This window comes from Tinamus guttatus, unplaced genomic scaffold (assembly GCF_059628265.1).
Source record: "Tinamus guttatus ecotype Peru unplaced genomic scaffold, ASM5962826v1 Tinamus_guttatus_pri_ptg000394l, whole genome shotgun sequence".
Classification (NCBI taxonomy): Eukaryota; Metazoa; Chordata; class Aves; order Tinamiformes; family Tinamidae; genus Tinamus; species Tinamus guttatus.
Genome location: NW_028288928.1, coordinates 78,043 through 654,758, shown reverse-complemented (window position 1 = coordinate 654,758; position 576,716 = coordinate 78,043). Strand labels below are relative to the sequence as shown.

Here is a 576,716-nt window from a genome sequence, read left to right as displayed (position 1 = left end):
GTGCTGTGGTTGGTTAGGCGCCTGCTCAAAGACATGCCAGGAGAAGGACTATTCAGCCAGCCTCAGCTCAGGGAGAACCTTTCAGCCCAGTTTCTAAACAAGGAGATTCCTCACGGTTGCACTTGTGGTGCTGGGTTAAATGATATGATAGTCAGACAGGCATAAAAAGGATGGACAGAGACAGAGCAAGTAGAGAGCTGTCATCTGTGTGACAGAAACCATGGTCACATTGAAGCTGTTCAGCAACATCGGTCCAGGTTTAATACTATATTTTTCTGAAATGTTACAGTGAAATAAGCTGTGGAGGGCTTGGGCAGCTGTATGTGACATTTCATTTCATTTCCGGTTACCCAGGGAGATGAATGTAGAGAGACCCCAGCCTGTGTATTTCTGCTCCCATTTATCCCAAAATGAAATGTCATGTATAGCAACTTATTCTTTATGGCTTAATATATTTTTTTTGCCCAACAGCCAATCAGAATCATAAATGGGGAAAAGCCATTCTACAGTAAAAATGTATAGGTATTATATAACAGTCATATTATTCAGAACTTTTAATCTATTTTTGCCTAAGGATCGATGAACACTTGAAACACAACAGAGATATTTTGCTTGCTTGTTTCCTAAAAACAGCAAAAAAGGGACCACCTGATTAATAATAAAAATTGATATGCACCTTCCTGTGAATATATTCTAGTGCTACAATTAAGTATTGAGTAAATAATAAACATCTCAAGACATTTTGTGGCCTGAATAAGATGAGCAAGCTACAAAGTGTTCACTTAGAATAGGAAAAAAAAATGCTGCTTTTTCATCACTGGAAGCAATGTGAAACAAATGACGTTGCAATTCTTAAAGTGCAATTCTTAAAAAAACAGCAGAGTGGAATATTGGATATCTTTTGGAATTAAACGATTCCTTCGTTCAAGTGCATGGAAATGAATATTATTGAGATTTTTCTAAATACTGACACTATTACTCCAGGAAAAGAAAAAAACATTTCTAAATTTATTTGTATTTATTTGTATTTTTATTTTTTTAACCTAAGGTTCTCAAAAGCTTCCTTAGTTCCTAAAGGCCCAGTAAATGGCTAGTTGCCATAATGCTATTAAAGACATTGACCAGCCAGCTGGCAGAAACAGCAATGGAATAGTAGTCTGCTAATTAATCCAACCTGCAAGCTGGATGCTCCTCTGTGCCACCGGCTGCTGTTGTATGAAGTATGACTCCTACTGCCACCAATGCTACAAACAGCTTCTGCTGAGAGGGGCTTCATCTCTCAAGGAGAGCCTCTTCTGTGCGAGAGCTCCCTGGTGTCACTCTTGCATGGGCTGCCTTGGGTGAGCATCTTGCTTCTGTTCAAACTGGGAGAGCCTCGAGCATCGCAGATGGGAGAACTGGCTCCTGGGAATGTTCCCTGGGAAGGGGAGGTGACACCAGGGGCACTTGGCTTGCAGAGTGAATTTTTCACTGCGTGTTTTCCTGTATGTTAACTGAGAGCTTCATTTGACCAGGATTGTCTTCTCTGGGTTGTGCTCTGTATTACTAATCAATAAGATAGACGGAGAGATGTAATGTGGAAACGAATTGATCTTTGTGAAAAGAGAAGAATGTGACTAACTATTGCCACACCACCTGCCACTACAGCTGATTTGAAACCTCTCCGTTGTCCTCGGTTATGTTTAGCAGTAAATTGCTAGGTCTGGAGGCTTTCTGTGAGCTGCACTAATGCCCAGCACTCAGACAATAATCCCATGACTTCAGATTTTGCAGACACGCTGGCCTCAGAGAAGCAGCCCAGGTACCAGTCATGGAGATGCAGAGCTCAAGCTGATCATCTGGCTTTTAGGAAGCAGGTTTCAAACAGTTTGAAACTGAGGTAGGAACATGACTGTGACCTGTGTGTCCTGCCACTGACCTTGCTATAGACACATCCAGAGTTTTCTCTGTTTCAGGAAACTGTTTTTATTAAAGAGTGTTTTCCTTTGACAGGTTCTTTGCAAAAGCTGCATTGATTATCCCCTTTTTCTGGAAGGGAAAACTGAGGCAGGGAGCAAGGATAAAGACTACATCTCACCACCCAAAAGAGCAATAACAGAGGCTGCAGCTGAATCCAGGTCAGCTGCAAAATTACTCCTAGGTGCATTAATTCCTGGGTTTCTGCACATGCTTGTTTCTTCAGCTCTTCTGGGAAGTCCTTTGCTCTAAGAGAAATTAAATGATTGATCTCACCTGAGCTATTTTCAAAGCTAGCTAGGTTATTTCAGTCCCAGACCTATCAAGCTGACCTGGATGCTCAATATGGCTACTCCAGATATATTTCATTTGCACATTTGGCTTGTTGTTACCAAGATTTAAGTGATGTCTCTGCCTAAAAAAAAAATCTATTAATAATGCCTTTATACTCTTTGCATTTCCTATAGTCATGTGCTCATCAGACAAATTCTCCCTTCTTGCCCTGCTCATTGAAAAATCAAGCTTTTAGCTCTTCTCCTAGCATCAACATATTTCTGGGAATCCCTGAAAGCACTGAATAAATTACAGTGATTTCTCTAGTGTTTTTGACCACCTGTCTCTTTAATATGATTGTGATTCTGATGCATGGAAAAAAATGCCAGGAAAACATTATTCTCATGGTTGTTTTTTTTATTGTCTGTTAATGCTGACTAGTTACCTATTAGTCTGGAGAGCATCCTGTTCACCTGCCACTGTAAAATATTTAATTTGTCCTCCCCCTCCTCCTCCTCCATCATTCCCAAACATATATGCAAACAAAAAGACAGGAACACCTTCACTTGCTTAAGTGAGAATACTGTATAGGGAGAGTTTTAAGATCTCATATTCATTATACCTTACATCTCAGATTTCCCTGCTTTAAGTCCCTTTGAAGTTCTTTTTTAATTGGATTGGACTCGGAAATTAATTATCATGATTCTCAGCAGCTAGAGACTGTTTTACCTCCTCAGAGCCTTGCTCAGATGTTAATGAATTAAGGACAGTTTGCATCTAATTTGGTCTAGGTGACTAAACAGCTTGGATAAGGGTCGCCTTTCTATACACACCGTCTCATTTTGTAGCTGCTGGGGGATGTACCTGCTGTGGGATGGCTGACATTCAAGGGCTTGCTTGGAGAGGATACTTCCTTTTGCAGCACGGTGTCATTAAGCTTTACTTCAAGCAAGTTTTTTGACAAAGTGTTGGAAACAGTGGAGCTCCCAGCACTGTACTTGCAGCTGCACCAAGTCACTTGGAGAGACAACCAAAAACCACGAACAGCCTGTACCAGGGTAGATGGGTATATTAAAGTGCTAAAAACATTCAGCCATAGTCAATGGTTCATTGCCGGTGGGTTAAACAACCTTCTCCCTAGCTGAGGGTTTTTATTTCACAGCAAGTCTAGAGTGAAACACAGAAATCCAATATCCTTTCTATGAAATACAGAAGGAGAAAAAAAATATATGTGGACTAAAATTATGACTTAATGTCACATTTAGTTTGTCCTTTGCTGGGATTGGTAGGCTGTGTTTCAATGCTTTATAATTGATATTGCTCATAACACCGGGGAAAAAGAGAAAGAGGGCAGGCTATAAACTAAAAGATTGGAGCTGTAAGACAAGCATATTGTAAAGTGACAATAGGGAATAAGATGGTTAAAGGGATCACTAGATGGCAGTCAGCTCTCCGGCAAGGGTAATCGAGGACGGGAGATACAGACTTGTGGAGGGAGACGCAAAAACAGCAGGGAGGAAAGCAGCTGTAATGCCATAAAATTATTGAAATGGTGTCAAATTTGTTTTGCTTTATGCCAGTAGTCCCAGAGCAGCCAGAGCTCCCTCCAGAGTAGTCTCATTGTGTCAATGGATTTATGCACAGGAGGAGAACAGGTCGGATCCGTGTGTTCAGGCACAAAGTGAAAAAGATAAAGGAATTCAGTTACAAAAAAAAAGGAAAGAAAGAAAGAAAGGAAAGAAAAATGTCTTCGAAAGTGAAAATATGGCAGCTGAAACTCCAGCCCTAATGAATTTTTGGATAGAGACTGCATACATTAATGTCACTTACACAGCATCAATGCAGGCGTGTCATATATTTTAGATAGGCTGAAAGTAGTAGAACATCTGAGTACTTGGTGAGTTCATTAATACTGTTTATTATTTCTGTCACATCTCTCATTGTGCCTCGGGCTGTGCTAACTGTAGTGGAGAAGGAGAGGTATCCCCAATCTCTAAAGCCATACTGCGAATTACATTAAATTGTACAAACTGAAGACCATTCCCAAATTTTCCTTTCATGAACATGTCAGTGAGACAACCTTGACATTTTTTCTCCCTAAATATCATTTTCTTAATACCTTCAGAACTATACAAGATATCAGTGATATCTTTCCCAGTGCTATAGACTAAGACAGTGCCATCTTCCAACACCCATATTTAAGAAATTCATTAGTTCCCAGCAGAATCTAACCCCCAAGAGCCAGAAAATAGCCAGGAGATAATGTTCAGTTGCTTATCCAACATGAACAAAGTCTTCTCAAAGTTATTGCTATTTAAGACCCTCTACAGTCAGTCTGTGGTCTGTTCTTTATTTCTACAGGAATGCAGAAATATGGCTGTGTTTATAGTTTATTTGAGAATTTTTCAGTGCAACATGACGAAAAAAAAAGCTGATTTAATGATCTCTAAAGGTCTCAGTGATGACTTACTACCTGTGACAAAGCTTCTATGTGAAACCTATCTGATGTCTTCACTACCTTTCTAGAGAAGTGGCCTGATCACTTCCCAAAGCAAAGCAGTCCTCTGTGCACCACAGGCAGAGAGGCCTTGCGTTTCTGCTGCCATAGATCCTGGGAAATCATTTCATCATTCTAGGAAGAACAAATTGTTCCAACTGTTTCTGAACTAAAACTGTAAATCCAATATTCAGGGAAACGAGAAGAAAATGCGTTGGCTCTTTATTTTGACACAGATTGAGCATTTTCTTTTAGATTTTCAGAATTTCAATGAAACTGAAATAGTGGGTGTGTCTGTGTTATTTTAACTCAGATCAGTAGGGCACTTTTGAAGCAAATTTTTTCAACATGCTGTTCACTACCCTTTATGTTTCAGAATGGTTTCAAAGCATATTTTTAGCATATGAAGCTAAAATGTAAAAAGCACTCCTGTAACCCAGCAGCATGTTGTAACCACTAATGGGCCTTCAGTCTGGAGAGTTAGTCCACAGTAAACCCGCCTGCAAAGAGGGCAGCGTGGGTTTGGGTTCCTCAACAACAGCTAGTTTATTCTACAAATATGGTTTTACTTAGCAGTGCTTCTTGCTACCATAATACAACACTGTACCCCAGCCAGCCTCACAAAAGCACACAACTTGAATGCACAAAACTTCTCCAGAAATATCCTATCCACTTCATATAAGTAACCTTGTCTTCATATTTTTGCCTACTGCATGAAAATTGTTCCAGGCATTCTGTTGCTTCTTCCAAACAGGAGTGTTGATTTTCACAAAGAACCTGCACACTGATCCAACTGTTTGGGGTATCCATGTAGACCTGATGCCTTGGTCTCACTCAGAACAAAGCAGAGGGCCTGGGAGAACCAGGAGCATCCAGGCTGCTAGATGATGCTCGCAGTTCTGGTGCATTAGGCCCGTTGACTATAACCCAAAGGCAAGCATCAGGGTGTCTCAGCATATGAAACATCCATATGAGCCTGATTTCAGGGTCTAGCAGGAGACATCTAAAGCTGAGTTAATCACATGAGGCTCATTCTGTAGCCAGTTAAGAGAAACAGGGGCTTGCAGAAAGCATTTAATCTGACCTACATTAGAAATGTATGTTTGGACAAAATGAATCACCACATATGTATATATTCAACAGCAGTGGTATTATGTGAGATCTGGGTGTTTTGGTTTTAGAATCATATTAATGCTACAAGGGGACTAGTTAAAAAGAGATGCAAAATTAAGGCTTGGGAAGAGGATTTTTTTTTCCCTAAGTCACCATAAATCTCAATACTAACAAAATAAAAGCATGCACAGCGATGAAAAGTTCCTCAGTTGACAGGTCACGCAGGCAATTTGCTGTTTCTTTGGAAGAATTTAGTCAAGATAAGAGTATTGTGCACAATTAGAATATTATGTATGTAATAAGCATTTATCAGTTAAGAGCTCTGTTCCCCAGGCTCAGTGTAGAAAAAGCATAGCTAGGACTCCTGCTAAACGTTACTGTCTTAGCCTGAGTTTCACCTTGCTGTAGTCATATAGAAACAGGGATTTCTTTTCTTAAACCTTTCTCTTTCATGGTAAGGATAAGACGTTTGTCATTTGGGTCTCTGGCGCCGTATTATCTATTATTTCATGCTATAATAGTTCTTCTCTTAGTCGGCACTGCCACCTTACTTGGTAATATCAAAGCAACTCCATCTCCTATTCCTTATTCATGTACCTCTGTGATGATGTGAAGAAATGAGGATAATTCATGTCATGGGACTTGGATATGTTCATGTCATCATAAACCTAGAAAAGCGTTTATGTGATTAAAACTAGAAAACCCTATGGTCCAGTCTATTATTTTGCTACAACGTTAGTATAGATTGACACACCGGTAAAAGTAGATGAAGACATTTATGTTACACCCTTAGAGCAAATCCCCTCTGTCGCATTGTTTTAGCTTAGCAATATACTTTCCATAGTATGCTTGGCCATCAATCCTTTGCAAAAATATAAATACTGATTCTCTCTTCCAGATAGTCCTTTGTTCCTTCCTTCCTGTTTTTGATTGTTTTGGCTTTTGTCTTTCTGCATAGAAAATCCACATAGAAACTAATGGAGTTTGTAAAAATTTCTATGTCACTAAAATTACATCAGAGCACTTGGTAAACAACTGCACATTTGCCGGTTGATGTTAGAGGTCAGTAAAAGGAAATGCACAAATGCTTTGAGGAATTATATAGGCTTTTTGATCAACTTCTTTTTAGTGTAAACATTTTACAAGAGTTCTTGTGAAGATGAGCAAAGTTTTATCTCCCAAGGATATGGAAGAGTAAATTGCAGCAGCTCCAAGCTGTAAGTTTTACAGCTCAGTTCTCTTCATAGTTATTGCTATTAAGGACTTGACTGTCACTTGATTTCCACCTTTCTCTACCTGGTGCTTGCACTGGCTTCTTTCTCTTTCCTTTATGACTTTCAGTCTTTGTCTCCTTTCAAGACTTCCTTGATAAATTCAGTATTGTTGTTCCTGATCTTGGAACATCTTGTTCCTGGTGATACCATTAGGTTGTAGGAGCACTAATTTCTTATAAACACTTTATTTAGATCATGAGCATAAGATCCTGATTATTTCAGATAGCTTTATACTTTGATCATGTAACTAATCAGATAAGTTGTTGTTGTTATTGTTGTTATTATTAGTGTTGTGCTGTTCTCAATGGCTGTTTTAGTAATTAGTAGTAGTGTTCTCAAGGGCTGTTTTCTTCAGAAACAAAGGTGTTTTGAGGGGTGATCCTTGGTCATGCAGGAAGGCGCATAAACATTCCTGTGCTTCTCTTTCAGCTTTAACACAAAATTGGTCCATTGGTCCAAATGCCAATTTACATTAAGTATCCTTTATTCTGGAGGTGGCCTTTTATTATCACAGAGCCTCATAACAAAGAAAACTGCCCTTTTGGGGGTCTGGAGATCAAACTAAGCAGCAGTACTCAAAACTAACCCCTACCCCAAAGACAGAATCAATATTTTTTAGAGAAAAAAAAAAAAAAAGAGAGACCAGTCAGGTACCTACAGCACTCCTGACTCGCTCATCTCCTGGATATACGGACGCCTTTCAGCCACCCCGATGGCAGATTGAGCTGAACTGCCTTAATGCCCCTGCCACAGGCACACTTGGTTGCAGAGGCTCCCACGTGCTTTGGAGAGAGCCCGGTGGGGCATCCATGCTGATGCTACCACAGCAAACTGTCTCCAGATGTCCCTCAAAAGGTGACATCCAAAAACCTTTTGGATTGAATGTGTGGGATATTTGTCACTGTCATCTTTTGAAAATGATTTTTGTCCCTGAGCTAAAAGGTTTTGGCTGGATGTCTGCATAGCGTTAAACCGTGACTCTCAGTAACCAGTAATGAACCATTCTCTGTCACCAAATATTAATTTATGATATAATAATAGTTACATGCTTACTATTAAATATTACTTAATATAACTCATGGGCATATGGAATAAAGTCAGTTTTGTGACATCTCTTAACTCTGGTCCAGTTTCATTAGCTTTTATTTTCTCACCTACCTGCTTCCGTTGTCATTATTGTCAGTTTGGGGGCATGCATTGCCGAAACATTCATTTTAATTATAGCACAATAAGAAAACAACCCCTCATGATATTTACTGGTGGAATACTCAGGAAATTTTTAATATATTGAAAATAAATCCCGTTTATAGCATACTGCTTTCCCAACTGCAGAAGATTTTAGCAGTTCATATATCATGCATTTACCACCTTTTTAACATTTAAATAGAGCTTGGAATTTATACCCTTTGATGACTCACTAGTCCCCACTGCTCAGATGTAATCATCACTCAGTAAGAAGTGAAAGAACTGAATGAACACAACTACTGCTGCAGTGCTGATCTGAGTCGAAGAGCTGAACAAAGCAGATTAATAAGTAGCAATATGATCTATTCTGACAGACAGACCCAGGTACCTCAAAACAGGCAAACTCTGATCCATATCCATGCAAAGTCAGGAAACAGAGAAACTGAGGCTGATGAATGCTCAGTACAGAAGCCCATTAAAAAAACTCCTGCCAGACTTTTGCTGGCCCCTCAACACATGAGAAATGCAACCTTTGATGAATAAATGATTCACCATTTCCGAGGAGCATGTGGAAAGCACAGAACAAGGTATTTGTAGAAGCTGTTTGAATAGACTCTGGCATAGCATAGCTTTGATAGGCTAAGGGTATCTTATTATGGTAGGATAACATTTCATAGGTCCAATAGCAAGACAATGTCTAAGTAAAAGACTAACTCCTCCCTGCTGAGAGACATAATTGCGTGGTATTATTGCCCTTTTCCCCTGACACTTGAAAGCGTTTGACATAGTCAAATATTCATCCCCATACGTGTGCTGTTGTTGTCCTATTGCAATTAAACACTAATGACTGGATATTGCCTTTGTTTGCAGGCTTTAGTTGCAACTGAGATCAGGCCCAGGCTTGGTATGTCACTTGGAGCCTACCATGCATCTCTAAGAACTCCTGCATTGCTGTGTGCAGCTGCACTGCTCTGGCGTTTGTGGCAGATGCAGCGTTGGTGCATTTTGGAGGTGCAAGGAGGTGTGGTAGCAGCAGGCTGCAGCTTGCTGCAGGAGCTGCCCGAAGGGAAGAGCCGCCAAGGGGGAGAGTTGTCCCAAAATGGAGGAGAAATCCTCCAGTCTGCCCAGAGACAGCTGGGCGGCTCCTCTGCAATGCATGAAACTCAGCTGCTTGGGATTGCTTGTGCTGAGATATGTAACTCATATGCAGTTTAAGAGACCCAATTTCACTGAGGTGGTGCTGATTTACCCCTCCCTATGATCTGACCGTATATATTTATTTAAAGTCCTGTCAGATTCGAGGTACCTTAGAGCCCTGTGTGGTCTATATTGCCTGTAGGATGAAATAGTGTATCAAGTGAAATAAACCTCAGTACTGGCACTGGGTATTTATGGCTGTTGTCACCTCCTTCAAATGGATGCCTGACAAACAGCAACCCAGAGTGAAACAAGGTGGCTCAGGGATAAAAAGCTTTCTTAGCAACAGCAAAGTCATAGCACACCATCTCCTCTGCCTGCATGTCGGCTCGCTGGTACCAGGATGAAGGCGGCTGAATAGCAGAAACACCTTTACAAGTCATAGGAAAGGAAAAAAACAGAAAGATGCAACTTAGCCACAGTCAGAGCTCCCTCTTGGCAACCCACTCCAGAAGTAGAGCGGTGTCTCTCTGTCTCCAGCATAACCAGGATACTCCGAGCCATCTCTCTCAATGACATTTGGTCCTTGAAATAATTTCTTTCTAACCCACAAGCCCTGTGGACTCAATGAAGGGATATTCTGGAGAAAAGTCACTGTCTTGGGACCAATAAGCTTTTACATTGAGCTGTCTGTTCACACGTTGTCTCCGCAATATTTAGATGCTTCTGCATTTTCTCTTTTTCCCCTCTGCTCTGCACTAATCACTGCCTTTCCACTGCTGCCTTCTTTGCCTTCCTCTGCTTAGCTACCCTTTGCCTTGTCTATTTTGACAAAGTCCTTTTGGGTCAGGGATTCTCAGAGTGCATAGTAATTAATACAATGGGATGCTAACCTCAGTTGACCTGTGTGCAACCCCTACACTTAATCTGCTACAAATATCAACATTTATTTTCTGCTGGACTCAGGGTGTTTTGCTAAGGGATATCAGTAAGGCTGAGGCTTCCGTTTTAAACTGTGATCTTTGCATTTGACTTAAGAACGATTTGCTAAAACTGCTAGATTGAAGTATGAAAAACCTTTGTATTTATTTACAAAAACAATTATTAATAAAGGCCCAGGATTACCCATATAGTTGTCACTACGGGAATATAGATAAATTGATGAAGTGTAGACTAGTAAGTGCTCAGGGAGGTGGACTTGGCTGAAATGCCAGGATCAGAGGGTTATGATCAGTGACATGGAATTCAGAGGGGGAACAGTTCCTAGTAGAGGTACCCCAGGGATCAATATTAAGGCCAGTACTGTTTACCCTCTTTAAAGATCTGGATGATGTGACAGAGTGCACCCTCAGCAAGTTTGCTGATGATGCCGAACAGATACATCAGTGAGCCGTGCTGCTGTTCCGAGATGAGGCTGGAGAAATGGGCAGAGAGGAACCTGATGAAGTTCAGCACTGGGAAATGCCAAGCTCTGTACCTAGCAGGAGAAATAAACCTCACATACTGCTAAAGGCCAGGGGCCAGCAAGCTCAAAAACAGCTTTGCAGAAGACAAGCTGGACATGAGTCAGCAACGTGCCTTCATGACCAAGGTGGTGAACAGCATCCTGAGCTGCGTTAGGAATTCTGATGGCTGCAGGCCAAGGGTGCTGATCTTTCATCTCTGCTCAACATTGGTGAGACCACTTCTGGAGTGCTTTGTCCAGTTCTGAGGTCCCCAGTACAGGAAAGATAGGAACTTACTGGAAAAGGCCACAAAGATAATTAGGGGACAAGAGCACCTCTCATACAAGAAGGGACTTAGAGAGTCAAGAATGTTTAGTCTGGAGAAGGTATGGAGAACTTAGCAACGTAAGGGAAGGTTTAAAGATGCTGGGGCCAGATCCTTCTTGGTGGTGCCCAGTGACGCATAACAAGAGGCAACAGGCACAAATGAAAACACAGGAAAATGCATCTGAACACAAGGAAACACTTCTTTATTGTGAGGATAGCTAAGCATTGAGAAAGGCTGCTGAAAAGTGATTGTGGAGTCCCTTGCCTACAGATACTCAAAAGCAATCTGCTTTAGGTGACCCCACTTGTGCAGGGGGATTGGACTAGAGGTCCAGAGACCTCCAGAGGTCCCTTCCAAATCCAGATATTGTGTAATATGTGACAAATAAATCACTTTTCTTCATGCCTAGGCAGTTAAGTTTGGGATTCTTGTTGCCTAAAATTTAGGAACAGTGAAGAAATATTGACATCCACAGATGCTGATTCACCCCACACATCGAAGATCACCTTCCTGATGGGCTGGCATAGACCTGCTCTTTACATAGTTGAAGCTCAGGAACACTCCTCAAACAAAATAAGATGCTGTTGCAGGACCAATACATGTTTCCTTTTCCTCCTTCTGTGCACGCTACAAATTTAGTTTGTCGTCTGTTTGTATCAGGTCCTTGGTTGCATACACTTACCTCTCCAGTTTGTTCACAGCACCAGAAGATTGCTATAAAGATTCTGTTACTCATGTTAATTTGAAAATAGAGCTTATGAGAAAGATACTCCATGTCAATCATAAGTTTACAAAAAGCTACAACAGTAGCATGTTTTTAGTGCTTGTTCATGCACCCACATACCTACTGCATTGTGTTCATTTTGCATGCCCATTTTGTGACAATAGACCCAAATCTCCTATCTTCAAAACAGTTTTCAAAAGACCCCAAAACTGACAATTCCACTTGGAGTCAGCAGCAACCACAACTTGTAAGGTAGGGATTACTCTGAGTCCATTTATTTGTTTAATCTTTACAGTTGGGCTTGCTTCCTACCCATTTCCGTTTTCAAACCTATTTCAGTATCAGTATTTCCCACTGCTTTCTGCCTGGAGACAACTGCTGGGGTACAAAGAGCATAGCAATGCATTTTCTAGATTAAACAGCGAAAACAGAATGAATCACTGCTTCATACAGTCCTTTTTTGAAGGAGAGCCAAGAGAGGCATTGATTTAAAGAGTAAAGTAATTGGTGCTTTGAGTTTTGATCTCACATACAGAAAACATGAAAGTTCAAGAGACCAGAGAATTCATCAACATGGTTCAGTGCGACAGGAAACTGCAGGACTTCTGAAAAGTCACATAAAATAAAGGCTAATCCCCCCAGATTCTCCAGCTGATCAAATTATTACTCGTTGACCTCTATCCTCTTTGGAGAAAATGAAAGGAGGAATTTTGGGGCGGCATTTTATTTGGTGAAAATGAAAGTGGGTGCATTCATAGGTAAAATAATAATAAAAATATCAATTCATAGTAACTTTTTGTTTATTTAAATGTGTCTGGGACAGGTGCATAATTAAAGAAGAACAGTGAATTTCTAGGACTGAAGGCTCTAGAGTTGCTTTACTGTGCTACCTTCACAGCTACCTTCAGGATGTGCTACAAAAGTAACTGTTACCTCACAGCTTTCACAAAGGGGCAAAGTTGTTCAATTGCCTGAAAAAAACACAATAAATAAACAAAACATATACAAGTCAAGATATAAGGATTCCAGTAAGGATTCCACACATTAATAAAAAAAATAAAATGACAAGAGCAGTAGTATTTGTCCCCAAGAGTGGAGCAAATCTAAAACAGAACGGGATATTATGTTTTAGGAAGAAAATTAGGAAGAAAGAGAAATCTTTGGCTACCACTGTGAAGATGGTAATTAACAGCAGGGTTAGCTGAGATTTTCTCTTGGCTTTTAGGACCATGCTATTTCTCAAAGCTTTGAAGTGACACCTTTAAGAGAACTTCAATGTCACAGACCCGCCAAAACTACCTTTGCTGTTTTCCTCTTTTCGTAAATTTTTCTCTTTTGAAGGCTGGTACCAAACCTTTCGCTTGGTAGAAAAAATACAAATGCTTACAGCTAAAAGCCTATCTGCTGTTAAGACAAATTATGCAAACATGAAGAATGTTGCCTCTCTGGCGGTCACCTGCCCATGTATCACAGATTGCATATGCACAGATCTGCCGAGGATTTCTGTTAACTTGAGAAGAATTTGGGAATCTTTGACACTGGAAAATATCTACTATCAAAAGGTCAGGGCCAACTGGGTCATCTGGGTGTCTACTTCCAGATAGACATCCCAATTCAGGCAGAAAAAGCAGCAGCAATAGCAAAAACCTTACAGTTTAGCTCAGTAATAAAAATGTGACAAAGAGGAAGCAAAACTACAAAGTTTTTTTTTTTTTTTTTTTTTTTTAGCAGTAAAATAGGTCTTCATTTAGTTTTGAGAAACAGACATATTGCTATTCCCAGTTTAACATGGAAAACTATATTTCTTTATTCCATCAGTAAAGTAGGAGGTTATTAAATAGCAACAACACAGAAAACTTGGACCACTGCCTTTGAAAGTATTGCCTGAGGAGATTGTTAAACTGTTATTTTCAAAGTGGGATACTGGGAATGTCTTTCAAGATACACTGAATGTCCAAAAGATTGAACAGAGAAGACAGGAAACAATATTTCAATATTTTTAAAGGATAAAGTGCTGAAAACGTAACTACAGGCCTGTCAGTTTAGTGCTTACCCAAGACAAAATCTCAGGAAGGCAAAAGAGGATGTGTTCAATAAAGAATTAAGGAACAGCAGCACAATTAGTCCTGGATAACATGGCTTAGTGAAAGACAAAACTTTCAAAATAAATGTACTTCTCATTAGATTATTAGTATGTTTGGGAAAATATTCATATGTTAAAATAACAGAGTTACATACAGTCATATGACATTCTAATTAAAAACAAAACCTAAGGGAAACACCACTCAAACTTTGCAGTTCAGGCAAGCAAATTAAACCTGCAAGAATTTAAAATAAAATACTGATTGGAAATCATATTTCAAAAATTCAAAAAGAATATTTTTCATAACGCTTTTCATCCAATCATCCAAATGTATTTCAGTGGATTCATTAAGTGGGTGAGAAAAGAGAAGAAATCTGTGGCAAGGTTGAACCAAGACCGCAATTTGAGCAAATAAAAAAGGCAGACTCTACAGAGAGGTCCAGCCTGCATGGGAATCTGGGCTTAGCCTCATTTAATTAAAGAGCTAGGTGCCAAGATCAAACAACAAGGAACACAGAATAGGAGTACGCAAAATAAAAAATTAATTAACGTTGGCACACACACACACACACACACACAAAAAGAAATATCTTTTTTAACGGCAGCAGGCTGGAGGGACTCCAGAAGAAATGCCTAGATTGATTTGAATTTTGGGACGTCTTTAATGAGAGACTGAAGAAACTCCAGTGTATTTCACCTTCATGCTTGCATTACTGCAAAGCCCCAGTGACAGCAAACACTGCCCCTCTACCTGTAGTGCTGGCACCTGCCAGGTGAGCGCTCATCATTGCTGGGACTATCCTTTAAGGCCAGGACAAGATAGAGCATTTATTCAGAAAATCTGAGGCACTTGCAGGAGTTCTCCATCACAGGCAAGGAAGGAAAAGGAAGGAAAAGGAAAGGAAAAGGAAAGGAAAAGCTATTCATATCACAGATGCACTGAAAGTGGCCTCCAGGGTCTTTTAATGACTTTAGAATTACTGCAAGCAAGCTACAAAAGAAAGGTGGTGTTCATACTTGAAGTGAATTGGGGCAGGATTTTTTTTCCTGTCTGCAAGATGACACAACTGCAATTTCCTGGATTGTGAGATATAAGTGGAAAATGTGGATTGAGGGAAGTGAGTGAAAGCAGGTGATGAAGACAGCTGTGGGCAGTATAAGAGATGAGGAAAGATGGGGAAATAGGGAAACTAGAGGGGAGTGAAGCCCTCTAGACTAGAGGGAAGTATCTTTGAGAAGAAGGAAAAGTGACTGCAAAACAAAAAAAAGTTGAAAACACATTACAATCCTGTTTCCTCCAGTTGTTGGTGTTGTTGGACAAGATGTCTTGGAGAGTCAATCCTTTGACTGGATGCCAAAAAGAATCTATAGATTACAGGCATCTGATTCAATTCAGCTGGTGAGATAGAGACACTTAATAAGAAAGGTGGTATGACTGAACAGAAGGAATGACATAGCAGAGGGAGTGAAAAGGATTTCTGTGGAAAGAGTATATTCTCTGGAAGCAGAACCACAGAAAACAAGTACGTGGAAGTGAGTGAAAAAGAGTGCATGAGCATGGCAGAGAGTCCTCAGGGCAGACACTGCATGTGGGATGGACAGAGCAGAACAGGCAGATCTTACACATTCACCACCCTCTCAGCCAGCTCCTGGCCATACAGACATGCCCCTTCTCAGGCCCTGGAGAACTCTGTCCTTTAGTGCAGAGCAGGTGTGTAAAGAGCCATCGAAGCCTAACTGCTAAATACCACCGTAAGGAGCCTCACAGCCGAGATGTTCTCCGAGGTGGGAGACGTGGATTTGTTCCATGCAACAACACTGTAAATCCTTAAATGAATATTGCATTTCTTCCGAGGAACGGCCCATAAAAATCTAGACACAGGAATTGTGCTGTCAAGTCATATTGGAACTCAAAATAGCTGATCCTAATGGTTTAGCCATTCTGCTGAAATGAATTTGTATCAACATGGATTACATTAAGGTGATTCCTGTCCTAAATCCTAACCCCATACTACTCCTGTTAGCAAGATTTGTTTCAGAAACACTACAAAGGTCATCAATACAGATTATTTTGAAAATAACCCAAGTTAAGCTGTTACCTTTATATATATATATAAATAAAAATCTTTTCTTATAGCACTGAATAACAAATAATTTTGGTGGTCCAAGTTTTAGTTGGAGGAGAACTATTTATATTCAAAAACCATCATCAAGCTTCACTGCAATAGGTAGATAGCAAAAGTTTTTAGTTCCTAAACTGTTGATTGATAAGAAGGCAGCTTCCAGCCTATAGCAAGTCCGTTTCACTATAACTCCTTTAAAATGATGTCATACTACCCTTTTACTTTCAAGTTACTATTTGAAGTCATGGCAGGGTGTGCTTAGGGGAAGAGGGTAATTCTGAGATACCAAAGCCTTCCAACAGGGTAAGAAAAGCCATTTCTAGATATCCTTGTAACATCAGCTCTCCTATGCATTAACTTCTTATCCTCTCCATTGCAGGCCATAGCTCTCAAAGACACTGCCCAGCCACTGTTCACATAGAGTTGTTTGTTCTGTTCAGAAAGATAGCACAGGGGAAATTTAGATACTTTGCCATTATAAAAGGCTGGAATAGTCAACGACTGAAATAGCTAAATGCTGTGGAGAGCATTTCAAATAAGAGATTGAAATGCTGGATAATAGAAAGCACTTTGAAGGCTATGATGAAGTTTCATCTTTGAAGACAGCCAAAAGAAAGTAGACAAGCTTAATGCAAGAGGTTATCCAAGGTGATTTGCCATCTCTGTTCCTGAATATGAAAGCAGCAGGTTAATAAGTTCTTTTTTCTTCACCCTCCCTTCCGCACAGCAACATGATCACACTGAATTTTAACTTGTCAGTGGCCATGGTGACTTCCCCTCCCACTCAGCCTCCTCAACAGGACCTAGGAGTACAGTACTCCAAATGGGAAGAAGGTGCAGGTTCACTGCTTCAAAACAACCACCTGCAAGCCTTAGTCTGATTAGAGTACAACAAAAGGACCTCATTAAAGAAGAGTCATTTCCTTTAAAATACACATGCATGCACATACATACATCCCACTCACCCTTCAAGTCATCCATTATGAAATGGTCATATTGTAACAGTGGTCAAAAAAATATCATGGAACATCTGTGGACTGGAAAAAACTGTGTAGGAAGCCTTCAATCTTGAATAAGATATACTTGTAAATGTAGAATATTTGTTTTATCTACACAGCTTATGCACCATGTGCTGCACATCTTCCCTTTTCATTAGACATATTACGCTGTACTCTTGACTCTTGGAAATCATCAACAGGTTGTTCTTTGGGAGGAAAAAAAAAGTGGGGGGGGGATATATAAACTCAATTCCATGAGATTACAGGAAAAAAAAAAAGTAATAAACTAAAGCCAAACTTGCAATTCTATTCCCCACTTGTGTAACAGAAGTTACCAAAGTAAAATAGGTAAAAGAGAAAAACTGGTCAGAGAAGAAGGGGGGGAAAGATGAAATAACACCAAAATTCATTTAGTTTTATTTCTCCCATAGGTATTGTATCTTTTTAAAAACATTTGAAAGATTCTATCAACAATATAACAGCAAATGCTCAAGAAGCCAAGTGTATAAATATAGTAGTTAAAAACAACTACAACAACAACAATATGAATGAAAACAACTGCATTCTCTCTCCCCCTCCCTACTCATAAGCTACTTTAGTTCAAGTTTGTGAGAAGTTTTTCCTTGGGTACAGAACAAAACATACACATTGATATTCCTGCAGCTCTATAGGCACTTTTTTTTTTTTTTTTTTTTGAGATCCCAGTAACTGGGATAATTACATTCTGTACGAAGCAAAACAATTTATGAAAAAAATGACACATTCACTTATTAAAAATTAAATAAAACTTTCATAATCAGCTGCTTCAAATATGCATGAATAATGCACAGCTAGAAACCAGTCTCTGCAGATTGCTCCTGAAGTGGGTGTGAAGTTGAAGCCGAGTAAGAAAAAAAATAAATAAAAAATAAAAAAATAAATGCTGTGATAGAAGTGAGTTTTCTTGAAGCTTTTACAAGGGCATTTGGCCAAGGCTGGATAAAAGTGAATATTCCTCCAATACCCTGTAATAAGAGGAAGAGAACAGAATTTAAAGTAATCTTTTACAGCAAAACAAAAATCAAAGTCACACTGCTCCAGGATTAAGTCCACTGGAAAATAAACTCTCCCCTTTTCTTCCGACAGGTTTTAGCATTTAATTATGTAAAGCACTCATGAAAGGTTTTGTATCTTCTTGTAAATTTGATTCACAAAATCCTAATTATCTGTAGACATATTAATAACTCTTTGAACAATATATATGACTATATATATGAATGTAGAAAGCTGAAATATGCTTTCAAAACAGCAAAACAAAGCACAGAAGTAAACCCATCCACAACTGTCATACACTTCATGTGGAAATATACCACTGATTTTGTAAATATTGCCAAAAAAACAAAAACCAAACCAAAACAAAGAAAGAAATCCATTGAGTTGAAGCTCCTTCTCCTACCGCAGGTTTATGAAACCTAACAGTATTGCGTGCTGCACAAGAAGGCCCTTTCTTCCCCCATGGGAAGCTGTCTTGGTCTATTCATTGTCTGTTTGGTGACTTCAAGTTAATTTTTAATAACATTTTACTGCTTCCAAAACTGAAGTGACAGTTCATGAGAGGCCAACAATATTATTTGAATCCCATCTTCAGAATACAAACCTGCTGCAAAAATATTCACTAATAACAATTATTGGGACAGAAAGCTAGGAAGAAAGAGGTATAAGAAATTGAGTATCAATCTGCAGAAGAGCTGAAAGGAAGATTAGTTTTTAACCTTTCCCCCTTCCCCCATCTCCTCTTTATAGCATTCTAGCTTTTAAGAAATGAGTTCTGTCAAAGCCATCTCCTAAGGCGATAGTAGTGTGTGTCAGGACCTACATTTGCTTCAAAATTCCAGGAGCCACAAAGCAAAGGCTCTGCAAAAGTTTTAAAATGAGAATTGGGAATTGGAGTATGGAACCCATTTGAGAAACGGACGTTGGTGCAGTGAAGCTTATGAAAAGGTCATTTGAAAACAGGAGGCTTGATTTCTGTCTCTCAATCCTGGTGTTTGACCACCAGACCCTACCGTTATGAATAGACTCTTTTTTTTTTTCCCCCTCCCACGGGAAATGCAGCCTGCAACAAAGTCATTTTCTTTCACTTCTAACCACTGCAAGTTGCACAAAAGTCCTGCGCTGCCAGCTGCATTCCTCGGCTGCCCAGCTTTGGTCACAGACTGAAAAAGCAAATGTGACTGTATGAGGTTTTAGCATCCAGGCTACACCTGGAGCAGGTGCTTTCAACAGCATCAGCTCTTCCTCTGACAGGAACGCACATTTTGTGGTTGTTCTGAGAGAACTGTTGTAGTGACTTCCCCTTCAAAGACCCAGAAATGAACAGGGCTACGTGGCAATGGCCAGTTTCAGAATTAGTATATGTTCATAAGGCCATATAATGACATAGTTGGAAATATTTTTTCATAATACATAAGGATAAAACCACATACCCTGTCATAATGAAATATCAACTCTGAAGTTAAATTAACACTATTTTAGATATTAAAATGCAACTAAAATTTATTATTCTTACATTTGGGCAAACTGATCCTTTGTCCCAGATGTTTTTTCTTTTTTCAATCTCGGGTTCAAACTAACGACTGCCTTAGCACAGCACAAATAGATTTATAATGATGTATTCATACAAGGAATTATCACTATCCACTTATGAGGATTTTGTCTCAATTATTTGGTGCCTTTGCTGCCTTTTGAAAGTCCACCTGAAAAAATAGCGAAATCCTTCTGCAAAATTCCTGATCCAGTAATGAATATTTCTCCCATTTGAACTGAATATGAATAGGAGCATACATGAAAAAAAAGTGTATCTTGGTTTTGCTGAAAAAAGGCAATCCAAAAGCGCTGCAATTACCTTCAGATGCCTCAATCCTTTCTTGATCTAACACAAACTGAAGGAGCAAAAGGTTTCCTCCCTTCCTCCCCAGGCTCCCACTATTCTCTTTTAGGATGAGATTTTCAAAGGAAATAATGATCGAGCTCAAAGTCAAGTCAGGCAGAACACATCTGCATATGTCGTTTCACTGGCGTTTCAAAGGTAAGTCATTAAAGTCAGCTACAGCATGCCAGGACCACTCAATTTTGGTCCCTATATCAATGCTAGTACTTCTGTGGAGTGGGGTTTATTTATCTATTTATTTTTTAATTTTCCTTCATCATTCTGGCAGGAAAGACCAGCACTTTACTCTCAATAAAAAGTAAGAAAAAAAAAAAAAAGGAAAAAAAAGGTTTAAGAATAAAAAAGAAATCTTTTGATTCAGATTGTACCTAGACTAATCAGGTTAAAGCTAGATTAGCAAGACACATTCTTTGTTAAGAATAACATGGTGGACTGCAATCGAGAGGCTTCTTATATAAATACTCCACTTTCAGGGCTCTCATGTTAAATGAAAAGGTTTTTGTTTGTGCTGTGAAACTAGCATTTTCAGTGCAACTCTACACTTGCAAAAGCTTACTAACATCTCCATTAAAGTCTAATTATGTATGGAAGCCTGTGATATACATGTTGGCCTTCTCACTTCATAATTTTGAGGCATGATTTTTTGCTTTGTTGTACACTAGGAAAATTCATGACATGTTCTCTATCAAACTGCAAGCAAATAATATAAATCCAATGTTGACAGACTCCAGAGGCGCACTCCAATGCAGCATACTACAACAGCTAAACCACGTGCTAATCCTCTAACCATATTTATTTAAAAATGGTTTTATCTAGTATCCACTGAGTTGTTGTCCTATACGTGGGAAAGACGAGTGTAGCTTCCCGTCGCTCTGCGCCTGTGTATTGAGGCCGCAAGTTGTTTCCCCCTCTAAATATCTAGAATTATGCATCACCTGAAAGAGCAGCGTCAGCATGTGAAAGAGCACTCCTCATTCTTATGCCTGACACGCTGTAATGGAGACGTGAGACGGGAAGGAGTCATCTGTCATCTTGCCTTCTCGATTGCAGCTTGATTATAGCTCAGTTTCAACAAGGAAACTAGTATTTCATTAAAGAGGAGTCGGCGCATAAATTCTACCTATTTGCTGTATGACCTTTCCCCATTAATAGAATAAACAAAAGGGTCCTTGACAATACTTGAATTCCAGCATATATGTGTGTGTGTGTGTGTGTGTGTGTGTGTGTGTGTGTATATAAATAAAACAACAAAAGCACACAAACACACACAAAAAAACCTAAATCCCCCCAAAAACAACCAGGGGCTCTGCTAGATGCTTGCTATGCATTTGCACTCTTTTGCAAATCCCTCAGGACTACAATATGGCAAATCTCATGAGGGAGCAAATATAAGAGTGCTCAACTGCTAACAAAATTATTCTTTCATAAAAATAGAACTATTTTTATATTTAAATAGAACTAATAATTTGTGTCACTACAGTGAACAGAAATTGTCTCAGTTATAGGCTGCACTTAAGTATTAAACTCAATTGGTCAAACTTTGATATTGAAATGAAAGCTTTTTTTTTTTTTTTTTTTTTTTTTTTTGACTTCTCCTCCTCTATTTCCTTTATTTTATTTTATTTTTAAAAAAAAAACAAACTCCTAAATGGTTTACACTTATGTTAAAGACAATGGCAGCACAGGGGACATCAAAATTTTCTATGCAGCCTATAATCAGACTCACGTCTCCAGGGTGCAGTAGCTCTGAGAGAGAAGTGGAAATTTATTAAATTGTTTTCCCATTAAAAAAAGCAAATGACAACCACCCAGAGAGCACCCTGGCATTTATAACCAAAAATGCAGGCAAGATTACTTTCATTAAGATACTTCTTGAAATAACAGCATATAGATATTCCTAATAAAACGCATGATTTCTGGAGGGCAGAGCTTGCAAGACCTCCTTTCCTATCAATCGGGGGACAAAATGATGGGCAGCACAACTGCTCTTCTCCTTGTTCCCCAAATTACACAATAAATTCACCTCCCTCCCCCAGCACTGCATTCCACCTCTGCCCAGTCACTGCTTTTCACAAAGCCTAATTATCTTTAAGGCTTATACACTCCTTCAACTCCAGCAAAGATCGGCCCAAAGGCTGAAAATCCTTACAGGATTCATCTCTTTAGCAAGGCAAACTGTAAAACATACAGGAGGTGTATGGATAACAGAGCACCATATTCAGCTTCTACAAATCTGAAGTCATTGTGACTGAAGAGTTGAATCAGGAAACAAAAACCAAGCAGCAACAGATACTTCCTTTTCAGGGCTGCTGCACAGAAGATGCAGGCTCAAAGTTAACCTGCAATTTTTTGAGAACTCGTTTCATTCCTTTTCATCTTGGTGCATAGCCTGACCTGCTTCCCGTTAAGCCCTCTGCAATGTTACTGACCGTGCTGCAGACTGCATGACTTCTACGCCCCACCTGGAGGTCAAGTCTTCCTGTCTAAAAACCCAAGGAAGAACCTGGATATAATCAAAGACACTGAGGTTGCAGCCTCAAACCTATCTTTTGCAAGAGACTTTTCACCCTTGCTCTTGTTACAAATACTCATTTTTAATTCCTTTCGATGGTGACATTCTTTTATACTTTAGTCTGTCTTTGTTTTGTTTAGCCCTATTTTACAGGATAAAAACAGATAATCTAGCATTATCCAACAGCAGGCAAGTTCCTTGGGAACTATTAAGTAAACACCCAGAGCGGGAAATTTATCACTACTCCTACTCGGAGGGTTTTGTTGCAATTGTATCAATGCATCCTCACTTTATTAAAAAATGATATATTGGTTGTGCACATCATAGAGCTGTCTGTTCACTGAAGCAGTGTCTGGGTTCAGTACACGCATTTGGTGGTACAAACACCTGCCTCGTGGAAGACAACATATGGCATCTGACCAAAGGAAAAGCTCCACTCCCATGGATCCACAGATGACAGCCAAGTTTCCAGTCATGGCAGTGGATGCATGATAGTTTGAGATATTGGAGATCATGCTGTGTCATAGACTTCCTTTTTGGTTTCTCTGGAAATGGTTTACAGATTGGGATAAAGGACATAAATGAAATAAAAAGAATAATGTTGTCCTTGCTGGTCTTGTTTACCAGTTCCCATTCAGCAGATTTTTACCTTTTGCCCCTAACTAGGCAAAAGTTGGCTCTAACCTACCTAAAGTCTATGTTACTGCTGTCTACAGACACCTTTTCAGATTTGCCATAGAACACAACTCGTTCCTTTACTAGCATGGATGTCACTAGCTTGACTTCCAGTAACTCCTGGATTGCCTGGCTTGCAATATTGCAAGACTTTCTGGTAAAAGCCCTAATCAACTAGTTCACCCAGTGGCTACCATCCAACCCTATAGGACATTATCTGGCAGGTCAAGAGAGCTAGCCTGAAGTTTGTCGTGATTAAAAGAATCTTTATCCAGTTAAAGCACCTGGAAAACACCAGCCATAAGAAATACTTGCTTTTCTGACATGCCTTTTAGGTTCAGGACTTAGTAGAAGCTTAAACTCCAGTTCTCCTGTCATTCATCTCCAAGATACAAATCTACACTCCTGTGCACGTCTACCAACACTTGCATTAGAGGGGGCTACTTTTACATGTAATTATACAGACTTATACAGGTTCAGGACAGGGCTTTAAGTGGCCAGAATAATTAAACCAGTCCAATTGAAAATTCATTTTGGTTTCCAACACTCTGCATTGACTCATTCACTGCATTCTTAGACTCGCATACCTTTGCTTTTCAGTCTTTCTAAGGCTTTCATTTTGGCACTACTGTCCTCTCAGCAATGCAGTTTCACCCTAATGGAAATTTCCACAGTGGAAATACTACAAAATGTTTTTGAATCACTGAAGAGTGCAATTCTAAGTAACAAAAATCACATTTATGCCTCATTAAAACAGTGGAGAAAATCCAGTATCTAGGACTGAATATTTAACAGGCTAGAGTTAAGATACCTTTTCTTCAAAGAAACCTTTCAAGTAAAATATTCAAGTATTGAATATTTTAAATGGATGCAGTTAGGTTTTCCTTACTACAACTTTATATGGAGAAAAAAAAAAAAAAAAAAAAAAAAGGAACAGCTCTATTTTTCTTTTTTTTTTTTCCTCCCATCCAATTTCAGTATCATATTAGAATATCATAGCATTTCCAGGCATCTTTCATTAAAAAAATCAAAAAAAATCCTTAGGATTTGATGATTCTTGTTACAAACTTAAAAAAGGAACTCAGACAGTATGCATGGAAAGCAATATGCTTCTTCTGTAAGGGTAGCTGTTAATTCCCTCCCCCATACAAAGAGTTTACATTTAAGGCAGGATTTCTTTTTAAGAGCTATTGCAGGCAACCAACTAGGAATGTAAGTTTAGACAGACTAAACACACACATCTGCATAGCAGCATCCAGGGAAAACCTTCAGGTTCTAGACCCAGAAACTTACCCATCAGTTGTTACTGTAGTAGTCCTGACTCCTAGGATATTCAGGTTGCCAGATGCTACTAGCTTGCGTTTTGTTCTGTAGTCGGTCCAGAAAAGCATTATTTACCCTTAAAAACAATGAAATAGTAGCTGAGGAGTTCACAAGCTTCGGAGACTGAACCTTCTGCTAGTGGCTTACCTATTCTCAGTTAAGCATACACTTTTCTGTCTTTCAAGCTTGTGTTGAATAACTAAAAAATGGCATAAGACAGGGTGGATTTCATTTTCATTTCCTAAGGTTTATCCCTACTCTGTGATCAATCTTTTATGATTAAAAAGTATCCTGTGGCTGCTGTGAGAAATGCACCCAAACCCTCGGTAGAAAGTCTACGTGCATAGCACCCACATTCACAGTGAGTTTAGCTATTTAGACAATTCACCTTAAACAGTGTTTCCACCTGCAGCACACAAGGAGAGTTTCTAAAATACTGATTTCCTAAACTTAAGTTTATTACTAATAGAGAAAGAAGTTGTGCGGCTGTCAATATTCCCTGCCCTCCAGTTCAGAAAGCACCTCTAGCATTTTGTTGTACGGCTTTATCAATTTGGAATACATATAAATACACTTTCCTCTCTTTCTGTTTTAGATATTTTCAAACTGGCTGAAGGTTGCATCTTCTTTACTCTCGTTTACGCCTAGGACTGACATACGGTCTTAGAAATGACAGCCATGTTTTACATCATTTCTCATAAAAAGGATGCAAAATGAAAGATCTTAGATTTCTAAAGCTTATTTCTATCTAGGGAAACAGAGATGGACTCAGTCTAAAATATTTCAGCAATTTCTATGGCTAATTATTCAATACACTTGCTGAAAAAGAAATAAAAGGAAAATAGAAAAGAAAACAGTATGGAGAGCTATTGGCCCCATTATTAGTTCTGTTCTTAAATTCCTTGAGGATATAACAACCCCCCTTGCCAATAATGGGGCTTTTACGGTCAAGACAGAGGGGTTTCTTTTTACTTGCTGAAAATCAAGCAGAGAATATAGCTGTGTTTTAAAGGAAAAAAAATTAGTGATAGATCTGCAAGATTAAAACCACAAAATAGGGGTATGACATACTCTTCTGCATCCTACCTCCTCTGTTCATTTTGGTGTGCTCTTGTTCGGACTTCTTCCTCCTGCTTTTGTTTAATTTCCAATAATTCAGCCTGGGAATGATAAAAATGAGAAAATAAACTTTGCTAATTAACTTGTCTATGTTAAGAACACAATTTCACATGGTGTTAAAATCAACCAGAAAAATGTGGTATTTACAAAACTTCCCTCAACAGAATTTTACTTACATGACGACCCTCTATTAAAAGTTGAGCTCGGTTTTCTGTTCACGGTTGCACTAGATGAGATATATTTGTGTCTAAAAAGTGGGAAGTAAAAGAACTCAAAGAGCTGCATTGCTACATTTAAAGCAATGTCAGTCCACATGCAAGGTTTGTCCCTCTACTAGCCAAGTCCCTGTCTTGCAGACACTGTTCCTCCATGTCCTCAGCACTGTGAGGTCCAGGTTGCTGTGCACTATGACAGAAAAACATGTGAAGCCTTCACTTGAGATCTTCAGCTTCTTCCTGCTCCAACCCAGAGGTAGGGGGGTGAAGATTACCTAAGTCCCTTCACATGAACCAGCACAACCCAACATGACCTTGGTAGGTGCAAAGGAGATGTGCCCTTTGCCTCTGTGGAGCACTTCAGGGAGCACATCTACTAGGAATTTTCCTCTTTTGGCCACTTTCCCAAATTTCTGTTTGACAGGAAGCCTCTTCCAAAAGTACTATTCCAGTGTAGAACCCGTAACAAAATAATCACACTTATACTCCATGTGACCTTGCTGTACACGTGAATTTCTTTTCTCCTGTCAAGCTAAAAATGTTAGGATTGGAGACTACAAACCTTACATTATGTAATATTAAACTACATAAATAACTTCAAAGGGACTTCTCTTGAGAAGAGAGTTTGCCTCTGCATTTTTAGGCTGGACTGCTAAGGAAACACGGCTTATGACTGTGCTGTGCATGTGTGCTTACTTGTTTGTCTCTTACTCCCTGCAGCGCACCCAAGAACTGAAGATGCAGATTTTTCTGCAGAGAGAATTTGGCTTGTGGGGGGAGGGGAAAGGAATAAGAAAGGACCCATCCTTCACATTTTCCATAGCAACTGAGTAGCGGTAGAGATAGAAAGTAAAGTTAAATTATGCAGTTAGATAAAAGCTTCAATAACTGAATGAAACTATGGAAGTTAAAAAAAATCAATTTATCTGGAACATTAAATAAAAACTGTGCAATAAATGAATGCAAAAAGAGATCAATAACTGCAAATGTGTTGTGTGTCAATATTTGTCTAGCCCTAAAAGAAGAAACAGGATTAAGAAATAAAAAGCCAACCTTAATTTTCACTGTTTTAAATAACTATTCAACCTGAAAATTAAAACCCAGTATCCGACTTTCCAATATGCCGAGTCCTCTCCTGGAGTAATGTTCTGAAATATACTGCGTGTATATGATGCAGTGTTTAAAGCACAGTGAAAATTTTTAAATCAAGCAATACATACTAAAACTTGTTCTAAAAAAAAAATCAGCTGACAATACCTATACGTTTTATAGCAATGTTGTACTAGAAGGTGCACACAAGACAGGATTTACAATTACTTTAATACATGCTAGTTTGAAATAGAAATAAGCCAACATAAATCTGAGGGACAATCATTGGGTCTTTAAAATATGTATTATTTACAGTAGGTTTGTAAGTAGTACATTAATCTATGCAGTAGGCAACAGCGAATATGAAAGGAAGGAGCACTCTGGAATGGCACACGAAGAAAGAACAGCCTTAGAATGAGTCAAAACCTTCTCCTTAACCTATGTTAGCCAGCAGAGAGTTTAAGCTCTACACAAGTCTCTTAGCATGCTTGTGCTCTGTGAGTTAGGTTTAATTCGCGTTTGTATTTATTTTGTCTACAGCAGAACAGATGCACAGTACAGCAGTTGCAGACTGTGTGACCCCTATGACTAGCTCTCAAGGATTTTTCTTGTGTATAGTTCCAGGGAGTAGGTACACATCTGACAGCAAAACAGTTAAAATCACTCAGTTAAGCTTGTGTGTGTTTGTTTTCTTCTTCTTTCTTTTCTTCTCGCTTCTAGCATTCTAGTTACTAAAATACTATGAAAAGAACACAATTATTGTCAGTACTTAGTGAAAAGTATCTGTGAGGGGACCAAGTCATTTATCCAGCTCTATTAGAAACTCATTATATGGAATTTGTTGAGCTATCTAAAAATCTATTTCTATGGAAGCAGTTTAGCATTAACTTGGATATAAGTGACAGCACAGGCTTAACTAGATGCTTAGTATTTGCCTGTGTGTTTCTTCAGAGATTTGCATTTAACATTATCCTCCTCATACTTGCACAGTTAGAACCAAAGCCGAGATAGTGAGTTTAGCATGAGGCTAAAGCCTTGTGTAGATTAATTCCATGTGTTTACAGTAGCCAAAATCATGCTAGAGAGCCTGTATTGGCTAGGATGCATTTCTGACAATGTCTTGCATATGCAGAAGGTGGATTTCTCATTTGTAGTTACGGCATACCTGCTTTTAGACTACTCAGAATTCTTGGTTTATTTGGTTAGCAAGTAAACACTGAAGCAGACAGACTGAATAGCAGATCTGAATGCTTCTGCATGCTCATTTCAGAAGGCAGGGTGCACAGGCCTTGGTTCTCTAAAAAGAGACATTATTCAGAGTCTGAGATAATCATGAATATCTCAGATCACTTCTGCCTGAAAGAGAGGAAATTGGTTTCCTTAGAGTATGAAATTGGGCACCACGATCCAGAAAATACCCTGTACAATTGTTCAAATAAGGAGACAAGTAGAAACTTGTCATCTAGATGCAAATAACCATGAACTCAGAAGATAATTCGATCTATACCCAAATCTTACATCGTGGCTCATCTCTCACAATATTTGAAAGCAATGACCAAATCAATTTCCCTAAAGAGAAGTTCTGTGCTTAGGCTACAGTAATCAATGTATTTAATTGGTTTCACAGCATGCAAAAATGATACAATATGCAAACTGTTAATGTACAATTACCTTTCTCCGTTGTTCTTGCTTCATTTCCTTTAATCTTCTGTTTTCATCCTCTCGAAGAGCTTGCTTGTAAGTATGGCTTCCAGTCTGTTGTTCAACAGAGAATATAAAACATATGGATAGGGAGAGGAGACCTCACCAAAATCTCAAACCTCATCCCCAAATCATTATACAAGTAATTAACACAACAGAAATGGTTGATGGGTTCTGGTCATCTAAGAAAATTCAAGTCTTCACACTAATATAAGCTAGAAGTATTAAAAAAAAAAATCATTCATTTGGGCTAAATGTTCATTGGCACATTACAATAAACCACCCAGAGCACATCCTATTGCTTGTCCCATTGAGGAGCACATAAACTCCCTAAATAAACATCCTATTGGCACATGTGATAGTGAGATTGGATGTTTTGGGAAGAAGAAAAGGTCTGGAAATATTACCAGAATATTACCAGAAACAGAAGGGAAGTCTGATAAAAAGATAATCCAGGAGTATTTCCAGTGTTAGTATGGAAAAGCAGTATGTGGAGGAAGGGCAAGAAAAATCAAGATATCCTGCCTGATTTTGAGGGGCAACTAAGAGAAATGAAAATCTGAACTAGACATCACAAATAAGATACATGACTGCATAGAAGTTCCCTGCAATAACTAACCCAGGTCTTTCATAAATTGCAGCTACGTACGAAAACCTAGACTGGCATTAAGTCCTTTGGTCCTTGCACTGCAAAGTCTTTGAACAGGGACAGAGCCTATGCGCAGCACACTAAATAATAAACTGATGTTGCCTAATATGAAAAGTGTGTAGGTCTAGCTGCACACAGATTGAGTTTAACAAGGGATTTGATGCAGGACTACACAATGTTCTTCAGACTTGATATATGTGGTTCAGAATGACACCATTAAAACGACAGGCATATAATCTGCTAAAAGGGCTGAACAGAGAAAGCAATTATTAATAGCTCAATTTTGAGCTGGGAGGAGTTGTTACATGTGTCCAGGGAGACTCATTCCAGGTCCAATATTATTCATTACTCTCAGTAATGGCTTAGAGGATTGTGTGGTATGTATGTTAATCAAGTTTGAAGACAAAAAGACAGGATTAAAATTAATTATGAACTTGAGGAAATAAGTGGGCCAAAAAAGTCACCAATGACACGAAATTACTCAAAAGGAAACATTTTTTTCCCCACATGCTTTTAGGTAATACTTGACAGTGGTATTTGAACAAGGTGTGCTAAATGAGCATCAATATCAAAGAAAAAATGGTCATGGAGAAAAAACATTGCCTATCAGAACTTGTTTTAGAACATTCAAAATATAAATAAGGCACATTCAAAATATAAATAAGGCACTTAACATGACAGGCACTTCTTGGATAAATTGGTCCTGAATGTTTCGGTTACTCCAAACAAGGGGCAAGTCCAATATCACATCAAAATTAGAGTATGAGTTTCCCCCACAGGTTAAGTGATTTGATATTATGCCAATTCTGTCTGGGCCACAAATCATTGGTTATGTGCTTCACTCAAGGGTTAGGTGCCCTTTCACAGAGCACAGAGACTGTGAGTATGGCAACAAATTGTGCTTCATCCAAATTGCCTGGAAAGACATTTTGCTATCTGCATTGCTGCAATATAAGCAAGCGATAAATTGACTCACAAAGGTATTCAAATGCTGTCACACAATAGGCATGCAATATCAGCTGATATTAAATACAGAACACTACAAAAACTGTCTATTTTATCTGGTTGGATATTGTTTAAGCTAAAGATGAAATTTATTAAGGAAAAAAAAAAGGCAATGAGAAAGGCACAGCTGAAAAAGCAGGACACCTGCTAGATATGCAGACATAGCACTAAAATCCTGAAGTCAAAGTCATTTCTGGGGACATGCACTCACTTATCTCAACGTCCTAAGAAAGGGTGAGGAGCAGAGTCTGCCACAAACAACGAACCACCTCCCTGTTGTTCAGGGTGCTTCAGAGGGAAGTAGTAGTGATTTCAAGGCATTTTTTTCTCTCTTCTCATAGCATTGCATATGGCTGGTCTCCTCAGGACTTCAAAAAGACCCTCACACTTCAGTGGGCCAGTACTGCTTTGCAGAATTTGGTGACCTTAAGATGTACATCTGCCTATGCTACACTAAGATTTACCTTATTCAAAGAAACAATACGACTCAAGGAATCAAAGGGAAAAGGAACCTACTTTCAGCATCACCTCTTTTCATATAGCCGAGACACAGAAAGAGATACTACAGCAAGACAGAGCTTCATATATTATGATAATTTCTATAGATGGGACAAAGTCTGGCATATTTCCTTGGCTCCTAAGAAAATAGGCACGAGAATCTTTCCTCTCTCTCTCTGATGTCCAAGGCTCCACACAACAGAGGGCTGCCCAGGTTTCTGCTGATCCAGGAGTGTTGCCCAAAATAATTTATGTCCACATAGCTGTCTGCTGCAGGTTTCCCTCCACTCAGAAGTCCCCCAAATGAGAGATTTTCTATCTCAGGGTTAATATGCCTCATTGCAAATTTTGCCATCAGGAAAAAGATAGGTTTAGAATGAAGAAACTGTCCATATATTAAAAAGACAAAAAAAAAAAAAAAAAGCTTTTTGAAACAATTAGAATAATTAGAATTTAAGCAATATTTTACATCTGTTCTAACTACACTGATTCTAGGCTCATTCAAATAGGGACGAGTCCCAGCGCAGTCTGTGGAATCACTTTTATGACACACTGAAAAATAAGGTTCTCTGACTAGATTTCCAATACAGACAGCATCCACTGACACACGCCAGCTGAGATTTCACAAAAGCTTGCCACCAACTGATGGGTACAGACATGTTTAAGGTTCTGATCTGAACCAGGAATATAAATCTGCCTCTCAGTTATGAGGAAGAGATTGGTGAGTAATAAAGGCTGTCCCCTACTATGGAGGATAATCTGCCAGTGTATCACAGAACAACATAAGCAATCTCATTCATCCACAAGGATTCCTTGGTATACATTGAATTATGCCTGGGCAATCAAGCTCAATTAGAATACTCTAATGCTACACTACCAGCAGCACCTGGAAAATTGACAGAGAACATTTCACATTCCATGGTTTTACTTACCCATGCTGCAGGCTCTAGGCCACAATTCGCAATGTGACAGGAATCACTCTTTGGCAAACCCAAGGCCAATCTGTTCAATAATTCATTGGTTTTGCTACAAAGAAATACAATCCAAATGGAATTGTTAGTGCTTTCATAAAGAAACAAACAAACAAAAAAAAACAAACAACCACCACCACCCCTCTCCCCCAGCTTTTTATTCCATCCTTGGAATCTAGCCTACACATTTTATTGTGCAACTACCGAAAGACATCACAGGTGGAACAAAAGGTCATGGAGATAGAGAGAATGAAGGGGGGTAGCTGAAACAGAAGCTATATCATGGATAAGGTATTTGTTAGGAGGATTTTCAGGTAAGTAGTTGTCATTTCCATGTGAGGGGTCTGTAGTGGCTATGCTTCCTTTCCTTATTGCCAAGCTCCTAAAACACTCACATACCACTGGACTTCTGTAGAATACAATTACTTCACTGATTGGTTGGAAATATTTCTATCAGATCTATAAGTCTCAGATAAGTAATTTTAAAGATTATTTAAGGCATTTTCCTTCACATATGCCTACAATTGATTACTTTTTTTTTTCTCTCCAAAAAAAAAAAAGGGGGGGGGTTGAAATGTTTTAGCATTGGAAAAAATTATCTTTATTTGAAATGGAACTGCACAACATTATCATTTCTTATTAAGGCAAGGGTAACTTTTTTAATCATATCCCTTATTAATCAGATCTTATTAATCAGATTTTCAAAGTGGCATCAGTTCCTTCACAGTTCCCACAAAGTATAGTTAAATAAAGTCACAAGAGCAGCATTTAAACAAATGCTAGATGCAAGAGTTGTGGCGTTGTGATCGGAAATCTGAATTTCCTAACCTGCAGACCCAGGCAAATCTATTCAACTCTTTGCTCATTCAAAGGAATCAAGTTGAAGGAAAGAGGCAATTTTATTTCTGTACACAGCTTTGGATACAGTAGTTCACTGCCATTTTAAAGAAAGCATGAAAGTAGTGAACTGAAAGCAGAAGGAGCGCTTCAAAAGGAATTCAACAACACAAAAAGATTTACTTTGCTTACAGAACAACCAGTAAGCTCTGTGGGGAAAAGAGGTCAATACTAAAGGCATCTTAACCTTGGAGAAAAACCCTAGGCTGCCAAACAGTGATGATGACTAACTGCTGAAACAGACTATTAAGCACGGTTTTATCTTTCACTCTATGTCCTCAAAGGAGAGGAGTTCATTTTTGGAAAATGGCCTGTTGGTCAGTGGGTGTATTGAAGAGAAGGGGGGAGGAAGAGAATTACATTATTATTATTAATCACAAGTTCTTCTGTATTACTGTACAGAATACAAAAAAAAAAGCCACACACAACCTGCTTTAAAATATAGATCACTGATTATTCTCAGGTTGTGCAAGGTAAAGCTCGAGAGTCTTAATATTCCCAGATCATTCCTCCTTTTCTTTATTGCAGGGTGAATTAATATAGATCTCAGCCACACACAATACAGAAAGAACCAAATGAAATATAAGACTCCCTGCTATACAGGGTGCCAGGTTAAATGAACTAATGGTCTCTTCTTACCCAAGCTTTAAGAATACAAAATTACTCCATTAAAAAAAAAAAGAAAAAAAATGGATGAGTGGTGATATTAAACAGAGTAATTTCAGAAGATTTAGGTTTTACATTTAAGATTTTATACTTCTTTAGTTATGCCAAAAGGAACAATTTATTTCTCCATCAGAAAGACTAAATACTTCTGCAGAGAGCTTGCAATAAATTTGAGTAGTCTGTTTCTCTATGAAGAAATATTTTGCAGCCTCAGCAAGTTCTCACATACAAAACCGGGAGGAATGCAAAGAGAAATACCAAGTTCTGCATTTAGAGAAGACCAACCTCACGCAGGAAGGGATCTGCTGGAGAGCAGCTTTGCAGAAGGTCTGTGGCTCCCGATAGGCAAGTTGACTATGGGTGGTGTGCCCTGTGGCAAAGGTGGCCAGTGGCACCCTGAGCTGCCTTGGGAAGAGCATTGCCAGCTAGCTGAGAGAGCTGAACCCTCCCCTCTGCTCAGGGCTCGTGAGGACCCACCTGGAGGGCTGGGTCCTGTTCTGGGCTCCCCAGTGCGAGACACATGGATTTACTGGAGCAGGGCCAACAAAAGGCCCCAAAGATGATTAAGGGACTGGAGCATCTCTTATACAGGGAAGAGGCTAAAAGAGCTAGAATTGTTTAACCTGGAGAAAGGAAGGCTCTGCAGGGATCCTATCAACATCATTTATTTACTTGTAAATAAATAAATAGAGAATCATAGAATGCTTAAGGTTGGAAGGGACCTCAGGGTATAAAGAGAAGGGTCCAGATAATCCTTAGTTGTGCCCAGGTCAGGATGAGGGCACAAAGCAAAATGGAAGAATTTCCAGCTGAACATAGTAAAAAACAAACACACCTTTGCCGTGAGGGTGATTGAATATGGAAACAGACTGCCCCAAGAGGCTATGGAGGGTATATCCTTGGAGATGGTCAGATCGTGACTGGATACAATCCTGAACAACTTGTTCTAGCCTACCCTACTTCAGCAGAGGGATGAGGGGGATAATACAGAGAGGGCAGAGGGGCAAGACAAATGATCCCCAGAAGCCCCTCTAACTTTTATGCGATTCTGTCATTTGGCAATTTAGGGTACAGCTGGATATCCAAATTCCTCATGGATGACAAGAGCATGGCATGGAAAATGCAGAAATTCTCATTACTGGCATAAGAAGGAAGTGGAGAGTTGAGACACTGCCTTTCCCAGATCAACTCACTGATCTATGAAAAGCTAACTCAGCTTCAGTACTAGAAACCACAATTGCACGGGTGGAAACAAATCAAGCTTCTCAGCAAGAGTTTTGAACACATCTAGACATCCTACTACACTGCACCAAGTAATAAATTCATAGAGTTCCTTTGGCAAGAAAGGGTTCAGAATTCTGAAACTGACTGAAGATGGACACTGTCAAGTCAGTCATACATTTTAATACATTGTGCATCATCTCTGTGGAAACCTAGCAATATATCTTCAGTTGCCAGGCTATCAGTGTTGTCTGTGTGGGGCTTTTCATAATATTTATCCTAAAATCTTAATGCAAAGCATAACGTAAGCTATGTTGCTTGGAAAGAGGGAAGTCAGAGAAATGACAGTTCAATTAATATCTTAGAGAGGCAAATATCATCTCGAGAAAGAAATAAGCACATCAAAGCGTTTCATAGGTGTTCCACATGCAGACAGTTTGTGCAACATCTCACTTGCACAAAATTTCAAGGGCTAATCAGAGATGCCAGAAATGCCTTCCCCTAAAAGGACTGGCAGTGAGGAAAGAAGAGCAAGAGCTGAAGAAATAAAATTAATTTGCATACATCAGCAACCTGCTATCCTTCACAAACAGTTAGATAGAAGGAGATACAAAATTTAAACAAGTCAAGAGGATGGCATCCTCCTCTTGATGAATAAGGTACTAACCTGAGCTCTTGCCAGCATGGGGAAGCCTCAGGCCCTCCTCTGCCCTGGAAGCACCAGGCTTAAGATGACAGTTGAGTAGTATAAACTGGAATGTTCTTATGCTGGTATTTTGTGTTTCTCTAACCTTGCTTCCCATTACGCAGTTGGGAACAGCATCTTTTTACTTTGCTAACAACAATTCCTGGTGTGCTTAATAGTGCCAGGCAATAGTCTTAACACAGGAACTCAGCCATCTACCCATATTGTCAGAACAGTTGCTGGCATAGTTTTGACCTGTTCCAAAGAGCACTTTAATACATGCACAAATAACTCTCCGATGCTCTCCAAGAATTGATATTAGCCATGGATAACTCCCATTTTGGATACACCCACCCCATTTCAGGGAGTAGAAAGTTTGCCAGCAATGGAGGTGGACAGTTTCAGTCCTACTGACCTTAAAAGTAACCTAGTCCCTAACACCATTTAACTTATGAGTATAGATTCAGCAATTGTGGACCAAAGTACAAAAGTGAATCTGGGGGCTTAAGTTGCTATGAGCCTTCATGGAAAAAATACTGATACTGTTGCCAGGGTAATAGAATAACAAAAGTAAGGACATTCCCTGACTGTAGAATTCAGTTCACACCGCAGATTCTACAAAAGCCTCCCTGTGTTTCCTAGATATATGGTTCTTAGGTGTGCATTTGTTGTCTAAGCAGAGTACTTTCTTGCATTTCTTTTTCTTTTTTTTTTTTTTTTTTTTTTTAAAAAAACTTAAAAACATATACACTTGAAGTCCCTGGAGTATGTGTAAAAAAAAAAAGAAACATTAGCATGTTCCACCGAGAATAATGCAACTTCACTATTTACAATTGACACTCCCAAGCTACCTCTAGATCAGGGAATCTAGAAGCATTTCATATTTGGGGGAGCAAAATACATATGTTGTGTCGACCGACATTTCTATGGCCTAGATAGGGTCTAACAGGAACCCCAGCCCTAAAAACTGAGAAGCAGAAAGAGCAACTGCTGACTCCAGTGGGCAAATGTTGATGATCTGAAGATGCACAATGACCTTACTATAGACTTAAGGTCTAAAGTCTTGCACAGAAAAAGACCACGGACTGGTTGTATCACATGGGTCTTAACAGTCATCTAATTTCCTATCAGTACTTACGCCTACAAGATGAAGAGAAGACCCAGTCCTAAGGACATGAATACAGGATGTGCACCCAGTTCCCCGAATCTTCCTCCACCCAAGATTTGTGCTAGGAACCTTTTTTTGATAAGGTTTTTATTTCATCATGTCCTTACATTTCCACTGAAGATGTAAAGAAAAGATTTTTTTTCTTGCATACAAATAAAGTTCTTGATTTTTTTTTAAATCTGTTTTTGCAGGCTAATATTAAAAATGCATATAGTAGAAAAGGCTGCTTGTAGTCTTCATTACTGGTTCCCAGTGAAACTACTGGTAGTTAATTCCTTTAATTCATGTATATTGAAATGCCAAGGTAGAGAAAAACATACTGGCTTTAATGCCAGTACTTTAAAAAAGCATATTACTTTTGAATATATCATAAATATATATATTTATATATATATGTATATAAGTGTATTTCTCTTGGCAACTTTTAAAAGATAATGGCCACTCTTATTACTACTGAAAACAAGACAGCTTCTAAAGTCTTCTCCCAAGCTACAGAATCTCCAGCATTACAATATTACTAACAAAATGTCCACAAGCAAAGCATGCTGAGAGCCATCCAAACAAAGCAACACAAAATAACCAAGCCCAGTCTAGTTGAATCATCACAGCCATTTCTGACAGAGAGAACATGCAACTAGGAAGACATTGACTAAGCAGACACAAGCAGCATCCAGTAATGAATGACAGAACACATCAGCTTCCAAATTCAGTGCCAGTGAGCTACACTAATGTGATAATCCACCATTTTCTCCAAGTTCATCTGAATTAGCAAAATTCATGCATGCATAGCTTCATAGTTCTGCACAGAAGTCTCATGACGACTTTTAAAGACAGGAGCTTCTCTAAAAGAAGAAAATCTGAACAGAAATCTGTTCATATCAGACATCTTTTCACAGCACTAACAAGAATTTGTCCACTTCTCCCCACCTCAACATACTGAATTGGCCAAGCATAACCCCTACTTTTGGAAGGAGAAAGACGCATTGTTTACCACCACTGTAGGCTCCCAGCAAGAAAATCTGCCTTCATTTTGATAGTATCACAGAGGCTGCATTCTTACTACAGCCAGCCCCAAAAGGCAGCAGGCAAAAGATGTGAACCTTTCATTTCATTCCTTGCTCTCTCCTCATCCAGAGCTTTACCTTGTGCATCGCCACATGCAATCTAGGCAGTCTATTGCTGTGATTGACAAGACAGGTTGACCAGTACTAAGGCGCTTCATTCTCTGTTACGCCACCTACCACAGGGTATTCCAATTAAATGTTAAAATTGAATTTCAGAAGTCTACATACTGATAGATGAGTACTGATTTATGCAAATTTTATGCAGATTCTATGTTCAGAGATGGAGAAAAAGACTCCAGATGGAGCTGTATTTGGGATTTTCACATGTGAAAAATCATGTGCCAAAGTGAGAAGAAAGTTAGAGGACAACACCAAGGCTTATTAAAAAAGCACTTATGTTAAAATTAACCCATTAAGAACACAGAAAGCAGCCTCGGAGATCAAAAGGCTTTTTAATCGTGTATAGTCTATAAATACCTCCTCCCACACCTACTTCTTTGTTGCTGTGATAAACCTCTGTAAAAGAGGTTTAAAGAGTTACAAGGATCTGTCATGTTTCCCATGGCTGGGCCATGACAAGGGGCAAAGTAGTAAAACCACTGCTATCTCTTGGCAACAGGTAGCCCTCTGATCCTACACAGAGGCTGATTTTTTTTCCTCTACCTCAAGTCTAACAGGTGCCTGCAGGACAGGTTCACTTTTGCGCAAAAAGAAAAGCTGAAAGTGAGTCGTGCAAAATTGCCAGCAAAAACTAATACACATATTTTTTTTTTCTCCCTATGGGCCGATTCATCTTTCCCTGGAAGCTATTAGGTGAAAGGGTCTAATACTGAACTCATTAGATTCCTGCTTGATTTGATAAGTCCTTCCCAACAGCCTTTACTGGGAAGAAAGGCACTGCTTCCAGTATTGGAGTCACTCGCCTTCTACCTCAACTCCTTTTGGAAGGTACATACCAAGCTAAAACACAGTACTCAGGCTTCACTAGGATCCATGGGCAGGCATGCCAAAGACGACTGGGACAAATCTAAAATAATGATCAAAACATGCTATCTTCGGCTGGTAGCACATCCCTGTCTGCAAGTCCACAGAAAAATAAGTCACACTTGAGGACAGCAATGAAGTATGTAGCACTTCTTTTTAGGTAAAAGGCTTGCAGAAAGTATAAAAATAGGTTAAAAGAACACAGCAATTTTCTTAGCAGACTTATTTCCTTCACTTCCCACCCACATCTAGAACTAATTTTTCCTATCAACCCACTTGCTTTTTTTTGTTTTCCCGACTGGATGAAATAATACTGCTAGACTATTCTTTCCTCCCACCAACCCATCCAATATTCTAGGAAGTTATTTTAGACATCAAGTTTCATTTATTATCTGAAGCAATAAACATAAATCCAGTTTTAAGGAAAATGCAGTTTTGTATAAGTCTATTGCATAGATCTTCCATTTTGTGTGCTCCATCTGCATGTGCAATCTGCTTCTATATTTTCAGCCAGCTTGCATGTGCAGATTAATGTGTACAATTAGAAAGCAACCTCACAGGCGTTCAATAAACTGCTTTCATTATTACACTCAAGAGAGTCCCTCTGGATGTCTATAAAAGCCTAGTTTTCTGCCTGTTAGCTAAATAATTGACAACGCTTAAAATAATCAGGAGCAAATGAACAAAATGAAGACCATTGTGGTAAAAGGAAGCAAACAAAAGATTCTCAAGGCTACAAACCTTTGTGTGGTTCCTGCAACTCCTCTTTCACTCCCTTTGGCAACTGACATTGAAAGTCTAGTCAGGCTTACATTTGCACTTCTGTGGGGGAAATTTGCTACCAACCTGCTGTTTGAACCACACATCATAGAGAACTGAAAGCTGGCAAGGACACTAGAATTTATCCTGTAAACATACATAAATAAGAGTTCTGTTTTGATTCAGGTTTTATTTTCTTGCATTTTATGACTTCTGCTTTGGCAGACAAGAGTACATCTGCTTGGTTGGGTGAGACTCTTGCATTGTATTTGCAATATTCACTTACTGACTCTCCAATAAGTTCTGTGTTTCAAGCTCCAAATTCAGAGCAAAATATATTGAATGCACACATGGACCAGAGTGCAACACTGCCAGGAATGTAAAGTGCAACCTTCACGAAACCAAAGACAGGAATATGCAACAAAGAGTAATTAAGTGACAAAACAAGCATTATGTAATATCTCCTCCCTCACTAAAAGCTCCAACCCTATGTTTTAAACTACTTCTCCCATTATACAAACATGTGGGCCTATTGCATAGGCAGGTAGATGGCTGTTGAACCAGGTGGACTACATCCAACACTACAGCCTCTGGGAAGTCAAATCCAAATGAAATAAAAGCACCTTATAAGAGAGCTGTGCTAAAACCTTGTAATGAGATATCTGACAGTTTGGGCTGAGTTTCATGCAGCTGGTTCAGCAAGTCACAGCAAGGCAATTTATCAGGTGGTCATCCCTCGTTACAATCTGAATGATAATTTCTGTGTCTGAAAGAAAGGGGGACTTCCAGGGGGAGGTCTTGGGCAAGACAATCTCTTCATTCCTGCTCAGAAAGATGGATGCTCAGTCTTTTCCCAAGAAGAGTTAACAATTGAAAATTTAGGACCACAAAAGCATTCAGTATCTTTTAACTTACACTGAGAGAGAAAAAAAAAAAAAAAGTCTTTAGGGTAGGGTACTAACAAATGTAAAATGCAGCGAAGACACCATTACTCACAGAAAAAAAAAAAAAAAAAACCTGTTTCATATACAAACAGTTTCCTGTAGACAAGTGTGCATCTTCCTCATCTGATATCTGTACAGTCAGGACCACAGAAACCCCACCACAAACCCCCACCAACAAAACCCCAACTGCTTCTCCTCTGTTAGAAAAAGCTGTAGTGTTCTACAGTCTACAGTCTGCTTCTGCAGGCTGTTCAAGCTTTTTATACAGGCTGCCTTAAGACATACCATGTGGATTTTGCCCATCTTAATCACCTAAGTCCACCTAAGCTCGAGTCCACCTAAGCCAAGCAGAGCTGCTGATCCTGTTAGTTCTACATGTGAGTCAAGACCTCATTTCTACTGGATATCAGGAGTTCAAGCAACTCTCACAGCAGATACATTCCAGTTTAAGAGACAGTTGGGTATAAAAGCTTTCAAGAGTTGGCAAATACAGTTATTTCCTAAACAGCAGCCAAGACTGCAGTCATTTTTTCCTCCTGTCATTTTTTCGCTTAAGAGTACATCTTGAAAAAGGCATTTCTGTGAGAAGTTCCTAGTTTTTTTGACAGCGATAGGATTTTAGTCAGAACTAAGGAACTTCCATGCATTGCTGTGCTTTATTAGTACAGCACATTAATGACCCAAGACTCTTGGATGCTTTTTCCATATCAAATAGAAGAGGAACTTCTTTCAAGGGAAGATTCTGACTGGGCTCTCTCCTGTGAAGGAATATACACCTGAAAGAGATGATCAATTAAAAAATGTTCTCAGCTAATGAGACCACTGGTACACACTGATCTCTTAAACAAAATAGCAATGTTGCAGCTAGGAATACTTAGACAGACTAACAAGGCAGCTTGTTTTTTGAAACAGTCCTACAGGCCACAATTTTTTTTTAGAGGTTATTGCTCTGTATGCAGCACACAACCTTCCCTTACCCCACTCCTAGCAAGCAAGGAATGAGAGCAAAATACCCTAGCTGACAGAGATTAAAGGGGCACAACCTCATCTTCATTCTTTTTGCCTCTAGACATGGACTCTACAATGATGGAAGACACTCATTTTTACACAGTATGCATTCAGTACCATCTTAAACACCAAATGTTTGGTATTACATGGCTCTAATACCAAGTAGTACACTGTCAGAGTTACATTACAAGAGCTGAGACGTGACAGCAGATTTCTAGTACTGCTGGACGTTGTGTTCCACCTCAACAACATCCAAAGTTAAATTCATTGCTGACCAAGACCCCTTTCCTCAGTCCACTGAAAAATTTCTTCAGAGGAGAAGGCATTAGTGTTACACCATACAGTATGAGAGATTTTGGGTTGACCAGATTTGTACTCACTATACATAGGACTTTCTCTAGGTACAATATCCAGCTGACCCTTACGGTATGTTTAGTACACAGAGTACATCAAATAAGTCTTTGCACAGTTATATGTAATCTTCATGGTATCAGAGCTTGACAGTCCAAAACTTCATCTTAAACAAATCCACACAGAGTGACACCAAGGGCAAAATACTAATATCCACAAGAAAGACTTCTGTAATGTATTTAAGGAAAGACCTAAGGCCTAACAGGAAAGGAAAAAATAGAAAGGGGGGGGGGCAGAGGAGAAGGTGGGGAATGCAAGAAGAGAAAGGCTCTAATGTCTATACATAAAAAAGGCAGAAAGTGAGAGTTTTGGAACTATGAGCATGGGACATAGTTGGCTGTTTTAAAAGTCAGAGAAGGACAGAGTAATCAATCATGCAGGGAAGTCAGGTGAGCTACTTCAGTATTTAGAGATAGAAAAGGTAAAGGTGACTAAACAGCAGTGTGTGTTAATTATGTGATACAGTTGGTTTGAATCAGTTGAAAAATAAATACTTTAGGGTAGAGTGAACAGGCAAGTCAGGAACTTCACTGCCAATGGAATCAATTAGCTCAGGAGTTAATCCATATCTAAATCTGTTAATAAAGAAGTATTATTAGGAAATAGGTCTTCATTGTAGGCTAAATTCTCACAGCTGTGCTAAATATAGAAAGCCCTCATTTTCATGAAAGTTAGATTTCTTTGCCAACCACTAAAATAATTAGGGGGAGATGTAATTTAGATCCTATTTTGATAATTATTGCATTGAATTATCACATATTCATTCATTTAGATAACGAAAGCACAGAGTCAGTCTGTAACCCACCATTTTCAAAGTGCATCCTTTGAGATTTTAAGAAAAACAGTCTGGCCAAAATTGCTGCCAGAATGAACTACGAAGGAGGATTGCACTACTTAAAGACAAAAAGTAAAAAAAGGCACCCCTTCTTCCCACACTACCATAAGTAATAATTAAAAAGGAGAAGGGGAAGAACAGTAGTATGCATCACACTCATTGGGAAGAATTTCCCATTTTGAACTTTATTTGATAAAGTTTTCATGATTTACACAGTAGTTAGCAAGGAATAGAAGGCACATATTGATCAGACAGCAGTTTCTCCAACATCGAGAAGTGAAACAAAAAATGCTAAAAGTCTGGAGAGTGTAGCTCAGGTAAAGCAGCAAAAGGTTCTTCAGTCTTACAAGTGCATTGAGATAAGGAAGAGGAAGAAGGTGGGAGGAAAAGGGGAGGGGGGTAAAAAACAACAAAAAAAAAAAATCCATCGCCATCAAGTAGCCTCCTGAAGTGAGGAGTTAGTCATCAGAGAAAGCGAGTATGCTGAAAAAGAAGGGAAAAAAAGGCATCCTCTTTCTCCTTGCCCCTCAATAGACTTACAGAAGTAATGAAGCAGCTTCTCTTTAGAAAGAGAAGGAAAAAAGTCCAGTAACAGAAATTCTGGTCTCTTCCAGTGTGCACTTCAAAGTTATTTTATTTATTTTTAAATGGTACTGGTGAGGAAGAAAGCAGCACTTTCTCTGAAAACCAGATATTATTAAAGAAAAAATTACTGTGTGGACAGTTACTCTGTCCTACGTATTTTAGTAGAGGCTGCTGAAGTAAATTGCCCAGTCTCTGCCCATGGCCAATAGAGGTGAATTTCTGGAAGATGATACATGTTTTGTACTAGACATTTATTTTAGGATGGGTAAAATTGCTCCCTACAAGGGACTCTAGACTCATAGAAAGGACAGAGTTTTAGAGTCAATGTCTAATGCTAAGCAAGCTGAATTCCTCCCAGCACATGAGGTCTTGACTCTGGTTATCTGATGGAGGAGAAAGAAAAAAAAAAAAAAAAAAAATCACCTAGCTGTTATAGTTGGCTGAGAATCAGGGATGCTGAGAAGAAAAATATTTAGAGACAACCAAAGCTTTGCTTTTGTTTTCAAATGTAGAAAGAGAAACACAAATGAAACCTGAAAATTATGGCTAGACAAGATAGTTCCAGAACAGTAGCTGTGGCTTTAAACTACGTCATTGAAACATGGCAACATGCGACTCTTCTACAGTGGTGTACCCACCTCTGTAAGTACCTCTGTATGCTCTGTTGCAAGACTTCAATTTTTAAAGAAATAAAATCCAAGCACTACCTCTATAAAAGAATAACACACTCTAGATACATTCTTTATTTTATAAAAACATTGTGATCTTTTGAAACAAGTTAGCTTCTGTGACCAAAAATAGAGAATGGGTCCTTTTTTTTTCCTGCTTAATGATATACCCCCAGCTTCTCAAACATGAGGAAATTGAAAAAGTTAAATATTTAAGAGGAGAACATTATTTGAAGAGGGAAAAAAACAAACAAATAACTCCAACCACCATGCACACAGGCTATCCTAGCCAGTAAAGTCTAATAGCAAGACAGAATTCAGAATTACAGTTCAGTAGTGTGGAGCCAATGGACCAGATGCCCCTGCTGAAAGAATCTCCAAAGACATCAGTTTTTGCACAGAGATAGTAACTATAAGTTTCACATAACAAGGAGAGAAGGAAGAGCGGTCAGATTCAAATTTTACTTACTAATATTGATCTTCAGAGTACATCTCTCTTCTCTGCACTTCGTCTTGCCTTTTCTTAGCTTCGAGCCTCTCTGCCTACAGCATTAAAAAAAGTAAATCATTCTTGGGATTTTCTTGGGATAGGCAAGAAACAAATTATTTCAGTATTCTGGTTTTCAAAATAACAATAGTAGTAGCTGGGTACACAAGTGACTATCCCAAATTAAAAAGTATTCAAACATGACCACGAGTCATAGATAACTGTAAACTTGTCAAGAGACCAATCAATCAAGAGACCAATACAAGAACCCCTTGCTTTCCTGGCAGACATATGCACCCTCACAGAGGGCCTCATTAGGCTTTGCAGCTCCCAAGCGGTAATATTAAGGCCATCTCTAGGATTAATTGATGCAGCTTAATGGGGCCCGTACATGAGCGATGATACAGGCTACTGCGAGATGTGGAAGCATTTGTAACTAGATTAGCTCTTGGTTGATGACGTTTCGGGGGCTCTCAACTCTGCGGCTCCAGTAGCAGCAGCAGGAGCACACACGGCTCTGCAGGTAGATCCACGGCCTAGAAGCTTTAGGTCCTGAGCAGTGCAAAAATGAGGGGCGTAGCTGCACTTATCAAATGCTATTCTGTTTCAGGTACCATGATCAGTGCAAGCATCAGCCAAAGTTCTGACATACAGAACTCCTGAGGAGATCTGGACAGCACAGAAGTAACAAGCCTCTTGAACATAGCATTGGATGCCAACCACCACCAACAAAAACCTCAACCCTGTCAGATATCTGCAGATATAAAAAAGGATAAATAACAATAATAAAAAACACAACACAGATTAGGTTGGACAATAGCAATACAGATATTGAAAGGTAAATGACTTGGAGGGGGTTTTTCTGGAAGAGGCAATGGAAAAAAAAAATAGGAAGAAAGTGCTTTCTGAATAAGGTGAACAGTCAGTGAGGATGTTGAGATATTTGTATAACTAAACAAAGCATGGCATATTAACCCACTCTATGGGCAATTTTTATTGTTTTTAAGCATTCAAGGAATACCTTGTCTGCTCCTAACTCCCCTACTTGGAGATGGATAATTTTTTAAGCCAAAACTTCCACCTATCTGTGCTTAACAATTTACATTTCATCTTCTGTTTTCCCTCAGGTTTCAGAAACAGGGCAACATTTTCAGCACTAGTCAGGTAACACCGCTAAGCAGATGCATGGAAAACACAGAATGATCCATATCAAAAAATTCGTATCAGACCTGGTCCTACTCTGACTAATGAGCAAGAAACTGAACCTTAGCATTTGTATCACCAAAGGTGATGTTGGTGCCCCTATGACAACAGGGATAATTTTCAGGCTTTTTGCAGGATAATTTTCAGGCTTTTTGCCCCATTTTGGTCAATGATGAAGCTGACACTTTCACCTCTGAAGGAGAATATACAGAGAGGAGTCACAGTTAAATAAATTTTAAGTTAAAATCCAAAGCTTACCAGCGTTGCCATGGCCTGGCTCTCAACTAGGACAGAAGAATGATACTAAACTTGATCAATCTAATCCTTCAATATTACTCCCCCACCTCCTAGTAGATAAGAAAGGAGCAAATATTCTACACCTATTCTACCATCAAAATGGTGCTGGAAGAATACTCCAGCACACTGAAGTTATTTTCTAGTGGATGGTGTAACTGCTGTCTATTCTGAAAGCTTACCTTGGGACCCTGCTTAGGGCACATATGACAGAAAAAGCAAACGGGATATTCTCTAACTACTGACAATCTATCAATAAACATTGCCAAAGCACTTCACATTTGGCACGGTCTTCAAAAAAAAAAAGCCAAGAGTGGAACAGCTGTGATATTGAAGGTAAACATGTTGAAAAGCATTAGCAGAATGTCTGTAAAGTGCCTGGTTTTTGCAAATTCCCAGAAAAGGCCATTCATGTTGATTAACACAGTCAAATTAAAGAGCACATGATTTGATAAAAAATAAAATGAAATTACAGCTTATTCTAAAAAGGACAGCTTTAGAAGATGGAATGACTGTTTCTGTGTAATGTAAAAGCAGAAGAAAAAATGGTTTCACACTGGAATAGACTTGAGCATTTTCAGTTCAACTCTTCTTGTGTAAATGAGGACTCTCTCATTTACACAATTCCTAGAATACACACAGGAAATTCTAAATGCAGGATAACAGGAACAGAGATCCAAGGACAGAAAACCAAAAGATGAACACGAAAACTGAAATTTAGCTTCTTGAAGATCTCTGTCTGTGTGCTCTATGCAAAATAACACAACTTTAGTGCCACATGCTCATTTTCCTGGAAATCTGGATGCCTATTCATCCAAAAAAGACTCAAATTAAGTTATGGTTTAGTCCCATAGAAATTTGTGATGCAAAAGGCTACACAGAAGATACCAAACTGTAGGTGCCTCTACAAATGAGCAAAGGATAATAATGCTATTTTCCACATATTCCCACACTTTCTGCAGATCAGACACCCAGTTCAGCATTCGGGCCAAATATTAAAACAAATAAAAAAGAAAAAAATCCAAAATCACTTCAGTGAGTACGAGTACTGAGAAACTGCCACCTCAGGAAAGAAGAAAAGCTGAATTCATGCAGCCCAGGTTACCCCACGAGCAGCTTGGAGCAGTCACAGGACAAGCTGGCCTAAACCCAGCACCTGCGATCCCAAATCCCACAGCAAACCAAAGAGCTGGCTCATGAGAGTGGGTTCTCCGGAATACAGAACGGGGAAGATTTACTTTTCTTCTCTCCAGTAGCTGAAGGAGAAGAGAGCAGATGTCAGAAGCATTAGTTTTACCACCCCTACCTTGATCATGAGAGAATGACAGAGACAGCAGGCATCTCCTGCTGAAGATAACACACAGCACCCACATTTGGGTACAGCTTTAACAGCCCCCCATTTTTCTCTCAGTCACAAAGGTAAAGGAAGAACAGATACTACTCTTCTCTGAAAATGAGGTATTAAAACAATAACTTAATCAGAGCCCATGCACAGCTATGCTAAGCAGCACTGGCTGCCGCACATCATCCTCACAGTGACAGAAACCTGAGCAGAGCATCTGCACACATCCTGGGTACCACACATTCTTTTGTAGGGCTTTGCAATTCACGTTGGCTGGCAAAGCAGCTCTCCAGCTGTGAAAGTCTCAGGGCTCCTGCTGACAAAGCTGCCTCGCCATTATCTCCTCTCAGACTGTCAGACAATTTGTTTTTATTGAATGAGTAATAACCTTGAGCAAAAGAAGGCCTGCCCAGCAAGAAAGAAAGGCTCGTGAATTTGCAGAATGACAAGCTCCTGGCTGAAGCCCTGCATGTACTAATTTACCATATAAAAATAGATGTTCTCCTGGAGAAAGGATGGCCTAACACCGTCCCTACAGTAGCAGTCCTTTAGGATCCCTTCCCTGGCATCCTTACCTCTCAGGGACCATTGATCTGCAGCAGGGAGAAATAGACAGATCAACACCCTTTAGTGGCTTTCCATCACGCTTTTGTTAAAGTTTGTTATTATTAAGTATGTTAACATCATATTCCAAGAAGAAACCCTTACCACCTCAGTTACTATTGTGGAAGACAATCCAAATACACGAAATCAAGTTAAGAGACTGACTTCATACTCCTCTGTTTTGTTTGCTTGCTCGATTTGTGCATGTTAAGTTTATTTAATCGAAATAGATCGTTTGCCAAAGATGTCTGCCATGATACCACATTCTCCTTTAGAAGAAACCGGCAGTTAGAGTTTTACTATCTATAGCACCTATAAATGCTTCATAATCTGTGGGTGTGAAGGTAAAGAAATTAAATAGCATGAAAACAGAACTGCTACATCAATATATTTTCTAGGTATAGCTATAAATTATGACAGTCTTGCAATATTCTTCTTGTCCAATGCCCACAGGCAAACAACATATTTAATAGGTGAATAAAATATAATGAATCCCCTTTCTACCATTGTTATCATCCCTGCTTCTGGAGTTATACGTGAGCTGGTAACTGTTAATGACATTTCCACACAATACTGTTTATACCCCTGCAGGTTATTGTGTATGGGCTTATCCTCACGGACTACCATGAACTGGTAAAGAGGGGCACAGATTAACCCCTACCTAGGCACAGTTAAGGCCATTTTGGCTTAGGCATCATGCATAAACATTGCATCATTATGCAATCCAGTACTAAGAATTTGTGAGTTACACCTCAGCCTTCAGGGCGCACATAGAAGATTTTTACTGTTGTGGAGACAACCCTTGAAAATCTCAAGCCTCCCCTTCTCTCATAACTATCATGCACATCACTATCATTCCCGCCCTCCATTTATACAGATATTATTATTAATTAAATGGTGTTCAGTTGAGAGTGTAACCTGTGTTTTCCCCCAAGGACAGCTGAGGACCAAGACAAAATGAGCAGACTTCTCAAGTTTTACATAGCGCACAAGACTAGAAGCAGCTTTGTGGAAATAACTGGAAGAGACAAACGTGAAATAAAACTGCAGATCTGAACGCGAGCTGTCATTGGTATAAATACGCTCCTAGCAACAGGAGAGAGAACAATTTTACATATTAGCCAATGCTTAGCTCTGACAGGTTTACCATCTTAACAGACCAGACACCTACACCACAGTAATGTTAGTCTCTGGGGATGGGGCTGTATTCGTGTGCTTGGGGAGGATTGCCACTGCCCTCAGCACCAGATCTGCAACACAGAGGGCTTTAAGCTGCTCCACTTTGAGGGTCACAGCAAAGGGCAATGCCGCAGGCCACGCAGCATCCCTACACCCTCCAGGAGCCTGCCAACAGCCACGAGCAGACTCCTACAGTGCCAGTACACAGATCAAACGCATTTTTGGACATATAAAAGAAGGAAAGGTATTTGTGAAAGAAATGTGCATCTGCAAGCTGCTACAGAGGAGCTGTGGTGCTTACCAGCCAGCACCTCAAGCTGGGTATCAGGAAGGGCATCAGAATTCAAAGCACATGAGAGCACACTGCAGACAATCATCGTATCTTCATTATTTCAATGCCTTTTCCACCACGATGGATTGGTTTTCTTTGGATGCTCCCTATACATGCAGCAGACACCTAGAGATTTCTGCAAGGTCCTCATGCCACTTGCCACAACCAGATCAAACAAAGAACGTTTTGACAGAATAAGCTACATAACCCATATTGCTACTTACAACGTTATTCTTGACCCCAGGATTTTTCCTTCATTCCTGCTAACTCCTGAGGACACAACCACAACACGGGAGTTCTTGAAGCACCAAATGAATAAGCAAGACCAGCAGAACATCAGGACAGATTTTCTTTACTGAACTAATAAGAAAAAGAAGATAGGCTGCACTAGCGCTCTGGTGAAATTCAGGGGCACCAATTCATACAAGTAGTCTGTTGCATGTAGTTCAGTAAAAATAAAGCATTACAACATATGCTTTCTCATATGGTTCCGGCTCTACTGTAACCACATTTACCTTTTCTCTTTGAATTGCTTTTTTTCTTGAGATTTCAGCTTCTTCAGCTGCCTTTTTTGTTCTTATATATTCTTCTCTCTTGTACTATACAACATAAACATAAGAAGTTTACAAATATATGTATAGAGAACACATAAGTCACATACCTTGACTCCTGTACTGCACATCTTTCAAGCCTAAAGTGTGTTTGATGAGAGTTACTGGAGATTTTTCTTAAACTGAGACATTTTATTAAATAAAGCAGAGTGTGCAGCAGCTACTCTGATATTGGCTTTAAGAAGACTGAGAAACCTGGGATTGATAAATGTGCATCTATGCAAGGAATCACAAAGCTGATTGAAAACTTACAAGCATTTATACCTTTTATAACAAGAACAACATTTCTACATATAGCACAGGGTGGTTGGTACATTGATCAATTAGTTGAAACGTGGGCAGCACACTGGAAGATACAGTGAAGTGTGTAAGTGACTTTACCACCGCACTGCTTGTCATTTTAGACACGATCTGTGATATGGTTTGCTACATATTTATAGTCAGTTTTCTCATTTTCTTTGGTGCAGAACATTTGTTTTTAGTTTGCTGCTGCTTCCTTCAGGTTTCATGACTTTCTCTTGTCAAGCAGCTGGAAGTTCATTTTACAGCATATGAAGCAATGACACTTACAGAAAAGCCCTTTTTAAGCTAGTTGTTTTAAAATAAACAAATAAATTTATTCTTCCTGACCTTTTGCTGGTATTTAGATTGTATGAGCATCATCTGTTGTTTTTGCCTTGCTTGAGCCTCTGATTCCTTTCCACCTAAACAGATAAAGAGAGTATAAATTTCATTGTGCATAAGCATTTTAAGTTCAAATGTCAGTCACTTGAAACACAGCAATAACAGATCAGATGTATGCATATATGGCAAGTTTTTCATAGTTACAGTAGTTGTCTGACTTTAAAGAAAGCATATAGGAGATCTTTTTGATTATTATATCCATCCTCCAGAAGCAGACTTGCTATTTACAGAGTATCCATTCCATGATCCACTCTGCCAGTAAATATGTCCTATTGTGGATGATCAGTTTACAGAAACTGAAAAACTATTCAGTTTTCAGAAGATCAGTCATGCTTTACAGATAATTCTTCCTTTCCAGGCATAGATTCCTCTCCACCTTTGCTCAGTTTATGCATTCTTCTGTCTGTCTCACACACACACTTTGAAAACTTTATTGCCAAAATTTTCTGTTCTATCAATTGTAAGGACCTAGAGCTCCTGCCAGCTCTGATTAGACGTTGCCACTATATTATCTTCCTCCTAGCAATATATTGAGGCTTGAGGAAGAATCCCCTTTCCAAAATGAAAGCAAAGCCTTTCTGAAGAGACCTCGCAGTCATACCCAGGTAGCAAAAGATGCCCTTTCTGGGGGCACAGGTTCTCTGTTGAGAGCATCTAAATCTCTGCCCATATAGGCTCAGCCTTCAGCTAAAAAATAAAAATAATAATAATAATAATAAAAAAACACCACACACACCTCTCACCTGCCCACACACACATACTGGAAACGATAGGTGTTCTTAGGGATGGAGGGCATGAATAGGGAAACCAGTAATTTATTCCCTCAGTTTGGAGGACTTGGGAAGCAGAAAATGACTACGGGCCCTATTCTGTAGATAAAGGTGTGTATTTACTTAATGATTTTCTGACAAGTTCCTCACTACAAGACAGTTAACTCTGCAGTGGCAGTTTGATCCTGCACAGAGTAGTCTAGGAACTGACTCAGCTCCAGTAGTTGAGGTCCTTAACACTGGAAATGACTCCATGGTTGTCCATCCTGCTTGCAGCAAAGGGCATGAATCACCCTTTAGTAAAAAACCTCCCTTTACTAATGGAAGGCAACTAATCTTTCAGGTGCCTTTCTGAGGTTCAGTGAATGGGAGATCAATTCCCGAAGTATGGAAACACTGCTTCTCTTCACACAATTAGCTACATAAGAATGAAGCGATACAGGATACAAGTAACAAACCTTCACGAGCAGTAAGCATACAGCTGGTATAGTGTCTCATGAAAATACTACGAAGCACTTTAGAAGTTTGTTCTTTCTTTCTTTCTGTCCTACCAGCAACATTTATCACTCTTGTGTTCACTGCAAGTTTCTGCAGGTGCTGCTGGACATCAGCTCTTAAGTCATTACTCACAGCCTTGCAGCCAGGTTTAATTCATTCAAGTAGGCTTGGCTGTAACATATCTAATATTTCATGAAGTCAGACTGGTGTGTTATGACTGACATTCCCTTTATATCATATAATCAAAGAAGCAGCCATTTCATTTTTCAGGCATGATTTGTTCTTTACAATCCTGCTCCATTCATGCTTTGAGAAAAGGATGAAACTTAAATGAATCATCACTCCCATCCTCCATGGTAGCCTTAAAGTTTGCCAGTCACATAAGTGTTCCAGATTTCAACTCCACAGTATTTCCCTAAGCAAAGCATGAGTATTTAAAAACTCTAAGAATTCTCTGGTGATTTGGACTAGATGTGCAGTCTCCCCACTGTCCCCCCCCCCCAAAAAAAAAAAAATCACCCTGAGAAAATATCATAGGATACTTTTTCCTTGATGAGCACTGCACCTAAGGTTGTAAAATTAGAGATAATGCTTTTTTTTCACCCCTTCCTTGAACCCTTTTCTGCTCCAAATTTACTCCTGTGGGAATGATAAGATCTAAAAATCCTTGCACTTTACCTCTTTTCAGAGGCACTTAAGATAGTTCACGTGTCTCTGTCTCCAGGAGTCTAAGTACCAACTAGGCAGTGACTGAAGAGCTCATATAACTCAAATTCTTCCAGAAGCTTTTTGATTTTTTTTTTAATGCTCCTTTCTCAAGAAAGTCTTTAAGTGCCGTGGAATCAGAGGAAGATGAGACCTTCCACATTCTTAGTTATTATAGGTTTCTCCCTATATTCCCAGTTATGCAGTTAGCCTGGTTGCTTTCTGAACAGAACAATTTTTTCTTTTCAGATTTCAGTTTCTTCAGCAATAAGTTTTTTTAATTGTTAGGATAGAAGCATATTTTCTAGGAGCTATTCACAGGGAGGAAGCAGTTGGTATGTACAAACTGATAAAGAACATGCCTGTCCCCATAACTGCAAATGGGATGGAAATACAGGGTATTGCACTAAATTGCAGAAGTAGATTGACCACTCCAAGCACCTGGGACTTGGGCAGAAGGGCAAAACAGCATGGGGGACTAGCACCACCTTGACCCCAGAAACAAATCTGGTTTGGAGTCAGGTCAAAATTCTTCACATCAGGAAGAATTTTGATTCTCTTCCATCTCCTACATGAAATCATTTTTTTATGCACATGATACTGCCTCAATAAACTTGTGTAGCATGGCAAAGAAAGAATTTAATTTTCAAGAGGTCAAGATAGACAATAATCTGCACAGCACACCCCAAATTATCCTGTGACAGGCAAAAGAAGGAAGGGAAGTTATAAATTTACAAAACTAATAAAGGTACCATTATAATCCTTCACTTCATCATAATGAGTTTTGTTCCATTTCTATTAATGCAGTCCCTCAAGGTCATCCAATTCTTTCTGTGCAGTAGCCTCATCATATTCTGTACAGACAATGCTTTCAAGTTTTGTCTTGCCAGCAAGTTTCATCAGCCCACTCCTACTTTTTGTGCCAAAGATATTAGTGAAAGATATTAAAACAAGATAAGTTTGAAGGCTGGTAGTTGAAAACACTTCTAATAACCTCCCTCTTGTTTCATACTTCTTTGCAGCACAACCTGCTTTCCCATTTTCCTTAAAGTTCTTCCGCCTGCCCCTCCTTTAAGCTAAATTTCAAGTAGCACATTAATTGCCTTATGTGCTCCATCTGAAGAGATATACTATGTTTCCTCTCTTTTGTCTAGAAAAAAAATACATCTCTCAATCACACAGTTCGACTCAGTGTGACTTAAGCCTCTGTTGCCTTTTATCCTGTTCCCCCCGCCTGCCACTCAGCTCCAGAGATATTTTTGTTAAGATTGGTTATACAGAACCCCATGCACATTCAGCCTGAGGTGGCAGGGATCATTTTTGCCTCTTCAAGAGCCAGCAGCCAGGCTCCTAACACAGTAGTGTAACACTGGCCCTTTACCCAGAGCGATTTAGTTATAAGTCCTCTCAGTAAGTGGGCTTGTCAACCTCTCGCTCCTAAATGTTAATACAGATTTTCTACACTGATCTTGAAAGATTTCTTGAATGATGATCTATGCCGGTTTGTTTCATGAATATCTTCATTGTCAGGACCATCAAAATCCACAAACCATATAAAGCAGACTCCTATTAGCACAACTGACAGTTAATATTCTAAATAACAAGCTTATGAAAAGAAAAGAGTGTCATGTAGTGAGGGGTCAATATATTCACAAGTATTTTGCAATCCATAACAACTCTTTTAAAGCTCTTACCTAGTCTCTGTGGAGTTAACTTAATTGGTCCTGGGCTGTGGTTTCTCTTCCACCTCTCCAGGTCATCTAACTCCTTCTTAGCAACTGAGGAGATACAGAAACAGATATGCAGAGGTGAGTGGCAGTATCCTTAACTGCATACAGCACTGAAGACTCACCCAGGAACAGGCAGATGCTTGTTTTCCACGGATACAGAGAGCCCCCCTAAGACACTGATACATCCAGTATCTGTTTAGCTGTGTTTAGGATGTGTTTAGCTGGAGCTATCAGCACGAGGGGCAAACATTATCTCACCCAAGACTGTATGGGTGAGCAAACTCCAGGACAGCAAAACTAAAGAAACAGTGGTGGGCTGCTTTTGAACTCCTGGAGATCAGCAGGTAAACACTACACTGTTTGTGGCTAATGCAGGAGCTGTCACATTTAACATTGCTGCATGCTTATGCACTCTGCTTAAGCAGTACTTAACGCACTCCTCAGTAAAAGAGGGAACAATAAGCAACCTTACCTCTCAAACACATATTCCATGAATAAAAGCTGGAGGTATGCACAATTCAGCTTCAAATTAAGACATTTCAACACTTATCCATAAGTGAGCTGGGCGTCAAGCTCACACTGTGGTCAGTGGAGATCTAGGCACTGCAGTCAGTGGCACTGAGAAACATATGAGGCCAAGCTACAGGCTTCAGGATGACCTGGTGGATTACACTGCTCTCCAGGATCCACTGACAGGGACAAGACAGTTTCTTTCAATAGCAAGGCCCATAGAGAGCATGGAAAGCAAAGCTGTGGCTCAGGGTAGTGCCTAAGTGGCTCCAAGAGCTCAATTCACTCCTACCAGTACAAACTCACACAGACCATAGTTTCTAGTGGCAGGTTATAGCCAAGAGATGCTCACACCAATTCTCCTTTAACAAGATAAAGCCTGTCCTTGGACAGGTCTCCAGAGAGGCTGAAGAGAGCCATTTACTCATGATTTCACCTTTATAACAGCAAGTGTTTAGGTAGAGACTAGATTCAGTGTGTTAGGCTGCCAGCATTTAAGGCAAAAGTACTTTATTTGTTTGACGCCTTATATGCTGGTGGCAACAGCATCTATGTTCTTAGGGTCAGAGTCAGCTCTCAGCTGACCTGCTTTTCTTTTTCCTTCCAAATGATTAAGGTTTGGTTCAGAGGAAGTCCATTTTACTTCCTACACTTCAACACAAGCCCATGATGTTTGAGAAGAAACATTTTAACTGCACAATTTCCCAGGGGCTCAAAACTTCAGGAGGGCTGACTGACTCATTGTGATTCTGTGCAAATAAACAACAGTAAGTGCAGGAATGCAGCATTTGGTCACTTACACTTACAGAATTTCTTTCATGACAAGATCCTTTGTTATAACTTTTGCCAAAGAAAGCTTTTTAAAAAGACCTAATCTTTTTGATACAGGTTTAGGGTGTTTTCTGCTTAGCTACTTTCACCAGCAACACTTGAAGCCAAGAAAAAGTGAACTTTTATAACCATGGATATTTTACCATCTAAGATAGTCTTTCTCAGTTTCATTAAAGGATCCATTTGCACTCTTTAAATGGATATTCAAGAATCAATATACAGTGTGGTTCTAATTATTCTAGTTTCCACAAGAAAGTGCTTTCAAAATATTCTTTACTGATATTCTCTTCTTCCTCTCCCCTCCCCACCCAAGAAGGTTCAGAGTTGAGTTCTCCAATCTAAACTCAAGGCATGGACATCATGAGCTGTAGGAGCAAGGTACAGATAAGGGAATAATTTTATTGTCCAGGCTGCACACACAAAAGTGTTTTAAAAAACAAGGATAAAGATTGCAAGGGTGATAATGCACACTTTTAAGTTGAAAACCGTATTAGTACAGTATTAGATAACTTACTTTGCTGCAACTGGTTTCTTCTCGTTTCATTTGGAGTTATCAGGATATATGGACCGACACTGAAATGAAAGACAAGACTATTATTTTGTCTGTCTATAGGAAAAGAGAACTAGAAGAAGCTTCCTTTGACGTAAAGGTCAGTTTTCTCCTGTTGTAGCCAACAAGCAAAAAATAAAAAATAAAAATGTAGCATTTATTTTGGATCAATTATTTAGATTTTTTGGTAAATATTTTTAAAAGAGCTCTTCAATTTGGAGTTAAACTATAAATATTAAGGGTAAAATTTTCAGAAACTCTTAGGACCGCCTTTACTTCTCTTCTTTAAGTTTCACTTTTGACTGCCCACCTCAAATCGCAGTAGTTTCAAATCCAATACCTTCCTGAGATCAAAGAACTCCATGCGGTAGACAACTATTCCCACAGATTGGCTGTAGGCGATTTATAGTTCAGCTCGCTCAAGCACAGAGGAAGAACAGTGTTTCTGGAAGAGCATGGGCGCTGCCAATCCCACCCCATGTTCAAGGGCACCACACACCTCAGAAGATTTAGGCAGCCTGCCCAAGAGCTGTCAAAGGACTACACAAAAATCACACTGGCTATCTGGAATTCGTGTGACCTGCTCCCAGCTTGAGCCTCAGTTTCCTTGTTAGCCTCATGTTTGCCAGGCGCTTGCAGTGCCTTGGCTGTATTTATTTTGCTGTCATGCCTGCAGCGCGATGCACTAAATCAGGGCAGAGGCCCCTGTTTTGCTAGGCTTAATTCAAAACACAGTTGCTGGCTCAAAGAGCCATCAATCTAACGTGACAGCAAAGAAACGGGACAGAGTTCAGAGTGTTTTAGAGACTTGGGGTGATCAAAAGAGTGATGAAAACACATCAGTTCCACTCGGAGGAAACAAAGGTTTTTATCTGGCCAGTATATTGTGCGGGTACGAGCTTACACCGCCTGTGCTCCACAGCAGGGAAAGCTGAGCCACAGGGATGCAAGATTACTAGAAATGCACTTAGTGGTTGGCTCCGAGCATCAGAGTAAACTCTCGTCTCTGCAGTATTCGGCGCGGCTTTAGCCGCACGTATGTGCACAGATATTTTATCCGGCTTCCTCACGGGGGAGACCGAAGGAGCAGCACAGAAAACAAGGAATAATGAGGGACGAAGCCTGAGCTTTTTAGAGGAAGAAAGGGCCACAGGGGGTGGCTAGAGGACAAGCCAGCAAGTAGAAAGAACACAGTTGGCTGTGGAAAAGTAATGAGGGAACGAGGCCCGAGACCACAGCTAAAAAAGGAGAGAAAAAACCATGCTAACAGATCAAAGTGCAAAAAGCTGCCTGCTGCTGTATCGCTGTAATTCAGAAGTTGGAAAGGAAATATTTATATCCAATTACCTCCTCCTCTTTGAAGACTTACTCTAGGAGGATGTGGATTAATTTATAAGATTAAGCTAGTAAAGATAGAGCTGCTAGCTTTAATGGTGCCAATTAATACAGTCCTTTCCCTTCCCACCAGTGAGATTAGACAACACTCCTCCGGCATTTGCTGCACAACAAGAGGAAGTTTTGGCAACTTATCTTACTTTTGTGATATATCATAAGCTTCTTGATCACCTTCCAGATTTTCCTTCATATGATTGAGAAGTATCATTTAACATCTATCCCAAATTCTCCTTGACTGAGCTGCTCTAGACTTATGTCATTTAGTCAGTGCTATGACTTAAGATTTTTTTGTTAGCCGTTTCAGGTATTAGTGCCTATTTTCTCTCAAGTTCATACACATAAATTATTACTTAGTATCTACTCCTTTCTTCTTTGGTGTATTAAAAGAAAATATCTGTAATTTTCAGTTGCACTTTAATTTTATTTTTCCTGTAGCGAGCATGAGTGCATCTTCAAGACCCTACTGATTCATAGAATAAGAGAACAGAAGAGTTTTTGTATTCTCCATGTACTTAACTGACATCAGTTATTTTTTTGATTAGGATTCCAATTAAAGAGAAAGCAAGGACCTCTGCATGCGTATGTATGAGGCATCACATCAAACCTAGCCCTTATGCCACAAATAATTTCCTTCACCCACTTTTCCTTTTTGGCTGGAAGGCTCTGAGCCTACGAGGACAGATGGGCCACTCTTCTGACATCTGACCACGGTCATTACCCAGTAGTTCAGAAAGGCAGCACATGAAATACAGCAAAGATCAATCAGTTTGTGAAAGGGATGGAAGTAAGACCAGCAGTGACAGGGAATTGGCTTCGCTTCTAGGGAGAGCTCAGCCGCTCTTGTCTAATCAGCAGCTTCAGAGTCACTGTGGTTAAAAAAGGTGTTTCTTTACAGGTCAGTTTTGTTTTCCTTTTCCTTACTTAAACAGGATTTCAAATCCTGTTTTCCCCCTTATTTCATTAATACGGAAACCAGAGTCCAGATTTCGATTCTCTTCTACTTGGTGCTTATGCTACATGATTTTTTTTTAGCCAAAGTTCAAAACCAGAAGAGCATTATCATCTAGTTTCACAAGTGCATTCATAACATACACATCTAAAACCAAGAACTGCCCTTTCCACTTATCCCAAAAGAGAAGTCATGCAAACTTGACACCGTTAACCTTGGTCTCCCTGAAGTACTGAAATATGAGAACACAACTTTGGATATTGGGATCAAGGAAAAGAAGAGCAAAAACAAAACAAAAAAAGTATACAAAAAGCTCATCTGAGTTTTCAAGCAGAAAACATTACAGAAGTACAGTGGGAAGACAAATAACTATGTAGCCATATGCATACACACAGAAATATTTCAATCCCTCCCCAAAAAATCATCCTATCATAAAATATAAATTCAAATGGCAAACTATCCTTGTTATCAGTTACATAAAGAAGGTCATGTCTGCAGTTTCCAAGTCTGTGCCTTTCCAGTTGTGCCTGTGGGCAGCTCTATTCTTTCACCCAGCATTACTCAAGGACTAGCTTTCAATGCTTTCAAGGTAGAGACCACAGAAACCCTTGTTCTCCTCTCTTCTAGGTATGCATAAAATAGATGATCTGTAAAATTGAATAAACACACGAGAACTACAGTTCACAACTAATGCTTTTTGCAGAGCTGTGCCCTTCAGTTTTTCCTCAAGCCCACTCCGGCCAGGTACCATTGGGAAGGCTTCCAAATGAAGTGTGAAATAGTTTAAAGAGTTACAAAAGTAATGGTTGTTATAAACTATTTCCAGTTCCACTGTGCTTTATGCTGCCTTCCCCCCGCCACCTCCCTCTCTCCCATCAGCACAGGAATAGCACATAAAGCAGAAAGTTAAATAGTTTGCTCTCTGGGGCAATGGAATTTCTGTGTTCAGTCAGAAACAGAAATTGAAGAGAGCTCAGTGCAGAGTAACACAAATGAATAAAGCTCTGGAAAAAAGACGTGGGCAGCTCCAGTCAAATTCAGAAAGGACTCAGAGGAGACAGACTACCTATCTGTATGTGTACCATTTCTTTCTATAGAAAAGAAATGGTTCATTGCTATTTAGAAATCAATGAAGAAAAAGGCTTAGGGGAAAAAGTACACACACATGTATGAGTATTTGCAAGCATATTTATTTTTTGTACCTGTGGGTATGTGTGTGCATGTTATTCCACTTATATATATATATACACACACACACACGGTATACGGCCTTAGCTTTCAAGGGGGGACATTTAGGTGAAATATTGTATTAAGAAATATGTTAAGATGTAAAATACTGTATTAAGTGATATGTTAAGACTGATAAACTTCAGAAGAAAAAAGGAAAGAAGAAATTGTCGCCTCCGAAGATATCCCAAGCTGAACTTTGCATCTGATTACCAGAAGCTACTTGAGGCCAAACAAGTCAGTCTCACCACAAAATATTGTTTCACCAAGGCTCTTATGCCTGACAAGGCAGCTGCATGCTGTTAAGCACCATGGAGGCTGCCAGATCAGAGACCTACAACATGCCAAACCCAAGACAGCAAACAACAACTGTCCTGTAGGTATCCATATATCACAGTGTGCTATTGCCAGATGCTCTAGCAATACCTGACAGCCACAATTCCAGAGCTTGGTCTTGCAATATGATCCATGCCCAGGCAGTGCCATAAACAGAGCTCTGGGAAGATGAAAAAAATACCATATACAGGTTTGGGGCTCTCACTTTCCATCTTTATCAGTAGCAGCATCTTGCCGCTTTACAGCTCAGACACAAAAGTAAATTACTGGGGCTTAACATCACACACAGCCTGAGCCATCCTAGCTGTGTTTGTACTCTTAATATGAGAGGGAGAGAATAAACCGTGCCAGCTGAAAATGCCTATCACTGAAATTCTGCACTCATGGATTTTGTCCTGTGTTTGCCACAGGCTAAGAATGGACTTAATGACTACAGCTCAAGTGATATTGGGAAGCTTATTAAACCAGGGTAACTCACTTGTATATCTCGGCTCTCTTTTTAGTTAAAGTGTCTATTTAAGTGACCAGCATTTTTGCCAGACTGGGGCCCGAAGGCAAAACAGAGTTAAATCCTAGAGTGAACTTTAACAGGAAGAGGAATTTCTGGAAAATGGCAGTAGCAGCAGAGAAAGGCCCAAGAAAAGGCAGGAGGCAGAAGCAAGCCCATTGTTCTGCTATGAGCACCCAAATCTCACAACTCTGGTACTCCCAAGCTTACAGAGCACCTCCTGAAGTTACAGTAAGATCTAAGGAATAACACTGAAGTTCTGAAGTGAGTTTCCAAGAGGAAGGGGAAGGGATCAGTTTGGTTCGACTGAGCATGCGACAGCACGGTAGAAAAGAACAACAGGTTTGGTAAAACACGCACCCAGCCAGGCTGCCCCTTGCAGCCCCATCCACACCTCATGAATCACACTTGTCACCACTCCTGGAAAATTAGACAAGTCAAACTATACAAAAATTAAGACCTAAACTGGTGGCAGGTTCATCTGTGCTTCCCTCACTTTATTTGCCAACAACCTATCTTCTCCCCTACAACTATTCACTGTCCCTTTATCACCCCTGCCCAAACACAGTACCCGCCCTGCATGTGTCCTTTTGCTTTTATGGCCACAGCTCCTCATCAAAGTAAGCACAGAGGGGACATCTCTTGTGCAATCCAAGTTCTTCTGAGAAAGTCTTCTAATACAGGAATCAGAAGCACTTCCTTCCCGCTCTACTACCCAACACTACAGGGAACACAGAAGCCCCCATAACACAGACTAATGGAAATCTTACTGTATAAGACATATATAACTGTATATGCTGTGTAGTTATCTTCATACATTGATGCAGCCACTGAACACTTAGCTAGAGATAAAGGTGGCTACTGATCGCTTAGGACCCGGACGTCTTTGAATTGCCTCCCTGGGCTGTAAAGATTAGTACATCACCCTGAAAGGCAGAGAGATGGGAGATTTTGTTTCCTGGGTAGCAAGCACAGAGTTCAACTCTAAACAAACTGTCCCTAATTCAAATCGCACTTCTGCAGCTCCTATCAGCAGCAGGACAGCAGGCAAAAACTGTTCATTTTTGCTAACATCCTCCTCCAGTTTAGTAGCCTGATTCGGTATACTAAAAACAAACAAAAACAACCAAACACACGCACACCTCTAACTGCCAAACAGACAACAAAGTTTTCAGGAGAACTGTAAATACACTCTATCAGCACAGGATAGAGAGGTTCAACAACACTATGTATTTTTTTTTTTTAATTTGGGATGAAGATTGGAAAAGGAAAGGGAAAAAAAAGATGATAGAGTTAACTCCTGCAGATAAAGGATACGATTTCTCAAGTCAAACATTCTAGCAGCTCCCATCTCCTTCCACACTGGGTGATGAAGGACTGGTCCCAGTTGTGGGACACCATATCTTCAATTTTTTTATTTTTTTTCTCCTTCAATTTTACCAGAAATATTATTTTTGCCAGATTCAGAAATGACAACAGGCTGCTTAATGGGGCTAGGGACCATCATAACTTTTCTGAGGCTCATAGTTCATCACCACCCCCCCCCCCCACAGGTCTGCTATTCAACCTTTCATTTTCCCACTTCATTCCACCTTTCTTCTGCACAAAAGGTGAGTTCTTCTATGTCTGCATAATTATGAAGAGGTGCAATTTGGGAATTCACTTTCTACAAGTTAATTTCATGGCACTTACCAGACTTGATGAGAAGCAACTTTTTATAAGCTTGCATTTAAGACGTAGGCTCAAGCATTTGTCACCGTAATGATTTTTCTCTCCATGGCATGAAACAGCATCCAACATACAACTAGGGATGCCATGTGTAAATTTTCATGTCAGTTTTGGATCTGAACAAGTGTTTTTCTGACTTAATACAGCCAGGTTTAATATCTCTTTTCTGCCTCAACATAAAGAGTCTTCTCCAAGAACTACTACCCAGTAAAAAGAAAGTAGTATCTTGTACTATACTCTCCAGAAGTACAAAGGTAGGTTCAGTCATAGGAACATCTAGGTCAGAAACAGCTTCCTCAATTTATCTAGTCTTGTTTAGGTGAGGACCAAGAAATGAGTCAACATGACTGAACACCACAATCCATACTTTTTTTTCATTTGATTTGCTAACATTATCAAGAGTTCAAGTTGTCCAGGTTGTACTTGAAAAGAGTCAAGGTTGAATAAGGCTCTAGTGGTCCCCCCAGTCCCCCAAATATATGGTATGTCCCCTCAGCATGAAAGGACACTTGATCCCATGATAAGTGGGTGCTAAGGCCAAAGATTTTCCCCTTCCTAGTGCTCTGAAGCACAGCCTGAGTCTCACATCAGGCACTGAAAAAACATGTGCACACATCTGCACATGTGCAAACACACACACATGCACACAGGAATCATTCATATGTAGGCTTTAAATTTAGACTGACTTCTTGGATAGCAGCAAAAGCATATCCTTTTTCTAGGAAATAGCAAGCAGTGTACAAATTGGAACAGAGCCACTTCTTGCCATCCTACTTGGGACCCTCATGGTCCACCAGTGCTCTCTGCTGCTCATTTTTCCAAGTTTTCTACTGACACTGAGTGACATTAGCTCTCAAACTGTCCCATACAAGCCTTGCATACCCCAGAGCCTGAAAAAATGGGTTATTCTGAGGCTGTCCTAATATTGTGGGTTTAATGATCAACTTGAAAGGCACTGAGTGCTGAAAGACTAGGCTTTATCATTACCAAAATGGTATTTTAATCTGCAGTCTTACTTGAAAGATAACTTGCAATAACAGAGCAAAGAAATGAGAATAAATATAGTAGTTAACTATTGATTTAAGACAAAGACCTCTCCTTGTATGCTTTAGCATCTCAGACATCTTCTACCACTTTCTTCTGTTGCCCCTTTCCTGCTCCAAGGGTAGAGAGCAAACCCTGTGCTTAACCACTTCCTTTTCAAGAGGGTTTCTTTCCCAATTATATCACATAGTACCGCCTGAACTTACCTTTCCTTTATTCTTCCTTCTCATCAACCACATACTGCTGTAACTTGTAACAAGAATGAATTATTTGTCACAATTTTCTGAAGACCCACAGGTAAAATCTTTTGTATTGCACAGTGAAAAATATTAAGTGTACAGTCCTTGTACTAGATTCATAACAATTTTGTCACTGCAAGTATCAAACAAGATGAAATGGAGAAACAAGGCTTTAAATTATTCTTGCCTCGAAGCATATCTAGTTTTACAGAGGATTCTATTGCCTGATCAGAATCTGTGGGGAAATTTTTAATCTAACCTTAATTAGGAAGTTCAGGCCAACTAACTGATCAAGTATTTACATGAGCTTTACTGGATTTTGTACTCCAAACCAAATAAACACAAACTGTAAGTCAGGAATGGCTGATAGCTCTCCTAAAGTGCCTCGTTAGAGGGTTCACTCATTTCCAGGCTACTTGTCTCTAAATAATCCCTACATAATTACTACCTAGTGGCAGCCTTTAAGGGTTAATGCAAAGCTTCTGGTTGAGGCTTATGACCAGCAGTCTCCCACAGCTTTCCTAACATGTGGCTCCACCTCCTTCTTCCAGAAGACAGAGAAAGGGAACTGAAACAGCTCTTAGAAAGTGGAACTAAGCAAACTCAGCACATATTATTAATATTACATGCACTGTTACTACTTACAGTTCATGAAAGTCATATTTGGAAGAAAAAATAAACAATTAGCTTGCATCAGCTAAATATACACCTTAAACACATGCAAAAAACACACAACCACTGTGTGCTTCTACATTGCATTGCATTGCATTCGTGTATTAGAGCTTATACAAGCTATCTACGAATAGGCATCCAGAAAAAAAGGGACAGACCATAGATCCAGAGCATAGGCTTAAGCATAAAGCTTAAATTTAAATGTAGGACTGGTATTTGATTTTAGTTCTGCTAGCATCAAGTCATTTGAGGTGGTGCTGTATCCTGGTTTGCATTCAGATCACATTCAGAATGCAGCCTATATCCATTTCTTAAGCCAGAAAAAGTATTTTTAGACTCAGAATGAATTATTAGGTAAGGAGAGAGAAATAAAAAAAGGAAAAAGAGAGGTAGAATTGTATTTGAACCTCCAGTTAGAAAGGAATTCCAAGAAACAGGCACCATGTAGAGCAAAATCAAATGCACAGAACCTACTGCTGTTATTGCACACAGCACTGACATTGTCTGCATACACATGTGGCACATTCGAGCAGCCCCAGCTGTAAGTCACAATATCACAAAATCTGCCAGAGAAAAAGGGGGGGAAAAAAGGAGGTGGGGTGGGGAGGGAAAGTAGGTCTCACTTAGGGGCACATCATTAAGTACACTTCACACTTATGAGGATGTGCTGGTCCTATGTCCTGTCCCATCCACAGACCGGCTATAAAAGTATTCCCACCTCCTGACGTAACATCAAGTTACGTGAAGAGCAGACACTTAATACAAGCAACACCACTACTTTGGCCAGACTCCTTGCTACTTACTACTGCTCTTGCTGTTGTTGGTGGGCTGCCGCTTGGCCTGCTTGCTCCTCTTCAGACATCACCAGCTTCTGTGTTTTTTCAGCCCCTTCTGTTTTCTTCCAGTTTTCCCCAGGCCTACCCTGAGAGGGAAAGGGAGCCCTGGAAGCAGCAGCCATCCTGTACCTGCTTCCTGGCATGCTTCCTCCACCCCTATACGTGGCCATAGGAGTGCCCTGTCTTGACAAAAAGAAGCGTTGCAGCTAAGGCAAAAAAAAAGACTCCAACCTCGGCTCCAGCAAGTTGGTTTCAATTCCTAGTAAGTCACGCCCCTAAAGAGATTCTCCCAGCTGTAAAACCGTAAATCCACTTATTGGTTTCTGGGTCATCCTCCAGCTGAAGCTCAGGTTGATCACCTGAATCACAGCACCCATTAAGGGGCTACCACCATGGGCCCATAGTAAAATGCATCTATTGCTCTTTAAGAATAAAACAGTCTTGCAATACCCTGCTATGGAATAAGCAAAATGAGGTCTGGATAAAAGCTAAATTTCTGAGAATATGACTCCAGCACTACAAAAACAAGCAAAAAAAAAAAAAAAAACCCAAAAAACAAAGTAGAACACCTCCAGGGTTTTCATTGGTTGCTTATCTATTGCACTATAACCAACCAATAAACCCCTGCAATGGAAGAAAGAGCAGAAGGGCAAGGTGCTCAGGAAGCTCAGGAATAGTGTAGGGTGTACGTAATTAACCACAGCTGTGGCACACAAAGCAATCTTAGCATCCAGGGGACTGTAGGGTGGCCCTTGTTTTAAATCAACATGTCAGTTGGGTGGATCAACTGACTACATCTCCTCTGAGTGGATTCTCTCCTGTGTAAATGGTTCTTTCTGAGTTTGTCAGGACTATGAATATCTCCCAGAGTTTGTCAAACTAGCATGGAGGGAGTGTATATACATATATATGTATATATATGTGACTCAGCCCAACATAGAGTTAAAAATGGAAAGAACTAACAAAACAATTTGAAAGAGAGCAATGGGCTTGAGCAGGCTTCAGTCCACATATTAGTTCCCAGCAACTGTGTGTCCAATGTCTGGATGGTGGACATGTTACAGAGAGAGGAAAGTGGAATCACATTGATATTGTGATAGAACCCTGTATCGCTGCAGTTTGTGTTTCCACTTGAATTGTGATTTCAGTTTATTGCTGTATCACTCTGCTAAATCAAAAATCCTGTGTAATATTAAGTACTTCAAAGTACACTTTCATATTAAACATTGCACTTGCTACATGTGGAATATTTAAAAGAACTTGGTCAGACAGTCCTGGACTCTGGCGTGCCGGGTATGTCTGAATGGTGTGCATGCAGACAGAAGGAAGTCAAACTAGAAAATAACCCTCTGACGACCCTTTGACGCAATGTTCCTGTAAAACTCGCCTGACTTTAAATTCTATTCTGGTCAAGATTTCTCTTTATTTCCACTTTCACAATTCTGTGGCACGAATAGTGAACAAATGCGTGATCCTTTGAAATAAAAACAACCTGCTTCATTGAGCACAGCAGACTGGTGGTGCTGTACCTGTCTGATCAGATTGCTGTGGAAACTGCAGGGCTAGGAAAAGCAGGAACTTTCCTAACATCACTAGCTAAATAAAGATACTTAGCGGCTCTCAATGTGAGAAAAAAAAAAAAAAACTAATAATGCAACTCAGCATTAGTCAGAAAAGCTTGGGAAATCCAGCTCCCCGGAGGCAGACATTGTCACTTTCTATTCCCAGCTGCTCCAGCTGCTACTTAAACCACCTTGTTTAACTAATGTCTTTAGGGTCTGATTTCCTGACCGGCCGGGCTGTCTGGATCTTACAGCACAGGCCGGTCAGGAAAACAGCAAGATAAAAGCCACATGGAGAGCCTCAGACTGCCTGGTGTTCGTGGTGCCCCACAGGACCTTGTTGCCAGAATCACACCTCTTGGAGACAGATAGCGGAAGACACCACAGAGATTCTTTCTACCTTCAGCCAAGCGCTGACTTTTCTGATCTCTGCCACAGGCCAATCCAGTCCTTCTGGAAACGAGGACACATTGAGCCAAATGCAAGCGTCAGCTCAAATTGGTGTTATACCCCCTTGTTTAATTTATTAGGTCAAGATTTGGCCTCTGGAACATTTTCCAGGGGGCTAGCTCAGCTGAGGGCAGGGATGCCTCTTGCCTTTTAGCTGTCTGGGTCAGTCTTGGTTTGGAACCTGCCCAGCAGCAGGGCAGGGTGCTCTTTTCCCTGTGCCACTTAGAGCTCTGTACTCTGAGCAGAGAAGTGCTTCTAATCTCTACCAATATTGCCAGCTTTCTTTCAAGGAATTCCAAGTTGTTCTGTGAGAAAGTGTCTCATCTGGCAGGTGTCCTCAGGGACTGCTGAAAGAGTGAAGGGTCTCAGACCAGTTGTGCAGGCTTATTCTTTCCCTCTGGTCTCCGTCCCTTATAGGTGTTTTGCCCTGGATAGTGATGAGGCTTATACCAGAAATCACATATCTGTCACTCGAACCATCCTCTAAGCTGTCCAGGCAAGTGTTTAGTAGGCCATGAGGCCCAAGGCTTGCCAACCTGTTTCATGTGTGCTGCCAGGTATAGCTGAAGAAGGCAGGCCCTGGGGTAGATATCTTAACGCAGATCCCGCTCATTTTCATGCCTTTTTTTTTTTTTTTTTTGGACAAGCCACAGGGAAATGAAAGTAAGCATCAAGTTTAATCCTTTCTGCAGGACTGTGGAGTGAGTACATGAGCTGCAAGAAGGTTAGAGACAAGGTAAATGCTAGGAAATGATTGGAAAGCCACGTCTGAGGACTGCAAAGATTTGTGAGGTAGCAGCTGTGCCTACAGGCACCCTATTTGGTAAAAATCCAATTTCGACATCTGGATTCCTCTTAAACCATACAGATTTATGTCTTAACGACACAAATTTAAATACCAAAATTGATTGTAATTGATGTGCCCATGGCTGCTGTATCTTCATACCCACATTGTTATGTAAAAGCAGATTTAGTATCTATTTCCTGTTGAACTTTACGTCTTGGTGACAAACAGTAACTGCATAATCTACATAGCTTAAAAATAGTATTGTTTAAAAAAAAAAGAGGGACATAAGATGAACTCGGGCACAAGGCAGTGGATTGCTTACATTGCTTCACCGGTTTTGTTCATTTCCTAGTTCTCTTTTGGATGACCCTAAGTTACCCCAGGATAACACCCAAGCCTGTCATGTCAGGCAGGACTCCCAAGAGATTAGACTCTAATTTCCTCTCCCCTAATCAGCCATCCAACACTCTCAGCTATCTTTGCATCTCACATACATCCAGCATACCTTGGTGATATAGTCTCCAGCATGCTCCGATGTCCCCTCAGTTTTGTGCTGCTGAAACACAACCTCTGATGGGCACATCCCTTGCATTATTTCAGACAGAGAACTGAAAGATGCTCCAAAAATAATAAGAATTATCTAGGTTCACAGTGGCACCTTAACTTTCACTTCAAAAATGTATTTTTATAGACACAAGAAATACTGGATGCATATTCCATTTTTCCATGTTTATAGCCGTCTTACATCCCTGACTGAGTCACATGCTGTAACAGGTTCCTGCTGTCTCTGTTTCAGCAAAGAATCCCGTTATTAGGCACAGAGAGTAGCTTGCTTTTTCTGTCCTGTGTTTTCTGCTTCTGGGGTCCTTCTGACTTTCACCATGTCTATCCTGTCTAGCAGAGATATGTGAAGACCAAGCAAGTCTGTAAGTCTACTGGCCACACAGGCAGTTATAGATAAACACCCAGACGCCACTTTCTGAGCTTTCTGGAATCCAAAAAAACAGGATATTTTGATGATCTCCTAACAGTAGCACAATTTTTGGACAGTCGCATTAACAAAATTAGCCAATTCATTCTGCATATATGGGGAGGGAAGCAATGATTCCCAGGCCTGTGTGTGAATGAGCGCCAATGTTTTCCATTGATGGCTTCCAAATCCTGGCCAGTTCTTTTGTCCTTGTCTTGAAACTAGAAATTCCTTCTCTCCCCACTGATTCCAAACCTAGAAGGGCTATTTCAAAGTCAGTCTCAACAGCAAGGCTGCTACTTTTAAAATCATATTTTGGTCTTATTTAAGCTCATCAAGCTTCATTTGGCTATTTCTGTTCTTCAGGGTCTTAGACCCATGAAATTCTTAGTTCTGAGACTCATAAAGGGTAAAATAGACAATGCAGAGATACCATATCTGCTATATTCAAAAAGGAGACTGCGGATCAGGTAATGTGTTACTACCACAAGGGTCTTTGCTCATGATAGTGGAATCTTGCTGACAAGAGAAGAACCTGTAGAAGAATCAGCAGACAAACCGTCCAGCACTGGTGACTCAGAAACATTCTGGTTCCAGAGTGCTCCCAAATTCATCTTTTCTTCACCATTACACCTTTATCTCCTCTGTTTAGTCAGAGGATATTAAGGTTCTCAAAACAGTTGCCCTGGTGTGTCTCTACTTCCTTGCCTGTTGGCCAACTGAATTATTGCTTTCTTTTATGCTTCACACAAGAAGGAGATCTAGTTGTGCTTCCTCTTCCCCTTGCACAGTCTCCTATTGGAAAGGCAACGTCTCAGCTCTGAAAGACACTGAGAAGCAGAACACGAAGGAAGAGCCCCTCTCAGCCATCTTCCACCTCTCAGCAATCTTCCCTGTCTTCTTGCAATGTATGCAAGAACTTCAGCGCTGTGGCTTGAGAGCCCTACATGATAGTGGATGGAGAAAATATCTGTGTTTATTGTAAATATACCTTTCCCAGCTGCGTAAGGCCTGATGGCACATGGCTTACACCAGTGCCAAGCACACTTGGTCTGACTATGCTTAATGAGTAGAGAAGGGTAAAACGTACAAGGACTTTTTTCCCTTTACTTTTTAAGAACTGCTTAACACACTGCATAGATGTTTCCTGCTGGTAAATACGGGTAACTCATGGGTGAATATTCCCTCTGTGATAATAGACTTCCCAGATATCTGACTCTTAGGTTTGAGTCCTTAATTTGCCTGTCTTAGATGCAGTCCCTGATGTGTCAGTCAGTTTGACAGCTGTCTCACATGAACAAAAAAACCCCAAAATGTATAACCAGTCAGGTGGGAGCAGAACAGAGTGTATCTCTATTTAATCTTCCTATCACTTACCTTGATTTAAAAATGCTGATACTTTTTTTTTTCTCTGTAAAACTCTACTGTCTCCTGGCATTAACAGCCATTTATTTTGTATTTTGCAGGAGGAAGGTATTTAGAATAGAAAATGATCTTTCTTTTGCTTTGAGAAATTTCCTTAGTAGATAAGGAAATAGAATAGAAAGAATTACCATACTCCCTCATCCACACAGTTCTTCATGAATTTCCAGTAATAGATAGATTATTTCTGGAGAGGAATACGCTACACTAAACCTGTATTTTCAACTCAGCAGCAGCACAAGCGATACTGAAAATGAGAGATACCAGTACAATTTTCTCAGCTCTAGGGATACTCAGAACCCCATTAAACAACTCCATTCTGTCTTTGGGAATGTCATGTGGGATACAACTCCTTCCTACAAAAGGAACAGTATTAAAAAAGACAAACAAAATAAGGTCTAACTCAGGTCCTGAGTCCTCCATGGACACTTTTCACTGAAAAATAAGCATTTCACTTAATCCAAGGAGACCAGGAGCATAAAGCCGTAAGAAAAGGATGAGATTACAGGATTGTTTTGGGAAAGACAGCCAGGACAGAGTAGACTTCCTATAGCCCCACTCCAATTAGTGCAAGGGGTCAGCACATGGTATCAGCAAGCCTCACTTTCAGAACAGCTTTTCTTTCCCCTTGCCATCAGCTAAAATATTTAGTCCTACAGTCACAAACATGGATTTTGTCCTGGGCTGTGTGGCTAAGCAGGCAAGGCACATAACCAAATGTATTACGCAGCATATATATTGGAAACATCTCTGCATATTTGGAACAATGACAAATGATGATGAATATTCAGACATATGTCTATAGTTAGTACTGCATATAGTGTTTTTATGCTGTGATTGCAAATTGATTTTTTTAATGTATTTGTTTGACTTTACCATTGTTTTCCTAGGTAAATAGTAAAGCCTGTTGTACAGAGCATCTCTGCAAACAGAAAACCTTAAACTGGAAAACACAGTAGTGTTCAGTTCTACCTTTAAATTATGGAAAGTGAAATAACTCACAAAGGTCAAACACACAAAACATTAATAAGAATTAATGCTGTAGTATCTCTTTAATTTGGGGATGCTGTCAGTTTTGTGCAGTTCACATAAAATGTTCTATTAGAAGCAAAATTGTTCCACTGTGAGGATCATGTGCTGTGGAGGGCTAAGAGCACTAATTGCATCAGATCATCATGCTATAGAAATTTCACTGCTCCCTAGAGAGGTATTCCCAGAAGGAGACTAAGTTACATTTGGCCAAGATTTATTCTTGTTTAGATTTAGAACTGAAATTTGTCAGACCCGGCAGAAAGAATGTCATTAGCTTTGACAAGTGCGTGTGTGTGTGTGTGTCTGTTGGGTAATCTATTCAGGAGAGGTAAAACACTGCATGCACTTCCATTTTTTTGCAAAAAGCTGAAATTGACAGTACCTGTCAAAAACTATTACATTTCATGCTCTGAAAGAAAACTGACCCTTGCTTTCTCTGCAGTATCCCCCAGCATTAGACTAAGATGGCCTCTCCTTTAGCTAATACTACTTCACTAAAGGCAAGTGGAGATTGAAAATATAATTGACCTATGTGCAGAACTTCCTATATTGAGGTCCTGAGGTAGTACTAAAAATTATTGCCGCATTTGAGTATTCTTATGCTAGGAGAGCACTATGCATATCCATATTGTTATATAAATAATATAAATAATACTAAATAATAGAGCAGAGCTATTTTAAAGGTTTGATGTTACAAAAAACATTAGGATGACAAATTAATGTTTCATATCATTAAAAATGCCTGCAACAAATCTGCTGGAAAAAGACAATTGCTAAATTAACTGGTAAAGTACACAAATGCTATCAGAAACAATGAACTCTTCCACCTATTGCTCCAGCACTGTGGCCAGAAGGAAAAGTCCTTGAGAGTTCTGTCAATATTAAAATAATATTTGTAAAATTCTAAATATGTATTTTTCAGAACATTTTTTAAAAGTGGAGAAGATTGTACTTGTGCGTACCTTATATTAACACTCTTCACAAAAGATACTTTAGCTTTTTGCTCTATGTACCATCTTTTCCACCACTTCTTCAAGGAATAATTGTACTCTTGTAATTCCTCAAGGCCATGATTAGTTCCAGTTTAGGATTTTCTATAATATACTTCCCTGTGGTAGCTAATCTACCTAAGGTGTCATACAGACATTTATTAAGGTATGCATAAAAATGGTACATTTTTTTTTGTTTAACGTTACCAAAGGGATTACTTAAAGAGACTAGTAGGATTCCGCAGCCCATGCCTCTTTTTGCTTTTACAGTATATTGCAGTAATTAGAGGAACATACAAATGCTTTTAGAAGCAATCAGCTCTTCCAACCTCTAATCCTGGTGCAGTGGTTGGCAAGTTTTATTCTTTATTCATTCGTATGCACACAGCGATTCAGCAAGGTTCAAGTACTGACTACCAATTTTATATTATCCACCTTATGATTTTCTTGATAGCTGTCAGTTACACTCCCTTCGTCGCATCAGAAACTCTGCTTGACATCAGAAACTTTCATCTTCAGCATCAAACCTCAGTTCGTGCCATTGTTCACATATTGTTCAGGAGCTACATTTGCAGGAACTTCAGAAATTTTCAATGGTGAAGAGCAAACCCAGAAGTTCATCCTTCAACCCCACCTCGACTTCCCAAGCTTTAATCTCCTTCACCCCTTGCAGAAACTCTTGCAAACACAGACCCTGACTGCAAACTGGATGACTATAATACACACTGTTTCTGGAAGTCATTTACAGCAAAAGTGCACAGGCAATTAACTTAAATGGCATAGCAGATATGAACAACATTGCTACACACTAACAGTGGGAATATGCTGGCACACATTGGGATCAAATTAAAATAGTAATGGAAAGAGTGTCTCCACCAATCCCATGCATATCATGATTGGAGGAGCTTGAGTTGGGAACTACAACCAAAGATCCAGTTTCTTTCATCCTTTTCCTCTTTACTTACAAGGGAAAAATCCCAGGGCCTTCCACTCCCATCAGATTTATTCTGTTTACATTACCTATGTGCTTGGCTCTGTTTAATCTACATTCTTCCTGAGTCTCACTTTCCAGAAAGTGGTAATGCCATTGCTGGTGCTTTGAGAAGACATTCGGAATAATGTTTTCCATCTTACAGCTTGCCTAGACTATAGTGTGGTCCAGTGTCTTTAAAGGCTAAAGTTTGTTACTCTCAAAATAACACGAGGTGTTACTGGAGTGCTTTGATGATTACTTTGTGGCAGAGGTGATCAAGGAGCTGAGAAGTGGAGATGCTCTGCTGGGCCTGACACAAATGGGGAAGAAATGATCAGACGTATGAAGGCTTGGGACAGCCTTGACTGCAGCAACCATGAGACAGCAGAGTTAAGGCAAATAGCAGGATAACAACCCTGGACTTAAGGAGAGTAGACTTTGACCTGTTCAAGAATCTCTTTGGAAGGCTCCAACGTGATACATTACTGGGAGGAAGCAAGGGCCAGAAGGGCCATTTGATTTTCAAGCACCACCTCCTCCAACCTCAAGAAGAGGTTGTCTCAACATGCAGGGAGTTGAGGAAGGGCAGCAGAGGCCTGCATGGACCAGCAAGGAGCTTCCAACTGAACACAAACATACAAGGGAAGCGTACGAGACCTGGCGAGTGACCCTGAAGAAATGCAAAGACACTGCCTGAGCATGCAGGGATGGGTTAGGAAAGCTGAGCTGAATCTGGCGAAGGACCTGAAGGGCAAGCAGAACAGGCCTACCTGGAGGCTCATTCCAGCACTCACCAGCACCCACTGGTGGAGTACTCCAAATCAGTACTGGGGCAGTCCCTCTTTATCCACCTGGATGATGGAGTCAAATGCACTATGAGCAAGTTTGCAGATGATACAAAACTGTTGACAAAACATTGAACATGAGTGCGCAATATGCTCTTGCAGGAAGAGGGCCAACCGCCCCCCCGGGTTGCATTAGGAAGAGCATTGCCAGCTGATCAAGGATTTGGTTATTCCCCTCTCCTAAGCACTGGTGAGACCATATCTGGAGTGCTTTGTCCACTTCTGAGATCCCCAATACAAGAAGGACATAGAAATACTGGAACAGATCAAGAAGAGGACCATAAAGATGATTGGGGGATTGGAGCATCTAGCATATGAGAAGAGGCTGACAGAGCTGGGACTCTGAAAAAGCCTGAAGATGAGGATCAAGAGGACCTTATCTGTGTATATCCTATCCAGCGGGGTGCAAAGAAGACAGAGCCAGACACTTCTTAGTGGTTCCTGTGACAGGAGTAGGTTGTCTCTACATGTCCTGCATTTAGATGCGATGGAGTCGCATCCTTGAAGATCTTCAAAATCTGACTGCACAAGGCCCTGCACAACCTGTTCTAGCTGAGCGCGCTTTGAGTGCATGCTTTGAGTTGGACTACATGACCTCTTGATGGGCCTTCTAACCTCAGTGTTTCTGTGATTCTGTGACTCGTGTGACAGTGCTCTGGAATACCACCTCAGTAGGGGTGTTCCAAGAATAATGGATCTTTCACTTACTCTAAAGGATTCTGGAATAGATCTGATGTGACAATTCTTCACATTGCCACTACCTTCATTGCTCTACTATCTACAGCCACAGCTCTCCACCACTGTAACTCGGTGTGGTAGACTATGCCCAAAACTGTCAAACACAAGCATAAACAGAAAGTAACAATTAGCAGAATTATGTTGGTTAATGAAGCTATACAGAACAATTAGGATCGTGATCCCCAAGCAGATTTTTCTCTAGGCAGCTGACCTGTACCTAACAGGTACAACACCCTTGTTGTACCTCCCTCCTGTCCACATACCTGTTCCCAAATGGGGGGTTGACCTGCACTCAGGTTCCTTCCAGACGTAGATTTGACTCAGCGAAACGAAAAACCAGGATCAAAGTGCTGGGAAAAGTTTCAAATTTTCCTGCACTTAATTGATTGGCTTCTTTCCATTTCCTGACATTTATTTTTCATTTCCTGACCTGTATTTGTTTTTTCCCTAAAACAAATATACATTGTTTCTTCTCTTGTGGATTATCTTCTGAAAGAGAAGATTGTGCCATCAACAGAGACCCAGACCTACCAAACATGTTGCAGTAATATACAGGAGAAAAGAAATAAGAAATAAACCCTCCTAAAATCTAGCACTTTTAATTTAGTATCTTTTAAATCTAGGTCTGCTAATTTAAAAAATAGCAAGGGATGTGCTATTTTTCCTGACTTCTGTACAAATCAATGAACAGAAAAAAAATGATTAATTGGGGACATTTTTATTGATTTTAAAATAGGCTTTAAGATTACAAGAAATTCAATTCCACTGAAGGCTTAAAAATTAATCATATATGATCATATGTTATATGTTCAGCAAGGAAGTAAAAGCGAATATATTTCTTCCAAAATGGATCATCATAGAACATCCAATGAGTCCTGTGCTGTGGAAAGTTACATTTATCCTCCTGCCTAAGATTAATGAAATACTCTATATGGTCGACTCACCTTTATGGTTAATAGCAGCTGTACTTGAAAAAGATACTGAGAGATGACTTAAAGCAGTTGCATTTCGGTGTTACACAGATTGATGAATATCAGTAAGATATACAAAACCATGATACATGCTCAGAATTATGCCTTAGAAGAGCAAGCAATATTTGAAAGAGGAGATAAAAAGAGTAATTCTTTTTCGTTGGGTCACACTGCTTAACAATCTGCTGAAAATTCAATTCCAGTGCCAATACTATCAGGTAGAGGGAGAGAAAACCAGGATAAGAGCAAAAGAAAATCTGCCGTGTTGCAGTATTGAAAAGAGATTGAATGTTTTATCAATAGGTGACACAGGACTAATGGTGGTGATTATTAACTGCATTAGACATATCACTTGAAGATTTTCAGAAGTGCAAACTATGATTTTAAATTTGAGCACTTCGGGGAAATCTGTATATAAACATACCAAAGAATAAACACACATAACTTGTGAAATATAGATGTATTTTTTAAGCGACATATTCAGTTGCTTGTTTTTTCCAGATCAATTTGTCTTCATCTTTTCCCTCTGTACATGTTTACTGCTTTCTAAAATCCCGTATTCCCTCAGAAAAGAGACACGAATCACTCCTGGGTGGCCTCTCAAGCGTTCACGCTCTTTCCCCTACTCTAATTCTTGGACATAAACTATCTCTCATGCCTGCCTTCCTCCCTTCCCTCCTTTCTCCCCTCTGCTGCTTGATTGCCCAAGGATCAGAGCTGGCCAGACCACCTCATCCCCAGTGGACAGGAGGCCACAAGATGGCCGCACCGGGCCGTGACCCCGGGGTGCTCTGAGGGAAGGGGCGGGGCCTCCCAACAGTCGCCGCCTCCCAACGGTCGCGACGCGCGTGTCATGGCGACCGGCGCGGGGGCAGGGGAGGGGGGGCGGGACTAAGGGGGCGTGGCCACCCTTCTCCGCGATGATTGGCGGCGCGCGCCGCGCGTAGCTTTGTTGTCCGTCCTGCGAAGCAGCTTGTCCCTCCCGCCGACCTGTAGCTCTCCCTTCGCCCGCTTCCGCCATCCCCCTGCGGCATGGAGGGAGCCGGGGCCTCCTCCGAGGGCCTGCGCTACGCGGAGTACGCGCGGGCCCCTACGGGCGCCGGCAAGGGCCAAGCCGAGCTGGACCGCGGGCTGGTGAGCGCGGCGGCGGCGGGACGGGCGGGGGGCATCGGGCTCTGCCCCTCCCCCCGCGGGCCGTTAAGTGACTGGTGGCTCCCCTCCCCCTTCCAGTTTGATTTCCCCAAATCCGAATATCCGCAGTTTTAGCGAGCTCTGGGAAGAGGAATTCCCGCGTGAGAGCTCATGAGGTGTCAGAGGCTGACTAAGTCTGCAAGAGGAGGCCAAGCTCTAATAACAATATTTTATTTATTATTATATTAACTTTATCTCATTTCTTCTTTGTGTTCCCTTCAGCCAGTTCATGAGGCAGTGAGCTCTATTAAAAAAATAAAATAAAAGGTGTAGGTTAGTGCTTAACGTAGCATTTTTCAAAATCAAAGTTTCCTGTGAATGGTGCTACAGTCACAATACTTGAGTTCTAGATCACGTTATACATTTTCCATAACAGTCTTCTGGTGTGTTTGATAGCAGATTCTCTTAAGAAATTTACTTTGAAGCTCATTATTGTTATATCTGTGTGCTTTCCCTGTGGAGTGAAAGCAGTGAAATTTTTAGTGAATTCTGAGTCCCTGCATTTTCTTCTCTCTCTGAGCTAAAAATTGCATCTGGTGTTAGCATAGTTTGCTCATTGGTTAGAGTAGTCTTACAGTATTTGTGCTAGCATCTGTTGTAGTTTCCCAAAGAGGACTAGATTCTGGATTACTGCAATTTTATCTTCAAGTTTAGCCTCTAGCCAGGTCTTTCGATGAATTCAATATCCTCTGCTCTTAAGTATTTCTTTCTGGTTTGTGTTCAACATTGCTTTGTGTTGCTGTCAGAGTGATTCGTAAGGTTGAAGTTTAGCTTTAGTGGGGTTGAAGGTTGATCTGTTGTTTTGATGGTAGTTGCAACTCACATTGCAACAAAATAGATGAGAAAAAAAGTCAAAAGGAGCTTTGTATTTGTGGTAGCTTAAGCCATTTGTCAGTAGTTAGACCTGTACCACTGGGGCCAGCTGTCCAGGTTTCACATCCAGATCGATGTGCTACAGACCATCAGATTTCTAAATCAGAATCCATGCGCTACAGTGGTCCCCTTTCTGTTGTGAAAAGTGAAAGGTAATTTGCCTCTGAGGCTCCTGATATTAAGACATCTTTTTATATGCCAGCTCAGCCAAGCTTTTTGAAGAATAAAATGACTAGAGGCCATTTCTATAATAGTTGGAGACTTTTGTCCCCTAGAAAATAGGAATATGGTAGTATGCTATTGGTAATGGAGTATTTTTCACAGTTTCTTTAGATGCTGTTGTGTAAATAGTGGAAGAGAGGGCAATATTCATGCTTATTGATTCCCAACTCAAGGCTTTAGAAGGCAGTCAAGTTCTATGTAACCAAATTGCATTTTTTTTCCTAGAGAGAAATAGTAAGAGCAACCATAGAGCTGCACAGGAGCTAACAGTATGTTTCTGCTGCAGTATCCAAAGAAAAAGTCAAGATTTGTAGTAGAAGGAATGTCTGAGAACAACTGCATCCATCTCCTGGGGCTGAAAGAGCTCTGTTCTATTTCCTACTGAATCTTGGTTGTGAGGTGTCCAGGATGTTAGCTGAAGTCACTTGATCTTGGTAACTTTTATTGGCATAGTTGTTTTACTACAGCCTGAAAGTTTGGAGAGATAAAACAGAAGAGTAATAGCCAAACAGAGCCTGTTCTTGAGGACAGTCACAAGAGGACATTGTTAATTAATTTATATTTGAGAAGACTTGCTTGAATGCCTTATGCAAACACTTTTACTAGCGAGTCTGTAGCTCTCAGCATTTATTATGAAGATGTCAGAAACATTAGATATAGTTTTGTGCATAAAACAAATGGGCTTGGGTGAGTTGGGTGAGAATGGAAAAGATCATTTCGCTGAAACAACTTGTAATTTGTTTTTGGAAATTGAATTAGATTTCATAGGCAGGTGAGACTGGGAGAAAACTGGTTATGAAATCAAGTCTGTTGCAGACAGCTACATAAATCAGTTCAATGGTAAAATATCTTGCTCCATGTAAACTAATGTAAACTAGGTTTGCTTTAAGACACTCCTACAGTCGGCTGCAGCTTTTCTTCTGAGGAATAGAAATATTCCTCTAACTTCAAGGGTAGATAAAACTGATTATTTCAACTACAGATATTTTTGTTAACAGAAAAAATAGTTTTATAAATAATTTTGTACTTTGCCTTATGATCCTTGTGGATCATATTTTTTTAGTAATATACCACACAGTCTACCACACAGTAATATACCAAACAGTTCTATTGAACTGTTTTTAATTAATATGCAACTGTAAATTACTTGTTTGAATATAGGTATGTATTTCCTATTGTACTGACCCGTTACTAAGCATGGGCTAATAACATACTGTAATTCGAACAGAACAAATGATTTTTCTTTTTGCTTTTTATTTCATTATGCTAGTTATGAAAAGGGCAAAATCATTTTCATTTGATCAGGAAGGATATTTTTTCCTGATCGTAATATTAGATTCAAAATATAACATTCGAATCAAGTAGCTGTGTCCTAACCTTCATAAGGGTTTATTTTAAACTAAATTATTTTCCTAAGGTATATCCATGAGTTTTAATTTGTCCCTTTTTTTTTTTTCCATTGCATAGATGGAAAGACTACAGCGCTGTTGCTGTTACACTCTTTTGAGTATGTTGAGGTTAACAGAGAACTATGGATGATGAATTTGCAGAAAGAATATCTCATTTATCCTGGTTTCTTGCACTTAAGAAGTTAAAGCGCCTGAAACACTATGTATTGCAGGATTGGTCATATATCTCTGTATACTAACAGTATATGACATCTTGGTTAACGCACTATGTGTTTTGGAGGTATATGCTTTATCCTCTTTTTCAGCAAGGGTAGCTTGTTACTACAGTATGTCAGGTCTTGGGCTTGCCTCTCTTTGTATTTTTGTATACATATTTCTCAAAGAAATAATGAAAATCCAGTGGCCAGGCTGCTTTAGCTGGTCCTGCTATTAGTATCGGGGTTGGACTAGACAGTCTCCAGATCCCTTCCAACCTCAGCTATTCTGTAACTCTGTTTTGCAGATGAGCAAAACTTTCTTTGCTGCTGCCTAAGAGGGTTTGTTACTGAAAACTTAACTAGGTAATAAAATTGAAATAACTCAAATCAGCAGAATAGGATAGGACTAACCTTTGCGAGATGTTGCTTCAAATAAAGGGCCAGGTGCAATTTTTCAATCTTTTATTTCTTTATTTTTTCTCTTTTGGAACTTAAGAAAATACTTTAGTTAGCTTATATTTTGGAAATTTTTAACAACACTCTTTTCTGGGAAAAAAAATGTTGATTCTCTCATAACTGAAAGTCAATGAGTATTTATTAATTCATCAAACCTTTAAGTGTCTGAAATAAAAAGAGTTTTCAAGCACTGAGAACTAAAAATAACCGTGGTACTAGTTGTCTCAGTATGCCATAAATGAATTGGTCCCTCCTAGAATGTTAGTGATTTGCCTTCTTTTCAAGTTGTCAAGAAATCAATGTATTTAGTTAAAATAAAGAGTACAAAATACTGTTCTTGCAAGGAGTGCAGGCCTTCAAATTTCTTTACAAACACCGATTTGTGCTTCTAAAACGCCTGAGATAAGTGAGTGTGAATAAGGAAACTCAGGCAAGCTGGACTTGAAGGGTTTACAGATCAGTATTTGAAATTTTCACAAATTTTATGAGAGCCTATGTCAGCAAAAGGTAGATTTTATATATATATATATATATATAAATTATATATTATATTATATATTTATTATATATATATGTTTCATTTTGCTAGATTTAAAGCTTTTTTTTCATGTGGTTGTAGCTGTTATATATCTATCTCATAGCAAACACTCAGAATGACTCAACATCACATGTTACCTTTTCTTGGCTAAGCTGTGGCACATGACTGTTCCCTAATATATTGGTAATGCGGGTAAGCTGAGTTATCCTAAACCAGGGATTCTCACACTTGAGAGCTCTGCCTCACTTGAAATTGTACGCAAGCTTTCATGCCTCTCTTGCTTGAGCTCCCTGACGCTTTTTCCTTGCTTTCTGGTGGGTCTTCAGATTTCTATTCCTCTTGCTTACTACTCCTACTCTGGAGCTGCTGCCACTCTTCCCTGCTGCTAATGCTTTCCACGGAGATTGATATAATAGACCTCACTGGACGTGGCTCAAGGGGTCCTATATTGTGTTCCCAGACCACTCTGCAAAACACTTAGGTGTTCCTGTGTTGAGCTGACAGTGTCTGGGTATTATTTTTCTAGCCTGGTCTCTGCTTTACCTTGCCTGTGACGAGGTGTCTTCTGCTAATGCCTTGTCAGTGACAGCATACTTTGTAAACTGCTGATTTAAGCCACCTTTAGGATGGTAAAGTGAGTGCAACTGAATTTTGACAAGCAGAAGCTAATAAATATATATATATTTTCTAATTTGAACTATTTCACCCATTGTTGGGCTCTTAATTGACTGTAACCACTTGTTCGGAGTGACAGCTAAAATGTTTTACCGAGTCCTCGAAGGTTTCTAGTGAATATAAACCCATGGTCACAAACTACAAGATAACAAATAATGTATGATGTCTATAATATTATGACATTTCCAGAAATATTGTGTCCATTGCTGGTTACTGTTTAATATAGGATTTAGAATTTTGTAGAAGGCTTCGAGTACTGAGAGCCTGACAAACCTGATTTGTGAAAAGAAGTGGAAAGAGCTATTAGTTTGGTGGGGTGAACTGTATGCTTCATTATTTTATATCCTCTAACATTTAAAGTAACGTACTTAAGTTTTTCACGGCCTCAAGATGAAGGGAAATCTTGCGGAACTGAAAGGAACAACAGACGTAAAACTATACATTATTTTTACATGCTTATCATACAGAAATGGGTGCTAATATTGAGACTGAATGCTGCACTGAAATTGGAGAGTTAGGTACCTAAAATGGGAAGTACAAGTAGATTTTTAAGCACCTTTGGCTGAAACATCCCAATTCTCTCCTTTTAGCAATTTTTGAGAGATGTGTTGGGTGTTTTTTTTTTTTTTTCCTGGAGAGTTTTCTGGTTAAATATTACATGATGCAAATGGTTAGAATGGCTCCATCGGAGTGGGGCTAAAGGTGCCAAGCTAAAACACATTAGGATCCAGAAGTTATATGTGGAGGAATACTATTACTTATATATGGACTTCTAGCACTCCGCACCTTTTTCCATGCTGGACTCAATTTTATAGAGAGCAGTCCCCATTACCTCCTTTCAGAAACACAGCTGTAGGGAGCAACTGGTAATGCCTATATTTTAGGCAACTGTATACAGGCTGAATAAAGTTGTTGATACGCTATAGCCTCTGCTAATCCAAATCTAGAAGCCTTTAAGGCCTGTTTCTTCCTACTCTTCTGTTCCCTCTTTGCCTAGAAACAGTTGATTGGAAATGTTAAATACATATCTTACAGGCAAAGGGAATATGCCTCTGAATCCTGTTTTTAGGGCACACCACTTTAAATTTGGGGTTCCAGGCCCCAAATTTGTTGTCTAGCTTGTTGGTAACAATACATAAAACAGTAACTGGATAAATGCAGACATAATTATAGAAGCAGAAAGCCACACTTAGAGTCAATCTGGTGATGAAGGATTTTTTTTCCTGTAGTTGGTGATGAAAACTGCCCCAGGAGTGTCATAATTCTAATGACAAATATTTACTATAAGATAGTCTTCAACCAAAAACTGACAGTAGATATTGAAAAGAGGTTACTAGACTTTATTTCTTTATTGGGGCTTCCATGAGTCAAGCAGTAAAAGGTGGGACATCCCAATTTAGCTTCGTACCTTAGCTGTGGCACAGGGATGACTCCTGAAGGAGTGCTCAGTCAGCTGAGACCGAGTTCTTTTCTTAATGGCGAGCTCAATTACTGCATTTAATGTTCTGTTCTTGTTTTCAGGCACTGTCAGGGTGATATTCCCAGTAAAAGACTATGAAATAATAGCCAGTGCCTTAGAGTTTGTGAACCCTTAATGTTTTTGTAATAGACTGATACTCTTTGGTATCCTCACTTCAAAATGTCTATGGGATGTCTGAAAAATGTCTAGAATGAGTCTACAGGACTTATTTGAGGTGATCCTGAGTAGTTATCTGCCTTGCATTATTTATTAATCCATTTATTTTATCACATAGTGTTGGAGATTTGCTTGCAGGTATTCACTAGTCATTGTTAATGAGTAGTTCCAATTTAAGTGCTGAAGCACTGATATGTTAATAATGTATCCTGTGGACCACAGACATATGAAATTTCCACCTCAGCCATCAGAAATATTTGCCACTACAGTAAGAGCTTGAATATATTTTAAATCCAAATTCTTAATTTATTCTGATTTATGTTTTTCTGCTTTAGGCCAGAACTATGATAGCAGTTGGACTTGGTATTGCAACTGTTGCATTTGCAGGTAAGCTGTATTACTAACAAGAGTGTGAAACTGGCATTTGTTAGATGTTATTTCCAAAAGGATGGAGTTCTTGGGAACGTAAATAAATTGGGAAATAGAAAGGTTGCCCAAGATACTGAAGAATTGTGTCCAGTTGTAGTTCTTGACCTTTCAAAATCCTTGACACAATTCCAAAATGCTTTCTGAGGAAGCCACAGCTGAAGAAGCTACTTTTATGGGCACCAGCTAAAGGAGTTTGTTCTGTGTCTTTTGTCTTCAAAAGGTAACGTGAAAAGATGACTTTATTTTTTATTTTTTTTTTTAGCATGCTGCTAAGGCTAAGCTCTTTAGTAAAGAAGAACACAACAGGGTCTTCTAGCGGGAAGGTGATACTGTAGAAATTCTGGTGGAGAAAAATAAGTTTCTAGAAGCTATAGCAATTTATTACAGTAAACTGTTTCTGTAGTGTTCTGTCTGTTGCCTGAACTCTTTTAACTGGATTGTATGTTCTTCTGAAAAATGGGTTCTAGTTAGATGCCAGGTCATGGTCTTAATGTGACTTCACGTGATGGATTACTCAGACTAGATTACAGCGGTGGTCTAGTCTGGTATTGAAATACGCACATTGATTTTCATTACTTTCGGGATGTCAGATAGGCCACATCTAGCTATGTACAAATGTTCTTAACAAGAATAAAAGCATTTTCTTACCAAGAACAAAAGCATTACATGAACATGTTGCACCAAGCCTCAGCAGGTGTTTTGTGGCTACTGCTGTTTTTTAAGGGAAGGAAAGACAAACTCTTTAATGGTGGATGAACAGCCGTTAAGCAGTTGATTAATCTATGTGTTTGTGTAGATCCAGGAGTATTTCAGAATTTCTTCTCCTGGCTGAATTGTAGAATTGATGACAGATAGCAAAGTGGTAAGAGAAAGCCATAGGCAGGTGTAGCAGTATATTAATACACCACAATTTTTCAGCTGTGATATTCCACTGATGGCTTTAACTTCTTTCTTAGTATAGCTGCATGTTTACATGGCTGGATAACCTATGTAGACACACCATATTTTGAGAATGAAAACAAGATACTGTCTGAATAATGCCATGCCTTTTTATTAAACAGGTTACATTGCTAATGAAAAATTAATCAACACAAAAATTGGGTGAAAAAGGACTTGAATGGAAAGTCCTATAGCAGCATAGTATAGATCTTGATTTTGAAATTGTATGCTTCCAACAACAGTGTAATGCAAGGTCACTTTGCAGAGTTAATATAGTCTTTCTTAGCTATAGACACATTTACTACCAATGGGGAGTTAAATGGTTGTGAATCCCAAAGATCCTCTCTCCAACTAAATAAAAAATGCAGCACTTGCAAAATGTATGAGTAAGCCTATAAAATCACAGCAAGAAGCATGTAGTACCTACATTTATTTTTCTTAAGACATAAGCTTTGAACAGTATTTAGTAAATAATGTATATCCAAAGCTGAAATTACATATTGCCCTCTTAAAGTTCACAAGGCAGATGTCTCAATTTCTCATATTGAAATGCATTTGAATCTATTTATTCTGTGAGCGAACACGAATTTTGCAGGCCATGGTTAGATTTCTAAATTAAGTATATAAAACTTATTCTTTTTTTTTTTTTCGTCCCCATAGTACAAAGATTAAAAAATATAAACCATTGCAAGCTTATCATGGGACTTCTGCTGGGCAGGCCTCCAAAACTGGCTGTTCAGGGAACATCTTGGAAAGCAATAAAGTGTTGGAGAGCAATAAATGAGATGAAAAGATTAACAATGAAGAAGGATTTTTAAACCAAAATTATTCTTGCTATAAGCTAGTGAACAGATGTCAGTGTGTTGTGTTTTTGTCTGCATGTGGTTGCTGTTTGTTTGTTTGTTTTCATTTTTTCTTTCTAGTGAATGTTGATTAAAATTTCTTCTAACTTCAATCAGGGCGTTATGCATTCCACCTCTGGAAACCATTGGAGCAAACAATCACAGAGACAGCAAAGAGGATTTCAACTTCTGTAAGTTTAGAAGCTACTAGTTGCTGATTATATGAATCTATATTTCAAGTATTCAAAAAACAAACACTTTGCAGAATACAGAAAGTGCATTTTTTTTTCAGAATAGGGCTGTTCCTTACTCCATATGTTCTGGTGTTAATATGATACTTTTAAACACCTGTAAATGAAGCTATAAGCCATATCAAAGGTGTTTCTGAGATCTGATAAATGGTTTTAATTTTCCTGAAGTGATGTTGCGTTTTTCACAACTGTTTGTCAGTAAGTTTATGACAAATTGCTAAAGTTAACTGAAGTGGTCTATGGGTTACAAAGTGAGGACTACAGTTTCCTCTTAAGGAGCTGAAAACTAAAGTTTAGTCCTTAAGTCTGGGAAACAAATTGATAGGGAAACTTCCAGAAAATGTTGCCAAAGCTGGAAGAGGGGAAGAGAGGAAGCTTTTTTTTTTTTTTGCTGTTCACATGAATTGTCTGTTATTTTGTGTTCTCCATGTTTAACCGACATATTATTGCATTTTTAAATAAGTAATGCAATAGAAATGCCATAATAGTAGAGGGAGAAAATTGAGTGTTGTCAAAGGAGCATATACAGGGAATATTCCAGAGTATTGGGGGGAGTTGTTGTTGTTTGTTTGATTTTTGATGGATTTTGCTGATTATGCTGTTTTCTGGTAAATAAATATTCATTCTTGTCTGAGTGAAGTAATTCTCAGTGAGAAAGCTCTCTCCTCGTTTAAAGGATACAGTGCCATTTTTGGTGCTGGTGGGTGAGGAAAGATGTTGAGAGTAGAAGTTGTAGATTATCATCTCCTGAAAACCACATTAAAGGTAGATTTTGAAAAAGTGCTGATTAGTGTCATGCCTATATATGTGAGGCCAATTACAGTGCAGGGCTTTCCTATATGCTGCATATTAAAAATGGGCAGAATTTTTGAGTCCAGATTCATTGACTGCCTGTAGGTTCTGAAGGTGCAAGCTGGATCATTTGATGGAAGGCAAAGACGCTTGAAACATGGACTGGCCCATACTTCTCCTTCATGGAGATGCAGATAAGCCAGGAATGGTGTTTCTGTTCTATTTCTGTTCTCTGTTTCTTCTTGCATACCTACTGTGTGGCCAATGTCAAAAAAAAGTTTTTTCTTTTTCAAATTCTCTTTTGAAGAGATTCCAATTTTGCCTGCCACAAAGGCAAAAGGGACTTGCAGGTCCTGTGAATTCTGATGAATGTATACAATGTGTACACTCTGGCTTACAGGTTTACTGAAAAAGAATTAGTTATAAAAAAGTGTGGCTTCAGGCTGGCACGGGCTTCAGTCTTCATCCTTCCTCTCCACAAATTTTACTCCAGCATTCTTTTCATATATTTGTGGATATAAGCCCTAGTGTCTAAATGCAGGCATGCAAACAGAAAGAATTCAGACAGTGACTGTGCTTAACACATGGAAATACGACATGTAGCTGCCCGGGGAAGTGTCCGGTCTGGGAAACTGCAGTCCTGAAAAGCAGCATCCTGACTGAGCCAAGCTCACGATGGCCAATCTCTTTTTAATCTTAATGACTTTGAGTCATATAGAATTAATGAACAACTGAAAAGAGCAACCTGGAAGCATCTAAATTCTCACTGTGTTTCTAATCACTGGACTTGCATTCTTTTTCTGCCTTCAACCCTCTCCTTCAAATGTAGAATTTCATGTTGATCTCAAGTGCAATGTGTTTTTAAACCCTTGCCTAATTCTCAACCAAGGTATTTAGCTTTTTGCTCTACAGCTGTTTTCTTGTATGTGTGGGGGCTTTTTTGCCATTTACAATCTTTAAAGCAATGGAAAGAGAAAACATAAATTGAGAAGTAACTTATCTCTCTAAGTCCTTTTTGCCCAAACTGCATATTTTTACATCCTTACTTGATCTTCTTTGAGGATTTTGAAGCTGCTGAATATAATCTGTGGCTTAGCTCTTTCACTGCCTCTCTTTACAACATATTGCCTTCTAAGCCTGCTAATTGATGGAAATCACATAGTTAGTACTTCTACATGAACCATGTTATTGGGGAAAAAAACGTTTGCTGTGATGTTTAATGTCTAGGTTGAGTGTTACTCTTCTGTTTTCCTGTGGTGCCTGGAGGCTCCTAAGTCACTAGAGTTTTCCATAGTTACTGCAGCTTTCTAGAATCAACCCCTTTTCCTCATGACCTCCTCTTGTGGGATGCTATGAAAGAGCCTTGTATTTCTAAGCTAGCTTGTTCTTTTTGTGACCTTTTCCATTCTCCCTCATTTGAAATTCCTTTTTTTCCTGTTAGCAGTAGGAGTCACAATTCATGATAGCTGCAGCCTCAGAAAATAATTCATATGCTGCTTATCCTTTCTTCCAACTCGTTAATAAGTTAGGTAAAGTGGAACAGAGCAGTTAGGAAGAGATCAATTTAAATGTTACATTTGAGTCTCTGTCCCTTTCTGTTTTTTTTTTTATATATATATAAGTAAATAACATGTACAGTGAACAATTAGACTCATCTTTTAATTAAAAGTAGCAAGTAAAACTTGTTCTGTTTTGCTCCAAATTTCTATCTCCCATTTAGTTTTAATTATGACAATTATATAGACTTAAATTTGAACAGTAAATACTGCTCTGATTTATTTTTCACATTTTCTGCTGTATTATTTCAGTGGAAGGAGACATAAGAATGAAAGGGGAAACGCTGCCATTTCCCCTCTGCAGCAAGCCTGCCTGTCTTTGTTTTTTTGTTTTGTTTTGTTTTTTTGGGATGGGGAGAAAAGGAGTGAATAGCAAGTATTTCAGTGGCCTTACCTGCTGGAGCTATGACGTTGAAGACTGACCTATAAAAATAGCAATTCCAGGCAAAATGAACCTTTAAAATCCATAAATTTCACAATCCCAAAAGTTTTGTATTCCAGGTGGAAAGGGTTTCTTCTCCAGCGCTTCATTAGAGATTCTGCAGTACTTCACCCTTTGCACTCCCTTTCTCTGATTGGATCTGATTCTGCTCGGGCGCAAAGAATCCTGAATCAGACGCAAGGGTTGCAGTCATGTCTTGTCACTCACTGAAAATAAAGCGTCTAAAGATAATTTGCAGTCTGAAATCTTCCTGAGTAAAGTTAAAGAAGTGAAAGCTGGGTTGAGCAAATTATTTGATATATTATAACACATCTTTTAAGTAGTTTGTTAATATATTGTGCTTTTGTTTTTGCTTTTTTTTCTTCCCTTTTTCCAGTGTTTGCCACCTTTTTATTGGGAGCTATACTGTTGGTAGAGCAGCATGCAGAATCTTGAAGGAAAGAAAAGACACTACTTCATGTACTCTGATGTAATGTCTGGCCTCTGTTGCAGCCTTTTGCATCTCTGATCTGGCAGGGGAACAGCAATCACATTTACCCTGTGCAGAGCAAGAAGATATCTTGGAGACATCGCAGTGCTAATGAATCAGATTTTTAGTTGACTGCCTTTTGTGAAAATTTGCAGGAGCGAATACATATTCACAGAGCAAACTCAACTCATGTTTTACCCTCTCCCCTTCTGCGCCTCCGCACACTTTTTAATAGAACTTGTTCAGGATTGGCAGCAGAATTGGCTCATAAATTGCTAACCAGTAACAACATGCGAAAGGAAATCAAATAAAATGGGCGCCCCCCCCCCCCCCCCCCCGCAGTGTGAAGAAATGGAGAGGAGTTTTCGATGATTTTTTTCCTGCATAGAAGTTGTTTGTGAAAGTCAGGATTAATAATACAGTGATGGAACTGCCCAGTCATCGAAGAGTTCTCTTAGCAGAAGAATAGCAAGTATTGTTGTGTTTTGCTCCTGCCATTAATTGCAATTAAAAACATAAGAGATGATTTTGACTTAATATAAATAGCATACAAAAGTTGTTCTGTTTGGGGACTAGAAATTTGACAAGACGGATCCTAAAACTAAGACTTGGTGTTTCTTCTCCTTCCTCCAACCAAGGGGAAAAGTAGCTTTTAAATCTAATTTCTTTTTGCTTTTTATTCCATTTAGAAGCAGGATCTTAATTTAAGGAATTGATTATTCTTGCCATATGCTTCGCTTCTGAGAAGAAAGTGCTTTTCCTTGATGACCAATTCAACATGATGTTTTTGAAGGCTCTGCTTCAGATTTGGTTTTGTGCCAAAAGGCATAGACCACAGGATTTCTTTTTTCATTCCTCTTGGAAGCTGAGTTGAGACTTCTTGAGGTTATAACAATGTCAGGGAAGTGCACTTTAAAAACATGAGAAAGTATTTCTGAATTTAAGCCTACAGCCATCCCTCCCTAGTCTCTGATTTCAAATGAGCTCGTGTGGTCAGTAATTCAGATGAAGACTGCCATGATTAGAGAAGAGCTATGTTGGAGACTATTAAAATATTGCTCTTCTCTGTGAACCAGTGTCCTCCTCTATCACTCTTCAGGCTCCCTTTTTTGGGGCGTAGGGCAGTTTTGGAAAATGTTTCACAATACATTATGTTTCTGTTTCTATCCCTGCACTTCATTGTTAGATACCCTTGTTGAATGTCTGTGCAGCTTTGCCTCTCAAAGACCTTACCCAATGATTAGTAGGACATCAGGATCACTTCTTGAAGGACTAGAGAAGGCCAGGTATGTTCCCCAAGTGTTACTTATTCCAACCTGTAACCCTTCTGTGCCCTAGGGCAGATCGGCTCTGCATTACCCTATTGCAGTGGTTCTTCAGGTTTCTTGCTGCAGGCATGGCCTGTGCTGTTGCTTCAGTTTTGCTAACTGAAGTGTTACAGTAGTAGATACTTGATGGATGGTGTCAGGGGAGATGTATTAGAAAAAATTGATTCAGATCACAGCATCACACCTGGAAATCTCAGGGATGTATGTGATTGCATGGCTACATTGCCTCTGGAGATTGTTTGTTGGTAGCAGGTGAAGTATTTCTGAACAGTACTTTTGGGTCACTGTTGCTCCTAATCTTAATTAAAGGCTATGCTTAGATATAACTAGAGCCTTTAAAAATGTTTTAATGCTTTGGAAGTTAGCTAAGACAGAGCTTATGTAAACGTAAGGCAAAATTCTTATTGGATGTGAATGGCATTTAGTAGCTGGTGGGAGAAAATGTTTCATTAAGGGCTGGGCACATTTTTTCCTTGGGGGTAAAAGGAACATTAAAAAAAAAAAAAAAAAAAAAGAAAATCTCAGTTCTCAAGCCAGACTTCCCTTTGATAGCAACAAAGGAAGCTTATTTTTCCCCAGCTGATAAATTTTGCATTGAGGAAGGAACTTCAGTCTTGCCGAGTGATATTTCTGCGTGCCGGTTCCCAAAGGCGGCCCGTCTCGCAGCTACATCTGCTGCCTCTGGGGCTCGTGCAGCTTAGAGGGTTGTTTGTGTGGCAGCAGGAGAGTCCTTCAGTTTTCTAACAGAAGCATTTGCATTGAGGAGATCATAGCTAAGAGTCAGTGGTGGTTCAGTAACATTTTATTTCATTTAAAAATGCATTTTTGGGTTGACAAATATACTTTCAACCCTTTTCCCTCTAATGACAATTAAATTGTTATAATTATTTGCTCTAATATCCATCTTGTTCTCTTTCATTTTCTTTTGCTGCTCTCTTTTTTTTCTTCCTAAGGAATTGCTGAGTTCTTATATGCTAACGAGTTAACAAATAGACAAAATTCAAAGCAAAAAACCCTGTTTCTAGTCATTTTCAATAATGGGCATCTAGGAAAGGGCGTAAGGGCAACCTAATCTAGAATTTCCTGTGTACTTTGCTACTTTCCAGTGTTTTGCTGCAAAGGAAGGTTGTAGCTCTGTGCTAAACTTTTACTTTTTTTTCTTCTTGCTTTGCTTTGTGTTTTTTTGTTTTGTTTTTGTAAAACTTGTTTAATCACTCTTGAAATCCATGTAACCTCAGCCGTCCAAAACACCCCTTGGCAGTGAGTTCCAGGTTTAACTCAACAATGTGGAGAAGTGCCTCCCTTTTGTTTTCCGTCTGCAGCTTTCACCTGGTGCTCCTTGTTCTTTTATTATGTAAGTTGGTGAATGATCTTTTGCCTTGAAAGCTATTTTATTCCTTCTTGTGGTCTTCTGTATATATATAGATATATGTATGTATATATATATATTTATATATGTATATTTTTAATCCTGATGTTTACCTTTAAGGTAAAGGCAAAAGAGATTTATGGACATTATTGAGAGGAGGGCAGTGTTCATTCATACTGGTTTTCATTTCCATTCTTCGACAGATAGTTGTGTCTTTATACATGTATATGCTCTCCTGACAAGTGCTGAGCATAGAACTGAAGTTTGCATATTGTTTGTTAAAATTCTGGGAGGCTTTTCCTATCTAGTAAAAGCTTGCATATGTAGAGATGACTCTTAACCTGAATCTACATATCCTGTTTCTCAGTGTGTTGCCTTTTTTTATTTATTTATGTTGAATTCTTTTTACAAATTTGGGCAATTGAATGTGGCATTGGCACAGGTGGCCCCTTGGGAATTCTTTGTTGACCTTCTTTCACAGAGATGGTTGACTGTTTGCTGCTGTCTTTGTGCAAAGCACTTGTTTGCCAGTGTGAAGACGTCTCCTAAACCATGACTGCCTTGTCTTTTTTGGATTTCTGATGAAGAATTTGACTTAAGGGACCAGTCGGAATCTTTTGGAAATGCAACCAAATTATATACAGCAACCAAACTACATCAACCAGGTCACTCTTGGCTGCATGGTAAATGATTCTGTGAAGGAATTGTTTTTGAGGTATTGTTCCTCGTAAAGAAAAAGCACATAGACTATTCATCGGCATACAATATTTATCTGTTCTTATCCTTTTGTTATAGTTTAGATAGAAAGATCTGGACATCCATAATTCCTTAGATGTCCAAATAATTTTAAAATGTTGTTGTTGCATTTGCAGCTTTCCACTGCAGCGGTGCCAAAGCTGTTTTAAACAAGACTCTTCCTTGGTCAGCCCTCCTGCCTCCTCCTGCCTCCCCCTGCACACGTACAGAGTGTATCACTGCCTGCCAGTGCTTGCTGTGATTCTGCACTGTTTTGTCTGAAAACAGGAATTTTATAGCCGTAGCTATTACCTTGTTAGTAATAGAAGATAGTACAAACAGAGTCATCTTTAAGTCAACTTTTATATGTGTTAAAACGCAAGAAAAGACCTTTGATACTCTCTGGTTTGTACTTTTTCCATACCTTCAAAATAAATTACAGAATCATGTAATGCTCTGAATAGGGTCATAGATTAAGATTTAGGTTCTGACACCTTGTATGTGGAACTAATTATTTCCTGTGTTTCCTTTCTTTTTCATAGAGTCTTTCATCATACTATAAAGGAGGATTTGAACAAAAAATGAGTAGGCGGGAAGCTGGTCTTATTTTAGGTGTAAGGTAGGTGTGTTGCACTAATATGTTTTTGTTCCTTGATGAATGAAAAAATCCATATGGCAAGAATATGGAATAGTCTGCCCAAATCCTAACTTTATTTCTTTAAGGCTTCTAATGCTCGTAAACCATTTTAATATTCTCCTTAAGCGAAAAAGCAAACAATAGATACTAGTAAAACACATGACTTGTGTTCAGCTTGAAGGCATAGTAACATATTGCAGTGGAGAACAGAACCGGTGCTCTAGAAATAATCAAAATGGCACATACTATGCTAATCAGCGTGATCACATGGCCTGTTCTCAAAAAAAAAAAAAAAGAAAAAGAAAAACCTTTGAGATAAGCAATACTGTAGATTGTATTAATAAATAAGGAAAGCAAAACAATTTTGCTCTTTTTTTCCCTTAAGTCATTTTTTTTCTTCCTCTTTGATTTGTTTGGGTTTAAAGAGTTGGTGCATACTCCAAATGAAAATATTCAGAGAGAATTGTAATTTAGAGCAGGTATAGGAAATCATTTTCAGGCGGAGGATTTGATAGATTTTTGTTGTTGTTGTTGTTTTTTCCTGAAGTATCTGAATGACTAGTGTTAGCATCCATGTCAGTGTTTTCCATAAAAACAGTGGGTTGTAAGGTTCAGCAGGTGAGAGGGGCAGATCTACCTTCTAGTAGTTTTCTTTTTCTAGTTCAGATTGGCTCTGAATTTAAACTATTTACTCATGTAAGGGGGACTGTGCAGATGTAACATTCATTTTACGAAATTGTAAACTAAAAGATTACATTAATTTGAAATATTTCATGCTTGCACACCAAGCAGGAAATTAATAGGAGTGCTACTCAGATATATTTCCTTTGACCTTTAAGTCCGATAAGTATTAACATTTGAGCTTATAAGGGCATATTCAGTGATATTCCAGAGTAGCACACTGCAGCTTATTGAAGTGTGTTTACATTGGCTCTGCTTAGCCTCAACACTGCTCTTTTACATCTGAAATAAAAGATGTGAATGCATTCTTCATCATGTGTCAAATCAGAATCTGCTTGTTTTTTTGGCTTTAATAGCTTGGGTCTACACCTAGAATAGTGACGCTGCTTGGTGTGTTTGGGCTCAGTCCTGCAAATGCCATTTGAGAGAAATTATTCTTTACTGTTTAAAGGATTGAGTCTTTAGTTGCATAGAATCACAGCTAACATCTTTACAGGAAGCTTTTTTTGCCATGTTTAAAAACACCTTTATGCGCCAGGTTTACCTCAGTGTTCATTTAATTAGAGATATATGCTTATAACAGTGCTACCTGTGCTATGAGAGTGCTATGGGGAAAAAAAAAAAAAAAAGCTAGTTTTATAGTGTTAGGGAAGCTGTTAGGGGATGCACAAACCAGATCTGACTCAACACTAACCTTATTATTGTGACTTTTGTCCTGCGTGACGTTACTTCCAAATCATATTAAGCTTTAAGGCAGAGACTTTCTTCATTATGTTGGGTGCCAAGTGTGTATGGGCACTGTAGAAATAATAAACACAAGACATGCCAAAGAAGAGCATTTAACCGTTGCTTTTGCATTTCATATGTGCTGACTTTTATACATTTTTTGAAGGTCACTCAGCAATAACCATCCAAAAGGATTATAGTATTTCTAGTAAAAGCATATTGCTTTTAAGCTTTATAAAAGGCTTTGCACACTACAGATATTGTATTGGAAATACTCAATAATTTAAAATGTTACTGTTCTTCCATTAGTTGTCACGGAGCAGGCTTGATTACTGTTAGCTTAGTGTTAATTTTAACCGTTAAATATGATGTGGAAGGAACTGCTGCTAAGAGAGGAGGAGGAATGTCTGAGATGAGTTGGGAGGTGAAAATGTTAGGAGATTTTTTCCAAATAACAGACAAAGCTAAGTATAATGGTTTGCTACCATCAGACCCTTATATTTAACTTTCTGGAGTTAGCTAGCGTCTGGTAAATATATATATATATATATATATATATATATATATATATATATATATATATATATATATATATATATACAATAGATAAATTAAACCTTTTACCATTCTGTGCCTGAAATAAAATGCATTGTATCTCTGTCTGTAGGAAATATTTAATTACTTGTGAGCATAAAAATGAATTTAAATAAATACACATTATTAAAAAAAAAAAAAAAGTAGAAAAAGTAGAAGTTTTAGCGAGAGGAAAACCTGTGATATCAAAAGGTTTTGACAAACCAAACTATGGTTTAACAGTGGAATTTTCCTTGGTAGTGACTAGGAGTATTCAGTGATCAGTTATGCTTCCAGAACATGCGGTCTATTATAAACTGTTCCATTTGCAGGGTATTTCAGATTAAACAAATCTGGTTTATATTCCATAACTGAATTATATTCCACAACTGCATTTTTTTTTCGTAATTTGACTTTTGTGCTCAGAATTTCTGAATGTGGTGTATCAAGTTTCCTTATATTTTTACAGTATTAAACAAGGAATTTGCAGATCAAAATGTGGATAATTGTTATCTCTAGCTATCTGAGAACAAATCACTTTGTTTTGGAGCTGTGTAGTTCAAGGCCCTTCACCCTCTCTTAAATCTTTCTTTCAGGATTGCATTGTTCTCTTGAAGTATTCTTATATTGTTCCCTTGAAGTATTCTTTTTTTTTTTTTTGGTGCAGTTCTGTGAAATATTTTTGCAATGTACTCTAAATTCCCTGTGACAGAATAATAATTACTGGTTGTTTACTTCAGGAATGCAGTTAGGCTGATACCTTGCATTCAAATTGTACCTACAAAAAGATTAATTAATTGAATTATCACTGATTAAGAAGTGATCTGAAGTGGAAAACACTGCTTCGTTTCTGCATGCTAACAAATTGCAAAAAATAAAACCATTCAAACTTAAATATTACTGTTCTCTTGCATACCATAACCTATTGTGCTGGCACACTGCATCCCTAAGTGGTTATTTGTCTGGTAAGGTACGTATTTAATTTAGTTGAAGTACATGTTTTACGTATCTGTCATTGAAGGAAACAACATTATGTAGCACTTGTAAATCAGCATGTCCCTGAATGTAACACATTGAGCAGCTTTGCAAAAATAACAAATACAATTTTTTCAGGCCCCAGTGGAAAGAAGAATTGTTTATAGCTGCAATAATAATATTTACAGTAGAATACAATATGGTAATTTTAAATATTTGTTGTTTTGTCATTGGTCATATAAACACCCATTTTCTAGGAGAGAAAAGAATATTTCCACGTTAAATCATAAGAATGGAAGGTAGATTTACCATAGAGCTTTTCTTTTTAGGTGTTTTTAGGAGAGTTTTTTAGTAGTATTTGGATGTGGCATTTTTTTATTTTGTTTACATAGCAGTGAATGTTTTGAGTTCAAAAAAACCTTTAAAGATATTTGTATGTTTCAAATACGTAGGCTTTTTAAAAATACTCTTCTCTAAATGTCTCCTGTGCCTTTGTTAGTGTGTTACTTCTTCAGAGATGCAGTTTTGTGTTTTGTCCACAAGATGGTGAAAATCCCAAGTTTTAATTGATTTTACAGCCACAGTAAATTGTTAATTTATAGCCTGGGTTTGGTGGAATTTATGGTAAGCACTTCAATTTATTTTTGTAGTCCGTCTGCTGGCAAGGCCAAAATCAGAACAGCCCACAGGAAAATCATGATTTTGAATCATCCTGATAAAGGTAAGTAATTCTTTTTCTTAACTGACACTGAAAAGTAGAGGCTTAAATGAGATCCTTCAGTTTGCTGTTTGTGTGAATGAACACAGTCAGTGCAAGTGTATGATATTTAGTTTCTCTGCATCTTTCTCACTGCTAAAACACTGATCCCTAAAGGCTTTATGAAACTCAATTGTAGTAGCCTGTACAGATATATTTAAGGTTGCTTTCTAGACCTGTGCTGCTTTACTTAAAACCATGGGCTCTTGGACCACTCTTTTACAATTTAAGAAACTTATTTAAAAGTAAGAAAACCTGTGTTCTAGTATGTTTACATTAAACATTCCTGTTTTGAATTGGAATGAAGCAGTCATATGCTTGAAAGTAACTTTCTGTGGAGAGGTGCTCTGCAGTCAGTAGCTATATCATTGATTGAATTCAAGGAAATTTGAAATCCTGTGGAAGAACTGTGAAGCTGGGCACTCTTGCTTTAGTGGCCAGGTTTTTAATGTAAATTTATCTTACAGAAAGGCTATTATTATAGCTTTAACTACACTACAGCTGGTTGAGAAAGAAAGCCCATATGTTCATTGCTGTTTCTACTTTAAAATAACAGATGGTGAAGAGTTGCAGTGTATTTCAGAAGTCAAAAGGGGGAATTGGAAGTTTTTTGCATCTTGACAGGATTACAGGGTCCCCTGTCTGCACCCTATCTGAAGAAAATTAAAAAATAACTTACCAAGTTGTTTGCCAACAAGTAGATGCTTTCCTTTGCTGTCCTCACCCCTCAACTTAGTTCTAAAGCTGTCCTGCCTGTTTGATGTCACACCACTTCACTTCTTTGCACTTCATAGTGCATGAACTCCACAATCAGAAACAGGAAAAGTTCTGTTCTTCATTTTAATATGTTGCAGTCATTGGAGATCTCTTAACCAGCAGAGTGCATAGTAGGTTAAAGTTTATTTTTGATACTGCAACACTAAAATTAAAAAATTCATTGTCCAGAGGCCTGAGCTAGAACTGTGAAACTCAGTGTGGATGCTGAGTAGACCTAGCAAGACGATCTCTGTAATGAAAGTTACATATTTTAAGGCACCAAGCATATAGCTGTAATGCAGCTACAGCTGGGTACAGTGTAGGGCTTTCCTAGATGCGTTGTAGGCTTTCAAGGCCTCTTGTGTGCTATCAGCATGGACTATTTTCTCAGTAGGAAAATTAATTTAAGGTGTTTGTGCCCTGAAGCTCTCTTGGTATAGCCACAGAAAAAGGTTGTATGATGTCTTTAGGTGCAGAGCTAGGGCCTGGAATAATCTTGAACGTGTGGCACCGGAGACCTGTTTGCTTACACAGGTATCTTGATTCCTTCAGGGTTCTAGTAACAAAATTGTGGTTTTATAAATAATATTTAGCTGCTGAGTGTTATAATTACAGAATTTTTAATGAGTATATTAGCTAAGAATTGAAACTTGGAAGAGAGAATTATTAGGAATAAGAAAAATATAGAATCCACAATAATAGTGACTAAAATGGTTTTGCATTAATCTTTATCATTAAGAATTAATCAGTATTCTTTCTAGAAGTATTATTATACTGATAATATTTAATTATTATTTAAGTATGTTAATATTTTTCAGTAACTAATTTTTTGAAAGAATACTTGCTCGCAGAAACAGAGGAAGAGAAAAGTCTTTTGGACCTGCCTAATTATAAACAAACACTTATGCAATCATGAGATTGAATTTTCTCTCATTGGAGGGCAACAAAATTAATATGGCACTTAAGGATGTAAATGTAGTGAAAACACTTCTAGCATATTTGGATTTACTTTTAAGATCATGCACTCTGTGCATTTAGAAAATCAATGCACAGCTAAAAATTACTTGGAATACATCGTTTGTTGCAATATATAGTCTTTATTGTTTGATATTTTCTACTCTTTGAAGCAAGTGATACTCAACTTTGTAAATAGTATTACATAGTATTTCTAGCTAAAAAGGTTATAAAGTGATTTAAAAAAAAAATCTTATTTTCCAGTAGTCAATTCTCTATCCTGTTCTTTCCCTTCTCCACTTTCCTGAAATATGTCTTAACTATTAGGACTACATTCAAACAAAACCAGAACACAAACAAGAGAAGTGAACTCTATTACTTCTTCCAGTTGTTTTATTAGACCGTGAAATGACTTTATAATGATTTGGATTCCGGCAGGAATGTCCTAAAGAAGTTCTTAAAGAAAGCTTTGCATTTCTGTATTTATTTTTATTTTTGCTTGGTGTTTGTTCTTCTGTGTGTCTCCTCTATTGCTAGCTTTCCCTAAATGAAAAATTATGGCACAGGCCTCGGAAAAGGCTATCCGATGTACAGTATTACTGAAATCACCTTTTTATGTTAACAAAGTGTATTCTGGTAAATGGTAAGCTCCTGGTATGGACCTGGTAATGTTGTTTTCAGTGACTGTAGGCAGATGGTTGGCACTCAGGGGGAGAGTAAAAAAACAAGCACAAAAAGACTCCTGAACTGTAATCAAATTGTTAGATGGAGTGTAAAGCAATGGCAGTGTTAGGGGGTAGAAGTTGGAAGGCGAGCCGTGTTTACCTAGCTGTAATGTGACAGTTTCTGGCTGGTAGCTCTGGGTGTCTAGAAGGGGAGAGGATGGGATGGGTCTGGTTTGGTTTGGGTAAAAATAAGTATAAAATTTTGCCTCTTGGTTTTTGGGGTGAGTGGGAATAAGAGCCATCAGCTTTATGTGAGCAGTCAGGATAGCTGACCCGGCGTACATTTGCAGCAACACTGCAGTGCAAATTTAGGTCAACCAATTTAAAGTGATTTCAAAGGGTCATTTTGAGACTTTTCTTTATCAGCATGACTTGTGAGACAAATTGTTCTTGTTATTCATCAGTTACTTCAGTTATGATTACTTTTTTTGTCATGTTTCCCTACTCATTATTTTACTTCATATCAATGACATTTTTAAAGCAGTCTTATGAAAAGGTTTTTTTGAGGAAGGAGACACTAATAAAATTGACTAATATTTGGATGTTCTAAAAGAAATAGACTGATATTTCATACGAATATGTAAATGCTGTTCCTTTGCCTTTTCTTTTCAGGTGGATCACCTTATTTAGCAACAAAAATAAATGAAGCAAAAGACTTGTTGGAATCCAGTGCCAAAAATTGAAATATTAGGCCTTGCATCACATGATGATTAAAAAAATAATAATAAAAATCAAAAAAAAAAAAAGAAACAGCTTTTTACCCATCTTACTGTGGAAGATCCAGTGGATGCATAGTGCAACAGCTTTCCTATCTGCTTGTTCTGCACAGCTGCTGAAAACTGCAGGCACTGTTTTTATTTATTGTCATGATCAAAAATTAAAAACTACGTAAAAGTAAATGAAATATTTTAAATGTGATGTGTCAGTTTTAGTGCATTGTTACTAAGTTGTGTGTATGTGGTTTTTATTTTTTTTAAGCAGTAGGTTGTCCTTTCATGTAACTTTTGGAATATTTAAAAACTGAAAATTTAATAGCCTGATTTATAGGCTTTTCATTCATAGATGAAGGCTTGACTGTTGCCAGAAACTCGGTGAGTCAAAAGAAGTAGGGCAGAACCCTATGGTGAAATTTCAGCATCGGCTACATTGGAATGTTCATTTGTGAAATGGCGGGGTTTGTTCATGGTGTGGTTGTGGAGGTGCAACGTGGAACTAAAATGACTGAAGCCTGTAGTTTCACTAATTTCTGTTAGCTCTGTATATGGGACTCAGAGGAAGAATCTTGATTTTTTTGCCTAGATCTCTGGAATTGTCAAGTAATTATGTGGAACATGTTTTTGTTTTCCTTGAAGTCATTGAGTAGGATCACTCTGTAGAAGTACAGGGATTTTCATGGCTGTAGAAATGAAGAAGGTAGGTCCACATGGCATGGGGTCAGATAAATATGTTTTGTAGAATGTTGATTTCTAGATCATTCTAGTCTTGTCAGCCTGACATAAGCTTGATACAGCAGGGAGCAAACGTGTCTGGACCCCTGCTGATAGTTACTTTGGTTATTGCTGTGTGTAGACTTATTGTCCTTTCTTTACACTATGCCCCATGCCCTAAAGCATCATACCTGCCTCCTTATGCAGCAGCCTAGTTCTGGGAATACTGGGAATACTGAAGCTGTGCATCTCTTGCAGTTGTGTCTGTATGGCATTTGATGCACCGGCTCCTGCAAATTCCAACCAGGAACCTGGTTGCAGATGAGTTAACTCAATGAGACATCAGTCTAGTATATTCTGGGTAAGATGAGAAAACTTCCTAGTATCCAGTCAAAATAGTGGCATTTTAGGTACAACAAATAACTTTTTGAAGAGCTATAGGTAGAAAGTTAAATAGCTTATTTTCCTGTGTTATTTACCTAGAATTCTGGATGATTAAATAAGTATCAAACCACATATTACTCCCTGGGACATGTATGTGCTTGACCATCCGGGGGCAGATGTCTGGAAACTTACAGATTTTTACCTTGGAAGGAGGAAATTATATGACTTTATTATTAAAGTTTCCTTACTCCATTAAAGAGGAAATTATGGAGAAAGTTTAATTAACCTGGAAATAAAATGAGAAGTTTTAATAGTTTAAATACAAGTACCTGAGGGGTGAATGTGAGGAGGATGGGGCCAGACTCTTCTTGATAGTGGCCAGTGACAGGACAAGAGGTGTAATGGGTACACGTTGAAACACAGGAAGTTCCATCTCTGTGTGAGGAAGAACTTCTTTCCTGTGAGGGTGCCAGAGCCCTGGAACAGGCTGCTCAGGGAGGCTGTGGAGTCTCCTTCTCTGGAGATCTTCTAAACCCGCCTGGATGCCACCCTGTGCCACATGCTCTGGGTGTCCCTGCTGGAGCAGAGTGTTAGACTAGATGATCTCTAGCGGTCCCTTCCAACCTCAACCACCCCATGATTCTGTAGGCCTTCTTGACATTTGAGAGTTGGGTGACACATCTTGACTGGATAAATCAACAAAGGCCACAGGGAAAAACCTGCTGGCAGAATGGGTATGCACTATGTGTGTACTGCAGTTCTGCTGTTTAGTTGCTGCTCTAATAGAAGAGACTGCGTAATGTAAAGATAACAGACTATTCCTATGCAACGAATTCCTTGTATTCATGGCTGGATTGTGTAAGTGATGTGGATCATTACTTAGAAACGATGTAGCTCAGAAACAAAGGTAACAAAAATGTTCCTTGTAATTTTGAACTGACTAGCTGTTCACACGATCGCATGTCCTTGTGACTGAGTAAATGAATGTATAAAAATGCTATTCTGACATGTCCTCTGAAAGTAATACATTAAAGAGAGTTAATCTTATTCTGTTCTAAGAATGAACTTTCCATGCCTTTTAGAAAGTAGTTTTTGTTGTAGTATTGATTTGATTTCTTCCTGATCTGATTATTTAATATCTGATTATTTTGAAGAAACACTGTTTAGTTGTGACAGATTATCCTTCTTAATTAAAAAAAAATAATAAATCCAAGTTCTAGTTATGCTTTCTTCCTCTTTCCAGATCAGAATTGTGATGCTGATCTGCTCTGACAAATGAACTTCGGCCGCTACTAGGTCTGGAAATCTCATAAAATGAGAGGAGCTAATGAAGATTGGTCATGAAAGGATCACATTTGTACATGCAGAACTTTACATCACACACGCAATAGCACATTTATGTATGTCTTTGGAAGGAACTCTAATATGTTGCTGGCAAAGCTGTTGTTTCACATATTAAATGATATTTGGAAGGATGAAGATAGGATAGTGAAAGCAAATATGTAATCAAGCAAATCCTGTAAGTACTGTTCATTTTAGTTGTTCCCAGTTACTGACTGTAAGGTGTGCAGGCTGAAGAGTGTCTTTGGAGAATGTTTGTATTGACTGCCTTGCAGAACAGCGCACAAATTTGGTGTTTCTGTGCTCAACTGGACTGTGAAGAGCAGACTTTTGTTTTGTATTTTTAGTAGCATACCCTATGAGTCTAACTGTATTCATCCTCATGAGACTACTTTCTTTACTCACCAGATGCAAAAGTGCTCTATGTAGGAAGGCTGCATAAAGGTTGATTTATTCTGGTGCAATTTCTCTCCATCCATCACACCAGCAACAAGGGAACGGGTTTTTTTTATCTTTATTTTTTTCCTTTTTTGAGTGTGCTTTAATATCCACTAAGTGTTCATCTATAACTTCTGAGGTCAGGAATTCCCAAATAGTTTTGTACTTGCATGCTAACCAAGCCTAGGTACGCTCTCAGACAGGACTGGAATGCATTCATTTGGCATTGCTGTGGGCAATTCCAGGCTTATTTAATAAAACAACCACCTCTTCTGTCTATTTTTTCTGTGAGAATTTTCCCTGCAATTTGATTCTTTCCTCTGCACCTGTCTGTGCAGCTGGAGGCTTAAGCCTGAATGACCAGATGAGTCTGTTCACCTGAGTGCAAGCTGCAAAACACTTGCTGGCCTAGAAGGGGGCTCGGGTAGACTTGAAACACATGAACACAAGGGTAAAAATCTTAGACAAAATCTTTACCTGATCTCCTAAGGAACATTTAGTCTCTTATATGCTTAAATTTCTGCTTCATCATATATGCAAAAATGCTTCTTTCTGCCTTTACTCAGCTTGACATTGTAACCACTAATCCACAAATTAGGTGTCTGGTGTCTGAGTTCACTGGACCCCTTGATTCAGTAGCTATGCTTATGGTGAGCCTGATGCATGCTAGTGTTCAATACCTCTTCAGCCTTGATGTGAAAATCCTTATCACTGTCAGAGTGCCCGAGGGTGGCTGGTGATTACACGGGGATGAGGAGGGAATGGCACTTCCACCACTTCTTGCTGAACTTGAGCCTTTCTGGAGAGTGGAAGAGTTGTAATGGAGTGTGAGATCAAGGGCCAAAGGATTAACTTTCAGTCTCCGCTTTTCAGAGCGTTTAAAACATTAAGTGGAATCAAAACAACTTAACAGAAAGGTCATGATCAAAACCATTAATAATTTCTTTAAGATCACTTTTCTATAGGTCATCTCTTCTGTAATATTTTTCTCTTCAGTTTTTGCCTGTCTGAGCAGCACAGTAGACTGGCACCAAAGTGCCAGCTGCAGCCTTTGGCACTCTTAGTTTGAACAGAGATTAAATTAATGTTCTTGGGTCATCAACAGCAGCTTTTGACATACTTGTCTGTGAACAACCAGCGGTGTTGTCAGCACAGTCTTGAGATGCTGAGCTTTGTCATTTCAGCTCTGCTGTTGTGGAATAGAATGTGTGTGTGCGTTTGTACAAAACCTGTGTGTGTTTATATAGACATCCTTAAAAATGCACAAAATTTGCAAAAAAAAAATGCAAATTATATATATATATATAGGCATACACATGACTAAGATCCTGTAAGGAATATTTTGTATGTAGTAGAATTCACTTTTTTAATAACTCTTTTCCTTGCATTTTTGAATCAATATCAATTTTCCTTCTCGGATCATTAGAATTTAAGGGGAAAAAATCCTTTTGGTGAGTTCATGCAGTTTCTTGCATGTGTCTCACCCTTTCAAAGATAGGAAAAAATAATGCCGATGTTCTAAGTCTTCATTTAGCTATTAGAATTAATTTGTTAGGAAGCACTATTGAAAACTCCCCCCCCGCACCCCCGTTTACACTGTGGATTCTGTTTCTTTACACACAGTTTTTCTCTGGTATAGGTATATGTGATATAGTTAGAACTACAAATACTTATTTTTTATAGAAATTGTAAGCACTGCTGTCAGCCTGTTGTGCTTGCACAAACCTGTACCTCTACAGATGCATTTTTCCAAACTTTTTCAAGTGAGGGACGTTTCATATTTGCATGGGGTGTGGAGGGGAAGGGGGACATAGAGCTGCCTTTGATAGTGTTGCCTAACATTTTTTTTTTCTATTTGTAATAGATTTAAAATTGTAGATATATTTAAAATACATTTAATACTTAAAATACTTTTTTTGTATTCATTTGTGTTAACTTTACTTGATTGTTTTACAAGTTACAAGTTTTCCCTTAACTTGGGGCTCTAAAGAGGTAGAAGGGGGTTTCATATTGCCGGTTGTCTTATTGACTGTTAGTGATCTGTGAACCACAGAGTGAGAAACACCTTTGCTATGGATAACTAGAATTATTAGCCAAGGCAGCAATGATCTTATTTCCCATAATACTAGGGAATCGCGAAGCTGTTTTTAGAATGAGGAATGTTACTTTGACAATAGTAGCATCTGATTAATATTGTTAAGATTTTTCAAGTGTTAGTAGTGGTACACAGAATAATTGCTATACAGCTTCATATGACATTAAAACACCCCTACTGTGCTATTATAGTGTCCTTATTTATATACTAACCATACAGAGGTTAATTAGTTGTTTTTTTTTTCTTTTTTAAATATAGCAGCTATCTGATGTAATAATGTAAAAAGCTGTAGATCTAATCAGTGGAAAGATTCCTCTCCAAAGTGGCTGTATTATTTAGACTTTGTATAAAGCCTGGTTCTGGGTGTAGTGATTTCTCCTGATCAAGGGAATTGATGTGGGTGCCTTGGTTGTTCCTCACATCCTAGTAGGGGAGTGAACAGTTTATAGTGCAAAGATGGTTATTCTGACCAGTTCAGGGAATGCAGTTTAAGAAAATCTTAAGTAAAATTTATTAGACAATTCGATGAGTAAAAAGCTGGGTGATCAGGATCATAAGGTTATGGGGTTGTGCTATGAGGAGACTGGTAGTAAGTGGAGTAGCAGGGTTCTGTTCTGGGGCCTCTCCTGCTGAAGATCCTCATTTGTGACTGCGAGGAGGAGACTGACTGCATGAAGTCTGCAGGTGACACCAAACTGTACACACCGGTTAATACGATCGAGGACGTCACTGCTGTTCAGTGACACCTGGGCAGCCTCGAGGACAGCCTGAAATTCATCTCGGGCAAAGGCAGAGGCCTGCACCAGGGAAAGAAGAAACTGCAATGGTGGAGACTGGGGATTGCTGGGCTGGGAAGCAGCCCTGCTGAAAGGGATCGGGGAGGGCAGCAAGAACATGAACCAGGAGCAAAAGTGGCCAACAGCCTCCTGCACTGTGTTAACCAGATGGTTGAGGGACAGGACTTTCTCGTTCTGCTTGGCACTTGTTAGACCACGTCTAGATCCTGACACTGACAAGCTGGCAGGGGTTCAACCAGGGACACCAGGTTGGTGGGGATGGGAGCACTAGCCCCGTGAGGCCTTGTTCACTGTGGAGAAGAGAGGGCTTTAGGGGGACCTCACAGCAGCCACCCAGCACCTACCGAGAGGAGACCGAGAAGGTGGAGCCAAGTTTTTACAGTGGTTCTTGGCGGGAGGATGAGAGGCAGTGGGCAAAGACTGAAATAAATTCAGGGTGGACACTGGGAAAAAGCTTCCTCTCCATGAGGACAACGCAGAGATGAAACTGGTGTCCGAGGGAGGTTGTGCGGTCTTCATCCTTCATGTTTTCAAGGCCTGAGAATGGATAAATTCCTTAAGCATCCTGGTCGGACCTCACAGCTGACCCTGCTTTGGCCAGAAGGTTGGCCTAGAGACCTCCTGAGGTCCCTTCTCGCCTGCGTCATCCTATCCTATGAAGTCCAGTGGCAAAGACAGATGGTAGAGGTACAACCTGTAATAGTTGTTTTGCATTCCATAATGCCTGCTTTTTATGAGGTATAATGTTTGCGGCCTCAGATGACCTTAGAGCCATAGTTAAAATAAGCTCAAATGTTCAGAGAGCTGTGCAGGAACTGGAGCTTGATATTTTAGTACAGTTTTATGCTGCTGGCGTAGAGCCAGTGCTCCAGAGCACTGAGAGTCCAGTCGTGGTGTCATCAGTCTGCTCAAGTCGTCTGTTCTTCGCATCAGGTGACGGGAAGCTTGGTAGTCTCCACTGGGCTGAGAGCAAGACAATTTGGCTTGTAAAACTAACAGTGGCCTAAACAGACAGAAATATCTCCTGGAATCGTGGGCACCTCGTTAGCGGAGTTCAGCAGCAGGCCAGCTCGTAATTGTTTAGTGCTTCCCTCACTGGCGTCAGTGGGAATTACTGCAGTATAAATTGCTGTAGGGGACAAATTGATCAACTAAGAGAGGTTTAAAGATCGGAGTGCTTAGGTTCCTGACAGCAGTTCAGGTTTCCCAATTTAAATAGGTGGATACAAGATTCTGGGTTAGATTTTCTTTAGTCACAGCTGGAGAAGAAGCAGTGGGATTCCCATTTGGAGAAAAGAAAAGAGAAAAGAAAGGAGAAAATAGAAAAAAAGAAAAGAAGAAAAGAAGCCCTTTGCAAGCTTTTATTTCTCCTGGTTTTAGTATATATTATTTAACCACTAGCCGATATTGCTCTCAACAATACATAGATATCGTTTTAACGGGGGCCTTAAATACCTGAGAGAATAAGCTTGAAATCCGGGTGCTGTGCCACAGAGCAATATCTGCACGTTGCTTACATGCTGAATTGTAATTTCCATATGTTGATATTGCACAATTAAGTATTTCACGCTGTAGTGGGTCAGTTTAGGTCTTTTCCTCCCACCGTCTTCATTAAGAACACAAACCTGCAGATGTTTCTGGGACTCCTGCCTTCCCTTCAAGCAATCTTCTCAGTGATGGTGAAAATGTACTTTTCCCATCCATCTTATTCTCAGTCCGACCACTTTACCTGAAGTCTTCAATAATTCATAAACTTGCAGGAGGTGCACCACAATCGTTTTAGCTACCTCCAACATTTTTTTTGGACAGAAGAATAATAAAAATGATTTCATAATAACTAAAGTAAATCAGTTCGTTGGTGAAAGCACTTAAGTATAACTTATTAGCTATTCAGGAGGAAGGTTTCACTGACGGTACAATGCATTTATGTATTAAAGTGCAGCTCACCTCCTCAAAAATGACTACGTAAATAAGCACTTGTCACATCCTATTTTTGTTGTTTTTTTGCTTTTTCCTTCTAAATTTGCTTTCTGCCCTTAACTGTACTGTGATTGTTGATTTAACCCTGAATTAGCTGGATCGGAGCAGTTAATTGCCAGTCTTTACACGAGTGCTTTGCCAGTGATGAGTAAACCAGTAGTTTTAAGATGAGTAGTTTAAAAACAGAAAGCACGAGTCAGTGGCACAAGTGGCACAATCTCATCTTGGAAATCTTTCTCCAATGAGGATGATGTTTAAGATGAAGGCAACTAGGATGTGGCCTAGTTTGTAAGGATGAGAATAAAAATGGTAAACTGACAATCCTAAGCTGAATCCACAAGGGGAATTAAACTCCTAATTTCCACTTGGCTTGGCTCAGTAGTAGCGATGCAAGCGCTTCCACTGGTGGATGTGTCCTGAATCGCTTGGAGTCCAAAAGAGTTCACAGCTTGGTATCTGTTAAATGTAGGGACCGTTGGCACTAACAACGTCATTTCTACTACTGAGCAGAAGCAAAACAGAGTATAGGGGAACCTGAGGTTACAAACAAGCAAAATAAATAAAAAGTTGCAGTACATTTGAAAGCTGACGTAAGGAGGGAGCTATAGAGAAGTTTCTAGAGCACAAATTATTTAACTGTACACATTGGAATTCAAGTAGTTCAGCTCTTTTATCTATTTTGGATCTGGATGTTAGCACCTTGGTACTTGTATACAAAGAATACTTGATAGCGCTATCACAAAAACAATAAAGAGCCTTACAAAAGCATAGATCTAAGGTGACTCCTTCAAGTGGAATCTTACTTTAAGCATGATTTCAATGTCACGTGCAGATTGGCTTAATACAACATAAGGACAATATAAAGGCAATCAGGAATGGGGGAGATAGTTTGAAAAAAAAAGTTATGAGAAATGGAGGGATTTGATTGTAATTAAAACTTCTGTAGACTACAGATCTTTTTTCAGCAACACTCAAAAGCTTTAAAGCTTTTTATTATTATTATTTTCTTTCTCTTTCTTCTTCTTCCTCCTCTAGGCTTCTGGACGTTTTATCAGTTTCCATTTTGATGTTGGAATCCGCCTGGAATCTCAGAATGTGATTTCTTTGAGGTCCTTTTTTTTTGCCTCATACTTGTGAATCGCTGTCTACTGCAGCTCTAAGCGCTGTAGTTGCATATGCTTAACTCAAACCAGTTAGGAACTTTAGTTAGCAAGTTGGTTAGCAGTACCGGCTGCTGAGAATTCAATCCTTTTATTTCTCTCCCCTCTCCACCTTAAACGGTACATAGAATGGTAATCATAGAATTTTGGGGTTCTGTTGGAGTCTGAAATCAGAATGAAAATGCTAGGCCTGTTTCTGAAAGACTACGTACCTGTATCAGATTTTCTATGGACACGCTCTGGAGTGTGCGCCCTTGCCTTGCATATGTTGCTTCTTGCATAAGTGATGTGTAGTGTTGGGGCCATAAGTTTGGTGAATTACACAGCTACACCATCCCTGGCTGGCATTGATGTGAGTGAAGAGGAGCGCACATGCAAAAGCCCTGAAGAAAAGCTGCCTTTGGCAGTGGCATCTTAGACCTGCTTGTGCCAGTCACACGCTGACGTCCCTCCATGTGCCAGGGATTTACTGCTGGTGTGTAAATTCCCTGCCTGCGCAATGTGTGTGCCTATCTCAGCTGAATCTAGCTGATTTTAGCTCAACTAAAACTTCGAAATGACAAAACTGGAGGGAGCACTTAAAAACAAGCCAAGTAACCAAAGCAAATGAAGGATCTCCGAAGAGGTTAATACCGTGGCAGAAGTAAAAGCAGCAGGAGGTGTTAGACTCTGAAACACAGAAATTTGTCTGGACTGTTTCTGCCCATTTCAACAGCTTTCTGCAAAATCTGGACAAAGAAAGGCCACCAATCCTGAGGTTCAGAGAGCATCAGTTATTCCCTGGTCTCATTGGTTTGTAACACAAGTCAAGTTTCTGGAGCTGGAGATAAGGGGAGATTCAAAGGTGACCCTACTGGAGTCGGTGTAACAATGCCTGAATTTTCAGAATCTGATCCGATAGATACAAAACTTCCTTTTTGTTTCAGTGGGCTTTAATTCTAATAATGCTTTGAATGTCAGCAGTGATAACTCTTCCTAATTACTTCTTCCCATTCTGTAAGGAAGGAAGGGCTCCATGATATGAAAAGAATTCTAATGAGGAACCAAACTCTCCTCCTAAGGAAAAGTGCTCCAAGAGCTGTAGAGACTTGTCCCACCGGGACCTGGCTGACACTTTAGCTTAACACTTGAGAGTTTAAGTGACCCCGCAGAATATAAATTAGCTTATGCTACTTCAGCGTTAGCTGCTGAGTAGCCGCTGCTTTTGAAAGCTGACCCGTTTATTCGGGTTGACTTGAGGCTTAATGGCAGACGCTCGGGTTTTGTTGGATTGGTAGCGGAGGTGGGGAGGGCACAGAATGGGCTTCTATGTAGTCGAAGTTTTATTTCAAAAGCCTGCCCACGAATAACAAAGAAACAGAAAAAGCACACAGTGCTGAGCTTGCTCCTTGGTGAAGCCATGCTTTCAGGTTGTTCCCAGATGTGGATGCTGAACTCACAAGCAAACGGCTGAGAGCCCTGAAAATGACTGTCCTCATGCAGTTGTTCCTAATAAACATGCAAACATGGTCTACATTTTAAAGACCAATTTAAAAGTTGAAAACACAGCAGCAGAAAAAGCTCTTAATGACACCAACTGGTAGCCAACTTGAGTCCAGACTAACAGAGTGAAAATCCATTGATTGCAGCCATAGCCACTTAGCCCAAAAAAAAAAAAAAAAAAAAAGACTACAAAGGACAAAAAGTTTACCAAAGCCCTCCAAATTCAGCAAGAAGTGTGAAATAATGTCTCAGTGTTCCATAAAAATACAAAAAAAATACAAAAACACCGAATAAAACACAAAGATATCATTTCAGTGAAATAAATCACCCATGCCTGAAAAGCTATCTTCTGATTCACATTTCTCTCAGCTGCATCAATCCCCAGCGGTGTCTAACGATTCCACTTGAAGGTGATCTAGTTTCACTTCAGCAGATATAGGTAAAAGTTGTAGCTTTTCTGTCAACCCTCTGTGCCCGACTTTCATGCCCCTGTTCCCATTTGTGAAAAGCCACCAAGTAGGCCTAGCTGCTCCTCACCTCGCGTGCCTGGTAGCGTCTGCCCCACTTTGCAGCACAAACCCTCAAAGCTTATTTTTAGTTTTCCTGCAACCAGCAAGTTGTTACTGCTTGTGACTGGCGGGCAGGATTGCCCTATCCTCACTGCCACCAGAGCCTGGAGCTGAAGCACATTTTTAACAGCATGAAAGACTGCCTGAATGTGATTAGGCAGTAGATTTTGTTTTGCGGTTTGGGGATTTTTTTGTTTGTTCATTTTACTTTTTTCCTGTGGACTTTGTTTCGCTTTTATGTCATATGCTCTTCCTGGGCTTTCTTTTTAAGAGAAATCCTGTTTTCCCTTCGAAAGGGATTGATGTGATGGACTGCACTGCCAGGTGGGGTGTCTCTTCCATTTCATCTTCGGCTCCATAACCTTCAGTTGCTAGTTAAGTCAGGTGGCAATAGCTGAAGATATCTGACAACCCTAATAAGAAGTACACCCCAAGTAGAAGAAAGTAAACCCACAAAAATTATCCAAGAATCAAAGCTATGGTGTCTCCTGTCCTTCTCACTTGAACGTGAATATTGAAAGCCAGCAACTATCGTTCTTGACTGGATAAAAGTTGAGTGTGAGCATGTAAGCAGTTGAAACAAGAAATATACGGCCGAAGTAAATTCTGCTATAATGTCCTCAGATCTGGTGCAGTTATGGTAGGGATTAATTTGCTTCGTAATATTTGAAGACTGGAGGAAGAAAATGAGTTAAAGCTTTCTAGCAGAAATTCCAATCAGCCTTGAAGGGAAGAGATGATTAAATATTACTATCCATAACTGGGAAAAAAAAAGTTAGGAAAAATGGATTTACACCCAGGCACAACTGTTAGAGTAAACAGATTTTTCTTTTATTCTGGAGTGAATTTGCATGAATTGTGCTAATGCATATATCCACTGAGACAGCAGCAAGAGCAGAGCAACTGTGCTTAAACTCAGCTCAGATATCCCATGGTAACTACTTGTACAGGTATGGAGGACAAGAAATAGTAATTAAATAAACAGAACAGAGTGAAATATAGTCTGCTTGCAGACATTCTGAGAACAGAAACGGGAGCTAATTTGATTACTTAAATTATTCATTGAGTTGAATTACTCACCTATTTCTGCTGAAGATTTGACCTACCATATGGTTGAAAATGAAGAACATATATATTGCTATGGAATATGTGCTCTCATTTAAACTATTGCAACCAAAATTGAAGTTGTTTGATTTTTTTTTAAACATATTAGAATCATAGAATGCTTAGGGTTGGAAGGGACCTCTAGATGTCATCTAGTCCAACCCCCCTGCACACGCAGGGTCACCTAGAGCACGTGGCACAGGACTGCGTCCAAGCGGGTTTTGAAGATCTCCAGAGAAGGAGACTCCACAACCTCTCTGGGCAGCCTGTTCCAGGGCTCTGTCACCCTCACTGTTAAGAAATTTTTCCTTAAGTTCCTGTGGAACTTTTGGTGCTTCAGTTTGTGGCCATTACCTCCAGTTCTGTCAGTGGCCACCACTGAAAAGAGGCCAGCACCATCCTCCTCACTGCCTCCCTTGAGGTACTTATAGACACTGATCAGATCCCCTCTCAGCCTTCTCTTCTCCAGGCTGAACAGGCCCAGCTCCCTCAGCCTCTCCTCATAGGGCAGATGTTCCAGGCCCCTGATCATCCTTGTGGCCCTGCGCTGGACTCTCTCCAGCAGCTCCACATCCCTCTTACACTGTGTTAGCTATGAGTTCTGTGGCTGGTTGCCTGATGTTAAGAGTCAAATGGAAACATTGCTGATTACACTGTTTATGAGTACAGTGAAATAAATTATTTAGCAAAACAGTGGCCGCAAGCCTCAGTTTCTAGCCTCACGCTGCAATAAAGAAAATGCAATCTTCTGTAGTGTCCATCTCCTGCAGATTCCTTTTTTCATCCCCATAATTGAAAAAAAATATTGAGAATTGCTTCAGTATTATCTTTCTGGGATTGTGTTTTACCAATCTGCTGAATACTTTACACTTTAGTGAGTGGTTTCTCTGAATACATTTGGCTTTTAAGGTGAAGTAACCCCATGTAAGATCTTCAATGCAAATGTTTATAGCTGTTAAACAGTTTTCCAATGCAGCTGGCCATTTTTATGTCTTGGAAAACTAGTAATGATACAAACAGTTGATTATGGTTTACAATGGCAATAAACCTCTCAGAATTGGTTGTTACCAAAATAAACTGCCATTCTGTTAAATGTTAAATAACAAGTCATAAACTGCTGAAAACAACCAATTTCTTGTGGATTATTGCCTGAATAAATTTTAGTAGGAAGTGCAAAACAAGAAGTTGTGAGCAGCAGATCAGGCCTAATGAAATTATATTTAAAAAAAAAAAAAAAAAGCTAAAGAATGTCTAGAATATGAAAAAACCAGTAATGCATATTTAAAAAATGCCCAGCACTTTATTAGTTACAAGACCATCTCTGTCTTCAGACGCAAGCTGCTGCTGCTTTCCAGTATTTCTTCAGTGCTGAAAAACCATTTCAGTATTGGGGCACAGGCATTAAGAAGGTAGAAACTAGCCCATTTCAGTATGAAACATCTCCAGGATAATCTGTATTGCAAAAGGTGGGTTAATATCAGTATTAGGATAATTACTACCACTAATCTCCAAAGAAAAATATGGTCCATCATTCATAACACGGGTTCCATCATCCCCACCATGAGTGATAGAGGACTTCACCATAGCAAAAAGTGTTACCTCCTAAGAATAACATTAACCTCCCCTGTTACCAGTCTTAAATCCTTAAGTATAAACAGCACTTGTGAGGCCTGTGTGCCTTGACTGTGCATTTTCACTACTTCTTAGTATGAACGAAGCACTTATTAACTCAAGTCAGACTAAAAAAAGACATGACCAGAAATGGAAGCAATTAAAGAGCTGAAAATACAGCCATTAATAACCCAGGCCTGGAAACAGGATCGCTGTTGGGTACGGGACGGTTTCCCATTTACTCTCATGAAAATCAGATCTCTCTGCAGAGGAGCCAGGTAGCTATTGCTCTTAGCTATCCTCAATCCTCAAGCTGATTTAGAGCATCTGAGAGCGGTGGTGAAAGGGAACAAAAAGAGAGAAGATTATTTCTAATCACCTCCATTCTCTTCTGATCTACTCCCCATCAGCTCCATGCTTTTCTCAGGTACAGTGGAAATCCAGGAGACTTGGACCAAATATTTTAGGTATTTTAAGGTACTGCATTATGTTTGTTTGTTTGTTTGTTTTTCCAGAGTGTCACCAAAGCTTTCTGCGTAAACCTGATGAAATTCCTGTCATATTAGCCCTGTAGGATACGGAGATATCCTGGGAGTGCCATAAAGATACCATTAACAGACATTTCATTTTGGCCTCCGGAGGCTCTACACTTATCTGTGTTGACTTAAACTCTTTCTTCCATCTCTGCAAGAGCGCAGGAACATGACACAGGACGTGCGCGAAATGAGTTCAGATGAGGGAAGACAGATTGTAAATCGACACTTGCTAGAGCTAAATCATGTCCCCTCTCCTGATCTCTTATCTGAAAACTTTTATCCAAAAGCGTATTGAGGAAGCTAATTGCAACTGTAAGATGAATCTTTAGGAAATATCATTCTCCAGAGCTTTCTCTCCCCCGCCTCCCTAAATCCTTTCTGTATTTTTTTTTCCCAAGACTTCAGGTTTGAAACTGTTATCTTATGAATTTTAACCTCCTTATCTTTTCCGACACAACTGTTCAGGTGGAGGAAACTGTAGCTTTTTATTTGCAAGATTTAAGATGCTAGAGAAGCAGAACACTAGGGAGAAAAGGATACTGTGTAGCTTTCTGAATTAAAAAACCACACTGCTCCCGAGCCAAAGACAAAAGTAAAAAGGATGGCAATTTATCTTTAGGGACTGAAATTGTATAGCCAGTCTCAGATTAGAAACAGAAAGAGATTTGTGCTGTAAACTTGTATGGCATGGCTTCTAGATATATTTTGCAAAGTTTATTTTGTATTTTGAAAAACAAACTCAGGGAGGTGGAGTTCTTGTGGCACCAGGAACCGATAACACCAGCCTGACACACAACCTTCTCTGGCTTTGAGAAAGTCACTCATGCTGTGTGTCACAAGCAACTCCTACGTGGGGAGCTGCGAGTAGGTGTTTGACACAGCTTTAGGCATATAAAAAGCAGGTGTGACTGTATTGGTAAAGACTGTGGGAGACCAAGCTACTCTCTGAAATAGATACCATAAAACTCTTGGTCGCAAAATATTGCAACTTGCCCTTTAGGAGTAGGTATTTTAATATTCTCAGGTCACCCGCCATTACAGTAAAGCCTGTTGTTACTTAATTAAAAGACAACAGGCATCTGCTGACATGTGAATGTTTAAGGAATGATAGAAATAAAATTAATAGTTGTCAGAGAAGATCAGGTTGTGCCACAGTCAGAGGGAGAGGGAGAGCTCTTCCCTCCCAGAAGAGACAGGTGGGTTAGTAAGACATTATAATAATTTGAATGTAATAGGTTAAAAATCCTAGGATGATGCTGCTGTTTTTAATGTGGGAAATGGTCCCATGGACCTTTGGTGGACAGGTTGAATGGCGTTGAGATGATCCAGAGCTCACATCCCAGAAGTATCTGCTGTGCGACTGCCCTGCTCTGCAAGGGCATGATGAAGCTGCCCATGGTGGGTTTCCAGCACCCAAGTTCTCCAGGTGCTGGGAGCTCTGCAACCAGGCACAGTCAAAATCCTTCCTACCCTAGCAGAACTTAATGGCCCCACACTGGCTCACCAGGAGCTCAGCTGAAAAACAACAAGGGGTGCTCTATAGCCATTCCCTCTTTTGCCTACAAATAACCTAGCATCTACAGTCTTGTGTCCCCATCTGCAAGTTACCTGAGCCTCACAGTTTGTGCACTCAAGAAAAGAGGTGAAAACTCCTGGATTTTGGTCTCTGCTCCAGAGACTAATTGCTTGAAACACAGCAACACCCCTGGAAACAAGAACAGGGAACTAAACCTCCACCCCTCTTGTTAAATTCTGCCACCCTTGTTTTCATTTCTTGCCTGCATGACATGAGGTCATCTCTCTGTTTGGCATGGACCTATAGGGAAACCCTGCTTCATACACCATGTATGGGTTAACCCATCTTCTCCAAGAAGGTTGTGGTTCTCCTAAGCATACTATGCATGTGCAGGGCACTCAGCTGTACTGACACACAGCAGATTCTGTGAAATCAGCTTGGGTTAACCAGCAGTAGCAAAACCTAGCAATTTGTAGACCGGTGAGTGATGTGCATGCAATAGGGTAGGCTAAGTGCACTTCACAAGAGGGGCCCATCCGCTTTGACTCTTCGGACTGCAAGCACAAACAGCTTCTAACATTTTGCACACTTAATATCAAGCAAATTATATCTTGCTGACATCTTCAGCACACGCATCAAAGCTGACTGCTTACAGCATCTGAATTTGTGTGCTATCTGCTTCAAAAAATAAGTGGTTTTATATTTTAACCTGTCAGAGCATACGGAAGCAGGAGATGCACAAGGACCTTGATTGCTCAGGAATGCCTTGCTACCATGGTTGTATGGGGAAGGAAAGCATGTCTAACTTTTCTGTGACATGGCACAGAGAAGGTAAAAAACAATGTTCAGAAGAAGAACTGGATTCAGCGATGCGGTTTTTCCCTTCCACCTCTTGGCACCTTGTGGTCATGTGTGTCAGTGGCAGGGGCAAGCATCTGAGCTGGCACGAAGCACCAGAGCTGCGTCAGTGTCTGACTGTGAGGATGTGTCATAGCCCAGCGGACGCGTTAGCTTGTGCATGGGGAAGCATTCCTGACGCTTCCACTCATCTCAAGTGCTTCTCCAAAAATGTCACACAGCACAAAGATCTGGTCACGGTCAAAAATTGCAGGTATCCCTTCATATTTTTTCTCCCTAGTACCGCTGTATTTTGCTTTTCCATTTCCACTACCCATTTAGTTGTATCTGGCATAGTTACTGATGAGGCATGAAGCAGAGTATTATTTCCACGGGACTGCTGGCATCCACAGTATTTTGGTGCAAAAGTGAGCAGTTGTTTATAATCTAGGTGGGTGACAAAACTAAGAGGAGGTAAGAAGTAGAAGAGGGGGTACAAAACGTAAACAAAAAGTGTTTCTGAAGAAACTTGCAAGGGAAGGAAGATTATCTAACTTTATTATGCATAGCATTTCTTTTTTTTTTTTTCCAGTGAGGATGCCAGAGGATAAATTCAGTGAAAAGCTGAAAAGCTAGCCAAAAATAAAAGACTTTTGATGAGACACATATTTTGTTTGCTCATTGTCTCAAGAGCTGTTCTAAGACTTGGGGAATGGGCCAGTGAGCCAGTGAGGAAATAAAGGCTCTTTTTGTTTCAAAAACGCTTAATGACAAATATAATTTATATTTTACACTGACTGTTTCTTCACACAAAGTGATCAGTAGTTTGGGTGTATGTTTGTTTATATGCAAAAGCAATCGGGATGGAAAACAAAATCACAAAAAGAACATTTTTGTAGAGTTACGTTGTGGTGCAGCGCTGATAGTAGCACACATGAGCTCTTTGTGAAGAAAGCACACGGATGTGCTAGAGCAGATAGTTACTGATAAATCATCAGGGCTGCGTAAGCCAGAAAACATAACGTGGGGTGTATGTGTTTTCTGCTACTTGTTGGGTGTTTTCCTGACCAGCATGTGTTTCTTCCTGAAGGCTTAGCATCTTCAACATTGGCAAAGGAGCCCTGGGCCATCACAGCGCTCTTCCACATAGCTCAACTTGTCGCTTTGTCTTTTTACGCCCCATCCAAGAGAGATGGGAACTCTTGGAAACCGGCACATCCATGTGGGGTTCCTGATTGCAGAAGTGCAGAATGCCCGGTGGGCATGTGTTCCACCAAATAAAGCCTGTGGTCCTACCCGTTCCCCCTTTTCCATCGTGGCACACATGTATCCAACAGCTGTATGCCAGGCAAGGAGGAACCAAGCAGCGAGTTTCCAGTGGGATATCCCTTGGCACAGTGCTTTGCTTTGCAAGCCAAGCTTCACATCCCTTTTTTTTTTTTTTTTTTCCCATTCATTTGCTATAGCTACAGCTCTTCTCATTATCTTTATGGATGCCCTATTGCCGTGCTTGGCTGGATTTCAGAGCATGGGTATGGAAGAGCTCTGACAAGTCCTGCGTGCCACAGGACAGGAGCTGAAATGTATCCTCAGGACTATTCCCAAATTATTCTCATTTTGTAAAGCTGTCAGAAACCACAGTAATGGCCTCACTGTGGAAAGAGAGTTTTGAATGGCAGGTTGGTTTATGACTCTTAATTTATTTCCCCTTCAGTTGCTGGTCTCATGACTGACTCCTCCTTCCCTCTTCCACTCACACTGTGCAGTGTCTTTCCGCAGCAGCTTTCCTTACATTGCCCTGTAGGCTGCCTTGTAATTTTTACTGCTGTGAAATGCTTTGGCAAATAGATAGTGCTGGAAAGGCTGTGCAACACACCTGATGCCTTAGAAATATTTTGTGTATTCTTCTGCAGAGGAAAGAATATGTTTTTAAAGGAAAGGTAGTGGAAAAAAAAATGTATTGCTGTATGTCACATGAATGCTGTTGCAGAATTACATATTTTTAAAAGAAAACCTAGTAAAAGGAGAGAGAGAGAGGTATGAAAAAAGAAGTCCTCAGACCCTTCCAGGCCACGGAGATGGTCTCCACCTCTCTTATTCCTGCACTTGGACAGTGTGTGACTCAGATATCCTGGCACATCCTGAGCTCATGTCAAGGGGAGCAGTAATGATTCTGTGATGGAAGTGCCCCTGCTTGACACCTTCCTCGGCTTTCCTTCTGGTGAAAGACACTGGACCAAGAGGAGATGTTTTGTTACCTCCCCCGGCTGCATTTCTGACATGGGAATCACCTCAGTGGAGTGGGGAAAGAGGTGCTGGGATAAGGTACCTGCCTCTGCACAACACCTGCCCCAATAGCTCTTTCCTTAGGAGAAAAATGTGTGGACCAACAGCAGTAGCCATGCACTGCCCTTGAACTCTCCTGGAGCTCTTAGCCAACGTGTACTCGTCCATCAAATGATGGGAAGGGAGGTCAAAAGAGCTCAGCTGGAACAATTGCCAAGAATAGCAAGTTCTTACAAATTAACATGCCTTTTGGGAGGCAGGGAGGCCGTGCAATTTTTATGAGAAAAGATGTTCTCATTTTGGGCTTAATCTTGCATGGGTGCTGAGTGCCTTCTGTCCTCATTCATGCTGATGGGAACTGACTGTCCTCAGGTGTCCTGGCAGGGATGGATGCTAGGACCATTCTTACTCTCCTCTTCCCTGTGGTCTATCACCTCGCTTGCTAGAGAATGTTGTATTTGATGTCAGCTGTAGTGCAAGAATTCATGAGGTTTTCTTTCAGCGTCTGTTTATTCCTAGAAGAGCAGAGAGACAGATCTTTCCTTCTGCTAGAAAACAGACCTCTAGGAAGAGGAAGGAAAAATGCTCACTTGTTGCTTGTAATGTCCTGCTATCAGAGCAGGGAAGATTTTGGACACCTTCTTTGAATGTTCAAAACACATATATGTATAGAAATGGACCACTGCTTGGTCCCCAACTGCCCTTCTGGGCTGAAGCTCTTCCTTGTTTCAAAGCCCTGCTTACCTGAGCCCTGCTTACCCTGTGGCATTTTGCAAGAAAGAGATGCTAGACACATTTGATGTCACTGATGTCTTAATCACATGGACTTCCAGGGCAAGTAGTTTTGTTACCCTGAGAATGGTAGTATTTGATGAACAGAGTACACATCTAGTTAAGATGCTCATGTGCTGAGCTGTGCAATTCACAAAAAGTAAATGGGGTTCTTATCAGATGGATTATTTTCCAAAAGCTCAGGCAAAATTACAGTAATTACTTTTTCTCTTGCTGCATTATCTATATTCCCAAGAAACTTTATAATTTTATATGGAAAATAAATAAATATTTACTTAGGATATCAGAACAGCTGAGTAAAGCTTCCCTTCACTTCCTGTAGAATCAGCATTTCTCATGAACAGCCAGCTGATCTTAGCACAAGCTTTGCATTTGGGGAGCAGGACCTGGCGAGCAGGTTTCATCTCTGGAGACTTTTTTTTTTTTTTTTTTTTTTAAGGAGATCAGCAGATATTAATCTAGATTTTGAGGGCTATAATTTCCCTAAATTTCTTTTTCTTTGACAAGCCCTTAGGTGAGAAAGGAATTATCCTTACTCATCTTCTTTTGGCATCTCAGTGCTCAGGCCCAGCCTTTTGTCCATAACTGTAAAAAGGTATTGCCAGGGAAAAATCAATATGAAAGAGCCACCATTTTAACACGGAGTAGAGACTCGCCTGCTTCATCAGGTCGGAGCACTCTTTCTGCCTTAAACCTACTCATATGCCTGCATTTGTTTGCATCTTGTGATCCACAAAAAAAAAAAAAAAAAAGTCTAAAAGTTTGGCTTTAAAATCCATTTAATCTGGCAGGGCTGGTTCAGTTTACCAAAATTGTTACCCTGAGAATGGTAGTATTTGATGAACAGAGTACACATCTAGTTAAGATGCTCATGTGCTGAGCTGTGCAATTCACAAAAAGTAAATGGGGTTCTTATCAGATGGATTATTTTCCAAAAGCTCGGACAAAATTACAGTAATTACTTTTTCTCTTGCTGCATTATCTATATTCCCATGTACGGACCGCAAGGTAATTCTAGCACCAAAGTGTTCTGCAGCATCTCAGATCTCCACTGACAATTAATCTGTAAGCCTTGTAACATGTTGCTTAAGAATTAATTATTCTCATATATTAAAAATAATAAATAAAAAAATCTTGGAAACTTAATAAGTCCCTCTTTACTCTAAAAAGATTTTTCCCACAGTCTTTAATGTATTCATCCTCAAAATTTTCCCCTGTGGTAGAAAATGCTGTTGTAGTGTAGCTGAGAAACTGAAGTGCTGGAGACATCCGTCTTTTTCTCATGGCTCTCTGGGAAACTCAGTAAGAGGTCAAAAATTCAAGCCATTCCTTCAGCTGGGACCTCCTTACTCCCTTTCAAGCTTACTTTGAAGGAAAGCAGGTCACAGAGACTCTCCTGTCTCTGATGTGGGAATAAAGCAATGCCCTCAAGAGCCGTGAGGGCGCTAACAAGCAGTAGGATAGAGGTGCGCTCCTTAGCAAAAGGCACAGACGATATCTGACTGTTCCTTTAGTGGCAACACCATGATCTGAGACTCCCTCCAACTCCCAAGGCAGCACTTCAGCCTCTGGACTAACCTTCTTCCTACAAGATGCCACTACGCACCACATGAGGTAAGATGGGGGTGGCTTGATAGTTTGTCAGAGGCCTCATCATGGCACCCATGTGTTCCCCAAAGCACTTGGGTAAGTAATCAGCATAAAAAGTGCAAACTCATTCTCTCTCGATACCCTAAGTACACGGAGGTGTCATGAGAAAAAATGCTGCCCTATAACACATGGCTGCAAATAAATGGAAGATATCTCAGAAGATAATCCAACATTGTGACTGCAGCACTGCATAAACTCCTTGAAAGAGCAGCAAAGGGTAAAAATTGCTGATGGCGAATATGGTAGAGTAATTTAGCTCGGAGGCAGAGCGAGCCGTGAAGGAGAGAGAGAATATATAATATCAGTGTGGATGACGGTGAGCTTTTACAAGACAGAGTGCATTAATGTGTACATGAGTGAACTTCCCAGAGTTAGGGCAAAATCTGCATTGAGAGGAGACCTTGCAGTGAAGACCCATGTACACACATGTACACACTTGCATACATGTTTTGGCTTGGCCATTCCAAGTTCCTTGGGGTTTTTAAGACTCCCCTCTGACATATGTTTCCAGTTCTTGTGAGCATGAAGGAAAAAAAAATGAGGGTAGTATTAAACGGCAGGATCAAAACTCAGAAAATGTAGTGAGGATTAAAAATAAAATCGTAAGTAGCAAGATACTTTCTGCTGTCAGAGAGCAGAAAGACGGAAGGAGGGACATGGCAAGAGGAGACTGTTACTATAAATGCCTGCTGGAAAGAAGCTGGAGCATAGGCAGCAGTTTTCAAAAGAGAAATACAGCATGGGCTGGCATTCTAGATCCTTTGCTGTACAGAAGGAGACATGTGACACAGAAAAAAGGATAGGAGGAAATGGCACAGGGCTTCCCTTCTCTTCCTTTCACCATCCTGGTGGGATCAGTTAGGCAAAAAGAAGATGCTGGTTGCTCTAAGTCAGAATTACACAGGAGCACACTTCTGAGAAATCTGAAAAGTTTGAACTACTGAGAAATTATATTCTGTGGCGATATAGTAGAAAGTCTCTCTCACTGAGATATGCGGTGAAGTAAATGCAAGCTTTTTGTGCACACTTCATCTCTCTCCTAAATATATGTCAGGCAAACACAGTCAGATGTTTAGGTTCTGGTTCCTACACATTGCTGGTTTCCCTGGTAATCTACTGTAGCAGTATTCCAGCTTTGAGACTCCTAAACACAAATTTTTGGGCTCATTTCCAGTCACTTATCTTTCCAGAGGGAACAGTCTATTTCTTACCTCTCCCACTTAGGCACAGCAATTTATACTTCTGATTCATGCTGTGGACGACTGAGGGTAAGCTTTTATAGTGGTAATGGCAATCGTCCCCTATCCCACAATAACTTTAAAGTGCTTAGCGGTACCTCAGGAGGGCTGAGAATGTATGACAGGAAAAGAAAGTGCTTATGTACATCTCTGAATTGCCCTTTACATTTTTCCTTACCTCCAAAATTATCTTTTTAAAAAAATCTTCCAATTAGGAATATATCTCACAAGGACAAGGAGTTCATATTTTAAGATATTTAACCCAGTTTCTAGAAACATTGTAAAATGATGCAATTGTATTCCTGATAGAAAAATCATTGATCACTTTGTCAGTAACTAAAAGACTTTACTCTGACTACATCAACCTATGGATGAGTCTAACTGTATCTTTTAGCTGTCCATATTTCCCTTTCCTTTTCCTTTGCAGAGAAATAGGGTAGCATTCAGCTAAGAAGGAAGATAGTTTCTTTGGGGAACTTATGTGGAATAATTATATTCCCCAAACTTTCCATAGCTAGAAACTCTTAGCACTCGTAGTCCCTACAACCAGTGTTAGTATTGTGGAAAGTATTAAGTTAGAGCCCCATATTCTCTGATTTTGTCCTTTAATATTATTCCTGTAGGGGACATGGAATACAGTCCTGAAATTTGGGCTGCTTGCAGCTTAAATTTATGAAGCATTGTCAAATTACTGGAGATGAATGTTTCTCTCAAAAATATGTTTTTTAATTGTCTTCTGAAGGAGTGGATACTATAGGGCATTAGCAGTTCAAATTAAACTTGTTTTCTAGTAGCTTTGCAACTTTACTAGCTGTGTGTGGTAAGATAAGAAAATGAGAGGTCCAGTCTTCAGTATTTTTTGGGAAAATATAGACTATGAAGGTTGTGTTTTACTACTATTTGTGATGGATTTACACCTGCTGAAGTTTTGATTGCCAATTTAATCTATGCATAGAAATATAGGACAGGATCAACACTGTGCAAATAAGGTAAACACCTCTAGAGGCCCCAGAGGCTGCATAATTCCAACCATTGAAATGTCCTTGCCTGTCAACTAACACAAACTCTACACATGAGTTTTTAAATTGGTTCAAAGCATTAGACCACAAGCTGCCGGCATCTCTTTGGAATAATTTAATGGTAATGAAGTTAAAGATAGCACTCAAAATAACCCCTTTAAGATGCCAAATCATTAACATGCACTTGCATAAATTTAACTTAGAAATTAAAGCTTTTACTATATTCTTTAAGGTTTTGCGTATTACAGCCCAAGTACTTTCATGCACAACTCAAAGAGAAACTTTATAACCTAAGAAATTATTGAAAAGTCATCAAGGCTAAACATTAAAAGAAATTCAGAGCATTCTGTTGCTGTGGATTAAATTAATATTTTTTATAGGCTGTAGAATTAAATGGGAATCCTGGGTCTGCAGTTCCACCTCTGTGAAGCAGATATGACCCACATTAGTCGCATCCCACTAGAACTGTATCTCACCCAAATGCTGTCTACGATGATGATTGCTAAGCTGTGGTAGTCTGCTGTTGTAAGATGAGGAAGATCGGTCATCGGAGTCTGGTGAGATACTCATCTGGCTACATTATAGGAGTGTTCTCCCTAAAGTAGACATCTATACCTGCAGAATGCCCTGTGGTTGTATAGGCTATGTCTGTGTGACTTGCTTTTCTAGACTCTGTTAGGGAAACACAGACACCTAGCTCATGTACCTGTGTTGATCTTCCAGTTTGATTTAGGCAGGGCAAGGTGCTCTGTGCACATCTCTGAGCTGTCCATAATATACGGGCAAACCACAAACCAACTACAGCTCAGTGCCTCACTTTTGCCTAATAGCACAAATGCTAGTTTTGCATGTTTTAGTTTTCTTGGAGTAGTCTTGAAGCTTCTTCAGAAGAGAGCTGAGGACTTCAGAGATCACCAAGCTGTGAAGATGTTTCTAGATGGCTCTGTGGCCCTGGGAAGAGCTTCCAGGAGTTTTTGCCATAGAAATGCCATCTTTTAATTTTCCCCACTGATATGGAATACTGGCTTCTTCTTTGAGGTCATTGGAGAAGTTTTCTGGAGACTAAGGTCTGGCCCTCATACGTGAATAAAGTGAATCCTTATGGAGATTTTTGTCTTACTATGGATTTTATATTGATATTTTGAAGAAGGAAACACTTGAGCTATCATATACTTGGGGACCAAATCAAACAAGCATTTTGATAATGATTGGGTTGCAATCAATCTACTCGGGAAGCAGTAACTTGGCACCAGAGTTGGCACTACTGGACAGTTGCTTACGTTGGTTGATCATGTCTAGTTATGATGAGCCTTGCCATTAAAATCACCATCATTGACGAGATTACCATCATGCAGGATGACACTGCTCATGGATGGAAGGCCCCTTATCACCTTATCACAGGGATGAGTCATAGGTGGTTCACATGGTGTATCAACACTGGAAGCCACTACTTGGAACAGGTCTGGGGCTGGATAGAGATTTGGTCTAATCATTATGGCTGCTTTTACAATTCACTTGCTTCCCATTTTGAGAATAACATTTGCTGTAAATGTATGTCCTGCATTTTGGCCTTGAAAGATTTTACAAGCCACACTTCTACCAGTTTGTCAGAGAAAGCAGAACTGAGACACTGAGGAGCAATGTTTGACTGTCTCCAGAACCACAGGCCATGGGCAAAGCAGGTGCCAAAGTCAGAATTAGTGCTGTGCCTGACAAAGCACCATCACAGTCTGAAATTAGAAGCAGGGACATATGCATTGCTCTAATCCCATGTTTTATTCCAGGATGATGCAGGAGTAGAAAACTGCAACTAGTTTAAAAACTAAAGTCTCAGTCGACCTGGACTTGAGTTCAGATTCCTATTAGCAAATGGCATTATTCTCTCAGAGTTTCTCTGTCTTTCCTGACCATCTCCTGACAGAACAACCTATTGCTCATCTGAGTTGTATTTTCATCTGAAGGTTTATTTAATGTTTTGTGTGTCCAGGGCCATCAGGGCTGTCTTTGCCTGGATGTGACGTTATGTCATGGAACATGAAAGCTACCTGTGCCTCTGCCACATCAGTGCAGTTCTCAGGCTGCCTGTGACTGTTCACTTGACAGGTTTCTCCACTTACATCGCAGCAATCCTCTCTCTCTCTGTCAATACTTGGGACAGGTGAATTGCTTTGAAAAGAATTTTAGATTAAATCTGAGGGATAGGAAGGATTTTAGAAGATTGAGTTTGCACAGCTTTGTATTGGTTCATTAAAAAGCTATTTTTTAGATTTTTTTTTTTGGTGGTTTATATCTATAGCTTTTCCCCCTAAGGCCTAAGGTCTTGGACTGGAAGCACCATGAAAAGTAATTTCATATTTAAAATGCTATCATATTTTCCTGAATGGTGAAAAAAATGGCATTTGACATTAGGGACATACTCTAGCATTAACACGATCAGCAGCTTTTATTTTTATTTTTATTTAATTTGCCCCCTTAGGAAAATTCTTGCAACCTCTTGGACATACTTCTTTTTGCCCTCTGAGATCCTGAGATGATATTGAGTTACTTGCAAAATTAGATTTGTCAGCTTTATTTCTGGTTGCTGTCTGCATTAATTTTATAATTAAAACCCAAAGATGTGTGTCTAAAATGTATGAATCTACCAAAAGCACAAAGAGAACGTATTGAGCCCATACAAAAGAAGCATTTGACACATGTCAGCGTTACGTTTCAGTAACAGCGTGAGAAAGTAAATATTTTCTTGGCATAGAGCTCAGAAAACATGTAGGCAAACCAGGCACAAGCTCATGAATCTGAAAATTAGCCCATGAAGGGCTTCTAGTCACAGTCAGTTTTGCTAAAACATTTAAATAAAAATCTATCAGATTGCAGACTCAGTATGCATTATGGCTTTTGCTCATTTATGCCTCTGTTACTCATGTTGCATTTTGTATTTAAGGCTGGGATGGGGAGGGAGAAAAAAAGTTTAATCAGGGAGGTCCTCTTCTACCCACATCCTCTCAACTATGTTTCCTCTGGTTCTCATCATCCAATAAATTTTAAGCAAGGGATAAACACGTTTTCCCCTCCTCTCCCCTCCTTTAATGTCTGGCATTCCCATTCATTATATATATTATATCAAGCCATTCACTTTGTCTGCAGCACCATGACCTTTGTGTAACTTGCCTCTTCTGGAAGCGTCCTAAACAAATCCCTGCCTATACATGTTGGTTCAGTGTCAGTGTTCTCTGCTGACTGACACCTACAGGGAGCAGGGTTGGTTTTAGTGGGGAGCAGCAGTGAGGAGGTGCTTGTAGGTTAAGGAGCTCCCTGGACAACAGCGATCTCAGTCCTCATCACTGGAAACTCTGCTTAAAGCAGGAAAATTTATCATCCATTCCCTGTTTCACTAAAATCAAATGTCTCTAGGAGATGGACAAGCTGTGGACTAGAATTTCTGGTGGGGTGCATTCAAAGCACATGGTCCTGAGCAACAAATGAAAGTTACTTATCCTTTTCTTCATGAAGGCAAGGTCCAGCCCTCTTTACATGGCATCTGATGAGCAAAGACTGATCCCTACTTGACTAAATGCCAGATTCGGGCTGTGTTGCTACTTCCTTTCGGTGGTAATATAGCAGGAGGCTTGAGTGACAACTTGTTCTTTTGAATTACCTGTTGCAGCAGTGTTAGTGCTGGAAGTTGGCTAATATGTGGTTTTAGTTATGCACAGTAGTTCAGGTTTCTCATTTCTCCTATTTGAACTAAGATTTAAATAGCTTTGAGACAGTAGCTTTTCATTTGTCAGGATGAAATAACTCTGAATGGGTTACCTTTGATTGGTCAAGTCTAAGTCACCCTGTGAATTTATATAAATCTTTATGGGTTCTCAGTTGTCACTTTTTTCTCCTTACTTGGCAAATTGGATGAGTTACCATTTACATATAAATTTGCCCCATCCATGAGATTGTTATACATATTTTATCATGTGGACTGGTAGATATTTTTTCTTTGCAATTCTTCTCTACCCATATGACTTCTAGTAAAATAAACAGAGATTTCGTTATGAATAAACTAAAAAGTGCTAAAAGGCGGGGAAGACGGTTTATCTAAATGATCTCGAGAACTCTCACACACTCACGTATGCACACACTCACCAATCTGTGGTGGGAGATAAGGGTCTGGGTGAAGAAGATTGAAGAGAGGCCTTTTAGAAATTCAGGGAGCACATCCAACCCATCTGTGTGCTATGCTTGAGTGCCTAGGTTTCTCATGTTTCTTTATGCTATCCAAAATGAAAGTGACTGACTTTCAGGGTTTGAATGCAGAGAACCAAGTGATTACCTTAGATTCTTTTAGATTATCTATCTGATGTGCCTTAATGACACCTAAGGAGTACTGAAAAGCCAGCAGTGGCCTTAGAAGCGCTGAGCAGTGAGGTGTATGTCTACAGTTGCACTGCGAGGTATCAGTGTGCTCTACCTTGGCTACTTAGTGGATGGACAAAACCTTACAGAAAGTGATGGAGAATGGAGCACTGTGACACCTGTTTATTCAGCCATTCACCCAATAGAATGCTCACCTGGACAAGGAAAAATCAGGCTTCATTGCCCAGGCTATAACATGAGCCAGTGAATCCCTCCAGTTCCAGGACAGCCTATTTAGTCTGGCAGCTAATATCTTTCTCAATCTTTAGTTCTCTGCCCCATTCCAGTTAAATTCCTTTTATTGATAGCTTAGCTTTTAAAAACAAGTTCTTGGTAGGAAACATGCACCATCTGGCTGCTTTTTGGAGTGTGTTTGAATAGCATTAAAATCAGTTTCAGTTATAGATTCTCTTGCTCTCATGTGTTTGGTGACAGCTCTCAGACAGTCAATGTTCTGAAAGAGAAGGCACTGTGACTTAGCCCAAGCCTGTGTGCTGTCCTGTAGTACATCTGTGATTAACAAATTATCTTAATCTCAGAGTTCATGCATTTTCTTAAGCCTGAGAGTTCATGTATAGTCTTAAACTTACTTCTTTCTTAGTAGCAAAATCGAGGCTCTGTGTGTGAAAACTTTTCTTACTCTGCTCGTGACGTGTGCCATTTAGTTGTCAGTTTCAAGTGTTTTGTTTTGTTTTGTTTTTTGTCAGCCTAGACATTCTCATCTACCTTGTTTCACAATGCATCAAAAAGAGAGTTAATGAAGGCATTATTTCATATTACTTAACTGCTACAAGAGCAGCAGTGATCTTGGGATTGCCCGCAGAGATCCTTGTTACAATCCGCCCAAAGCTTTGAATTGCTCAAGGGACCTAAACTCAGGGACAATTTTGCTTTTCTCTGAAAAACAATCCATGCTGTTTCATATGTGCATTGGGAATATGGAACAGGTATGAGCCAAATGGGACAGAGCCATCAGCTGAAACCTTGTTCTGGTTATTTCCGGAAAGCTTCTCACTATTCCATCTCCTTTGGAAATTGGCAACTGAGGGTGTTTCATGGCTTTTTGCAAATTTAGGAAGAAGAGAAGACTAGAAATTGTCTTTATAGTTGCCCACCCACTCATGCTGCAGTCATTCCACAGTCTTTTGTCAACAGTACAACTTGCTGCCTCTTAGCACAATTCTTTAACTACTTTGAATCAGCTGTTCAGAAGATGAAATCACGGAACGAGAAGAAAGACAGCCCAGGTGGTATCATATTATTTGACCTGGGAGCACCAAGCAGAGTGTATAGGGCTGGACAAAGGCTGTACAAGCACCTCTGAGATGATTTCTATGGCCAAACTAGCTAGCTTGTTCACTGCTGGCAGGAGTATCTGCATGGTGCTACGTGACAGTCGTGTCACAAGCTAACTTTTGATTAGGGTTCTTTGTCCAGATCCAGCCAGTTTACCCTTCACTGTTGCTCTCAAGGGTAAGTGTGATGGGAAAGATACGTTCTCATAATTCAAAAAAGAAAAGCAATAACTAGGAGCCTCACTCCCAAACAAGTGCAGATTTTTAGGGGGTTGCATAACCAGTGTACGCCAGTGAACTTCTGATCATCAGCCCATGTTTTATCACTGTAAATAAAAGCCCTGCACTGCAGAATAGCAACTGTTCCGTGTTGCATAACCCATCATCCAGTTCCATTTCACTGGGGTGCACCCCTCTGTGTTTTGTTTTGCACATTTGGATTGCATGGACCACAAAAATCAAAGAAAGGCTGTAAGTGCCATGTCATTTCTGCTCTTGACTGTAAAACCTTTGAAACAATAGGGATTTCAGCCTCCATACTGAAATCCCTTCAAAGAGAAGAACAGTGAACTGCTCATAACAGATAATATTATTTTCATTGTTGCTGCATTTCCCCATGCTAACCTCTGTTTTAAGAGCATCTCATGGTTGTATACCACAGAGGATTTTGCTTTAGACTTTAGACTGTTTTTAGAAATCATTTCAAAACACTTTCTGTGAACATGATGTGAGCTCTTTTTCTTTCTTACTGGTACTTATCTCTGCAAGATACATACTTCCAAAACTTCTACATTCATTTTATGCTGTCGGGGCAAAAAAACTTTGGCCACCAGGCCATGCTTCTTATTTGTACATTAGAGAAGGTTGCCTTCCCATCCTCAGGCAGTGCAGAACTTCATGCAAGGATAATATTATGTTCATTTTATAGTTTAAATAGTTTATAGTTCAAATCCAGCCCTGAATCTCAACTTTTAACCAGCAGAAGTTCTGTGGCCTCAAATCAGGGTCAGCCCTGCATTCTGCAGATGTCTCTTTCATCTGCACTTTGCACAGACTAGGCAAGAACTCCACAAGATTGAAATGAAACAGCAGGTGATTTTTGAATGTCTCTGCTGGGACGGTATTAGACGCCTTCCTTGTCCTGCCCTGTGGACAAATAGAACGTCTGTTTCCAGAGCTGTCAATCAAAGTCTCTCAGGGTAGCAAATTCATTTTAGAAAAGTTCTGTTGTTGAGCCACCATCTGGCTCCATTCTTTGTCGATATGTTTTACTGTGCAAAACAGGCTTACCCGATCTTCCCATAAAGCTGTTCCTGCCTTATTCTGCACATAAGTAGCTCTGTATTAGTCAAAATGAGCCTGTACAATATTTTTATGCATGGTTGTTCTTTTGGAGACAAAAGTGTCAATTCTGCCCAGATGAGCATTTAGCTAATCAAGTGACAAGTTTCAGCAAAACTGTCAACCAGTAAGAGTGGAAGGGTATGGAACAGAAATTAGGTGCTTACATGAATTCCAACTGGCAGGTAAATATTTGCTTTCCATGAGCAGTGTAATTCCTTGCTAACCTTCATGAGCAAGACAAGTGTTTTGCTACCATCACCATTCTTCATCAACCAGTGAACCTTAGAGATACAGGGGTGGGTTTTTCTTGTGTGATGGCTCCTCTGTCATTGGAGGTTATTATGATCCAAGTAGCTTATTTCTGGGATAGACCTAACTGCAGAGTTATTTGGAAATGCTCCTGTTCAAGGGGACTCATACGCAATGGCCACCTGAACTGACTCCATGAGCAGAACTGATCAGGGAAATCCACATATCCTCATTCATTCAATACTGCTGTATCTCTCAATGGCTTGCACTATATAATCTAATCTAGTTTTGTTTTGTTTTGTTTTTCCTATCCTCCCTTTTAGTTTTTTATGGGATTCTGGGATGTTCTGGAATTTTTATTTTTTTGGATGGAACATCAGTTTCTGACAAATTCCCTCCAGTCTCTGTTTTAAATCGTATTTTACACTGTTCTGTTGCTCCACTCTCTTTTCTCACACAACAAGTGTATCATGTCTCCCCCTGTGAAATGCAAGTCAACTTGTAATGTCAGCAACCAGAGCTGCAGAGTGTACAAGTTTTCCAGCCTCCTCCCCAGACAGGAACAGACTGATCAGCAACAGTCAGCAAGAAACATCAGTGAAGACAGAAATGCACTGGCGGGTTAATTTTTAAATATAGCCCCTCTCATGTGGGAATTGTTTTTTTGGGGGAAGGTTTTTTGGTTTTGTTCTTCAGAAAAGATTACCTAGCTAAGTATATAATGTTACAGAACTGCCTCAGAGTAGGGGCTTGAGAATGAACCTCTTCTTTGTGTTCTTTGAGCCCTGGAGTAGCCCTTTAAATTCATAGCCTACCTTCTTTCAAATTAACTGGTCTTTGCAGACAAGACCTTGGCTAACTTATTCTAAAATTCTAAAATAGACAAACCAGTGTAAATGCCAATACCCAAGGGTCTCACTCAGACAGCTTTTCATACTAAACGCATTATGCCTTGTCTGCATCAGACTTTTAAAATATATTTGCTAATATGTGCTAATGGCACACATTTAAACCCTAGTCTAGACAAAGCCTGTGCAAGTGCCCTCTGAATGCTTGATGTGATCAGCTAGCATCCTGACAGCAGATCTGATTACCCCGTTTTAATCATGTAAGGCTACAAACAGAATTATCCAGACTTTCCTCATAGTAAAGGCAAACCCTGAAGGCCATGCATGGGCTCTAAGCCCCCAGACGCCATCATGGGGTAGGACCTTTGCTCTTACACAAGCAAACCTATTAGTGAAGATTGAAAAACTTGACTGTAGCATACCAAAATACATTTACAAAGGTATCTGTTACACCAATTGGATGAATGAGATGACGTAATAGCAATTTATTTGGGTTACTGTTTTGACATTTGTGATTAGCTAATAATCCAATAGCAAAAGAAAGCAAGGAGGTGAATAGGAGCGAGGATCTAGTTTCACATCTGTATAGAGGATTGATCAGCCTAATGCACATTAGAGTTTTTCTGCTCACATTTTAAAACAAGTGTTGAAAAATTGGAAAGGATATTAGAAAAAGGCCACAAAAGTGATCTGAGAAAGGGAAGAGAAATGGTTTACAGCAAGACACTTAAAAGATCAATCTGTTTAGTTTATGAGAAAGAATACTGAGAAGTTGACTACAATGCATAAATATCTTCACAGGGAGAAAATACGTTCTACTAAAGGATTATTCAGACTTGCAGAGTAAAACAAAACTGAGTAGAAGCAAAAGCCAGAGAAAATCAAGTTAGGAGTTAGGGACACAATTTTAACAACACTAATTTCTTCCAATGAGCTACCTAGCCAAAAAACATCTTTTCCATTACTTTGATTAAGGCTGGGTCCTTTTATGGAAGATGTGTTTTAATCAACCATATGCTTTTGGGATTACTACAGAATTAACTATGACACGGCTATGATACAAGCAGTCCCAGTGGATGATGAGCTTCAATGTTCTATGTGCTGGATGTGCTTCTATGTCTATAAAACAGCATATATTAGTAAGAAGTATTTACTAGCTGGAAGACTGAAGAAATGGTTACGGTATGGCTGTAGCAGGATTACGGGGATACTCTTTTCTGGGTATACAGGAATACCAATTTCTTTCTTCTTTCTGTGGCCCAAATGTCTCACTGGGATCCTGTATGACATTGGAGTCAGCCTATGAAGTCTGAATGGACGTGGAGTTTATTACCCCATGTGCAACAAAAGGCTTCATCAGCAAGAACCCTGCTCATATCTATTTGTTGCTGCTTCCAAGTTGGATTCGCACATATGCAATTTCTATGCAGGCTGGAGATCTACCCATTGCCAATATAATTTCTTGATTTGGCTACTTTTTCATTGATTTACTTGCCTTAGAAACATTCACCTCAGTAAGGAAATAGTCACTTTTTGGATCTCTGAGCAGGCAGGCAGGCTGTGCTCTGAGAAAGTCTGGAAGAAGGAACAGCTTCCTTCAGATCCTGTCCTCTCTGAACACTTAATGCCTATAAATGTAGGATGATTTTCCTTTTTCCCGACCATCTCACCAGTTACTGCCAGAGGAGACTGACTACGGAAGTACTGCACAGAACAGAACTAGAAATAATTTGCTGCTGCTTCTTTTAGAGTGTTCTTTTTGAGGGAAAAGTTAGGGTAAAATAGCTGCAGATCTTATATACGTAATGACAGCGACAGTCAAAGGATGGGAAAACTTGCACTGTTTTATAGGGAAAAAAAAGTCATCACACTTCACATGTTATGTTAAATCCTGACATTCTCTTTTCAGTTCCCATTTCAGAGAGATGGGCAGAATATGATACAAAATGAGCATCAGTCTTATAGCTGACCTGACTGAAGGCACAAGAAGAATATATCTCCCCCCAAAACAAGTCCTTTCTCCTCTTTCTTAAGCCAAACCTCCCTCCCTGTCTTCCCAATTCAGCCCACATCAGTGCAGAAAATTTTTGTCAAATCAACCTTGAGTTTCAAAGCTGTTCTGATTTTTTTAAAAAGCAATGCCTGCAAGGTCAAAATTTTGACTGAAATCATCAGATGGTTTGTTTTCAAGCAAAGATTTAGGGCTTTAGATTCTGTAGCATTTACTGCATAGCATGTTTAAACTAAATGTATTGTAGCTTGATAGGAGATTTTCTCTAAATCTCAGTATAGTTATTCCGTAAGTGACTGAGATAGTTTGGCAGTTGCAAATATGCAACTTTCCCCTGAGACATGCATGAATTTAGGTTCCACTATGTGCAATAGCACAAGGTGATATCAGAAATTTCCTTTTTTTTTGTTGTGAGGATAATGTAATTTTCATCACACAAGGTATCTCCTGTGGGCATAAAATGCCATTTATTAGAGAAATTATACCTCCTCCTCTCTTGAATGTGCAGGGTGAAATCCATAATTGTCCAGGAAGTTTTGCACATTGAATCTCTTAAGCCTTCAAAGGCGAATCAAGTACAGTGCAGTTCAGAGAACCTCTGAACTCCAGCCATGTCTAGATGGTAGTTCCACGTGACATATTTGCAGGCAGAGGGAAGTCAAGTCTGTTACCACTCCAAGCCAACTCAAAGCTGAGGAGGAACTAAAAAGCATCTTTGATGGACCAGGAGTTCACAGAATCACAGAATGGTTAAGGTTGGAAGGGACCTCTAGAGATCATCTAGTCCAACCCTCTGCTCCAGCAGGGACACCTAGAGCATGTGGCACAGGGTGGCATCCTGGTGGGTTCTGAAGATCTCCAGAGAAGGAGACTCCACAACCTCTCTCGGCAGCCTGTTCCAGGGCTCTGTCACCCTCACAGGAAAGAAGTTCTTCTTCACTTCCACTTCCTCACAGGAAGGTGGAACTTCCTGTGTTTCAACTTACATCCATTACCCTGTCACCAGCCACCACGGAGAAGAGCCTGGCCCTATCCTCCCTACAATCACCCCTCAGGTACTTGAACATGTTGATGAAATCTCCTCTCAGCCTTCTCTTCTCCAGGCTATACAGGCCCAGCTCGCTTAGTCTTTCCTCATATGATAGATGCTCCAGTCCTTTAATCATCTTCGTTGCTCTACGCTGGACCCTCTCTAGAGGTTCGATGTCCTTGTACTGGGGAGCCAGTTTGGGCCAGATGAACTCCTGACTTCTTGCAAAATACCCTTGCCATATTTTGTCAGTAGGAAACCAGATCTTCTGCTACATCAGTCCCTTTTTGAGGAGAGGTCACTACATCTCTCTGCCCTACCTTGTAGCTGTGTGCCAGACCATTGCATAGTCTCAACTCATGAGCTTTTGGTTAGCCTGGTGCTGTGTTGTCTCTTGGCCTCTTCCCTCCTTGTTTTTGAGGCTCCTGCTCTTCCTTTAAGTCTTTGCCAAACATGTGCCAGCCTGTTCTGGCTTCCTTCAGCATCATTCAATTGGAGTGAACTGCCCTAGATTCTGCATTTCCTCATTTCACTGAGTATCACTTGGCTACCTCAGCGTCTTCCTCTCCCTGGTGGAGAGCACATTGACTTTTTCTTCAGGGGACTGAGCCTCTGATCTGGTCAACAGGATAGAATGAATTAGAGTACTCTCCTATTCTATTACACTGACCTCTTTTTCCTCTCCTCTCCTCTCCTCCCTTCTCCTCTCCTCTCCTCTCCTCTCCTCTCCTCTCCTCTCCTCTCCTCTCCTCTCCTCTCCTCTCCTCTCCTCTCCTCTCCTCTCCTCTCCTCTCCTCTCCTCTCCTCTCCTCTCCTCTCCTCTCCTCTCCTCTCCTCTCCTCTCCTCTCCTCTCCTCTCCTCTCCTCCCCTCCCCTCCCCTCCCCTCCCCTCCCCTCCCCTCCCCTCCCCTCCCCTCCCCTCCCCTCCCCTCTCCTCTCCTCTCCTCTCCTCTCCTCTCCTCTCCTCTCCTCTCCTCTCCTCTCCTCTCCTCTCCTCTCCTCTCCTCTCCTCTCCTCTCCTCTCCTCTCCTCTCCTCTCCTCTCCTCTCCTCCCCTCTCCTCCCCTCTCCTCTCCTCTCCTCTCCTCTCCTCTCCTCTCCTCTCCTCTCCTCTCCTCTCCTCTGACATCACTTCCTGTCATTTACAGTTGCTCTGCTGCAATGACCAGAGATGCTAAGAAGATGTACTGTCAACTCACAAGCATTGCTCACTCAGAAAGGTGTCTTCTTGTGATACGCATCACAGGGAGCCAATCCTCCTTGGCCACTATGGCGTCATTTTGCCTGGTCAGAGCAGCTGGCTAAAGAACTCATCACCATAATTTAAAATGGGTTTGCAAAGCATCACCATCTTCTCCACGTATCAATAACATACCTGCAGATACGTCTTTCAGAAGTGGCTCCCTTTCTATCATATCACTTTCAGGTCTCCCACTTCAATCAGTCAAGACTGGGACATTTTAGCCACGAAATGATGGAACAGCATTTTCATCCATTTTCTCCAAAGCCACTGACCACTTGACACCAAGCCAATTCTGGGGTCCAGCTTGATTCTGTTGAAGGTCACCACTAGTTTCAAGTTCTCAGCTGACATTCCTATTCTGACTGGCAAAACTAAATACATGGATAAACATTCATTGATGGCCTACATACTTTATAGTACTGCAGGATGCCTGCATGCTATTTAGTCTTAATGTTTAGATCTTTAAAGGTGGTATCAAAATGCCAGTCAAGAACATTCTCTTTTGTTTGGTCCTTCACAAGAACTAAAAGAAGTGCTCTCTTTAAGTGTTTATGGTACAGACAAGCAGGGAGACCTACAAAGGAGAAAGGAGTAGAAAACACAACCAGAGCAAAAATATCATGGTCTTATGTCAGTTTAAAAAGGTTTTGTGGCTGTCTGGGATGGATGTGGTCTTATGGGAGAAGGGATAATTTAAAGAAGGGGGGGACAAAAAGGAGTAGACATAAGGTCAAAGGGAAGAGAAAAGATGTAATGAATAAGTATAGCATAGAAAAAGTCTAGGTGAAAGTTTTCACACATCTCTTTCCCCAGTCTAAGTGCCCATACAGATTTATATTATAGTACTTAAATAAAAACTGTCAGGCTTACCACATTTTTGCCTGAATTATTCATAGCTCTGTATGGTCACAAAAAAAGAAAGAGTTGTTATTTGAACTGGTTAATTTTCATTAACATAACTGACATATAATTATTAGCTTCACCTGAGTAACTTGTCTTAATACAGCTACTGAAGCAACCATAATAGAGGTGCATGTTCTTAAAAATAGCAGTTTTGTGTATACTGGCTGAAAGCATAATTTTCTTCCATAATGGCTCTGCTAAGTCTGTTTCTTTCTCCCTTTTGCGCACAGGTAAGATTTCATCTAATATTTCTATATTCTAGGTAGATGCCAGAGAGAAACAGATCCTAAAGCAGTAATTACTAACAGCCATATAAGAGAGTTCCTTCATGACTAATTGCATTTGACACTAATTACTTCTTATGGAGGAGCCTGTGAGCAGCAGCACTCGGAGGTGTATGTGGATCCTCCCTGCATGTGCTGTGGTTTTCCCTATTTCCCACTGTAGCTGCCCTGCTCTCCAGGGCCTGCCCGTGTGGCCGGCTCCTCTGCCCACGCAGGGCCGCTGTTTTTCACCCAAGTGCCGTGCTGATGTGTTTCTTCAAAGGGATGCTCTGGGAGCTGAGATGCCTTCCACGTTCTTCCAGCTTGGTTTATACAAAACACGCTTTTTCTGGACTTTTTCTAGCTCCTATAAGGGCATTGGAGTACTGTGGGTTTGACAGTAAATCCCAAATGATAATGAGGAAAATGGTCCTACCTTTCATCTTGTTCATTTAAGGGCCACCACTGAAAGTGCCCTGTTCCATTCCTTGTCTGGCCAAAGGCCAGAAGCATTAGCCAGGAGTTAAAAGGAATAACTGATTAGATGCATTGTGGTGACCCAACACAACACTGTAAATGAGAAATTTAAAGGTGCTTTGCTTTCAGCCTGGCTCCTTGTCTGAAAAAAAAAACAAATGAAATATGTCCCCTTCAACAAAGCATCATGCTGGTGCTTCCTCCAGCAATAACTGTGATTCTTTTCATTCTAGCTAAAATTGCAGCATGTTTTTTTGATTCCCAATCAATTTAGCCAAGACATTTGCAATTAACAGCTCAGGTAGCAGAAAGACAAACACCAGGAGACTCTTGTTGAATTGATAAAAATTCAAAAACATCAGAAGAAAAACTTACAAACAATATGGTAGAAGTCATATTTATTGATAAAAATTAATATATCTGCTATAAAATTTGTAACAGTAATGCAACTGAATATTTATTTTGATGCATAAACCTGAATGTTACATACCAAATACAATACAGTAACACTGGTTTCCTCCTTATTTACATGTTTATGAAAATTGATATGCAATCCATGTTAAAAGAACTTGTAATGGAGAATAGTTACATTAGAAAAATAATATTCTTGATAAAGCATTCTTGAGGACTCCAATCACATTTTCAGGCCTCTTTCAATAAGGCAAAAATCCCTGGTACAGCATATAACTTAATTTACAAAATACAACAACTTCAGACACATCTTCAAGTTTTCTTTTGGTATGCTTTTCCTCACGGTAAAATTACTTAATTTTCTTACTAAATGGAAAGAACTTTCAGTAACGTAATTTAATGAGCTCTACTACATATTACATTTACATCGCTGTAATATAGCGACCATAACTGGGCAATCTTTCTCCTTAACTGTTTGCTCAATGAGCTTTTCTCAGATGTAGGACATGTAGTATTTTGAAATCATTATGACTGTGGCATCTTTCTTCAGTTTTCATAGGAAACAGATCCGTCACATTTTGAAACTTTTTTTAAAAAAAAATATTTTATTTTAGGAACTGGTGCACAACTACATTTCCACTCACAAGAGAACGTCACAAATGTAACTAAAATTAGGCTCGGATAACTTTGAAAACATACTACTATGTGCCAAAACCCAAATTTCTTACTTTAATACTTTGTAACCCTGCCATGCTCTAGGAATTCTTATTCTGCATAGCTTCATTACTAGTCACAGTCAGATAGTTTTAATTCCTTCAAAGGCACAAAACTTCCACCGCTTTTCCAGTGTTGCTCCTACACCAGTGAATTCTTGTTTAAACATGCGTGGCAGTCTCATCAAAAGCATTTCTATCTCATTTGCAGAGATCTAGGAAAGAGAAAAAGTTAAAAATAAAGTGAGAAACTGCCCTGGAGACTGGGAAGAGAAAACACAGAGAATAGAAATAAGAAAAAAAAAATCCAGAGAAGACGAAAACAAAGTTTTTCATTATTAATATTTTTAGCCTTAGCCTGACACCTGTCTTTTGAAATGCCAAAGCAAGTGTAAATTCCTTGCAGGAATAATTCTGTTTTTGTAAGCAGAATCCCACTGTAAATAACGACAATAGCAGGGAGATACTGTTATTTTAGGGTTGCTGTCACATAATGTTTGTGTGAAATCCATCTAAGACCTATGGTTTTAGGTATACTTATGTGGACAAGGAAGCGAATTGGGCCTTATTCTTCCTTCTCCTTCTATGAACTCTTAAATCTTTCTACCTCTAGCTCTATCAGTTTTCCTTTTGGAAAAAAAAAATGACTTCATTTTAATCAGCTCAATTTCTTTACTCATGGACTAAGTGGAGTCATCTTGCCCCAGTTTGTCCCAGTTCAGTAGCCCTAGATAACTCATCAGTGATGATCCTGACTCAGCATGACTCAGAGTATTTTCCAATGGCCTCAACACCTTAACGCCTGGTCACATTCCTATTGAAAAATCTGTTCTTACTGCAGAAAACACTTTCACAAAGATAATCTTTCTGGTAGCCAAGAAATGAATGGCTGTGGAAAATGAACCATTCTGATTCTGCAGCTACTTATTCTAAACTAATGGTCATGCGAAATGTTGTAAAGAAATCTCTGCTGCTGCTGCCCCAGATATCTCTGTGGCTTGATCAGCTTCATGGCGATGATGACATTTTTGCGTATTCATATTAGTAAGACACTTTCATAGTGGCGAGTCTCATTTTCAAAGCAGTGTATAAACATAAAGTATGCTAATTACACCTTATTCCACCCAAGGGAGGTGAGGAAATAACTGTCACCTTTTATTTTCCTATAGAGGTTAGTGAGGCAGAAAAATTAAATAATTTGTTAAAGGTGGCACTAAAAATCAGTGTTGGAGGCAGTCAATCTGGAACTCCAAAATAATCAAGTCCATCTTTTATATGCTCTCATGACAGTAACTGATAACTGGTTACCTCTAGGCAATGAATCTGAGCTCTACAACGAGCCCTCAGCCCACACAGGTATGCTGACCTTATTACTCCTGTTTAGGTGAGGAATGACAGGCTAACCATGGAAAATAATTGAAATTAATCTCTGAGATTACATCTCAGGATTACACTATTAGACAGCAATTTGTTGTGACAGCATTTGCTTCCAAAACAAAGCCGTGAGGTCAATTCTGCTGCACAGATTTATTACGCAGCAGGTAGGCAAAGTGGTAGCTACACGGCAAGGTCACTGGACACCTCAGAGGGCATGAGACAAGGCCCCATCCATGGAGACTGCATTTACATGGTAAGGATCTGACCCTGGCAACATCACTGAAGTCAACAGGCTGCTCTCACGAGTAGAAAATCAAGGCCAGAGCCCACAGATACACACACGGAGGGACTGCTGCACTGAAGGGGGATAAGGCAGAGCTCAGTGCACAGAAGCAATGAGAAGCAGGGCTGTAGTCCAAGGAGACAGCACTTAAAATGTTTGCAGAAGAGGAGCAGCCAGTGAGAGGGAGAAGCAGTTGAAACTTAGCCAAAAGACTGTGGGTTAAGGAAGGACTTGAAGGATGACAGAGATTTGCTAGATTGGTTGCTGCAGGAGCTGGTGTCGGGATGAAGGAAGATACATTACGTTGCTGAGACAGAGAATAACGAGGCAAAAGAGGAAGTGCTGCAGGTCCAGATGTTAAGAGCTCTAGAATTATCAGTAGATTTTTTTTTAAAAAAATTAAATTCCAAAGCTTCACACCTTTCCTTACTACCCTCTCCTTGTGTTTAGCAGTGGGCTGTGAAGCACTTGCAAATCTGAGCTGTCATACACAGAGGCAAGCACAAAGAGGTTCATCCTTCATCCTCTCTCCTCCATCAATTTCTGTTATTTCCAATGGCTTTCCATCTAATGATCTCCTCTGCCTCCTTCAGCGGCATGAATCTGTCCATCAAAGCAGCTGGAGGTTATCTTGGCTATGATTGGAAAGGCTAGAGGCAGTATTCAGGAGCCAAATATTACCAAGGTGAGTAGAGCTGGGTCTAACCAGCCACCTGGAGTACCACTTGCTTCTGAGTACAGGTGCACAAACAGCAGCATCCTGACTTCATATCGCAAGAAGATCTGGGCAAGCACTGTCATCCCTGTGTGCAGGAGAAATACTGGCAGATGTGTATGGTGGATCACAGCTGTGGTTTAGCAGAACCTGTTAAGTAGCTCCCGTTCAGACAAGGAGATCTACCTGCATAAAGGGCTGTGGGATTTGACCCAGACTATATAAAGTAGGCCATCATATAGCAATCAATGAAATATTTAATCAGAGTGACATTTATACTCTAATTGTCTTTGTAGAGCTATTGTTTAGCATTTAAAGTAGCATTCACCTGATCAAAGGTGTCTCTTTCATGGTGGTGATTCTCATTTTCTTTATTTTCAGTGGAGAGAAAAGAGGGGTTTTGGGACTTGATTCATCCTACAGTAGATATTGAAAGTGAGTCTAAAGAATTCTGTCCTAATGGTACTTATTGATGACAGACTGTATGAACTGTATGGTGATTAGGAAATACTTTGAGCACCGCAATGTGTTGGTCTCACGTGTGTATTGGCCTCAGCTTCTCTGATTTTAGCAATAGGTCAGCCAATTTCCTTATCAGGCCTCCCAGCTTCTCTGTGAAGATGAAGGGCATTTTTTGTGGTTCATGTTCATGAGTGTTCACATATTCAGTTTGTCTCATGACCAACAACTTTTAGAAGAGGAATACTCTCTTAAAACTCTCCATCATTCAGTGGCGATAGCTTCTCCTCCCTCTTGTTCTGCTTTCTTTCTTATCAGCTGTGTTTCAGGGTCACGTGTCATAAAATCAGCTGCCAATCTTTGCCTTTTAAAACTCTTCTTTGCCACAATTAATATCTCAGCAATGCAAAGTGAAGGACTTCAACACAAGTGTAGGTATTGTAATTTGTGAATGAATAAAGACTGCAAACCCCCAAGCCCCATATCCCATTATCTTCCTAATGAAAACTCGAGAAGAGTTTAACCTGCAGTAAAGAATAATACAATATTTCTATAGAGAAAACAGATTTTGATTAAATTTTTTTACCCTAGAGTCCAACTGCTGCATATAAGACCAAAGATATTCTATGTTGGCTCCAAAAGGGTGGACATGAAGAAATGTGGATATGATACCTGTATTAAAAAAAAAAGCACAGTACTGAAATTACCTCAGACATATCATTAAAATAAGCAAAATAATTCTGAATTGTTTGTTCTTGCAGGTTTTTCAGTATGAATTATGTTTCTTAATTTTCTTACACAACCCAATAAACATAAGAAAATGGCACATTTTTAATATAGTCATAATAACGCAGTAAACACAATAGCTCATCTTCAGGAATGACAGCAGTTAGCAAGTAAGTGACCAAGATAATATACTGATGAATAAAGGAATTTCTAAACAAAGACTTGCTGGAAGCATTTCAACTACCAATTTTATGCTTGATTTACCAATATAAAATTGTGGATATTGTAATGGTAAAATTATTGCTTTTTTCCCCTTCAGTGGATGCTCTGTTTTGAAAATGTTTCATATAATTGTGTCAGAAAACTCACTCCCTCAAATTCTTCTAGTAATTACACTGATGCACGTTGTGGGAAGTGTTTAATACATATTACTCCAACTGCTGCTGAAGAAAGCACGAATCCTTTCTGACATATTTACTTATTTATTTTTCCTTAAAAGACAGACAGTTATGCCTGTCTCCACTGTTATTTACAGGTTCATATAAAAGGTATGGGAATAAAACTGGTCTGAGAGGAGACAGGATCAAAGTCTGAAGATTTTTTTCTGCAGTGAAAATCAACAGACAGCAAAATAGTGATGACCAAAACAAACAGGATCGGGGGTATTGGAATTACTATTAAAAGCAATCTCCGATTTATCCTTTTTCAAATAAACAGTGGGAATAGAAAATGACATGTGTGGTACTTGCTGTTTGGGGAGAGTTGAACTGTAAGAATCAGAGCAAATATTTTCAACTCTCTTTGGATGGTTTACTTAACTGAACCACCCTAGGGGAAGTTCCTTATATTTAAAGCGTAAACACCAGGATTAAAAATGCTTACAAATGACAAAAATGGGTCACTGTATCTTGTGTACTGCAGGCCATACAGCATTCTTGATGCTGAATGAATTAGGATAATCTTGGATTTCAGTTTTTCCCGTATACTGGCAATGGTTGAAAATGATAAGCAAAATTAAACTAATTTTAGATCAGCTTTGCAAAGTACATCTTCTTTCCACCCTCGTTTTTCCAACAGCATTTACAAACTTATGACCCTGCAAAGGCAGAAATCACGTGTTTAACTTTATACCGTGGCAAATCCCAGCAGCCATTGCCTTCCCCATGATCTGTGCGACCACAGGCACACACACGAGTGCTCTTGACGCAGAAGCCAAGACCATCACACTTGGATGGTCTGATTAGAAATCCAATTTGTATTCAAATCACACATTGCCAGTGGCATTGCATTTGCAGTCTATGTGCCTAAAACTTTCCAGTTCAGGATGTTCAAAGATAATTCTTTCCTATAATGTAAAGAAAAAGTGGCACTCTTGAAGAATTTATTTTAAAGGTTTTATTTTAGGTAGATGATGTGGCAGCCTTTGTGGTATGCATACTGCTAATTCCCTCATCTAATGTCGAAAGCATAAATCTGGCTTGTTAATGCTTCCACTATACACATTTTGTTTGAAAGTTTGCCAATATAGTTGCCACCCCTCAATCCTTCAGTATTTTCACTGATGATCAGATGCCAAGTTATACAGTTCGAACCTATTAAATTTCAGTGTAAATACAGTTTTCATACAAGTCTAAATGTAGATCCTGATTTTTTCTTCATATCCCAAATTCTTTTGTTACAGTCTGTAGATTTTTTAGCCAAGAGAAGTTCACTTGTATTTAGGATTTCTCTTACTGAAAACGATTCTAGGTCTAGATGAAAATTAAAAATCTTTTTTTTCTTTTTTCTTTTATTAAAGTAAGGATGCACACAAAAACATATGCAAAACAAAAAGTTCCTAAACGGTAGTTGTCAACAAACTTCTTTTTGGTAATCTTACCTATTAATAGTGCCTCTTTCTCTGATTTTAGACCAGGGCTTCGTTTCTCGGAATTTTTTTCTCTGTCTTGGTTGACCAATGCTACCGTCAATACATTGACTTCCTACAAAGTTTAAAAAGAAAACAGATGCTCATGTAGATTTCATTTACTTGAGTTAAACCTCTCTGCTTCCTTTCAACTCTGTAAAAAAGATCATTACTTTAATTTACATCTAAAGACAAGACAATTATAAATAATTGATTTGTTTGCAGAATATTAACACATTTTTGGAAACACTTTTTCCCCAAGAGCTGGTGAAAGAGAATTTTCTTCTAGGGGGTAAGTACTAACTTTGTTGCTAGAGCTTCTTCATTTGAATGGCCTGAAAAATGTGCCATAACGTCTAGGAATGGTCAGAAAACTCCAGTTTTCTAGCTATTAAAGCTGTAAACATAGACTGCCTCTAGAGAATGTGGCTTAAAACATTCAGTTACAGTGATAAGAGTAAATTCAAGAGTCAACAGCAATGTTTCCAGCTACTAGAGCATAATCATTTACGCCATTATACCAGTACTTGCCACGGTGCAGGTTCTTGTCCCAAACAGGCACATTTGGGAACCAGCGTATATCAGGAGGCATTGCTAGCCGGTGGGTTGCTTGCAGTCACCTTGTTTTGAGAGTTAAGAGGAGTCAGCCTTAGGGAGAAGTGAGTCGAGGTTCCCACCTCTCAGCTCCCTTTCTGCTGCCTGAGCCCGGTAGCCTGAGCCCAGCCGAGCTCTCCCATGCTAGGTGCTTCATCAGAAGTAGCCAGCAGTTGTGTGACGGAGTGCTCTTCTCTTGGGCCCATGTCAAGTAAACAAATTATCTCTATTTCAGAGGCATGTTAGCAGCCTCAAAGTGCATCACACAATATCCGAGCATATACATGAGCTGTTTCCATGGAGCAACTGATAGGAACTCATTCCTTGGTGAGGCAGTGACTCATGCTGCTGCATCTGCTCTGTGAAATGCTCAGCAGATCCTTGCAAAACCTGGGAGGTAGAGAGCATGGGGCTAGAGATATGGTGGTGTGGAGTGTGGCTGAGTGGGAATGTTGCTGCAGTGCTGGCTATGGGAGACCAGGGATGTTGTACTCAGCTGGAAGGGGCACAGTACCCAGTTGCTTTAAATGCAGGCAGATTTGCACCATTTGGTGCCTTTGATGTAACGATGGGGCCAATGTAGAACACGCAGTTGGGATTTTACCTTGTTCCACAATTCTTGGAAAACTTCTCTGTCAGTGAAGGAGAGACTTTAGACTTGAATGTGTGCAGATTTCTGGAGGTGCAAATAATGCATACTAAAAAAAAAAGACCTAAAACGTGGCAAATGGGTCTCTCTAGAGATGAATTGGACTTTGCACTCTGAGAATGGCAAAGAGTGAGGAAATTCCTTTCTCTCAATTTAACCTGTCCCTCCTCTACCCTGGTGATGTTCTCTGTGCTCTTTATAGGCTGCCTCCACAGAGCAGCTGCCCGATCCGCAGCGCCTGATGGCTCAGATGCTCCGTGGGTTCAAATGTTCCCGCACGCTGTGAAGTGGAATAAGTTGCCATGTGTCAGCTAAGAGTCTGTGTGTGCATCTGGGTGTGTGTATCCTGAGCCCCCAGCAAACAAGAGACTCGACTGACCTTAGCCCACAGTGAAATGGGAGTAAGATGCATTGAATCACCTCAGGAATGCTGCCACTGTAGTGGACAACTGAGCCATGTCTCCTCGACAGATGCAGCCATCTGTGTGTAGCTGTGTATGTCAGAGATGCTCACCCTATGCTGCCTTTCAGTTAATAGAAAAGAAATTGTCAATTTTAGAGTGACATATTTTGATTATTTACTTCATGATGAAATAAATTACCCGGTAGAGGTGCCTATTTCATTTTCCTCACTGGCTAAAAAAGGAATTTTATAGCATGAATTTAGACACTCACATGTCGGGGAGAGCCTGAAGTTTGAGAGCCATGGAGATGCACTCTTAAAATAACAGTGTGCCTCAGCTCTCTGTCAGGAAAATCACCTTGACACTAACAATCCTGTAATTCTGTAATGAGCAAGGCACATTATACCAGTAGAAATAGGTGCTCTAAGTTATCTAGTTCTGTCAGTTCCTCTCCTGATACAACCAAAGGCTAAGGCATACATTCATCTGCTGCTGGCCATGACAACCAAGAACAGGGAAACAAAACCGTGACAGAAAACATATACACACACAGACATATACACATACATATAAAATGTTCAAATAAATTTCAGATGAATTCAAATTCAAATGATTTTTTTTCCATAGGGGAAATAATGGTAAGGGGGTCATGGACCAGAATAACTGAGCTGGATGGCAAATTTCTGGATACTAGAGCAGAAGAGCTGAGGAACATATGGCACCAAAGCTTGTACAGGTCAAGATGTAACTTTTGACTCTGTTGGAGATAGAAAAGCAGTCTAAAAATAACATTTCCTGAGAGGAGAAGGAGAGAAGAGAGAGATGAGTATTTGATATAACAGACCCCAAACACAACACACTAGTAGTTTCAGATGGGATTAGAAGTTTTGTCAAGCAGTGATGCAGAGAAAGAAACTATATTCCCATTGGAAGCAACGAACAGATGGATTCTCAGCTAATGGATAGATTTGAGCCTGTGCAGAACATTTTGTATGATTTATAGGACAGTGTAAATGGATGCTAAAGGAAGTCACACCAAGTCTTCCTTAGTTGTAGGTTGGTGTGAAGAATAAAGCAGTAAAAAATTGGTTATAGGGAATCTTGAAGAAAATAAGAGCGGCAAAGGCAGCTACTCAGCAAAAATGGGAGGTTGCAGGCTTTTGAAGGGTTGAAAAGAGGACATTTCTGTCATCCAAGACTGCTAGCCTCTCACAAGATGACAAATTAGACAATTCTGATGTATTCAGCTGCCAAAACAAGCTTGCACGGGCCATGAGAAAATCCAGGCCAGCTGTGAGTGGTCAAACAAAGGATTCAATAGCAATGTTGACAGGAATTAACAATGATTTAAGAGAAATGGGCATATCTGTGTCTAAAAAAAGCTCTACAGCTTGTTCTCCTGCTGTTAATTTGCACATTTTTAGAGGCACTATTACAATTAACAGAAGCAAGACTTTTTAAGAATATAAGGGTGAAAGAGGTATTAGTTAATAGGAAAAAAAAGCTCTGAATGGAAGCAAACAGTTAGGTCACTTCTCTGACACAAGTAAAAGATAATAATCACCAGGTGACTGAGGAAAATGACTTAAGATACACTGCATTATAATATCACCTTTTTCTTTCTTTTTCTTTCCTAGAGACCATCTTCTATTTGGCAAATGTACTATTTTCTGAGGCCCTAAGCAGCATCCTTTAACAGGTTTCATTATAAAAGAAATATCTTGCTACCATCTGTCAGTTACCACATTAAAGAACAAGAGCACAGCTGAGCATGTGCAAAACCAGTATTCATTAGAAGTGAAATGACCTTGCAAGAACTGAAAACCGTATATGGAAGGCTTAATCCAGGCTAAATTGCACCTGGAGACCATTAGGGACCTGGCCCTACTAACTGTTCACAAATTACGTCAGGTATCAGGGAACATGGAGGTGTGCCTTGATGACAGCTTCAGAGCCGCTCAACATGGATGCAACCGTTCTGTGCACTCTTGCCATTGCTAGCTTGGAGCTTTTCCCTATAAACAAGCACTTCCATTCTTTGACAGCTGATGAAAAAAACAAGAATTTCCCTCATAGGTCTGACAATTGCCCTGATTCTCCAGTATCCCCTGGAGTCAGCACTTTGGTTCAAGGCTCTTTTTTTTTCAGGGCCTTTGAACTGGATAGGGGAATATCAACAGAAGGAGAATTTTCTGGTAAAGTTTCAGGAGTCCTTGCTGGTAAAGAAAGATCAGTACAATAATGATTTTTTTCACACAGACTGTTCTTTTCCACAGGCAGATTTCAAACACTAAGGCTGACACACAGATAATGGTTGTGTTTACACTGTGGACAGATGTGCATGGCATTTCCCACACATGAATCTATACCCAAGCCATGGCCTGGATGTAAACTGGAACAAAAGCTGGGTTTGCATCATCAACTGACGTATCTCGTCTTCTTTTGGAAGCAAATACAGAGGCACAGTAAGGTGGAACAACATGGTGTGCTCCAAAAGGTGGCTGGTGTTGCTGGTCCGCTACAGAGCAGCTGGGTTTCATGCTGTGATGGTGCAGTGGATGCGGTAGATGTGAGCATGACTCCTGAGAGAGCTGCATTGCTAGAGGAGGACACAGAAGTCCTCAAGATCAGAAGACAGGTTGTGAGACCCTACACAAAATTCTACTGGGTAGAGTGAGAACAGAAGGCTAGTTCTGTGGTTCAAGGCTTTAGCAGATAAGAAAGCTCTGGATTTTTCTGCTGACTTGGGTCTTTCAGTCCTTCATTAGTTTCTTTTATGGGAAAGTATGACATTGCCTACTATGTTCTCATGCCAGCCATCACACAAACACTAGTCTTGCAACAGTACAAAGAGGGCAGGCAACATATAAAATGTCTACTCTTGTCCAGGGCTCCTGTTTTTGGCAGAAATGTTTCTTAGCTCCCAACACTTCTGGGATTCTGAATGCATCTGCTAGGCAGCATTCCTGAAAATGGGAGGAGTGAGGACTTGCCATTCCCTATAAACACTAGCCAAGAGCTGAGCAGAGTTTGAACTTGGAAACTGGAACTTTACGTGGAAAACCCATCTGCAAGAGTGTGATTCCACTTCACCCATTGTTCAAGTCTCTGCTTGAGAAACAGAGTATAAGATGACATTAAAGACACTCAGGAAGTGACTGGGATGTGAATGACAAATATCTACAGAGCTAAAAAAGACTCCCTAAACTACCTAGATATTCCTTTTCTGTTTTTTTTTTTTCATAATTACCTTTAAACCTAGGAAGGATGATGACTGCTTATAGATCATCTTCAAAGACCTTGCTCCCTTTGTTGTGGTATCGGGATTCTGCAGGACTATGTAGCAGGAGGTAAGAATACTACTCTTTGTGAAAGATCAAGTAAAAAAAATAATAAAAAAATCCAGTGTTTAGAAGAGTTTAAAGAACATTTTGATATCTGTGCTTTATGTACAAAACCAATTGTCCAATGTAATTACAACAGTAGCAGGAAGGTAGGCTAGATGTTGAACCCAGCAGGAATATGATAAAGCAACTATCGAAAGTTTTCAGCTGTAATGAATACAACAAACTTCCTTATCAACTAGGGGATTTCTGAGAGAGATGAGTAGGAGGAGAAAAGCTATACATCTGAAAACACAAACAAGAAGCTTGCAGACTATTAGCAGCAGGCCAGAGAGATGCTGTAAGCTTGAAAAGAAAAGATAATTTTAAGGTTTTGATAAAAAAAGAACCATATACACATCATACCAAATTCTCAGTCCATAAACTCTTAAAAGTCAAACAAGTACCTTCCCTGAGTATGAAGAAATCATGCTTAGGTTTTAGAGCTGATTACCCAAATTCTTCTTATTGGCAGACATGCAAGGAGAAACTGTCCTATAATATGAAGATAGTGGGTTTTTGTTTGTTTTACACGGACAACTCTTTAAATCTGGCATAGCTGTGGTTATTTTGTTGATTTTTGCTTAACTGTATTTCATACCCACATGTGAAAATTTAGTCTTGCTCTTTTAAGCTCAATGGAATCCAATTTAATTTCCAATGAATTCTTTTCAATAGTTTTATTGTACATCAAGTCTCTTGAATTTATGGGGACACAAGAGGCTGAGCTACAGGTCAAGTTTTACAGTTTCAGGAGCCCGTTTGTTGAAAATGGGCTGCTGTCCTTGTGTATATCTCATGGTAAATATAAAATTATTCAGCTTGAGTTAAACTACACTGGAGGAGCTGTATTGATCTTTTTGGCCAACCCTGTGTATCCACATGTGTGTGTTGTATGTGTGTGTTTCTGTGTGTGGCTATGGGGAACACATGCTTAGCCTTTCTACGGGTTGGACCTGGTGGCTTGGAGCTGCAGCACCTCACCTCTGTCATCAGGCTGCCAGGTTCAGCAGCTCTTGATAGTGTTAATTCTTGGTTCTGGCTCAAATGACTCTAAGTCTTCCTCTAAGGGAGCTTGTTCTCCTTTACTGGCTATTATGGCATTGTAATGTTATGTGATGTGTAGCAATCTGGAAGGCTGACCTCTGAAAGTAACTCAAAATTCCCCCAAAACACCATCTTTTTGTTCAACAAGGCATACAATAACTGTTTTAGGCTCTCTATTGGCTACTCCACCGATAATATTTCAATTACTAGAAAATTACTCATATGCTTTAATAAATATAATGCTTTTGCTGCTGCAGTAAAACCTAGCAACTGATTTGGCCCCATGTTATAAAAAGAACTATTTCCTAGAATTCTTGTATTGCACATAATCCTGCTTCACCACAGCCTAAGAACTGATTTCAATGAAGTGGCTGACACTAGGTTAGGTGATCTTGCCAGGTATCTGGAGGAGGGCCAGATGACAGGCTGTCTACATGTAGAGAAGCTTATTGGACTCTATGGCGCTGGGATAACGCATTTTGGACTAACAAATTATACCACTGCATAAAGCATACAAGGAATGAATCCAATTCATCTAAAACATCCAACTATCCACCCAGAATCAGAGCCATCACACGTGGCAGCCCATAACACAAGCGGTGGCAAGCAATAGGTCACACAAATCATCAAAAAACAAACAAACTTGGTTTTCAATATTTTTTCCCCAAGGTCTCAGAGAATTCCTATCTTTCTTCTATCTAACTAGTGATTCAGAAGTATATGCTTGCAATATATTATGCTACTGGTGAGTATCATAACACTTGTTGATACTGACTGGTTTATCATTAGAAAGCCTATAGATTAGGTGTCACCCTTTCACTCAGATCAAGCTTAAACTTGTTCAATAACTTATTTTGTGCTGTGCAAGAAACCCCTGTGGAGTTTGTCAGCCACAATACACTGTAACCACTTTTAAGATACACTAGTATAGAAAATCATACCATGACTGTAAATTTAAGAGTGCACTGGTATTAACAAATAAACAGTTGACAACTGGCTTGAAAAATTAACTGGCATTACAATTATAGGAGCAACAATGAAGAAAAAAATAGAAGAGTAAATACAAGACCTTGCAAACGAAACACTTCAAAATACACCCCTATGTATCTAAAATTAGTTTGTCTGATTTATCCCACATGATAGAAATGTTTTCAGGAGTGAAGATTAATTGTATTACGGTGCTCTTGACATCCTATTTTTCCAATCCATTTGCCAGCAAGATGCTTTTTCATTACAAAGCTTTTACTATTATAACTTTCACCTGCTGAGTTTAGGCAACTAGCAATAATGTGAAAATGCTTTTCTCATTGAAACTCTCTTTTTATATTGTTCTCATTGTATTTGAGCACATCTATTTTATGAGAATGTGCATATGCAAAATAGGGATGACTAATATGAATGTTACTTCATGCTTATTTTTAAAACTGTGGTTAGGTTGCTTCGTTTTCTAAAGCTGGATTTATGTATAGGTTCCTGATGACTTAACACAGATGTTTTATGTGATGTGAAGGTGGTTGTTTTTCAGAGGAAAAAGTAATTGTCATTTTGCACACTCCGCAACAAACCAATGGTTGGCTGAATGAGAGCACCGCCTGCCTTCCTTAGAACCCTACTGAAATCCTCGTGGAAGAGGGTAAGTTGTGCCCGCAGAGCAAGGACTCATGAAAGCTGTTTTGAAAGTTATTTAGCACAAATTACTCCAGCTATCTCCTCTAAGCAATGGATTTGTAAAATAAAAGTTAAAAAGAAGAAGAAAAAAGGCAATTCTAGGACACGTAGGACATGTAGAATTGTTTTAAAACTTCTTTCATGACATTAAAGCAAGTAATTAGAGAAAAAAAACTTCACTGTTTTATGAGGATGAATGATTTTTTAAGTTTTTAGCAAGGATTTGGACTTTGAAATGTATTAATTTTAGTTACCTGAAAACTCTGGGCAACCTCCATATTCATAGGCATCTCTATGTACATACTTATGAGAAGTACTTGAAACAAACATTTTGGAGCTATCATTCTCTCGGATCTCCAAGATCCAGATTAGAGTGATAAACTCTTTTGAGTTTCTCTCAGGGATATCTAAGTTCTTTTCTCACATCAGTCACTTTTTGCCTCATATTCCATGAAGGGCTTCAGCATGTTGAATGGTGTGTGAATGTGGTGTGTGAACCGCACACTATTACTGCAGTAATAGGCTTGTAGCTGAAATGGAGACATCCTCCATCCCTTGGGCAGCTGCTAAGGAGTCCAAGTGCTGGTGTGGGTTAAGCACGAAAGTATGAAACCAAATGTTATTCCTTACTAGAGATGATGAGATGCCTCCTATACACACACACACACACAAATATATATATTCAATATACATACACTGAGGAAAATGCTTTGGAATGAATGGTTGAGTATAATTATCAGGTATTATTAAGATGCCAGATAGCTCTGGGAATTGCAGAACTATCTTCCTGCAGAGCTCTTGAAATATAAAGTCAAAAAACTTCTGTGATTTGTCATGAGTAGGTGGCTGAAAGGGTTTATCATTGCGTCTCTGTGTTCTCTTTTCTCCTCCTGAGTACTAAAGGAATTCACTTCAATAAAAATACAAGCTACTGTGCCACTCTTGACACTTTCAACTAGGGACAAGGCAAGCTGTGTGATTTCTTGCTGGCAGGCAGTGTGATTTCTTGCTCCACACAAACAAATTTTTTTTTTGCTAAAGCTGAAATGGACTTCAGGTAACACAACCCATGACAGAACATACCTCAGTCTGCTGTGTTACTTTGTGCCCCATAGGGTTTAGATCATAGCTGAAATTGTAGAAACCATGATTGTGTCAGGAGAGAGGTCTACACTGTGCTAATGACTCTGCACTGCTATCCTCCAACATACTGAATCAAGGAGCCCATGAAGGAGAAACCTAGGGGGGACCTGATCTATCAATATGTAAGAAGGTCGATCACACTCTTTGATAACATGGTCTTAAACAGCCACTTAAGCTCTTGTTATTTTTCACAGTATTGAATTCAAGAGGTGGTCATTCCTCATTCCTGCAGTGGTAAATAGGAAAGCTGCTGATCTGCAAGCACTCATAGCTGCTTTAATTTATCCTACTCCACATGCCCTAAGTTGAGGAATACAAGAAGAAATAAGTGGTGGGAGGGCTCCAAATAAAGGTCCAGAAGGGAGAAAGGGAAGTGGGGAGGAGCAAGAGGCTTGGCCACTCCTCTGTATTCACTCTTGTTTGTTCTATTGAGACAAGAGAACAAACTGTACTGTTATCTGTACTGTTAACTGAATTAGTGGAGTAAACACAATTTTTGAAAGTGGAGCAATTACAAGAGAAGGGTAGAAGAGAGGATGTAGCCACTGTCACGGGAACAGGGAATATGTCTCTGAACCTTCTCAGGAGGAAGAGAAAATCAAACCAGAACTTCTTGTGCCCTCTTTCAGGGCTGTAACCCCTATGCTCTTGGGCACAGGAAGGCTGCCAGCACCCTCTCCTCATTCCCTTTAAATGCACTCAGCTGTCATCACTTCAGTTTTTGCAGCACCCACTCACTCTAACATGCTCCAGAAATGCTCCTGCATGCATCGAGGATCTCAGTTAAGACTCGTTCCTGCCTGTTGAGACTGAGATTCACAGCACACAAACCCTAGGCAACTGGGAAAATCAAATATAGAAGAAATTGAAACAATTTCCTGATGTAAGCAGGTTCTTGACAGAGTCTTTTCTGGCCTGTAACTGTTGGACCCAAATTCTCCCAAAGTCCTTTATAGGCATTTGTATCTGGAGCCTGTGCTGTTCTTTGAAGAGTAAACCTTAAAAAAAGAAAGCAAAAACGCCAGCAATCAGTTTATCACTTTCTTGGAATTCTCTGTCATTAAAGATGACCAACTTTTGTCTTGGAATCCTGAAACATTGGGACGAGTCATGCAGGACTTGATACCACCTTCCACTTTTCTGCATGTGCTTAAAGTCTTTTAATCTCACCTGGCTCAGTGTGAGGCAGTCACATAAATAGCATGAAGCAGCCCCATCCTTTGGAAGATAGGAACCAGCATGTATACTGGTATACATGGGATATTCACAGCAGGCACCTTTGGGTGCTTCCATTAAAGATTTGTGCAGTGAAGAAGAAGAATCGAGTCCTGGGGAGCCTGGTGGAATTACAGAATTCTCCAAAAACCAGGAGAGTTTCATCGTTTAAGTCTCTGGCTGGCTGATCTCAAATATGAGCCTTATTTAGGAGCTGTCTTCACTTGTCTCTGGTAAAGATCATCAGGGATTAACTGATAGCATGTGAGAAAAGAAGACTAAGGTGTAGTAAGAAATAAGATTGCTTTCAGCATTGCATGAGGTGAGCAATTTAGTGAAATATTTCAAATATTTCACCCTGGGTATACTCCTCCTCAGAGTTAGGGATCCTTTAGTAATTACTTGAAAAGCAGAAACGAAGGGGGAAAATTAAAGGAAGGATCAACATCAAATGTAAGATGCTTGGTTGAACTTGAGAAATGCCCTGATAATAGCTTCAAGCATTCAAATGGAAAAATTCATCCCTACTTAATATTATTGATTCTATGTCTGGAGAAAAAAAAAAATATATATATATATAGTGTCCAGGCTGCTGGAGATGCCAACTGGAGGGAGACGGACAAATGAGGTCAAATTAATTACTTTGTTCAAACAATGAAACTCAAGGTGAAAAGAAAAATGGTAAAAAGCCCAAGGAAAAAACACTAAAACGCTTCTTTCCATCTGAAATATAGGTGCCTGTAACCCCTCAATACCTTGGTGAACTCCTGACTTTAATTAGAGTTGATGGGAATTGTATTGACTTCAACAGAGGATTTTATCTTGCAAATATTCTCTGGTCATCCAAAAAGCTTTGGTGACCATGCCCCATGTCTTCCTTTGTTCTGAATCTAGATGACTGATACTCTTGACTATTGTTTCATGGTACTTATCCCGAAGGCAGAGATTATTTGCTATCTTCTATTTATAGGAACTCCTGGAAATCTCCTGGAAGATCACCGAGAACTTTTAAATTGAGTCTTGGATTCAAAATCTTTCCTGCTCCATTAGAGGGGTAGACTGACTTTCTCACCCCTCAAATATTCACCAAAAATATGTGCATGTGTATAGGGTAATAGTTGCAGGCAGTGTCCTAAATTTGCTGAACTTAGCAATGAGCAAAAGGAGGTCCCCGATGAAACACGGAATTACCATTTACATAAGAGACTCCACAGAAACACACTGAATTTATATAAAAAAGAATACGAATAAACTGCATTTATATGCTAAATCACAAAGCCTGTGTTTAAGCTTTTTACTCTGTAAAATGTTTTGTACCTGAAAACGCCTCCTAAGCAAGATTTGTTTTTTCAAGGTGGGACTAATCAAGTCCCAAAACACTGAGCATATCCTGGAAGAGGATTATATCTGAAATTAGAATTGTATATTGGTCATTAGTTTTTTCTTCATTTAAGACAGACGTGTGGATTCAATAGCATTATATTCAGCAATGAAGAGGAAATTAACAGGGGCACAGATTAGAAACAAGAAGATGTATTTTCCTAAAACTTAGTGCTGAAAGCAATGAGCATGCAGTGACAGTACCTCTGGCAGTGCTGGGTGCTGAAATGTCTGTTAATACCAGGCCAGGATTTTGGGCACATGAACCTAATGGTGGCTTTCCTGCCACAAATCTGCAACAAATTTGTTGCAAACTGCAACAAATACTACCGCATGTACCTGGCAAGTCACACATGAAACACCCTTATGACAGTTTACAGAGCCTTCTAAGATGGTTTTGGCTACTGGAAATAACTGATGTACCTGCAATACACTAAAATTTCTACATTTTTTCCCACAGTTTTGAGTGTGTACTGTCATGGCAGGGAGCGTGGTAATTAAATGTGCTCAATTCTCCCGACAAAAAAAAAAAAAAAGAGAGAGAGAGAAAAACTCTCAAGATCTGCATGTTTTACACATTGGCACATTTCAGGAGCAATGTTTTTCTGTTTCCAAAGGAATCTCAGCTCCTACGTTATCTTTCAGGATGGTATAACAGAAAAGTAAAAGCCACGCTAAGATAAGGCCAAGTATATATTTTCATCTATATATGTTTTAGCTATGAAAAATATTGCCAAGTTTTTCCAAGTTTTATTTTAGAAACAATAATTTTTAACGTAAAAGATGATAGAGACCAGTGTCTTCACAAAGCCTGATAACTGCTGCAAATAATCATTTTAAGATTATAGTATGGACTTTCTTATCCATATGCAATGTGTCTAAACTTTCATACCATCGTTTTTCGGAACCTGATTTTCTGCAGAGCAAGTAATCTAAATATACCATAGTGTGAAGATTAGATTGAGTTCAGTGTAGAGACATACATTGTCATTTCTCCTTACCAACACCTCCCACTATTGCTCTGCATGTAAAGGTATTTCATTTTCTGAATTCAACCTGTCAACTGTAAAAAAATATGTCCTAATCCCATTATACGCATCACAGTTCACTAACAACCACGCAGGACCAATCAAGCCTTTTTTTTTTCTTTGATCATTCCAGATTTACACACTGGCCAAGGGCAAGAACCATGAAGTCTGCTGAGAATAGATGAGTGGAAGGAATCTGCAAGGTGTCTTGCTACATATTCAATACAAATGACAATTGTTTAAAAGGTGCCTTAACTTCCATTTTACAAAGTTCACTACTGTAGTAAATGCTCTTCCACTAGTACTCTATTTCCATTTGTGCTGCTGTAACTCCTCTGATTTCCTGGTGGCATAATTGTTAAATACCTGACTGCAGCTGTGACTTGATAATTGCAGCTGTCTAGCTTCCTTCTTCACCATTAACTCAAATATTGACTTCTGTTCTTAGGAGTCTAATTTGATATCAGAGCTTCATGGGCAGAAAATAGAATTTAAATCCTATGGAAAACTTAGGCGTTTCAACACTTACTACAACTGCAAACTGGGACAAAACTTTACATTTTGAAAAGTTTACAATTAACAGATGATTCTGAAATATTTTTACACATGACGATGACCTTCTGAAACGTCCTCTCTGTATACAGTTTATATGTTGTATATAATACTGTTTTGACCTTTATTTTATATAAAAGTAGAACTTTTAAGTCCTTCTGTTTTATCCTGAAGAGTGAGAACGATAAAGGTGAAGCATTTAGATAATTCTCATTTAAAATATTTGTATCTTGAAAAACACTGTTTCATCCACATTTTTTGAGAGGAAGCAAATTTTCCAAGTTCCCTGAGAAAGGTGAGAAAGTCTTAAGTTTCTAAGTTGCCTTAGAAAACTTGCAATCAGCTGTTCTAGGAAGAGTTTTTAGGCAACAATGTGATCATTTCAAGATCATTGAAAATACTTCTTTGTTTTGGTTTGCAAAATCTTTCAGAGGGCCAACAACATGTCGTGCTGACAGGCTGCAGCTGCAGGGTTGTTGGGGCTATCAGGCAATATTGAATGTCTCCTGTCTGAATGCTGAGAGCCATGGAGGCTCTATCGACTTCACTGCGGAATTAGAACAAAATGAATGAAGCTCAAGAAAGGATTAAAAAAAGAGAGGGTAACCTTTCCTCACTGCAAAGCAGTTTTCTAAATTTGAGAGTCCCTCTCAGGTTTAAAATAAAACTGGCTGTGCCATTAGACAACTCTTCAAGTTGATTAGAAAAGATGGTAAAACATATTAGCTTTCAGGCTGCTATCAGTTCTCTCAGCTAGGACAAAAACATTGTGTATAATCAATTTTAATTTTCATATGCCCATGACAAAGCATAAAGCTGCATATTTTGGATTATAAGCATAGCAGGATACTTTTCCCTTTTTTTCCTCTCACCTTATTTAAATTGCTGTTTTGACTGCAATCATTAAAGGAATAATAGAAGCATTTTTATTGGCAGTAAGTTTTACAAAACACGACCTTAACAAGAAGTCCTTTAAAATTTTTTGGACAAAGTAATAATTCAAGGAATTAATTTAGCCCTTTGGTGCAAATGAGCTGTTTCCAAATTATACACATATATGAATCACTTCACACAGAACTGAATTATAGCCAAACTTGCTCAGCTGCAAGGTGGCAGCCATAGAGACAAACAGTATAACTTTGTAGGTTGAGTAATGCTGGACAGGACACTAAAGCAAAGCATTTCTCTTGCAGTTGTTTCCATGGCATCTTTAACACCCACATACAGCAAGTAGGACATTGGTTGTTACAGTCTCATCCAAATAAATCCCACAAAGTAAATTGCATGGAACTCAATTTATCTATCTACCTCGAAATGAAGTTTGCTGGGATTTGAACCTGTGACTTCAGGAAAAAAAAAAACAAAACCAGGCATTTCAAACCTGATGTGCAAGTCACTCAGCCATTCTATCAGCTTTAACGCTAAGACATAAATATTAAATTCAAGAACATAAGCATGCACATATATCTCTAAATCTATACATATATAGATGTACCTACATTTGCCTGAGATTCATCATGCCCATTGATTTCTGCTAATTCCTTGGCACTTTTTAACTGCAAAGAGTAAGCAACAAAACAAAACAAAACAAGTACATTACTCGAGCATTTCACATAGTTATCTTTGATTTATTTGAAGGAGCGTTTTATAAAGCTTCCAATGAGAAAAACAGATGGAGCATATAATTCTAATGAGTTTTTGTTCAAACCATTTTGAAACCAACATACTTAAGGCTTGATAGGTTAGGAAAAAAAAGGAAATAATAAGACTAGGTCATTATTTTTGAAATAATAAGATTAGAAAGTAGTTTCAAGGCATAAAAAGTGTACAGAATTGGCTCTCAAGAATAATAAATGATTTCATTTCCCATTCTTGCTGCTATTAATTCAAACTTTGGAATATTTGCAAGTTGCCACTAGCTAAATAGTGTTTTGCTAATGATTACTTTTGAATGATATATTTTGCGTTGTTTAAGATGCCAGAGTGATATTGTATGTTTCCTTCCTGAGGAAGAATCTAAATAACTGTCATGGCTGGTGTGTATGATGGAAAAGGAAGCGAAGAGAAGAACATCTTTTTTGTTTAACTGGTAGAAAGAACTGAGAAGCCTGTTAACTTCAGATCCATGAGCTGAAGCAAAGCCTTTTTTCTCTGCAAATTAGCTTTCGTGAGAAAATTCAGGAGTACTTCTTGGAGAAATGTAGGAGATCATTACCAAGAGACTCAAGAAATGTCCTAGCTCATGACTTCCGCCACATGGAAACATGCAGTTGTTCATCCTGTGATTGAGCAAGCATGGCAGGGACGAGACCCTGCAGCTGGCATGAGCTGGTAAACCATGGAGGTTTACGCGCTTATATGAAGCATATGAAGACATTTACCCTTTAGGTGAATTTCGGAAGAGCCATGTGTTTATGCTATCTTAACTCAGAGAAGATATTTGAGGTGGAGGTGATGGAGAACAGTAAACAGAACTTACAGAAGTTTCTCTATTCCTTTGTTTCCATCTGTTTTCGCCAAAGAAGCTAGGGTCGATTTAACTGTTGATAACACAGCTGTAATCCTGAATGACAACAATCCTAAAAATCCAGGAGAATATGAGCGCTATTCTGGTTTGCTTAGGTGTCTAAGTCAGAAGCGCTGGCTGATTACCCTTGGAGGGCTGGCTGGCTTACCACCATCATCCTTCTGCTGTGTGACAGCAACAGCTAAACTGCTTGTGAATCATCAAATTCTCACCGTTTCCATGCTGAGCTTTATGGTATGTCGGGCATGATCTCTGTATACGTTAATATGCAGGGCTGTAAGCCACACCAGTTCAGAAACTGCTGCACCAGCAGTTAAATTGGTCCTTATGGTGAGGGAAGTGGGGGGACGGTCTCTGAGGAAGCAGTGCAAATGATAGCTGGGGACTGCAAACTCATCAGCTGTCCCAGTTCAACTCACTGATGTTCATCTTTCAATACCCTAGAAAAGGCTACAATTTAAAGCAGTGTGATGCATTTTCAATGAATGTTACGTGTTTTTCCTGCACTGAAAAATAATCTTGCTTGAAAAACTGCTGCACTGTGAGGATGGCCATTAGGAACAACCCGAGAAGGCTACTTAAAGCCAAGCACCAAAGTTAGGTACTCCTGCATAGTGGCATCACTGATAAAGCTGTTTCCTAATTCTGCCAGTTCTTCATTATCCAAATTCACCTCACAGGAGTGGTCCTGTTGAGTTTAGCTGGATTACTCACCTGAATAAGAGGTTAGGAAAGCAGGCTTGTGCGTGTAAAACTGCTCTGCATGTTAACACCATGTCCTGAGTGCTCAGGGAGTTCTGTTCATTGCTTCCCTTTTGCCTTTCCTTTTTCAGATTCATAAAACGCAGTTACCCCTTGGTGATTGCTGGCTCCTTGGGCAATGCTCCACACGTGTTCTGCTGGTGACATACCACTTCTCCATCAGCCTGTGCTTGTTGGGATGGAGCCTGGACTCAGCCTCCAGCCTATATTGGTCTACTGGACTTTCGCCCTGCTACCTTTTCGCAGCATCACTGCCCTGGCACAACCTCACCAGTGCAAGCAGCAATAATCTAGTTCTAACGTGAACGGGATGCTACCATCCTTCTATCTCTTTTGCCAGACATGCTCTGAAATGGATGGCAGAGTTCAGGGAAGGTGGTAGCGTCCACATCTACACCAGGACCAATGAGGTAGGAGGTGGAGAAGAACCCATGGAGATAATGGTGGAAAACTCATGGGGACAAAATCCAGCTCCATTCCGAAAACTAACGGGGTAATAGTCCTTTTTTTTTTTTTTTCCAATATTGTTTCATTTAATTTAAGTAGAAAGTACACTTCCATCACATCGTAAATAATGAAATGGAGGCATAGAAACCTCAGAAAACATACAATATTGGAAAAACAGGACTTGCCTTACCCCCACGGCAGGCTCCATTGCAGGTTGATAGGGAGTGCAATATTACCAGCAGAGAGCATGCTGAGCCGACACACTGAACTAGTGCCCGTAACAACCAAGGGCCTACCTGAAAGGAAAGGAAAAGGGCTAAGGAAACAGAAGCCCCTGATGCATCAATTTACCGGGGCACGTTCTTTGGGGACACAAGAGATTAGAGAAAACGCACAGCCACCAGAACAAAATCCTGCATTAGGGAGCTCCATTTCTTTGTAGCACCTGGGTTGATTGCAATCTGGGGTTGGCTCATGCCATCGTGAACAAGCTCCTCATTAACCAAAGCCAGCGGCCATAGAGCAAATCCGATCTAGAAACCTCTTGGCTATAGGAGGGCACCACGGGGCACGAGGAAACAGGACCTCCTCAGCAGGACCCCTGTGACTGGATGAGCGCAGCAGAATCAGACCAAGCTACCAAGCAAACTAGCTCATGGCTGGGGGCCAGCGTGCTCAAACACAGCTGCACCTCCCCGTGTAAACAGGCTTGATCAATCTGAGATGAAATGGCACATTTTACCAAACGTACTACGAACGGGAATAATTCCATCGAGGCGGGAGCCCGTTGCTATTTATTTTCACAAGAAATGCTCATATTTACTTGACTCTGCCATATGATTTTCAATATCCAGCGCAGATAAAACATACAGATGAGCTGTGGTGCTCGTAAAGGAAAGCTGTGAGCATTGGCGAGCGGGGGTCATTACTGTGAGGGCTTTTGCTATTCCAGAAAAGTTTTGGAAACGGTTCAGGGTTGCTGGAGAGGCACACTAGCTGTGTTGCACTGCTTAGGAATTCTGGCTACTTGCAGCCACGGCCTTAGGCATGTTTCAAAGTTAATTCTCGAGAGAAACGCAGATCCATTGTGCTTTTCTTCCAGCTACTGTTTTGTCTGTCTGCCTAGCATGAGTGCACATTTGATTTGCAATTAGTAGGAGTCTGCAGAGATTCAAAAGTCTGCCCTGGTGGTTCCTACTGGGTCTGTTTTTACAAGAGCTCCTTATATGCTTTCGCGGCATAGTAATTTCTATTGCGATATAACATAATTTCTTTTTTTTTTTTTAGTATTTTGTAATACTGTACCTTGAATGCTATGTGAAAAGGCGAACGAGGTGACATTAACTGAAGGAATCTAACCGCTTATATGTTTTTAAGCATTCTGTTGTCACCAAATACAATATTCCTCATGGCACTTAGTATAATACACTGTTGCATCAGTTCTCATTTACAAGGTTATCTTTGTAAGCATAAATGCTAAGAATATGAATTTGAAAATATTCTTTTTCCAAAATCTAAACTATTGCTAGAATATATTTGTCATTAGATATACTGAATGACAAATTTTAGGAGTGGAATGATGACATAGCTTTTGTAATGAGCATTAAAAGAAAAAAAAGAACTTGTATTTGCTTTTCCCAATATGCGTGCTAAATATATACACCTATTTTCAGACATATTCAGAAATTAACTATGAAAAATCTTTAACGTAAGAATAATCAATGCTTTAAATCTTTACCATCCAAGCAATTCATATCCCCCAGTCTGCAAACTGCAGATACTTACCCAAGACATTACATTTTTTAGCTCAAAGTTTTGCAAAAAAATACAAAATAAAGTCTCAAAGCAGAGACTGTGCCTATGCAGCACATGTGTGACTTTGTGATTCTTGTATGTCAACACCATGTGTTTTATACACAATATTGATTTGCACACACAGTGATTACACACAATATGATATTTCATTTACAGATTTACAGATTTCCTTTTTGGTGTGAAATTACCCATTTTATTCTGCTTTTAAGACAAAACTATTACATACACTTCCCAATGTCACAGAGCATCTCAGTGTCAGAGAAATCTAAAATAAAATAATCTGATTTACAGAAACTTGTTCCTCAATCATTAAATAAGTGTATTGAGGAATTTTTTTTTCTAATATCATCATAATAAAATTTTTAGTATATTTGCATCTGCAGAGATAACACAGGACATTTTAAGCTATTTTTATTCAATAATAGCCTTAAAAGAAATATGTGATTTGTTTGAAATATTTTTACTTTTCTGGTATATTTAACTCTCCCTACATTTCTCCCCAAACAGAAAATACATTTCACTGATATATATGTGGAGGAAGACAATACTCAATACGTGAAATTCAATATTGCATAGTGTAAAATAAGGATCCATTTTCACTCTATTTTCTTAAGCTCTTAAGTTACCCTCAGCTGCATTCACAAATGCTAATTGGGCATCATATGGTTATGTCTTCCCCATAGTGGTCAGCATAGTCAGTGGTCAGATTCCTACGAATTTTGGAGATGAAGCCTTGAGTCCTCCTCAGTAAACCTAAGCCAGCCATTATCTCCCACCAAAACCACTCACCTGTTCCTGTAGGACTTTAAGCATTGCTTGTGTGTGCGTTTGCTCTTCCTTGGCTTGCTCCAGTTCGGATTTTTTGTTATTTAATTCTTCCTGTATGCTCAGCAATTGCTGCACAAATAAAAGAAGTTTGTGGTTAGCACAGTCTGGATCCAAAGAGGATTTAAATCCACAGTTCGATAAAATCCTAATTTCAAACAATGCTTTGCAGGATGCTCCTACATTTATTATTGTTGCATAATCTGCTGTGCCTAAATGGACCAGAGGTAAATTATTTTCATCTGCATCTCCTTCTGCAGCAGTGCTCCACGAGTAATGCATCTGTTAACGTACATTAAGCTATTTGTTACATTAAAGCACAAACTCTTGGTACAGTATATCACCCACAGAGGGACTGCCACATTCATCTGAGCCAAAATCTTATTTGTAGAAGTATACGTGGTTTTAATAATACCAGGGTAAACACTACAGTACATAAATAATTTAAAAGCACAGTCCTTTAATATAATTAGTCATTGGCCCAAAGCCATTTTCATTCTGTGCAAAGCAATATTCTGGAAAGCTTCCACACTGAGTTGCCAAGAAGAAAGCTTTCCTTTTTTTCCTTCTAATGTGTTATTTTATTAGATCAGTATCGCTGACACCCTACAATCAATATATCAGCCATGAAGTCTGCTGATCTGCATCATCAAAACAAAAAGCTATGACCAAAAGCTATTTTTATTAAGATAATTTCTGGAATGTAAGGGCATATTTAGAAGTCCATAGCCTCTCATCTTGAATAGCTCTATGTTCTGCACAAATTTATTGTGACGCTCAAGAGCAGGTCAGTAGATTTAATTAATTCCAAAATAATTATATATTTCTGTATCGTTGAGATGTATGTTAGACACTGCTAAAGAGCAAGAGAAGACAACCGAGAGATTAAAAGGGGGGTTTATGGTGCTTTCCTTTCATAATCAAAAATGGAAAATCTAAATTGCTGGAGCAACATATTGCTCTGCTTACACTCTTTTTTAAAGATTACTCGAATGAACACTTGCTTTAATAACTTAGCTTACTGATCTTTCACTTTGCAAGCATCCAAAGCTTACTTTACGGGTTGCTTGACACTCCATTACTTTGACTCAGGCTGATGCTGCAGGTGTTTAGCATTTGGTCAGTCACCGACCAGTAACCAAGGAAGCCCTGTCCCAGCACACTGTCTCAGGCATCAAAGGACTCAGTCTCTGTTGCAGCACCAAGGTTGTTTTAAGAATAGCTTGGAAACATTTGGCTCTTCAGGGCTTGGCACAGCTATTGGTAGTGTATTCCTGGCATAAGTGAACACCAGTTTGATGGTTGGAGTCAAGTCATTCAGCTACTGAAGTAAAAATCCATGGTGGTATATGTCTGATTGTATCTTAAACACTCTACAGCCCAGCTGGTGGAGGCTGCACTGCTTCTTTCAGCAGCGTGTTCCAAAGTTCAACCACCCTCACAGTGAAGAAGTGTTTTGCTGTAAATGCATCTAGCCACCTATGTACTGGGGGAAGCCCTTCATTAGTTCTCCAGAAAAAAAAAAAAAAAAGAAAGAAAAACAGAAAATCTTGAGGCATGAGATTTAATCATCACTGCCTTAGTGCAGTGCTGCTAGGATTAGGGAGTACAGGAAGGACTGCATGACTGCGCAGGACCTGTTTGCGCCACAACTTCTGAAAAGATTGAATGGACATTCAGAACTGAGGAGACATCACCACCTGCTATCATCATCTTTTTTTTTTTTTTTCAGAGATTTTACTCATGTTTCTGGAGACATCTTAAAGCCCACCCGTCTGAACAATATCAAATCTCACCTAGAAGACCTCAAGTGAGTTTTAAGCCCTCTGCTAAGGAAAGTCTTTCCATTATTTAATGCCTGTCGTAAACGGAGATCAAGTCTCACTTCCAGGGTGACCTTGTTACATAGCTGTCAGTAAGATTGAAACTCCCTTCCCTATCCTACCCTACCATGGTTCTCCCATGGACAATTCCTATGTACAGCAGATCAGCTCTCAAGCTGCCACTGCTCCAATCTCACATCTCCCACTGTGATTTAGTCCAATTATATCCCTCTTCCTTTGATCCTGACTTCATCTGTTTTGTGTTTGAGGAGACAACTTCCAAAACTGCCTGAGCTCAGCAGAAAGTAGAAGACAGTTACTGAAAGCACAGGGAGAGCTTCTCACTGCTCTGCATCCTTGTACTTGGCTCTAGATCAGGCAAGAGCAGCAGGAAAACATCCAATGTGCTCAATTTCCCCATGGTAGAAAACTGCAAATATTCTGGTCACAGTATGAGTTGGGAAGCACTGGATATGAGACAAAAATTCCACGTTTCAATGGCTAAATTGGCTAAATTGTCAACTATTTAAGGCTTGTATATGCACAGGCTATGACCTTGAAGGACCTTGAAAGGTCTTTTTTTTCATGGGGCTAGAAAAGGCAGTATCTATAACTACAGCACCACATTCCCAGTCACATGTAAGGTTTCACAGCACTGGGACCTTCCCATTGAACCCCCCAAATGTCAGAACTGCAACTGCTTGATGCCGTTCCATGGACGTTTGACCTCCATTTCTTTTCCTTCCCTCTCTGAAAGCTGCAGAACCTACTCATTTTGCATGGGTCAGGTGCTGAGATCTCTTTTTCCTGGGTGGCTGATGCCACTATGAAGAAGTTATAACTGAAAATTATACCTGTCAAGCAACTTATTTTTTCCTTTTACTCTTATTTTGAGAAATGACAAAGTAGCTTTGACTCAAAAAAATATCAGTCTGAGACAGATGACTGGCATGAAAAAATTTGGCACAAAAACACAAAGTTGGGCAAAATTAAAAGCAAATCAAATACGGATCTTATACTGGGAAAAATGAAGCAAGTTTCATAAAAGGGACTGTTGTCATGCCCACTTGCAAACAGACAGCCACTCCATAAACATTGTAAGGAATGATGCCAGGATGCTGATATTTAATTATTCAGAATTATTTTGTTTTTCACATAAATGTGCTTATTAAAAATTGATCCTATAGACTTTTTTTCTGCCTTTCAGATTACTTGCAAATGTATATTACAATCAATTAAAATTAAAAATGAGTCTGATTTGCTTTTTTACTGCTTGTGCTATCTGATCCTGTTTCTCCTTCTTCACCATGTCATCTAGCTTTCTGCCAGACCTTCCCCCTACTCACCAACACACAACATTTACTACCCTGTTTCCACCTGTTTTGTCCTGATGGCTTGTCTTGGAGCTTCTTCCAGCAGAAAATATTCCTTTGCTATCAAAATATTCCTTCCTTCAATCTCACCTCACATCTCTGGCCATTTTCCGAAGGCCTGGTATCCCCAAACTTTATGGCAAAGATATGGCATTCTCTGTCATCAGCATTTCCTCAGTTCTCAGGGAAAGGAAAGACTTCTTGGTTACACCCTTGGTTACAACATTTTGCTGTTGTCTTACAGATCAGTGTTTTTGAAGTTTCATGTAATTCTTGGGTCTCTGTTATGCGAGTTATGCAAAAATTTATTCCCTGAGCCAAGATCCCAGTGACAGGAGGCAAAGAAGCATCTCCTAGTGGAGATGGAATTCTGCAATCTACTATCTTTGCTGTAGCACGTGTCCATGGTGGGAAGCGAAGAGGTTGGCTGTAGCCTTCTGCCAGAGCACATAATCATATGAGGAAAGACTAAGCAAGCTGGGCCTGTTTAGCCTGGAGAAGAGAAGGCTGAGAGGAGATTTCATCAACATGTTCAAGTACCTGAGGGGTGATTGTAGGGAGGATGGGGCCAGGCTCTTCTCCGTGGTGGTCGGTGACAGGATGAAGGGTAACGAGTGTAAGTTGAAACACAGGAAGTTCCACCTCCATATGGAAGAACTTTCCTGTGAGGGTGACAGAGCCCTGGAACAGGCTGCCCAGAGAGGTTGTGGAGTCTCCTTCTCTGGAGATCTTCCGACCCGCCTGGATGCCACCCTGTGCCACATGCTCTAGGTGTCCCTGCTGGAGCAGGGACTCACTAGAGGTCCCTTCCAACCTTAACCATTCTGTGATTCTGTGGTTCTGTGACAATCCATACAAAATCTGACCTGAAAAAAAAATGATTTAGGCAGAGTGGTTGTGAGCACAGGACTTTTGAGAAAAGTCAGAGAATGTGAAACACTGCACCCTGAAAGAGCCTCTCCAGGATAGATGAGTAAGAAAAAAGGAAGAAGTCAGCTTCTGAAATCACTAGAGAAGTGTGTCCAGGGCTGACTGGTACATGAAAGGGGTCCGGAGAATGTTGTGCAATGTCAATGAGGTACTTCACAGGAACAACTCTGAGTATCCTGCAGCAAGGCATCCACACAACCCAGAGCTTCACTGGCACCAGTCTCAACTGGCAAGCTCAACTGGCCTAGAGGCAACCACAGCCATTTGTCACGGTGGCTGCCAGGTGGTCTCTAAAAGATGGAATACTGGGATAGGTTCAGGCCAGGTTCAGGTAGACATCACTGGTAGCTCATTATTGGCATTTCCAGAGAGAAGCTAGGAAAGGAGACACAATGCACCCGCAGGTGGTATCTCCAGAGCTAAATCTATGTATTTTAGGCAAACAATGCAAGACAGCTTGCTTGTTTCCAGCATCAGCCTTGGAGCTGCTCTGCAGAGAAACAAAACATCACTCTCCAGTGCTAAGCTTGTTTCATTCATGAGAACCAACTTCTTGCCTGCACATAAGTGGGTAGCTAATTTCTTTATATGGGAGGGAAGAGTGTACGTGTGTATGTTTTGTTCTGTTTTTTACCATGTTCCTACCTCCAATGCTGAATCTCTATCAGCAGCAGTTCAGTATTTCGGAGATATCAAACGTGCAGACAGAAAATTACCATCTTAAACCAATCTGCACAGCATCTGAAGCATTAAATATAGATGGCATTATGGAAGGCAGCTGAATTACTCAGACTATGTACAATGTGGTGCCAGGGTGGCCAAGAATGCTAACAGTGAACAACACACAATGACTCAAAATATATGAGAATCCCTAAGGGCAAAGTAATAGCTTGCTGTTTCCTATCACTGTGCAGTCATGAAACACTCCTTTTCTTTCCTCTTCTCCTCCCTGCCTGCAGCTTTTAATTTCTCCCCAAAAGGCAGCGTTACATGTATACTTTTAAATATAAATTATGGACGTGTGTACAAGTGCAGGCACACACACTGCTTAGAAAGACAGAGAAGTCCCTCACAAGGAAAGCATGGTTTCCAGCGTGAAGCCATCGGCTTAGTATTCTATGAAATTGGGCCAGATCAGAAGAGACCACAAAGCCTGAGGCTGTACTTAAGATACTGTAAGGCTGACAGAATAATAAAAAAGGAAAACCAGCATTTGCCACAAGTTTAACAGTTATACAGCTGAATGGTCCTGCCCCTGCTATTTTGGAGATGGCTTTCTCTACCGCTGCTTGAAAAGAAATATGAAAAGGTTCCAAAGATCTTAAAAGAAAGAGAAGTAAAGAAGATCAGACAAAAGAGCATCTCTGAGGTGGGAGCACTGACTTTGATCACAGGTAACAGTTGCAGCAAACCTGTCCAGTTCAGTCACAGGAAGGGAGCACAGTCTCTTCCTCCAGTTTCTGGAGTAACTACAGGGTGTCCAGAAAAGATCTGTGGCAAACACTTCAAAAATGACAACATCAGTCGGAGAGGGATGGTGTTACTCAGCCTAACAAAGTCAACTCAGTTGCATGGACATCTTAGACACCTAGTGAACTTAAGCAAAATGAATTTCCCTGTCCATGTAGTATTTGATTGGCAACATACTATTCCCCATTATCTACCTATAGGAAGTATTTGTACATCCCTATGCAGGAAAAAGGGTCATTCTAATTCACTAGGTGCCTAAAATGATGTGCCTGAAATAGGCAGGCTAGATTCCACCCAAGGTTATAATTTTCAGTCCTGAAGAAACTAAGGCTTGAATAATAAACACTAACTTTGGGAAGCAGTTCTTATGTAACAGGGGCAACCATTTCTCCTATAATACACTGGAATTAGAGATCTAAAAAGTACTAAATTATAGGCATTGAAAGGACCTCAGAAACCACCTAAAAATTATGACAGCCCACTCAGGCTAGCAATTTCTGAGTTCTATGAGTTCTATTCTTCTGTCTTTTTATCTTCTACCCCTCTCAAAGCAAACCTCACTGTGTCAATTCCATTTTTATTTTATAGAAAGAAAAAGAAGTTAGAGTTTGCCAAGTGGAAAAGGGCAAATATCAGCAAGGGAAAATGTGTTTCAAAAGTCTATGAAACTATTTACAAATAAATGGGGGGAGGGCATGGTAAATTTTTCTTGGCAGAATCCTCATGTCGCAGAAGGTAGAGAAATAATGAGTCAAATGACACCTCAGGTACATAATCTATTGCAAAATAAAATTACAGATACCTCTGTCAATACTTCCGTAGACTAGCTCTAAGGTTGTTTTTCTCTGTTTTTAAGACAAGATTTTATATCACAAATGGCCAGCACATGGCAGACTTGAATAATGAGAAATTGACTTCCCAGCTGAGCAAATATGCATTAGTAACAAGACACTGATGAGGCCAGACAAATCACCAAGGAAACAGAAGAACGTGAAAGACAAGTCAAAGAAGCTTTAGAAATGAGCCCTCAAGGATGCTAGCCATGTTGCCACACTAACGGTAATGTATTTGTCATCCTAATGTATGACAAGGCATGATTAAAACAAAGAATGTGATTGTGGGTTTTTTGAGGGAGTAAAATGAAACATTATGTAATAGAACAATGTTTCTCAGCCCTCCCATCTCTCAGGATCCTTGTGTATCATATGAATTATAAGGATGACATCATTAGGATGGATCTTGGGGTTTGCTACCATAATACTGTCCAAGCCCTGATCTCCAAAATCTGGGCCTGAGCTCATGAAAAGCTGCATGTGAATCAACAACACAGCTCCTGCTTGTCAGGCACCCACTTGTAAAGTGAGATTTCCTGATGCTAAATTCATGCTAAATGTGTTTGCTCCATGTTAGCAGGTGAAACCCCTAAGGAGGGGACAGGGCACTAGACATACCTGATGAGTGAGGATTTATTGGGCCACTACCCAAGCTTCCTTAGGGAGATGTTTGCTGTCCTCTCCTCCCCCTGCTACCAGATGGACTGAAGAGGTCCAGAGCTGCACTCAGAACAAGAGCAGGCAGGACTGAACCCCAATAAAGAGCAAACCAGAAGACAGACAAATGACATACTGAAAATACTCAAAGGGAGGTAGCGGAGAAGATGAGTGCGGCTCTACTCAGAGATGTACAGTGAAAGACTGACAGACAACAGACACAGACTGAAACAGGAAAAATTCTACTACATACAAGAAAACCATTTCATAGTGAGGGTAGCCAAACACTGGAACAAGGGCTTAGAAAGTCTCCACATTCTTGGAAATAAACTCAGCTGGACAAGACTTCGAGTTACTTGATACAAGTCCAAAACTGACTCTGCTTTGAGCAGGGGATTGGCATATGTGACCTACAAAGGTCCTTCTAACTTACCCTATTCTGTGATTTTAATGAATATTTAATAGTTAACAGATAATCAGATTTCATTTATTTTGTTTCTATGAGGCATAGTAATTCAAGAGGTTGTATTTAGGTTGAACAGTGTACTAACAGAGAACATGGCTGACTTTTAGAAATCAGGCTACAACTTTTATCAAGTAAGTTTTAGGCATATTTCTTGTTCCAGTCAAGAAAGTCAAATTTTCTTTGGACAGTTATGGGCCATTCCAGAAAAACAAGGGAAAGAGTCTATGACCTTAGGGACCTTAAAGTATCAGTCCCTCCTCCCACAAGTGTAGTCCTTCCATCTTGCTAGTATCTATTAATATCTACGTAGCTACTTAATCCTAGTATCAGGGATCCTTTTCTGATCTCTGAATCGCACAGCAGATTACAGGAGGTCTTTAATTTTGATGGTGTCTGGCAGAAGAGAGAAGTTTGGCCAACAAAAAACCTCAGTACACCTTCTCGGTAAAGTTCCCATCTACCTTTGTTAAAAGAGGTGACTGGCATATTAGATAGTCCTTGACTTTTACTAGCAACAGGTGAGTGAACAGATGGACTTGCAATTTGCTCTGATCCTGATCAAAGGAAGAGGGCTTTTGCCCTGTTCTACAAGCCAACCACTTGGTGCCAGGTATGACCCACAATCAAAAGAAGACACAATCATCCGTTCATAGCAATGTTCTCTTCTCCAGCCTTCTACCTTTAGCCATCCACTGCCAATAACCACCTGACCAGGCAACAGCATTTGAACTGTATGAGTACGTCTATTCTTTCATGGACAGCAAAAGTTCATGATAAAGCACTTTCCTTCTTGGCAAAACAAATCTCTCTTTTTTAAAAATTTTGGTTTCCATATTCAAGAAGAAACACTTAATTCTTTTTAAAGGAGAATAATAAAAAAAAAAAACCTGACACATTTTGGCTAGGAGAACAAATGACATCAGGGAAGAGAGTCAATTTGTCCTGTATTATTCTCACTGAAACAGAGTTCCTAGTAATGAAAACATCAAATGCTTTTGGAAACTGTGTAATCGTCAAGACATCACTAGTATTTAGGAACCTTTTAAAGAATTCGTGTACAATTGCTACACTGTAGAACTTACGAGAAGCGTACTTCACCAATACAAGACTACATTATCGTGTCAATGCAGATACCAGTAGATTTGTTTTGTATTTGAAATGAAATGTGTGCACAAGATTATTTCTCTCCGATGTGCTTATTTGTGCTGTCACTCTCTGTTTAGCTCTACCAGTGAAAGCAGGCAAGATGCTACAATAGTTCTCCACCATTTCATCACTTTCAGAGCAACTACAGAGAATACGGTGCTTAAAGCATCTGCAGGTCCTTATTCACTCTTTCTCTAATACTGCTGAAGTGGTGGTGGCAGAAGTAGAATATTAAACACTACTTTCAATAAGGAAATCTTGCTAAATGCAGAGGAGAACCCATTTGGCTTGACTGAGAACTGGTAAATAATTAGCACTTAATTGCCAGCTGCTCTTTTTTAAAAAATATAATCAGAAGGACTAAGTATTTTCTGAAAGTTAAAATGCATTCAGTACAGCACAGAGTCCTGAAAAGAACAGAGGAATAAAGAGAATATATAGGGGAACATTTCTCCCTGTCTTGAAAGGGATATTTCTTACCTGATTCCAAATATCAACTGTGTGAAGAGAAGAAGATAAGAGACAGGCCTGGAAGAAAACTTCCAGGCACTGGCTGCAATCCATTGCATTTATCTCTTATCTATCTCCTTCAAAAAATTATCTATGATGATTAATATTACCATTATCCCAGTGCCACTTTTATGGGAAAAATCCTAATCGGAATTCCTATGGTGAGAGTAGTAGAAATATTTCCAACTTAATTATTGTGGTCTATTTATTCATCAAGTAGAAAGCAAACATAGAGAGTATTTTTTTTCTCTCTTTACTCTATTCTTTAATGCCACATTTGGAGAAGAATCAGTTTATAGTTGTGCATAAATACATTTGGTAGGTTGTGTGCTGATGTTTGGGGAGCTCAAGGTAGGTGGATAAAAAAAGATTACAAAGCCACTCTGCATTCAGAATATATTAATAAATGTAACTATAACATGCTCCATCTACCTGACAGTGATGTTCATCTCAGCATTAAACTGCAGTTAGCTCATGTATACTTAAAGGTGAATGGTCACTATTGGTCATGGCACCCCCGTGGCACTGAATTCATCAGTTTTCAGCCATCTACAAATACGTCTGTGACTTTTGCCATTTTGGAAGGGTTGCATGTGAAAGGAAGGAATGAATGTGAATGAACAGTGAAGCATCTGAGAGCTGCAGAGCTAAAAACCAGCTAAGGTTTGCAGGAATTTAACAGATGGTGGATTGGACCCTGTGCCGTGTGCTCTAGGTATCCCTGCTTGAGTAGGGAGGTTGGACTAGATGTCCCTTCCAACTGCAACCATTCTGTGATTCTGATTCTGTGATTTTGTGATAACCTTTTCAGAAAGGATAAGACAGGAAAGACTTAAGCATGTCATCTTTCTTGGAAAGAAATTTGTTAACTCTGCAAGGAGATTTGAACCTGGCCTGGTGTTAGCTCTGCTCTGGTGGAGGAAAGGAAAGGTAGAAATACTGCTCATTTCAAAGGCAGCACAATGAGGTCAACATTAGCTATTTTCCTAGTTAAAAGTTTCCTAGCTCTATATTAGATGTATTTTGTCTTGCTTAGAACATGGACAGAGACACAGCCTTGTGCCAACACATTCACACAAGAGTAGCCCAATCTGGTGCTCTGTGACCGTCTTTACTGAGGAGGTAATGTGCATACCATACTCTTGGTCACCAAATGTGTACACTGGCCATCTTCCCTCTGGGGGAGCAGCAAGTATGAGGAGGGATCTGGAATGTATTCTAGCAGGTTTGCTCACCCTCCAGCCCATAACTCTCCAGATCATAAAGCATGCCACAGAACACCCCTCCCTGGATGAGCATGCATTTTGAAAGCCTGAAACAATTGCTGGAGTCACCGGGTATTTACCAAAGACCTTTCAAATGAGGCATATAATTCTCAGATGCATGTGCTACTTATTGCACTTGCTAAATGCTAAGTAAACTGTAAAAGTTAAAACTCAGCAGGTAGGAAATGTCAGGAGAAATGTGGCCTTCGCAGTAAGACCCCGTGTTGCACACAGAGCAATGAAAATAGGAAAATATTGAATAGCTGATGATTTATTTTGTACTCTGTCTGGAGCACTGAGTGAGGAAGAGTTCCTGAGATCTATGAAGTAAAACATACAGGCAGTAGTTCTGGCAGTTCCTGGTTTCTGAGTGCTCAGGTTTGCAGTCTGAATCTTTGTTTGAGTGAAATTTATGCCACTTGGGGAAAAAAAAAAAAAAAAAAAAAAAAAAAAAAAAAAAAAAAAGATAAGATAAAGGAGTGCTTTTGTCACACTGCATCAAAGTGACATCCATGTGGGTCATTAGATTGGTCAGAATCTGGTGAACCTCCTGCTGAGACATCCAGGGCTAGTGCAGTTACTAGCAGCAGTGACTTATATCAGCTCTGTGCCTTCCACCCAGGACTCTTCCTACTGCTTTTGCTTTTCACTCCAAGCACTGATTTGACACCAGGTGCCCACACGTGTCCCCTCCTTGTGTAGTGACCCCATGACTAGGCCCTCATGTGCCACCACCAACGAAGGGGAGCGAGCGCTATTGGTGCATGAGCCCAGCTAATGAATCAGGAGCCCTTGGGGACTGGGCACTGAGTTGCCTCTTAAACATCCAAAATACACCCTGGCGCATTTCAGCCCATATGGGCCTTGTGAGGGGAAAGAACATGCTCATGGAATATTTACACCATGCAGCAAAGCATTGCGTAGAATTCCCAAACTATTGGCAAACAAGCTTGCCAGGAAGCAGTACAGCTGTGCAAGCATGGTATCACACCTCGGCTGAGTAAGCCTGATGAAAAAGTGGAGCTAATTAGTTATAGCAGAGATTGACGTTAAAGGAACTAGAATATTTGCAGGACCTGAGCTATGCTCGTGGGGTTAGGACCAACTTGAGCCTTACAATATTGCACTGGTGGCTGTGTTATGGAGATGGTTTATGAATAAATCTGTATACTGAGTAAAAAGGTAAAAGTTGCAAAGACTAGTGCTAATCAGTGCCATCTTCTAAGTAGGTGAGATTTTTCAAAGGCTTGTAGCTTTGCTGATTTAAGGCAGATCTTTGAAAGGATGTGGGAACCTCATCATTGACTCAATACTGACTGAATATCAAATTCTGAGTCCTTGTTTCAAAGCATAAATGTGACAAATGTGTTTCCTCAAGAATTTTATTTACTGGACAATAAAAATGTAAAATGTAGATCTCTTGTTTTCTTCTTGAACAAGCTGAAATGTTTTGTTGAGAATTTTACTCCACACGATTTATGTTAATGCAAATAGTTACAATTTGGAGAGGTTATATATCCACTTGAAAATATGTTGCAAACATTAAGCAACACTATTAGATGATATTTTCTGCTTTACCTATAGTCATTCATCTGGTAAAACAGTCTAGAAAGGGAGACTAGATTTAAAAATTTCATACAGCTGTGTTGTGAGGTATTATAAAAATAGTTACACCTAAAACATCCTTCCTTATGATCAAAGACTTTTTTACAGAATACCAAACACTGCTAAAAACCAGAGACGTTCAAAAAGTGATCTGCTTGGTATGTGTGTTCTCATACAGAAATAAATTGAAGGCAATACCACCTATGCAGCAGTGACAAGTTAATTCAATTTCCAACTCAAATTCAGGTAAAGTGTATCTCATTTGTTACCATGGATACAAGACATTATTTCCATTTGTTTGAGATCTCACAGTGGGTATGAAATTAAACTGTGACACAGTCTTATGGAGGAAGTTGACTCAAAACCCCATAAGTTCAATGTCATTAGTCCAAAGGATTTTCATTTTCAGACACAATAAATAGCATATTGCTACTACCGCCCGGAAGGTACCCTTCATAAGTAAATATCTATGTGATTTTACTGATGCTACTTTGGAGCAGTAGGAGTGATGGCAGAGAAAATAAACAATCATTTCATCAGTTCTCCAAATGTGGTAAAGAATCCTGAAAAATGGCCAGATGGTGGGAGTACATTAAAAATACATTGATGTTGTGTTATTTGCTACTGTTTGGCACCAAATATGTTTACAAAAGTTCTTTTGATTGGAAAAATGGATCTATTTTTCTCAGATAAATCTGCTTTTCAGACTGCAGCTCAAATCAATTATTCTCTAGTTTTTAAAGTTAGAAGAAGGGGAGGTTTATAAAGAGCAGGGAAGAGTAGAGAGGAAGAAAGGAGAATACAGCTTTTAATGTTGATGTACATTCAGGCTTCAAGAATTCAGTGGTATTCAGTTTATCTTGTCTGAAATTAATTTTAATATATACAAAAGGATAAAAGGGAATACAGATTTTCTTGTTAAATTATTACCACTCAAGTTCTGCATATTTGTTTAATATTTCATAAACTGATTTCCATAGATGCTGAGCACCTGCTCTACTGATGGATTTCAGCTGAGGTTGTCAGCTCTTAGCATTTACAAAATCAAGCTGTGATAAAATAGTCCACCTAAATCAAAGGTTTATTTCTAAATATTCATGGATGAATTGCATGAAAAGCAAAAAGGTCATGGGATGTCACAAATATGGCTAATAATTGAAATCCAAAGCCGTGACAGTAATCACGAAGCTGCTTAATTCACTGATAATGTCCCACCAAATATTCTGAACTCCACCTCCGGTGCTTCTGTGCTGCTGCCCTCCTCAGCACATTGTCAGCCTGGATTATCTACAACGTCTTCTCCAGCTCCTTGGGCCATCTCTAATTATATCCCTTTGGGATATCGGCTTGACCCTAAGATGGAAACTAGAAAAATTCAGAACCACTGCAAAGTCACCATGCGCATAAAAAATCTCAGAAGAATAGGGTCTGCAGTGTTGATGGTTCAGTTGAATGGAAAGATAAGTAAATAATTTATTCTTGGTTATTTACTTACAATATTAACATCGCTTGAAGCTATAATGGCAATCTATTTATATTCTACAGACTTGATTATCCTTCATCCAGACTTTAAGTAGAAATCTAATAGTGTAAAATGAGCATAAGTGCTCTAGTATTTTAATTTAGTATGTTTTTGCCCTGTTTTTACTGTTTTTAAAGGAGAATTGGCATCAGACTGAAATTTAGCCCAATATTTATTACATATGTGAGCAGATTTAATGAAGCTGGTGATATTTCATTTGTAAAAGTATTCATTTATATAAAGACAAGACTATCAACAGTACTCAGGCACGTCTCTCAAAGTACAATGAAACCTTTAGAAATTCTGATTAAGACTTCATTCTTGAGTTCAAAAATAATTTTACCCCATGAATGATCAATGGCTTATTTTCTCTTTCAAATATTTTGTTGAGAATGACTCCACTATACCAGAAACCACCCTAATTTGTTAAAAGTCTGTGAGCTTAGGTTGGGCTTGGATGTTCCTAAAGACATGTGTGGAACTGACTAGGTATGCCTTCAGCTCTGTTATTAGGTGTTAAGCAGGATTTTCAGATTTGTTGGATTTGACTGGTTCTCTGATGGGAATACAATCACTAATCCAGCCAGGCATTTTATACAGAAATGACTGTTTCCTGGCTATGAAGTTTTAAGTCATTAAAAGAATTCAGTGTAATTTAGTATCATGGGGTACAACTTGTCCCCTTCTGGAATCTAACCAACCAGGAAGGACACAAGTGCCTTTAGGGCACACATGAAGGAGGCAAAGGTAGTCTTTGCAGTGAGAAGCTCAGTTCTAGAGGAAAAAAAAAGGCAGCAAGAAAGCAGTGTGCTGAAACACTGCTCTTGTGATCTGTTATGTTGTAGGTGAACGTATGTGCTGGCATAGGACAGAAGTTAATACAAGCATATGTGGAATGAAACGTGCATACGTGTTAACGGATACCTCAGACAAAGCAGGGGCAATAGTCTAGATGTGCTTGCCAAGACTTGCCTTGCACAACGTCAGGAGCATGCGAGTAAACAAGGGAACTTGTATGAGCACCCACTGTAAGGACACATTGCACCTTCTGGCTCACTGGAGTCAAAGAAAAAGTGTTGTTTCTGCACTGCATCACTTAAAGCATTGCCTGAATGTAAACACAACATCCATGGGTTGGAATCCATAACAAAAGCTTGGAAAATAACACTGATGTTGCTATCTTCTATCAAGTAAGCAGGCAGACAGACTAGACAAGCTGCAAATGTCCAAATCGTCCTCAAACAAAAGTCAGCAGAATAAAAGACAATGCAGAGAAGTGGATGTACCTAAAGATGCAGATTAATGCTATGCTACCTTATAAAAACTTTCTTGAACTTTTGATCAGATTTAGTGTGAGCTGGGCTCAGTAAGTGAGGAGTGAAATAGGGCAAATGGTTCATTCATTCCCAAGCAGAACAAGCATAAATAGTTTCCTTGAAGGAATGATGGGTTTATAGTTTATGGATTACTAAAATGACTCAATTCCTCATCCCCATTTCCCCATGTAAAATCAGTAAGACTTTGACTCTGAAAAGAAATTGGGATTGGGCCCTTCAAGAGTCATGAACAACCTTGTGCACAGCATTGATTCATGGAACACTCTCCTAAGAAAAATAACCCCTTTCTACTCTTGCATAGCATACCTGCTGCATGCCTTGCATCGTCTGCTGTAGGAACTGCAGCTGCTGGTCCTTTGTAAGGCTTTCTTCTGTTCGAAAGTGCTGTCCCTTCTCTTGTTTCAGAAGCTCCACTTCATTCCTGTAGGCATCCAGCTGCCACCGAAGACTATCATTCTCTTCCTTAAGTGCATAAGCTTGGGCAGCTAGAGCTAAGAGAAAAGGAAAATGCAAAGAAAACAGTAAAATGGATTGTTTTCTTACAAATAATGCAGAGGACATTGTCAGGGGAAACAATAAAAGAGCTGAAAGCCAGCAAGACATTTCAGAGCAGAGGGAAGATCTAGCAGAACTGAAAATGATTAGGTTCTGGCAAAGACTGTCACTGGGAAGTTATTTTCTGAGGTGGAAGGAACCATAAAGCAAAGCTGGATAATTCAAACACTACTTGTAATCCAGCTGCTAAATTTAGACTTATATTTTAAGGAGAAACTGGCATGTAGTCCAAGGAAAAGTACCCATCAACTTAGAACTTTTCCCTGTGATGTTATAGGATCTGATACAATTGTTGAATATATATAAAGCTGTAGCAGCCAGATGTTCCGATCAGATCTGCACTAAGGAATTTTTACTATGTAAAGTTTTCTGGAAAAAAAGCTTTCCAGGGAAAAGCACAGAAATTCCTCTCCAGTCTCCCCATGAGCTACTTCATAGCAATGGTTATGAGGAACCATTTAGCCCGAAAAAATATGTAATAGAGTAAAATTATATAAAATGCAAATGCTCAAAAAAAGTGTTGGCACTACAAGAACATTACTACATTAAAGACATTGAAAGACACTTAAGTCATTTCCTTAGGAAGCTCCATTTGGCCCCTTTTCAATTTAGAATGGCATTTTTATTATCATAACTGATAGCAGGTGTTTGTGAAGAAATCGATTAGTATGCAGAGTTGGAAATTACATTTGCCAAATGACTTGCACAGTCTGCAATATAAGCCGAAATTTGTGCAGCAAAAGGCAAAAGGCTATAAAGCATGTATGAGGAACATTACTTAAATAAATTACCTGAACATAAATATATGTAGGGAAGTGTGGCATTCATTATTTTAGGGATGTGGTTATCTTCTTACAGAAGAACCCACTCTTGGTGGTATTTATACTTGGCAGTATCAGTGGTCATTTGGCATAGCAAACTATGATACTATACTATTTTCCTCTTGGAACCTGATAACACAACACCACTGCAGAGCAGTTGTAATTAAAAAACAACAATCTACCATAACCAATTCTATCAGCATTTGGTAACTGAACCACATAAGTGATTTACATTCCTGATTAAATGATTTCTGGCTTCATATTACAGAATTCTTTTTTTGTCTACCTACAATAACAATATGGTTAAACTCCAAATTACACAAAATTGTATATTAACTCCACTTAATGCAAGGGCTCTCTTGACTAGACCTTCCAGAGATAGAGAGTCCCTTGTTTCCTGTGATAACATGACTCAACGTTTTTATGAAATCAGATCACCATTTAGATAGAATGTCACAGCATTTCATTACCAATAAAAATATATTAACCCTGGGAGGGTAAATTTATTTCTTTTTTTCTGGATAAATTTTACTATTCTGGAAATAATAATAAAAAAAAGCATTATGTTTAATAAGGTACAGTTAGCTACTATTCAAATACACACTTTGATTGGACATTGCATCTAATTTGGCTATTTTACAGCATCTCCCTGGAAGATTTAGCAACAGTTACTGTAATGTTACATCAAATTAAATTGTTCTGAAAAGCATGTAATCATTCTTCTATGACAAAATTTGCCCTCAAGAATTTGCAATGATGAGTCCAATGGGCAAACAGAAAATGAAATCTTTTTCTTTTTTTTTTTTTTTTGTAAGAGCTGACAAACTAGACAAATAAAAAGAGTCCAAGCAAACAAAAACCTCAGTCTAGCAAGTCAAAAAATTGTGTTTTGAATTCGAATATAGATTTGAATCAAAAATCTTATCATTGCACTCTGAGTCCTCTTTAGAGTGTCTACAGGTAAAAAACCATGCAAAATAACACATTCACTTGTATCCTGTTCCTCCAGCCAATCAGAGTCTTTCCGATTAAAAAATATATTATGCAATATTCCATTCCATCCAGAAACTGTATATTCTCCTACTCTCTGAGGGCATCAAAGAAGATAAACATGGAGGTATTTATGTTTTAACAGGGTCTTCGAAGCAATAACTAGAAGCTAGACCTGAAAAAACTTCAGAATGCTCCCATAGAGATGAAGGGGGTAAGCCCTACATTCTAATCACTGCCTCAACTGAAAGGAGGATAGGAGGAAGTTAGGACCTATATTCAGCTGAAGTTCAAGCTGCCTTATCTGCTAAAAGCTGCCATGGAATAGTTTATCAGTCAAGCCATGGTGCAATTCCTTCTCCTCTTTACCTCCTGGGTAATTCAGGCTATTGAGTGGGACTAGGGACATGGTGGGGAGCCTACTACAGAGGTAGCAAATTGGACTAATAGATGATAATATATTCCAGACAATGTGAAGTATGCGAGTGAGAGTTAAGTTTGAGACATTTGTTAGTATACTCAGAGGTGTCCAAAACACATATCAGTATTGTTCTGAAAATCTGCCTAGCCATTCATATTTAGAAACTAAAGACAGAGACTGTGGTAGAAATATGCCCTTATATAAGGAGAATGCAATACACACAGCATCAGTATACTAAAATGTAACAGCCTTTCATATGAACAAATTACAGAAAAGAGTCCAAAAACTATATGGAGTTCATTTATATTGTTCTTTTACTATATAATTTAAAGCTTCAAATAGGGGTTCCCTACTATCTGAAGTCAAGGTGATTAACAAAGAAGTCGTGAAGTGGAGAATAAAACAAATAAATACATCTGGTGAATCTTGGGGTCCATTTCTTTTAGCACCGACTAACTGTTTTAAACAAAACCAAAATATTCTTTGTGTTGACCTAAACAAACCGTGATTTTAAGATATTGTATTTTAGTAAATTAAAATATAAATCATCCTGGATTCAGAGCCATGTATTCTTTGCCAAATTAAACAGTCTAATTAAAATTCATCCATATAGAATTCTTGAATAGTATTCGTTGAATACTGCTTTGAAAAAGAGACTGACTTTTAAAGAAAATGAAATCCACCTTAAAAAATCATTTTCAAAATTTCCAATTTTTTTTACTCATTGATAAAACTGATTAATGTTTTTTTTTTTTGTTAAAAAAATGTTTCAGGCTCTTAACTTTACTCAGCTCCTCTCAATCCATCTTTTTATGCCATTTTAAAATCAGTAGTTTAGATACTCATCTACAGAATCCCTCTGTGAAACATGCTAAAAAGCTTCTCAGGGTAAAGACAATGAAAGTTGAAAGAATTTACAGAATAGCTCTATTGAAGGAAACTAAATCAAAAGAAACCTCTGACCAGAATCCCAAGTAGCTGCCTGTGCTGCAAATGGAAGAGAATATTTGCACCTAAGCAAGCACAGCTGGCAGCTTGCCCAAGACGCGGTGTGCAGGACTTACAGGGAGGGATGCAAAGTGATGATACCTTCACTGTCTATTTGAAGAGAAAGAGGTGGAGGAAGATTAGGCATATGTGAACAGGGGAAACTGGGTTCGGGGACACCTAAACCGTTAGTGGGATTTGCCTGTGTCAAGGCAGAAGTGCTAGATGCAATTTGGGGAAACTCAGTGACAAACACCGTCTCCATCTGGTGGAGCCAGGTCAGGAGCGAGGTTAGACCTAAGCAGTGAGACAGTCTGATCAGAAATCCACTAAAATCCAAGAGCACAGTTATTGACTCAGAGGAAGCAAACAGTGACTTTGCCTTTCTAGGGCATCTCTCTCAGATAAGGTTAGACGTGTGCTTTACTAATGAGCAGCTCTGATTTATGCCTGTTATTTTGAGCTGGTACTCTGTGATTAAATTTAACTTAATCTATAATAATTCCCCCTGGTGCCAATGTGCAGTAAGTCTTAGCAGACAATGCAGCATAGCTTTAGCATTTATGACTCATGTGATAGTGGCATGGAAATAACAAATTTCAGAATACAGCTATTTATTACAGAATTTAGAGGAAATTCAAAAATTTCAGCCACTTCTGTCATTATACACTTGGGCTGTACATTTTTTAGGTGATATCCAAATAACACTGCAGTAAATACTAATGACAAATTAATATTTTGCATATTGGCAAGATTTTTAGTTGAAATGTATGTCCAGTAGCTTGTTAGTCCACAAAAATCTGGAAATACTATCTTAAAAAAAGTAAGCAAGCAGTAGCAACAACAGTAGAAATCCCTAATGTAAATTAATTCCTCTTTTGTCTTATTAGCAAAAAGTTTCTTTTTTATTGATTTTTTTTTGTTTGTTTGTTTGGATTTTTTTTTTCTGAGACAGGGAAAGACCTGGCATTTAAGTAAATCATGTAACTGAAAACCTCTGTGTTTTATCTGCCTATCTTCAGATTTTTGGTCTAAGCTATTTAGCTTTCTCAAGGCTGGGGAACTTTGTTTTGCATGTATTGAAACCAGGAGATGATCAAAAGAAATGAACATATTCCCAAACCACACTGCCATTGGAGTTCTATTAATGCCATTATCCTAATTTCCTGACTTGAAAATAGTTTAAAATGGTAAAATGTCCCTTTGATAACAACAAGAAAAGCAACAAAACCCAACAAAATGATGGTTCTTATTATGGTAATTTTTTGTCTGGGCCATTTTCACTGCAGAACACTTGCAATGTCAAAAAAAACCCTTGCAAGACACAGCTACTTCTCCAAAGAACTTTCAGCCTGGGGGACTCAGTAAGTGTGAGAAGACATATGTAAGGACACAAGGTTCCACTATATAAAGAAAAACAATAAAAGTTGTCCTTAACCTCTACCTCATTTGAGATTTTTTCAGGGAGAACTGTCAAGCAGTGAAACTAAGGGAAAATCTAGGGACTTCCAGGGACAAGGACTTCTAGTGGTGAAACAGCAGAGGTGGCAGTGGAGGATGACTGAAAAGTATTGGGACCAGCTTTGCATTGAGTATGAACTGAAGCAAGCAAGCACTGGCGTGAGAAATGACGTGTGGTGTGAGTGCTGGCATGTGCCAGCGGAAGGGAGAAGACTGAGGCTGCCCCGAAGGAGAAAACTTTCAGAGTTTCATAAATGAAAAGGAATTACTGGAACCTCACTTATTTTTGACCCGCAAAGCTTTACTTAGGAAAGGTTTGGTCCAGCAAACATCTGTGAAGACGCATGGCCATGACTGCAGGCAGAAAGATTGATGGCTTCAGAGGTGGAGTGACACTGCTGAGCAGCTGGAGAAGCTTTGACACATCCACCACCAACCATCAAAGCTGACCTTCTCCATTAGTAACCAGCTCACTCTTGAATGAAGTTTGAGGACCTTATCATCCCAAAGCTGACTTTCAAACTGCACTGTAAAACATCAGCTCTGAGTACAAGTTTCAGTTACACACGCTCTGTGCATGGTGCAAGGCAAATTTTGGCAGTATCTCCAAGAAGCATTCTGGACACTAGGCCATACCTTGATCACTTCTAGGCATCTCTTCAGCCAAATTTCATAACAATGTCAGGCTCTCGGGTCCTCTGATATGCAAAGTGGTTGTGATCCATTACCTTGCATTCTTGGATGAGACTTTCTTTTCTTTATGGACAGTTACTAAGTATCTGATCACCAGCATAAATAGGGCTCAGGTGTTGGTGATGGGAACTTGATATTAGCAGATAAAAGCAGCATTATTCCTACATTGCATTTTTGAATAAACGCTTCTTCCATTGTTCTCCCTTGTTTCCACAAAAATAGATTATCCCACTTTGCTTTTTTAAAAAATCCTCTGGTTAAAGCTTGAAAACAGCAAACTAGCCTGAATAAACTCTGAAAACAGAATTAGAATGCTATAAAAATAAATAATTTTGGGCAATTATAAGCTAGCCTTGCCATGAATATTCCTTTTTCTTTCTCCCTTCAGACTTAATATAACCAAACAATGAAGCAATTTCCACATATTTTTCTTATGTTAGGCACACTTCATTTGAATGTCTCAGTACCTGCAAATTTAAACTCTAAAGGCACAAATTACTCTATATGTGGAAGGGTTATTGTCATTAGTGTTAGTGGGAGGTAGGGCCTGCACACTGGGAGGGAGATTTACATTATTGCAAAGCCTCCTTTTCTCAGGTGCAGTTGCTTCAAAGTCCTTTCCTCGCCATGCTGCCTACATTCAATGCAGAGAAGCTCATTATACAAGTTACATTCATGATGATACCAGATGTTCAAATTGAATACTCATGAGAATTATTTTCAGGCGTCCTATTCACATAAAACTTACTGGCGAACAATTAGTAAATGATAGGATGCTGCCAAAAAAAAAGTTCCATCATCATTAACTGTAGCTTTATCTATCCCACCCAATATGCAAAGATGTAACATTTGAGAAAAGAAAGCACTTGTCTGAGAAGAGATTTTATTAGAGCATAGAAATTCTTCCTGATTAACAGACTTGGGTGATAGCATTGTCTTTTTCTAGGTTTACTACATGTGTGGCTCACCAGTAATTTATGAAGCCTCATTATTTCTTGTGTAATGAAGCATATCTCTTTGCAAATAACAAAGAAGATGTAGGAGAAAAGGGGAAGATTATGGCCCAACTGGGCCTAATAACAAAGCTCTGGCAAAAAGTTGCAAGCAAGTGCTGGTTCTGCAGTGGACTAAAAATGTCCCTAGAGAACAGTGCTGCCAGCTCTTGTGATGTTATGATGAGCCTCCTATACCTGATTTTTTTATTTAAATCCCCAGAGAGATCATTATCTGAAAATCTTAGCTTTAAGTTTCAGGACTAGTGGCTTCCAAATTTTCTAGACTGTGGAGCAGTACTGGCTCTCTGTGTATTTCCATGTCCTTACAAACTCTGACTTTTAATTAAAACCTCTAAAGAGGGAAGTTAATCTCATTGTTTTAGCCTGTTCCAGGAAGCAGCTGCAGACTACTCAGTAGAGTCTTACAAATTGCCAATGGCTCAGAAGCACAGTTTAAGATCCTTGATGTAGACCTTGTGGCTGCAGGAAAAACACTTGATCAGTGAACCAAGCTTCTCCAAAGGGCTCTGAAGACAGAAGGTTAATCTCCCACTTTAGATCAATCTTTCTAACCCTTTCTCCATACCTTCCTCTCTTTTTCCTCTGTATAGCATGACTACATTTAGATCACATTTTTCTGCTTAAAAGGCACCAGCCCATTTCTTGGTTCATTTGTAATTCCCACTTGCCTAACATTTCCAGATGTCTCTCTTCTTCCTCACTCATACTTATTTTGCAGTATATTCTCCAGTCCCCTCTTATCCCTATTCTGTCCCAGACAAATTACAGTATGAAGCGTTTTGGACAAAGACGTCGCATCACATTACTGAAGTGCATATTCAGAATTTGGAAGAGAGCACCTTGTTACAACAATATCAAAGCCTGTCACAGATTAGGCCTATTTTACTTGACAGCATTTCTTTGGAGAACTAGAATCTACATAGCTTGTAAAAGATATTTTAACAGTCACTAATTAATCTGCCCTGTTGAGACCAGTTTCTTCAGGCGCCTCTTTTAAGCAAAGGGCTCGTATTTCCTCTCCTCCATGGGCTGTGTTTCTTCTATTGCCACCCATGATGTGTGCCAAGTCTAAAAGACTGGGCCTACACATAAGGGGAGATAGATAAGATGGAAAATAGTTGCTTCTGCATAGTGGACTCTGCTGTGGTGGACTGTGGGTCTGGTTGCTTGTTGCCTTGCCTTTTCTGCTTGGTTCTTGTGAAATAGAGGCCTAAAAAGCAAGCCATCGCAAGCAAATGCAGAAGTATACGAAACTTCGATCAAAAACAGTAGTTCTCAGATATTTTCTAAATTCAGCAAAGCATAACTCCTCACCCCCCTGCTCGTTAAAGTATTTGATATCAGTTTGTGATTAGGTGATTTTTTCAGCTACTTATGCTTTATGTTTACCAATAACTGCTTCAGAAATTGCTATCTCAGTTAAGCGCAATTAATCAAGGACTGAATCTCTTTTAGTAGCGCTATCTTCTTTCTGATTGAGAAATAGAACCATTAAGCCAAGTTCACAGTGCCTGTGCTTTAAAGATGCCGGCGAAGTCAGTTACTCCTCTAATCAATGTTTTTCTGAGGCTGTGTTCCTCAAACATTGAAAAAAAAGGACATTTTACTTTCAAGAGGGAAGGAATATGTTCATTCGAGTAAGAGAAGCACTGATAACTGAGAAGGTGCCAAGTGGCACTAATGATCCTCTCTCACATCAATACAGAAAAATTCTGCTTGTTTTAATGGTGCCCTGTAACCAAAGATACAGACTTTTGAAGTCCATGCAACACAAGACAAGCTGACGAATGCTCAGTTTTTCATATATGGTAGATGGATATTTGTTATTTGCTATATATATATGCATATGTATGTGTATAAACACACAGTGCATAGATCAGCTAGTATATTCATTATTGTAAAAAGCTAAATCTCTGCATAGCAGGCTACTGGCAATTAACCCTTAGGAATAAAAGCAATCACCACAATTTTATTCAGATTTCAACAGTAGACACTGGCCTGTCTTAGGTGGCTCTGTTGTTTTGAATTGTTCTTTTTATAATGGGCAAATTCTGTTCATAAATATAAGGTGTAAATGCGAGGACATCATCATTTGCTATCATCACTACATACTATAAATGTGAGCACAAACAATCTTGTAGAAAATTCTACTGCACTGCAAGTATCAGGAAAATGTATCCAGCTTTCTCTGTGACCATGTGCTGATTGGAGTGCTGAGCTATTTTTAATTGAAATGCATGATACTAAAACACTTCCTCAGTTACTTTGGTTTTAGATGAAAATGAGCCTCTTACGTAAAGAAATACAATTTTACCCCTTTGGAAAGCATCAGCAGATAATCACATGTAGCTTTGTATTTCTTGACTTTTATGTTCAGAGATAGTAATATTTGAGTAATTTATTCATTTATAAATGTGGGAGTATTTCCACTAAAGGTGCCCAGAAGAATTTTATCTACAAGCCAAAAAAAATCTCCTTTCAGCTCTTCCATCCTGTCTTTTGCACCTTCAGTATCTGTAAACAGAGACCACTGTGTTTCTCCACAGTTTAACAGGCTTAGTAGGTTTTATGCTCAGGTACTGTACAATAAAATGCACTGCACAAGGTTGGTGATACCTCCAGTCCTTTCGGAATTTACTGAAATTTGCGAGAAGTGAATGGCTTTCAAGGGATAACTGCAGAATACTGCTGGCATCAGACTTTCTGAGTAGGTCACTGCTGAGGATTTTGCAGTTGTGGGTGTTGAGCAGAAGGTGAATGCAAACACTCCATGGAGCAGGGAGCAGCTTGCAGGATGAAGGCCTAGCAGCACGGGTCTCAATAACAGCCAAAAGAGCACGATGATGCCAATACCAATCTGATAATGGGACATAATGGGGAGAGCTATTGCTTTTTATCATGTACCTTGTGAACTGTTGGAAGTGCTCACTTGTCTCCTGAGCTTAGATCAGTTTGAGAGAGAAAGCTGTCGGTATGCGATACATGGCAAAGAAGCAATGAAGACGATGATGTAGATGAGCATCTACCTAAATCTCTTGAAAAAGATCTTCTTCAGTCACCATGTAAGGTGGACAGGTGGCAACTGAGGAAGTTGTTCAGGAATCACTGGGATACAGAAACTGCTGTAAAGACATGTTTGGCACAGTTCCTAAACCTGAGTTACAGCTTGTTATGTATACACCATATGGAGAGCTGAATAAATAAATGGAAAGATAATCAGATAATCAGCTATTTGTCCAATGAAAGTAAAAAGAAAAAAAAAATAAGTAGCAGTTTGAACTCTGAATTTCAAAAAACACCCTTCTTCCTTAACATAGAAGAAACATTTTTTCTCTTCAGGAGCTTTATCTACTGGCGTTCGAGGGGTCACATGTTTGAATTACTGGAGAAGTGAAATTAACTGTGGGGTTTTTTTGTTTGTTTGTTTTTGGTATCATATTTAGTCTCTTTCAGTCTCTCTTTTCACATCTAAAAATGACTTTTCTTGGTTTCTCTTCCTTCTGCCTTAAATCCGAAAGCAAATAAAACTAAGTCACTCACCCTCAAGCAGCATTGAGTCCACTTGGCTCTTGACTACATGAACAAAATACATCAGTTACAAAAACATTGCATTGCATTCATAATATGAATTTAGTAGAAGTTGGTTTTCTTCAGATAATCAAGAAGCTCAAGCCTTCACTTAAGATAACACTTAAGCCAAGAGTGAAGATCAGAAAATCGTGAAATTTCTCTGAATCTAAGATTCCATCATCAAAGTAGCGTGGGTTTTTACTCCTGGAAGGCAGGCACATCATAGACTATGAGTCTGCTGGACCCAAGCGGACACAAATCCTGCAGGCTCCTAAGAGAAAACTGTTAATTGTTTCGGGAATCTTGTCCAGGCTTGCACATCTCATGATATAAGGGTGCTCCCCAGATGAGTGGGTGTGAATTTAGGACCTTGTTTTGACATCGGAAAAGATTCTGCTTTCTGATCATTACCTTCTCTGGGAACTCAGCAACGGCTGATGTTTCAGGGATTCAACAGTGGATAAGAGAGTACCTAAATCTTAACCTGAAGCAGTATCTGTGAACTTTTCTAATGTGCTGGAGTGAAAAGGGGACCTAAAAACACCAGGGCAGGAACTGCAGCATAATTAAGAAAACTTATATCCAAGAGCTTAGTTCAAACCGAATTAAAAGTAACGTCTCTGATAGACCTCTGGTAGACAGCATTTAGACTGAGCGTAATAAAAACACTTTTGAAGGAATCTGTTCCTTCTGAAGGAATCTGCTCAGAACCAGCCATCTTTGCTATTATAAATATGGCACATTCTCTTGAAAGCTAAACAGAAGAGTAAGAGAGAGCACTATGAGGAAGGTCACTTTATAGAAAGCATGAAGTGTAATTTGGAGAAGGATGCTAATACCAGCTATATCAGATTGTGAGGAAGCTGAAAACAGCATATGTTCTAATATTGTCTTTTATTGATTTTGCTGCCAACATCCCACTTCAACAATGTTACAGCCACACTTCAAGATTCTTAATGGAGGGGGCTGGAGAAAATCAATATACAGAGCTTGCTTCTGCTCTCATTGAAGTCAATGTGAGTTTTATTATTAACTGCAATGAGCTCAGGACAGGGTTCAGACTGTTTGGGGAGGGGAGTTATGTTTGTTTTCTCCTTTTCTTTTTATATAACCTCCTATGGGGCAACTCACACTGTTATTCTATGTTTTAGAGAAGTTCCACTTGAATAGGGCAAATTCTCTACCAAACCGCAACTCAGATTATTTCCTGCTTTATGAAACCTAATGAAAAATTATAGCCTCTATCCCGAACTGGGAAACTTATAATAAAAGATATAGGATTTGAAATAAATTCTGATAACAAAATCATTTCTTTCTTTAAAAATATTTCCATGAGATATGAAGCAAACAAAAACAGTTTAGCTTGTCACTGACTTGTAAAATGCTACTTTCAGTGCGCATTGTTTGCTGTATTACAGATAGAAGGGGTGCACTAAAACTTCTTTTCACTACTATTTTAATACTATTTACACAAAATGAAATATGCTAAAATTATCTCAAAAAATTATAACAATCATCTTCATTCCAACAACATGCTGTTAATTTTGTTCTAGCATGAATGCAAAACATATTTTAACGTGTTGTCAAAATGAGATACTAAGAATGTCAATAAAATGACACTAAAATAAATGTAAATTTAGATTGCTGTCACAAGTGGTTGCTTGGTTTTGTGAAGATGTTAGGTTGCTATAGCATTTTCCATAGCAACTTTGCATCTTATTACATAAATAATCCCTCGGTGTCCTTAAAGCTTACTAAAAACAGGATTAAATCTATTCTCATATGTAATGATCCTGTATAAAACCATATCAGTATGAAATACCCAGAAAACATAATAAAATATAATCTCGATAACAGTATTTCTGTCAGTTGAAAGCATCAAAACAAAGCAGACTTGTTTTTTAGTTAACAGGACATCTTCCTAAAACCCATGTTAGGTAAGTCTCTTTGAAGTGTCTATTCCCTTTGAAATTGAAAATTTGTTTGTTAACCCTTTAACTTCTGAGGGTGGGGAGAGACCCTCCTCCCAAAACTGAAATGATGCAAAGGAGCTAACCCAGGACCTGGGACAGGACTTGGGCTGTCCTTACCCCCCACAGAAGGAAGACTTGGCAGCTGCCTTTGGCACTGATTCATCAAGGCATTGCTGCTAAATTCATCTTCACCAGTAGCATTATTAAAGCCAAAAAAAGGACTTCAAACCTCCAACATAAAATTAGGCACCTGCTTACGTGCTTCCTGAATTTGAGCCTATTTTTGTAAAAGCCGTGGGAAAAATGGAATCCGTTTTAAGGCACCGAATCGGAGTCTGCCTGATGATAACAGTCCTAAACTGGCATGCTGTGAAAGACACTGGAGCAGACTTTTCCCTGCGTAAAGGGAGTAATCGTCCTGTGCTCCTTCGAGTGATCATCTCTGATGGTCCCTGGCGCCAGGCTGATTGTGGCTGTTGTGGCCAGAGCTCTTCCTTTCAAAGTGAGGTTGCTCCACCATCGAGCTCAAATTGGTTATTCCCTCGTTTGTCTGGCCAGCTAGGGGACCATGCCCATATGATGACAATTCAGCTCTTCCAATTTAATAGATTTTTTTTCCATTTTCTTTTTTGAGATTGATTATAAACCCTAGTTAGCAGATTTTGTTAACACATTTTAGTTTCACCTTTGTAAGTGTGTCATATACTTGTTACCACAGGGCTGATTATCTTGCCAGCTGCCGATGGTTTTGAAATGGTATTGATTTGTGGGGAAAAAAAGGATGCTAGCCCATTAATTTTAAAAGGAAATATATTTATTATTTTACATTATCTTTAAGTTTAAAATAAGCCGGGCAAATTATGGGCTTTTTAAATATCAGAATTACTTTCACAAAATCTGAATCTAAAAAGCAATGAAGTGGAGAAGTGATGACAGAAAAACAAGTCAGAATTTTGTCAAGTCAGAGCAGACTTACAATAAAGAAAGACAGGAATATCTGATGAGCAGAATCAGAGGGAAGAGGAAAATGTGGAAATTCTGGAACAAGATCTGTTGCAGCAGAAGAAAAGAGCCCCATGCAGCTGGGACTGAGCAATTTCTATTCAAAGTTGTAACAGGCTATATAAAGCTTTCCTCACAGTTTAATCCAGCTATTAAACACAGTTTTAATTATGCTTGTGCATCTCCACATTCACACAAGGCCTTAGTAAAAGCAAAAGGAGATTGAATAGTGGTGTAAAGATGAATAATGGTCACACATATCACTTTGGTGCTGGTTCATGTTTCCCTTGAAGACTGGCCAACTTTGTGGCTTTCAAGAAGGCTTATGAACAGTATCACAATGCCTAATTTATACTGTGTGCACAGGGGTGTGATTTTCAAATATTAACTTTCAAAAAGACTCTCGTCTGGGTTGCCCCCTGTTCAGACTGTCTCCTATGACATCTGACTTCACTGTTGCTGCCAAAAGGACACACCAGCTCTGCAGAACACTCAAAGATTCAGGCTACTGTTTAAGACAGAAAAGCTACATTATTGGAATTAGGCCCCTATAACTGGCATGTTTGAAAATCCTGCCTAAACTGTCCTGAGTTGGAAGGCAGTGCCAATATTATGTGTCCAAGCTGGGCTTACACTATGTAACTTACAATTTCATTACTATTTGCATGCAGTGCCCAAGTCGTTATTAAATTACTACATCGCTGGAGTAATTTAATTACGATTTAATTACAGCTGTGCTCAAATGCCCCAGGGGCTCAATGAGCAGGGTATTGTATACACATTCAGCCAGAGAAAACCCTAGAGCAAGTCTATGTGGAGAAGACATGCAATGGTTGAACCAAAGGAAGTGCTGTCACCCTCATTTGATAGCAGAGAACTGAAAGCAAGACAAATTCAATGATTTGTTCAGGTGGGAGGTTTGTAGCAGAGCTAGAGTTTAGCTCTGGAATCCCAGTCAGAAGCACTAATCACACAAGTGTCCTCCCAGCATCCCTCCATGAGCTCTGTGCATTTCTTCGTTTTATGCAGTGGCAACCACAGTCTGTAGCTGAAGCTGGAGTCACTAGAATTAATGGCATGTTGCCAAGAACTGCAAAAGGAAGAGATTAACCTACCTCCTCTTAAAGTGAAATTACAGGTGCCTTCAAGGCACAAACCAAACTCTTTCTTACAAAATGCAGCTTCACTTCACTAATTCTTAAAATTACTTTGGAGACTTTTACTTGCGGGTCCTTACTCCCAGCGCCAGCAGGTGGGAGATGAAGCATCCATAAATCCTGATCATTCTAAGATTTTCCTATATTCTCCAGACTCCAGTGCAGAATGCCATTTCTTCCCCTGAGCTAATGCTTCAGTAGCTGCACCTTGAGTTTCAAATGTATTAACTGAGTTGCCAGTCATCATTATTATTTTTTCTTAACAATTTCTTTCTGGCTTTACTTCAGCAATTCTCTTTTCCCTCTCAAACTCCAAAATCCACAATGCAGAAAAATCACTCTTCGAAGCCTGAGTTTTGAAAACAAGCAAGCAAACAAACAACAACCTCATTCTAAAGGGATGGCTGTGCCCACAGGTCATATTCACCCAGCCTAGCCTTTTGCCAGCTTTGCGCATCACACAAATGAGGGCTGTGAAACCAGGATGAATTCCTACAGACTATTCATCCATGGTAGTTCAGACCATTTATTGGTTTCCCCAGTGGGGTGCTCAGTGGACCTTGGCAGCAATTCAAAGTTGCCCTGCAATAGAACAAGCAGGTAGCTATGCCTTGCTTTTCCAGGAATATTCAGCTTGCACTCAACTGACACTAAGTTACTAGTACCTCCTAAGCCCTTAGCAGACTGACCTGTCTGCATAACACCTGGAGGAGCAGAAGGTCTTTGCCTAGAAGGCAATGACCCAGCACTGCAACATGGACTAGAGGTTGCAAGGCAGGTCTAGGAGACAGAGGACAGATCCAGGAGGCTGAAGATCCCAATTATCATCCCATTTCTGCCACCACTGATAGGAGTAAATAAGGTCCATAAACAACTAGGAGAAGAGCAATTGGCAGATGAAAAAAGGACAGTTGAGTCTAGAATGGAATGGCACACTTCACAATGAATCCCTCTTGAGCTGTTCTGTATAGTCCCAAGTAATAAGCCTTAATCTTCCCGAACAACAACTATCAGTAAATTTCTAGTATGCCACAGACTCCTCCATGACTGAAGATAAAGTACAAACCTTTTTTTGCTAACCGCTTTTCCATCATCTAATCCAAATAACACAAATTTGCAACTCTCCTTCCTTTCCAAGGTGAGTCATTGCTTAGAGTCCTACTAACTTGCAGCTGGCTCCTAGGTGTCCTGTTTGAAATGTGTGGCAAGGGCTGTTCAAGCTGGGTGGGATGCTAGGGGCAGAGCACTGGAATAGGCTGCCCAGATTGTCGGCATCCTACCTTGGAGATGCTCAAAACCTGCCTGGATGCCACCCTGTGCCACCTGTGTCTAGGTGACCCTGCTTGAGCAGGGGGGTTGGACTAGATGATCTCTGGAGGTCCCTTCCAACCTCAACCATTCTATGTGATTCTGTGACTCTGCGAAATTCACTGTGGACAAGGTCCTCAGCTGACTATATTGTTTCCCTGGATTTTGCTCTAAGGACTGAAGTACAATTCTGGATTATCACTCAGGCACCAAGGTCCTGGAACAACTTTTAGCCTTAGGTGTGGTTCATTGTGTTCTGAAATGATGGGGATAGGAGGAACCAATCTGAACCAATCTAGTACAATAAAGAGATGCTTAAATATGGATACATATAAAGTAGGCCCAACGGAAAGAATAATTTTTAAAAAAACGTTAAGATAAGAAAGGAAGAATCTAGGAAGAATCTCTCTTCTGCTCCTAAAATGAAAAAAAAAAATCCCACTCACTCATTTTCTTTTCACATACTCATGTTTTATACCCAGTAATTTCTTTGGTTTAACTCAAAATATCTCTAAGTTGCCTTCAGTGTCAATGACAGAAGAATCAAATCCACACATTTTAGTTAAGAGCATAACATTGGAAGAAGAAGGTGATAAAAAATAATTTTGAAACTGTGTGACTCTACCTGTGCAGTGGGCTGAGTAACTTGGGTTTGATACTGTTAACACTGTGGGGATTCACGTGCTCATATTATTATGTATAACAGTGCAACTACTGAAGTAGGTTGGGATAGAATGCTGTAGAAATCTCAGATACCACAGCAATTGACAGAAATGTTTCCTATTTAGGGAAGAAAACCAAATATGTTTTCCTATCTGTAATGTTACTAATCTGAGGCCAAATGAATGATCTGCACATCTCAGCCCTAAGCATGCATTTGTTAAACATAGCTGAATTGGTTTGGGAATTGGGAATTGAATATGACAGTTCAAAACACCGCTACTCAATTTCTGAAGTGAAGTTTATGGGAATTTCTGGCTTTACCTTCCTATTGTTAATCCTAATGACTTCTCTCCATAAGACTAGGCACAGCCAAGGCAAAAACGATTAACATTCATGGAAGTCTGTGACTGTTAGGAATGCTTTGCCTGCAGATACCCCTTTCTTAGTTCCAAGCATTCAGCTAATGATGACTAGAAAATTCAAGCCCACCCAATTAGCCAAACAAAAATTTAAACTGCTCTTCACAGGTTTTATTGTTACATTTTACCTCCAGTAAAGGCATTAATTCTGCCCTCAGAGGAAATGCCCTGCTAAAGATTTCTTGCTGGAATGACAGCAATGAAGTCTTTGCTTCTAGAATCATCCAAACTCACAGAACAACTTGTCACAGGAGGGGCCAAAAGCACTCTACAAGTCAGTAAAAATCTACTACACTTTTGTGTCAACATAGAAAACTTGAATGTCTTCAGTATGCTCATTTCCTAATATGGTGCTAGTATGCAAAAGGCTAGATAAAAACCTGTCCTCTCAGTTTCTCTCAATGTCACCTGCTTCATCTTCACCATATATGAAGCTCACTGGTGACTGGCAGTTTTCACTTGTGCCTTGGCTTTAGCTGCTGTAAGCTTTTTTGCTGAGGATGAGTATCTAAACCCTTATCATTCTTTATCTAAAGGTAAACTCTTGTTATCCACCTACAAATTTATTAACCAATGTTAAGAAATCAAACGAAGGATCCAGATCTTTTTACCAATCAGTAATTCAGCCATCTCCTGGGGTGTCCAGCCTGCCTGGATAGCAGAATATTTGTAGAAAACTGAAGAAATTGCTTTTCTTTCCAGACAGAGCAAGCAACTTTGTTCTTTCTTTCACGACAAGCACCTAATGAGTGTAAAATTAATACAGTATACAGTACTATATGGTGAAATATGTACCCTTGAAAGTTGATTCTACAAAAGAAACAATTAAAATGGTAGCACATATTTCTTAGTGAGCTTATACGTTGTATGGTACTTGCAGAACAGAAAAGTAAGGCATGGAAAATACTGACTAAAGGAGAATTTCAATCAGCCTCTGAATAGGACATTGTTATAACCACTGTTACAACCAATAAAACACTATTATGTCAAATAGCAGAGACAGTGATAAAAAACCACAGTTGCTCCAGCCATGGGCAGAACTGGACAGTTCTCATCATTATACAACTTAGTAGGTGAGAGAAACCTCCTAGAGACAGCTTGCATCATTCAAATAGCTAATTTATGAATATTTAAAATAGGTTAGGTTTACATAATCATTTTCTATTAATATCTCATTCCCCTCCTATATATACTTTTATATGACGCTCAAAATAAAGTAAAAAAGGCACATATTTGAGGATACTGTAGAGGAATTTTGCTTTACCTGAATCATCTGCTCTCAGTTTTTTAGTGGGGTTGTCACCACTGTCATCATCAGACATTTCCATCTCTTCTTCCCGGCGGATTCCCATGAGCTGTTCACTGTGCGCATTTCTGAGCTCCTAAAACCCAAAATGACCCTCTGTCAGTAGTGATTTCCACAAAGTAATTGCTTTATCTTTAGTAATTGTTTTTAAAATCCTCTGATTTTTAATTAGAGAACATTTATCACTGTAATCACACATAACTATATATAAACCTGTTCAGAATAACAGTAGCATGGGGCAAGATTAATGTAACACTTTTCAGAGTTTGAATACGACTCAGGCTGAAGGTAACTGAATTCTTCATGTGAAAGAACTGACTTTATAGAGAGCAACAGTCAGGAAAAGAAAGAGAGAAAGTGAGCCTCCATATGAAATGATTTTTGCTTCTAAATATAGAAGAACAGGAATAACAGCAGGGATCATGCTTAAAATTGTGTATAAATCAGGTCAATAAAGGGATTGACAAGCTGCTTAAGGTATAAAAAATTCCAGCCTCTGTCATTTGGGCTGGCATTCAGTGTGGCCATTAAAAACTAGTTCCCATACACATTTTTCATAGAAATGTAGAGAAATAAGCACTTTTTTTCACATCCTTGGGGTTGAAATTCAAACTATGTCAGATTAACTGTGCCCTAAAAGTGCCTATTTCTCTCCGCTGCCTGTAAAGGCAGCCTACAGCAGCTAGCTTAGATGGAGCATGCTATATTTTAGGTGCCTAATGCTAGGCAAAAAAGCACCTAATGCACTGTTCCCATCCACAGATTTCCTCAAACTGAAAAGCCTCAGCCCAACAACACTGCCCAGGAAATTTCTCCATCATGATCTGAAACAAACACGAGTGCTAAAAGACCTGTTTCTGGGAGCCCGGGGAGGGCAGGCAGGAAGCCTGTACATATGTAACGAGGTAAAGATCAGCAGGCGTGGGGACTTTGTGGGAGTCTAGACGGTCTTTGTTCCCGGTGAAAAAGGCTGATGCTGGACTAATGGCTGGCTTTTTAACGGCAGCACGGAGAAGATGGAGAGAATCCTATTTTGTTCTAATAATCCTGTCAGGTGTTACACGGGGATGCTGCGCCGTGATTAGTGTCGGTCTTTTGAGTCCGCAGACAGCTAATTTTTCTGTGGACAAAGAGCCTAATTCCCAAAGAGGAGGTTTGCAATCCTCGAAACAAGGAAGAGGCGCATGGAAGGAGGGAAGGGCTTGAAGAGTCCAACTATTGCTCCATGCAATTAACAAGGAACCATCACAGAGAGGGGCTGCGGGGAGGAAAAAAGGGGAAGGCGTTTCCCTTGAGCTGCACCGTCGCTTCATCAGATCTCAGATGCTCTAATAAATGTGTACGTATCCAGGAGGCTAATTAGCAGGCATTTTGTATGGGGATAATTTCAAATTAAAAGGAAAGAAAAAAAAAAGGAAAAAAAAAGAAAAAGTGATTGAAATGGCAAATTGTCAACCAGACAATAAGAGGCCTCTCTGGAAGAAATCAGCAAACCACTTCTTAATTCCTTATTGTAAAAGGCCACCTGCACTTTTTTTTTCCTGGGAAATGCAGGCTGCATACGTGAGCAGCTATCCACTTACATTTATTCCTTTTTTAGCAGATAAATGTCTTTGGTGCATCCATTTCTACATTATCAGAAAAGCTGACAATCTTTCATAAGGAAGAGCTTTGTGTACGAGGGCTTGTTTTGTGGTTGGCTTTCTAGCAAAGCTTTTCTAAAGCAGGAAGGGAAGGTGATAAACTAACAAATTAAACAAATTAGCAGCTAATGTCATGGTTAGACGATAAGATTGAAATCAAAGACGTCATTTGGTACCTATCAATTGTATTTCACATCTGGAAAACAGGCCTTTCTGAAATACTCAGCTAGAGGTTTCATATATTTCTGAATTGCTTTTCGTGTCCTTTTCATAGAAAAAGAAAAGGCAATAATGTTTGAAAGAGCAAGCAGTGAATTAACATTTCTGGAAAGTCCAACTCATGCACGTTTCCCTTTATTAAAGATTTAGAAGGAAGCAAATGAGTGATATTCAACATCCCTTCACAAAAAGTTAGTTTAAGAAGGAATGTTTTTAATATAATTGAAATAAACTATGAGCAAGTCATGTTTTCATACCTTTCTGAAAGATAGGATAAATAGCAACCCCCAACTTCCCAATTTTCCGTTAAATAAGAATTTACCCACTTTTTTGATATTTGTGAACAAAATGCAAAGTACAGTTTGTACCAATAAATTATGCTAACATTTTATTTTAAGTGTCCCATTATTGTGAAGTCATTTGGTATTCGCCATAATAGCAGTGATAATAAAGAATTCATTTGGTATTCATCTGGATGTTACAGTTAGTGCCATTGGTATTCAACTGTAATTTAGCATTAGTTAATGGGCACTTAAAATGTTATCCAAATGATTTATATCACAGTGCTTTAGTTTTTTTTCTCAAACTAAGTGTACAACACTTATTTTACAAGTGTACTACAAAATAATTAAATAAGTGCACCTTACCTTCTAAAGTTTTTATTCTGAGTCAGAGAGAAATCATTTAGAGGACTGTGATACTACAAATCAACATACTGTACTACCTGAAGGTAAGCCAGGTGAATGTAAATTGCCCATATTAAAAAATAATAAAAAAGCAAGACGAAAGAAAGAAAACAAAGACAGTGGTACTTACTTTTTAAAATACAGGCTCATAGCGTAAATACTGAATTAAAAACGAAAGCTGGATGACCAAAACACAAGATGGGGACAATCGCTTCCTTTGCTGCCACTCACAGCAAGGAGAGGTAGAAACTCATTTCCTCTGCTCATGCTTATGACAGTCACACATTCATGAACCCACATTGCTAATTTTATGTTGTATTATGATTGCATTTATACTATTTTGTGCGTAAGCGATATACTTAGAATCCATATAAGTGATTGATCTGCTTTTTAGAGAATGACATAAAACAAGCGGGAAGGAGTACACCATAATTCTGGACAGATTTGCTTAATTTATTATTTTATGAAAGAAATATCTTTTTTCTTTCCAAGCAAAGTCATCTTATAATGATCATGTAATGGTACAACCAGAAAAAATAATCTGTGTTACAGGTGAGAATCTTTAAAACCAGATTATGATGACTCCTAAAAACTTATTTTTCATATTTGAAAGACTTAATTCTATCCTTAATTTAAAATATTGTAACTAATTTCATCACTTTAATTCATTATGTTAGATAGTAAACATATTCCTCCAATGTTTTCCCAATTCTTCCATGGAAAATAAAAACACATTGCTCTCTATCTTAGTGTTATTTAATGACTATTATTGTAATGAGAGCAATGGGAGCAATTCACATGGCAGATGAGATTGTATAATGGCTAGTTGATTAACAGCTAAAACTGTAGCCATAAATATTGCTGAATGCACTATGTCCAGCTACAATCACACTCGTTCTGTGTCAATCCAGCTGTGAGATGATGGATAGAAAGTAATAATAAAATCACCAACCTCAGAATGCTTTCGCCAAATGTCTATGTTCTTTCGCTGGGCTTTCGAGAAATGGTCCCAAGCTTTTTGTCTGGTAGAAGCGTTGAAAACGGCCACAATCTGCTCAACTTTGGTGAACAAGGAAGTCAAACAAGACAAGCAATTTATGTTGTGATCACTATAGAGAAGCAAAGCAAAGACACTAGGAGTCTATGGATGATGTCATTACTGAAACAACATCATCAATATCCATCCAATGATGTGTCTTTTGTACTTACATTTTATCAATGTTGGAGATGTCTCCCTTCAAGTCTGTCTCCACAACTTATAAACTATGTACCAAAGAACATGCATTCAGCAGCTTCCCACTGATGTTTGCTATAACTTGATGTGCCCATGTGCCTCTGTGTGTGGCTATAAGTGCGTGACCAGAGAGATAATACTAAAGGCTTAAACCTGACGTACATTCTTTGGTGGCAGCTGCATATAAATGAGTGGGCTGAAAAAAAAGAAAATATGGAGGACAAGCAAGCTCTGCTTTGAAGGGAAGGTATCTGAAGGTATTTAAATGCTATGTCAAGTAACTGCTGTTGGTTCTGTGGGTGCTTCTCTCAGGTTTACCTGCAGTAGGTCAGCCTGCCCTGTGCCCCTATATATATGTTCATGTGTGTTCATGTGAGTGCAAATGAACGCTTGCATTTTAGTGTGTATGGAATGAAGAAGAGATGTGAAATGGGCTTCCCTCGTTCAATACAAAATGAATTAATTCTGAAGTCAGATCTTGTTATAAACTAGGACAACTGAGCTCCCTGAATTTGTAGCTACCTATTTATCCTGAATCAGAACATTTTCTCCTAGCCCTCTTTTCTTTCTCTTTACATCAGTTACAAGCAATGTTGTCCTTTCACATCACTGACTTGCTGAAAAATGATTTGATCAAGATATAAGCAGTCTTGATCACTGAACAGGTAATTGCAAGACCACCAAGATACCCCAAATTTCTACAAATGCCTGAAATGTGCACCTGAGCAATCAGCTATGTCAACCTATGAATTCAAGCTGAAAAACCCTTTGAGTTTATGACAACATTCTTGAGTTACGATCTCTGCATTCTGCAGCTTACAGAAATTCTTTCCCCAAGATTGCAGAAGTGCCATTACACAGCACCTGGTGAGTCGCTAGATTATTGCTTTCCTTCTCCCTGCTAGTCACTGGTGCAGAGGATCTTATTATATATAAAAACCTATCATGTCCCCTAAAATGGTCTAGATGACTATTAAGTCATTTTATATCTTCCATCTCTTGATCTGAAAGTTAACCTCATTCGGTTGAACAGGAGCACCTTTTTTTTTAATTCCTTTTTTTTTTTCCTGTCTATTTCTACCACTGTTTCAAACTACTTTCAGATTCAGGAAGGCCACCATATTTTGCTGGTCTGGAAGGCTGGAAGACTTCCTTTGCAACTATCAGGGCTGCTTAATTATTTTCTAAAACCTTACAAATAAATACTTTATTCTTAAATTAAGTCTTAAATGTTGCTTTCTTAAAAAAAAAAAAAAAAGTTTCCTCAAGTCTACTGGGATGAACTGACCCATTCGTGACCCATTCAAGTTTTAATAGGAGATGTGATAATTTCCACATATTAACACCTGCTTGGAGCAAAGGGCGGGTACATCAAGGCTTAAATTATGCTGTATATATTTATTCAATTAATTTGAAAAGAATGAAAATGCAAAAGCACTCTATTATTATGTGTATTGGAACTGAGGCTAGAATTTAATTACTATCATTGTGTTGGTGACCCAGGTGCTCAGAAAATCCTGCTTAATTAACAGTCGGTTTTTAGTTTGGAAGTGGAAATTCAAGTAAAAAAATTTACAAAGATATGAAGAAGAGCCAGTTTGTCATTTTCTACTTATGAGTGTTAATAAGATCATCTGAATTTTGGAAAAACAAACAAGCAAGCAAACAAAAACAACAACAACAAAAAAGCCCAAACACATTGAACTTTAAAGTGTTTAATTTCCATTCTGTGAACAGGTGCTAAAATTTGTCAGAATTGTCAGATCATGTCAGAAACTCTCCTCAATTGAATCACAGGACAGGAAGATGTTAAAGAATTTTCTTGCATAACTACATAACTAGACAAAGTGAAGAGTAGGAAAAGGATCTCATACATTTACCTAGCTATGAGGTTTATAAAAAACTAAAGATGTTAGGATACTATTAGTAATAGATGCTAAAAATCAAGCACTTTTAAGAAATATTATCCAGTGGATGGCAAAGGATAACAGAAAAAGGAAAAGTAGGAGGCAATATCATATCCCCATCATAATTCATATTAAAATTAATACTTGTCACTTGGAAAGTCCTTTACATCTAAAGTTGCATCAAATATCCCTTTTGATTTTCTCATGTATTAGTGCCTACTGTAATCAGTTTGTTTTCCTGGGGATGGTGTTATATGTTGAACTAAGCAAAATCCTCAATCTGACAAATGTTCTGTTAACATTTTCATGGATTCACCAAAGGGAAGTCACGTCTGATGAACCTGATAGCCCTCTATGATGGGATGACTGGATGGATGGATGAGGGGAGAGCGGTAGATGTTGCCTACAGCAAGGCTTTTCACACAGTCTCCCACAATATTCTCATGGGGAGTTCAGGAAGTGTGGGTTAGATGAGTGGACAGTGAGGTGGATTGAGACCTGGCTGGATGGTAGAGCTCAGAGTGTTGTGATCGGTGGTGCAGAGTCTAAATGGAGGCCTGTCGCCAGCGGTGTCCCCCAGGGGTCAGCACTGGGCCCAGTGGTGTTTGACTTGTTCATCAATGACTTGGACGAGGGAACGGAGTGTACCCTCAGCAAGTTTGCAAATGACACCAAACTGGGTGGAGTGGCTGACACTCCCGAGGGCTGTGCTGCGATCTGGAGAGACCTAGACAGGATGGAGAGTTGGGCAGAGAGGAATCCCATGAGGTTCACCAAAGGCAAGTGTAGGGTCCTGCAGCTGGGGAGGAATAATCCCAGGCACCAATGAAGATTAGGGGTTGACCTGCTGGAAAGCAGCTCCGTGGAGACGGATTTGGGAGTCCTGGTTGACAACAAGTTAACCATGAGGCAGCAATGTGCCCTCGTGGCCAAGAAGGCCAATGGGATCCTGGCTGCATCAGGAGGAGCATTGCCAGCAGGTCGAGGAAGGGGATCCTGCCCCTCTACTCAGCTCTGGTGAGGCCACAGCTGTAGTACTGGGGACAGTTCTGGGCTCCCCAGTACAAGAGGGATGTGGGACTTCTAGAGAGGGTCCAGTGTAGAGTGACAAAGATGATTAAGGGACTGCAGCATCTATCTTATGAGGAAAGACTAAGCGAGCTGGGCCTGTTTAGTCTGGAGAAGGAAAGGTTGAGAGGGGATCTTATCAATATGTATAAATACTTGAGGGGAGGACATAAGGAATATGAGGCCAAACTCTTCCCTGTGGTGGCCAACGATAGCACAAAGGGAGAAATAACTTCTTGATTGTTAGGGTGACAGAGCACTGGAACAGGCTTCCCAGAGAGATTATGGAGTCTCCTTCTCTGGAGATATTCAAAACCCACCTGGCTGCGACCCTGTGCCACATGCTCTAGGTGTCCCTGCTTGAGCAGGGTGGTTAGATCTAGAGATGATCTCTAGAGGTCCCTCCCAGCCTCAAACATTCTGTGATTCTGTGATTACCCACCTAAATGACGACTCTGAGCATGAATTGCATGGGGCCTTAAGGAAAAAATTTTGGCACTTGTCAAAAACTGATGTCTGACTATTCCAGACATTCAAAGCATCCAAAGGCATTCAAAGAAAGTGTCAACATATATAGCAATTTATATGTACACAACATTTTGGTTATGAAGTTATTCATAGTTATGAATATGAATTCATAGTTATGAAGTTATGAAGTTATTCACCAACTAGGTAACACCCAAACTAAAATATTTCTATATATTGCATTAGAACTAAAAACCATCCAAGACCATGATTTGGTGGTACAGGAAAGGGGCTTTGTGTCTCCTTGTATTGCACCAAAACCCTGCATTCATGTGTTGCAAGGTGCCAATCCAATACAAACCAATTCTGCCAGCTCAGATTTGTTCAAAGGTTAATTCATGTTGCATCAAGATTCATCAGTTCTTCCACAGCCAACTTGAAATTCTAAAAATGACATAAACTCCAATATTCTGGCTAATTGGTAGACAGGACTTAATGTACCTGCCTCTGCTCAGGATGAGATTTGTGGAGTAAGTGATCTAATAGCACACAACCTCTATCCTCTATCTATGAGGATAGATCATCCCTAAGGGGAAGACAAGAAAGTTTATATCATATGGGAAACTCCCCAATTTACAGTTATTTTCCTCCGGGTCAGGATAAGATTTGACCTAAGAGAGGACACAGATTTTGGTGTGATCTCTGCAGAATTTGAGCAAATCAATTATTTCCTGTCTAGCTGCAAATATGACGTTCAGACTTTTTTCTGATCTCCAGAAGGAAATTTCCAAAATGAAGTAATAGGTCATACCTATTTGTCTAAGGCACCTCAAGCTCTAGGATGCACTGTACTGTCAACTGTGACTGGTAAGTAGTATTATTAAGTAACATGAAATATTCATAGACAAACATCTGCTGGTAAGTACTCTGCTATATCAAACTTTCATTGACCATATGTAAAACTAAATTAGGTTTTAAAAAAACACATAGTTCTTGAAGGGTCTATGTCAATATAATTCACACAGTGTAATTGATTGCATCTCTCCTAACGACTTATTCTGCAGATGGTGGTTTATGTGGAATATCTCCAATAAAGGATTATTATTTTATTGTTTTTCCAGAGTTATAAATAACTAAAACATCAAAAGCTAAACCTATAGTGATGTGCAAGTGTCAGCTAAAGTTTAATGACTTCAGAGCAACTGCAATATACTTTATCACAGGTGCAAGCTCATAGTAAGCATATACGATAGAAGCTTAAACCTCAGTTTTTGTTGCTGTAAAGCATGTTGCAAGACTAGAGTGTTGTTATCAGGTGTAAATGTAAAACAATCAGACAAACTAGGAACAGCAACAACAAAAATCCCTTAAATGGTACCCATATGAGTTGCATAAAAGATTAAAGGGAAAAACAGAATATCTTTAGGGCAGGAAAACATTCTATACAGGGTATTTGAAAAAGGAGGAGTGAAGAAAAAAATGGAAATGAAAGTACAGAGTCATCTCCAGATTGACAGGTAGTGAGAAAGCTCTTTGACTCTCCTCCTCATATAAATAGACTATTTTAACTACATGATTCAGCAAAGACTGAAATTCTTCCTTCAGCTCCCATGAACAAAGATTTTTGACTTCTTTTATGCAATAAGAAAAAAAAAAGCAGCAAATGTTTTATAATGTCTTTCCACAAAAACAAATAAGCAAACAAAAGAAAACAACAACCCCATTGTGATAATGTAAAAAAAGAGATCTTCAGGTCTTCATAAAATAGCCAGATCTCATGCACAAAATTTCACTCCAAATTCTACCAATTAGGGATGCAGGATGAAAAGGAGTTTGCATTAAACTACTGCAAATGCAAGAATAGTCTATTCGGCAATTTAGCTCAAAAAAATCAGTAACAGGGAGACAGTCGACGTGCAGGAGAAAAGATGAATTTCACCCATAAAATTACAGTGTAAAGGAAACTGTTACAGTAAATGTGTAATATGCTTTTCAGCTATAGATTCCCAGCACAGGAGGATATAGAGTTGGCGTGGCTTGGGTCAGGAGCCTAGCTGCTGAGTTCTGAATAAGTCGGAGTCTGCCAATCTATCTGGCTCCATGCCCAGCAAATCAAGAAATTACAGTAGTCAAGGCTAGATACTGTAAGTGAAAGGATTAGAGTCTGCAGGTCAGGTTTCCATAGAAAAAAAAAAAAAGAAAAAAAAAGGAAAAAAAAAAAAGAATATTTCTGGCAACAGTCCCAAAAGACATTTGGTGATGTATTGAACAGACCTTAGCACTAAGTACAAGTCTAAAATTGCATGTAGGCTACAACATGACATCAACAGGAGAAATTATAGAGATACGGCAGAGTAATGAAAAAAACATATTTTTTAAATTAAACTGGGCCAGAACACCATCCTTTTGATTATGATATTGTTTACTTTCAGAAAAGTATTTGCCTTTCATAGATTTGCAGCTATCCCTCTCTGTTACCCAGTACATACGCAAGAGAGGGAGAAACAGATGTAAATACCGTTGACTGGCAGAAGAGGGAACAATAAGAGTTGAAAATATTACCCTGGAGAGGAGTGCAGATAATGCAAGGTATGAGGCCTGAAGTAAAATATACTGCTGGTCATTAGCTGGGTATGCAAGTAAATGCCATTATGCATTTGTGTAATGGAGACAAACATCTTAATATTATGCAAAATGTCCCATCTATGAGGAGGAACTGTCCAACTTGGTTTGTAAAAGGCAAAAAAAAAACCAAAACAAACCTTTTCTGATGTAGAGGTTTCAGCACTGCAGACAGACAAGGATTAACAGAAGGAAGTTTCTCCTGTTCTACCTACCTTGTGTTACCTGAACACTAGAAAGGATGAGAAACAAGCCTAAGTGACCTCTCCCTAGATTATATTGCATTATTTCTACACTTCTCTTTGATGAGGCCTATAGAACTTGAGACCAGGGGCTTGTGACCCAGTGTCTGGGTTAATGGCCCTGTCCCAGATCCCAGTGCTCCCTTGGTTGGATTGCTGTTGCCATCCTATTGGCCTTCTGAATGCCAACTTGTCACCTGTACTTCTGCAGAAAAAAAACTCTTAACATTGCTTTCATTTTTTTTTTAATGGCTGTATGAAAAGGGAGTTGTAAGAGCATAATAACACATTTATCTGCCTATTCTGATATAGCTAACATGCTTAATATTTAGATGAAATAGAAAATGTCCCTCTGTTTATCTTGCTCTCCCTGTTCCTCTCCCTTTTCCAATCTGACTCAGAGCGGTAGTAGTAAATGTGCTTGTGTGGGTTATTAAGAGCCTGAGCAACAAAAAGTGCTCTGTGCATCTCTCTCATACATGAAGGACATAAACAAAAATACTTGTCCTACAGCACAAACTTTGTTCTGTAAACAGATCCAATCTCCATGCCAGCAGCTGTGGCTTTCCTGTTTTATTTTTTCAACTGAGAAACCCAACGAGGAAGCGTGAAAGGAGCACTATGAGAATACTGAACCCCCCTCCATTTTCACTATTTATACTGAAACCTTCAGAGTTGCTTGTCTAGGTATGTATATCAATAATTAAGAGTTCTAGAAATTGAAAAACATTCCTTGTTATACTCTGAAATAAAATAATGCACTCTGATGAAATGGAGCCAAGTTTGCCCTGCAAGGGATTGCTGGAAAATCCATCTACAAAATAAGCTTCAAAAATCTTTTAGGTTGTGAAACGTGGTTTAATTTACAACAAACTGACAGCTTGGTGTAACAGCAAGTGCTGGCACAGTGCCGTGTGATAAATCACTTGGACTCAACAAGACCACTTCACCTCCATGTCATTCCTCAACAAACAGGAACCTGACATCAGGCCAGCACGATACAGTCGGGGAGGTACAAATGCACAGAACCTGCTCCATTAACGCTACCACCTTATATAAAAGACCCTATGCAGAAGAAAGAAAAAATAAGCAACCCACTAACTCTAAAAAAGATTAAGCGAACATTACTACTGCATCAGCTTGACTAGATTATATGCTGTCCCCAAAGTACTGCACTTCATTAGGTGTTCTTCTTCATCATTGTTATTTATGGTTTGATGAACCTTTCTGCAGTTGTCACATTTAAAAATAGCAGGAGTAGGAACAACTATTTATGTATGCGTATCTCAAAAGATTCCCTGAGGGAACCCTGAGCTGAAAAAACATCATATATGTGACTGAACTCTGGCAGGTCCCATTAAGTGAAGGGACTCTCTCTAGGTAATAATTTCCCAGGGATATCACAGTTAAGGACGTTCCTAGAATATCAGGAGGACTGTGTTTTTTGTTTGGTGGGTTAAGGGTTTTTTTTTTTGTTGTTGTTGTTTGTTTGTTTGTTTGTTTTTTTGCTGAAGATGCTGAAGAAAAGGAACAGGGAGATGAAAGAGGAAGCCCAAACAGCCATAGCATCTTTCGGCAGTCTAAACAAAAATTCTGGTCTCACACATCTTTTACGGGAACATTTTACGGGAACATCTCCATTTCTTGTCATACCTTTTCTTTCCCTACACACAATGAGTCCTCTTCCTTTACTGCCTCCATTCTCAATCTTACTCATGTATTTTTGCTCCCTTTTGCTTTGTGCCTCCATCTTTCCTTCCCAAATGCTCTAGCCCTGTCTCAAACTCCCCCTTGGTTGCTGCTGCTGTAACATCTCTCATCTTTGTCATCATCATGAACTACATCATCTGGGACAAAGACAGTGATTTGACACGAAGCTATAATATGAGTAGTGCCTACTGAAGTGAACAAGCACTTCAGCCAGTCATATTTGCATAGGTTTATTCACATTCATATTTTTAAGGTTTATTCATTCATTGGGTGAACATTCATTTGGATTCACATTCAGCCTGGATGTGCAGGTCACACGATATGCATGCACAGCCAATTGAAAAAAAGAAATCTTGGGTGAAGCCTCCATCTTTCCTTCCTTGCACCGATGCCTTATTCTCATCCCTGATTGTTTATTTCTGCACAATGCTTAGGATCCAGCTATATGAAGCACCAGGCCCTTACCTCCATCCCTACTGAGCAAGGCAACTTAAGAAAAAGCACAGATTCAGGCACATGCCTCTTTCCTTTGAACTATGGTTCATCGTCCAGGACACCCTGCGGAATTCAGGTAAGTGGGATGAGATGTTGAAAAGAGGCCTTGAACTGAAATCTCTTAGGAAGTAGCACTTTTATTTTGCTGTAAATCACCATGCATATTTAATGACGCACATAAAAAAAATCCTTAAAATAACAGGGCAAGGGCTTGCATTGAAATTCTGGCTGTGCTTAAATCAATACCAAGTTTGCTATTGCCTTTAGGTGGAGTGAAGGCTACAGACAATGGAAGGAACAAAGAAATTCAAAGAAGATGAAATGCAAAGGAAGAAGCTGTCTGAAACACTACAGGTTGCTACAAAGGGGGACAGATAATAAGAATGCAAGGCAAAATAGAAATGGAGTCTTTCATCTATATTCTCTGCCACTCCAATAGCATCCTGGATAGAAATGCTTTTGAGAACATGTGTACATGAAACAGAAAATGTGTGGATAACTAAACAAGAATGAAGATAGCCAGCTGAGCTTTACTGGACAAATTACCAGTAGAGAAGCAAGCAAACAGCATGCTGACTAAATGAGCTAATCAAAATGGATTGGATGGATTGTGGAGGTTATTTTGTTTTATTTGTTTTTTACAAATACATCAAGGTAGAAAGTAATAGTGGGCAATAATGACATGAATGATTAATGTTTTTATTTGTATTATAGTGGCATTCTATGACACCAACTGAGATCTGGGCAGCATGTAAAAACACATTGTATGACTCAATCTCTTTCACAAAGAGTTTAATGATGACCTAAAAATTGCACATATAGAAAGCTCCTATTTTTGAATTAGTCACAGGCAAATGAAAGAAAGACTGTAAGACCGGACAACTAAGAGCAGGAAAATCCTTTTAAAAGTTGTTATTAATGCACAGCAATTCAAATAATACTCAGGAAGTGTGAATGCATACAGAAAAGTCTGACTGCTAAGAGAATTTTAGCAAGTGTGCTTACAATATCCATAGTGAAACTGGCTGAATTTTTAGGACTCAGGGAACATAGTAAAAAGTAGAAGGATAATTAGAAAAAGGATGGCAGGAGGAAAATTAAAGCAAACTAGCTAAGATGGTAAGTAATTTTAGTAATCACCATCATATCAATGTAAATTCCAGCTTCTGTAAAGAAACAGAGTAAAGTAACATAGTAACTTTCAAATTGAACCTGTAATGAGAGAAATGAGAGAAACAAAATGAATCCTAATCCCTTCCTGAAGAAAGCTCAGAAAGGGAGTTTAAGCTTTTTCCTTTTTTTTTTTAAAAAAAAAAAAGTTAAAAAATCAGATTTGATCTACAAAGACACCGATAACGTTAAAGCAGATTAAACTGTATCCAGGGAGGCCAGAGAGTGAAAATGTATTATCCAGAAGAGAAAGGATTTCCATTTGGATTGTTTAGCATGTGTTGCCCTTCAGAATTATTTAACTTCACATTTCTTGGGCAGAAGGGAGAGGAACTAATATTGGATATCTTCCAGCCATTTGATAAAAAGTCAGAGTACTGTAACATGCTACTGAAGACCTTCAAAAGAGGGGAAAACTCAAGGGTGGTCAATCTTAACCTTTCAAAGGGGGGAAAAGAGAAACTTCCATCCAAAACATTGTCTCTTCTTTAAAAATGGTCGTACTGAGTCACGACAAAGGTCTATTTAGCCCCATATCCTGTGTCACAATATGGGGAATAAACAGATAACGCTAAACAGATATTGAAATTCCTCTTACATCATCTCCCAGCTCAAGGAATCTTTGGTTTCAGGACTGCTCAACCATAAGTTTATCTTTGTGTTTTTATTTCAGTGTTCATCTGTATATGACGTGTAAGAGCATAAGGAAGCAAATAAGTTTACTGGCAGGAAGTACCCCTGCATATATTGAACTGTGAAGTGAAAATTAGTTTTTCTCATTAGTAAGAGGGGAAGAACGAGATGACCAGATCTCTTCTGAATGTGGACTGTGCAGTTCAGCTCTTCAGATCATTTTCACAGGCATTGATGTGACCATGCCATGTCATTGCTTTAGATCATGCCCAAAACTCCAGTAGCACATGCTTCTTTCCCTGTTTCCCTCTTCCCTCCCAGTAAATGTGTAGAGCAGGAATGCACGTATACAGGTGCTGTGAGAGTCAAAGAAGTGTGTTGCTCTGATGGCATACAATGCTGGGATACCACTCACGTGGACTGGACTTTCCTTGGCTACCACCATGGCTTCTGTGACAATGATATAGTAGTGACATAATGAATATTAACGTGTTTTGCCTGATCCTCTCAGAGGCTCTAGGAAAAAGTAGTGACTCACACAGATGCTCTCTCAGTGGCAAGTCTAACGTCTTTGAAAGGGAATTAATAACGTCACTCTTTCAGGTCTGTCTACTTTAAAACTATGGGTGCCTCTATTTTAAAACTACCTGAGCAACCCCAACTAGAAGTCTTCAGTCCCTGCTTGTGAATAGATGTGTGCCAAGAAAAATATACTAGTATTCTGTTTTTAGCTAGTGACAAAATCTATTTTCAGTACAAATACTCCAGCCATTCTAGTGAGGATTACAGGCTGTCCTTGGTAAAGCATATTAAGTTTTATAATCAATTGGTTTTCCTTTTTGTCTTGATGTTGTGATACTTAGTATCTGAAACAACAAAAGTTTTGGTATGCAGCCTGTCTGTGCTGCCCCTTAGAAATATCATGGTGGCCTACCGGTGTTTAGTGGCTCAGTCTGAGTTTGGGGAGCACTATACTGGATTGTTGTTTGCTTAATGCCAATAGCAGGCTTGTCACATAGTCAGTGCAAATAAAATTTAGGGTCACAAATTTCAAACCTATGAAAGTGGGTCTATGCCCCATTTTCAAAAATTACTCACTAAAACCCAGTGATCTAATTATCACTTGCCAAAGTAGGATGAGAACCTGTAGTATTTCACTTCGTCCTGATTCAAATTAATGTACAAGCCACCACTGAAGTGCTGCCGTAAGCCCTTTTGAGCAGCCTCAGGTCCACAAGGAGGTAAGGAAACATCCATGATTGCTTACAGTGGAGAATCTGACTCTGTAGTCTCATATTCTAGCTTACCCTGTAGGATGAGTCATTTGTCTACCAAATCTTTGGACTCGTATTTTGGCATTGAGGTCTTTAATAAAATTTGAAAGGTCCCAGTAACTCTTTATAATCAATTGCGGTGGGTTAGAAGCTCAGGCTTCCTACTAAATACAGAGGAAGTGTTTCACACATGGCAATACACAAAGGCCACTGCCTTAACTAGCTTATGCGTATAGGCTCACTTAGACTATGCATGCACCTCCCCTGTTTGAGGATGTGCTATAAATGTAGCTGCTGAAGTATGACACTCTGGGTGGCAGGGATCTACCTGGGAACTTGCTAAATTTTGTCAAATGCATGAAGATTGACAAAAATGGTCAAATAGGTGAGTGCCGTTAGTTGCTAAGTAAGTTGTGAGGCACTTCTGTTAATTATACTGTCTGGACACCACATTTGGGGGCACTTCCATTCCCTTCAGGTAACTAATTCATTTCTGATGGGATTTTGGTTCTTCACTATAGGCACTTTGGAAAATTTTGTCAACTGCCCTGAATAGTTCAAAATCTGAGTAACAGGTAGATGAAATATATACAGTGCGAGCAGGAGAGTGTCATAGGAAAGAATTGCAACTTGGGAGTAATGCGAAAAACAACTCAATATACGTGTCTTTAGGGCTTTCATTTTTTAAAACATGACGATCAATTTCAGTAAGCCTTGGGCTTCAGCCTTAGGCTGAAAAGGTGTTTTGGGCAGGAAAAAAAGGAGATGCATTGAAAGTCAGGGAGCAGAGCGACATGTAACTGCCACAGATGCAAAGCAGAACAACTTGGGAAATCAAACTGCAAAGACAGAACTATCAGAAATCCGGGAAAGCTATCCATATTTCAAACACTGATTCACATCCAGGAAAACTACACAAGTTAATAAAAAGAAGGAAATTGACATTTTTCCCTCTTTATCCTTTAAATAACTGACGAAGCAACATAACAAGGCTCAGGCTCCCTGTAGAACTTAAATCAGGGGCTGTAAATTGATGGTGTGACAGCCATAATACACTTTATTTTGCTGATTAAACTGGCACTAGTATCTTGGTCAGGTAATTAATTCACTTACTGAACACTTGACCCAAATTTTTAGGGGTAATCCTCTTGGTAATCTTCTAAACAGCTACAGGCAGAAATTTGTAGCAGGGATTTCGATACCTGTATTTCCTTAGTGGCTGGGCCATAAGCTGAAATGTTCTGGCCATACTAATCCTCATAAATAAGAAGGCATTTTATACGGAGACCCACATACACAGTGTATGTGTTTCAGGTGAGTGCACTTTAAGCCCATTTTCTTAAGGTATTTCTTCTTCACTAGCCATAATACTCACTGTTTGATACAACCCTGGCATTTTTAACTAACTCCGAATTCATCCCTATTACTGTGTCCTTCTGCATATGGAAAGACTCCCCAGGATATGTAGGGTTAATCTGCTCCAAACTAATCATGCAAAAGTTAAACGTCTCTTTCAAAGTTAGGCACCTCCAAAGGCCTCTAGTAACAGCAGAGATTTCATCTCACTGGAGGATGTGGGTGTGATGATTCATCTCCTGAAAACTATTTTTTTTCTCTGCTGATTATAAAGAAAGCCTAGAATTATCAGCTGAAAGTGGGCCATCTAAATTTTGGACACCTAGATCACGACAGAAGAATGCCACTGTTTTTAAAATCTTGGAATATTTATGTCAAATGACCACACAGCTGCAGCATTACACTGGACTTTCAAATCCTTACTGCAGCAGAGCAAAAGTATTCTTTTACCATTCTGCAGAACTTAATAGACACACACCTATTTTTGACACTAAGTATCATCAGATTCATCTTCATAAAGCACACTATGTGTTACAATCAGCTATGTCAGTGTGTGGGAAAGCAATGGAAAGGGAGGCATGAAAAAACATCCCTCAAATCAGCTCAAATACAAGAAAAATCTTGAAAAGTGGAAGTTCATTTCACAGTCTCCATGTTTAGTCATATACACATGTAAAGCGAAGCATCATCCATCTGTTCATGGCAGGTTTTGCAGAGATTTTTAATAGGATACATTAATGCTAATAACGGCCAATGTTTATGATGTTGATAAAATAACCATTATGGAACATCTGGAATGCTCGTAAAATTTGTTCCTATAGAATTCATGGGAGTTTAACACTTCCCTGAGCCTGTCTTTTCACTGACCTAGTTTTCACAGGCCATATCTGCCAGAAACTCTCTCCTTCCTGGGCATTGCCATGTGCGTGTCACTCTGATACTCATGCTTTGAAGCCAGACCCATTTCTATTCTTGTAAGTTCAACATTCAGCACATTACAGAAACAACCATACATCCAAACTGCAAGTTTCCACCTGAAACGGCAGGGATCTCTATTTCCAAGTGACAGATGTTCCACAACAGTTGGTGACAAACAGGCTAATTTAGACAGATTTAACTAAGGTTCAGCCTGCTGACAATGGGGGATTTTTTAATGCAGCTAAAGAAGGCATTTCTGAATACTAGAGCTGGCTGTTACACACGAAAATACAGAGGCCCTGGTGTGAAGTGAACAGCATAGCCATGTGTGGTGCTTGCATCTCTGCCTTTTAGTTGCTGAGATGGAAGACGACATTGCCTAGGCAAATTATCAGGGGCATTAGTGGATCTTTAAATTTCTCTCACTGAATATATGTCCTCAGAAATCAAGTTGCTTTGGACCAGATTCTTTCTTCCTAAGTTTGGGTATCCTCTCCTCTCCTCTCCTCTCCTCTCCTCTCCTCTCCTCTCCTCTCCTCTCCTCTCCTCTCCTCTCCTCTCCTCTCCTCTCCTCTCCTCTCCTCTCTCCCTTCTCTTTTTTTCCTTCCTTTAGAGAATACCTCTAGGCGAGTACCCTGATTACTGTTTTATGAGGGAACCCCATTAAGGTAACTTTATTGATGATGTTTCTGTACTAAGGAAATAGCTGCCAGCACTAAATATTTAAGACAGTTTATCTGCCGAATTAACACTGGCATCGTATCAGCCGAGCAGTCCTGCTGCCAGCAGCGGAATAGTACATTCTTTTTACTGTGGAGGTGGCCTGATATGCTGTGATTATATCCCTAAGAGTTGATCAGTTCTACTTCCATTGACCTAAACCTAGCTTATATATATATATTCTAATTGTCCTCTTGTCTGTAGTTGACCTAGTTAACTAGAATTCTTATACACCTACAACTCACAGGTTACAAATCACTTCCCTCCACATAAAGCATGATTTTTAGGGCTGCTTCTGTCTGGTTTGTTCCTTAAGTGTTATGTTTACATAATTGTGGACAATAAGCCACATGTCTCCATGTCTTTATTAATAAAAAAACTACTGAAACTTTGCTCACCTTGAGAAATAAGCTCTTAGGAATGGTCCTTGTTCCTCCAAATTGCCATAGAGTATGAGATAGGATATGAAGTAGAATATGACTGCATTGCAACTACTTACCCCCAAACAAACAAATAAACGATAAAAAATACTACTACCACCACCACCACCAGCACTACAATGACACTGCACAAAAAGGGGCTACTTACATTGAGTGAGGATCCCTGTTAAGGCATTTTTAAAGCTCTCCTTGGCTTGCTCCATTTCTTGCTCATGAGCAGCCTTTTCATTCATGAGCCGGCGAACGTGGCTGTTTGCTGACTGCACCATGGAATAGAACTGGTTTGCAGAGCGACGATTCACCTCTCCTCTCTCGATCCACGTGAGCAGCACTGTGATGGCCTCTGAAAACTTGCTATCATCTAGGACAACCAAAGCACAGGGTTTAAATTACAGATATAAATATCCTGTCGAGAACACATTTTCTGCTCCATGTCACATTAAAATCACCATAACTCATGCTTGTACTATATCATATTGGGAAACTTTGGGGTCTTTTGTTCTGTCAGGTATAGGAAGCCAATATGACCATGTGAAGCTCCATAAATCTTCCTTCAAGACTTGTCTTATTATTTTAACAGTCCTCTCATGACACAAAGGAAAAAAAAGAAAGAAGAAAAAGAAAAAAAACAAATCCCTGTGGCCTGATTCCTCACTTACCCAACAGTTCCCTTTAAGCTGTTTTAACAAAATAAAATGACTTTATATTAGAAATGACAGTGACAATGATTGCCAGGCACCTTTACGTTACCAGAATCATTGAAGAAATGAAATCTGACCTTGTTAATCTGCTTGGCCAAAAGCTCAGTCTTGGAGCTTGGGCTCAGCCATGCTTTTGTAAACATTTCACTAACATATCTTTTCTAATTAATGAACGATGACTAAGCTGAACAATTCCTGCTCAAAGCACTGAGTAATTACAAGCAACTGCTTTGAACAGAGGTTATGGCTGTATTTTCTATGTTGTATAGAAAGACATTCATATACATGCATATATATATATTTAAGGGAGATCTGAGAAGTATCTGGATTATTGCTTTCTGTTTACTCTTAAGGTAACTAAAGTTGTTATATTGCAAAAAAGAAAAATAAAACTCATGGCTAGATTTTGTGCCCTCCAAAGTAATCTCATTTCTTCAGACAGTGCTGTCAGCTTCCTCAGAAGACACTTAACGCAGGATCCATTATACTCCTGGTTTCATCAGGATTAAGAGAACACATTTTTTAAAGTCACATTCAGGCTGAATGGCAAAAAAAAAAATGTTATTACAATAAACAGTGTCATCTTGTGGATTTTTTTTTTTTTTTGCACAAACCAATCTCATTTTTCCCCAGGTTTTTATTCTACTAAAGATCCATTTAAAAACCATTTAAAATACTTCATCTAGTCCTTGGCATTTAGATTTCTTCTTGTATTTTAAGTGACTGACATATCTTTCTAAAGTTTCAAAGGGGAGAGGTAGTATCATTACCTAAAGACATTTAAAATGAAAATTAGAAAATATTAAGACCAGCCAACTATCTTGAAGGATACAGAACTGTGGAACAAAGTAAGGCACTGCCTTCTATGCACAAAGAATGATGAAATACTAGGAATACTAGTATATAAGTGATGATTGGACTTTTTTTCTGAGTCTGAGGGAATCACATCCCTGAAAGGAGAGGAACGTAAAGTACAAGAAGGCCATATGGCATGCTCTATACTGACGGCTTGTGAATAATAGGTTTTACATTGCTCTATCTTTAGCCTTTTATTAATTGAATTATGCTTGCAGCTGCAACAAGGAGGCTTGTGCTTCAGAAGTAGATAATTATGTTCATCTGAGATTCCAGAAAAAAAAGTCATAAAATAAGGGTATGATAAAATCTTCCTCTTGTTCCATGATGTATTGGTTGTTACTTTATATTAACATGTGATTTGTTATCATCATTCATTAACTGTGTCATGGGAGGAAGATTTGGTCAGGTATCCAATTTTTCTTTCCTGTCCCCTTGGATAAGTCTCTAGGTCCTGCCTTTGTTGGATATAGACAGGACAAATATATATGGCTCTGAGGAGTCAAAGCTGGCTAAATATGGACCTCAGACAATGAAGATGTACACAAGACTCATGCAAAGTGAATTCATTGCAAGAAGACACTGGGATAAGACTTCCCAAGCTTGAGTAAAATCTTCAGCCTGCTGAAATACAAGGGAATGGAATGTCATGGACTTGCTGAGAACTTATTCCTGGAACATAATGCTTATTATAATTACAGTAGTCAATGAGAATAATGGCTCCTGGGAATGTTAGTATGCAATTTCCTACAGTCTGTAGAGCCAGGTCACTCTGTGGATGGAACCAGCCTGTTAACCCTGAGAGTGCATTTGACTGCGAATACACTGTGGCTACAGCTGAATGTTTTTAACTTGTAGACATCACTGTCTAAATCATCACATGTAATTTACCACCCAACACTGAAGTATCATTTCGAGTAAATTATTCTATTTAATCTAGGTCAAGACATGAATAGCAAAGTTGGGAGAAACAATAAACAGAAGTACCTCTGAAGAGGTAGCACTATGACACTTGAAGGGACAGTCTACAGAGCAAAATGTGAAGCAAAAGCATTTCATGAAGATGCATTAGCAAAATCAGTTGCACAGACCCATTCTCCCCTTTTCTCACATTACTCTTTCTACAGTGCATGGTGAGCATGTTGATTTGCTATAGACTCTACATGAAATGAAAACACTCTGCCTTTTATTTTGTTTGTATCAAGCACAGTTGCTGTCTATAAGAGATGTTCATAAACATGCCATCTTTCTGCCAGATAAATTCAACCCATTTAAAAAGCCACAAAGAAACGTCATTTTCAATATACTATATTGTCAGAGAAATGCAGAGGTCTATGGGCCTGTTATAGTTAATTCGTCGCTCTTTCCTAGTGGAAAAAAAAAAAAAAAACACTCTTCCACTGGTAAGCATCAGAAACTTCATTGATTACATAATTAGGAAATACATTAAGAAATGCTTGAGGGTAATATATTCACAACAGAAGCACATTAGTAAATAAAATCTTTTCTCTACAGTTTTAAAATTTCCTTATTTCACATTTATTTCTAACTTTTATATTCATTAACCTACTACTTGGTGATTGGCATAAGGCAACTCACAGTGAATTAAAATCCAGAAAGTTCTTTTTGAGCAATCAGAGGTTCACTTGGAAAATCAAATTTCTCTACTAGGTTGTTCATTAATTTTTTATTTACTAGATAAATAGCAGAAGAAACACAGCAATGGAATCTAATATAAACAGAGGATGAATTGTCCTATGTTTTCAGCCACTCATTAAAAACAAAAAGCAAAACAGTACTCCTAATTCTGTTCAAAATTATTCCCTTGCGGTAGGATGCACAGAAATATACAGTATTTAAAAACATACTGTTAAAATATTTCTTTATATAAGAGATGCTCCAGTGCATAACTGCTCCTTTAAAATGAGCACACAGTGAATTATTCCTTGCACTTAAGCATTTTCTTCTGCACATTGCAGCATATTTTAAGTAAATAGGGAAGGATTCATCAGCTTTATGCCAACATCTAAATTAGTAATCCCAGGCCCCCCAATACAGTCAGGGAAGGAGATGGATGTTTCTCAGACATGCTTTGTGAGTCCTCTTTTAGCTGGTTACTCAAAAGTGAGGTGAACTGTGCCCTAGAAGTGCCCGTTTCCCTCAACTGGCTCTAAAAAGGATCCAGCCGTGACTTGTTATAGACATTCATGCAACAGATATCCGCATTAGGTCAGAAGAAACCCAGCTATTACATAAGTACAGCAGCTACAGAACACCTATGCAGTATTTGTACATGTATGTTGGGTTCATTGTGAACTCTGATGTATGGTATTTCTTTTAAATATTATTATTCTATTGAGGATGGTCTACTTGGTATATGTTGACAGAGATTTTCAGGTGCTTCTAGACTCAGTTACAGGCCTCCAGAGAGAAGATATTTCCAATATCTCTCATATCAACTGAAGATATTTGGCAAGTCTTAGCTCTCTGATGAGAAGAAGTATAAGGCAAGAAAAAAAAAAAAAGAACGTATCCCTAGAGCTGTCTGGAAAATTGTCATTAGGGATATTTCTGTGAAAAAAAAGAGGAACAATTGTGGACAAATGTTTTGCATTTTTTCTTATGGTTTAACCTGCTCCAAACACATAGAACCACAGAATCACAGAATGGTTAAGGTTGGAAGGGACCTCTAGAGATCATCTAGTCCAACCCCCCTGCTCCAGCAGGGACACCTAGAGCACGTGGCACAGGGTGGCATCCAGGCAGGTTTGGAAGATCTCCAGAGAAGGAGACTCCACAACCTCTCTGGACAGCCTGTTCCAGGACTCTGTCATACTCACAGTAGAAAGAAGTTTGTCCTCATATGGAGATGGAACTTCCCGTGTTTCAAAGGAAGTGTGTGAACAATTCCAACTGGTGTAAAAGAGAAGAAGCTATGACTGCTACAAGATGGCATACTGAGAGCAAGTCTAGGAAACAAAGTTTTCAGTCTCAGTTTATAGACTTTCTTTGGTGCAGCAGAGAGCAGAATTTAGTCAGCATAATCTTGAGTTTTGTGACTCCTCATCTCTCAGTGTTAGGCATTTGCATAAGGTGCTTTCAGGACAGAAGAGTCAGTTTCTAAGGTTTTGACCATTAGAAAGGAGATAGACTAATCTATCACTCTGAAGCCAGGCATTCAAATATTCAATTATCATTATCATTTTCACAATTACAGGAATATTAAAACATAGAGAACTTTATATTTTTCTATTTAGAGAGTAACATTATGTGCTCTACTTCTTACTAGGAAAAGACGGAGCAATGAGGGTTTTTTTTAGACTCCTTTTTTAGTCTCTTTTACACGTTTCAGTCTTTTAATCTTCCCAGCCCTGGGCTTTTTCAAAGGTTTGCAAAGTATCTGGCATAATTCACACAACACTGGAGGCTGGTCTAAATTACAGCAATCTTACTATGTTGTCCTATAGTCCGTGGTGTTTTCCAGACTCTGCAGTATACATTAGTCCTCACCCTAATCCTCCTTCCCTGGTGCAATCTCCTAGACTTACAAGAGATGTAGAAAAGACCAATCTGTTACTCCTTATCCTCCTGTCTACACCTAGAAGCTGCACTGGCTTCATATGTTTTGGGCTGTGTTAATGATCTCATTTTTCTGTGGCTCTTCTGTAAGACAAGAAGATGGAAGTTTGCCCTTATTCTAAGTTCTGACCTCACCATTAGAAATTCAGCTAACAAATACCTCATGAAGGTCTAATTGTAGCTGCAAATGACTGTGTACAGCATGTGTACAGAGGGGCTCATGCCATATGTCTACAACAGCTTGTCCTCTGTCAGCTACAGCTATGCCATAGGAAGATGGTACATCCTCCATCTCATCTTCCACTGTCTCTTTGCTCAAGGCCATGCTGCTCGCAGGTCTGCATGGAGGCTCACCTCCACACTGAGGTTCATCCACCTGATTCCTCTCTGGGTCCAGTTTGTCAAAGTGAGCCCAGTTCTGTTACTATACGAAGCGGTGAGGGCCAGCTCAAGATGGTGACTTCTTCAGTCTGTATCACCGCAACTGATGGAGGATGTTTGATCGAAGTTACTCTCATTCTGTCGTCCGATTTGGCAATTTACCAATCTACAGCTAAAGTTTCTAAACTTAAAACACTGAATTTGATACAAAAAGTAGTAAATTACAGCAAGTGGCTTATATGGATGAAGCCAGACAGGAAAAGGTTTACAAGCCTCACTCATAAGTAAGTAAGTTCAGCACAGGTCTCCTGTGCATCAGGAACAATTTGCTTCCTGGCACATGACACATTTGGTGCCATAATGCTGACCTATTTTTCTCTTGGCTTAAGAGCTTCTCCTGCACACAGTGCTTGACACTGACCTAGAAACATGTCTTCAGTCTACCACCCTCATCATCCTTTTTTTTTTTTTCCCATGTTAAATAACTTACATAATTGCAAATTTTATAATTGTACAACACATACATCAGTCTGGTACTTCTGGAATTAATAATTTTTGTAACCCAATGGCACTGCACAATAAGTCAGCGTCAGAGAATCCAGATGCATAGTCCTAAAGGGTTACTTTCAAAGAATAATTAATAATCCACCTTAGTATTTCTTAAATAGCTTTAACTGCATTCTATACCCAAGAAAGTGTTTCAGTTACCTAGAAACTATCAGCTGAAATTAGATTTATATACATATATATACATATATATATATATATATATATACACATTCACTAAAATATACCCCCAAAAGAAATCTCTCCCCACTGTGTAATCAACCTCTTCCAAATACAAATCGCACAAGACTCTTTCAGAGGTGGGTGTATTGTGTGAGACACAGAAATCCATTATCTTATCCTGCTGATGCCATTATTTCCAACAAAATGTAATTATGAGGGTATTGAGTTTCTTCTCTATTTCTCAAAGTCATACCCCAAACTTCCAAATCAGCGAGCAGCTTTTTCCCAGTTCATAGTAATTAACTTGAGTCATTTTGCCATGCTGTACATTTAATCAAGTGGGCTTACATTAAAACCTTAAAAGTTGCTCTATATAATATAGATTACATAAGGGAGGAGTGCCTTCACTTATTAGTGAACATATTTCTTCCAGGCACCACAGCAAGGTACACATGAAACTGGGTTACCAGAGCGTTGATAGCTGAACCCACCTTAAATTCTTTTACCAGGAGACAAAAGTGTCCTCATGATGTGCCTGTTCATACCCCCTCCGTGAGGCTCTTTGAGACAGATGTATTGTGTCACAACAGATGTCAGCAGCATATGGGAGAAGGAAGGGGAAAAGGATGATCTAAAAACGGGAAGGGTGAGTGAACAGATTTGATACTAAAACATTGAAACATGCCTATTATAGGTCTCTGTCTAGATTTACTACTAATAAAAAAAAAGATTATACTAAAAAAAGGTCTGGATTCTTTCAACAGCAATTAAACTTGGCATCCATGTGATTTACTAGGAGGATCTCCGCATTGCCGCCCTTCCTGACGTAGGCTCACATAGAATTCGATCCTTTCTATGTTAGACTTGCCTTGTTGGATAACCGAGCTGCTTCTGCAGCACTCCAGGAGTCTGGCTGTCAAGCACACAGTCATAATGAAAGCAGTGTGTTTTTTTTTTCTTTTTTCCTCAGTGAAATATCCTATTTCCCAAGCAATTAAATGTTGTTTATATTTCAAACGACGTGCAAGGGTTGAGATTGTCAGGCTTGATGTTACCTGAGTCTTGCACAAGATGCATCCCCAGTTAGTTCATTCTACTGTAACTGCCATCTATTTATTTAAATTTCCAATCTGTTCTCTCTTCAGGGGATAATACAGTGTCTGGCAAAGAAGCAGCTTCTCAATTTTTCAAATTATATTTTTTTAAAATGAAAATCCACATGAATGACTTTCCTGCACTCATAAAGAGACACTGTATTTAAAAGGGAAGTAAATACCAGGTTATTGTATATGGCTCGCAGATGTTTATGTCTCGTTTTCCCAAAATATTTAAAAAACAAACTCAGATATGAAAAGATGTCTTTGTTAGATAGTGGAACTATTTAGCTACCTGAAGCAAATAAGACAGATGTAGCATTTTAAAAGAGCTTATTTGCGAGAAGCAATTTCTGGAGATGATACCATTAGGTACAGATATGCTTGAATTAAGAATATCATAGTGTTCACAACTCTGCTTTGAAACACGAATGTCATAAGCACACAGATTAGAGTGATTTGCTCCGAAACACCTGACAATGCAGTTCCACTTAAAAATAAAAGGTCAACATGTCCAACCTATGTCTCGAGTTGCGTGCTGCTCTGGCTGCCACATTACTCAACCATTGATAATGCACTCCTGAAAACAGATGCCAGAATATGCAAATTTCATCCCAAATATCTACTGACACAATCTCACTGTGCTATAATAAAGCATCTGATTCAACACTGAGGAATCAGAAATCCGGAAGACACACACTAAACAGAAAAGCTGCAAGGAACCAGGAGACTAAATGGGCACATTTTTATAATACGACCTCAAATGCCTTTAAGGAGGAGGATTCAGATTTATAGTCACACTTTACTATAAAAGATCTTAGTTTCCCAGAATTCACATCGATCAAATTTTTGAGGCATTACAGCAAGGAAGCATAGACTTTTACCTAAGGTAAGGTAGGTGGATCTCAGAAAGGAGGCCAAAAGTTTAATCACCAGATTTATGCTTAGCTGTTATTCTATCCAGTAGCAGTCAGATAATGTTTCATTGAAGCTAGTTGCACTTTTGTGTGAAATTTTGTAGCATTAGGGTCAAAAAATATATTTGAAAAAAGCAAAATTTTCCTTTACTATTTTTAAACAAATTGTGCTGATTTTTTATTTTTCATTTTCACATCAAAATCTATTTCATTGATTTGGAAGATCAAAAATCAATCAAACAAACAGAAAACAAAAATAACTTCTCATGAAAAATAAAACTCTTTTTATTTTCTCACCTGACTTGCAAACCTAAAATAACTGGTACAAACCACAAATTGTTTGGCACAGGCCTGGCATGAGAAGGTATGAGAAAGAGCTCATGTACTTCTACACAGCTCAGATGTTGAAAATCATTTCATTCTCACAAACCTGGTCCAATTCGCTTCTGTCTTCCACTCCTAAACCTTCTATGCGCAGAACTCATGAAGATGGCTTGTAAACTTCACACAAGAGTGCATGAAACAAATTTAAATTGAGTATTTTGTGACAAGTGCTCTTTCCAATGAAGTAAAAGTGTGCTTTATATGCATTTATATGAACCATGTTCTTGGGCTCTCCCTCTTTCCAGGTCTGTTTGCCACCAACAGATACATCACTAGTAACTGTAAATTATCAATGTAGAACAATGCAGTTTAATCTGTTAGTAGCTTGGATGTTTATTTTTAGAACTGCAGGCTTGGATCAATGAGGCTTAGGCATGAGGCCCTGGCAATGATATATAGTGTCAATGTCAATGATAGATAAAGCCATGTAGTGAAATGAGACAATAGGAAAATACAATTCATAATGAATTGCACTTTTCTCTAGTTTAATTGGTTTCCATTGTTATTCTCAAAGACTTCTGCATAAGTCAATATTCAGAGCAAGTTCCTTCTAGATATGAAGGGCCTCAAGCCTGGGCCATAATCAGCAAGAAGTATAGAACAACTCATTGAGATGCTCGAGCTTTTGCAGGTATGCAAGGCCTCATATTCACTGGAGGCACCTTCTCAGTCATAACCATCTGGCAGTCCATTTTGAGAAACTAGATCTTATTTTCAGTGAAGCTCCTTATCAGTGCTATGACATGGATAAAGAGACTCATGCAGTGGGAGAAAATTACTTTTAAATGTAAAAAAATCAAGGTGCAAATATTTGGTAGTGAGCAATCTTCATCGCCTCCTCAGTTTGCTGTCTCACAGGAACACCTGGCAACATCAACGATGCCAGAAGAGCCTGGAGTTCTGGGCAGCGCTTCAGACTGCTGGAGTGGTGAACTGCTGTTTTTTTAAAAGAAGAATGTGATGTTATGTGAAATTTGATTAGGGTGTTTGCTGGGGGGTTAACAATTGACTGGGGGCACTGAAAAATAAGCCTATAAAATCTGAATACAGATTCATTATCCTCACAACAAAGTGGCTCAGAATCTGCAACTCCAGTTCTCATCTGGGGACAGGAGGCCTGTCTCTGCAGTGGAAAAGTACAGGGAATTTCAAGCAAGAAACAAAGTATCCTTCCACTGATTTTACAGAGCTAGCATGATGGAAAACAGCCTCTCTCTAAATAAACATCTGGCCCTGATTCTTAAAAGTTTTCATGGTACAGGTCATTATTTCAGATGCTGCTGAAGAAAGAGGGAAAAAAGTACAATAAGTACCTCTAAGTAGTGACTGTCCTAGACTACTTCCTGAAATTGCATCTGGATATTTTACAAGAAGGCATAATGGTAATAGCAAACTGTTTACAGCTGTTTGCAAATCTCATGGCAAGGCAGAGAGGACTTGATTTTCAAAGGCACGCAGAAGTACAAAGAGCAGTTTAAAGCAGCAGTGCTCGGGCCCACATCCTAAGCTCTCTGAATGACAAAATAGGTGGCCTTTACCACCTTGCCATGCCTAGCAGTAGGATCCAGAAGAACCTCAATTGCTCTCTTCTTGCATTAGAATGGCTGCCCAGGAATGGTGAAGTCACCGTCCCTGACAGTGTCTCATCTCCAGTGACTTCACCATTGCTGACAGTTCAAGAAACATATAGATGAGGCACTGAGGGACATGGTTTAGCAGGCATAATGGTGATGGGTTTACGGTTGGACTTGATGATCTTGAAGGTCTTTCCCAAACACAAAGATTCTATGATTCCTGATAAACAAAAGCTAAGGACAGGGGATAAGCATCTAGGCCATGCGGAGCTCCACTCTGGTCCCAGTCCCCAGAGCATCGGTTCCAATGGCCTTATAGAAATGCAGCAAGCAAATGTCCTGAACATGTCACCTGCCAAACTTGCTTACCCTAAATAAAAGGTCTACTCTTTCAAAGAGTAAGCTTATCTCCAGCTGGAGTCAGGAAGAGATACTGCCTAATGGTACAGTTGCATGTGATTGTGTTTTGAAGTTTTATAACTTCCTCCAAACCATTCAGGATTAGCCACTGCCAGAGACAGTGTAGCAGGTGAGACAAGCTGTTGATCATATGACAATCTGATCTTTATTTGATCTGCAGTGACAGAGAAGACACAAGCCTTCCCACCTTTGCCTACAGGCAAAACCCATGATCTGAACAGCTCCTCTCTTTACAAAAAGTTTTGTCATGACACTGGTTAAGTGTCAGTCAAACAGCTAAAAACATTATTAAACACGGGAAGAGTTAGGGAAATCACACAATCATAGAACAGATATGTAGACTCTAGCGATGACTTCTCTCTCACAGGTTAAATAAATTGGTTTTGGCTCTTCTCGCAAAAACATGATCACCGCTTACAAAGCTCTAATAAAATATGGTTTAACAAAAGAGAAAGACTACACATTTTAGATAAGTATTTAAAATCAATACTTAAAAGCATTTATGTACAGTTAGATATGGTTAAAACTTAGGTTGATGGTGGTAGCTACTGTGACTGTCATACTGGTTAATCGTTCTCTTTGGGTAAAAGTCAGCTGCTCTCACTTAGAGCTTCTGGAAGATATTTGTTGAAGATATTGGTTTGTCTTTATGCTCAGTAAGAGAGGCAATTCACTTCTTCTGGAGACTTGTATGTAGATCAAATTCTTACTTCATCCTTTTAACCAAAGGAAGCCTAAGCTGATCAGCTCAGACTTTGAAATATGACTTTTAGATCTCTTACTTGTCTCTGTTTTGCCCATGAATTCCATGATGGGGCTCATGGTAACTTAAAGAGAGCCTCATTATACAGTTGTTAAATTGTTGGCATTGATTTTCAGTTGCACAGAAAATTTGGGGGGAATAGCACTACAGTCTGCTGCTAGATGAAGATTTCTTCCATAAATATATCTGCACAGCTAAGGCAAAAGATCCAGTTTGTCCAGTAACATGCCTCTGATAGTGAGCAGTGTTGGACATATTCCTCCACATCCAAGTTTCCAGCCATTAGCAGCCCAGGAACTGTTTGCTACCAAGAGGTCTCTGAGCACTGTGTCAAACCTTGAGATATCCTACTTAATTCCTTATCACTGCTGAAAATCACTATGTTTTTATCTGAAGCAGGGCTTCAGATACCATGTAAATACAGAGATGTTTTGCACTACCATTAAAGGATGATTGTTGCCTCTTCTGAACTTCTTAATCATCTATCTTCAGAGTCTAACTTCACATCTTCAGTGAAGCTGAAGAAACAGAAGATGACTTAGAAGGATATGGCAGGTTAACTGCGGTCTATCAATTACCCGGCAGAGATTTTATAATGAATTTTTGTTTCCAACCAACATAAAAGACCCTTCTATACTCTCTTACACATTTTCCCCCACAGCAGTTACTGCTGTATCAGGTGACTTTAGCGCATGAAGTGAATAAGAATATGCTGACAATACTGGGGCAAGAGTTTCCAGCCAAGCCTGGCACACTAGAACAATGATTTCTTTAATCTTCTGCAGCAGTTTGCAGAAGGTGGAAAAAGATACAGTCACCTCTATTATAGACTCAATAAATATCTAAAGACTGCAACAGGAGACTGGCTGCTGAGCCTAGTTCATCTCTGCTTAGAGTCAGAATTTCCTTGCTGTCAGGAATTTCCAAGGTTATTTTGACAACAGAAGTTGCTTGGATTCAGACCAAGTTGTCTACATCTGTGATTGCAAAGCAGTATCTTGAGAAGACAGATGTTTAGCTTTTTTGGCTTGATTTTCAGTTAGTGTTGTTCAGGAAGTTCTGGAGGCACTGCAGAAGCTAAAACCTGGGCACCTGCACTTCATGTCCAATGAGTTAGCAGAAATACTCAGGACTCTTTTGAAGTGGGTACCATGGGGAGGTCATGACTTTCTTCAAGGGAAAAAACTGCAAGGCATCTGTTCAACAACAAATCTTTCAAGGTAAATCTTGCCAAGAGCAAATCTGTTCAAATCTTTCTTTTCTTCAGGATGAATTGTTCATTTCTTTGTGGCAAAATAAACTTGGTGATATCCAGACACCTGAGATTTTGGGCCCAATTTTTGTTTTTAATGTGTGTACATATGTACATCATATATATATGTATGTATGTGCGTGTGTATTATGTATGTGTACATATATCTTCTGTTAGTTTCCCTCAAGCCCATATTTAACCTGAGAGGATATGATGACATGTATTGTCCTTTACCATGGTCAAAGCAATGTCTCTCGTGCTGTTTTACCTCTTTTTAGGATGCCATATTGGGCTCACGTAGTGCATCTATGCTGCCCAAAGGAAACCATGATGTTCTGTTCTACTCCTTCATTTGCCATTGGGAAGAATAGCTAAATAGCTCACCAATACTCCACCTCTACTTTCTATAATACATTATATAGGGAAAATAAATGAGGAACTGAGAGGAGGGAGGGGCTTGTTTGTGTTCTCTCTGCCCAAGAATCTATACAGATGCAGAGCATATGCTATTAATTTAGCTACAAGGAAATGACTAATGAAATGTTTTTAGAACTAAAGTATTTATTTTTGCTGGATTTTAATTGATTTGCTTATATTTAATTCTGCATGTCTCTGAAAATTTATCTTTATTTCCACAGATATAGTAATGTGCATGGGGTTGGTCTAGATAGCGATCAAAATATTGCTGTATTAAATTTGTACGTATATGCCAAGCTCTGCTCAAATGTCCCTCAAGAGAGTCAAAGCTTTAAAACCTTTAATAAGTTTTAATTAAGTATGAGAGCTACCCAGACTGCAGAGAAAACCCTTCTAAATATAGACATCTTGAACATCATGCAAAGACTGAACAGTCAGTTGCCCTAAGCAATGGCTAGCCATATGGAAGAAATTGCCCAGATTACTTGCATATTCTGGCTTAGTCCAGGAAACCTCTAGGCCTTACTACATAAAGACAAACTTCCCGATAAAATATTAAGTCCTAAAATATTCAACTGAAAACAGATTCTGGGAACAGATGGACCCAATCTTTGTATTCCTCCTATAGAGGAGGTGGGCTGAAAGCGAGGTGAGAATGAAAACTGTGCTTTTACTTCCTTGGGCCTCTTCTTTTTTTTTTCTGATTTTGGATTCCTGATTACTCAGTGAGTTATTTAAGAGAAGTGTATTTGGCCAGAGTATCATTAGTCAAACTAACAGCTGACCAATATGACACTGACAACCAGAAATGTCCTAAGCAGTACTCAAAGGGACAGTAGGGTGCATCTCAGCACCACGTTTCAAGGATGCACTGCTTGGCATCGCCCTTCTCTGGTTTACCAAACTTGTTTCACAGTTAAAACAGGAGGCTACTCTGCTGACAGCTAGGCAGCCTAAATCTAATCTAGATACTTCTGAAATGGTGGCAAGAATCACAGTTTCTTGTGACCTGGCACACAGCAGAAGTAACGTGCTTGCCCATCACATGGGAAAAGAATGCCAAGCACAGGCACTAAATGCTAAATGAAAACAAATACAAATCCAGGGGGTAAGAGGAACTGTTCTTTTGACTTTTTATTTCTTTACATACACATATATATATACATACTATATATATATTGCTTTTTACTTCATATATTAACTATTAACTACTAAAAGCAGAAATCTTCAAGCTTTGAAAAATATTAATGGAGTGTGTATATTTGGAACACTCAGAACACTCTCCCCTTCCCCCCAAGCAAGCAAACACATAATGGAACAAAATACTATTTTCCAGAAGTGATTTTAACCCTAAAAAGAGCATGAAAGAATAAGTAGTTTTTAACAGAGAAAAATATTATCATTGCAGCTGAGGAGCACTTGAAAATAAAACTCATGAAAGCATTTTAAATATCAGAAATTAGGACAAAAACATGCAGGGACTGTGAGAAAATATTACTCAGTGATAGAAAGATTTTAAAAATTGAGCCTTAAATGTAAAATATTTGTGTAACAGGTTGTCTCATTATGAGATCATTTCTAAGGTAGATGATAGCAACTGAGCAGGAAAAGAAAAACATACAGTTTTCTGAAGGCCTTGTTTCAGTTGTTAAAGCACAGCAAAATGGACAGATGTGCATTTCTAGAAGGTAGGTGAATATCATTATGATCGAAATAGAACTGGCAGGGAAATGGGAAAAGGCTAACAGGGTAAGTAATGAAATACATCAGAGAGAAATCAGTTCCCCTGGTTTGACTTCTGGGCGGCTCCTGCTCTTGAGGAATAATACATCGAAAAGTATCAAATGCTGCTTACCTTTCAATTTTTCAGCCAGCAAAGCAGCTTCGTGTTCAGAATAATGCATTATTGCTGGGGGAGAAGGAGGGCGCAGCCTGTCCTCTTCCATTTTGCGTCTGTGGCGCTCTTCCCTGGCCAGCATTCTTTGCTTGCATTCCCATTCATAAAAGTCATCTCTTGCCTGAGCAAAATCAACATGAAGGCGACCTGAATCCTTTTTGTCTGTGCTAGATCCTAATCTCATGCGGTAACCTGAAACCAACAAGCAGAACTAACTGTTGCAGGACTTCTTTGCTATTTTTTCCCCTTTTTTTTTCCTCAAGTGAAATTAAGTAAAAAATACATTCACATATTCCCACTTATCTACGCAGAATCTGTCAATCATTTCACTTTCACAGGAAGATAAACATTCATCAGGTTTTTTCCCTTGTGATTTTCTAAATTGCGTATCAATAGAGTAGGTAGCTGAAAGAAGTAGTACCAAAAATACAGAAGCTTCATTAAAGCTAAAAAGTTTCTCAGAATATGTCATTATTTTACCTGATACTCCTAACCCTTATAAATGCAAAGGTTATTTAAAAAGACAAATAAAACAAGCATTCCCCCACTAAAAACTGATTAAATTTGTTTTGGATGTGAAGTCCCTCTTCCCCTAATCCTGTTTACATCAGGTACGGTTTAGTTCTATTAACCACCCTTTCAAGGCAATTAAAAATATGGGAAAAGACTGAAATTTAGGAAAATCCTGACCACAGATGAATGAGAAAATTGAGCTAGATAAGCTACTAGGTCACATAGAAAGCTGGGTCATGCCTGTGTTGATGACAAAGCTCAATTTTTGAGGCTTACCAGTTGTAAACACCACATCACAAAAATCTCCAGCAAATTTAAAATTACTTTGAAGAATGCTGAAATTCATTGTTTTTTAGACTGGCTGTATGCCAAATTAATTTGAAGATGGCTTATATTTGCTGGAGATTCAAACTAAGTTTGAAGCAGTTTATATGCACATGACTTCCTTGTGATCAGAGTGTGAAATCTATTGTGTCCCACCTTCAGCAATGTTCTACATATTCATAATTTGGTCAATGGATCCTCTGCTAAAGCAAGCAGCTGCAACGACATGGTTTAATTCAGGGGTTGTACAATAGCATAAAAGGGCTCTGCTCTGAACTAAAACCCTTGACTGCTATCAGAAGGCAGATCAAATCATGCCAAAGCAATAGAAGCCTTTTGCAACCACACTGTGGACGAATATACTTTGGGTACCAATCCTTTTTCATGTTTTATTTTCAAGGATGAAAGATACTGGCAGAGAAATTTCTCTAGCTTTTAACTCACTGATTCATGGGGAATGTAAGAGGATGCTAAGGAGAGAGCTGTAAACAGAGTTTCCGACTACAGGTAAAATCAATCAGTCCTCACAGGGCCAGCCCAAATTTCTCTCTGCCAACCCACTGCAGTAGCCTCAGAATCAGAATAGCCCAACAGAGATGTCTCAAATCACAGGATGCTGGGGACTTGTAGTCCCTGCTGAGCTGGCATATAGTAGGCTTTACAGAAATAAACACGACTACAACCACTATATAATAACTCTAGGGACAGGAAACTTCTGCTTGAAATGACAGGAAAAATGTTATTTGCTGTTTCAAACAGCAACCCCAAAGAAGCTACCTTTCAGTCTACAGTTTAAATAATTGTCTCTGGTTTAAAGAATTTCAACGCTTTGCCACCACAGTTTAAACTCAATTTCTCACTCTCTCTGGAGACAGCCAAGTTAAGGTGTGTGTAGGGTGTGATGGCAGATTTGGGGCACCTTTGCAAAAATGCATACCTAGGTTTCTTCTGATTTTCTGCTGTAAGAGCATCTCACTGTATGAAGACAAGGGACTAACTGTACTACAGCACACGAGACAATGGCTTCAAAGACCATTAAATACCCATATGTAATGAGCCTCGACAAAAAACTTCTCAGTGTCTTTTGCTTTGACACTTTCCTTTCAAACATCTTGCGGAGTTCAATTAAATAGCCTGTCAATGAGGAAGAGGTATGACTTTCAATATCCAGTAAGTACTCCAAACCCAGGTGGAGAACTCAGTATAATGTGAGAAATAAAAAGGCCCCTCAAGGACAGAAAACAACAAAGACTTCTATGGAACTGGTCAAATCTGTGAAGACTTAAGGTTTGTGAGCTGGGACAAAGCAGGCCTGAGTGTAACAAGATAGCAAGCAAATGATTTGTTTGCTGATTTAAGCTTCCCTCTTTTTACTCTGATTTCTAGTGCTCTGAACAGTAAAAACAACCCTGCGTCCCTCCCTGAGAATGCTGCTTATTGTCCAATATGTGGCTGTAGTCACAAGGTCTTTAAAGGACGAATTATAGATACACTATATTCAGTGAGATAAGTTAGAAGAAGGGTGGGGACGACCTTTCAGAATTGGGCCCTGAACTAGTAATGAGTGGATAATTATGTGTTTTTATCCACAGAGGTGTAGGCATGAAGGGGTGAGCCAAAAGGGGTTACTGATGCAGCTATCCTGATAACTGTGGCAAATGTTACCCCCCGGTTTGGGTCCCTGGTTGCATTCCTCAAATAGTGACTGTTCTGAGCCAAAAGAGTGTTATCAGCAATGTGAAAAGGACATAGCTGGATCTCATGAACCTAAAATTAGACTTCCCACTTAGGCGGTGCTTTTCAGGAAGTTACACTCTCTCCTGTATCAGAAGCACTCTGGGTATAGACAGGCTAAGACACAGGTTGTTCAGGGCTTTGCAACTTCCCCTTAATGAACAAGCAGATGCCCCTTTCACACAGCTTCTTACAGCCTTCAAAATCAAGCTTAGAGGAAATCACAGTACGAATATCCTTTCCAGTGAAAAGCAGACTCTTTGATAGGTTGATGTCCATCCAGACTCTGTGTGGGAACAGATGCCAAACATCATGTTCTTGTGCACGGGATCCCCAGAAGCCCGTATATAATAGGAGGTCTGAACCACAGGGCAGCTGAAGTCTTTCTGTTTTCCAAAGCCGTGTATCCTTATTGATGTTCAAGGGTATTTTATATGAGAGAACAACCTGTCATTTCACACCCCTTCATGCATGGGCAATGAATTGCCCTTACAGAACCTTTCTCCCAGCCCTTTGCTCAGGACTGCAGCTAGCACTAACTGTGTGTCTGGCCTGTCATTTCTAATTTCAGTTTCACACACACATGGAAGAGGAAAAGATCCTGGGAACTTGCCAACATCCTCACCTTAAAGGAACACAAAAGAAAAAAATAATGAGAGTGGTAAATTAAAACTAAGCACAGTATTTCTGTATCTCAGATCTAGTAAATACTCCATGGCTTGACTTATCTTTAAGTGTTGCTATATGGGGGAGCAGTAGTCAATAGATGTTCCCTATCTGGGAATATAGATCAGCATGCTGAGGTATACACATGCCCTTGAGAGCATAAAAATAAAGTCAGTACACAGTACTGAATGGAAACCCACACGGGAAAGTAACAGTGCATGAGAAATGCATGTTCGGGCTTTTGAGGTTTAAATTGGTCTGCCTCAAACATCCTTTTTGTCCCATCGTCCAAATCTAGGGCCATCAATATTTTTAAGTTACTGAATTGTCAGCTACAAGAGCAAAGCATGTACAGCTTGGAAAAGGAGCTTCCTCAGGGGAAGCCTGTAGATTTTAGATGTTTAGATTTTAGAAACTCTTTTCCTCTGGATATCAAAATACAACTTTCAGAACTAAATAAAAATATCCCTTCCTCAGGTTAGCTCTTTTATCATAGTCTCCCACCCATTTTCCAATCTCCTTTTCATATGCGTTTACTTGAGGAAGGAAGAAAACGGTGATTAGACTACTTAATGAATTCTGTAATCACAAACACTATTCTCACGATAAGCATGGGATAGCCACTGAAGATAGATGAGATCAGATGCGGTAGACAGATAAAACCGATTAGATAGACAAAATCATCATTATACTACAGATATCAAAGGCATGATTCTCCCCTAATATAGCATGCATACTATATCTACCACAAATTCTGTTCGCATGTCTCCTTTGTCTATTGCAGGGAAAAGAAAAATGCTTTAACAATATGTTTTTCTCCTGTCATTTCAGAACACATTATGTTTGAGAGCAGAATAAAGACCACTTAGAAAAACCCACTAATTCAGTGCAAATGAAACATGCCACTATCTAGTGCCTGACCTCCCCTCTCTGCAGAGCTGGAAGTCAACATCCGTTGTTTCAACTGGAAAGTGGCACAGAAATCAGCACTGGTGGCAAAAAGAAGCAAAATTTGTTTGCAACATTCACAGCTTTTCTCCTATCTCCCTCTCAGCTTCACTTGTTGTTTTCTTGGTCTGGTTAGAGACACCAGACAAAAAGCTCTAGGAGAAGAAATAAAAGGAGTAGAAGGAAAATAGGGAGGGTAGCTGAGGAGAGAGGGTGGAATGGAAAATAAACGAAGCAGAGCAACTGGAAAAGAAAGGAGGAGAATGCAATAAAAATGTAGAGAAAAGGTTCAAGAATTTGAAAGTAAACTGACAGAAAATTCAGGGAAGCTCTTCCACAAGTGCTGTTACTTGTGGAGATGGATTCTACTTAGGAAAGGAGTTGGAAGCTAGGAAATGTGTTGCTGCTTCTTACGAGCGTTACCTCTGTAATCTGCAGCAATAAGATACAATGTTATGGAAGTAATAAGTGAAAGAAGAAGAAATGAGGTAAAAAAAAGGAAGGAAGAAAAATAGGATAGAGTGAATTTCTTGAAGACATCTTAAAATATGAGAACATTTTTAAAAATCTGTAACCTCACAAAATCCATTATTTTCTGTAGCTCTAAAGACTTTTAAAACAGCCATTCTAGGCTGCTAGCAAAAACAGCAGCAAAACCAAACCAGAAAAAAAAAACCCTACTTTCTCAAACTAGTGAGAGAAGATTTTCCTGACTGAATTTCTCTTTACAACAAGATGAAAAAGTCAGATGTTCTTTTTGTTTTTGTTCTTTTTTATTGCTTTAAGATGGAGTTGATGGGGATGTGAGACACCACTTGTTTGTAACTGCAAGAGCTTCCCATGGACACCTATGGGACTTTGAGTTTATGTCCGTACTGCTAAAAGAAAAGAAAAAATAGCCAAGATGTGAGCTAGGCATCCCTAATTGTTATCTCCCCCTGGCTCCATTTCAGGTTGTCCCAGTGAGTCCTTTTAAGGCAACCCTGAGCAGAGTGGTTGCCAGTCAGGCTGTGCCTGTTCTTGACCAAGGATTAGCTTTTAGCCCTTGTTTATTTAAGAATATAGGTCTTTTATTTGGGAACAAGGTTCTATAGTACTCTAATGGGCTTCTTCAGGACCCAGAAAGAGAGATGAACCTGCCCATGGAGAAAAAACAGGGACAGAGATCCAGCTCAGAAAGCTCAGAAAGGTGAAGGTGAGCAAAGGTAGGAAGCAAACACTCATAAGGAGACTGTAAACTGAAGAGTTCACTGACTGTCACTGAAGTTTGATCTAAGAGAAAGATGGATTTTTTTTCTTTGCTGGGAGTTATGGTTTTTAGTCTGTTCCTGTGTATATTGGAAAATAAAAGATTTTGAAATTTTACGCCCGAATTGTTGTAGCACTCATTGTTCTGGTGGCAGAAGGCATAGCCTCCAGATGGGTCTCAGAATCCAAACCATGTGAGAGCTAAATACATGCAAGCATAAACATAGAAAATATTCAGGCTGCACTGCAAATCTATAAAAATATGCCAATGAAATTGCCAGCCTATCACAGAAATTAGCATTGGAAGACAGCAGCATTTCTGGCCTAGTGCCCTCCTCTTTCCACTACCTGTGAGAAAAACTATATAAACCCGTGTAAATCGAAAATAAGATTGTTCTTTATGGAATTTCAGATTCTGTTGAATTGTTCTGGGTTAGCAGGAAATTGCTCCTGGGTAAGCAACACACAAAACCGCACACATGCCTTGGCAGGCACAGAGCAATACAGAATTGCCCCTTGCCACTCCAAGCTAGAACCACTGAGCTCAAGAAAGACGTGCTGAGATAAAAGCTAAGAAAATAAGTAAGCATTAGCATCACAAAATAGCAAATGAGAAGCAAGGAAAATCCATTAAAAAATGTGAAGTACCAGAAAGGTAAATGGCTTTATCAACCATGAATTCCTCTGCAAAACGAATGTGACAAAAATTCTTCTTGCTCTTCCGAATTGCTGTTATATCTCCACATTGCTCAAAGACTTCCTGAATAATTTCCTCTGTTGCATTTTCTGGTAATCCTCCTACAAACACTGTTTTACACCCAGGAGGTCTCTCTCTTGTTGAAGGTGGTGGAAGATCTAAGTAAAAAGAGAAATCACATTGGAATATAAAAATTTGTCTCCTAATCCACAGGTTCTATTCATTCTCATAATCATTCCCGGGCAACAACAGTTATTTTACATAGCATGGAGGTGTGAAAAAGAGAGAAACAAAAATAATTCTAGAGATCACCAAATCTCTATTTGTAAGATTTCTTCAAGCTTGGGTTGTGTTTTAGAGTCTAATCTCTGCTCCTGGGGGTCATTTTCTAGGATCGACCAGAAGGCCTAAAAAGCCTAAGAGGACTTTTTTTTCCTTTTTTTTTTTTTTTTTTTTTTTCTTTTTCCTGCTCACCTTCTGTTAGAAAATAAGCAAATCCAGAAGTTGTTCTGTTTAAAATCAGGAGAGCTTCTGCACCAATTTGACCGCAATTGCAAGCAGAGGGGCAAATATGTCCAGAATCTGCACTCCACTACCTGTGTTTCAGACCCATCACTGGTTACGACCAGGAAGTTATGTTACTTCAGCCCTTCCGAAAACTGGGCCATATTGGGAAGTCTATTCCAGGGCACTTAGGCCTGACAGCTTTTCCCTGATCTTAGCATAATTTCATTTCTCTCTCAAAGTACAGAAGCAGAGCAAACAGAAAAACAAAGTGGAAAACATGGTAAGTGACAACATGATGAAAACATTCTGCTGGTTATCTGTTTTGTCTTGTTGCCAGATTATGGAACAGAGGCCAGAACAGAGGCAGGATAACCTACATTTGCAAGTGCTCATTTAGCTGTGAAAGACCATGGGATGATGTGACTTCCAAATTTTATATACATACATATACATATACATACATGCGCACATTTAAATGAGCAAGCTATAACACTTTTGAAGGCTGTATAAAAATACACTGTCATAACACTTCACCTCATTTATATGTAGATTACTAGTGCACTCATTCCTCTAAAAATAATTCTCTAAGGATTCTCTTAGATTAATATGATTTAGGTTTTTGGCCCTTTACCACAGTACATGCATTGCAGTCTTGAAATATAGATACATATACACACACAGAGGCAGTTTGATTAAACAATGATCTGGGTACTGCAAATCCAGAGCCCCAGCTATTTGCTTAATTTTCTCTTTTGTCTTCAGGGTGATGGTGAAAGCCACTGGTCTGATGGCTCTGAAACAAAACTCCTGGGGCTAGCATACACAAAATTAGATTTTGTGCTTTGTCCTCATGCTGCTGGCTCAGTGGGAAGATATTTCAATTTGTGCAAAGTCGCAGAAGGGGCGGAAAGAAAATTGGTCCCTGCTCTCAAGGAGCATCTTCAAGCTGTGTCCCAAAACGTAGCTCTGCTTCCCCTCCTTCCCCAGATTAGGGAATGTAGCTTGTTGGTACTTGGGTGCAAGGAGCTCTGTCACACAGAGCAGAATTTGGATGGAAACACCATAGTTACCTCCACTTCATTAAAAAAAATCTTCATTACATAAATATTTTATGCAATATACTTAGGAAAATAACATTCTTTCATGAGACCCACTTACTTGGATTTGGAGGGAAGAGTGTGCAGCTTTTGCAGTGAATTATTTCTTTGACTACAGGCACATCTGTTGGTGGTGGCGGTGGCACTAACCCCATGCCTGGTATCATTGGGTTAATCGGAGTGATTCCAGTCATCATGCTAAGGCTTGGATCAAAGCCTGGTACACAGATTGAATCTGTAAATATACAACATAAAATCCTGGATTATAAATCTTGAAACTGCTCGTTATTAGCTTCTTGCACAGTTTTGCTTTAGGCATTTCTTTCCCAAAGCATTGCTGTTAAAAGAACGAAAAAGAAGAAGAGGAAGTGAAAAAGGGGGTTGAATTTTCAGTGATCCATTACAACAAAAAAAAAGAAAGCTATGCATAAAGGAGGTAACGTTACATAATTTAATGCACTAATAAGTCTGAGTGAAAAAAATAAAGTGCAAAAACATGCACCACGAAGGTGTGTTATTACCTGTTTTTCTGTTTCCTAATGCTATTTTCTGTTTCCTAATGCTATTGTGTTGTTTACACTGCACTCTGACCCAGAGTGTGGAAAGAATATCATTTAATATCAATCTGCCTTCTTCATTTAATTGTCGGACAGCTTTATTACAACATAGCTTTCTTGCATAAGTGACCTTGGTTTATGAACACCTCAGAAAAAGCTCAATTTCTGGCTGTTTTATATAAGTCTTTAGTCAAGACTTCTAACCATTTTTTTCCTGGAATGTAAAATGCATAGAATGAGGTCTTTTTGAACCTTGGAATTAATTTTTTTTTTGTCCTGTTATTTAATCGGATTAGTAGATTCTCTTCAACACACATATTATTAAAATACACCACCACAGTCCCATGAAGTAAAATGCCTATTTGGCAAATATTACTCTTTCTCCTTCCTGTTCTATTTGCCAAGAGTTCCATACATATTATTTAAAGCTGAAACAGATTTACTGGGGAGCACCAGTGCTGCAACACCATGAATTGTAATAAGCAGATGTTTTAGATGAACAGAGAGCCAACTTCTGAAATTTGCTTTTGTTAAAAACATGGCTTTGGGTTTCTTGAGGCATAATGAATAAAATATTTTGAGAGACCAATCTCTTTGTTGGCATAGCACTGCTGCTATTTGGCATCATCAATTATTTAAAAGAAGACAGTTACTTTGGTGTTCTACAGGTTTTCTGCTGAGTTTTCTGGCTAGCAACTGAAAAGTATTTAATGAGACATGTAAACGTGGGATTTGGTAGCTTGGGAGCCTGTTTGTTTTGAACAAGCAAAGAGGGAAACAAGGCTTATTTTTTTTTCTTTTTTTTATGTTTAGGAAATTTGAATTACATTTTACATAAGTCAGTACGATCAACTGAATGCGAGCAGATATGTCTGTTCCTTCATCCTAAATCTGCCGAGAAACTAAACGGGTCAGCCTGCTGACCTTCCTGTATCTTGTTTTCTGCATCTGCAGAACAATTACAATAATATTCCCTTACTGGCAATGATGTGCTCACATTTTAATATCACTTTGCAGGTGTAAAGCACACTGTGAGCACTGCAATTATCATCACGTCCTGTGAAACATCCAGCAGCATCTTCTCCAGGACAGACAACGGAGCAATGAGAGCCTCTACTCCAGGAGAGAGGGTCCCTGTCTCTGCTGCATGCCCTGCTCCCCGTGCACCAGCTGCCTGCCTTCCCCACTTTCAGGCAGTTCTGTACAGCAAGCAGAGCAAGTGCACAGCAAGCAGGGATTTGCGTTAGGCTTACTGAAGACTAGTATTAATGAAAACCCATGATACTACATTACATTTTTTTTTTCAATAAGTGGGCTTATGAAAAAGGATTTGTTCTGGGTGTGATGCTTTTTCAGTATTGATGTATGTGCATTCCTTTTCAGATTAAGCTCTGAAACTCAGTCTGTCATTTATTTCATGGGATGGAGCACTGGCCATATTAAATATTCATGTTTAGTGAATGGTGGGAGATAAAGTCAGAGGTGAAAGGACAATATACAATTCAAAGAACTCCTCTGGCTATGCTAATTTGCTTGATCTCATTTTTAAAAGTCAGACTTCTGACAGTCACAGTAGGCCATCATAGGCATCATTCTCCTGCTGTGGAAGTCCGTCATTACTACTTACTGCTCAAATGGCCTGCAGAGCTCCATGTCAAACAAAGTGCCATATCATAATAGCACTGAATGCACCGTAACATATTGCAGCCTATCCTGGAAGCAGGGAGGCTGGAGCTAGCAAGAGGCCTATGAAGTTGTCTAGTCCTTATCTCTGGATATGCCGGACCAGCTACAGTCATACCCACATATGAAGCTTCATATTAATTTGAATAATCATGATAAACCCACAACATTATGAGACATGGATGGAGCAGGTGGAAATGAGCAAGAGAAGCAGGAGAGAAGGCCAAATTTTTTATGTCTCCTATGCATCTTTTCGGTCCCATGTGAAAGTGGGAGGAAAACATCATCATCTGATGACTACTACCATGGATTGTATTTAATTGTTATTGCTTTCTCTTTAAGACATTTCAGCTTCTCTACAAGCTTAGAGAACTGACACAGCAGCAAACTCTACCCAAAATACAGACACAAACTATAACCCAAAGCAAAGATGGCAGAAGGTTTCAATGAGGTACAGTTTTCTGAATATACCTTTGGCAGTGCTACAGATGATACAGATGAAAACAAAGCATCTAAGGGAGTTAGCAACATGGAAATGCATGTTCACAAACACTGCTACTATGGTGTTGAAAGAGAGCTGAGAAGGAGAAATTTTAGGTTACATGCCAACCAAAGGGGATTGGGGATTTCAACAGAAAAAATGCTTTCCCAGTAATTCCTGTCACATCCAAGTAAACGCCACTCTGTAAGTAGCTATGCTTGTGCCAGATAATTATACTGCTTTGTCATCAGTTTTGCTTCCAAGTAGGATCAATCTACTACAGTACGAACAGACTGCTGGGGGACAACGGTCCCGAAATGCTTGTCTAGGGGCTTTGGGACTCCGTGTCTCAGAAGGTGAATGTGTTGAGGTATATTGAAGCGGACTGAGTCGATAATTCTTGGAATCAGTATTCCACTTCTTCAATGCACTAATCCAAAACCAGCTAAGGTCAATGGTAAGACTACTGATGGCATGCATCCAGGCCCAGGTTTACTTCTTCTGTGGTCTTGGATAGGTTTCTTCAGTGGTAAATTGAGAATGAAATACTTTCATATATCACATGAACATTGAGAGAATGTGATAGTACCCTTTGTAGCATATCCTGAAAATGAAAAACATTCTCTGAATGCTAAAAACTATTGCTATGCATTGCAGTAATGGAAATTCAATGCATATTCAGTCATGTGTACTTCCTGTATTTATCTGAATACCTCTTGCATACATTTGAATACCTCTCGCAGTCCAGCTCTTGGAAGTGGGCTGCCAAAAATATAATGTCTCAGGACTTGATATGGGAAAATTCACTCTAATCATATTTTAGTGTTCTCTAAAAAGATAGGTATTTTCTTATTTTTTTAATTCTTACTGGTTAATGTGTGGTGAGTACACTGAAAATGCAATAGACAATGATGCAGGGTACTGTACCAGGAAGAACTTTGGACTTTATTTTTTCTGGATGTTATGCTTTTATTTTACTGTCCAGTTCCTGGTAGAGTTTCAACTCATCTAATTTTGGACAGCTACAATGTAGAAATCTGTATCTGAGCTCTTCATTTCAGGCTCAGTGAAGAGAAAGAGAGATCATGTTTAGTTTAGATGAAGCTAAGCATATCTGAAAAACGTGGTGCCCTCTGCATTGACTTCTGAGGTGTCTAGCTCAAAAGCAGTCATGGTAAACTAAATCATGGGATATTTCTTCTGTGCCTTCACCATTCTGATCCTTGTAGCATCCCTTTTGATGATTCGAGTTTACTGTTTTAGAGATTATCATCCTATTGAAAGTCTGGGGCTTTATTCTTCTCATGTTCAAAGTTTTGTTTGAGTCACCTAGCTTGGTTGCTTCACACTAGTCCTTTTCTAAACATTACAGTGAGCAACCTCATGGAGATAGGATGTTCTTCAAAGTACTTCCTTCTGTCCAGTACTACCCCTCCACTATTTTTTCCTTGGGTTCAGCTGGATTTCTGAACACTGATGATCTTGTTTAGACCCCTGAAGAGACTGGTAGTGCTTCAAACTGTGAAGACAGTCTGCAGATGAAATGGATCTGATCAGGGCTCTGAGAGCGCACAGAAAAAAATGACTGATAAAATTACTGGAAAAGAGACCCAATAAATTCTCCACATTGCTGACAAGATCCAAAAAAATACTGAGTTTAACTATATTAATACTGCAGAGTGGTACAATAATGAGAGCTGGATATACAGCTCTTGTCTAGGGAGAGGAGACAGTCATCCATCAGTGCCACCACAGCAGTCTGCTTCATGTCCTGGCATAATGCCTGTGGAACAGGACTGGGACACTAGTGTTATCTAGGCAGAGATGGAGACAAATCCTGCTGAACTTTCTGGTAAATTTGTTGGTCTTTACAAACAAAGATACAGATAGAGTTACGTCAGATTACAGGAACATGAGAACCAACCTTAAGAACATAATTTTTTTTTGACAGATACATTTCGTTATATGGTTATGCATACATAACTATGCTATGTTTAGCATGGATAGATACTTTATATTTACAGATAACACATCTCAAGATGAAAATAAGTAACATAAAGATCATACCATTATTTTTAAAGGGATATATACATATACATACACACACACACATGCTTATGCAGCCAAGGGTTTATGATCTCTTAGAATTATAAATACTAATATGGTAGAATATAGAAAACTTACATTTTCAATATGTTAATGAATAATTACTAAAAGCATTACAATGAGAACATTCAGTGATGATAAAGAGCTGAGTAAGAAATGGAAGAGCATATGTCGCTCAAGTTAGAGCCCTGAAAATATTGTGTGAAAGGATTGAATAATGACGTATTTGTAGAAGAAAGGAAAAGCATTGAACATTATTGTTTTAGGTCTATTTTCAAGTCCTACCTAAATTAATCAAAACAAGAGTTTGTTCCTATTTCATCTTACAAGAAATTGGCATAGTAGACAACAATGAAGACCTCTGAAGAACAAATATTTCAAATTGGAAAGGGGCAGAGGGGCAAAAAGAAAAATCTTGAACATTTGGAGTAAGTATGAAAACTCCTTTTTCTTTCAGGAGATATAGAGAATCACAGAATCACAGAATCACAGGATGGTTGAGGTTGGAAGAGGTCTTTAGAGATTATCTAGTCCAATATAGAAAGAAAAAAAAAACATGAAATTTTGGGATCTGGAAAAAAGTAGAATGACATAGTTCCTTTAAGAATAAATATTTTCTAACATAGGGCCCAATATTGTTTGTATTAATCTACATCTTAGGAAGGTATAAGCATTCTTAAATATCCATGCAGTCTTGGAGAAGCTTCCTCCAGGCCTTCTTTGGCCTGGTGTCCAAATCACCTTCTGCTTTTGCCCTAGCAACGTGGATGCATCTCCTGCCAACTGTGCTTTTGGGAGCTGAGCTGCGTCACCCATCTTAAGCTAGCGTCGCATTCCAGCTAGCTCTTATTTTAATACCATAAGTTATTATGTCTACTCAACATATATTTTAAGGTATAATCCCCCATATGTAGTACTAGTCCTTAGATATGTCATTTGTTTTTGCCTGAGACTGCCAATTGTTTCTGTGGTGCTTTATGATAGCTGCCAACCTATATATTTGTTGGCTGAATAAGAACACCCATGTGTACAAACACTGATTTGTTTGTGTGCACGTATGCACGTGCACAGACGGTTCCCTCTTGGACACTGTAAGGCTGACAGTGGCTGTGGGACTCAAATGTACTGGTCTAACCTACAGAAAGTCTGCAAGAGGTTAAAATGGTTATTGGGGCATCCCTGCACAATAGCTAACCAAAATATCAAAGATTGAAAAGGTCTCCATGCCTAGGAGTGACAATTTTATGCCGAAGAAAACAGTCTATTTTCACTAGGGTTGAAAAAAAGAAAAAAAAAATCTGGTTCCTGGAGTGGAGTTGCCTGCCAACATGCACTGTAATGATTAGGACAGCCCAGGCAGCAGCTGGTAATAAATGTAGTGAGATGCTCATTAAACTTTGGTTTCTACAGAGAGAGAGAGAGAAAAAATAAGGGCTTCTGGAGCCAAGGGATTTGATCATATACTTCAGGAACACCATTGCTGAGTATTTTGAGACTGAATGTAGAGTCAATCTCTTATAGCCAAGGTTTAAGTTTCCCTGAAAAAGGACAAATCTAATACTCTGTCAGTCTCTCTTCAAACAAAGAAATATATCAGTAGGGCTATATATTACTTGGCAATAGCAAAGAAAGAACTCTTTTTCCCCATAAAATGAAGAAGGAGTATTATTAGAATAAGAAACTTTTTCTAAAAACTACCTGTCTTTTCAATTTAAAAGTTTCCCTCAAAACTTTATAGTCTGCCGGGTCTCTTTAATCTCATATCAACCTATTTTTTTTCTGTATGAACAGTTAAGAATGAATATTCAGCAACAAGACAGAGATCAAGATTGTGTCACTGGTCGTTCAAATCTTATCATTTCTGGCCTTCAGGAAACTTTTGACGCAGGTGATTCATTTGGTCAGTACTATACCAATGTAAGCCAAGGTAAAAAGATTTCTTTGCTGGAGAAAAAAAAAAAAAGTAAAGAGCGGGAGCAGCCACAGGGTACAAAATTATTATAGGAGGAGATGTGCCAATTTAATTTGGCACAGATCCAGCCTAGCTGTGGAGAGCCACTATCAGCCCCAGAGAGTCAGACCTTGGAACACAGCAACATGGCAGCCACTGGCATCTTCCAATATATTTACTGTCGAAATTCAGACTTCTTTAGTCTGCTCTATTTCTAAAATAGATGCTGGATTGTCTGCTAAACTTCAAGAGCTGCTCTATTAAACAAAGGAATAAAGTCTGACAGCTCTTCCATTCGCCCAGCCCAATCACTATTGTCTGTCTCAGAACAAGGGCTGTGTGGCCATCTGACCAAGCAGCATCGGTAGCTGATGCCCAGGGGAGCAGAAAGAAACAGGCAGGTCTACTCTTAGCTCCCATACTTTGAGCATTTACATATGGCCAGTGATAAAGACTACAATTGAACACTCCTTTTTGAAGGACACCTGTCTCCCGTAATTTGATTTTCACCTTTTCATCAAATCCTGTTTATATTTTGCCTCCATTAGAACCTTATACCTCTTATACCTGCTTATACCTCTAACATTAAGGGCATTAACTGAGTATGAAAACAAGCTTACTCTGTTTTGCTTAAACAAGGCATATGTTAGTTCCAGGGGGTGCTTTCTAATTTGTTAATGCTGAGAAATCATGTGTTCCTTATGAGGAAATCATGACAAGATTGCCAATATTATTTCTCTTCTTACTTTTTACTGTGTCTTTGGTGTGCAATCTTTGTCTCTGCACAGCTGCTGCAAATGAATGTGCAAATAAAGCCTCTGACTGTGGTCCTTTTATAAAAAATCATGAACAGGGAACTGCACGGGCTGAGATGTTTTTGCGGGTGCTCATCTAGCCTTTAATTTCTGAGAATTAATGCTAAAGAAATGACAAGACGCCCTTAAAAAAGCTGTGCATGAGCCCAATCGATGAAGCACCATATGGGCATTGGACTGTCATGAGAAGAGGACTCAGGTACATAATGTGCATGTGCGTGTGTGCATCTGGAGGAGAGGAAAGGAATCACTGAAGAGGGGCAGAAATCACTTCCCTGACTTCCAGCTGTCTCAGGACAGGAGATCCCTGCTAATACCTTTCAGCAAAAATGCTGTAGTCTGTGAAACAGAGTCTGAATGGAGCCAAAGACAATTCTCCAAGGAAATTTTGGCAAATCCAAGGGAGAAAGGGAAGGGGGAATCCAGATGAGTGTTTCTCATTAATAATCCACCAAGTAATAATTTACATGAACTCTACAGTGTCTGCTAGACTCTCTTGATAAACAAAGACCTCATAGCATCGTTAAAACACTTGCCACTTGAAAATTATTTCTATGAGATATATGTCTCTGAGAAAGATTTAGCTTTATTACTGCACTTTTACTTTTTTGAAGAAAGCTCTGTGAATGCACAGAGAAATAGTTTACAGCAGACAGTCCAGAAACTTCAGATATCATTCCTCAGAGCTGTCCGTGCCGTGTCTGAAAACATTAAAAGCAAATCTGGCCTTCCCTTGATCCCTGCCCACAAAATCACACTATAAGCACTATATTTACAGCAGTATACATGACAAGGACCAAATTAAAGAACACCATCTTCTTTTTTTTTTTTTACAAGCAAATCATGGGGTTGAATCATTCCTGGTTCAACATTTATTTCTGTAGTACTTGGCACAACAGGACCCCAATCCTGGCTAGAGCTTCTAATGCAATGCAAATAATAGGTAAGCATAGCAAATAATAATAATGCAACAATATGCTATCACAACAGATGCCACTCTCCTCCTAAGATACAACTTCAACACTGTTGTGGAAAGAAATCAGCTTCACTGTGATGTTAATTCTACTACTCTTCCCATGATTTCTGCTCACGGATAGGAACTTATGACATTTTGGCCTCTAAAAGGCATTGGGCACTCTCTGAAAATGGTGAATCTGTTTATTTTTCCCTTAAAACATCCCTGCAAAGATGAACCTGGCAGGCAAACCTAGTCATGAGATGGGGAACTCAGGACTTGATGTTGAGGGACTCTGGCAACAGTTCGTCATTTTCTCACAGCTGACAGCCACATATGTAAGCAACTAAAGTCAGAAAAAAATATACTAATCTTAGCCTCCTTCCACAATCAGATGCTCTTCCAAGTATATAAATCTGCTGCCATTGTGGAAACTTGTGGAAGTGAAGACAGAAAGGGGAGAAAGAGAAAAATGGGAAAGGAAAACAGTAAATAAATAAATCAAAAGGAATGCAAGGAAGGAAGAGAAGTAGAAAGAGATACAGACAACAGTAACATCTGGAACCTCTGTGTGGCATGGGTCTGTGCTCCATACACCTGCTGCTTTGACCAATGCCAGGATTTTGAAGTATTCATATAATTTTAGCACTTCATAAAGTCCAAAATGCTGATCACCTGTGATTAAAAAAACTTCCCATGCTGTAGAAACAATTGATTTTTTCCATCTTCTTATTAACAAACAATTTCATATCACGAAGTCAGCCACAAATCTATCATGAACAAAATCACAAAACTACAAACTCTGTACACAGCCACCTGTACTTCAGTTAAGTTTCAAAGCTGATTTTTAAAAATAAAAGACTGGGCAACATGTATGTTGCAGGGCTTATAATATGCAAAATGTGCATAGTTGTAATTCCTGACTTTCAAAAGTCTTCTTGCACTCACTATGTGCTCCTGGAACTACCTCTTTCCAGTTTTGCACCTCTTTACTCCATTTCTCCCCTTATGTCATCATCTTGGCGGACTGTTCAGGAAGGTTAAATTTTCCCCATGGCAGTAGCCTCCCTACATGCCCTCCATTTGAAAGGGTTCAGCCTATTTGCCTGATGAAACTCGCACAACTCCCTGCAAGGTGAGATTTTTTCTTGATCCTTCAGAATGACATCACCTGTCTTCTCAAAGCTCTGGAAGATGGAAAAAAAAAAAACAGTATGTAATATATGATTATATGGCCTAGGAAGAGTTAATGGATATCTGTCTGCTTGCTTTCTAGATAGCAGCTGTGCTTTATAAAATTCAGAGGCATTTGCATGGCATCAGAAGGAAATACGTTATTTGAAAATATAAGCACCTAAGCAGATGTAAATGAACGACTGAAAAGAAGTAGGAGAAATTTCAATTCCCAAGCTGGGCTAATGCTGGAATATAATTCTTGAAATAAATGAAACATAAGAAGTCTCCAATGAGAGAAAATGGTGAAATATCATCTTATGGATATTAATGAGACCTCAGAGAAAAAATGGGAGAAAATACTGAAATACAGACATTTTCATTGGTCATTTCCCAACTGAAAACAAAAGAATTGATTTTTCTCATGAATCATGAAAGAAGGTCTGTCTATTAACTGAGGTTACAATGTGTGTCATAGGATTTGTGGAACACATACAAACACTCCCTTTAAATTTTCAGTGTCACAGGAGTCACAGAAGTTTTGCTGAAACCAGAAAGAACCTGTGCAGTCCAGGAATGCATATCACCTGAATAAGCCAGTTCTCTTGGGAACATGAATAAAACTGCACCAGAATGGGATAATCCTGTAGTGAATAATCTGCCAACCTCTAACAGCCTGCAGCTCAAGGACCTCTTAAAACAGAAGCAGCTCTGCGCTTCCTTCAGGGTTAACAGGGCATGGATGAAAATATCAATTTTACTGCATAGAATGCAGTTCTCTTGGTGTCATTCTAGAGATGACAGAAATGTCCTGTGAAATCAACTGGAAATATTTAGGGACATTTCAGATTTTTTACCAAGTCATTCTGTGTGAATGTTTCTCCTTTAAAATCCTGAGCAAACAAGTATAACATTAGATAATTCTTCCTAGTATTGTTTTCCTAGTTTTTTTCAAACAAAATAATTTTAGTAGTATGGCCCTTATTCCTAGAAACATTACTAAGATACTCATATGCTTAATCCACAGAATACCGGAAAAAGGTACAAAGGTACCGGAAAAAATACATCAGGTTCAGCAAAGATTTGCTAACAGAGGATCATAAATTAATGCAACAGAAATCTAGATATTTTGTATTATTCCCGAATTGATCTGTTTGACCTCTATACCAAATACAGAAATAATTTGTAGGACAATATTTAAATGCTCTGTGCATGGGAAGAATACCTGTTGGATGTGATTTGATTAACTAACTGTTGAGTAAGTAATGAAGTGGCACTTGATGAATTAATAAACTGTTTATTGGTTAAGAATTAACCACAAATTCTATCCTGAGAAATACTATGCAACATAAAACATGATCTGAAAAGAAGCTGGAGTTGATAGCAGGAAGTAATGTTCCTGAGCATCAATAAAAAGAGCTATCCTAATTAAACTTCAATGCACTATGACAAAGCTATTTTGTTAGCGTTTGGCTCTAAAAGCCATGCAGCACCTCAGCAAATTTAAAAAAAAAATAGTCACATGTGCTTAGCGTCCACTGCAAATGCAGAATATTGCTACAGCTCTTCAGGGTCATGTGAAATCAGTAGCATATCTGCATCCAAAACAGAAGGACTTGAGTTCGCAGGGTCTCAGCCAGGTATTGCCTGAGGACTACCTATGTATGGAGGATGAGGGAGGCAAAAAGAGTCTGAACTCTGGTGACGTGACAGCTTACACTCAGAAACTGATCACAAAGGAGGTAAAATCAGGCGCAAACAGGAACTTAAGAGAAAGAATAGGTCTTTTGCATCGACAAGTGCTGGATGAAAGTTGTACACACCATAAAAAGAGAAATTATCATCCAATTTATGTTTCCTTCTACATTCCAAAGAAGAGGAATGACTAATAAAAAATATTGTATGTATATAAAGCATTCATAAAGTATAAGTAAAGTGTTGTATATATGTACAGCATTGAGGACTGAGGAACCCAACACTGTGACTCAGGGAACTCTTTCTTCTCCATCTCTTCCTGCAACACCCTCAGTTTTGGACAATATGCAACTCCCTTAGTTTTTGGCTAGACACCTGCCAGAAAGGAAGGTAAGAAAGTAAACTAATAAAAAAAGTTAAATGTATTGCTGATTTTTGACTCACTTAACAGATGATGATTTTTTTTTTTTACTTTTCCATTGCTACAACTGTGATTTGTTTACAGTCTCAAAAACAAATAAATAGAAAGATAAAATCTAAGCATCTACATGTTAGTTTTGTCTTCATCTGCTGCTGGTAAGTTCATGAATGTAATATTTTCCTTGAGCTAAAGGTATTTAGCATGATGTTTTCTGAAATATCTCTTAATCAGCTTAATTTTAGTTTTCTGAAGTGCTTATTCTAGGCAGCCTGACTCAATGGGCACATGCTCAGTGATAGTGGTAGCTGGAGTATTCCCAAATGAGATTTTTCTAACTAACTTCATGGTAAAATATTCCCTTTCTTCAACACACAATTTATTCCACTGACCACTTTAGAGGAGGCTTGACATTAAAACAGTGTCATGAGAGTGTGTGTCACACTAATGTAAATAAGGCCAGTCCATATGTCTGGAAGCTGTTCCCTCAGCCTTTCAGTAGATTCAGACAGTTCTGCATCCTCTGACATCTGGGTCATAACTGTAAAGTTTTCCAGCACAAGTACGATGATTATAACATTATGACAGGCTTTTTCTGCTTGTCTCCGTTCTCTTTGCATCTCCCACGGAGCAGAAAACCCTTCTACCTACCATCTGGGCATATCTCTGGTACAAGGAAGGTCATCAGCTGATAGAGATGCCAGAGCAGCCAGCTGCTCCGCCAGCTTCCCTCCCTCAGGCCTCCGCATGGGAGCCATTATCATCAATGGAATGATGCAAACTAATAATTCCCAACTCTGGCAAACAGCCCAGTGGGCAGTCAGTGGGGATGGGCTAAAACATCCTGAAGTTCTTCCGAGTTACCTTGGAAGCTGTGCAGGGCAGTGCACAGGACTGGGTTAAAGGGTTCGGCCTACAGCAACTCCTCCCAACTCTCCTGTCTCTCACAGCAAGGGAATATATCGACCTCAACTAAAACTTATCCAGTGCTGGACAGGTAGAGCAGACCATGACAGATTTCAAACAGCTGGGGGTTTCTGCTCAGCTATTAGCCAAATGGAGTATGCTCTGAAATCTTCAGAAGAGGAGGGTAAAAGGGAAAAGCTCCAAATCAACTGAAAAAAAAATAATCTTAGAAGAGTTGTATAAGTTGTATAAAGCTCTTGCACCTTGTCAGGGGGTTTATTATGACATAGCTTTTATTTCACAACAAACACGAACCACTTTCAAATTCTTTACCCAAAAAGAGACTAAAAGCAGGTAGATGCTTACAGGATGCAGAGATCTCTCCAAGAACACATACATCTCTATACCTTCAAGGTAGTTTAAACACAGGCTTTCTTCTTGGCTGTCTTTCAACATGGAAAAAGAGAGTATATTTTTTCCTTAAAATGTAGCAATATTGACAATGTTCTTACAACGTCATATTTCACTATTCAGTTTAGCAGAGGAAAGATCTTATTTGAAATGAAATCAGGAGTCCTTACAAAGGAACAGCATAGTTTGGGAGGCAGAGAAAATTTGTTCAACTTGTCTGGCATTGCAAATAGAATCCAGGCTTTGTTTTTCTTGTGCATAAGACATTTTAATTTAGATTACAGCAGACTTGGATTACTTGAAACCTAGAATTCTTGCTGCTAGAAAATTTTATTTGTAATTTCTGGCAAGCTACACCAAGGATTTATCTGCTAATATTTTTGAGCAGTGAAGTAAAGGCACAGCAATTTCACACACACTCACACATGGAAACAACCCCACCACTCAGAAAGGAAATTACCCTTTTTTTTTTCTATTTTCAAATTAGTATTTGAGTGTTTATATGTGAGTCTCTTTGACAATGCCTTCAATAAAGATGCAGATTTTACTAATACCAAGAACAGATGTTTGTTGTTTTAAGAGTAATCATTTTTTTGCAAATTAAGGATGAAACCAAATGATGTCAGGCAGGATTTGTTTGAAATTATAATGCATCTTTCCCCCACTTTTGAGAAAAATGCATTTCTTTGTGACATTTATGGACTAGCAAATGTTATCCACATTAAGATGCTTCTTTTGCCCCTCACCATGCATATTTGCACAGCTAAGGTTGTGTCAGGAATTCTGTAGTAAACCATTTATTCAGAGATTTGTTATTCAGCCATGAAAATATGTTCCAGGCTGAAAATTGGTATTGTGTCGTCAGTTCAAGGATATATGGTATTACAGTTCTTAATTTATTTTTAGTATATTTTTTCAGTCTGAAAAAGCAAACCCAATCCAAACACCCTTCATAGGCTGTTTAAATGAGCTTTTTAAAAAGGTGCCAAATTATACTCTGTAGTATTGGGACAATATCGGGAAAAAAAAAAAAACGCAATTCTGAAGGATGCAAATGGACTGGAGAAAAGGTGTATTTACATTTGCCATTGAATTTGCCATTCAATGTATGCACAAATAGAGCATCATTATTTAATCTTTCAAAAGGTTCTTTGACAAAATCCTTCCCAAGAGATGTAGGCAGAAACTGTGAGACAAAGTATTGCCATGACTGATGTAGATCAGAAACTGGTCAAAAAGACAAGCAAACAAAGAGCATCAGCAAATGAACAGTTGCCATCTCAGAGGAGGGGTGTTATTAGAAGTAACCTATTGTTAACAGCATTGAAAAGAGGGCAAGTAATGAGATTGCAAGCCCCACAAAAGACTTGCAATTCCTTATACTGGAAGGAATAAATAAATACCAAGCACAGTGAGGCACTTTAGAAGAACCCACAAAAGGCAGGCACAGGGACCTCAGTGCTGACAAGGGCCCAGTGAGGCTCTTTGCAGAGGACGGGTTCAGCAGCTGCTGTAGTCAAGATCTAGGAGCAAATGAAGCCAACTAAATTCTAGTCCAGATAAGGAGCAAGAGGCAGAAAGTATGAGGACAAATACCACAGGCCTCTTTTGGAAACTACATGGTCACCCGACATATCATGTTCTGAATTAATCATCTCATCCTTCCCCTCCCCCGGAAAAAAAAAAGAACAGCAAAAATATTACCAGCTCTGAGTAGGACAACGTGTATCATCAGGAATGTTATAAAGTAGCTCATAGGAAACACCTATAAAAACGCTTGGATTGCTCACTTGGAAGGAGAAGCAGCTCCATAGGAACATTACAAAGCTGATGAATTTTACAGAGAGGGCAGACAGGCAGGTTCTATGGACTCTGCTCCATAATGCCAACCTGGGAAGCATTTAGTGAAATGAATAGAAAGGTGAATAGAAAGGTTATGAATGGAGAAGAGGTAGGAGAAAACACTTCTTAATCGCAGGAAACAATCGCTCCCATGGTCCACGCTAAATAGAAATCGCTCCACGCTAAATAGAAGCAATATGTTATCAATTAAACTAGAAATGGATAAATAAATAGATACACACAGACACATGCACATATACATATTGGACCTTACTCTGACAGCAGAAGAAGTCAAAATCATAAAACAGGAGGCAGGGCTACTGAGATCATCTATTATTAAAATCATCTGACACTTTCTATTGTAACACCCTGTTGTCAGTTGCTTTTAGCTTTGCCAATCATTAACAGTTTGGACTGAAATTTTACACATTGAATATCTGCCTGAGGCTAAAATACCCTGGAAAATTTCAGTCTAAACAATTCAACTGCTGCATGAATGGCAGCAAGGAAAAGTGCTAATTTTTCGTGCATGTTAAAATATTTGATGCTTTTTTTTCAGCAGTTGTAGCACCTCCAGACAGTCGGAGGAGGATGTAATATTTAGGAGGTGAGCAGATCTTGCATTTAGCAGTAGTGTGTGACACTCTCTTTAAACTCCACCCCCAAACTGAGGTAAATTATGCTTTTGAATTCACTCATATTCTGCAAATAGATCTATTTTTGGCTTTAACAGTTGAAATCATAAAGAATTATATCTTCCACTAATGTGTTGGCAGATGTTCAAGCCTCAGCTCTGCAGCTGGGGAAAGAGTTAAATCAGAGAGATTTCAGCTATTGTTAACATTGGAAACAATTTGTTCCAGCTCTTACAAACTTGAAAATCTAAAGCCTGCATCTACTTCTGTGCTTTTTGCCTTCTATCTAGGAAGTTTCCAGCTTAGCCAGAGAGGACAAATCTACCCTTGTGACATTTGCTGAGATCAGAGTGGTTAAATCAGAACACTGAGCATCTCAATTCCAGTAAGAGCATGTCAGGTCTGGAGCAGCTAATTGGGTCTTGCCCCGTATGTTCTGCCTGTGATTTCACAGCAGCTGAAGACAGAGACCATCAGAGTCAGGAAGTAGATTTTCCTTAAATTTTGCTATTCTTTTCTCTCTCCTCATTTGTGAGCAAAGCATCTTTCATCCCAAGCTTAGGAGAGGTTTGCAAAGTTCTGCAATTTTAGCTTTTGTGACTCACTGGTCATTTTATTTGAAATACCTCCACTGTGGTGTCTTAAAGAGGAACAAGCTTTTCAAACCACATTCACAGCAGGATATATCACAACTGAGATGCATTTAGTTAGTTTTGAACGAACCGCTAGCTCACCGCCCACCATCAGTTTCACCAGAGAGAGGGGAAATGGCTTTTCAGGCAGACCTTGAAGGCAGCTTTTTGCATGTATCCTAACACTAGAGAATGGATCTGGGCTCATCAGCTCACCCCTCTTCCTTCCCTTTCCTCTGGCAGGAGCAGCTCTGTTCTCTTCATTGCTCTGTGGTGGGCTCAGGAGAAGGTACCTGAGGGGCTGCTGGCATGAGCCACCAAGACAAGAGAAGAGACTGAGAGAGACAAGAGAAGAGCAGAGAGACTGCTGCTGTCATTGGTGTGGTTGGCTTGGGGTGAACAGTGTAAAACCTGGATCTGGCCCATGCAGCTGGGCTGGCTGAATTTACCAGAGTTAGTAGAGTTTTTTTTTTTTTTTTTTTCCTTCCACACCAGCTGAATCTTCCAGCTTTGTGGGTCATGTTCCCATCTGTACTACAGCTGTATTCTGAGAAGCTTAAAGAAGAAGCTTTTAGCACCTGAAAGTGCTGAGTTTTGCCCTCTGATCTATTCTGAAGCGGCCTCAGGGCAGCTCTGAGTTTTGTCGGGCACGGTACTTAACTGGGGACTGCTAATGGGCCACGTGCCCTGCCACCCTGGATTGTGCAGTGCCAGCTCTCAAATGCCTTTGCCAGGTGGGTGAATTTTCAGACTTTCACATTTAGGCAGCTTTATAGCTTCTTTGTACTGCTAAAACGGGCTAGGTTAGGAAAGGTCTTTCCTAAGCTTAGAACGCCTGCTTTAAAACTAAATGATAAAATTGCACTTCGGAGAGGTTTCTTGATAGCTCCTTTGCTCTCTGCGTTCCATCACTGGTGGTATTTTTGTTCCATACCATGTACCATACCTCCAGATATCAAAAAAAAAAAAAAGGTGTTCTTCTGAACTTCATAGAAAAATATACTATTTCAAGCAGAATTATGGCCAGCATCTTTATGTTTGATGTCATTTAAACATTAAATAGCTCCATGCCACCTTGGATAACTCTGAAAAGAGCCACGTTGCTGATATGACATGCCAAAATCACTATATGAAATAGGATTCCTATGAATTCGATCACAAAATAGTGACCATCCAAGATCAGTATTCATGTGTGCCTCTCTTTTTCAGCATTTCTGGATTAGAGATTAGGTATTACCATGAACAGCTAAAGTTGTCATAGTATCCCTCAAAAGGTGAGCCAACATCACTTGGAATCACGGAGGAGAGACAGTCCATCCATGGAAAAAATATCCAAAGTGGCTCAAATAATGCAAAACCATCCCCACTTTATATGCTACTTTATAAATTTGAATGCACTTTTTTGAATCTTTTTCCCTAAGGCTTTTTAAGTTTCAGCAGAATTCTTCTTCATATTGTGAACTGAATATGAAAAACCAAAGCTACCAAACTAATACTCAGCAAAGATAAACTGCATAGTAACACTGATTCAAAAGGCAAGAGAACCACAGTGTATTAGCATGATTTTCTAAGAAAAAGAGTACCAAAAAAAAAAAAAAAAAAGGAAAGCCTTATCTGGAGAGAAAGAAAGAAGTTCCGATATCTTGAAAAGGAAAAAAGACGGATAAAAAGGATATGACTGATACAAGCACACACTAAAACGTAAAGCACCCAGCATCTCCTTCCTTGATGCTCGTCCTCTTTTAACAGTCTACTACAGAGCAGAATATTCTAAAATAAATATTTTGGACTGAGCATCCAGTTCTACCAGTGTAGAACTCCACTGATACCGATGGGACTGTGTCAGGGTCCCAGATGGCAAGGCTGAAAACAGAAACTCATTATGGAATGAGAAATGTAAGAATACTTTGGTGGGAATGCATTCCCTGCTGAGTGCCACACAAGAAAGAAGAGCATTTAAATAATAGTGGCCCTTGATCTTCTCGAAGGCAGAGAGTACATTTATTCAGCTCAGATTCCAAAAACCAAACCAGAGTTTATAAAATGTACTTGATCCTTCTGTAAGACCCTTTGGCATTTTCTTTCAGTGAGGAGATCTCCAGATGTTGTTTTTACATTTCAACTTAAGCAAATGTATGTATTTAGTTAAACATGCTTAAATGAAAGAGCCACCTAAGAGAACAATGATGAAATGCTTGACTTGATTTACAGACCAACTGTCGAACTCTTGTTTATGAACATCTGCTTGGAAAGTGATTTAGAAAGGTTTTCTATCAGTAAATATCAGCACAGTAAGCTCTTCCAGTTGCAAAAGCAGACAGCTCTAAATTCTAGATGTAATTAGTTGAGAAACAGCATAGGGCTGTATGCCTAAAGTCACGTTCAGCTTATGCATGCACACTAAACATTCCCTTTACAGCATCGCTACTGTGTAATGTGTAACTTACGCAACTGCTATTAACAAGGGACCTGCCTATTTGGGACCTGGAAGCTGCCTTCCCTGCAGGCACACGACGGGGTGCAAGGTGCTCTCTGCCACGCTGTGCTTCAAAGCTTGTTGTACAGCTCTGCAAAGCAGCCAAACTCGCCCTGACATTTTCTCAGAAACCACCGAGGCCTGGATTTGGTAGCCTGGCTTTCGCCCACGTGCCTGTACCTGTTCCCCCTAGCTTTGTCGCACAGGTCCTTCAGGAGAGACTGCGAGTGAGGAACCTCACCCATCCTCTACCCACCTCCATCTGCTTCTTAACACACTTTCTGCAGTTTTGCATGAACACAACAGCTTGTGAGGACCTAAATGCCACAGCAACATTTCTAATTCAAAAGCTGTTATCATCTAAAATCTACAAAGCAAGTCTGAGCCCAAGAAACTGGAATGCTTTTTGCTTTTTTTTCCCCTGGTTTGTGGCAATGTGACAACTCTGAGACGACACAGTCCAGGAATCCTTTCTCTAATTCAATTTCACTCTGAAGCAAAATTGTACTTTCTTCCCAGGTCTAATCTAATATTGGAGAATGGAGAGATTTGGGGTTTTTTGTGTGTGTGTTTTTTTTTTTGTTTGATTGTTTTTGAGGATTTTTTTACTCACTGAGAAACATCAGCAGCTTTATTGTAAAAATTCATTTTCAAATGCAGCTGAAAAGCAAGGAATGCCAATTGAAGACTCACTGTGGGCACAGAGAGACTCATACCATGCAGACCAAAGCATCTAACCATGATACCACAGATAGAAGCCTTTTCACTTTTGGCTCTTCCAATCCAAGGAAAGAGGTGGAAGACTTTGAAGAATGATTGTGAGGGTGAAAGAACCCTGGGACAGGCTGCCCAGAGAGGCTGTGGAGTCTCCTTCTCTGGAGATCTTCCAAACCTGCCTAGATGCCACCCTGTGCCACGTGCTCTGGGTGTCCCTGCTGGAGCAGGGGGGTTGTATTAGATGATCTCCAGAGATCCCTTCCAACCTTAATCATTCTGTGTGATTCTGTGATTCATCCCCACTGCAATCATCTCTGCATCCCTCAAAGGAGATTTCTACGTCTTTCCAGGGACTATCAAGGGAGCTCAGCGCCACAGGACACCTTATTTGGCACTCCAGTTAGGCATCAGACAACAGATAGAATCTTTCACATACTTCTCAGCTGCAAAGAAACAACTGTGAAGTTATTGGGGCACCTCATTAAACAAACAAAGAAAAAAGAATTAATTCTTGAATTCAGCTTCTGTGAAAAACACTGAAAATCAAAGAAGTGGCTAACAAAGAACAGTCTTCTTTTTGTTTTTTTTTTTTTTTTTTGATAAGTCACAGTAGGAAAAAGAAAAAAAAAACTGCTATATTTCCCTGTATGGCTGTGCATACAAGCAACTGCATTAACTGGTAAGCCAGAGAAGCTGACATGCTTAAAACATCGAATAGCCTAGATCAGAGAAAAACTTCCCAAAAGCCACTGATGAAAAACCAGTTGCAAGGGACGTGATGAAAAATGTGTCAGACTTAAATGGTAGAACGGTCCATTCTGAATGAAACAACGGGGACTTAGGAGATAGGGAGTACAGGAAGAGAAGCTGGAGCTCTTTAAAGACATTGTGGTTATAAATGATAAGAAAAATAGGTCTGGAAGCAGCACATTTGTTTCAATTTCCAAAAGTATTTGACAAGTTTCCATATCAGAGATTAATGACCAGAAGGCAGAGAATGAGAATAAAAAAAAAATAAAAGAAGTCTTCTGTGTATAAATCTAGCTCCAATTGTGGTTTTGCCCTTAAAAGAAAACAACCCCTTCTCACTCGAGAGATCTTTCCCTTACAGTCCCAAACTGGCCATTATCACGTGGGTCTGCATTTGAAGGCTACTCTAAGAATAATATCACACAGCTGGAATAGCACTGCTGTAGCTGAGGTCATAAGTAAGACAAGGTTTATGGGCCATCCAGAACGGTCAGAAAAAGAAAGACCCATGTTCAGGTCTAAGGTGGAAGCGGTGAACTTCCAAGCTAAATACAGAGAGCAATTGTTCTGAGTTTAACGAGACATGATAAGTCAGCTGGACTGAGAAAAATGCCAGCTGGCATACCTGTAAAAGAGAAGGGCATGTTACAGTGGAAATGGTGATAGTGTGGTTATTCTGTAAAGGAATAAATAGGTAAGCCTGTAGAGTATGGAAAGATTAATAAAGGGAAGAAAATTAACATGCTACAAAAATACTCTGTCCTTTAAATCTACACTTTTAACCATCTGTTATAATTAAAGTTTTAGTTCTCTCCTTGCTTCAGACCAGGGGAGGGCTGCTGTATTTTTTTCAAGATATACAAGTTGGTCGAACAAGCAATATAACCCTCAGCCACAAATCCTGCCTTACACAGCAGGCAGGCTCCTACTCCTAGAAATGGGCAGCGTTTGCTTCCTTGCACTGGATGGAGGGCCCTGCCGGGAGCCTGCCCTTCTCTTCCCCTCTGCACCCACCGAAGCAGCTTCGCTTTGATATCTGCAAACGGGTGAAGGCAGCTCTGACTGCCAGTGGGACTGGCGATTAAACTAGAGGGTTAATTATAGGCGGCGGAAAAGATGTTGTTTATTTGTTTGTTTTCTAGTTTTCTAATCTAAGAGACAGATGTAGCCCCGTCTTTTATGGTCAGAATCATTTCTCTTTATTTTACTAACACAAGGAAAAAAATTTTACAACCTCTTATTCCTGCTGGCTCTGCAGTCTTACAGAATTGGGAAACGGAAGCTGGGTCCTATTTTGGTTCTATATTATTGATGGGATGGCACTCTCCACCTAACCCAGGGATCGTGCTCTCTTAATTTCCCCCCCACAACAACTCCAGGGAGGAAAATCAGGGCTCCCACCACAGTATTTGGCCAGCAGCATTTTACTACTGGCTTTTACTGATGCCAGAATGAAAACAGGTTTGTTACCCTTTAAATCCCCAAATGAGTTTGCAGAGCGGGCAAACTTGTAAACTCTATTTATATGCAGCCATTAAGTAGCATGGAGCTTTCTGATATTTTCAATCTATAACATAACCATAAAAGAAAACTATGACAGCTTGTCATCTTCTGATCATAAATGCATGGTAAGCAATAAAAAAACTTCTCTGGAGAACTTTAGTTTATGCTTACTATGTACAGATGTGGATGAAGCATTAAAAAAAAAGATCTCAAGGCTGCAGATGAAACAAAACTTGGAGTCACAACAAATAACAGGTCATGTAAACAAGTCTGGTGAGATGTGGCTATCTTAAGCAACATGGCCCACAGAGGCCAAATGCCATTATGCATAGGAAAATGTGAAATAATCGAGCTAGCAAAAGGAAAGCAGCCTAGGAAATGAGTGCAAAACCAAACTGTTTCTGGAATCCTAACAAGAAAACACTGAGAAAATATCTCTATATCAACAACTTAAACTGATTTTTGCAATAAGAAAAGAAATTGCAGCATGCACTAATGGCAGCTAGAATACACCATAGTGTGACAGTATTTCTGTGTACTATCCTTAGACCAGTATGATCCCTCTGTTGCTGCTGCAGTAGCTAAGAGATCTCAGTGCCCCTTAGGAGAAATCTTTTGCATTACAGAGACTGTATTCAAATCTAGCCTAATGCTTTGTTGATGGAAAACTAGAGATCAGGGGAATGAGGAAGCAAGGAGGGAGGAACACAACTATCAGTTAAGCGAGTTGTTATATAGAAGCCTTCTACTGAGAATCCCAAGCCTCAAGCTCCTGGATGAACACTTCAAAGGGCAGTTAGCAATGCTGTCCCAGATGAGCTTAAGAGCTAAGGCAAAACACCAGAAGAGAGGCAGTCCCTAAGGCACAGCAAGTGGTGTATATGAGTCACTAGCTATTAAAAACTTGCTTTCTTAGCTCTGCACCTTCATATTGGTATTGGCATGTGCCAGGACACGGGTCATGCCATCAAGCAGTGCTGAGCAGCTTGCTGTAGAGAAATACACACCACGATCCTTCATGGAGATAAATGTTCCCTGCTGAGGCCCACTGCTAGGAACTTCCATCCATCTGTGATAGTCCTGTTGGCTTAGAGAAGAGAGTCTCTGTCATGAAGAGGCTGTTTCTGCTGAACTGGATGGTTTGGGCTTGTTTTGTCTTAATTCCAGATTAAATTCCACTCAGATGACAACAAAAATAACAACATAAATACGGACTGTGTTTGCTCTTTTTGAATGGAAAACATAAGACACATATTCCAAGGCACATTTAGGTTTAAAGCTCAAAATTAGCACCTTGAATTGCAGCCAGAAATGATCTTAGTCTTGAGACTGAACGTCCTTAGTCTTGGGAGTCAATAAATCAGCCATGACAAGCCTCAACCAGCTATGGTTTATTATAAAATCAAGCTTGATTATGTACTTGAGGTAATTAGGCAGATGAGAACAAAGAGACACAAAGTTAAAAGGCAACATATGTAGGAAGAAATGGAGAAGATATTTTATTTTATACAGGCTGGAGAATAAAAAAAAATGAACTTGTACTTGGGGTTTGTTTTCATATACTGAATTCAGTCTAATAATGTGACGGGACCCCAAAATATTTCTCATGACCATCTTATTAAATTAGCTGAGCTGCAGCTTCCCTCTCCTTGCTGTCTGAGCTCCCTCCTCTCACAACTCATTATCCTTCTTTCAATCTCCAACAGGTTACAAAATTAAAATATTAAAAGCATGGTAAAGAAAAAAGGAATTATGATACTACAGTAAAGGGCAGCAGCACTGTGTCTAGGTGTAAACAGTCCAAATTCACAGGCTATTTAAAAGAAACATCAGGCCACTTTTCTCTCCCATGTTCTCTTAGTTTTGGTGGGTTTATTATTATTTTTAAGGAATTTTAATTTTCTTTGTAGTGACTATTTTAGTAGATAAAGTTTTAAAGCATTCTGGGGTGTCTTAAACATACTATGCCAAATGCACTTGAAGTGCCAAAATGGTTATCAAAAGGCCAAGAAATGAAAATTTCAACAATTATTCCTATAAAGGCACCAGTCGTGAAGTTCCAAGTATAGATAAGTTCCCCAAATCCTGAAAAGGTTAAATAAATATGACAGATGCAGCTTAAAATGAGCAAAAACCTTAAAATTGCAATGGGCCATAATATTGCACATTAATTCTGTTTGAAATAAACCATCTGAAATACAATTACACCAGAGAGAACAAAACAAGAAGCATGTAACTTCCCCTCTCCACCCACTCTGATCTGGACATCTTTTTTCCTTCTGCAATACATGCTAGCATTGCTAAATCTAAACAAAGGTTGCAATATGCGTATCCAGGCCTTCTCACACTGTACCTTCTCCTGTAAATGCTGGCAAATCCCTTTCTTATTCTCCACTCCTTTTTTTTTTTTTTTCCCAATCCCTCTCTCAAAGTGCATAGCCAAGGAGAAGTGCAGAGATTGTATGCCTGCCTCTCATTTGCACAATAGCAAGTTTGCCCATTTCTCACTGCCTGACTCTAGAATATCAGATAAAGAGTTAAACCGCTTTTTCACTTCCCACCACACTACTGCTGTGCCAAGCTGCCTGGAAAAAACTACACAATAGGCAGGCAGCTTCTTAACCACTGCTGTTTTCCATGTCAATCAGTATTATCCCATTGTTTCCTTGCAGTCCCTTACCTACCTGGTTTATCTAAGTGGAAGGGAAAAAAAATGCTGTAAGCAATTTGGGCAGGTCTTGACTGTTAAATGTTCATCCCGTGTTTACCTTGTTGGAGCTCTCTCTCTCTCCCTAAGCCTTTTCTGAATGCAGGTGATGAATAATCATTAAATGATGTAGGCACTGTGGTCATGAAAAGATTTTTTATAAAAGAAAATCAACCAGGGTCAGGAGAATGATGTTTTAAAGAAAAAATAAATAAACCAAGATATCTGAACATAAAGGAAAAGCTGATAAAGTTGTCCTAGGAATGCTAACAAATTATTAGATTTCTGAATGAGGTATGTTTAATATTTGGGGAGAATACAACCCCCATACATGTTGTAGCAGCTTTGGGCAGTAAGTTTAATTATCTGCCACCTCCAAGTCCACAGAAAGAGCTACTCCAACCACTAGTTGCTCCCCATTGCAAAGATATTGCTCAATGACGGTGGTGTCACGCACATCATCTGTCACTGCTGGAGCATGGGAAGGTGTGGTAAATCCCCTGTTTATCTGAACCAAGTCAGCATTAGCAAAGTATTATGTTACAGCTGACTTGTGTGCTCAAGAGGTTAGGCTCGCTGAAACCTAACAGGCTTCTTAACACTGACCATCAAAAGACATTTTTCTGCATGGATCTCCTGACATTTCCCAGACAGACTCCTGCAGTGATGGGAAAGTGCATCTCTGTGTGCTTTGTAAGACCTAACTCTCTTGCATGTGCAAAGGGCATTTGAAGGACAGAAATCCATGCCTACACCTTTTATCCCAAGGTAAAATGTAAAAAGCAAGGCTCTCCTGCTTGCTATTCAGTGGTTGAGGTCTACCAACAGGCTCATGCAGGGAGAAAGAGCCTGACTAAGGAAACCAGATAGCTTTTATAGTCCTTATTTGGGGTGGCTGCTCAGGGATTGATTCCTATTTAGGTCTGCCCTCCCAGTGACATCTTGCTCTAGGACTCCTCCAGCCAGTACCATCCAGATCACCCTCATCACTGCACTCTTTGAAGACTACTCGGCATGGCCCTTGAGATGGCCGTGTCCATCTCCTGCAAGCTATCAACATGACCTAGTCACAGCATGAGCCTTAGGACTTCAGGAAGGGCCACATCCCTCCCAGCTGGGCACATGACTTGCTCAGCAGGCCACCTTCCAGCAGGCCACCATCAAAGAGCCTTTGTGACAGGTAGGTACATAATGTGGTATCCACACTTATCTCTGACTACTTAAATTGGTAACCGGTCATAACAGACTTGGTACACTGTCTCTGAAGGATACCGTGACACAGAGGATTAACTAATATTTTACCTTCTCACAGAAATCTCTTGATTAAAGTCCCCAAATAGCACTTCCAAAGTCAATTTGCTCTTCCTGATGATTCCTATCCACCATATCTATATTTTTTCATTAATAAACTGTCTGCCTCCCATACAGGATTACACTGACTTCCCCAAATTGGCCAAATAACCTGGGGCCCTTGGATGAAGACTGATGTGTGAATGGAAAGTACTGTAAAAAATCTGTGTTCCAGAGGAAGCGAACAGTCAGTAACAAATTGTTCCTAACAGTCTCTTGGCTTACTTTATGCAGTGGGATGCTCATAATCTCTCATGGCTTTCCTTGTCATGAATGCATAAATATGTAGAAAACAATGTGAAGAAGTCTCTCCAAGGTCAGCTAGAAGGTGGGGACTTTTTTAACAAAAATAAAATATCTCTGTATGATGTGTCACTGTAACTTCAATCAAAAACATGTAAAACAAAGTTTCTTTTTTTGTGGTGTAAAAACAGAAAGGATTAAAAAAGAAAAAAAATCACGATGTCTTCTGTCTAGGTGTATAATAATCATAAAAGTATTTTGATATTTTGAGAGAGTTAAAAAGAGCTATGTCAGACAGTAATCAAGTTGTTTCCCTAAAGCATTAACTGACCCTGGACAAAACTAGTAAAATGTAACAACAAAGGAAAGAGATGTGGTAATTCAAGAATAAAACCACATACATCACAAGCTTCACAGTTGATACCTCCCTTTATGTGCCCCTGCTCACATTCTGAGTCTTGCTTATTTGGGACATTCAGCCCCTCACACAATCTTAAAAAGTAGGAGTCACCCTTGAGAGCCAAGCAGATTTTAATCATTGCCTTTATCCTTGGCCTCAATTAAGGTCTAATATAGAAGAGACACTTGACATGACCTAAGAGGCACACTTAAACCTGAATAGTGTGTCAAAGTACTTAGTGCTTCTGCTGCATTTTCTCTGGCCGTTGAATTGCTCTCTCCTTTTTCTGATGTAACCTGGCTGTGTTTGTTCCTAGCACTTTAATGTCCCCTGGTGTGTAGTCTCCTTGAGTAACACTCACATGATAGAAAGTGTGATTAACTCTGCAGGTGCTTTCCAGGTCAACAAAAAAAACCCAAAAACTTGTTACACTAATATATAATACTTCTTTAAAAATATTCCCAGTAGATCTACACACGAGGCTTCCAAAAGGGTCTATTCTTTTCTTTGCTGCTGTCTCGTGTCTTGTGCTATTGTCTCGTGACAATATAAGTCTTGTGATAATATAAGAATATAGTTTTAGCTGAGTACAGGCTCTACTGTAACCCTGTGGTGCATATTTCAAACTTCTTTAATTATTCTGATCGGCCATTCAGATAATTAAAACAGTAAATCTTTTCCTCTTGACTAAAATGTCTTATTTCTGCAGTGATGACTATAATGGTGAAGTATAGGAAGGAACTAGAATAAAATTAGAGAAATTATTTGATTTTCTTCACAGTATGACGTATTAGATTAATTCTGTAGGTCTGCTTATTAACTAATCAAAAGGCATAAAATACATTTGGAATCCATAATGTCTGAAAAGGCATTTTCTGAAGATCTTGTAACTCTGTCTTTTTTGCAAAATCAACGGATATCTATGAAGATTTGATTGAGACTTTCTATTATCCTCTTTTCCTGGCAAATGTCAAGCCAATGCATCATTCAGAACAAGGGTAAAGATGTGCTGCACCTCCATGCCATGGCACGGCTGATTTCTTTCAGCAGCTACTTGTGGTCTGCAGATACAGAGGCAGGGAACAAGAGTACATGAAGAGCCTTCACCAGCTGTGTATGTACTTAAAAGCTTACATCTGGAACATGTTAAACTTTAGCCATAAACTATAAATGTTCCTAAAAAGAAGCTTATTTTTAGGTCACGGTACAAGTGAATTATTGTAAAACTTTTGTGGACAGGTCTTGTAAGCAATAAATTGGAGCTCAGTATTAATTACAGAAAAGAAAGCTATGTTTTGCTGGATGCAAAACTTGGAAGACGAAAGTTATGTGCACTCTGACAGGCAACACGAACAGCAAAAAAAAAAAAAAAAAAAAAAAAAAAACCCAACTATAGAAAAGGAAGATTTAATAAGTAATGAGATAGCAGGGGTAAAGTGCAATGAGACCACCAGACAGATATCAATGTCTCCAAGACTCCAGTAATGGAGATACCATGGAAGAAGTAGTATATACAGAGGACTTGGAAGAGTCCTGGCCGGATGAGCCCTTAAAATATTCAGCAGTGTTCAGTGTACAGCCTCTCTTTGGGGAACTGCTGAATATAATCAAATATACCTTGATTTCCTACAATATTTGATTTCTCTTCATTAACAATGTAAAAATAGTACAAAACCAGAACAATGAGGAATATGTTTACAATTTGCTCAGTGTAAGATCATCCGCAGTAGATGATAATTTGCTGAGAGTGCTTCATCTATTCACGCTAGAAAGCCAATGAAGCCTAAAGAACTTTTCCATAGCTGAGGCAGGCTGGTGAGGGAATTCTTAAGTCTCAGCCCACCTTTTATTTTTCTGAAGTAATCACTGGGTTGTCTCCACATCTCTGCACAGCAATCAAAGATCTCTCGAGCCAGTGGAGTGAGTAGAAGGGAAAGCTGTCTTGCTAGTCTTCCAAGTGACATATGCATCATGTAGTAAAATGTTTGGGACTAATTGGAATCCGGATACAATGATCAGCTTACGGCTAGCCATAATCCTCATACTCAAGTCAGAGAGAGCCTAAGTATTAGGTGCTTGGAGGACTTGGGCTAAAAAAATATCTGAGGATATTTAACCTTGTGTTTTAGGATTTAAGAGTCTCAAGATTGAAATTTCCCAATTTCTTCTGTTATCAAAAACTACTTCTGGGGTTACAGTTTCAGGATCCCAACTACTTATTGTCACAGGTGCTGCTTCCAAAAGTGAGGTTTTGCTGAGTTATGACTTGATTTGGAAATATAACGTGCAGTTTGGGAAATCTTGTTCTATTAATGATCGAGAGGGGAGTCCATTGGAGGGAGAAGCATTTCAGCGCTGAGTTGCCTTTTACGTGTTCTTTGAAGTATCTGCTACTCAACATTGTCAAAAGTGCAACACCAAGCGAGGTGCTCTGATTGAAGCTGACAGTTCCTATGTTGCACTGAAATCAGGTCAAAAGACAAGTGTGCAGGGAAAGAAAAGACAACTAGAAAACCAGAAGGGCTGATGCAAGTGTCTAATATTTCACAACGCTGCAATGTCTAAAAAACATGTGCCTGAGGCCACAGAAAATGGTGTAGAGATTTCCTATACCGTTTAGTAAGTAGGATGTTAGGCTTCAAAACTTACCGGTCTCTGATTTCACGAGGATTTCATAAAGGTGGTCAAAGCCTAATTTAAGGCAAAACAAGACCAGAGCTCACTGGAAACTTTAATATTTGGAGCTGAGGGCTGTTACTTGGACTCGCATATAAAAACTTGCCTTAATCTTTTCAATAAGTAGAAATCACCAGTTTTCAGGCACACACTTTCTGGAATTGCACATTCTAGGTGGAACTTGTAACTCTTATCATGGTTGTCTGTACTTGAGGTTTGTCATTTTTTTCTGTAAGAGTGCAAATATGCAGCTTACCAAAGTCTAGAAGAATAATCATGTATGTGTCACCACTACTGCGTATTTGTACTGAACTTTTTCACAGACACCATCTTTGATTAACGAATATTTAATTCATCTAAATCACTCTGAAGGAAATCATCTGAACTTCTTTGTGCTTTTCAGGGTAATGGCTCAGAACTGAAGAAGAACCAAACTGAACTGGAAAAGTAAGTTATTTTTCTGGCAGGTTGTCTTCCATTAGCAGACAGGTGACCCAATGCCATTTGCCCAAACAAATGAGAGCATTAGAACTCAAAGTTCAGCAGTGCCCAAACTACTTTTTCAAAGTGCCAAGGTAAAAGCAAAAAGTAAAGCATTCGCTGTTGGTCCCTGCAGTCACTGAGTTTTTCTGCTTTTCCTAAAATGTAACAAATGAGCAGACTATAAAATATTTAAATCAAAGTTGCAGCATGTACACAGGTGATTTGGACCTCGAAATAGGAGGAGCACCACCTATCCTTTGCCCCTCACCTGACAATTGTTTTGAAAGTCTCACAGCATGGAAAACAGCAATTTTAAAGCCTGGGTCTTAACAGCAGGGTCTTTTTTTTTTTTTTTTTCTTCCCCTCTCTCAAACCTTTCCAAAAAAAAAACTTACCTCTGGGCTGAAACTGAGCGTGAGAAATTTCAGTGCAAACGGCATTTTTTTTTGGAAAAAAAGATATCACCTGCTGAAAGGGGAGGTTTAGAATGAAAACGTATTTTAGCCATAACTCTGTGACATCAATCTTTAACACTTTAGCTAATGTATTATTAAACTACAGTTTATTGTATGAATTATGTATATATAATATATAAATGCCTATATTAGTATACATTTAATGTAGTAGCCAAATATTATGGGAAAAGATAAGCTTTCTGAATAACAAAAGGTATAAGCAGAGAATATATAGAAACAGAAGAGATATTATACAACTATTAACAAGAATCCATCCTTACAAATGAAAGGCTCTGACATTTGCCCAGATCAAAAATCCAATTTTACAGCACTAGGAGATAAGGAATTAAATAGAGTACAGATAGCATCTAATCTGGTATTAAAAGGTTAGCAGTGCTTAAAATTGATTAGTTACCAAGACCAGACAGTCAACAGCCCGGCCTGTTAGAGTAATATCAGCCAGATGTTGCAGAAGCTTTGGTTGTCATTTTAACAAACTCTCGGGCTGGATAAGAACATCACAGATTGCAAAGTGGCTATCATAATTCTGTTATGAAGCAGGCATCCCAGCATGTCGCAGAGCAACTAACTTAATATCAGATGGGGAAAACAAGCAGCAAAAGCCTTTAAACAGACTTAGTAGATCATATCAACACCATAGCTAAAGGGGCAAGTCTTCCCCTCTGCAATTCAGGAATTAGGAACCACTAGTTTTGGGGAAAGGGAGGCTTTGACTAAACAGGTCTTCTGGAAATGGAAAGATCACAGAACTAAGGGATGTGCCGAGTTATGGATGAATACCACACATTAAGTTTCCGACTCATATAAAGGTTATATAAAAATGTCCAAGAAAGATCAGTTTCTGTCCAAGATTCATCTAAGCTACTTATTGCTTTCCCAGCTGTCATCATGCAAAGAAAAAAAAAAGAAAAAAAAAGATCAAAAATATTTCTTTTTAAAAACAGACAAAACTTAGCATTTGGACACGTGTGTTCCTTTTTTGAACTCAGAGAAATGTAGTGGATGACAGCAATAAAGTAACTGAAAGTAATTAGTGACTACTGAGGAAGTTTATGTCATTGCTAGGTTTGATACAAAAAATGAAAAAAAAAAAAAGGTCAGAAAAGGATAAGGACTGTTTGGGTACTTGGTCTATTATGGTGATGGAAACTGTCACCGAATGCAGATATAATAAACAGGCCACAGCAAATCAGTCAATAAATCTTTTTATAGAAAATTGTGATCAAAATTATGGTTTTTGTATGATGAAAATGTGTCAAAAACTTATGAATCATAAGGGAATACAAAGAAGTGTCACAGCACCTATTTACTTTAAGTAATATAAGAAAAAACGTTTCAAACAAGGGAAAAGAAGTTATTCTGCTCTGAAGAGAAATAAGGCAATTCTTCAATAATGAATTTTTATTACTTATGGCACTTTTCATGCATTGGAAATGCTGAGCAAATACCAGCTGACCTGAACAACACTCCTACAGGACATGATACACATAATTATGGAAATTAAGGTAAGGAGTTGGCAATGAACCTTAAGATCCTCCCTTGTGGGGAAAGAGTCTGCACATGAGAAGAGACGGCCTTCGTGTGGATTGCATAGCCCAGCTGAAGACAGAGTTTACACCCAAACTGGAGAGATGGGAGAGAAGGAATAGACAAAAGATTCTGCAAATCCTCTATGGGATATGCAGCTGCATTGCTTGTAAATGAAAGCAGTGGAAGCTGATTTTGGCAAAAGGCCATTTTCACATTTGGAGGTAATTACATTGAAGTGAAGCACACAAAAAGGATGTCAATATGTCTGTCTGGTGACTTCATTCACAGGGGCCTTGAATTCATTGGATCCTGCTCACTGTTTGGTCGGATTTCTCTGCTTCTCAACTTGGGATGGGAGCTGCCAATTCCAGGAATGTCCTTGGCATCCCCAGGCAGAACCCCACGAAGTTTTGCTAAGACTAGAAAATGGGAAAAAGCTGTTTTCACACATATGTGAGGCAAGCAAGGCCCAAAGAAGTTCATCTAGCACTGCCAAAGAAGACTCTCTTATGATGTGGTCTGCTGCACCTCGGGCATATGGCACAGTTCAATATGCTGCTCTCCTATGGGACGTGTGGATGAGAATCACAGAATTGCAGAATCACAGGATGGTTGAGGTTGGAAAGGACCTCTAGAGATCACCTAGTCCAACCCCCCTGCTCCAGCAGGGACAACTAGAGCACGTGGCACAGGGTGGCATCCAGGCGGGTTTGGAAGATCTCCAGAGCAGGAGACTCCACAGCCTCTCTGGGCAGCCTGATCCAGGGCTCTGTCACCACCACAGGAAAGAAGTTCTTCCTCACATGGAGATGGAACTGCCTGTGTTTTAATTTGTACCCATTACACCTTGTCCTCTTGCTGGCCACCACTGCGAAGAGTTCGGCCCCAGCTTATCAGCTTCAGCTCAAGAGTGCAGCATCAGTATAAGGCATGATGGAGAGGCCAACAGCTATACGTGTTTCTTGTAATTAGGAGCATGGTGTTAAAGTGGAAAACTGAGACTCCATACACCATTTGCTCCAGTTAAATCCTCCGCTTCAGACTGATTCATTTTCAGGCAACTTTTTTTACAGTGTGGTCCAGGTAATGCAGGGCCAGGTCATTAGCTTGTGTGAACTGGCACAACTCTACTCAGTTCCTAATCTCAGGAGGGGACGTATTTGTCCAAAATTAAGGTTCACAAATCCCCAGCGAGTCAGACTGAGTGATTTACATTGTGACCTGGCTCACCGCATCCATGTGTACACAGACAGGGGCAGACGTGACAGGAAGCTGCTCTGATCCAGATGTTGAATAGTTCTGCTTAAGTTAAAGGGGCTCTGCATTTTCCAGAAGGGATCTGTCTTATGTCTGTCCAGTTTGTAACACGGAGAGGGCTTGTGTTCATGGGGCACCCACCTACACTAAAATAATCTTTCTGTATCTCACAGGAGCGATGAAGTCTAATTAATCTCAACAAATCAGGCCTCTACGGTTCCCACAGAAATCAAATGACATCAGGATTGTGTGTGAAACATGGCTGGTATTTAAAGGATTATTTTTGGTTTTGTTAGAAAAAGTGATCCCATGTAAAGTTTCCCTGAAGTATAAGCAAAATCAAATCAAACAAGAAAAAAACTCCTGAAATTCAATGTATACAATTAAACAGAAAATAAATAAGTACACATCTGACAGGACAGTTTCACTTCACTAATACTGAATGGAGTGGGCTTCATATATCCTTTCCCACTTAACATAACTTTACAATCTTTCTCCAATCAAGAGTTCCCAGCCAATGGTATACTTTGGCAGAACCTCAAGCCATCCTGCTTGAATAGAAAATCAGAATTTAATATATTTCTCTCTTATGTGGCCTGGCCCCCAGAGAGAGCATGAAAATTGAAGGTTTAACTCTCTAAATTCCCCAAAGATTTTTGGCTTTTCTACAAGATTAAAATATAATATGGATTATATACCTACTACAAGAAGCAGCTAAAACGTATTATACCATATTAATCACAGATGATGTTTTAAGAGCATATGTTCTCAGAAATCATTCCAGATGTTATTTTCTTAAAAAAAGAAAAGACCCAAAGAATTCATGAACTGTTATCACAGATCACTTTTTTAAAAAAAGAAAACTCTTACCTGTCACAAGCTGTTGTCCAGCTAATCCTACTGGAACCATTCCTAGATTATTCATAGCTGTAGCCCAAGCTGTTGGATCAGTGACTGACATGTTAAGTTGTGTGGTATCTATAGCTATACTTCCCAAACCATCAGCTGCTGCAGGAAAAGAAACACATTATAAATAGAAAAGCTAACATGACAAGATTTTTAACCAAAACCTTCATAGAAAAGGAGGTACAAGACCATGCTTTTGGGTTTGCTTCTTAACTGTGATTCATATTTAAGATCACGATAATAGTACCTGGTACTGTACAGAAATGTTTTGTTATGTTGTGTGGGAATTTTATTATGTACAGGTTTTGTACAGAAAAACCTGAGAATATTGAGAACATTTAAGAGGCATTAATTAAAACAAGAGCAATTCAGACTGGATATAGGGCAAAGTTTTTATCCTTGAGGACAGCCAAGCCAGGGCAGTCACCATCCTTGATGGTTTTCAAGACCCTCTTCAATAAAGACCTGAGCAACCTGGTCTGATCTCAAGGCTAGCCCTGCTTGGAGCGCAAGGCAGGACTAGAGACCTCTTGGGGCCCCCAATCCGAATGAATTATTCTGTGATGCTATGATTTAATTTAATTATATATATAACTAGACACAAATTGTCAGAAAGCTGTTAGAATTTAAACTCAAAAAGAAAAAAAAAATGTTTTACGAGAGACACAATCTTTTTATTTTTTTCCAGAAAAGTCTTGAGAATATGCTTGCTGAGCAGAGGCCAAGCCATGTGATCTACCAAGTTTTGCTTGAGAAACAAAAGACAAGTATCATTACCACGGCCAAAACAGACTGAGTCCAGGTAGGAATTTTCCTCAATGGGGGAAAGAGGCATAGGTCTGAGAAGTGAGGGGATGGTACCCTTCTGATCCTAAATCCCAACCCCAAGGTTTTGCCACATGTCTGCATCTCTCTCCACAGCTGGAATGAGTTCCTTCCACATATTTGTTTAGACCCATTGAGGACCTGAGAGATTTACCTGCAGCCATTTTTTTTTCTTTTTTTTTTTAATCAGTCCCTTTTGCTCCTGTTAGACTTCTCCAACCAGGAATAATTAACTACTGTCTTAGCAGCATCTTGAGATGGGATGTCATCAAATGCAGGGTGTGCACACAGCTCATTAGGCTCTGAAAAAGAACAGAAGAAATCAGCAATCAAGTGTCACACTCAGAGCATAGCTTCAAAACAACAGGCTGCTTTGGGATCTGCTCTTGCTGAATTATCAGTCCCAGCCTCGTTACACACAGTTAGAGGCAGTTGTAGAGGCTTTTCAGCGAATGCTCATTCTTGCCTGCTAAACAAGAGGTGCCACGTATGAACCTGTCAGGCCGCTTGCCTCTGCCTGAAAAGCCCTTCACAAATTAGGCCTTATCAGCACCTACACAGTCTTCTCAGCACGAAGGCATCAGCTGAAAGAACAGATTTAGGGATGAATGTGATTTTTTCAACTGTTAACAATTAACTGATGTTGCTAGTTTCAAGGAAACAGTTTCTTGTTCTGAGATGAAAGGAAAAACAAACAAACCAACCAACAAGAACTTGCGATGACTTTCAGAAGGGAAGGTGCAGAGATGTGGAAATCCAACGCAAGCTAACAAAACTGAGGATGATGCCTCGTCGTTAACTTGCTTTGTATCTTAGGCTCATGAAGGTTAGTTAATTCGATGCAAAGGTGGAGCATCTGCTTCTCATTAAAATATGCTGCTTTCATCAGGTCTCTGTCAGACCATGAATTTTACATAACTTTGCCTTTCTGCTGTTATTGCTGTTGGTGAATCTCACTGTGTCAGAGCACTGCTGACAGTAAAAAGAGGTTGAATAAGCAAACAGAAGTGTGACCAAAGGCTGAGAGCTGACAGCACTTACAGCAGCCAGAGAAAATACCAAGATGAAGATGAGCACACAGATATGCCCATGCTAGGTCTTTGTGCGCTGGTTATATAACTCATGGCAAATGAGATAATTATAGTTATGGCTGGCCAGCACCTTAAGGGTGCTGATCTACCAGTCTTTGGTATTAGTAGATAGTTATCCCAACTGACTGATTGCTTCCAAATATAAGGGGTGGGGGAATCATTAATATCTGACAGGTACATGTTGGTGACTTGTTCAGCCTAAGGCAATTATGATGACTGTCTTCTAAAGAAGAACTTGAAAGACTTTAATTGTGAGGTTTCCAATACGCAAACCCTAAAAAATCATCTTTAGAAATGAAACAATTAAAGTAATTATACCATATTGTAGCTCAGTTCCTCCCACGCTTTTCTTTTTTCATATGATGTGCATAAAGTACAAGCTAGACAGATTTGCATTATAGCTCCTTGACACCATACAGATCACTTTATGGAAATATGATCACCTTAATAGCTGCAAAAGTGAAGAAAGTGGCTGGGTCAGACAAAGCTGCACATTTTTTAGTATGTTGTAATTTACAAATAATTGTATGCTAGGCTGAAAAGCATTTGGTTCAAAACTACAGTGGGTCTATTTAAAAGTCAATATTTATCAACTCTTTGTATTCGAATTCACAATTCCAGTTCTTATTTGATCTCCACTACTCATTGCACATAATATAAAATAATTTTATGATGAAATTAGTTTTTAAATAACATCTATTAAAACCAAAAAACATTGAATGATAATCCTCAGCAGGGAACGTGACTAACATCAGACAAAAGATTTATGTCAAGATTTTAAAAACTTGATGTCTCCTGTTCAGCTCCTTAAATTCATACTTAGCTCTTCTCACTCAGGCTATAAACTTCTGACCACAAACATCCATTTCAAGGTTAGGGCTGGCTGAATTATTCCTTGTCAATACGTTGTTTATCATTCAGTACTGCCCCTTTCCTCTTTAGGAGTCATTCCAAAATCAATCCTGATTTACAAGTATGCACTGAAATCTCAGATGAGAGCAGTTCACCCATGGAGCAGACCTGGTCTTGGGCATGGCTCCCTGTGCCCCATGGCCCTTATTAGGAACAGGAGCCTTGTTGCCTTGTTGATAGTAAGCGAGAGGGCTGATCCTGGCAGTGGCTGAAGTCCACTAGTGATGAAATGCCTCTTCACACATTTATGTGTGCTTGTTGCTTAGCCTCATAACGTAATACTCTGCCTATTTAGGAAGAAGGAGGTGCTGCCTCATGGTTTCAGAGGATGACCTGCAAAAGCTTCTCAAACAAGCACAGATTACTGGGATAAGAGGCATAAAATTTGTGTTGAACTCTCCCTGCCACCACCTCTTCACCCTATTTTACTGCTTGGTAAAGTGTGTGCTGAGTGACTTAAGGAAATCTGCCACCAGACTCTGCCACTTCCCCTGCAAACCTACTTTGCCAAAAATGGCAATTGGTCCATAAGGAATCAGATGCTGGGTCGGATAAACACACCTCAGTGTATTGAAAAACGATAGGTGATTTCTTTTGCATTTGCCTCCTACGAGGCAAACAAATTTTGAAGCATCTTCTTAACAAACAAACATTTTTATTTTTTTTTAAACAAATGTTGAAATCTGTTTATATTTTCATGAATCAGGTGCATGTATTTGTTAAAATCCACGCAGAGGGGGAATCATATGATGCTATGGATAGGAAATAAAGCAGAGTCCTTAACTTAATTAGTGAATGCCAAACTGCACTATGCCACTAGCTCTGCCCAGATGTGCCATGGATGTTTTTGCTGTTAACATGCTCTCATAACGCACAGTGTCTCTAGGCAGCCTTGCTTTCTCTGTGGCCCTCAGGTCTACAGCCTTATCAGAAGGAACTAGACGAATGGCAGCTTGAACCAGGGGAAAACTGCATGCAAGAAGCCTAAAGTGAAACTAGTCCTATCTAACCAAGAACTGCTGCAGGCTATTTTGTCAGTGGGAGAGAGCTAGACAACAAGCATAAATGCACCTATGAACACTGAATAATTTGCAACTAGCCATAGGCAGAACTAATGCTACATCCTAGAGGACATGGACTGTAGAAGCTAGCTCTTGTACGAGGGAAGATACTAATTGCAAAGATCCCTTCTGCTGACAACTCGCAGATTACATTAGCACAGAACAGCATTATATGGCTAAAAATAATCTCCCAGTCACTTCATGCCTTATTTAGAACCAACCATTAGCTTTTGTTTCAAAACTTTCAAATATTCCAATATAGAAAGCAAGGGGAGGCTTTCTTAGTGTCCTAAATTAAATCTGCCTTGGGCAAATTTCAGTGTTTCCTTGTATAGCTTAGATACTGCACTATTATATTCTCCATGATCACTGTAAACAAAAACAAGACAGGGAAACACATAAGCCCACTGTATCTTCACTGTCTAAGCCACATAAAAAGCAAAGTGATGTGTACGATGAGAAAAGCAACTACCAGTAAAGGTTCTTGTTCCCTTAAAAATAACAGCAATCAGTTAAAAGCCAAGAAAGTGCAAGCATATGCAGGGATCCTGAGCAAAATCAACACCATCTCACTGGGATCTCACCTTTAGAAGGTAATCACAGAATCACAGAATGGTTAAGGTTGGAAGGAACCTCTAGAGACCATCTAGTCCAACCCCCTGCTAATCCTGATTTATAACTGAGTAGGAATTCTCTAAGAATTAATTACCTGGAGTTATATGTAAAAGAAATCTGTGATTATAAACACTTTCACATGGGAGTAGCTTTACTCTAGAAGAGTAACTCCATGAACATATGAAGCCATAATCATAATTAAAGAAAATGCGCAAAGTCTTTTTTTTTTTTTGGTTATTCTCTTTCTAGACACAATACAAGTAGTGATCCTTGGGTGGTGTTTTGTGGAAGACGCTTAGGCTTTCCTCAGCCTGGTCGTCAGGAAGATAAAGCACCCTCAAGTCCATACCAATGAGCACTTCTCAGTCATAGCAGATTGCACTTAGTACACATATTTTATACCAGGCAATTAAATGCACTTACCCAAATGAACATAGAACTTGGTTATATATTGTGCATCAATTATCACAGGCAATGAATGCCATGAGACAAAGGAATTAACACAACATAAAACTAATTCAATAACACAGCAGATTGCTAAGTTAAAATCCTACCCTTTAGATATCCATAATGCCACAGACAATGAATTACGACATGGAGTGAGGCTGATTAAATGTACCACAGCAAAGAGCCTCTATGGAGTGCTAGGGTCAACAGCCGGGCCTGGAATGCAAGGAGGAGTCCTCTACCTGGGTTCAATACAAACCTGCTCAGTGACCTTGAGTCATTTCACCTCTCTCTCTAATTTTAGAGATCACTAAATCTGTCAAAGAAAAGACTTATGCCATCAACCTTTTAAAACCTGGGATTGCAAGTAGCAAAGATGTTATATATTATTGGTGCCAATTCTCGAGATGAGACAGATGGCCAGGAATGATGTGATGTCTTGTGAACCACTACTTCTAGGCAAGTTTTCAAGTTCTTAGAACAAGTGTGAAACATTTGTTTCTATTCATTGTGATTCATAGGACAGCAGTCATTAAGTTGGTCATGCTCCACCTGACCTGCCCTGCAAGGCAGGTCATTTGCCAGATGCACTTGAGGTTTCCTCTAAAATGCATCAAGTATTTTGCACAGGTTCTTTCCAGTGTTTATTTTTCCAGCTGCAGAATGGATTCCCAATACAGAAGAAAGGAAAAGAAAGAAAAGATAGACAAGGAGCTGCTATCATTCACTATCGGTGTCTTCCTGACTATCTTTAGAGAAGAAGAAAGTTGGGAGTAGCTGCAATGAATATGATATAGGTACATGATATAGTCACACTGCTTGGAGTACATGATAGAAATATATCCAGTGTGACTCCAAAGATGGCTTTTACTCCTAGCATTGCATGTGCAATGTTTCAAAAGAGGCATCGTCTTATATTTTTGCATGGATAGAGGTGAGTTACGTTAACTCCTAAAAAAAAAATCTTACCTAAAATCTGAAATTCAAAAGATGTTGAATGAAGAATATATTTCTAGCAGCAATCTGCTTAAAAAACATATTATTAATTCAATTAATAAAACACGTGAGATACTATATCATGAGAGATGAGGCTCTTACTTAGTCATCCAACATCCTTACTTAGCCCCCACAGCCCTTTTGGACAGAGGTGCTTTCCAGAGTTTCCGGAGAGTAGCACTGTTTAGCAAATTTTATCTATCAGGTCTACCTCTTCTTACTAGAGGCCTTTTAAGGCACAAGCTGGTTCTATAGGAACTGGTGCATACCTTAAGAAAACAGCTCCATTAGGCACAAGTAAGTGAAGATAAGCAAGGTCCTACCTTACTGCCTCGTTGGAAGTTCAGTTACATTATTCTTTTGTTTTCTACTCTTATGAATTAATTGTAGCACTATTGCTCTTTCTAGACTATATCATTAAAAATTATGCTATTTTATAAACTCATAGAACATATGTTGTATATACACTGTATTTGTATGTTTTTACATACTCATAAAGGAACCTCTTCATCAATTTGTACTGAAAACAATTAAAGAGTAAATCATGGCCATATTGCTAGAACAAGTCAACTTAAGAGGAAAATCACAATATATTTACAGTTTCATCTTAAATGTAAAAAAACCAATTTGCACAAAACACATTTCTGGAGGAACTGCTCATGCTGCATTGCTGAAATCCTCTGCCCAAGCAGTTTCTGAAGATTATATGTGGAACAGACAAAGACCAGATTTCCCTCAGAAAGAAGAACACTGGAAGATTTCAATAGTGAAAAAATAAAACAAAGGTCTGAAAGATAAACAGGTGTTCTCTTGCGATGCTCCTTTAAAGGTCATCCAGTAATATTTCATGCTAAATCCCAAACTTCACTGGGATCCCAGAGCAAAGGCTTAACAGGTTACAAATGTGCTTTATCTTTTGTCTGCATTCTAGCAGCTGCAATCTGAATACACTGAAGTCTATAAATAACAGAATCTGAGGCACATTAAGCAAACCAATATAGAAGTCCAGCTTAGTGATAAAAAGGCAATGCAGCACCAAAATTATCTGAGGAAAAGAAAAAAAAAAAGTAAATTTTCAAACTAGCAGTGTAGTGACAAAATGGGTCTGATTATTGCTTGAATACAGAACACCATTGTGAATTGATAACTCTGTCAAATTGATTTTAAAATGGTAAATTTGCTTCCCATTTAGGAGAGGAGTGGCCTACTGAATAAATTAGACCAATTATTCTCTATATTTCTGCTCTTTAAGTTTTTATAGGTTACCAAACTCTATTTTTTTTGAAATCTTCCAATTACTTCCAGAAATATTTTTAAACTAGGCCCTGCATAATATTCTTTTTAACTGAAGGCTATTAAGTGCTCAGAAATGCCACATCCCACATTATCATATTTCAGACAACAGAGAAAGCACCCATATGTCTGGACATATTGAAATCTAGTAGAAAAGGTGAATCAATTGTGTAGGCCTCTATACAGTAGACACATTCAGAAAAAAAAAAAAAAAAAAAAAGTTAACCTCAAAGCTAGCATTTATTCAACTGTTCCAGAGAAGAAAATACATGAGGAAATAACACAGATTTGATTAAAACTCTCTCTAGCACAGAACTAACATATGAAAAGGTCTACTAAATTGTCTAGTTGGTCTTAATGTTAATTAGACCAGAAGGGGATTCCTCAATCAAGGCAAGAAGAAGAGCCGATTTCACAAAATATTGCTGGCCTCACACTGTCAAGGGACCCAAATGCCACAGAAGTTTCCTCTCCCAGTGGCGCTGAGGGCTGTCTATGCACAGGTAGGCTGCAGAGTCCTCTCTAGAGAACCATCGAGCCAAGCAGATGGCCCCCATGGAAATGTTTCTGAGCCATAACCTGGCCAGTCTCACCGGAAGGACACTGGCCATCTGCAAGGGATCAGGGGAGTCACAGGGTGGGACTCACCAGGCAGAGCCCATCTCGTCTTGCTTGTCGCATGGGGAGGCACCTTTAGGACGAGTCCCATAGCAGCGTGGGACATCCCTGCAGAAAGAGCATTTTAGCTTCCTACTGACCCCGAAGGTGAAATGCCTGTGGCAAACCCCCAGGAACAGTATTGTACAGACCACTAGAGTGAGGCAGGAAAGTCTCATTTCTAAATTTTCAGATGAAGACACACATTACTGTCTTCTAGCCCTGGAAGACCAGGAGAGAGCTGAGTTTCACACAGCAACATTATGTATGGAAAATCTATTTTAAGTAACTTTTTAGAAGTTTCTAAAATATATTCATTATCATGTCTCTTTTCCTCCAGAGCCTGTATAATTGAACTCCTGGAGTTAAGAAGCCTGTCTATTCAGGCAGAGGTTCCTGGAAAAAAAATCCTTGTCAATCAAGCTATTTTCATATTTTTAAAATATATATATATCTTTCGATCAAACTGTGGTGCTAGGTGATACCAAAGTGCCTTTGGGTAAGTGCCTGTGTGATCTCTAAAGCACATTTTTACAAAGCACTGAGACAATCTAAAATCATATTAATCATAATTTTAAGCCATGTATTGTCTCAGTTAAGTGAGATTCTGAAAGAGACATTTTGGTTTGTTTTTCTTGTTTTAATTCAAAGTTCTGGTCATAAATTCTGCTTAAATGAAAAACTATTACTTATTTGATCAACTGTGTCTCTACTCTGTTCAAAAGCTACCATCACCTCTTACCACTTCACACTCAGGATCTTTTCTCCACCAATAAACTCTGTATTGGCAGTGTGCTCCCTGGTCTCACTTATCTTCAATTCCTTCTATTCCTCTTAGTATATCATCTGTTCTTCTCCATTTACCTGACAATTTTCTTTTTTGCTTTCTTTGTATTTTTTTTTCCCTCCATTGACTTCATGCTTCCCCTTACAACAAAGGCACATTTCTTGCTTTACTCTGCCATGGGCCATTCCCTCATTCAAACATCTCTTCACAGCCAAGACGCAATATTATCTATTTTACTGTGTTCTGTTTCATTGTGTGGAGGAGATTCATGTCACCTCACTTCAGCTAAAGTAGGCATCTGTGCCTGAGCTCTTCTGCTGCATTCATCATCAGTAGGGAGAAACATATACTTCAGTTGATCTAATTTAGACATCTGTCTCACTATGCAATGAAACACACCTCAAAGTGTTTCATATCTCCCTTCTCTGGCATTCTCCTCTGTTCAAGTCCATGCTGCAGTTGTGGATGAAGACACTGCTTTTCAGACACTGAAGGGATGCGCTGGGTTGTGCCAAGCAAATTGCATGTTGGGATTCCAGCCACTACTCCACTACCTACTTGCCATATCCCATCAAGACACTCAGTCCTGAGTGATTCAACTCCCACTTGTATCCTTTCTCTGTCTGGTAATTCCAGCACAGCAAAGCTTAAGGGAACAGATATTATGAGTCAGATTGCAATAACTCATGAGAATGTCTCCAAATATAGATATATATATATATTTAGACAGAGAGATGGCTTGTTTTCCAATTTTTCCTGTCCATACTCAGTGAAGAAGGGAACATATGACTATTAGTGTTTTATAACAGGAGCTACCCACTCAAACACATTTCCTAAAACTGTGTTGCCCTACATCTGCCTGCTTCCTGGAGACAGAACTCACTCTAGCCTCTTTCTTCCCACTTCCAAATGAGTCCTATTCCCCCTTTCCCCATTTATTTTCCAGTCACTGTGCTCCCTCCTGTTTTAAAGATCAATGAAGACCACACGCTACACTCAGCTCCCACACGTGGCTTGTTTCTGCGATCAGCCAAGCAGCTACTGGCTTTCTTTGCTCCTTGGGACTTGTTCTGGAGCAGATCCCTCTTTCAATAAGGAGCTGAGGACAGCTGCAGTGAGATTCCCTCTGTCCTTTGCCTTGTCCTGGGCTGGATGTTGTGGGTAAATAAAGGAAACAAAGAGGTTTTCCCATTTCACACAAGAACAGAGCTTCTAGGATCTTTTTGCTCCCTCATTGCCATTAGCTTTCAGAAACTGAAGTACATTGCTAAGCGGAGCCAGGAATTTTCTATTTTCTGAGCTGTTGAGTGTACAGGCCCATGAACAAGTTACTGCAGGGCTGCACACTAATTGACTATCACGTACTCTGCGGGCAGGCTCCTGTTTATGGGGCACTCAGATACTTTTATTCTTGTCCACTGAAGAAGAGGTGATCCCATAGTTAACACAAGATCAGATCAGATAAACACAGAGTTATTGTTCTCAGGAAATCCAAAATTCACTTGAGGCTTCCCCCTTTTCAGTGACTGCTGAAGGCCAGAGTGAAGAGTGCTCCAGTTAGTTACAAATCACTGTGAATATGATGATGCTAAAAGCCCTACATGTGAGTGGTCCTGCTATACCTTTGTCCAGCTAACAACCCTTCCATTTCTCTTTCCCTGATGCACACTCTTGCACATGCACTTGGCTTCTCCAGTTTTAGTCATAACTCTTCAGGACAGCGAATAGTGGGGACTTTCCCTCAGGCAGGGCTGAAACCTACCAGAGAGTTGGTGATCTCTGTGCTGTAATTGGTCTGACACCGGCTTTTTGCCAGGAGCACCCCTGGGCATGTCACCATGCTGCTGAGGACTGAGATGCAGGGCCTGGCCACCCTCCTGCCAGGCATTTGCAGGCTCAGGCAGGCAAGCCCTTGTCCCATGAGAAACTTCAGATGCTACCGTGATATAAAACCATGAACACTGCTCATGATAACATCTCCCTCTCTGCTCGTGCAACCCCTCCATCCCTTTCACCTAGTTAAAAATTCCACCCTTCCTGACCTGACGTTTTTGTTTGTATTCTCTTATTTGAATTATAAGCTGTTCAGGACAGGGAATGTGCCTTTATCTGTGTTGGTAGAGCACAATGTAAATTTACTACACTATATAAATATTTTCTAATAACAAGGGCAATAACAAGAATAATGTATTTACTTTACTGTAATACAGTATTTTCAAGCTTCAAGATACAATCAGAAACAACCCTGAGTCAAAAATAAGACCAAAAAATTCACAGAACCTTTCACTATGAAGTGGGAACCTTGTAGTCACTGTGTGAAACTTTGGTAAATTAGTTACCTATATTCATAAATAGCATTTGTTACTGCAGTAAAAATCATCGGAAATTGCCCCCCTGGAAAACATAAAGCAGAATGTAACCAGTGTAAACCAGCAGAGCACCGCATAACATGAGTATTATGAGGGTCACAAATGGTCTACTGGTTACTTTTTAAACAAACATAATGTTAATAATTTCTCCGCAGCATTACGAATAAAGCATTTAGCCTGTAGCTACGAATATGGCAACTGATGGTTTGGGCTTGTTTGTTTATATTGTCATATGGCAGGCTTGTGCACCATCTCAGGACCCCTGCCCATGAACATGCAAAGGCCGTAGCTTGCACAAATGGGCTGCAGGTGGTCCCCAGAACTCGAGGCTCCCCGTGAGGCAGGTCAGGGCCCCAGCATCAGTGCCAGCACCTTTCACAGAATCATTGAATCACAGAACCATAGACTCATAGAATCACAGAATCGTAACAGTTGGAAAAGACTTTCAGGATCATCAAGCCCAACCGTAAAACCATCACCACCATGTCTGTTAAACCATGTCCCTAAGTGGTTCATCTACACATTTCTTAAACATTGTCAGGGATAGTAACTCCACCACTTCCTTGGGCAGCCTGTTTCTGGCACTGTCGTCACTCATATTGTCCATGGGTTCTATTTCTGCGCTGTGATGTTTGCAGTTAATTGGAAGAATCCTGGCAATTCAAGGGATTAAACTGATGGGAACATGAGACACATTTATCCATGCCACACTGCAGTAGGTGCAAAGCAGATATATGGAGAGACAAAGCCCAGCCCATTGAATTTGCAATCTAAATAGACAGTGCTCTGGGAGATCAGTGTGTTTCTGTGTAAAATGTACGGTTTAATTTAGGATCACCTCTGTGACACTAGTGGCCCATAATATACAAGCGGTCAGGTTAAAAACCTCTCGATGCCTCTTTTCTGAAACTCAGAGCAACAGCAACTAGAGCGGTTTGAACAGGTTGCATTTGTTATTCTATTAATTGCCTGCTAATATTTCTTTCAGCAGGAAAGACTAATAGGCCTCCTCTATCTCTAAATGTCTTCTAAACTATCTAAAACTGCAAATCGACTGAAACAAATAAGGAGTCTTCTATGCTCTAGAAATGGAAAAGGGACGGGATCAGGATTCAGGAGATTTCTGTTCCTCCTATAGCTCTGCAATAGGCTCTGGGCAACTTTCTTTTAAACTTTCTGGGCCTTGATCCTCCACCTGTGAAATAAAGTAATTACACTTTCCTTATCTCATGCTTTATTCTTCTAGCCTCGTTAAGCTTCTTTATGTTTGTGGGGTATGCCCAGTGTGACAAGACCATGCCCTGTGTCTGCATATAACATAGGATTGTATTAGATTGAAGGTTGAAGTACTTCTTTTTTTTTTTTCTCCATGTGAAAAACAAAACCAAAGCATGGAAGAAGAAACAAAGAAGATAATGATCACAATTTCTCATGGAATTGCTTATCTATCTAAACGTGAAGAAAATAGCAAGTTTCCTTTAAAAGGACTGGCAATGAAATTCACACTCTGTCAGGTGTAAATTACAGCCTGTATCTCATCTCTTCTATCTGCAGCTCTTTTCTTAGTCATGCTTAGCAGCAGCGCACAAAAATATTTCCTGTGTGTGATCAAGCAAGTATGGGCACATAGGATGCAAAAAAAATATGAACATTTCTAAAAACTGCTTATGGATATCTTAAAAGAAAACTGAAAAGTTTGTAATCAGGTCATTTCTCAGTCAGATAACTGATTTATCACAAAGATGTTTGGGAACACAATTCAAATGTATCTACAGATTTCCTTCTCTAGGAAGGAATGAAAATTGGGTTAGCTAAAAATAAACCACAAAAAAAGTATTAAAAAATAACCCCCAAGAACATATGATTATATTATGCAGTCACAGAAATGCAGATCACTTAATCAAGCCTTTATCATAATAGAGCTGCTCCCTGGACTAGCATGGGAGATTTGCTTTTCATCTTGTTTTTCCCAGTATTTTGCATGACACCTTAAGATTGCAAATGCTTTATGACACTTAATAGATGGCTACAGGTGAATATGCATACATCACAATATACTCGGTGGAAAACCAGCTTCATCTATGCTCATCTTTGAAATGGTGAACTCCTCCCCAGGCCCCATAGCTTAATGTGTTCATGAACAACATTGTGAAATACATCACTTAACTGTCAAGCTAACTATACTAAGAACTAAGCCTTACTACTGACTGGCCCTCCAAATAGTTATCTATTTGTGGAGCCCTAATGACTGCTACAGCTCAGAGAAGAGGCAATAATTTTCAAGATATTTAACCTAACCTGTTCCTTGAACCACTAAACTTAAGATTTTGCTTATTCAATGAATGTGTTGCTAAATAACTTGGTGCGGTTTCTCAGTGAGCGAGAAGTGCTCTACCTGCTGCAACTGGACATAGACAAGGTAACAAGCTTTCTCAGTCATCTCTGGCACAGCCTTTGCACTCACCAGGATAAGGTGATGGAGCTTTCATCTTGGCTTACAAGAAATCAACATCTGAATCAGTAAATGCTGCTTAATTGGGGCGCATGCCTGTCTCTAAATGTGCTGCAATAACAAAAAGATGCATGCTTCGTCTTGTCTCGGTGGCACTAAGATTCATGTATGCAGATGAATCAGTGAGAATGGCCTGGCCTCTGTTATCATTAATTGAAGCATATTAAGAGACTTGGCAGAAAAAAAAAATCCAAATTTGAAATGTCAAGAGACAAATCCATCTAGTTTCACATCCTGTTGTTATAATTTACCTTAATTATAGTTAATTAGGAGATATTGTTCCTGGTGGAAGAGCATCCGAGGCAGCTTTTGTGGGTGATTAAACACTGAACAGAATCTGATGCACTTATTGAATGCAGGATCTGTTTATTAGGACTATGTGACTCTATCTAGAATATCATTCCTATTGCATAGCAAAACAAAAGTAAGTGACAGGCCAAAAATATTTCATTTGCCTCATGATGCTTTAGAAGTCCCAGTTGCCTTCTTGAATTTTATACTCCTAATCCCTTAGGACTCTACAGCATGATCCAGCTCCCACTGCACTTAATCAGGGACTTCTTAGTTGGCTTTAACAGAGCAATATCAGGTCCTAAATGAACATCAGGTAGAGGAGAGGGCTAAGGGAGCACAGTTGCTACAGGCATGGACCTCTGTGGCAAAATAATGCATTTGGACACAACGTCAATGAGGGTTTCAATGCCATTTGTGAAAGAATAATCTTTGATTTATTGGAGGAGTGTGATTTGCTGGAATCCTTTCCTCATACAGTATAAAATACAGAAAGTGGAAACTCAGGCCAAAACCATGAGCTCAGCTTCTGCCAGCGTCAATAAGGTTTGTGCACATTCATTGATCTATGACTGTGTATGACCCTGAAATATGTTTTGCTGGGCTGCCTGAGATCATCGCTCATGCTTAGAATAGAAATGGCAGGATTGGCTTTATTATTGAAAAATAAGCAGTGCATGTCTTCTGTCTGAAAAGAAACCAAATTAACATTTGTGAAGCAATCTCTCACTCTCCTCCTCTCTCCTTTTCTTTCTTTCTTTTTTTTTTTTTTAATGTAATATGATTGGCTATTTTACCTGTAGTAGAAAAGATCTCATTTGTTGTAAATTCTGTACACTCTGGATTCCTAAACTCTCCTTTACTCTGGACTGTAAAAACTGTGATAAATCATTCACTATTTACTCTCTAATACATTTTTGTTGTTGTTTGGCTGGTTTGGGCAAAGAATATTATTTAAAAAGTAAAAAGCAAACCCCCTCTTTTAATACATTTTTTTTCCATTCCCAGTGATGGATTTTTATCTTTGATATGTGATCCAGCTATTTAGCTACCTCTCACCACTTCGTCCATGAATTGTTTATACAGCAACTTGGCAGCATAATTTGCATATCACAGGAAAGATCCCATTACATGTTCCCAGAGGTGCGGTTTCACCAGCTTTATCACTTTCTGCCACCTATACATATCCCTGAAGCATAGTGTCTGGTTAATCCAGAAAAGTGTTTCCTGGCTGCCAATAGCAATTAAACATTAATGGTGCAGTTACAGAATTTTCAGTCACTCAAAACTTCTCTCTCCATTGTCTTCCATAAAAATAATACATAAAAAAGATATTTATCTTTTCATATAAATTTTCCCTGCCATAGAAAGATCACAGAACATTACTTTTACTGTATTCTATTCAACTGTTGTAGACTTGACCTAAAATAATTAGACAAGAAACAAAAACATGAAGGATGAAAGGAAGACAAGCTTAGAAGCAGAGTCATTAAAGGTGCGACTGATGAGTCAGAGAAGACTTGATGCTGAACACCGTATTTTGCTCCCCAGAACATTAGTCTGTGATGAAGGCGACAATGGCTCAAGCTGCTGGTTATTGTCTTGATCATCAAAAGCCCATGTTCAAGCCAAAGATCTATTTCAGATTATTCTTCATCCATTGTAATGTGCAAAAACTGGCAGTAACCCAGCTTCCCCTAAGAGGAACCTTTACTCCAAGCACTCCTAGCAATATCAAAGTATACAACCATGGGGAGTTAGGGAATAGAAAATCAAGGGAAACAGGACCACAGTAAAACACCTTGTACAGAGCATTGCTGGCCTCAGATATTTTCCCTATAAGCAGACTAACATTCATGTAGCTTCAAATAGAGTGGTCTGACAAACAGCTGAGGGGAACAAACACTGCAGGTGCTGAATCCTGCTGCCCTTGCTTCTCTCTGTGCAAACCCCTCTTGCAGTAAAAGGCTGCATACATGAAATTTCAGAAGGGCAAACCCAATCTGGATGAACTTTGTGATACGAGATTTAGAGTAGGGTTATTACCAAAACCAGTCTCTTGATAACCCTCCACAACAGCAGTAGCACACATCATCTATGGACAGTTCAATACCTGCCCCAACGCATTTCTACACGGTAATATGACAAACCCACAAAGTCCTTCATATCACAAAAGGCAGAGAAGTGGCTGATTCACTGACATAAGTTAGGGGCTATGGAATCACCAGAGTTTCAGCCACAAAGTCAGCCTCAGTTTGCACTGATTGAAAGTTGTTATTCCCCCACAGCCTGAGAGTGCTTCATATCGTGCAATAGCAAGCAGCCCTAGTGACATAGCAAAAGGCAGATTAAGCACAGCTGTCCCCTCAGGTCCAGGGATAGCCTGGTTGGCAGTGAGGAAAACCCAAGCTGTTCCTGTCTGTTTAAAGGAGAGATTTTGGTTTCCAAGTCTGTCACTATAATTCTTTCTGAATGCTTAGTGTTTGCAGACGTGCTACCCTGACGTTTCGGTTTGGTAACACAAAAACGCCAAGAGGTGAGGTTATAAAATCAAATATGATGTTTTCTGCATGACAAAAGAAGAACTGCTTCCACTGAGACCTGGAAACTCAAAATGCTGCAACACTGTGCCTATGCATGCAAACCAAAAAATGGAACTGACCTGGGTTTCATGGTTCGAGTGTGTAGTGGCAAGGATCCGGGTACTACTTCCAAACTCAGTACTTGAATAAAACCAGTTGTAGTTTCTTCAAGCGGATGCTTTTAACACAATCTGAGAAGGGTGAGAGAAAGGGCATACTCCCGAAGCCGATATTTCTTAGGTAGAAATAATTCTGCCCGGAGGAACCCAGGCAGCTCGTGATTGTTTGCTATTAAAACTGCACGGTAGAGAGGGAGCGTCTTTGAGTTCACATACTTAACGCTCAGTGGTGTGTCTGCAGAGTGGCAGGAAATAAACAACAGCGAGGACGGGTTAACCAGAGACCTGCTGGCTAAAATCTATATGCCTAGTAACAGAACGAAGGCGGCTGCAAGGTCAGGTATAGTTTAATTGCTTCTAAAGTGAGGATCAGCTACGGAGCTACAGGCCAGAAAGACTGCTGTAACACACTGCAGGCACAAAACAGCAGTTGCACATTACACTTCACTTTTTCTCAACTGATCTAGAACATCCTCCTGTTTCCTGAACAGCACCAAAGAAAAATCCCTCTGCGGTAAGGAGGTAGAGAGGATGGATAGATGAAAAAAGCCGCCTACGCATGGATATCCATCAGAGTATCTAAACACCATCAATCTCACCCCAAGAGACTGCATTTTCTGTCTTATTTCTGAAGACAGCGGTGTGCCTCCTGCAGAAATGTCACTGTCCTGCCCTAATTGCACTGTAGCATTGAGCATCCACACAGAAGGTCAAACAGCATCACATAAAAACGTCTCAGGTTGAGCCTGATCTGAGCTGGGAGAAAATTCCCTTCTTTGGCATCTGCCTATTTTGCCGCTGCTGCAACACATTTCCCTTTGCTCACAGCTGTGACAGGCAGAAAAGAGAAATGCTTGTTGAACTTGCTGGCCCTGACTCACAGAGGACCTAAAAGAGATGAGCAGCAGATGCAGGCTTAGATGTAGAGATGGGCAGAACACAAGACAGGGACAGGACAGAAAGTCGGGAAGCCCAGACATAAGGAGGGCCTGAGATGAGGAGGAGGAGGAGGAAGGGCAGCTGCCTGCTGCGCTGGGAGATGTGTGGAGGAAGAAGGAGCAAAGCTAACCTTAACAAGAGCTTGTTTGGGTGCAAGATGTAAAGCACACAGCAGACATTTTCCAAATGGAGATCTGCCAAAAACACTGATACTGATCACATGTCTTTGGAGGGAGCTTGCTAACAATCATCTCTGTAACTTTTTCTTGGAGAAAAAGCTGGGGTGCTCCCCCAAAAAGCAAAATGACTATATGACAGAATTATAGCAGAGCAGTTCTGGGGAGACACCCGTTGCCTTGAGGAGACATAACATAGTGCTGCAGTGACATGTATTTCTTGCATACAGAATATTTATAGATGCTAACCTGGGCAGTTTCATATCTCTAAGTATTTAGTCTATGCTTGCAAAGTGAAACAGTACTTTTCATCCCATCTTGACTGGAAAAGAGAATACATTTAGGGTATAAATGGTTTAGAATTGCTTGTTAATGTTATCGACTTTTCTGTATCTGCTTGTCAGAGGGACAGGAGGGAGACGGATAATACTCTAAATATAAAATCATAGAGGAGAGCAAACAGAAAGCTTTGTTTTCAGCATGTTTAAACTGTTCAAATGACAGGAACCGGTTGCCTTGGAAGCAGATCTGCAGCTGAATGAAACCTTTCACCTGTCCAACATATGAAATATTTATTTTTTGAGGGTGACTAGAGATTCGATAAAGCCAGACGCACAAGGTAGACAGCAGACTCTGGCTCATCACTTCCACAAATTGCAGAGGTCCTGGGGCATCTAGATTAGATTTAGCTACGGAGAAAGGAAGGGGGTTCAGTTACGTTTTTTTTTTGTGTGTGTGTGTGCTGGGATGAATAAAACAAGAAGTAACATGTTTGACTCTCTGTATGGTTTTGGCAGGTTTGTGAAGCAAAATGCTCATGTTCCTCCTGTGTGTAGCAAGGTTGCAAATGTTGTTGTTTCCAATTAGAGAGAAGAGCCCACCCTCTCTTTAAATAATTACTTTTCTAATAAAATATTTTTGGCCACTTCTTTCCCTATTAAAATTGCCCAATGTTTTTGTCTTGTACAAGTTGTTGGGTTTTTTCTTTTCCTCTTCTGTCTCCTTTGTGTGGGTTGGAGTTAATTTATCATAAGGCTGAAACTTGGCAGAGATCCAGACAGAACAATCTAAAAAATGTTCATACTAAAATTCAGTGATGGGATTCCTTGTTTATTTTATTGCAGCGTGTCCCTGAGAATTTGAACCTACAAAATGGAACTGAGTTGATGCCCAAGTGGGCATGTAATCCAGTTTGCTTTATATTTCAGGAAAAAAAGACATCAGACAACGCTGCTGCTGCTGGCACAATCCTGAATATGAACAAAAGCCATCGCCATTACTTAAAAAAGTGACGTTTTTGTGCAGTTACTTTCAGTGGAAAATCACACTTGAAAAGAACCTTGACATTTTTGCACTTTACTACCTTCTTGCTTGTTTTTTTTTTTTTATCAGAAAATCTCTATTTCCAAGGACTTTGACATCCTTTCTATTTTTCTATTGTTAAAAAGGTTTTATATCTACATTCAAGTGTTGCTGAAATCGTCTAACTAAGGTAAGAGGGAAAAATAAAGATTAAGCTCCAATGCAGCATATTGTAAATTGTACCACAAGAAACTACAATATTTGTGCTATTTGTGCATGTGTGTAGTGTTTGAAAAGTTGCAGAGCATTTACATACAACAACAAAATACAATACATTTCATTCCAGTTACTTCGTTATCACATTCCACTTGACAATTTAAGTCAAGATTTTAACACTGGATATGTTAAATATTGGATCAGATAACACCATTTCAAGGCACGATTGCATACTCTTAGGTGCTCTGCAGAATTGACTCCACCCTAATGATTAAAATGGAAGCACTAGAGGGACAAGACGGGGAGGTGAGGAGGAAGAGCACAAGAAATGAGGTGAGATGGCATCAAGATGGCATCATTGTACGAATGCCATGGCTAGAGACTGATGGAAAACGGGGGCTCCTTGCTTTATGACAGCAGGTAACGTTCATCTCTAGCCCCCGTTCCCGACACAGTTGACCTTAACTTGTTTGACCAGTCTGCTGGGCCTGGGTACACTACTGCGGCTTCATCCCTGTTCCTGCTGGTGTGTCCTGCTGTGTGCTCACTATCTGCTGAGCTCAGCAGGCTTTCCCAGCCCATGCCTTCCTTTTTTATTGCTTCTGTGTGGATTGCTTCCTCCACGTCTGCTACAATAGCTCTTAGAGAGCACTGTGCTTACCCTTTGCCAGCAAGTTTGTGGGGAGAGAAGTTGCTAGGCTCCAAGTGCACCAGAAAGCGCAGAACGTGCCTTCTGCCCTGCCTTTCCATCTGCCTGGAAGACCCCCCTCCTTTCCCGCCGTGGTACATCAAGTACCTTCCCTTTCTTTCGGGAAGCGGAGAATCCATCTGTTCGGCAAAGCGCTCCATCTGCAACGCCAATGAGGCCAGTGATGTGCTGCCAACGCCACAACAAAAGGCTCCTGTGAACCCTCTCCCCTGGGTCTGGAGCACAGCCCACGTCCCCCGGGTGGGTTCGCTCACAGACGGGAGGCTGCGGGGCTGCTGGAGCCGCGGCCTTTGGTTTTCCCATTTTTACAAAGTGTTTTCCCATATCCAAGGAAGGAGGCAGCAGCACTTGGCAAGTACGTTTCTGTTATGCACTTCCTACCAGAAATATTCATGCTTGCATCCTGGAAAGGAAAGCAAATCCAGTTTGTTAAGGCAGTTGCAGTATGTTTATCATGAAGAATTTGAAGGGAGTAGAGATGGCAGGGAGGGACTTGAATCCCGTTCAGGGGCTGCTGAGGACTGTATCTGTGACAAGCAAATTAGCAAAGGGGCCACAGGCACAAAGAAGGAAATCGTGCCAAATTTTCCCTTCAGCTAGCAAAGGGCTGAGCTTTGTAAATGTGACTGAGAAATCTGTGGGTCGGGGTGGGGGAAGAAGGTTCAGCCTAATGGAAGGCATTTTTTTTCAGAGGACCAGTGCATGGCACTTTTGCCATTCATGCTTCCATATCAGGACTGAATACATACTGCACATTGCACAATTATGTATAAGTATACACACAAACATATACATATATGTGCATTAGACATGAGTTGCCTTTACAAACTTTGGTTGCAGCATTTGCTTTACACACTATTCTGGCTCAGGCATTTTAAAAACCCAGTATTGATAGTTCTCCATAAGTGATTTAAACAGGAGTCAATGCGTGCAGGCCTGGATGCTCTGACTGCATGCACTTTAGATCACCTACTTTTTTTCTGTCGCTGTTTGTCAGCTGCAGAGCATTAGCTTTAGAGCAAGTTTAAATTGCATAGAAATGGCTGTCTGTGAAATTACATTAAACTCCCAAAGTTTTCAGAGGTGATAGTATGTTATTTTCCATCACTCTCCATCACACACCAAGCAATTTCTGTAAATCATTTAAAGGGTCTTTTGAAAAAAACAGGAGACCTCTGCATTAGAAAACATAACCTAAGCCATTTCAACTCTTTTATCTGGGTGCATTTTTTTTAAATTGTGTATAAGAAAATGAAAATTTGGACTTAACACTTCAGTACATCCTTCATGAAAGTGCTTTGCACTAAGCAGCAGGTGGTTCTGAGAAAAATAAAGGTGAATTTAAAACAGGGGAGCTTTGTTTTTGTTTTTGAACAATAAAGAGCACAAGATTATCCTTAATGGTTGCTATCACACTGAACTGTTGCATTAATCTGCAATGCATGTGAAAATTATTACACTAAATAGTCTGTATTTAATGTCAGGAAGGAATTTTAAAATATTTTAACTTTTCTACTTTAGCTGACACAGAAATAACAGTGTCAAGTCTCCTAGCTAAGGATGTAAGTAGTAATAATGTGTCTCTCCTACAAAGAGTTCTCTCAGAGAGAAGTAGTGATCCTCATCCAGCAAAGCACAGCAACATATTTTGGAGCTTACCCATCTATAGCAAAACGCTTTGGAACATGTTTATGTTTAAAGTATTTGTTGAATAGGCAGAGATTAAGCATGTGCTCAAATGGTCTGTTGAACTGGGGCCTTTTTTAGGCTCCCAGAAGGTAATCTGAAAAGCTCTGGAAATAGAGCTTTCCTGCACAGCCACGTCCTGGTGCTGAGCTGGCAGCAACACCAGGGATGTCTATGAAAGGTGGGATATGAAAGATGATAAAAGCAATTTAAAACCTGAATGCAAACATCATGGAGATCTTTCCTTCCCAAACAGGTAAGACAAAAGAAAAATACATTTTTGTGGAAAAAAAACCCACAGAGCTGATACACCCCAAGTGAGCCTGAAGCACTGCTGGCCTAACGCATAAACATAGCAAGAGCAAGGCCTGGCCCCAGAAAACCTCTCAGCTAAGTCGATAAGGCAAGGCAGCATGGTAGAAAGTAAGGATCATTATTTGTCTTTTACAGACAATAAAATGAGGCACAGAGAAAGTTACCTGCTATAAAGCAAAGCTATGGCAGAAACTTGAACTGAATCCTGTCTGATTCTCTAACCATCACAGCAGCATCCCTTCTGCTTTCCAAGTAAGCGTGCAAATCATAATTAACGTAATTTAGATGTATATCATGTTATCCAGGATAGCAACTAGAACCTTTTTGCAAATAATTGCCCAAATTACTTGTCACATCAAAGGCACAAAGAAGGTGCTGCAGGGTGCTTATCACCCACAAGAGAATTTTCCTCCCTCAAATAGGTATTGATTAATTGTCTTTTCTTCTATTATCTTCTGTATCTCTTAAAACCCCAGTAATGTGCCTAGTTTCACCCCCAGTTTCACTCAGGATAGATTTTATGTGTGTATCTTTTCAGTCTTCCTGCTAACTTTCATTCCTTAAATTATTGCATGCGACAAGAAGTCCGTTCATTTTCCCAAGATGATTTCTTTCAAGATGTATAGCTCTTATCTCACTCAAAGTAGGTGAGCAATAACACAACTTTCCATCTGGAAAGGAATGCTTTTGCCTTTCTGTTATGTGAATAAGGAGGAACAGAAAGTCACCAGCCTTGGCAGGAAAGCAGGGGAAATGTGTTAGGCTGAAATTGTTCCAGTTAATCTGGGAGTGGGATAGTTTACATCATGATGTGGTTTTCAAACATTCTTCATCTTCAATCCTTGGGAGGAAATTTGCATCATATACAGAACACCGGAAAATACAGGACTGGATACCAGATGAGTTCTGTTTCCCCTTGGGCCCAGCTATGCCGTTGTAGTTGTGTCTGCAGCTGTGCCATTTTTTAGCCTCAGTGCACCTTGTCCTCACTAATCTCCTTGTGGTTATTCTCCTTGCCACCCTCACTAAACCCAGTGATCTAGTAACGAGTCTCCGCTGGGGCTCCACCGGGACATCTGCTTTTGCAAACATTTTTTGGTCTCCCAAGGGAAGAGGGCCTCCAAATGCATGAGTAGAAGTGCTTATGCTAAAGCTCTATGGTGAACATGCTCACATGATGCTTTAAGCTCACCACAAGCTGCAAACTGAGAAGAACCTAATTGCTACTGATAGGAAAACGTCGGTAACACAAGAAATATCTCAGTGCGGGCTCTGCCAACAAACGAGTGTCAAACTTCTTTTCTCCTCCCTCCCCTGTGAAAAGACCCGTTCCCAAAGGACCGATCCATTTTCAAACGCAGACATTAGCACTGAAGCTGGACACCAGCACTGCATGAAATTAAAGTGCTGGCTGCGGCACGGTTTCATCTCTGCTGCACACCTGAAGGACTTACGTACCCTCCTGCTTTTTTTCACAGTCCCTGAGTACCCTGTCACTTCAATGCAATATCTTTCAGGCAAGCCTATATAAACCATCTTCTAATGCATGCATTTATATGTGTGCACACATATAACTAACAAGCCAACTAACCAGCTAACTAAACAACTCCGTATATTTATTGTTAACCTTCTGCTTGCTGGGTACCTTATTTCAAGCATTCTTTCTTTAATATCTTCTTTACGTTCCCTTAAACATTCTTACCACTTCAACTCTGTATACAGCTGCTTCTTCATGAAGCAATTTTGTTGCTCAGTTACCTTTCACAATAATCAGGTGAATGTATCTCCACAGTACATCTAACAATTGCTCATTAAATCAGGTCTCCAGTACTTTTAGAAAATAATTAAAGACCTGATTCCAAAAAACAAGTTATAAAGGTATTAAAGACACAATACCATTTAGGATATGCGTTGGAAGCCCAGGAACAGGAAATTCTGATCTGGCATAGACTGGGTAGAATAGTTCAGTACCAAATTGATTGGTAGTAGTGACAGGCAAATAGTGAAAAGAAAGTTATGAATATTCACTTTAAGTTAAAAATGCATTTAATGTGGGTGAAGAGAAGCTCCTTTTATGTTTGCTTCCTGCAAATAATCATGCAAAGTAAATTTGAAGCTTGCACACTGCATGATTTGCTTCCAGAATAGGTATAATTGATATCAGACTTACATGGCTGGAAAAAGCAAGGAAAGTAAGGCTCTCAAAACCCTTTGGAATAAGCACACAAAAGTAATTAAACAAGCCTGGGAAGGAACTGATTCCCTGCACCTTCCTTAGCTAAAGCTGTGTACACGGGTACCTAATTGCAGTTTGCTAGCAACTGAGGTGATGAGAGAAATCTACCATCAGGCAATTCAGACATAAAATAAACGAGAGAGAATAATTCTACGGGAAGAACAAGAGCCTGAATTTATCAAGTAAATGCTTCGCTTTGCTTTAATTGCTGCACACAGAGTGAAGTGACATAGTGGTATCTCTGTGACCAGATAAAATATGTCACCTTCTCCCCGTCTAGTGAACCGTGCAGCATTGAACAGATGAGTCTCCTTCCCTGCTTGCATTAGAGGAGAACAACTGGAAAAGATTTAAAATTCACTCTGTGAATCAAGCAATTTTCAGTTGGCTCCAACTCAATCACCCCATCTCCAAGTCAATCACTGATAGCAGAGGCAACTCAGCAATAATGAGCATTTACATTTTGCAATTTGACTATATGTGTTTAGTCGAGATAGTGGTAGTTAATTTACTGCTCTACTTAATTAAATACTCTTAAAATTATACTTTAAACATCATCTCATATCTTGCTAGCACAATTATAACCTATAACTCTCCATCTTCCATCAATCACTAATTTGCTGTGTGGCAGAGTAATTTCTTGCTATGAGGCATCCATCTTCAAGGTGTCCTAGTGCCACCCTACAGCAGTGGGTCACCCCACTGAACTTGTACTCTCAGAAACAAGAACATGGTATCATCTTACTGAAAGCCACCATATTTGCCCCACAAGGAATGCAGGGGCAAGGCAGAAAAAGCATATAAATATATTAGTCTTGGTCAGGTATTCCTAAAGAGTGAGCATGCTGAGGAGGTGCCTGCTTAAGAGGCACCATCTACCTGCAAGGCAGTTAGTGGACAAGTGCTGGAAATGATTTAACTCTGCAGAAAAGAAATGGCCAGGCAATATGTAGATGATTATATCAGATGCAAATACTTAGCAATTAGGGAAAAGAGAAGGTACGAGGGAGTGGGGGACCTCTGTAGCTGGGGGAAAGCCTAGAAACCAGATGTTTCTTGTAAAAGAGCAGAAGGAGAAAGGAAACAGGGACAGCCTGTCAGGGAAGTTGTGGACAGACATTTTTTATGTTCAGTTTGTAGTGAAGTGCTGTTCACACATTACTGTAAGGCTTAGCTCTGCACTGCTCCCTGTGCTTATGTGACACTTCAGGCATAGCTGGACAGCAAGTCTACCCTTATTGACTAAGATGCTCCTATTCTCCCTGTCCTGGGTATCAAATCAGACTATTTTTTTTTATGAAATATTGCTTTGGGGGTGTATTTCACATGCAAAGATTCTTACTGCTGTCTTTTGGATAATCCTAGGCTTTTATGAAGGCACATATACTATATATACACATACACTGTTTCAATAGACATTGTGTAAGTTTGCATGCTTATATGTATACCATTCAACAATATGGTGGAAAAAAAGCTGTTAAAGGGGACCTAAGTCTACTCTTTTCAAAAATTCCTATTGTCACAGTGAAGAATAAGAACCAGTATTCATTTGCCATAACTTGTAAGAACTTGAGGATATTGTAATTCTATGCAATAGTTACTTAGCGATTAAACTATACAGGTACCAAGCATATTAGACATTTCTACACAAAATAATTAATATCAAATAGTTTTTGATCAACAAGCAGGTGTGAGAAAAGCTATTGAAAATGAAATCCAATTTAAAACAGTTCTTGCCTCATACAAAACTGTATATAAAACATCAACTTTTTGTCACGAAAACTGTTTAGAAATGATTTACTGAAGACATGTTGTTCCAGTCTCTCAAAAATTACAATCCTGGCTGCTTCCAGTTAAACTATAAAAAACATTTTGCTTTGCTAAACCAAAGCTTTATTCCTCAAAAGTTTTGCTGCATTGCCAAGAAAGCTAATGTTCAGAAAGAAATTAAGAATGAAACTTAACCAGTTTGGTGACAGTTCTTTTTTTGTCTGTTATAAGGTTAGAATGGTTTGCAAATGGTTCTGATATTTAGTCCTTCGGGCTAAGCAAATAATCCTGATGGATTCCATTTGGCCTTTGTACCACATGTGGCTTGCAAGAAACATGATAATTTCCATAGCACTTTTGTTTTTCTTTTTCCGTCTCCCCAGGAAGGTAGGACTGTTAAAGACCTGGCCCAGCTAATACAATTACTAGTTATAAAAAGAGATGTTCCAGCAAAAATTGTACAGGAGGATGTCAAAGGCAGAAATAACCATGTACAGTTTTCATGTCAAACTATTCTGGTTCTGTGCTTGTTTCTGCTCTATAACAATATAAGGGCACAAGCACTTACTCACATGCAGCTAGCCTTAGGACAAATGTAGGCTTCCTGTGCAGTTTTAATTTTTCTGATGATCATTAATTTCCCAGGTTATTTTGCATTTAACATCAGTATTACAAGAGTGTCTCTTATAATTGAAGTCCACTTGAATGTACTGAATTAAGGAAATTTCAGCTGTTCTTTTTTTTTCTTTTTTTTTCTCTTAATGAGGCATGATAGTTCTCTTAAACAGAGTTTTACTACAGAATGTATCTATAAAGTCCATATGAAAACCATAGGGTCCATATTCCATATGAACATATTCCATACCATCTTTTCTTTGATCATGTTATACAGCACATGACATCCTGGACGAAATTTTTTCTACCATGCTATGATAAATGATGACACACAAAGATTATTTTACCAGCCTAAATAGACACAAATATGTTGATCAAAATCTTAAACACTTTACTAACTGTAAAGAAAATTACAATTAAGTAGATTAGGTATTTCATGTTGATATTGTTTCAGAAGTTCATCAATTAACTAGCTTCAAGTTTAAAAAGCCACTTCAAATGAAAAAAAAAATCTAATTTAAAAATTTTAAAAAGTAAAACTCAAATATGTGATGAGAAAATTCACTAAAACACCACTTTTATTACCAACATCATCAGTTTTGATTGTCAGCTTCTGCTAGAAATCCCACCACCACCCCCAAATCTCAAGTTTAATAGATTGCCAAAATCTTCTGCGGTCAACTTATTGCAAAACATGCTATGTAAAAGATGTGGTTCCACTAAGATACAGATTAATAGAACAAGCAAGAAGGGATGATTATATTTATATGGCAAAACAGATCTATCTGCGGCAATAGTAGTATTTATTAGACTTCAGCTTATTTTCAGTCTGAATGCAAGATGTTTTAATACTCCAAACAACCATAGAATGTTTCTATTTGCTTTGTTTATTAAAAAAGAAGAAAAACACCACAAATATATATTATTCATGACTACAGATATCTCAGATCATAAAAGCAGTGAGCTCTCAACACATATTTCTACCTAGTATTATAAACCAAATGTACAAAATGCATAGTTCCGGAGAAAAGTACATGATTTTGCAGTTCACTGAATCCTTTTTTTAACAACCTTTCCATTTCTCATTTGTGTAAGCAAATGAGAGCAAACCCAGTAGTTTCTCAAAACACACAAAACATTTCAACTTTATTTAGGAAGCAGATGAAAATGGCAAACTGCAGAAAATGAGCAGAATTTACAGAACCACAGAGGCTGGAAGCACTGCTCGCTGGTATTCTTCTGGATCCCTCACTCAGAGCAGTGCCAGCTTGCAGCAGATGTCTCAAGGCCATGTCTAGTTGGATTTTTAAATACATCCACGGATGGAGAGTTCACGGCCTCTCTAGGCAACTTGGTCCAATCTTTAACCACCTTACTGAGACCTTTTTTCCCCTAATATCCACCTGTATTTTTTTCATGTTGCAATCTGTGTCCTTTATCTTTCTTATCACTTTGCCTCTACAAGAGCCTGGTTTCATCTTCCCTATATCTGGATTACGTAGCTGAAGAGAGCAGATAGACTTCTTTTCCTAAGGCTGAACAAATCTGATTGTCTTAAGTTTTTTCTTGTGTATAATATGCTCTATTGAAACTCCAAAACACATGCTATTTACTTTAGAGACATAACAGTGTTATCCAAAATGCAGCTAAACCATCCAACATATTACAACCTATTTCAAAAGCCCTTGGACCGAGTCCTTATTTTATGTGTCCAACTGAGTCAATAATAAGGATGGGAGGAGGAAGAGGGGGAAGACTGATTATATCACAGACCTGTTCAGTTGGATACCTCTGCTTTCTCTTTAAATTTAGAGTCTGTTCATCAAAATTCATAACTAACTTGTAGGAACCTAAGCATCTCAGTTCTTCTTATCAGATGTTTATACATTGATGCCTTCAGAGAGAAACATGAATTGTAGCCTTTGACTACTTTTTTAAAAAGAAAACAGGGGGTTTTCAAGTATTTTTAAATATTCAGAAATAAAACAAAGCCTTCCACCACTAAACAAACTCCATCTTTCATTATTTTCATTCCTTTGAGGCAGGAAGTGAGCTCACTAGCTAAGCTAATAGATATGAAGTGGCTCTAATTCATTTGTATTTCACTTTTTTCAAGATTTTTTTTTTCTTTCCCAGTGTTTTCAGGGCAGTCAGCCAGCAACGTTTGCTATGTGACAGACATCTGCAAGGAATGTGCGATATACAAAATTCCAGCTTTCAGAAAACTCAAGCCAAATTACTAGCTTTACGTTTCAATAACAAGCTCACTGCAGCCCACAGCAAAGACAAAGCATAAATAAAGACAGTCCTTTACCCTATGGACATCATAATAGACATGACTAAACCAAGCTATTCTTGAAACAGGAATTTATTCCTTGAGTTTCAAGTTGAATTTCATCATCTGCAATGATGGAGAGATATTTGACTAAGAAAAGGATTTCAAGGTCTCATATAAAAAGAAGGCAGTTCTTTTGTAGATAATTTTCATAAATTTATATCTAACGAGAGATAAAAAGTGGACTTATTTGAATTTCAGGAAACAGAAGATCTAGCACTCCGGACATGAACAAATATGATGAAAAAGGTGCATGAACTCTTTCTGGATTATGTGGATGTGAAGATTTCATACACACACTGTTCAAAAGGGAGATAGCATCTTGAAATTAAAAAAGAAAAATTTTAATGTGATTTCCCAGGAAAAGGGCTGTCAGATTAGAAATCAAAGAGACAGGCCTCAGAAGACTGAGAAATGTAATTACAGCAGCTGCTTCTTTGGTAGACTTGCAAAGACAGACAAATCTTTACTCCTTTAAAATCTGTTAAGACCTTTCTCAATTACTGCTCCATAAAGTTAAAGCTTGTTTGAAAGCGGCTTTATGGGAACTTGGGAACTAGTGTGCAGTAGATCTCCTGCCGTTCGTGTTGATGCAAAATGCAAGCTGGCACATAGAAGAGAGTATGTAAGTATGATCTGGTAATACACCAGGAAAGATTACTTGGAGAGAAGCATGTCATTAGATAACAGAAATAAAAACATGCGTGCAGAGATGATTTGGTATGTTAAAAGTACAGAGATCAGAGGACAGACTCTCCAAACAAATGAGGCCAGCCATGACATAGGTATGGAGGGGAGATCCAATGTCCTGTGGGAGTTAAGCTGAAAGATGGAGTGGGAGGAGGAGTAATCTCAAATGTGATGTAAGAGTGATGAGAGAGGGAGGACACAGCCATAAAAGAAAAGGGAGGAAAAGGGGTCAATAAGAATAGGGTAAAATTAAAATCAAATGCTTCTGAATGTTGTTATGCTTATTATATAAATTACATACATTATTCACTACTTACAGAGCCATTTCAAGAACAACTGCATTATTAAAATCAATACAAAACTGCCAAGGTGCTCTACAAACACCAACTCGGGTAAAACACCTGCCCTGCAACATTGACCATCAAACTGAGCTTGGTAAATCTCATCCATTTAGCCATAAATAATAACTGCCCAAACGCCTGCCAAATCTGCACTATTTCCAAACTTCAGCTATATTTACACACCCACAGTTAGCAGCTGACAAGTCATATATGAAGGAAAATGCCTCCCTCTATAAAAGGGCTCCCGTCAGAACTTCTATGTTCCACATGAAAATAATTCAAAGCAGTTGCCATGAAAGAGAAGCCGTACCCAGAGCAGTTACCACAACGGACCTATTTACTCAACAGACCTATTCCAGCACTTCTGCAGTACTTCTACTCAGCTTCTGAGTTAAGTGCTAGAGTTAAGTTTTCATTCTTTCCTTTTTTGAGCTCATTGTAGCTCCATGAGACCAGCAGAAATAAGCCTAAAAGAACAAGAGTGCAGTCAGGGGGCAAATCATGAACAGAAGTCTAACTTGTGGTCCAGTCAGTGTCATTAATGCCAAAGAGGCTCCAGACATGGACAAGTAGGAATTACCTAGGATTGGCTCCTGCCTGCTTTTTGGTGCCTGGTAAGTGCTAACAGTGCCTGAAAAGATGGGAGCTCTGACCTGAGTGGTCGTGTTCCTTGCCTTGTGCTTGCAAAGCTGGTGAAGGGTAGACATTGCGCCTCACCTTTCAATAACTGTCCCCTTCTTACCAAATCCCGGCCAGGGCTTTAGCAGATCCTTCTAGGATCTGGAAGATCCCTCTTCCATTCCTCTTTTCTTTTGTCCAGGATCAAGAAGGTGAGAAGGAGTCATTGCAGAGGAATAAGGAGGAGGGATTATTTTTTAAGAACTGGAGTGAAAATAAGATGCTGGACGTCAACAAGACAGGCCTGACAGTCTCAAGAGATGTGAGCTGGGTGATCCATATCCCAGAGAGAGAGCACTGCAGAGGAGAAGGTGTTTACTTTTCATACTTATATTTACTTTCCAAAAAATGAAGAAGTCTGAGAGGTATTGAAATATCATCATACCACCCCAAAGAACAGTTTATGTTTTATTGCTTTCGTGTAAATCTTGAATGGAAATCTTTATAGTTTTGCTTGGAAGGTAATTTAAGTAACTGCTTCATTCCCAAATCTAGGGAGAGATAATACCACAAATAACACAGCCACTTTAGCTATGTACGAAAACATTTGTAAAACGTCAGTATCGTCTGCTCTATTTGAACGTTATCACCCTAAGTAATGAATCAATAAAGAACAAGTTTTATTATCAGGTAACATTAAACCTGGTGAAATACTCAGTATTCCTGAAACAGTTCAGATTTGCTTAATGAAAATACCGCTTCTAGATCAACCTAGGATAAAAAGATGATACATTGCACTTAAGGCACTGTATGAATTTGGAGTATTTAAGGAATTTTGGAACCATCAAAAACACTTGAATGAAAAAAATAGGTAATACTTCCTAATATACCTTGTATTCTGTTGGATTTTGTTTGTTTCATATAAAAACAAATTTTAAAAAATTGCCTCACAGTACATATATAATTGATATGTTATATCTAAATATAACACGTATCATCACAGTTCATTTGGCCACATACTCTGAGGCATCACGCTAACAATTTTCCCCTACCTCTTGCAATGCTTTGTCTGTAAGTCACATGAAAAATTCTCATTTTCACACCTGAAAGAGACTGAGACTTCTTTGCCATAAGAAAGCATGACTTAAAAAAGCATGCCACACCAGCGTTTGGGCTGCACCATACCGCAAGTTGTCATGTGTGTAAAACAGGCTGGATACAGCTGAGAAGAAAACATGTGACAGAAACATCACTTTGCTAAATAAAGTGCCCTGCAGGGCTCACAGCTCTCACGCTTGGTGTCAAAATTCACAGCTTCTGTAGACTTGCCACCCCACCAGCAGCACTGGCCGGAGGCGTTCTTGTCAAGGTGTCTCTCCCAACCTCTGCCAGTTCAGGCTCTCTTTTGTATCTCTTCTAAGCTTTCTGGAAATGTAACACCTCCATAGCCTCCATATGGCTAGACCAACAAAGACAGTTTCTCTTCTAACTTTTCCAACTCTGGACCATCATTCGAGGGGTTCTTTTCTTCCTTCCCCTGTCTCCCCCTTTTTTTTACCTTTTTCCTTCTAGATTGGCATCCCTTCCTCTGCAAGCCTTGCTTGCCTTGGCTTACTCTCCTAGGTTTCCCAAGCAGTTTTAGAGTGATATTGACATTACCCTTGCCACTTTTCATGGCTCTCCAAAATGTTTTGAACAGCAGTGGCGAACATTGTCTAAGATAACCAGACATTGAGTAATATGAACCCAGAACACAACAGAGGGGCCAAACAATAACATTTAAGACTTTCTTGTATAAGTGGAGCCAGACACTGAACTGAACCTGATGGACGAAGCACTGTCAAAACCAGAACCACATGTTAAATCCACCCCCTCCTCTTCCAGAGCTCTCACAGGGTTTGCCAGTTGTGCTGTTCATCACTCTCCAAATATTTGTCTCTTGTTCGCTTTCTCTATCACCCTGGAATTACAGGTTATAGTGTGAAGCAAGAATGGCCACACTTTGCATGTAGGAGTGGTGGTCAGTAAAATGAGCATCACTTTGTGATGTTCTTTTGCGCTCTAAAACATGCGCTATTTTGCATTTCTTGTTGTGACCTCACTGTCTCTCAGAGTCAAGAAATAAGCCAAGAAACATTCTTTGCAGACTGCAATTAAATAAACAAACACACAGCACTGCTAGTACCTGGAAAAACAGCCATTAATTATTCCGGCTTGAATCCTAGCCCCGATCTGCGTGTCCTGGTGGAACAGCTGAAAGGGGAGCCAGGACATGTGCTCTGGTCATTGACCTAGATGGGAAGCACTCAGTGAGTGCATGATGCTTTCATGCATCACAGAGAGGCTGTGATGTGACACGAAAACGGCTTAAAGGTTGATATTGAAGGCTATACCAAAGTCTTTCTTAAGGTTTTGAAACTACTCTGGGTTATAGGAAAGAGTGGGATTTTGTAGGGTAACAAAAAGTCACACATCATCTCACGAGAAATATCTCACTAGCTTATTTATCTCTTGTTAAGCAGCTTGTGTTCATGGATCAAAAAGGTGCATAATCATAGCACAATTTTAACCAGGGTAGTAGTTCTCATTACAATGTGAGTACAATGAGAAAAAAAAATATAGTCAACAAATGTCTGCTTTTGAAAACTTTATCACAGTTTTTCTTCTGTGGCGTCTCCCCTCCCTCTACTCCAACTTTTATAACAGGAATTGCTGCACCTACTCTATTTGTATTGCTGCACCACAAGTAAGCTGTATTTTCTGTAAATGAGAGAACTGCATGCAAGCAAAAACCTGCATGTGGTTATTATTTTGTATCTCTATCCATACATTTGAGTTTTCTGTCTGCAGAGCCTCTCTGCTGGAGCTTTTCGATATTCATTTTAAGTTCGGTGAGTATAATAAAACAGCAGAGACAAGTTTGCTCTATCGGTTAGACATTACGTCAGCGTGCCCTCTCTAGAAAGAATAAAATATTTATTATGATTAATACAAAAGGCATTACAGACAGAGCATTTCATGAACATCAGAATGGATTAAAATTTAAAACAATAACATACCTAATAGCTTCTTTCTACTTTGGGAACTAGAGAGCTGTATCTTTTAACATCTATAGAAGCTGCATTAAAAGATATTCTTGAGGCATTTGCATTTTGGCCTAGTCTGAAGTGACAGTGAAACGCACACTAAATTCAGATCACAGACTTTTAAAACTTACCAGAGGCAGGAAAATTTTATGCCACATTTGATCTCAGCAAATACTGCTTGGATAACCTGGAGCCTTGCTTTTATTTTATTTATTCAATGGGAAGTAATAGCCTTTTGGGAATGATCAGTGGTCCTGCAGCTGGGCATACTGAGCCAGGCACCGGGCTCTCAGCAGACCATGGGGACTGTCCCCAAACCTGCTCTGCTCATCCCACATGGGGCCCTCCTTGGTGAAGATGCTGCCTGCACTGTCACCTTTGGCTCTAGTTGCTCCCTGGCACTGGGACGTGTGGAAATGTTTGTTGCCTATTGCTGTAATTGTCTTTAAAAGGTTGTTCTAGTTATCTTCCGTCCCACTGGTAAAGGTCAGTGCTTTATCAGCTTAACATTTTATGAAAGTCCGGACTGAAAAGTAGGAAATGTATCTCTCTAATTAGTCAGTTTTGCATTTTGAATACAAACCAGCATGATCATTGATTTCCTAAGGCAGACTGAAGAATAAAGACTAGACTGGAGGATGGAGAGATGGAGCCAAATCTTCCCACAGTCTGTCCTGGTATGAGAAAAGGAGGAAGATGGGATCTGGACAATTTGGGAAGTGGATAATTGGTTGAATAAGGCACGCAGAATAAACGGGGTGGTATATGTTCCAAACCACAAATACACTGAGGAAAGTATCTGTCTATGCTATGTAGGAAAGTAAACTTGGACTTCAACTTGAATCACATATGCTAGAGGCTTTGTGTTGCCTTTAAAAAGAAAAAAAAAAGAAGAAGAAAAGAAAAAAGAAAAGAAAAGAAAAGAAAAGAAAAGAAAAGAAAAGAAAAGAAAAGAAAAGAAAAGAAAAGAAAAGAAAAGAAAAGAAAAGAAAAGAAAAGAAAAGAAAAGAAAAGAAAAGAAAAAAAAAGGGAAAAAGCTACATAAAGGACACTTTTGGAACTCAGCAAACTGTTTAGCTCACAGGAATTTTTTACTTAAATTGAAAGATAACATAAAGTTTACCACCGAACTAAAAATTAGTGGTTGCTTCTTTGTAAATGACAGCATTTGCTCATTATGTTTGTTATTTGCAAATGGGATGAAATGAAAGCAAATATACCTGGTGCCTTAAAACAACCCATTTTGTAATTCTGAAAACAATTAGCAGCAAATTCAGCTGGAAGAAACTATTTGGGAAAAAGGTGAAAGCGAGGACCTGCTTAAGAACATTTTACCAGAGACCAAACAACATGAAAAATAAGAGAGAGGGATACTTTCCTGAATTGCCACACTGCTTTTACTCAAGTTAAAACAGTTATTAAAATAGTCTACAGCATGGGGACAAGGGGAAATGGACTGCAATTAATACATATTAGAAGAGTAGATAAAATATGGGATCGGGGGAAGGAAAAAAGTCAATATTCCTCAGGGTCAAGGACAATAAAAACATTTTTTAGCGTGTCAGGCAGAAAAGGAACCGTAACAATGACGTTGGTCCTTTGCTGCGCAGAAATGATACAACTGTCAATAATAAAGAAGAAAAAAAGGTAAAAATGTTCTATAAATATATCTACTCTGCCTTCAGGAACAAGAAGAAATTCTTCTGAAATTTTCACTTCCACACCAGAAGTGTCTCTCCACCAAATGCCATTCTTTATTCTACTGTTTTTGCTAGCCTACTTGGACTTTCAAGTATTGTTTTGATGGTCAGAGTTTCCTTTGGTATTGTCCTGTGCAGCATTTCTTTAGAATGAGCTTCTCTTTCTGTGTTACCATTTGATGACGGACACGAACTCACTCGACAGAGGAGTCACGTTAGTGACATTATTTGGAGGTGTCTTAAATCCATCCATCATTCTCTTCGACCTACCCCTGCTGTACCAGGTAGCTTCAGTTTACTTAGCATTTTTAGTGTATTAATTCATACTCACTGATGATAAATATTTTATTTGCTGTCAATAGCTTAGAAACTTATCAAACAGTTGCTATATCAGCAGGTTCATACGAAGAGCTGGCTTAGGAAGTTTTTGAACCATCAACATTGATTTTCAATTAATCTTAGCACACCAGAGAAATTCTGGAGTGCTGAAAGAAAAAGCTAAACCTGTGTCAATTTTTGTAAAAGGTAAATGTGGTGACTGAGGTCCATGCAGCCCTATCAGCCCACCATCAATCCAAACAAGAAAACAGTGCTTCCTACCAGATTTAATGCCTTGAAAATATCATTTATCTTGCCTAAATAAGCTTCACTGCTGGCAGGGACATTCTGAGTAGGATCAGAGTGAACTTCTAATGGATTTCATTAATGGATTTCATCCAAGCAAAAAAGCATCATGGAACTTAAGCCAATTTGAAACAAGATAGAAAACAACCATTAGACATTAACATAAATGGTCTTATCCTTACAAACAGTTTATGTTTTTTTTTTTTTCTGAAATTATAGTGCATCTTCTTTTAGATCTAAGTAGACTATTTAAAACAGTAAAAAAAAAAGTTTAAAACTGCCTAATTACATACCCCCCCCCCAAAAAAATACCATTTCAGGATCCTCTGCATGCCTTTGGTTTGCCTTTTTTATTTTCAAGTCAACAAGTAAAAATTTTAAAACATCTGAGAAAAAAATGCTTTTTTTTTTACCCTACCTTATTTCTTCATGAAGCCCAAAGCTTTTAGTTATGGGGGGAAAAGAAAGGATATTTCCCATGTCATATGACATATTTCATATGTCTCCTCTCTGATTGCTTTTATATATCTGTTGAATATATTTGTTGCAGGTGCATATAAGAAGGTACAAAAATATCAGGGTAATGTAATTAAAAAATAATTAACTTCTAAAAAGTACTTTTTGAGGGGATTTCATGGTGTATTTTTTTAATTATTTCCTTTTGTAGCAGAAAACCACCGTGGCAATATTGAAAGCTTTGTAATGAATATTTTATGTAGAGTCTATTTTTTTCAACATATGTCTTTATTAAGATAGATTGTAACATAGTTAAATAATGTACTAATGAGTTTTCTTTCTGTCTTCAATATTTTATTATACTGAAGTTCACTAAAGTTTACTTGCTTTCTTTGCTGAAATCATTTGACTCCTGTTTATCGGTCATTCAAAGGTGACTCTCAAAATGTTCAAAGGTTTTGTTTAGAAAGCTCTTTTTCTTTACAAGAGACACAGAAGAATAAGCATATGTATAACCCTGCACTCAAGTTATCCTTGATAATTTTTTACTTAAGAGTACGTTGAATCTAATACCATGGAGTGTCAAAATTGTATTGAGCTGGGCTTTCACTGCCTGACATTTTCTGGCCTCATTGCTCTTACTACTATATTTTTTTCTATTAAATGATCAATCTCAATTTATGTTTTGGGGAAGAAAGAGAAAGGAAGGAGGGTGGTGTGAAGAAGGCCCTAATCTCTTCTCTGTTCTTGGTGAAGCACTAACAATTTCCTGACACACTGAGGGTTTTTGTGTTGAACTTAGCTATGGAGATGTTCAACAGCTTTGCATGAGAAGAACTCAGGCTGATCATGCATTTTGCAGAAAAATGAACCTTGATAGTAACAACACAATACATTTATAATTCATTTATTTTAAAGCACCTAGGAGACTACTTCATAATTGTGTGAAATTATTTACAATCAAATATTTTATATTCTTAAAAACTTTTCAAAACTCTCCTCCTTAGGGGAAATAAATATGAAACACCAAAATCTTCAAGCCTGTCATTAATGATACACAATTTGTAAAAATGGAAAAGCTTTTTTGAATTGACTGGCATATAAATTACATTATATTTCATCCCTTTCTCAGGTGGGAAAGCCATTATTTCTAGCAACATATTCAGAAAAGGAAGGGAGGAAGGAAGGAAGGGAGGAAGGGAGGAGGGAAGGAAGGAGGGAAGGAAGGAAGGAAGGAAGGAAGGAAGGAAGGAAGGAAGGAAGGAAGGAAGGAAGGAAGGAAGGAAGGAAGGAAGGAAGGAAGGAAGGAAGGAAGGAAGGAAGGAAGGAAGGAAGGAAGGAAGGAAGGAAGGAAGGAAGGAAGGAAGGAAGGAAGGAAGGAAGGAAGGAAGGAAGGAAGGAAGGAAGGGAAAGTTAAATATATTTTAAGAAGAATCCTGCTGAATATAGAATAAAGTACAATAAATTGAATTAATTCTCTATCCATAGGGATACAGGGTATCTCTAGACACTGCGGCAAACCTGGGCCCTCTCAGTCAACTGGAAGGAGACAGGTCTCAAAACTCAAAGTCTTCCCCAGTAACATTCTGTCTCTGGGAACAAGTTGTCCAAGTTTCAGACCTGCTGGCAAGAACATGCTTAGCTGTTTCAGGCTCTGTGCTAGCATGTGGGGAAAGAGAGTTATGTCTAAATTAGCTAAGGCATGACATTTTTAGATGTATGTGGATCACATGCAGCTCTGGACTGTATCTGGACTACAGAACTGCACAGAGCACAGGGAGCAGATGCACTGTGTTCCCTCCGGGTGCTACTGTCTTGACACTGAGCCTTGCCAACTGTTGATACAAATAGCATTCACATTTGGTGGTGATGTGAAAAAGGGACTCCCACTGGCCTTTCCCTCCTAATTTCACTGATTGATTATTCTAGGCAAACACCGAGAAGAAAAGCTTTGGTACCATGAGAACTATTAGTCAAACCCTGAAGCCTGCATACCAGAAAGTTTTATAGAAATACCTATTTCAGCAATTGCATACCACTGAAAACTCACTTTGCGCAGCACAACCATAACACATTCAGTCACACATATGGACATCTCCAGACATTCATGGGTGGACCTGCCAAACTCCTGTCCCATCAGCTAGCACTTGACACTCTGTGGAGAGATACCTTGAAATCAGAACCCCTAGACAACTTGGCTTGCTGAAAACTGATCTATATGAGTTAGCATGACAAAATGTGAACAATATTGCTCGACATCGCACATGTTATCACATGCCAGATGTTCAGATGGTGGAACAGAATGACATAAAAAGAAATTATATGGAGCATTCTTTTCATGCTAGGCAAGTGACATTGTTTTGGCAGCGCAGTCTGACACAGTAAGTGCGGTATCCTATGTACTTTCTAATTGAAGAGATACACAAATCTGACAGAGAAAAATATTAATTTCATTTCAGATGGAGTTGCATATATTTAAATGCAAAGTACACATAATTTAGGTGTCTGTGCTTATAAATAATCCCATATACTAAGCCTCAGACTGTCATACTTCTTTTTTTTTAAATAAGTAGAAGACTTCGTTTCTTCCACCTAAATTTTCTCAGTGGCTCTAAGATCAGCAATAAATGAAGCAAAAAAATGCAAAGCTATGGTTTCTGACAAAAACATCACCTGATAAATATAGAGATATTTCTGAATCAAGGATGGATAGCACTCTGAGGCCTCTCAAACAAATTGCTAAAGCATAGAAATTGCAGAGTTTCATTTGCCAGTGTTCAATAGCACTGGGATGTAGATTATGCACAGGAAAAGCTTTACTTCCCTCTCCATTAGGTACCTGCGTCCTCTAGAAATTGCGGCACAGAAAGCAGTGGAGGGGAGTCTTCATTTGCCCCTGAGAAGAAAGTTTACTTTACTTAGCTGAGCTGGGTTCTCTCTTTCCTACATTTCTCTATTTCTTTATTTTATTTTATTTTATTTTATTTTATTTTATTTTATTTTATTTTATTTTATTCTTTGAGTTATGTTCTTTCTTTGCCTTTTTGGGGATTAGGAGGATTTCCACTTCTCTTGCAACTCTAGCAACTCTTTCTATCTAAGAAAAGTCTACAATTCCACCCAAATGGCTATTTTGCTCATTGAAACATAGTCAGGCCCCAGATGCTTTTTCTTTGTGACTTTTTGTTTTACTTATTTTTTTCTATGTTTTTCTAAGGAATATCTCTTTCCTTTTGCATCTCACAGGAAGCAACTATTTTAAGATTAACAACAGCACAGGGACTTCTTCTGAGCTGATGCTGTCAATATATAGACCCTGTGTCACCACTGACTGAGTCATGATTGTAGTCCTTTGCTCTTTGTCAGCAAAAACAGCAAAAACAACAGCCATTTTATCCCTGCCTTTTTACACACCTGCCTTTTTACATATGTAATATTATGTCCAAAAACATGCTATCTACATTGCAATGGATGAGCTATGCGTGCACTATCTCAGGAAGTCATTTGGTAAAATTAACATTTAGAAGCAGGCACCAGTAGTTATTTCACACATTATTAACTTATATTACAATTCAAATAAGCTTACAGCTGGCAAAAAAAGTCTCTTCTGTAAAGCGATCTCAAACATAATAGGCTTAATCAGAGATAAATTAAATTAGTCAGTCATGCATACTACAGCATATTAGCACTGAGTAGTTATTAAATACATTTTCTGTTATCAGTTTTGCAGGCAATATTGTAGGCAAACAAACTGTATGAGAAACCAGTAAATAAACTCTTTGTTTGGGAGGCTACATGTTTGACATTCCCGGTTTTATTTTTAAATCAAAATGTTACACGATCTTTACTGCCATTACTGGCACCAGGTTAAGTCCCCGTAAATGATCCAACTTCACTCCCAGGCAATTAGCCAAAGGCGCAGCAGACAGAACTAATGAATACCTAAACAGCAGATGTTCAGCGTGGTTTTGTGTTTTGGAGGGGATTTCTTCCATGGCAGTTCTCAGAAAGAGAAAAGCACGGACAAATGAGTCATAGCTGGTGTACAACTGGTAAAGAGTAGACAGGCAACATTTCTATTTGTTATAAAGTTAATCCTCAGGTTTGGGGCTTTCAAAATTCATTTTCACCTTCACTTTCACTACTACAGTCTGAAAAGGTCTTTAATTGTGTGAGAACATTGAAAAGCATTGCTCTTGCCTCACTGCTTTTGCAGCTTCCTTTTGTAACGCTGTTAGAGCATCCATCAGTATCACCTTCATTTCCACTAAAAACTTGCATGAAACAGAATAAGACACAAAATCACTCACATTCGCTTTACAAGGGGAATCGTTAATTTTGTGATAGGATCCTATAACTACACCTTGTTCTCTCATCAGTCTTTCAGAAACCCATCAGTACCGCACCTGGAAACATCATAACTTACTGAGCCTGACCCAGAAGACTTTGGAGCACATCTGACATTCTCTTATACTCTGCACATTTAAAACTCAATGTAAGGTGACAAGAACATTAAGCTGCCCACAGAGCAAAATGTGAAACTAATCAGTATCTGCTCTGAGCCACAGGTACAATAATTGGAAAATTAAAGTGTCTGTGAACTGCTAAGGCTGGCTGCATCAAAAAGCAACACCTTGGGATGATTAATGAAGACAAATGTATGCAACTATTTCTATTGACAAGAACTTCAGACAATTGCAGACTGAAGGAATAACACTATAATTCTCATTTGTTTTCCTGTAAAGCTCACTCCTTCTTAGGATTTTCCTGTTAGAAAATGTACAAGCACTCATTGGCTAAAAAGAGCTTTAACTGACAGCTATTTTAATTCAAAGAAACAGAAAATACAGGTCTACTGCTGTGTCCACTGTAACCACAGGCGGTGCCAGCCGTGGTATGGAAAATGTCAGTCATGATGGTTCCATTCAGTGACAGGCCCTTCACCTGAAAATCCTAAGGTAACCTGTAAAAGGAAGGTGACTTGACTAATATGTGATGGCAGTCCTCAAGAGACCTCTCAAGAAAGTCACTCACTATAGTAGTGGTTCAAAATGCACCTTCCTCCTTTACTGCTCCCACTGCTTCCATCAGCGCCATGGTCAGGTCACTGTTGCCGTCACAGGTTGTCACAACAGGCATCATCATGGGGCTACTACCCTGAACAGCTCACAGAAAAGGCTCCATTTCTTATGCCTAGGAGAGGGAGTGGGATTCAAAAGGTTCTCTTGAAGAGCAAATGACATACATAATACACACACATATATATTTTTATATACACATATATACATACAACTCAATTTGAATTTTTTTAGTTCATCTCCCTCTTAAAGCACCAACTAAAAGAATACTTTGCATTCTCTGGAACATAAACATTGAGTCCCAAAAAGAAAAGATGAAACAGCATCTATTTCTAAAGAGACCTTATAATACTTTACTGAAGGAATTCTGACCCCCCTGTACCAGCAGGACTTTTTCAGTATCTCTTACGTCAAATCATGTCACTTGCTTGGGAGTCATATTGAAAAGAAAATCAGGCAACGTTTGGCAGGGTTTGGAAAAAAATGGTTTAATCACCTTGAAGACAACCTAAACTACAACAGAAAAGTCCTGCATTCAGAGACTAATATGATTATGCAATTATATATATATAGAGAGAGAGAAGATAGGAAATGCAACTAACCACTGTGCCTTTATCATGCACAAATGTATGCAGTAGTATTATCCATAAAGATGTGCCTACTTCTACATTCTCTCCCCACACATTTTCTACTGCCTTTTCTTAAGAAGATTGTGCTTAATCTGTTCCAGTCAAGTCTTCCTCAGGCAAGGCTTTTAGTGAAAGCCGTAAGAATTGTTTGCAACAGACAAGCAGAACTTTTTTTCACATTTAAGTGTTTATTTCCATTAGAGGTAGTGTTTTGGATGGAAACTCACTTGTGATGATGCAGCTGTCCGAAAGCAGGATGTTCTCACACATTAGATTTTCCATCCCTTACTGATTTCATACGGTGGAAGAACAGGATTTAAAAAGCATGGTTCAGATATTTAAAATTCAGTTTTGAAAAGGAGTATGTGACAAAGAGTTTCCTTATAACTCTCATCAGCATAGGCAGCTAAGAGTGGAAGTTTAATTCAATATCCAAAATAAAGAAAATTTGTTTTTATTATGCAGCTCTATGACAGATTTGTTGCATGATCTTGAACAACAATAACTGAGATAAAACAGACAAAGTTCCCTGTAACTTTGGATGTCCTCACATAAATGAGGAAAAGTCCTAACCACCGTGAGAAACTTTGAAAATGACTTCCCAAGGATGCTGGGAATGGAGCTCATGAGGATCTGGTGCAGAGAAGATTGGATGAACTGTCAAATTGAAAGGGTTGAGATCAGCAGCTGGAGACTCGTCAGTAATGGCGCTCCCCAGGATCAATACTGAGTCCAATATTATCGGGCTGACCAGCTAGGAAGCAGATTTGCAGAGAAGGACTTGGGAGTCCTTGGACATCATGTTGAACATGGGCCACTAAAACACCCTAATAGCAAAGGAGGCCAACAGTATCATAGGCTGTATTAAGAAAATCAATGCCAGAAGCTTGAGGAAGATAGTTCTTCCCCTCTGCTTGGCCCTAGTGAGGCCTCATCTGGAGCACTGAGTCCAAGCCTGGACTCCCTGATACAAGACAGACACGGATATACTGGAGAGCGTCCAATCATGAAGATGACAAAGGAACTGGAGAATCTCTCATGTAAGTGGAGACTGAGAGAGGAGGCACTGTTTAGCCTGGAGAAAAGAAAGTTTCTAAATCAGGTGTACAAGTATCTGATGAGAGACAGTAAAGAAGATGGAGCCAGACACTTCTTAAGGTGTACAGTGACAGGAACAGGTTGTGCAGAGAGGCTGTAGAGTCTCCATCCTTGGAGATATTCAAAACCTGCCTGGACACGGCACGGAGCAACCTGCTATAACTCAGTCTACTTTGAGCAGGAGCATTGGACTAGACAATGCTTAGAGATGCCTTCTAACCTCAATGAACCTGTGATTCTGAGATGACCAGCAGGTAACCAAGACCTCTCAAAATGAGGGCCAAGCTACTCCAGCTTAAAAGTATCAAAAATGGATGAACTGTAATTTAGCAAACCTGAGCAACCCATCTATGCTAGAAGAGGTTACATGGACCCTAACAAACCCTCTCCTCTCTCTGCCCTCTGTTGCTCTCTTTAATCTGGCCACACTTCTCCTTGCATGGAACTATGCTTACATTATGTTCACATTAAAACCAAAAAGGTCTTCCTGATTTTGGGGGGTGGTTGCTGCTCTGGTCTGTAAGACATGAAAGAGAAGTCTCATCTTTCTCTTGTTTTCTCTGAACTGCTGGGAGAAAAAGTGACTGAGGAGCTCTTTGCTTTAGGTGGAAATGAAGAGGTCTACCTTCCTCCTTTGCCCAGATGTCTTGTCATACTGACAATAAAGAAGCTTGTGATCTCTATTGTTTAGTTTTATGTCCTGAATCTCTTTGGGCTGCAGATTCAAAAAAGAAGCCACAGACTTTCCCCTCTGCCTAGGATGGAAAGGAAGGGCAATGAGAAATGAGCAGTGGGCAGAGATTTCTCTCATACCCTTTGTGCACTCGTACACATTGTGTGTGTGTGAAAAGCAAAAAAAAAGATTGTTAGCTGGGGAAAGAAAAGGAGAAATATGGTTGAAGTGGGATAAAAAGAAAAAAAAGCCAACACACTAAAGGTAGGCATGGAAGGAACAACACAGAAAGAACATGTTCAAAGATTAAACATGCACTATGCTATCTGTATCCCTTAAAGAAAACACCAAGAAATGGAAAACTAGCTGATTTTTTTTTTCTAGAACATTCTCATTCCAAATAATTAAGTCTTCTGAGGTGCAGTTCTATGAGGTCTGTCAAATGTGCTAGACTCACAAAACAATGGTGTAGAAAGTTAAAACTATAGGTTCTTGCTTGTTGAAAGCTTTAAAAAAGGGTACATTCACAAGCACACAAACACCACCTTCCAGTCATCACTGCTACATGTTTTTCACAGTAAGTACCATATGTATAAAATATCTCATCATAGAAAAGGAAAAAAATCCTAATGCTCACCTCCCATCATTGCCAGAGCACTGATGGCCTAGTCAGTGTGGAGTACTAAGTAATATGCTAAAAAGGTTTGAATACTTGCTTGATATCCTCCTCTTCTATTATTCTGCTACACTCCCTTTCTCTCTTCACATCTTTAGTCAGATGACAAGATTGACAAGAAGAGATTTTTCTCCCACGCCTATAATGTAATCTAGATAGTCTGATTTCCATTATTCAGTTTGATTTCTGTCACCTCTCTCCATCCACCCTCACTGAAACTTAAATTTCTTAACACTCATTTTCAGAATGTAACTCCCTCATTATGCAAAAGCATATTACTAACTTTATTTTGCACATGTTCTGTTTCTCCTATCTTCACTAAAGCCTTTTCTAAAGAGCATCTTCACTTCTCCCTTGCCATATTTTTTGTTTTCCCTAGGGGAGCATTTCTTGTTATCAACTATGATATATTTTTTTTCCAAAATCATCTGGAGTACTTCTCAAAACATCACGTTTCACATTTCGTATTTTATGTCTGACACGTCCCTACCTCCAGCTTCAAGAATTATAGAGCACCCTACAGTTCAGATAGGAAGCATTTAGTGAAATATTGTATGAACACGGCAGGATAAAAAATCTAGTATATAAACAGGTTCTGGACAGTTCATTCAAACTGTAACAATCATATATTCAGTCATCACAAACAGTAAGTAATTTCCTATGTATTCATAGAGTTTTTATTGTGCACTTGCAATGACTGTATCTTATTTTCACTATTAATAAAAAATATGGATTTGGGAGGCCTGAAGCAAGTCAGTGGAGAATTTTTAAAACTCTAATAAAATGATGGATCTACTAAACAAATATATTGATTTTGAATGCAGTGAAATACTTAATACCACAGTAATGTCCATGAGCATGTAGGTAGGTAAGATTACACCAGAATTTCCCTTAATAAGCCCTGATTTTCACTGGTTTCAGAATTTGGCCAGCAAACAGTCACTGCAGGCTACATTTGGCACAGAAGATTTCAGCCTGGGAGTGTTTTTCTTCCATAAATAAATTTTCAAAGCAAATTATATCTGGAGTATTTGTATGCAATTAACAGTGCAAGAGGCACTTTAAATGCTTGTTAGTGGCCTTCAAAAAAGGGCTTTGATTTTTAAAATATATGAAACAGCAAATGATAAATTTGTGGAAATGCAGAGTGTAATCACTAAGCATACTCTAAAGGGAAACTCAGCTAAAAATAAATAAGAGTTAGACTTAGTAATTTTCTTTTTTTTTTTGAAGAAAAATTATGTTCATGTCAATTAATACTGTACTTTTTACATGTGAGGAATTTCAAAGTTATTCCAGTTCTGCAATTGAAATCTGACGTGTATTTTAGCACAAAGGCTAGCATGCTGTGTTTTACCAATCCAAACGTTGTAAAGGGACACTGAAGTGATGATGCCAGGGAAAAATGACTCTTAAAATCTCAGTCCATTACTTTGCAAATCTACATAGCCAAACTCTGTTTTGACATTTCTTTTTACTATTATTAGAGGAAATGAATGCTTGAACATCTACGTTTAGGATCACATTTGCTGTCCACCTGTGGCTTTAGGTGAATTCTGCTTAGCTTGCATGCAAAAGATGGAGACAGGATTAATTTCCAGCTCTGAGTAATTACATTGGGATCTGAAAAGGAGACAGACATTGCTCCTTATGTAACACAGTGCAAAGCAAGGCAATCCTATTAGCTACAAAGGACTGGCAAAAGAAAAAAAAAAAAAAAAAAAAGGCAAGGCCATTATTTACACACCTGCTACCTTGCTGATTTCAAAACCTGTAGTCTCTTTGACATCTGCACAGCCTTTCTGTCTTCAGCATGTTTGCACAAGTGACAATGATTTAAATGTAATAAACAACTTGGCTGCTGCTGTGTAAGGGGAAAAAGAAAGCAGTTTCCTCTTCCCTTTTTGTACTTATTCAACACACTCTACAAGAACAGAAAGTATGGATTTGCTGTGGACACTGGCCTGGAGCAGATGTGAGTCTATGGGAACAGGGAAAGGCCCCTGGTAAGATCTGTTGTTTTATCTCTGAGAGTGTAAACAAATGGATATCTGAAACTCTAGTTCCTGCATACAGGAGATGGGATTGATTCCATGTCGTTGCTTGTAACTGCCCTCTTTTCTTCCTGGCTCTGTAGCAGAAGCAGCAAAAGGGGACATGTGTCTCTGCCCCCTATACTCAATCCCCTTCCTACCCATAATGATAAAAAAATCACCTCCACTACTGCTATAAGCTAAAATGCTGACCTATGAGGGGAGACTAATTAGGTGGAGGCACACGATCCCTCGTATGCCACTCTTCACTTCAAGGGTAGTGAGTTCAGACAGATGTGAGAAATAACTCAGTATTGTACAGCCTTAAACTACTGCAAATTAGACTTACCAGAGCTCTTCTGTCCATGAGACCTGAACTGTAGTGCATTTTGTAAGGGCAGCTTTTAAAGAAGCATAGTAATTCTGCTGTGATGGAACAACTGGGAGTGTATTCAGGTACTGCTTTATTTGCACTTAACTGGACCCAACCAGTGTGTCAGATTGTCATTAATAGAAAAATGTGAAAGGTTCAGAAAGATTTTGAGCAGCTGGAGGACATATGTCCACCATTAGGTACCTACAGTTCTTAAGAAATCTGTATCTCACTTGGCTCTATAGAGCTGTTAGACGGACAGATGGATGGATGGATGTGCTGCCTTGTGAGATTTTCATAGAATCCCAGAATCCTTAAGGTTGGAAGAGACCTTTAGAGATCATCTAGTCCAAGCCCCCTGCACATGGCAAGAAGAACTGATACACATGGTTAGAGAAAAAGACCCTCAAAAAGGTGTTAGCAGATCAAAGATGATGCTATAGTGGCTAATAGCAAAATATTCAGTTGATGCATTTGAAAATTGCTCAGATTGCTAGGAAAAAATGCTCTTTAGTACTGAAAGGGGGTACATAAGTATTTCTGAGGAGCTGATGAACAAGCTCTTTGAAAAACCCTCTTAGACAATGGCTGCGACTGACTGCTTTTTGATGTTACTTGAAGGAGTAATCTTTCTGGTGAGGTTGGACTGGAATACGTGGCTTGCTCAGGTTTGGCAGGAACATTCTAGCAACCAGTGCCAAGACTGGAATAAATCGGAGCACAGCTATCCTGAGATGAACTAAAATGCTCACGTATTCAGCAGCTGTAGCAGCCTTTTGAGTGTTGTATTATCACAAAAAATACTTCCGTAACATATTTCCTGAGCATTAGGAAAAACAGCTTTGAGAACAGATTTTCCTTAACGTATGTAAAATAAAAGAATTTAAATGTTATGTTTCATCTCTAGGTTGTACTGAGTTTTATTTAATACTTGGAATATAACAGAAGGAGGGCCTATTAAGGCCCATTTTATTTCACTATGATGAACTATACAAGCATATGAAGAATCACATGCAATGCGTACAATTGTAAAGATGTAAACCAAAACAGTCATACAGGGACTCTACAGTGTTCTGAGACCATAGTTATTTCTTCAGTTATTCTGTATTTTTCTAAAAAAAAAATTATATTTACATAGTTCTTATACCATTAATGTGTGGCTTAGTGCAGGATATTTGAAGATACATGTGCTATATTCACAGATGCACTCATTAGTGACAATAATTACTTTAGGACATTCATGGAATAAGTAAGTTAGTTGTCTGATCTTTGAGGACTAGCCCTTACTTGTAACTCTCATAAACTTCAGTGTCAGATCTGGAAGTTAAGCATCTGCAGAAGGTCTTGGTTTGAATGTTTGTAAATTCATACAAACTGCAAAATGAAAAGAGACAACCAAAAGTATCTCAGAATGGCAAAGTGCCAAAAGCCATAAGATCCAAACATTTTTCTTGTGGGACTACTTAGCAGTCATTTAAAATTAATACTTAAAAAAGTAAAAATGAATAAATTAATGCAAGCGAGTTATGTTGCAAATGTGTTTTTCCTTAGTAAGCTGTAACTGTGTACAGAGGTGAGATATATAACTACACAAAAAGAAAATATATGCTAATATTTTTAAATATTATGTTCCTGTTCTTATTATATCCTATTTTTCAAATACTATTAAAATTATCTGGCATAAAACTAATATTTATTCGTCTATTATGAGTAGCAAGCTAAACTGCAAAAATAGGACTTACAGCTAGACAAACATATCCTATTTCATGTACCCGCAGAGAAATATGCCTTCTTGATACTTACTGGGAATGCAGTCCAAGTATGTGGTCATTAAGCTTTAAATCACAAACTAACATGAAGCTATATGTAAAACATTTTGTCTTCTATTATTATTTCTTAAAATATTTGTCAGAGGCTTTTTTCTTTATTTACTTCAGATACCTGCCACTTGTGGAGGTGGCAGTGTCTTGCTTTTCCCTACTTTTTAAGTAAATAAATAAGCAAATAAATAAAAAGAAAGCTCACTCTAGAAGTGGTGATTTGTTAGGGAGAGACGGAATGTACTCAAGAGAATCAAACTGCAGAACATTTTGCCTTCTCCATAATGAATTTCCAGGTTGTAGGCAATTGCAATTACAGTACCCTTCCACAGCAGGAACTACTGTTGTTATTGATACCTTTTATAGTTCATGTCATGTAGAGACTCCCAGAAGGTTTGATATTGTAAGAGCAAAGTAGGCTGGATTGAAAGTGGAACCAGGTTGAAAAGTCTGACATTTCTGCTTGCCTTATCTTACAAAAAACTTGCAGTGCATCAAGTTATGAAGAATGCCATAAAATAAGATTTGACTATCGGCTGGTCAAACTGATAAACAAATCTTATTAGAAAATACGGGTTATATGCTAGCACCTTGAATTGTAGTGAAAGAAAAGTATATATTGAAAATGTATATACAAAACAGTATACAGGTTACAGGTCTGGTATCCTGTGTATTTAAGTTTGGATAATACTGTAGGAGCATATTTGCAGCTTAGAACTTTACCAATGATGCAGGCTCAAATTTTCTATGTTTAGATGTTTGGCTGGGCTATTTTGTCTGGGTGGGCTATTTTCCTTACCCTATTCTTCTTTTGCCTCTCATTCCTCCCTTCCCCAACAGCTTAAAAATTTAAAACAACTTCTGCTAGTTCATCTAAACAATTGGCTTGTTTATGAGAACAAAGATTGAGAGGGGGCTTTTTGATTGCTTTTGTTAAAATGTCCTATTGCCACCTGTAAAGCATGTTTATTGAGTAGGGTCAAAAAGGGGCCATGTTAGTGGCAATCTACTCAAGTTGGTCTGCATAGCACTGGGATCTGAAAAATGATCTTCATGCGTTGTCAGACGTCTGTGCTGAGAGTTGTCCATCAAAATGCGGGCTTTCAACTTAATCTTCAAGGAACAAACTAACCTCATCGTATGACTGCTCCTGTTGACCCCAGGCACTAGCTCTGAGATTGTGAATAATATTTTTTTAATTTATGATCACTCTTTTCCCTCTTCTGGTATCCAGTTATCATAGGAGGAAAGGAAGTCCCAGATAGGATTCCTGTTTCTACCTTCAGCTGTCCAAGACTGGAGATTAATTCTACGCATCCTGGCTGAGTGCAAGGAAGATGCAGATGGAAAAGAGAGTAAGGCAGATATAAGATGTAAGAGCAGATCAGGTGAGGAAAGGACAAAAAGAAAAAAAAAGAAAAAAAAAAAGATTGAGTGGCAGAATAACCAGTGACTTGCAAGATACAACAATCAAGGGAGCCTGAAAGTTAGGCATCTCTCTTCAGAGCCTGGAATTGATCAAAATAGCTCTAAAATTTGAAAGGAAAATGACCAAATGAGCATCTTTTAATGCCTGGTGTCCAGAGAGGACAGACAGCTTATTATTACCATCAGTTGCGCCATTAACTCAAACAGGAGAGGTATGAACTGTGAAGCTAGGTATTTTAGTATACAGTTAGCCTGGAAGTGGTTCTATTTAATGAACCTTCCTTTCAGTTTGCATTTTAAGAGGAGATATATTTAAAAAATCTTAAATCAAGATCTCAGGAGCTATGTAATATCCTAATTTTGGCATTTTATTTTTTTTTACTAGATTCCCTATATTATACCTGAGAATGTCTGCTGTAGATCACTATTTTTTGTTTTTACTAACTAGGTTTAGGCTGCAAAGTGAAAAAAAAGCTTTTTGACTGCAGCACCCAAAACTTGTTAAATTGCAGAAGGCCAAACACACATAGGGATTACAACAAAAAGGTTTTATGATAAAGACAGTGGGATTTCTCAAGGGAGAACCAGTTTCTGCATTTGGCAGCTTTAACTCCTTTCTTGGTTGTTGCATGGACTATGCAAGCCAGGCAACTTCATTTTGAGCTGGTGGCCAAAAAGCAGGAGCACAGCTGCAAACTGGAATCATTAGCCATTGTGATTTGAATAAATAAAATAATATGAAAACATGATGTACTCTGAAATATCAAAAATGCACTGAAAAATCAATAGCTGAACCTAGACATCTATCAATGTATTTGATAACTACTCAACTGGGACAGGTATGTGCTGGAGATCTCAATGTTTTTGTCCCTTGTTAACCTTTGAGTTGGTTTATTTGCAGATGAGTGGAACTGGTCTCAGTCTTATCATGCCTCCATCGCCCATTGGTGAAACAGAAACCATGATCTTGCCTTTGTTTCCTTCTTCTGCCTTGTCTCACCTGACCGAGAATTTTAAGACAGGAACTTTGTACCTGTGCAGCACTTAGGACCTCTCCTATTGCTTAACAAGGTCTGAGAAACAACAATTGTAAGACAGTATGGGTTTTTTTTTCTTTTTTTTTTTTTTTCTGTTTTTACAAACTCAGAGAGAAGTAAGTGGTTTTAGTTCAGTCAGTTCATCAAAATATTTTAGACAGCTCTGCTGGTATGAGATGGACAGCACTCTGCTAACTCTGCAGAGAACTTCAGGCAAGTAGTTCCATCATAAACATTTGGATTGGAGAGGCCCAGATTCAGGCGAGACAGAACTCATCTGTTATCTACGCTTTTAAATACAGAGATCAAATCCACTCCTGAAAGAACTTCAATAAAATTAAGTTTACACAGAACAGCATTTGCCTCACAATAGTTAACATTTTCATACACTTTACAATTTTCTACTCCTTTTTCCCTGTTGGCCTTATCTCCATCAGATTTAGGATATTGAACACGCACAGATAAGCTTCCACAACTACCTTCTTTGGCAGATACACAGATAAGAATGTACTGTTAACGTAATTTAGCAAGGTAGAGGTATTTAAGAACAGCTTTAAAGGTGCTTCGAAAGTGGTTTAGTACCACAAAGGCATAATTAAAGCATTTATAGTTATTTATTTATTTATTTTACATCTTAAGTGTCAGAGAAAAAAGAAGAGAGAAAAAAAAAGATCCAACATTAATTCAGTGCCAACAAAAAGAAATGAGGGGTTGAAGTTAATTATTATTCTTAATTATGCTCTAATTTCTATAATTCTATTTTATTCTTATATTGTCATTTATTTTTTCTCTTTTTTCTTCTTAAATATAACCCCTTAAACTTTCCATTATTTTTGTACACCATGAAATATATAGTTTGTGCAACTCAGAGAATGAAATGTTGAGAAATATCTCATTTTATCCACCCACTTTCCTAACTGAGTCCTTGAATTGTTACCACCAGTACTCTATTAGAAAACAAAACGGAGTTTTTGAGGTGCTTTTAAACATCTTCAAAGAAACGTTTGTATTACTCCGTGGCAATTAAGCCTTCCAGAAAAAAAAAAAACAGGACTTATAAAGGTCTAAAAATGAGACAGAGCTTTACAGAAAAGAAATGTTATTTTCTTTCTTTAAGGACGAAACTGTTCTGCTTTTGCAGTATCCTGATTTTATTAAACTTTCAAGGACGCACAAACTCTAAATACTCACAGAATGTCAGTTCACCTTCTCCGTGGAGAAGATCTCTCTCTTCCCACTCAGCTACTTCCAGCTAACACGTGGGCCGCTCAAGGCCAAACTTGTGTGGCAGTTTTTCATACACCCTTTAGTGCATTTTATTTTTCCCTAGGCTTAATCATTTCAAACACAAAACATTGTACAATGCAAAACTGATAAGAGCTTTTATCCTACTGCTGCAGAGGAGCACTGCTTCTTCTGCAGTATGACCTCTGCAAACAACTACCATGAAGGATAGCCTGAAAAGAAGTGTATGACTCACCCATGAAATGAATCAACTTAGGGGATGCTGGCATTGACCAAGGAGACTTTATTTCAATGTCTCTTTTTTAAATCTTCTTTATGGCAGAATCTGTTGCCCAAAGAAGACATGAAAGAAGCCTGAGAAACCAGAGCTACTCTAAACTTTCTGATAGTATTTCTAATTTTAATCAAAACCATATTTGTTGCTCAGATGAAGATGAATTAGGCGCTAAATGCCATTACATGCCCATCAGCTGCCTATGTTAAGGATCTTTATTTTATAAGAGAACCCCTTTCAGACTGTAGAAAATAATTTTCCCCAGTTTGTATTTTTTTTAATTCTGATAAAATTATTTAACTTATATTTGCTGCCAAACTGCCGTTACTTCTGTGCAAGAGATGAATGCATTTGAAGCAGTAACTTCAAGTAATTGATATGCTGTCACATGTATATAAATTATTATTACAAGTTTGCAGATGTCAAGTTTCTAATCCAACTGCAGTAAGTATCTTAACTACCAAAGACTTGATGAGAATCTGTAATAAAAGCTGAAATCCTTCAAAAATTTAAAAATGTTAGTCCCAGGAGTGAAAAAATAAATCTTGTAGAGTACCATAAGGCTTCCTTGTGCTAATTTATGACTATGCAAACATAATGTACCTACATAAAAGATGCTTACAAGAGAGAAGGGAGAATCTTCTGTCATCCCCAAACACTACTTCAGAGACAGGGAAGGAAGAGGCCTGTGCACTGTGTCTGTATGGTCAAGATCTTCATATTTTATGTGAGACTTGCCTAAATAATTGCAGGCAATGCAAAAGTCAATAAACATTCATTTTTACAGACTTCCAAGTGCCACATGCTGGTACACATACAGGGAACATGAAAGATAATGTTGCTACGTGCACTCATCCAATTTATTTTTCCCATCTATGGAAGCTGGCAAAATCTTGGATTTTATTGAATGGAGGAAGGGGGCTATTATTTTTTTTCTGCAGGCTGCAGGAAAAAAACAAAAGCTACTTAGCAGACCCAATATACTCAAAGTTTTATGAATGCTCATAATTAAAGTGCTTAAAAAACAACTTGTGTGGTTCTTTTATTGTTTCTTTGTTTGCAAACTAAAATTATCTGGTTTACAAGTTCTTTCACAAAACTGGGGAAACATAAAAAACCAACATGGAAATGTGTTAAATATTTGGCCCTTTGCTAGGAAAAAAAAAAAAAAGGTATAATTGAAGAGGATCACAGATCTGCCATATAGTAATGGCAAGATATGGAGGCAGACTTCAAAATGTGATAAACCTAATCTCCATAATACTGCTGATAGTAAAAGATAGTTATTTACTTATGCAATAGCTGCAGTTCCTAAAGAAATAGTGTGTTAGTAACTCCTTGGTTGCTGGGCTGGTGGTCTCAGCACAAAACCTGTGACTGAGCTGAGTCCTAGAGTCTCCTCCTCGGCTCTCTCCTGTTTCTAAATTGGTGGTTCACAAGGCCTGGAATAACCAACCAGTCCAAAATCCTAATGGCCCATGAGGCACCAGTGTCACGCAGGAGCAGACACCGAAGACATGCTTGAACAGCATGACTCAAGGAACTGAATTTACTGTGCAGATATATCAGTCCATTCCTCTGTGGTATTACTATGCATGTATCTGCATATGTATATTCATATACCAGGGCTTGTAACTTCCCAATAGTAAATCCTTGCTGAATACACTGTTTAAGTGGCACCAGTAGAGCAGCTACACCCAACCTCACATTCTCTATTTTCTCTATTCACATTCTCTATTTTCTATACTCTCCTATTACTAAGGCAATAGGAGCAATAACATAGTAATAGGTAAATGGAGCAACTCTACTACTTCAGTAAGTTTGTTGCTGAGAGGAACATTTCTGGGAGAAGGTAATGAACAGCCTGAATCCATACCAACTTTCTACATGATGGTGACATCTCACCAGCCAGCTCACAGCACACCTTGAATCACGAATAAAGCCACTTTGTATATATTTTTCCATTTCATTCTTAGCCAACATAACAAGAAAGGTTTGGGATATGTCACAAAACATCCAGGGTGCAAGGAAAGCCTGAGAATGAGAAGCAACAATGCGCCAAGGTGGATGTATTTTCATGAAAGGACTAAAAAGGCAAAGGTAGTTGGGCAAAGGATAAATATGGCATAGTTTGTATTTAGTCAAGCAGTCAACTCTGCTGCTCCAAAGCCATAGGGAATAAATGACAGCATGAGGTCTGTTGCCCTGTTAAAGTAATAGTGAGGTTCTAGCCTTTGATGAGGCTCTGGTTTATATTGTTTCTGTAAGGGAACAAATGAATATACGCCAAAAAAAAAAAAAAAAAAAACCTAAAGGCTGCACTTTTAGATGCATTTCACTAACTTACAGGCTTACCATTGAATACTCTGAAAGACCTAAAATTGCTGTTTCTACTTATTTAGGGATTTCAGGCAAGCAAAGCCAAAAAGAGCTGCACTTTGTAATGGATATAGCTAAGGCCTGGGGGCTGCGCTGCATTCCGGGGTGCCCTCAGGGCTATTCTAGCTACAAAGTGACCGTCAGTAGCAAGGGACATGACCTGTTCCTTCAGTCCTGTGGCAATTTTCCAATAGGTTTTGACAAGGAGCCCCAATTAATAAAATCATACCTCATCAGTAAAGCTGGATGGTCCAGCATCTTTGTTTGCAGATTTCAGTGCATTTTTTTCTCCCAATGTGTTCCAGTTTGGAAGTCTCTTTAGGACAACATCCTGAAACCATAGATAAGGAGAACATCCAGCTATAGCTTCAAAAATCACTCCTCTCTCCTTGGAGGTCCTACAAAGCTTCTTCATGTGCCTGGGATGGATGTAGTTGATTTTAGGAAAATATCAGGTATCAAAAGCAGCAGCATGAAAAACTGATAGACCTTTTTTTGTTTTGTTTCCTTATCTGACAGTGATGTTTTGAGCTCTGTTTAGCCTCTGTTTAACAGATTAAATGAAAATCCATCCTTCCTGTCCAGTCACTCAGAGACTGAAATCATTGCCTTCCCTTACCTTCAATGTTGTCCAAACCCTATACATTTCAGGTGAAATGTTTCTATTTCACCAAACTGACATCTTTCAGGTTGTTGATCAGTAACACCATGTGGCTGTTTTTCAGCTTGTGTCCTTTCCAGCTGTCCCTTCACCCTGCTTTGGTTGTGCCATGGCCAGTGCCATACACCACTGCAATGATTTTAGGCTTTGCAAGCAGAATTTATGGTAGAGTTACATCAACAGGTGACAAGACACAGAGAACTCACTTTCATCTATGTTGATTTTACTGTACTCACACAAATAAAATACAAGGGAAAAAAACCTTTATTTTTATTGCCAGCATTTGAAGATAGCATACTGAATACGCCCTGGGATTAGATCTCCTGAGTAAAATAGTGCTCTATTTACCAACACTTTTCAGAGAAGAATGCATTTTAAGTGATGCTTAGCAATACACATCCTCCATTCTGCTTTGTCTGTTAGTTCTAACGCTTTTCACATTTACCTTTCATTTTGAGTGTAAAATACACTGGAAAAGGATCACATTAGTATTCCAGCTGCCAACATACTCAAATGCATTATGCTATACACAGGAAGCTCCACTGTAATGCTGACTTTGCATTCAAAGTCAGCCTGGACCTCTCCACAAGTATCAAAGCACAACACTTCCTCACACCAAGGTTAACATCAGGCATTTCCATATGCATGTGCCTTTCAAGACTTTCAGTTGGTTTACATTTTGTCCAGAAACAGAAGAGTGTAGACTGCATCATGAGCCACAGGATGAGCCACAGACTATGAGATGCTGTGGGATATATGAGATCCATATATCCCACAAATGCAGAGGGAGTTGTGCTGACCAAAATCTAATAGGTCTGAATTTGCACTCCTTCAAAAGTTGGACTTTAGAAACCGAACAAGGGAAACAGGACAACCTTGCAAAGAGCTAAGTACATTCAGCAGATGTTTTTGTCCTTAAACTGGTGGTACTCTGTACCATGAAAGGTGGGCTTAAAATACAATGGAACTGTTAATGCACATAAGAAGCACTGAGTCATTGCTTCTTATTTTGGAGCTCTACTATGGAGCATGAGTGGCCAAAATTCTAATTCCATCCTATTTTCACCTGAAAATCTTCTGATTTTACTGTGGGTAATAAATACTTATTTTAGTACTGGGGAAAACGGAGTCCATTATTAGATGCATAATGGAAAGGAATCAGAGCAGAAGGGAAGTCTTTATCTCCATTCAGAGTTTGGTCTATCCACATAGTGGTAGAAAACACTATGGATGGAATTGGCAGAAACCGCTATGGATGAAAAAAACACAATTCTACCTACACTGAATTTTCAAATATTTTCATTTCTATTCCTTACCATGTAATTGAACTTTTAATATTGCAAGCTATATTTATTAAAACTGTCATAAGAGTCTAGGGTGTATTTTAATATAATTTTCTACCAGCAAATGATAAACCAAAAAATCAACTACTTCTACTAGGATTAAAATGTGAAATCAGAGTTCACACATAATACTTAACCTAAATAAAGAATTCATGGGAAACAAAAACTTGCTATCATAATTTTTATTGGAAAGGTATACAGGAAGAAAAAAAATCTATACATGCTTCTCAGAAAAGCATAATTTCCCAATGGATACCATTCTACTTGACTTGAATCTAAACTAACACTGTAGATTCTAATAACATCTGGCAAGCTGCAGACACATCATTTTTTAACTTAGGCTTACATTTGAATTACCTGGAACTCAAATTGCCAGTGTGACCTTTTCAGGGTTTTATTTAGGAACCAAAAGAGTTCTCACCAGAGAGAGAAAATACCCTTCACAGAACGAGATATATTGTCGAGGGTGGAGGCTAAAATAGTACAGCACCGCTGCTAGTGTAGAATTAGAGAAAACAATGACTATGTATGTAAGCTTTGTTACCTTCAGCTGACAAAAGGGAATGTCATTTTTCTTTGTATTTAAAGCCAAATTTACGATCTTTTGTACTGTACTTTCAAATACATATTTATTCACCCTATGCTTGAAGCTTAGGGGTTCTGTTTCCCTGACTGCTTTAACGGAAATGCTAAGGATGTATATGACAAGCAGAATGTTTTTATTTGCATGGAGTTCTGCATGGTGTTCTGCATCAACAAGCTTAATCAATGGCGGCCACAGCATTTCTTACCTCCCAGTGCATGTACCTAAGCTTTTAATGAACATTTAAAATTCCAGCAAGTTAAGATCTCTGGTCACTAGATTTTTTTTTCCCTTGGTTTCCTTATAGGAGAAGCGTAGAAAATCTGACCTGCGAAGTGCAATATCCTGTTCTGCTCCATCTATACTGTAGCTATAGTATCCTCTTGTTCCTCATTTCCTCTGTTGTCTGGTAGACTGCATAGACTGGCTCTTAAACTGCCTTTCCTTTGCCAAGTTCAAAAATATACAACCGGAAATTTCAAATGCATATTTATACAGAAAAAGGTGAGAAGTGTGGGAGAGCCAAACACAGCTATAAATCTTTTTTGTCAAAGCCACAAGTGAGAAAGTAAAGCAACAACCAAGTATTGTATCGACTTGCTAAATATTTGTTTAATGCAACTGTTTTGAGGAAGAACTATTTATTGAGGAAGAATAAAATCATGAAGAACAGTTTAACTGTAATGCACTACATGCCTACAGATGAGATGGAGCACTAATTCCAGGAAGGAAGAACTACTATTGTCAGACAGAGATCAGAGTATGTTATTAGAAATGGTCACACCTTTGGTTCTCCAAAAAAAAAAAAAGTTTAAAAATATATCACCAAGGTAAGGAGCCCCTCCTCTCTCTGAACTAGCCCTTTCCCTTTGTTCTCCTTCTTCAATTTTATTTCTGGACGCAGCTCTAGTGTGAGTGGTCCACACTCCAACATGTTCATTTTGATCCAGATGACCAAGGAGAGTTTAATAAACTCTTTCTTCTACTGTATCAGCAGAGATATGCAAGAAAGGCCACCTGGAGCACTCTATTTGGATTCACTCTTCTTACTGCCAGCTCTGCACTAGTGCCATGGAGTTGTGGCCATCCATGGCAACTGCAGTGGGGGAAGATGCTCTCTTTTCCCCAGGAACTTGGTGGGCTCCAGTCAGAAATTCAAGTGAGGATTAAAAACACTCTCCTCAAAAAGCGGCTCAATGAGCCCTGGGGGCTTATTATCAAATTTTTCCAATCTATGAAAGCTTTGCCTTGGGAACAGAATAATTGGGATGGGTACGTAATCAGCAATACAGGGTACATGACACAGAGAAATTTGGAAAATGCATGAGTGCTACCACTGTGTACTCAAAGTGCTGCAGGAATTAGTGAACATGCCAATTAGTAGTGCATGTCTACAAAAATCACTTTTGTCCCATTTAACGGATCTAATTTATATGAAGTGTATTCAAAACATCACTTAAGGTTATTACCACATCTCTGAAATCATTTCATTCAACTGAATAACTGAAACACTTTATGCACCTTTTATTAATGCATAAACATGATTAACTTGCACTTTAACCATCTGAAATATTAAAACACTAAAAGGAGCATAACAACAGAAAATTACTGGACATTTCCTGGTTGTTGTTGAGTGAGATAGGCAGGTAGAATGAACCATGACCAACCTGTGACCCTTACCTTCAATACTAATGTCGCTAATGAAATCTGATGTCAATCAGAAACTCTTATCAAAATGGCCTGATCATTTGCCATCAGTCCTTTAGAACAGCATAATAATCAGAAAATTGAACAGGAAAACACTGCTTTGTTAAACATTGTCCCAGCAAAGTGGCTGGCTTTATTATTTATATCCCACTTACATGGCTAATGCTGCATCTGCTTTTGGTTGGCTGCAGCCAGATTAAATTTATATCTGACATGAGGTACATTCTGTACTATGCAGCCAAATCCTGCTGATATTCCACACAGCATTGTTAGAAATGCATTATTTTTTTCCAAAGAAATTACAACATGAAGGCAATATTACATCGTTCTAAATCAACTGAACCTTCCTTTTCCCTTCCCAAAAATATTTTCCAAACACTGTGGTAACACAAATTAGACTAACCCTTTCTGGGCCAGAACCGAGTGATTAAACAATGGCTAATGTGAACTTGGACTTCTGATCCAATCTGTAAAAGAAACGAAAACGTGGGCCTTCTGAAAAGCTGAGTTAGGTAAGAAAAGAGAAACAATAAAGTAGTAGAGTGGGAAAAGTTTGGAGAAGGAAAAAATATATATTTTTCAAGCAATTCTGAGAATAAAACAAGAAGTAATATGAAAAGAAGTAATCTGAAATTAGCAGAGGTGAGGCTGTGTTAAAAAATTCAAAAGAAAGTCTGCACTATGTCCAACCCAGAGCAGCTAGGATTGCATTGTCTCTATTTTTGTACTCATTTAACTGCCCTCTTGTTTGATTGCATGCAACTGCTCCTTAATTTATTGTTGCTTTAGTCTTTACATGCTTTTCAGTGAATGGTGCTTACTCGCAATTCTACATATTTAAGTAAGATCATATGGTTTTGCTTTTACCCACATTAGTTCGCTTTTAATAATTACATGAATATATTTAAATGAGATAGGCTGCTCTATGGCAGTAGAACTGTTCAGGCAGACACACTCAGGTCTCTTCAATTTGCTAAGAAGCAAAAACTTTAGATTCAATTTGATCACAAAAGCCATCGAGTTGTGTGCCAAGGTAATCCAGGAGCTGAAAAAAAAACTTGCTGGATAGAACAGGAAAAGTGCTAAAGTCTAAAACCGTGTGAACTCATTTAGAGACTTTTGTATATCAAAAATCTCAAATTTATATTTGATGTTTTACTGCTTTGCTGGTTCTTACCCTTTCTCAGCTCTGAAGCTTTGGACAGTGTCAGACCAATGGTCTGTAACAGTCCAGGTTCATTTCTCCCCAAAACCACCAACAAACACAACTTCTTTCAGGTTGAGTAACACTCTTGCAGGTGTGCCCTCTTAAAAGAATAGGAAAAACACTGATCTTTAATCTTAGAAAAGCATCTAATGAATAGTACTTATGTTTTAACTGTTTGCTCATAAGGCACTGCAGGCTCCTGAAGGCTAACTGTGAGAAGTCACATCCAGTCCCCAAATGGATTTGGAAGCGCAATGCTTTCCAGACAGCCATCATGCCAGGAACTGCTAGAACAGCATATAAAACATGTAGATGAGGCACTTAGGGACACGGCTTAGCAGGTGATGGGTTTACAGTTGGACTTGATGATTTTGAAGGTCTTTTCCAACCATAATGATTCTATGAATTCTGTCTCTCATGAAAATTGGATAGGACTGGTGAACCATGAAGGCTATGCCTGAACACCCTGCAGCAAGGTGAGAGTGGAGAACAGCGAAGAAAAGACTCGATTTCCCCAGTCTGACCTGAGCTCCTATGCAGAGAGGCAGCTCATGCAAGCAGGGACTCAATGGACACGTTCACCCTCACTTATACCCCAATACAGTAGTTGATTGAAAGGGTCAGACGCTCACAGATGGACCCTTCATATCTACCAGAGAAGCATGGAAAAAAGCAGGGGGCTAACCCTGTTTGCATGTGAAGAGAGAGATTTGGGAGCACGTCTCATGGCCTCTGAGAGCGGGCAGCATTCCCACTGCAGTGCACATCCTCTGAATCCCGTCCAACCATTGCAGCATTGTCTTTATAGCACAGGCTTGGGTTTAAATGTCATCTTCCAGCGCTAAATCTGCAGAATAGCTGGCTGTTTGTCACCCTCTGCACCAGATGTTATCTTGTAAACTAAATGCACCAATGCTTATTCCATTCCAGCGATAAAAGAATAACAAGAGTTAGCACTTAATTCTGTGATTTGAAGTTAATAATATTTAAGAGTTATAAATATGTAACAGAAGTATGTTAATTCAGAGGCTGTACTGCAAAATGGCACGTAGCTCAGGAATGAAGCAAAATGTGTCATAAATAAGCCTAACAATAAAGATTTAATTTATTAGCAGTTCTGGCAGAAGAACTGCAAAGAAAATTGGGGTTGTGCAGCACACGGTCATGCGGTAAAGAAGAGAAATGTTACTCAGCATAATAATAATGGTAGTTTTATTTTCTTGTTATTTTACATATTCTCAAAATATCTGCCTGAAAGAGTCTCCACACTAGAATATTTGTCTCGAACCCCAGTGTATATTTCAGATTAAAAGAGTTAATATACTTCAAGTTAAAAGAACTTAAAAGGCCAGGCATCAAAAAGCATTGCATCAAAGACCCTATTATATTTATTAGGTCTGTTATGCATGAAGAAGAACATTTTAGAACTGTCCAGCAGATTGGAGATGAAAACATGAAAGAACAAAACCACTGGTGATGAGACAAACTGGCAGAATGAACTGTTCCTGTACACTGACAGTGAGAATTATTAGGACCTTTGCTTAGCAGTAACCACTACCAAGTTTCAAGAAAGAAGGAGTAGTTCTGGGATCCCCACTGACAGAAGGATGACTAGGCCAATTTCTTTTCATTTTTTTTCTTTTTTTTTTCACTGTAGTTACTTTTATCCAAAGTGTAACAGACATGAAAAACTAGACATCAAAATAGCAAAAGGTTAAATTAATCGTAAATCATTACACATCATGAATTCATGCATTTATCCTGCTCTGAATATCTAAAGTTGAATGAAGTGTCTGGAGATTTTTGGTTCAGCAGATTGAAATAATGAATACAATTTCCTAACATAAAATATAAGCATTGTCAAGAGTTTTCAAATAGAAGTCCAGTAAGATTAGTTTCCATCTCAAAAAGAGTGGAAAATTGCTTTCTTCAGATCCCCAATCAAATGCACCAATAAGTGAAATTTTTCCTATCGAAACATAGAAAACAGAATATGCAGAAATGTGATAATCCTGTACGTTAAAAAGGTCTTATATCATAATCACTGCTGTCACCAAAAGGTTAGTGAGATAATTTATATTAACTGCACCAGCTTGTTCATCACTCCTCAGCACTGCATTTATTCAGGACTAGTCCCTGTTTATCTTTCCTACTAAATCAAATGTTGAAGATCAGCCATTGTTTATACCAATTTTCAATGAAAGATATACCTTCCTGCCAAAATCAAGCACATCTCTTCTTTCTTTCTGCAACTTCGCCTTCACTGAAAATGAACAACATAAAGCAGAGACCGAATCACAGATCCGGAGTATACTTTATGTACATTTAAATTCACAGATTCACTACAGAAAACAGTGGGGAAAACTGTTCTAAGAAAAATTCCAAGCATCATGGCATTAATAGAAGACAGCTGGTAAAAACTGGTGCAGATTAAGGAGTTCTACAAGGAAAATGTATCCATACCTGGTTATGTTGGTCTAATATCGCAAAATAAAAACTAAATTTGAAGATTAGAAGATTTGCTTCAAATCTCTCCTGCTCTGTTCTAAAACACTGAACACTCTGTGAGGAAGGGGAAATGGGCAATAAAATCCCACGTGAAAACAGAGATAGATAAATGCAAAATAAGGATATGTGATGAAAGCCAACAATTATGACTTCACACCTGGGGTGAGGAAGTCTGAATAGGCTGTTATCAGCCACAAATGAGATCATAGAGTCAAAACACCAGCCCTATGAAAAACTCAGCTCAGTGTTCATGAAAGTAGATCATATTACTAGGAAAAGAAAATCAAAACAAAACAAATATTGTGTCACTACGAAAATTTCACCAATATCTCTGGCCTCTTCATGCTAAAAAGACATGTGAAAATAGAATAAACCTAGGATAGTAAGTATTCTTAAAAGCATGGAACATCTTCTATGCAACAAAACAAAACAAGGGAGGAATGAGGCTAAACTGGGGCTTTTCAACACAGGAAAAAAGCTTACTGGGGATGGGGTGAGGGTTTGAGAGACATTTATAGAATCATGAATGGAATGGAGAGGATGAAAGGGTACAAATGCTCACTGCATCTCCTTGTGGAAAACTGGGGCATACGGCATCAAACTAGCCCATGGTAGATGTGGAACAACCAAAAACGTGGTTCTTCATACAGTGAGGCCTTACTGCAGGGAGAAGTAGCTGCTAGAAGTTTATACATACTCGGAAGCTGACTGGGGCACTTCACAGAAACGGAAACCTGCCAAGGATTTTCAGCTCTGACGCAGCCTGTCTTTCAGCAACATGCAGTATTTTTCTGGATGTAGCCATACCAGCCTGTTCTCTGGGCTTGACCCCCTTTGGTCTGACCCACTATGACTGTTCTTACATTTATATTAGCTTTCTAGTCATTATTCAATGTGGCTAGACTACTGAATAAAGATCAGAAGTTGATTCTAGAACAGAAAAAAAAAGAGTTATACTGAATAGAAGTTTGATTTATTTATTCAGGAACATGACATTGGACAATGATGGAAAACTGTGTAAGTCACATAATATGCATTTTCAAAATGCAAAGTTGTCTTTTAGCATTCAGAATTGCATTTTTAAAGGTATTTGCTCCCCAAAACATTTTCTAGCAAATGAACCTGCTTTCAGTATGTTAAGATTAAGTTGATTAGAACCTCATATAAACAGTAGAAAATGAAATTTGTCAGTAAAATGTGTCAGTTATCAATGACAATTTCTAAATTATGGTAGGTCGAATATTCTCAGCAGGCTGCAGGATTTGATTGCAGCATTTTGAGCTTCTCTGACAGAATTGCATATTTTGCCTTTTGGACAATATTTATTGCACCTTGGAGAGCCCCCCCAAATATTTTTACAATAATAATCATTTAATAGTTTTAACTTTTTTTTTTTCTCTTTACAAAGCCTTTTGGGAAGAGATGGCAAGATTTCCCTCTTTTGGCTCCTACCCTATTCCTTTCTCCTATCAAAAATGAATTTGGGAACAATTTACAAAAGTCACATTCCGCCTTCCCCAACTCCTCAAAAACATGTAGTAATTACCCTAATCTAAAATTATCCAGTCCTGTAATGTGCTCATTTGGAGCTTCAAATAAAGTCCTGGCATTTGGTGCCAGGGCTGAGCTATCATAAAAAACATTTGGTCCCAGTATTTTGCAAACTGTGAGATTTTCATATTTATAATGGAGTCAGAAAGACTGCACATCTTGGCTGAGTGTCACTAATGATAATAACTATTGCTCCCAGCTGTTTTTTCTTTAGATACAGGATGGAGCTGAAATAAGGAGATCTGGGTCTGCCACCATTTGGTTTCCTTACTTTGGAGAAGAACATTATATTTTGTGATTAACTGCAAACATTATTACTTTATTCAGCAAGTTTCATACACAAAACAGAAAAACATAATAAAAATGCTCATAAGGTCTTGATGAAAGGGATTAATTCTATTAAACTGGAATTACTTGCTATCTTCTGATGGTTTATCTTTAACCATTTCCTCTGACAAAGATTCTAGTTTCATAGAGTTGTTATGGGTAGGCAGTTAATAAAACAGTTATCTATAGCTTCAGCAGTTCACAGTAAACTAAGCTATTATTCTGGAGAGGATGACATAATTCACAGTGACAAGGTGATTAATCCATCATGGAAACTAGGAGATTTTAGACTATGAGCATAAATGTGCATTATTCATTTGAGCCAATTATCGCTCCAGGTATTGTTACACCAGCGTATTTCAATATTGTTGGTCTGGGATTTAAAGCTTTATGATGGAAAAAAAAAAAGAAATAAAAAATAAATTAGAGATACAGTTAGATTCTGAAAAGTAAATCTAAAGTAGCATTACTGGATGACACTTAATATTTGTCAGCAGCTTTACTTTCACCATTAAAAAGTGCCATTAATAACAGCTAGTTGAGCTTATATTAAATATTGCTAAACCACAAGTATAGACAGGACCAAGTCATGCTCTTCCCTATACTCACACTTGCTAGTTCTTAAGGACAGGCTTTATATGCACCCAGAGAGAGGGCAATTCCTCACCCAGTTGACACCCTGTCCACATCTGGGTTTCAGAGTACTATGGGTATATAATTCATAGAATCACGCTGCTGCTGCAGCAGGAGTCCGTCAGTCCTGAGGACGTCTTGTGCGATGGCCCTTCATTACTGTCTGGGGTATTCCTGGGACATGACATCTGCAGGCAAAGGCTTCTGCCCTCCTCATTACAGCCTGCATACAAAAATCACCACTGCTTTACCCTCAGTATTCCTCCTAATACCGAAAAAAAAAAAAAAAAAGGACCCAAACAAAAGCAAGCAGTGACACTATGCCAGCGATATGATTGCTTGGCAGCCCCGAGCCAAAGGTGAGCAGCAGCAAGAGCCTGGTACACAACCTGTAAGGCAGACTCGCTGCTCTCCGGGCGAGACGCAGCCAGCCACTCGGGACTGCAAAGGCAGTCCCCACAGCACAAGGGCTTGAGGTGGTGGTAAATTAAACACAGCTTAGTTTAGAAATGGCAGCTGCAGTCACATGCAATCAAGTTGCAAAGGAGACTTTGGAGAGCGGGGTTGACTACAACCTTGGAACGTGCAATGCTGCTCTTAAAACACATTGGTAGAAACAGTCATAAAAGGAGCTGCATGTTAAGGGCTTAGGGAAATGCTGCAGCCCTCACCTTGCATGATTGACTTACATTATTCTACAGTTTTACCATTCATTACCATGACCATGATGCACTCTTCAGCAAGGCTGGCTTCAATTCTAAATTTTGCCATGGATCAACATAGCAAACTGGAAATCTTATGCCCTCCAGGCTCCTTTACCAGGATTATACCTTTTTTTACGAGACAATAAAAAGAGGCCCCTGAAGGAACTAAACTGGAAGCTTTAATTGACCACTTGGCCACTTTGGAGCAGCAAATCCTATATTTATTCTGAGTCTGGAAATGTTATCGCAGGCACAATCAAAACTGAAGTATGAAAAATAAAAGTACTCTTTTAAACAGAGACGTTTCTCCAGCTTTTACTAACCACTCAGTTGCAGGGAATTCATTGTTAATACATACAAGTTCTTAAATACATTTGGCTATTTAAATTTCACAAAAAAGGGATTTGGAGTTTTGTTCACATCAAAAGAATTATAACAAAGAAACAGCAGACTGAATTTATGATTAGGAAAAGCAGACACATTCATATTCTTTTCCAAAGCAAAGCACCACAAGAAAACCAAACTAAGGCTGCTCAAGTTATTCAGTGATGAAAAGTTTAGATTAGCGTGCAAACAAGAAAAAGTTTGACTATGTAAAAGATAACCTCAGTACCAGATCTATATTTTATGCAGAAACTAGTTACAAAACTGCTCTGTGGATTATCCCCCATAGAGATAATTTAAGGGAAATAATCGGAGATATTTACGTACCTGACAATCATACGAGGCTGTGGGAGATTTCTGGGCTGCCATATGCGCCCCTGTCAAAGCCTTCAACGCTTGGCTGCGAGCTCCAAGGTCACACTGGCCATACAGCCAGCCCTGGCACTGGGAGCAGCCTGGCTATGTGAGAAGGGCTCGTCAGCACAGGTGGAATATCACACGAACACAGCCTTGTAGCCCCAGGGCCAGCGTGCTCGCACGGCTCACGTGTTACTACAGTCTGCCGTGCAGAGAAAACCTAGGGTGCCAAAGCGGAGCTCCAGTCTGCCATATTAGCATTACATCTGAGCCTCAGCCTATAAGGCCAACGCAAAATGTCAGCTGCAGCCCCATCCCCCCGTCACTTCATGTCCTACACCTCCCCAAAACAGCATGCTTGAACCATCTGAACCTATTGCACACCTCCCTGCTGAAGCGGCGGTGCCACCTTGTCCCCATGTCCTCAGCCAGGATCTCCTGCAGGCGCTGTGGAGCAGGCACCAGAGCTGCAAGCTGCTCCAGCCCACCATTCGTACTGGAGCACTCCACATCAGTTCTGTGCCTATTTACACTTTTTTCCTACCTTGTTGTACCATCAATGCACATCTTTCGTATTTTAGGCAGGAGCACTAACACTGGATAGTCAGCAAGAAGGTGACATGGCAAGAACTTGTGAGCCACATGCATTTTGCAAGCTGGAGTTAGGCCACTCTTATCAGAAAAACAAAAATGAACCAGATGCAGAAAAAGGCTGTTAAAAACAGTTTGGAGAGCACTTATTTTTTCTTGTAGGGTGATTAGAAACCCTTAGATTGCTCAGTTTAGCAAAATGAAGAGGCACAGCAAAGAGAAAAGGTAAGGGAGGATATGTTTGCTCCCTATTACTAATTAATTATCTTTCAATTATTAATTAAGAACTTTTCAAGATAAAAGGTAATGGTGTCACAAAACAAATGGATAAGGGTTGTTCATGAATATATTTAGGTTAGGAATGCAAATATAGTTTCTAAGCAATATTTGGGTTTGGAAACAGCCTTCCAATAGAAAAAGTAGTAGGAAAAGGCCTTCAATACTCCTAAAAAAGAGCCTTCATGAAGAGGCTATACAACCTGAATTCCTTGACCCAAGAAACCATGCAAGCCTTATATTCAAAATCTATTCTTCATTCATCTCATTGCTAAGGAAAACAGCCCTACCTTGGGAAAAGGCAAAATCAGAGCATTTCCTTTTCTACATAGGGGGAGGAAAATCAATAGCTTCATGAAATTTTAATAATTTTGCTATTTTGTGTTTCATATGATGAAGTTCACTTCCAATATGAACTGGACTGAGACCTCTAATAGATCACCTACCCTGCTGTCACATGAGTATGGCATTTCACAGCTACTGCTCTGACCTCCCTTTGAACCAGTGGTCTCTGAAACTCATGTATAAAGGTGCACAACTGCACAGTCCTCCTAAGCTCCTCTATAAATGCATGGATCTGTCATCAGAAGTATAAAAAGAGATATGTGATTACAGTGGTAGTGAAGGATACTCAAACAGCAGTTTTCAAGAACAAAATTGTTTAAACTGTGCTGCACTGACAGGCATATTGAAATACCAAAAAATATTGTACTCAGTTTTCAGTCAAAAAACCCACAACTGATACCTAGAAACAGAGGTGATATTTAATATTTACACAAAAGGTGAAAACATGTTCATTACAAAGGACATGTTCTTCGTTCTGATAAGGCTCTAATAAGGTTCTAATAAGGCTCACCCAACATGAAAATAAGTATTTATTTTGAAGGTAGGACTGGATGCACTGATCAGATGCAGGTCATCATGTCAGAATACAGCTTGAAATTCTGCTGTGCTCTGTTGAAATAGTCTTCCTATGTATTTAATTTCTGTTCTGAAAAGTAGCAAAGAGTAAAGAAGCCAAAGACATTTGGAAAAGGAGGGGGAAGTTCACCAGAAAGACCAAAAGAAGAGATCAAAAAGAATAGTCAACTTTTTACCAATAATTTTAAAGAGTGCTAAGGAAATAAATGTGTGCAGAGACATGTGGGATATAGATGTGGTAGTTGGAGGAACATGGAGAAACTTTAAGGACTAAATCTTGGATTTAATCCCATTTAGAATAAAATATTTCTGTCAAATAGCAGTTTCATAAACCTCTTAGAAGTTTTAGTACAGCTCCCAGTGAGAAAAGAATCCACAGAATGAGCCAATATGTGGCATTTATGTGACAGTATTATCAAAAGGCCTACACATTCAGAGAGAGGCTGGTAATTCCAGCTACTCCATCCCCAGTAAGTTATTTTTTCAAAGCAGGGTTGAGGTGCATCATTTCACAACATAGTTTGCCCGCTTCCTCCCTTCAGATGTTTTTGCCCTGTGGTTCAGCAGGTGACTACAAACCATACATAGAATTTAAAAGCAGCAGAGAAAACTTCACGAGCACATTTCCAAGTCCCCAGATTAACGAGGCTGATCCACCACTGATCGGTTGTTATGAATGAAATTCAATTTATTCACTTCACTTTAAAGTCAAGTCAACAGAATAGTCAGAAGACTGTCCATGTTTTTCCCTACCAAAATACATTCTTCCAGATTTCCTTAGTCTACTGGCAGGTAAAAGCAGTTGTACAGAGTCATCAGCTGGAATTAGCAAGATACTAATTCTCTATGTGAAAGCAGAACTGCCAGTCTCTCCTTGTCTTGAAATTGTTCTTGGTATCCAGAAATTCCAACAGCTGTGATGGGAAGTTTATATATTTACACTGGTGAAAACTAAAATAATGCTGTGTGGAGTACAAATTATTCCATGTTCATGGTTTTCAAGGAGATGCAATCTTTTTGGCTTACATTTTTCTGTGCATAAGTCCTCTACCATGATTCCCTGTTATAAATAAGCAAAATCAAAACCCTGCTTCTAAAAGCTGTACTGGGAATTGTAAGTGAAAAAGATGATGGGTGTACAAAATGAAGGCAGCAAGTTGCCAAATTCTGTTTAAAACCCTCTTCCCCACAGAAACTACAGATGAATATTGAGATGGACAGATTCAGCAGGCAAGATATAAACCCAGTGGTCTGTGGAGCCTTCATATATTATATCAACTGTATTTACATAGACAGTTTAGTGAAGCATATTAGACTATCTTAACCATTTCACTGTCTGACTGTTGAAATCTATGCAGAACTGGCTTAGAAATGACTTTTCACTTTCTGAAGAAAAGAAAATTGATGTAATCACAACAGCCTTACTTCCAATAGCAAAGACTGTGCAACTGACTGCTGGAACTATTGATTAATTTTGTTTGTTTGTTTTTAATTATCCTCCTTTGGTTTCCTGATTGTGATTTAATGTCAAGGTACTCAGGAATTAATGTGATGATCATGTCCTACAGTCACTTATATAGTTATCAACACTAGAAGGAGTTGAGACAGGAAGCAGAAAAGGAGGAAAGAAGGTATATTTTTAAGAAATAGGCAGACTAGGTCCTGATCCTCTCATGAGTCGAACACCTCTTGATTCACCACATAACAAAAGTGGGAACAGAGGCATCTCACCACATCAGGACCTCCTTGAGCAAGAAAAGGACCTTGCAGCCCCCTGCCAGGTGTTTCTGGCAGACTACATGTATAACATCATTCTCCCTCATTTACAAAGGGTAACTTAAACTAAAATACTGCATCCTACCGAGTTTTCAGTCAATAACAAATGTAATTGCATGCTGGCTACTGTTTGTTTCTAAATACTAAAATACCAAAGTAATTTCAGAAACTCCTCTGAGAAATGGGATTTATAATGTAAAATATCTTCTTAAACCCTTAGAAAATGAAAGTACAGTTTGTGCTCCTATTTTTCTTTTATGTTGCCTGACAAATTGACACACAATTGTTAATTATGGGTTCTGGGCACCAAATGATTATGAATAAAATATTCTAGTTGATTGGAGCATGAGCTCAATAGCATCTGCAGAAAATCAGGTAGCTTCTTACAGATATTGAAGGCTACAAAGTTTGATATAATTGGAATTTTCTCTCAAATGAACAAAACAGAGAGTTTCAGTTTGGAGATGTCAGAAGTCAGAACAACTAAGCTTATGGGGTGGAACTCCTGCAACAATACGGTCATCAGAAGAAGCGGAGAAGGCTACACACAGTGACTATTTTTTCTCCTTCCTTAGTGAAAACCTCTGGGCTGTGTCCGTGACCTCCTCTTCCTCACCAGAGCTGTGCTGTGTTGTTTCCTCTCACTGGACAGGCACTGTTGATGTGCCGATGCTCCTGGACAGGACAAGACAAAGGAGGCCACCTCCAGGCTTGATGCTCAGTGGGCTGGGAGTTTGTTTATCCCGTGTTTTCCACTTCCTAGAAAGCTCTGCAGTGCTGTTACACACGTCACGCGCAACATGCCCCATCTCACCCATGAAATCCTCTTGCCTTGATTAAGCAGATTCTGGGCAGAAACTGCCTGGAAGCAGAGCACGTTCCTCCTGCTCATGCTTAGACCCTGGCTAGATCTGGGCTCCAGGTTACACCCCAGGGATCTCAGCCCCGGCGAGCAGTACAGCAGGGATATTGTTCAACCAGCACAGCTACTAGCCATAGATCACAGGGCACTGCAGAGGCAGTTTAAAAGCCATTACACGCAGAAATCTGTGTGCTGGAGACAAGGCTTTAGAAGATAAATTCTGGAGTATCACTGAAAAAGGGCGCCAGGCAAAATGTGTTAAGACAGTCAGCAATCACTGAACCCCAAGATATTTCAAAATATAAAATTGCTATCCTAAATTTCAAGGAGACACTGCTGTTGAAATGAAAATCAAGAATGGGACAGAAAAAAAAAAAAAGGTTTAAACTTGTCATAGATTTATTTCTTCCATATGATATCTGATTTACATTAAGTAATAGGAATATAAACTGTCCTCATGCATTAAAGTAAATATATTTGGAATCTACATGACTTTCTCAGGACTGGAAGGCCCCAAGTTTTTGTTCAGCTTTGTCATGTAATTCTGAACACACCACCTTGAAGGGTGAGAGCACACATAATAGTGAATTTCACAATCCTCACTGATTATTCCGGCTGATCACTGACAGCTATTCCTTGAAAAGACACTTGAAATTCAAGTTTTTCCAATTCCTTACTTGAGAAACAGGCATAACAGCATGAAGAAATTTCAGAAGACTGTTGCAGAAAGCTGTCAGTCACTAAACACTCTAAATATAAAGAACAGAAATGAGGATCACTGCTCCTTTGGTCCAAATTGATTGTCTGGCATTTCTTGGCTCTGAGAAGTAAGTGACTCCACTAAAAAAACATTTGCAAAGAGCACAGATACAGATAAGCTGCTCAATGCAGACCAATCTTCAAGAGCATTATATTCAGTCAATGTTTCTAGTTCAGGCTGGAGATATAATTCAACAGAATTAAGATAAACTCTCTCATGGACACAAACATTTTAATATTCCACTGTAAATAATGCTCTTGGTGGCTGCTGAACCCACTCTGCCTTGAGACAGCTGCAAATGATCCTCACTGAGTTCCCTTTGCATCGAGCACTGCCTACAGTACTGATCAGCGCCAGTACAATCTGCTCAATGTTGTTGAAGCAAGTGTAATTGTACAAAGAAAGATGCCAGAAGATGGTAAACTTGTTAGAGTTACAGTAAATTCTCCAGAATAAACATTGAAAATCATCAATATAGGCATGAATGTACCTTTATGGTAAACTTATGTCTTTCCAGAGAGGTTTCATTCCAGTTGCATTATCGGCAAAGTATTTCATTACTCAGCATCATGTTTTTCTGGCCCTCAGCACCCACAAGCATGAGTCGGTTTTCAGAAAAGCCTGGTTCCTTCCTTGTTGCATTTTCCTAATGAAAGTAGCATCAGCAGCACTCTGCACAGCTCCCTCATCAATATTTATAGACAGGATTTCTGGAAACTTAACCTCCTCCGCCGCATCCTTTTGAAATGCTGGGATGTGCATTCAGGGCTTGCTGAGGAACCTGAAGCCTTTTGAAAAATGGCAAAAGCAGCTTCCACTATGACCTCCGGGCGTATTTGAAATCACTCTCATAATCAGATATCTCCTTGTTAAAGTCAGTAAAAGACTGCTGTTTATTTCAGCAGTGGTAATATACAGTAAATAATGAATGCCTGGGATACAAAAAACATTTTTTCTGCTTTCCAATCAGTGGTTTTAGAAGTCAAGTGTAAGATTTTAATACCTAGATACAACCCCTTTTATCTCCAGTGTAAAGCATTGGATATATTGCAGTCTATATTGCTTACTACCTGTTTATTAGGAACGTGTACAGAGCACAAACAGATAACCAATGTCTAGGATGGTCATAGGAGGGGAAGGCAGAAGGTGGACATGAGTCCATGAGTCCAAGGGAAGAAGAGGAAAGTGAGATGATGCTCTGCTGCTTGGTGGTAGCTTGGCAGGGAAAGCGGGGAAGAAGGAAGGAAAGAAATGGGATGCACGAAAAGCAGGTAGAGGTCACAAGGATGCAATAAATCAGACCATTACTGAAGATCATAATAGAGGTTTCGGTCAATAGTTTGGAAAAAAAAATGCATAGGGCTAATACTTTTTTTTTTCCCCTACTTGAGAACATTGAATTGTTAAAATAAATAGGCTTATAAAAACCCTTCTTCAGACTGCAGCCTGATTTACATCACCGTGTGGCTCACCCATGCAGGGCCACAAAGGCAAGTGCTAATGAGCGGTTTGCAAAATGCAGTGTGAACTTGTGAGCACAAGTTCAGAGGGAATCAGGCTCAAATATGACATGGACACAGTACATGAACAACTGTCTAGCAGGCACTTCCACTCCATCCTGCATCAGTAAGAATTAAATTTGGATAACAGCAAATCCATTCAATTTCCTTTGTTAAACTCAGATTTTTTTTAAATCTTCAAATATTTTTACATACATGTACACAGCTGAAGGAGTTCTCAGCATGACGTACAAATATTTATAAACAAAAGTCAAGCTGTCTCTGCATGTCTCAGCACACTGAGTTTCAGTGTATTTCACTGAAATTTTTACAAACTCTGAGAAACTTCAGCACTTTTCTCTATAGCTAGTTCAATTTAACTTCATCCCCTCTCATCCTGCAGGGCTGGATTAAAACAGAATCTATGATTCTTCCACCTGCTCCAAGCACTGCGGAAAAAAACCCTCCACTGACCCATCAATCATCACACCAGCTCCAAGGATGGATTTCTGTGATTCCTGTTTAACAAGAGTGGTCTCCTGGTAGAGCATTTGCAGACCCTTTTATTTCCCCATCTAACAAACAGAACTTTTCAGTGTTAGCCTGCTCAGTAGACCCTTGGGCTTTGGACCCATGGAAAAGACCCCTTTTTAGGTAAGTTCTCTTGGTCAGGCATATAGACATGAGAGAAATAATTGCACTGTCTGCAGAGGAAATCTCAGCAAATTGAAAGTGAAATAGATGAAGCGCAGGGAATAAAAGACCTTTACAGATGAGAATTTCACTTTTCCTTCCAATCTACAGGGTAAAATACCTCTTAATAAGATTTCCTTTTAACATTTTAGTCCGTTTCCCTCTAAGGTTAACTATGTCCTTGCTGCGCGTTGCAATACTGCAGCATCTCGTGTATTCATTTCCTCTTGTTGCTTCCCCAACTGTCTCTCATATCACTGTGGGATCTGCATGCTCTTTGGTCCATCATGGGAAACAGCATTTACAAAGACACTGTGGCTGTCTACCACAAAAATGTCTGTGGCATTGCATACTGTAGAATTACAACATCTCTAGGGAAAAGGTGGGGGAAAATCAGACAGGATATGAGGAACATCTGCGCATACAAAAAACCTTAGGAGCCATAGTCCAAGCATGAGAACCCACGATGCATACTAGGTAAAAGAGGAGACATTTAGAGAGAAGACGAAGACATGAGACTTGAAAGGTAATACTTTGAAATAAATCTTTTTTCTTAGATCCGAATTAAACCCAGGTGATCACTTTAAGTTAATATACGAACATTGTGGAAAAATGAATCATGCTTTAATTGCCATAATATCATCACTTACCAAAACTACAAATGATTGGTAAATCATATTTTGTGTACATCCTGAACAAGCCAATTAGTACACACAGTAACTCCTGCAATCACTCTTGAGCCAATTGCTTCCCATATTTTTTTTCATAAAAATTGTTTGTACTCATGCTTCTTAATGAAGCAGGTAACTAGTTTTGCATTTTCAGTAATTTGGTTTCTTCAGCTAGAAAAGTTTACACATTTCAATTCATCCAATCTTCTAGTGATTTACTTCCATGCAAATCAAAATATAAATCTTACTAAACCATGTCTAGTGCCAGGAGAATAGATACTTAGTATGCACACGGCATTTAGACCTGAGTAGAAAGCATATCACTGTTTACACGTAGTATCTATAAAACTCTCCTGCTTTTAACATTAGAACTGCTGAAAAACATGATCATTACACGTGTGAGCATATCTTTACCCACCATTAGGTTGGCTAAACCCCAAATAGAAATAGTCAGAATAGTCACCTATGAGTACAGATTTGTCTGAAGGTGGAGAAACACCTTGAGTGTTTTGCTAATTTCTTTCAGGTTTGCTCCTTTTTCCCCAAATCTTTCAAAAACAAATTCCATGACTGGAATTTGGTTTTGAAATAGTAAATTCTAAATCATTTTTAAAGAAATCTTATAGAAAACACACTGTGATTTTTACAAATGAGTTTATTCCAGAAATCATCAAATCGTATTCAGCTGGGAGACCAGTGCCATGTGTCCAATTAAAAGAGCAAGACCAGTATGCTTTGAATATCTGGAGATGTAAGTGATTAAAGTTCATGAGAAATTCAGCAGTTACATTTGTTTAAAGCATGTGTTGAATTCTGAAAAACAAACAGCACTGCAGAAATAGTGATCTGTTCACAGACAAATGACAAAGATGAAATGGGGCCAACCTAATAAATTATTTGTTCACTGCATATAATTCGCCCTGCTCTGTGGTGTCCTCAAGCAAATATTCCCTTGTGTTCAGTCACATCACAGCTGTTGAACTGCCTCCTGGCTGTTTGCAGGAAGTTTGCTTGAGTGAGGAGCAAGAAATACGAACAAATTTCAAAACAGGAGGGAAAAAAGTAAAGAAAGTATTCTGCTCTATAGAGAATCTTGGACTCATTTTAATAAATCACAATAAATCTTTTTTTTTCTGTGCATGGTGAATCTTCAATTTACGAAGTGCCATATTTAGCATTATTATTAAAATAGACTTCATGGCTTTTAATTGGTTTCCTTATCAGTCTCAGAAAAACATTTTTTTTAATAAACTGGGAATGGACTAGCTCATTTTGCTAATTTCAAATCCATGCTTTGTAGAGTAGAACGCAAGATATAGCTTGGCTTCTTTCAGCTTAGGCAGGAATGCGGGAAACATAAGAGAAGGAAAATACATGTACAAAGAAAAGAAAGTAAAAAAAGAAGCAAAAGAAAAAGGATTCTTAGTAAAAACATAAACTGTTTTTAACGAGACAAAGCTTGTCCACCCAGAGCAATGCCTGGGGGACACTTGGAAAATGACAGTGGATCGTTGTGCCATGACAGCGGAGAAGGTGAACACAGCTCTTTGCTGTCCAGATACCGCTGGCATTTAATCACTGACCTGCTCTGAGCGTTTGGGGGAAAACTTGTCAGTAAAACCACAAGGATACAGTCTTTTTAAGGCTCATCTCTTGTTACTCAAGTCCATCCGCGTGCTGTGTCTACATTCACATCTGGGCTCCGTGCAACCAGCTGTATAATTGCTGATTTGAAAGTCCCACTGATTGATATATTAACTGGGCTCAAGCCAACAGGATTTTGTTGGAAGTGGGGACCACAGTGGGGAGCCAGGCTCATTGAGTGTAGTTTTTTAAAAGGCACTACAAGGACCAGATCACAGCAGCATGGTCCTGGCTCCTGGCAAGTGGAAAACAGACCTGGGACAGGTCCGAGGTACAGGAGATGCAAATCTGCATATCTGGGCTTTTATGATAAGCCTTGTATAATGATTTTTTTTTCAGTAATTACCACTGACACTTCAATTCCTTCAAAAAATAGCATCAAAATATAATAGATTTCTAAACACACAAAAAGGACCCCACTCTGCCAACTTTATTCCCTTGCTCCACAGGAGTTTTAATGGGACCACTTAGAATGAGAAGGCCTGTCTTGACATCGTTACCTTTGCTCACATTAATAATCCCGTTGATTTCAATGCTGTTTTGAAAGTAAGGAGAGCACACACCAACCTTTGCTTATCATGGCCACCGGGATTCTCTGAGTACTTAGGAAATCTGAGATGTGTCTACATATTTTTGTCAAAACAAGTATATTTTATTAGAAATCCCAGGGTCATTATTTATGAGAAGTGTGTGAGCTCCGTACTGTTTAGTGTAATAGATTATATTCTCTTGGGTTATGAGGGTGGACTAAAAAGATAAGGACTTCACTTTGTAATCTGCCAGCCTTCTGGGGTTTGGAAAATGTTTCTTCTTTATTTTTTTTCCCTTTTTTTAAACTTATGCTTGACTTTTAATGTTTTAGCTGTTTCCTTCAACTTGGAGAATAGCCCTCCACTAGGGACATCCTGTCACTTTTATTTAGAGCGTTTGCACTCTGTACTTTTGCTAGGAGAGTTCAGCTTTTCTGAGAAGTCAGATTTCTATCTTTATGGTGAATCCTGCAAGAGAGCTAGGATGGAGGGGAAAGCAGTGTGAAAACTATTTCTGCTTCTCAGAATAGACCTGCATGAGATTTTTAGTGCATTTCTGGCTCTTTTACATTAAGTAAAGGTGATAGGGTAGGACACACAATTATGAGGGACTTCCTTGGATTGAGGAAGGAGGGAAGAAGTCCATAGTGCTGGCAGTTGAAGCACAGCAGGATGGACCCACCATGCTAAATCCTGTTTGGCCTCCATTAGCATTAGGACATGCTAATACAATTTAGAAGACACTTTAGGGCTCTGTTACAGCAGACACCATGTTATTACCCAGAGCAACTCAAAATTGAGGCAGGCAGCACATCACTTCCCAATTAGACTGAGAATTGGCTTTCTCTCTTGTTAATAATTATCAAAACCACTCAAAGTATCAAAAACAATATAATAAATACACATTTTACCAGGAGCAGCATAGCAAGTAAGTGACATAATCCGGTCATCAAAATGTGTGCATGTAGGCCAAGTATACACAGTTACTTTTAGCACTGTGCTCAAACTTAAGCTCAATAGAATGGCATAGGACAACTCTTGCAAAATAAAATGTATTTTTTTTTCTCTGACATATAAAACTGACATTTTTCAAGGCAACTGATGTTATCCAACTTTTACATTTGGAATGACACTTCACAAATCAGACTTTGATTCAGCATTTGATTTGGTACTTCTTTTTTTTCCTTTTTTTCTTTTAAGGCTCAGGGCAAAAGCAAATGCTGCTGAGTTTTAGCTTTAAGAAAATGAAAATGTCAAGGCTGGGAGAGAAGCCCAAGTCTATTGTCAAAATTTCAGAAGTACCTGGCAAAGAGAAAATATAGAAACAATGTCCTGAAGTGAAGGCCACTAACACCTACCTCTGGAAGGCTTTACCAGAAGCTGCAATCTCTTTGCTTTTAAAGCAGAAAGCCCTGCACTGGCTACATGTGAATTTCATTATAATCCATTTATGTTATCAGTTGCAATTGCATCATTCCCCTGGAACGCAGAGCTCAGGGATTAGAAAGGGCTTTAATCATGTGCTTCCCACAGTGCAAACGCTCTGCAAAGGGCTATTGGCCGAAAACGATGGATAGCCTCTGGCTTTCCCTGACACGTACCTGGATCACAAAAACATGTTGCGGCCAAGACTCAGCAGACTTGGTGAAAAGGCTGAAGAAGAGCACAGCCGGGGGATTCACTCAGCCACTCTGATTAGAGGGACTAACATTTTAACATACTGCTGAGCAGTAATGCAAAACATGCACTGCATCAACCACAGTGGACCAACATGCACAGTCTGAGAAGCTACCCATGCCCAGGATTTCTTTGCTTCAGTAGTAAGCTCTATGAAGCTTTACTTCAGTAGTAAGTTCAGCAACAGGAAAACTGAAGCTGGTTCATCTAAGGCACCAGCCTTAAAACCAGATGACATCTGTGATTCTATACGCAGATGCAAACATGCCCTCCCTAAGTCACCAACAAATATTACTAGTGTCACAGCAGATTAATTCAAGTTTAAATGTCAAGGGCAGCATTTCTCACACTGCTGCATCCCCCTGTTCCCCATGATTTTGTCTACTTGTTAGCTTTAAAAGGTATTACAAACTTGATTAAGGCTCCCTAGGAACTGTATTTAAGGTAGCAAGGTTAATTCAAGGTTTTCTGACTTCTTTAAGAAATAATCCACAGCAGATGTAACAAAGGATTTTTAAATTAGCAGGCTGGTGATTTTCCCTATGAGTATTTCAGTGTTTTAATAACATTTCTGAAGCTTCTACTTTTGCAAGAATCCTCATGCTCAGCAGCTGTGTCACATATGTGTGAAGCAGAGAGACTCATCCCTGTGCCTCTGCAAATAAAAACAAATATTAACCACATGGGCATATTTACGATCCACTGTAAGATACCACTTGTTTCTAAACAGGTGCACTTTTGCACTGTTAGAGAAGGACCTCGAATCTCTGCTTTTCAGTTGCCATGGTGGTTAAATCTCAGCCCTATATAAACTCAAGTCAATTGCAGAACTCCCATTTCAGGTGCAAGTGGGCACAGCACCCAAAACACTGTGTCACTGATATATAACCGCAATGAACAGACCTCAGGACAAGGCATGAGATAATTGACTTTGAATACCTGGGGATAAATCACAGTAAGCATCTACAGGGAAAACGTGACTGTATTACACTGTGCTGTTTTTTGTGATTATTTTTCCCACCAAATCTAGCACCCTGCAGAAATGTGATCAGTTTTTCTGCTTTTGGCAGAACTTCTGGTTGATTTCATTGTTTGCCTTGGTGGCTTGATTTTGTTTTTAATTTTCTGTACATACTTTTCCAATGGGTACAATTCTGTTTTCTTCACGATTTTGAAAACATCCCTAATTTGTTAATTTTCTTCTGTATTTGCCAGTGCCATGCTCGTGATTCTAGTACCAAGTGAAAGAAATGGAGTGTGCAAGGACCGGAATGGGATCTGAGCAGCTGCCAAACCACAGAAATGGGACGCTCCAACTATTCATGTGCATATGGACCAAAGAGCCCAAAAGAAAAGATAGTAATAATAACTAAAAAAAAAAAAAGGCAGAAAGGAGCAATTTTTCAGAGCTTTAAAAGCAATTTTCCCCTCCATCTTGACTCCAGAAGAGTTGGACCCACAGTACAGAGGAAAAAGAGCTATGGTCTGAGTTCTAGCAGCCCATTTGAGCCCACATCGAAGCCTGAGTGACGGCGCCACTGCTGCTTCTGACCATGGAGCCCTTTGGGGTGGGCCTAGCGCAGGCTGATCCACAGGGCTGCACTCAGAGCGCTGTGGACATGCCCGGGACTCCAGCGATTCCTCCCAATTAACATCTCCCAGGCACATCTCTCGCTCTCAGTCACGCTGTTAAATTCTTATCAAGGCTCTCATCACTTCATGTCTCAATTACTGCAGCATCCTTTCCCTGGCCGCTGACAAACTCGAGTCTTGCCCTGATGGTATATTGATCTGTACTGCTGCTGTGAAGATCGTTGCCCTAGCACCGTGCTTCCCTTTTTGCTCATCTTCCCTGCTTCCCTACACTGCTGTATCAAACCGGTAACAGGTCTTCACTTTCAAGGACTCTTCCACTTTATTGCTTATTTTATTCAATAGGGAAAAGGGCAGCCTACACAGCTGATTAGTCCTTAGTCCATGCTTGCATTGATCACTTGCTGCTCTTCAAATGGCTGTCTTTCTTTGTGGTGTCTTATGTTTTTTTTCTCCACATATGTGGAAAAGTCTGTGTAGAACTGTTAACACTGACGTGTTGCAGGTCCTTAGCCCTCTCTTAAGATGCACCTTAAAAGTCTTGCCAGTTGTTATGCTCCAGGTGGGTCCAAGTAGCTGTCTGCAATGTCTTTTTGTTAAGGCTTATTTTATAAGGGAGGAGATGTGGTTCCATCAGAAAATTTCATAAACATCAAATAAAGTCACTGCTCAAAACAACCATGAATGGATTGAAATATACTGTTCTGCAATATTTAATATAAAATAACCTCCTGTGTTTCAGGCAGATAGTAACTTCATTCTCTATGTATGCAGCACTTACTGGCATCTTTTTCTTGTCTGTAACTGAGACTCTACGATAATTCAGCAGACAACCTGCAACAAGTCTTTGATGAGCTCTCATATGCAAAGCTAATAAAGAAACTAATCAACCATGGATGAGAGGAAAACAGTGTCATAGATGAAAAATGAGCAGGAGAGAGAAAAAAGAATAGTGTTTAATCACTAGCTTCCATCTTGGCAAAAAAAAGTTAATAGTTCTTGGAGCTTTCCTCTTAGGTCTTATGACTTTTCCTAAATATATTACAGAACTGGAAAGCATGTATGTGGTGGAGATTGTAAGGCAATGAAGGTTGCAGATAACTTATATTTATCATCTGAGAGGCCTATGAGAAATTTTGCAGAGACCTAACTTCACTAAGGCGAAATAATAAAAGAAAAACGTCAGTGCTAGTAAATGCCAAGCAACACACACTGGAGGACACAGCTGGAGGCGCTGGGACACATCATATAACTCAGCATCAAGTGATTTGGCTCTCGTGTCAAGGGAAATGATTGTTCCACTCAGCCTCGTGAAGACATGTCTGGCATGACGTGCCCAGCTTTGTTCCTCACAGTACAAGCAAACTGGAATGAGTCCATAACTGTGGCAGAGGCTGGAGCACACAGCACATAAGGAGAGGTTGAAGGATCTGGGTTATGGAGACTAAAGCCAGAGCAGTCTTGAGTGCACAGTGAAAGCCACCAGGTACAAGCAGTAACAAGGGAAAATCCAACTGGACACACAGAAAGTTTTCTTCCCCATCAGAGTGATACAGCACTGGCACCAGGACCCAGAGAGGCCATGGCATCACCATCCTCGGAGAGCTTCAAAATTCAATGGGGTGCAGCCCAGAGGGACCTGCTGTAACTTTGAGGCTGGCCCTGCTCTGCATGAGGTGTTGGACTAGATCCTTCCAAGGGTCCCTTCCTCATAAACTGCTCCATGAGTCTTTGAACTCTGAAGAGCACTCTTGGTACCAGTTCGGATAGGGCAATGTAAACCTCTGGTTGTATGGATTTAAGATGAAATTATTCCAAAAAAATTAGACAGATATATCTAATTATATCTATTCAGTAACCAGAGTGTAAAAGTTATATGATTACAGAATAATTTTGTAACAGAAATAACCTTCATGCTTCTGGGGTTAGGATGAAATCCAATGGAAAATTTCCTTTTTCCCTTTGGACACATCTCACGCTCTTCCCCACCTACTTTGATGATCAAGACAGAACTAAAGGTCCTGAAACAGTGTATTGTGTCAGTTCCTGTGAGTCTGTGAAAATCCCCTTTTCACCCTACAGTTAATAGTGTGAGATTCAGTGTCAGGGCAGACATCTGGGATCCAGGGAGATTTCCCATCAGTAGGATTCCCAAAGATGTACACAAAATAGTAATGAAGAACCTTTCATAGTTTACTTCTTCCTCTCACAGTCACGTAGCTTTCTTCCACCCACTGCTGCAACTGCTCACACGATAAAACAGCATTCGGAGAGGATTGTAAGTTCAAATAAATAAACAGCTGCAAATTCAAGGTCAGAACTGTTTACTCAGACACCTCTCCCATGAACCACTTCATGCAAGAGGAAAAATCAGGGCAAAATTGTTTGTGCCTGCTCGAATTAGTAGATTATGATAGGAAGCATTATCTTATCATCCGCTTTTCAGCAACACCACATTACAAATTGTCTGGCAACTATTCACTCATTCACTCTCCCTGTAAATAACTATGCAATAAAATCTGATGGAACTGTGCAAGTCACCAAAGTCTCACTGTGATTGTCTTTATACATCTGTCAGGCTGGAAAATCAGCAAATGTCAAGGGCAAGCTGCATGCAGGTGGGGTGCTAGGGTCCTCCAATGGGTCTGCTGACACCCATAGGAGCCAAGTAAAATCTCTTTTTTTTTTATTGATGCATGTGCTTCATTATTTTTATTATCTCCTCTTAGGTGTGTTAAGGTGGCTGACATAGAAACCAGTTTTGCATCCGGAGGGCCACTGAGTGGCAGAAGAACAGGTCAGGATTGAACAGAGGGAACGACGTGTGCCTTATCCCATAAAAGCTTGGCTCCCCTCCAGACCCGCCGGAGCTCCACACCCAGACCCCAGGAATGCTGATACCCAGCGATGAGGAAAACCTATGCCTCTTCGATAGCTCTCACAGAGAAAAGTCATTTGACCCAAAGCCCAGAACCCGGGCCAATCTCTGGCATATTCAGCTGTATTGGAGAATGTGCTAATTACAGTAATAATGCAACTAATATGGCTTAGAGAAACAAGTCTCAAATGGTGCTTATGATTTCCTGCTTTTGCTTTGTATGCTGCATAAACAGGAGGCTGATCAAACACCAGGAGAAATTTAATTATTTATGTATTTAATTTTTATTAAGTAGCCATTTACATTTCACGTGCCTGCATTTTTTTTCTCTGTTGCAGAGATCCATTTTCTCTACCTGGAAGGGGGATAAGGTAATCTGATATCTGCAATTTTCTACATTTACTGGCATTTATTCAGATTGAGTAGTAATTTATTTTTTTTTTCAAATTAGGTAAAGTTGGAAAAAGGTCTCTCATGATAGGGTAGAAAAACAATTGATATCCAAAGTTATCTTTCTGTCACATTTATGAGCAACAATAGAATTGGTCATTGTTTCTTAAATCAGGGCTCTATGCTGCTGACCTGAAGGTGACATCATCTACCTGTGATCTCACCTTCAAAAAACAATTTTACTGTCAAGTTTTTCTCACTTTTCCACTCTGATCTACTTTTCTATGTAGCCAGAGGAGGAAACAGAAGATGGTTATTATAGTTATTGCAATGTGAAACCAGTTGTCCCTTTAGTGACCGTAGGCCCCACCACCGTCAACAAAAAGAGGCGTAAGAACAGATCTCATCTGGGAATTAAGCATTGCCATCATGATCTCTTTGCGTCCCTGTCTGAGGCAGGGACTTTAAGGCGTGAACTTGACACAATGTGTCTCAGTTCTCTGAAAGGGTAAGAACTGACAAGAAACTACAGCAGTCCAGAATTAATGTCCATGCAGTGCGAGGGTGTGAAGGGATGCTAAGAATGAGAAAAAGAACAATGCAGACTCCCAGGAAAGGATTACTCCCCCAGCAGAACAATATATTTCTTAACCAGTGACATCCATTGACCTCCTTCCTTTTAGCCTATAAATCTTGCCAACTATCCTGACCCACAGAGACCTTTGATGGAAATGCAGCAATTTATTTCAAACATAATCCATTCTTTAATGATAGAGTATGCAGGAAAAGCTTAGATGGACTCGCTTGTACATGTAATTAGTAGTTCAGAAGAATAAAACAATTAATTTCTCTCTGACCAGTTCAAGGATACAAATGTTTGTTTAATCTAAATTAAAATGTTCCTTTATTTTATTTTGGTCCTTCTTCCATTCCGAACACTAGAGCTGGGCAGAAACCATTCTTCGCCCCCATTAAAGCTTGTTAATTAAAAGAAAACCAAGACCTTGCAGCAGCATGAAGCAACAATTTTTGAAGATTCTTTTGCAAAGGCTCTGTAAAACCCAACCATGCTACAATAGCTCTAGTAGCCCGGAGCTTCATGAACTCAAGGGAACTCATGGGGAAAAAATGTGGAAGTCTACAACCTGCCATTCTCCAAAATACCTCAGGTGAGTGCTGAGCATCTAGATACAAATTAGTTGGTGTTCCTGGGAAAGGCATTTATCCTCCCCTCAGCTGTGGGTTGTGACCAGAAATCCCATCCAGGGTGTGATAGAACTTTCTGCAGTGGAAATTCCATGACAACTGGTGTGGATTTCTTTTTCTCTAAGTAACAGATGTTGCTCACAAATTCAGAGGTAAATGCCACTCTAGCCTGTCCACAAGGACTGGGCAGCTGTGATTATGTCACATAGTATAAGCCCATTGATCTCCCTGGACAGTGCTAAACAGGGATATAGGAGGTGACAAAGTCCTTATAGAGTGCTGGTAAACATATGCCTAAACTAACCTTTTCAAATGGGAAAATTAAAGAAAACCTTTCCTCATAAAGCTCCTGACCAGCTCTACAAGTGGCTTCTATATATAAAAGAAAAAATAATGCCATGAGAAGTTGCAATCTCTCCAGCTCACATGAATTTCATATTTATTCTTCCTACAGAAAAGAAAAGAGAAAGAGAAAAAAATCCTCCTTAACAATTAAATTATTATTATGTCAGGAATCTGTGCTGTGCGTTCAAGAGATTGATTTTGTCACTGATGTGAATGACAGAGAAGAAATGAGGGGGAAGATAATTTGAAGATTGTTTGAGAAAACAAAATATTGGCATAAAGCACATATCTGTGCAAAATGCTTAGTAGGAGCTTACCATGAGAAGTCCCATAGTTACGGCTTCTGCAAGAGCAAAACAAAAAAACCCTTCTAGACACTTGGGGCAGCATTTGACAGGTAAGATTTCCTGTAAAAGGGATGACAACATTGACCTTTAGAAAATTATCACCAGATAGCAGAGAAAAGCCTTCCTCTGTTTATCCTTGGGGGACTAGGAGCATCACAGACAGGATGCCAAAACAAGAGAAAAACCTTTATGTATTTCTGACTGTGCTGGAGAGCTACATATACCCTGAGACAATCAGCTTTGACATAAAGCTTTAGGAGCATAGAAATAACATGTTTGTGAAATGTGCTGATTACTATAAACACCAGCACTCTGAGAAGAACCCTGCCCACAAAAATGCCTCCATTAATTCATGTTAATGGAGATGCCGCTCTCCAGAAGTGATTTGCAGGCAGCCTGGCAAATTGAAAGGGAGATTTGTCCTGACATCAGAGACCTTCGTTGTCTGCGCACACACACACACAAACTGGGAGAGAAGTGTCCTAAAATTACACCCAGTGCTGACCTCTTTTAACAACAGACAGGCAACCATATGGATTTCAGGAAAAAATGTATTAATTATTTGTACAGATTTGACTTTACCAAATTAACAGTTTCCCCTTATGCTATCTGTACGCTATACGAGGCTACGTAACCTCATAGGTGCTGAAGCAACATCACCCAAACATTTCACATAAGCAGAAAAGGATAAAGTCCAGGCTTAACCAGGGGTCTCATCATCTGAGAACCTGGCTACTGAAAGGAAAGAAAGCCTTAAAAGCATTCTCATTTATCTGGTTTGTCTGTTTTCTTTGTAGTTATCTTCTAAACAGTGAGAATTCTTTTGTTTTTGACCCTTTTGATGAGACATTTGTCTAAACCTGCTCCTTACAGAACCATGGCAGAAACTAGTTGCTATGTGCACTGGTACCAGTGACCTCTTGTGGAAGCAGATTATCTTCTCCTGGTTCATAAATCTACCTGTCAACCTTACCTGGAGAGCAGACAACTCATCAGTATGGATTACTGAAAGCACTTGCTGCAGAAATAAAGCTGCAGCAAGATAGATTAAAAAATAAAACAAAGATTCCTCTTGGGATGTGACAATTCCTTAACCCCAGCCTCAGAACAAAATACAGCCTTGAAATGGAGAAAAGAGATCTGTAGAACTGATGCCGAGAAGAGAAACACAGGAAAACAGCAAATGAACTGCAGCAATGATGGTTGATCCAGTCTAGTCAGAGCACAGGTTTACTTTATGGCCCATATTTATAACATCCACCAATGCTGAAACTGTACATTTCAAGGTTGCAACTATATTTCAATTTATAAATTCCTATGTTTAGGGAATTTAAAATTCTACTATAATCTTGGTCAATGTGACCACAGGCCAAGGTCATTTTCTTCCTTTAATATACTAATAAAATATTTTGGTTACAATATAAAAATAGTTTGTGGTTTCTACAAATTCAAGCAGCCTCTAAAATGTTTGTTAGTAAATAACCACTTTGATCCATGATTCAGTATGGTGCCTTGTTACAGAAATTGTTTATGTCAGGTTTGAAGAAACTTCTTCTTCTTCTTCTTCTTCTTCTTCTTCTTCTTCTTCTTCTTCTTCTTCTTCTTCTTCTTCTTCTTATTCTTATTATTATTATTATTATTATTATTATTATTATTATGTTCCTGCACTATAGGTCTTTCAAATTATGTCTTATAATACACAGTTCTGTAGTCCTCTAATGGAGAAATTCCACCAGTCCTGTTTGGCTAGAACAATGACCAGAAACACAGAATGTTTATGAAGAAGAAGGCTGGTCTAACTGTGTGGTCTGGGCAAGTCTAGATAAGTCCTTTTTGCTTACCTAAAACACAAAAATGGGTGAGCAAGACAGAGTAGCTCAGCTTATATCTGATTTTTCAAGTCACTAGTCCAGCCCAGTCTCCCTGACTGCTTATGTTGTAGTTTCCTCAACAGTATATATCCAAAGATACATTAAAATGAAATTTCAGTGTATTAATTAATTAAGAATGGTTTAAATAAATAGCTCCAGGGCTCTTTGTGCTAAATAAGCCCAAGTCCACTGTCTTCAATAGGCTTGTTAAATTACCTCAGCCAAGAACCTAGCCTATAACATTACAAACAATCTTGAATTTCCTGACCTTTTCTATTTTTGTGATAATGTTAACATAAGCCTAAAGAAACTGTCATTTCTCTTCCCAGAAATCCTCCTTCTCTTTGAATCCCAGAATCCTGAATCTCCGGGAGAAGAAGGCAAATTTCTCAGTTGCCTATAAGAAAATGGCACTTGAGGACATACAAGGACATCTTCTATTACATCCAAAAGGAAGCATTTGGTTCTGAAGACTGATAAATTACAGGAGTAGCTTAATAAAGCAAATGTTCTTTTTTAACCTATAGTCTTCCTTTTATTAAGCTTAGTATAAAAGGTTTAAGAAAGGTTTGTCTTTTAAATAAGCATTAGCAATAATTAAATTGTTTCCTATGACTACAGTATCGTTGTGACAGTATCATAGGATGCGTCATAACATCAACAGCCTCATGCCTGCAATAAGTCTGCTTGGTGGGCACGAATCTTTTGCTTCATTTTACGGAGCTGAAGTACACTGAGAGGTTAAGCCACTTGCAAGGGAACACATGTCAAAACAACAAATTGAAAAATGCAACCGAATGCTGCTGAGCTTTGCTAACCTCTGCTTACATATTATCAGCAGCTCTGCAAAACCTCTAAACACACTTACTCCTAAACAACAGAGATCTTGCTAGGGATGGCTAGGGTCAAATCAGATGTGCATCAGCTGCTGTGGTACCAAAGACCTGGCATTGCCCCACAGCAACAACAACAACAACAAAAGCAATTTGCTTTCTCACGGAGGGATCAACTACCTCAAACTGCTTTTCCTTTACTGTGGAGTAACAGTGTCTCAAGACCATGTCTTGCTCTGTAGATGTGTTTTGGTGTAAAAACCTTCAGCAATGGTAATTATTGGCAAAATTATAAGAACATAACTCCCTCTCGTAGGCTCTTTCATTTTTTTTGGAAACAGTTCACGTCTTAGAGAAATTTCATCACTTTTGTTTAATCTCATTTTAAGCTGTTGACCTTAAATTCAGATCAACTAAAAAATAAAAGGTCTCTGTGAGACATATTTGTATTCTATTTATTTCACACAGAAGAAGGGGCATATAAGCTGCTGATGGCAAAAGAGAGCTCAACAGCATGTCTTCACATTGAAAATTTCATCCCTAATGTGCACTGATGCACTTTTATCTACAGTCATCTTTCTTAAGGGATCCAATCTTAAAAAGCCTTCCTCTTACAAGCAGCCTGACAAGTTCATTGCAAAAGCCTGTGAATATAAAGATATCTTATGGGCAAAGCTTGGAAGATAGGGCACTTATATTATGAGCTTGGTCTATAAGCACAGCAGTCTCAGGTACCCATCTGATTTATCTTAACTCCTACACTAATACTAGCCAAATAACACAACCAGATAACGGAGGGGAATAACACCCACACGCTGGCATATCCCAAGTCCAGAGATTCTCCTGAAGGGGCCAACTCCAGACAGGTTCAATTGCATCAAATAGTACTTCATGTCACCTCTCTGATGCAGCTGGCCTGGCTTGCAAATTGAGGCACAGCATCCTGTGAGCAAAGCAATCAGAAACCAGCTCCATGTGGGAGTGCCAAGCTCCCGGAGAACCCACAATATCATGGATAAGGGACAACAAGTAATGCATTAGAGGCCAGTGCTGCCAGCCCCAGGCCAAACGTACTGCATCCTGCCTAAAAGCCCTCATAGCTGCCTGAGCCCATTTAAAATAAAAGAAGTAAGCATAACAACCACTTTTTTCCCTTGCCAGGGAAACTGAGTAATCTCTCTAGGTCAATTCGAAATGACAGAGAACAATCTCATTTTACCTGAATGCTAGCAGCACCTCTAGACCTCACTGTGGTTGTCTCCCCATTACCTACAGCACATGAAAATGGCAATTTAAACTCAAGGAGTTTGTATCTAGAGCCTTTTTTTTTCAGTACTGTTTCCAGTACAGAAAATAGCAGGCATTAGTTAATGATCTTTAGACATTAGATCATAAACCACATTCATGTGAAACACTACAAGCTCAGTGAGTATTTGTATATCATTAAGCAACATCCTTAGAGCAAACATATTCCCTTATGTTTTTATTGAAATATAGATTTTTCAGTTAACTTTTTATTTCATGTTTTCAAATACTCAGGATATTTACAAGTTTCTTACCTCTGCTTTGCTCCCTCTTTGCGCAAAAGTAAGATATATGCCCAGTGTCATTACAAAGTACAACCTTTCTTTAGATTTGTGACACACGCACACAAAGACCACATTTGTCCACACTGAAACAGTGTGTGTGCATGAAAACCAAATCTAACAGGTTTCTATCTTCACAGACACTGGCCCGCATGAGGTGAAAGAACTCATTTAAACCACAAAAATGAAATCAGATTGTTTCTTTTAGAGTGGAGATAGAGGGGTTTGGGATAGATGGATATAGGTTTATCTACAGCAGAAGACCTGGGCCATCCTGTGACTGCATCTCAGGCTCACTTGGGGTTACACACCATCTCTCCACCCTCCAACTTGCCCACACAAACTCTTCACATCAGGCTTCTCCCATGAGTAGGGAATGGGAGTGGGAAACAGGCTGGTGAGGAGCTGCACAGGCTCAGGCAGATTCCCCCAACCTTCATCGCTGGAGAAGCAGAATCCATCTGCATCACAGCACAGAAATATCTGATGTAATCACTTTTGGTTCACACGTGCTCAGTAACATAACCACAGGTTGAGTTTTCCAATGTACAGAATGTGTATCTATGCAATATATCTATTTTTGGAGAGAAAGTTATATATATTTTATACACACCCACGTGCATGCCTATATATGCATAGTTATCTATAAAACTTAATCTTTATAAATGTGTTAAACAGACATCAACTCACACATATAAACACAGATTCTGCTTCATAATATTAACTTATATTCAAATTTACCTAAATATCTATTGCAAATATTATCTAGACCTCTCATTTGCTAGAATAATCCTTAAAAAAAAAAAGTAATACATGCTGAGAAATGCCCAGCTACGTGACAGATTAATTAGTTTCGTTTGAACACATGTATTGGATGAAAGAAATTAATTCAATAAACATTGTGGCTCTCATCCTGCAAAAGCATATGTGAGTCCCAGTGAGTTCAGTTGTAATAACTCAAATTATTCATGGGCAAAAGTGTTTGCAGATCAAGGATATATATGTTACTTGGTTGTTACATTATGCTAATTTTGGATCTACTATTTCACCATAAAATCTGACAAGGCAGAGTCATTTCTGAGACATAAACATAGAGAATTGAATTATAGAGAGTCCTCCACATACATAACAAGATAAATTATTAATTAATATTCAGAGATGAAGATATGTTGGCTTAGAGAAATTATGTAAGGGCATCTATTGACAACACTGACCACAGGGTGGGGTCCTTCCTGCTTGTTCTATATTGGGCTCTATGAAAGAAATACAATATCGTAGGAATGGGGATGCTCTGAATAGCACACACTATACAACCTAAGCACTTGTAGTTACTGCAAAATGGACCCTAAGGAGCTCTGCTGCCAAAGCTGAGCTTTCACAGCGCAAACTGCACCACACGGCTCCCTTTGCAGTCACTCAGTCTCTTCTTTGCTTCTTCAGAGATAGCTACGATCCTGCCTTTCCATCGCCCCGCCACGAGCTGCTGCGGCTGGAACAAGGCAGACTCATGCTTTACGAGGCCCGCTGAAGGTAAGATATTATCTGGTTCCCTCACTAGCACTCTAATTCAGCCAGAGAATTACCTTTCTGCTGGTCAGATCCTGTGCTGACGCAGTTAGCAGAGCTCTGCTGGCGCAGCTGAAGCCATACGGACTTACACATGTGAGGGCCAGGTCTCAACCTCGTTACCCAGCAGTAACCCAGCACATCAGATACATGGTCTGGACCTGCCTTCCAGTAGCTTCAATAGTGTAAAATATCGGATTGAATTTATGTATGTTATCTAGACTATACATCTAGGCTCCTTCCCACTTTGGGGATTTTCAGGGTCACATCATTGCGGTCCACCTCACTGAACTGCGAACATCTCCCTCTGCGCTAGCCACTCTCAGCTCCCTTCACTACTTTTTAGGGTGCGATGAATCTGATTTATGTTGCATTTCTATTTAAAGCTGAGATAATTCCTGTCCTAGAAATGCCTGCTTCTCTTTATGCAGGGTGAAGCTCACATGTGGATGATGAAAGTCATCTCACCTACATGACAGCTGCATTAGCAACACTGCTCACGTGGAGCAAAACATAAAAACAAGACCCAGATTTTAACTGAAAACAAATTTTGAAGAGGCTAACACTTGCAAAATTGGAGATATAAACCTCAATCCAAGACAGCATTAATATTCTCCTTCTCAGTGCTTTTTGCACAGAATTTGGGGGCTACTTCATTAAACAGGAACACAGACATTTTTCGAAGAATAAAAACCTCTATGTCCTGTCTTAGACACTCTTCCTTGGTGGGAATCTTTTAGAGGACTATGGACAAAAGATGCCTGATAATCTTTCCCCCTCAGGCAGTCTGTCCTTTGACCCCTTAAGAGTCAGAGATTAAAGCCGAATTTTAACATACCCGTAATAATTTGCTTCAATTTACTTGAAGAACTCTGGGGCTGATCTATGGAAACTCCAACTCCTGAATCAAGACAGTCAAGACACTGGCTAAACAATACTTTGTGGTAGTAAGTCCCTCAATCTCATGAAGAAGAATTTTCTTTAAACCAGCCTTAACTGAATGACTCAGACTTGCACCATCTGAGATATTATGCCTGAATTGCAGTAAGGTAAATGAAAGTAGGGTGAAATAGAGGACGCTTTTCTACAACACTCTGTCCATACTTGTGAGCAGCCCATCGAAGGAACCACTGATCTGATCTGTAGGCAATCCAGGGCATCTACAGCTCTGATTTTATTTTGGTGAACAAAATCGTTTGCCTTAAAAACCTTGTCTGTATTTTTCTTGCAGATGTCCTTTATTCCCTTTCAGTATTTCTGCCTGCTATAGGAATAATGCACTTTCCAAGGTGGGCAATAAAAACTGCAAAAGGAATCATCTCCAGATGGGTTACAAAATTGATGCCTCTGCCACCACCTTATAGACATTAACATTAGAAAGTTTGCTCAAGAGGGAGGAGTTTAGGGTAGATGAAGGAGAATATAGTGAAAAACGTCAACAAAATGTAATCACGAATGTCATCAATAAATCACAGACACAGCATATAACTCCTCATACTAATTCCAAAAAAGGCAATCTTATCAATAAGATATATACATACTCCTCTGAGTTTGCTAATTCATTTTTAAGCAGTAGAGAACCACTCCCTAATTTCAAAACACTGTCGAGTTACTCTTTGCATTATGTAAAGTACACTATTTGGACATGTTGACTTCTCTAATTAGTCTATAAATACTTGACTTTTACCCACTACTTTGCTAAGTGTGATAATTGCTGGGGAAAGGCCAAAGCATTTATGGTCAATCAGATGATGAGAAAAGGAATATGGCCCTTTCAGTGAGTAAAATGTAAAGTATTATGTAGCAAGGCAGAAGCTATTAGCAGGATCAATATTTCTCCTAGTACCTTAATAAATCATTATATCAAAGAAGAGTTGCAGGATGAAGAAAACCTCATTCTACCAACGAGGATGCTTCCAAATCAGCAAATAAAACATCATTTAAATTACAAAGACCTAATTGGTGTACAAAGGCAAATGGCAAGCACAGAATACAGCCCTGTGATGCTAGACATGTAGGCATTTTGAATCATTAGTAAAGGAAGAGAAGCAGAAAGACAAAGAAACAGTTATGCTAAGAGCTACACATGCATAATTTGCAAATTGGTAAATATGTATGAACCCACCAAACTGTAGCTGACTGATGACACCATGCTTGGTAGAGATATCATAGGCAATAGAACCAGAAGAACACCTGGAAAACAGGATGCCCTTTAATATCTTTGCAATTATACTGAAAAGAGTGATTTGTCTTCTTTTCTTCTTTTGAGCTAGCTCTACTCTTACTGGGGAAAAAAAAACCACAGCAATAAATATTTGTAAATGCAAGGATCAGGGAAGGGAAGAAATCTTCTAAAGGCTATTTTAATGCAAGAAAACTTTTACTGTCAGCTGACACTACATATTTTTACTGCTTACCCTAAATAGCTATCATCACATGTAGCGATATTGAACATCTGTGCACAAGACTGAGAAGAAAATTCCAGTTCTGTTCAAATAAAGATTAGAGAATCATGTTCATGTACATGTCCCACACAGCAGATAACCCCCACAGAATACACATATGGCTCTGAGAAAAAGATAAGGCATGACAAATTATTTCGCATGATGTCGCAAACTTGCACATTGCTAGGAAGGACAGTAGTGCACAGCTTGTGAAAAACCAGCACTGCAGTTTGTGGGAATGTTATAGTGTTACTCTTCAATCTAAAAGAGAAATGTTGAAAGCTAATGGGGAAAGTCACCTGAGTAATGAACAAATGACTGGGCCAAAATGCAATACATTATTGTAACAAGTTTCCAGTTAAATCTTTTGTTGCGATAGTCTAGATTTAGCCCTTCACTGAAGAGTCATTGCAGAAGAGCAAATATCTTTATGTTGTGTAGTCATCTATTTTCAACCTCTATCACATCCTCAGAAGCTTATTCCTAGTATATTTAGAGGCAGCAATTTTGTTACGGAGTTCAAATGGGTACTCTTTGGTTCTCTCGTTCATGTTTCATATACTTCTAATCCCATATAGTTGACACTTTAGAAGGTCAAGTGCCATATGGCCAGAAACCTGACACCTCAAGAGAATGAGCAATGGAGGAGAAGAAAGGGGAAAGGACCATCGGATTGCTAAGTGACAGCTCCTCTTTTCACTCTGTGCCAATGAAGATGTAACCTGCCTCTCAGTTCTCTGATAATGTGGAGATTTGGCCCTATGGCAATTGACTTTGGAGAGTGTTGGCTGAACATATTTCCACGGTGTGTCTGTATCTGTGAGTTGAATGCATACATAAAAATGAACAATGCTTGGATGCCCTTAACTCTCCATATAGATGTATTTTCTTTCTCAAGGAGTGTTTTATTCTGAAAGTAAATCAGATCAGTCTCTCCCTAAGTTGTCTCAAATCGGTTTGTTGGCTGATCCTTGTGTTGCAGAAAATATACCAATCCTGCTTTACAGAAGGTAATATGCCAAGTTTAGTATTAGAGAAACCTGTTGCTTATCTACTTAACTGCCTGTATGGCTCCCAAGTGTTCTTTCTTCTTTTCTATTGATTCTATATCTTCCACTCATCTCAAGCCCACAAACACATCTCAACCTCTCAATCCCCAATCTATTTTAAAAAGCAGATAGACAAACTTTTCTTTTGGCCTGGATCCCAAGATATTACTTATTGCTAGCATGTATCAGCTTTGTAGACTGCAAACTGCCTAGGGCAGAGACTACTTGTTTATGTCTTAAATGGTCATAAAGGCATCATCAGCTTTCCTAGTCAAATAATAGACATTAGGTGGGATCACTGCAAGCATGACCCAAACATCAGCCATCATGTCCCATATGGACATAGGGGGAAGGCTAACAGAGTAGGTGTGCCCTTTCAATCCTGTTATCCTAAACCTCATTTTCTCCAGTGAAATAAAAAGGTGCACTAACTCTCCAAGAGCTATTGGGATGGTAGCAAATGGATTCAGCAACAATTAAGGATTTTCTTATTCTAGTCTGCCTGAACAATTAATTAACAGCCTCCTTGTTTGTCATTAATGTTGGTTGCTATAGTAGCCTCTTCAAATGCTTTCTAACAAATAAGGAAGATTTATCCTTCTTACTCTAAGTTGATTAGAAAATGAATGATTTCACATTCATTTTTGCTTCATTGTGACAGGTAAAGCATAATGAATCTTTACAGTGGGGCCTTCTGAAAAGAGTAAAATGTCAGTTTATATACTTAAATGTATGCTCTGTATGTCTGCTCTCATACTGAAACGTATGCATACTTAAATCTTAAAAAGCAGACCCAGAGACTTAAAGGGAAGTGCCAGTTCTGTGCAAACAAAAATAGTGGTCCCAAAAGGAATGAAAAAAGAGAAAGAAAAAAAAAGACAACTTTATAAATAATACATATTAAAAAATAAAAGTTTCAAGGATTTTTTTTACTGTAATTAAGACAATTTTGCTTGGATATAAATACTTCCATGCACTGTTTGTTGCTCAGAATTCACAGTTGGTGGGAGACCAAGGAGGTAAAATATTGTAAAAGATTTTCCTCAAAAAATAGAGTTAAAATGGATTAGTGGAAACAGAGGAATTTTTCATCCACTTTAGGCTGCTTGGATTGCAAAGCAAACAGCAGCCCACAAGGGAGAAGGGAGGGGGAAGTACACGGCTGCAAACTAATCACGGAGTAAGTTCTGGCCATCATCAGGTGCTGAGGTTTTGGACATGTTTAGAGAACTACAGGCTGCAACCTGCAAATTAGATCAATATGTTTCTTGCCTGATAAATTCCAGGAGGGAGATAACAGGTCTGTTATTGGAAAAGATTGTTGTTGCCTTTCTTCTGGAGGACAAGGTGACAGGTTCTCTAGCAACTGTAACTATTCTTTGCTTCTGCCTTGAAATGCCTTGAACTAAATGTCATTTTGATTATTGTCTGATCTATAATCTCTCAGTTTGAGGAGGGAGCAGGGAAGAGTTAAAGGGTAGTAATGTAGCCAACATATTCAAATTTCCTTGATTAAATAATTAATAATAATCTTAGGTAGTCACGTTGGTCAGCTCCTTGCAGCACGAAAAGCAAAACAAACATTAAGGAAATGAGACTTGTATTCCTCATTATATTAGTCATTTCCTATAGTCATATCCAAATGTCCTTGAAGATTTTCTTACACTGTTAATACCTAAAATAACTGACTCAGCAATAAGCCATAGCACACTTAAATCCAATTGAGATCCAATATCTCCTCATTTCCCCATCCCTTGAAAGACCTAAAGGGAAGGTTTGGGCCATTTCCCATACTGCCTAAGGTGCCTAAGGAATATGAACACAGAAGTGCTGGGGAGATCATGAAACCAATGAAGCCATGAAAATTGTGCTGCCACAAATACAGGATGACATAGGAAAAATATTTACAATAGTATGAACATCTGCTCTTCTACTGTTAAATTCTGGGCTCGTTGATAGGCTAGTATCTCTCCTAGGATAGAGAGCTATTTGTTGATATAAACAAGTTACCAAGGCCTGGAAATTACCAAGACCTGGAAATGCAGAGTTATCTTAAAAGGCTAACAATCCATGGAGATGAAACTTGTAGAAATAAGGGAACTTGGGGATAGCACTTGCCCGTGTGACAACTGCACCACTGTGGGGGCTGTAAAGTTCCAGATATAAAGGCCAGGACCTACCAGGACCTACCCCATCTGGCCTACGGCACATGGACTGGTGCAGGGGCTGGTCCATGAGGCCAATGCTGGGAGGCCATGCCCAAAGTATCTGTTCTAAAAAAAAGTCCATGTTACTGAGGTCATTTTTTAAAAGCATTCTTGATTTTAAAGAAATGGCTCTTTTTAACAGGAATAATTTCACATACTCAATTTAGAAGGAATCTGCAGAGCCACCAAGCACAGTTATGAAGGGACAGTAACTTCAGCTGGCAAGCGTGGAAACAAGAGCTTGAAGACAGTGTTTTCCAAATCAGATATGTCAACAAAGAATAATGCTGCCAACCCGCAGTCTTAGACCAAATACATATATATTATATATATGTATATACATATATATATATATATATGCACAGCTATAATGTTCATTCTCTGTGATTATTTTTAACTGCAAGTCTGCTTGTCCATCTATTATGCCTTTACTGGCAGAGCTGGGGTAGAATTGGGAGGAGTTTGAAATTTTGAAGCCATCACGAAAGGTGAAGAGAAGTCAAAAAAGGTAATTTCATTACTAGGAGTTTAATGAAAACCAGCAGGCTGACAGTGAAGTGACACACAAATTGCTGCCCACTGAGAGGAAGGCAGGCACAGAAGCCCGTGTAAATTCTGCCTGGGAACAGCCAATCGGCACCTGTGAACAGACCTGCCAGCTGGCATGAAGGTAGCTCCAAAACACGAGCTGCCCCTTGCCTGCAGGGACAACATAGGAGATACCAGGAGGAGCTGGGAAATTGAGGTGGGAGTTGTGGGCAATATTGGGCATAATCTGTTAGAAGAGGCTTCCTCCACTGTTTGTAGAGCATTTTTTTTTCAGGGGATTTGTTGTGCACCATTGTGCTCTACCTTCAGCTGTTGGGCACAGCCTACTCCAGTGCATGTCTACGTGCTTTGCATGTTGACACAAGCTTGCTTTGCCTACCCTCTGAGCAGATGAAAGACTATTTTGCCCATGCTCACAGGCAACTGGAAGCCACATAAATATGCTATCAGTGCTGAGGCCAAGCTAACAGCATTAAGTCAGAGCTAATAAACACTGACAAGCAGGGAAATTCATTAGCTGGTACTCCACACCATGTTAACTGTGTCACACAGCTTCTAGTTGGCTTAGAAAATTGGCAGAATGAACTTACACCTATCCATGGAGGACTGGGTAGAAGTAACCCTCATGTATTGGTCTGTTGACTCTGACAACATGAATCCCAATTAACTGAAGTATAAACCAGCCTTTCCAAACTTTTTGTGAGATTTTGCAGAAGGGAGTACAGAAGGAGTAAGTAGGGGAGTAGAGGAGTAAGGAACAGATGCTGGACCCAGGCTACCAGCTGCTGAGTTACAGCCTTCTATTGGGAGTGCTATAGGCTGAGACTGAGGAGCAACGTCTAGATTTGATTTAAACTTCAGACTTTTAAGAATCTCATGTATTCAGTGGTGAGGCCACTTGTTAGCAGCCCAGTGAACAGTCAGGATATGCAGGGAGAAGCAAACATAGAAGCAAACAAAATGCTGCCATAAAGAACACATCAAGAACACCATAAAGAACACATAAATGACTTTAAGTATAACTTAAAGACCTTAGTGTGTTGCATTTGGCTAACAAACACTGAATTTTTTGAAAGCCTGTCCTATGACACTGCAAGTTGTCTCTTGGTTGTATGGCTCTCAAGAGAGGCAAACTTTCCAACATATATATCACCTCCACTGAAGCTAAAGAAGGAGCTACAGTGAGAAACACCAGTGTAAAAATCACATGTACATTCATGGGAGAAGGACTCTGCAATGTACCATTGTAAAATCAGGAGGCAGAGGTCTAGCATTAAAGGTGAACACTCTCAAAGGAATTATAGAAAAATCACAGGGTCGTAATGCTTTGTGCCCCTGCACAAGGGGACATCTTGCTCTCTCTATCTATCTACAGTTCATTGGGTCCAGATAGTGCTTTTCATTGATTTCACTCATCTGTGACTGACACGAAAACAACAGCTCTGGGGAACTTTAACCAAGATGAGAGAGACAAGGTTGAATAGCGCATGAACAAAAAGGAAGACTATTAGGAAATTATATTAGATTTCATGGCATAAGATGTGATGTCTTCAGTCTGGTACTCTCTAATCATCTCTCTTCCCTTCTCCTCTTTTTTCCCTGACCTCTCAAAACAGAAAAAAAAGGATATATGAAAGAGGAAGAATAAAATATAAGGATGCTTGGGATGTATTCCTGGAGTGAATGAAATGCAGAACAGTGTGATTAACTTCCTAAATATATTTGGCAGCCTTCAATTTTTAAAAGAAATGCATTTTAAAGAAAGTAAGTCTCCTCTAAGCAAAAATCATAATTTGTCAGTCAATGTTATGAACAACTTTCTATATTTCAGATTCAGTTGTCTCTTGGATGTAATGTATGACCTTTGTTTTCAAGATTCCTAGTCCCTCTGAAATATTGCTCTTTTTTTTGTTGCTGGTTCTTTGTTCTTAATTAGATCAAATCAGGTTTCCACTGAGACAGTAAGAACAGTGCCATCAGTGTGTTATCTGTCACATATTTCCATGACTGTCTTCAAATGCTCTCATAAAACCTAGTGTCTCTGTGCAATCCCACATTATGAAAATTGAATGCTGTCTTTCAAAGCCCTTCCTCAAATCTGTGTACCAAAGTAGTTCTGGTAGTAAATGTATAAAATCTTCCTAAGAATAACATCAAGTGCAATTAGCAATAGCAAAAAGAATGAGTTGATTTGCTACTCAGTGGGAGGAAAAGCTATTAGAAAGATCATCTGTGATCAAAGAGCCAAGACAGTTAACACTGGATACAGAGGAGTAGGAGTTCAAGATACAACAATAAAAAGTGGATTAGAGAGCACTGAGATAGGTTGAAGATTTTCATATTGGCTGGGCCTTATAAATATCACTGAAAGAAAATTGACCAAAAGAATCTTACAGCATCTGGAAATTTTCTTTGTGAGGCCAGAAATAGTCAACTGAACAAGCACTAAATGGGACATAACCAAATCGGTTTATGCTCACTGGTAAGGATCTGGGGTTAAATAGTGAATCACAAGTTTAAGCAGAGTCACTGTCATGTACTTAAAAATAACAGTTTAGAAACAAAAAGGAGACACATGGGTGAATTATCTTCTACTTTGCTTTGGAAAAACTTAAACCATAACCTTCAGTCCAGCTTTGGACACCACACACTAATGGGGCCATGACCAGCTGACTGAGCACTCAAAGAAACACAACTTACAAAAGGATTAAAAGAATAAAATACTTTTTAATGTAAACAAGACTTGGGGGAAACATGACAAAAGCCCTTGAAAATATTACGGACATCTCCAAAGAAGGGGGGAATAAACTATTCATGTGCAACATAGATAGGACAGAAGAAACTTACAGAAGAAGAAAGAAAACCCCACAAATTTCTACTGCTAAGTAAAATTAAGTCTTGGGATGAAGCCCTGACAGACTGCAGGATCTCTATCAATGCTGGTAATAGTGTCAATGCAGTTGAGGCAACCACAGGGCCCTCATGCAACCAGCATGCTGATTTTCTCTGATTCTAAGAAACAACCTGTGGCTACTTAGCTAGAGAATATTTTTTTGAGTTCTAGGATATTTTGGGCAGTAGTATGTATTACCTTCTTCTTGGTTAATTTTTAATAGTGTCTGAAAGCTCAAAGTTATAGGGTAGCTTGATTTAAGATTTTCTTTCATCTTTTTATTTTCTTTTTTTGCTGTTAGAGCAAACTGTCTGGTCATACTTTCCCTTAGCTCTTGTAAAGCCTCTTGAATGCAATCTTCTGTAGTCTTTTTTTCTTTTCTTTTTTTCCTTGAAATATGGAATCAATGGCATTAAGTAGGAACACATTATTTCCTGAATTTCCTGGAATGGCCCATAGCCATTATTGGATCATTTCTTCTATTCAATCAATGAATGCTATTAATATTTATGTGCATTTCTTTCAGTTTCTCTTTTTAGTTTTCACTTGTCACACCTAATGGTCAATTTCTATTCCTGATGCAATAATTGATCCTAGAAATCTAAGTCCTTCTGGAACTGTACGTCTTATGACTTCAATACCAGATAACCGTCTGATATGTATGCTACATTTCCGCCTAGAAGGCAAACTGAAACTTTCTTATGAAATTCAGAGCTTTTCCTTATTATTTTTGCTACTGATTGAACTTTGCTGGGATTTGAGTGCTGAAGAGGAAAGGAGGCTGTTCTGAATTGAACTGATTCCAAAGAGTTTTTATGAGGAGTTGAATAATCATCACAGACGGTTTCTAATGAGAATAGGGTTGCAAATATATTCACTGCTGTATCAAACTCACCATTATTCTCTCTCCACCTACACAAATCCAAAAGTTTCTTTTAAGTTTTACTATTTGAACTACTAGCCTTTCCATGCATTTTAGTTAAAAAGATAGAAAGGACATGAACTTGCCAACATTATGTTAGGTTGTGATGGAAAAAAGAAAGATTTTTTATAACTGTTCTTTTTTCATAACCAGCTGGCACTGGGCCATCTTAACACTTTTTTTTTTTTAATGTAACAAGCCCATCAAATTTCACTGCTGTTTCTGAAGATTTTGGACAGTAGCAGTGACAGTGGATTTCTCCTTCTCTCAAGTGGAGAAGATATTTTAGCTTCTTTTCAGAAGTGACATCAATTCATATCTTTCCGTCTATGGCAACAGACTGCTGCTGGAGCTGGAGCTTATGACTTTTATCTTGCAGTGGCACCTGTTTTGGTCAAGGGGATTCCTGATTACTCCTCCTGGTGATGTTATTAGGATGAGCAGCTGTCCTCCCTATTCTATTATTATTATTCATGATGTGTGATTGATCCTTCTGAGGATCTTAGTGATGGAAAACTTAGCTGTTTTTTTGCTGTCTTTTTTTTAAAGGGACCTGAATGGACAATTATTGTTTCTGAAATGTGCTACAGACACCATTTCAAGGCATCTGTTGCTCCCATATCTCTGGGCAGCCAGAAAGAGAGCAATGAAAAGGTGTAAAATGTGTAGTTACCCATATGCTGAGAGCAATCAGCTGCACACTTGTTGTCTCTCAAACAATGAAATTCATTTACTAGTACCATATTTAGAAGAGTTTAAAGTACAGAAAGGAGAGAAGACTCTGCCAGGGACTCCACCTAGGCAAAGCTGAGGTAAGCCATGCATTGGAGTCACTGAGAGTACACCTGCATCATTACCTACCCAGCTTCAAAATCTTGGGATTGTTTTTACACCGTTCATAACCATTTGGAACTCAGGTTGGCTATATTCAGCTTCTCAGCTTACTCAGGAATTTATATATACAGAGGGATATAGATCTCAGGAATGTGAACAGGAATATAAAAAAAAAAGTTTTTAAATGTGACCTATAGGAATAGCAATCATTTATTCATAAATAAATCAAGTAGACAATCATAAAGACAGTCTTCCTTTTAATATCTGACAGGCTAACATAAAGAAGGTGATGGACAGCTGTTCCTCATCTTCACTAGAAGACACTAAACAACTTACTATGAAGGAAAGAAAGTTTAGATTTTATGAATGCTCCTTAACACCTTTGTTGTTCTTGAGCAGACTATGTTGGGAGGCAGTGAATCTTCCTCATCAGAGGATTTTTTTTTTTAAGACTGGATTAAACAAACATCTCTCACAGATTGTCTAAACATCCTTGCTCTTGATGGTAACCCAGACAAATGGATCAGACAATCTTTGATGTCTTTAAGGTGTTCTTTGACTTCCAACATGAAAAAAAGCACTCCTCTCTGGTGACGGGACCTCATAGTAGCTAAGATCAGCCAAGATCAATATCTAATTGCTACTTTGGAACAGAAGATGATGAGTACTGTGGGGTAAGACAAGTAAAGGGCCTTACATCTGAGTCTGAACCTGTGGTCACTTAGGGTACTGAATAATTAAAACACCTATATTTGTGTGTGTGTGTGTGTGTGTATATATGTTTATGTATATTATATAAATACATATAAAATGGTACATCATGATCTGGATACATCAGTGTTTATAAGCCCACAGTCTTGTTTTATAAAAAACATTTTTTCTTAAAAGGCAGCTTTATAAGATTTACTACCCCCACCCTCCCATCTTTTTTGGACACATTTCCTTTGAGTACCTGGCCTATAGATTTTCTTCAGCTAAAAGGCTGCTTGTTTTCCATCTGTTCAATAATTCAAACATGCACATCGAGCGCACACACTACATTTGCAGGTGGCGACATCCCCTTTCCTTCCTCCTCTTTTGCACGCAGGCAACTTGCATCTAAGTTGTGAGAAGATGACACACTCCCATCCACCTTCGTGGTGCATCAGCTTCCCCGGCTTCTTTTGCAGGCCTCCATGCACTGGGCACGAGCAACCTCTTCATCACCCACCCAGGCACTGACCGGATAGCGGAGTGGGGAGCAAAGCCCAGCAGCATTGAGGACTTGGCCCCGCTGCAGCATCACTCCAAAGCAGACATTAACACATCACACAGTGGCAGCAGGGCACGTGCAGTGCTGCCAAGAAGAGCAAATGCGTGGGTGCCATGCACACACATTCTCCCAAAAAAAGAACATTCGCCCCAGGCTCTTCCCCCTTTCTTCCTTCCTCCCCCTTCGTTGACTTTTGCCAGCCTGGTTTTTTCACAGTTGCATCTTCATTACTGGGAATGGGAAAATAAGGGAGTAACCTTTGGTGACCTAATATCCTGCAAGGAGCCAGAGCTGGCCAACTGCCATCCCCTGGGAGGGACTGCTGTCCCCCCTCACCAGGAGATGAGCATCGGTACGAAATGCGTGGGGAAGTGGAAGGGGTTGGAAATGATGCTTTTCATCCTACTTGGCCGCGAATTTCTTTTTACGATTATATATTGTTTCCATCAGCTGTGTTTTTGTCCTTTTTCCTAAAACTGAGAAACGTGTTTCACCATAGGGGATGTCAAGGACAAAGATTAGAGGAGGGCCTGAGAGGTAGCTGGAGAGATGCATCATTTACTGACTCCAATAGGAAAATTTAAGCAACTTTAGAAGGAGAAAAAAAAATCCCTCCGCCCCCTGCCCTTCATCTCCCCCTCCAAAAAAATAAAAAAGGATGAGCAAGAAAGGCAGAAGGGAAAATAAGGCCTCCTGGGAGAATATACAAAGGATCATAAGCAGGAAATAAAGAAGAGTCTTAACTATATAAGAAGAGAAGAAACATACCAAAAAAAATACACAAAATTTGCAATAAAAGGCATGGGATTCGGGGAAAAAGCTGACTTGGATTAAGCTGATAATTTTCACTAATTCAATATAACATTTTCCTTCAAAATCAATAACAGATGAAAAAATGCAATATTTGCATAAAAGTAGTGCAACAGATACTTACACAGCTATAGAAGAAACTCTCCCTAAATTCTAGGCTGAGTTCAACCAGGCAAGTGCTACTAATTCCTTTAAAAGGTGTTTTCTTTTTTGAAAACATAACCTGTGATGACATTCTTATTGATGTAAATCTCTATTTCTGTAATGATTCAGTGCAACTCTTTTTGATAATACCTTGGGGCAATATCTTCCAAGGGGAAATTACATTTCGTATTTCCTTTTCAGTAGAAATGACTTGCTTTTTAATTTAATTGGCTTTCTTTTGCTTCTGCATTATAATAAAGGTATAAACGGTATTACCCAAATGACTTTATGCCACTTAGTATGCATATATCATATTAATATCACATTTTATTTGTTCTGCTTTAAAATGGCATAATCCTAATTTGTATATGTATCACAAAGCCATCATTTTTGGGGAAGCAGACTTATGAACAAGGAAACTTTTAAGATGTGCTGCTCAGCAGTTGACAAACTCCATTTGTACCAAGTGTGTGAGAGCACAGGCCCAAACAAACTTTGCTTCAGCAAATTTAGCTCTTGGAAATCTTTGGTGGGCCACAAGCCAAACAGTATTTGTAGATGAGTCTGGAAAGGAAGATTTTATAAAGCTGCTGCTGCTGGTAAAGGATTTAAAACCCAAATACCGTCACGTGCAGACAGTTTTCTCTCTTCATCCTAAACTGATCCTGTTGATTGCCATTTTTTCTGCATCCCCCTGAAAACAAGAACATAGGCTTTGCCCTGAAGGATCACACCAGGAACAAAAAAACTCGGTGCATTCTTAAAGCCTGAGAATGACACAAATCATATGCAATTACTCCGAAAAACTACATATTTTGAACACACAGCTTTCACTCAACACTGGCCGGAGGCATGGCAGTCAGTGTTGTGTCAGCTACCTCAGCCTGTCGGACAGAGGGCTTTAGCTCACTACAGAAGATGAGGTCACATTACAAACATATTACCAACTCAGGATAGTCTGAAATAACAAATAAAAGCAGTCTTGGATAGCTCTCTGTCCTTAATTTCACCTTCTTTTCCTTGAGGTTTGCAAGCCCCTTTCCCTACAGGACTCACATGGACTAATGGCACACTGAATGATCACACAGAAGCTACAATGAAAACAATTAGACCCAAAGTGCTGTCAAGAAAACCAAGAGAATGAAACGGGGCATATTGCAAACAAAACCATTTTTGAAAATTGTTATTTAGAGCCAGATACAACTCCCACAGACCTTAACTGTGCTCTGCTATCACAGTTTGACTACCGGGATGGAAAAGCTGATTTCTATTGGTCCTTCCCACCAAATTTCTATAGAAATGCTGTTCTGCACTGCCTTTGAAAACAGTAAGAAATCATTTTTTCTCCATTATATACATGCATAGTAAAACATATTGAAATGCGAAGATGTGTTTTCTACCCTCTAAATCACTGTGATCTCAAACCACAGTGCTTATTACGCTAGTGTTATAGCTGACAAAGATATAACATTAGCTATAAGTCTCCTCAGCATTTCTTGCTATGCTGACAGTATGGGTGTTGAGCCACTATTATTTTGCTCTTTTTACAGTCTCTTAAAGACCAACTGTTTTATTATTATTATTTTCTTAAACTTTCTGTGAACCTGAGCTCCTCCTGACCTGAAAGTCTTGGTAATTCTTCCAACCCCTTGTTAACCATACTTCTAAAAACAATTGCAGTTGTAGCTGTGGGATGGCTGATCACATATTTAGATCACATATTAGCGACACTAGTGGGAACAATTGATTGCAGGTCCTTTTTAGATAATGCTGAAATTCATAGTGATGAAGTGAAAACGACATACAGGCCCATTTCTTTTCTGCTTTTTTTTTCAACTCTATAAACTACAACCATTCACTTCAGAGGAAACACAAACGGTCTACTCTACATGTATATAATGTAACAGAATGGAGTGTTATGTCCCAAACATTTTTCAAGAAATTAAAATATTTTTCCTTAAAACTTGCTCCAGGATAAAATTAGATTTTACTTTAGTTTGCATGTGTTAAAAATATAAAAGGTAGCAAATAGGCACAAGAGTCTCCATGCTGAAGTAGTCAGGAGCAATAGAATGTACAGACCTTTACAAAAGCAGGTAACTTCTCAGTAACCCCATTGTCGTATTTCCAAAGTAATGTTACAGTTTCTCATGGGCCATCCTACAAGAAGCAGAAAGAGAAATTAAAACTAGAGCGTTTCTAAAGGAAATCAAAATAAGATCAGCTTGCTCCTTGGATATGAACTGCTAAAAGTGTAGAATTGTTTTAGAGGATGTTAAACATTTTAAACTGTGCAAGCAGTAAGATCATGACAATTATTTAAATACAATGAAAAACAAATTAAATAGAATACAAAATAATAAGTTTTTTTCAGACATGTTATTGAAAGCAGTCTTATTGAAAGCAGTCTTACTAAAAAGGCAATAAATATATAGGACGAGATCAGGAAAAAAAAAGAAAAAAAAAAAAAAAAGAGAATGCTGCACCAATTTATATTCTCTTTGAACTGTCTGTAATACAGACCTTAAAGTGCATTTTCAAACGTATAGCATATCAAAGAAGCAGACATTTATTTCCAGCCATGGCACTTCTAGACTTTTGGTAAATGAAACCAGAAATAGTCTAGTGGAACTGTGCTGTGTGATAAAGCATGTACTGATAGGTTCTGCCCAACATCAGTAAACAATTGTTCTTGCTTTTAACTGAAGGAAGGAATTTCAGCGGTAAACACATGCCTTGCATCTTGCACGATTTCTCCTGGAGTGTCAAGGCAAACGTGCCATTTCACATCTCCTGCTTGTGCTATTGAAAGTCAAAATACAAGTTCTTTTGCTGAAGACGCAGCTGTTGCTATGTTTTCGATTATGACAACTACGATACACAAGGGTAAATCCAATACGCGGTAGCTTTCAGCTTTAATCCCCCCTGGAATCCACACCCCTTGTTGTAAGGATAATTATCTGGGTATCCTGAAGGCCAATTTTTGCCGTTTTCATGTAAAAATCACCTCTTGCATAAGACATTAAATTTAAAATCATCCCCTTCACAGATATCACTGAGCCACTCCATTACCTCTGGGACAGATATAAATTATGCATTCTTTGATTCTCTTTAAAATTTTAGATGCACAAGGGGATGCAGAAGCATCTAAATGATACTAAAAATATAAGGCATTCAAGAAAGAAACAATAACTTGTATGGTATTAACTGCTACAATGCTCCGAAGGCTCCCTGCCTGGTCAAGAAAAGCACATATAAAGCACTGGAACACAACAGCAGGCTTGCATGCTAATGGCTGCTAGTGACAAGGACTCATTGAATGTCACTGCTTCAGATACTGCGTACTGTTCATTTTTCTTATCTTTGTGACCTCTCTTTTGAAATGACTGATGAAATGCCTGCGAATTAGCATCTCTGCTTCTGGGCATTTGCCACCAAGAAGGTACTCAGTGACATCTCAAATAAAAATAAAAAGAAAAAAGGAGGAAAAAAATCATAATCTTAACAGAAAAAAAAATCATAATCCTGACTAAGAATAGTCTAGTAAGGAGTGCTTGGTGTGTACTGTCAAAGGTGTGTACTTTTCTGAAGCATACTCATTAGGTTAGCTTTTACCTCAGTGCCATTTAAGAGCATTGGCTTGCCACAATAAGTGCATATGTATTGCAAACTTGGCTAACGTTTTCATAATTGGTGTGAATAAAAAGGAATAGCTGCTATGGCAAGAAAAAAACTAAATTTCTGTTCTAATGGCCTGCTGCTATGATGACCTATTTCACACTAGCATCTGTTCTGTTCTGATGAACCACTCCAGATGTAAGCTGGCAAAACAGCACTGCAAGGATGTTAGCCAGACATCCACTGAGTGCTGCAGATGTTTTGTTCCATGCTTCATATTTAATGTGTGCCTGATTTTTTTTATTATTATTATTTCAACTAGTTAGTCTACAGAATTTCCTATGAAGTTTTCAAAATCTGGGAACCAATCTGTAGCCATAAAGAGTGAGTTCCTTTGTGTTAGCATGTTCATTAACATCTGGAAAAACAAACCAAAAGAGCCAGGTTTTGAATTACTAATGCAATGCAAACTCCAGCAATCTATTATTATGCCTTAATATTACTTGCCTGAGGATTTAACACAATGCTCAATTTCAGTTTCAAAATTACAGATGTTTGTAATATTTAGATGCATCAGTCTGACCAAAAATATTATGCCCCTTCTCTGCCTCAAGCCCTTGACCTGAATGAGGTTAGTGACAGGGATATGAATGGCCTGAGCAGAAAATGAAACACAAAAGCAGTTTTATCGTGAAGTACAATATTTCTTCTGTCACTTAACCATTTTTTTTTCCTCTCTCAAAATTACAGGCTAGACTGCAAATCTCCAAGGCTAGCAGCCGCTATGACAGCCTAAGTGCCATTTAAAAGAATAATAATTTATGAGATGCCTTGGTAGAATAGCAAAGGTCACTGAAACGGGTCCCCAGGGAGAGGTGGAAGACAAAGGTTATGAAGGTGACTAAAGACTAGCCTACAGGAAGAGATTTTCTTGGATGGAAGATGCTTTGTTACAGGTGCTTCATCCTACCCATTCTACCCAAACATTAGCCCAGTAGTTGCATCCTAACACACAGCTCTCCCTGAAGTTGGCTATAAGACATTGCTTACAAAATATGCTTCTGAAATAGGTGACCAAGCATGCTTGGCCACATACTCATGGACCAATGAATCACAACAGGACACTTAACGGTAGATTTGAGGTCACCTTGAAAAATTGCCAAAGAAGTCCTTGCAATACAATCCCAAAATAAATGCCACTTTGGGGGCAGACAGTTGCATCTTCAGATTTCTAACAGATCAACGGAGATTGGTTCACTGTTTCTTTTAGCAGCAATGAGAAGAGCCAGTATACGCGCAGTCTAAGACACACAGTTGACACATTGCTTCTATGCAGTTGTAAATTTGCACACCAGCCTTCATGCTGCACAACAGGTTGGGCTGCTTTTTCTTGCCGCAGCTACAGCATTCCCCCCTTCAGCTGCAGCAAGTACAGAAAAAAAAAATACAAGGATGAAGACAAGCAGGAACAACTCTTCTTGGCACAGCTCCACTCGTGCAGCATCATTTCTGGGCTCATAAAATAAGCATTAACTGGTGGGAGAAGCCAGTGCCGCAAACCTGGGGGTATCGGGCAGACCTGCAGAACATCGAACTGATAAAGGAAAGCTTAACCTGGAGCCAGCGTGCAATACAAGACATCTCTCATCTCTTCAGAAATATGTAGTCAAAACCACTTTAAGAACTGACAGTTTCCCACCGCTCCTGATCAGTTGTGAAAAGTTTCTGCCTCCACTTGCTGGCGAGGTCTGCATGACTCTGAAGTGCCCTGATGTAAAATTCACCAGTCAAGGAGAGGCTATTGATCACTTCCAGTGTAAAGGATTCCTCCTTTGTTGTAGAACAAACTACCAGAGCCCATTTTTCTGCTATTTCATCTCCATGCCAGGCCTCCCAAGTTCCTAAGTAGTGGCGCTGAGGGATGGATAACCATTCAGGTATGTTTACCAAAGGTAATTTTCAGAAATTCTCATCTGTTTTCTGTATTCAAATAGGTCTGTCTGTTGAAGGGGACTAATGCTCTGACCATTACTGGTATCTGCATTCTCTTGTTCTGGCAGCGTCTTGTCTTTTACCACGGCTGATGAAGCCTTTTTCAGATCATAGAAAATTTTTACAATCCCATAAGCATGAGGAAATGACAGCCAAGTGTCCCTTTGGGAGACAGAAGGATGGAAGGCAAGCGGAAGGCGGGATGCAGCAAGAGCAAGCCTCAAATTATGACGGTATGTTTTATTCTGCGTATCATCTGCAGGGGCAAGGGAAAGAGAACTTAATGGCGCAGGAAAACTGCGGACACAATGAATAACCCGCAGGATGCCCCCTCCCAAATGACTAATTTACAGGGCATATCATCCGGGAGCCCTCCTGAACCTGACCAGGAAAGGAAAACAGTATTTTCAATGTGTGTTTTCCCTAGCACTTAGAGTTGCTCAGCGCAGCACAGCAACTCCTTCACAGTGCCAAATCTTGATGGGCTCTGTGTGTGGGGTTTTTATACTCTCTGGTGTTGGTTTTGAGTGCTCCGTCTGCCTTTATTAATTTTAAACAGAATGGGGGGATGTAAATTCACCATTGGGGATATGTCAGTGTTTGCTCAACATGCTCTGTATACCTTTATTAATTTTGCATAGAATGGCGGATGTGATTTCACTCTGGGGGAAAATTCGTGATAGCGGAAGGCCTTTCCCACAGCAGGGGAGCAGTGGGGAAGGAGGGACTATTTCTCCGTGGGTTTGTTTTGAGTGTTTTGTGCATTTTCATGGGTTTCTAAAGCTGAGGAACTTGTGCTTTCATGAACAGGCAGTTTCAATGCCATGACCTACTGGTCTGAAGAGGTTGATTATCTTAATGTAGCATTTGTTATGCAAGTCCTACAGCTTATGATACATTTTAAAAGCAGCAGATGATGGCTTTTTAGCGTGAAGAAAGAGTATGTAAAGGGGAGAAATTAAAAAGCCTTCAAAATTAAGAACAAGACTTTTTTTTTTGTTAATACGAGTTCTCAAGAGCTACATAATCTACAAAAGGCTTGATGTGCGGCAAAGGCTCACAAGATTTAACTTTTGGCTCGTTGCAAAGATTGCCTCAGTCAGTGTGACCAGCTTGGCAAGTTGTCATTCCTGCCCCCACAGTCCTGGGCCTCCAGCGAGCTGGCGCTTGGCATGGGCTGTGCAGGGACCAACACTTGGCTGCCTGGGCTGCTATTCCCTGGGTTTGGTGGAGACTTTTCAAGGAGTTACTCCCTTGTGGAGACATTCACCAAAGGCTGTCAACACTCAAGGTTTTATGCATAGGACTCAGAAGGAAAATAAATACTTTTTTTTGGCAGGCGTGGGAGGGGTCTGAAGGGACAACATCTATAAATCTTTGTTATCTACCCTTAACTCACACTGCAATGCTACACTGCATCATTGCAAATCCCTTTTGTTTCTAGACTCTTGATCCTCATATGTCTTTACTCATCAGCATCATGATAATAAAGGTAATGTCCCCTCACGTTCTCTTTGATTTCTGGAAAAAAAAGTACTGGAGAATATAACTTTTGTGCCTCCCTTGGTTTCCAGGGTCTCCCAGGCTATCAAACATTTTATACTCAACTTTGTCAAAGATGGAAATACTGGTGGCCTGAAATGTCTGGACTCTTCAGGTATGGTTGCCAAAAGCCAAAGAAAATAGGGATAATGTTCATTGCTCAATTTTGCAAGACAGATATCATATACTTTTTTCATCCATATCTCTGCAATGGCAGGTACAGAATCTGCTGCCAGTCTTGGAAACCTCCACCCATTAACTGGTCTTTTTCCCTCTTTTTCCTACTGACTTTCAGAGCACAAATTGGGGGATTCCCCTACAGCATGTAATGGCAAGTGGCCAGCTGCACATTTACTGTGCAGAGCAACATAGGTTTTGATCCCTCTGTATACCTGATTTCTCTGTTATCTCTCAGCAGAGAGGGACCTACCTTGTCACAGGCAAGAGGCCATGGGGCGAAGGTATCAGTGACCAGCAACCTGGGGACAGTTTGCTGTGGGGAGGAGGAAGGTGACTGCTCCCTAGGACAGTCTAATGATAAGTTTGCACTTCCCTAGGCAGTTACGATGTGGAAGGCACCCAACCAGACAGCAAAAGAACGACCTGTTTTGCTGATCAGAAGACACCTTGGTAAGATTGATAATGATAAATAAGGACTTCCTAGGATTTACACTGCTGAAAAGTGCCTTACTGAGACTACTGCTCATAACAAACTCAAAACGGTGAACGGAATTAATTACTTGCTTGATCAAAACATGTTACATACTTGAAAACTGAATTATGGAAGAGCCGGCCCTCACTGCACACATTTATGTGTCAAGTCATTCTTTTCCGAGTCTGGTGCAGCTGGCACACGAGCTCCTCGCGTGACGGATGGCTGGGAGCAAAGAGTTTCTGCACTGGGACGGAAAAGCATCGTTACCTTTCTGAGCAGGCAGGAACCGCCTCACTTGTAAAAATGGATGAGGGAAGCAGGAAAGAAAAGGGGCTAGGGGACTGCAGCTGGTTGTTACGAGCTATGCAGGTCAGCGCTTTTATTCTTGCTGAATGTGGCTGGATTTTGAACAGGTGGGAGGGAAAGAGGAAACCATCCAAGATGATAACGTGCACCTCAGGGGGAAAAAAAAAAAAGGCAAATACCAGGTACATGTCACAGCACGCTACGCTTCTAACCTTTTACAACAGCTAAGGCAATGGTAGTCACCTGCCTCCTCACTTTGTTGCCAGCAACCTGGCTGCTGCAGAGGCCGAAGGCAGGGGAGGAGGGGGCAATGGCAGCTGGGTATCCCTGCTTATCTGTGCCCTCTTTCAGCATCCTGCTCACTGCAGCCCATGCAAGGGGACATCTGTCTTCCAGTCCTCTGCATCCTTTGTCTGCTAGCTGCAGCCTGGACAAACTGCAGGTAGCAGCGGTATTCTGTGCCCAGTTCCTGCCAAGCCTTCCAAAAATAGAAGGGGGGGCCAGACTTCTGCTTTATGTCCTTGGCCTTCTTGTGAGCCGCCTTTCTCTCCTCTGATTCAATACCACTGCGTATGAAACATTGGAGGCTGAATTTCATTGAGCCACTGCCTTAGCTCTCCCCTCAAATTCCTATTTCTTTGGAGACTGAATCCCAAAACTTCCCATATATTCCATTCTCTCCCTCAGAGGATAAAGTTATTATAGATCCACAGAATCATTTAGCTTGGAAGGGTCCCCTTGAGGTCATGGTCCAAACCCCTGCCAAAGCAGGAAGCTTAGGGATTTTTCCAGGGAAGTTTTGAGTATCTTTGAGGACAGAGATTTCACAACCTCAGTGCATCCAGGAGGCAGCAGAGCACTAAGCTAGAACAAAATGCCCTAGAAATGTGTGCCCCAAATGTGTGCTAAATATACAAAGTTTTGACATGAGTGGGCTAGCACTGAAATAAGGAGATGACAACAAGCCACCTGCCCCAGAGGAGTATCAGGACAGAGAAACTGCACAGAAATGAGGAAAGAAAGGCAGGGAGCACTCAATATTTCAGAGCACATACCCACTTGTAAGTTAGTATGGAGTAGCTACAACAGAACTTAAAATACTGTTGCAAACAAGAATACAAACAGCAGTAATTTCCCCACTACAATATTATGAAGAACTGTATCAAAGATTTTTTTTTAAAAAAAATATTAGTACAGTCTGGTTTCAATGCTTTATGGCCCCAGCATGACAAGGCTGTAATATGGGACAAGAGTGATATAAACCAGTTGACTTGAGCAACATTGTTGCAACCCAGTACCACATCTAAACAAAATAAAATTAAACAAAACAAAAGAACAGACAGACAAGACTGTTATCTTTGCCAAGAGGTCACAATGCTTGCGAAGAGGTGACATATTTGAGTCTTCCATACAGATATATGATATCCTGCAAATAAAGTCAGTTCTTGCCCTGCAAAAATATATTGCATCTTCTGTATATTTAGACATGAGACCAGTGACAACAGGAGCAAATAATTTCTAGGAGATACTTGGGCGGATATGCACATGCATATGGCTGGAATAACAGCTATGCCTCTTTCACCTTTGTGAAAAACTCCTTTAGCAAAGAGCCATTTTAGTCCGAAGACCATGACGTTCGCCTGAGAAACAGTAGCAGCGTAAGCCCAGAGAAAACAACAGCCTCAAGGAGAACGCTTTTATCATGACTGCAAATGCTGGATACATGCACAAAAAACAAACCAACAAACAAAGGACTTTATTCTTCTTTCTTTTTTTTTTTTTTTTCTCTAGTGTTACAACAGTAGCAAGAATGGAATCAGTAGCCGGGACTGATCATTAGGAGGAAAGAAAAGCAAAATGCAAAACTTAGGCTTTTTCTTACTTTGCTGCTGGAGAAAAAGAAAGAAAACCAAAGGAAGCTCTTTGTCAGGAATAATGTTCAAAGAACTGGAACAGCTGGCAAAAGTTCCTGTCAGTACAATTGTTTGGGGAATATACACATAAAATATTAATTCTAGTTAACATTTTAGCTATTATTGAGAAGCTGTTATGAGTAACACGATATCATGGATACTTTTCTGTCAGCATAGATTCACTGCATGGAAAAGTCTTCAGAAAAGTCCCTTCTAAATTAGGAACACCAGTACAAATTTTCTCCTTCCCTTTTTTTTTTTTTTTTCCTTTATCTCCTCTTGTGAAGGTGATGTTGATGGGCTCATTCTGATTTATCTGATATTGGCTTTTTACTGTAATTTACCTATGATATAGCCTTATTCTTGACTCAGCAAAATGTAATAACTGATGGTATTAGTAGAACGAATTTACACAGAGAAAGAAGTGGTCTTTTGGACTGAATTTCTTTTTCTCAAACTAAGGTCCATGATTCTAAGCACAGCTACAGGATGTTCCTAGTAGGAGTACAAGCATTTGCCATGTTTGTAATTATTGAAAATAATCTGATAGGACCAGGGCCACGAAGCATTTTTTGTGGTTGGAAGAGGTTAACAGTACAAATAAGGTTGAGAACTGCTGTCATAAACTATTTGGAGAAGAGCAAAGCCAGGATTTGGAAATACATTCCTTTTTAGACGACATGCTAGAGGAGTGAGCAGTGCTTGCAAGGCTTCTGTTTCTTACTGGATAAACTGTTGGGCTTGAGTTTTGCTGAAGCTTCTTGTCAGCCTCCACTTTTACTCCCAGTTGTTGTGTGTTGCATTAATTAAGCCTGGAGGGGATATGCATGAGTCTTGCTATGCCTACACTGCTCGTATTTGGTAGGTTCTGCCTGAAATAAGAAGAGGCTTTCTGGCTATCTGATCTGCAAGAGTCAGTGAGGAAACCCGAGGGATTCTGCGACTCCACACCACCACAGTAATGAGCACTTGATGGAAGGATGGGTCATTATTTTTCAAAACATTTTCCCTACCCGTCTCACCAGCTTGCTCACTTCCAGTTTAACAAGCTGCTCTCAAGACAGAAATCAGCCTGACAGAGACTTTGAGAAACAGAATTATAATTAAGATCCTAAAACTTTCACTGTTTTATTTTGGATCTGTCTTTGCGGTGTTACTGCTGACTTTGCAGCCTCCATCCAGAGAAAAAAGCTTTCAGCAAGCAAGCATTTCAGTGAATTAAAAACAAATCAGAACAAAATCCAAACCCCAACCCAACAACCATATATCTGTGCATGCTTTTCTAAAGGAGAAACTTAATGGGGTCTTACCATGTCTCTTTAGCTTTACATGTGGAAAGTTTCTGCAAAACCTGCTGGCATTGAACAGCAGCAAGAATTCCGTGCTGTAATTAATTCTTAAAGCACTCATTTTTCAGATGATGCCATTGCAAAATGCTTGCACTCAAGCAACTACAGACACATAAATTGAGGTCATGTTTTAAAAGAAATAGATTCCTCCTGTGTCTGCAAGTGACATGTATGATCCTTTGCAACACTGCCACTGCGAAGGCATCTGTGCCATGAGCTAATACTATGGAAAAGCTGCATGCTCGAGTGAGTTATACTCAAGATTCGGTAAGTACAAAAAGAAGTAATCTCTGGAAAACAGAGCAGCAGGATCTCTTGCAGCCCAGCTCTAAGAGCCGTACTTTAAAAGAACAGCCACCGTTTCTGCAGCTGAGCTGTTGTGCTTGCAAGCACATACGCATGTTAAAGATAATAAAAGCAAGAAATTAGTCTCATTAGGCATTTCCAAACATAGTTATCATCTGTGTGTATATAATATATGATGTGTTTGGCACTCCGTAAATACAAATGAAGAAACATGATATTTCTCTGAAATGCAAACTTCTACTTTCATATATGCTTTCCAATTACACTGAAATATTTCAATTTAGTTTTAAAGCTTCTGAACATTGAAGCTGTTGTAAAAATTAGAAAGGGTTTTCCATAGAGGGTAAATGAGTCATAGAGAAAGCATGAGCCCATTCTGAGAGGACATGCAGCAAAAAATACCTATGAAAACTTGCTGACAAGTTTGCACAAAGAAATACCCAGACTTCTGTAAGGTAAAGGTCTGGAAATCATCCTGCTTATTTAGATTTAAGTGCATATCCAAAGTGAATTTGAAAAAAAGATGTAAATCTGTTCTTTTTTTTTCCTGGAATCTGTCACCTTTAAAATTGATTTGTTAAAAACATTGCTTTCCTTTTGCCAACAGTATGACAACATATGTATAGGAGCTTAAATGAAGAAGACGACGTGAAGTCCCTCAGAAAATCTGCACTACTTTGTTTAGAAATTATTTTAGTGACTGTTCCTTTGAGTCACTGTGTCGGCTTCCATATTCTGTCCCCCCATTTCTGCACTCTTTTCTTTTCCCTCAATCCTGTCTTCTGTAAGAAATAGCCTATCCAGGTTAAAAAGAAAAAAAAACAATCAGATCCCTGATCCTGTTCTCTACACAGCTGCAGAAACACTTCCACCAGAGAAGCTGGCAGGTTATCTTGGGATTGGGATGAGCGGCAGGAGTCACAACTGCTTCAAATAATGTTTCTTCTCCAGAAGGAATGCTCCAAAAGCACGTTGGGTATTAGGAGCACCTACAGGTTTCCAGCAAAGGCCCCAGCAATCTCTGGTGAAAGCATCAGACAGTTGTGTGTGGGCTAGATAGTGTGTATGGACAGGAGTCAGGGTCAGGATAGCATCTGAGCCAGAGTGGTTATTTCTGCACTAGAAATGAGGCTCTGATTTCTGAAACACCCACAAGATAGATACTCCCTACAGGAGAAAAAAATGCGACAACAACAACAAAATGTTTATTTTAAAATACAGCCTTTAAACCTACTTTTTTCAAAGTCATATTGTAAGAGGATTTATGATTAAGAAGGGAAAGGCTTCTTCTAAATTCTTACCTGTAATTTTGAGGACAGGATTATGGAAAGTATGTTTAAAGACCCAAACCCTATCAGCCTGCATAAGTGTAAATTGACCTGTAGAGTTCAGAAACTTCTACTTCCATGATTAAGGATATTTGGCTGGAGAGAGACTTACAGATTTAAACTGCAGTTGCTTTATTTATGGCAGTAAGTTTCCTCGAGCTAATCAGAGAGTTGTAAATGTCCCACTACAAATAGAACCCAAGATCATAAAATAGTGGATACATTTATAGGGCAGCTTGAAGAACTCTTTTGAAAAATTGTTCTTTTAACTCTTTTCCCCCACTGAACGGCTTGGAGAAGAATATCCCTGAAAAGGCCCATCTGGGGCCAAAACACTGGTTATTTGTTCTCTTTTGCTCTTTACAAATGAAGCAAAATACAGTTAATACATTATGCATGTTTTCAGACATATTTTTATTTAGCCTATTTTGGTTTGTTGTGCCTTGGGAACTCTGTTTTTCTGGTTAATAATAAAATCGAAATATTAGGGCACAACACCAACCAATCTACACTGCCTGATATTTTTAAATTTCAGTTAAATGGTTTCTCTATGTCTCTTTTCCTATCTCTTACCAGTCACCAAACTATTCTCAACAAGTTGGCCTGTTGTAAGAATAGAGCAGGCCAGTTCCTATTACTCATTTTATTTCCTGATAAGACAGTCTGTTGTTTCGCCAATGTGAATAAGAAAAACTTTCCCAGTAACATGCTACAGTACTTCAGTATTGTAGTTCCAGTACAGAAACTACACTGTGCCTTACACTTTTAAAATTACAATTAAGATAATGCTTCAAACAGGCACATTATGCAAGCAAAAGATGATCCTCCTGCCACAAGGAATTTACTCTGTTTCAGATGTGAAACAGTAAAAGAGAACCACAAAGTGCAAGGGAAAAAGAAAGAGAAGAGAGGATAAGACTGTAATGAGATTAGAGGGTTAATTACATTCATTGCATGCACATCTTAGTACTATTTTTTTTAATTTTATTTTGAGAGGGCGGGTATACTTTGGTAGGGAATTTAGCAGCAATTTGTGTTCCCCTGGAAACAGTCAGGAAAGGTAGGGAGTAAGAATAGATAAAGAAAAGTAGGACAGAAGAGATGGGAAGAAGGCGGGTAGGTAAAGGGTTTTAGTGCAAGTGAAAGACAAGTACAGACTAAGAGACAAACAAGTTAAAAAAAAAAAAAAGCTGCATCAAGCATCATGCAAGGTCATGAAAGGTAACAGCACAGGTTAGGGGGTTGCCTTCCTCATCTCTGCAGTGCTCTATCCGTTTGGTTAGTGGGCAGCAGATACACCACAGCCACAGTAAAACAGTGTTCTTAAGACACCAAAGCACTCCCTTTTCTTATGTCGCTACATCTGTTCTTAACTACACAAGAGATTTCTTTTGGAGAAGGGCGCACAGCAATTGGCAGTCCCTTTGTATAGGGACTTTGTACAAGAACGGTCTCTGAAAGCACTGCACCTTCTCATATGGCTTCAAAACAGTTTGTACTGAACCGGTCCCATTCTTGACTCTTCAAAGTACCAGCATCAAGCCTCTAAGTCCCAGGATCCAGAGCAATTCTTGAATTCTTGTTGGAGAGCCTATCCCAGCCCCCCAAGCAGGAGTGGGAGACTCTTGCAAGGTGTCCTCCTCCTGTCATATTGGCACCAAATCCCTTGGGCTCCTCTATTGCAAAAAACACCCAAATAGTGGAATGCTATGGAACAGGGCATTTGCATTTTGTCCTTTATGAGACCCACTTATAAACAAGCTGTCCTGGTTTCCTACACCTGGTTCTATTTTTCTGTGGTCATTTTGATTTGTTTGGTTGGCTGTTTATTTATTAATTTTTAACTCCTATGGGTCTGATGGGCCCCTGAAAATGTGAGAGTTGAGAGCTGAAGAGAAGCTCTGCAGATGCAAGCTGAAGGGACTTTCAGGTTGCCCAGGTAAGGCAGAAAGGAAGTACTTTCAGATACTCATAACTGAGCTTTCTAATGATACCAGTCTACATCCACCCCCCTCTAGGCATGCTCCTCAGCTGTATTCATTCAGCAGCATAGCTAGACTCTCACCGTGAGGCATCCCCTGGACTCAAATAACACATATCAGGAAATCACACTCCGGCACGCTTGAACTGAGTAGGAAATTTGCAGGCTCGCAGCCTGTGGATGATCTGAGAAGGGCTATGAAGCTGATGACTTAGCATTCTTTCACCGGCAAAGCTTCCCAGGCTACCTCACACGATTCCTAAAAGGTCCATATCCTACTCCAGAGGTAGTTGCAAAAGATGAACTGAAATACAAGTTTTATTGGTGATGTCACTTGCTCTTGAGCAGCTTGGATTGTGAATGTCACTAGATCAGATTTGTCGGATAAGTCCAGATCTGAACGACAGCTGGCAGAATTTCTCACGTTATCTCTAGACTGACAGGCAGAGTGCCGACCTTTATGTGGGGCCTACTAGTGTCGCTCAGGCATAGAGCAATAGCAGGGATGAAAAAAAGTTTTGGACTCCACAACCACATCACATGATCACATGCTTATGCTAATAAAGCCCACGAAATGCCCTTTTCTTCCCTATTCCCACCTCCTCCTCACTGGGTTCATATATTAGAATGGGGATTCTCTAAATGGTTTTGAGAAAAGCTTCCTGCTCTTTCCATTTGCTACCCTTTATTGCTGCGCTGAGGTTTCACTCAGCTGATACACAGGTTCTGGTATGTGTTAGCAGTCAGCTCTTCCTGTTGGAAATCAGACTGAGACAGAAGCAGAAGCAGCAGTCACATCGCATTGAAAAGGCACAGATTTTCAAAGCTATTTCGAGTATAAACTCATTTAAAGATCATTTAAGAACCACTTAAATTAATTAGGGGAAAAAAAAAAAAGAATACTGCCTACCTTACCAACAGCTTCAGGGGCTGTACTTACTATATTTCATCTCTCAGTCTGGATCCCAGATGGTCCAAGCACAAAATTGCTATTCTGGTTTTAATTTTTCATGCTATTTTATGGAAGAAGGTAAGTTTGGAGACATATTAGGGTACCCCTTATGAGTGGCCAGGAAGTAGGCACGCATGAAGACTACCAAAGCGCCTCGCTATACCACTGCATCAGACGGGCAATTTGTCCAACCAGATTTGCCATTGCTGGAAAAGATGCAAGCAAATCAAGCAGACAAAAAGTCTTTGCCCAGTCCACACCCATGCATCACGCTTCATATCAAAGAGAGAGTTCTGGGAACTTTGCTTGCAACATCTTATAAATATTTGCAGAGTTTCATAAGCTGGCTAACTACAACCTTTGGTGAAACTGATTATTGTGCTAATTAGATGTGTTGGCTTGAGTATTAGTACTATTCTGCTTATCTTCATCCATAGAGAGTGAGCTAAGCGTAGAAAGATTGCACTGCAGAGGACATACAAGCTGAAATACCGGCTTTCTTCTGTTCCCTGATCTTCATCCCCTGGTAAAAATCACAGTCATCTCACAGTCATGTACTAGGCTGAAAAATTACAGAGTGGTTGAGGTTGGAAGGGACTTCTGGAGATCAGCTAGTGCAACCTCCTTGCCCAAACAGGGTCATCTAGAGCAGGTTGCCCATGACTGTGACCAGACAGATGTTTTTCTGGTCTTCAAGTATGGAGTCTCCACAACCTCTTGGGGCAACCTGCACCAGTGCTCCGTCAAACTCACAGTAAGAAAAGCTTTTTCCCTATGTTCAGAGAGGCCTTCCTGTGTTTCAGTTTGTGCTCATAGCCTCTCACTGGGCACCACTGGAGAGTCTGGCTCTATCTTCTTTATACTTTCCCCTCAGATATTTATATGTATTGATAAAATCCCTTTCAGTCTTCTCTTCTCCAGCTTAAGTAATCCCAGCTCTCTTGGCTTTTCCTCATACGAGAGATGTTCCAGTCCCTTAATCATCCTGGTAGCCCTCCACTGGACTCGCTCCAGTAGCTCTGTATCCCTCATACTGGGGAGCCCAGATACTACTTAGCTCCAGGATTCAGCAGGATTGGTAAAAAACAGCCCCTGCTGAGGGGAGAGAGAAAAGACAGCTCGAATTGCCAGTTCCAGACAGGGACAAGCAAGCTGGCAGACAGCACCCGCATCAAAATCTACTTTGGCTGGTATATTAAAGATACTTCAGTTGCCTTTGCCATATTATTAATTCATGCCCTCTGTACGCAACATTGCCTGACTTAGAGTTACACTGAACCTAAGCATATATTAAAAATACTACCACTGCATAAACAGCTCATTAAAATAGATTTAAAATGGGGTCTATAAAACTAAAATAAACAAATCTAAACCAAAGGGTAGAATGCCCTTAAAATTAGAGATTTACACTTGGCTGGAGAAAGGAAACGAGAGACAGTTCTCTCATTTCGCCCCTACAGATGTGCCTACCCAGCTCTATATCCTCTAACAATTTAAAAGGCAACTCTATGATGATTCCTCCGCAGGCAAACACTAATCTCCTTACCTTCACAGCCAATTGAAAATAGACATCAGTTGAATACATGATAGCTCAGCCAGATTATTCCAAACAGACTATTCTAATTCCACAAAATAGATCCCTTTAAGGATATGCTTACACACTGAGCACAGTCCTGTACTTCATGTGCCCGTTATCTGAGCTGCAAAGTTTGAGACACAGACAGCTCCACTCTAAAAGAAAAAAACAGTTCGATATCTTACTATAAGGCTGTGCCCATGCTAAGAAAGCCTGCCTTGAGGGAATTGATTCTTGTAACTTAGAGGGCTTATGTATTACCAAGAACCTCTAAGGCTCTGTTTCAGTTTTAGTGACCTGGATTTTATGACCGTATTCACCTTTAAATGCACAGACGTGGAAGCATTTTGAAATGTTCAGGAGATCAAAAGGAGTAAGACAAAACAGAGATCTGTTACTCTGTCCTCTATGAATGTTAATACAAGGTTTGGTTTGATGACAACATTTTTTAAAATATTTGCAGCTAGACTTACAGATCACATTTAACAGATGAAATCCTTTGCCAAAATAAAGATAGATCATTTAATGCAGCAAATTCAACACTACACTTGATGTTGTAGAAACCTTCATTTCCCTCTAGCAGCCAGGGTCAACATCTGCCTATTCATCTTTTTAGAACAATAAACACATCAGTTCTAGGCATAATATTATATTATTCTGGGATTGCCTACCAAAAGGTATGTGGCAACAATAAAAATCCAGCATATTTACTGCTTAATATGCTTGAGATCCAGCACTTTCCAGCTTAATGCATTATTATGGGGAACATTATTTTCAATGTATAATTTCCAAGGGAGATGAAATGTTAAAACCCAAGTAGAAAAGAAAATGAACCAGCCCAAGCCATGATGTTTCAAACATTTTAAAACAGATTTTTTTTTTTAATTCTAATCTATAAGATCTAATGCATAATATCTATGATTCGGAAACAAACTCCCTAATTTTGCCATCTATTTTATTATTCATTACTATTAATTTATATGACCCATTTTGGAAAGAATGCATCACAAAAATCCTTTCTAGAGTATATGATAATATATAAGAAATGATTATATGCAAGAAGTAAACAATTTACAGACATTTTAATGCTCCCACAATGAGAGCCAAATTTCACATCAGTTATGATATGAGAACTTACCATTTGCCTCCTCCCAGTTTCTTTAAAACCTTCTTTTCCCATTCCAGGAGGAGACATCAAACATAATGAGAGGAAGAGAGAGAAGGAGAGTTTGCCAGCTCTGTAGCACTGGTGTGATTCACGAGAGGAATTTTATGTCTGCCTCTAAGCAGATGTCATGGCAGAAGAAGTGGACACACCCTCTCCAGATGGATCTTCAAATATCCTCTTGATGCTGACATAACATGTTTCCATTGAATGTTGCATCCAGAATAACCCACTTCCATTTCTCATATAAATGCTGCAGTGTCCCAGCAAAGACTTCATCTTTTCCCTTAATTGTTGTCAGCTTTCAGAATTGGAAAAGGTCTGATAGGCCAAAAGGACCTAAAGTGATTATCTACCAGTTCAAAGTTCTTCCCAGAAGAAATTCTTCTAGCACTGTTACCATCAGAAGACCTATTTTCACACTTTCATGCTATTTGCAATCTGACCTATTTGTAGCAAATACTGTAAGAAAAATCCACATGGCGCTACCATTAACAAACATAACAAGATTTTCCCCCAAATGGTGTTAGTTGCTCTTTTGTTTCGTTTTGTTTTCACGGGAGGACATAAAATTACTTTTGATTAGAGACTCTCTGAAAAATGTGACAGCCACGAGTCTCTGCAAGTCTTGTTGTACTGGAATGACACAGAATTAATACTACACTGTGTAAAAAATGGGAGCGATTCCATTGATGTTGATGTTGCTTCATCCTTTCATACCAGTAGGTATGTAGTAAACAAGCAAAACACTTGCATCATTTTGCTGTTCTGTGATACCCAAACTCCAGTTTTGGCAGAGGAATTTATCCTGTTATGGAGGTGAGCAGTGTTTATAATAGCAATACTTGGTGTACTACAGAAAAGCAATAGACATGGTGTATGTGGTACATGGATTATAATATTTACCTCCTTGACCTCTCACAAATTAGATTCACGGTGGTGTCACTCCTCATAAGACCTAGGACCTCATGGTACAGATTATATGTAAGAAATTCATGAGATTCTTTCAGTAAGTAAAGCAGCACACAAATATGAGATTGCTTGTGGCTTCCTATGGTTGAAAACAAAATAAAACAGCACATCCTTCAGCCCACTTTGGAACAACCTGTGTTTGCTTTGCCAGGAACAGCACATGTCTCCTACCATTCTTGCCAAGAAACATGGTTTGAGAAGATTGGTACCACTGCTGCAGCCTAAACTCTTTATGAATTAAAAACAAAAAGAACAACAAAAAATCCCCAGGTCGCATGAGTTTGAGAACATTAAGATAAATCAATCTCCCTTTACCTTGGTACGCATCAAACCATATGCATGTTAGTGTGATATTAAGTGTACCGTGCTAATTAAAGGACAGTAATTTTTGGCACAACTTCTGTTGAAGGCAAGTCCATATTTTACCAGATAAAGGTAACTGCTAGAGACAAAAATGGAGCAGAAGCTATTCAATAATTATGTTCTTGCTTGGTACACAAAATGAATATTCAGAAAATTGAGATCAATTTCTACTTCATGTAATACATCTACTTCATAATCTGCTAGCTGGGTCTTTGATGTTCTGAAAAACACCAGTAACTGTCATAATTAAATCCTGTATAGTTATTCAGCTGCATAGCTCAACTAATGTTTCACACAATACCATCAGTATGAAAGCCCACTAATTCCTCGACCTGCTAGCGTAATTGGATTAAAATTCTTATTAATTATTATTTTTAAAGGGAACTACAGCTTGGATTTTGGTGCATCATGAGAGCCTCCATCCTCACTTCAGCCAATACAAGTGGCTCTGCTGCACAGTGAGGCAGTAATCTTTTGTCATAAAGTCACATCCACACTGCAGTCTTGCATAGCAATCTCGTATGATGCCCAAAGTGCTGCTTTACTTCCTTGTGCTAATTTGTCTGGGTACGTAGAAACCACAAAGAAATATGGAGAAACATACACCGAGGAAAAACAGCTTCTTGTGGATTTCTTTTTTAGACTCGTACTGATTGCTTCCATGTTCCATGGCCTCAAAAGAGGAGTTTTAAATGATGTTAGTAAGTGGATGCATTTGTGCTCATATGAAGGAAGACAGAAGCCACTGTTTCACATCTGTTGTTTTTCATTTTGTGGTTTCCAACCCCAGACCTTCTTTCTCTTCCCTTCCTCTCTAACAAAAATGAGGAAAAAAGCCAGCCCACATCAATTTATGTTAAAATATATTCAACTAGTTCTACTAAACACTCTTTAACATTTTGGAAGCTCTTCAAAAAAATCTTTTTTTTTTCCTAATAAGTCCCTTTAAAAATAGACTGAAATGTACAGCTAGTTTTCAAACATCCCTCTGTCGCTGATGCTAAGTATTTAAACTGTGTCTTTTGTTGGAAACCTGGAAACCTCTGCCAGTGTGAACTGCTTGGCCCCTTTCCAAAGAGTTTATAGCTTTAACAGAATATTCACCCAAAATTCTGGGGAAAACACAAAGTTAATATAAAAAATAAGTTAATATGTAAATATGCAAAATGGCCATTGCTTATGGTATAGCTAGCATCCTTCAGAATGACTCACATTAATCCAGTACAGACCATACGCTGCACTTTCATCTAGAAGATAGAACATATTGCAGTCCTAACAACTTTTATAGCATGTCCTTGAAGTGTCCTGTTACTTTCATCACTGCTGAGAAAATATCACAATCCCTTTTACTTTTTCTACCCATAATGATAGGGTAAGCAGTACTTAAAAAAAAAAAAAGGAAAAAATGAAAAAAAAGCCATAATCACAATAGCAGAGGGAAAAAAATCCATGATTCATGGGCACAAAAAGTAAATCACTAGGAAATCCTGTCTTGTCCTCCTTTTTATTTTACTCGGGTCAAGAGATCTTGATGAAGCTTCTTCCACGTGGACTTTATTTTTGCTCTTATATAGAGAACAGTTTTTACAAACTCCTTATTTATTTTCTAAAACTATACTGTACAGATTAACTGGATGTTTGCTGAAGTACTGCTACAATTACAAATCTCAAAGCTGAAAGACAGCACCAAGCTCTGCTCTATGATTTACCTGCCATGACTGGGTAAAGCTCCCAGTGGAAAACTCTAAGTGATTGCTCCCTCCTGAGTAATCCTCCCCAGATGGGCAGAGACCCTGATAGCTAAGTGGAACCTGTAACATTGGGCACACAAGTGAAGGTTGTTAGCTGCCTGCAATTTTATCTTTTTTACCAGAATAAAGGTGAAAAATCACCCTATTAGGTGATACTAGGCGATACAAATTGTAAGCTGAATTAAGTCAGGTTAAAAAGGTGCTCCTGAAAGTCTTCCATGCTACATATTTACTCAGGGAAGACCCTTATCTAGTAGGTGAAGCAGAGAAGAAATGCAGAGTGAGGGGAAGAAAAGCAGGGAAGGAAGAAGGGGAATCCCGCCCTGGGAACAAGGCATGTTTGCAGCCCAGAGACACTGCTGTGCTGCCTTAATCTGTTTTCCTTGGCTGATAATGATTGTCAAACCAAATTCGGACCTCAGCATGACAGCAACCAAAATAAGCACCTAGGCCTCCAGTTGGACAAGGTGAACTCTATATCACTGCAACTCCATTGCTGCCCAGAGATCCCCAAGCCCCGAGATGTAATGGCTAGCCTGGAAAAAACACCCTTTAACTGCAGTGCGGACTCACACAGCACCTAACGGGGACTGTGCTGCCTTTACACCTTCTCTGCTCCTCAGCCGACCTATTTCAGATGCTCTCTCTATTTCTCTCTTTTCCTTGCTTTTCCACCTTTGTTTTCAGGGTTTTCCTTTCAGTGTCCTTTCTCTCTTCTTTCCCTTTCTGCTAATCTTCACTCACTGATGATGAACATAAACATTAACCTGAGCATCAGAACAATATGGCAAAATCACTCCCTCCTTCACCCTCTCCATAACCTAGAGACCAACCACCCTCACCCCCCTTCCACAAAAAACGTGTCTTTTCCCCTTAACATAAAACATCCCTAAAGATAGTCTCAAATTCCTGAAATACTAGTCTTGACTACTGTCCTACTAACACATACAAAGAAAGTAGATCAGCAAGCAAATGTAGAGTACTGAAATCCAAACACTAACACCAATCATCCAGCATTTTTTTTTCAGATCACAGTATGGAGACAATCCTCATTTCCTCAAAATAAGTAGTATGTAAAAATTAAGATGCAAGTTTAGATCAAATTCTCTCGTGAAAGAGAAATACACATTTCTCACTCAATCACAGTATCCATATGGAGGAAAGAAAAGAGTTTTTAACTATATGTAATATTCTGAACATGGGAAATCTAATGATGGACAGAAAAATACTGTTTGTGTGATATTCCAAACAAAGGAGCAGAGGGGAGGAAGGGACTGTCTACGGAAACACACAGAGGCTGTCTCCATCCCACATCTTCTCCAGGGATGCTGAATCTCTTGAACTTTTGCAGAGTGTAGAACAGAAAGTTTATACTAATCCACAAGATCTACAAAGTGAATGGACCACATAAAATCCCCAACAACTAAGGCTGAATTGTCTAATTTGCCTAAATTGCCTAATCTTGTCGTGATTCTGGATGAGTCCTTTGAAGATGGGCATGATTTCTGCCTAGTGCATTAAAAATTCGCTTAATTTTTTTTTCTGAAAATGTATTTTTTATAATAAATAAAACCTTAATTCTGGACTTATCCAGCTAATTTGGAAAGTGGATGCGGAACCAAAACAACAATGTGCCCTTCTACAGTATCTTCAGAGATGTTTCTGGAGGGTTAAACTTACTCATTTCTGCTCATATCATTTGTAAGTACTGACCACCAGCAGGAAACTCAAGCCAATAATTTCTTTCCCTGATCCATATAAGCTGCCTTCATATCTACTACGCTACTGAAAAACAAACAAACAAACAAAAAAACTTGTACACAGATATATTCCAGAACACTAATAGTGTCGTTAGCTACTACTGTGTAGTTAGTAGTTAGCTCTACTAGTAGTTAGTAGTTAGCTCTACTTGTGTAGTGTTACTACTTATGGTAGTAGCTCTTCAGACAATATCAGCTACTTTAACAGGAACAAACTGTTGAGATAATTCTCTAGAATGTTGTTATAAAGCCGAGGCATTTTTTTGCCTTTAGGCACCATTTAAAGATATTTATTTGTTGATAAATATAATACTTTCTACATAAAGCCTGCAAATTTTCAAACAGCACCATATAAGAAGAAACATAGCTGTTCTCTTTGAACTTGAAAAATCAGATGCCTTAAGGTAAATAACTGCACCTCTGTGTTTTCTCCTCTTGTAGCTCTCAAACTGAATGAATATCTGCTTCATATTTCCCTGGAACGAGATCTCAAATAAACACTTAGTGACACCTCTTGCCAAGTCTCTCCAGAATGTGAAGGACACACCAAGCATTGCTGGACTTCTTTGCAACGGAAAGATGTGGTGGCACACCCAGAACCACAGAGAGCTTGCATCATCCCTCTGAGCGCATTTCCATCGCCTCTGGAAATGCTGGGCTTGTTTGTTGCTATTTCTTTATCCGTCGAGTCCTTGCTTGTCACATTCTTGGCACAAAGAGTTTTATAACACATAGGTATTTTTGCGGACGGGATTCTTCTTTTTAAAACTTTGTTTCAGATATATTTCATTTCAGAGTTTTAACCATTTTCTGAACTCCTGCCATCAGCACAGACAACGCTGTAACAATCAGCTACTATTCACTCTGCAAAACAAAAATCTTTCCAGCAGCATGAAACTTTGCCCGGAGTCTTAGAGTCTCAGCCTCTGACACTTTCCTTTTCCTTGTCTGGATCTGCAGAAATACAATGTGACTTTGCAGTTCATTAATGCAGATTACAGAGAACAGAACGCAAGTTCCTTAAAGTTTTGTAAAGATTTCAAAATGATTTCCATATTTTATTATTATTATTATGCTCATTCACATTAAGGCAGTTATATTTCTTAGGTAGGGTAGGTCATCTTGCTTTCCACAAACAATTACAGGCAGATGACAAGAGTGCCAATTACATTTGAAAATATTGTTACAGACAGCAATAGGTTAAGAGAGAACAAGGTCTGGATGCAATCAAAGCCAAGGGCTCTCAAGAGGAAGAATGCTCCTCTTCCATCCTCACACATTCTCCAGCTCTCTGTTCCTCGCTGTGCAACGCTACTGCTGCCATTCCCACCAGCTCCAGGGCTCCCTTCAGATGCTGTCCCACCAGTGTCTGAAGCCAAGAGTTCTGGATTTCATTTTCAATCCACTTGTGCTCTTTTCCTTAAAGGTATCAGCATTAAATAATCTGTGTGGGAGGACCCCTATTTAAGTCTGTCTAGTTTCAACAATGGCAATAAAAATGATTGCATGCTTAAGCCTACAGAGAGCCAAGCACAAGTCCCGGGCCAGTATTCTTTTAATCAAATAATTCCTATTCAGGCCAGACTTTCTGTGCAACAATTATTTCTTTAAAAAAGCCAAGAAAATACTTGAATGAGTTCAAGCACTTGAATGACTTTATTTAATGCCCATCATAATATTATATTATAAATATTTTGGAGTATTTCTTTAGCTTTGTATATATTTTCTTTCATAATCACACCACTAGAAAAATAATACTACACTCTGGGTTAAAAGCAAAACACTGTTATTGGAAAGAAGCTTCTTCTTGAGCTTGCCAAGCAGCTACCAGCCTTCCAAGCAGCAGAAACAGCATACAGTAGCGTTGCTATACAACATAATCAGTAGGACTTGGAGAACTGCTTTGCCATTTCCAAACCTATAATGACTGTTCTGAAAGGACTGTTTTGCAAGAGGAGGATTGGAAGGGAAGCAGGTGGCTACTAACCACAGTAAACACTAAGCTGCTGTTAGTGGGGGCAGAAGCCTGATGACAGAATATTCCGTTTTCCTCGTATCCACCTTAGACAAGGAATTGCACCGGGAAAAGAGAGCTCATCTGCGACATATCATCAGTCTACTGCAACTCTGTTCTCCAGAGGTTTTTACCTTTTTAAAGTATGGTAATAACTGACTGGACAGGATTTATTTTTTGTTTTTCCCTGATGATTTCACTGTAATGAGATTTCACAAAGAGTGGTGCTACGTGCGAGGGGTCACCAAAGCCTTATGAAAAAACCCACTGCTAAAATTCAGGAAGTACAAAGGAAAAATAATTGGCAGCGGGAGGGGGTAAAAGAGAGAGAGAATGAGAGACACAGATATAGGCATTTGAGGTTACTTTACTTGTCTCTAGCAGGCTTAAATTTCTTCTGGATATGAAAAAATGCATCATACCATCTAGACATGGCAATGTCTAAGTCCCATCAAAATACGTGTAAACAGCAGCTTCTTTCAGCTATGGAATGGAACAAGTTCTACTCATCAAAAGATAATTTCAGAAAGATTTTCCACAAAGAGGATGTCCTCAGGCTCCAAAAAATACAGCTTGCTGCACGGCTCATATTTCAAATTACCCAGTCTAAACACTGTCAATAAAACTAAATATATATATATATATATATTCTCTTGAGGAAGAAAGAATTGCAGCAGACTGGTTCCGTTAATGCAGAGGATATTTCATGGCAAAAACAAAACAAAACAAAACTTAATTCTAACTTCCACCACCTAAAAACCCTGCTAAAGTTCCTCTGGAGGGAAGGTTGGGAAATAATTCACAAGGAAAGTCAACTGCTCTGTCACAGGAGGTGAGCTGCTCGCTCTCCCTCTCCCAAGAGCACAGAGCTGTGGTTCTTTTGTTTAATTAACTGATGCACGCTGTCATTTTTCTGGGGATTGTGCCCATTTGCACAGGCTACCAATAAACAGGCAGCAAGATCACAGAGTAGCACAAACCCTTCCAGCAAAGTGCCCTTAACAGTTTGCCAAGAGAGAACTATCTCTGTTCGTAGTTAGGAGAAAGCATTTGTTTACAGGGGAAAGAAAAAAAAAAAGAGAGAAAAAAAAAGCTTCCCTGCTTCTTTCCCTCTGCAGACTAATGTACTCCAGAATGCACATTTCTTCAAATGACTGGGAATATATCAGGAAGAGCTTCTTGCTAACTACTGGTTATACACAGCTACTAACATCATGGGGATAATTTTCTCATGCTGCTTTTTATGTGAAGTAGCATTTCAAAATCATTTTGTCAGGCAGCTCTTCCACACAGGAAATGCCTGGATTTTGATGGAACCTGAAGCAATAGTAATACTGCCTCTGCAGAGGAAGCCTTGTAACAAAATGAACGTCCTTGACTTTCATTGCTTAAAAGGGTGCTGAAGGTGGACCTCTCGCAGCAGGATTTTCCATTAATAACAACCCTTTTAGGAGTAGAGAGAACCCAGTTGGAAGCCAGTGCAAAGATAATGATAGTAATGATATTAATAACAATACCAGTAATGAGTAATTTACTGAACTTTGCAGAATTTTGTCTTACAGAGGAAACCCTCCGAAAAATCTATAGCTTATATAGCACTTTCCACTCTTAAATAAGCAGCTATCAATATTAGTGCTCCTACTAAACAGAAGGGGAAGCTAGAGCCAATAAAGAATCACAGGAAAAGTTGGTGATAGAGCAAGGAACAAATGCCAAAATATTTGCAGTCTGTGCTCCAGTCAGACCATGGGCCACCCTCAAACTCAAGACTCAACAAACCTCTGAGTGGGAGCAGGGAAAGAGGGTCTCATTCATGCCTCATACCAGAAGGCATTACAAGAGGAAGAGGAGCAGAAATGATGGTGCAAAGCTGTTCTGCAGAAATCATGGCCTACCAAGTCAAAAGTAGCAGGCAGGAACCTCTGGACACACTGGGTTGGACTCACCTCATAAGATATCATATCCACATCTAACCCTGTCAGCTCAGACTCGTTTTTTACTCATGAGGCAGAAATAGGCACACATCTATTCTAGGGGGTCACTAATCCTAAATGCATGTATTTGCTAAACCAGCAAATTATTTTTCTAAAACAGTGTGATAACACTCAACTCTCGCAAGTAGACTTCTACAGTCCTTTGATGGGTAGCCAAGATGGTTCAGCTAAAAAGCAGACATAGATGAAGACATGAAGAGTGAGCTGGGACACATGGCATCTTCCATTTTAATATTTGTGTTGCTCACTCTTCTAAAAAATGAAGTATGGTAAATATTGGTAAATGAAGAAAGAGTTCCAAATTATTTTTTCTTTCACATGCAAATATGTTAGTATTGCAAACTATTGTCATGTTCACTTTTAGCTTTTAAAAATTGTCTTGTTTCTCTTTTCTCTTTTTGTATGTTTCCATCCTGTCCATTGCACAAGAGCCACTTATTCGTGGAGGAGAAGGCAGGGAAGACCGATGAACCTCCATTAAAATGGAAAATATAATCCCTGAATATTTCATGTTAAGCACACTGAGAAATTTGTTTTCTGATGAGAAATAAAACAGGCCCTTGAACTGAAAGTCAATGACAGCAAAAAATGGATGATTTATAGTAGTAAAAGAAAGATATTCAGCAGTCAATAATTTTTGAGAAGGATTAACAGAACATATACAGTATAACCCACAATAAGATTGGATGAGTATAGGATGCACGCTTTGCATGTTATTTAGATTCAACAGATTGATATCAACAGTGTAACTATCTAAAGTGCTGCTCTTGTGACAGTAAAAGCAGAGGTCCTGTACATCCCCTGAAAATTAATTCAGTTCACAGAAAATGATGAAATTGCAATCCTTTAGGTATCTAGTGGAGTTTGAACTATACAAGAAGGATGGCCCTTTGGATGAGTAAATTTTTTTTTTATAATCAGGTCACAGGGGTTGGCAGAAAAAGGCATCAAGGTAACTTTTTTGAATCCGTATTTATCTACCTCTTGGATCCAGCCAGGAATTTAATGCCAAATAGAAAACAGTAGGTAAGTATGAAACCTGAAGTAATTTATCCCTGCTATCTTATCAATAGATAAGCTCTTCTCTGCTTGAACAAATACACATTACAGTCCATGAAAACAAAAACATAGAGGCAGAGGTTCTATAGGATTCTATGTACTGAAATTTCAGAAAACTTTGAGTTTGGAGGTTTTCATACACAAAGAGCAATGTTGATGTTGCTTCCAGATAACAAAACGAAGAATAAACGCTATGTTAAGTACCTTACAGCAGTCAGGGGTTTTTTTTCAGTGTTTCAAAAAGCAAGAGATGTACTTAAATTATCAATTTATCACCATATAAAGTTTAAAAAGCTCACGTAATTCAATTGAAAACTTTGATGAATAGTAATAATTGTTTTTAACTTAGATTCCCACTTACACACCCAACATTGATTCTGAAACAATGTGATTTCTTTCCATCTCATACATTATTAGCAATAATAATGATTTTTCAGACCCTGAGCTTCTCTGTTGCAACCTCACTGTCTTGTATTTATGCTGTGAGCAGCACCTGTATCATCATGTGGGGTTTCCTTTTTGATCACATTGAGGATTAATCAACCAAAATTTAACATATGGTTCTGTAGATGGTTTATGCCCCATGCTAACTGCTATGGCTCAACCAGGTAAACAAATGAAGAGTTATATAGTTCTTTCTCCTGCCTGCACTGTGCATCAGGGAAACCTACAGTTGCAAATGAAGCACCAAATCCCTCTACCAAGAAGCAGAAAAGAAGCTTTTTTGTGTGTTTGCACTGTTCAGAAAATGTAGAAGATTATAAAATGTACTCATATGTTTATTTAAAATCTGATAAAGAGGATAGGAAGCTGGGAAGCATTAGTATTAGAGGACATAAATGATTATGTGGGTTTTCCCTTGTTTTTCTCTTCTACACAATTAATTAAGGGAAGCCATTTATCTATCGCATTTTGACACTAGTGTCAGATGTGGCTGCTGATACACTGATACAACAGCCTATTGAAATGCAAAAAAAAAAAAAGCTCTAAGTAGAACCAGAGTTTATAGCAAATGAAAGACACTATCAAATGCCTATGAGAACCTTCGAAATTTGCAGAAAGGTAGAAAGGAGGTTGTCTGATTAATCTTTTGTCTGCCATTGATAGTGGCTATCAGTAGAAAAAAAAAAGGAGATGGGTTCAGCTAAGATTAAAGGCAAACGCAGAGAATAAGGGAAAAGAACTAGAGCAGACAGTACATGGGAAAGAAAAAAACTAACAGAAAAGAACCTAGGAGATCTTCACTGGATTGTTCAACGTTCAAGGAAAAGAAGGAATTTATAGAGGAACAAAAGAGATGCTCTGGAGAAAGGATAGCTTTTACTACATGAAGGAAGCCTCAGGAAAGTCCAGGAGGAAAAGGTAGGATCCAGTTACAAAAAGCAGCTACACGGAAACTAGAATAGTGAGAGGCAAAAGAGGGAAGCTGCAGAAATGCAGAGGCTCCCTGTTTTCATTTCTGTGTTCACAAAAGCAATGTGGAAAGTCAGCTCGCTTAGAAAAGATGCTCATCTCATACGCATTCATCTGCATTTCACACAGTGAGAGCTTCTTTTTTTGTCATGGCCCCCAATATACATTTCTGGTATTCAAGCTTTAGGGTAAAAGCTCATCGTTGGAGAGAACTATTCCTCTCTCACTCCCTTTAAGACCTCTTGAGCAGCAAACATTTTTATAGCCTACTTCTTTCAGGGATCCATGTTCTTTCAGGATCCATGATCACACTCCAAAACAAGTAGGATGTAAGATGCTCAATCTAGAGGCTGGAGAGTGTCCCCTTCTTCTTAAGATATGCACTGCTTGCAAGTGTAACAAAGTGTACGTATTCCCATGGATGATGCTCTCTTGCCCTTCATGGAAAGACAGCGAGAAGACATTTTTTGGCATGGAGCAATCCCTAAACGGGCTGCAAAGGGGCTAGAGCAGTGCCACAAGTAAAGCCTCACCAGAGCCACTGCAGAATGACAGAGAGATACATGCACCTAGAGCTCGGCAATATCTACACTAGAAGCAAGAAGCTTTTCCCCCTGTTTTAGACTTTAAATAATGATAATACAAAGAAAAATGTCTGCTGAACAAGGAGAACTGCAAGAAAGATGATGATTTGGTACAATGAGGTTGCAAATTAATTTAAAACACAGGCAGCAATATATCTGCAAAGGAAGAAAGTTATATAATCATTTTGCCAATGGACTTCATCAGATACAAAGAAATTTGGTCCCTACCAAGAGAATGCATTGCAGTAAGTCCCCTTGCTGATTTGGGATGGTAGTGTTTACCTTTCTTTATAAGCCATCAGAGAAACAATCGTATACTGTGTAAATACAGTGGGGACATGGATTAATTTCAAACCTATCACATAATCTGATGAGATTTCCCAAGAGATCTCCTTACATTTTGCAGCACTGTGAGCCATTATTTCCATATTTATTGGAAATAACGTCTGAGCCAAGGTAAGGCACAATATTCCCACTGAGAGCTTTCATGATGGGAATGAAATTAACTCTTACCGTCACTGTATATATGGAGAGTCTTCTGGTGTTCTCAGCATACACCCCCAAATAGCATTCTAACTCAAAAACAATATTATTTGGGTCCTACTAAAGCAGCTTCCTAAATTTCAGCTTAGATTCTGCTAGATTTTCTCCTAGATCCAGTGCATACACTGAACACAACTCAGATTTCATCTGTATTTATATAGGCATAATGCCACACTGTCATTTTCAATGGATTAGCTCCTGGATCCATGAGGCAGCAGAAGGACTCAAGATCAAAATGCAAAGTCCTTTTACGAGGAAATTTATTAATGAGTTGGGTCTTAATAACAAGGATGTTTATTGGTTAAGGATGTGATGTTTATTACCCTAGCATAGAAGATGAACAAGAAGGGTTTTAGGGTTTTCTTTTTTTTTTTTTTTTTTTGTTACAATTAAATTCATTCACTCAAATCAGGTACTTAATGTAAGTTGCTGGAGCTCTATTTTTTAGTTATTTTTCTGTTTTCAGTGAAGCAACTGGTGTTCTCAGAAATGGACGGATCCCTCTGTGCTTCACTTCAGATTCACTCACATCTTCAGATGTATCAAAGGTGTGAATATATTACAATATTTTTTAGATTTCCAAGCCATTCTCCTACAAACCTTAACTGGTTATTTTTGTGAGTAAACTTTCTTCATTTTTAGTTGACAGGTTTCTTTTACCTGATGCTTCTAACACGTCAATTTGTCACCACGGAAACAACTGCTTGGTCACTACAGCTTTTGTCACTGAATGACTCAAGTAAGAAAAATCATGGAAATGATAAAAAAAAATACATCTAAACAAATGCTGTAATAACTGGGAACAACTGGGAAAGGAAATCAATTGAATGCGATGATGAATTTCATTTTTCAAAATTGCATTTTTTTTAAGCATTTCACTGTCAGTGAATCGAGTAAAATCCCGTAAACTGGGCTTTAGCAAGCCCATATCATACCCGCATATTTCACAATGAGATTGTTTGTAGCTTCAAACCCATCTCTGCCAAAATTTCCACAGAAAGCTGAGGCACGGCAGCCTTCTCCCGAAGGGCATGCTGAGATCTGACTTGTCCACTTAATTAGCACTTAACCAGCCTATCCAAAAAGGCTGAATATGCAGCTGTCTGCAAAGAGCTTGCCATTGCCTCACAGCTTAAAATACTGTATGTCTCTCCATCTAGCTCCATTTTCCTGACAGAAATAACCCCAGGCCAGAAATCTCTTCAGTTGGACTATTGTTGCCTACCCGTGTCGATGCTACAGCAATGTCTGTTTTATGGGTCAAGGTTGATTCTCATCCAGGACTCTGTAAAGCCGGGGGAAGCGTGGGGAGGAAACTAGCAAGGAAATGAATACTATTCCATAATCCAGTGTGGACTTTTATAGTTTATAACTGTTTTCAAGTTTAAAACGGTATAACTTCATTTTTATTTAAATAATGTATTTCTGTATTTAACAAGAATGTAGGTAAGAATATTTTAGATTTCATCTAATTCTGAAATTTCTTACATATTTCTTGTTTATCCTGATAACTACTGGATACAAACAGCTAAACATGTCATTCCCAAGTGATCCAATTTCAGAAATAAAAATCGTATTTACCATGTTACCTAAGTGTTTTAAAGCTTTATAGTTTTGCCACATTTTGCATGAAAACAACCTCAATTTTATTTCTTAAATAATACAGTGATATAAGTAAACCAACTTCAATTATCATAGGAGCCATCTCCGGGGGATTAGAGTTCAGCAGACATACTCACAAAAACGAAGCGCCTCTTTTATAGCCTTACTAATTAAACGTAATTAATTTACTAGTAGCCTGGAATTGCAGGTATTAAAAATAAATAAATAAAATCAAGCAGTATTTTTTGCCTTAGATGATGAACACTGCAACCATGCTTTCCTTTCAGGGAAGACACAGAGGAAGTAATATTAGGTGACAGTGAAGTTCTCCGCAGCAGGTCGATTGAGATTGTCAAGATTCATTAGCGTATGTGTGACTGGTAAATAACTGAGTTTATTTTAGGTTGTGTGACATATTTAGAAAACTAGGAAGCACCTTATTTTGTGGATTTAATCAGCCTTTGCTCTTCCCCAGACAGTTCAGCATCCACCTGCAATATTAAGTTGAACTGACTCTACTGTGCAGCCATGACAAACACCAGCGGTTTCCAAACTTTCAGAACCATCACCTGTTCCCAGTGCTGGCCTTAAGCAAGGAGCTCAACACAAGAAAAAAAAGCAGCATAATTAAGAGTGGGGAAAAAAAAAAAAAAGAAAAACCAAGAGAAACCTGAACACGTTAAAGAAACTTTTTTAAAAGACTTCCTTTTGGAAAACTAATCAGTTTTCCCATGTTTCTTTGCTACATTTTTTAATCCCAAATAAAATCATATTGCAAAAGTAAAAATTGCAACGAGTGTGCATCTTTCGGCTGAGGCTTCTGAAAGAGGCTATTTCTAGGGGCAGAAAAAGAGCTGTATCAAAGCTCAGCATTGTCGGGAAATAAGTCACAAGTCCTAGCCAAAGTGAACCAATTATTAATTTATTTTTAATCAGATGTCTTCTGGCATCTTAGTAGAGTTTCTCTTTATTTCAGCAAGACATTGCACGTGCAATAGATTTGATAATGAATATGACAATATTTGGTAAAGCAGGGAGCTTTTCTATATAAAGTTATCAATATGCAGATTTGCAAAAAGGGTAGTTACTGCTTAATTTCATATTTTGAACATGAAAACAAAATGCATGTGGATTACTGGCAGATACAGCTTGGGCCCTGACACTTAACTGTTTGTTATTAATATGCAAAGCAATGTAATTATAAATATGGGAATAAATATCAATGCTATACACTTCGTTACTAGGAAGTAAAATACTTTGTCAGCTGTAATACAATACAAATTGCTGCAAAGTGTTTAATACTATTATAACATGCATATATTCAAAGCACTACAGTTTAAATTCTAGGTCTGTCCTCCTGGGATCAATTTATGATACTCTGCATTCAGCACCTTGTCTTTACAAAATATTGTTACTTAGTTCCTATGTTGCTACATTCGACTATCACACACTTTTGTGTGTGAAAAATTACAGCCCCAATCATTGAGTAATAGTAATGCACATTAATAGGAATGCACATTGCTCACTTATACTGGGGCAAGAAGCAGAACGCATCTGAGTGTGCTCTTGTCTATCCAATCCCACAGCAGTTTTCTCAAACAAGCAAAATAAAAAGGCATAACAGAATCAATAGCAGATTTTACCTACTTCTTTACTGTTTGGAAAATAAATATGTAAATAAAAGAACCAGCTTTAACTTGAACATTACTGTCGTTGTAAAAGCCATGTGCCATGAGGAGTGGCATAATGCTTTGGGAGGTGCCAAGGGTGACAACCAGCTAGGTGGGTTCTGCAGGGTGAAAAACATCCACTCTCATCCTCAGGACACTGTCCCTTTACGAAGTACCCTAAAGACTTTAAGCAATATAAGCAGAAAGCCTGCCTTCTCTTGCTTGCATTTGGCATTACATTTTTGTTTAAAATTATTATAGCGGTATTACAGTGGTAACCAATATTAAACAAGACTATTCCAAAGCTCCTTATTGGTGCTTAAATTTTGAAGCCTGACAGCTGTGTAGCAGGTTATTGACATCCTCGATTTGTAATGCAAGTGTAACTTGGGGACACAGGGCACACGTAGCAAGGTGACTCGCACACAGCATGCCCAGGGAGTCAGGGGGAGGCTTTGCTCCCAGCTCCCCGGTACCACGGCGTCACGCTTGTAACCACCCATTGCAAACACACATTTCCTAGCACTGCAGAGAGAGATGAACAGGGGTAGCATGGAGCCCGTTCAGAAAAGGAAAATGTTTTCATGTGCAACCTCTTCATGTAACTTTGATAAACAGAACAGCCTCGCTGCAGAGAGACACATCACTACATACAGTGAGCTGCCTAGACGAGGAAGCACAGGGCAAATTAAAAAGAAGGTGGGAAGTGCTAAAAGCTGACACCTTCTCTAACCAAACCAAACGGCTGCTGTCCAGAGGTATTGGTTAATGAGCAGCCTTGCTTTGTTTCCCAGCTGCTCTGGGAGTCTGATCCAACGCTCACTGCGATCCTTTCCAGATGGAGCCCAAAACAAGAACGGATCGAACATCTGCGTGCTGGGGCTCAAAACATCTTCTGGCTGGGCCTCTCATCTCCTCCCTGCAGGACATGGCCCTGAGAGGCTTCCACATCACTACAGCTGCTGCAGCCAGATTCCCCTCTCTCATCCTAATGCGGCTACCTCCCTCAGGTACTCCAGCCCGGCGCTGTTTAATGAAATGGTAGCTCACCCCTGGCACTACCTGGTGGAGCTTCCCACCTTTCTGTCCAGAAAAATAAAAGGGAGGGAAATGGTCAGCTGGTATCTCCAGAGGAGCCTTACGAGTGACCCACGGCTGCAGGATGCTCAGCTGCCCTCCCTGCTGCTCCATGGGGCCACGTAACACCTTCTGTGGCCTGACTGACCCAGTCAGAGAGCTGGCTGCCCTGCGGGAACAACCCCAGCACCACAGGAGGTCACTTGGTCCTGGGGACTTCTGCATTTCCGTGCCAAGATATGGCATGGGAGAGCCACTTCGGTTTTGCTATGTGAGTGGTTGAGATGCAGGCCTTATGCATGAACTTCTGCCTGTTTGACACAGTTTGAGGCTAGTTTCTATGTTCAACGTTTCAGATTTCCATGTTGTCAGGAAATAAATCAGAGCACGCCAGTTATTTCTCTGAGGTTTCAGAACACAAACCTTGCAGCTCTTCTGTTGTTTCGCAAAGGCTGCTGCAGATGGAAGACAGACAGTTGTCCGCCAACGTATAAAGAGGGCCAGATTTTTTGCTTGGAGTTTTTAGCTGATTAGCACTCCCCATCGTGCAATCAGCCAGACTGATCCTTCCCTCAGTAACAGGGCATGCACGAACAAGCAGGACACAGAGCTGCCTGTACTACAGCGTTCACGTGCGCAGAGATGCCTGCAATGCACTGGGACACCCTTGACAGAGAGGTTTGGAGAGAAAGGGGCCAGCTTCACTTGGCGTGAAGAGCTCCCGAACTCACTTAACTTTTCAGCCAAACAGAGCTCATTTATTAAAAGGGAAGGAAAATAAAGTTGCCCACTAGCCATTTCAGCTAACATCGGCAGGGGAGATTTGCTAGTTCTCTGTCCTTCCAACCCAAACACGTGAGGGAAATTGCCGATTTGGTGCATCCTCTTGCTAAACCAGCCATGCTCTCTCCCGAACTGACGGCTGCCAATTTAGACTTACCTCATGTCCCCCAGCCTCCTACTGCCACCGAGTTATCGTCATTCCCTGCCGTCATACCTGATCTTGCAGAGACACTTCCACACCTTCCGGGCTCGTCACAAAAATCCTGCCAGCAGACGCCAGAGCCAGCTTGAGACAACAGATTTAGTTTTTCTCTCCAAGGCTCACGTACGCCACAAAGATTGCAGCTTGTCACCCCTGCTTTGCAAACGCTGCTGAACACGCTCGAGCGGGATAGCACTTTTGCAGACAGGGCAGCACTGCTGCGTTCCTCTTTTATTCTCCCCTCAAAGCAAAGGGTTGCTTCAGGCAAATCTGCCAGAGCGTCTGCTTGAGCTGAGGCTCACAAACTATGCTCAATGAGCTGTTTTGTGTTTAGAAACGGCACAGTTATGTTGTTGTCTTTTCCTGGGATCTCTGGGCTTTCCAAAGGAAAAAGCTACTTCTCCCCCACTCCGGCATCCTCTGAGCTGCAGTCCGAATACTTCAGAGCTTAAAGATTTCTTCCACCAGCACAAGGGTGGTGTCCTTGGGTGGCGCCTGGATGACTCTGTGCACAGAGGCAGAAGTTCCCAGGAGCAACGGAAAACAAACCGTGCCGTGGAAGCCACGCAGCGCTCACGGCTCTCCTCCTACTGCATGACGTCTTGGGAAAATTCCACGGAGAAAGGGACTGCAGGCACTGGGAAGTGTCCTAAAGAGCGCAGGGAAACATGCTTCCACACGGGGGATGGAGGCAGGGGAGAGGACAGACGGACACTTCCCTCCCAGCCAGGATTAGCAGTCACAGGTGAGCCAAGGCCACCGGCCCTGCTAATAGCAGCAGCTTCCTGCTCAAAATAAGCAGCAGATTCGCACATTTGTTCTCCAGTTGGGCTTAGACGTACACTGCAGCACAGATGTTCACAGGGCACAAAGGGGACGCCCAGCAGAGCCGTCCACAAAAGAAAATTTACAGGAATGACAGCAAGTTTCCTTTTACAGCAGGATCCCCAGAGAGGTGCTAAAAATGAAAGCTCCTTCTGCTAAGTTTTTCCTGCCCCCCGCCCCCAGCAAGCTCCTCGTTGTGCAAGACCCCCCTGCTGCTGAGCTCCAGAGACTGAAAATGAACTAAAAAAGAGGAGGAGGAAACAAAAGACATGGGAAAGAAAAAAAAAGGAGCAGAAGAGAAAATGAAGTGGAACAAATGAGCTATCTGTCCCATCTTTGTGATGTTTCGTCTAGAAAGTAGAGAAGGCACGTCATCAGATTTGATAAATATGAAGTAACACAACCAGAAACATTTCTGAGATCTTCTGCAAACAGCCTGAAAGCACTGTTAGATGTAGGATCCTCCACTGGAAACAGGCCTGAACATATGTTAATTGTATTATCATAGATGAAGTGACGCAGGCAAGTACCAGATTCCATACATAAGGCAAAGACTATGGTCCTTCTCCAGTCTCTGTTAAACGTCTTGGGACCTACAGATGACATACACTATAGCAACACCTTGCACTCAGATTCTCACAGAGCGACCAACTTGCTCCCAGATCCTTTCTTTCTGTGTGTCCTACATCAAGAGTTTGCCCTAGATTTTCTTGTATAAGAACATTTCAGTCTTCAGCACTATAAATCTTCTCTGAGTTTCTCACACAGATCAAATTAAGCTCAATCATCACACCCATCCATTTGATTAAACTGCTCCTCTTTGGAGTGAAAATGCAAAGATTGTCGAGCTCTATAAATTCTCCTGAAAGAATAAAACCTCCTAAATCTTTTCTTGCTTCCCTTTCCCCATTGCTAGTAGCTCAGCAGCATGTCAAGCACTCCATTAGGTGTGACCTGACTTTTAAAAACCAAATCACCTAAAAATTTCTGCACCATATACAAGAATGCATTTCTGAAATACATGTTTTCTGCAAAAGTTCCAAGTAGGGTACCAGTTTCACTGAAATCCTTGAGAAGATTTCCAGGAACTTTGGTATGCCCAAGTTTTCACCCTTTGTGGCCCTTTTCTTCCAGTATTTACTCACATTTGTACCTTCTTTACCTTTAGCAGTTGCATAGAAAATCAAATTAAACACTGAGGGAACGTGGATGAAAGTATAGCATTAAATACAGGATAATCAATAATAGAGCTATTTCTTTATCCAATTCACAGACTTTGCTTTCAAAAGTACTTACCAGCTCATGGAAACTCACCTTTTTGTTCAGTGTGAAGTTAAATTTGTAAGTTTGACTACACATTTCTCTCTGAGTAATGCTGAGCATCGTACACTACCCAATTTCTGCCATACAAATACCACATGTGCTATTGAAAATTCAACCCACAAAGATCTATCATACTGTCCCATTCATGGCAGCTGAGATTTATCAAAAGCTTTAAGAAGTTCAACATTAAACTGTCAACAAAACTTACACACACTCCAAATCATCTAACACAAAATATGAATTTATCCAATGCACATACCTATTTATTGCAGATAGTTTCCAAGTTTTGAGAAGCATATAACCAAGAATTGCTTCAGGTTTAGAGTCCAAAATCTGCAAAAGAGATAATATATATTTTAAAAAGTCACTAAAAGTAAATAGCTTAAGCACATAAAAGCAAAGAAAAAGAATCACATTGTAAAATTACTATTTAGAAATGAGTTTACAAGCTAGTCCTTCCACAACTGTACATCACAAGAGACATGTTGTAGGTAATAAAAGTGATGAACGGCTATGATAATTTACAGGATATTATATCTAAGATATATATAATATTGCTTAGCTTCTTATGCAACTTCCACATAGGAGTTTAAAATTAGTACAAAACTGCTTCAGAAAACATACCATAATTCTGAATAGCAATTTTGCTACAACCATCTATAATGAAAGAACAAAATCAACATATTCAATATGCAAGACTGCCAGTGGCATGACACAAAATAAAAATGTATTAGGAAACTGCAAAAAACCCTATGTACATCTAAGCAATATTCTGCCTTTAATTTGCAACAAAACAGTGGCATGAATAAGGAAACCACATGAAAAAAATGAAAGAAACAAGAACATCACAGTGGCATAGGAAACAACATATTTGATAAATTTAATGTGCTTAAGAAAGCTAAAAACAAAACAAAGCAAAAAAGCTTTGGAAGACATAAAAAAAAAAAAAAAGGAAGAAAAATTTGTTAATGAGTCTCAGTGGCCTCTTGCCCAGTTCATGACCTGTCCAATGACTTCTGAGAAGACCACGTCAACTTCTGATCATCGCATATAGTTGCTATAGCCAGTATTTCTAAGCCATAATTATCTTTGAAACCTGCAGCAAGAAATTAGCTACAGCTCTTAAAAAAATAAAAAAATAAAAAATAAAATGCCCTACAATTTTCCCTGAGCCTTTGCCCGCAGCTGCATCACTGATTCCCACAGCACGATTTCTGGTGCAGGCAAAATTGTAGTGAATCATCCCAGCAGAGTGAGATGAGTCAGATGCACAGCAGCCCACGCGCACTACGAATCCACGGTCACCTGGCTGGGAGCACCTATGTGTGTGCTCCATCCAGCTGAAGAGAAGGCATGGCCTTCTCCAAAGGCCGGAGCCACCAAAGGAGCTCCAGGCTCCCCCTGCTTCTTTCACTGAGCTGTAGTTTTCAGGTAGGGAGAACAAATGTAAATATCAGCATGGGTAAATATTTCACCGATCTTTTTTTTTCCTGTAAAATAACTAGTCAGAAAGACAAAGTTCTCTCTGAGAAGCAGTAGGAATTTTGATGCAGCAACTGCATGAGAGATTTTGTCAATTCTTTTTACAAAAGCAAGAGTTCGTTGATTTGTAGCTGCTGACTACTTCTGTGTGCAAGAACAACAACTACAGAAATCCCTGACTGGTCTTCTCTACAACGGTTTGAAGCAATCCATATAAACATGACAATTTTCGGGATTATTCAGTCTATCTAATGTATTGACCTTCCTGCTGTTGATGCGGCTACAGACAAGTCAGGCTCAGAAATTCAGATTCCACCAGAGAGGCATGAACAACATTGCTGTATCTCTGTCTGCCCTTTGCATCCCCTATTCCCTAAAAGAGATTTCTACAATAAGGAATACAGAAATCACAAAGAGAACACAGTTAATGTGAACATCAGCCATATATCACCTCTAAAAGCAGTGGGAACTATTTACTAGGTAATGCTGATAAGAAACAACTGCAACATCAGAGGGTCACCAAAGCTTACCCTTTATTTTCTACAGTACTCTCTCCTCTTTTTCTGTTTTTCTTTCACCTCCAGTTATTCTTGCAACATTTCTTTTTCTACACACATTCATCCTCTGCACTTGCCCAACTTACTCATTCCTCTCATCTCTTACACTTTTTATGACTGCATGATTATACCCTTCCCTGCAAGATCTCTACGGCTGGCCACAAGCACTCCCATTATGGCAACTTAACAGGCGTTACCACTTGTCAGCTGAACCATTTTAACCACCAAGATCTTTGTGATTCCCCCCTGCAAGCATCTTAAGTTGCTCATTTTAAGATGAGTTGCGGATTTCAGGCACTAATCTTCATTTTAAAATCGTCAAATCCAGCAAACTTGTGTTGCAAAAGGTAACTTTCAAATTATGAAACAGGTTTAAAATTCTACTAACGTGATAAGATCAAAACCAATATTGCCCAAAGACAATATCTAAAGGGATTATCAACCTGAGGATTGCTTATGAGATATTTATAAAGAAGCCGTATGAATTATTGCACGGCTAAGATAGCTGCAGGACACAGAGTTTACAATAAAAGATAAAGATGACTTTATGTAAGTATATGCATAGATTCGCTGTGCCTAACAGCAGCAGCTCCTGTTTTAGAATTGGCCACTCATAAGAGTATTGCAAAAATTTCATGGAACTTTTAATCTCGTATTAAAAGAGCACGTGGAAAAGTATTTAATTGGGGCACTCTCCTGTCTTTAACAACACCATCTGTCCATCTGTCACTTCTGCAAACACATCAAGCCCTCTGCAGTTATTCCATGTTCGGCCAAGACCAAAGGAACCCCCCAAACCTTCTCCCAGTTATTAAGCGGCTCCGCTTGCCGGTACTGACAAACTCAAGGACAAAGACGTGATTTAACAGATTGCTCAGCGTAAAGGCACAAGGCAGTTCACAAAAAAGATTCATCAAGTACCCGTGTCAGTAAGCCTTACAAAGTACAGCTTAATGAACGTATGCAAATTGCTATAATATATAAAATGTCTGATACCACTTCAACATGTAATGTGCTTATGAAAAAAACTATGGAGAATGGTAAGATACATCAATCTAATTTGTCTCTGAAATAAAGTGATTTGGTTTCCTCAAAGTAATTTCAATCTCTTTTTTTTTAATGCCTTGTGGCATGACAGCAATACATTGCATACAGTGAACCTCTGCTTTAGACCCTAGAAGAAACAATTATTCAATAGAAAAAAGCATTCAGCAACAGACAAACTGGAAACACACTGCTACACTTCAATATTTTCCTTCAATGTTTTGACAAGTTGGCATTTATAAAAAAATGTTATTTCCAAGCCTTGCTGCATTTAAACAACATTTTTTTTCCACTTGCTTGATTTGAGGCTGAAGCCAGAGTGTAAGTTGGGCTAACATTTATAGCATGCAGAATTGCTCAGACATGAAAGCACATCAGAAAACAGCATATATCCTGGACTGTTACTGTTTTCAACATCATTGATCTAGAGATTGCATCATTTTCTTTTCATCAAGATCATGAGGAAAAAATGGCTTCTGAGTTAAAAAGACTTCCAGTGAAAAGAAACCTGTACATTTTCCAGAGTTTTGTTTGTTCTTGAAAATTGAAAGTTTTTCTACCATGTTATTTTAAAAAAAAAAAAAACAGTGTTTTGGAAAAGAAGATTAAAAAGAACAAGAAAGCCAGCCTCATCTCTTTATGACTTTAAGGAAAAATAAACAGAACTTACTTACTTAAATTTTTTACTTTGAAGAAAACACATGGCACTGGTTTCATCAGAAATTAGCAGGTGCAATTTCTGGATCTTGCCTTTACTACTCGGGCCTGGGTAAGTGCAGAAGAGAAAAAGCACTATGATGTCCTCCTCTATCTCAGTCAAAGACTTTTGTCTCTCTCTCAGAAGTAGCCTGGGTGTATCTGGCCAAGCCTTGCAGCAGAGATAGATTAGACCACTGTTTATGCATTCTTTTTTTTTCCTTTTCAGTGCCTGAAGTACGGCCACTTCCAAAAAAAAAAAAAAAAAAAACCTCTGAATGCCAGTTTGCCAGTTTATGCCAGATTGCCAGTTTACTTATGTGTATTTGAAGGTGACCAGGGAGCCAAAATACAAAAGTGAAAGCAGTTCACTGGTTTCTTTTTTGTTTGTTTGCTTTGTTTTACAAATTTGCAGCACCACCTTAGACTTTCTGAACTCTCAGTCGTCAGGAGACTACAGATACAGAACACAAATTATCTGGTGTCTTCATCTTCCTTTCAGTCTGTTTCTCTAGAGCCCATGATGGACAAAGTCCAGGCTGCAGTTTGCCAGTTCTTCTCCATGCTATTTGTTAGGCCTCAAAATGTCCATCTGGAAACTGTTCATCAAATTCTACAGAATTGGAGTTTTCATAGGAAATGAAAGGAACTGTAGTGCTGGGACTGCAAAGGGAAAATAAACAAATGCTCTCTAAGTAATGTTTTATTGGGTTCACTTTTGTCAGTTTACGCTAGAAGGAAAGTCCACAATGTGAGTATGGTGGGAATGCTAACTGATAGTCTTACAAGGTACATTTCCTCCACCCTAAAACAGTTTTCTAACAAATAAACAATTTCACCTCTCATCTTACATCATCTACCAAGTTTCATATGAAGTAATTACTATCAGAGCTATGTGATAGTCACTTTCTAAAGCAAACTGACTAAATTGAACAGAATTCAGTGTAGGATTTTTAAATTCTGAATCACAGAATAACAGTTTCTGCCTTAAGAATTAACCAAACTAAAAAACAGAAAGTCCACACTGAGGTACCGTGAAAGAAATCTATTGTGATGTCCTCATTTTAAAGCCATTAAATTGTAAAAACTCCCCCAGTCTGTTATGCTGAATATTCAGTATGTGCCAGACCCAGTGGAAAGGGTTTTTTATTTCTTTGCAACAAGTATGTATTAGGGTGACTGCAATGCTGTTTCTAGAATTTAGTTTGCATCACTGAAAAATAAGGGGTGATATCTTTAACAACCTGGTATCACTCCTAGATGCCAGGTATGAATATTTAATATGTCAGGATGCTCTTATTTTTACATCTTTTTCTTTTTTGTCTTCAAGTTTGCAAGATGGTGGGTTCTTTGACTTCCCTTTGTATTCAGGCAAAGACTGAAATCTGGGAATAAATGAATATGCCAAGCATTTCTTTATTATACCTCATTTTTCAAAATTACCCTTTCAGGTTCCATTATTACTATCTCTAGTTTAAATTTGCTCTTTTTAACATATATCTACAAGTACAAAATGTGTTCGCTTTTAACTGAACATTAAGACCAACAGGTTCATGGTTGTTGTCGCTAATAAAGGCAAATTAAGCAAGCTCCATCTCACACCTCCTCTCTTATCTCCTGAACTCATATGAAATTATACTAATTATCTCAAGTAAAATTAAAAATTCTAACTTTTCCCTGAAAGAAAAAGGAAAAGATTATTCACAGGAGTCAAATCTTCTCAGAGCTCACCTAAGATGCAACATTGAATAGATTGCACACAAAAAAGAGGCCTTCCACATGGATTTCAGCTTCAGTCTAAAAAACAGCTTCAATAAAATACATTAGCCCGCACATCATCATGAATAAAATTACATTTATAGTGTGTAACGGAACATGCTACATGCTAATGTAATGAAACCTTTTCTTTTTTCTGTGTTAAGTGTTTTTGTTTGTGCGTGTTCCCCTCCCTATTAGGTGACACATGTGTTTAAAGTCTAGGTCCGTGCTTTAACAAAATATGCAGGGGGCAGAGCCAACTGATGTCTACCCATTAGCAGACTGATGCTACCTTGCAGGGAAAGCGTTTACCTGTTGCTGTTACAGACAAACTAACTACACTGGACAGCAGCTTCATCAATAACAGCAAATGGACCAGGGACTATCCTGAGCTGACAGTGAGGTAGATTAGAAAGTGAAACCCTCTATTTGATTATCTTCTTGGCAAGTTGGTACAAACCAATGTTCCCTGTTGAAAAAGAAAAATGAGGAGGTTTATAAAACTGCAGACCTTTCTCTACTCAAAGAAAGCTATTTTCTAATTGCTGGAAAGGCCTCATTTCCCTGTCTGGGTTCTCCAAGTGATATGTGGGGAAGTGAGAGAAAGCACTCACTGCTCTCCCGCATGTGTCTCTAAGGCAGGGACAAGGTGCAAAGAGGCGCCCTGCAAAATGCCTTTGTGGAAGTACAAAGCACTGAGCAACTTTATGGTGGCGAACACCTCCAAAGGGAAACAACCCTCACTAGCACACATGCACACACACAATTATACACACACACAGGCAGTACAGCCACACAACAGAACCACCGCCTGTAGCTTCATTACAGTGTCTAACCGTCCCTGCTACATCTTTAATGAGGGCCTGAAATATGCAGAACAAGTACTGTCATCTTTGCAACCTAAGGATTGGACTATAAACTCCGTAAGGAAATACATACTTCTTTTCCTTTTGCAAGAAAGGGAGGAGTGCAATTACACACTTCTCACCCCTTTGAAAGGCTGAATGCAATGGACTCAGTAAATCTCTAACCCTCCCCCTCTTTAACTGCAGTGACAACTACTGAGAAAAAAAAAACTATTCAAATAATCACTAAAAAAAGTTGAATGCAGTACATATCTTTCATATTGGATGACACGAGTAAATTCAGCATGCCTATGACATTAATTCATTAAATAACACTGAGCACAACAGTATCTTAATATTATGATACCTCATACCTGCATAGAAGGAGGAACCATTCCAAACTGGCCACCGGTACAGTTCAGCCTCATCAGTGGTCAAATATTCCACAGAAGAAGCAAGAGAGCCATCGTGCTGTCCTTGCAACTGGTACTCATGATAAATGTGCAGCAGCTGCAACTCACTGGTGTTTTCTCATACTGTCATTATATAAAAGAAAGGCCAACATGCTGCAGTCAAATGGAGCTGTGCAAGGGAGCAGGTAAAAAAGCTAGAAAGATGAGGTCTAGGAAACTTTCTGAGCCGTCCATTGTGCCTCCTGCTGAAAGCACAGGACAGGTATCAAGATGTCACACCCTGAAAAGTTAGAAATAATAAGAAATAGCTCATCAAGGGAAGGGCTATTAGCAGATAGCACAGTGGAAGAATTAGCTCATTGCAGTGATAATAAAACAGAACAATTTTAAGCAAAATCAATCAAAAATATTTCTCCATGCCCCACTCTACTCCAAGTCCATCTCATCTTCAGCATGGTTGATGCTTCAAAGCTAAGCATCTTAGAAGACAATCCTGTATTCTGTCTGTTAACATGCCTGGAGAATTAGCAGCACACAAGCTTCAACTGGGAAAGGTTTGAGTAGTCTGGTATGAGTGTGCTATTCCGAGGAATGAAATGGGATCATGTCAGATCGTGCCAAGTTCAGGAGGGCCGCAAGATAGATGCTCTACAGAGACACAGGCACACCATACAGTCCTCCCTAACACTGACAAAATAAAGGCCAAGACCAGCTACTCAAATATCCTTTGGGAAGGCAGCTGGAGAGATCACCCCCAACTCCAAGGGTCTGGCAACAGAGGGAATTTCTAGCCTCAGGTCTCAGACTGAGTCCTCCTAGCATCTATTAGCAGACAATGGAGTGCACAGGGTGTTGGCTTAAGCACAAAGCAGGTGATAGTGCAAACACACGGGCAGGGGCCAGCCTCCCTTCCACCGCCTTTGGAAACACTATGGCTGGATGCTTACACTGCAAGTTTACTGGTTTATAAATGCTCCCATGCATTCTCACAAAACCCTTTCTGAATTTACCAAGCTCTGTCATAACATTATTTACTTGCTCTTTAAACCATGATGTCTCTGAACACGCATAGACCCTACCTCCAAATGTTCAAGGAATTCTGTGGTACAGGACAGAGGTAGTCATGGATGTAAGTTGGGTGGCCCTCCAACGCCAGCTGTGCTAATTCCAAGACTTCTGCACCTAGGGGGGGAATTTATCTGCCAACTGCCTAACTCAGTATTGGAGCACACGACCTTGAGCTACCCTTGACGGAGAGAGAGAAATCAATACCTCCAGGGCTGGATTCACCTCCTCCTAATGTGGGTATCTAAAATGGCTTAAATGAATTGCATCCAACTGTAGGGACCAGCAAGCACAAAAGGGACCTAGGGAGAGCAGCTCCGATGAAGGTACTCACACTGCAGACAGCTAAAGGTGGTTGAGATACGTCTTACTGCTGAAGTCTGCCTCTGGAGAGTTGGCACTCAGCCAGAGTGTAGATGGCAAGTCACAAACAGGGGTTAAAAGGATGGGTTTTCAATGACACCGTGATCTAATCTGTAAGTTTTTATTTAGCCCAACCTTTTCTTGTTGAATTTTAAATAGAAGCATTTGAGATTCAGCTCAATGATAGCAGTAATAAACGTCACCATTAATCTCAGAACACTGATTTATGAGAAAATATTAAAATAACTAAACATGTATAGCTTGCTAAAGCCACAATTGAAGAGAAATATGATAATTATCTACAAGCTCTGGAAGGACGTACACACTAAGGATTTTTTTTAATAGGGATTTTCAAAAAAATATAGCTAAGAGTAATGTGATTATACTGAGCAAAGTAAAATTTAGGCTGACAGGAAAAAATCCTAATAATGAAATGTACTCTATTGTAGAGTAATCTTCCAAAGGAAATTGGCTGAAGTCCAATCACATCTAAAGCCAACTGGACGAAGATCCACAGAGAACAATCCTGCATTAGCTGCAAGATGGACTACAACAGCACTTTTTCTTTTTTAAATTCCTATCATTCCACTGTATAAAATAATCCAATAAGCCAAAGCAAGGGGGAAATAGGCTTAGCAACAACTGCAGTTTCGTCTCATCTCCAAGGCCCGTATAGCTCAATCAGTGTGTTTTGCAAGAGGGAAAGAACATCTGTATGTGGACAGAGTTCCCTGCTAATTTAATGCTACAAAATCCTATGTTTGCTTCCCTCTTCCTTTCCCATGCTCCACTCCTTAATAAAACAACATTACCAGAAAAATCGACCTTGTTTTCTAAATGCATCAATCATGGTTTCTGCTGCGCCACCTACTCATAATTGGTTTAAGCCTTCCTGATCTCAGATGCCAATTGATGTTAAGCAAAACACACAAAAAATAAATAGCCACTAGACATATTTCCACTGAAGTAATCTTGCCACATGTTGATCTACGAGTAGGGTAACAGTGCTCTCACAAAGTTATTTCACTCATCTGCAAAATGGTGCAATAATTTTATCTTTAATTTTGAGGGAACTTTGACATCAATTTTAGAGGGGATAAAGAAATCTTGTTGAGTCTCTCTTTAAATATACTCTCTGTTGTCTGTTACATAGCAGCAGCAGCAAACAGAAGACTTCTTAAAGAATCACTCTTTGATTCATTTGTGGATTTGGTTTCCCTCACTAGGGAATATTAGATGGTCTTAATAATACATATATAAAAATATTTCCTGAAGAAAGTGTATTAAAGTACAATACTAGCTTTCTAAAACCCATTTTACCTCCATTTTTCCCAACATTTATCTAACTTTGCATTGCAGACCAATTCTCTTCTATCCACTTGATGGAGAAGTCTGAGGTTTCAGAGAATGTGTTTAGCACGTATTGTAGGGGACATCTTTTTCTTAAAAAAGATAAATTAAACATCATTGTGTGCATAAGAGGTCTGCATGACTTTTTTTTTTCCCCTTCTTTTTATTTTTTGCTGTAAGTGCTCAATTAAGCATACAACTGCAGCACAGGAAGGATTTCTGTTTTTCAAAAAGAGTATTAATGGTAATCTATGTCTGCAAAGCAGAACAGTGATCAGCAGCTCATAGCTTACACCACCAGTTTTGAATTATTCAAATAATCTCTGATTTCTTCCCCTTCTCCCTTGAACTTTCCAATCAGAATCAAATTATTTGACTATCTTCTTTCCTTCAAAAAAAGTTAAAAGCATTAAAACACTAGAATTTTACTGTATGCAGTGTTAATACATTTGAGATTTCTCCTTCTCTCTTGTCTTAGCCTAACATGAGATAAAACACAAATTACACTCAGCTGCTTGGCTGCTAATTCCCCTACTGGCAATAGTCAACCAAGTGAAATAGCACCTACATCCCTGCATGTGGAATTGAAACTGCCTTGATAAACATGTCCTAGGCAGTTTTAAAAGGGCCTTAAGTATGCTGAGAGAAAATGTTTGGCACATTGTAGTTCAAAGGGGTTGGACATGAACTGCTGTGTATGTGAGACAGTGATCAGGGAGCAGCTGGAGATCCCGTAAGATGGAAACCCATGAGAAGGGAGGTTCTGGGGGCCCAAATGCAGACGTATGGGCTGCAGGGGAAGGCACAGGGGCAGTGAGCGGTGATAGAAAAAGGCAGAAAAGAGCATCTTTTCAGAGCGGGGAGGAAACAGCATTTTAATACCTTCAAAGTGACTGTGAGGCAGAATACATTGCCTACAAGAAAGGCTTAAAAATGTTGCAAGAATCTCCTTTTATCCTATAGTTTTGTATGAGCTGGCTAAAGAGCTATGCAAGTCCCACACAGACAGGTAGATCAAAGAAGTGGGGGAAAAATGGTAAAAATATGTGTATTTTCTGAAAATGTCATTAAGAAATCAATTTTATTATTCTTAATCAGACAGCTATTCCTAATTATGATATTTTAATCAAAAGCTAGGGTTGTTGTAATTATTCATTGATCCATAATGTTGAATTTATGCAAAAAAAAATAGAGAGAGGATATATTTTCTTTCTGTTTCAACTAGAAGCGCAAGAATTAACCATTTAAAAATAATCATATATAATGACTACATAAAGCCTAGCTTGAAGGGTGCTTTTTTTCCAGCAGTTAGCAAGACTCTCAATACATTAAAGATGCTATGGCAAGAAAATGCCTTCAGAGCTATACAGCAAAGTATACTTGAATTCTTTGTCCAGTTTATTGCATGCTTTGCTGTGTTAAAAGAAGCGTGGCCATGCAGCAGGGATGAAGAATACTTAAGTCTCCTACTTCAGGTTTCTGCATTCACATGGAAATATCTGGAGAGATGGATGATTTAACATTCACAGGAACAACTGAGTGTTCATCCACAGGAAGGAGGGGTAGGAAAGGAGGATAGAGCCAGGGGGGTGACTTTGCTCACGGAAATTTTCTAGAGGGGATTTCATTGGACTTGTGGTTAACATTTGGAAAGCTTGGAAAAAATGACTTGGAAAAAGACCCCCCGCCCCCATCTGCATCCCCAAAATGCCCTCTGCAGTGGGGTGATCCTTTTTCAGTTTCATTATTTCAGGCTGTCTCGTGCAGCAGATCACAGTTTTCTCTTTTCAGAAAATAATCTGGCTCTGGTTTAGCATTGTGCATTCTGCACCCATCACCATTCTGCCTCATCATTTTGGGGGTCATTCATGGACTTCATTGACTTTAAGGAAAACAAAAACGTCCAAGATTGAGTCTTCTCATCAGAGCTGATTTTTATTGGAAAAATAATGTGAAATTGAAAAACTGATTTTTTATTTTTAGAGAAAAAGGGATAATTTGAAAGCAAGTAAGCATTGGAGAGCTCAGGATATTGCACATTTGCATTTAACAGTCCTACTTCAGAAGGGACTCCAGGTCCAGGTGGTGAAGTAGAAGGAAGAAACAGGATAGGGATAAGAAGTGTGGAGCATTTGTTCTTGTTTTAGGGTGAGCAAAAGGAAGCATCCTCAGCTTGAGAAATCAGAGCGAGCTGTGCTTTTCAATGTCAAATTATTTCCCACCCCCTCACACACACAACAACAGAAGCTGAGAGAAATTAAAATTCAGAAAGAAAGCCTTTCTTATTCTTAAAATGTATATTTTAGGCATCTGATTCTTGATCTTTAAGCTTAGACAGTTAACAATAGCACATCTATTGTTTTGTAAGCTCTCTATGTGATTGTGAGATTTTAGATTTTTCAGTACTGTCATGAAGACTCTTACAAGGTTTTATGTTTAGGTGGTTCTGTGTTTGTGGGAGAATTTAGGGTAGTGGGGGAAGGGAGAAAAGAAGGAAATAGGAAGGAGCTGATCGTCTTTACAAACTATCCCTATATTTCTGCAGTATCTCCCAGAAGTTTATATGTACTAAGGCTTGCTGTATTTAGTAGGTGAAGCACTTGCAGATCCTTGCTGGCAAACTGAAATGCCGCTGGGCTCCTCCTCCGCTGTGTAATATTACACTGAGCAGCTGTAACAATTACAGGGTCTTTAAAACTAGAAATACTTACAGAAAAGATATCAAAAATTTCCTAGCATTCTGAATTATAAGAAGATCCTAATTCGTTACAAATGAGTTTTTAAAATGTACTATAACTACACAAGAAAACCCACCAAGTTTATAGGCATTAATTGTTGCCACAGTGTTGAAGTGTCTGTGAGTGCAATTGCGTTACCCAATTAAGCCCAAAATTGTCAAATTTATTCATGCAGTGCAGGCATATCCTATTTTAAAACAATCCCAATCAGTTAGATAATACTGCCTTTCTGCATAAGACGTCATTCATCATTTTAAAGAAAAAAAAAATGTTTCCAGCTCTCTCTCAGATTCCCAAGTGACTTGAATTTTTCAACCTAAGCCCTCCTAATAAAGGGAACTTAATGTTGAAAGCATTATAAAGATTCTGTAATTCAGAAAACGGGGTTCAAACGCACAGTTCTCACAGCTTCAAAGGATTAGGTTCTTTAAATGCCACCCTCACTGCAATATTAAAATACAACATTATGGTCCTCCTCAATTAACTTCCTCTGTGGATTCAGGTAATAGAAACTTCTTGCCCACAACCTACACAATTTAAAATATTTCACTAGAAACGTATTTGACTAATCAAGATTTAATATTTAGAGATGAAAGAGGAGTTATCTTCTTTGTACTAAGCCCAACACAAGAGTGCATCCAATATTCTAGTCCTAACTGATATAGGAAACATAATATATATTTTCAGAGTTTATGTACCGTTCTCTACCTGGCCTTTTTAAGCTCATCTTTAAATAAATAAATAAATAAATAAATGAAATAATCTTTTTGAGATGCAGCAGGTCTTTTCTCTCTGTTAAGAATGGAAAGCATGCTCTGGCACGCAGCTTTTGAAGAGCTTTCATCTCACGCTCAAGTAGGGGATTGCAAAGTCTGCTGGTTGCGTGGCATTTTCCCATTGCTGAAAGAGATATTCGAGCCAATAACAATACCAGTTTAACTTTTAATGGGCCTGTTCCGAAGAAAAATAATTAACATATGCTTGACTTCCCATAGATTAGACAAAACAATAGTAGTCACTAAATGGGTATCTTCTGTGGCACAGCATAATTCCAGCTGTCTTGGTCATGATGAGTTGTGCAGCTGACTCATCTCAGAGACACGCATGATATAATGAGAACAAACACAAGTCATTTGCAATGTCAAGAATTGGGTTTTAAATCTGACAGAGAAGGACATAGGGCCATATTAGGAGGAACTACCTAGAAAGCAGCAGCCGGCCAGCCATTACCTCTCTGAGTCACAGAAAATCCCTGACAGGTGGCTAATTGATAATACCAGATCACACAGCAACCTCTGCTCTGCCAGCTTGATTGTTAGGCTTCCAGTGAGGGCACGCAATCTTGGCTTTCCACCATGCCCGAGTTCATCATGCCATACCGAGTGCCTAACCTACAAGACCCGGATCCCTGCAGAGTTAAATTCTTGCAAGAAATTTTTATAGGCTACAACTGGGGCTCAAATCCATCTCAAACAGCAGCATAGAGAAACTCCTGAAATGTTGTGCTCCACTGCTCGTGGCCACCAACACGGCACCGGTGGATGTCACCAGGAAATCATGGCACTGAATCTACCCGAGAAGTTGTTGTAAGGTCCTGCTACATGATGTTTAGGGACGTTAGCTGAAACGAACAAAATATGGAAATGATTAATAGCATTGAGCTTGGCAGGTAGGTTCTTATCATGGCGTATACACTCAGCAGTATGTGGGTTCTCCTTAGTCACAAAAACAGGATTTGGAGAAACCAGATCAGATAACAGGGGAAGTCTGTAAAACTCATGCCTGTGCTGGGGATTGCATTTATTAGCACAGCCGTTCAGGCAGCCTTATCCTTCGTATAAGAAGCAAAATAAGCAGAACAAGCTCAGCTGTCAGAGTACCACTGATTAATCAGCATGTTTTCCTGTACCACGGGAAAAACAGAGACACATCTCAACTACCTTCCACCTCTGACTTAGCTTCTTCCTATATTCCACAGGGCAAGACATGAAGCCTAAGGCAACTGAGATGCCTGATAAGGGGCCCAGGGTTGGATGGAGCAAATCCAGGCTGTCACTGTGTTATGTTGTCCTACGGTCAGGAGAGAGGAAGACACTTCCAAAACACAGCTGGGCTGAATCGCACCCCGAAGCTGCGCTCTCTCTTGACTGCATGGCGAGAATAGGTGCCTAACTGAGAGATCTGAAAGATCCTACCTGGATTCATCCCGCCTCCATCTTGGCATAACAAACTCTCAGTCCAAATTCAGTATGCCAAAGGCTTAATCTACCCATCATTTAACTCATGTGTCCGTAAAATTATTGCTGGGGCTCAGAAAATACGAGAGTGGCATGGTAGACAAACTCCTGCTTCCATCAATCAGATTTTCATTAACATCATTCATCCTGTTCTTTTTATCCTGAGCAAAATGTGCACTCTCTCTTTACCACGCAAATACCCCTTATATAATAAATACTGCAACACTATAAATACTTCAGTGTCCCTTTTTCCCTATAGGGAATATGTTTTCTGCTTTATGCTGAAAAACTTTTACAGACCTCAGGACATGTATTAACATTTTTTCTAACCTACGCAAGCTACCTCCAATGCAGGTCTCCTACAGGGTCCCTAGTAAAGAAGGGCACTGACGTCCAAGCCCTTCAGCTCACCCTGTTGGGCTGTGAATCTCTGAAGAGGAATGTTTCTTCTATGATCTGTTACCTGTGGGCGGCCTAACCTAGACCTTCCTCCAAAATGAATGAGGTGCAGGTGGTGTTTTTTATTTCTTTGTTCTCCTGCTTGGTCCCTAAGCGGATTTCCTAGATATTATTCAGGGAAGGGAAAAATTAATAAATAAATAGAAGAAGAAAATGAAAGCTCATGCTAGTAGTGGTCTTTAGCCATAAAAACTGCAAATTAAATGAAAAAAAAAAAGAAAGAAAAAGAAGAAAAAAAGAGGCCTGTTTTCTGATATTCTGCTTTATCCATGAAATTTGACTCTCTTCTTCTTCTAAAAAATGCAAAAAATTCAGAAATAAAATTCTCTCTTGCCCCATCTCTGATATTCATCTAATAGTTCTCAAAAAGCCTCTCTGTACACTGAAGGAAAAAAATTAAAAACTGTTCAGTGAACATAGCCATTTGCAAGCAGAGGGACATTATCTGAGTGTAACCAAGAAGAGGCAATGGCAAGAACAGGTCTGGTAGTAATTACTCCCTGACATAATACAGTAGTCAAAATCTGAGACCTAAAGTAACTCCCCTTCCTGTTTTTTTTTTCTTTTCCCCCACAGCTCTCCTGTATCCAACTGCTTATCTTTTGACCCATCTTCACAAATGTTGATTCCTCAACAGCCTTGTTACCGACTTTCAGGGAGAATAGTCTATGACAGGGAGACAGATTTTCATACACCGTCACTGGAAATGAGTCTCCAGGACGATGTCTTACGCCGTGTTATTACCTCCTCTGCCACAAGAACTGTTTCTCCTGGGAAGAATTTGATTTCCTTACTTATCAACACCTTCCTCCATACAGCAGCATGTTTCCTCTCACCCTCCTTCAGTCACATAGCGCCAAAATCCTGGAGAAGGTGAAGTGCTGTATGTGTTAATGAAAGGCTGATTAGGAATTGAGTGCTAATGGAATAGGTGCTGCACCCCACATTGCCGTGGGATTTTCTACGAACTATCAAGCCAGCGCACATTGTGCACAGGTAGCAAATACACCATGGAGAGGCACTTGTGCACCTTGCTATTAGCCTTAAACAGATTTTCCAGCGCCTGAGCAGTGACCTGTTAATAGCTTACATAATGAAAAACAGCACTGAAATGAGTCAGTGTGCTTGGCAAATTCAGATCATTAACCATGAGAAAGCGCTTCAAGTGGAACCGGGGAGAAACACATACCCCAGAGAACATTAACTAGAGAAGTCTTATTAGTTGCGAGTAAACAGGTGCCACATTCCACTGGAAATAACGGGACGGGCTTCTCCATTTCTCAGCGCAAATTTCTCTCTGAAAGACTAGATCCCACCTTCCACAACAGAATAAATGGCAGACCCTGGCATCACCTCCCAGCTACCAGCTGACTGCAAGAGAACTCTATAAGAAACAAATTGTGGGAGAAAACACACGGCTCATAGAGCTGCAGGCTCACCACGGTGCTAACACAGCCGGAGCAGGCAGGGTTTAAGAGCAGTCCCTATAGAGATCCATAGAGTACATGATGCGATAAGGAAAGTCTGGGGGCCCTCTGGGAGGCACTCCAGCAGGTGCCAGCTGTGCATCACCAGGTGGTGGCTGCTGTACTTGGCTGCAGACAAATGGGTTTTCACTGAAAAAGACAAAAAAAAAAAAAAAAAAAAAGACTGAAACTACTGAAACTCCAGACAAATTGTTTCAGTTAATAGTGTCACCAGAAAGAAACTGAGGGACAAAATTCAAAGTAGTTCGTACCAGGGCTGTAACTGCTCCTCTTCCTGCATTGCAGTGAGAACTCCTCGTCACTGCATATAAGTGAGGTGATGGTGGTCCTGTACTGACTTTAAATATTCAGAGAGGCACCTAAACCACAGTTTGGGAAAACCTGGTTCAGGTCTAAGCATTTTAACCATCCTAACAAGGCATTCAAAATCCAAGCTTTTTTTTTTTTTTTAAGGTGAAAAAATGCCAAAAGAAAAAAAAAAAGAGGTTTCCATCTGCTCAAAGCAGCATTTTTCTAAGCTTCTCAACCAGAGTACAAATGAGTGTAGATTTCATGTTGGCGCCAAATTACTATATTTTTAAAGTGTGGCTTAAGAACCATTTTGAAAAGTTAATTGTTTGCACTGCTTTATTTAGGATCAGAGCACATGAACAGCCTGCTTTGTGCTTCCAGGGTTTGCAGAGGCACAGTCTCTAGGCTATATCAAAGCTGCCTGAAGAACCCACAGGTTTTACATTTACAGCAATCATCACCCACTTCCTTTCAGGATTCTCAGGTCCTAGACTTTATCCTGGAAACATGACATATACTTAGTAGTTCTCCATATTTCACTTTTATGAAATCGGAAGGACTCTTTTGATGTAATTTTTTTCTCATAAAAGAGTGATATGATGTCCCTTTGACAGGACAGGATGTTACACTAATGTTTTAGATGCCTGTCTCTGTGAGCAAGTCTGAAGCTATACACAAAGCTCGCTTGGCTTCATTTCCTTATCTGTTTTATGTGCATGTACAGCTGGAAATGGACATATAGAGGCTTTAACCTTCCACGACACATCTAAAAACATAAACCACCAAAATCTGTGCAGCTCTGGATGCCAGAAAGCCATCTGTATACAAGTTAATTGCTTTTGGTTTGAATAGCTTCCATTTTTATCCTGCCATCTACATTTGTACCTATTCAATGGTTCATTTTGGACACAGTAGGGGAACACATGCCATGTTCCAATCCCATTCTTGCATGTTCCCAGCCTCCTCGCCGCTAGCCTGCCCTCGAATCCTGCCCTCCCTGCAGCATTTCTCTCTATTTGTCTCAGAAACCAACAGAGTAAGCCTAAGGAGCGCTATTTTCACCAACACTTCCGTACACTGAATTACCGGGCTGAGTAGATGACAGGAGCAAGCATGGTTTTATTTTCTGGTTTCCCAAACCCACTTACTTTCCTATGACAAACTAGAGCTGTCCAAAAGCAGCAAATTCAGCACAGTTCAGCTGTGAGCAGAAGGAATAGCAGTGTTGGACCATGCAACCCCTTCACCCGACTGCTTTTAAATAGAACCAGCTGCTCTTTTTCCTCATTAAATCTGCAGCTACACATATGTATGTGTGTATAGTAAATTAAAAATGCAAATCACACTCAAAAATAAAATCCCTGACATTGCAAGAACATCGCTGCTCTGATTCACATTTGCAATTAGTGGCAAGACTTTAAGTAATGAGAAAAAATAATCAGGCCTTTTTTCATGGAGGAAATGAGTGTGGCCTAACTAGTGAAAATGAAAATAAAGTTAACACTAAACACTTCTGCTTTGTACTCTCTAATCAGATTTTGCTAGCTCTGGCAGATCTTTATTAATGACCCCATAAAAGTGTCAATATTATCTAAATAAACCCACTATTTTCTTCAAATACTATCATCTGCAGACCTCATCTTGGAATGCAGTTTCTGTTAGAGTTTGTGTACAAAGCAGGAAGTTGTTTTATAGGCAGGCTTAAGCTTGCAATATTTACTGAACCCCAAATGAGAAAGCATTCAGAGTTAAGTATATTGAAATGCCAGTAAAGAAAACATGCACAGCAACTTTTCTATATTTACAGAAAGTATCTTTAAAAAAAAACAGCTATGTCATCAAAATGTCTCTATAAGTATATAGAGATAAGTGTTTTTTAAAAATAAGACTTTTAAACATTATATGCTAGCTGCAGGAACAATAAAAAAACATACAGTGTCATGTGTCCCTGTGGCCCTTCTAGGAACAATTAAACTAAAGTATTATTTGTAGTGACCTTACCAGTTTACCGTTCCTGATCAAAAGTACACTGTCACCTGTGGACATGCACTATCAACTTTATTTCCCATTCATACTGAGAAATTGAGCTGTGAATGTCAAGAAATGTTAAAAATTAGCTGTTCTACTGAATTTGCTCTATCTAGCTACCTAGAAATTCTCAAGAGAGGCACTATTCATTATGGACAAACGAACATTTGTCCAAAACAAAGTGGTATGATGGAAATGGGCAATTCATAGCCAATTGGCATGTTCATGATCCTCTTAGAGTAGCTGTGTCATCGATAGAAAGCCCCAAATGAAAGATTGCCAGAGCAATTACCAAAGCATCTTTTTTTTTTCTAGAAGTATACAAATTAATTTTGTTTGTCAAAAAGGATGTTAATTGCCTAGCACCACCTGCTCTTGAAGCTCACCTATTTCTTATAATTAGCTCCAAAAAAGAAAGCAAAAGGAAGGTTTCAGGTCATATCACTGCACCACTTGTTTTTGTGAAGTAGAACTATGCTTCCATTTTTTACAGATATATAGAAATTTAATATAAAGAAATATGCTCTCCTACATAGAAATACTAGACTATTTTGACATTAATCATGTACAAAAGATCCATCCATGGTACTTATATTATTGCAATACTAAACATTTCAAATGTTTTCAAAGCACCTATGACATACAAACACAGGCAGATTGAAACCTTAATATAACTAAAGTTTATAGACAAAATTTAGGCAAAAAGAAACGCAAGAGGGAAGTCCAAAAGGCACCCCCTGGTATCTCAGTTTTCAGTTTCGGCTTCCATGCCCAGGAATATTTTTGTTTGGTCAATGCTGAGCAGACCTCAGAGGATGGCTCACCTCAAATTGAAGCCTGAGTGCCCAAGCAGGATACCCCACATCTGTCCTGCCTGGTGCCTGCTGGGAAGCACGCTCGGGAAATATCTTTGGGATGGTCTCTGCTCTGCATTGGTTCAGAAGCCTGGTAAGTTCCAAGGAACTCATTTATTTTAACTGATGACAACTCTCATGTGATTCATGTAAATAGTTCTCAGAAAAGAGACCAGATCCCTGGGACACCTTCTGTCTCTGTCTCTTTGAGTATCCTAATCACTTTATCACAAAGTCTCCTTCTTTCTGGTTTGCTTTCCTATCTCAGTGAATTCTGAATTCACTTCTGCTCAGAATAACAGTCTCAAGAAAGCACAAAGCTGTTCCATATAAACTGGATGGTGCTCAGTGTTTGAGTCATCTCCTTGGAGTGGCAGGGGTTATTTTGGGAGCCTCCAGGGTGGAAAGTGGATTGGACACTGTTTTTCCCCCCATTATGAGTGGGCAAAGTCCTGGGCTGTAAAAGAAGTTCACCAGTTCCTTGTCCTGTACTACCACATTCTCATAGTCCTCTTTCGGGAAAAAGTGTATAAGTAAAAAATAACAATAAAAAAAAAAAAAAAAAAAAAAAAACGCTGGGGACATGAATTCCAGAAGAGGTTTCTGAATCCTGAGTTTTTCTGCTTGCACCCAGAGGTGCAAGGTCCAAATCTAAGGTCCAGATTTAAAATCTGTAGTTTCTTCAGCATTTCTTATTGCTTAGTTTATCCACACAGACACACACATATACACAGCATTCAGATGGGATTATTGTGGTATCTGCCCAAAGGCATTTGAAATTAGCTAGATGAAGTGTTCCAAGGGCTGTCCAAGATGGATCTTGAACTGGCCCTGAGGGTAACATTCTGCCTTCTTCCTGTAGCAATGGGGGAGCTTCGAGAGGTCATCAGGGTCTAATATTTATGGGCAACTCGAAAGGCAGATAGTCTGATCTACCTCATAACAGCCTTATGCTGCTCTTATTTCAACAGAACGGTCTGTGATTTGTACCAGTATGAGATTAGCATCAGGTCCCTGGTTGCCAACTGCAAAACATCCTATAGCATCATAGCAGGACACTTCATAAAGACCATCACATGCGCTTGAGCCAGCCAAAGTTCTTTCCCTCTATAAACAGTAACTGGCCAAAATGGATTACAGCTGCTAGCTTTATGCTTGGCATTTTCACTGCATCATGGAATCACAGGATGGTTGAGGCTGGAAGGGACCTCTAGAGACCATCTCGTCCAACCCCCTGCTCCAGCAGGGACACCTAGAGCACGTGGCACAGGGTGGCGTCCAGGCAGGTTTGGAAGATCTCCAGAGAAGGAGCCTCCACAACCTCCCTGGGCAGGTTCCAAAAGGTTAAGGCTTCTGCAAGGAAGAAAAAAAATTTGGGGAGTCTGGACAGTAACCAAAGCGTCACCCCATAACAGGAAAGCAGATATTCCTGTAACATTGAAAATAACAGCAGCAACCGAAGAGCAAGAGTCTTACAAAGACATCATGAATTAGCAGAAAACTAGTTTGGAAAGATAAGATATTAAACAATTTCTGTGGGGAATAAGAACAGTGTAGATTATTTACTTTGCTTTAATTACTTTGGCATACTGCTAGATTAGTTTTCGTACGCTACTAGATTTTCATACCATCATTTTGCAAATGCAAAGAAGCAAGTTCATGTTCTGAATATTTAAAGTTTGCTGTATCCATATTATCTTGTCCTGTGCTGAATATTCTGCCAATCAATTCACAAATAAGACAGTTGTAGCCTTAGTTATAGCTTCACTTTTTAAATGATTATTATTACAGTGATGCAAACAGCAACCTTAATTTCTATGTATGCTTTCCTGAATTGCTTTGCATCTATATACATGTGTTGTGACAGGAATGCACTGTTACCACATGCAATATCCAAATACGAATCATAATCAAGTTTATCTCAAGCTTTCACTGTAGGTCACATTAGGTCATCTTCCACTCTCCTGGAACATTTACTTTGATGGAAAACTGATACTAAGCCAATTTCTGGAGGGTTATAACTTACAAAAACACACTGTAGCATTTGAAAGAAGTTTCACCATAGACTTTATGAAGTGTTTAATAGGCCCTATAGTTATGTACCATATTACAGCACAACACTAGTAAAATAGCAGTTTTAGACTCTCGATTAAACAAAGCATAAAGAGATTTTTTAATAACTTGTTCTACTGTTTTCATACTAATATGAGATTTATGAGGACCTGTGCTGGCTGACATAAGGGATTCATTTTCTCCTTGACTCCTTCCTTCCTATTGCAAACTACTTTAAGAATGTAATTCATAAGACATCAGATTTTTTTCTTTTTTTTTTCAAAAAGAAGCTTGTATCTGAAAAAAAATGAAAACAATACTACTTCGATACATTTAAACAAGCAACTCTGCTCAAGAAACAAAGCTCTAACAACTGGATGATGATCTTTAAATTCTCAAAACTGATTTGCCACATTTAATTTCACTTTAGCAGGTTTGATCACAAGTACAATTAAACAATCTGGGACCTTACTGTGGCACAGACAGAGTAGGAGGGTTTCTACTTTATTCGGTGTGTGCACAAGATAATGAGGCTACTAGTGCTCCTACACAAACATAGAAATCCAAAGAGATATGAAAATGGTGATAATAGTAAAATATATACTGATCAAACAGTAAATACCTATACACCTATAAACAATTTAAATTGTAGTATAACCCTGCAAATACTTGAAGAAATACTCCAGGTAACATGATGGCAAAGTTAATTTATAGCCAACTGGGAGAAACTAAAAGGTTCTAGCTAATTATTGCTTTGCAGCTGGGCTAGAGGCATGACAAACAGAGCTGTGGAGAAGAGCTCACACATAAATATAAATAACTGTAGCTTCACCTTGTCTCTTCTCTGCTACTTGCAGGTACGGCACAACAGGGCTCTTCAGTAAGCAAGGAGGCCACCTCAGAAGTCTCCCTTTGCTGATAGCTCTGACCTGTGCTCTTCTCTTCATCATTCTCCCCATCCACAGCACAGCCCAACATGTGGCATCACCCACTTTATGACTGGTTTGCTGCCTTCATCTCACTGTTATTTTTTTCACCTTCTTTCAAAAGCAGCATGATATCCAATGTGCCTGTCCTTCATGGTCCAGAAAAGGAGAGTGGGCCTAGCCCCAGTGGACTGTTGAGAGCATCTGCTACAACAGTTACCGGAGCAAGGGAAAATGCAATGCTGTTGGCAAAACAAGGCACCATTACAAAGGGGCAATTTGGAAAGAAAACATTAAAGGAGATGATTCGCAATCAAGAAAAAGAACGGCAGGGTGAAAACCTGCCTGGATATGACCCTGTGCCACGTGCTCAAGGTGTCCCTGCTTGAGCAGAGGGCTGGACTAGATGATTTCTAGAGGTCCCTTCCAACCTCAACCATTCTGTGTGATTCTGTGAAATAAAAATTCTGGAATACAGGCACTTAGGGGGCTTCTTTCTGTTCAAAAAGCTTTGTTTTTTCCAGAATTTACTAACAAAAACATAAAGAAAAACTACAAACTTACTGGGCAAAGGCAAGCAAAGTGGAAAAGAATGAACTCAGAAAGATGGTCGTATACAGATTTTTAGATACCTTCCTATACATTTGAGTACCTAGATCTGGAAAGAATAGTTACAATTAACATCTAATTTCAAATTATTAAAATGATAACATTTGCTTTAAAAATGCCAATGTTTGTTTGGCATGATATGCAGGAAACAGTTTTTTTCACCATAGATGCATTTCAATATTAGCTTCAAAAGTAATGTGATTCAAGGTGTTCACACTGAAAGGATTCACACCTTGATGGAGTATGGACTCTAACAAAAGTTAAGAAGGTGTGTTTTTTTCCTGAGAGCTACAATATAAAGAATATCCAGTGTGCAGAAAGTTCCTTCCAAGTGAGGAAAAAAAAATCTATATATGAGCAGGTCAACCTGAAAAAAAATGAGCAGAGCATATACCAAGATGCCTCTGTTTCAGTTACCAACGAGGAAGCTCTAAAACGGTTGTGATCCATAAAGACGACAAACCTGGACTGATGAACTAGTACCTGATCCCATCGCTCTTTGTATATATGTAGCGTACACCACAGTATACAGGTATATGATCTATTAATGAATGTTTCCAGAGAAATGTGGACATTTTGGACTCACACTTTCAGGGGCTCAGAGGGGAAACAGCCCAATCAAAGACTACAAAAATATATAGTGAAGGAGAATATACTTTTCCTTAATTTGAAAAGAGCTGTAAGAAAAAGCCTATGGAACTGGCTAGCTGCTAAGATCAGGGAATCATAAATTTCCGTGTTAATTCATGACTTTTCCATATTTGAGTAATGAACTGTGTGCCAAAACACCAAGGGCTTGCAGCAGGTTCAGGCATGACATCAATTATTCCCCTTTTGACAAGCCATTAACTTGCAGGGACTTGCACGAAGCAATCTAAACGCTCTCGGTACACGCAAACCCATCAATCAGAAAACAATGATATCTATTTTTAAGATGGAATCTAAAGTCCTTATTATCTTTATTTTTAATTTGCAAACCTGGTTGCCAAAGGGACTTAATGACTCAGATTCCCTGAGCATGCACCTTAGCCAGCAGGTGCCTCATCTGTTCTAGCCATGCTTCACGACGCATTAGTTGAAAGGGCCCCTGTTCACCAGCAGGTTTGGGGTGCAAAGAAGGCAAAATTCCATCTTCCTGTTGACAACAAATGATGCAGAGTTGGGCAAGAGTTACCAAAGAGTACACAGTAATTTCTCGCTGCTAATCCCAACAGAAGCACCGACACTGATTAGCTCCCAGAGGAATCCAGTTAAAGATCATGTCCTCCAGGCGAACAGAAGAAATCATCATGAGGCAATGCTGTACTTTTGGCATGATAAAACTTCAAGGACAGGGCTTTTTCCCCCATCCCTTTTCCGTCATACTGTTGTACATATACAAACAGAAGGATTTAACACCATAATGTTGCAGGTTTATATTTGGTATTATTTTCCTGTTTATGTTCAAAACAGAAACAAATATTGTAGCATTTATTGAAGAGTAGTATGTATACTAATCTAGAGAAATTTCAAAACATATATGCTATATAAAAAAATAAACACAATGCTGATCTACTGTTTCCAAGAGAAGTATTTCACAAAGAGATGTCCCTCAAAGTATATGCACATTACATTGAGCATTTATTTCACATTTTGAATTAAACCACATTTTAAAAGTTTTCTTATGTTATACCTATGTCTTATATCTAAGACATAAATTAATTCCTGGAGTAAAAGACAAACAAGAAGAGACTGAGGAGCTCAGTTATTTCAACCTTAGGAGGATAAGGCCCCAAGAGAGACTTTACTGTTGTCTACAGCTACCTACTGGGAGAGTATAGAGAAAGTGAAGACAAACTCTGCCCAAAGGTACATAGCGACAGCACAAAAGGCAAATGACACATTTTTTAACAAACTACATTCCGACTGAATATAAGGGGAAAAAAAAATCACCATGAAGATCATCAAGAACAGGTGCCCACAAAAACTGTGCAATCTCCAATCTTGGATATGCTCAAAATCCTGCTGTGCAATGCCTGAGCAACCTGATCTATTGGACCTATTTTGAAGGCGGGGGAGGAGGTGTCAGACCAGATGGCCTCCAGAGATTCATTCCAGCTTAAATTGTTCCAATGCTACATGCAAATTCTATATACATCTTGTAGAGGGGAGGTATTAAAACAGAAATGCTTAAGCACTTGTGTAAAAGAAAAAGCTGATTAAATAACAAAAACTGATCTTTTGTGATATCTCTGTTTATCACTGCAAGACTCTTAATGTAAAAATACAGCCATGTACTGTTGCTAATATCTTTCTGCATCTAAGGTAATAGAAATGCACCTCTGTTGCATAAATCATATATGACAGAACATTAGGTCTTTTAAATAACATAGCGAACACTGGTAGATCATGCAGAGAAGCCATCCTTCAGGTTGTTATTAATAGGAATCCAAGCCACAGTATGCATCCTCCCAGTAATTCCATTTGATTAAACACGTCATCGGCACGCTCAGGACCTTTCAGCCAGGAAAGGGGCAGGCCCCACTTTTTACATCTTCTCCTAACACTGATGAATTAGCAGTTTAAAGACAAAAAATAAAATAAAAAGAAATTTAACAACTTGAGACTTTCATCAGGTAGCTAATACTAAAGGCTGAAATGGACTCTCTGGAACTAAATAAAGAGAATTACAATATGAACTAAAGGGTCAGGACTTTATACACATTAGGGGAAAGCAGAAGAGGTTTCAAATGATCTGTACATCAGGTTCAGAGGACAGCAAGAAGCATTCGTTTGCCTATAGGGTGCAAATTTCACTTGTTTTACCCAGCCTTCAGAAAACAGCCTCTACCTAGATTAGTTTAGCACTATACAATGGACTTGAGAGTTGTTGAGTCCGGCTGTGATCCCACCTTTCCATCATGGAGGTTGCCCCATTCCTCTCTTCAGGACATAGTATCAGAGAAGTAGCACAAACTTGTTTAAATGCCATTGTTATTAACTATTTTCTTGCTGTTAGCAATAGGTATCGTGCTATTTCCCTACAAGTCTGCAAACAGACCAAGAGCCACTGCTGCTCAAAAGGTTCAAACCATCCCAATGCAATAGGTATTTTTCAGCATACCACCCACTTCTCCCAAAAGTAAGGAAAACCAAAAGTCAGGCACAGCGTCCTCATCAGAACAATGTAAAATTCAGTTTGTTGAAATGGAAAATAAATATTCAGAGATTAAGTATCCCAACTGTAACATCACATCTTATATTTACAAAAATCTGGCATCATAAAACTCTATAATGAGACACAATTCTAAGTCTGCCACATCAAAGTGCTGCTGATTCCAAAACCCTTGATGAGGAATCCAGTTCGAGCCCGAAAAGTCTGAGTTAAGAGTTACAGGACTCTTATTTGCTCTGTCACAAGTGCTGAGTAAAATTACAAGCAGTTGCAATGGAGCTGAAAGATCAAAGAAATAAGTTTTGCAGAGAAAATCAAAAGAGGTTTTCCAGTCCTGTGCAATGCACAGTGTGGCTGGGAAGGTGTAAGCAGGTGCCATCACAGGAGCACTAAGGAATATAAATACAACAGGCAATGCCACTACCCCGTCAGCATTGCCACTGCAGCAAAAAGATAAAAACAATAATAATAATAAAAACTTGCCATTTCTGATGAGACATTTCTTTCTTTATTTTAGATCCGAGGACTTTGACTTCCTTAGGAAGTGGTCAGTGTTCTATAAACAAATGGATAGGAATGGAGTTCATCACATGAAAAGGGGGGAAACATCCTCACAGACTGACTTATTATTTTAGTCGAAAAATACTTTACGCTAGGACTGGCGCAGGGCAGAAAGGAGTAACAAAACGCTGTGGGGAGGTATGAAAAGAATGTTTTTAAGAGGAGTCTAAATGCTAATTCAGAAGATCACTAAAAAAGGATCACTAAAAAAGGATAGCAGATCAGTCTGCTGGAAGTTGGACATACACTATAACAGTGGAAACAAATTTTAGAAGCCAGATATCTAAGTAAAATATTATTCAAGTAGAGAAGCAGAGACTTGCAAACCCCATGTGTCTCAAATATGTATACAAAAAGGTAGCACTAATTCAAAAGGACCAGCAGTGAAAATTAATAATAATAATAATAATAGTAATAATAATGCATTGTAGATCAATTATATGGAATTGTTCTAAGTTCCAAGTCATAAAGAGATTCGCACCTTGTGGAAACTTCCATGCTATGATTACAAACAGAATAGAGAAGAACAGGAACACTCCTATGATGGAAATCTATTGCAAACTATCAAACCAGGGAAATCAGAAAGATTTTCTGAAAACTGGCAGAATCACCCAAGGTACAGGATTAGAATAATATGTGTTTTAAATATTCACACATCTGGAATAGTTGGGAAAGAAACACATCAGAACATTTTGTTCAGCAAAATTCCAGAATAAATTAAAGTCAGCTTTTAATATAGAAAGTAAAAGAGCATCTAGTAAAGGCTGGGGGAAAAGGGACGGGTCTTCTATATTCAATTCTAATAAATGGGGAGAAACAGCTTAAAACTGCTAAGGTTGTAATGGTCTGGGTGAGAGTCACCGTAAAGTAAAAAGTGTTCACAATCCTGAGGATGCAAAGCCACAAAATAACAAAGCATTTAACAGCACACTTCTATAAGTGACTAAAGCATTTGGATATCGGTGCTGTCTAATTGGAAAAATACTCAGAAAACAACCACTGAAATCACAAAGGAACTGAGTAGGGTTTCACAGGGTTGTGTTTCAGGTCCAGTGCCATTCCGTGTTTGTATCAATGGCTTAAACAGTGAAACAGAAGGTATGGTAATCAAATTCACAGACCTGAGCTCTAAGCAAGTATCTTGGAAGCCAGGATTAGAATTTAAAATTATATGGGTAAATTGGAGAAATGGGATGGGAGTCAGCTCCAGACTGTAGACAAATTACTTTTGCAGTCAACAGAGAAGAAGCCAAATACAGTCGTTGGTGTTTGGGAGACTGTAATGAGACTCTTCAGCTGACCCTAAGTAAGACATGTCCAATTGGCCAAATTCCATTAACTAGGTCTCTATGGACTACATTGAAAATTTTGAGATCTAGCTGACATGCAGATGTATATTTAGGCACCTACATTCAGGTATTTACAGCTTGAAGCTGAATCCAATCTTGAGGCAAGCATGAAAGAGAATTTATTCAGTGGGGACATGCATAGGAAATCTGGGTGTGAATAATCAAGGTATAGAAATATATGAAATGGAACCACTGCTTCATCACATTTGTGCAGGAGAATCTAGAGCAAACACTATCTTGCTGCTGCATAAATATAAAGCACCATACTAGAATGTATAAACTGGATTATACGCCATGAAGTGTGAGAAGTAATCCTCTCTACACACATCTGTACTTTGCTCAATTTTGAGCATCACACTTCAAAAAAAAGGAGAAAAAAAAAGAAAAAAAACAAGTGGAACAAGGAAAGATATCCCAAAGCAGAGTTCTAGATAACATAACCTCTGTGGAAATTTGGATAAAGGGAGGAATGTTTAATCTATAATGGAGGACACCAAGAAGGAACTTACCAGAGTTGTCATCTATGCAGCTGTAAGCAGTCAAATTACAGCAAGAAAGATTCAAGTTCAGTATTGGGAAAACCTTTCTAACAGTTAAGAATGTTGGAACGCGGGAACAGAAAGTCTTTAGGAGAAAATCAGAGATCTGCTGATCTCAAATAACTGATCTTAGTTTAGCACAGTGGGGTAGCCTAGGACATGTCGAGGACTCTTTTTGATGAGAGCTCTCAAGGGTCACCAAAACTGATACTGCTCCCTGAGCCAGATGTACATTCATGTGTGCATTCATGACATTCAGCAATTCTAGGGTCAGTTCCTAGAGGAATATCTGGCAGATTCCATTTTCCCTCCAGAGATTTGCAAATTGTAGAACTTGTGGTAAACACCCACTAACAGCTATTTATCTACACAGTATGCATCTCTGTCCCCGTACAGACCTCCAGAACCAGCAGTTGCAGAGGAGATGGACAGAGCTCTACTGAGCTCCTTTACATCTTATTGGTGACTAGTCAAAGCCATCGCTGCATGGGCATTTCTTCCTTGCTCACAGAGAAGTCTGAAGGAAGACTGCAACAATCAAAATTGTGCTGCCATCCAGAGGGACCTGGACAGACTGGACTAGTGGGTGGTGAGAAACCTCATGAAGTTCAACAAGGGCAAGTGCAAGGTCCTGCACCTGGGGAGGAATAACCCCAGACACCAGTACAGGCTGGGGACTGACCTTCTGGAGAGCAGCTCTGCAGAGAAAGACCTGGGCGTCATAGTGGACGACAAGTTGACCATGAGGCAGCAGTGTGCCCTCGTGGCCAAGAAGGCCAATGGGATCCTGGGGTGCATTAAGAAGAGCATCTCCAGCAGGTGGAGGGAGATGATCCTGCCCCTCTACTCAGCCCTGGTGAGGCCACATCTGGAGTATTGTGTCCAGTTCTGGGCTCCACAGTACAAGAGGGATGTGGAGCTGCTGGGGAGAGTCCAGCGCAGGGCTACAAGGATGATCAGGGGCCTGGAACATCTGCCCTATGAGGAGAGGCTGAGGGAGCTGGGCCTGTTCAGCCTGGAGAAGAGAAGGCTGAGAGGGGATCTGATCAGTGTCTATAAGGACCTCAAGGGAGGCAGTGAGGAGGATGGTGCTGGCCTCTTTTCAGTGGTGGCCACCAACAGAACTAGAGGTAATGGCCACAAACTGAAACACCAAAAGTTCCACGGGAACTTAAGGAAAAATTTCTTAACAGTGAGGGTGACAGAGCCCTGGAACAGGCTGCCCAGAGAGGTTGTGGAGTCTCATTCTCTGGTGATCTTCAAAACCTGCCTGGATGCAACCATGTGCCATGTGCTCTAGGTGACCCTGCATGTGCAGGGGGGTTGGACTAGATCATCTCTAAAGGTCCCCTCCGATATTAAGAATTCTATGATTCTATGAAAAACTGAGATTCTGGGCCAAGTACTCTGCTGTTGCAAAGCACTTCTTTCACTACAGCTACTGTGATTGAAGCTCAATTTTTTCTACGAAAAATATTGCTATTAAGAAAGATATAAATGTTGCAGTGGTAATGGTTACCTCTGAGATATCATTTAAAAGAGAGTTACACACACACACACACACACACAAAATAGAAAGTCTAACATACACTTTGTACCAATGCACATTACACTTCATGTTTCCGTGATATTCACAGTTAAATATCTTTGTCTACAGCAGACAACCAGGTGAGGCATGTACACAACATACAAAAGCAAGGTTCAGGTAATTTACAAGCACTGCAGTAAAAAAAAAGAAATCCTTCACAGTTCTTATAGGATCACACAACTTTTTGACGAACAAAAGCTTTTGACAGTCACAATTTGTCCAGATGTTTTCACATCCTAATTTCCAAGAATTACTTATCAAAATTACCTGCTTTGCCAACTGTGTAAAAAATATACTAATCCATATTTAAAAAGTCATCTTATGGTATGCACCACATGTACTTTAAATTTAACTGAAGGTATATACACTGTCCATGTACAGACAATAAAGATTTCAGAAGGGAATGAAGCTCCACTAAGCAAAGCTGCTATATTTGCCAAACGTCTCTCTTCAAGTATAACTGCAGACAGACTAACATATTTAGTAGGTAAGGATGCAGATAACACCCTGTAAGTTTAACCTATGTCTAAAGTCAAGGCCAATGCTGGAACAGGAGTGAAAAAGCCTGTTTCTAAAATGTTTCTAAAAAACGTTATGTTTTGTAGAGACTGCCTCTGATTATCTCTAGCAAATCTCATCCGGTCTTCAGAAACAATCTTGGGTAAACCTTGAAGAACCTCTGAAAAAATAATTGGTTAAAATTTCACGCTGGAAAAATAGGATGACCACAGGCTTGTAAATCAGAATCAAATAGATTACTGAGCTAACATAACTTGTCCTCCACCCATCCATTTATAAACTACAGGAGAAGACCAAATGATTGACTGGGGAGAAATGAGGGAATGGGGAGGAAGGAGAAGGGCTGGGCAGAAACTTTAAAGGGTCAGAATTTGCATTTCAGACCGGCAAACAGCATCTTCCTTATTATCCTTATTTATCCTAAGTTATTCACCACACTTCAAACAGCCCAGGATAGTCTTGCTAAAGTTAAGTGGCTGAAATTTATATAGCTCCATATAGAGACATTGAAATGCCTCATTAACTCTTTTCCCTCCCCAGGAATATTCTTTCCAACAGCTATATATACATATATATGTATATAGTTTAGACTTTATTTTCAGTTTTCTTAGAATTAATTCAGTTCATTAACTTCTGAACAGCTCATGCAAGTCCCTACAAGACACAAAAGTCCCTATTTAACCAATTTCACAAAACGCATACACTAAGGACACAGCAGGAGAACGTTCTGTTCAGGTGAATTTCATTGCCTTATCATACCAGTAAGGTCTGGCCCTGAAAATGAGAGCAATGAGTCACTCTTAATCAACCATCTAGTGTAGTTTCTTCTTCCTGCCCCAATTCCATGCTTCCAGACAGGAGAGGTTGGATGCTCTCAAATAAAAGTCTTAGTAAAAGATAAAAATCCCTGAGAACTATCAAGAAGATATGGACTCCCCTGATAACATGAAGGAAGAACATCTTCATAAACTGAATTGCCAACCAAGTGAGGAAAACTTTGAACTATGTTCATGAGGTGATGGACAAGTATTTGAGGAAATGATCCAAATACAGAGGAGATGCATGTTGGAGGAGTCTATAAAAGAGAAAGCCTTCAGAGACTTTTTAAAAGTATTTATATACCTGTGTATGAAGTGTAAGCAACAGACAGAAAGAACTGGAAGCCTGTCTGTGTAGTAGCAGAGCTTTGGCACAATCGGAATCAAGAGAATCGGTGGGATAGTCCACATGTCCCCAGGGAACTACCAGCTTTACCTCACGCCCTAGAAAAATGCCTTCTGTGATGAAATGACTTGACCATGTGGTTGAAGGGAGACAAGTGGGTATAACATACATTGAATTCATTTTCCTTGGGAAACTGAAAAAGGATTGCCTGGATGAATGGAACATTAGATGGACTGAAAACTGGCTGGAGCTTTGAACTCAAAGGACAGTGATCAGTTGGTAATCAGTAACTGGGGTACCCCAGGGGTCAATACTGGAAAGACAAAGTGCATTCTTAGTAAGTGTGTGGATGGTACTAGGTTAAAGGGGTGGCAGAGCTTTGATTCAGAAAGATCCTGATAAACTTGAAGATTAAGTCAACAGAAATGTCATGAAGCTCATTCAGAAGAAGTACGAAATTCACTGGGGCAGAATGAGTCTATTAGCACAGGCTGGGAAGAGACTATCAGCCCAGATTGACTCTGAAGATGATGGTGAATGCCAGATCAAATATAAGTCAACAGTGTGTTTTCAAGGAAAAACGGACAAACCACATACTGGGCTAAATTAGGAGAAATATAACCAGCAATCAAAGGAAGTGAATATTCCTGTCTACTTTGCCCAGCTTTTCCTCGCTCAGTTGTAGAGTGGAATTGAAAATCTGGAAAAAGTCTAGCAGAGGGCTACCAAAATTGTTAGATGCCTAAAGCACCTAACTTGAGAGGAGTGATTGAGAGAATTAGGCTTGTTTAGCCTGATGAAGAGGTGGATAGAGGTTAGGAGCTCCACTGGAAAAGAATTCCTTACTCGGAGAGCGTGGCACTGGAACAGGTTATCCAGAGAAGTATCCATCAATGAAAGCTTGGCTGACCTGAACTAGTGCTAGCAGTAGTCTTGGTCTGAGCAGCAGGTTTGGACTAGAGAACTCTAGAGGTCTCCTCCAGCTAACATTTCTATGGATCTATGATAAACTCATGGACTGTTAGGTTTTCCAGCAAAATCTGTGTCTTCTACCTTTCTTTCTCACTTTTTTTTTCTTTGTTTTTCATTTGTTTGTTTCCTTGTTTTTGGAAATCACTCAACCTCTAAGCATAGGATTAAATAATTTTAAATAATTTTGCCTGTATCGTTAGTGAGAGAAGTAAAACCAGGAAGCCTGACTTCCTGGAAAGAAAAGAAAAGGATTGGCCAAAATGCCAGCTTTATCCCACTGATGGTCTCCTGAAGTATGTAAGTTTTCAGCTCTCGCTTCAGAGTATATTCAAAGAGTCCTTTAACATTGTTCTGCAAAGCTGACAAGAGTCTGGCCCTTGACCTTAACAGCGTCACTACTAACCCCAAATCATTGGTATTACATATTAGGTACTAAAAATGAGACATAAAACAAACCCATAAAATAAAATAAAATAAATATCCCTGCCTAGCCTCTCTGAAATGTAGCGAAGAGGTGATATTTCAAACTCTCCAGTTATGCAGCATTTTAAATTAGAACATTAACTACATTAATATACTATGAAACAAAATATTAAAATGGATTTTTTCAAAACAAATTAATATTTGTATAAAGAAAGCAGAATCCTTTGATTTTCCTCAAAAATATGTTTCTTTCTACTAACTCATAAAATTACATTATCTTCATCAAATTACTAAAATTTAGCACAAATTCTGTATTTTTGGAAGTTTTATACATATGTTCTTTTTTAATAGACAAAACTATGCTGTGCTAAAAAGGCATAGTTTGAAACATCACTAAGTATTCCTCAACATAGTGAGCACGCAAATTATAGCAATGAACAGAATTTATTTCCTTAATATACCTATAATCAAATCTAGAAGTACAACAAATGGGTAACCTTAGGCACCAAGATTTTATTTTCCATTAATTTGTTTTCAGATATTGCTTCAGACCTTCTGACTAGAAAAAAAAGTCCTAGACTTAAGTCTCATGTGGTAAAATAATTCTCTGACTGAAAAAATAATTGGTTTGTTTTTTAACATAAATTCTGATTCAAACACACTATCTAATGTACATTGTCAGTTCTTCTGTGCCCTTCGACAGCGTAAAACTGAGGAGCTAGATCCCAAAAGTGAGTGAAATTAAAAAAAAAAAAAACAAAAACCTCTAATGTACTCCTTTGTCTTCCTGAATATCACTAAAATCCCAGAAATCCCAGGGGAGGCCATGCTTCCTTCCCTACTCTTTCAAGTTTGCATCACAGAAACCACCATTCAGAGGAAAAACAAGTGCCTATTGAGCTCTACAAAAAGTAATGTATTTACTCACATATATTATTCCCCAAATTTTTTTGCTCTATAGTTACTTGTGGTACAAGATGATCTGGAGATAACTTGTTTTGTTGGTTAAACTTGTCTTCAAAAAGTTAGAGCTGATTCCCCTCTAAAACATGACATCCCAAGAAGACTAATCTCCTGATAGAGTTGCTATTGTTTCTTAATACACATGCTTCTCCAAGTCAGTTTTAGTAAAGCTTTTCAAAGTTGTCCCTATGTAAAGGTCTTTAGTTATAAGGTCAGATGTCCTTAAAAATTACCTCTAAATACACTGTATCCTAGGGTCTTGCATTGGAGATGAATGATGAAATATGCATGAAGAAACCTTAATGTATATTTTATCTTGTAAGTCTCTGTTGAAAGTCTTTCTTAATCAAACAGATGCCAAATTTTGAGTGGCCTCTTCATTTCCCAGTAGCTTCCTGTGGGAACTCAAAGCAGCTCTGTCCTTAATCTCCTTCTGTTCTCTATCCAGTACCTTATCTCAGTACAACATCAGCAAACAGAAATTCTCAGTGGATGAATCATAAATCCACCATGCCTGCTCCAGGCCTGCCTTCCTCTGCCCTCACTAACCCCTCTTCCTGTATTTCTATAATTCTCTTGTTTTTCCTTCTCCCTTCTCCTTGTAAGATGAGAAGATCAAGATCAAAATGAGTAAAATAAAGCAGATAGTGTTTTTCCCTTATCTCAGCTGTTTCTGTTCTCCTGTAATCACTCTGGACAATATCACTGTCATGCAAACCACAACACAGATAACATTTCCAGTCTGACAAATGTCAAATTAGTATCAGTTCTGTGGATTCCTTCTGCATAACCCCTGTATGATATTGCCTTTCCTACCCATCCGCACAGCTCAAATTCTTGACCAGTGCTTTGGTCTGACCCATCATGTTCTCTACCCTTGACACACACATTTTTTTGCCTTAGTCATACCCTGTTTTAAGTATTTTCCTTTGTCATTCACTTTAACACCACCACTCCCCTTTGCATCCTGGCCTTTGATAAATCAAACATATGTTCTCACTTTTAAGGCTCTTTCTGTTCACCTCGCATCTGAAACATTTTCTCACATTTTATGGTGACGTCAGCTCTTCCAATAATATTGGCTTCTACTGTTTACTGGCTAAATATTCCCAAGAAGACTCTGCTAAAATATGCTTAATTGATACACCTCCAAAATATTTTTTTCAGCATGCTGAAGACTATTGCTTATCATGCTGGTCAATACTATGTCATCATTCCCTTGTATTTCCCCATCTGTCGATAGCCATCTGTTCCCTCTTACCTCATATGCATTTGGTTGCTCTCCTAAAAGTTTACACCTCTTTCTTTTGTGCCCACATAGTGTTAAAGAAGAGGGCCCTCAGTCATGATTAATGTTAACTAATCATTGACTTCTATTAATCAGCAAGTTCTATTGCTAGTCCGTGAGCCTCCATAGAGGAAGGTGCAAAACTCTGGTGGGGAACAAGAAAAATGTAGTTTAGACACTGAGAAATTAGAGGGAAAAAAAGGAAAAGAAAAAGAAAAAAGCAACAGAATAGTTTTCTTGACACCACAAAAAAGGAACACATCCTTGAAGTTCAGACCAGCACAAAGAAAGTCTATGTGAAGTATTTTATAAAACAAATAGACTTCATATTTCAGCATAAGTCTTTTAAGGATGGCAGGAAATTCTCAAATCTCAGAACAATAGTACATAATAATCTCTACTTTTAGTATCATTTCAAATAAACTCACTTCCTTCTAAATTATACTCTTAATGATCCAGCCTTTATGAATCACAACAATCACAAGCAAAGAAATTCATACCCAAGTTTTGTGCAATATTCATTTTAAAACATTCTTAACTAGACCAATTCTCATTAATTATCAACTTGGCAAAAACCCAAACCCTAACTGCCATCCAAATCTCTGCTGGAGCTGAAGCAGGATGCCACCAAGCCCTGTGCTCGCTACTCTCCTTTGAGTCTAAGCTTCATCTCTATTCAAACCCTAACCCTAACCCTCATTTTCAGTCAAATTTCAGGTGGGTCTGCAGTTTGAGGCTATCAAGTCTAGTATTGACTCAACCAAAAATGTTGCCTAGAACCACTCTGGACATAGTGCTGCATTTTCTTTGGCATTCTCTTTCTAACCCCACTACCCACGGTGCTCTAAGCTTTCTCTCTCTCATAACCCTAAACCTAATCCTAACCCTAGTTAGTGTCATCCAAACAGTAACTCTACTTAGGGTTAATCATTCAAAGCTTACGTGAGTCAGGAGCAGGAGACCACCAAGTCCAGTGCTTGCCCCTTCGAGCCCCACTCCCTGTGGGGCTCTAGACATTCTCTCTCTCTTAACCCTAACCCTAGCTGTCAGCCAAATTTTCAAGTGGGTCTGGAGGTTGAGTCCAGAAAACCTAGAGCTGGTTCAACAACAAATGTCCTGTATCCAGTCTGGATTTGGCACTATATTCCCTTTGGCATGCCCTTACTAGCCTCATTCCCCATGGGGCTCTAATTTCCTTCTTCTCTTAACCCTGACTCCATCTGTCAGTCCTATTTCTGATGTGACTGGAAGCTGATGGCTCCATGACAAAACTTGTCCTGGAACCACTCTGGATACAGACCTACATTTACTATGACACGGGCCCCTCTCCCCACGAGGCTCTAGAAATTCTATCTCTTAACCCTAACTCGAGTTTTCTGTGGTGATTCCGCAAGATGAGGCCACCAATCTTAGTGCTGGCTTGCAGGCAAATGTTGTCCTAGAACCTCTCTGGATATAGCTCTACATTTACATTGGAATGCTCTTTCTAGTCCGACTCGCCATGGGGCTCTAGACTTTATCTCTTTTTTAACACTAACCCCAATCCTAGTTATCAGCCAGTAATTACTAGAAGGCAAACTGGTTTCAGGCACAAAGTTTTCCCTTTGGTAAATCATCACCTTTGCTATTAGCTCTTTCCCTTATAAAGCACTTCCTCTGATTATATGAACAGAAAACAAATGGAAATCCATTATAGACTTTCTCAAAATTTGCTGATGATATTGAAGTAGTAAGGTACAGACACAGGAAGGAAAAAAAATCCATTTATTTTGAATTAAATTACTGATCACCATAATTCATTTAGTAGAGTGCTGTGCTTGAAGTATGTATCAAGAGATGAAGTGGTTAAATATACTGGAAAGCATGACATTTAAGATTATCGTCTGGTAAAAAGCTGACCTTTACAGAAGAGAGTTTCACAAAGAAGGTAAAGTTACTGAAAAGAAAAAAAAAGATTGCCATACTATATCAAGGCAATTAATAATGTACATTAGCATTTACAAAAGAGAAACAAATAATTAAACGATGGACTTTAACAGGTAGTTAAAAAAAAAGAAAAAGAAAAACTGAGAGAAACTCTTCACTTAACAGCAAATATTTTTGTTATTGAAAAAGACAGACAGACATGATGAGAAATTAGGCAAAAAAAACACTCTTTCTGAGAAAAATCTACATTCAAGGAATAGTATTTCAATAGAAATCCCCAACAGCATGCAACTAGGCAAGCCACAGATAATGACAAATAGTTTATCTGACACTTAAGCATCAGCTAACTTTATTATGCCTAAGGAATACAGCAAACAATGTGCAAGATTGTATTTTTGTGGACACTTATGTAACAGCCAACAGGAAAATGAATTGTAACTAATTATATGGCCTAATTTTCAACTTTAACTCTCTATCTTGCTTTTCCAAGTTTGACCAGGCCTGCAATGCTGGTTTAGACTACTTATTGTAGCTCAACTGTAGTTAAAGTTTTGTAGTAAGTGCTACACCTGGAGGCAGATGAAAAGAAAAAGGGAAAAAGAAATACAGAAAACCAATTAAAAAGAAAGAAGAGACAATATATTAAAAGACCAAAGCAAAACATTATAGTTTTGGAATCATTATCTTTTGGAGGGGTTTTATTTCATATTGATTTTATTTATAATAAGATAGACATACAGAAAATAAAATGAGACATAGGGACATATGTTTATTGGGGTATTTGTGGAACTGAGCCATGCCAAGCTCATAATGGAAAGGACGAACCTGATCTTATTTATCCTTCTAACTTTTCACAAAAAGCAGATCAAAATTGCTCTTTTGAGAAAAAGAGAGAGAAAATGAAAAAAGAAAAAGATGAAAAGAAAGAAGAAAAAGAAAACCCTCAACACATATGTATATATAATTTAAAAGTATATATAATTTTATAAACATATATAATTTTTATAAATATATATAATCTTTATATATACACATATGTACTCTTGGTACTCCATTACAAAGACCGTAGCAAGGGCATTAAGGTAACACACAGATGTGAAGATTCTGGAGATTCTTAGGACCCTTCCCTCAGCCTCCCTTCCTAATACTCTAACCAGGGCAGAACAAATATTTGTAAATAACTGGATCCACGTATCTGACTTCCACCAGCTTCCCCCTGAATTCACAGCTATGAACCACCTTGGGCAAGCAATTCCCCAGATTTTTTCCTAACATTTTACAGTCTTCTCGCTTTATAGATCACAGCAGCATTTTCAAACTTCTATCAACTAACATGGAGAAAATCTTGTGGTCATTTCCCCAGCAGTCCCTAACACACTACATTTGTATTCAGTAATGTAACTACGGCAGAAGCCACAATGCTTTACGGTTTCTCCAGAGAGATGAACAAGAGAGGAGGGCTGGAAGAACTTTCCTAGGCAAAACTTCTTTGAGGAAGGTTTCCAGGTTGAGGAAATCCAAGCTGACCATTGAGAAAGAAAATTTATGTTTGAATTCACCCTGAGAAGCCACAGAATGAGGCCAATAGGAATTTGAAAGGCAGGGAGTAAATGAGAGAGATGAGCAACACACTGCAGAATAACCCTTTTTAGATATCTGGGCAGACCTTACCTCAAAGCTGCAGTGGGAGTGAAGAAATTCTCCTTCAATATTGGGAAGTGTATTCCTCTACTGAAGGGAAACAAAGACTTTTATTCTACTCCTTAGTAGGCATGTGGGGTCAGTAAGTGTCTAGCCCGGTGCTGGGACTGTAGTCAGATAGAGATGATTTGCAGTAAAAAAATTCTTCTCTTCCACCGGCCATAGGACTGGCAAAAACTTTAGTTTCTTGGTGGAGAGAGGACAGGAAGAGGTTTGTGGTTCTCCTGAGGTCCTTGATGTACCATGAGAAATTTCTTCGTCACGGCCTCCAGCAATGACAGTTCCGAAGAAGCAGATTCCGCAACAGCACGTCTGCCACGTCGGGCTCTCTCATGCTCATATAGGCTGGAGAGAGTCCCAAGTGCCAGGTTTTTGTTGTTTTTTTTTTCCTCCAAAACTCACGACCACTATCCTTGTGTCAGGAGTGTTGCAGATACAATGCCTTACTTTCAGAGTCCTTGATTTCTTATTTTATATTTTAGTGGGACTATTGTCTGAGCTTTTGGATACAAGGAAAAAGAAATGTCCCGAATTCTACTTGATATTCACATCTACCCCGGACAGCAACAGGATGACATATGAGCATGTCTGCAAGGCTAAGAGGGAAGTGGTGCAGTCTTATGAAATTAGCAGCTGATGATCCATACCTAATATAGAATAGCAGTATTTTTTAAACCTCATTAATCAAGTAGGATATAGAAATAAGAGATATGTTATGTTAAAATATTAAATACAGCAAATTACCAAAACTACAGTGTTATAGATACCCTATATCACTATAGCTCTATAGTTTGCAACAGACAAATAACTGAAAAGTTGTTCGATGAAATGCGGTAGATTTTCAATACTTTCTGTGTATGTGCTTTAAGCAATAGCTTACTGAAAGGTCATTTTATTAGCGGCTGATGGGTCTTTTTGCGAAACTGTGGCACTTTAGTCAAAAATAACTCACTGAAGAAACAGCATGAGTAATTGAACCACTTACTGCACAAATAAATGTGTGCAGATTTTTCCTATAGTAACTAACCACAGTACCAAATAGTTTCTATTTTATTTCATGTATATACAATGACACACTCTGAACTGTTGCTCATGTTTATGCTGTTTGATCATAAATATCAGTAAATTTTGATTGCTGTCTTTTGCCCAGGGTGATGAACGGCAGTGTCAGGAGCCATCTTTACTAACTGCAAAAGCTTCAGTCTTTGAATTTATGTCCATTCCTAGCTGTGAGCATCAAAGAGGGAAGGTATTACACATCGTAAGCACTGCCTTCTCACTGCAATGCTTCCTGGAGGCTGCAGGACACGGCTGCCCCGCTGCTGGGCTGCAATCGCGCTCTCTGCACTAGTACAGCTGCCCTCTGCACGGCTCCAAAGCTGCTTGTGTGCATTGCTGCCTCTTGAGTATTGCTCCTTTTTAGCTGGTTCTTTGCTCTATCTGCAAGGACAGCTTCTCTGTCCTTTTGCCTCTTCATGGGAGGCTTTCTTTCCTTTCTTCTGTCATCTTCCTCCTCTTCTGTAGTGTCACGGAGAGATCACTAAGCGTTTAATCTTTGGAGCTTCTCTGCTCATCCCAGAGATATGTCACACATTTTGCTGTTGATAATGTTCTTTTCCCTGTGTACACTGGATGTTAAGCATAAAGGCTGAGAAGGAGGACAAATAGTTGCTATACTGATTCCGGTCTTTGTGGCAACACTCCCAAAGCAGTCCTTTTCTAAGGAGTGTTGGGACACCCATTATGTTGTTCTCCATGATGAACGCACCTTGGAGATAATAAGACATGACCTACTTTACCTTTTCTATTGCATAGCTGATTTTAACCTAGCTTGTTAGAGCAATAGACACGTGAGCTGTTACCCTGCATGCTTTCAACAGTCCTCAGGCAATACAGATTACCAAGAAACAAGGAAATCATTCAAAAAAATTACCAAGTGGACCAGGTTCATATCTCTTGATATATTACTTCCTCAGAGATTGAAATATTGATAGCCATACACAGATTACTTGAAGGAAGGTTCCTTACCTTGCAAAATTAATGTTGGATTAGGATGTTATACTTTATCTTAATGTTTGATTTACGTTGCTTGCGGATGTATGCAAAGTGTTGTATAAAACAAACAAAATCCTGCAAGAAGCTGTAGTAAATGAAAGAATTTATGTCAGGAGCATAATTACAGCTAGTTTATAATATGCCTTATTATATCAAAAAAAAAAGCTATAATGTATTACACAAAATACTAAGAGAGATAATCAAATTTATACTCTTTTTTTCCCCTTACTTGATGTTTCAAAATTACATTTGTATCGTACTGCCTTTAATTTAAAGAAAAAATAGGCAGTTGTGGTACGGATAGTCTGACCTTGTGAAATGGGAGAGAAATGCCTCTCAGCAGGGAGAGAACTAGGATCCAAACAGATCAAAAGAGGAAGCTGCAGTGGCTCTTTCATGGATAGGATCTGAAATGTGCAAGGAAACAATTGTTTGTGAACTGAAATTCCCTGACAGAGATGTGTCACTTTGAGCACGTAAACAGTGTGAAGAGAGGAAGAGCCTTGGCAATAAACCTATTTGTAAAAAGGCAGAAGCCGTTAGGTGTTTGAACCAAATTCTTGCTACTTTTGTCCATACGATCCTACTGTGTTATAGTACATAAAGGGTCCTCGAAGAAGCACTGTTGTACTGTGCACATGCTGGTCATCAAGATCTGTGCATTCCTTGGAGAACAGCCACAGGAACTACTGGCTATTGCATGGCATAAAGCTCTTCTCCTCTGTTTGATGATGCTTAGGAATGACTGTATATTTAGTGCCTTCGGCAGTGCTAACAACGTACCGACATTTATCTCTGCTTCCCTAGAAGTTCTGGTCAGCTCTCCCCAGCAGGGCAAGTTCTTGTGGCTTTTCCAGGGAGTACAAAACTGCTTCTCAGCTTCAGTATATAATTACAAGGGCAGCATTTTCCCTTTTCCAGTGAAATATACTTGTTGCAAGAAATAAATCTTGTCCCACATGAACATGGAATTCCTGTGTAAAAGTACTATGCAAAAGCAAAAATTCTCTGCAAACTGTTACACAACACAGCTGCATACAACCAAAATGCTCCATCACAACATAAGAAAAATATTACTTCAGTGGACATTACATTGCACTGTCCATATACAAATGCATGGACACTGTACTAGTGTTCTCGGTTTGTTATTTTCCTTCCCTTTCTTTAACATGGTCTTTTTTTTTCCCCTCCCTGCTTTACATATGTGGGTTTTAATTCATTTCATGTTGTTTTTCAATATTCTCATTTCAGTTTTTCTTCTGTATTCCCCAACAACCTTATCCTTCCTTATTTTTTAGTGTCTTTGCTTCCAGAATCAACCAGAGCTACTGGTAAAAGGATCTCGAATCTATTCGTAAAATGAAGCAGCACCACGAACAATTCTCTACTGAAATGAATAAAGATTCCCCAGCAGCAAAGGAGGATTGTGGCAGGGAATCACCTTTTCAGAAGTAAATCTGCAGCAATTAGTCAGAAAGTTTAATGGGCAATATTAGAGTTTAATAGTTACGCCAAATAGCTATTAAAATCATGTATTAAAACCTCTTATTAGCTCCTGCAATTTCCTAACCAACAAATCTGATTGCTAAGATGAGACATCAGATTCAAGCAGCAAGACTTTGTTGCCGTCCTGCTGCTCTGTCCACTTTCAGCTGCAGAAGGGGTGTCTGCTGTAAATCCACTGCACACAGCAGCTTTCAAACTGTCAGTTTTATGCCACCAGGAGACCTCGCTTCTCTCTAACTTCTCTTCCCTTCATTTGATTAAAGGAAAATGCACCTCTGCCCTGGTAACCTCTACTCTGGAAAGAACAAATTTCAGACAGCAGCAAGGACCCATTGGCTTGGTGTTTATGAAACTCCCGCAGCTTTGATGACAGACCCACAGCTTTAACAGAATTAATTACATGCTTAAAATACCTGTACAGGTATTTACAGATCTGAACTGTGAAGCATTCCCAGGATAATCAAAATTTGTGCACAGCAAACCCTTTGGTGCTTATTTAATGTTGCTGTGAATACTCAATAAAAGTGATTTTTCAGTAAAAGAGCAAAGCCCAAACAACAGCAAGAACAAATTTGGCACATAAAGTGATACAAATGATTAAAAGCAAACTGTGTAATTAAGGGCATATAAAATAGTGAATGCAAAAAAGAAATTAGGAAAGAATCCCTCTGGAAACAATGTTATTTTAATCACAGTTTATTTGGATCCCTTTATGATGTATACACACTGTAAATGGAAGAAAAAATTACTTGCAAATGGCCAACTAAAGAAAGATATATCAAGAGGTTTCTTACAATCTCTACTAAATGACCCAAACTGCATGATGTTTCTAACAAAGAAAAGTTTCTGTTAACTCAGTTTAAAAGAAAAACATCATCAAAATAATAACCACCACCTTTTATTTACATTCCATAAGAGAATCTTTTGAAATATGAAGGAAATGAATATTGCATGGTCGTCTACTAAAACAATACACAGCTATGTAAGTATATTCTGTACACAAACATGAAAGCCCAACTTCAAGGTCTGTTTCCTATTTATTTTCTGATATTCGAACTGTTCATTCTGGGCTGAATCCAAGATGGCAAGAGCTGTCAATGGGCATATTTTAACTAAGTTTGCTGCATTTTAAAAGAGATCTTGTACTTCTTGGTGCATGTTCAAATTCATATCTCTACACTTGGACACTTCACTTGTGAATAGTAGCAGAAATACCTTTTCTTCATTACTATCTGGCAGAATGTCCCCTATTTCATTCAAACACAGACTTGACCCTAGTGATCTTTTTCACTGTCACTTCTATACTGAAGTGGTGCAATGTTTGCTGCCTACAAGTGGCAATGGGAGCTTTTGTTCATAAAACATGCAGCCATATGTCTCCAAAGTGGAGCCACAAGGGGTGCATGACAAAAATACAGTCATCCTAATGCACCATGTTTTAAAACTCTCCCGTAACTAGTAGAGATGTAGGGTCTGACTGTCCTATAAAAGAAGTAGTCTTCACACAGCTCTAGGAAGTGTTGATTACATACAGGAATCTCAAGTTGTTGAACCATGGCATTTCTACTGAAGAGAGCCAGGACAACCGAGCACAGAACTCCCTTCTTTAAGGAAAAACACAAGATACTTATTTGCAAAGTTATTTTTCATAACGTAAGCAAGAATCTCTCATTAAAATAGTTCACTTACTTCCACACCAGATCACTTGGTAAGGAAACATGATCAATGTATTACAGTTCCTCCACTGGTAGAGCAAATAACATGATCCTAAAGCAGGGATCTGTGTACACACTGTCTAGACTAACAGGCTAAAGATACAGGTATAAACAGATCATATCTGTTACACCCGCACATGAGGAAGCAGTAGACTGAATTCAGGCTATAAACCACATGAAAAACTACAGATTTTTGTGCAGCTTAAATCTAAGACAGCAGAGAAATCCAGAGTTCACTTTTGATCAGCCACAAATGGGGTCATGTTAGCCAGCCTGAATCAGTAACTAGCCAGTAATAGCTGACATTTCTTTCAACTTTGTTTTTTTTTTAAATACTTTTTTTTTTCTGTGCTTTCTTTCATGATCTGCAAAGATGCACTCATGGTCAACCCACTGCAACTAGCCAGCCTGCATCAAATGGAAATATGTATAGCTACAATAAGAACAGCCTCCTCAAGAAACAGTCATGATCATGCAAAGTCCCGATGGAAACGGACATTCATGACCAAAGCCACTGCTGGCCACAAAGACTCCAAAAAGCAGCCCTGAAATGAATGCGCTTTCCATGACCAAAAATGTTGGAAAGTGTAGGGAAGGGGTGAGATGAGACAAAAACTCCTCTCTCTCTGCCAAACCCTCTACTTATTTTAACTTGAGCCATTAGCTCCAAATTATCTGCCCTGAGCTACAGCCTGTTTAGTCTCATCCAGGTTCAGGCCCAAGCCAAACTTTAGGAAATTATCAGCCAGATCTGGTGCTAAGGCAGCAGGCCTGCATATCATCAGTGCCACAGCATCACTAAATCCCAAGATGCACCCCCCTTCATCACCTTTATTTCTGCATTAAGTGCATGTGGAAGAGAACCTGCTTAACTGAAGTTCTCACTGCAGAGCTTTAAGGCCTATTACTACTCATTTCACCCACTGGAATTTCCCCGAAAGAATTAGGGAGGAATTATGCATAAAGCTTCTTAACTGTGGTTCTAGGTACCCATGTAAGAGTTTTACAAGCCAGCTGAAGAGCAGACCTGCATTTTCCCTTGAATTAGCAAGAACATCTACAATGTTTTTTTCTAGAAGTCCATGAAATAGTCCAAAACTGTCGCTATTGTTGCAGCAGACACAGAAGGGGACTTGACTAATGCAGAACAACAACAACAAAAACTTACTAAATACTGACAATTATCTCACTGTAACTTCCTGATCTCTTCATCCCAGAAAGGAAAGGCAGAGCCAGGCAATTAGTTCTAACATGACATAGGTAGTTTACTTGTTTATTAAGTGACAATAATAACCAATAAAGCAGGGAAGAATTTTTTTTCCAATGACCAAAAACCTGGATATGAAAATAAATCTTTTTGGTTTTCTTAAGCTTCTGATTGCTCAAAAACACATCTTTACCCATTTGGCAAGACCACCATAAAAGTATGGTGACTTTCTACATTAAAAAACTAGCAGAAAGGAAAAAAATGCATATATGAACTCAGAGTATGGTATGCCAGCTGAGAAGATCAGCTTTCCTAACTCAATCTATCTTACTTAGCTGGAAAGCAGTATACTTTTTATGGCACTATAGATTACATAGGACCTAGGGAAAAAAAAAAAAAAAAAGGCCCTCACATTAAAAACAATCAGATTAGCATAATAAGAGCAGAAAGGAAAGCTGTGGGAACATTTGGGGAGATTTTCGGGTTTTTTTTCCAAGCATTTCAACTCCTGTAGCCAATATAAACACATTACTGATTAGGTCACAGGAGTGTTCACGGCCAAGAAGTTGTTGTAACATGGAGAATGATACTGAGAGCTAAGCAGGGCTTTAATGGCTCTATAGCATATAATAGGTATGTAGGATTCAGAATACAGACTGAAGCATTAAATTCTTTAAACCTAATAAAAATGTGCAAGATACAGTGGGTTAGCTGCAGTAATACTAATGCATATACCTCTTACATTATGCAATTAAAAATGCATTATTCTGGCTTCCACTCATGTAGTTCCTGTTACAAGAGAGGCCTAAAGCACAAAGCAGAGCCCTGACCCTGAATCCAGCTGAAGGCAGGTGCTACTCTCCTTGGTACTGAACCACTAGGAAATGCCATGTGTCAGCATCTGGGATACGGATCACAGCCAACCAGACACTGAAAAGCAGGATCTTCTTCAGAGATTACAGAGACGGGAAAATGGGTAAAAGCTCTCTCAAATTCATTTTAGTGTGGGATAAAGCTTAGTATTTCATTTCTTAATATTAATTCTTACAGAGATTTTCTAATTCTTCATCCCAATTTGTCATACAAAACATCCAAATTGATGTTTTGGGCTAGACGAATATCCCCCTGCCAGGAATCAGGCAACAAAGGAAAACATTCACTCGGCAGTTACAGAATAATCTCTCCCTTCAAAGGTAGGAGGAAAGTTGTTCTAGATGTTACATCCTCAGGGACAATTCAAGCCTCGTAGCTCTCCGATCTCAGGGCAATCTCCTCCACAGCCTCCTCCTCTAGGGTCTGGAGCTTACGTGTATGGTTGCCAGCACCAGCCCTGCACTGTCTCTCTCTGGATCCTGTTGCCTCTTCCAGCAAGTCCCAGGCAAATAGAAAAGATGAGCTTGATTCACATAAAGGTCCTGTTCAGCTTGGACCTAGGACAGCAGAGACATCTGCCAAGTATGAAGTACGTAGTAGGAAGAGGGCTCAGTTGGTGCTGATTATGTGGAAAGAATCTTTAAACTCAATCCCAAATACTCGTGTAAGAGGCATCATCTACTCTCTTCATTGTATTATGAATTGAGACATTTGGAAGAAAATGGAGAGAGGGAGAAAAGAGACAGGGGGAAACTTCAAAATGGAAGTAAAAGAAAAGAACTCCCCAAGCTTTACAGAAATTTTATGTACTCAACAGCCTACATCTATCAAAGAATTCCAGACTAGCTATGCTTAGTTTCTGCCTAACTTATTTTCTTTATGATTCTCCCTAATGAACTCTGATTTATTCAAAAAAATAACAGAAGAGATTTAACTACCTCTAGCCAAGACAAAAGATACCAGGCCCTTTAGAGAAAGGGACAGCAGAGGTTCTGAACTTTTGAGAAAAGCTATGGAGTCTGTCTGAGAAAGGTCTTTCAGAGACATAAGGCCCTAAGAAGGCTACTGGGTTATAGTTCAACAAAAATTTTTAATTTCTATATATGATACCACTTTGGACAAACAGAAAGCTACGCAAGGAACATGGAAAAGTCAGGCCTTGATCTCACACCATTAGTATTGTGCTGAGTGAACTTAACATACTAAAGTAATGCTTATTCTCTTTTATGTGAGAATTATATGAATTAGTAGTTAATCATATATGAGTACTGCCCAGTGCATTTATATTCAGTGAATAATGTTCTTCAATAAAATATGAATAGTTAAATGATCAAAAATGTAATTTGCTTAGCTCATAATATAGTTGCTAATGAGCTTCTTGTAAAAATTCCAACTCATTACGGTATAAAATACATACACAGTGCTGATCTCTCCTTAAAGCAACACCCGAATTCTTAACTATACACACAGCAAATGGACCCCATTTTAGTATGCTCCCCTCTAAAATGTATTTTAAAAATAAGTTCTCTTGAGTATAGCAAATCAGTGTCACATGTCTTTCCTTATGCTTTTTCAGAAGGGAGTCCTTATATCTACTGTTGGAGTAGGGCAGACCTAAAGCACCTGAACATGAACATATTGCTTCTCAACCTCCAAAGTCACTCCCCAAAGTCTCCTAACAAATTTACAGAGCAGTTGTTTAATTGCTGCCCCTTCTGCACCTGCTCAGGTCTCAGCTGCCTTCTCCGCTCAGTGCAATAAAGTACAAAGCAGTTACAGCCGTTCTTTTTCCTTTCTTGCTTCTTTTTTTGCAATAGGCCCGAGACAGTCAGCACTTCTTCTAGAACAAATGTTTTTCCTTTTGTCAACACAAGTGAAGGTCGATCATTATCTAGCTCATTCATACAGGTAGTCCTTTTCAAAATACACAGATTCTGTGCACAACAGCACGCGCATGGTGAAGAAGGCTGGAAAGGTGCTTTTCACCACCATCACTGTATCAAAAATATTCCTCTGGAGGTTCTCAGCTGAAGTACCTGAATGGAAAATGTAATCGTTTTAGACTGCAGTCAATGCAGAGGGTTAAACACCTAAAAAATTATCTAGGATGAATTCAGGCTACTCTTTCCCAACATTCAAACTATCTTCTTTTTTCCTTAAAAACATCAAAGAGATAAACAATATCTAGGACAGATAACAGTTCTGGTCATATAGTTTACTAGACATCTTAGAAACTGACACATAAGACAGTTTAAAGAAAAAAAAAGGAAAAAAAAAAAAGGCTGTGATGACATCTTCACACATACACAAGCACTCTCAGCAAATTTACTGTCTCTTTTGCTATCTCCTCCTGTTCCAAGAAATAGCAGTCCAGATTTTCATGCCCTGTTGGCTCTGTTGCACACTACAGAAATATAAGCAGATGATTGATGGATTCTACAGTATGGAAGCCCTATTTCTTGGCAAATGCACACTTGAAAAAGGCTTCCAGATCCTTGAGCCACACTAGGAATTAACAAGGTCTATAGAGCAATAGTTTCAAACATATATTTAGTATCTAATGTCTTGTCCTTAGTTAAAAATGGTAGATTCAGGTTACCTATAAGGTGAGTGCTTATTCTAATTCTTAATGAACTGGATATTCAGAAATAGGTAACATCAGCATAAATTCCAATTTTGTGTCATTAAAGATAGAATATGCAGTAAAATTTCTGTGCCTTTGAGAACTGATCTGAACTGAACAGTGTATTTTCACACATTTTCAGAAAGCTCTGGCAGAGTTCCCCATCTGAGCACTGAGTAAGCTGATGGCATTCAGGTCCCAATGCGTTTAGACAGAGTGTCCTTAAGCACCCTTTGGTGTGCAAAAGCTACAGCGCTTGCTCCTTACCTGGCTGCATAGCACATATTCTGGGAATAACCTTTTCATCCATTATCTCTTCACAGAAATGTGATCCAGGGATGAGAGCTGATACTAAAGATCCTGTGGTAATTTAATCATAGCTTTCCCAGGGCTCTGTGCTTAGGGGTGCTCTAGATTTGCAGCTGAGAACTAATACACCGTCTTTTCCTTGCTCAGATATGTAGTTCTCTTCTTTCTTTTGCTAGAGTATATTTGGACAAAAACAAACAAACAAAAAATCCTATGATGAATCTGGGCTCCTTTTCTCCCACAGACAACGACTCCACTGAATCACATGAATCTCGTCATACTGCCCTATTGCTCGTGTAAAGCATTTCCTTCCTCGTAGGCTGGACGGTTAAGTAAAGCAGGTTTCTTTGCAACAAAAGTCACTCAGCTTCCTGTAGCTCAACAAATCCCCCAAGAACTTATTTATAAAATTTCTTTGTTCTACTTTCAGAAAAAATATCACATGTTCCCACTGTTTTCCCTGCAGACTAACTTGGCTGAAGCCTCTTTTCCTAAGATTGCAGCACCTGTTGTCCATTTTGGGTGGACACCATAAAGGCTAATAGTCATTTATCATTCCTGCTCTGGGTCTCAACAACATATCTCCTGAGGCATCCCATGATAAAGCAAGAGAATCACAACTCATACACTGCAAGCCAATATTGTATAACTCCTCACAACATTTTCCAACCCAATTTTTACTTCTTGCTCAAGGAGCTTAAAAAAAAAAAAAACACACACACACACACAAGCAAGTCCCAAAACTTAGGAAACTCCTTTCTGTCTTCATATTTTCCCCTACACTATGTTCATGGCATTAGATAGAATTATGATAATGTACACATTTATCCCATCATGCCAAATATTCTGTTTTTCATGAGAGAGTCTTTTTGACCTCTCTCTTTGAACTGGCCTAAAATTTGTCGGATACCACAGGAAGATCCATACTACTACCTGGGAAGAAGTTTCCCTGTGTTGAGGCACAATGATCAACCATAATATGCATAAGATATACAAGTTTGCACAGGCAAACAAGATTGGAAATGCAAACCTGTAAGAATGATGCTCTTATCACAACATAGCAACAGTCTTAAGATGCAGGCTATACTTTTGTTTTCTCTCCTTCACATGTTTTTCCTGAGAGCTCGTAAAAAGGAATGCCATCATTTTAAATGTAAATAATACTGAAGATTCAGTCAAAACAGCCTGACACATGACAAAAAAAGTACTAAACACATTAAAAAGTACTCTAATAAATACAGAGGAAAATACTTAGGCTTTAAAACTCTTATGAATGCTATTGAGCTCGGTTCAAGAAAGCTGACCAGGTGAAAGTCCTAGATGAGTTTGGTGGGAGGGGATGGAAAGGGAGATTTTGAGTAAGACATTGAAGAGCAGAAGTCACGAAAAATCATAATGAAAGAGAACTTTCCCTCTTCTTTCCTCCCATCACCTAAAACATAAACACACTGAATGCTGCTTTTGTTCAAGCAGTTATTTTCTACTGTGCACTCTTTTTGTGTCCAGGGGGCTTAAAAGTGATGACAAGTGTAGAGAAAATGAACACACAAGCTATATTTGAACAAATCTTCTCATACACAATAAGCAGCAATTACGAGAAACCTTTCCGGAGAGAAGGATCAGAACAGACTTGCACTGGGATAATTTTCTCATTCATATCATTTGGGGGAATTATACCACATACATCACATAGACATTAAATTTTGCTATACAACTTTTATTTATTTGTTTTTTTGGCCACCAAAAGGGCTGCATTGATTTTCAAAAAGTTCTTATCCTGATCATATTATCTCTGAAACAGATGCTCAGTGTTGAAAAAAGCAAAAATGTTTTCCAGCTCAAACTCCTACATCGTCATGTCTGTAGCTTATATCGTACTTTTGTTTGTAAGTCCTGTGACATAAATAAAAAACTAAAATGTCAAACAAGGCTTCATAAAATAAATAGGCAAAGCTAAACAAAGGTAGCCTCAGTATCCCTAGGCAAGCTTCTTTGCAAGGAAAATCCTGCATATGCTACATGTATCCTGACTCACACAACGAAATGCCACGTGATGCAATTTCTTCTGCCATTAAGCATGACCCATCTAGAAGATCATATATCTGCCCTGGTGGGATACATACAGTGATATCTTGGGACCTTCTATTGGGAAGTCTTGGATGCGTCCCTTAGACTGGCTGAGTCTAAGATCAGTCCAGATCAGTCTTTATGCGGTTGCCTCAGACCTGAGCTAGGAACACGGGTTTGGCTTGGAGCAGCTTCACAGCTGCTTTAACTGCAAGCACTCTTCACAAAGACCGTCCCAAGAGTTGAGCCACTGTAGAGAAGCTCTCGTGATATCTTTCCTCCTAAGCCGGGTGCTGACCTATTTGTTCTATTCTGGAGGACAAAGAAAGCACAGATAAAGCTCTATGCAATGGAAATTCATAACTGGTCAGCTTACCTACTTTACACCCCCTTTACACTGCCCTTGGGCCAGGCTCCAGCTTACGCAGGTTGTGGGCAATTATTATTTTGTCCATTAATACCGAGAGATAAAAATATTTTGTGATAGGCACAACACAAAATTACAGTAATTTTTTTAAAAAATACGGAACTATTTCAAATACAGTAGAAGATTTGATGGCATCCACTGAACAAAAATAGATACTGTTGCAATCAAAGTCACTCTTTAGCCAGAGAATTACACATCAAACTGAAATTGAATTGCTTGTCCGAAGAACGGAAGAAAACAAACACATAAAAACTGCCTTTTCTTCTCCTTCCACCTGAGCTCCACATTACTTCTAAGTACCTGGCAAACATTTGTAGGGATAGATCCTAACAATGTCTCTCCAAATTGGTAAGTCAGTGCACATCTTTGCACAGAAAGGCCACAGACCAAGCAATAAGCTCTTATAATTTATCGTTTCACTTATAAATGGAGGCAGATATAATGACAAATACATGTTTCAGGAAGCCGAATGTGTTATTATAGCAGAATACTACAGGATTTCAAACATTTCCCTTTTCACCTCAGATTACATAAAAATACCAATACTCAAAATTGCCCACACAAATGGCCTGTTTCAGTTTTTAAAAGTCTGATTTCTTATTCTCTGTGCAGTGAGATTTTTTTTCTTTTGCCCTGCTGATCTTATCTGCTTGCGCACAGCATTCTGCCAGCGTTGGGATGCATTCATGTTTTCTGGCCTTGGGTGTGCTCTGCAAAGACCATCCATCTGAATAATCTTTGGCAGGGGATTGAAGCAAAGGAGATGAAAATTTGCCCCATGGAAAAATGCAAAGGAGACTTTAAGATGGATTTTACACACGACTGGTGGTCAAACGATGTATGCTGGGTACTGGTTTGTTTTTGACTTCTTGTTTATGCTCTTTCATAGTAGCAACAACCTCTATCCCAACCTGTGAACCAAGGACACATTACAGTGAGTTCTCACTGAATCAAAACCAAACAATTTTTCTTAGGGAACTCACTGAAAAGTCTTTCTTCATGGTAAATAATAATAAGACTTACATTATCTACTAATCCTAACATGCAGAGCTGGTGGATTCATGGCATTCCCTGAAGCATCTCCATTTGGTGTATAGCTGTGCAAAATCATAAACTCTGGGCACTTCAAGATACTGTCTGCCCCATTCATACAAAAATGTGTCCATGTTTTAAAATATGAGCTGTCTTTAGCTGCAACAGTGTTTTGAAAACTGGTCTTCTTACAATTAAATGATCAGAGGAGGGGCTTTTATATCCATCCTGCAGAGTTTTTTTTCAAGACATGTTCTAGTAACCCCCAAAAGGCCAAGTGATATGTGGAAAAACACAGCCAAACAAAAAAGGATGCATTTATAAATTCACAGAAACACAGAGGTGATGAATGTTACCTGAGAGTAAGGCATAAAGAAAGCTTCCAAGCAAAAACTACAAATAATTTATACTACCATGCAAAGCAAAGCAAGACAATGCTTGCATAAATCTTACTGCTATTCTTGTCACTCTGCTTCAGTAATGCACATCCTGGTCTTAACATTAGTGGAATTTAGAATTAATGACCCACTGAGATTTATATGACCGATTATACCTCTCAGCATTACCAATTCGGGGCACCTACAGCCTTACATAGACACAGGAAGGTCACTTGAAAAACTTGCTGTTAAGTTCAAAAGATTTCAAACAAGGTCCTTTGCCTATGAAAGAGCACTCTAAACAGGGATCTCTTCAAAAATCCACCCCTACTAGTAACTTCACAAAACTCACTGCGCTTCTTTTTTCAATTTATTTATTTTTTATTAAGCCAACTGCTTAGCAGCGTGGGCCACTTTAATTCATTTGGATGTTTTCACCTTTTCCAAAACTTTGAAACACAACTGGATTTAGTACTAGTCACTATCCAGTAGGAAATGACAGAATGGTTTATGTGCATTAATGCAACCGTGACAGATATGACTACTGAGTGATGTCTAGAGGGATTGCTCAGTGTTAGTGAGGAATTCACTTGGCAACAGCCCTAGTAAGTGAGAAGTCCATAAATTAATATTGCCCAGTTGCAGCAACTGAAGATACTGACATTCCTCTTGGCCCACAGACAGCATTGCACACAGATTGCTCTGTGCATGCAATTCCATATGTTTTTGTGCTTCTCTTCCCCCTTTTCAGCTTCTTTTGAGGAGCGCAACGTGTTGGGAGTGATACAAGGCACAAAGCTCAGTAATCATGCATGTTACACAACAGAGCAAGTTGTGAAATGAAGGAAAAACAGGGCATCTTCTGTGCTAGGAAAACAGCCCAAAAAAAAAAAAAAAAAAAAAAACCCAGACCTTGAAACCTTTTTCAGAGAAGAAAGAAACAAAAAAAAAAAAAGAAAGAACACAGAAAATAGCTGGACAAATACTTGCCTGGCATGAATTAAGTCATTCAAGTACTACATAAACACAATTTATAACAGTAACACCAATAAGCACCTTTAACTACAGCACCAGCACCAAATGCTACCATAATTAGGCAAGAAATGCTCTGCTTTTGAGTCATGAACAGAATACGTGCAACATGATTTGCTATACAGGATCTTGCTATCCAAGTGCAGGCAGCAACATTTATTGAGAAACTCACTGCAAGATAACATCTGACTTAAAAAGGGTTCACATAAGTTTACTTAAGGAGCAAATCCAGAGATTATTTTCAATTACTGAGATAAATTCATGGCTTCTCTCAGGAGAGAAGAAAGGGAAAGTTTTTTTCAATATACCATGTATATGAAAGCTCTAAGAATAGTCCGATTTCACAAACAATATCAGCCCCCTACTAATATTCCTTAACTCTGCTTTTCCCTCCCTCAAGTCATTTTTCCAATTATTTTCAACATTTTCTTTGATCGATTAATAAAAAGCAGCTTTCCTGCTACAGATAACAGGTTACAGAATTCCCTTTATATTGGATAGGTTTTCTCTGCTCTCAAGAATACTAACTGATGTGGTTTTATTTTTTTTTTTCCATCCCCAGAGCTGCAAGGCTCTGGCCAAGCATTGACTTTTTCTGCACAGAACTCCTCAGTGCTTTCAGAGAGTATGTGGATGACAGCAGGACAAAATCTCTAAGCTCCAACACTTCTAAGATATCAGGAGGACCTTCAATTAATAAGCCAGGAGTCTCTGTTAATCTGAATAGAAGGAATAGCTTTACCAGCTTGTCTGGAAAGGCTGCAGATCTGGAAAACAAACAAGCAATAAAAATCCTTCAGCTCCTCAAAACTGAATATGAAACGGGTCAGCATACTGATTACAGACTCCTCTTTAGTAAGTAAGAAGTGGCATCCTCATCTGCAGCCGTGAAGATGTATCCATACTATCTGCTTTAGACATCTCACTAACACACATCTCTAGGGTTCCCATATGCTGGGGACATATTTGGAGGCCTCCAGCTGGCAGTCCAGAGCCCAAGGGGCTGCTCTGAGTACATATGCATGTAGGCCCCTAATTAAGGGAGTCTATGTTGCATGCTCAGAGTGAGACTCTGAAATCCTCCCCAAAATTTCAGCACAGTGCAATGCTTGATGCACATGGTACACATGAACCTCTGCATCCCCTTTGGTATTTTAGCCCTAATTGCCTCCCTTCATGACAGGCACTTCCACGAGTAAGAGGAAGAAATCTACATATGCATTACGCCTGCAGCCCTCTTTGGGCAACAGCAAATGTCAGGAGTTAAAGGGCAGAGTGTGCGCAGAAATAAATAAATAAATAAAGGTGAGATTTATTTTCTTCTGTGCTGAGACCTGGAGATATGCCACAAACATATATTAGTTCTCCTAAGATAGCTACTCAAGATATTGATGGAGTTGACAGTGCAATCTTGTAACGCTCCCATCAGACCACCGCCAGACTCATGTTAGCACTGTTCGGGGGCAGACCTGCAGCTCCACAGCAGTTTAGCCACTCTAATGCATTCCATCCATCTTTAGGGGTATATTTTATTAGCTTAAGAATAAGAAGAAAGCAGAAATAGTCTGTTTGCTGAGTAGTGGAATCATTGACAAGAAACAGATGTCTTGGAGGTAAAATAGGTTAAAAAAAAAAGCATATATAGCAGAACAGTAAATGGCTTAGTAGACTGGAGAGAGAAAGAAAATAACCCCACATATTTGTACAAAAAGTACATGGGCCTTTAAGGCTAAAAACAAAGGGTTCTAGTCATAAATGATCACAAGATTATTGTCTGACCACTTGCTGTCTTGCGCACACACCAACTTGTTTTTTACAATAAGACTTGTTCACTTGCTTCACCAAAATGAGCATTTTTTTTCTCTTTCTCTCTTATAAAAAAAAAAAGTCCATTGAAAATAACTCCCTGATCTTCCATCCTTTCAATAGAGCTGAAGTGCTCTTCACACACATAGTACACAAGCATCTTGAATTAGCAGGGAACTATTTTTAAATACATGAAGGATAAGATATGAAATTAGTTTCATGGGGAATGAGAACCTTAGAGATTATTTACTCTCCCTTAATTACTTTGACTAACCACTCATTTAGCTTTCCAATAGTACTACCTATTTCACACTCAAATTTTGAAACCAAAGACAGGAAAATAATTTTTTGAACAATTAAGGCTATGGACTTTAATGAAACATAACCACATTTCTCAATTTTCCTACCCACGTATAAACTAATTAAAGTTACTATACATTTTTTTGAATCATTGCCTAAAAGTAATCATCCAGACACAAAAGCAAGCATCTTTCTTCGAACAAACCATATGAAAATTCTGACAACTGGCCAAAACTACCATTCTGATGTAGGTAGCCTGTTTGAGGCACTACTGGCCTCAAACGATAAAAGATATAAAACAGATTATCAGAAATGTATTTCTGAGAGTAAGAACCTCAGGTGATAGGACAGTCTACCAAGAAGACACTCACATTTCTGTGTCTCAGAAGACTAAGAAATCAAGTGTAGCCATAGTGCATAGCTGGGCTTCCTGAATTATCCATCTGCAATTCAGTCACTCACACAGAAAACAAACAAACAAACAAAAAAAAACAGAATTGATGAAATAGCTTTTCAGAGCAAAACCACTTACACGGTAAGCTTCAAATGTAAAATTAAAGAAAAACAGCAATAAAAAATGAGTTCTATCATGTCAGCAAATTAGTTAGGATCTTCTTGAGAAAGCCTCATAATATAACAGAGGGAAAATGAATAGAAAGGATGAAGAGAGCAAAGAAAAAGAAAGTAATGTAGAAGGTGGTGCATTAAAATGAAATAGCAAGTCCAAAATATAAAAGAAATGAGAAACTTAGAATAAACAGACAAAAAGAGCAGGAAAAAACAAGTTAAACAAATGGAGAGAAGACAAGAAGAAAAAAAGAGGGTAAGGAATGGGGAAGATGACATACAGAGGGGACAGCTGAAAAGCAACAACAGCAAAACCCTACATTCCTCCCCTCCTCCCCCCTCCTCTCTTCTAAATTGCACTGGAAAGCACAGCTGAACAGGACACAAATGAAATTTGTTCCATTGGATAAGGAAGCTTCATTCAACATGGACAGCCCGGGATTCAGTCTCAACTCTGTCACATAGTGGGACTTTTTGCCAGTATTTCTGAGCTCCCATAGGAATAAGACTTCACTCGAGCGATGCCTAACTGATTTTCCACACCTGAACACCTGAGACAGTGGATACCATAACATCAGCTCTGAGTTTTTTAGGACAACTGGTCTTTACCAGGTAAGAGAATAGAGGTGTAAAAGCTGTCACAGTACTCCTCACAGCAGTGCCTACTACTGCCAACATGCACCTGAAATTACAAGTTCTGTCATTAAGCAGCATTATCAAACCATTTATAATGTTATAAAGTACTAATAGGGCTCCTATCAGCTGTCAGTGACTAATTTATCAGTGAAAAAAAAAATTAGGCTGTTACCAATTAGCCAAGGAATTGCTATGAAATAAATTTAAAGTGGGTTGTCTGAAGATTTCAAAAGAGATTTGCAGAGAAAGAGGCTTCAGCTTTGTGGTCCACTTTTCATCGATGAATATTTTGCCATTTCAATAAAACAGTCATTGCAGATCACAAAGAAAGAAGAAAGAACCTGAAAAGAGTACTCTCAGATTGTTTATTAGAATAAAATGAATATTAATAGGTAGTAGAAATTCTCTCGAGAATTGACTGTTGCTGGATTTTGGACCTCTTTAGGCTGTTAAGGTGGCCACGTAATCTCACAGTTAATGGTGCATTTCCATGTGAATGTTTAAAGCATGATGGGTTTGCAAGGCTAAATCGTAAACTTGGAGTTTTCTTTACGCTCTTGACAGAAAACTGTGATGTTCTCTAAAAGGTTGAAATAAGAGACATTTTCAAATGTAACTACACCCTAACTAAGGCTTTTAGGAGCAAAAAAAAATCCATAGAAAATGTTTAAAGAGACATTGGGATAACACGTTTCTATATTATGACAACCAGAAGTAAGATGCCAAATTTTTCATCTTACATACTCCAAGTGAGGCAAGTGGTTTACAAGCCCTATTGCTTTGTTTGATAAAAAGCAAGAAGTACATTTTGTATTAGGCAGATTATATGTACATCTTTCATAGATCCATCACTCATTGCTGTAGGCTTCCCAGTGACAAATACATTAAAGAGACTGAGATACCAGCAAGTGACTATACGCTCTGTACTTTTGAATTCAATTCAACTGTTCTATCCAATCTGAAAAGGAGAAATACTGAAGAAATAGGTTTCTTAAGCTCTGCTTCTTAAGAGTAGAGCATCCATGATGACTTTATCTATGTCTGCATCTTCATCTGTTTCCCCTCCAGTTTCTCCAGAAAATGGGGCATCTTTGGTCAGCATCAACCAAATTTGACAGAATGCAGAGTCCTTACCTTTTCATGAAAATAAGCCACTGAAAAAACAGTGGGGTGATTAACTAACAGCCCATGGTGTGAAGGGCAGGTACTTAACCTTCTTCAGAAAGCCCACAGAGGAACCACCACTAAAGCATAACCTGCAGAAAATAAGATGAGGTTGGCCCCGGTGCTCACAGCACCACCATTTATCTGGTCACTCTTTCTGTCCTTTGGAATTCCAAGCAGTCCATGTCAGACTATTTACTGCAAGCTGGACACACTACAGACACACTTCCCATGACAACTACTGTGATGGCTGATCTTCACACCACAGTATTATCCTAATAAACTGCCTCGCAGCCTCAGGGTCTTTGTTCTCATGTAAGTGACCTACAGTCGGTCACCCTGGATCTTATATAAAGCATGACAAGCACAGAGGTTATATGAGTTAATTGCATAGTAACTGCAAAACAGTGTGCTTTCTTTCTCTCCACAATGCAGTCTTTCTCTACTGAAAACAATTGGAGTTACTCTGCAATTCTAGCTAATGATAGGACTGTATATCTGGATAACTGTATCATTAGATAATGTTACCAGCACATATACTAGCCTGTCTGAATGGCATTTGACAATGAAACACAAATTAAGAAACCTTCTCCAGAATAAAGGTAACTTTGGGTTCATCTGGTAACTTGCTAGGCATTTAGAAATTGAAGGTGAATATTCCCTTTATAATCCTAAGAAATAAGAATCAGACTGTAATCTGTTATTGTGCTATAATTCACTAATACCTCTACACCCTGAATTACTCAAAACAAACCATCAAGTATTAGAATCTGGCCCTATAGATCTTAATTCTCAAAGAACATTTGACATTACTCACGTAAAAAAGGTGCATTCTCCATCAATACATAATGCACAGGAACCAATTTGTTTCTTAGGAGAGCTCAAAACTCTTTGCCAAAAGCCTCTGCTTATTCTATTACTCCTAACAGTCTCCTCTTTTATTGGTCTACAGGCAAGTTTTGTTACTAACTTTGAAGTGCAAGTCGAGGAGACTTGGGATTCCTCACACACTTTCCAGAACTCATGCAGTTTTCTTTCTCCAACATAAAACAGCCACTGGAAAACCTTGAAGTTAAAGTCTATAAAGATTTTATTAGGTAACACACAAGCCATGCACTACTGAATTAATTCGGTAATATGCTTGTCCCTCCAATATAGTCTGAAAATGAAAGCATAAAATTATAAGTAAAAATGCCCAAATGCCATAATTGAGTCAAAAGTCTATAAATAGCCCAGTCTATGACTCTTTTAATCTATTTTAGTTGTTTTTTAACAACTTGGGATATGTCTATATAAGCCTTTTGAAGATACATTCAGTTTCTCCGTACCTAGGCCTCATGACGCTCAGCCAGGGCTGAACATGAAGTTTTGTTAGCAAGCATGAAGTTCTTAAAATATTTCAAGCATTCAAGTACAACAAGTAAAATGGGGAACACTGGGCTGTGAATAAAATATTTTCAAACCTGAAATATAACCGTTTTCAACTGTCAGTGTTTTCTATAAGAATATTGCTACAGTTTTCCATTATTCTGGCACAAAGCAAGATGACACACCGTAAACTGTAACAATCTCCATTCTTAAGTTGTAAGACCACCTTTGCTCTGACTATCCCATTTCCTTTTATCCAACTCCCTGGAAGGCCTGGTGAGAATCACAGACAAAAAGAGCTGGAAATGACTAAAAGACAGGCCTGGTTACACCCTTTAAGAACAACAAAGTTATATCTACCATGTTCTTGAAAACCTCAATCGATAAGGAACCCATGATAATCACACAGTCCCCTCCAGTGTCTCTATATCCTTACCACTATATTTTCTCCCACCACTTCTTCTTTCTTGCAACATAGTCACCCTGCAACCTTTCTTCTACTCATATGGAGCACGAGTAGACATAGTAAACCAATTTCTCACTCATATGTCGGGACTTTTCCTCTTCTCGGCCTTCATCTAGTGCATGAGCATCACAGTTCTGTTTCTACAGCTTTTAGAGCACCCTTTAGTATTTTTCCTCAAATATTTAGTACTCTTTGTTTGCAAGTTAAGTGGAAATTTTCTTCCTCTAAGCTAGAGTGTCATCAGCCTATAGCTCATGACAGTACCTCTGAAATAATACTTAGTTGCTCTCTGATGATTAGTTATTCTCAGGAGAATTTTGTGCTGTATAAGATTCATATGAAAGTCATGTTCAATTTCGCTTTAAATATACTTCCATTATTGAAGACCACAATGTAGAGGCAAAAATAAAGACAAGATCTGCCTCAGAGGACAACGTCAGAGTAATTGAAGAAATAAAGCACTAATTTTGCTTTTTCACAGCATCTCCTAAACATGCAGCAGGTGACTTCTTTCTCCATGAGAATGAACTCTCAGCATTAGGACAAAGTGATTTGGGAAGTTCTCATTTTATTTTGCTTTTGCTGCTGCTACTCTTGCTCCTCAGGTGCTTGTGGAGCACCTCCCTGTCGTGCAGGTGTCCCTTGGAGACACAGCTGATAGCATTACACAGGTCTGCATTTTTCCTTGCATGGATGCCTATACATTTCTTATGTTCAGTGAAACACATTGCATTAATACAAGTGCTCTTTATTTTAGATGCTGCTTTTTTAGTTCTTTTCCCTTACCCACTTAAAAGTCAACCAGCGAACATAAATCTCTTTAAAAGGGCAATATACAAAAGCTTCCATCTCAATCTATACTGCAATCAACATAACACAAAACGAGCAGTGTTAGCACAAAAGGAAGTTTCTTACCAAGTTCTAGGCCCTTATTTTCCTAATGTTTAGGACATGACCAACTACTGTTCTCTGTGCTTCCTAAAACAAAGAAAAACTGTGTTTTTTCTTGAAGGAAGCTCATGCTGAGGAGCCACTGAAATAACAAGAGCAGTGACTTCAGCAATCATCACAGCTACATTTCAATGACAGGGCTGTCAAAGCATCTCATCTTCAGGATTATCAAACTCGGTGTTCTGCTCTTTCACTTCAGTTTTCAGTTTCATCTGGCAGCCCGTTTGACACTGAAGAACCAAAATAAATGGATTTTCTGCATGATTTCAAGATGACCACAAGTCTATTCCGTCTAGTTACTCTTTCAACACTTCTAGTATAGACACAGAAGTATTCTTTGATTGCAGTGGATCAGCTCACTCAGGTCACACCACTCCTCCATTCTCGGGCAAGATCAGTCTAAACATTATTACTCTTATCAGGTCTGTTTTATTTGCAGCATACATCAAGCAAAGAGAATCAACTTCATTATTAAGGAAAAGGTAAATTTAAATACAAGATTGATAAACTGTCTTTATAAGAAGAAACGTGCCACCCAATGTGCTGCCCACTTTCAAATTTGAACCAACAAAACCTGGCTGTGCAGTACACCACTCACTTATTTCTCCTCACAGTCCATGAAGAGCAGATTATATTAAGCAGCTACTCTGTTCTTTATCAGTGAGCGCTCTCTTTCCCTCTCCCTGGAGAATATATGTAGTTATATAATCTGTCTGAATATTTTTGAGGAAACATAAAAAGAAATTCCAATTTCTCAGCTTTTCTCTTTTAGTTAAAAAAGTAAATGGTTTCCTTCCCAGACTGAAATTAGATCCATCTTCTCTTTTGCAAAGGAAACAATATAAAGCACACATTATGGATGTTCTGCAAAATGATACTGAAGCTAAACAAAAGAACCCTGGAAAATAAAACTGCAAACTCCAACTAATTAGGCACGCACTGCACCTGGTTTCACATGTTTTTTTGTAATACTATTAACCTTGTTTACAGAATTGGCAAGAAACTGGATATCCGAGCAGACTGGCAACAGTACACCCAGACTTTTACGTGGAGTGTATGAGCTCAGGTTCAGCCCGGTTTCCTGTAGGAGCTGAAGACCTGCCCCCTCTCACAGGCTGTAGGCAGAATAAAATTCTATTGGCAATTGCTACCTTGTTCCTATGAAGTGGGGGATCCCATTCCCCCTCCCCTCGAAAAAAAAGCATCGACATAAACAATATTTTCTCTCGCTGTTAAGATATGCAGAGCCTCCAACCAAGAATTGGTCAGGGGGCTCTTCATTTGTTAGGAAGAAATAAATCCAAGAGACACTCGTTTGACTGAAAGAAAGACAAAATTGAGAAGATTCTAAATCAGATTCATTTTCTTTGTCCTTTCAGTCTAACACCTCCGTGTGAAGACACGTGTGTCTGCCAAGGAGGCAAGAGTGAGTGAATAAACTGCCCCTTTACAACTATCAAACCCGCACAGAGCATTGCTCACATCCAGGTGCCCGTCATCCTTAGCTGCCGGCAGAGGACTATGAACATTTGCTTTTCTGATGCATCTACAGCCTTTCTACCCTGGGCTGTGCTCTCATCAGGTTTCTCCACTAAGCAGGGTCATGGCTCCCAGGAAAACCCTCAATACACTAAGTGGGTCACTTAATGCAGTAAATGCAACTCTTTCTTTTGAGTCAGTGTTGAAGAAATGCCAAGATCCACCATAAATCACCAGATTAGACTTAAGTATTTTTGCCACCAAAACACAATCCTCTGCTATCAGAAAATGAGAGGGAACTGCTTCACTCAGTAGCAAACTCTGACTCTATATGCAGAGGAGCCACTAAATCAGGGTATAACACTGTTTCCCGGAATGTCAGACCAGGAAAATATTAGAAGAGATTTGATACTTACAGATGAAACAAAGTTATTTGTCTTCACGGAAAGCCTTCCTGGCTCTTTTTATAAGGGCATGAATATCAGCATCCGTGCGAAAAGTGTGCTCTCATTCAGGTTATTGCATTCTACCTCCTTAAATTCACCCTGTGGCTTTATCAGCCACTTCAGCTACTTCCATTTCATTTCTTCTTCACTTCCCTGTCAAAATGCTTCCTAACAGGTATGGGTAAGTCTAGGGAGAGTTGTAGAATAGTGTTAAACCCTCAATGATCTCTAACCCAGGCACAGTTGTTACATCCTGAAGCATTTTTGTACTGTGTGTAGGGCACAGCCCTCTTTAAAAATTGCATAAAGCCACCCTGTCATACCGAAATAGCTTTTTGTTATCCACTTCAGTCATGGGGAAACCGTTCTTCATCATGAGCTGACAAGGTCTATCATACCAAATCTGAAATCTTAAATTTCAGGTTAAAAGTATCGTGTGTATACAGAAATATATTTATGTCTCATTTAACATAACTTTAAAAATAAAGAGCTATTAACAAAAACAAATTGTAATTAAGATTGTGGTTGTCCTGCTTTCTCCTTGTAAAGATGACAGATAGAATAATAACCTTTTCTAAACAGTTCTTTTCAGTCTAAAGGATTCCATCCAAAAACCCTGATCATAGAAGAGCATTATCAATATATACAAGTAATCTTATATAAAGCAACCTACCCGATTTCATTACCAGCAAAGACCTAGATTTATCCACCTAATTGTATGGGTTCTTTGTACTCAACTTGGATCTTTTCCGTAGTCTTCCCATGAAAAGAAATAATAAAACGCCCCTCATATCTGCAATGCAAATTCAGTTTTAACCCTTTTTGTTCTGCCTAACAAAACCTTCCTCCAGCTTCACTTAGCCTCCTCTCTGACGTCCATATCCCACACCATTAGCTCTAGAGACAAAGTCCAACAAAACCTGGCTTATATGTCAGAGGGTTTAAGTGATCACTTGGAGTGTACCAAGAGGGTATTGACTTTCATTTGCAAACTGATCAAACCTTACTCTTTACACGGAAATAAATAAATAAATAAAAATTCCCCTACGTCTAACAGCCTTTACTCTGCACAACCATTTTTTTTTTCTGAATATTCACTTCAAAGTGAAATGAATTACAAGATACTGGTGTCATAGCATCATTCCAGTAAGAGCTCCTCAAGACAAATGCCAGCTATACCTCAAGCCTGCATCTTACCTGGAGAAGGTTTCTCCCGGGCTGAAAATATCTGCATGGGCCTTTCTGAGAAGAGAAGCTGCTCTCTCCTCCCCTTCCCAGGGTGACCGCAGCCATCAGGACTTGCGCACAGTCCAGCTGGATCAGGGAGACGGCTGTTAGGAGCCCAGGGCATCCCGGCATCCCGATGGGGAAGAGGTAGGGGCCAGGTAGGAAGCTGTGGTACCTGCCAACTACCCATCACTGCCACCTCATGGCAATGTGCTCCACTATGGGATTAAACAAAACGTTGCAGAAGCCGTCACCTCCGTACCCGCTGCACCACGATGGGCTGCTCCGTGTTTTCAAAAGGGAAAGCAGATGAAAAAGAAAACAGAGCTGTTACTAGAAAATTTACCGCAGCTGATCTTTCCATAAACACCTCACAGCACTGACTCAACCTGAGCCCACATTGTGACCCTGTTCTGAGCCCTGCTTTTAAAAAACACGTTTTTTTCACCACCTGTGTTGGCACTGAAAATTGCCTGGCCAATGTACGAACACTTCAGTTTGAGAAAAAGCAAGTTGAGGGTAATTGGCCCGATACCTGACCTAGTTTCTTCTGTAACTTCCAGCTGAAACTAGAACAAAATATATACATGGGAAAAGGACTGATAGATCCTGCACTCCATCTCCTTCGAAACGAAGGATTTCTTCCCCAAAAACATTTAGTAATGACTTGCTACTCTTGTTTTAAATGTCCAAGAGTTGGGGCTTTCACTATACTCAGGCCTCTCTAGCCTGTAATGCATCTTTCCATCATGAAGTTCCTGCTCAATATTCACCTTAAGCTTTTACTTCTTTAATTTCTCTGCTTATCCTAGGTATTCTCCCATGCGCCCTACTGAGAAATCTGATTCCTTTTTGTTTTGATACATTTCAAATATCCGAATGTAATTAACCTATCGCCCCTTGTTCGATGCTATGTATACATCTATTTCTAAGCATTTGCCCTCGAGCTAGTTCCTCCAGACCCCTGAGTATTTTATTGCTCTTCTCTGAGCTCCAGTTTGTCAATAACTTTCTGATGATATGATATTCAGAGTTTTCAGATGTGTTCACAGCAGGGCCTTGTAAAAAGGCAACCCCACTTCTTTGCTCCCTGACACTGTACCTTTTTGTTGCCAACTCAAAGACAAATTGGTCTGTTTTGTAATCAAATCATACTGTAAAATCATGTATTGCTTCCTGTTGCATATTAATTTTAGATCTTTTCCAGCTACTATAATCCATCAGTAAGTTCCCATCAAGAACAGCTGAGACCCTTCCCAGATGAGATTGCATTTTGTACATTTTTCCCCTTTTCTCTACTATCCTGCAAGAATCCTATTCAAATTCTGTTGATTCCAAAGCAAAGATGATGTTAGTTTCAAAGGTTATAGGTTTTGCTTGAGGCCTCTATTCAACAAAGCGTTTAATTACATGCCTAACTTTAACTACATGCTTAAATCCCATTGATCTCAGCAAGTAGAGATGGTTTTAAGCATATGTTTTAAAAAAAGAAAAAAAAAAAGAAAGAAAAGTTAGGCGTGCAAGTCAGTGCGTTGCTGAACCAAACGCTCAGTTTCTGTAAATCACACGGATGGTTATTTTCTTTATTTTCCATATTTGGCAAGAATTGACAGCTCAGTGCTTTTATGTCATAGGATTTACAAATGAAGTTTCAAGGGAGTCCAAAACTGACATCACACATTTGTTCCTTTCTTAAAATAAGAAAAGGAAAAAAATACTTAAGTAAATATGTAACAGTATGACAATCATTAAGCCTATAGGATTTAAGCATGCAATAAGTAACTCCACATTCTTGCTATTGCAGTACTCCTTGAAAGAAAAAAAAATGAAAAAAAAGAAAAAAAGCTCTGAGAAACCACAAAACCACAGGCCTATGGCACATGCACCTCGCATAAGACATGAAGGACATTCCCTGTTAGCTCATTAGCCACTACCATCATCTTGTAGTTAAATGGAGAGAGCAAAGTTGTCAATTTCTTAATTCCTATACACCAAATAGCCTTAAATGAAGCAGACTAAACTCAGTGTTCCAAACAGGATGGATTTGAAGGGGAAAGAAAGTGCTAGGCTTTGGTTCTGGTCATGGGATGACTATTTCCATCAGTTTCCGATGTGTGTGACAGCACGTGTAAGGTTTTACATTCATCACTAGCAATAAATGCAGTTGGCATAACAGGAATTTCAGGGAGAGCACTTAAAAATCACTTCCACACGTCTTCCACTCTTTACGTGCTGAAGAGTTCATAAGCTTCCTCCCTTTAAAAAAACATTGGTACTTTTTGTGTTCTTTGCCTTCCCTAATTCTGCTGCCTGCAGGGATTGCAGTTAGGCGGCTGTAGCAAGATCAACCTGCAGACTACCTGGCTGTAGGGCTGCAGGTTTGGGAGAACTGCCATCAAAACGAAACACGGGAGAAAAACTGGAAAGCGAGTACTGCTTCTCAGCCATGAAGTCTTCCAAAAATCAATTAGCGTGTTCTAAACTGAACTATCCACATGCACCAGAGTATCGAATTGCATGATTTCCAAAATAAGCGTCAAAGAGCAACTACTTTCTAATATATCAGAATTATAATATTCTCTTCCTGTTCAACCATTTGTATTCAAGTGCTGTAACACTTCCCTATATCAGTATTTAACATGAACCAGAAAGATAGGTATCTATAGGCAATATAAATAAGGTATACATGACAGCACATTGGATCTCTTAAATAATACTGTGAACCCCAAAAGCCACTCGCAGATTGCAGTTCCCATATTTAGCATAAATTCTGTTGTTTTTATTTTATTCTATTGTTTTATTAAATGCATACATAATCAAAGCTGTCTGTTTTCCTCACAGCAAATCTTCCTTGCAACTTCATAGTTTCCAAGATGCACTCAATAGCGTTAAGAACTTGTATGTAGTAAACACATCCACTTCTGCAGGTTTCTGGTGAAGCTAATGGATAATCTAGCACTCTTTTATTCATGGATAAATACCACCGGATACAAAAGGCAGACATAAAGCTCCCACAGACAACTTTTTGTGTCTCTCTATGACACAGCCAGGAAAGGTGGCAAAGAGGCAAAATTGCAGCCTCTTCTCCGTTTGCTGCACGTGCAGCTACACGTCTGTGACTGCTCCTTCTCCTAGGGCAGCTCAGCATCTCCAAGGGCTGCCTGAGCACCAGCACCTGCTGGAAAGCTGCAACCCGGCAGGCAGTGAGTACAGATAGAGGGTCAGATCCCCAGCCTGCACTAAGGGATTTTTTCAGATAGATGGCAGTGCACAAAGCGCCACGGAGACGGGTCCAGTGTCGAGATTCCATCTCAGGCGCTCCAGCTCGGGGAATTGTTGCATTATCAGAATCACTTTTAGAAACACCAGGGTTTAGGACCCAAACGTGCTGCACTCTGAGGGCTCTTCCTTTCTTCTTTGCCTTTCGGAGGGGTGAACGGGGTACCAAGGATGCAAACACAGCAAAAGCAGCACTTTGGATTTCACTTCTCGTCCCCATGAGTGACAAAGGATTTTCTGAGTACATGCTAACAAATACAGCTTTCGAACACAAAGATAAAAGCTGATTAACAAGATAAGGTCCAAAAAGAGATTATATACTGTAGCTAACAGTCGATCATAAATCAGATCTCCGAGGGTCTGTAATAACATATATTTCAACATATCCCAGCAACACAGACAGGATATTTCAAATAGCAAAATTTCTACAGATTTCTACAGACTATCCCTCTTCATTCTAACAGACGCTGTCATAAAGCTAAGAGCAGCAGAGTCAAAACTTAACCGTTTAATTGCAACTCCCAGCAAATCTCTTCCCCACAAAAGGCAAACGCGCACAAAGCAGCGGGTACAGACAGGGGCAGATCTCGCAGTTATTGGCTGTGCATCTACCCGAGGGTTTCGGCGTGCCGCCACCGCGCCGCGGAAGCATCCGCCACCGTTTTGTTTTCAGTTCGCAGTAGGGGGTTGCTAGGAAACAAAATACTATTGTCTGATTTCATGATCTATTGCAATAGCGCCTTCTAAATCTATTACCGGATTATTTTATATCTTGTAGCCAGATTAGGACTAACAGGGAAACGCATGCACACAGGGAGAGCAACAACAATGCCTCGGAATTCAAGGGAAAGGATGCAGATGCTTCAGGTCAAAGACAAGAAACTATCCTAAGGAAAGAATAAGCAGCCTGGGGATATTTGTGTACACACGCACCCTCACACGTGTACCATCCTTCCACTGCTGGAGCTATAGTTTTGCCCAACTTGCCAAGACTCTCGCTGCTGAGGACACACGATGCTCTCTTACTACTTGGGAGCTACTGCACACGGTAAGTTCTGTAAATATCACATGCTGCAGACTGCCTGGTGCAGGCAAACAAACCAACCAGACTCATTTTTCTGGAATTTAGCTCAGGGCTACATTGGTGCCCTAAATTCCTTATGTAATAGGCTTTCTTGCTTTCTTTCTTTCTTTTTGCACATTAGGACAGATAGAAAAGTCTAAGATAACTCCCTTCGCTACCCCCACCTCTCCGCCCCAAACGCACACAGTTCAGTGTGAAATAAATAAATAAATGTACCAGGAAAAAGAGATCTAAAATAGAAAGCCACAATAGCAAATTTCACATATTTTGACAGTGACAAATCTTCCTAGAGCAAGAGAGTAAAGGACTATTGAAACCAGATAAATGTGGGTGTCTGTGAAGGCAGCCCCACAGCACCTCCGAAGGAGACCTCACCAGCAAAAACCAATCATACTTAAAAAGCAGCGAGACAGACGAATGGACTTATGCACACAGTCCTATAGAAAAAGGCTTTAAATAAAACCTGCGCAGTAGTTATTGCTCTTTTATGCATAGCTACAATTTCACACCATGCACTACATGCACTATTTCAAAGTGTTCTCAACTTATTCATTAATGCCAATGAATTTTATCATCCCTCTCTAAATTGGAGGTGGAAAAAAAAAAGAATGAAGTACACTGTTCATCAAAAGCTTTTGCCATATTGCAACAGAACTTCCAATAATAATAATAATAAAGTAGTAACATGCAACATAGTATATAGACGATCCACGGGAAGGATCCCAGAGCTTCTTGCCCCTCCTGCCCAGAGAGGGTCCAACCTTCCTTACAGAGACGAGAAGTGCTCTCTGAAAAGCACATTTAAAATTAAAGCAGAGGAGGGAAACGCAGGGGAGCTCTCTCCATACCCCACAACCGCGAGCCGCCTCCGGCGACCAGATCAAAGCGAGGGGATGCGGACACGGCCCGCGGCCAACCGCGCTCCGGGGGATCCGGCTCTCCCCGCTGGAGCAGCGGCGTCTCCCGTGCCCGTGGGCGCCGGGGCAGCCACAGCTGCCCTGGGAGCTGCGGGCGCTGCGGGAACGGGCAGGGGAGGGAGGGCTGGGACAGCCACCTCCGGAGCTGCCACCAAAAACTGTGGTGGGAACCGGCGCTGTGGGGTCCTGGCAGCCGCTAATTCCCGCGGAGGGGGGACCGGCGCTGCAGGCACGAGGGGCCCCGGCGTCCGAGCCGGCCGGGCCCACGCGCGTGCCCCGCGGGAGGCGGCGCGGGCCGGGGCCGCGGCTCGCGGGGCTTCTCGGCGGCGGCAGCGCCGGGCTCGCCGCGGCAGCCGCAATTAAGAGAAAATAATTAATAAATGAATAAATAAATAAATAAACGGAGCCTCTACAGGGAAGGGGGGAGGAGGGGGAAATCAATAAATAGATGGAGCGGCCGGACCCCAAACAACACCAAGAGCCCCGCGCCCAGCAGAGCAAACTTTGTGCCTCGCCGCGGAGAGCCCGCGCCCGCGCCCGGCTGGCGGCGGGGCCGGGGCCGCCCCGCGCTCCCGCGCGCGCCCCCCGCCCGACCTACCGGCTGCCGGGGCGCGGAGCCGCCGCCGCCGCCGCTGCCGCCTGGGCCGGCGGCGCCCGGGCGCTGCAGCGGCCCGAGGACGCCCCGCGGCGGCGGGGAGCGCGGGGCCGGCGAGGCGGCGGCCGCCGATGCGCGCACGCAGCGCGGAGCCTCCTGCGCGCGCGCGGCCGTGCGGGAGCGTGTGCGGCCGGGGGATGCTGCCGCTGCCGGGGACCGGCGGAAAATTCCCCCTCCCTCCTGGCGGAGCCGCCGACAAATGGCAAGGCAGGTGTGCAGGGGAAGCGCGGCTCCCGGCGGAGGAGGAGGAGGAGGAGGAGGAGGAGGAGGAGGAAGGGGAGGTGGGAGCCGCCGAGGAGGGCGGGGAGGCGCCGCCGCCGCCGGCAGGGAAGCGCCGCCGGCGCGGGAGGCACCGCGGGCAGCTCCGCGGAGCGCCCGGGCCCGCTCTGGGCACCCCGGCCTGGCTTAGGGGGTCGGCGTTTTGGCTTCCTGCAAGAAGTGCCGCTCCGCGTCTCATCTGCAGAGCTTCCCGCCTCCCAGTTCCCTGTGGATTGAAACCAGTGCCCTTCACGGCAATCCCTGCTGCAGGGACTGGGGGCTTCACTTGCTGCTTTCCAGGCCCCCCACAATCCCGCATAGCTGGTACTGACAATGCCAGCCCCCTTTCCTTGGTGAAGCCATGGGGCAGGGACAGCTCTGCCAGGAAAAGCAGGAGCCCTGAAGAGCCTGGTGGCCCCAAGGGCTTCCCAAGAGCGGAGCGCCTGCTAGGGCAGCTGCTGAAAACCTTGTCCGAGCGGAGCTAAGGACGGGTTTTGTGGCCACATCTCAGCTCCAACAGAAGGTGTTGGCTAATGTGAACTCCGTGCCTTCCGAATGGGAAGATCTTGTCCCCCTTCTCCCGGATGGAATTACCATGCTGGCTTGCGGTAAGCAGCCCCTTTGCTCCCCGGAGATGGCTGTGATTTAGTGCTGGAGAAAGCCTTCGCGTGTCCATTTCCAACACGCTTCAGCAGGCTCCTAGGCAGAGGTCAGCTGGGAAGTGAAAAGTAGCTGTGGCTGAAAGGTGGGATCTAACATCAGATATTAACTATTGCACGCAGCACCCATGGTTTCCAGTGGTAAAGAAAGATCTGGTAGAAAAATCCCCGGCCTCTCTTTTTCCTAGCACTTCTTTCACCAAAGTTGTGTCCAAATACATCCATAGGTACGGGGCTAATTATATATGCTCGCCAGCCCATCGTTTGGCCTTACCAGTAACCACACTTATGCAACTGAAGCGATTTCCACGCCACCGAGCTCCTCTGATTTAAGCAGCCCTGGCTTGTGTTGCCTCTGCGCGTAGCTTTTTTCCCCTGGCTGGCAGGGTTAGTGTCACAGCTTCAGCTTGGAAAGTGACAACGAACCACACTGACACAAATTACACAAGGACATCCATGTGGAGGGCAAGGCCCGGAGATGGATGCGCTGCTCTAGGTACGTGTTAACTACCTTTGCTGAGCAGGAGTCGCTCTTCACCCGGATGAGCATCGCTGTTTTCTTCCCTGCCTCTTGCTTTGCTGCTCAGGTGGGATAGCCGGATATAAGGGAGAAGCTGCTGGAGGCATTTCTGTTAGAGTTAACTTTGATGAAAGTCAGACGTAATTATAATTTGGGCATCCTCTCCTGCATTATTTACACTAAAACACACCTATCCAGTCTGCTACAGCACAAGCCCCAAACCTGTTCAGTCCTAAACAAGCACCTACATTTCAAAGCAAAAGCAAAACTCCTAGAGAAGTTGACAAACAACATATGTTCTTCGCCTTTCACTAAAACCAGCTTGTGAAATGAGTTAATAGTTAATAAATCACATACTACACTCCAGTGTCTGAATGTAACTCTGAAGTTTGTGGCCTTTACCTGCCCTAAATTTTCCCCTTCATCTTTTCTAACACGGAATTGTACTTAGGAAAATACACACACACACACAACAGCAAACGTTAAAGAGACATTTTAAACACAGCCCTCTTGGCTGTTGCGTCCAGCCTTGGATGATATAAAACAGACGTAAAAGAAAGTATCTCTGCTGATATTGGACTTAACGTATCTGGCTACACGTGATGCAAACATCCAAAAGGGTTATTTCATCCTGGCAGTTTAGGGCTGTGCCATTCCTCTCCTTCCCTCCCCTACAGCTCTCTGGACAAACACACACACACACACACACAGATGTGTGCATGCACGAGTCTGCAGAAACAGGTATAATCTTCTTTTTGTGCTTTCACTAAGGCATCCTCACTTCAGCACGTATTAGCTATTTGTAGGTCAGCTCGTTTCCAGGCTGCAGCCAAGACCTCACTTTGTTATTCTGGATAGTTCTTGGGAAGTTGCTGCCTTCGTCCTAAAGACCTTACAGTCTAATTTTTTAATAACTGAAGCATTCTTTTTTAAATTTTAAAAAGAGGCTGTCTCATAAGCATGCATTATATCCCAAGACCTCAATAGGAGCTGCACAGGCATATCTGAGAGCACAATTAGGCCCTCTGGACCTTTTAAAGCTTCAAAAATAGTCATGTGTAATTCCTTCTTCTGCAGATCCTGCAAGGTTTAAGAGATTTTTTGAAAGCTGTAAATTCCTATTTATCCACTAAGAGGCTCATAGGCAATCTTCCCCTAATGGAAACAGAACTGTAAAGCCGAAACATTAATATACACAGTATGATACACTGCGCAGGGACAGACCAATCCCAGCCAACGAGAAGGCACGGATGCTGTGCAGCCACAGAACCAGAACCAAACAGGTTCGCCCCGCTTGCTCAGCTTCCTGCACTCCGGTTTCCCTATCTGATTTGTATTAGCACGCATGGTTCTGTCTAAAAAAGCACAGGACCCTGGAATCCCTCACCTGCATCGTCTGGCAGTGTGTTCACAGGACACAGCGCGGACTCGGTGCGAGCAGCCCTCCTCCGATCACCGTGCTGTTCATATGCAAATCTCACTACGCCGCCTACTATAATCTCCCTCCTCTGGATGGCTTTCTAGGGTGAAAAAAATTCAGGTTATTAGTTAGCAGACAACATGTGCTCTTCAGGTTGCCCCTTAAGATGCAGCCTTATGCAGCATCAAGAAGGTATATGCCACAGATGAACAACAAAGCAAGAATGAAAAGGAGCAAGGGAAACAGGATTAAAAACCTGATTTTGTGCTTAAAAATTCTCCTGATTCCCTTTCTTCTTTCTGGCTTTCTCCTGGGAGTTGTGCCTGTGACTGTAGATGGCAAGAGGACTGGGCCATTTTTGCTCATTTCTTTGTCAACCTTTCCCTTCGTCAGAAAAGGGAATGCTTGAGCCCACAGTAACAGGCTTGAATTTGTACAGAGAAAGTCATTTTGTACTGGGAGAAACATGTGGCTGTCTTCATGGGCCAACTTTGCCGGACCCGCAGGCTGAATGTTAGGAAGAAATACATGAATATGCATTGATATACATCTTGATATCAAAGAGTGGACGGGACGGGCAGACAATAAATAAACAAATACCATTTCTTGCTTTAAAATCCATGACACAAACAGCCACCAAAAGCAGCATCATCACTGGCTTATTCTTCTCAAAAGGTCAGTCTCGGCTGAGCGGTGACCTTAGAGGGATCTTTTCCACAGCACAAGCTGATGGGAGCGCTTATGGTAGCCAGCTGAACTGTGTGGGATCAATCTTTTGTTTTCCATCAGAGTCCAATCTGGCAGCAGCGACACGCTGCAAAAATGGAATTAGTTCTATCAACTTTGATAGTGTAAATTCTGAGCAACTTTTCTCTCATAAAGCTGAACTGAGCTTCTTCCCCAAAGCTGATATATAGCCAGGCTGTTCCTCTCTCTTTGGCTTCACTTTGTGGATTTTCCTTCCTTCTTGCAATTCTTTTCCTGAAACTCAGCACCTTACGAGCTGCACTGTTTGCACTGCTATACAGATGTGACCAGCCCTTCTGATGCCTTCCCTGCAGTGGCAGCTGTGATCAAGCTAGTAACTTCTTAGATCTATGTATTTGAGGTCCCAGTGAAATCAATAGGGATTTTGTCATTGATTTTGCCATGGCCAGAATTTTGCTTCTTGGGACTGTCAGCAGCGTATTTTTAGAGGACTAGACATTGACTGGAATTTCCACACAAGATAATGAAGGGCAACTACTGATAACAGAGTGCAGTGAGTGACACTTCTCTTTCCTCAGGCTTTTGCCCCAGAAGGGGATAGTTTATTTTGGTTGGACTTCCCCTTAGATTACTTTACTCTTAGATTACCAGAACTCTGTTTCTTTTTTCATGTGTTTCCCACAAGCCTGTAAGGCAGCTCCTTGCACAAATCCCCAAATAAAGAGCAACACACATGCACCTGTGAGAAATTCTCATTAGGAGTATGATAAGGCTACATGGCCACAAGCCTTTGGGCAGCTTGGAAGGACAGAGGGCTAGATTTGAAGGTGACACAGGGGTTTTTATTCATTTGCCATAACACAAGGCATTGTAAAAAATGATAGCTGTGCTACAGAGCTGCTTTACTCTTCTGCCTCACACATTTCAGACACAAGGATAATGTGAACGGCACAAACAGAAATGCAGGCAGTCCTCTTGATACTGAAGGTTAGAAAAAGAAGATTTTGACAAGAACCATGTAGGCCTTGCCTGAGCCTTCCGCTGCGAAGGTCAGACAGAGACCTCCGCAGAAATGCAGGCCACTTCAGCTGCCACAAAGGAACTTTTATACCTCAGGAAAGAGCCTGAAGAAAAGCACAATGCATCTATCCTGCTTTATTCCAGATGGCGCGATCATCTTTTTCAAATGTATATTAGGATTCTCATTTAATAAATAATGAAGTCTGAAATGTGCTCTCCCTTGTCTTGCTATAGGAAAGAAAAAAAGTCCCACGTGCTTCAGCAGAGTTACAGACACATCCAACCAGATAATTGACACGACCGTTGAGCCAGCACAGTGTTAACTCAGTTTTAAGCTTCCTCAAATCATCTAGGTTTAGAAACCATGTAACTTAATTGGATTGCTGCAGACCTGACAGCTCCTCATGTACTGTATACTAAAGGCTTGCGTCGCTCCTGTATGATTGGATACATCAGCTAATGCTGTCACTTCTGAGAACAGTTAGGCGCTGTCGCCAGCCCTGCAGCTCATCCTTAATCTTCCAATCACCATTAGGAAGTGAAAACAAAAATCTTCCCTCCATTCCCCCCTCAACCGAAAAATTAAATTTGGAGAATTGAGAATAACCATGACACGCAATTAGAAGATTTGGGCCTAACCTCTCATTCTCAGTCACATAAGTAATTCTCTATTATGCAGCCAGTCCCACTGAAACCTAGTTAATACAAACAGGCTCGTAGAAAGAATTCACACAACTCAGGTGAGGAAGAGTCTGCTGAATGAGCTCCATTTTTTGTTAAAGAAAGGAGCTACTTTACAATCCCAAAGGAGAAAATATGAAGGCATTTTACAAGGCAACGCTATACTCAGTAAACACAGGCATAGAGACAGTGTGGATAATAAGCAAAATAGAAGATTCATAAATGCTCAGATACAGTTTCAGCTTTCACATCAACAACGCAGAGGTTAGCAGTGTCCTCCACTCGTTGGCTCCAAGGCACCATCACAAGTGTATGAGAATCAGCTATATCTCAGGCATTTGAGTCAGTGCACACATCCCCTGCTTCAGAGGAGATCTTTTCAGATAGAAGATTGGTGTTTTGACCTTTGCGCCGTCTTCTGCCGCTGCTCTCCTGAATGCCCATTGTACTCCATCACTGTTCTGTAAAATAGGTTTTATTTCATTTAGAAGTCACCCAACGCTGGACTCTGGAAAGACACCATCATTGCTCTTAACTCTTTACGTGGACTCTCCAGGCATTATAGGCAACGTTTCCTTTGCAACGAGGTGTCAGAAGCACAGAACTGCTCATTCTCTACCATGCACATGTCAGCAAATGTGAGTTAAACAGCTGCTGGTAATCGCTTTGTAGTCAACAATGTGGGCTTTTTTTTAGGAACATCGTGTGTATTTTTCAGAAAAGCAAGCAATAAATATTCTGAAAAGACCCATTTCCTTAGGTAGCTAGTGCTATTTTTATTATTATTATTATTTTTTTTTCTCCAGAAAATAATGGATAAAATCTCCACTTCCACCAACTCTTCTGTGGGGGCACTACCACCATTTTTTTTACTAACTGTCCCTCTGCTTTCTGCTATAGATGTTCAGTGGTCCTTGTGCTAAGGGATTGTTGTTCCTGTGCTATTTCCACGCTGTACCATTCTTTACATCAAAAACTCAGCCTGGCCTACCTTCCCTGTGAAGATCTTCCTCAGGGAGACCAGGCAAACCTTGCACTGCTCTTTGACATAACAACATACGTACAGAAGGTTTCCACAAGCCATTAACTATCTATACAGACCATCCAAAACAGCTGTGTATCTTCATTAAGTCATTTTTAATTCAAACAACTTGCATCCCCCAACTCTGCACTTTGATGTTGTAAACAGTGTAGGATTTTACGAGGAGGAGAAGTCCTGTTTTTTTTTCCTACTCAGTTCTGTGGTCACGAAACACAGCCACATCTGGGTGGCTCTTTAACAAGCCACAGCAATGCCATGCAAGATGACTGGGAATGGAAAAAAAATACTAATGTATTCAGCTGAAACCGCAACTTAAATTTACATAGGCAGAACGCAATTACCTGATCTGGCATTTTGCCAGGACACTGGGGTTAACGTTATTACTCCTACAATATTCCTATTTATGGGCAATATGGAAAAAAAGTAATAACAGGATTTTTTAATTGAATCAGTGTGAACCGAACTACTGTAGGTTGCAGTCCAATTAAAATTGACAGCCTAGTGAAGCAAATACACGTACCACAGAGATAAATATAGAAAATCCAAGTTGTTCTTTTTCTTTTTTTGTCTTCTCGTCTTGGTATTTCTTCTGCTGGATATTTCATTTCGCTTTCTTAATCTTTTGATGCCAGGAAACTATCATTGACTGGAAACACTTACTAGCTTTTTGCAGGCAGTTTTCATAACTTAAAATAAAGATGGAAAAATATATCCTGTTAAATGTTTCAGCATTGCATTTCTTTCCTTTTCTACAGCACACGGTATTAAAATTACATTGGCTGTGGAGCAGCAGATTAGAAAGAGCAACTGCTTTTAACCTTAAATAGTAAATGATGCTGAAGTCACCACGTCTGTCTCTGCTGCACACATTACCAGTTTGAAACTTGTAGCTAGCAGACACGCGGTTTGACCCCCTACCAAAAGTGCTCTGCAGAGGTTAACTCCTGTATGGCAAAATAACTTTTTATTTTTCCCCTCTGGGAAAAATGAATGCTTGAAATGGCAGAAAATAGATTGCCCTGTTTACTCCTGGTTCCGCAATCCTTACTCACATGAGTATCTCTTTCTTAGACAAGAAAAACTGCAAGCACCCGTTGAGGTCAATGGGACTCCAGGGGAATTAATATTCCCTATCTGACAGAGGTGTTGTGAGGAGCACTTCATTAGTGTTCAGAAGGACGCCGAGAGCTCCAGATAACAGCTCCTATATGTTGCAAGAAAATAGTACTATTCATTATTACGGAAGAGCTACAGCCACGTTCGTAATTGACCACTGCCTGAATCTTTTCCAAAGTTATTTGGTCTGGAGATACGCCTCAAAGCAAATCTGTTATTTAATAGAATGAAGGAAATAAAGAAGCAACAGGATATTTTTAAGAGCAAAACAAAAGAAAGCTCCCCTGGGCTGTATCCTATTGACCTCTAGTTCCATTATTGTTTCTGAAATGTTTTTCCATTTAAGGCATCGCCACTGAGTCCTTCCCAGGAAGCCTTGGGAAAGGATATAAAGTGAGGTCTCTACTAAGCTTGTAAGTAACATCTCTTAAAATGGAGGTTTGATTTATGTTTCACTGACAATCAGGTTTAAGGGGGAAAAACCCTCCAGGCTTTGGTTATGAAGCTTCTATAACATAATAAATGGTGCCATCTACTGGCTCTCCTTTGCTTTTGATCAGTGTCACAGTTTGATAGTACAGTACAGCTACTCCAAGTAACATTTAAACCAAAGAAATCAAGCCAAGGTGACTGTAGATAGTGTACTTCCTGCACAACAGAGATTGGAATGATCTACGGGGATTTCCATGAGGCAAACAAGTCCAAAACGAAGTAACTGTAGTGCGACAAAGAGAAACAACAAGATGCAAGCGAAGGAGAAAGGCTGCACCCCAGCAGACGTGTGAAACTGGATGAAGGGTCGGCGCTGAGGGCAGGCACAGCTAAGCTGAACCAGATGCAAGAATCCCAGAGGACACATCAGCAATGAGACTCCTTAGAGGGACAGTCGGGAGCTTCTCCAAACCCTCCCGGTTTGTTTTTTTTTTCTGGAAAATGAATAGCCGATCATGCTGCTTTTCCCCTTCCACCCACTCCAATTTCTTCTGTTAAATAATAAAGAAATAAAACAGCCCTGGCACAAGAAGTGTACAGACAGACATGGAAGCTATGGGCTAACTTCTGCTCTTGGAGCTCACTGCTTTTCCTGATTTACACCAGGATCGAGAATTGTCTTACGCTCCTCAAAGACACATAAACAGGGCCTTGCTCAAATCACAGTTACACTGGGCAGCCTTGGTGCCTCTTACAGGGCAAACTCATGTCACTGAATAAGGGAATAACATGTTCTTATTTTTTGTCATTTTCAACATATCTGGATAATTTATTTGAAAAAGCAGACGTCAGCTGTAGAGCTATTTTTGTCTGATTTCTGAAGAAAAAGAAACTAGAGCAATCACAGCATCTGGCAAAGAGAAAACAGTCTCAAAAATGCCATTTAAATAAGCGTTTCACAAAAAGCTGGATAGCTGGCAGTGCTCCTTTGGAGAAACAGCACAAGGGGGAGCTCTTCTCAGATGGACACATATCCATAGAAAGGTATGGATGTCCCTTCAGCTTGGTGTCCCTAAAACTCGCATTTGTCATGTTAGTCTTCACTGGGTAAGAAACGGATAAGCGGGACTGTAGAAATCCCGTGATGTTACTGTTACCGACATAACCTCCATCAGAGCAGGTTACAGCTCCTCGGGCTCCGACTCCATCTCCTATCAGTGAAGACAAAGCTTAGATGTGCTCTATATATTGCTTTTAGACTTTTGAAGTACAAGAGATTATGGAAAGTGCACCTTGACAAAGACATGGATTTCTTGGTGTAAATTTTTCCATGTCTGAGTCAAAAGTACAAAGAGGGGAGTCAGCTGCTCTCATAGCTTAGTCCTCCCACCTTCCCCATCACCCAGGCTAACTTCATGTTTTTATGAAGTTTTTATATGAGTTCCAGTAGCAATCACACACTAAGGAATTTTTGGCAATACAACTCAATTTGAAGTAATGCTGGAAAAGACGGGGAGCCCTCGAGTTGTTGTGGAAAGCCTTTTCATGCGGCCCTAAGATGAGAGATTTTTGTAAAATGCAAGCAGTGTTGCTTTGAAGGAAAAACAAATTCCATCTTTCTGCTGCCACACACTTTTCTAGAGATTAATTCAGAATAGATCCCATGAATAGAACTTATATTCCTCCACCTCCCAGGAGATGTTTCATTTAGATGTACAATCTTTATTTCCAGTGCAGTGCAGTGTTTTTCAACCTTTTGAAACTGGAGGATCCTAAGTATTTTCCAACAAAGGGACACATTCAGTCTCCCCCTTCTGCCTTTCTGCACTCCTGCATAGAGAATTGACAACACATTTCCAATTCTCAGCAACCTTTAATGGGTTCCTTAGAAGTAACCCATAGACTCCAAGAACCTATAGAAAACAGTTTGAAAACCCTATTATTACACATGTAATGAGACTTCTGAAGAATGCATGGGCCTCAAAGAAAGTTACACCAATAAAAATGGCAAGGATTTTTCCCTAGCATGCAAATCCTATCCAACAGGAAACAAATACATACACAAACACTTTCCTCTCACTTCATTCAGTTTACCCAGCAGTTGATGGCCTGTTGTAGAACTGAAGTTCCACAGATTTGGTATCTTGGTAGACATGGAGTCAGTTTTCTACCACGCTTCCATCGGACTCCCTTTACGTTTTTCATTAGTCTCAGATTAGTGCAAGATTTTAACCTAATGAGGAGGACAGTCAGCACCCTGGTTCCTTCCTCCAGGCAGGCAGTTACTGTCACGGTACCAGTGTGAGAGAGTTAAGAGTTCTCTTTTGGCACCAATTCCCACCTCTCATCTTGAAGGATCTCAGCTGGTCTGTAGTGTTCTCTTGACCAGTATAACTTCTAAGAGAAGAGGCTTAGCCTCTATCAGAGAAGTGCAGACAACATTCTCATTTTCCATCTCCTGTAGGAACTTCTTTGGACAACATGTAACACTGGAGAAATTGGCCATATATGTTACCCATGCAACACAAGGCTTTCAGGTCCATTCCTGGTTCTGGGAACAGGCAAGAAGCAAGCATAAGATTAGGCAGTAGATACCAATTGATGTGTTTTGATGCTTGTCCATCAGCTGGCAGAGACTTTACACTTCCCTCCAGCAGGGATTTGCCATATCCGAGAACTACAGCTACCTGAGCAACAACAAAGCATGCGAAAACAAACATCATTTTACAGCAGACAATCATTTTTCCTCAACTGTACTAACCAAATTTTCTGCAGAACTTTGTGAGGCAACTTGGACTTGGCAAATTCTTCACAGACCAAAAGTTCTCTCTACAGCGTCAAGAGTAAAAGAAATTAGGTAAGTGCCATCATCTCTGATGCATTTTTTGCCACTCTCATAAAAAGTCTGGTAGTCACTATAAAAGGACTAAAGTAGAATGGGAGAATGCTGGGAGAAATATGCTGGGTAAAAACATAGCATGAAGACAGTGTGACAAAAGTATGATTGCAAAGGTACGTTTCACAACTGGAAGCAGAATAAAAGATGGTAACTGCAGCTGGGAGTTCTGGAGCGTGTTGGAATCAGTGAAAACGTCTGGGAATGGTTCCATTAAACTATTCCAGTTTTAAAGAGTGGCATCAGCAGAAAAACTTTTATGTTGTATAAAAGCACAACTTTTCTTTCTTCTCCACAGGTTACAGGCTACAGATCTCAATCTTTTTGTAGTAACAATTGTGACTGCCCTCTGTAATGCCTCTGGAATATTTTACATGCTCTCTGACAATAAATGACAATGTTTACACTGCTCTGGGGGAGGAACTTTATCAGAGATTCTGTCTGCCTTTCACTTTTGAGCAAGCTTGCTAAGTTTCTTCTGTTTTAAAGGATGTTTTATGTTTTTCTTTAAAATGAAAGATAATTAAACTACCACACTCATTACAGATCAGCCATTTACAATGTGGTAAAACAAACAAATTACTTTCGAATGGAAAGGCTATAAAATGTCTTCTTAAACCGACAGTTTCTAAAAAGAAGAAATTTTACTACCCTCGTGGATTTGTTTAATTATCTCAGACGGAAAAAAGGTCACTCTCTAGAGGCCCAAGTTCCATTCTTTCACTGTTGATGGAGCTCTATATTGCTAAATATAGGAGATCACAATGGGAAATGCTGGCAGAAGCCTCAGCACAGCACATCAGCGTACTAAGTGATTCTAAATTAAAGAGCAGTTGTGTTCTGGCTTGGCTTTTCTGAATGTCACCACCTTCTTATCAGAAAATACAAGAAGAAAGACTGTCTGCTGTGGTATTTTCGATAGCAAGTGATCAGAAATGTGTTATTAAATACAGCAAATACCATAGTCACCCAGACTACGGTATTACTGCTTGTGTGGTACCTTTAGGCATGCTCTTCTCTGTCACTGCAATTCTCTAGGATAGTACCACAGCAAGGTGATACTTAGACTCCTCATTTAGACACATCTGACACTAACAAATGCAATGAACATGACCTTAGATGTGCTCTTAGGATTCTCTACAGGGAACAAGGAACAACAAAAAGAGTTATACATTTGTGATGGTATAGCTTGCAGTTAACTTTCCTATGGGCCATTTGTTCCACGGACACCTTTCCCATGTGTATTTTCCACCTGCTCTACATATGAAGAATTTTCTGTGGATACTCATGGAACAAATGCAACACAGTAAGCCTAAGAGCAAGGGAATGGTCTCCAACCTCTATAGTCAGACTAAGCATTGAACAAATATTATCACCATGAGCAGACCAAAAGAAGAACCTTGTTGTATCACTAGAATTGATTTGTTTTACCTTCTCCAGGTCACTGGTTAAAGCAATCATTCCTTGGGCTTCTCCGTTAACCAAGGGAAAGTGCCATGTCTTCCAGCACAGCTCATCAAATTTACACGGTTCATGCACATTTCTAGGTTCTGGGCACATTAATAATCTCATTGGACTTCCACTATCTATCTCTAAAATTCCAGTCTTCATTACATGGCTTCTACTAAAGACAGTGGAAAGAGACAGGAACTTCCAAGTGATTTTTAGTTACCTAAAATAGATGGCTAAGACAGGTTGAATGAAAATACCAGCCTCATCTAAGACTCCTATTCAGAGTGATTCATCCTACCTGTAACAGTCATCAATTCAGCATGCACCCTGCATGTGCTTCTCAGTTGAAGAAGCCTAGATGATTAGCTTACGTTAGGTAATATTTACATGGCTAAATATTAGACATGATGGATTCCTACACAGCCAACAGAAGCATCTCTAGCAAGGTGCAACTTTGGGGGTAATTCTGCTTTCCACCAGCAATTCATTTCACCGAACATTTATTTGAGGACAAGAAGGGTCAACTTTTCAAGTCACCTTTTCCATAGGAAAACTTTCTGATTAGCTTACACTAGATGCATAACTTTGGCATAGCTAATCCCACACAAAGATTCAGCAAGTTTCCCTGTGATGGATCTCGTGCCTTGCAGGCTCTTTCCTACGCCAGAGAAGGGAACAGATGACCTAAAGCAGCATCCAAGATCAGGCTGTGAAGGGGGAGTCTTTTGTATTTTTTTGTTTTGTTTTCTTTTCCCAAATAAATTATATTGAATTCCAACATCAAGGATCTGCTTTAGTACATCTAATAAGGCACATCATTCCCAATCAGAGTTCATTAAGCACATCTGCAAAAGTAGGAAAACTAACAGCCATGAAATGGGCCATTCACTTTCATGACTACTAACTCCCCACTGAAAAGCTACTCCCACTTGACTGTTGATTGAAAATAACTGTTAGGTTAAACAAACATATCTTGAATTTCAAATGCAGAGCTATTACCACATGAATGAGGAAGAGGTAAAGTGGGTGCACATTTCACGTTTGTAATTTTTGACTCAACAGAAAATAACCTTTTTGTTATCTCTAACACATAGCCCCCCTTTTCCATTCTGTGTGGAAAAATATCTCACCAAGCGTATTTCCAGTCAAATGTTTCAACAGGATCCTCTGGTTTTGTATCGCGTGTTTCTAAACTTCTAATTTTAGTATACTAGCCCATGCTTTCTATTAACAGATATTGTCTTCCTCATTTATACTTGACCTTTTATACAATGTTAATTAAAGTTGTTAGCATCACAATATGTTTGCTCTTTATATGCTCCATGCCTTCTAAAAAATTGGCCTCACTGCTATTTTTATTATCAGTGGCTCTTTTATCTTTTTATAGTTGTTTTTTAATGGATGTACATTATTTTCCACATTTATGCATTAAAAGCAAACATGATTGTACTCAATACTACCAGAACATTAAAGCACCTGGAAATATACTAATGAAAGTTCGAAGTTCACTTTGTGCAAGAAAATTAGCACCCTTAAAGACCTAACAGGCATAGTTAAGGATGTCTCTGATGCCAATAAACTAATAAGTAACCCAAATCCTCTCTGCCACCAGCTAGTAATATAATGTAATGACAAGAAAAAAAAAAAAAGGCAAACATTAAGATTTTTCAGAAAACCATTCAAATGGGAAATAATATATTTTTAACTGCCTGGATAATATGAAGTCAAATGAAGTTTTATAAAATTATGAAATTATGACTGCACACCAAGTATGTTCCAAAATATAGTTCCTTTTTCAACAGCAGACTTACTGAAGCAAATAGTCAGACTAGACAAAAAGTGCAATAGCTCAGCAATTCATCTACTAGCTCCTACCTCTCAACAGAGAACCAAAAACGTTTAGAAATGGTTAATAACTATATTTTTGAAAAAGTAACAAGCATGCTCTATAGCTAGGAATCAAAACCAACAAAACATTGTGGTTGCTATTGTAAGCACTGAAGAGGTGTTAGGATGCTGGTAATGAGTTGGTTTTGATTTTATACTTTGATCCCTCTTTTAGTAGTGAGGTGTTTCTTTGTTGTTTTGTGAGTGCTAATTGCTGCAGTGCTGTGTTAGATCAGTGTTAAACCAGTTTTCTTGAGCAGGAGGACAGATAATTGAAAAATTACAAAGCAGTAGTTCATTAAATATGTGCATGGGTATAAAAATGAAATATTACAGGAATTCAGTGAAGGATTTTGTACGCTTCACCAAACAATCTTTTATTTTTCTTACCTATAAGATCATTTTTTGTTGTTTATACAGCAATTCTCAGAAGTAGAACAGGAAATGTTCACCAAACAATCTTTTATTTTTCTTACCTATAAGATCATCTTTTGTTGTTTATACAGCAATTCTCAGAAGTAGAACAGGAAATGATAACAGTTGCACCGGGCTTTCTTCTTCACATGCCAATACAAAAATCCTTAATCCTGATATTACACAAAATTCTGCCATCAAATTCCTCTGCGATTACAGGTTACTCACTGAAACTCAAATTCTGTTCCCTGCTTATAAAAGCAGATCTCAAGTGCATTAGAGGTGTAGGAACTACAGGACACCGCTGAAGAGATGGCAACATGTATTCTGATCTCAGGATCTAATGCAGTGCCTATTCATGCAAAAATCAATGAAAGACAGACAAACTAACAAACAAACAGACAAGCAAACACATCTCTCAAACATTTTTTTCCTAGTCTATAAGACAGCAAAGTATTCGGTCCCTTGATGGGGAAATGCATCTAGGGCTGCGCAGTGAAGAAGTAGCTGCTGTGTTAAGCTGCAACAGGATCTAGGTGCTATTTGTCTAGCTGTCATGCTTATTATCCTAACAAAATTAAATATCTATTGCACCCTGTGAGGAAGCACCAGAGGTGCTTTGAGGAGAAGAAAGAAATTGCATGGCAAATTGAACATGTAAATGAAAGAAATCTCTCAGGTTGCTTTAAAGAATGAACTAGAAAATAACAATCTTGTGAAATTCTACTGATCCTCACAGGGTCAACAGTAGGATTGGTATTTTGGGCCTTCTGCACAGGCTTCTGCCCAATGAACTTCTGGGCAACAGGTTGTGATTCCCCAGGGGCTGCAGCGAGATGAGACAGTGGGTGTCACACTTATCTGCTGACTGCGAAGGAATTTTCAGACTTAGAAACCTCACATTTCACCATCATAGTGAACGATGGTTTCTCAGGTAGAAAAGGAACCTACTATATACTCCTTTCTCCTGGTGATTTATTTTTTGCTCCGCTCACTGTAGCCTTGTCTGCCTCCCATTCACATTCTCCTCCTCTGCTTCTCTCGGTTTCTGTTACCTACACTTCCACCTTCACCATCATTTTCAGGGAGTGCTTGGCATCTTTCTGGTGTCTAGTTACTAATTATAAAGTGTGGGTTATAAGAAAAGATTGGAAAGTTTAACTAATGCAAGTATTATTGGTAACTGGTGATATGATTCACATGCTCAAAATCTCTACATAAAATTTGTTTGGGGGAAGACAAGAAATAGTGACTGATGTGGTGGCAGAACTACAAAGGCAATCCTGTCTGGTTTATATACCCCAAAGATTCAGAAAGTAACTGATCAACGTGCTAGCATACAAGAGATGAGAAGAGAATAAAGTGGCGTGGGAAGGTGGGAGAGTCTTTACAGGTTGTAAAATGATATCAGAATTATTTCTCACTACTTTTCTGCTGTGGGAGGAAGACTGTGGGGGAGCAATTGTCTTGCCATGGGTGAATTCAATTTCAGAAATGTAGCATGGAGGTCACATAACTTATTAAAGTGTCTAAAATTATTCCGTGCAATTCCTTCCAAAGTATTACTGCTCTCAAAATAGTGTAACTCAGTAATGGCTTTTACAGTGGACAGCTATATTAATTCATGTCCTGGAGCGGGTGAGGGATAAATGTAGATGATAGATGGGATTTACATCATGTAATTTAACCATGTACAAGTGGTTTAAAACTAGTTGCTCTGGACTCCTTCCGTAAGAAACACATGGAAAACAGTCACTCCCAGAAGACAAGGCCATGAGACCTACCTTAGCTCCCTGGGATGCTCATGATTGCTTCATGTAGGTTATCCAAAAGTCAAATTTCTTCCTGTCCAGATTCCCTTCATAGCTGATGCTAAGAGTAAGGCACCACCAAAGTGCGAGTTATCAAATTCGAAAAAAGTATCTAAGAAAGGGCAGGCGAGTTGCCTGCACAATACTTGAGACAGCAAAATTTCTCATAGCCAAGAGTGAAGTTGACTGGGGAAAAGTAGACAGAAAGAAGTAAATGAAAACAAGGAGTTTTCACGCAGAAACTAAAATATACTTTAAATCAAATAGTACCCAATACCATCAAGAAAGAAGAAATGTTTAGCTAAAAGCCTACCCCAATTCACTGGCAAATGGAAGCAATTGCTTGAACTAAACTCCTATGACATCCCAAAGTAACACACAAAACAGGATTGTAACAAATATAAAATAAAGGCTTAAAGCCCAGAAAATCAACAGGGAAAGCTAGGGAAATACAGAGAAAAATATGTGGCTAGCAGTAAGACAATAAAGGACAAAAAGAAGAAATTTTGAACATTTTTTAATAATGCTGTGGAAGCTCTGACAGCTTAAGGATATAGAGCTGGGATTCAACCTAAATTTACACATAGAAAGAATATAGTTATTACATCTGAGATAGCCACTGTTCACTCCCTTTACAGTCAGTGGAGAAGAACAGGACTTTCTAGGGCCTAGTTCTTGTTATCCTAATGCAAATATTTAAAGCAGTTCAGATGAAGCACCCCTAAAAGTGTTTATTTCCCTCCCTCCCTATAAAGAAAGCCAGAAATGATAAGCTCAGGCACAGATTTCTTCAAGACATCTAAAATTAGGTGAGAAGAATCCCAGAAAGGCTTGCTGGGATATGGAACATCTCTGTTTAGACCAACAGATACAATTGGGAAAAAACCTTGAGATACCCAAGGCCTTCTTCTCTGCCAGAAGTGCTTTTTTTTTTTTCAACTGTATGAGCTCTGCTAACATAGGTTATAGCAATTAATGAAATCTTGGTAATTGTACACACTAAGTAGAGACAAACAAAAGGTAGGTTGTGTATTTGTACTGCACTGAAGAAAGGTATTCTGGTCCTTTAGTAATTAGGATGGATATGATAAAATCTGAGGGTAAAATTTTAATCATCCAACCTTTTATTTGAGTTGACTGAGAAGGTCATGGCCTCCTGATGTTAATTTTACATTAACATGATGTTAATGCTAGAATGTCAGGGTTCAACAGATTTGAGTAGTGTGACAATATTCAAACAGGGAAAGGTGATAAAAGGTGATAACTACACACCTGAAAGATCCTCTTCCCACTTCCCCTCAAAATCAAAAGCCCCTACTAAAACCTCTGCTCTGAAGCATATAGCCAAAAAATGAAGCTTTAATAGGATAAACGGAGGAAGAAGAATTGTCCCCTTGTTGGACTGGATGATCTCTAAAGGTCCCTTCCAACCTTCTGGGGAAGGCTTTTTTTCTGGGGAACAACAGGTTTTCTTCCTAAGCTTTCTCTTGAAAGTGGCTGTGCTATTTGCTCTGGACAAACCTCACAGAACCATACGCTTTTAAGTGAGTCTTTCAAGTTAAGGGTAAATGCACTAGGATCCCTTTGTAGTGAATGGAAAGAGACAAACTTTGCCACAGGGTAGTCAAGATCTGAATCAGCTGCTGGATGCCTTTCTCTTGCTGTGTGTACTGGGAGCCTCAAGGGATGACATTCATACCTTACACGTAAGCTTTCCAAAATATTGAACTTGAGGCAGAACCCCAGTGTCAGCTCAAAAGATTTCAGTGGAGTAAGCTTATTTAAAACGCCTGAAAACATGGATATAATATGTTGTAAAACCCTAACTACCAGCTATAATCAGTTTTAATAAGATACTAGCCTTTTGAAAGCACCTAATCCTTTGAAGTGTATTTTTCAACAACAAACAACAGGGAACCAAGGATGCTAAACCGGATACTTCTAAGAAAAACTAGGGAAATGAGAAAAAGTTTGTGGAGGTTTGCTTTTAGCTAAGTACTTTTTTTAATCATTAGGAAAAGAAAAAGGTCCTTCTATTTGCAAGTAGATTAAGTGTGTATCAGACCTGAAATGAGAAGAACCAAAGGTATGAAAAAAATTCTGAAGTCTTTCTTCCTCTTTAATCAGTTATAGTGGTTTACGTAGAAAATGTGCCAGCCTAAAATGAAATTGCTTGTGTTTTTTAAAAGCAAAAAGACAAATAACAATAAAATAATATAATAATAATAAAATAAATCCAATACCTGTGTTTTTGCAGTTGTTAGAATACTCATCATCTTTAATAATGACTTTTTATAATGAAATTTCATTTAGAAATACTTCGCACGCTCTATAGAAGTATTAGCTATTGCCACAATAAATCAAATCCAGACAAGTACTAAAGGTGACTTTGACCGTGTAAAAACACATTTCACCACCAGAGGGAGGCATTACACTTCACTGTGGGTGTGAAAAGCCCAAGTAACTACTGATCAAACTGTGAGTGCTAGTTACACTCAAGAAGTCTTTACAAATTTGTTGAAAACTCTCTAAATGGTGTACTACGTTGATCAAGTATCGTGTGTAGGTGTATTTCAAAACATTGGAGATTTTACGTGACATTTATTCAATAAGTATATAATGCACATGGTATTTAAGCAAAATGAGAGATTAAGAAGCTTGCCTTGAAGAGATTTACAGAGGATTTTACCAAATTATGTAAAGCCAGAATAGGTTAAATTAAAAACCTACTACAAAATGTGGAGGCACTTTGGTAATTTCCTGACAGGAGAAATTCTCCATTCACTGCCAATCACTGTCCTATACTCATAACTACATCTCTGTGTCGACCAGGAGTATATTCAGTGACATGATAAACCTGGCTTATCCAATATTTCCTTATTTCCTCAGAATGGGACATGTGTAGTGGAATTATCTTTTCTTTTGTCGGGGCAGAAAGGGCAGGAGAGAAGCTTTGCTTATTTACTTAGCTTTGCCTTCAGTGTTTTTTTTCTTTGTGTTGTTGGGTGTATATACATGCTTCCTGTAAGTGATAGGAAAAGCCATGCGAAAGAATTGGGCTTAGTACTGCAGAGTGTTTTTGCCAGATTCACATTTCTGAGGCAGTTCATTCCACTGCCTTAACCCTGCACCTGAAAAAAGGAAAAAAAGAAAAAAAAAAAAAAAGTTTGTCTCCTGTAAAGGAGTCAGTTAAAATAAAAATATTTCACTATGGCTTTGAATTCCTCAGGAAGTCACTGCCTCAACATGTCTCAGATTGACATGCTGCAGCTACATTTTAGCAAGGGATCAAATAACTACTTTGATAACTATATACTCCTGTATTTCAGAAAACTGAGTGAGAGTTTGGAAAGTTATTTCAGCTGCATGTCACACTCTTTATACATAGCATGTGGTCTAGCCAGGATTTCTTCTTCCTCTGAACATCTTATATGTTCATAGTAAGCATTACTTACTGCCACCAAGTCATGGAAATGGGTGGTACTCCCAATGTAACTGAAGTAAGCTCTGTGCTACAGGCAAAACAGCATAAAACATCAGACTGGTGTCTTCCCTCTTAGGTTCCTTACTGAGTGTAGTCGAAATGAGAATGAGGATCTCAGTAGGTTTTTCTGTATTTTCAGACACATTTCCTCTTCTTCAGCATCCCATGATGCTGTGGGGTCATGTGAAAGGGGTTTTAAGCTGGGAATGTTCCTGCTCTTAGCACACGCTAGTGCAGATTGCTGCATCTTGTGACATGACCAAACTGCTGCGCTGTTCCTTGTTGAGTGTGGAGCTTCCTCTGGCATCTTCTTCCTGATTTACACTGTTGTTGGAATCAAACCAGTTTCAGTGCCGCAGCATTTTGCTAAGCTATGGGTAGGGCTCATTGGTTGGTAAGTTTTCCCACATTGTTACTAACACTTCTCTTACTTCTTACGGTATGTTCAGAAGTTCAGAGGCTGTTCAGAGGGCAGTTCTTCCTCCTGCCCCTGCCTGCACAGAGCAGGAGCCAGAACTTCCTGCCTTAGCCCCACTCCGATTCTCAGAAGGGATGGATAGGGGTTTGGCAACACGCTTCCGTACTGGCAGCTGGAAAAAGCCTTGCGTGAAGAACACCAAGTGCATTCATTGAGTTATTCCCCCAAAATGCTAAATCATTTCTCTAATGTCTGTGTTTGCTTGCTAAGGGGAAAAAAAAAAAAAAAAAAAAAAGCCCTGAGATCAACCTACTACTGTTCAACATTGTACCAAGAAAAATCTCCCTCAGCAGGTTGCCCGGATTTGCTAGAATTGGACTTTTGATAAAAAGTTGAAAGCATTTCCTTTTTCGCATCCTTTGCAGAATACTAATAGTTTAAGAAGGCAATAATTTCTGTTTCTTTGTTTCAGACTTTTTCCCATGTGAGTATTTTCCTGAAGTGAAATACACTATTAAAATGTTTATGCTTTGCTTACATTTATTATCCGTTAATGTTAAAATTCTAAATGTGCAGTTCTGCAAATTACTGCACATGGGAAAAGATGTAAATATTGTGTGATACAGAGTTCTGTTTAATGCGAGCAATGCAAAATGGATTTCACTCTGTAAAATGATGCTTTGCATCAACCAGAACAACTACATAGAATTCAGTGACTGAACTCCTGCAATGTTAGCAGAGACTGAGCAGAGTCAAAACTTCAAAGTAAGAAATGAAATCAACGCAGGTGTCAAGATATTTGAATTAAGCACACAGATATGTTTATGCATGGCTGAGAGCCCATAATGGTGGCATTTAGCTAGGGCAGTAATGTGTGACATCAGTAAAAATCAGAGCCCATATCCTGTAACAAACTATTTCAGATTTTTTGGAAGATTGTGTATTCGTACTGCACAACATTTATATTAAAAAGCACATCCTCTACATAGTCAGCATAGTGCAAGTGGAATGGATTAGGAGCTGGCAATTATGTTTCTACAGATAATTGTTAAAAAAACTGCAACACGTAATAGGGGCATTTGAAGTAGCAATCCACAAGGATTGGTGTTAAGACCAACACTATTACATTTGTTTGATATGGAATTAAAGATAAGCTCAGTACCAGTACAATTTGTTAACAACACCAAAATGAAGGCAGAACAAGTGGTACACAGCACAAACACACCCAGTGATGTGAAACACTTAAACATGTACTTGTACTTTCTGGAAGGAAGGCAGGGCTGTGGTTGAACTTCCAGAACTCCCGCCATTCCTATGAGGAATCTGGTTACAGTGTGCAGCAGCTCTGGCCTGCACAGCTGAGTTTTTCTGGGAAAACCAGAACATGAATTGGAAAGAATCACAGGTACCCAGGGCTCTTCACAGCGAATTCAACTATAAGGAGAAATACGGGAATCTTCTGTAGTTACCAGGGCATTTTAGATGTGATTTACATAAGTTTAGTGCATTTAGATTTTGAAAAAGCAAGTTTTACACTGAGGTAGAAGAATATGGAATATATTTTAAAAGGGTAGCACTGCTTTGATAGCCTAACTCCATTGAAAGGGGTCAAAGGCCACAGTAGACAAGATCATGAGCTGCCTTGGAAAACACAACAAAAACGAGCATCAAAATCTTTAGACCTTACATGACAGGAAATTCTGTGTAGAAGTGAGTAATTTTTCCTCTGAATGTAGCACTAACTGAAGTATTATCTGTAACTGTTGCATTCTCTTTTGTTAAATAATAAACAATTTATGAAGATACACAAAAGAATCACAAAGTTTATTTCAGATGCTGAGCCCTACTGTAATTTATAAAGAATAGGGAAAATAAAGTATTTGCTTATGATGAGCGAATTGTGTTGTAGGTATACGTGGAAAGTGCCCTATTACACAGGAAAAAAAACTTCCTAATTGGTTAAAAAGAAAAACTGAGATGTGATATATTTGTTAAATTAGAATGTTTGAATTGTTTCTATAATTGTTTTCATCTAGTAATAAAGTGCAAGGTTAAACTGTAATGTTTTAAACATGTTAATATGAATAGTAAGTGTCAAAGTAAAGTTGGTTGAAAAATTTTATGTGGCTCCTAAGAAGTATATCCTAGGGTATTGATTGCTCTGGTTGAGAAATAATTAGAAAACAAGACAAAATAAATTATAAAAGACACATTTAAGGGCACTTAATATTAAAACTTCGGGTAATACTTAAATGTTGCATCACTCTGCTTGCTTAAAGATACAATAAGCTAAAATCCTTCTTTTGATTTTGTCAGTAAGAAATGTTAATCTTCTCTCTTGCTCGTTGTTGCTATAACCCTGTGGCCTTACGAGAAACTAACCTTTCAGAAGTGATAAATATCAGTTAAACTCCATTTAATTCCATTCTAATCAGACAGTCCATAAATTTGGCTTGATCTACTTAATTTAGCAAAAGACAGAGACAGTATGTAATATAAATGTATATTTATGGAAAGAAAGTATCTGATACAAAGTACAGGCATTTCACTGGATGTCTGCATAAATTCAAATTAAAAACAGGCAAAACAAAAGAATAGCATGCAATCACTGAATTAGCAATAAAACAGTAAATTCTCTGATTTTTCAAGGCTAAATCTCTTTCTGGAATATATATTTGAATAAAACACCAGCTATTTTGCTGTGCGTAGGAATAAACAGCTCAAATGTTAGGGCAATGTACTACATACAAGACCAGACTAAATGTTCTGATGGTCCTTTCTGAATTCATAAGCAAAGAATGCATGATTCACACCACAACAGAAAGGTGGCAAATTTAAGGATTAAGTTGAGAGATCAGTCTTAAGAAGTCTTTCTTTGTCTTCTTTTAAATTCAATTGTTAGAAATGCTTTAATTATAGTCAGTATACTGCTTAAAATCACCTTATATTTAAGAAAACACTTATTAAAGCAAAATGTAAATGCACATGAACATACGCATGTCCTAACAAAAATGATAACAGTATTGCATTTTAAACTCTCACTTCCTAAACTAACAAAATATAGGCAGTTCAAGAGATACTTGAAGTTCAATAATAAATAAATACTCAAATTGCTAAAATCCTCTTTTTATATTCAGGAATAAAGACAAATTAAATTATGTAAGCAAACAACTACCCCAAATGAAGTGCCAACTACTTTCATGGAACAGATAAATGTTACAGGCTATATCCAGCCAGAATGTTTACGTTAAGTGTAAGAATATAGAAAGTATTCACATAAAAATATATAACAAAAATACAGTCTAGTGTTCATTAGTGCTTAACAAGAATTTTTAAAATATATATTTTTTTATGTTAAGAGTCATCTTATCTAATATAGATTGTTAGATGTTAAACGCTTAGTAGGAGCTAGGTAAGATACTCTACACAATCAGCTCCTCTATAATGAACCATGCATAATGCATTTCTACTACCAGAGAGTGTGTTGTTTCTTTTTAAAGCAAGTATCTGAAGGCATTGTGGTCTTCACATACTCACCCCCTTTGTTAAATACCAGGGGAACATATATTAGACCAGTTAAATTTGGGTTATTTGAATCACTCATCTGAGTGTAACTGTTCCTAGGCCTTCTGTGTCCTCTTTGTTTCCCAGGCTGGGCCATTCTGGCACACAAAGGTCAATCGAGCTGTAGTATCACCTATATGAATTTCCCACGTGGCAAAATACAGACTATCAGAGCTTCCCGAATTATTCAGTAGGACGCTACGGATAAAAGATCTAGAATTTTTGTATCTCAAGAATGCAAATATGCTCTGATATTAATTTCTCAGGAGGAAAAACAATGTAGATCTCAATTTTTCTACAGTCTAATCACATAAAAAACAGTCCTCAAATCCGAGGTGTAAAACTGGCCCATACACTAAAAGCTCCTCCTGAACAGCCAGTGGCTACAGTAACAAAGGGGAAGAGTATTCTAAACCATTACGGGCTGAGAACGAGCTAGAGACACAAGAGCTTGGTTTGGGCCACAAAATGTAGGGCAGAAAACCTTAAAAAAATAAATAAAAATAAAATAAAATAAAATAAAACAGCCCTGGCCCAATTATTGGACTACTTTACAATTTCTATTATTTCCAAAAGAAACCTTCTATGTTTAGAAAGCATTACCTTGTTGTATCTGCTAGGCTTGAACTGTATGCTATTCTGTCACTCTACCACGCCAAGGCATTTTCTTAGTTCTGCTGCTTTTTTCTCCATCTGTTGAATGTTCCAATGCCACTGTCTTTTATTGGAATGAAGTTTGTTCAGTTGGCAATGCAAACGTTTTAGAATAGCATCGTATCTCTTATTCTGCACCTAATAAAATAGAATAAAGGATATTTAAAAAACACTTCCAGGTAAATCAATATTTATAGTAGGGTTCACTTCATCCAGCTCTTGTTTAAAGTGTAAATACTGACATCTGACCCAATCATCCATGTTCACTTTATAAGTACTGAAGAGACACAGATACATCTGTGAAGTAATTCATCAGGCTTACTCCAGGTTTCTGCTTTAGCATAATATGAATCATACCTCTCCCCAGTAAGAAAGCTTAAGTTAGTACGTCAACAAGGGCATCTACTTGACTGTAAATGCATCTTTAGACTGTAAATGTCTAAACTTTAACTAAGCGAATTCCGTTCAAGCATTTGGAGACAGCAACTCACAGCGGTGGCAACACTACTTTGTACACCAAGGATTTCAGACTGCAGGGTAAGAGATAAGAAAGGGAGCAATTTTAAGTCTTTGAAATGTATGCTTGGGAATAGTTGAGAATATAGCAGAAATAAGCTAGAAAGCTGTGGTAGCATCTCTACCATTGTAATGGATTTTTTCCTTAGGAAATAATGCAGTACCTCAGTGCTGCATTACTTGGATGAGAATGACTGCTGAAGACCTTTGAAGATTTGTATTCTGAAGAGTAAACACATGAAATGTTCTTTATAACAAAAACGGAAATAAGGGGTATTCACTTAATGAAAACTTGGGCTCACTTATCTTAATATGAATGGCATATGAGTGGTAGTATATAATTATTCTTCTGTCTGCTTATTGAAACATTTTTATGCTGTATTTATTGTACAAATGATGGTGTACAGCTGCATCCAAACTATAGCATTGCCACAGATTTCCTGTGCTTTTCACTGCCTAAATTTAACATATAATTAAGTAACTTTCTCACTAATGCTTCTATAAATCACACTGCCTTCTTTTATTGGTGATAAGTTGCCTTTATTCCTGTTGCCTAGTTCTCTATGATTCTTCACAACTTTTCTAGAGATTGTCAGATTCATTCATCTGAATTAGTATTTGCAGGATCTGAACATCACTAAAACTATGTTGTATGACACTGAAATTTATCTGTGATCAATATTATCCACTGTTTTTAGAAATGTGCATCCTGTCATTGCAGAATAAAGACATGAATGAGGTGGCAAATAACCTGATTCCCACTGAATGAGAGAGCTACCATTAAACAAGAGCCAGCAGTGGACTCAAGTTGAGGACAGCTAAATAGCATGGAGTGAAAACTAGCAAGAAAAACACTGAGTAAGGATCTGCAGGTTTGCCTGGTGCTGATAGAGAAAGAGCAGAAAGGAAAAGAAAGTGGAAAACAGGAAGCTCTGGCTCAGGGAGCTGTAAGAGCCAGTTGGGAAGCACAGATCAATCTGGCAGCATGAAGGGAGATGGTCCAAGCAGCAGTACATTCAATACTCCACGTTTACATCCCTCTCAGCACTGTTATCAGGAACTGCTTGGCACACTGCTAAGGCAGAGAGCATTAATATGTTCACAGGGCATAAAGGTGGGGAAGTACTGCTCTTTTTATTGGGCCTTGTGTAGAAATAAGCTAACCATTAGAAAAAAATACCCTGGGAGTTGTGGAATCGCCACTGCTGGAGGTCTTTAAGAACAGATTAGACCACATCTTTCAAGGATAATATGGGCACACGCTGAAATGGATGGCGAATAGAGCTTTCTTTTTCTTATTATTTTACATAAGAATCCATTTTCTGTTATTCACGGATGCCTTGAATTAGTCTTTATGACTGATGCTTTGCTCCTATACAAGTAGTAACCATGATCTATTTTTAATACTCCCATCCAATCCTGGGAATCCTCACTTTGCTCTTCCAAAGATGGGTGGTAGTACTGCTGCTCAGGAAACGGATGGGACAGGGTCTATGAGCCACCTTACATATCCATGGGTATCCCTGCCTGACGAGTAACATCTCAGTTATAAGTTATGTGTACAAGTTATGAATTAGCCTAGTCAGATCACTGATGCCTTTTTCAAAAAGAAAACTGAGATACTCATTTCCCTTCAGAAAGACATTTAATCAATACTTCCTTGATTTTCCAAAATTAAGCTGCTTTAAAAAGGCATTCAGAATCACTTCCCTGCACAAGATAGTTAGGGAAACATTTTGTAGGAAATGTGAAATAATACTGAGGCAAAGGAATAGCAACAGGGCTGTGAGAGTCAATTTATGCTCTTCCTGAGCACCAGCTTAGCCATTAGCAAGACTTCAGGAATTCTGTAGACACTCAAGTGCTCTGACTTACATGAGTGCTTAAAATCACGGTTGAGTCAAGGTTCCAGATGTACTACAGCAACAACAAAATCATTAATAAAATGTGGCTTGTATCAGAATTCTGGGAACTCAAATACTTTTGGCAAATTTACAACAGGAGACCAATTACTCTTAATCCACGCAGTGCTGGAAGCTGAGCTATGATTTGCAGCAGACATACAAGTTTGGGTAGGGGTCAGTTTGCAGACCAAGACACCTAGCTTTAAAAGTGTATATGTAAGTTCTGTGTCTAAGATCCCATTTTGATCAATAGAGACCTAGTCAATGCAGTCTGTAAAGTCTAGAAAAACTAAATTATGCAGCCTACTCTACTGCAAACACCTATGTTTGGCCAGCTGAGTTGTTGTCTAGACTCCATCATCTGTACTAACTGCATCTCCACTGATGGAGGACTAGGCTGACACATGCAGCCACCTGCATTCAAGCAGCTACATTTGGGTGCCTGCAAACTGGAGCTGAATCACACTCCTGCAGTTGAAGTGTCACTGGTGTCTCCAGTATCTCACTTTTTTTTTTTTTTCCCATGTTTGGTTCAAGTATTCTCTGGGCTGCTTTGAATACTTTTGGATATTAATGTTCCTGCCTGTCCACTGTCATTTGGTGTATCAAAGGGTGGACTACTTTACAGAAAGTTTTCAGCTTTTAAAATAAAAGTATAATCTGATTTGATTTTTAATCCCACTTTCTCTGAGATACAAAGATCTTAGGATCTAAGCAACCCCCCCCAAAAGAGTTAAATTTTCCTCTATTTAAGTTGTTTCTGATAAAGCAGAACATTTTTTTCTCTTTTTTTTCGGCTGCCTAATTTGACTTTGGGTTTAAAGATCTTTCTTATGCGTATGTTGCTTGAATGATAATTAAATATTTTCTCAGTTGCTGAAGAACAGAACAGACCCATTTTAAAATGGCTATATTTAGCTCTTCATTTGAAGAATTCTATCCTATTCCATGCAAGGAAAAAATATACTTTTTCCTCCTAAATTTTACAATGGGCAACACAGCTAATCTCAAATAAGAAAATCTTTCTATTATCAGGTTTTGCTCATTAACTTTTTTTAGCACTTATTTAAACTAACAAGACAGATGATGTGAAACTTTCAGGCTAAAAACTACATAGTCATGCAAAGAATTTTAGTAAGGAACAAAATATAAAATATAGTTCAATTATTTTAAGGGAGAGATTTTTAAATATTCATTGGAATTTTATCTCGGCAGATAATTAGGAACTGCTGTGTTTTGCCTAATTTAATGTCAGTTTGAATTAGGAAGATTCATGGGAAAACCATTTTCTTGTTACAATTGATTCTCCCATTGATTAGTTATCAGGAAATCTAAGAAAACTCATGAATAACCAAGACAGTGGTGAGATTTAAATTATTTCAAAAATATTACAGAAATAAAAATTGTTCATGCTGTTTTACTATCTACCATTTAGAGGCCTCATCCTATTCAAGACATTACTTTAAAAGTTCACATCTGAACGCCTTAAAAAATGAGGAAAATTATTCATAATGTTATTTTTTGTCTCATGATAGCAGTTAAGTTCTGAAGTTTAGAAAGATTTTAGCAATATGAAGAATTTGGGATTTTATGGTTGCTTTAGAATGCTTAAGGTTGGAAGGGACCTCTAGAGGTCATCTGGTCCAACCCCCCTGCACATGCAGGGTCACCTAGAGCACATGGCACAGGACTGTGTCCAAGCTGGTTTTGAAGATCTCCAGAGAAGGAGACTCCACAACCTCTCTGGGCAGCCTGTTCCAGGGCTCTGTCACCCTCACTGCTAATAATTTTTTCTTTAAGTTCCTGTGGAACTTTTGGTGCTTCAGTTTGTGGCCTTTACCTCTAGTTCTGTCAGTGGCCACCACTGAAAAGAGGCCAGCACCATCCTCCTCACTGCCTCCCTTGAGGTACTTATAGACACTGATCAGGTCCCCTCTCAGCCTTCTCTTCTCCAGGCTGAACAGGCCCAGCTCCCTCAGCCTCTCCTCATAGGGCAGATGTTCCAGGCCCCTGATCATCCTTGTGGCCCTGCGCTGGACTCTCTCCAGCAGCTCCACATCCCTCTTGTACTGTGGAGCCCAGAACTGGACAAAATACTCCAGATGTGGCCTCACCAGGGCTGAGTAGAGGGGCAGGATCACCTCCCTCGACCTGCTGGAGACGCTCTTCTTAATGCACCCCAGGATCCCATTGGTCTTCTTGGCCACGAGGGCACACTGCTGCCTCATGGTCAACTTGTCGTCCACCGTGACACCCAGGTCCCTCTCTGCAGAGCTGCTCTCCAGAAGGTCAGTCCCCAGCCTGTACTGGTGTCTGAGCTTAAATTGTGTATGGCTGGTGCTTAAATTGTGTATGGCTAGAAACCATGTAAATTTTTTTTTTCATAAATTCATCTGCACTATCTCCATTCTGTTAGAGACTGAAATTGTATTTTATCCAAATGACTCACCTCGATTTCTTTCCTAAGCTTAGCATGTAACACTTTTTCTTCTTCCAGCAAATTTGTTTTTTTACTGATGAGCTCTTTCACTTCTGTGATTTCTCTTTTAAAAAATGTAATTTCTTCCTGCAAGTGTAAGTTTGGATATAGAAATCTATTCTTTAAATGAGTGTACAATACTTCTATTAGTCTTAATTTAAAAGTCACACATTTCAACAGCCACTTCATTAATAAAATGAGATGAGATAAAGGTATAATGATGAGATGAGATAAAGAATAATAATACACAATTTAATTGTTTGACTTAAAAATGATTTTGACTATGTAGCAAATCATAGGGTTTCAGGTACTTAAGAAGATATACTATTGATCTGAAATATGCAAAAAAAACTATATCAACACAATAATTTTAAGTAATTTTGATCTTTAATATTGTTTAAATTCAAATTATTGGAAAATCAAGGAACTCTATTATTCAAGACAGATCTTTTTCTAATGGGTAAATATGTTAATGGGACTTTACATATCAGTGTTTAGAGATTTACTTGTACAACCAAATTTTCATCATTTTACTATAACACGGTAACACCAGATTTTCAGCAGTGACAGCTGCTTCACAGCTCAAATTTGTGACTTCATATATGTGTTTGCTTAAATATTGATAGTTTTGCAGCGAAAGCTTTCTGGTTTTTACAGTTGTTAAAATGTATGGCAATTAAGTGCAAACTTAATGTGCTAGAGATTAGAATACCAAAATTAATATATTTTCCTTTCTCCTTCTTTCCATTACACTCTTAACAAATCTACCTCCTGCTGGTGCACAGCTCAAATGTAGTTTCTAACCTGACAACAAAGCTAGACAAATACTGTGCTCTTATATGAAAAGTGTAACACTATTGTAATGATCCAGAGACTCCTGGAAGGTGGATATGGAACTTTATCCAACAACCTACATAATCACACAAATTATTGGTAATGATACATTGAAATTTACTGCTCTGTAATATTTTTCATAGCTGAGTTCATTCTATCATGTAAGATGAACCTTTTACAATAATATGCAAATAATAGTGGCTGATGATTTTTTTTTAATTGAAGTCCTAATTTCTTCATTTAATTTAGCATTGTAAATTAATTCATACTCCCTATAGTCAGTCCATTATTAGAGTAAACACATTAGGCAAAATAAGCATATCAGATAAGCTATGCCAATAATAACTCCCCCACACAAACAGTAAATACAGTACCTGTACTTGTTTCATAACTGTTCCTTCTGGATTCTGGAGATCATGCATTAACTCCTCCTTCTTTGCTCTCAGCTCTTTAACAACAGCTTGCTTTTTAGCAAGTTCAATCATAACTGGCATTTTACTTTCCACCTCCCAAAAGAGATGTTTATGAGCCTTTATTTTTTCACGATACTCATTATTTCTTGCAAAGGTCATCTCAAACTCTTCTTGCACTGTTTCTGCATCAAACCTCAGCTTTATATTTTCAGAATACAGGGCTCTGACTTGGGCCTCCAGATTTTCACAATGATGTTTTGTCATTTCTATGGCATCATCTTGCTGATGTATTTCCCTTTCTGTTGTTGTTGTTTCTAGCAGAATAGACTTCATTTCTTTTTCAAGTTCCTGAAACTTAGCCTGTAAAATATATTCATTTGGGTATTTTTATTTGAAACAATACTATGTATACAGTTATAGACTGTATTTTTTACTTATTCATCTTCCTTTTCACTTGCTAATATGGTTAGAATGGAAGGTGATAGTGACATAATGCAAGAATGTGCTGTGCTAGATGTGTCCATTTTGATATAAAAATGAATCCCAAACATGAAATAAAGTATCCTTCAAAATGCTTCAACTTATTCATATTCACAAAATATGTAAGTTGTGGTATACCACACACACACGCAAGTCTTCTTAAAGTTTGCTTAGAGCAGCAATCTGCTTTAATTTAAATCACAGTAAAAGTAGCTAACTGCACAAAATATGCTTATAAACACAGGCACAAACACACAAAATGGCATTTGGGTTGACTGAGCTTAACTAGCTTTTCCTGTTCCAAGTGAGATTAATCTCAGCTATTTTTAACCCTTTTAAGCATCTAGTTTAACCACTACCTATGTTTCTTCATTCATGAGAAGTGAATACCTGCAAGATCTCCCATCAGGAGAGGTCTAAGATGGGAGAGCTGAATTACTTTCTCGGAAGTGTTTGTCTCTCTTTGTTGACTACAGAGGGAGCAGAGATGACTAATTCAGGTGTAACAACTGCCATGACATAAATCAGCTATGATGAAACCCACCCTAAATACCAGCCAAGAGTCATGCATTAAGTGAGAAGATTAGTATCATGATTTCAGCCATTGTATTTTCCTTACTGGGAGTGTCATGAGTGTCACAAAGTCTTAATGTTAAACGTCTTGAACAGATTAGGATATTATGTTAAGAATAAAAAGTATTCTTTATGTGTAATATTGAATTTTGAAATCTCAAGTTACAATATTAGGAGGGTTTGTATCAGTCCTGGCCACCACCTACTGACAGGCAAGCAAAAGATCTTAACGGCAAAGATCTCAAGTTTTCAAAAGAAAATTGTTTTACATGCCTTCTGTGACCACATGTACACATGGGAACAGACTTAAAGATGGAAGAACAGTCTTTTGACGTTTAAGTTCCTAATTATTTAACTTCTACTAACATGGAATTGTAGAATTGTATGGAATTCCTTCCTTCCTTGCTTCCTTCCTTCCTCCCTCCCTCCCTCCCTCCCTTCCTTCCTTCCTTCCTTCCTTCTCTCTCCCTTTCTCCCTCTCTTTTTTTCAAAGAAGAAGGCAAAAACAACGGAGGAAGAAAGGAAATGAGCAACCTAGGATCTAGAATTCGGAAGTTCCATGTTTTTGAAAATACAAAATCTGTTTAAACTGCTCAATCATAAAAGAATGGTTATAACAATGCTATGTATGCTATATTATATCTATTATTGTGTCTTAAATTTCTTCTAATGGAATTGTTCCTCAGAAGTGTAGTGAGTTAATATGCATTCACAAGGAATAAAATATTTCAGTGCTTCTTAAGAGAAATTACCTTGGTGCGAAATTTCAAAAAAGTTACTTGTTATTTCAAATGCAAGGGTTATTTGGAGCTGTTACAATAGAAAAATGCTATATCCTTTTCCATTCTCACATTCTCCAAGATGCCTGAATACTACTCGGGTTTTCCAAAAACTAAAACGGATGTTTCTCAGTAGAAACTTGGCCTCAAATGAGAATTGAAAATTTAATAATTAACTATATAGCCTTAAGGAAAACTACATATGACTAGTACTCCTTAAACTATTAGAAAATAAAAACTGTATTTGATATCTGTTTAAGATATCAAATCACTCACTCCAAACTCACAGGGGAAAAAAAAATGCATGTATATATTTCTTGTGAAAAAAAATGCCAAGAAATATGATATAATAGGGGGAAATCTGCCAAAAGAAATGCTTTTTAAACAGTATTTTTCCACCATTCATTTCTTAGGAAATCATGAAAAACTCGAAGTTCTCTAAGTTTGTCCCAAATATTTTAGAGGATGCTTTTTCAGTGGTTTTTTTTTTTAATGAATGAAAAATTTTAAGAATGAAAAATTATGCTAAAACCTGCTATAATAAACTTCAGTGGTGGTGAAACCTTATGTGTAACAATACACACACACAGTTTTGGCAAAGCATTACGTGCCCTTCACAAAACAAACAAACAAAAACAGAGTAGCTGCCTTTAAATTTAAACACTCTGGAGAAACAAAATATGACAAATATCTCTTGTTCATAGGAACAGTTCCTCATCTAATCAGCATGTCGCAAATTAAGCTATTCTAAATAAGGTTTAGTACCTGCAACTGGAAAAGAACTGTTCTGCTTTTTTCTATCTCTGAGGATTGTGCATGCTGCTGCTCTGCAACTTGTTTTACAACTTCAGTTAGTGATGGAGAATTTTGCTTGGCCATTTTAGAGAGAGGGGCAGAACTGTAAAAACATAAAAGAGAAGTGAAATATTTTATCATAGTTCAGTTTAATTCCTTATTCTTAGTGAAGGAGAACAATATTAAGGCCTTTTGTATGAGAGCCTGGATCAACACATCATTTCAGTGGATTCATTTTTTATTACCAAGAACAGATCACTAAGGGGTGGATACTCAATGACAATGATTGAGAATTAAAACTCTTTCTTGAGGAGTTTTTTAAAACAAAGTATTACAGTGTTCCCCTGGCTGCTTCACAGAACAGATCCTCAGCTTGTGAACGTAGTCATAGCTCTAAGGGCATCCACTTCCCTCGTATTTAGCCTCAACACTTTTGCCATCATCATACTGTAACTGTTAACTCTTCAATGTCTTTAAGACAAAAATAACTAAAAAAAGTTGTCACACTGATAAAATCATAAATTGATATGACTGTATCAATGCAGAGATCAGCTGAGTGACTTTAAACGGTGCTATTTTTGTATCACTTCAAATAGAAGTTAATGAAAAAAATCGGTATTGTCAAATAAGACACTACTTTCTTCATAGTAATAATAAGGTACTACTTTCTCAGGAATAACTAGTAAGTAAATGATAAAATCCTGATTTCTCGGGAATACATGCACGAGGTGCGTATCATGAGGACCCTTTTAAGTATGTGGCACACAGAAGACGCAGGAGCTGCCCAAGGGGCACTGCTGCCGCTTAGAGAATTCTCCCTTCGGTGCTTAGGGCTGTTGCTGCTGCTGCTTTGCCCTTCCCCATCTCTCATCTTACCCCTCTGCGGCCCAAGGCCCGAGCAGCAGCACCTCCCGTCAGAGCAGGCTGCCTGCCCAGTCCGGACAAGGCTCGGGATCGCCGTCAGCCTCTCCAAGTGCCGAGGTGCCAGCAAGGCTCTTGACCTCGGGAAAACGCCAGATACTCCTAGTGGGGGTTTCCCCTGATCCGCACCGGAGATCACGCGGGGAACCCGCCAGGGCGCTGAGCCACCGGCTGTGCGGGCCGGGCCTTTCCCCGCCCCGCTCCCGCCAACGGCCGTTAACGGCCGCCCGCGGAGCAACGCGGGGCGGGGGGCGGCCCTGGGCGGGGAGAGCGGGCGGGAAGCGGCCCCTGTGGGACCCGGCGGAGCGGGGGCTGCCAACGCAAACAGGCGGGTTTATTTTTCCTACCTTGTGTTTATTACACTTTTTTTTTTTTTTTTTCCTGTGTGCGTTCTTTCAGCTCGTCCTTGAAATCAGATGACAAAAGCGGAATATATAATATTTCCACTGGAGAAGTAATACCGGTTTGGTGTCCTATTCTCCCCGGTGTTTTGTATCCTAGAAAATTTCCTGACCCTTTTCTACTGTGCTTTTCAGCCCTCTGCACTGAAAATATTTCAACGATTCTTTGTTTTTCTTAGTCTGGCTGGAGGAAGGAAAACCCTTGCGTAGGTCTGTCTGTCCTCCAGTTCCCCTGCTAGTTTTTCATCCCACATCTTGCTTCAGCCACATTGGGCAGTGGCCAAAAAGGCAACTGCTTTCTGCACATTTCATAAAAATTGGTTTTCCTGTGTAGGAAGGAGCAGATTCACATCTAATTACAGGTATTCAGGGACAGGGTATTCCGGGTAGTCTGGGGCAGTTTGGCTCTCATCCCTTCCATCTGGCAACAGCTCCAGCCCTGCACAGCAGAGACAGGAGGGCAAATGGCAGGGGACACCTATGGTGTGTTATGGGGCTGGGTCTGAGGGAAATGTTGGTAGTAATCCGCACTAATCACCACTGAGAAAATAGATTTATTATCTTACAATTCTTGGACAAACTGATACAAATCCCTCATTCCCTCTCCTTGCCTTTTGGATTTTCCTGTTCTAATATTCCTGGGGTGTTTTTATAGAGCTCTACAGAAAATTCAGATTCCTGCACAATAAAACAAACAAACAAACAAAAAGGTGTAAAATTTTAAGCAACCTCTTTTCAAAATGACTTTGCGTTTCACGGGAGAAACTTCTTCCTCATTTCTGGCCCGTGACCTTGACGTCTGGCCGCATAACCTCTGTGTTAGGGTTAGTTCTTCTAAATATGGTTTTCCTGACTGACTGCCAAATCCTTCGCTGGAACGTGCAGTTACCATTCGGAAAAAGAACACCTTTTTTTTTTTTTTTTTTTTTTTTCTCTCTCTCTCTCTCTGCACGTTTTCCCCTGGCTGCTTTGTGTTCATATTCTTATTCCAGCTGGCCGAGGGTTTGTGAATCCGCTGGAGGTTCGGCAGAGCGAATGCGTTTTGCGCGTCCGATTGCAGCAGTGGTTACATGGCAGGGTTAGCGCCGCTTCCGGGTGTAGCGCTGCCCAGGCATTAATCAATCACATTGGTGCCTTTTCGCACACTCTGTGCTTTCCTGTGGCTCGTGGCAGCCACCAAACAGGGTCTCATCATGAAGGAGAAATACAGGTTCCCTCAACAGCCTCACCGGGAAGCGGAATTTCCATCTTGTACAAATCAGCTGGAAGACTGACAGGGGAATTCAGCTATATAAAGCTGGCCATGTGTGTTCAGTGTCAGATGGTACCTTTCAGGAGTGTAAAAGGATCGCCTAACAGGGTGAGTAAATACCTGCTTTTTAAACTTTACTTTTGAAAACTGCAAGAACCTCAGTATTTTAATTGCAAGCGGTGACCTGTGCCACGTGCTCTAGGTGTCCCTGCCGGAGCAGGGTGTTGGACTAGGTGACCTCTAGAGGTCCCTTCCAACCTCAACCATTCTGTGATTCTGTGATTCTGTGCGTGACTACTGTTCCTTCTACATTGACTAAATAACTCGAAATTAGCAAGGCAGAATATTTTGTTTTAACCCAGTTTAAGAAGTTTTAATGCTTTTTTTCAGGTTTGCTCTTGTTGCAATATACTGTTTTGCTAGAAGGGTGCTCTCATACCTTTAATAGTCTGTTTCCGTTCTCTGGTATCTCTCTCTAGCAATTGTTAAACACTTTTTCCCTTTTTCATTTTGTAAAAATTACCCATTTTCTGATACTCTGTAAGAAAATAAGGTGGCAAATGAGATCCAAAGATGCAGGAATTGCTAGTAATCTTTTCTCATCTGTCAGAGACCTTTGGAATTAAATTACATTTTTAGTGATTTCCTGCTCTTGATATGGTTCTTCTCTACCATTTTGTTTTATTTACTTCATTGTTTCCTTCTATGTTTGCTTTCTTCTTTTGTTCTTGTTCCTTTCTGCTTTGCTCTTGCCTTCATTTATCCTTTCCCTTGATTTTCTCTTCTTGTAGCCAGTGCCAGAGGATTTTTCTACTCTCCACACTTTTGCACTGACAGTGTTTCACGGAGTGGGTAAAACAACTGATGGGTGGCCTTGCTTTCAAGTTTGTGCAAGTATTTGCCCTGCATTTTATACTTAAATGAGCAACTCTCTTTAATAAATGCACTTCATCTTTTCTGAAACAGTTACATGCCAGGAGATTTCCTACAAAATTTAGATCTGTGGAGCTTTAAGTTATTTAAAACGTGAATAGCCATGAAGGCATTTGCTTCTAACACTGCTTGGCTTGTTGAGAAGGGTCTTGTTTGAGGGACTTAGAAAGCAGTCATAATATTTTATTATGACTGTAAGCAAAGGTACTTCTGACACCATTGGCCTTAGTGGGGCACAATGATGCAAAACTGGAGGGATACAAGGATGAATCACACCATGATTTCTGTGCGGACGTCCCAATAATTGCCCTGGTGGATTTTTTATGATACACACACAGCTTAGTAATAGAGTAGGCAGTCAGGCAGTTACCTCTACTCCTGCAAACACTTTCCTGCTACCCTTTCTTTGGTGGTACTTTTCTGGGGAATATGAGGACAGCAATTAACTCTACTAACCTTACTCTATTAACATAATCTGAGTGGAGCAATAATCTGTATTTCCACTGCACCTCTCTGTTGTACTGTCTTTGTTGGGGTTATTAGCTGTACTTACATTGGGATCTTCTCATTGACTCACAAGCCTCCCACAGAGATAATCAGGCTAAAGAAGGAAATCTCCACGTCATGGTCTTTGACATGACAGCCCATTTCAACACTGTATGCTTAGCAAGTTGTTTCTTCTACTTTTTTTTTTTTTTTTTTTGAGTAAGATCAGGAGTTATAAATATCCTGAGAGGTGTTTTTATCTGCTGTCACATTTTAATACTTTCAGTTCAGCTGTTTTGATGAATTAAACTTTGTAAGTATTTAACTCACAGATGAGAAAACATTGTTTTGAGTCAGGATTGTTTTCCTTCCAATATAGGGGAAAGAACAATGGAGAAAATAAAGAATGTTTTCTATAAAACCCTCCCTGAATAGAGAACCCATTAAAAGCAGAAAGATCATTGACCTCTCATTTAAATGTAGAAATTCTTGAAATGCATTGTCAACCAGAAAATGCCAAGGAGGACATCAAGTCTCCCATAGTGGACTCAAGTGTGAAGCTTTTTTGCAGGATAGTGAAATAATTGTGCAGCCAGAGCATGGAGTTACTGGAGAATGGGAAGTTATGGCAGAAGAATTGTCCCAGGTGTTACATGATATGGTTAGCACAGATTTCATGGACTTAAAGACTCTTGGGTCTTATAATAATAATAATACATTTGTATTAATAATTAATGCCTCCATTCCTGAAAGAGTATTGATTCCTGTTCAGACACAATTTGTTCCTGTGCCAAAAAACTGGTTGGTAATGAGCACTCTAAATGATTAGGGAGTCTTAACACTGATGGGAAAGCTTCGTCCCACATCACGCACAGTACTTATTCATGAAACCTCAACAGCCACTGGTTCAAGGATCCAGATGGAAAAGGGAGCTGGTGTCTTGTCCCAGGTCTCTGAAGGAGGCTTGCACTGGAAACAAAGTTTCAGAGCAAAAGGAAGAGGAAGAGATGGATGGTTTCCTCGGGTAACCTAGAAGGGTTTGTATCAACACAGTTCAGCAAAACAAAAACAAAAAATAAAAATATTAATAATAATAAAAAACCAGAAGTATACTGTGGATCACCAGAAAAGCAATGAACTACAAGATGATTTTGGATAACCTTTATGAGTCTTGATTTCAGAGCAAGGAATGCCAGTAGGCTAGTGAGGAAGCTGAGGCAGGAAGTTGTGCAGAGTATTTATGTTTTACTTCTGCGTATTTCTTGTGTTACTAAGTGAAGTTTCCGTATCCTGTGCTAAGTTTCTGCATGTGTGTGTTCATCGTCATGCCTGTGTTTACAGATAAAAGAACTGTGCTATCATGTGTCCCTGAAGACAGAAGTTAGAAATCTGGAAGTCAAAGCTTTTGGTAGGAATATAGGAAAAGTGCAAAAAGGTGAGGTGAAGGTCTTTGAGAAATGTGTGTTCACAGTCCAGCATCCCCACAGCCAGAAGGGGAAGCAGACGTTAACTCTACCCCAGGGATAAATGTGTAAAACACACATACACTCCCTACACAGAATTATTATGGAAACCAGTCCCAGCAAGATGAGAATATGGAAACCTCCATGTCTGGTTCCTTTCACAGGAGCTGGAGAAGTGCCTAGCGTGAGAGGTCAAGACAATCTATTCTGTTAATGTAGATTAAATGTATCAATAAAGCTGGTATTATATCACCTTTCATTATCCCTGACCTGGAAAAAAATATGAAGTGGGTGAAGCAATAGAGAAATTCAAATAAATACAGAATAATTCCCATTTCTGCTCCAATACTGGATGTCTTGGCAGAAATACGAAGACATTTTATTACTATGTTGCCTTCTCTAAACATTCCTACTAAATGTGTGCACTTAATAAATATCACTATGTATTTGGGCTATTGATGCCCTGTTGCCTTTTTGTTTTATTTTTTATGCTTATTGTTGTCTACTTGGCAGTTTCAGGAATCTTTCACTTGCCTGGAATATGGTGGAGGCAGTACTGATTGATCTGTTCAGCCTGCCAGCAAACTTGCAGAACAACCTCCAGGATTTACTGTGTAACATGCTGGGGACTACTGAAGAATGCTCTTCCATCACTGCTCCTCTGGTTTATGTCATGTGCTCCCAGACAGAACAGGGTGAAAGGAATGACGAGCAAGAGTTGCTTCCAGCTCTAACAGATTTTCAGGCTCTGAAGAAAAGCCTGGAGGTGGTACGTGCTCTTACTACAGCTGCTGCTTTGTACACCATCAAACAAAGACTAGATGAAAAAGACTTAAGCACCATTAAAATTATCCTACCTGCATTCAGGAGGGACTTGATGAAAGCGTATATAGCCCAGCTCTTTACTGCAGTCTACCAATTTGAATTTGAGGATTTGGAGATGGTATCTGATTGGAATAACCTACTGATAGCTGAACCTCAGCCTGAAGGGCAAGCACTTTCTACCCAGGACATAGAACTCATCACGAGTGAGATTCAGATGTATTTGCAAAACCTGCCAAGCCTGAAAGGGGAGCTCACCATCCTCAAGGCTTCCCTGATCCCAGGTGACATGAAAAACAGTTTCTAACTATGCTTCAGTTAATACATTTTATATAGACTGTTCCTCAGCATACTTGTGGGTTTAAGGGAATCACAATGTCACTCAAGATTTGGATACCTCTTCTGGCAGCAAATAGCATGATGTTGTAATATCATGTTTTCTAAGAGGGGGAAGTATCAATGCAAATGTAGCAAAAGACTGCCAGATCTGTCCCAGGCCTGGGGGCACATACAGAGCAGGAAGAGGCCTAGGTTTATTGGCAGCATTAGTGCAGAGAGTAAAATCTCTTCCAGTCTGTGTGGGGATTACACACTGTGAAAGTTACCTTCATCTTCCATAAGGCAAAGCAGGATTTCTCCTGCCCCGTGGGCTTGTCTACGCTTGGTTAATCAGACCAATGTCTCGGTGACCTAGCACGCTGCAGCATGTCACACGTGCAGTGCAATTACCGGCTCTCCTGATCCAGAAGAAAGCCAAGATGTTTGCCAAATATTTGGAACTGCCTCTCCCTAAAATCCAGCATCTGAAGGTGACTTAAAGCCTTCAGGCTCTCTTTCCTTTGGGCTTCAAGTTTTTGATTGTGACTTTTAAAAAATCACACTGTATAAAGATTTGGCAAATCTCTACTCTGATTGTATCACTAAGCTCCTTGGCTATGCAGATAGCAATAGCAATTCTGGGACTACCTGTATTTGACTTTGCCTTGCAGAAAAAAACAATATATATCTAAAAACACTGCCTCCATTTAGTTGCATGAGACTGTGATATGGAGTCTGCACTGTAAAAATGGAGGATTTTTCAATTAAATTAGAAATTCTAAATGTTTTTAATGTACTTTTGGAAGGTGTTTGAGATTCTGTAAGACATTTTCAGGACTGGCACTCTATCTTCTGCCAGAAAAACATGGGAGATGCCACCTTAGAATATTGCTTTAAAAATCTACTCTTGTTTTCTTCGGTGAATTATCTCTTTTCTTGGATTTGCCCTACAGCCCTGTAAAAAGTCAGACTAAATCTGCCAGGACTCCTTCTTGCTCAGACCTCTCTGGCTAGATTTCAAAGGTTTATGATGCTTAATGTGATAATAGGAAACTGCTTTGTCATCTCACACTCACACCATATATGTGTCCTTTCACCATAAAGCATCAATTCACATATTTTTAGTAGAGCCAGAAGTAAGCATAGAATTTAAATGCCATAATTAACTGAGAGGTTAACTGAGGTCAAGTCATTCTCAACTTGCTTGGCTGATTTCAGTTCTTTTCAGCATAAAAACCTGTTAAATCTGGGTTTGTCTTGCCTTGCAAGCAGTTGTTTGTTGTTTTCTTTGTGTTGCCAGATGGTATCTTCCTACATGGATTCACCACAAGGACAGGTGGAATCTCTTACATACCAACTCTAAGCTCCTGTAATCTCTTCAGCAGTTCCAAGCGGAGGGACCCACAAGCTGTGGTTAAAGAAAACCTCCGGAGGCTGGCTAATGCTGCAGGGTTTAACCTCGAGACATTTCACAGGGTCAAGGTATCTTATCAATGAGTTTGTGTGAACTGATCGACTCTTCCTTCGTGTATCACTGGTTAAACTATAGGAATTATTTTTATCTTTATCAGCAAGGACTTGTGAAAAGCAGGACGACAAAACGTTACTACTGTCAGTTTGTCTCCAGGAATAGCCATCAGGACTATCAGCCATTTGGCACTCTGAAAAAGCACCATTTCTTATCCCTAACAGATCGGTCACTTATCCACAGAGCAGAATAATCAGTTAATGATCAGAGAAATGTCTCTTAAAAGAAAAAAAATGAAATAAACAAATAATCAAAAAAAAAACAGCACCATTTCTTCAGTGATTTTCTATGGATACATTTGCATGGCATTTGAACAAGGGAGTGCCTGAATGCCATGCATAGCAGTTGGTGGAAAAGAGAATGTTTCAGACAAATAAGATTCTTGCATTAATCAGGACTTGAATTTTCATTGTTTTGTCACTGTGCATGTTCTGTTTTTGCATTGGCAGGTTGATCATGGTAATGCAGTGTGTATTATGGGAAAGACAGAGCCTGACAGCTACGACGGAATAGTTACGAATCAGAAAGGCATTACCATAGCGGCTCCTGGGGCTGATTGCATACCTGTGCTATTTGCTGATCCTGTCAGAAAAGTGTGTGGTGCTGCTCATTCAGGTGGGAATTTTATATCAGAGACATCAGAATAACCTGAAAATCAGGAAAGAGAACTTTGGAGTGGGGTTTTTAAATTAGCAACTGAAGCGAGAACAAATAAATCAAAGATCATGTAACAATTTAGTTCCTGGCTTGTTAAAGTTGTATCCTGCCCTAAAAGGATCAATCTTGGAATACCACCTCATTTATATAACTCTTCACGCATTCCAAAAACTACCCATAATCAACTCAAATTTGTGAATCATCATAACATGATCAAAACTTTGTTTTTACATCAATAAAGTTGTTGTTTCCACACCTACTCCTAAGAGTTTAGTGAGCCTTGTGTGTAATACAGTTTAGGTATCATTGGATGCCTTTGAAGTGCAGACTCCTAACAACTTTTAGCAAGACATTTCTGTGGATGAGTTGTTCTGTGCTTCTTATGGGATTATGAGAGGCTTTAGTTATACTACACAAGAGCTCTTGTCTAGAAATAGAAACTTGTCTATTCTCAGGAGACCTTTATATGGCCCAGAGCAAGCTGAGGTTAACCATGCAGAGATAAATGAGAATTCTACCATAGCTGACTGGGTGAGAGGGGATTTTTGTAGTTTTAGTGGGAAAAAGGAACAGAAGGAATTTTTCTGCTCCTTAAAGTTTTAAGAGATTGAAGTTTTACCCTTTAATTTTAAAACCTTTTTATTGGAAAATACTTCAATCTATAACTGTTACTTTCTGCGCTGCCTTTCAGTTACCTAGTTTTGTCTTCCCTGGCCCAGAACACTGCTCGTCCAACCCATTCTGTTGTCTTATCCCTGCATACTACCCACATCCAAACTGAACTACCACCATCCAGCCCCCAGTCTCTTGGCCCCATTCCCATATCAGACACTCTACCAGGTCTCCAATTATGTTACATTTTCCTTTCCTAAATCCTTTTCTTCCTTTCCAAACAACCCTCAATTCATGTCTGACCAGCACATATTGCTACATATGCAAATAAAGGCAGTTAAATAGAGAGACATCTCTGCCTTTGGATGTGGAAAAGCAGATCCTGTCATTTGGATGTGAACTAGCAGATCCTGTCCTTTGATATGAGGCTCTCCCTGTGCAATGCAAAGAATTCTTGGGACTTCGGCTAAGATACGAGAACTCAAAGCTGAGCTTTCTTCTATCTCTTCCAAACAAAGCCAAAGTGCAAAGGCAGTTTACATTTCCTATGATCAAATATCATAAAACTAGAGACTGGAGCTGTCCCCCCCCCCCCCCGCTTTTTTTTTTTTTTCGAAAATAGCACAAAATGCTCATTCTTTTATAAATAGATGTTTCTGATTGGAATATATTTCTATTATGTCATATTCGCATTAAGATGTTTCAGGCCAGGACAAACAATAATGTATGTACTAGATGCCAAAACAGTGGAAGGAAGGAATTCTGGAATCCTAATCTTATCTTTAGTTTCCAGCTCTCTAAAATGGTGCTATCTCTAACTGTCAGCTGTTAGTTAAAAAATACACATGTATTTTGTGCTGTGTGTATCCATTTGTGTCCTTAATAATGATATATATTTTAGCTACTGCAAAATAAATGAGCAAATTTATGCAATCTATTTCATTTTTAACCTCTCATTTTTCTCAGGATGGAAAGGCACTTTGTTAGGAGTTTCTATGGCCACAGTAAATGCTATGATATCTGCATATGGCTGTAATGTGAAAGACATCCTTGTGGTGCTGGGCCCATCTGTAGGACCTTGCTGCTATAAACTTCCCCAAGAATCAGCTAGAGAATTTCACAGAATTGATCCAAAGTGTGTGAGACTATTTGACTCTGAGAGTCCTTATATTGATCTTAGAAGAGCAACACGGTAAGTCTGCTGTATACATTTTTATGAGATAACACTTTTTGCCACTATAGAATATTATCCAGCAATATTATGGTCAGCAATAGAGTGCTTTCCAGAACTTTGCAGATTAAGCTTTGAAAGAATGCTATCTATTTCAACTATTATTTTACTTTTATGCTTTAAAAGTATTTTCTAGACTGTAGACAAATGTTCAAATTAAACGGATTCTTACTACTTGCACAAGAGCAATAATTTTAGTCTATTTAAAAAAAAATAAATCCCCCAAGCAAATGCAAGTCTCAATTACAATATTATAATTACCATTATTTAGATGGTATTTGAGTGCCTGAAGGAATATGAAGATGTACAGATCCATTGTTTTCTGTTTCTCTTCCTTTCTTTAAGGATTCTTCTGGAGACTGGTGGAATTCTTCCCGAGAACATTCAGGATGATTCTGTCACAGATCAGAATCAAAATGTCACTCTCTGTACTGCCTGCAACCCTGATAAGTTTTTCTCTCACTTTCGTGATGGCACTAACTTTGGGACACAGATTGGCTTCATATCAATCAAAGAGTGAGTTAAGTATCTCTTACTCTTGAATCAGATTTGGACAATTGCCTGGCAGGGCTTCATCCTTCCTTACATGCATATGTAATGGATGTTCAATAAGCAGTTCACAAGTCTGTTTCTCTCCCTGATGTCTGAGACAAGAAGGGTATCTAGGGTATATATTCTAGGGTATATATTCGTATATTCATCTAGGGTATGTATTCTTGTGGGACATGAGCTAAAGGAACAAGGACAATCTCCACCAGTGACCAAGCTGCTCTGAAATATCAGATGCCAGCTCCCCCTGTCTTGCCTTCTTGACCAAATATTTCTCAGGAGCCTGAGAGCCTTAAGATGGTGAAAGCACAAAAGCCAAAGTCTTCATTAGCTTCTGAATGAGTTTCCTGAATGAATGAAGTTAAGTATCATATACTGATATAGGAAAGGAAACCTGTATTGCATGTTAATTGTTTGGGAACACCCAACTTTAATAATTTCAATTGAAGATTAGCCATATAGAATGATGTGCCTGGATTGTTTTCAAGCTTTTAGTTAGTTTAAAACCTTAAAACACTTTAAAACAAGTTGTATAACTGAGATGCAAGCTTAAAATCCTCACCCTTCTGTATTTTTTCAGTTGCATGAAGGATAGGATTGAGACTCTTCATATGATATGACATGTTCCTTTATGTTCCCTTAATATTTTTCATTAAACTGTTGTGTCTTTGTTAATCACCATTGAGACTGTCTGAACAGTCCTTAATTATTTGCTAAATATGTCTAAAAGAATGTGAATTTAACTTGACTTATCCATTTTGCTTAAAAGCAGAAAAAAATGTGCCCAGTTTTCTTATGCTTCCATAGAAAACTCATCTGCAGACATTTCCGCAGAGATGACTGTTGCTGACACAAAAGCAAAGGGAACCTTCTTACAGTTCAGTCCTTTGTTTGCAGGTCGAAAACTGTTGGCTAGCTTGCAGAGTTCCCAAGCATGAGATTTGAGAGGACTGTTTGTAGGCAATGCTTTGGATTTTTGAATCCAAACAGCTTTACAAATTCTAGAGTGCTTTGCCCACTAGAGGTCAGTGCTTACTTACTCTGCCCTTCCGTCCTTGTAGCTGGTTTTTCAAACGGCGTTTTGCAAAGCGTTGTGCCCCACACGCTCCCACTTTTGCCACTACAATCATCTGCCAAGATAGCCCGATATCTGTGCTTAAAGTGTAATCTATTTTTCATTTTGCTGGGCTGTGATTCAGAGCCTTTCCACCCTTGTCGTTTTAAAGAACAGATTTTTGTTAAACCTTTAACTCTGAAGGGTGTTACATAGACAAGAGTGGTTCTGTTTTAAGTTACCTTGTGAATATAGCCATCTACCAAAAATAATGTCTTCTCACAATTCTACCTCTTCTTTAGATTTTTTTTTTCTGTAGTACATCAGGTCTTTAAAATAAGAACTGTTTCACTTTCATTTCTCTTTGAAAACCCTCGGTTCCTTTCCTCACTCCTGGCTTACGTCTATGGCTTTACTGCTTTAACAGTTACAGATGGGTTCAGATTAGGGCTTTAAGTTCCAGTAGGGGTTCAGGCTGAGCAAATTAATGCCATGAAGCATGTTAATGCACAGTACGTGTGTGTATTACTGAGCTATGCCAAATATAGGCAGGCATATCTTGCTGTACTGGGTAGAAAATCACTGCCCTCACTGCTTAGTCTGTCATGCCCTGGTATTTAAGTGTGAACTCGCTTTATGGGCACTGCTTGGCCTAGCAATGGAGTGAATAAGAAGTCAGTGAGTAAGGAGTATGTGTTCACTGCTGTTGTTTCTGCTGTGGGGTCAGTAACACCACATAGTCCCTGCCAGAGCTTGTCTGTCAGTGCCCTTCTCTTAAATCTCTTCCCTTGTGGATTAAGAGCCTGTGATCAAAAAAAGCTGAGTTGCTTCTTTTGCACTTTTATCAGCCAAAACACCGTAGGTGCCCATGCACCTGCTTTTAGCCCATTTCACATGATTTTAAACTAATGCATTTCACTTTGCAGGAAGTAAAATGATCTTGCACCCATGTTAGTTTCCACAGTTGAGTTGATGAACGGTATATTAAGACACAGTAACTTGAAACCATTTATAAACCCTAGCTTGTTCATTCCTGCTCAGGAATGACAGCAGTTCTGTTTGTAAAAACACTATTTACAGGTTACAGTACGACCATGCAAGCTGGAGAACATGTCAGAATGAGCAGAAACACCAAAGGCTTTAGCTCTGAGAAGATGAATCATTACCACAGTTATTGTTCATTTTTTTTACACTGAATTACCTAACTCGTAAACCTATCAAGTCAGGAAGCAGTGTTTTGTACATGGATTACTGAGGTGCTCCAAGACCAATAAGAAAGTAATAATAATAATGATAATAATAATAGTAATAATGTTGAGTCCTCAAACACATGTAGAGAGAATTTGTTTCAAAAGTCCTTGCTAAAAAGACACTGTAATTCTGGTATAAAACACATGAAAAATTTAGGAAAGGCATGATAAAAAGAAAAGGCTGAGCTTTTTTCCATCTGTAAGTGGAGAATCTGTAGGATTTTTCCCCCCAGTGTTATTTGATAAAAGAGAAAAACAGACCATCTTTGATTTGCTGCATCTTGGTAATCTCTTAAAATCTTTCATCAGTTGTTCAGCTGAACCTACCTTATTACCTTATCCTATTTATTAACCGTGCCCATGAATTTAAATCTGTCTCTGCTCTATTATTAGGTAATTAAATAACATTATTAATTATCATGGTGGCATGCCCTGAGGAAAGCATAAGTACATGATCACACTGAATACTGTTTTTGGTAGATCTTGCTGTTTAATTAACATTTGTTCTCATTGCAAATTCTAAGCAGGGCTCTCTTCATTCACATTTATATTTTTGAGTGGAGTGAGTCAAAGCATTTCTGAGAAAGGCCTTATTCTGGTAAAACAGTGCAGCTCAAATGTATAATGGCTTCAAAGATTTAAAGATTTAAAAGGGCTTAAATGAATTTATAGGGGTAAGGCCCATCAGTGGCTATTAAAGTTGGTCTAATGATAGTCTACTACTGGCAACCCTTGGAGAGAGGATACTGTATTTGATGACTGTGCTTATGAGAGGTAGCAGACTTAGGAGTTGGAACTAGACCATCAGCAGAACATTAGAACACTTCTTGATTCACAAGAAGTGTATCAAAATGACAACACATTCCCCCCAAATTATAGCCATTTAATGACAAAAAGATACCATCTTTCTCCAGCAGTAATACAATTTGCAAAGTGGTCTTATTTGCCACCATTTGTCTTATTTGCCTTATTTGTCACCTATTTATCTTGTCTGATTTTGTTCATGCTTTTCTCTTGTCTATTGCTCTCTCTCTGTCAGGCAACATCCACAATCACCCACAAGACCTCTGAATAGAGTAACAAGCTACACTGAATAGTACGGGAGGAAAAACATTCCATTTTGTGCAGGGCAGTGCAATTATTGCTGTTTTCTGCATACATGGCTTTTTTTTCTTTAGTTTCAGCAGCAGTGTCTGAAAGTCCTTCCCTGAGTGCAGCATCTTTATCCCCAACCCATTCCCACAGAGGTTTCCACAAGAGCTCCCAATTTCCAGCCTGTATGGCAAACAAGTCAATATTCCTAGATTCACTCATTTCTGTCCTCATTTCCACTGCATGCTCCATTTGCTGCTGGGTGATGCAGAGAGAGAGATGAGCTGCACTTACCTATCCTGAGGCTCAGAGCGTGGTGTGTGTGTCATCTGTGTTTGGCTTTTGTTCTGTGAGCACATGAGCCCTCTCGGAGCTCAGATCTCTTGTGCAAAAATATATCAGGATGGTGCACTGACAGGGGCAGTAAATTCCCTATGTAACAGGGTAAATAATGTATTGCCCTGCTGAGAGATCTGCTACCTCCAAAGAGTGGCAACAAGCTCTGCCTGTAAAGCCGGCTTGTTCTACTTTCCATTTCCAGCAGATATTAACCAGCGTTTCCAGAGGAATGATTCATTAGAAATGTGTGTGAATTTAAGAACTGTCTTCATTGGATATGGTATTGTATCCAGGATGTTGCTGATTGTTATCCAGCATCACACCACTTCTTTACAAGACGAAGAGCTTTTGCTGCTCTCCTTGCTTTGAATACACACTGCCTGTGGCCTCGCTGCTAAAGAGCCTTATTATGTGTTTCCCAAAGGCATGCAGAGAAATAGGAAGCTTGCTTTCTAAAGTGATCCCTCAGATCTTTCATTAGTAAGCATTTAATTTACAGTAGCAGCTCACGTTTCAAATACTTTCCTGGATCTCTTTGTCTGCGAGTTCCCAGGGGTCAAAGGAGACCTACAGAAGAATTTCATCAGCCGGGTCCCCGGAGGACGACGTGGCTGAGGTCTCTCTATCCCAGTTTTGCAAATGTGACATCATGTCTCCAGGGCAACCTGGATTCTGGCAATCATGGTAGCAAGGACGCGGCATAGATTTCCATTTGATTCCCGCAACAGAAAAGAGATCTGAGACAAAATCAATATGCACTGTACTACACTGTTAGGTTCATTTTCACAAATACTTTTATCTAAGGGGTCATTTCCTCCATCCTAGTTCAAATGTAATTCACAAACGGTAACTATTTTATTTGTATTCGTGTGTTGCCTTTTCCATGCATAGCAAAGGCCCAGCCATCTGAAGTGGTCATAAAAAAATGTGCCTACCATAGAACTGAACATGTGTTTTGTAAGGGAGATTCAAAGCAATGTTTGCATATAGAGGTGCTTAATTCTTATATATATATATAAATAAACACATCATAACAATACATCCTATATATGATGGAATGATTTGGAGCAGCGATTCATGGCTTTGGTCAGATGTTTTAGTTTAAAATATTTTTATTAATGACAACTATAGAATGTCCTACCTATCTGGAAAACATATCTCAGGGCTTCTCTGTGAGGTGCTGAGCTTTGTTCTAAAGCAACATTTAAGTATACATCACTGCTAAAGGAAAACAATTCTTTTCTACTTTGTTTTTCTTTGTTTGAAACGCTCCTTACACAGGAAAGAATCACCAAAAAATCAGTTATATAAGCATTGCTGTGACAGGTGACTCAACCCCTTTTAATAGGTTTTAATAGGTGTTCTAATTGGCGTTTCATCTAATTAGTATTAAAATATGATTATACAGACAGTATTATTCTAACTGTCTGCTTTCTTCTTTATATCATCCCAATAAAAACCTTTCAGGAGGTGAAGAGGGAACAGATCAAGATCCGAGTTAGAAATGCTCCTTTAGGCTTGTGGACAGTGTTTGCTACATTTGATACTTAGGTTTTCTTCAGTTCCCTCAATTGCACTGAAGCCCTCCCGCTGCCAAAGCCTCCCGGCTTGGGTAGCTCCGTACTTGGAACGGCTGGAACACAGACATGGACGTTGGCATAGATGACATTGTAATAACAATGTTATGCAACAATGCTGAGGTAGTTCTGGAAAAAAACATAGCGTGAATATCTCTGCACTGGCTTAGTGTTCCTGGGGTTATGAATCAGTTGCAATTTTTGTTTTGAACTTGATAGAAGGACTGTTTTTCTATGGCGCTTGCAAACTTGTGTTTCAGAGTACAAAAAGCCTGGAAGCAGTCTTAATTGAATAAACTTGGTTTCTCTCCATTCCTTATGTTTCAAAGGAGTCCTAGTCTGTTGCACTTCAGTTAGGATTTTTTAGACTTCCCAGATAAAATTCATAATTCATCACATTGTTCTGGAAGCAATCTTCATGAATTACGCTCAATTTAGCAAGTGAAAAAGAGTTGGTATTTCTGAGGCTGACGTAAGATTTACGGTAGGTTTTTATCTTTAGCAAAACTTTTTCAAAATCTAACCCTGGGACAAGGAAACTAAAAAAAATAAACAAATAAAAAAAGAGGAAATAATTCCCAAATTTCACAATTAAAGAAAATAAATTATGAGATGTAATATTCATCCCTTGCATTATATTTGCATCAGGACTGGATGCCTTTGTACATACTGATTTATTCGCAGTAGACTGAGCTGAACTTTAACAGTGGGATGAAGCTTTATGACCGCTGTTACAAAAGCTATCAGAAAGCAGGGGGTTCAGCAGCACCTCCAGGCTTCGCGCTACTTCCTGACTCGAGAAGCCCTGCTCATTCCTGCCTCGTGCTTCTACTTCTGGGGCATCCTTTTAGCAAGTGAGTTAGAGAGTGCTAAGGCTGGTGATGAGCCATGTTCTTCCAAGCCAATATCCGAGACTGAAAAAAAGAGCCAGTCATTCCTTGGCTCTGCTGAAGTCTTGGAAGCTGTTATAAACAAACAGAAGCAGGGAAAAAATCTGCCTTGGGATGCAGCTAGCCTGAATTTCCATGATGAGAAGCTGCTGGAGAGAAGCAGCAGAAATAAAACAGCATCACGATGCTGAAAACACTTCTACAGCTGCACATGGGAAATGCAGTGCAAGAGGAGTTCATCCGTGTGGAAATAGGAGCCCTCCCATATTGCCGGCAGCAAGGAGTAACGCTGTCAAGCATCTTCCTGTGCAGTTATTTGCCACAGTTGCTAAAGCCATCAAGGCTTCCTTGCATATGCAGGGTTTTTCCCTATGGGGAAGGTTGGGATATTCTGTACTCATGGACACGTCCCAGTTTTCCTCTCCCTTTACCTCTAATGTAACGCCAGCTCTACGTATATCATGCATTCACAAGCTTCTAATCTAGGCAAGTACTGGGAAGACCACAGCTTATTATGGGAGGTGGAGGGCCAATGCGGCACTTCTTATCCGTGTGCCTCATTCCGACACCTGAGCTGGCCCAGGATAATTACAGTGATGGGCAAACCGATCCTCCCCTCACTATAGCTGTATTACTGGACTGAAGAGATGGAAGAGAAGCTGTTTTTTGAAATTTCACTCAGCTTGGCTAAGAGCCCAATTCTACAGACTTGGAAGATTTTCTATCATAATATTTCTCTGAAGCTAGCTGTGAGAATAAATGGCACGAGGTATGTTTGGCTCAGGAGCTGAGAGTTTAAGATTTTTGAAGATTCTTTTTGTGTTTGCTATGGAGCAAATCCCAAACTTCTTGCTTAGAAGTCCAGGCTGCCTGCTGCTATGAGGCCCCAGCTGAACATCTTGACCCTGTGAGCACTTGCCATTAACACTTCTACTCTCAGCTCTTCTGTTCTCCCCGTGGCAGAATTTAGTTTACAGTGAACTTGGCAGAGCCAGTCCCAGGAGGGCCAAGGGCACAAGGATCCTAAATATGGTGAAACTATTCCTTATTTCTATGGTAGCCAACATAAGACTCCACACAAGGCTTCATTGCTGAGAGAAGGCAGATTGTGAAAAGGAATGAGCCGGCTCCCTTGGATTTTGCAGGGAAGATTACAGGTCCAAGAGGGATTCTAGTATTAGATTACAGACATGTAAAATTTACAGACCATGACTACACCAAACTTCTAGGTCCTGCAAATGCCATCCCAAAATTTCATAGCCATAAGACACATACCAGATACTACCAAAAGTAAGGGAGGCAGCGGAGAGATTTCTAGAAGACAAATCCCATTGGCTTTACATATAACATGTCTGGGAGGTACCCGTGGCTCTGTTTACAACTGGGTCAGCCACAGGGCACCGCATCTGCCATGAAAAAACAGGCCCTCTTCCATAACTTGTGGGACACAGAGTTAGCTTGGGAGCTCTGCTTCAGAGCTTGGGAACCTCATGTCCCTCAAAAGCCATAGTCATCTCCCCCTAGTCTGCTACATGGGATATATGTAGCAGCATCAGGACACTGTAAGGTCCTTTCACATCTTTGGGCTGTCTCTGGCTGCTGTTGGAGGCCCACTGCAAACAATTAACACTTTTTAAAGCCGAAGGAATGCCAGGATGTATTTTTGCTATAGCAAGAAGTGTGTTATATAAAACACGTCTTATGTAAGCAGTGGAATTTCCCAGCCATAGGTAAGGCCCTTTGTTTCAAAGCAGATCAGTGTTGTTGCAATAATGTAGTAATTTCATTGTGAGTTTGTGTTTGCACAAATCATCTGGTTTAATGAACAATGCAAAAACAACTTTGACCATTTTGTTCTCAAATTCTGTCTGAGTATGCAGTTTCTACAGACCATCTCAGGAAATGTTGGACTGTTTCCTACTTCCTGCCTTATCTGCTGTGGGAAGCAGCATTTTAATTCTTATTTATTTATCAAATGAGCAGAAAGAACATTTTGAAATTGCTGTAATATTTTTTCTTCTCCTTGCTGCATATTAAAGTTTTCATTTTGAGCGGAGGAATATTTAAAATTTTCAGCCAATGGGATCAATCACAAGAAAAGTCTCCTGAAAGTCATATTTTCTGTTTTGGATTTACAGATAAGTTGTGATTGATCAACTTAATTCTTTGATTAGAGGAGTGTGAATTACCTTGACCCATGTATAGCTGCATGGGAACTGAAGGTGTGGTTACTGAAGTCACATATGCACTCAAAATTCCTAAAATTCTTTTATTGGAAATATAAACCCAATACAAAATGAATGGAAGCTTGTGGAAAGAAAATATAAAAAGAGTAAGTGCATAACCAAAGACATCATTTCTAAAAAGAGAAGTGAATAAATCCAGACAGTTGTAAGTGGGAAAATCACTTTTCTCCCAGAGAGCACAACATCTCCCAGAAAAATAAGAGGAAGATGGAGTACTGTTAGCCAAAAGTGTAATGGTGGGCTGAGAACCTTAAAGAGGAAGGGCAGTACCATGCCCTGGTTTGGAAAGAGCGTGGAGACATGCTATCTCCATTCATCTTAATGCAAAATGTGTGGAGGGGAGAAAGAGCACTGGTATCACAGTTGATCCAAAAAGGGTAGAGAGGGATATGCATTCTGGTCAACCTTATTGGGTTATACCAGCTACCCCAACTTGCCCAATGCTGCCTCCTTTCACAGGAAACAGGGATTCAGTGGGACCCCTTTGGTAGGGGCCTGTGGTAAATGTTTTGAATATGTCATTAGTTTTACTGAACTGCGAAAAAAATATCGTCATATTGGACCAGAAGTTGCTAACTCAGCTTGACCAGTAAGTCTTAAAATTGAATCATCCAGAGTTTGGTCTTTCAACTATCAAACATGATGTCTACTTTGAAGTTCTTTGGTACTTCGGCTGAAGATTGGAGATCATCCCTTCCTATGGGAGACCTAATTATATTGATGGGAGGGAGTCATGATGGATCCAGAGAGGTAGGAGAGGAAGACAAGCTGCAAAAAAAAACCCACCTTCTGGCTACTATCCTCTTAGTTTGGCCAGTGGCCTATGGGAGAAGGAGAGGATGTTTTGCTTGCAAAGTAAGATATCTTTTAGTACCTTTTTGCCCTCAAAGATAATCTGTGGAGGATTCACAGGGTGAGCTGGTTATTATAGATTGCCCAATAAAAGCTCGCACTGATTTATCGATTATTTTGGAGGACACCCAGAATTTCTGAATTGGAAAAACTTGGGATGTGTCTGTGCACCATTAATTTAATCAAAAAAGCTTACTATTTAAAACTTTACTTCCTATTATCTCTCTCTGTCAAATATTTAGCTCTACATCAGTGTATTTCTTAGCTTGTAAGTCAAGTTCTCTGCATATTTCTTCCATTTTAATATGTCTTCATTATTCATATCTGTTAAGAAATTAGACCAATTAGTCCTTCAGCATCTCTGTAAATGTCTGTTTTCATTTTGACCTATTCCCCTCCAGAACTGACAATAATTATTACAATATTTTAATCTCAGTTGAGTGCTGCCACTGGCTCTGATCTTTCCTTACTAGGCACTCTAGTACATCTGTCTATTACATTCTCAAACTCCTTTTTTTCCAAGCAAGTCATCACAAAGAGATCTCCTATAGCCTCTTGCTCTCTGCCTTTTTAATGATATGCTTCACAGTTTTCATTCTTTATTATCTACTATTAGTTTCTCACTTTTTCAGCATAAAGGGCTGTAAAGAGAGACGCTGCTGATTGATTGGCACAGGGGATGCTGTCAGGGTGCCCCAAGGGCCCATAGCTCCTGAAGGGAAGGTGAGAGAAAGCTGAGGGGAAAGATACAGCTGGCAGGGCAGGAGCCTCCACGGCCAGTGCCAGCACCACGGTACCCAAACGAGGTGAATGGGGCAGACCAAGAGGTGGCAGTTAGATCCAACTAAAGGCAAGATCATGGCAATGAGGTAAGCCAGAGGTCGAACAAGAAAGTCAATCCACACATTTGGGATCAGGTCCTGTGATCGCCAAGAGGGTCCATAGTGATGAAGCAGAGCTGAGGTCAGGTTGGAAAATCAGGCTGCATTTTGAGACCTTGTCAATGGGATCCATGGCCAGGAACGGTTATGATGTGACTGAGCTGGAGGCCTTCTCCATCACAGCTGAGAAAGGGAGTGATGGGCCCAAGCTCTGCCCCAGGGCATGGGCAGAGAGTGGGCAGAGGCCACAGAAGAGGCTGGTCAGGGCCATTAACAGCTACTAGGGCCCTGACACGTCCTGATGATACAGTTTAAGCAGCTACACTCGACACTAAATATGGATTTTGGAGGGTGATCTGTGAGCTACACCTGGAAATCTTAGAAGTTTATCAGTCCCTAAGGCAACCTTTTAAAGAAGTCGAACTCCACTCCACAATTAACACCACAGCTTTTTGATGGAAAATATTCATTTTGAATGAAAACAAGCATTAGTAATGTTGTGGAAGAATATGTTAGCAAGATCAAGATAAGAAAGTCTCACGTGTGAAATCTTTTGAGAGGGGACACAGAATTTTTGGCAGAAAATGTGAAAAACAGTAAGGAAGTTGAAGGTCTCTGGGATCTCAGAATAGTTACTTTTGTGCTCAAGAATATGCAGATAAGTTGGAGAAGAAAGATCCTTTGAATTTAAAAGGAAATTATTGAATGTACAGATTTCTGTGCTCTTTGAATAGAGATGCCAACTAATCTGAATGCATATGCTGCCATCCATATTTTTATCACTTATTTACATGCATAGACACACACTTACAGTTATGCATCTGTGTTTAAAAATGCACACAAGAGCCATATACGACTTTGAGCTTGTTTTTGTTAATATTATATATCAGGCTAGCCAGACAAGTAGCAATAATATTTCTCCCGCTTGCTCATTCTTGGATATCTCATTTACATATTTATGCAGCTCCTATTTTGTTTTTAAAATAGAGTCCTATGAAAGGCTTTCACAAGGACACAAATCACTGAGCTTCTGAATTTTTGATTAACTCTATCCACTTCATGTTTGCAATTCTGGACTTTCTCTGAGCAGATAACTGTGCCATCATTCTTCTCTCTGCGAAGGCACAATGGTTTCAGAATGAACTCTGAAGTATATTTAGCATATGTGTCAACACTCTCCATAATAAAATAAACTTATTTAATATCGACTTTTTGGTATTTATCTTGTAGAACGGACTTAGTACACTTTCCTTCTAATTACCTCATACCAACAGTAATAAAATAGGATAAGCTTTGCATTGTTTTTTCATGCTTGTTAATTTTCCTTAAAGCAACAAGCACGTTAAAAACTGCTAAAACAAGAAGAAAAGAAATGGAACCAGTCAAAACAGACTGCTATAGAAAAGCAGTGAAGATACTCACAGGATTCATTACACAGTGACTTAGCCTTGCAGTTATGACCTGTGTGCTCCTTCTCTCTTTGTACTCAGCTGTGCTATCCCTGCACATAGACAAGGTCAACAAGAAAAGAGCTGCATCCTGCTTTGTGGGATGCAGACTTGGTGCTATGCCTCCAGCACACAGCACATGCTTGTGTCAACCCCAGATTGTAACAGAAGTGAAAATCCCGCTCAGCAATCAAAGGAACAATGAAACCAAAATAGAAAATATTTTTCTTTTCTTTCTTTTCTTTCAACACATTTGGTGATCTGTGGCATCGCTTAAGGGATTTCTAATTTGATTTCAGTCTCATTCAAACTGAAAAGGTTTTAGAAAAGAATTTTAATGGAATTCTACTTTTTGAGTAACTCACAGTGGATAATGAAAGTAGGATGTTGAAAACAGGTTCTTGAAGCTGTTGTATTTGAGTGGGATGGTCGTTGTAATGTTAGTCCTGCTAACAGCTGTGCAAGAAAGGGGACTAAATTTGCAATGCCGTCAGTTTGTGAGCCTGCTCCAGAACGTAAAGGTTGATGCTGATGTAGGAGGACTGTGCATTTGTACATGGTTGAAAACACATCATTACTTTCAGAGAGAGATTTTCAGCGTAGTAAAAAGAAGGGTAAAATATCAGTCCCTTTACCTAATAGATACTATTCTGAATGTGTAACCAACATCTGTTACCCTGACGTAATGATTTTTTAGCGCTTTTTTGTCACGGTGGTTGTGAACGATAACCTGTTATTTTCTCCAGTCGAGGGACGCTCTGCCAAGAGGGGGCAGTATCATTTTGTTTCATTTCCTCTCAATTCTGTTGTGACCAGGGCAGGCAGGATCTCAACATTCACTTGAAACAATGAGACTAATAGGCATTATTTACTAGTACTTTGAAGCAGAGCCATTAATATGTTTTTTTTTTTTTCTAGGAGGTGCCACTATGTCTCCCACAACTATATACACAGTTCTAATTAAGATGTTATATTTATTACCATCTTTCCAAGCCAGAACAGATGTTGCATTCCAGTGAAAGATTCTTCCAAGATGTCTGGAGAATTTGGTGACATAATTAATGAAATTAATGGGATTTTCGTGGTCATATTTATCTCAGCATCATTTACCACGAGGAGGTCTTGATTTGTGAGTGCGGCTTTTGAGCCTCTGCCGCCACATCAGTCCAACGATATTACTGAAAGGGATCATCAAACCATTTCTCTCAAGGTTCTTATAAACATTCGTGGGTATAAATAAAACCTCTGAGGGCCGGATGAACCTCTTAATGACAATAAGCGAACTCAGGCAGGGAGAAGTTAGCTTGCCCAGTGCGCAGGAGCAGCTGTTTGGAGCAGTGGGAATAGTCTCGGCTGGTATTTAAACGTGGGCGGATGCTGAATTGTGTCCTACCCACCAGCAGATGCACTGGGACCTCAGCCGGAGGCCAAGGCCGTGCCAGGTGCTCTATTCCCATGCCGAAAAGCTCAAGCGGTGGCTCAACCTGCCAGCCCCTGTGTTGGTAGGACCAACGCCAGCCATGACCTAAGAGCTGGAGACTCTGCTAGCGTGGCGCTGAGCCCGGGCGCACGTGTCTGCCCATCCACAGCCCTTCATGGGACATGTGTGTTCGGGTTCTCCCCAGCACAGGCAGCAATGGATTGGGCACATGTATCTCAGGAAACCTGCCAAAATCCGTGCACTGGAGAGAATTTGGGCCTTTCTCTGCGTGGACTCCACCTCCAGGGAGAAAACGTTTTGCAGCAATAATAAGGACAGTATTCAGTCCCGTAGTTCGCAGGCAGACAAATGTCAAACGCACAGAATTAAAGGAACACTTATGCTGAAGGCTGATCAGCTGCAGAAATGAGCTAGCTTTGCTTTCCAGTTCCTCCTCCCACGCGTCCCCAAAATAGTTAGTGCATTTTGCAGTTGCACAGTTATCCTATTTCTGAGTACATTTTGCTTTCTTTTGTGCTGGCGAAAGAGACATTCGCTGCCACAAGAGAAGGAAGAGGCTCCCTGCTTTGCATGCGGGCAGAATCGCAGCAGAGAAGCAGCACACGCAGCCACGGCAGTTTTCAGGGCTACATGCATCTCTGCAGCAGGATGAAGCCGGGTTTGGTAAATCACCAACGGTATTGACGTTTCCTCTGTGGGCAGCGCTCCTGCTTTGCAGGGGTGCCTCTCGCTCGCGCACAGCTCTGCTCTGTTATGTAAAGCCAGGCATGCGTGAGCTGATTGCCAGAGACAGGCGAGGAAAAGGGGGACCTCGGTGAAGACGAGTCAGATGGGGACAGGGAACACTGTGTCTTTTGTGGAGTGATGTCACAGGGAAAGCACGACCAGAGCCTTCCTTGTGCAGCCTCCCAAGGGCCCCCTTGGCTCCCAGCACCGGCTGCTGGAAACTGCAAAAGACAGACCTGCTGGAGCACTGAAAAATTATACATGAGGAAAATAAAAGCCTTGGCGGGGGGAACGTAACTCGCTTGAGCAATTGTGGAATGCAAGTTCTGGGGGGGTGGGAGGGCAGCACGCAGTTGTTTCTGTGGAAACCGAATCCTCCCCATCACATGGAAGACGGGAGCCAAAATCCTGCCCAGGCTGCCTGCTGCTCACATGGCAAGCCAGATCCCCCTGCTCTGCACCTCTAAGTGCTCCCCTAAGACTGTGCCAGTTTCTAGGCCCTGCGCACAGAAACGAAGGTTTATGAAGCTGCAATAGTGTTCATGCGCCCTCGCTGTCAAAATATATTAAGGTTTTCTCTGAAAAATGCCAGAGGCATTCTCATTATTAGTTGCAGTTACAGGAATGTGCAGCTCCTCCCCTCGCTCCTTCCCCCATCCACGAATGAGATTGAGGAAAAAAGCAGGTTTAGAGGGATCACCTGTGGGACATTTTCCACTGCAGAGGTTCAAGGAGATATGGTGGCTAGAGAATGCATTTTGGAATGGGCTTCTGGGTGCAAATCATCTGGCACAGGAAAACCTGCTGCCTATCTGTGTTGTTTCTGCTGTGTCTGAGGAAATGAGTGCAGGGTTTTACTGCCAGAGGGAGGGGACATGAGGAGGATGGAGGAAGAGAAGGGAAAAGAAAAAGAGCGATAAGGACTGAGCAGCCCTCTCATTAACTTCTCTTGGTCTGTGCATTTTCCAAGTTTGGGGATATGAAAAAAGATTGCTCTCCAAGCCCTGAGTATAGAAATCTTTTCTTTTTTTTTCTTTTTTTTCCTTTGACAGCTGTGTTCACTACTGTGTGTGTTTTCATGACAGTTTTGTATTCATCAGTTTTCTTATACCAGAGCCAGAGGCATGCTGCACAGCAGGTTGCTGCAGATAGGAAAAGCTGGTAGTCATATCTCTACTGCACCATCCATATGCAAACCCTACGTGTGAGAGAAACCTCTTAAACATCAGGCTAATCTGCCAGTAGAGATGAAGGAGAAGCCATGGCATAAAATGATCATGATGGAGCCATTTTGACACTCCTGCTTGGAGAGAGTTCTTGTACCCACTGGAATGAAAATAAGGACATTTGATAAATTCCTCAAGAATAAAAACAACATTCGCTCTATTAAGAGTACTGTCACTAAAAAGGAACCACCAGTGCTATTGGATGTTACTGGAAACTGAGAAAATACACTAGGGAGATACATCTGTCCTATTCCTTTATTATTTCCTTTGTAGCCATAATGAACTGCTGTTAAAAAAGTCTGGGTGAGATAGACCTTTCTAGCTGTGTACAGCTATTCTCATATTCTGCCACAGTTCCTTCAGCTAGAAGTAGTCCCACCGAGCCCAATGGCACCGTTCATGGGTGTTCTACTGTGAATTACCAGTAAATATTTACAGGATTTTGACTTTACTGGGGCTGATGCAATGGTCTAACTCTTTGGGTATCAGCAGAGATACCATTCACATAGTTGTGAGAGGGAGATTCAAGCCTATTTGCTACTGAAATTTTGGGGAGGTACACTGTTGGGCTTGACGTAAATGTTATAAGGCTGCAGAATATTTTAAACATGACTGAAGGAAAACAAGCATCTGAAGGCAGAAAGAGGCTGAATCCCAAGAGAGGGACTGGAGCTGGGAGGAATTTCACTACAGTAATGATTAGCATCTTCTGTGAAGAAGAGAGCGGGAAGAATGCAAAGCATTTGTCCTATCTGCATTGTACTGTGACAAGAGATTCACCCTCTTTTATGTGCACATTTCAGTTACAGTTAAACTCCTGCATACCTCACTTCAGTAATTTTCAAGGAACGGTCAGGAGGAGGCGGGCACTGGAGCAGCTAATTCAGTACCCCGTTTTAGATTCTTGGGGTTTGTTCTGTATTAAAAATGAGAAGCTGCTGTTTGCTCCGGATTCTGAATGGCCTCTGCTCCTCTGATACCTAGAGGAGGCTGACAGTTATTCTCCCCGTGTTCTCCCTGGAGCTGTTTTCTTTGCTGGCAGGGAGGAAACCGTTCGTGTTTCATTTGTGCTACCGTTGTTCCAGCTGCCAGAGCTGGAATGTTTGTCCGCTAGCCTGCCTCGGTGGCAGCGGTTTCCTTTCAGACTTGCCATCTGTTAGCGTTATTGCCATTATCATTTGTACCATGGCAGTGCCTAGATGGATGCCCGTCTGTGCTAGGCACTGTGCCAGCGTGTTACGAATGAGTGTGGGCAGGTGAGCTAGAAAAACAGCAGGAGGGGGCAAATTCTCTTCTCAAATCCTACAGAAAAGCTGGGAACTGAGCCTCAAACTCTTCCTTCACCATGTCTCTTGCCCCTCACTGTGTCCTACTGAAATACCTGCTTAAGTATCCACTGTAAATACCATCCACAGGGGTCTGCTAGTCCCCAGTTTGTGCAGCAAGGGTTCGTATAAACGTCCTCATTCAAATCTTTAGATTTTCTGCCAAGTTTAGAAAAGTGGGATTTTCATTTGAGTTCTCCTAGTTCTTATGTTGTTGTCTGACTGGTGTTCTCTGTAACAGGGGGTCCTTGCTGCTCTGGAGAGTGTCTTCTGGCTGACTCATGGGGTCCCATGGAGAGTCCTTTCAGGCCTGATCTTAGCATGTTGTTGTTTAGGCCCAAACCTACTTAGCCCCTTCTGTAAAAAAAGAGAGACCTTTCCCAGTCCCGCTCATCACGTAGCATCATCAGGGACCGGGCTCAGATTCGGTGTTCGAGCTTGGCCGTGTTGAAATCCATCGGCAGAGCCGTGTCAGTCATTCCATCTTCCAGCATTTCGCTGCTCCCTTTGTTTGGAGCCGTGGAGGCTGGTGGCGATGTTTGTACCCACAGAGCTTGCAGTGCTGGAATGGAACCACTGAGCGGCATTGTCCATCCAGGAACGCTGGACATGGCCGGGATGCTACCTGCCGTGCGGGGCACCTTACACCTGCCACCACCATGGCCACAAACGCAGCCTTCCCTGTGCAGCCACAGCACTTAGCAAACCTGTTTGTATTGGCACCGGTCACCCTTACACCATACGCGAGAGGGATTTCGGTGACAGGTGGAAAATACCCTTTAAAATCACCCTCAAAAGGCAGAGCGTTTTGCACACAGATTTATAAAACACAGAGAATTTTTAAAAAAATTGGCTGATCAATTAAACCATTGCTATGTCACCTAGGCTAGGTCCAAAGACATTGTAAATCACCAAGGAGGTTTTCACATCTTGCAACATTTGAACTTGGTCTGAAATGTTTTGTTTTTTTTTCTCTCCTTTTTTTTTTGCGTGTGTTTCTAACATGGCATTTGTGGCTCCGGCTTTTCAAATGATTCAATATAAAACTTACTAGAAAATGTTACAAACAACATCATCTTTTCAGATTTTTTTTTTCTTGAAGACAAAACATAGAATCAAAATGTTTCAACTTTAAAATAATTCAGAGCTTTTGCTATTTGCCATTCTGTGAACAATATTTCTAGTAAATGGCTTTTTGCCAAGTTTTCTAGTTTCATTTTCTGAAAATTTTGACTTTTTAACTTGGTAAATCTATGTGTTTGATAACTAGCAATTTAATTGTTAAATTATTGTAATAAGTTTTAATAAAGATATAAAGAAAACTGGTAAAGGGGAACATTTCAAATCCTGTCAAAAAGAAAGAGGATCTACACTTTCCAATAATTCGGTTCCTTGATTTTTTGAACCAAAGAACATGACACTAATCCTCTCAGTCCTGATTTGAGCACAACTAGTTGTGGCTGGTCTGAATCATGGATTTAGGAAGGAATACATCTTGGAGTCCTGGCTGCAACATCAGGCAAGCTAGGGATCTGCCTGGAAAGTGCCACATCTCCTTCCTGGTAAAGTCTTTTCCACAGAAAACAAAGGGGAAGACAATAATAGGTTTCATGTACCCTTGTCTTGCCCTGTTTTGGGGTCACGTTGGGTGCATCCAGCTTTAGGAACTGGAAATCTCATGAGTTTACCTGTTTCCATGTGGTCACTGCATCTACTTCGCCTGGGGGAGTCACTTCTCTTCTGCCTTTCCCTGGCCTCTCTTTCAGCGCAGAACTGTGCAATTTCTGTGTTCAGCCAAAGAAGGCTGATTTCTGCAGTTTTGCAGATTGCTATTTTATTTTTGAACACATGACTTTTAAGTACTTCAAACAAGACAGGATTTGGGGGGTCTTCATGTAACAAAATGGTTTGGGTTTATATACATTAGAAGAGGGTAGTTTTGTGATTGACAGCCAGAGCTAAGAACCTGAGGAATGTGGATTTTTTGCTGCCAAATGACTTGAGGTATGACCCCCTACCAGTAATTAATAGCTTGGTTGTGCTCTCGGTCAGAAACAATGTTTGGAGGAGAGGCTCAGATCTACACTATCTAGGGAGACCCTCATGCCGAGCTTCCCAAGGGCATGTACAATACCTAAATCCCACTGCAATCAGCGGCCCTACACAACTACTGGGACCTTGTATGAAGATCAATTGCAATACTTTAGTTATTGACCTTTGGAGTCAGACATTCTCCATGCACCTAGCAGAGTCCATGACTGTACATCTCCATTGTAAATACAATGTTTTATAACTAACGTGTTTTATGAAAAAGAAGAAGAGAATAGACTTGTCTAAGCTTGTGGCCATCATTCTGTCCCCTTCCCCAGTCAGAGCAAAATTAATGCAGAAGAACTTTCCTTCATCTCTCAATGCCTTAACCCAAAGACTGGTGGCATGAAGAAACATGGCTCTTCTGAAAGAAATATAGGCAGAAGACATTCCCTTTGCCTGTCCCATCCTTTCACTGGACTTGAACTCAGAAAGTCCCTTGTCTGAGAGTTAGTCATTCAAGGCTAAACCAGCTCTATCAGCTCTGCTTTGGACGTTTTCCCTCTCAGTCTCTGGCATTTTCTTCCACAGTTATTGCAGGGCACAGGTGACTCAGGCAGCTGCTGTGGAGTAGAGTTGACCAGACCTGCAAAAGGTCCCATCACCTATTTACCAGTGCTGTAAAGCTGCAGAGGTGAGGGGCGCATTGCTGCCTTCAGCTCCAGGGCTCCCTGCTCTCCTAACACTCAGGGCTCCATGTGGAAGGTGCAGAGTCACTTCCCATACCTAAGTAACTCACCATTACTGCGCGTGACAAATTTATTCCCTTGTTTTATCCTGCCCCTCAAGGGTTTTCTCCAAGCTGAAAATATAGTGTAAGGGAATGACCTGCCCAACTCCCTAAAATTACTTATGAGTGGAAAAGAGCTTTGTGTGTGCTGTGTTTATTTAGGATTTCTTTCAGTTTGTGAGGCCCCAATGCCTGGGGGCCCATTTGAGGCTATATTTATAATAGTATCTGTACAAGCACATCATAAAAAGGTAGATGTGTCCTGTGACCCCTCCTAGGAAATTCTGCCAAGTGTTAAAATAATACAAGTTGATGAGGGCAGAGAGAGCATGTCTAATAGGGTACACTGAAATGTGCATCTGCTATTTGGCAGGGGTTTGCTGTAAATAAATAAGGATCAGTTACTTCAGATTTCTGCACAGTCGTTGTTTCTTTCACGTATCACCACTGAGAAGAATGTTTACAGGGAAGGAAGAGATCTCTTCTAAAACCATGGCTGAAACCTATTAGTAATGGAAGAAATGGATTTTCTGTTTTCTCAAATCTTCAGATCATGACTGACTACCTTCTTGAGGGATTTCCCTAGTCCAATGGAAGTCATTGGGCTAAAATGAAATGACAGTCATAGGATAATTTAGGTTGAAAGGGAGCTCGCCAAGCCATCAAGTCCAATCCTCTGCTCAAAGCAGCACCAACTACATCAGGTTGCTCAGTCCAGTCAACTTTTAAGTATCTCTGAAGATGTAAATTCCACAGTTTTAGAGAAATCTTGGTGGCCCTCCTCTGGGGTCACTTCCCAGGGACTGAGGTGAGAGACTGACTGTGCTGTAGATTCACCTTCTTCTTGCTCTTCTTCAAGAAGTATTTATGTGATTTTTACTTGTCCAAACAGGAACCTCTTGATTACCATCTTGTCCCATTTGTCTTGTGCATATCCAATTGACTTAGATGCCCCCCAACCCTGTCTTCCTCTACTGTGAATAACGCTTTGCACCCCTAGTTCCAGTAATCTCAAAGACATGGGAAGCTTGAAGGCTAACATTGCCAGCAAAAAATAAGGCAAAAGAAGCATTGAGTACCTTGATGTTTTACATGTCTCTGGCTACTAAGTCCCCTGTCTCATTGAGTAGAGATACAACATTTTTCCAAGCCTTTCTGTTGCAAATACACTTAAAAAACTTATGTTGTTGCCTGCTTATTTTCAGTTCCTAAGACCTGTATAAGCAGGTGTACAACTTTCTTGCATGGGGAATCTCTGTCAGGAAAAGAAAGCAGCAAAGAATTCACCATAGGACCCTGCACACTCATACTAGGGGGTGCAGTGTATATTCAGGATCCCAGCCTTTGATGAAGTTCCTTCTGCCACTTTTTCACTGTTGTCATCTCACTAAACTATCATCAGCAACTGCCACTTACCCACCCCACAGGTATAATGGCAAGCTGCCCATTAAAATCAATAGGAATCCTCTCTGTTTTCACGTTGTTTGGACTTTGGACAAAACCTTGTGGCTTACAAGTTTTTTGATATTCAATCAGGAAAGAAAGTTTGATTACAGAAAACAGTGTGGAGTGTTTGAATTTTTACTTCCCAAAACTACTTCCTGGCCTGTTTTATTTATTTTGCTAACTCACCTCCCAAAGTTTTTGTTTGTAGCCCAAAGAACCAGCATATATGCTGTGGAACCAAGGGGTGCAGAACACATTCAAATCCTGGCAGAATAGGCAACCTCTTTGTTAGCCCCAGACCTTCTAGCATGTCATTCAGATGCTTGCTGAAAGTGTATCTTCCTTGTCTCCTCACTCTGAAGATCAAATAATTCTGATGCCAAGGTACTGGCTTGAAATAATCAAAATGGTGATGACTGGAGCCCCAGAGTAAATGGGTGCTAAAAGTCAAACATACATGGGAGAAAACAAATTTATCAATTTTGACAAAGCTGTTATAAGTTAGAAAACACACATATGTGAAATGACTTTGAGTGTTCAAATGAATAAATGTTAGTTTTCTGAATGTGAAAGACAGATCAAACCGGTTTTTGACCCATGCAAGATAGAGCTCGATAGCACCATGTGCTTGATTAGGATGCTTTTATACTACAAAAAGTGGCATAGAAAATCATCCCACTCAAAGGAGACATTTGACTAGTTAGCTGAGTACTGTTGAGTAAGAAACCTGAATTTGATTTTCAGACGTACTGCAGGGCAAACCACTCAGTTGAGATTATTTATGTATGTAAATAGCGTTAGGAATATGGACATTCATTTCTTCACCTGCACAATGATCATGATGATGGTAAAGATATCTCAGTGCTGTGAGCTACTTGGACCCTGTGTTACTGTTCATCCTATCAATACCTTAATATAAATTAAATAGAAATAGCTTACTGCAGACTGCTTTATCTTAGTCTAGACATGGTCCTTAAGATTAGCAGCTATTTTTGGTCATTTTTAATATGCAAGTTCCTATTCTTTAGTTGTTTTTTCCTTCTTGCAGTAAAGACTGCTGTAATGGTCACACCTTAAAACCAGTCTCTTTAGCGCTGAGGAAAAGATGATTTATCCTGCACTTCCTGACTTTTCTACTACTAGGAAAACTACTCTGATTATATCCATACAGTGTAATATAGCCTTTAAATCCATGTCAGTAGAATACTGCATTACTTTATGTTACAGTCTTCATGTCGTGACTAAATTTTACTATCAGTAATACATAAATCTTTTTTTTTTTTTGAATGAAAAATAGTCTTCCAAGTGATAGCCATGGTACTGGGAGCTATTCCAGAGGAATAATGATTCAAGAAGAAAGAAGAACTCAACTGTTTAGAATAATTCCTATTATACAACTGTATTTATCAATTCTATGCTGCCATATTAACAAAAATGTAAAAGCAATGGCATCAGATAGCTGGAATAGGGGACAAATAGTAAGAACACCTGGCCTCTCTTTCTGGGTGTGGTGTTCCTTTCTTCTGCTCTAGCATTGGTGATCGCCATCATCTCATCTCCTGGTTGGAAATGATTTTTGATTAGCTTACGATGGTGTGTTCCATGATCTTTTGAAGACATATAATAAAAGGAGAGGTAATGAAAAAATGTGAGGAAAGACTTCAGTTTCTATACATGGAAACCTTGTAAGCCACCAAAATGATGTGATTCTAATCTCTTTGAGAGCACATTTTTTCATACACTTGGTGTTACTTACAGTAACAGTGAGAACACTGAGAGACCAGTAGGAGTGACATTGGTTTTGGTGGAGAATCAGTGCTGAGGTTCTTGATTGCAATCAGACATTTTTCTCTTCTTCAGGATGGTTCCATAGTTTGCAAAACTTTGCAAAATCAAAGGTCTATGTTGAACCATGGTTTTATACCAGGTTGTGACCAAACTGAGTTCTAACATTGCCTTATTAGACAATTGAGAGATTAAAATCTCTTTATTAGAACAGGGTTCAGAAGCCACTCCCAAGCCTAGATCCACTCTTGCTATGAGGCTTTGTGCTACTGAGTGAAGCACACCAAGATTAATAAGGCATAGTAAAGTCTTTTTTTACATACTCAGTCATTCCTTCAATGTAAACAGATTGCGGTGCTTTGCATGGGGAGGAGCGTCAGCTTCAAGAGCTGGTGAGCCATCAAAGATGATAACTGGAGTTTCTGGCTGTGAGTAGACACACACACACCAATCCCTGCAGCAAACAGATAGCAGAGCCTGCGCTGCAAATACGAATGCCACTGCTCCGTGCTCATTTTCATTTCTAGTCAGTAAAATAATTCACTATGTCAATAGTACACAGGAGGCATGGATGCTAATTTACATTCCTTTGTAAAGGCTTTCAGATGATTATACTTCCCTCACAGCCAATCCTATGCTAATGAGAGCTCTCTGATTTCAAGACTCTGTCTGGCTTAATGTTCATGGACTCTGCACCAGAGTAAATGACCTGTGGCATAGCTTTAATTAAGGAAGACGGCCACATAATTAGAATAACAACGGCTTACTATCAATTTCTGCAGCAAGTCTCAGCCCTGGGGTGGTACGTCACTTGTGCGCACTGCCTGCGTGTGGGTGGACTACTACATGAAAGGCCCAGAAAGGAAAGCTTTGTCATTTCTAAATGGAGATTACATAAACTGCACCCTTTGTAGAATCCTTGAAGCCACAGATGCAGCATATTATTGCAAAAAGAGAAACAGAAACCAGTATTACATAACACAAACCTAAGGAGATGTTCATATGAAACTGTTCCCCGCTCTTTTGGCCTGCCTTTTTCAACAGCGGTAGTGAAAGACTAGGCAATGCTTAAGCCTAGAAGTAAGTTGGCAGTTCTGTGGTAAGTGGAACATTTCTCAAAATATCTAGGTCCCTGGTCCTGCTTCCTTCTTGCATACCTCATAAGGCATGTTCTGCAGTGCCAGAAAATATCCTGGATATTTTAGGCTATAATTTTACCTGCCAACCATAAACATTCCTTTATGATCTGAGAACTGGTTAGAAAAATAAGGTACCATTATCTATTAGACATTGGGTTTTCCAGATGAAGATTGCCTGAAAACGATTGGTTCTGAACAACCTAATACTTTGAAGAAATTTGGATGTGGATCTCTCTCTGGTAGTGACTAGCTTGCTTCTGCATGGTACTGTAGTCGTATAGAGACCTGCTTTTCAAATATTGCCTGTGGACTTGAATTCTTTAATGATACAGATTAATTAAAATTGCATTAAAAAAAAAAAGCACCAAATCTTGTTCTATGGTAACTCCTGTGAATCTCAGCTGTTATATCAGCTCTCCTGATGTACCATGACTAGACCCTCCCATCAGCTTCTATCCCAGTTATCCTAATGAATCCTGCTGCTCTTCTGACCCTCAGTGCATCGTCTCAGAATATGGTTTAAGACTTCACTGCAAGACTATCCTGCAGACTTTTCCCGGGTAGCTTTTCTAAAATGTAGTCCTTGCTATCTGCCTACATAACAGCTCTGTCTCATTGTTTCAGTGACTTGACAGCCTGGCCAGCTCTCCTCATACAATCACAAAGCATAAGGACCTTCAGGGATCATCTCATCTTACCCCACAGCAGCTTCCACAGTAACAGCAGATGTTTAACGTGCACAGAGAAAAATCTGCAGTCTTCCTAGACAGTCTATCCCATGCTTTGCTAGCCTTACAATTATATAGATTTTCTTCCTAATGTTTTACTAAAGTCTCCATTGCTGTAGGTTAAATATTATCCTATCTAACATAAATATGGGAGCATATTCATTTCTCGTTGCAGAAATCTTTTATGTGCCTGAAAACTGCTATTGTGTCCCTCCTCAGACGTCTGGTCATTCTCTTTGTTCTCCTTGACATCTCTACAATTGGACCTTACATTTTCTAAAGTGCATTCTATCTGATTGCTGTTTTCGGAGTTCAGTTGCAAGTTTCCCTAGATTAGAAAATATCTTTGTGTTCTATCTGTGTGCACAGGTGCTTTTGATCCTATAAAAATAAAATAAATAAGAAGATAATACTATTAGACTCATAGCATGCAACAGTAACAAGGATAAAAATAACTATAGTAACATCTTATCTGTACAAGGCCACTTCAGTAAATAGGTTGGCACAGGGATAAATGAAAACAAAATCAAGACTTTCATATGATATCCAGATGCATTGCCTCATTGCCAGACCTAAGAACCTGAAAAAATAACATATCAGAGATCTGATTACAGCATGACACAAGACTGGCTGATGTTCTAATTAGGCCGGTGGACAACAGAGTTGTTCCTACAGACCAGGAAGCTAATTATTTTTGCTTATAATAAAGTCTTCAGATTTCACTATTAACATCTGCTCTTTAGCATTGGCACAGGCACAATACACAGCCAATTTTGTTAACACCCAAATGTTTCCAGAAGAGGGGTTTTATTTTAAAGTAAGGCTTCATTAGTCAACATTATAATGAAGAACAGTAAACTCAATTATGTGTTGCGTAACTGCGATTGCTTCATACAGAAATTTAGAGAGCATTGGTTGGTTTTCCTGATTCCTTATGACTGGACTGATGTTTTTCTCTGAGATCTGAGCACAGGTTGTCACTACTAAACCAGACCAGAGTCCTGATCTCCTCTTAGCTTTCCTGTGTATTTAGCATGTAAAAATCAATCCTTTGCAGACAAAACAGTTTTCCCTGATTGACATACTATTTCATATGAGCTGCTTAATGATTACTGCCCAGTGTAGTGTGGAGTAAGAGAAAGGATCAAGAAAATTACTCTGACACAATTGGCAGCGTGCCCATGCCCTTCCTTGTGTGCCTATAATGGAAGTTAACCTTACATGCCTAGGCACGGGTTATAGCCAAAGCTCTGCTTTGTCTTAGTTGAACTTAGTTCTTTTCAAATCAATTTGGTGATGATAGTTTGACATTTTCTCTCCCACAAAGGACAGGCACCTTCTCCTGCAATTGCCTAGGGCTGTGTTTTATAAATTTTTGGATCTGTAGACTGCCAGTAACCTTCAAATTTTCCATGGACCACAGACTCATACAGTGAGAAAAACAATATTTGCCATTTAACATGGTTTAGCAAACCAGTCACATGCCTTGCAGAGCATGTGTCATCTGTTTGGTTCATGAGCTATCATCCATCCCTAGCCTCTCAGGACAAAGACCTGTGGGATTTACCCTGGACATCTGGATGCTCAGTTGTTGTGTAATTCTTCTTACTCCAGAGCAAGCCGCCCTTTTCAAGGTAAAGTTTTGGGTCACCTTTATTAGGGTGTGTATTTCTGCACCTCTCTTCTATTTGGGATTCCCCATCTTTCATCTCCTCTTCTTCCTTGTTTTAGGCCATATACCTGACTAACCTGTCATTCCAGTTCAGTTACATTAAACGAGACTCCTCCCTGAAACCATCAGGTGCAGTCCTCAGACCTGCTGGGTCCTGTGTATTTTAGCATGAGGCTTCCACCTGGCTCCATCCCTATCCACCTTTGCTTTATGCATTTACAATGCAGAACTGTGGTGTCTCTCCCACCCTGTGATGTGCCATGCAGGTATTGCTGGCCAGTGAATCCTCTCATCTGATAACATCTAGAATCAGTGAGTGAAGTCACAGCCTGGAAAAGATGCATGGACATTGCTCTGTTGTCTGGATTGCCCCCTATCCAAAGGAGCCCTCTAATGTGCACGTGATCCACCAGGAGCAGTTAGAGCTCCTCCTCATCCTGTGACCTTGTGTGCTGGCAGCAAAGCAGATGAGCCAAGGTATGACATCCTCTCAGATGTGTAAAATCAGATGTGTGACAAGTCTGACCAGGCTTGGAAGGAATGGGGGGCTGACAGGCAAACATATTCAGTCCCAAAGAGGTGACTCACTCAAACCCAAGCAAGTTAATGGTACGACCCTTATTTTGCTCAGTTTCTCAGGAATTTGCTGTAGACACACAAAACCAAAGGGAAATGCCATTGAGCTACTCATCCCCCACTACAGCAGGCAAGGCCTCGAAAAAAAATGGGTTCACAGGACCAATTTTCGATATACGCAGACTAAAAAAAGGTCACAAAAGTTTCATTCATTTGTACATTTTAGAGCTGAGACAATGCATATTTAAACATATTTGCTCTACATTTCCTGTTGTCTTCTGATCCTGGACCCCCTGTGGAGTCGAGCCGTTCGCACCAGCGATGGCTGGTGTTAAAAGCCACTGCATCACAACGGGAACATTTCATCCCCACTTTGCACTGGGATGGCTGACAGGGAGAGGCAATGGGTAGCGGGGGAAAGAGCTCTTTGGGCTTTTGTACTGATTCTGTGATTTAACTCTATTCTCTGCTGAAGGAACAAAACATTGGACTGGGTTCATATTATGGGATGAACTGACTGACCTTCACCATGATCTCTGTGTTTCCCAGAGCTTGATGGGAAACTGAATCAGGAAAGATTTGATATGATGTAGTTGCTTCACAGGATGCAGCAAAAGCGGGTAGGGAATAAATATTACCAAAGAAGGAGGATAAACTATATTAGCAGAGATTCTTTTTGCTCTGATTTATCTCAGTTGTACTACCTATCTTAGGAAATGAGAACCACCCTGGAACTATCCCACTACCTAGTAAAATCACTTTCCCTGAAAGAGTTAAACTGATATGAAAGGTACATTTAGATTAGGTTCTCTGCTGAGACTAGGTTGGCGAGGAATGTTGGACTTTGGGATTCACGTAAAAATACATGAGGAGAGAAACAGTATTCTGTGTCAGGGCCTTTATTCGCAAAATAAGTGAAGAGGCCTCGCTTGTGCAGGTTGTTTTCAGGCTTAAAAGCCATTGAGACATGAAAACTTGTGTAGTCTAGATTGAGGATGTGTGCTCTTCCTCTGAAAAGAAGACACGCTAAAACTTTCTTCTTCTGTGGCTTTTTTCCTATCCACTGGACTGGCAGGGATATGAATAAGACAGGACCAGACCAGAAATAAAATGGAAGGGGGGTACTAGTTTCTGTCATTATCAACATGCCTGAACATCTTTTGCCTTGCACTTTTTCATGTAGAGTAGTGCAAAGGACCCAGGAAACAAAGTCTATCAAGCCAAAATGAAACATCTTTGCCTATTATTCATTGTGAAATAAATCACTCCAAAAGGAACAACTAAGATAAAACACAAATTTCAAAAAACTATGTTGTTTTATCTCCCTTATCTTTCATGCTAGCATGGAATGAGAAATAATCGTGCTGCTTCTTGGTATGGCAATAGTGCTGGTGGAATTAGCCTTCCGTCTGGCACCCTCCTGCTTTCCTTCTTGGAACCGGATGCAGGGTCAAAGTCATCGCTGTTCCAAGAACAAAAGACAGGACAATAAGCAGTTTATGTTATGGATACTTTTATAATGCTTTCTCATCCCAATTCCTGACATCCCTGCATGACTCACTCCACCTTCCCAGTGTGAGTGCTCCTTGTCCTGCGTGTGAAATTAAACACTGGAAAGCATTTCACAGCAAGAGGGATTTGCTCTTTGACTGCTCTCTCTTCCTTTTCTTAGGAAACATGTTTAGCTTATGTTTAAAGGCTAACTGGTTTCACTCGCTTAACCTGCTTTTATTTATAAGCAAAACTGCTCTTGCAAAATATGAATCATCAAAGCTTTGAGACTGAAAGGGTAGATGAGGTTACCCACTCCACTCCTTTGCCAGGGCAAGCTGGTACACAGCTGTCTGTTTTGTATCTGGTATAGGAAGTATTCCAAGCAACAGGATTTCTAGCTCATCTTTGGAAAACTTGTGGCTGAAGAAGCAAATGTTACATTCCTCCAAGTCATAACTTTGCTGATGCTGTAACATATGTATACACGAGACTTCAATATAAGTATGAAGGAGGACAAAACAAATGGTACAACAAGCCAGGGGCACTGTGTTAGGTGTAATGACATGGCTGAAAGGGCTCTTTTTTTCTCAAGTCTGTGCTAACCTCTTATCCACTTAGACCTTCCTGCCATTCCTTCATCTACAGCATCCATTGTAGTTTGTGAAAATTAGATCAGGCCTTTTTTGTTCCTCTCGTTTATCCATGTTTTTTTTTTTCCTTTTCTTTTTCTTTTAAATCAAATCTCACAAAGAAATCACCTTCCTTGTACCAGACCCAATTTTTCTCTTTGAGGAAAGACAGTCTATTTTTCACTTCCACCAATGAGGACTTGAACTTGCTTTTGTCCTCCTCTGTTTAAAATGCATCAGATTTCCTCTCTTACAATACAGTTGATTTAATCTCTTTCTTTTCCCCACTTAAGTCATCTAGAAGCAATTGAAGTGAATATATACACCTCTTTGGTTTTGCAGTTTTGTCTCATTTTCTGATGTCAGCTGGATGGAAGGACAATTTTGTGTTTTCTTCTCTAGTGACAGCTTCAATTTATTTCATCTGCTGTTAGTGTGGTTTAGGAATTTGGCATTTTTTTCTTGTTTAGCTGTCAGTCGCAGTCTTTCCCCCATGGAAGAAATGTTGCCTTTTTCCTGTAACATTAGCTGTAATATGAGTCAGAATTTTGCATACTGAAGCTGTGTTACAGCTTCAATTGGACTCCCTACGAAAACTCAGTTATCTACTTTTATATGACTTAGTTAATTCAACCAAGTTCTTATATTAGAGATAAAAGATACCATTAAATCAGGGTAATCTGAATGGCCTTACACATATGCTTAAACTTAAAGGTACAGGCCAAAATCTTTGCAGATTTGAGACTATGCATTGTAGTGACAATGAGTAGTTGAAAACACAAGGAATATGAACTTCATTCCAGATTTTGCTCATCCCAAAAGCTTTTCACATGAGAGGGTCATCACAAATTAGAATTTTGCAATCCCTGATTTTGATTTTAGCTTGAGTATATTCAAAAGACTCTGAACAATAAAATGAACTTCAGACAACCTGGGCAACGGCAGTATGCAAAGCTGCTTTCATGAGATAGTATAGGGTGAGGTTTATTAGACTGTGTCTTCTTACTGAGTTCTGGAGTAGTTAGGCGCTCTCAGAAGGTCTGCAAGGATTTTTCAGCTGATTTTTTTTTGTGTGTGTGTGTGCAGATTATTGAATCAAAAATCTGTTGACTGGGATCACAGAATCATGTACAGCTTTCACCGCACTCACTACATCTTGGTTTGCATGGGAAAGTTACCAGTGGCTCTCACATACAGAGCTGCATTGTACAGGAATATATGCTCTTAAATGTAATCTTAGGGCATTTTAAAGACATTTGCACTAAGAAAAAATAGTGCTGCAGTAGCTTAAGAAATATATATGTGCAGTAAAGTGTTAATGTACTCTTACAGTGCCTTGAGAGAGATAGAGTCTGTATCCTTCAGTTCTGTTGATATATGAGAAGTATAACTCATATTTTAAAAGGCTATGTCCCTTTCTAACCCTGCTGTATTCCATAGTATCCTGTAGTCATAGATGGATTAGTGTTTGATCTCACTCTGTTTTGTAGGTGGCACTGGCAGTCTGTGCTCTATATTTGTATGATGCCTGGAGGGTCTCTCTCATTTTATTCATTTGAGTTCCCACTAACATTTCTGGTTCAAGCTACAAGCCTGCAAAGCAAACCAATTTGTAACTTAGACAAACTGCAAAACTGATGTTCCACATCAGGAGCCCAGAAGGTGGTGAACATATACTGGAGTCCTGAAATTAAAAGAAGAGCAAGGAAATAAATCTGACATGAAAAAGAAAAGGTCCAAATGTTGAAATTCTTTTAGTGCTGTTGCATTTCTTCCACAAAAGGGAACTGTCCCACAGCTAAAACAGAACGGTTCAGGAACAATTAGTTCCACAGCAAGATATATCTTCTATCTGCACATGTATGAGATATGAGGTTAGAAACAGTGCCTCTGTCTGCTTTGTAACAGATTTGGATAGAACCATGATATTAATTGAAAAGCTGACTAAATACACATATGTATGCATATCTAAGTACATATATATAGGCATGTATGCATATCAGTGAGAATAGATATATATGTATGTGTGAACTTAAAAGTGTGTATGAATTAGGTATGTCCTGACATATATGTTTATATAGTTAAGTAATATTAATTTGTATGTGCACACATATACATAAGAAATCCAAATACATAGTTTTGTATCATCCATGTGGACATTGGAATGCCTATTTGTCAACATCATGTCAGTTAAAGTGATAAGGGCTGGATCCCCCTCTGTTGGAAACAGCAGCCATGCTTCAGTGCTGACTTTGATATCCTAGAACAAATGGGGTGTTGTATCAACAGAGGCAGATCTCCAAGTATTGCAGTACAGAACAAGTAAGGATACCACCATTTTCAGTCATGCACTTGCTTATTAAAACTATGTCCACTTTTGTAAATGAAACCCCAGAACCATCCAGTCAATCTGTCTATTGTTCCAACAATTGGTGGCAGCTCAGAGCAGACACAGCTCCTCCAGTGTGCTCACACAGCTGGACCAGTTGAGCAAAAGCTACACAGAAGTTGTGCTACTCCATTCAATATTTCACCTTGCATAGTTGCCCAAACAAGTTTTGTCCTTCCTGGAAGAATTTCCACCCTTTCAGAGTAAGTACTGCTTCTAAAGATCCCCATATTCTTATGGCCTTCCTTCTCACTGGGTGAGGACTTCCAAAAAGTGCAGAGTCCTGGTCCCATCTCCTGACTGGTTAGTCATGATGTATTTTCCAGGTTTGCTCAATTGCACAGGATGGAGCTGCGTCAGAAGCTGATAGAAAAACTACCATGGAGTTTCAGAAAGCAATAAGCAAGGGTTTATATTTGAGTTTGCAGGTCTGAGAGAACCAGGGAAACAGAACTAGCATTCTAATGTTACAAAGAACTAGTTCTCTGTAACACAGACTAGGGTTTTTTTGTCCCAACAGCAAACTGGAAATACAGCAGCAACATAGATGCAACCAGGAGCTATCAAAGGATCAGCAATTGCTTACATGCAGCCTCAAACTCCCAGCACAAGTACAAGCCCTGGCTGCAGGAGATAATATTCGTAATATTTTTCATTTTAGAATGGTCTTACAGACATGTCAGAGATTCTTACTAGTAGATACAGATGGTGTGAGATGAGCTTTCTGACATTACTAGAGGGAAATGGGTGGCCAAAGGGCCACATTTTCTGAAGCACTGCCATTAATCTCCCAACTGTAAGCACTCATTTAATGTTTAATCTCTCAGCTTGTGTTGCTCTATAAGGATGAACTCACTTCTCGAATCATTCAACTTGGCTCAGCTCCATTTAGATTTTGGGCAAGAATTAGAATATTGGAAGAGGCACCTAGTTGCTTTAATAATTCAACAGAAAAGGATTTTCTTCTCCTATGACAAAGTAGGTTTCAGGACAAATTAAATGGTGTGTTTAAAAACTAAAGCCAAAGGAAGAGAAGCCAGTCAGGTGGAATTCTCAAACTCTTAAACAAAAATCTAGGCTCTGAAGGCGAGCAGAAATAGCTGCAATCTCTGCAATGGATGGCTATTACAGTAATTACATGAATAAGAATGCTGAATAACCATGTTCTGCTAAATACTGAATTCTTAACAATAGGCCAAAATGCATCAGATCAGTGGGAGATTTCTACCTGAGGCAGAGCACGTCATATCAGGCTTATCACCACTAGGTATGAACAGGTATTAAACTTCAAGCCTGCACTGGCAATAGATAGTCAGGTAGTCTACACTGACATATGCTGATATGTGAACTCAGCTATCTTGAGAGTCCAAGGAACAGTGAATTCTTTACACTGGATCTGTCTCCACTGTTAGAAGTGAGTTTCATTTCATCAGATAACCTTTGCAGAGAGAATCCTGAGGAAGGTAATTAACCAGTTGTCAAGAGTTTTCAAGAAAGGTGAAACTACACAGAAGATAGAAAGTAACAGTCTCTTCATAGGTCTCTAACATACAACCTCCAGCATCAGCTCCACTGCATGCTAGCAGAGCTCAGCATGGCTCCACTCTGAGCTTCAGACCTTCATGGCCAAAAACTGCTCCACTGACTGGAAGGGCAGGGAGGAAGTGACCCAGGCCAGTCACTGTTCTTTCCCAGGAAAAGTCCAGCTCTTCTGTTAATATTTTAATTTTCAGTTATACAATGAATCCTCTTTGCCCCTTTGATGCCTGCTTTTGGGAAAAATGAAAGCAGAAGTGGCCTTCTCTTTTGATCCAGCCCATTTGTGACTCTCAATAAATAATCTCTTCTGCCTATGGCAAATACATATATAAGAAAGGCTATTATAGAAGAACGAGTCAAGGTGAGATCACATGCCCTGGTTTAATTGCTTCTACAGCTTTGTAAAGGTGTCTTTACAATTGCAAGACTTGTTTTTAAGGTAGGACAGTAGCAGAGAGGAAGAACTCTCCAGCCTGTTTTCAGGAAACAGATGGAGGGCTGGACTCATAATATGCTCCTTGATAAATTGCACAGGATACTCCCTAACACTTGGTTCATAGACTGCATAAGTTTTGACAGCTCATCCTTTCCAACAAATATGCAGTGCTTAGCATCCCTGCTCTGCTTTACACTAGACCACTTCCTAAAGTGGGGGGAAAGCCAAGGAGAGTTGGCAGTAAGGCCCTGGCCACCAGGAAGGTGTCTGTTCCCATTACTGCTGTGCAGGCATCCAAGATTGCATAAACTCTCCTTACCCAAGTAAATCAGAGCGCAGGCATTTTGTCTGATCTGTGTAGCAAGGGCCAGGAGGTCTGTAGCACACACTTCCACCTCATACTAAGCTACATGGTTTCTTCCTGTGATTATGGAGGATGATAATATCTCTTATCATAGCAGAGAGTGAAAAGACTTTTGAGATAGACAAGAGGTTATTGTGCTTTCGGCTGCACAAGAGGCTCAAATTACATCTGAGCCCCTGTAAACTACGCACTATCAGTGTAATGGGACAAGACAGCACCTGCCCTGAAGAGCTCGTAGTATTTGTGGTGACTGGAGGCTGGGTGGAAGAAAGACTGTTCTCCTGCTCCTGGTGAATGGAGGCACGCAGGTCTGCTGGGACAAGGCAGAGCAAGTCCCAGGCCTTAGTTCCTGGTCTGCTCTACTGGAGCTCATGCAAAGGGTGAATGACTTCTGTTCAACTCTGATTTCTATTTCCTCTCATTGGAGACTTGGACATGGGGAGTTGAGCACGGGAGAACATGCAGGGCTTCTGCCTCACCCGGGAGCAGGGCATGACTGTGGGTGCACCTGGCCTAGGGAAACAAAAGCACTCCTAGGTCCTCCCTCTTCTATGGAAATGCCAGAGAGACAAGGGAACTGCCTCTCAGGAAGCCCTCACAGGGCCGGGATATGAACCCAGCTTACCCAGCTTGCCCTGATGCTTCTAGGTGTTTCCCGTGATGGTGAAGAGGGTGTGCCCATTACACTTGGTCTGTTCCCCCTTGATATTGATATGAATATTTAAAAATATTCAGATCTAAGGTTGAAGTGATATGCTCTCATCCCATCATCAGGGTATCCGAGAGTTTCTATCCCTAATTTAGAATTATTTGTTGTGAAACTTTAGTAAAATACCATTATAGATTTTTTTTTTGGATTGTCTTAATGTGATGTCAAGCACAACTGAAAGAACTAAGACATGAACTCAAAGGAAAAGTTCAGAGCTAAGAGCAGCTTTTAAGACTTAGAAAATGCTGTGAAAAGGAAACAAAGCAGGAATTGTCAAACACGTAGGAAATAATTTCTACTTCAAATTCATTGGAGACATTGGAATTGCTCCAAGGGAGAGGCAGTGCATTAAATCACATAAGAGTAGCTGTACTGAGTCAAATCAAAAGACCATCAAGACATTATCCTGTCTTTGTCAGTTATCAGTAGCAGCTGCTGAAAAAGGATATAAAAAAGAGGACAAGAAGAAGGTAGAAATGCTAGATTAGGGTTTATAACCTCTAATAATCTGTATTGTGGGGACTCCTGGAGCTGGCCATTGTGTCCAGGCTACGCTCCTGAGGCAGAGTTCACCTTTTCCTAATAAATCTACTGTTCATAGTCTCTTTTGATGATGTTTATACGTTTGGCACTCCCACCAGCCTATGGCAATGAATCTCGTCGCAGGCTGTGTGAAACTGCATTCCCTTCACTTTGCCTGAAATGGTCTACTTAATCACCGGATTCAGTGTCCCCTGCTCCTCCTCCTGTGCAGTTAACAATTGTACACTTTTTGACTTATCTGGAAAGCTGCATGATGTTAGATTTGAATTCATTCTTTTTTACCAAACTGCAGAATCCCAGACCATTTAGACTCTTCCTAATTGGAAGGTAGTTGTCTTTGTTATCTTTCTCTATGCCTTTTCTATAGTTTGAATGAGAGATCCTCCGAAATAGTAAGTCGGAGGATCTCGGAATAGTAGTTTAATCCACATAAAACACATTGCAAGTAAGTGTTACCTTCTTCTGACCTGACTGACGTTACAGACAGTCAGGATGAAAGTTTAAGATTCAGAATTATTATGGGTAGAATTTATGCAAATACATAGTTCCTGCATTGCAGGTTGGAAAAAATAATAATTTTGCCATCTCTCAATGCAACAGCCCAGTGACATGGCACTGTTCAAGGATGGATGGATCAGAATTAATAGGAAAAGATATTTTAATTAAAACTGAGCACAGGGAAAGGAGTGAAGTGTTTGGATTTGCTTTATGGCCAAAGATGCAAAGCAGGTAGACTGGACTGATTTGAGCTGTTTTGCACAGCAGCATCCAAAGATATCAGCACTAAAGAGTCCTTTTATTTTTCTAGCCATGCCTCAGTAGTCAGGAGAACATATTCAGTGGGCCTGAAGCCAGCAGGCCCAACCGTCTGACTTTCCAAGGCTGATGTTTACTGTCCCTTGTATCACAAAGCTGCTGTCTGGAGAGCAGCTGGCCTGAGGTGTCTGGAACAATCCCAGCCACAGTTTCATAAGAAACTCTTTCTACGTCTCCGCTTTCCCACAAAGGCTCATATTTTATGATTGCTGGTGGGCAGGACACTGACGAAATGCATAGTTGATCTGAAAACATGAAAAGGCAAGACGCAAACTTAAAAAATATACCAGTCATGGTTAGGTCTGTGAAATAAGTAACACACATAGTCATTGTGCAAGGAGGAACAACAAACTCACTGCCCCCTCGACCAGCTGGTTTCCTGTCTGTGGTGTAATGGTGGGAGTCTGGGTGGTAAATTTACACCTCATTAAAGCAAGATTATAAATTCATTGTCCTTTCCCTCCTCCCCACTTCCCACATATTCATCAGAATTAAGAGCTGGATTGTACCAGAATCATTTTAACTACACACATATAGTTTAAAAACACCTAAGAACTTGCCTCAGAACTAGGAATTTTGAAACAGAATCCCTCTTTTAGTCAGAAATTGGATGAAATAGAGAGGTGTCAGCTTCAACACCATGAACACTGTGAACTCTACCTCTCTCCTGGTGGTCCTTTTCAGTTCAGGTGAAGGAGATCAAGAGTGAGACCAACACCTTGCTAGCTTCCAATTCCTGTGCAGAAATACAGGATTTGGATCCCCCAGGCTGCCATCCTGGCAGGCAAACTCCTGCCCCAAAACAAACTGAAAGCCAATGAAAGCTGATGAGTCAGTAATTGCTCACCCCAGTCAACATCAGCTACGTGGTGCAGTCTCTGAACGCAGATTTGTGCCACCTCCTTTGCCCCCTCCTTTGCCAACGGCTGGGAAACTCCTGGCTGCCTACAAGCTACTGGGTAGTCCTTCTACTTGAGTGTGATAGCCACTAGCCTACAGTCTCCTCTAATCCACACCTTCCTGGATTTTTCTGGGAATTAGTAGTGCAGCTGCCCCTCTGTTCAAATATGTTGGTTATGATGCTTGAAGGTCACTTGTGCTCAGTGGTATCTTCATGCTGACCTGAAGGAAAGCAGACTACAAAGGTGATTTCAAAAGAACCACTCTGGGTGAAGAGTAGCTTCTTTCCCACTGACTCTTTTCCCAGGCTTACAGCCTCTGCCAGCAAAAAGAAAATTATTGGGTTTGAGTCTCAGGTATATAAAAGCCAGTTTATTAGTTTTGGGGGGATGCCCCACCTTGCTGTGATCAACACAAAAATCTTTCAAGGCCTGGGAGCCACAGATTGCCTAATACCTTCCTTGGAGAGTCAACAGAAGACAGAGAGGCTGGTCCTGTTTGCCCTTTGCTAGGTTGGGGCTGGCACAGGCAGGCCACTGAGATGTTGAGCATTCTGGCTTACATTCTTCTTGTTATATGTGGAGCAGGCTCAGTTTTGGATTTGTATCATCTGGACTGCTTGTGAGCCACCCTCACTTGCAATCCATCTAGTAGATAAGAAACGTATTTTAGCATAAATAAGATCAGGACCCACTTTTTAAGAAAGCTTTCCAGAACATTTCACAGATACCAGAGCATAACTCGAATGAGGAAAAGAAAACGTGCTAGAACTCCAGCTGCACCAGACTAGCGCAGCTGTCTACCTGAATATTCCTGTGAATTGTAATGACGAGACAATTGTCAACAGTGCTTATCTTCAGAGATAAACAGAAGCAACAGATGGACTCTAAGTTCGTGTTTATTTCAATGGTCATAGGGCAGTTTATATATATGATTCATGACAGATATGTTTATCTACTGAGAACTTATTTGAGTAGCTAAAACATTTGTCCCAGTTGATAAGTTCCCTGGGGATGATTAGTATAAAGGGAAATCAAACACACTATTTTTATTCCTATCTGAGAACTTGCATTTTCCACATAGAGAGATGTGAAAATGCTGCTCTGCGACCTTCCCTCTTCCCGGAGACAGAATGAAAGTATAGTTTCTTTTAATTGAGTAGACTATTGTCAGCACACAGTCCAGAAGTCTCCAGCTACTCTGGCAAGCAGCCAAATGAACAAGATCATTCCATTCTGAGCCTCAAGTGTCACTGAAGTGTAGCATATTAGCAAGAATAGCTTTGGATGGAAAATATACCTAGAAATGTGACTCAGCAAGCTGAGGAACAGCAGTGACTCTGTTTCTTTTTCTTCTCATTTTAGCAGCCTGGGAAAGTCTCTCTAATGTGCCTCGTCTTACCAGTGAATTTGTTCTCTGAACAGCCTTCCTAATTATATCACATACAGACTTGTGCTTGCCATCACTGGTAATCACACAACTACCTTGTGTCTATTCAGCAAATACTAAAGCTTCTGCTTCTGTGCGAAGTGCCATTAGGGAAATATTACAGTACTTTTGCTTTCTTTAATATCATAAAGCCTTTTATTGTTCTTGGAGCAAAGCCGATCATAGATATCTGCTTTTACTCTTAATATCACTCCAGCCCACCCGTCTGTTCTCTTCCTCTGAAAGGAGGAAAATAAAGGAGATGATAGTTCGGCATCAGGCGAGTCAGCACTTCACAGATTGGCACTGGCTCATGTCCATTTTCAGGATTCTTGTCCCTCTGCAATCTTCAGATCCATCCTATCCTATCTGACTCAACTCGACCTGACCCTATCCTATCCTATCCTATCCTATCCTATCCTATCCTATCCTATCCTATCCCACTTTTTACCCTTGGCTGATTATCAGGTCAGATGACATGTACTTCTTTTTTAGACACTGTAAAACAGATATTCTCTAGACATATTAATGGTGGCAAAAAACCTCCTCTTCTTTCCAACCTCCTGACTAAGGCCTCATCTGGAGACTTTTCATCCACCACGGGGATACAGACAGAGTCCCATCTGGTGTGCTGCTGATTCATGGGTTTTTTAAACAAGAAAGAGCCTTGCCACCCATTGCCAACTGTTTCATGGATTAGATACACAGGAATTGCCATGCCAGGAGAAGCCACTGGCCCATCTAGTGGCTAATGCAAGATTTTTTGGTAAAAGACATAAAAGGCTTCTAATTAATCCAATTAGTCAGTATTATACCAGTGGGGGAAATTTCTCCCTGACCTCAGCTGGTTATCAGATCATATCGTGAAGATTGATAGGCTATGCCATTTCAGTGTATCTGGTCTAACTGCAGGTGCTCTGTTTATTCATATTAATGTTTAGGAATAAATTCAACTCAGATATGAGAAAAGTGCAACTCCACTAGCTTCGGTGGTGCCAAATTAATAGTGAATCTCATAAGTCTATTGATTAAACACATTTCTCTGAACATGAGAGAATAATGTCAATCTTGTATTTTCTGCCCACACTAAAAAATATACAGATCTGTTCCTACAGAAGAAGGCAAAGCTGCCATAATCTTAAATAGAATTTTTCAACATGGGCACAGGGAATTAAGAAAACAAAACCAAACAGCTGGCATTTACTGAGTCAGACTTTACACAGGAGCAAGATCAATCTTAGGAAAATAAACCTCAAGTGCCTACTATAATATTGATATGTACCTCAGACCTCAGTGTTTTTAATGCATTTTTAATGAAGAAACACTTTACAGAAACACAATGTACCCTTCAAAATATTGTCATGATATAGTCTTCTAAATTTACCTGGCTCTAAAAAGTAATAGAGTAGCAATGAAATCAGCTATAAGCTGCTCTAAAACCCCAGTATTTATTAGGAAAGTGACTTTTATGTATGAGAAAGGAGAGAAAATACAGAGCAAGGGGTGTGTGTGTGTGTGTATGCAACTGGCATCAACCTGTTGTGCTGTTATGACAAGGGGTTGCTGAGAGCTGTATGCAGGGACCAGTCTCTGGTGAATCAAACCAGTCCTCTCTGTGTTGTTCAGAGTGACTCACTGACTGGTGAGTGGGAATATAACTTATCCTCCTGATTTCTCCTGGGTTTTTTTTTTTTCCCCTTTGCAATTATTTCTTTGAGTATTCAGTGACTGGAACATCACGTCTGTTACTGGCCACCTAGATCATCTAAATCATGTTTTTACTCCCTTATGGGGATTTCCCCAAAGCATCCCAAAGCTTTCAGAGGAAGCACAGGTACAATATGTGCTGCTATTTTGGGAGAATGTCTATTTGTGAAAATTGTCTGTAGTATGTTTTTTTGCATTACTGGTGCATTCCTTTTTTAAAAAAGGAGCAGGCAACAGGAGAGGTGCTATATGAATTAGAAGACAAAATGTTTGCTGTAGAAACTACCACTCATGTAATCAGCAGTCAAATATTGTCAATATCTGGTGAACACCTGCATACACTATTTCTAAGAATAACATTTAATTCCAATTTCTCCATGTCCTTCATTCCCTAGTATGTCACAGTGTTTCGATGCTTTTTTGCAGCCATCGCTCCAGCCTTCATGGAGGGCCAAAGAGACAAATTTGTTAGGACCATTTTAAGGCTGTTTGTGGAGTTTCAGATGGTCATTTGCATTTGTGGCAGGTGGACGTACAGAGAAGATATTCCCATCATCTGACATTAGCACATAGGAGCGTAATCCCTTTGCTTGCTTGTGGAAAAGCTTCTCCAGGCACCAACTCAAAGGCCAGATTACAAATGCATATTACAAATGCATGGGACAGTACACCATGGATTCCACTGACCATCCTGTTTGGAACCTGTTCACAGCACACTTCTGCAGGCTTCTGCTTTGGATTGCCTTTCTGTTAGGGGACAGAAAGGCACATTTTTGTGCACCATGGACCAGAACATGTCTGAGGAGTGTACCCTGATGAAGAACCTGGCAGTGTGCCCAGGGAGAGTAATGTAGATATAACTGTAGAGCATCTAAGCTCCTTCTGAAGTGCCATCTGGACTACACTGCCTCTCTCATCTGTACAGCAAATTAAGTCTAAAAATTGTAGTTAGGTGGTAGCAAACCTCCATAATATGCCCATGGAGACAAGTAGGGCACTGACTTGTGGAGTGTTGGGTATACTTTCCATTGGTGTCATGCTGGGATAATAATCGATGTCTGGGATGTTCTTCCAGCTTATGACTCAGCTGTGCTGAACCCTCCCACGCTAAAAATTGGATGAACTATTGAAATGTGGACTGAAAATCAAAGATGTTACAGAATCGTGTCTATCCCCCTTCATCCAAGCATTCATCTTCATATGCTTTCTGAATATTTCAAGGTGCTTTGGTACACATTATCCTGAAATGTTTGTTTCAGCTCTGGGAGTTAATGAAAACACATCAGATGCAATATTATATTGACACTTAGATGCATGCTTTCTTCATTAGTACTTCTTCTCTATTCATTTTCATGAATATAAAAGTGTAAGAAGAGTTGAGTCTTGGTTTCTCATCTATTTATTGCCTATTCCAAGTATACGGATTTCTGTAGGGGACAAATTCAGCAAATGAATCCTCAGTAGAATTTCAGTGAGGCTACTGGGTGACCCCAGACATGATTTGTCCCACTACATCTCCTTAGTCTTTTTGCCTATTTACAAAGGATTTGTCTGAAAAAGCCCTTGGCTTGAGTATGTCTAAAAATAGTTTATTTTTACTTAATCTGGTCCTGTAGGACTCTTAAGGATTGCAGGCACCAGACATCTGTGTTTAGCCTTGTCTGTTACCGTAACGTCAAGGAAACCTATCATAACTGGCAAGCCTTCTAAAAACATGAGTGCTCATGGCTTACAAAAGGAGAAAACATTCAGATTAAAATAAACTGTTACTAGACAAAAAGATACACCCTTTTTCCTTATTCCTTCTTAAAAAACAGGGATTTTGCTTTGATCAGACTTGAGGTGAGAGCAGATTTTCTGGAAGTTATCTTCAAGCTAAGAAAATAATGATAAGCTAGGGAGGAAATGGAATCAAGATATGGCATGTTTGTAAAAAGACGAAAATCTGGTCATTGTAACAATCTTCTCCAAGATCTCCCAGAGAGGACATCAGAAAAAAGAACACAGCTGAGGCCTAAACAGGACTTCCATTCTTGAACAGCTGGTCTATTTGTGCGGCTTTGGGATTGTATGGAAGGAGGGTATATGGAGAAACAGAGTAATTTAGCCAACTTTAGTTGTTTTTTGTTGTTGTTGTTGTTGTTGTTCCAAAGTATAGACATCAAGTGCAAAAAAAGAAAAAAAAACCAGACGATTAAAAAATAAAATCAAACAAATGACAACAACAACAAAAACATGCACAGTCTCACAAATGAAAATAAACTACTGGTCTCTATTGAGAAGCTGAGATCTATTGAGGGGTTGCGCATGGCCCGACTTTCTGAGAAGCCAGAATAATGAGCTTCCCAAGGGAACATTTCATGCTATGCAAAATTGGCTACACACACACACATACAGAAAAAAAAAGAAAAAAAATAAAAGGAAAGATCACGGAGAATTTGGGCCCACTAGGTCAAAATTACACTAGCATGAATCACTGTGCTGGATCAGATTCAGCAGTCCACTCTGCTGAAGTAGGCTTCTCTCAACTCAGCTTCACCAGCCAGTTGATGGAGGATTTGTGCTAAACATCTGGAACACCCCAGCAAAAACAAGCCTTTGATTTACATGGCGACATTCCAGGCTTAAAATTGAGTGAGTGAGAAGAGAATTTGCAGCTTGGGAATTTGCCCGCTGCCAGTGGGGAGGTGGAAATGTCTGCCTGTTGCAGGAGGAGCAGCCAGGTATGTCATAGGAGAGGGAGGCACCTCCTGAGAGCGATTCACCCCATCCTTAAAAAACCACCTAAGAGGGGTAGGATGAATCACCCTTAAGGAGTCCCTCCCTCTTTCCATTGACTACGAGAGAAGCATAAGCAACTTCTTTGACTGTTTGAACTGTTTTTGCATCCTTAAGTATGAGTTGGGTGGAACAAATCAAGGAAAATTGTTTATTGCCCCTGCAGGGGCCAGGACTGCTGTGCACTTTTGGTCAGGACTTCTCCACCAGGCTATATTTAGAATGAGGGAGCCCAACAGCACAAACAGGATTTGCGTGTGCAGTTATCTAGTTTGTCTGGATTTTGAGTAACTTCTTGACAGGGCATTGAGAGGAAGGTACAAACAAACAGCTTTCCATCTGGTGTTTCTCTGATAATAAAGATTTTTAACTTGAAAATCCAGTGTAGCTAAAAGTCACCCAGAGAAGGTCAAAAGTGATCATGGCTCCGAAGGAAATCCAAGACTCTAACACTGTTCATCAGCAAGGACTTTTTCTTAACAAATGACTTCCATGGTGCCGTTTTGTCCTAGCTAACTGGGTTACACTCAACATGTGAGATGTACCATTTGGATAAGAGCTATGAAAACTAGACAGTAAAATGACTTTCTATTTGAAGCTGTTGTGAATGTGCTCAGGTCTTACATAGTTTATTCAAGATGAAGAAGAGAAAAAAAAAGAAAAAAGAAAAAAAAAGGAGCATGCCCTGCATACCAGCTCAGACCATCTTGGTTTTACATGCTGCTGGCCAGTAGCGACTACTGACCCAGTCCTAAAATGATATGAGGGGAAAACATTCCTGCAGATAATCTGAAGTGTGTCCTGGGCCCCAGGACTCATTTGGATGCTGTTATCATTCAGGAGATGTCATGGCCCTCTGAAAGCTCACTGTGTGTTGGACCTGATGCCTGTCTGTATCTCCGAGTTAGTAGCTGACTGTAAATCATTTCCAATACTGTTGCAGTGCTGACTTTCTCAAATTTCAGAGAGTGTCTTGTAGCTTCTGTGTCTTAGCTCTTGGATCTTGGAATAAGGGAAAGAGGAATATTTTAATGATGACTTTTATGTCCTCTTTGAATGTTACACTGAGCTTTGACTGTGCTCTGGCCTGGCAATAGAACTGTTTTGCCTCATTCCTGATTTCTCCCAAAGTTTTCACTACCAAGGAAGGTGGGAGAAGGAAACCGCTGTGGGTTTCCTTCAGTAGGGTTCTTTGTCTGGCCAAGCGCCTCTGCTTGGAAACCAGCACAGTCCTCAGCGCCCTTCATAATAAAATGGCCTAACTTGATGTCTTACAGCTCTTTCCACAGCTTTCCTGCTGGAGCTGGGCTGCATCTTCCCCGTCACATTGCTACTGCCTTGCCCCCTGCTGCCTCCATCCCATCCTCGCCCCAGGCAGCTCCCGTGGCAGCTCGGCTAGGACCATCTCTCCTCATCCAGGTGCAAAGTGGCTGCCGTTCCCTCGCCTTTCCTAGCCAGGCATCACGCCCACATCCAACTGCCACTAAGCAAAGCAGCACGAAGCCAGCGGATTTGCATACATCTGTGCAAACTTGCTGTGAGGTCTGAGGGGCTGCGTCTCACTGCGGGCTTGGGGTGTGTGTGAAGCCAGACAATGATGGATTTCAGCAAGTGTGTGAAAGTGCTGCGTTCAGACACTTCTGCTAGCCAGGATGGACATTTCTCTGGCTATTTATTCATTATATTCACAGGTACCCAATCATTACTTTGCTAAGCTCATTGTCAAACGTCTGCTGCTTTTGGCATCAGTGGATACCAATGAGGAAGGACTGAGGTTACTGGAACAGTTTAATCTAAAGAAGAAAAGACTAAGTAGGAAAAAGGGATTATAACAGCTGTTTTCATACAGAAAAAAAAAAACAGATTGCTGCCTCAAAGAAAGACATGCTCTGTGGAGGGCAGAACAGAATGGAAGGGGCCTTGATCATTATGAGAGAGAGATTTTGTTTAGCTACTAGGGAAATATTTTTCATGGTAAAAATAACGAAGCCACGGAATATGTTGACAGGGATAACTGCATAATCTAACAAAGCTATGGAATATGTTGTCAGGGATAACTGCATAACCTCCATCAGGGTGTCAGAGCAGGAAACGAGGGAGGTCCAGAGCAGTGTAGACCAGCATTGGGCACTGGTGATCTACTGTGGAACAGGCAAATGGATCAGATGACCTCACAAGGTCTCTTCTATCCCTGTTTTCTCTCACCCTTGTTTATAATTCTTGTTATTTATATTCCAGTAGCTGACAGAAGTCCCATTCAACACTATTTGGGATATTGTATTGTGATATATAGAGGATGACCTCCACCCTGGAGAACCTAGAGTTAGCAGGGATGGTTCTTGGGAAATTGGATGCAGTAAAGGGGGAACCAGCTTTCCTAAAACTAACCAATGTCAAGGCTGTGAGGAGAATTCTGTTTCTGGCGTCACAATTCAGTGGTCTGATCAGCACGTGGCCAATGCATTGCCCGTTGGTCTGAAATTTGGAGAGTTTTGCATTGCCTGCAAATTTTCTGTATATTTTTGCATCTTCTATCAGGGGGTGCTGGTTTGTTACAGAACTCCCCATCCTGCCTTTCAGGGGCTAAGGTAATACCTTGAAGTGCTTCAGATCCCATATCAAACCCATAGCACACAAAGGTTTGCTCAGATATCACCAAGGTCGTGCCTTCAGGTGATGTCTTTCAGCAGAGAAGCCCAAGGACTGAAGCAGACATCAGACTGGTTTGGTGAAATTCTGCACTTTTCCATTCATCCTTCTTCACTGTTTACCATGGAAGAGCAACTGGCCAGCTTGTCTGTGAGATGACATCCTAAAATACGCAGGATATAGGTTTCACTTTGAAGGGGCTGCCAAAGAAGCAGGATGCAGCGACAGCTGTAAAACAACTGAAGCCACTCCATCAGCATGGCGTGCTGAGCTGGGAAGATTTAACAAAATAGGGAAAAAAGTATTTCCGTTAACAATTTGATCTTGATTTTTTGAACTTCAAGTTACAGTGATGGTTTAAGGGGGCTCCACAGTCTCAGCCAGAGCTGTCACATTTGAAACTTGTGCATGGATCACAAAAAGCCAGCACAGACTTGCATGCATGGAGGCACCCATGTTTACACTGGGTCATTCCCTTTCAGCATCATGATATTATCTCACCCTTACCAGTGCTGGAGTCAGGAGAAGATGGCGAGGGGCTGGTGGGACAAGTGAAGCAGGAAAGCAACCTTGCATCTTTGTAATTCCCCATTCTCTGTGTTTGCAGGACAGCAGTTAACACTGTCAGCTCCGGACCATGCTGGAGAGCCTCAGTGCTGGCCCTGTAGCACTGTGTCTCCCTATGCCATCCAACACGTGCTGAGCCTCCCGAGGCCATCAGGATGGACTGCCAGGTCGCCTGCAAGCCAGCACACAAATCAGACTGAAGGCATCTCGAGGCAGCTCAGCTCCTGTGAGGTTTATTTTTGTTTACAACATCAGGGAGCAATGCTGAGCCTCTGCAGAGGATGGGGAAGAGGGCAGCGTTTCTTTGTCCTTTCTCATTTTTGGAGATGTCAGAACAGCCTTTCACAGTGCTGGTTTAATTGTCTTCTTTGCAAAGCCAGCAAAAGCTGCCTAATTAAGGAGTCATGTCAATTGATTTTTATCCCCTCCCCCCGCTTTTTTTTTTTTTCCTTTCTTTCTTTTTAGGAATTTATCTGACTCACTAAGCATGCAGTACGGTCATGTGCTGCCTAGTGAAGTTTGGCTCATTTCTCTTTCTCCACTGCAGCGTACAACCCTGCACTCTCTCCTCACTTTGAAGTCCCAACAGCGAGCTGGTCCTCTGTTATTTCAGCACAGCTCTGCCAGCTGTGCCACAGCTTTCTTGCAAAGCCACCCTCTCTCCTGCGCTCACGGCTATGAGCCTACTGCTTGGAGTCTGGCTGCTCTTCATGTGCATGATGAAGCCCAGGATGGCTGGCACCAACTCTTTCCTATGATGACTGATGTTTCCGCTTTAGTGGCCAGCAGTGGCATTCTCTGGGGGATCTCACAATCTGGAGTAGGGCAGGGGATCCTTTATTCTAGCTGCTATTTGCCATTTGGTAT

The 576,716-nt window shown here is 39.5% G+C and overlaps 5 protein-coding genes and 1 long non-coding RNA gene across 7 annotated transcripts; 2 read left to right on the top strand and 4 right to left on the bottom strand.

The window, feature by feature from the left end:
- Positions 1-18,067: 18,067 nt before the first annotated feature.
- EPSTI1 (epithelial stromal interaction 1) lies at positions 18,068-65,111 on the bottom strand. Its single transcript, XM_088530936.1, has 12 exons — positions 64,947-65,111; positions 56,010-56,068; positions 54,119-54,202; positions 50,398-50,471; positions 49,672-49,755; positions 44,187-44,260; positions 31,784-31,877; positions 28,670-28,753; positions 25,662-25,735; positions 24,546-24,651; positions 22,528-22,544; positions 18,068-18,140 (listed from the first exon to the last, which is right to left on the bottom strand). Exons 1-10 carry the CDS (start codon positions 65,099-65,101, stop codon positions 24,549-24,551), a joined length of 885 nt encoding a protein of 294 aa, XP_088387062.1. The 5' UTR covers positions 65,102-65,111; the 3' UTR covers positions 18,068-18,140; positions 22,528-22,544; positions 24,546-24,548.
- An 11,604-nt stretch (positions 65,112-76,715) lies between these two features.
- DNAJC15 (DnaJ heat shock protein family (Hsp40) member C15) lies at positions 76,716-99,558 on the top strand. Its single transcript, XM_088530930.1, has 6 exons — positions 76,716-76,852; positions 83,251-83,302; positions 85,243-85,316; positions 92,610-92,686; positions 96,310-96,380; positions 99,464-99,558. The coding sequence occupies exons 1-6, from the start codon at positions 76,751-76,753 to the stop codon at positions 99,532-99,534; spliced, it is 447 nt and encodes a 148-aa protein (XP_088387056.1). The 5' UTR covers positions 76,716-76,750; the 3' UTR covers positions 99,535-99,558.
- A 38,004-nt stretch (positions 99,559-137,562) lies between these two features.
- Positions 137,563-271,822, bottom strand: ENOX1 (ecto-NOX disulfide-thiol exchanger 1). Of its 2 annotated transcripts, XM_088530933.1 has the most exons (13): positions 271,685-271,822; positions 238,048-238,221; positions 236,334-236,540; positions 230,211-230,444; positions 215,438-215,650; positions 199,988-200,094; positions 196,446-196,563; positions 178,452-178,636; positions 163,173-163,280; positions 158,332-158,388; positions 143,743-143,845; positions 141,724-141,809; positions 137,563-138,518 (listed from the first exon to the last, which is right to left on the bottom strand). In XM_088530933.1, the coding sequence occupies exons 1-13, from the start codon at positions 271,773-271,775 to the stop codon at positions 138,387-138,389; spliced, it is 1,815 nt and encodes a 604-aa protein (XP_088387059.1). In that variant the 5' UTR covers positions 271,776-271,822; the 3' UTR covers positions 137,563-138,386. The 2 variants fall into 2 exon arrangements, with proteins under 2 accessions (XP_088387059.1, XP_088387060.1); XM_088530934.1 differs by lacking the exon at positions 158,332-158,388.
- An 898-nt stretch (positions 271,823-272,720) lies between these two features.
- Positions 272,721-415,367, bottom strand: LOC148593431 (uncharacterized). The gene is made up of 3 exons (XR_015913722.1): positions 415,296-415,367; positions 378,501-378,578; positions 272,721-272,847 (listed from the first exon to the last, which is right to left on the bottom strand). It is a non-coding gene; the product is annotated as an uncharacterized LOC148593431 (long non-coding RNA).
- Positions 415,368-510,429: 95,062 nt separating this feature from the next.
- Positions 510,430-519,298, bottom strand: CCDC122 (coiled-coil domain containing 122). Its single transcript, XM_010212280.2, has 4 exons — positions 519,185-519,298; positions 516,549-516,947; positions 515,311-515,427; positions 510,430-510,579 (listed from the first exon to the last, which is right to left on the bottom strand). Exons 1-4 carry the CDS (start codon positions 519,296-519,298, stop codon positions 510,430-510,432), a joined length of 780 nt encoding a protein of 259 aa, XP_010210582.2.
- A 5,849-nt stretch (positions 519,299-525,147) lies between these two features.
- LACC1 (laccase domain multifunctional purine nucleosidase 1) lies at positions 525,148-530,386 on the top strand. Its single transcript, XM_010212290.2, has 5 exons — positions 525,148-525,776; positions 527,111-527,292; positions 527,788-527,953; positions 529,574-529,799; positions 530,184-530,386. Exons 1-5 carry the CDS (start codon positions 525,212-525,214, stop codon positions 530,356-530,358), a joined length of 1,314 nt encoding a protein of 437 aa, XP_010210592.2. The 5' UTR covers positions 525,148-525,211; the 3' UTR covers positions 530,359-530,386.
- The last annotated feature ends 46,330 nt before the right edge of the window (positions 530,387-576,716 follow it).

What these genes read in the sequence shown, in the direction of transcription:
- EPSTI1 (XM_088530936.1), bottom strand. Translation starts at nt 65,101, where the DNA reads ATGGCTGCTGCTTCCAGGGCTCCCTTTCCCTCTCAGGGTAGGCCTGGG. An exon ending in GCCTAGAGCCTGCAGCATGG is followed by an intron (nt 28,754 to 31,783) that starts GTAAGTAAAACC and finishes GTTGAACAACAG; the next exon opens with ACTGGAAGCCATACTTACAA. An exon ending in CACCAAAATGAACAGAGGAG is followed by an intron (nt 24,652 to 25,661) that starts GTAGGATGCAGA and finishes ATTGTTTTTAAG; the next exon opens with GGTAAATAATGCTTTTCTGG.
- DNAJC15 (XM_088530930.1), top strand. Translation starts at nt 76,751, where the DNA reads ATGGAGGGAGCCGGGGCCTCCTCCGAGGGCCTGCGCTACGCGGAGTAC. An exon ending in CCGAGCTGGACCGCGGGCTG is followed by an intron (nt 76,853 to 83,250) that starts GTGAGCGCGGCG and finishes TTTCTGCTTTAG; the next exon opens with GCCAGAACTATGATAGCAGT. An exon ending in TGCAACTGTTGCATTTGCAG is followed by an intron (nt 83,303 to 85,242) that starts GTAAGCTGTATT and finishes AACTTCAATCAG; the next exon opens with GGCGTTATGCATTCCACCTC.
- ENOX1 (XM_088530933.1), bottom strand. Translation starts at nt 271,775, where the DNA reads ATGTCAGTCACTGATCCAACAGCTTGGGCTACAGCTATGAATAATCTA. An exon ending in TAAAGCCATTTACCTTTCTG is followed by an intron (nt 230,445 to 236,333) that starts GTACTTCACATT and finishes TGTTGGTTTCAG; the next exon opens with GTTACCGCATGAGATTAGGA. An exon ending in GCTGGCTGAAAAATTGAAAG is followed by an intron (nt 215,651 to 230,210) that starts GTAAGCAGCATT and finishes TGGTTGTCCTAG; the next exon opens with ATGATAGCAAGTTTTCAGAG.
- CCDC122 (XM_010212280.2), bottom strand. Translation starts at nt 519,298, where the DNA reads ATGGCCAAGCAAAATTCTCCATCACTAACTGAAGTTGTAAAACAAGTT. An exon ending in CAGTTCTTTTCCAGTTGCAG is followed by an intron (nt 516,948 to 519,184) that starts GTACTAAACCTT and finishes TATATTTTACAG; the next exon opens with GCTAAGTTTCAGGAACTTGA. An exon ending in CAGTTATGAAACAAGTACAG is followed by an intron (nt 515,428 to 516,548) that starts GTACTGTATTTA and finishes TTACACTTGCAG; the next exon opens with GAAGAAATTACATTTTTTAA.
- LACC1 (XM_010212290.2), top strand. Translation starts at nt 525,212, where the DNA reads ATGGTGGAGGCAGTACTGATTGATCTGTTCAGCCTGCCAGCAAACTTG. An exon ending in CAAGGCTTCCCTGATCCCAG is followed by an intron (nt 525,777 to 527,110) that starts GTGACATGAAAA and finishes TTGTGTTGCCAG; the next exon opens with ATGGTATCTTCCTACATGGA. An exon ending in GATCTTAGAAGAGCAACACG is followed by an intron (nt 529,800 to 530,183) that starts GTAAGTCTGCTG and finishes CCTTTCTTTAAG; the next exon opens with GATTCTTCTGGAGACTGGTG.